The 576,716-nt window shown below is 44.3% G+C and overlaps 1 protein-coding gene and 2 pseudogenes across 1 annotated transcript; 1 reads left to right on the forward strand and 2 right to left on the reverse strand.

Annotated features, from left to right (window-relative positions):
- The first annotated feature begins 55,464 nt into the window (after positions 1-55,464).
- LOC126188414 (homeobox protein homothorax-like) lies at positions 55,465-438,732 on the forward strand. Its single transcript, XM_049930017.1, has 7 exons — positions 55,465-55,974; positions 67,890-68,161; positions 102,779-102,920; positions 186,057-186,107; positions 238,014-238,064; positions 272,008-272,202; positions 438,487-438,732. The coding sequence occupies exons 1-7, from the start codon at positions 55,960-55,962 to the stop codon at positions 438,730-438,732; spliced, it is 972 nt and encodes a 323-aa protein (XP_049785974.1). The 5' UTR covers positions 55,465-55,959.
- Positions 173,972-174,089, reverse strand: LOC126189280 (5S ribosomal RNA; annotated as a pseudogene).
- LOC126189245 (5S ribosomal RNA) lies at positions 233,650-233,767 on the reverse strand (annotated as a pseudogene).
- Positions 438,733-576,716: the final 137,984 nt, after the last annotated feature.

Raw genomic sequence — 576,716 nt, forward strand, 5'->3', positions numbered from 1 at the left:
TGATGCCTCATTTGGATATACATTTAACTAATACTTAACTAGCTAATCATGACAGGATCATAAAGTACGTTAAGCCGTTGTTTCGGAAAATGACTCGCATCTCTTGATCGCCTTCAAATATCGAATCGACATATTTTATTTGTTGTTGAATTAAAAACTGCTGTTCGAAGCAAAGATGTTGAAAGTAAAAAAATATTTGCTTTTGCCTATATTTTTCATATTCCCCTCTGAAGATCTTGAGATGGGATCTGGGAAACGTCAACAAAAGAAATCAACACCCAGCGTTTGCCACGCTAGACCCATGGCTCCAGGCAGCCATGTAACTACAGACGGGTATCATTCACAGACATGCAGACAAAAAGAATAGTTCTGCTGCGCAGGTGATCGTTCTACACACGGCAACCGGTTCCGTGAGTTCTTCGGATTGTGGGACTTTGGCTTCGAGAATGAATGATCTTAATCTGGCGTGTCAGCTGTTTACAAGTCGTATGAAGCTACAAAACCTTGCCAGCACATGCCACCTGACCAGATGCCAATATGCAAGTACTGTCTTCTGACGCCAGATACTTCCTTTACTCCGACACGTTGATGTTCCGTGTGTACATTTTTCACGGCCACGTGCAAAACTTTCTCAAGTTTCACTTTTCCTCTCCAGCATATCGTTTCTGATGTCCTTGGCTTGTTGTCACCGAATCCTGCCGTTAACGACATCCACATCTACATAATTTTACGTCTCATGTTTGTCGTAAATTGCAGCCGTCTGTTTAAGGCAAAACAGAAACTACATGTTCAGAACACGGAAATAGCAACAGTAATGAACGGCAGAATTCACTTGCAAAATGAGATAAATAGCTGTAACTGGCTGGACTATTTAAAATAGAAAATTTCTGGTTGAACGTTGGACATAAATACTCCAAGTTACTACTGTGAAGCTAGTGGTATCGACGTAGAACATCGTTTTACCACATGTGACCATAAGAATGTGTAATAGATTAACGAAGAATTGAGTTACTTATGGAGTACACACATACTGAGACAGCAAGACACACTTCGAGTGTGTAATAGTAGTCGACTGTCTATGACTATTCAGTGAACAAAATAGTCGTCTTTAATATATCCTTCCAGAACATACAGTCCCGTCAAATGGAAGATATACCTTCCAAAATAATGTGGTAGAAGATTAGATTTCTTAACTCATTATTGCGGTCCGAAAGACCGTTACACCACGTTTTGTCAATAAAATTTATGCCGGCTAATCTTTCTATAGTCAAAAACTGAAAATTTCGGACATTTTTCGGTTTTTGAAAAAAATGTCAGTTTCTAGCACTTCTAGTGCTATGTCTTTTCTTTTCAAAATAGCACAAAATTCTCTACAAATTTTGTTACTACAACTTTTTGCTGTACCCAGTACCACAAAATATCAGTTTCTTTAAATTTTTGACAAAATAACTAGCAACTGAGCATTTTTATTTCGGTTTCTATTTACATAGCAGAAATACATTACATATCAAGTTACAGGTTGGGACTGAACATTCAACTTTGGGGTATTCAGTTACTCCATATGCAGTCGGGTGTTTGTTAGGCATCCATCTATTATGAATCGCGCATCATTAGTCGATTTTAAGCTCCAGAGCCTTCATACCCCAGTCATTCCATTATAAAACTACATCATTTACTCATTATGTTATACATATTCAGTAATCAGCGACAGAAAAATGAATTACTATTAGTTGAAAAAGGCAAACCGGAATAGGTAGCTAATTATACTTGTGTAAAGCAACCAAGCAATATAATTGAAACATAGGTAACTTTATTACAGTTAAAAAAGCAGTAACATTTACTAACTTCGGGATCCGTAATACTCCTGACTGTGTCCCAACCTTCGGCGAACTTTTGCATACTTGAGTGACGTCCTGGATGTCACCAGAAATGCCCTGAGTAGTAAAATCAGCTACACACTTTTTCCTATAACTGATCATAACGTCTTTGAACTTTAAAACATGTGCAGCACCTGTACACATTTAGTTAGTCTTGTATGTCAAAAAACATCTTAACGCAGTGTGATCTGACTGTGTCATAGCAGATACTAAATGTAATGTCAGCGATGCTGCATATGCTGGCCGTGGCGCAAAGTGAGAGGTTCACTTTCAGTGTATAACGTTACATGTAACACATTTCTATTATACACTGAAGCGCCACAGAAAGTGGTATAGTCATGCTTATTCAAATACAAGGATATGTAAACAGGCACAATACACCGCTGCGGTCGGCAACGCCTATATATGACAAGTGTCTGGCGCAGTTGTTAGATCGGTTACTGCTGCTACAATGGCAGGTTATCAAGATTTAAGTGAGTCTGAACATGGTGTTATAGTGAGTGCACGAGCGATTGGACACAGCATCTCCGGGGTAGCGATGAAGTGTGAATTTTCTCGTACGACCACTGGTGAAAACCAGTGTACCGTGAATATCAGAAATCCAATAAAACACCAAATCTCCGACATCTCTGCGGCCGAAAACAGATCCTGCAAGACTGGGATCAATGACGACTGAAGAGAATCGTTTAACAAGACAGAAATTCAGCTCTTCCACAAATTGCTGTAGATTTCAGTGTTGGGTCATCAATAAGTGTCAGCGTGCGAACCATTCAACGAAACATCATCGATATGGGCTTTCGGAGCTAAAGGCCCACTCGTGTACCCTTGATGACTGTACGACACAAAGTTTTACGCCTCGTCTGGACCCGTCAACACCGACATTGGACTATTGATAACTGGAGACATGCTGCATGGTCGGACGAGTCTCATTTCAAATGTATCGAGTGGATGGACGTGTACGGATATGGAGACAGCCTCATGAATCCATAGTCCCTGCATGTCAGCAGAGAACTGCTCAAACTGGAGGAGACTCTTTAATGGCATGTGCAGCTGGAGTGATACGGGACCCCTGCTACGTCGAGATACGACTCTGACACGTGACACGTACGTAAGCATCCTGTCTGATCACCTGCATCTCTTCACGTCCACTGTGCATTCCAACGGATTGGGCAATCACAGAAGGACAATGCGACACTCCACAATTCCTGAATTGCTACAGAGTGGTTCCAAGAACACTCTTCTGAATTTAAACACCTCCGCTGGCCACCAGACTCCCCAGACATGAACATCATTAAGCATATCTGGGCTGCCTTGCAACGTATGTCAGAAGAGATCTTCACTCCCTTGTACTCTTATGGATTTATGGACAGCCCTGGAGGATTCATGGTTTCAGTTCCCTCCAGCATTACTTCACATATTAGTCGAGTCCATGCCAAGTCATGTTGCGGCAGTTCTGCGAGCTCGCGGTAGCCCTACACGAAGTAAGGGAGGTGTACCAGTGTCTTTGGCACTTCAGCATATAAACAGAAACTGAAAAGAAAATGCTCAAAGAATTGATATTTTGGCATTTTGCACAAAGTTTAAAAACTGTTATTTTTGACGAACTTCAGTGCCCTTGGCACATGAGAAAGGAAAAAAGTTGTAGTAATGAAACTGTTGCTATTTTAAGAAGAAACAAGACGCCAAAACCGAAGGAGCACAAGAAACTGAGATGTTTTGGAAAAAACTGAAAAAGTCTGAAATTTTCAAAGTTTTCCAGTCTTTCCAACCATATGAATGACTTAAAAAAATAGAATTTTCTAACCTGGCTTTAGTAAGGTACAGACTTATTTCCAACGATTTCAGTGGACAAAACTTTCGTTGAAACAATCAATTTAAACAGAAATACGAAAGAAACCGCGTTAAAAACTACGACCATCGGTCGAGACGCCGATATCGTGACGTCCACCGCAATCATAACATACGTATCATATGAGCTCCACTGAAACGTTTAATAGCAACCGTTAGAAGAGTATTTCACAGGTAAGAGATCACTTATTTTTCTGGACGTTTTGGCTCAAAAAAAAAAGAAAAAATGGGAGCTGCGCATTTTTAGTGACGTCTAGTATGTGTCCACAGGGAGAGAAACCTAAGTAATGGCAATGAAACCTATGCAACTGCTGTTCCTGCTCCATAATCACGCAAATCCTGTGGGAAATCGCACACAGATGTTGAAATATTTTTAGGTAACCGAAACGCAGAATTGTTTTTATATTTCATAGAACACAGAATTCTGAAAACGAAATGTGAGCTAGTGAATCATTCACACTAGCCAAAAGGCTACTGAATATTCAACAGGAAGGAGAAGAAAACTATCGATCTATTTTGAAGAATACTGTGGCAAGTTAACACACACGCCATCAGTGTTTCACAATTTTTCACGTGTCTATCAACATTTACATTCTCCATGTTTTACTGCAACGTATTGTAACTAAATCACAGTTATTTTTAATCATGCCAGTGATGCTTCTGGGGGTTCTGCATTACGCAACTGCAAAAAAAAGTACAATTGTGACTATTCATTGTGGCCATACAGAGTACAGGCCTTTGATTAAATCGACATCAAGGAAAAAAATCTAACACGTTTCCTTTGATTTCACGATCGAGAGGATAATACATTGAGAGCACAGGCACGTGTTTTCCGGATAGTAAAACACATTTTCATCATCTAGTACAATGGTTCCTAGGCTTTACCTCTGACAGAGCACTTAAGAACGTGATACTTTTATGGAACAACTTGTTTATTTTGAAGGTTAATAAAATTTTTTGAAAACGAGAAAAACTTGTTTTCTCCAGTGATTACTAAAATTTTAAATCATACCTAATAACACAGGTATCATATAAATTTTTTTAAAATAATTAAAGTGGTATCGTCAAAATTTCGGAAAAGGAAAATCCCATTTTATTAATGGTTTTTCATGGAGCACTTATTCAGTTCCCGCGGAACACATGTTTTCTGCGTAACAAAGTTAGGGAAAATCTCATGTAGTGTTTGCTTAACGTTTAACAAAGAACACTATGGAAATCTGTAATATGTCGGTAACCACTTATTGGTCAGTAAGTTATTCCGTTGAAAAAATGCGAACGACACCTTCTTATGTATCTTTCATTGCTTCGTCTGGCGCTTTTCTCACGGCTTACTTGGTATGCTGACAACTCGGTCAAGTTAGTTAACTACTACTAACCTCGCAGGTAACACATGCTACACGTACGCCTCAGCTCGACGAATAAAGGGGTTCCGATGGAGAAGACCTCTGCAACGACACACCGCGAACGAGAGGGGACGGGACGAGAACTACAGAATCGGAGAGTGAGAAAGGGGGGAGAGGAACAAGCGTCTCTCAGTGCCATCTCAGGTACAGATAAAGAAAAACAATTTTTCTTTTTTCACAGCTCCTCTCCCTCTCGTCCTTTTTTTCGCTGCCCGCGCTTCCCCCGTCGCATACATCTTGCCTTGAATCCCATTTTCCCGACGATTAAATCCGATCCAGGTCGGCACGGGACGGCGGCTGCGGCATCAGTTTTTGTCGCCGGAATGCGCGGCGCGGCTCGGCGCAGCCAGCAGCCCCCGGTGCCGGCATCCGCCAGCCGCCAGTCGGCGGGGTGAGGTCTGCTGCCCTCCGCCCATTGTTGCGACGCGCGCATTGTTTCCCGGCGGACTTTAATACCGCGGCGAGGCGGCTAGAGCCCGGCCCGGCTGCAGCGCGCCCGCGGACACAAAGCGTTTTATCGGACCTGGCCCGGCCGGGCCACGGCGCGCTGGCGGAGCGCAGCCCGGCCTGTAAATCTTGCGCGCCGCGACGCTTTCCCCCGGTTTCCCGAAATAGCGCCGGCCTGGAGAAAGCTGGAAGCTGGAAGCTGGCTGCGGCGCCCCGGCCGCCCCCGAGCGCCGCCCCCGTCTGCTCCGACCCTACGCACCAGAGCTCACACGTGGCGGAAATAGAAGCACATGTCACCACCCTCTATACGTACAGAATGCTGCCCCGGCTTGGGTAAAGCGAAAAGTTCTGAGGCCGGCGTGGAAACACTGTTTTTCAGGTCAACAATTCTCTATAACAATAAATACGAGGTCGTGCTGAGAAATAATGACTACGAATCTTTTATGTGAAAACTCTTAGGGGAGATTGCACGGGGCCGTTCAATAAGTAATGTAACATTTTTTTCTGAAAGCAGCTTGCTTTTATTCAGCATACCAATACACAATATTATCCCCAATCTTTTGGCCACAAAGCCCAATTTTTCAACATTATCTGCCTTCAATGCGACCTTACTGAGAGGGCCTGTATTCCGGCATGGGACAACTCTATTGATCCATATCGGAGCCATCATCTTGCTGCATCAACAACTTCCCCATCATCCACGTACTGCTTCCCGCAAAGTGTATCCTTCTTGGGCCAAACAGATGGAAGTCGGAAGGTGCGAGATAATGAATCAGGGCTGTAGGGCGGATGAGGAAGAACAGTTCGTTGAAGTTTTGTGAGGTTCTCTCAGGTGCGCAGACTTGTGTGAAGCCTTACATTTTTTTGGCTCAAGTCGTTTCTTCTGTTTCTTGAGGCTGTCTGCGGCCGGTCGGCACGCAGGAGATCGGGCAGGTTTACGCGAACTTGTTGCGATGGTTACAGACGCCTCGCGCAACGACTCACTCTACTTTTGTTCGCTACCAGGTCTCCTAGATATTATGCAAGGACCTATGAATATCTCCGATGCTCTGTTTTCCCACCAAAATAAACTCAATGATAGCTATCTACCTGGAACGCAACTTCGTTACAGATCCCATTTTGATGGCTGGCTACGTATAATGTCGTCACCTATCGGAACTTCACTGAACTAGAGGGGCTGAACCGTGAATATCCCACGACCTCACACAATAAATTCCGAATTTTTTCAACCCAAATCGGCCGAGAAAAGAAAATGCGTTGCATTAGTTGTTGAACACTCCTCATAAAATCCCAAATTTGGTAAAATTTGACATTTTCTGTTTTCTATTCCATAATTTACTTTATACGCTCTTGAAAATTTTGGTTCAAAAATGGTTCAAATGGCTCTGAGCACTATGGCACTTAACATCTTAGGTCATAAATCACCTATAACTTAGAACTACTTAAACCTAACTAACCTAAGGACATCACACACATCCATGCCCGAGGCAGGATTCGAACCTGCGACCGTAGCAGTCCCGCGATTCCGGACTATAGCGCCTAGAACCGCACGGCCACCACGGCCGGCAAAATTTTGGTCTGTCATATATTAAAAACAGACTATTTAAAGGTCTTCAAATAAAGTTTCTAAATCTGACATGCGACTGATAGCTTTCACCATTTCGTCTACATTGCCTCTGTTGAACACTCGTATCTTAGGAACCACACAGTCCTGTGAATTGCCTTGATTTGGTGCCACTTTTACGTCTCAGAAGTTGGCATTACGATTAAACGAATCAGTCCTTTGTCTCTGGCACTAGTTTGTTAGAAAGTAGTGTGTTACTTGTGAATTCTGTTGTGTACTTGCATATATTATTCTTTTACAAGTATGTAAAATGACTAAGCGTAAAAGGGAAGCAAATGTGTGGTTAGCAGATAAGTGTGATATGAATTTGTACCTGAAGCAGTAGAAATCATGTGTGCAAACAGTGAATAAACTGTATATAACCAAAATAATATTTGTGAGGTGACCACGCCCCATAGTGCTTGCTGCAAGTATAGGCAAGCTTAATTTCCTCGTGACATAGATGCATTTACACATAAATATTCTCTTCTTTTGGCAGTAATGTCGAACCTACGTCCAAAGATTTGGCAATTCCGGAGCTACCAACGAAATATTTGCATGAGCAGACCCAGAACGTAATAGCTTCGTTCAATAAAGTAGCGTGGTGCGGTGTGCCTAAAAATAAATAAGTTGGCCCCATGATTCTAAAGTTAGCAGCGTCTGATAGCTGTAATAATATTTAACGTTGGAAATATAAAAACCTGAAGGCTCTGGAGAAGTTAGGTGTTAGATTACGGCAGAACACAGCTTTGAGAACTATGAGAACTGGACACCAAGAAGAATTCGCTGCTCATCAAATGACAAAAGATGCAAGAAAGTGAAGAAGAAGGCAAGTACAGGACGACTGTGACACCGAAGAGGACATAGATAACGGGTCAGGGCAATGCTAGCGCATAAAAGAGACAGAACTGTAAATCAGTATAAAAGTTTATGACTAAAAAATCTTCGAACCTCAATATTTCAGAACTGCTTTTTTAAATATAATGTTTTAATATAATGTAAATGACCCATTACATCAAAAGGTGCGGAATGTACAAACATGAATTTCAGAATACCAGGAATAAGATGCAACAAATATGGGACAAGAATATTAAAAATTTTCTATCTTGTTTCGCTTTTATTTTCATTTATTCCAAAAATTATACGAGAGAAATTAAGAGTTTGGGAATAATATCATAACACGAATGATAATAGTTTTTGCAATAATTCTAGTTCTATATATCTACAGAAGTGCATTAATTAATTATGGAAAACTGCATCTTAAAAATTTTTCAAGGTATTGGATCTAAAAATGTTTAAGACATTCAATCTGCCCTTAGCTGTTTAAGTAAAACAAACGGTATTAACATTCCACATCTTTATTCTTCATGTGTACATATTTATTTCCCAACGTAGTCACCCTGGCGAGCACATTTCTCCTAACGAGAGACCAGGTCGTTGATACCGCACCTGTAGAATGTTTCACTTTGTGAACGGAGTCACGACCTCACCTTTGCCTGCACCTATTCTTTACTATCAAAGTGAACTCCCCGAAGCTGTTCTTTCAGTTTTGGAAACAGATGAATGGCTCTGAGCACTATGGGACTTAACTTCTGAGGTCATCAGTCCACAAGAACTTAGAACTACTTAAACCTAACTCACCTAAGGACATCACACACACCCATACCCGAGGCAGGATTCGAACCTGCGATCGTAGCGGTCGCGCGGTTCCAGACTGTAGCGCCTAGAACCGCTCGGCCATCCCAGCGGGCGGAAAAAGATGAAAATCGTATGAGGCCAAGTCGGGACTGTATGGTGGATGATCGATGACAGTGAAAACAAGCCGTCGGTTGTTGTAGATGTCGCAGCGCTCGTGTGTGGTTCGGTATTGTCATGCTGAAAGAGAGGGTGCCCAAAGTGCGGACTAACTCTTCGAATTCAACACTTGTTTACAGCACGCTGTTTCTCACGCACCGACGTATTTATGTTACACACCGCCATGTTACAAGCTACAATTCAGAGCTCTCTAACGGCAGAGGCAAATATGTAGACACGAAGAATAGAGTTGCAGAGCGTTAATAACGTTTGTTTTGTTTTAAAAGCTTTTAGAGTTTTGAAATCAAAAATTCGGAAGTATTACTTTCCAACACGCAGATATGCAAATGTGTAGGATGTTTCAAATGTAGCTTATTGCAGAATTCTTTTGGTGGATTAATAAGGAAACATATTTTGTAACTAATGTAGCATACCTCTCGTCTTGTGCATCTTCATTGTGTATTTTCCTTCAGAGCACTGCGTTTGAGCTTAACACATTCACTGTTTACAAACTTCACATTCCTGATCAAGGTTGCGAACGGTGAATGTATAATGCATAAATCCCGTGCTCTCGACGAAAATAAACTACTAACATGTGCAACGCTGTAGGTGTGCCCGATCAGTTCCAAGATATTTCTTCTCACGAATCCACCAAAAACATTCTGAAATCAAAGCGATAAAAAATTCTTGTTACATCGTCATCGTTTGTTTTCCAGGATCAATACATCAGTGCCAAACAGCGCAACTGATACCCAATCGTGCGGCAAAAACTTACAATTTCGTGACTACTTCGTTGTGTTTGTAGCTATATTTCAAAACGAAAGTAACGGAAACAGCTTACAAAACATGTACATCAGCAAAAATGATTTTTGTTGAAATAGTTTTCCAGATGGTAGATGTCTTTCCAAAAGTAAATTTGTGGAAGGTCTGCAAAATACGCATCTACAAAATGTCGTAACCTCGTCACTGGACTCAAAACGTTTTCCAGCCACACATTTCTTTAAATGTGGGAGTATGTGGAAATCAGAGGACGAATAATATGGTAAGCAGTGTGAACGTTTTAGCAACTCTTAATGTGAGTATCTCAATAATTTCAGCGTCCAAACACTTATGTGGGCACATGCATTGGCTTGGTAATTTTTTTAATCGTGCCCTCTTCTCATTCTTTTTTTTTTTTCGCCCAGCTGATTCAGAAATCCTGCGTGCTGTCAGATCGTGAGATTTCGAACTTTTCTTTCATTAAAGTCATTTAGGAAAGTAGTAAACGAGTTTTATTCAGCTGGACATTGCAGTTGAGAACTTATCACACAGCTACTCGTTATGGTTAAATAATTTTTATGAATCATACTAAAAGAGAAAACTAATTTGGATACGAGGGTCAGTATTATAGGTATACACCTTGACGGTGATACTCCTACAAAAAACCTCAAGTTCGTCTTGATCAATCAGCTGTCATCAGAATTGTAGTTCAACTGACCTAATGACGTAAATGTAATTATAGATAATTAAGAATACAAGGTATTTAGAAATGATTCATTGGGATGTGGATAAACGTCTTTCACAAAGTATTATATTTGGAATAATGAATAAGACGTTATATGGAAAAGTACGGTTTCAATTTTTTTCGGCTTCAGTACAAGCGTTCAATGCGCTCACTTCGTGTTACTATACAGATATCTATGTGGTAGTCAAGTTCGACCCGTACACGTTCGAACATTTCCCTGTCAACGTTGGCCAGCGCAACAGTGATGAAAGCCTGACCTTCAGTCAGTGTTGTCGGCAAAGTAGGTATGTAAACATTGTCTTTCAATATTCCGAAAGAAAAAATCAGGCACTGTAAGGTCGGGGGTTCTTGGTGGCCGCCTGAATAGTGTCAAATAATCCTGAGGTTTGGGATATTAGCTATCTGTTCAGGAAACAATCAGTCTTGCAACAGGTGTAGGTACATTGTACCCGTCACAGTTTTCCCAGGAAAAAAGTACGAACCGTACACTTTGGTGAATCTCTTTCAGCCTCCATTGCCACATAGAGATTTGCTGCGCTCCATATGCGGATGTTATGACGATTCACTTGATCGTTTACGGTCTATGTGGAACGTCGTCCCACTGAACATGAGTCATCTTCGATTGTTTTCTGGAAAAGTTCAGGAAATTGATGTCAGATGGTATGGTCGCTTGGGCGTCAACGTTACAGCAGCCATATGCGCTTATGTTTTCTGATGCAAGCGCTTGTGCAGAATCTCGCAGTTGAATGTGGAATCCCAAGTTCACGTCGAGCACGGTGCAGAATCTCATAGTTGAATGTGGAATCCCAAATTCACGACGTGCACGACATGTAGCTTTCTTTGGGCTAATAGGGAACGTCCCTTGGGCACACTACTGTTTCAACCGCAATACCCGGTCTTCCGCAGCTTATAGAAGCAGCATGTGTCCTGGAACTGTCGATACCACCGCAGAATGCTTTGGTCGGTCGCACGGTAGTGACGGATTCAGCTTTATCATAGTGCAGCACAAAAAGTGTTTTCTGTTGATCAGTCATCAGTTTGCAAACTACAATCACCCTACCGACTGATGAACGACAGTGAAACGGGCAACGACGCAAACAAAACTTTAAAATGTGTTCTTTTCATTGGTTGCTACTACGTACGGGTGGGTTTTACATATTTGAAGCTATAGGAGATCAAAACCCCTTGAGTGGTTCGTAAACACCCTTTGTATTACGTTGACTCTTGTCGGTTACACAATTCAGTTCAGGGAAGAAATTTAATTCTAGTGACCATTGTTCTGATTCACTGAGACAAACGTAACTGGTCACACAAGTTGCTGTTCGTTCGTTCCAGAAACCAACAAAAAAGGAATAAACATCGAGCTCCTGATTTTTTTCACACCCAAAATTTGTCCGTCGTCTATGCTGCTGCCACTTCTACAATTTTAAAATCGTTTACTTTAAAACTTGTAGAATCGCATAAATTTACGTGATGGTCACTGTCCTCATCATAATCTCCTTGCGTTTTCATTGGAAACGGATCTTTATCCCTACCTCAGGATGAAGAATGACCTGAATATATTTTTAATATTTGGTGGCGTTTATCAATAGCTCAAAACGTTCATGACGATAATGTTTTAGTGACCGTGAGACAGTTAATGTTTTACTATCTCTTAGTCACACCATCGTAGTATTGACTAATTATGGTCGCCTCTTTGCGAGACAATCAACAGGAACAACCCTTTTTGTATTATAGGAAATTCTGATAAATAGCTTTGCAACCAATGAAGTAGAATACCCCTTTTTGGAACCGAGCCACAAGCAGTTTGATTTGGCCGTGCTATACCCACGTCATATCTACGTTAACAGACTGGTGCACAACATATTTTGGATTTTACTTAAAATAATCGACACATCACTGAGAAATTCCCAACCCCCACTTGCTTTAGATTAGCGTGCAAGAAATAAGACACTCATCTGGCACACAGCTTCTTGTTCAATTAAAATGTGTCGTACTGTTCCATCTGATACATTTATGGCTTTTGCTATTTCATACACTGTTAATCACAGATCGTCCATTTGTGTATTGTACAGTTTATCAGTTTTTCGTCTGTTGTTGCAGTTTTGAGGCTTTCTTCGCATCATGCACCTCACAGTGATTTGCAGAGTATGGATCATCCTTACGACAGTTCTGGCCACTTCTAAATACAGCCACTCATTTTCAGCTAACGCAATAAACGCGTTACAAACGTTTACCGACTACGGTTAATTACAGTTTGCGATAAATTGTTCAAAATTTTAAAGAAGACCTAAAAATTTTATAGTCAGATGGTATTCGAGTTTACTCATTTGCACAAGACTGATACACGACTAGTTTAATAAGTCGTATGACGACTATTATGGTGATCAAGCGGCTCTTGACTTTCGTGGTTGCGCAGCATTTTCGAACGCAAACAAGCTTCAATGAAATCAATGTTTGGTCTCTGCTATACCGGAAATTTCCGCTTTAATCAAAAGCCTGTCTCTGGTACCATTATTGTTGCTACCAGTTTCCGTTTCTAACTTAATCATACTACATATTTTCTTGTTCTCTCGGTTACTCGCTCTTTGTAGGGCATTTGACTCGCATTGAGGAAAACCGGGACTCTAATTCAGCTAGCCACAATTAAGTTTTCTGTGTTTTTCCTAAATCACCTAAGGCAATTGCTGCAATAGTTCCATAAGAAAAAGATACGGTCGATTTCCTCCTCTATCCAACCCCAACCCAGGGTTTGCTTCCTCTCTAAGGACCGTATCGCCGACGGGACGCTAAACCCTAAGCTTCCATCCATCCTTTACAGAACATACGAACTGGCAAACACTGTTGACTTCGTTTTCTCACAGAGCGCTTTGTTTTAGCGGCATTCTCGAACTGTTCTGAATTATAGTGTAATGATCTGCATGGAACAGAATGCCATTCTCCAAGAGGCAGAACACCGGAGACTTCGGTCTTGCGAAACCTAACTCGCACTTTTAATCATAATATTCCACGGAAATGTGCGTGTGGCTAGGGCCTGCTATCTAGTAGGCCGGTCGCCTGTTGCAAATCCTTTTAGTTGACGCCACCTCGGCGACTTGAGTGTCGATAAGGATAAAAATGATGATAATACAACACCCAGTCTCCGAGCGTAAGAAAATCTCCGAGCCGGCCGGGAATCGAACCCGGTCCCCTCTCATGGCTTTCTGTCAGGCTGACCACTCAGTTATGGAGGCTGACTAGTATATCACGTAATACATTAAGAGCGACGTATAAACGAAACCTGTAAATTTTACGTTGCTGGAAGTTCAAAAATGTCTATTCAGCGTAGAACTAAGGACTACTGAAGAAAATATATTCGTAAGCTATACTTTGCCAAACGGGCTCTTGGTGTAAGGCCTTATCATTGCTGTTCATACGCTGTACTGACGTTTCTGAGGATAACACTCGAGAAGAATACCCTGAAATCCAATGATATGTAGAATTGTGTAACAGCTAATAGTGATGGAGATTGCAGAGAAATAGTCCAACTCATTCCTCTCTGCTCTTTCTCACATCATGAGTCCCTCTCCGTATCACATCCTCTACTTTCATTTTTTCCATAACCTTTACCTGGCTCCAATCCCAGTCGCTCCCAACCCAGTTCTCAGGTATCCTGCTACCTACTTTCCCAAACTCGTACAAAAATCCCGTAAAAGCCACCAGATCTATTACCATAACTCCCCACACAGCATCCTCCTACTCCCGGTTCGTTCTTCCCTACGTTAGTTCCACAACTGAGTGTAATGATGTGAAATGGATAGTTTTTGTTATAGAGACTACCATCAAGTCCTGTATTTTAAAAACCAGCAATCATTTATCAACATCTTTGTTGTTCAACAGACCTTTCTAATAACTGAAGAGTACATATTTTATCATTTTAATTTTTTAGAACAATGTCTGTCTGTTTACGGAAGTTATCAGGCAAAGAGCAAAAACGTACTGTTGCCAGCCCACCCTTACCCGTTGTGATAAGGAGATGAAACAACAACAAAAATAAAGAAGAAATGAAAGAATGCCACTCATATAGGACCATCAGGGACTACCTTCTTCCAAATTCATTCACTTAACATCTGCCAAGCAAAGAGTAAACGTGGAAACAAGTATTATTATGCCTCGACTTTCTCGAAGAGGATGCTAACAGCATATGAACTTCAAGGGGACAGCATGATCCATCTCGGAGAAATGGTATCTCACACCGCGACATTTCGTCTCGTCAGAGCATGCTGACGTGATGTGTGTGTGTGACCATTGAATATGACTGACGATTGGGTACTGCATCACACAACATGACCACTGCATGGGTTAAGCACTATCCTTTCCAGTGGACTGTAAGAGGTCGCAGACCCTCCCGTACACGGTTGGCTAGGGGATGCGGACCCACATGCATCTACGGTTCGATGCCATCTGCAGTCTGTTGGCACGAATTACACTGCATCTTTCCCATCGACCAAAACAACAAACATCTCACACTGCAACTGGCACCTAGAATTCACTGCCAGCCTGCTCAGTGCTCAAATATCCCGCTTAAAGCTGTCGTGTACTGATGGATATCTACGCGTGTCAACGGTGACTACAGCGCGGAAGCCTGCCTTGTTGAGCTGCTTTGCTGCAGATGGCGAGTGTGCTAGTTAGGGACGCCACTGGATACAACACGCCACCTTACCTTCTACTTCTATGTTAGGGAGACTTTAGGTCCCGATATTGTACCCCGTGCTGATGCAACTTCACATGCAATTTTCAGCAGGATAATGCTTGGCCACAAACGGTACGCCTTCTTAGAAGACGTCCTATACGTTAATCATGCTGTCTATACTCACATACAAAAAGTCATTTGTGTATATAGCAGTCCACAGCACTTCATATAGTTTTACTTAGTCAGTCTTAAGATTCTTCTCAGACATGAGTGTTATTGCATATATCACTGAACTTTTTTATCTACTAAATAAAAATATATTAAGCGACTTAAATGACTTTATTCGCACAATTCCACAATGATCGTAGCCTCATTTCATGGATTTAATTCCTTTATTAACATTTGTGTATGTGCGCGTTTGCAACGTCTGGTGTAAAGGTGACTTCAGTAACACATATCCTTCTAGACATTGCTGGTTTGACTGTCTTTAATGAGTGCTAATGACTTAACAGTTAGCATTACTTGGAATATCAACTGTTGCATACGTCGCCGTTGTAGCTATATATCACGAAGATGTATCTCCTTAAAAGTATTGTACTACGTAATATATAGCCATATTCTGAAAAAAAACAACCTGTCATCTACATTTTAATGTAGACAAATGTAAAATTACTCAGAATTAACACTCTCATGCAAAATCTATAGCCCAACGACGCTTGGGAATATGGTGTGCAGTCGCAACACAGGTTCATCTGAAAGTAGAGCAAATAGTAGCTTTCGAATCATTGCTAGGATACTGGGATACTGCAGTTTGTCTGCGAAAGAAATTGCTTATAGAACACTAGTACTGCCGGTAATGGAATACTGGTCCAGTGACTAGAATCCATAACAGGATGGACTCACACACGACAGCGAGCGCACACAAAGAAGGGTAACGCGGCTGCCCACAAACTTGTTTAACCGGGAGGAGACTGTAACGGAAATACTGAGATATCTAGCTGGCTGACATTGGGAGAAAGAAGTAGTAATATATCGTGTGAACGCACTTTAAAAATTTGAGGATAGTAGTATTCAGGTTGCAAGATACGAAATTTTGTCCTACATGCACTCGTGTCCCGTCGAGAACATGAGGTTATTTAAGGAGTCATCACTTTAGTTTGTCAAATGAACCGATGAAAACTTTAATGTATGGTGCAACGAAAGGAAACATCTGTCGCTCATTTTTTCATTCATTAGAGGGTTTTTATTTCTAACGATATATTTATAACGATTTATAGTGCTTCTCATTAAACACGCATCACATAATTACTAAAGAAAAGTATGAAAATTTCTGACCATCCACTACACATAATTTTTTTTAAGGGAATGCTCATGAAGGAAAGATATCGCTGAAATACATCAGTGGAAAGCCAAGTAGCAGTATCATGCGTGGAGCAGGACGTTAAAATCCTGAATTTTTAAGTCAACGTAAACCGGCTCTTCCAAAGTGTACGCAGTTGTCAAAATAATAATAATAATGATGATTAATAATAATAACACTTAGGTCATTACCTGCTATCTTCCCATGTTAAGAGGAAGCAGTATTTCACACATAATCACATTTGGGAAAAAAAGACAAAAGAAAAACAGAAAGAAAAAGGGAAGAAAAAGATACTTTGTCAAATAACAGGCACAGGCGTCTCCATCACGACCAAAATATCGTTCTTTCAGAATTAACTACAGAGCCTGATTAAGTTACTCAGACATCCTCGTATTTGTAAGCGAAGAACAAGACTGATGACACACAATGCTTTGAGTTGGACTCTAAGATGTGCTCAGATAACTCAGCCAGAGAGGTCCTTTACGATTTCGAGTCCGGAACACTGTTTAAATACGAATCTTCCATATGCCTCTAGATGCATTACAGCAACAGCGGACACGCACACTGTTAAATCTCGTCAGATATCAGTGTTTGCTGTTTACTTGATTCCTGCTCAAGAGTTTTTTTAACACCAGTTCCAATCGGCTTCACTTAACGGTTAGCAATTCTACATCGTTCGATATCCGTTTAGGAGATGGCTGGGCTAGTTTCGTGCTATGAGCTGTTAAATTGCTCAAATATGTGTGAATTCCTAAGGGACTAAACTGCTGAGGTCATCGGTCTCTAGACTTACACACTAATTAAACTAATTTAAACTAACTTATGCTAAGAACAGCACACACACCCATGCCCGAGGGAGGACTCGAACTCCGGTGGGAGCGGTCGCGCAATTTGTGACATGGCGCCTTAAACCACGCGGCCACTTCGCGCGGCTACTATGAGCTGCGTGTGGCACAAATTCGAAACAAGTAAAAGATTTCAGCTGAGCATCATCTGATACTCAAACTGACCACACACAAACACTCCATCGCCGATGGTTCAAAGTTTTCAGCTTTTTTACGGTTTTTTGGCTTTTGGCATTTGGTCGATTCTCCGATCGTTATAGGCACATTTGTAGGTCAATTATAAAATATCTTGTGCTTTCTTGTTCAAACAGTCAAGCATTGACTGGACATTTGAGAAAAAATGAAAAATGTAAATTCAGTGGCTTGACAAGGGTTTTAACACAGCCCATTGCGAATACAAGTGCAGTATTTTCACCTAAATTTTGATTGTGAGTCATAGCGAACTGCAACCGACCTGGAAGCCTGCAGACCGAGTGAAGTGAGTAAGACAATGCACCACATTCGAGATGAGTGTCATTTAAATTCCGAAAAGATCATCCAGATTTTCTTTTTCTGTGTTTTCCCCAAATACTTCAGACAAATTCCGGGGGGTTTCTTTTGGAAGGGACATCTTCATTCCTGTTCAGCCCGAGTTTATGCTTAGCCTGTAATGACCTCGACGACGATGGGACATCGAAACATAGTTTTTTTTCCACGTATGTTTTTTCATGAGCTATTAGAGAACAAAGTAATATAGCTATTGAAGACTGAAACTTATTTTTCGGAAGTAACATATCTCTGGTTCTCTGTCCGCAGATTTAGCGATTGCAGAATGAAAACAACTGTCCACTCAATGGTAAAATAGCAACACAGAGCGACTCCCCGACCTACGTTGTGAATTTCAGGAGGCAATATTTAAAGGATTGCGTTTAGAAATGTAATATCCGAGTATATTCATAGTTTAGTTTATAAAAAATAAACTATGCATTTAATATACGTGATATATGTAGTGATAAAAACATAATTATATTTCGTCAACATTTCATGCACACGACAGAAAGACATTCGCAATGTATACGATTCGTTGAAGTAAAGGAATTATTATTGAGACTAGAAATACCATTGTACGATACAGGGGAGCTCCCTTTTTCATAATGAATTGTTGCTTCACTCTTACAGACACATTCCAGTCCGATTCTCACTCTTATGTTTGTTAATTACACATGACGAGGGATAAGTATCGAAAATATTATAGGTGGTTAAGGTTTAAATCAGATTCGAAAGTATTTCTTTCGTCAGCTTTAAGAGTAGTTGTGTCTTAGAACTGAAACACATCAACACATTCACTGTTCTGCACAGTTATCAAGCCATTTTCCTCTAAACTTCTGTATATCTACAGATAATTTCATTAGTTTGTCAACGGAAGCCGTCTCGTCCATTCACCATCTTTCACATCATCCTCTGAAACTAATGTAAGGCTGCGTTTTTTCTGGTACCTCAACCATAAGATAGGTTTCTAGAAACGCCTTTTCTTGCAGTAACTAGTTGCCCGCGTCCTGCGCAGACCGAATTTCGCAAGCTTCTTTGTACTGTGAAAAAATTAACTTATCCCTTAGTTTATGTTGAAACGCTAAGTTTCGCTCACATGATCATTTACCACAGCAGACAAATGCGTTTAGTTTCATTTCGTGACTATGTGCGGTGTTATACCTGCTTAGCGACAAAATTAATGCATGAGCTACAAGACGGGGATGCAATATCTGAAAATTTGTGCTAAAAAAAATAATAAAATAAAAAAAAGAGCGAGCAGTAACAGATTTCTACCGTTTTACTAAATTACTACGTTTTTATTACAGATGTCCGATAGCACTGTGGGCTTATTAAAAAATAAATGTTGCTACTGTGTTTTCAGACTTCACGAGCCTCGTTACTGCCATCGGCAGATATATAAGATATCCGTATTTGTATTGCAAATTATTTATTGAAACAAAAAAACTTTACAATGAATACTAGCACTAATCACTGCAATATGTTACACAAATCCATTATCAATTTTTTTTTTCTCATTGCATGGCACATCTTTCATACTGGGCGGATGTTGGTAAGTACAATTTTTGTATTAGTTTTGCTACCAATTTATTTATTTATTTATTTATTTATTTATTTTTTGCTGTGAGTAAACTTTTTCAAAAATAGGGGTTTTATCGACTACGACTTTCCGCTGTACTGAAGACTACGACTTCAGCTCTGATGGCCCTGTACATAATGAAAAAAGGCTCTGGCTCCATGTAGAAGAATTATTTATTCCCGGCGTGGCACGGAAGGACAAGTCGGCCAATTCTTATCGCAGCAAAAAAACTTGCCTCACACACAGTTAACGGTTAGTGTATTCGAATGGGAGACTCTCAGTCGATTTTTATTGGTAGAGTCAACACATCTTACAATACTCTTACCTAGGCAGCAATTATGCGGAATTAAAGACACTACCAGTGCAATATAGGAAATCACGATTGATGTTGAAGCAGGGTGTGAGCCAGCTAAATATCCGTTAAGTCGTTTTCTGTTTAATATTCGTTTGCAGATTATTCAGTGAATGCAGTATGAATAGAGTGGGGTCCAGAAGTTTGGGCGAGAAAAGAAGCGCCTTTTTAAATTTCTCTACCTAATTCTTGTCGTACAGAATGAGGCAGTATGTGATAACATTTCCTCCTGAGTTGTCTCAGAGTTAAAAAGGAATCGGTGACGTTTTATGTAAATAAGCCGAATTTAAGTTACTTACGGATGCAGATACCTGTTCCCTGATGTGCCGGGTTACGCTTGACATACCGTCAAATGTTTATTTACTGATCACATAAAGTGATCATTTGAGGGCCACAGTGGCTTTATTATTTTCTCCACGTTTCGGTTAATAGTAATCTTAACGTTTCCTCTCATTTAGGAGGGTCATCCGCTTGAGTCCCTTACTTCAAGTGGAAAAATGTTGCACTGTAAACAGTAAATTGTGATTATCCGTCTAGGACAATCTTCTGACGACGGGGATCGAGTCAGGTATTGAAGACAACGGATAAGTGTTCGGGAAGATTCAGCTTTAAATACACACACATTCAGACATCACTATTTAGGTTTCTCGTAGCGTCCCCAATTCTCTAATGCCAAAATGGTTGATTCAGCAAGACCAAAATCCGTTTTTTTCTGTCATCTCGTGCGGCTATGGTTAAAATAAGAAATGAGAAATTAGGGTATATGTCGAGGCGTATCAGCAATAATTTTTCCCTCGTTCTGTACACGAAATGAAAATTACAGGAAGTGGTCCAAGTGGTGCAAAACAACTCTCCGCCACACTCTTTACAGTGGGTTCTGAGTATATACGTGTGTGTAGATCCTTGTCCAATCCGAATTTCTGTTCTGTAGTTGATGGTCATGATAATGACAGAACGTTGAACTCCAACCTGCTACAATCCTTGTGAGTTCTATGGTGATGAAAGCAGGAAGTTATTGCAAAGACCGACAATTGCATCTGACAAGCAAAAATATTTAAAAGAAATTAACTCTTTGAAGCAGACTAAAGAAGTAGCCAGAGAACCAGCCTAGGCAGCCTTCTTGCATTGTGGTACATTTGCTCTGAATATTATGTTGGCCAGAAAGACGAGAGACGCACGGGCCCATGGATGCCTTTAGAGGGAACTATTTTGATATATCAACGACAGATAATCGTAATTACACATACAGCTAATCACGCAAATGAGAACGTAAGCATTTTAGACACGAGAAAGTAGAGAAAAAATAGGTTTATTAGAAAACGTGGAAATTTACCAACTTCCTAAAGGAATAAAATGGCATGTTTAATGAAAAGACTGATTTCAGTACTCAGTACATTTTTATCAATTCTGCAGAGATAGTTTTAAACAATAAGGCAAAAGAGTATTTTATAAAATGATACCTCCTTGTACCAGTTTGTGGCTGTCAATAATAAATTTTAAAAGATTGTGTGGGTAGGATTTAATTTAAGAGTTGTACGAGTAAGTATGCTCGAAAACGTAATTCTATTTACATCCATTGGGCATTAAGAAGAAAAGTGACTGACGACATGCCGGCCGGAGTGGACGAGCGGTTCTAGGCGCTATAGTCTGGAATCCTGCCTTGGGCATGGATGTGTGTGATGTCCTTAGGTTAGTTAGGTTTAAGTAGTTCTAAGTTCTAGGGGACTGATGACCTCAGCGGTTAAGTCCCATAGTGCTCAGAGCCATTTGAACCGTTTGACTGACGACACACATTTTCCGCGTTGAGTCGTCAGACTCGGTGGCTCTTGTAATTGTTGCCGTCAACGATAAGAGGAAATATCTGTTAAAGATGTTGGCCTCGTATTTACGACACACGAGACTGTCTGTTTTGCACCAAACGGTACCTACGTGTAACCGCTGAGTACCGTTCTGCGAAGAGACAATACTGGAATATGAGCTTTCTGCCAGGGAATACCCGATAATAACCAAGTGCTTAATGGAAACGCTTACCTGAACTCTCCGTGTAGTCATCGTACCAACGTTCCCGTCTGGGTCAGCCACTTCTCCAGGTCTCGTCCCTTGAATTTTCATACACTGAAGTTTTCGCCCGTTATAGGAACCACCCTGAATATACACCAGCCTCATTTAGTTTATTTAGTTTTGATTTGTAAAATAGCGGACAGCAAAATCGTATCGAATGTTTGGTATCTGACACTTTGAATAAATTACACTGAGCTAGGTATTCCTTTGACTTCACGAAAATCATGAGTGAGGAGGCTCACTCATGGCCCTCGAGGGACTACCGTAGCATACTGATTGACGGGAGACCAACACGCCCTTCATTGTGAAGGTAAATGAGCTGTGACGTTGTTCGAGAGTACATCTAGTGGCGGTATCGTTAGCCATGTCACACAGTCACACGGTACAGACACCACTGGACCTTCATCAACAGCAAAACGGGCGTAAACACAATCTGGCGGCAAAGTACTTATCAATCACTTTACTGCAATGGAGGGAAGATAGTACAAAAAAACTCTCCTTTTTCTAATCAAAAATTCCATTTAATGTGGGCACACGAAAGGACAAATGTTTTCCACAGTTTCGCCACTAAACCACTTCACAGGTGAACCTTACGTTACTACACAGACATGGAAATACGGGAGCGATTTACGGAAGAATGCGTCAGTTTCCGGCGAGAAAACACGGACACGCTGCACGGGCACACGCACATCCGTGGAGCCGTGAGCCGGGAGGTACGCAGCCCGCGCCGCCTAAACGCACTTTATCTCATCGCTGTATCAGGCGCGGCTCTCCTTCGCCGGCTTCCTTTTTCCCCGCCGTCATCTGTTCCGTCTGCCACGCCTTCGACGGGCGTCGGGAAAAAGAAACACGAATTGACAGGCTGACCGGGCTTTCGGGCCGGCCGGCCCAGCCTCGGGCACGGCACCTGACGCGCCGGCGCCATACCGCAGCCAGCGCCGCGCTCGCCCTCCTTGCCTCATGACTAACCTCTTCATTACTCTCGTTTTTCTCTGGGGCCAGCTGGCACCATTGTAAACCATTTTGCGCTTTCCGACGAAGTATCTCTTCTTTTATTTATTTCTCTAGTAGCTGACAAATCCGGCACTGCACGGGTATTCATTCTACCATTTTGCTATTAGAAACGAAAAAATGTGATGTACCGAAAATATTTAATTTCCATGTATTCGCGAAAACATCTTTGAAATTATGAAACAGCCTTACAAAGAAATATGCGTAATGTACAAATGTATAAGGACAGTGCCCAAATTAAGAAACATTATCCCTGACAGTTTTTGTACGCTCAGGCAGCTGCTTCGGTTTCTACAGCGTGATTTTGTAAATGTCTCTGTGAAAAGGCCTCTTCATAGCTCTGTAGATGACTGTCGTTTTCGTCTGCATCTGTTTGCGCTTCGCAGTTTAAAACTGTCAAAACCGCTTCCATGTGTCAGGGATTTCTTTAAGTTGACTCGACTGAAGGAGTGAATTAGTAGTAAAGAATAAATTTATTAAGGGGGCAGGACGTCAAACGGGCCGACTTGGAGCAGGAGAGGCACCACAGGACATTTTAATTTCCACTGTCTATACTTTTACAAGTAAATTCATAAAACTTTGTCAGCATGACCAGGAAGGATTCAGGATTCACACTCGTATCAGCGGAATTTCAAAAACATAACAAAATAATTTTTTTTACATGTGAAATTTCATCATTTTTTCATTTACTATTGGCTGCATTTGTTGCTATAGGTACACTTTTCTTCTTAAGTAAGAGAGACTTTTCGATGAATTTAGCACAGCATACAAACCATACTTACAGGTATGGAATCTATTTAATTTATGAAAAAATGAATGAGCTGTTAGTTTTAAACTTTATGTTTAGAAAAAAATCAAATTTTGTAATTAATTATCTCAATTTTTACCACCGTCTTTCATAGATTTGGAAAATACTAGAGTTTCATACACCTGTAATTATGGTTTGTATGCTCTGCAAAATTCATCAAAGAATCTCTCTTACTTGTGAAGAAAAATGTACCTATAGCAACAAATGCAGCCAACAGCGAAAAAATCATGAAATTTCATACCTAAAAAAAATTTATTTTGTTATGTTTTTGCACTTCCACTGCTATGAGTGTGAATCCTGAATCCTTCCTGCTCATGCTGACACAGTTTTATGAATTTATGTGTAAAAGTATAGACAGTAGAGAATAAAATGTCCTGTGGTGCCTCTCCTGTTCCAAGTCGGTCCGTTTGACGACTTACCCCCTTAAAACATAGTGTTTGATACGGTATTTTTTTACGGCACGCATCTGCGTGTTATGACGTCATATCTTCTGAAGTATGTGTGGTACCTTGATATAATTTTTTAGGTACATCTAGCGGCATATAGGGACAGTGACTCCTAAATTTATGCTGGAAGCTAGTAGCGCAGAAGTAATAAATTTAAATGTCGTACATGATGCAGAACTTTCTCACACATCTCACTGTTTATAACGTTATATCTCCTGAACTATGATAGCTGGGTGGTTCCTATCCCCACAGCAATTGTTGCCTGATAGTAATGGATATATGTAATTAGCTTGGTTGACATCGGTCCCGTAGTTTAGGAGGAGATGTGATACACACACACAAACACTCACACACACACACACACACACACACACACACACACACACACACACAAATACAGTTTTTATTAAAAGTATGAATTTATCCGTTTATTTTAAGAGGGCGTAATGAAAAGCAATGCCTCTGAATATTTTCTGTGAAAACTTTGAAAACTTTTTAAATAAAGCAAACGTTGTTGTTGTTGTGGTCTTCAGTCCAGAGACCTGTCTGATGCAGCTCTCCATGCTACTCTATCCAGTGCAAGCTTCTTCATCTGCCAGTACCACCTGCAACTTATATCCTTCTGAATCTGTTTAGTGTATTCATCTCTTGGTCTCCCTCTACGAGTTTTACCCTCCACGCTGCACTCCAAATTGGTGATCCCTTGATGCCTCAGAATATGTCCTTACCAACCGATCCCTTCTTCTAGTCAAGTTGTGCCACAAATTTCTCTTCTCCCCAATTCTATTCAGTACCTCCTTATTAGTTATGTGATCTACCCATCAAATCTTCAGCAAACGTTATTAACGTTCTATATCTTTATTCTTCATTTCTACATATGTGTTTCTCAACATAATCACCTTAACGACAAACACAAAAAATGGCTCTGAGCACTATGCGAATTAACTTCTGAGGTCATCAGTCGCCTAGAACTTAGAACTAATTAAACCTAACTAACCTAAGGACATCACTCACATCCATGCCCGAGGCGGGATTCGAACCTGCGACCGTAGCGGTCGCTCGGTTCCAGACTGTAGCGCCTAGAACCGCACGGCCACTCCGGCCGGCAACGACAAACACATTTCTCCCAACGACAAATGGTTCAAATGGCTCTGAGCACTATGGGACTAAACTTCTGAGGTCTTCAGTCCCTTATAACTTAGAACCACTCAAACCTAACTTAAACCTAACTAACCTAAGGACATCCCAACGACAGACCAGTTTGTTGATACCGTCACTGTAGAATGTTTGAATTTATTGACTGAGCCATAACCTCACCTCCGTATGTTCCACCTCATCACCATGCTAGTGAAGCCCTCGATGGTGTACTTTGAGTTTTGGAAACAGATGAAAATTGGAAGGAGCAGAATTGGGACTGATGGAGGATAATAGATGACAGGCGGACTGTTACAGACGTCGCAGCGCTCGTGTGTAGTCTGACGTTGCCATGCGAAAAGAAACAGTCGTCCATATGTGGACGAAGTCTTCGAATTCGAAACTCGGTTACAGTACGCTGTGTCTTACTCAGCGACATAGTTACTTTAGACACTACCATGTTACACGCTATAATTCGGTGCTCTAAAGGCAGAGCGCTGCAAATATGCAGGCACGAATAATAAACACGAAGAATAACGCTTGTTTTATTAAAAGCATCAAGAGTTTTTCGTAAAATTCTGGAGCATTACTTTTCAGCGCCCCCTCGTTGCTGACAATATTAGGGCTATCGTACTATTTCTTATATTTGACCTGATATTCGTAGGGGATCTGTGCACTTTTGCATTAAGACGTTTTTTGAGAACGAGAAACTCCTCTATAAAATCAGCATAGATTGCGAAACTCAGCTGGCTCCGTACATCGACGAGATCCAGGACGCCGTAGACCGTGGGCCACTTGCGGTCTAAAGCAAGTATCATTGTGGCCAAAAAAGTGAGCATCAGAGGATCGTTAAAAAACTATCCATAAAATTCCGTTTACTTAATGGTATGATAAACTGAGTATTTTCAGTTTCAAGCTTCTGCCCCACTATGCTATTCTCTCGTTGGTCCATCCATTCTTTTTTCGGCTGTTGTTAGTGTTAAGTATATTATGTGTGGCCTAAAAATACTTGTCTTCATTCGATATGTCGCAGATAAACTAAAATGTAGGTCAGCCATGCTGTAAACAAAGGCTCCCACATTGATGCCATCTTACTGATTATCTGATCAGATCTACGGCTGGATTCAGGACTTCCTTGCAGACAGAGAACAAGCCGTTCTTAACGGAACAAAATCGACGGACGTTATTTCAGAAATGTCCCAAGGGAGTGCTAAAAGAACATTTCTATTTACTGTATATATTACTGATCTAGTGGATGACGTCGGACGTTACAAGAGCCTTTTCGTAATCAATGCTGTTCGGTATGGGAAGTTTACAACACCAGAAGACTGATCGAAGACCTGCAGAGGGTTGAGGACTGGTGCAGGGGCTTACAGCTGAGTCTGAACGTAAATAAATTTGACATATTGCGCACAACTACGCAAAGAGACCCACTCCTGTTTGATTGCGCTGTTGGTGAAATTCCACTGGAAAGAGCAGCTGGTGCAAGATACCTTGGAATAACCATCCGGAGCGACCTAAAGTGGAGTGACATATACAGCTAACCGTAGGAAAAGCAGCTGCCTGGCTGGGATTCGTATATGGTTCAAATGGCTCTAAGCACTATGGGATTTAACATCTGAGGTCATCAGTCCCCTAGACTTAGAACTACTTAAACCTAAGAACATCACACACATCCAAGCCCGAGGCAGGATTCGAACCTGCGACCGTAGCAGCCGCGTGGTTCCGGACTGATGCACATAGAAACGCTCCGCCACAGCGGCCGGCTGGGATTCATAGGAATAATCTTAATGGAATGTGATTCATCCACGTAATAGTTGCCTTACAAACTGGTTCTACCAATCTTTTAGTATCTTTCACCAATCTCTGGCCCTTAACAAGTAGGATTAATAGAAGGTATTGAAAAGACCCAACGAAGTGTGGCGCGTTTCGCCACGGTATCATTTACTCTGCTCAAAAGCTTTACTCCAGCGGCCGACGTTGCCAGATTATCATGGAGACTTTCCCTATTGAAAATTCAAGAGCACGCGTTTCTGTAAAAGTCGAACAGAATACTATTTTCTCCCACATACCTCTCGGGAAATGCCCACAATTAGAAAATCGGGGGAATAAAAGAAGCTGTTACCGAGGTATACCGAAAATCATTCAACCCGCGCTCCATTTGTATATATAACCTGGTTGGGGCGAAAGGATAATGTTATAAGTACTCTCCGCCACTCACCATGAAGTAGCTTGCGAAGTATAGATATAGACTGGACGCTTCTTTTTCTTGTACCTTCGTCTTTGTCCCGCATCAGCTCAGGTTCGGTCCGGCTATTAACGGATGTGGCACGGTTAGTTTATGGAGTGGTCGGATCCCCTTCCTGTCGTGAAACCGTTAATTCCACGGGACGGAATATATGTACCTCAACTGCCTGCCCATAATGTTGTTCGTGTAAAGTGAGAGGAAGTTTTTTTAAACCTTTGCGATGCGTGTAACTGAGGCGCGACTTGGGTACCAGCCCGGTATTCACCTAGTAGGATGTGGGAAACGGCATAAAAACCGCATCCACTCCCGTTGGCACACCGACCTTCGTTGTTAATCTGGCAGAGGGATTCGATCTGTGCCCAGTCCCATAAGTGGCGCTCTAACAAGGTCGACCACCCGGACAGGTTCACAGATCTAGACGTGGACACTGCTGTTGTATATAGCATATTAGTTGCACATAATAAAATAAATAAATGTTATATTATCAAATATAGGCATTACGGTAATGTCATTGTGTTAAGTAAATTTATCATAAAATTCAGTTTGTTGATGGCGCGTAGTGACATACTAACAGAGATTCAAAGCATCAGTGCACAAGGAATCAGATCTGGAGCGGCGGTGTTAATTGGTTTGGTAAACAATGAAAAATAATAAAAAGAGCTGGTGAGATGGATCGAAAAAAGAGCAGTAGATAGTGACAAGGTAGGCTGGGAGAGTGTTGATACTGTATCAGAAGTATTTGTTCGGTATTAGACAGGCAAAAGACTTCAGCGATATTTCGAGAAAGAAGCTTTGTCAATGATAAGAAAAAGATCTATAATATCCTCTTGAATGCAGCATGGTTTTAGACCAGTCGTTGGTCACTGTGTAGTATATTTTCTGGTACACAGGCTGAAATGAAGAAAGAGGAAGATTCAGAGTTATGAATAGGTACACCCAACATGCTGAACGCATTACATCTTGCATTATAGTTGTGTAATAATGATAAGTGTTTGAACCTAATGCATGTTTGACACGAGCACACATGATTAAGGCGAATCGTCTGCAGATAATGCTACTTTTGATTTGTTGAACTGTACAGAACTGACGACTTGTATTTAGGGTTCCTCTAATGATTTTGCGCTCTTGGGGTGAATAATTGTGAGATTTTACCGTTTCCGGTGTTCAGTAGCTGATTGAGAAGTAAAGTTTGCGCTACAGTTATTCCAAGAGGTAAGGCGTTAGATTATTTTTGAGTAGGAGAGTGGTTCCATTTTTGTAAACTGAATTCTCTTATTTATATATGCATTTATCTGCCAATATCGTCTGGCATTTTACTTATAACCGAACATTCGTAGGGAAACCATCGTCAAATGCACACAATACATCACTTGTGGCATGAGAGGGGGGGGGGGGGGAGGGAGGAGGAGGGGGGGGGTTGGGAGTGATTTAGAATATAAGCACCAATGGTTTCGTGTATGTTGTTGATGTGGGAAAGCTACATTCAGGGACAGAAACATGGGAAGGAATGCTGTAAATTAACATCTCTTCTACGTCGAGGTCTTCAGCGGCAGAGCACCAGTTTAGGCAGAAGAGGATTGGGGAAGGCTGTGTCCGTGGCCTGCTTAAGGAACCATACTGAGAGTCGCCAAAGTGATTTAGTGAAAACAAGAGAAACCTGAATCACGATCAGGACAACCAAACTAGGATTGGAAGCCGCTCTTGCCGAACACGATTCCACAGCGAGACTTCGTGATCTGAAAAAAACATGTGGGACTGTCATATCAGAAGAGACGACGGTGCTAACATAGTGCCGGGTAAAGCCGCCTGCGGCTTGCACAGAGATGGCATAGTCTTCCGGTGCAAGGAGCGATGGGCCTGTAATGTCCGTCACTCAATAATTTCGGTCGCGTTTAAGAAACTGGGGGTTGCTAATTTTACTTACTTATACTCAGGAAACAACTGCTGGAATATATTTATTTTAGAACGGTACATACATTATATGTATAAAAACGTAGTTCAGGGTAAAAAGATTTTCCTTTCAAGTTTCGACAGTATTTTTTAGAAAAGCAGGGGCTACTCCTCATCCGTTTGATAGCCAGTATTTTGTGCACGTAACATGTAGTGTTTTCACTGAAGCTTTCTTATAGTCTGTTTGTACACTGAAGAGCGAGCAGCACTTGGGGTGGCAGAAATGGTTTGTCCCAGAAGAACGCTAGAACTGTCGTACCGTATGAGTAGCAATCATTTCCCGACTAGCAATACAGTACTGGGTGCATTGATCTACAAACATTCTGTGCGTGTGCGTCTCTTATGTCATTTACATTAATTACTAATGTCTGTATTTCGTGCAATGATAACTCATTTCATGGAAAATAAATACTCTCCAGGCGTGGCTGCCCACTCAGTCGCCTCAGTTCCCTGCGGCGTGATGCGGGAGAAGCGATGTAACTATGAGAAACAGCCAGTACGGTGCTTCTCCTCACGTAGTGGGCTAGAGAGGGAGACTCGCCAGCTCGCTCTCCAGTCTCCCGTCAGACTGCGAGAGGCGTTTGAAAAGTCGGTGCAAAGTCCGAAAGATGGCACCACCGGCGCGTATCGAGGTCATGTTTAGTTAGTAGCATCTTCGGAAAGAATGCACACCAAGTTTCAGCCCTATCGGTCTATTTCTTTCTGTTTGAAATTAGTGTGAATCAAGGAAGTCGATTGATTGTCAAAAAATGGACGAAAAAGAATTTCGTGTGGTGATTAAACATTACTTTATGAAAGGCAAAACGCCTCAGGAGACTAAAGAGAAGCTTGGTAAACATTGCCGTGACTCTGCACTTTCGATTAGAACAGTTTATAAGTGGTTTAAAAATTTTCGTAGTGGCCATACAGGCACAAGTGATGCTGAACGTTCTGGACACCCTGTGGAGGTTACGACTCCAGAAATCATTGATAAAATCCATGAGATGGTGATGGATGACAAAAGAGTTAAGGTGTGTGAGATTGCTAGTGCTGTGGGCATCTCGAATGAACGGGTACATAATATTTTGCATAAACATTTGGATATGAGAAAGCTATCCGCAAGATGGCGTCCGCGATTGCTCACGCTTGACCAAAAACGGAATCGTGTGAAGTGTTGCAAGGATGGTGTGCAGTTGTTTAGGAAGAATTCGCAGGACTGTAAGCGTCGTTTCGTCACTGTGGATGAAACATGGATACATTACAATACTCCTGAGACCAATCTAAACAATGGATTATCAAGGGAGAAAACGCACCAAAAAAGACGAAGACCAGTCCTTCGGCCGGAAAGGTTGTGGCGACTGTCTTTTGGGATTCGCAAGGGATAATCCTCATCGACTATCTGGAAAAGAGTAAAACTATTAAGGTGCATATTATTCATCGTTATTGGACCGTTGGAAAATCGAGCTGCAAGAAAAACGTCGGCGACTGGACCGCAAAAAAGTCCTTTTCCTTCATGACAATGCACCAGCACATACCTCAGCAGTTGTGGTTGCAAAATTATTGGAAATAGGATTCCAACTAGTTTCCCATCCACCTATGCTGCAGACTTGGCTCCCTCGGACTACTATTTGTTCCCAATTTGAAGAAATGACTGGCGGGACAATGATTTTATTCCAATGAGAAGGTGATTGTAGCAACTAATAGCTATTTTGCTGACTTGGACAGTTCCTATTGTTCGGAAGGGATCAACAAATTTGCACAGCCTTGGACGAAGTGTATAAGTCTAAAAGGAGACTATGTTGAAAAATAAAAAAAAGGTTTACCCCAAACAAGTAAGTAGTTTTCATTTTTGTATGGACTTTTCAAACGCCCCTCGTATGTCTTAAGTAGTTTAGTGGTTAAGTCACGGCACTAATATTCAAATTCCTCCGCAGCCATTTTGTCTCCGGTTATACGTGGTGGAGGCTCCTGGTCAGCTGAAACGAATGTCGGAATGCTTCCTTCAGTTAATTCACTTCCGATTCAGATTACCTCAATGGGTTGTTACCGTCATGTCAATCATCAATCAAAGGGCTTCAGACCTACCTAACCGAGTAATGACGGATGTTTAAGATTTAAAGAAATGTAAAATAAATTTAAGAATACTAAGGATCAACTTTGACAGAGCGTGAACTGACGGTTTGAGACCGGTATGGTAAGGAACAATTATATGATGTGAATATTTCAACAACTGAACGCCAGATAGCTATTTCACAAAAACTTACTGTACCGTGAAATTACAGTTATTCTCAACATGAGATCCATTGATAAAATAGCCTTAATGCATTTTCTTATATCTGACCAGAAAGAATAAAAATAAAAGTAGCCCACATCTGGTGAAAGACTCATACAATTCATTATAGTGAGTGTAGTTTATAGACTCAAAGTTATGCTACTGTTTATTTATTAACACTTTATCCTCACCACCGATATCTTGGTCTATCTGTTATTGCTCTGGAAGGGAAGATAAGAAACAAGAAAGGACGGTAAAGAGTTCATTTATAGTGAACGCGATTGATTTATACCATGTTGATCGACAGAAGCGGTGAAAACTTAGAGGAACCAGGTTACACACCACGGAAAAAGACACCCACAAAAGCAGTTTCAAAATTTGTTTTCCGCATGAAAGCTACACGCAAGAGTAACAACAATCTCCGTTCCGACGATCGTCATCGTCATAGACTGACAAATTTTCCTCTTCTCACAACCCCCTCCTCCCTCTGCTTCCGACATCCTATGTTGTTCATCGCTGACCTTCACAAACTATCTTATTCTCGAGATTAAATAAATAAAGTTTCTAGTGTGTGTTCAGAATTTATCGAAGTATAGAGTTTCGTTGCAACATGATGTAACTTAGTCTTTCTGATGAACATTTTTAACCTCCGACATGGCAAAAATGCATTTTTAGTAAGATAGTTTTCTGTTATTTTCATATAAGCAGTTAACACCCTCACTTCTCTTCTTTGTTAGTTCACATAGTTACCTTCCATTTTCCGTATGCAAACCACGCAAATGGAATGGTTTGTGGTAATATCCTGTACAGGACTTTCTTTTGCCTTGAGAGAAGAACTATACCTACGGCTGTGGGTGTGTGATTCCTACTGCCATTTCCAATAACACTAGCATCACTACTCTTAATTCGGGAACTTTTTACTGATCTAAAATTTGAATAATTAATGGTTGCGAAGAATATGTGATCCATAATCCATCTAACAAAAGATGGAACAGATGAAACTCGGGACAAGGTAGTAGATCTGTTGTGTAATTGCGAATGGCCGCTTTACTAACCACATTCTTCGTAGTGACCCACACTGTTCACTCAGATCTGTATTGTTCCAGTTGCTATGCGTCAACCATATGTCGTACTATGGCAGGCCAAGACACAAACACGCGTAGAGTTTTGACGCTACTCACAGCAGATATCCACGTTAGGTTAAGTTCATCCGCCTCCAATCAATCACTGTCGATGGGACGTCGGAACATATGCTCAGTCCCTCTCGGCGGAACAGACCATATGTCAAGGGCTGAGATAGGCCTAAAAGCGTCAACCTGGGAGGAAAATGGTGTGTGTAAGTTGGAGTACTGAACAAGTACAGCTCACGATGGAACCACGAGAGGTGTATGAGATAGTAAAAACAGTTCTGTCTTTCGCAACCTTCTGTACTAGTTGAAACTCAAGCCTCTAACACAAAACCACCCAGTAATATGATCTTTTAAGTCAGAACACATTCAACTGCAGGATTTCAAGCATTTTAACGTGTATTACTTGAAACACTTTCTGTTATTTTCTAGTGGCAGAGTCTGTGGCTGTGCCTACGCAATCATGTTTCAGATCTTACATGAAATGTTTCATCATCTGATATCGAGAATCTAAACTATTTCTAGGAAAGTAAATGTGCTTCTCAAAGCAAGAAGTCTACTATCCGTTGGTTCTTGTTTCCGCTATCATCAGAAATTGCATATTTATTTAATAATTTACAGATAAATGTATTTCATAAAGGCGAATTACTCGAGTTGATTTTAGGATCCGGCAGCAAACCTAAAGAGACTTTCAAGACTTAATACCCCGGGAAAGCCGACAAAATCACATAAAGTACTGTACAGATTAATTTCAGTTCCTTTCATAATTTTCCACATTTTCGAAAATAGGAAGCTATTTTTTTATTGCAAGGTTTCTAATAGAGGAATACACATACCATGTAGAAAAAGGGCGCAGTCTTAGACGCTTTGGATCCCACCGTAATATGATTATTGAGGACGTCTAGGAACAGTAACTAGACGTGGAGAATAAGCTGGTCGAAGACGTCTTGGAGAGACGGAATATGATTGTTTCAGTCGATTACGAGACTAGTAAGTAAAAAAATACAAGACACAAAAAGGTAATCAAGAAAATAAACAGAAAAAGTTGTATAAGAATTCAGTTTAAATCGTCTCGACAGTCAACAGCATAAACAACTGCAGATATGCTGCTTATCCTTTATCTTTGAGGTCAAGACATTGTCATGAACTGTAATTAAAAGTAAGTTTATATATTTGTTTATTTGCAGCTCTTTACAAATTACCTGCTGTCTAGTCGCGAAGGCAAGAATTTTTCACTATTTCCGACTGTGTATTTCCATTACTTCATAATATGCTAATGCTACACAAAAGAAATATAAACATCGTTTCAACTTACGTAACAGAGGATAGACTAAAATACACGCTATGTGAACTCGGTACTGAAAATCTGTCGCACTTGCTTGATGTAATATATGCCAAGTGCATTGTAGTAAAAAAAGGAAGATACTATTAGATTCTTGTTGATCCATCGTTGACTGCCGCGAAATTACATGGTTATTGCCATAATCGAATACATACTTATCAATTTTCATTTCTGTATGGACTGCCCATAGAAGCAGAACGAGAATGTCATAATCCGCTGACCAACCTACCGTTTCCACCTGGTACCTATCCTATCTCCTTCCTTCTCTCCGACTTTCTCCGCAACCTCCCTCCCCTCTCTCACAGTTTCATTTTCTTTCCGACTATTACCCTCTGTCTTTCACTGACACTTCTTTCTGTCCTAACCATAGATACTCACCGTTCACCACGTTCGTTGGGATCTTATCTAGAGTTCACATATGACTTTCAACACGCAGCTATTTCGTTCAGCTGATGCGGTAAACATCTGGAAGTACTGAAATTAATGGAACATGCGCAGTTCGTGAACTACTTCCACTTCAGCGTTTTTCTGTGCAAAGAATAATATTTTCTTTGCTCTGTGGCTTTTACAATAAGTGAAGCTGCTGTTATTTTTACGGTATTACTAGTCTTATTCACCCACATAGAGAGGTAATGAATCGAAAACTATTTATAGTTTCAATTGCAGCTTTTAAGTCAATGAGCGAGCAAAGTGGTGCCGTGGTCACACAGGATTCGTTTTCGGGAGCACGACAGATTTTGTCCCTGTCCGTTTATTAGATTTTCTGTGAGTATCCTAAATTGCTGCTAAAGGTAAATGTCAAACTGACCCCTTCATGAAAAAAAAAAAAAATAAAATAACACCAAATCCCATAGAAGATAGACCTTGACCTCTTAGTCGACACGTAGATAAACTCTTCGATAGTCAGTGGAAAAGCAGGTACTATTAATACAAGAATACTAAAAAAGTGGTAAGTATCATAATTGGTTTGTTATTTGTTGTAAGACATCAAGTTATGTGATCTTAATATGTGACTATACAGGGTGATTCAAAAAGAATACCACAACTTTAGGAATTTAAAACTCTGCAACGACAAAAGGCAGAGCTAAGCACTATCTGTCGGCGAATTAAGGGAGCTATAAAGTTTCATTTAGTTGTACATTTGTTCGCTTGAGGCGCTGTTGACTAGGCGTCAGCGTCAGTTGATGCTAAGATGGCGACCGCTCAACAGAAAGCTTTTTGTGTTATTGAGTACGGCAGAAGTGAATCGACGATAGTTGTTCAGCGTGCACTGAGAATCCGCGGGAAACAACTCAGTATGAACGTGACTCGCCTAAGGTCAACGTTTTCTGTGCCATTTCAGCCAATAAAGTTTTTGGACCCTTTTTCTTCGAAGGTGCTACTGTAACTGGACTACAGTATCTGGAGATGTTAGAGAATTGGCTGTTTCCTCAGCTCGAACAAGAAGCACAACAATTCATATTTCAGCAGGATGGAACGCCACCACATTGGCACTTATCTGTCCTTAACTACCTGAACGTCAACTACCCGAGGCGATGGATCGGCCGCCAGGCAGCCCGTGACAGAGCACTTCATCACTGGCCTCCAAGAAGCCCTGATCTTACCCCCTGCGATTTTTTCTTATGGGGGTATGTTAAGGATATGGTGTTTCGGCCACCTCTCCCAGCCACCATTGATGATTTGAAACGAGAAATAACAGCAGCTATCCAAACTGTTACGCCTGATATGCTACAGAGAGTGTGGAACGAGTTGGAGTATCGGGTTGATATTGCTCGAGTGTCTGGAGGGGGCCATATTGAACATCTCTGAACTTGTTTTTGAGTGAAAAAAACCTTTTTAAATACTCTTTGTAATGATGTATAACAGAAGGTTATATTATGTTTCTTTCATTAAATACACATTTTTAAAGTTGTGGTATTCTTTTTGAATCACTCTGTATTCTATGTGTGATGTCAGACATCACAGTCGTAATTCCGTGGTCGTATATATACACGATCAACGAGAAACACCGATGTCAGACTATGAGGGTAATGAAATAATTCAGTGTCAATAAATGAACATTTGTGCTGGACCGGAACTCGAATCTCGATTTCCCACTATACGCGAGACAACATTTACATAGATAATCTATATCTTCAGTATGGATGCACCCTAGGAGCGACTTCTTGCTGGATTCATGCAAGATACTGTGAGCAATGAGCAAAATGTACAGGGGGGCGCTACAGAAGCAGTGTGCGACAAGTTGGGAATTTGGGTTGGAGGGAAAGAGCGCTCGGATAGTCGAATCTGTTAAGGCGATCGTTTGCGACATCGGGAAATCCAGGTTCAGGTCCGGCTCCGACACAAATTTTCCCTTGTCGCCATTAAATTATTTCATTACCCTCATGTGGCTGACGTCGGTATTTCTCTTTCACCGTCTTAACATGTGGCTTAGCGATACGTAGCATGAGCACACATAAATTTTATGGGGTATAATTCCGACAGACCAACTTGTAAATGCTAAAAACGAAAAAATAAAAAAAAGAATGTAAGTACCAGCGATGGACATCCAACGAATCTTCGACGTTAGTACTGTTCGTGCATGTACTGAGTTTTTGCGCTGTCTCTCGCGAGTGATTGCTCCAGTCTTTTTATTTTTTTTTCCAGTCATGAAAGTGAGACCGTAGCTGTTTTTTCGACTGCGATCGGTAGCACACGTCAAGCAAGTCATCGACTGTGCTTCGTATACAAGTAAACACACTTCCATGATATTTTGTCTGGGAGATATTGTTCCAGAATTAAATGAAAACTAGTTCGTACCTCCCACTTCCAAGCAAGGTTTTAGAGATATATGGCCTTTGTGAAGGTGGCAGGTGTAAAACACAGGGAGCGGAAAAGCTATTTACAATTTGTACAGAAACCAGATGGCAGTTATAAGAGTCGAGGGACATGAAAGGGAAGCAGTGGTTGGGAAGGGAGTGAGATAGGGTTGTAGCCTCTCCCCGATGTTATTCAATCTGTATATTGAGCAAGCAGTGAAGGAAACAAAGAAAAATTCGGAGTAGGTATTAAAATCCATGGAGAAGAATTGACATTGTAATTCTCTCAGAGACTGCAAAGGACCTGGAAGAGCACTTGAACGGAATGGACAGTGTCTTGAAAGGAGGATATAAGATGAACATCAACAAAAGCAAAACGAGGATAATGGAATGTAGTCGAATTAAGTCGGGTGATGCTGAGGGAATTAGATTAGGGAATGAGACACTTAAAGTAATAAAGGGGTTTTGCTATTTGGGGAGCAAAATAACTGATGATGGTCGAAGTAGAGAGGATATCAAATGTAGACTGGCAATGGCAAGGAAAGTATTTCTGAAGAAGAGAAATTTGTTAACATCGAGTTTAGATTTAAGTGTAAGGAAGTCGTTTCTGAAAGTATTTGTATGGAGTGTAGCCATGTATAAAAGTGAAACATGGACGAAAACTAGTTTGGACAAGAAGAGAATAGAAGCTTTTGAAATGTGGTGCTAAAGAAGAATGCTGAAGATTAGATGGGTAGATCACATAACTAATGAAGTATTGAATAGGATTGGGGAGAAGAGAAGTTTGTGGCGCAACTTGACCAGAAGAAGGGATCGGTTGGTAGGACATGTTCTGAGGCATCAAGGGATCACCGATTTAGTATTGGAGGGCTGCGTGGAGGGTAAAAATCGTAGAGGGAGACCAAGAGATGAATACATTAAGCAGATTCAGAAGGATGTAGGTTGCAGTAGGTACTGGGAGATGAAGAAGCTTGCACAGGATAGAGTAGCATGGAGAGCTGCATCAAACCAGTCTCAGGACTGAAGACAACAACAACACCATGGCCTTTGTTTGTAAGGCAAATGATAGGATTGGACATAGTCAGCCAAATATTCCTGACTGGCAGTCTCTCTGCGCAATACCAGCTCGCTTCGCACTTTGTTGAAAAGGCCCTCACTATACAGTGGTTCTTACACAACAGTCCGCTCTACTTGATGAACGGACTATCTCATGTACGCGTAAATTACCAGAGATAACGAGAACGACTGAGCGAAAATTGTAGGACATAATACAAACAATTTAGAAGAAAGACGTATATGGTATTAGCATGAGTCGTTTCTTGGAAGGACAGATCAAGCAATATGTACGACATAAATCTCCCGATATCGCCGTTGTCGTTCTTCTCGTAAGATAAGGAGGTAGCTAGTGGAGTAGACGGGCTGAGATGTTGAGGGAGCTGTCAGAGGAGAGGAACCTGGTGGGCGGTCGTTCACTGGACGAGAAGAGAGCGCGAGCAGTCGGGGCCCGCGTGCCGCCTTAAAGAGGAAAGCGGCGAGCCGGCACCGCCACCGCCACCGCCACGTTTAACGATCGCCAGCACCGAGGCGGCCTCCCAACCCCACGCCGTGTCCTTCACGCCGACGCGGGGTTCTCCGGGCGGTCCCCGGCCATGCAAATGACCGATCCGCATCCTGCTGAGCGCGATCCCGTGGAGTTCATTGTGGCATACGTTACTGACGGTGGAATCCGTAGCTGCAGATGCTTCTGTTGATGGAAAACACGAGTGTACACTGCCAGAAACACAGGAACTTAATGCGACGCTACTAACTTTTCCTTCTGTGAATGAAGACGTTCATAATCTCGATACAATGTGGCTGTGAACCATTACAAAATTCTAAGTTCCACAAAACCAGGGAGTGGTGATCTTTTACTCTGGGAACTGGTAGTGCAAAAGATAATGCCATCGGCCATTTGATACTGCCAGATACATTTGAAGAGTTTATTTCAATAGTGGTACAAGTCCATTTTTGTTCATATTGAGATACAGAGTCCTAAAGTTAAATGAGCGCTGAAAAATCTGCAGTTGAGATACTAGAAATATTCAAGCATATGGCTTCTTGCTAGAGATGAACCCTTCTTTCTGTTTGTTTGGCTCATTGATTTCAGAAGCGTTATAGACAGAAAAGTGGAGGTAATGGACTTGTACCTCTATTGAAATAAGCCCTTCATTTATTCTACACTTTTTCGTGCGTTACGGACTGCAGCCGTTCGCATCCCAGTTGTAGCAGGACTTTCCCCAATGCCGTCTGCTCACTCTCTGTTAGGCCGTAATCTCAGCATTTTCTCAACGTTTGGAAACCAGCAAAGAACTTCCGACCGCGCGGGATTAGCCGAGCAGCCTAGGGCACTGCAGTCATGGACTGTGCTAAGAGTCACGAACGCCTGAGTGTCACTGTCACTACGCACACAGTTATTTCTCCCACTTAAGTCTGCCTCTCCGAGGCATTTATTTTTTTCTCTGGCACATCCCAGTTACTGCCAACAAGCATCTTTCCACTTACGGGTAATCAAATCTCAGCTTATAAATTGTTTATGCATTAAAAATCTACGTCTCAGTTTCACAAGTCAAGTCTGGCAATGCACAAACATAGGAAACTTTCCTTTTCACACATTTAGTTGATTAGAAATTATTTCAGTCTTAATAGAATTGATTCTGCTGCTCTTTACAGATATTCTCTGTTAAGTCCTTCCATTAGTTGCAGGAGTTTAATTGAGCAACAAATCTCAGTGCGCAACGTCACAATACAGCTGTAATATACATTTACATTACAATTTCTTTCACTTGAATTATTCTTTCTTCTCTTGTACCAGACACAAATCATTTTCCAGGTAACTGACACAAAATAACATTCCGCGAAATGCAGCTGTTTGTACCTCATGCGGAGAAAGGTAACGTTTTTGTTGGCTTAGATTATAAAAATCAGTGTACTAAAATGGACTCTTGATTTCAACTCTGCAGGCATAATCAGATCTAAAATTGAGAATACATAAACAAAATATATCAATAGTGTTATCTAACAAACAACTGGACATAAACGTACGAATAAAATGAACAAGTTACCTAAAAATTTGCCATGCCATTTAGGTGGTTAATCAATAAATAAACCTACTTCCAACTGCTTTTTTATGCACTGACTACGCGCCTATGCAACGCTGCTAGATTTTTAGATATCTTTTTCATTTTATTCGTACATTCATGTCCTTTTTTTCTATATTTTCCCACTTTAAATCTGACAAAGGCTGCAAAGCCGAAGCCAGTAATCAATTTTAACAACGTGTTATCTGACCAAAACACTGACATTCATAATCTAATAGGCCTAATAACATTTGTCCCCTTGAGAATAGCTTCTGTGTCCCCTTGAGAATAGCTTCTGTTTGGTGGTGGTGACCCAAAAGACTAAGTTTTAAGCGCAGAAGGTGTGCTGTAAGGTATATTTTATCGGATATGTGATAGCGCTAGCAAAAATTTACGCGATGTATTCTTTTACACAAAGATTACGAGTCAGAAGTAGAATTTATCTTCACAAGGAAATAAGTCAAACTGCAGAAACGGCTGTTATTTCCAGTCAGTTATGTGTGTCAGAAAACTGAAGAGCGGGCATAATATAGGAAATGAGAATAACCTGAAATACCATGTGGCAAAGAATTACAATTCCCATTGCAGAGGGCAAACTGTTGCTATTTCACTAATGTAAAACGTCAATATTGAGTTTCATCTCGTTAAATGATTGCGTGGACGTTTTTATGTCTATAGGTGAAATCACTGGTTTTCAACTATTGTATGACACATAATCAACAAGCTCTTCAAACACAAGTGACAGGCATTGACTCCTTGTGCTTTTGACATGGATCAAGTGCAGTGTGACAGTGGAAAAAGATTGTAGCTGATTGTTAGGAAATTCGACTACGGAATGCGTGGTATAGTGTAGCAGTACTCATTTGGTGCCTCCTTCGAGGGTCGAAGGAAATCACTAGGGATTTGTAGGGTCAAGACTGCCAGTCCACATTTTGATGCACATACGATAGAACTTGCATTCCGGTTATTTACAATGTACTCACTAAGAAAGGAAAATAGGAGGTTTAGCACTGCCTAAACAGGATATGCTATAAATAATCAACTTATGCAGTTACACAGTGTGGTACTGATTTTTGTACTTCTCATTTTAGTAATTCTGACACGTCGGAAGAGTTTAAGCGGGAGATACTTCTCTACACAGTTTTTCGATAGGCCACGAACTGCATATAGCAGAAATAGCGAGAGATCACAGATTGTGTATTGTGGCTAGTAAAATACATAACTAGTACAGAATATAAAGATTGGTTTATTGAAAAAAGAAATACAAGTTTAATTTCCTGTCAACCGCTATGTCGTTAGACAGAGAGAACATGCAGTATCGTAGGCAGTAGCTAGGTTCGTGAAACCGCTGCGAGTGCTACATGTTTGGAATCTTATATTTGATGACAGTAGTGAGCACGACTTTTAATCAGTGTCACAGGTCGCAGTTTCTATCACAGCTACGATGTCATATCAAATTTTATTATTACTATAATAAATCTCAAAAAACTATATTTTGTTTTTGACGATATATTATTACTTGTGTTGACTGACTTTAGTAGCTCGCGCAGCTTAACGCATTGTGCTCCAGCTTGCGAGACTCGGATCGAATATGAGCGGCGGATTAACAACCATTAGTCTGAACCACCGGCCAGCCGGTGCGTGGTTCTTAGGAGAGTCTCCATGCTCGGTTAGTTGAATAATAGGTCGGTTCCCAATCTCCGTCTTAAGAAAATTCGATACACAAACAGTCAACATACAATAACACACAGAACAAAGTACAGACGATTCACAGACAGATGGCGCACACGACTTCCCTCGCTTATGTTAACGACGACTGTGGTGACAGAAAAAGCATCCGGCCACTAAGCTAAAATAAAAATAAATGTTGCCACATCATGAAAACAGCGGATCCAGTACGACAAGATTAAACTTTAGGATAGATGGGGAGAGAGAGAAGAGAGAGAGATGGAGTGTTATACCGGGTTTTACCAGTATAAGTGCAGTTATTTTATTGGTGACTGAGGACAGTGAACTGAACAACATTACAGCAGTATTTACTTCATCTGCAGACTAGTGGTTATAGCTGTTAGTAGTAATATGTTCTTAGGATGGTTAGTACCTCCAGTATACATAGGTGTGGCAAGAGCAAGCCATTAATGCTCATTTTCCCCTGGGCAAAAAGTCTGGAGTTGAAGTGTGGACACATCGACGCAAAACGCTCAGTACATACTGACAGCTGTTTTTTGAAGGGCATCAAGTTAACCATGACTGAATATATCATTTTTTACGTAATTGCATTTTATCGATTTGGGCCATTTTTAAATGGTACCGAAAAAGATTTTGCTTCAGCACTTCACAGACTTTAAAATCCTCTGACATGTATGCACTTCATCGTTGTAATTTCACGATGTACAGAGCTTTGCACTCGTCTAATGTTACTGATTTCTACAGAGAAAAGGTTTGTTTTTGACGATGACATGTATGTCAAATGTTCCAATGCGTGTGAAATCTTATGGGGTTTAACTTTTTTTTATCTTATGAGACTTAACTGCTAAGGTCACCAGTCCCTAAGCTTACACACTACTTAACCTAAATTATCCTAAGGACAAACACACACACCCATGCCCGAGGGAGGACTCGAACCTCCGCCGGGACCAGCCGGGGTCTAACTGCTAAGGTCATCAGTCTCTAAGCTTACACACTAATTAACCTAAATTTTCCTAAGGACAAACATACACACCCATTCCCGAGGGAGGACTCGAACCTCCGTCGGGACCAGCCGCACTGGACATGTATGTCGAAGCATTTTATAATCCGACATGTGTTGAAGCAAAATCTTTTGCAGTACCACTTGAAAATGAGCCAAAGGCTGGAAATGCAGTTATGAAATAAATATTTTCTACTGTCAGGATTAACTTGGTGTCTTTTAAAAAATCTACACAAACAGGTTACATAAGTGACTTACCTAATGTTTTCTGCACGGTTGTGACTTCAGTACTAAGTGGACTATGCCTATCAGCGTAGACTAATTGTTTTACGTCCAGGTGTCCATACTCCAACACCTGACCTGCTTCCAAGAAAGAAATAAGCTTTAATAGCTTACTCTTGCCACAGGCTATGTACTTGGAGGTACTAACTAACCTAAAAACATATTACTCCTAACAGTTAAAATTATTAGTCTTCAAATGAAATAAATACTGAAGTAATGTTGTTCAGCACACTGTCCTCAGTGACTAATAAAAATGTCTACACTTAGACTCGTTACCCCCTGCATTAAGTATGTCGGCTTGACATTTTGTGATACCTAATAATGATTTTTTTTTCAGATTCTTTTGTTCATCTGCAGCTTTTTCTTTGGACTGCTTTGGGGATGGTAACTGGGTATGACGCTCCCCATTTCTTTTGTCATAGACTGTCTCCGTACTTATGTGAAGCGATTCTCAATCAGGAAGGTCGGGCAAGGATTTGGGCTGTATAGTGTAAAGTATTTTAAGGAGTACGTCATCGTGCATCGTACTGGGTAGCAGTAGAACGGATAACTCCCGAATGACATTGATGGTGAGCAACCACTTTGAGCGGCGTACGGAACGAGACAGCCACAGTAACGTGGACACAGACGCATTTAAGTTTGCACTGGCATCTGCTGTGATGAAACGACTCGAGGGAAAAATGACCAGCTGGTGACGACAGAGCTTCCTGACCAACTCCACAAGCAGCTGCTTTGAGAAGTAACTGTCTCGGTTCTGAAGACTCAGTTACTGCGCAGCTGTCAGCACCCTTCCGAGCCGCGACACGCGTGTGCGACACTAGCGAGAGCTCGCAAATGTACGCCGACACAGCTCGACGCCTTAAAAGTGCGCATTTTTTTCCGTAGGCGTCTGGGCTATCAGGCGGTGTTTGCTATGTGTCTGCGCGCGAGAGACCACGGCGGCAATTAGCCGCTCCGCGGGATAAAAGGTCAGCCGTCACGTGCGCGGCACGTGCCCCGGGCAGCTCGGCGCGCCACACGTGGGCCGTGCATCGGCATGCATGCCGCCGCACCGCTCAACAAAAGGGACAGCCCAACAAAGATTCACGCGTGTCTGCGGGTACATCTGTGCTCTGCAAGCCAGGCCTCTTGCTGTCACACCCGTCTTTCCGAGCGACCAAGCGTGCTGCAGAGGCTCCGTCAGATATGAAAGAACGTACCTGCAGGTTATCCCAAACTGTTTTCTTCTTTTCCGTGACCTCATCCCGTGTTTACGGGGTCGACGTGTTATTCTGGATTTGGCAATGCTCTTCCTATCTGTTTGCGTCTAGTCTTCGGAATGTCTGTAAATCGTGTAACTGAGACAAGACGTGGGTACCAGCCGAGTATTCACCCAGTTGGATTTCAGACACCGCGTAAAAATCACATTTGGGCTGGCTGGCACACAGGCCATCGTTGTCAATCCGCCGGGCAGATTCCATACGGCGTCGGCGCGCCTTCCCGAATCCCGGAAGCGGAGTGCCGATGAACTCTTATACCAGGGTGGGAGAGGTTATCCCATGCATTGAAGGTCAATATTACTAATATGGCAAGGGCCCGAAACAGTCTTTTTAGAGAAAAAACTAATGGTTGAAGATAAATAGTTCAGGGGGCAAACGGTTTTTGATTGAGCAATGTGTTTATAAATCGCTAAGATTTCATAGCGGACGACTGTCCATATCGACGTTGGTGCCGGAACCTTGGAAAGCGATGTACAATCGTCTGAAATGCGTTCAGATTGGAGTTTACAACTAATTCCAGTTCATGGCTGTGATGTGGCATTACTCGTAACAGGAATTGCTGACGCAAACTAAACGTGTAGTACAGCAGACTATGGTGCCTAAAATGTCCAGGTAAAGGTTTTGCAACATGCGTTACCCTAATTGGACGACAATTGTCTCCGGGATAGGAATCACATACTGCTGCCCATTGTAGTCTACATGTAGGCTGTTTGTATTGTAGAATTTGAGGAGAACGTGTTTGATCGGTTACAAAAAGATTCGTCAGTAAGTACCCGTCATCTGGCCTCTGAAGTACACAGCTTGAAAAATACAGTATGGAAAGCGTTGGTGAAACTGTAGTTACACCACAATCGTAAACAACCTGTTCTAGCTTAAAGGCCAAGTTATTTTGAACCCAGAGAAGTTCTGCCAATGGATTACATTGTATTCAGGCTGGCGGTCATCACTTCGAACAGTTGCTACGCACTTAAGTTGCTGTTAGATGTAAGCTGTTCATGTCAATAAAAAGCTAAATATTCATTTCCGACTGTTAGTTTCTTATTTGCAAGTACTCAGATGAGGACTTTCTTCAGTTTGTATAATTTTGAACCTAATGATTTGAAACATCTTCCATGTTTCATCTATTTATATCGCTGTTTCCTTTTTTTGTCATCTTACTGTATTACGGATAGCCATTGAATTCCCTCATCACAGAAAACACCACTAGGCGCGTACGCAGCAAACTTCGCACCCACTTCGATTCATGTTCTTCATTTGTGGCTCTTGCTGTGCTAACACAGACGCTCCACGCACAGAGAGAGTATTAACTTCTAAAGGCTGTGTAGGATTAGGATGATCTAAAAATACGTGTGGTGCACTTCTTTCTCGTGTAGACGCTCCAGCGGGATGTTACTTTAGTTAACGCACTGAACCCACAATATGAAGGTCGACGGTTTGGATCCCCGTCTGGCAATCCGGAGTTAGGTTTTTCGTGGTATCCCTAAATCACGCAAAGCAAATCGTGGGATTTTTCCTTTGAAAAGGACATTGCTCACAAAGAAAATCAATGCCATCAAGTGGTAATTCTGGAACAAGTTAACTGCGTTCAGGAGTTCATCTTCATTTGATGGGCTTCATTTTTAGTACGCCATCCTTCATGGGTGTATCACTTCCGCATCGTAGACTAGTACTTGCAAAATTGTTGATAGTTTCAGTTCTTTTAACGAGATGGGGCAGTGTTTAGGACTGTGGACTCCTATTCCGGTGCACATTAGATCGAATCCCTGGCCGTTTATCCAGATCAAAGTTTTCTGTTGTTCCCCTAAATTGTTAATGGCAAATTCTGCAAAGTGTCCATGATAAGAAAGCTGATGGCTCCTCACCTAATATGAACTTGTGCTCCGTTTTTAAGGTTATCATCTTCCATTTTCGTATATGACTGGCTCACGAAATTCTTTACAGCCAAAATTACCGAATGGACGTCATGTGTTGTAATGATTCTAAGGTGAATGCGTAGACCCTATATGAGAAAGACAAAGGAATTTCGGATTTTGCACTGTAACATTCGTCTTCAAAAACCATCACTTGGCGTTTCAGAAGAAAATATCTTCTCAATAAAAACATTTTTTCTTAATATTCTGCTTTGCTATAATACCTGATTCCACATTTCATTTTCCGTTCGCTACTCAAAGCGAACATAAGCCATTCCAAAGGAGCGCCATAGATTCACCGGAAATATATCGATGTACGTTGAGGACTAATGGCTTCCAGAGCTCACCCAGACTGATAAGAATGCAAGAAGAGCAGTCTCCAGGCTACAGCGAAACTTGGAGAGTTGATGGGTTTCTCGAATTGCTTAGTATGCGGTGTCAGGCATTCCAGAAACAACCTAAAGACTAGGAAATTCTGAAAGGTACCTCAACTTAGGATGAATTTTTTTATAAAGCAAAAACATTAAACACACAAAGGCCAGCTTCTGTGACCATCCAGAATTAACACAAATCAACGAAAATGTTAATGGACATTGGCCTCCGTCAAAATAAACAGACTTCCAGTTACTGTATACAGTTGCTCTGTGGCATATCTCTTAAACTGGTAACTGTGCAGCAGTCGGCGTCGATTCCACTACTCTTTGATAGCTGTTGTTAATGGAACACCTCGAAGAGAAACCAATTCTCCGAAGCAGGGGAGCTGAGAAAGTCCGTATGCAACAGTCGTGAACCTTACAACATTGTACTATCACAATTTCGTACCGATACGAAAAAGTTGACTTTCGAAAAGTGATGCCGTAACAGCTTGTAAGCACAGGTGGATTGCAGTTGCTAAGCCAATTTGCGTAGCGATTCATCGTGCAACTCATATTGTGAGGGAGGGAGTCGCAGGTGCCCGCCACTCATCTAGTAGACAGTTTTTACTTAAAGTTGTGAACCATCGAAAATCTGTCTGAGCTTGTTAAATAATTACAGACACATTAAACTGACCAATTAGTTTCGTTTCCTTCAACGTACATTCTCACCCGCTGAAGGAGTTATTATAAAGATGAAACACATAGTAGGAACATATTTTGTGGTACAGTGGGTAGCTGCAGAAGAATCTAGGAAAAAAGGCATAACATTGGCCATCAATATGCAACAAAAAAAAAAAAAAAAAATCTCTGTAGGTCTGTGGCGGTATCAGTTGGTATGTTCATGTGTGAATCCCACGTCAGTAGATTCTTACTAGCATGACAAGAGAATGTTGCAAGCCTCGGACACATGATTGCTCAATTTAGTTACTTTTCTCATTAGCAGTGACATAAAAATAAACTAATATATTTGAGAGCCTTCAGAAAGTATGACAGAATCTGATGGTGAGATCTGTACACTGGAAAAAATCATTTTACGGCTACCTCGCTCAAAACTGCGATGGGTAGTACAACTGCTACAAATAAGTGAAAAATAAAATTATATATCTCTTTCCAACACATGTATCATGATTTAATGCGTGCTTACCCCTCATCAACACATCTCATCCTGCCAGCAAGGACGTCAATTGAACTTTGAGTGAATATGAACGAGGAGTACGATTTTCTGAAGTTTTGTGCAGAGCAAGTCCTCCAAGTTTCCTTTAAACAGCACGATTGCTGTTCTGCACCGGTCAGCATTCATTTACTTTTAATTAGAGATATTGAATCCAAATAGATTTGAACATATGCTTGTATATCGAGGTATTTCGCTATCCGAAGACGCGACTCTTGTTACCACACAGTCATCTTCAGAGAAGCATTTTCGTTAAGCGTGTTGACGACTGTCACGTCAGTTTACTATAGTTACACTTTCTCCACTGTATACTGTTCGTGAGAATCATTAAGTTTCTTAAAGGGGGTCAATGCCTTTCGAATTGAAATTTTTCCAATTAGTATGAAGACAGGTAAAGAGGCTGGAGAAATATTACAAGTTTGGAATGTTGGGAGGTGGTATTCCCCATAACGATGAGCATTGTCGAGAAAATGCCTTTCTAATTTAAGCCTTAGTACACTGCAATACGAGGTAAAAAAATATTGTGGACGAAATAAGTAGTGTGTGGCTTAAACGTATAGATTCCCATGAGCAACGCAGCAGTACTTTGGCTTCAGGTACATTGAATCTGTCCCTACTTCTCTCATATGCAACGCCTGGAAAACTATAAAACTGTTGCACAGACGTCAACGTAGCTTTTGCCTCTATTTGTGGTTAAAGTCCCTCTGTCTATATAGAATTCAATACCTTTTCAAGAGTGCGGATATAAACAGTGGAACGATTAAAATTCCCTATATTTCTTATTATGTTTTTGTCATATATCTTAGCTTCATCATCTTCATCTTCATTTTCTCTTCAGGTATTAGGCAGGAATTGCCTGTTACGGTACCCATCTCTGTCGGAGTCTTCCTATGCCTCTTCTCCCATGGCGCTTATAATTTCTTTCCTTTAAGGGAAGTGTCTCACTCTCCATTCTTTGTAGATGTTCGTTCCATTTTCTTCTGTAATCTTGAGTTTTGTCATTGAGCTACAAACCAAATTTAGAGTCTGAAATAAATCTAAAATCGCTCTAAACTTTTTTATTAAATTTCAACAACATCCCCATTAACAACGGAAAAATAATTTCTTTTTAAAGACCCTGTGGAAATGGTAAATGAAATCTGATGTAATGGGTGTTAATTGTTAATGAACACATATTCAAAAAATTGTTGATTAGTATGTATCTCAATAGAGTGCGAGTGAATGGTTGCCGTTCTAGAGGTCTTTAAGTAGCAAATAGCAGAATAACAGAGTACATTTTTTGATGCTCCGTGTAAAGTGAATATCCTTAATGGAGACAATATTTTAATTCTGAGCATGTAATAGGTTTCATCAATCGATGTGCAATTAAATCCAAAGCAAGCAGCAGAGGCATTTAAGACAAACTGTAAGTCAGTTACAGGGTTAAAGTCTTATAATTTCTTGCCTATAATATTTCGATACAGCTATTGTATCACTTTGTTTATCCAGTCCTGATAAAATGCACACAATGCATTGTCTACATTTTTGGGGGTGGGGGAGAGGGGTGTCTTAATCACGGATGTCCGTTGTACAATCACTGTTCCAGATACAATACTAGACAGTTAACCAGGCAAATGCATTATTGCTTATTCTAATACTGGCAGATTACCTCAAGAGGCAACAACCATTGTCTTTAGGGTTGCCCTTCAGAACGTTGGCGTGAAGAACTTTGTCCTATCTTACTTTCCACTTGGCATTGCTTCTGCAACTTATCAGGAGATATAACTGGTTTCGCAAGCACGTCACAGGTACTGTTTAAAAAAGTAAACGGCTTTTATCCTGATGATAACGTTCACCAGTTGCTACTTGCGCAGTTTTGACTGCACGGGCGTTTTATACAGACTGTGTCAATTTGGGACGAAACATTTTGGTTCGACTGCCCTTCATTCATTACCAGCTAATTATTACATTTGCCCTGCAGTTGTTCTTGTCACATAACGACAGTTAGCTAATACATACGAATTATCGTATTCATTAGTACATTTAGCTGTTGGGCAGTGGAAGTACTGCGATAGTGCCACACTTAAATGGAACTATGGATGCTTGGTCCCATAGTACTAAGTATCCAACAAGCATACATCAGAAGTCTATGAGTGAATTTGGTCTATTTGTAGTTTCCTAAGTACTTCAAATGTGTCACTCAATTCTGGAAGATGTTTGATGTTGTCACTGAGGAAAACTAATTTCGTACATTGTCTTCTTAATATATAGCAGAGACGAAGTCTAGTAGCTGTGGTATTGTGTTACCACTGAAAGTTGTTGCTGTATTCATTTTCGGATGTGATTAAAATTATTTTGGGTCACTCTCTTCGAGTTTGGAGCTGAATTAAACCAACCGACTGTCTGAAATTTCGTTATAAATTCTGTACCTGTGTTACTGTTGGCTCTCTCACGACGTGCAATTCCTTAAGAAAAGAAAAAGCGAAGATATTGGATGATGGAAAACAGGTCACCCTGAAAATAAGTCCATCTCTTTTTTTTTTACCTAAAAAGTTTAACACTGCAACTTCAACAAGGTCTTTAAGGGCGGAGTACAAACTCAGTGGACAGACCCCGTTGTCTTAAAGTCTGCGCCTCTGCCTACAAATCCAAGTCAGAGCATGGAAATGCACTGCTTAATACGTGCATTTCTTATAACAGTATCTTCGAGCACAAAGACCGAGCACTTATAATGACCAAAAGGAGATGCTGACCAATCTCTTTGGTAGTACTCCTAGCTTCCTTATAAATAACATCTTATTACATTGAAGAAATTCTCTTAGGCCATATTATGATGTTTGTGACTACTGACTATCGATAATCCATAAGCACCCACACTTCTGCCTCTTATAGGCCTATGCTATAGAGAGTTTACTAATGATTTCTATGCCGGCCGGGGTGGCCGAGCGGTTCTAGGCGCTACAGTCTGGAACTGCGCGACCGCTACGGTCGCAGGTTCGAATCCTGCCTCAGGCATGGATGTGTGTGATGTCCTTAGGTTATTTAGGTTTAAGTAGTTCTAAGTTCTAGGGGACTGATGACCTCAGAAGTTAAGTCCCATAGTGCTCAGAGCCATTTTGATTTATTTCTATAGTAATACGTTTCTGATGAACGATGAACCCAAAAATGGCTCTGAGCACTATAAGATTTAACATCAGAGGTCGTCAGTCCCCTACACTTAGAACTACTTAAATCTAACTAACCTAAGAACATCACGCATATCCATGCCCAAGGCAGGATGCGAACCTGCTACCGTAGCGTTCGCGCGGTTCCTGACTGAAGCGCCAATAACCGCTTGGCCACAGCGGCCGGCTCGAACGATTAACCTGTCTGTGACCTATAAACCTGTGTCACCAAGTTACAATAATGTTCATAAAATGTAATACGGCCTGAAGAACGTCCTACAGATGAGGAAGAAGATACTTTCAAAAAATCTGATTAAGCGCGAACATCAAAAATGCAGAACTATCGATAACTCATCGAAGGAAGTTCGTATTTTACCTGCCCAGATGTAATTTGTCTGGTTCACATTCTTTTATTGGACTTGGTACATCCTCAATGTAAGAAATGAGTTCCAAATCGAAGAAGTACCATAGTATATTCGACACAAGTAACACTGCCTATCTTTTGTTTAGTTACAGAGCAGATTACTGTCACCGTTTAGGGGAACAATAAAAGTAATGGAATAAATATTTGGAAGAATAATCTGATGTAATTCATTGAAAACAAGCAACGTAAAGGTTATTTACCGAAAAAGCTAGAGCCGGCATATTGACGGTTTTCAGTGTTACGTTAGATGTAAAAGACACAATAATCTATGCAGCGGACTAAGAGTTCACTTGCATCGACTGGGCAATCCGAGGCTGAATCTTTAAGGGGTAAGACCATTTCAGAATGACATTCTGAGATTGTTACGTATGAATTTCTGCTCTTATATCACAAGCTGAGCGCTTAAGTCCTGGCTACGACTGCCATAATCCTCTTCAGTTTCAAATTTCTGTACTTTTCGCACAGACAGGCACTGGACTGGAAAGGCGCTATGAGTATTATATAGACGTTCACATGTCCGATCTTCACCACAGGTTAGAATCCGCTGTGCTACGAAAATTGAAGAAAACGGCCAAAGACTTGTTTAGGGAGAATAATTGAGAACCTTGCTGTTAAAATCTCAAGCTGTGGGTATCAGTTAAGGAATGAAACACTAACAGCTAATGTGGGAAAGAGGGACTGCACCATGCACTAAGGATACAAGAGGTTGATTCTACAAGTAACTCAACAGTCACCAAAGCAATAAAATCTGCGAGAGTAAGCTCCTATTACTATTGAAATTTAGCTGGTGCACCGAAAGAAATTTAGGCTTTCTACTACCAAGGAAACGCAATAAAATCAGTGAACTAAGGAAAGAGCAAGCACTAGCAAACGTAGCAGTTTGTTAACTTTACCGCCATTTTAGAGGATATGAACTGCTGTCATTATGGAATATCACCAGTGAAGGAGGGTTGCCCGAAAAAATAAATATTTTTTAAAAATAAATTAGCACTTTAACAAAAACCAAATTAATACGGTCAAACAAATTTATCATTCTGTGTAAGACGGTTAAATTAGCGTTAAAAATACTTTCCATGTTTATTAAAAACACGGCAAGGGTCTTACGAGACATTAATGATGTCTTGGAGGTTGCAATCCCGAAGAAATCAGAACAATTGTTTTGCTGAATTATACTGTTGGAGTACCTTAAAAGATTCAGTACGAAACGGGTAGTAACGTAGATTATGCATGTGTCGAGGAAGTCTTGTAAAAGACTGCAACAGAAATGTTAGTACAGCATTTTGCCAAGAATCTAAAAGTGACTGTGAAGGTAAGCAGAGATTCTTCTACATATGCCTTGCCTCTAACAAGTATTTGTGATTAAACCTATGAATTCATTTGGTCCGATAAGTGTTGTGAGAATTGAGTTAGTGTAGTCATCACCGAAAGGCGCTGAAATCAAGAAACAAAAAATGAAGTTCCAAAGCATCGCAGTAAAAACATGGGCAGTTATGGAAAAACTTTTACTTACTTTATTTAAATAAGCAATAAACACGTAAGTACAGCTCCTTTTGTAACCCTCTCTGTAAGCCTATATTGACAAAATATAAGAACAAACATTTTAGTACATCAAAAACATGTAGCTTAATGCACACGGGGCGAATCGATTTAGGGCCTAAAGAAAAAATCTAAGGATGATAAAATCTTGCTGAAGAGAGATCAGGTAGGAAGCTGGGAAGAGGCGATTTTCGTTGCGAAAGCGGAGGAGGGGGGGGGGGGGGGGAAGAGGGGGGAGGGTGGCGATGGGATGTAGCACGTGATATTTAAAGTGTATATTGTTTCGAGTAAAAATTGATATAACGAGCAAGTGGTAAAATCAATTAATAACGTTTACTCCACTGCAGCAAAACATCACTTCAGGAGATATATTTAAATAAAAGTACCATTAAATGCTCTGCAGCAGGATCGGGACCGTGAATAATATGTAGCATGGTGCAGCCGAAATGTCAGTAGAAATTTATGGAAAAAAAGGAAAAACGTATGGTTTTAACTAGACGATATATTTTGATGAATGTGTTGATAGCGTCTCAAGACATTTACATTCAGAAGTCAGCAAACTCACCTTGGAAGTGATAGGAGGATTTCCATACGAAATACAATTTTCTAGCTACGTACCCATTAAATGGTGAATCAAAATATCCTACGACGGTGGTTGTGCTATGTGCTGCGCGATGTTAAGTACTTCTGTAAGTAGCTACAAAAAGCGTGCCGACTGGAATGCAACTACGAGAAACTCAGCTGAAGTGATTGATACATTTAGTCTCGTCGGCTCGTGCAGCGACGCCCCCTGGACAGCAGCAGATCGGGGATTACTCGGGAGCGATTTTGACTTTTTCTCTTATTTCATTTTTTGGCGCTGCGCTGCGCGGCGTCGCGACGGCTGGCGTCGGGCAGGTCGAGGCCTCGCCGCCTATCCATCACGGCGGCGCGCGCGGGCCTATTGATTGCCGGTGACAAGTTGTCACGGCGGCCACACTGCCAAACTTTATACGTCTCGGTCGATGATCGATGGTCGGCGCCGGGGTGCGCGCTCCGACCCCCAAACTTGCGCAAAAAGCCGACTATAAAAATAAATAAAAGCCCGCCGGGATTACTGTGCCACAGGCCGGATAAAAACCGTTTTGCAGGAAACGTAAATAGCTCGTAAATACCGATCGTGGAATATTAATGTCGGTTTAGCGGGCTGCCGGCGCGGGATTAACAGCGAAACAAACCAGTCGGCAGGCGAGATCGCGTACAGAATGGTGATGTCGGCAACCCATTCAGCTCCAAGACACCAACCGGCTAGCTCCCTCCAGGGACCCATCGATCCTTCCCTAGCTTACCATCGCACAACGCCTTGTACCGATCCAGCGTTAAAAAAAAATTATAAAATCTCCTACCATTAATCGTGATTCGCCAATAGTAAGAGGACTCGCAGGCGTGACAGGTATTAGCGTCGTCTACGAAGAAAAGATCCAGTCTGTAATTAATTTATTGCGGAGTTCTATGCATTCAAAACGTTATTCACAACCCGTTCACATGCCTGCGTAACGAAAGGGCTCCTCAAAAAACGACGAGCACCTACTTTATCGCTCAACGGGAAAACCGAAAAATACTCTGAAAAGTACTTTGAAATTATTCACATGCCTTTGTTCAATATTTTATCTTACTGCTACAAACAGACATTATTAAGGAAACTCGACTGTTTCATGCACACAAATATGACTATTTCTGTATGAATTATTGCCAAAGCGAAAAGTAATACAAATACATTTGTTTCAAAACGAGAAAAATAAAGCACATTGCTTGAGTTTTGTTTAAATTTGACAGTCAGTATGCAACACAAACCTGTTTGTTCCGTTGCTGGGAAACATGTGACCCTCGTCTGTACCGACGGAGAGTATCACTAAATCTTCTTGTAGTCATAACTTTTTCTGTATACGTATTTCTTCCATGTTACATTGTTGGAGGCTAATGACTGAGGTCAATAAACACATTGTTTACTTTCTCAGACGAACGGCATTTTTATTGAACAACGAGAAGAGTTAAAAAATATTCACAATTTTGGTTATCGGTTATTTTGTAACATTCACTTCACTTTGAATTTTATTTGTTTACACACGATTTTTCTTGGTAAGGGATGACAGGTCTTCTCGATTACGTCAACGGACTCGATAGTTGCGAATTTGGACACTGTTGGACTGTCGATGGCGGTAGATGGATCGTTTAGCAGATTCTGAGGAAACTAAAGTAGTTTATTTCTGATTCCGAACGACTCCCGAACGCCTTCGCGCCACGTGGTCACCAATGCCATCCGACACGCTCGCCGCGGCGCGGTGGTACAGAGTGCCGTAGTTGCGCCCGCCGCCGCTCGGCGCGCTGCGGGCCCCGCCCCCCGGCCGCGGGCGCGTGGCGCTCACCATTGTAGTGGGGGGTTCCCGCGCGGCGGGGTGGGGCGGAGCCGCGCTGCGCGCGCAGCCACGCGTCGCCCCGCCCACCGCCGCCTTCCCCCGCCAGCGGGTCAGTGATTGACAGTTGGCAGAAGACTGCGGAGCGCGCAGGACCTCGTGTGCGTGCTGGGGCCCTGTCTCGGCGCGGCGGACGGCAACGCACAGCACAAATCGCTCGCAACAGCTGCACTACCGCATGCAGTGATCGACGCGCGCGCCTCCCTGTCTGCTTCTGCCGCGCGGGTGCCGTCGGAAGTGGAGCGAGCGAAGCGACGCCGCGCGGGGCCCGGAACGACGCAGCAACGAGAGCGCCTCGAGCAAGAAGTGTGACCGTGTGCCGCCCTCGTCGCTACCACCATGTGCTTACTGTCGTGTGCGGTGACATCGTGAATACGCTGGGCAGCGGGTCGTTTTCGCCGCCGGAGCAAAACTCGCGCCGCTGCCTCCGTTGTTTGTGGTGCTTTTCCGACGAGAGGGCGAGAGGGGTGGGGGAGGAAACCGACAGAGGGGGCGCGAAAGGGTGGCAGTAGTGGATGTGGTGTTGACTCGACGGTGCGAAAGTGGATTTCGCCGGGGCAGCGAGAGCGTTCATGGCTCAGCCACGGGTAAGTGGCGTGGCGCACGTGCAGCGCGGCGCGGCGAGTTTCGTACGTGCCGCCTTCCTCGGCTCTGTTTTTCAAATGTCACCATCAATCAGCCCCGGTAATGAATGTAGCGGCCATGTTGGAAGAGATGGGGGCCTCCGATGGCTTTGATAGGCCTGGCTGGTGGCTGCAATATATCATGCGGCCCGGCGCCCGGCCCCGCCGTGCGTACGCCACGGAGGCCGAGCGTGAGTCGCGCCGCGGCCGCGCCACGCAACCGTGATAGACGGGCGCGCGCGATCGCTCACTCATTGGCAGCTTGTAAACAAAGCCGCGTGTCGCCGCCTCCACTAGTGACTTGTGCTGCGCGGCTCTCACCCGCGTCAAGGCTCTCTCCTGCGGTTTAGTGTTGTGATTGTTCTGTACAAGAGGAGGCACAGGTAAACTGCTTTTCGACTTGTCAGTGTCCATTGTCGGTGATCACCTGTCGGCGAGGATCAGCATCTTCGGCTGTGAACATAGGCTACTCCCAAATTCTCTTATTTTTCTTGACATCTTCTCGAAACACAACTTATCTGCAGTATAAAATTCGAGTGATTCAATAGGACTGACTGGTTCCAAATTCAGATGTTTTGCAAACGAACTTCAATTCAGTTTAGTCCTTATTTCATTGGTACGAGCTTTTCATTGGTACGAGCTTGCCAAGTACCCATAAAGCAACCAATTGTAGTTCTATAATTTGGTTATGCCGTACTGTGACATGTCTCCACTTGTCCTACGCGTCACCGTCTGTGCCTTTTTTCATCCAAACTTAGTTTGGAAAGTCTGTCACGTTGCTTTGTTGAGTCAAGGCTTCTGATCGCAGTGCTATGTTTTAACGTAGCTCATAATGAATTCACAACGGTCCGCCTTCTTGCAGAAAAGCAATGTTTTGTTTAATTACCAAGCGCAGAGTAAAAATTATGTTTTCAGTTCATTATTATTTTCTGCAAGCGCGGGAACAATGATTAAAATTCCTTTATGATCATTTATACACAATTTTTTCTCCTTGTATTGTTGTCCCGTTATCTCGCAATTTTTAATTATTTTTAAAGGTATGATCTAACACTCAGCGCCCTCTCCTGTATTTTGTTCTCGTTTTCGTAAAATTTTATCTGTCTCACAATTGAAGTATTTTGAGTGTTGATACATCGGTGTAAACTATTCTCCAGTTACATTAGGAAGTCTTCTGCACGTATTATGGAATATGATGGAAAGAGTCGCTCAGATGTGCATTTCGTTGACGTCAAGACAGTCCTGAGCGTCAGTGGTCTTACTTGGAGTATCATTAGAATCACCACCAACTTAGTTTTTTTTAGGCAGCAACATTTATGTATGGCGTAATAACCCTCCAGTGAACGTCGTATTTTTCTCGCCACGTGGATGGTAACTTGTAAGCCGGCGAGCTGTTTTCGCCGACTTCGCAGCCACGGCCCGCCGCGGGCACCAGTTGCGCCGGCGGGGACTCCCGCCGCTCGCTCGCTGTTTATGGCCACTAAAGCCCGGCGCGCCGCCCGGCTGGTTATGCGGCCGGAAAAACCTCTTCTGCCCTCGCGCGATTCCGCGCCTGCTTTCATTTGAGAGGGCGTTGCCCGGCGTTTCTGAAGATGTGCATTCGCCACTTGCGTGTAGTGCCTTGTTCACGACACCTTCATTGTGTTGTCGTCCTTCCGGCGTTAGCGCAGAGCTTTCGACGTCAACTTAGTTTCTTCTTACACAATCCCTAGTTATGCTGTTTTAAAATATTCTCTTAACGCCATTTTTTCCATGGCTGACCCTGTACAAGATTACTTTAACTTGGTGGAATTATGCGTGCAGCGTCTTTTGCCGATACTGTGAATCATAAACAGTAACACGAGGTGCAGGGTTACCAATATACTTGCCGTTAAAATGACTCCTGTGAGGCGCTTATTCCCGATTCCTTGCGTCTGGTGTCAGGTATTTTATACGTATAAATATTTCAATATTATATTCATTTTGCCGCCTTCAGGAACTTTTTATGTTAGTATGGCAACTCGATATTTTCTTATTGAAGGTTTCTACACGTTTCATGTGTCCTCTGTCTCTTCCAACAAGAACTTTCAGCGCGTGGGCATTCTTCACGTCTCGTCTAATAAATAAGAGGCGTGATAGAAGCGCGCTGAACTCTATTGTCTTTTATTATTACCTCGAATATTTGAAAGTATTGCAGTTATCAGCAACAGATAGCCAGACAACGCCACAATTTCATCTTAATGATAGCATGTAGTTGTTTCCCGCTGTCGTAAAAAGGCGTGGAGTCTTTGTATTTTATCCATCTTCAGTGTGTGTAGTTGGTTTCATTGAAATAGCGAGCAAGCAGTTGCATAAAGGAAATTTTATTTGCTTCGCCGGTTTCAGCACTCAGTGCCTTTCTTCAGAAGGCTTATTGACGATACATTCTTTATTAAAATTAGTGTGGGTGGAGATCTTGAGAGTTTTCAGCTTGCTTTTGCTCTACAAGTAGATGGTTCTTTACGTCAGGCTTGACGTTAAGTTTAGTATTTTATCCATCTTCAGCAGCTCTATTTACAGATTGTTTGATAACGAATTGTAAATGTCTGCCCTCATTTATTCATAGCTTTTCTTGGTTAATTATTCAGTTTTGTAATTTAATTCGCCCATTACTGCCTATGTTTACGTTTCTTCACCGGATCATGTCTTCACACTTAAGCTGGAAGCTAATCAGTTGTTGAGTTTGTGGTTTGCAGTTTCTACTATTGGAGATGCGCACATTACTGACTGATAGTCAGTTGCACAAGATTTCGCCATCGAACTGCGCAAAGATTCTCACAGAACTGAGGCGTAATTTGGTGGTGTTATTTACACGGATAATATTCTGCCTTATCCACAATTGCCTGCGTCATTGATTTTTTTTTTTCCTTCAAGACTGCCGTCCTGGATGTTACATTTTTCGTCCTAAAATCAGGAATCGAGATAATAAAGTGATTTGTATTTGTAAAAACTTCATCATAAATTGATGTCGTGCTTGTAGAACATTTGGCGTTCTAACTGAGCCCCTAAGTGAAATTACGGTCATCCTGCAAATTCAGTGCAGCCGAATGCGGCGGGCATGGTTGTTTCATATAGGATGCTACTATCCTCCACAATCATTATTCACCATTTCTTGTTAAAACCAGTCTCACCCGTAAAGTGATTCATTGTTTTCTCTGCATTCTGTACATCATATTTTTCGGCAATTGCCTTAGTATACTGAAACATTATGTACGTTTGTTTGTCTTCAAACGACCGCATCAGTTTTTGCGGCACAATCTACAAACTGTTGTGTACTTTATATATGTATTCCGTTGCAAATCAATTTAGCGAGATCCGTTACAAAGAAAAACCTGCAACTCCACGGTGCAAGTCCTGTATTGCAATTTTGCAGCAAGCAGCGCTAAAATCTTATGTGGCATATGTAAGTACTTCCGAGTGCGTCTCAACTGTGAGAGACAGTGACAATAATACTTGGGCCGTCCCGTTTATAATAATCGAACTTTGAATTGTATGAGAGATACCTACGTTGTAGCGTGTTGTTACATTTATTTCTGGGTCATTTGGTACCATTTCTGGTGCGTTTCAAAAGTTCTGGCACTTCACCACAAGCGCTGGTTACGAAACCAAAACTCTACCACTAGACAGTTTAACTGTAGACGAATAAACACTTCCGTTGTTTTTATTTTTTCCAAGTTATGCATATTTCATTGACACATTAATGTTATTAACTTACTCATCCAAGGATGATGTTACAGTGATGTATGGTCAGATTAATACTAGAAAAATGTGTGTGAGATGCATACATATGAACATGCACACATGTTTGATGATTATAGGACAGGACAGGTCGGCTTGTTGAATGAACCGCCACGGCATTTGCCGGAAGTGACTTAGGCTCTGAGTGTCTAACAATTGCACGACGCCTTACAAACAACATTCCCTTGTAATTGTACATAGTTGGAACAAGATAGCTTAGTAACTTATAACACAAATACGTACTGTATATACATTCTCCAAATCTAAATTGGTACTAATGTTACAAGAAGCAATATGAATTTAAATGATTTACTGAAATCGGACGTTAGATAGGCAGGCTGCGGTCACTATTTGACGGAGTGGAACTTTAGGTTCGAGATGTTTTATTAATCACATATAATCCTTTCCAACTGGACACTCTCACACGAAAAATGACGATGGACTAGCGTTGGGGAAGGGGGGTAGTTGGTGGTTGGGCTGGTTCAAAACTCGTACAAGGAGCCTGGTTGTCAGGGTTTGCAGTGTGTGTTGTGTTTGGCGTGGTGTGTGTTGTCTTTCCCTCGCGATTTCGCCAGACGGGGGGTGCCATGCGGCGTCTGCGCTTCCCCCGGCGCCGTCTCCGGGGATGCGAGGGCGCAGGGGTTCATAATTTACGACAGTAATCGAGGGTGAACCGGAAACGTTTAGGGCGCATCTATATTTAAAAATCAGTTTGACGGCCGCGCCGGTGGCACTTAGCGCGCGCCACGGCCTGCCCCGCAATTAACGCTGCCCGTAATGCTTGCACTTCGCGGGCAAAGGGTCCTGAGGGCGCGGGGTTGGTCATTCCGCAGCCGCCTGCTTGCAGGATCCCACAAAGTCTCGCGCATCCGAATGGCTGAAGACCGTGTCACAACCTCCGCTGCACTTCACACGTTTCTTCTGCCTGCTTGGCATGTCATCCTTTGTATCTTTTGACTGTTACAACATGCCTTCTTCTGTACACCTATGATAGTACGCAGTAAAAATTCATAGACACTTAATGCTTGAAATTTGGGCTTGTTTGTTACGCTGCGCTAGAGAGACTAGAACCACTACTTCACAGCAGATGTGTTCTACACCTAAGAATTTGTGTATGATATTAAGTGACATAAAGTGGCACAGTAAAAGTTATATTATTGTAGGATCGTTGTAGTAGAAGTGCCAAACTCTTCACCTGAGTCCCCGATCGTAATCTGAGGGTGAAATTCGTTAAGTACTTTCCGGTCCATTTTATGTATTTACTCTTTTCTCATCATCATCAGTCTTCTGCTTTGCTTGAAGTGCCCCATCAAGTTCTCCTCTTCTGTACCAATCTGTATCTAAGAGTAACTGAATGTCCTCAATTGTTTATATATTCGAAACTCTGGCATCTTCAATGTTTTTGGCCTTCTGTTGCTCTCTCTAGTGACATGGACGTAATTTCCTTATTTCTTTTGTACTGTCCATGTTTATACTTAAGTTTTTCCACAAAAAATTTCCTTCCGCACCGATTCTGTGGAGAGCCCTCTTCGTTTCTTATTTAATTAGTCCCCTTAATTCTCAACATCTTTCTGTGACACCGCATCTCAAACGCTTCAGTTCTCCTGTTTCCCAACTTTCAAAGGTACTAGACGTATAAGTTAGGGAAACTTTTAGCTGAAGGATGAACGTTGCAAAATGAGCTGTCATCCGTGTGCACTTCGTGCACGCACATCAACAATTACAGCCTGTGAACAAATATAAATTGTCTGCATTCATAAGGTAGCAAAACCAAACTCAGCGTGAAAGCTCCCGATTGACATAAACTTGCCTGCAGTCTGCACTTTAGTATTTAGGTCGCAATGTAATTACATTAGTAATGTTACTATCTGAAAGAGGGAATAGGCAAGTGTTTACAATGTGGCAGCTTAATAAGCGTACTATTCGCTGTGCTCAGATTTCTTCTCAGTTGCAGTCAGCAGTCAGAATTAATTTAGTAGCACCGTTCCATAGATTCCTATCTGCAGGCCGATTTGTCTACTTGCGGGCAAGTTACACCAACCGGTGCAGTGTCGTAATTCGCGTAATGGAGCTGCTCGCCTTTCACCGTGTGCACGTTTTCTTTTTGGTCTTTTATTTTTAAATGTAAAGGGTAATGTTTGCTGGCTTTTCTGGTGCTCAATATCGCCCTCTCTGTGGAGCATAAAGTGCGCGTTGAACTTGTAAAACTGTGTCAAAACCTATGGCTAGTTGCTTCCACAGCGTACGTTATTTTCTTTGCTGCTTCATATCTGTTTACCGGGGCTGACGTAAAAATAGTGTGACGTATTTGTCTATGTCAGCGCTTAGGGCGCAGGCATCTGTTTTGCGTATGTGATTTTGTGTGTGTGTGTGTGTGTGTGTGTGTGTGTGTGTGTGTGTAAAGTTGGGCTGCAATGCTTCTTGTTGATATATTTCTCATTTCACTTGTATCAGAGCCTTATTTGGAAGAACTGTCTTAAAAAAATTAATGTGAAAACTTCCTACATTGATGGTGACATGCTTGTCTGTTGTCTGCCGTTACGTTCATTTCGTCGTAAAGCAAAATTGCACAATTATTTTCGCCTTTTTTTACATGTGCTTTGCATTAATCTCTTCATGTTAAACGATTACAAATTGGTTGTTTTGCACCCTTCTTTGCCTCTTCTTTCGAAGTGGAAAGGAAATTTGGAAACTGTTATCAGTACTCTTGAAATCTCTTTACTCGTTTTTCTTTCTTTTTCAAATGGTTCTTTTAACTAACTTTTTTTGAATGTTGTTTCTGCTCTGCGGTGCACTGTCAATATCATAAACGAGATGTTTTTAATACATACGTAAATCTTTGTATCATAATATTTGATTGCACTGAAATTTATACTCTATATCTATCCGGTTTCTCATTTTATGGAATTTTTATTTCTGCTTCCACATGTGACGTGCTGGCAAGACGCTATCATATTATATACCATTACAATTCATTCCCTTTCCTGTTACCTGTCGTAAACTGAAGTCTCTATCCTTTGACAAGTGTTCGTTTTGTACTTATCGTTCTGGCGGGACGTGTGCGTATAATTGCTTTATAACCTGTCTCTTTTTCTGGTTCTGTGAATTTATTATGCACTCTTTAGGTACCAAGAATAAGTCTAATTTATCGTAACTCACATGTGAGACTTTAAACCTCTTCCTTAATATTCACTCGCAACAAACCTAGCTAAGAACCATCTCCATTGCTATTTTTGTAAGAAGTAATCAACTTGCACGTCATAACAACATTTTACTCGAAAATTTCGCTCACAACAGGCAGTTTTCTTCAAAGAGCCATCTTACGTGGCAACCAAATCGTATAGAGATTTGTATTCTTTTATGCTAATAATAATTACTGCTTTTATTCCTTTAAACTTTTGAGATGCTGTGTACGATTAATATCATTCCCCTAGCACTGGTGTTATTCTCACTGTAGAATGTAATTTAGGAACTTGGCTGGAATAAATAGCTAGACAGAAAATATCACAGCTAAATATGAATTTTTGGTTCTATCGGATGATGTCGATAATTCAATACTTGCAGATCAGTTGAAGCGTTTTGTAAAGAATGGCACTCCTCGGGCTGCCACGAGGCTTTCTCTTCCGTAAGTTAAGTAGTTATTGGGATACAAGAAGAGCAAAATATTTTCCTTCTCCATTTTTTTTATTCGTGACGGCAGTCATATTTGCAGCCTTTATCTTCTACTCCTGCCCATATGATTTTACGACTGATACGTCTCCACTCAGCTCAGCGAACGAGTTTCTCCTCCATCGGGGCTGGCATTTTCTAAGGACCACTCCAGCCGCGCTGAAGAATGATGGATTTCGTGGCAGGGCGGAACGTACAATTTGCCAAGATTTATGTGCGGCCTAACATCGGTTGTTTGGCAAATTGTGTACATCTGCAACGCTATATTAGCTGAGTGGCCGAACAGTCCTTTTTAACTACTGAGCGTCCATAAGACATAATAGCATCGCGAGCCTACAGGTGAACGTACGCAGCTGGACCATTCACAGTTGACTTTATTAATTTTTGTGGCTTCTACATGAGAAGCATTGCAGAACGCCCAGGTGGTTTTTGTACAGTTAGGCTATCTGCGGCAAAATCAGGCGAGGTCGTGCCTCGCGCCGGTATCAAGATGAAAGAGAGAGTATTATCGTCTTTTGGAGGGAATAGAGAAAGAGGCTGGCTCCACTGAGCGAAATAAAAACACTGTTCTCGTGAAGTAGAAGCGGAATGGGTGGAGGAGTGTTTACATTGCGTTTCAAAAGGTACTTATTACGTCATTTATGTCATGAGGTGTACTAAATGAAGATAAATGATCTAATTCTGCTCGATGTTTCCTTTTGATTATGAGTTGCAAAGATTTCCGGCCTTCTCACTCCTTTAATATTTTTACACTTCTATGATTATATGGTGTTAGAAGGACCTTATTCGCTGTCTCTAAATCATGCTGTACTCTACCTTTATACTTGTTTATATTTCTGTAATGAAAGTCCACACACACAGGTACAGCAGAATTTTATTTTTGTTTGCTCTTAATATTGTATATAACTTGAACTGATAGTTGCGTGAATTGAAGGACTGCCCACAGACGACTCATGTTCAGTAACTTGACAGAGGCTTGATACGTACCCACATACAAATGCCTTCTGTACTTCCGTAACTTCCCGATTAAACCCATGGAAATACTATATGGCCAGAGCCGCCTTAATGTGTCACCTACTTGAAAACACACGGCTGATGCGCATGCACTGCTATTAAAATTCGTACGTGGTACTTTTTACTCTACTGTACAAGGTAATAACAAACTATTGTGCTACCTCCTTCTTTGCTATGTTGGACCCTCGTTCTGAAAGAATTTTGTTTGGAATCTAAGCTAAAACTATTTACATCTCCTGTTAAGTGTCTATATGTTGTTTATTTCTACCGACATCATGATGAAGAACAACACCTGTGTCAGTTTTCACTCCGTATTCCAAATGCCTTCATAAATTGCAAATCCTTCCCTATTCCATAAGTGTTGGTCAACTTCCACCAATAACAATGTTACAATTGCGTGTGTACCTTTGCAATCTTGTATGTTTCAGTTTGTTATGTCCAACTTGCGTCTGTGATTCAGCGCTGTACTTATTTTGGTTCACTCACATGTTATTTTTAATTATATAACAGTTTTTTAATAGAATTCAAGACTGTTCGCATCACAGTTTTCTCTAGGACACTATCGTTAATTTCTGTTGTCATTCTTCCATTATTCTTTTATACGGGATGAATCAGGAGAAAAGATACATGCTTTGAGGTAATTCTGAACAAAAAAAACTTCAAATGAAAATATTATGCCCTTTTTAAACGGTATCCGACGTCCAGCTGTTTGAAAACCGTGGGTGGCAGTCACCTCTCATGTGTGAATACAAACAGAGAGACATATAGGGTTGGCTTAAGAGCGGAATCTAGAAGCGCGGAGTAGACACAAAGGAAAAAACTTTTCACTCGTATTTTACTTGCGTGTGCTCAGGTAAAGGACCATACGAATGAGCTCAGATCAGCAACGCAGCAGCTGTCTACAAAAGCTGCAAAATGCATGGCAGTTGACGATGGACTCTTTGAACGTCTGTCGTGAGGAAATGTACGCAATTAAACAAAGCATTAGATCACAATGTTTCATTTAATATCACCTGCATTTGTCCTGTTCCCCACTGTTTTGATTAGTTTCCTCGGAAACTGTTAAGAACAGGACATAAGATCGTACGACTTTTCTTGTTCAGAATCACTAATACTATCATCCCCCAAAGCATGTAACTTTCGTCCTGACTCAGTCTGTATTACACGAACTCGATCTCTCGTGTCCCTGGTTTTCTGACGATCAGATCTTCAAGTGCAAAATTGTCTTCGATTGGTTTGAAGGTTCCTAGTATTGTACTCACATCAATGTGTGTAACATGCCTTTGACTGTTGTCTGTACACAAATAATTCTCAATGACGTTCACAATAGTCAGACATACAGTTAAACGCTACTGCACCTTTCTCTATTTTCGATACCACTTTCTGTTAACGCTGTGAGTGAGCATTCACTATATGTCTGCCTTTCTCAGAGTTACACTTGATAAACGGGAAGAGAGACATAATGTCGGTTCAAACAGTCAACTATGGGGTTGTTGCCTTCTTCAGAATTCATAGTTGGCAGGCCAATTACATCTATGTATTTGCGGTATTATGATGAGTATTGATACATAACTGTTTCTGAATTTTTGTTATCAAAGGGTTCATTTAATCGTCTTTTGTGCAGTTTATACTCTTAGCTATCCTTGAATTATCCTACTACAGGGGCTGGAAATGGTGAATCCCGTCCCCTACATGCAATAACCATCTACATAACCTCCACTTTGGAGTCGTTTAGTGAAGTGCGGTACCCTTGCTGCCGACATCAGTGAACTGTTATTAGATGATTTGTCTTCTCAGTTGCTGCATTAGCTCGCGCAGAAGTCTGTCATAGTGTGCACTAGGACAAGACATGTTGAGATGCTGAAATTAAGCTGTCAGTCGTAACTTTGTCAGATTACTGTTTCTTTGAACCATATGAGGTTTAGCTTTGTCTTTGTAGTCAGTGCTTCGCCAGACTTCTGTCTTACCATTTGTCTCCCGCTGCATCCTGCTGAATGACAACCACCGCCCTGCCACTAATCTTGCTTAATACATTCATGATGACAATACACGTGTACAGCTCTAATTTGAGCTCACCTATTCTCAGTACTGTTGGATCTCGATTTGAGAGTGGTTGCTCAGTTGTGTAGACACGCCTGCTTGTTTAGAAGCAGACATGACCATTTTAGCATCTCAGACAACAGTGTGCGATGTACTGTGTGTTGCTGAAAGAGGTGCTGAATTTATTGTCCCACTTGCAATCTCGTCAAATAATCGTACGTTACTCAACATCATGTAAAGTTTAGCTCTGTTGTTCATGTCAATACTCACACAGGTTCTGTCTTTCCACGCACGTCACACTTACCCATGTCCAGACTAAGCAAACACGCTGGCACTAATCCTGTGAAATACATAAATGCCCATAGTAAAATTGCGAGAATTTAAATTTTGCGCATCCAGTCCTGTGGAATATCGTTTTGAGATTCCTTCGTAATTGAAGATATAGGCACCCATAATGCCTGAGGGTCCGGTGACCACTTTCAGTAAGTCACTTTCTGTGCTTATTCGGATTACCGGTTTCGACCTTTGTTAAAGGTTATCTGCAAATACGTATCTGATTACCGCGAATTGCAATTCCATAGGACGTAGATTCGGTTTAAACAAAATAGAATTTTCTTAAATTTGATCTTCGCCCTGCTGACGAATTGAGATTAGCGGTAATTGGATACGGAGTTTAAGGTGATCTATAACAAAGACTGAATCCGGTATGTGTCGCTTAGACTCCTCTACTTGCTATGTAGGCCGACATGGCGATGTTAGCAGCTTTTGTGGTGCTACGTGCGGCGATGCTCAATCGGGACTGTTTTGTTTGATACAGTAGCGCGATGACGGCATCCACCTTTGGGTGAAGGTGGCCAGTTCGTCTCAGGCGTCCATTTACCACAGAGCCTTTCTCTCACATCCAAACGCAAGAATTGATCGGCCACTGATCTTGTTTAGTACTTAAACATCTACAGAATAAAGAATTTGTGTAACAGCAACATATGCCCATCGAATCTCAGTCATGTGAGATTTCGGGTTGAGCCTCGCCCCTCTGTTGCTCTGAAACTGAAAGAATTGCTAATAGCAACTTTACGGTGTGGAGTGTTGCGCCGCGCGCTTGACTAGAGTGTACGGATAGTGCAGTAGTGCTACGACTGATTCCATTTGGGCATTGAGGTGGCTGCGACAGAGCCAGACTTCCCTTTCCTTCGATTCCTCTTCCCGCTAGCGCTCTGACTAAATGTTGTTTAGTACGCGAATGACAGTAATAGCCGTAGCGTGTGTTTGTCGAATCGTAGTGCTGTGGGACCTGGGTTTGAGCCCCTCTGATGCGGTCTGCTTGCCTGTAAGTGATATTGGCGCTTTGCGATGCAGTGAGCGCTTGCGCCCGTCTAATGCTGTGCTGTGTGTCGGTGCGGCAGTACGATGACGGCATCCACCCGTACATGGAGGCGGCTGGTGGCGCGTCCGCGGCGGCGGCGGCGGCGGCCGCGATGTACGCAGACCCGCACCGCAGCGCGCAGCTGGGGCTGGCGCAGCACCACTCCCCGCACGTGGCGCACTCGATGCACCAGTACCACGCGCACCAGCCACACCAGCCGCCCGCGGCCAACCACGTGGCGCCCGTCGCCAACCACGTCATGGGCGCCGCCGTGCCCGACGTCCACAAGCGCGACAAGGACGCCATCTACGGGTGAGTACTCCACTGCCGCTGCTGCCGTTTCTGTGTTCAACGTGCTCTCCACCAGAGCTCGTGTCGATTTAAACTCTCATATCCCTCTGACGACGTGTCCAGACAAGCGCCCAGCAGGGGGCAAACATTGTGTTGTGGTCATGCGTGGTACGTTTGAACAACACTGAGTAAATAGTCTGGCCGTGAACGTTGGCAGCAATGATCAGTTGACACTAACTGTTTGTCGCTTTCCCATAATGGCCGGCCTGGGTGGCCGAGCGGCTCTAGGCGCTACAGTCTGGAGCCGCGCGACCGCTACGGTCGCAGGTTCGAATCCTGCCTCGGGCATGGTTGTGTGTGATGTCCTTAGGTTAGTTAGGTTTAAGTAGTTCTAAGTTCTAGGGAACTGATGATCTCAGAAGTTAAGTCCCATAGTGCTCAGAGCCATTTCAACCATTTTCCCACAATAACTCTACGAAAACGGAAGAGTGTAATTAGTACGAAGCTAGTATGTCACTATGGTCACTGTCAGGTATGGGGAAGCTTTTCAGAGAAATTTCGTTTCTAAACATTACCGTGCATATATGTGTTGACGTTTCCATACATTGGATTAATCAATTCAATCTGAAACCACCATCAGCCATTTGACATTCACTGTCCGACGAAAGGCTCCTCCTAACTTAGGATGCGTTACTGTAATCGGCTAACACACCCATATTGCTCCTGCATGTTTCCTAATCTCATTTACCTCCATTGCACTACGTCGCCTCTTCGTTCTCTTCCTTTATATTTGCCTAACACGGTACATCGCACTCAACCCCAGTTGCAGGTTAAATATCTAACGAATTATGAGCCAATTAAAATTTGACTTTCAGTATTTCATATAGTCACCGATTTTAAAAATTTAATATACTGTCATAATCTACTCATTGAGAGGAATATCTTATGTTGAAACTTCAACGCAGTAGGAGAAGTATTGAAGTTAGAAACTGTGTATATGTCGTGAGACACTGTATCTCACGACGCGAAAATTACCTAGACTATATTGTTGTGCTCTTGAGTCCAAAGACTGGTTTGATGCAGATCTCTATGCTACTCTATCCTGTGCAAGCCTCTACATCTCCGAATAACTACTAAAACTTAAATCTTTCTGAATATGCATATTATATTCATCTCTCGCTCTCCGTCTACAGTTTTTTCTCCTCACTCTTCCCTCCAGTACTAAATTGGTGATCTCTTGATGTCTCAGAATGTACCCTATCAACCAATCCCTTCTTCTAGTCAGGTTCTGCCACAAATTTCATTTCGCTCCATTTCAGTTCAGTACCTCCACGTCAGCTATGTGATCTACCCATCTAATCTTCAAATGTCGAATGTGTGTGGAATCTTATGGGACTTAACTGTTAAGGTCATCAGTCCCTAAGCTTACACACTACTTAACCTAAATTAACCTAAGGACAAATACACACACCCATGCCCGAGGGAGGATTCGAACCTCCGCCGGGACATCTGATCTTCAGTATTCCCCTGTGCCACCACATTTCGAAAGCTTCTCTCTATATTCGCTGTTAACCCATTTCTCTCCTTCAGAAACACTTTTCTTGCCCTTGCCATTCTGCATTTTACATTCTCTCTAATTTGGCCATCATCAGTTATATTCCTGCCCAAATAACAAAACTGATTTACCACTTTGCCTCTCAGACTATATTCATCCAGTAATTGAGTATGAGAGCATTTAGCCATTGCCATCCAACTTTAAACATAATTTCGTACCTTTATGAAACTTTTTCTCGCTAACCCCTCCCCTCTCCCCGTAAAAAAAAAAAAAAAAAAAAAGATGAAAAGAAGTAAGTTTACTGCTTACTGCAATTTCGCTGTTGTTGCAGTAACTTCAGCATCGCACATGACGTTCAAACTTATTACTTCGTTACAACTACTCTATTCGCAGAACATTTTTCAGACAACATCCACATATATCACTGGATAATCTGCAAAGTTATATCATTGCACGACAAATAGTTGAGCAGATACGACGTCATAAACAATGAGATATGTGAAAAACTGGCTTTTGCTTACAATTGACTGCAAATTACCAAGACTGTATTATCCAATGTTTCACAATGTGAGCACTTGGTGACTTCCAACAAGCTTTAAACACAGTTTCAAATCTTTTCTAAACTTTTTCACGTTTACATGCGTAGTGTCAAATATTTAACACATTTATTCATTTGTAATCAGGAATCTGAAGCTGCTTTATAGTTGGGAATTGATTATTTAAAGAATCAGAGGTTTACTGGTCACTTGTAACACAGTAGACAACCCTCGTACCCCATATAGGCTAACCATATTTTCGTCTGGCTACGTGTTCACCCATTTCCATTTCATTTTCATGACGGTTATAATTATGTCTTCCACTCCTGTCTGTCCCCTGATCTTTTGTTTGTTTGTCTCCTCTCCTAGCAAGTCATAACACGCATCTTTCCCTCACTCAGAGAGCAACTTCTGTGGTTCTCTCATTTGAAAAATGTATCTCAGTGCCATAACTCTGAACGACTTACACACACTAATCGTCGGCGTTCCCTTTCAAAATACCGAGGGTCTGGTTTTGAAAACCCTTTATGAATTCCCAAAATAACTCGGAGAATTTTTAACATTTTTTTATTCTTTCCATTTCCTGCCCACTCAGTTACTATTTTTAGTTTTATGACGTTATTATTAATTTGTGCTATTTCTTTCGGTATTCTAATCAAATGAAATAACAGCGAAGAAGTTTTTCTACTGAAAAATTCTTTATGTATTGATTCTCTGAAAACACTCCTAACAGTTTAACATTTCTGATTTGCCATACTAGTGATACAAAACAGAAATAGTCATAGAAAAGTACTTTTTCGTACTTATATCATTACATCTAGTCGGGTACCTTGGACGTGCTCTATCCTTTGTAGTTTACCAATTGCATCTTTTCCATAAAAAAAGTCTCATGTTTAAAGACCAGTGACTCAGCACTCTACCTATCCACAATGTGTTTTCTGTATAAAAAGGAACTGTTTGTAAACAGGGCCACACAGTAGTCCTATTTTGTATGTATAGAACGCAGGCTTCAGTGGCTAGTAGAATAGTTGGCAGGCTAGTCTCCCCGTTGTTACCCATGCCACAGTTGGTAATTGCGTTTATATGAATATTTACGATGTCGCTGCAGTGAATGTCAACGTTGCATCACGTCTGCGACCAACCTACTGCTCATTGCATCCTGTTGTTTCATTGACTTCTGGCTGGAAAGTAAAAGACTGGGCATTATTTCGGCTAGGAGTAGCCGTCGTGTATTTTCTTAATTCAACTGTTTCTGCATGTTTTGAATCTTAATTGATCCATCTGCAGTAGTGGTCATCCCACTGTCTTGCACTCATACTGTTTACTGCTCCATTGATTTATTATTGGCTGTCGGTCCTTGACCATACAGCAGTCTCCTGCAAACTGTGACATACTGACATATGTGTACCATGTGATGTAATTACATGCTTCTGAGTATCTAGAAAGGTATAGTTACCTTCAATTTTGTCATATAAGTACGACAACAGGTCTGGGCAATATACCATAGTTTGCACCACAGATTGTGTTTACTAACGACGAATTGAAACAACGTATTTTTATTGTCCGGGCAGTGTGCGAATGACCTACTGCCAAAATAAGATGGGTGATCATCGTTTTGAGTAGTTGAGACATTCATCCCTATTAGGTCGTAGGTGTTTACGATCTGCATTCTTCCTCCCACTTTTGATGACGTCGCTCTTCCTACCTGGGACAGGACACTCGTTGTGAAGCATCGTCTCACAAGTTTCTCTAGGCATGTGTGCAGCATGCTTTCACAAGAAATTGATCCATGCTGCTTACTGTAATTATATTTTTCCCTCAGTAGCCTGCCTATGCCCCCTACTAAGTAGCTCGTGTTTAGACCAGTTAAGAGCAATCTGTGTCCGGGAACAAGCTGTGCGGTCCCCTACGTTTCAGAAGAGACATTCTGAAACGATCCGTATTTGCTACTCATAACAGATTAAAATAAGGGTCAATAGCACCCTGCTGTATATGAGCATTGTGGATGTTTTTCCTTGCCAAATATTTCAGACTACAAATAGAACTCTTTATTTAGGTTTGTGTTCCCTTGAATAACAGCTTACTTTGCGATAGAGCAGTAATGAAACATACGGATGAAGCAGTGACGACAGAGTTGCGTGATTTTATTCAAAACGAACCTTCGCCCATTTACGAAGAACGAAAATTCCTTAATTTTTGTAATCGTCATTACTGCAGAGTACAGCTAGTGAGGGGTCGACATTTCTGCATAGAAAGAAACCGTTAAGTTCATACTAAAAGCATTATTCACGAAGTCTGTCAATATGTCATTCATAATATTGGAACAGGAGGAGCATAGAATGGAACACTTACTCAGTTGCTTAGAAAATGTCTACATGCAAAATGCTTCGGCTGTTTTCCATGACTGTGTGTTGTGTGACGTCCTTAGGTTAGTTAGGTTTAAGTAGTTCTAAGTTCTAGGGGACTGATGACCATAGATGTTAAGTCCCATAGTGCTCAGAGCCATTTGAACCATTTTGTTTTCCATGATTTGATGTTTCGGAATAGACTCTGAATACAGATGAATGTTGGCTTGTGTTTTCTTAGGTTGGTGTTGAGCTCTTAAGCATCCGAAAATGTAAGTTAGCAAGGGATGGTCAAGCAACTCGAACTACTCGCTAACTCGCTAAGTTCCACAAGAATACACGAGTTTACTTCTACCCTGTACTAGTTACTGTGAATGGCACCAGTTAGTTGCAAAGCATTTAGCCTATATACAAGTGGTGCAATTTTTGACCACATGGAATTGTCGAAGATAAATTCAGTTTCAATTGCTAGTGTGCTATTAAATTCACATAAACATAATTTCTCATTATGTGGGTCACCAGCATGTAGAGAAACAAGATTTTTAAAAAATTTAATTTGAATTCTGTGAACATTTACCAGTTACTGAACGTCATTTAGTTAGCAAAACTGGTATTCTGTTACAATGTAAAGTTCCAAGCGATTGACAAATAAGGGTTGCTGGTTTACTCGTCTTATTTTCAAATATAAACTTTTATTGAAGTTATGGCCACATAAATGCCGCTTGCAGCACAGTCAATGATACAGCCCACTTACCTATGCTGACATCCGAATAGCAGTGGAATATTTACTGACAGCAGTGTTTTATGATTTTTTCCTTGGTTTATGATGTGCATGTAGATATTAACTGCGTGCAAACAGATCAGTGTTAACTTTCTACACTTGTCGTATCATTAAACTTTATCATATCATGAACTCTTTGGAGATACGACATTCTCTCCAGGCAAGGCAATTTAGGTTACTATGATCTCCGTGAGCCGTGAAAGTGTCCCGTAAATATGAGTTGTAGCAGAGGAACATCTTGACGAGATCTTTCGTTTTGTTATGTGACACATTAAGTCAAACCATTGACAAGAACGACGTCTACAGAATTCACGCCATTCACATGAACTGAGATAACATGCGAAGCAGATGACGTTTTCCGTATTCTTTGAAACGCGCTGACGTATTTATAGCTCGGGAGATTTGTATATTAGCGCGCGGTGACAACACAACTGTTTCGCCGTCCTTGCCGCGCGGTACTTTCAATGCGAGTCGTAATTCTATTCTGCCAATTAACGAAGTAAATTATCTGCCATTTAAACAATTATCGCTGCTAGTCAACATTTCACGATTGTTCTCACATAATATATATGTGCCATTCCAGAAGCACCAATAGAAGTTGCGACCATGTTATCAGGTAACAAGTAAATCTCAGATTTACTGGACAATCACATGCGAAAGTTCAGTTGCAATGGGAGTCGTATTATTTGTGGATAGGCTCGGAGAAGAAATATTTCCAATCTTTAAAATCACAATATTTTCGGTTAGACCAAGTGTTGCATTACGTTGGTGACACAGGTGAAAGTCTAATACAAAAAATTCGTTCCGCCATCGAAGGGTCATATCCAACATCGGCATGCAGTGTACTAAAGAGATACATTTCTTTGTGCTGTATTTGATTTATGGCAGACTAATCGTCTCAGTGTGTTTTGTAACATAATGCTCGTACTGTATTGAACCTTGTTACCGTTTATTTGTTATCCGCAATCAATGTGGTTCAGTGAGTTTGTGATTAGTAATTAATTTTAATGTTTTTTTTTCAATTCCCGTGATGAATTAATGCATTTAGTAGGCCGAAGACTGCACAGCAACATTTCTTTGCGATGTCTCCCTCACTCGTCTATCTTTATCGTGGGACACAGAGAGTCTTAAATAATTTGTGAAATAGTACTGTTCTATTTACGGGTTCAGAACAGCGCTGAACCAATTATTGTCATACACCAAACAAATGCTTAGGAATACTACTACTTCCTCTCAGAAAACCTTAAAGAAGCGTAGCCATAGTTTCCATACTTGCAGATCCTATGCCATTGTTTGAATAAATGACGACTGCAGATGTGTTATGATTGTACAGTACTTTCTTTTGGTTTAAATTTTTCCTCCGCTGCTGGTACCGCAGCTATTAGATGTATGCTATTACGTATATTTTCGTTGTAATTCGGTGGATTTCACCTAGCAGTGCCACAGATATTTTCTATTGCTACATACAGAGGTCAGTAGTTGGCTAGAAATGTTAGTGGTGCTGGTTCAGTTATTATGTTTGTTCATATCTGCATATCATACCAACGTTTAGTTTGTGATGAAATGTTGGTGGCGTGTTGAAATGATTCACATTAGTATTAGGTCAGTCCATACGTTCCATCTCAGTTGTTCGTCCTCTAAGCCTTGGTGCTTGTGAAAGGGGTGCTTCAGAAATATGTGTACAAGCTGTAAGAGTGCAAATTGAGATGAAGTCACCTTTTAAAGGGATTGTCTTTTGTACTTACTGATACGTTGTATCTTCACCCACACTTTCTGTTCAACACACAAGTCTCGTGTATTTCTATCAATTGTCTGCCATCCTATCAAGCCACAAATTTAATGTTTCCGAGCGTGGTTGCACAACAGTTTGTCAAACAGGGGGAGGCAAGGCTCATCTTGATTAATCCCAGGCTGTTAAAAAGCCGATTCTGCGGCGAGTGTGAGGGTGCTTTCGGTTGCTTCCGGCATTAATCTGGTGGAATGCTCTCCTTTGGATACACTTTAAGTGAAAAACGTAAGAAATGTAGGTCTTAAGAAGCATTTTGTTCAACTTTAATTATGCCAGGCAAAGTTAAGTAGTGGAAGACATGAAAATAACGGAATAACTCCATTAATACGGTCAAATGTGACTTTTTGTAGCCAGACCAAGTCATTAGGGGGCATCGAAGTCTTATATGTGGTCGTTAACGCTCATTTTTTCTCAACTTCGAAGAGTATTAATGTGTAGCTTTTTCCAGATTTTTTGTTACTATTCAGCAGGATTGTTTGTCATTCTAGTGTTTTTTATTTTTTTATTTTTCTGATGTAATTTTCGGTCTGTAGTGCTAAACTTTACATTCTTGAAATATGATCAAAACTTTTTTTTTGTAGATAACTACTCGAATAGTTTAAATGTGTAGTGGTAAGAAAATCGTAATTTCGTCTTGTTAATTAAAAAAAAAGTGGTACTCATATTCGGGTTAATAACATAGTAAGATGTTACACAGACGTTGCATAGTGTCTTTTGGAACCCACATGACGGTCTTGTGGTCTTTTCTTTTTATTATTATCTACTTCAATATGAGGTCAGACAATGTTCTTAGTGATATATTTGCGGTTGTAGAGTTATCAACTTTATACTATCATGTAGTTTAATGTAGCCTTCAGTTGCAATTGTAAGACGGCAGGTTTGTTTACAAGTGCCCCACAGGGCCTGCGCACTTGACTAGTTACTTCCTAACGTATTCGATTACAAATTGTTGTGATTTAATTTGTAGTTAAGTCCCTTTTGCCTTCTTTTAAACGTAACTTTTGATGATGACTTGGTGAATGATAATACCATTTGTGTGACCCGAGGCTGAAATGCGTAAACAAACAAATAAATAAATAAATAAAAAGATGTACTTTACATACCCGAATGACATACTCCTACCATTTGGGTATCAAAGGAATCTACCTTAAAAACACGAAATGTATACCAATGAACCGTTTGAAACACGAGACTTACTCACTTCGCGCATAAATTCTCAGACTGTACGGACCAGTTGTGTCAAAAATGTCTGTTTAAGAATCTTGCCCCTGTGGAACTGGTAGCGTTCAGTCGTTGTTCCGTGTCAGTAAGCAGTCGAAGACTGGAAGGTGCGGTGGGTAAGATATTATTCCCCTGTATGCAGTACATGTGCTCGGACGGACTCGCCCATTCGAGATGTGTAGTGAGCTCCAGCGGTAGCAGGTAGACGAAGGAGAGACCTCGGGGCTGGGTCGCGAGACGCGAAATGAGTGCGGCGCGCTGTGTGTGGCGAACGCCGCGGCCGGATCGATGCAAACGGTGCGCCGGTTGGGTGCGCCATCGCCGGCCGCCGCTGCCCGGCCGCGGGAGCCGCGTCGCCCGCCAGCGGCCGGCCGCCGCGCGCGCACTCTGCCGCTGCGCTCGCCGGCAGCGCGGCCGGTCGGCCCCACACTAAATCTAGCCGCGGTGCGAGGGCCACCGCAGAAGCGGTAGCAGCGGAGCGCATTCCAGAAATACAGTATTTACTGAACACTGTACTGTAGGGACATTCAAATCAAACAATACTATTATACGTTAATTAATACATTTATAAAACTCGAACTCATAAGAATATACAGTCGCTGATTTTAAAAATATTTTTTTCTCTCTTTCGATTCTGGCCTTTTAATTTTTGAAGTTTTCTGTCAGGCACGAAATCGTAGAGCGCAGAAAAGATCGGTTTTGTTGCTAAATTTTTTTTATTGGATGGTAAATGATTATAAACTGCAAATTGTCCATCAGTTCAATTAGTGTGTCAACTAATTGCCAACCTGTTCCTTTCCGAAACCAGCTGCTGGCTGCAAATTGGTGGATTCGATTATCTACAGCCTTAACTATTTTTATTTTCGTAAAGTCGCCATAAAAGTCTTTATAGGCTTTCATTTTTGTCTTATGGGTCCGATGACTTATTTTCTTTTTTTTTTTTTTTTCCTTTCTGCGCTAGATCTAGTAAATCTCTTCACTCAAGGAGATAGGATATAAAATGTACACAGGCAACGGCGAGAAAACTGTTTTTAAGGAAGAAAAATTTAACGTCGAATATGGGGCGTCTTTTCTGAAATTATTTGTATGCAGTGTAGCTGTCTATGGAATTCAGATTTGGACGGTAAACAGTTCAGACAACAAGAGAATAGAACGTTTTGAAATGTGGCGCACCGGAAGAATGCTGAAGATTAGATGGGTAGATAGCTTATCTAACGAGGAGACACTGAATAGAATTGGTGAGAGAAGAAATTTGTGACACAACCTGACTTTGAAGAAGGGATCGGTTGATATGACACATTCTGAGACACCAAGAGATCACCTGTTTAGTGCTGGAGGGAAGTGGAGGAAGGTGGACGGGGGGGGGGGGGGGCGTTTAGACCGAAAGATGAATTACAGAAAGCAGATTTAGAAGGATATTGGTTTCAGTACTTATTCGGAGATGAAGAGGCTTGCACAGAATAGGTAGCTTGCAGAGTTGCATCAAACCAGTCTTCAGACTGAACATCACAACACTCAGTAGCGTAAGCTGGCTACCTAAAGATTTAACTCTTAACTGCTTCTTCATCACTGAGTGTTCTTGTCACTGAGTGTTCTTAGAAAAAGCTTACCATTTCCTAAAACACGTTTCATGGCCACTTCTTTGTTATACCATTAAGATTCAGGTCTAACATACTTCTTGGAATTGAATATTTATAGATTTCTCGACCGAAAGCATTTCAAGAAGTCTGACTTTTTCTTCTTGTTATTTGTATCCCGACTTCTCCATCTATACCTTCTGAAGTTAAAAAGAAAAAAAATAAGTTCTCATGCTGTCTGTTTGTCCGGTATATGCCGAAACTGCTTTATTCGATACGACCCAGACGTAATGATGTACTAGTTTAAGATCCCCAATCCTATTACTTGGACTAAACATTGTCAGGGTCTACAATAAAGAGAATAATATCAGTTCTGTCTAAATATGCAAGAAAAATTGTAATATAACTTACTTGCAAATAAAATAGAACACTGTGAAGTTAATTTCGTTCACGAATTATCTCAGTGGAAACAACTTGCTGTCAGCCCGAAACGCACTGTTTTAATTCGGAATCGGGTGAGTGGTGTTGTTGCCCCGTAGTTGATACTGCAGTGTGACGCGACAGGTGCTGCCGCTAGTGCTAGACTTCAGGGGAAGCTTATACCCGACACGAGGCCTTCCCCTGATCATTTATTTCTCTAAATTTTTGATTTAATAATGTACCCTTTAATTCGACTTGCATGCATCAAAACAGAACACACTGCCGATAGCAGGATCACCTTTCGGAATTCCAACAGCTCTCAGATGCCTTGTTTGCGACCCTGTGTGTAAATAAGAGGGAAATTTAAAATGGCAACATCGTCACTGGGATATAGCGATGGGAGTGCTGTTACTAATATGAAAAATTTCTGTCTCGGCCGCAAAGTACTTTTAGTAACAGCCGACCGGTTATTATGTAGTGTACAGCATCATCAGATATAAAATACTTGACTACGAATATCACGTCTTTGGGACCTACAGTATCATAGGACTGAGTCTGCTGTGTATGATAATGCAGTTCGCATCGACGTGGTATTCGCATTTTATTTCTGACGACTATGTATAAAACAATGAAAATGTCAAAAGACGCTGCCAAATACAAATATAATCGACCATCTCAAATTTAGTGCGCAGTACCTGCATAAAATGAAGTTCAATCCGTCTCCACATATATTAACAGCCGGCCGCAGTGGCCGAGCGGTTCTAGGCGCTTCAGTCTGGAACAGCGCGACCGTTGCGGTCGCAAGTTCGAATCCTGTTTCGGGCATGGATGTGTGTGATGTCCTTAGGTTAGTTAGATTTAAGTAGTTCTCAGTTCTAGGGGATTGATGACCTCGGATGTTAAGTCCCATAGTGTTCAGAGCCATTTGAACCATACATTAACATTTCGACAATACCAGCAAAAACGATGTGCTAGGATATAGCTTGAAAATGACCAAGGGGTTCGAAATGAGTTCGTGCTAATCGGAACAGCTCAATAAAAACATCATAGCAGAGTAATTGGTTTTCAGTATATGATGTTCTTACAAGACAGACACAACACTGTAGGCCCACGAGAAATATTAAAAAAAAAGACTAATAACACTTTGCAGTCGACACCCAACGCAACTGTTCAAATATGTTGTGAAACACACATGAATACTACACAATGAACTCCTACTCCACAGGAGTTGCGTCAGAAGTATTTTCTGAGTCTTTTGGTATCAGCGTCTCGTTCTCTTCAGCGGTTCGTTGTAGAATAATAGCATTTCGGTTGATTTCGTACCCCGATTTGTGTTTGCATCTGAACTGCACTAAAAATATCTGCGCTACAGTTAACGTGTCGCTGCTATAAACACTGTGTCTTACTTGAAGACAAGCTCGTTCCATTCACTCATGATACTATTAACAACTGTAATGTCCAATTTACTCTTCTGCTCTTCCCCTTTAAGCTTGCATACAGTACTGTTCGGCTCTGTCTCTTTTTTTTTACAGGCAGTGTTAATTGTACGATAAGTGATACACAGCAGTATGGATAACGTTAGTGATGAAAAGACCAGGACTACATTCACTAAATGCAGTGGAAGATTGTCACGCTATTCCCACAGCGACGGCAACCACATCACCGTACTTCTGTGTTTGTACATCGACTTCTGAAAGAAAATGAAGCCTTCTGCATTCTAATGATTGCGCTTTACAAGCATTATCACTGTTGTGAACGTATTTTCACGGAAGCAAAGATAATTTACATAACAAATCGGCCGAGTCATAGTTTATTCTTCCTCAGTAATGAGCAAACGGAAGCTACTAGTCCTTTATACGAAAATACTCAGAAAATATCCCTGGACAACCGCCGAAATTTTGTTGGTGGATTTCGAGTTTATGCCTGTATCGAGAACAAATTTCTGTATTAGAGACTACTTACACGGGTCAGTGAGTATTAGAGACTACTTACATTGGTTGGTGAGTCTGATGACGTTACAAAAAACTGATAACTGCACTTATAGATGATTCATGAGCCTCGTGTTTGAGGATATGATAAAGTAATCGTCGTGAAAAGGGTGGACCGTATTGCACATACACAACGAACCTCTGGAAACAAGATGTACAAATGACCCAGTTTTCCTTGCTCACTCTTGGAAATTTGTCGAATGGGGTTCTGCCTGTGAGTAACATCTAGTTCAGCGGTTATGATGTGTGGTTACAAGGATATACAAAACAGTAATTTCGAGTAAACTCAGATCTGCCCGTTCTGATTTTAGGTCTGTACACCCTCAAAATCGCATGAAAAATGATGCCATACTTAATTCTGCACTACCTTCTTTCTTGTAACACTGAGCCAGTGATGAGTCTCCACTCTTTTCGTTGCCGTCTCAGGAAAATCAAAGGACAAAAAATTTTCTTACCTGTACCAGTATTAATTTCCATCTAGCAGTGATGCAGCATTGATATTCTTCGTTGCAGCAGCAATACATTTTATTTATTGACATACAGGCTACCCAGCAAGTTGCCACACCGTACGATTTCGTTACATAGTATTTCTTTAACTCACTTCAACATTTATCTACAGATAATCAAATACACACTATCGATAATTGTCGAAATGCTGCCTCATCCATCATATATTTTATCACAGAGTTTCACAATGGGGGAATACATGCGTAGTTGGCGATTATATCACTGAGAGCTACATTTACCGAAATGTGCCCTTGATCAGTTCAGCTATGAGCAGAACGATGCCAAATTGTCTCACTTGAGTAATCCTGTCTCTGAAAAATAAAATCGTATGCATTTTTTGTTGACGTTTCTAAAATCACCTTCAGTGACCCTCATTGTCTGCAGATTACATTTCTGTGGCCTGTCTGCCGAGGCTACCATTGCTAGTGGCCAGATGTGTTGCACAGTTATGCCGCAGTCAGAGTAAATCATTGGCCATATCGTAGAATTTTTACTGTTCATTTTACATAATTGTATACAGGTGGTACTAAACAGATTTTGTATTCACAGCAGAGTCCGGCAGATGTACTTCCGTTTGCATGTTAATGGCTGTTACTTCCAGCGGCATTCTCAGCTAACGCTCAAAGAAACAATGGCCTTGACGCGAAGTAAATACTGATTGCGATGCCGCTATTGGAAGGCAAGTCACAATTTTGCATCCTGTAAATCTATCTAATCAATTGATACATCCGTTGAAAATTTATTTTTGTTTATTATCTCGCACATAACTCTCGATTCTATAAAACAGAAAATGCCGGCTTTTTCTCCAGAGACTCCAGAAGTGCCCAAGAGTGGTCCGTTAATTGCATGAAAGATACGGTCCAGAATTCTACCTACATAAATACAACACATCTGATCAACTTATACACATTTACTTCAGAGAGAGGATGTGTCTTATTAGCGCTGACTAAACCCTTGTGACGTCACAGTGACCGAAATACCTTTGTTTTTCTTTGAAGCAAGAAGGACGTTAGTTCTGATTGCAGGAGACACGTGAGAAAGAATCGGCGATTGAAACTGACCAGGTTCATGATAATCTGTATTTAAAATATTTGTCAGTCAGCGCGCACCTAAATATGTAGATAACATTGTAAAAAAATGCACTGGAATGATAAAGAGCGCCCAACTTAGTAAAACTGACAGTACACTATCACAGTAGTTCCACAGTTGTGTATCATAGTTTGCTGTTACTTTTTTTCACATTACAGATCTAACAATGTATGGAGATTTTTGCCCTACTCAGAACTACTCCACAACTTCTTAGGTAAATGGAAATGTCGTGTGGCTAGGGCCTCCCGTCGGGTAGACCGTTCGCCTGGTGCAGGTCTTTCGATTTGACGCCACTTCGGCGACCTGCGCGTCGATGGGGATGAAATGATGATGATTAGGACAACACAACACCCAGTCCCTGAGCGGAGAAAATTTCCGACCCAGCCGGGAATCGAACCCGGGCCCTTAGGATTGACAGTCTGTCACGCTGACCACTCAGCTACCGGGGCGGCCGTGATAACTCATTGGGGAACATCATTGCATCCAATATCCCTTTAACGCGTTTTGAATTTCCGTTTCTCTGTATGGATGCATTAAGTCTGGGTAAACCTAGAAAGAGTTTGAAGGACATGTTTTAAGCCACCCATGAAGAGGGTTGGTGGCTAGGGGGAGAGGCGAGGAGGTGTTAAGGGAGGAAGAGATAGGTTTGTGGAGGACACTTGAGTCTATCAATATATACGCTAAGAATAAATCTGTACCCGTACTGCGACGAAACACAAAGACCTAGTTTTTGAAAACTATTATGTATATACTTCCAAAGTCTTGTTATCAGTCTGCGCCTGTGTGTCCGTTAGCTAAATAGCGAATGATTGTAATATTAAGATCTTCTCAAGTGGTTTTCTAAGCATTGTTTTGTGTCTTTCAGAGCATGCCCCCTTGTGCTACTTAGTCATTTTATTTTAGTCTTGTGTAAATCGATTGGTACTGCCTTCTAGGATAAAAATCCACTTTGTGTTGTAAGTAGTTCATTCCGATGCAAAAGGACAATGTTGCACTGATCTTTGAGGGCAGTTATACTGACTATTTGGTGAAATGAGATCCATTAGCTAAGTTTCTGGTATGCAAGTTGTTCGGTAGTACCCGTTACAAACTTCTAGGACTCGTAGAATCTATTGAGTGCATATTATTTTGAATAGAAACTCATGTCCGGAAACTTACCATTTCTGTTCTACTGCGGTTTCAGTTCAAATGTTTGGCTCATTCGCTTCTGCTTGGGGAATCTTAGGTGATGCAGTATGATAAAACAGTCCGAATGGAATCATAACGAAGCACCCATTTATCACTTAAGAGCACTTCTTTATATCAACACTTAAACATGACATGTTTTCATTAGTCCAAAACAAAAATGGATCCAGTACACTGTACGTACGGAACAGTACTGGTGCATTACAACAGGGGCTCGATGTGGCGACCACTGGCTCTTCATCCCACCTGATGTCTCTTCATTTCTAGTTCAGGGGCGAGAACTCGGACCAGTAGACTTATTCTGCCTCTACAGGAGTCTTGTAAATTTTACTTTGCATAATACTCCACAAGAAACAGTCTGACGTGGTACACTTCATCCTGTCTACCCTATTGCATACTAGGGAAAAGTGCTCTAAGACTTTTCTCTGATCCTCAGCAGACTTGGACGCGTTACGCATCTGAATTGAAACCGTCGTACACATGGGTTCCTATTCCACATATTACGTACTCTCTCTCCTCGACAAGTACTAGAAGTTCGTGACGGGAATTTCCGAATACCCTGTATGATATTTTCCTCCTTCAGGTAGGTAAGCTCATAAGATTTTGTATCTATCTTCGCACCATTATATCCGTATCTTTAGTCAGATATTCTATTCTATTCTATTCATTGAGGGTTCTTTATACTTTAAAAATTTCAGTAGAACTTTTCTGAAAACTAGGATATAATGTCTCAGTTTTGATATGACTTCATTCAGTCTGAAATTATCATTACAGTCAGTCGATACATGCAGAAACAAATGATAATGCGATACAACAGATTTACTACGTTCAGTAGCCGCCATTGTTATTTGGGGTTTCACGAACAAATTATATCCTTTGGAATCTGAATTTCCAACAAGTTATTTAACAGATGGAAAAAAAACTTTAGTGAATGCTTTTCATTTTTGCATTTTTACCACTTCGTTGCTTCGTTGAAAGGCCGTCTTCGGAATTTTTAGGGGACTATTTTCTGCATTTCTCTCTCTTGTGACCTTATATCAAAGATGGACTCGCATTTTGTACTGCTTGTTTCTAGTTTTTTTTATATCATTACCACTACTCACACTGAGTGTACCGTCATGTTTGCTGAAACTGATTTCTACCAATTCATTAGTTGTGTGCATAAATATATGAAGATACACATTTATAACGGAGTGACTTCTAAGGACCTACTTGAATGAAACTGTCCTGCCTGCAGGTTACGCTACTTTATGTAAGAGGAGCTGAGATATCCTAGTCATTAATATTAAAGCAGTAAGCGCAATTCCAAGTAGGTGAATCCTTAAGACACTTCATCGATACATTTTTACGGTGCCTGGTTCACACTTCCTGAATCTCTCGCTGGCGCGCAGCCTATATTGAAAGAAGGTGTTATCCTTTGTTCAGTTTTTCGTTCTCTGACTTCCTCATTAAACTGTTCACGAGGATGATAATTTTGGTCTGAATGTTGAACATGCAATTATCGCAGCGTAGAACTGAGTATACAGTATATATTACTTGACTCTTATGTTACATTTAAAAGTAAAATACATCCTATAATCAAATTAACCCAAATTGTGCATCTAACATTACTCCAGACTCTCAAAGCAACATACATCGTCCGGTATCCGTGTGCGTCTCCCCGAGATAGTTAAGAGACCCCGATCCATTATGTGGAGAGAAGACAATGTATTTTACGCGTACTCTGAGCGCGAAGTCGTACGGAGGAAGTGAATAGGTAATTGTTGAAGTAGAGGAACTTAAAGTAGGACGAAATATTTATGCAAATGATACACCGATTTTACAGGCACTTTGTAGTCGTAAGAATAGCAAATGAAAGTGTTTTCTCTTTCCCAGTGAGAGCTACCATAAAAAACCTGTAATGTTTTTAACTGGACATAAATGGAGTTTTTTTACCGGGTTTAAGGGGAAGTCATCTGGTTTGGAACAGAAATTGCTGTCTTGTGCTCGGAGTTGTTAGCTATGGCAAAACCATTATGTATGTGATAGATAATGGCTGAATATTTCGCAGTTACGTGTCATAATATACCAAATTTGCTTGAGTTTCTACTAAGTAGAAATATTAAATGTATCTTCACGCTGTCTGGCATTTCTTGTTGCTTGTGATCCTTCCTGTTACTGAAGGGAACTCGTACACTGAGTTTACTATAAAAATGTTTCAGGTCTTGGTTCTTTTTTTTCTTTTGCAAGCGGGTTTATTACTTAGCATACTTTCGATATTATTCTCAGAGTGTATTAAGCTAATTTTTGTATGTTGTTCTTGAATCATCCCATCTGAATAAAGGTGTTTTTTGTCCTCTTTCTTCAATTGAATGACATTCTTTGTTCTTCATATGATTAGACAAGCTGAATTACATTTGTGTCTATGATAGTATCTACATCTGCAACGTGCAGTATGTTCCCCATTCTCTTCTAAGGTCCTTGACACTATCAATTTTCATTGATGTGTCTCAGTGCAAAGCTATATATTCGACTTAATAGCTCTACTTATTATATTTTAGCAGTTTCGCGAAGGATGTGTGACCACTTTCGCAATAGAATACCGTAAGATCTGTGCTGCGTAAGTCTTATTGTCGAAGAGGGAAAGGATTGTCTCTAAAGAGAAGGCAGTGTGCTAAAAGCTTAAAAACAGTTACCTTGACAGTTTTCCCTTCAGACCATGTCAGATTACAATTTGAAAAAGTAAATGTTGTGTTAAGGATATTCACGTAACTCATTAAGTGTCACCGTTATATTTTCACTCGTCTTAGGTCGCCCATGCTACGTTTGTATGTTAAACATCTTAAGAATGTGTTCCGGAGGTGGTCTTATGTCTGTTGGATTCGCACAGGGCCGTGACAGCTAATGGTTTTCTGGCGCTTTTCATACTTGTTGTGGAGAATACATTTTTATGATCTGAGACGTACGGTATGCAGTCCTTTAAAATTTCACTAAAGATAATGGACAAACGATGCACCGACTTGCTTCCACGGCTTGAAGGGAGATGACTTTTTGACGATTGAAACACACGTCAAATAATAAAATCAGAGAAATTCCGAGTTATATAGAAGCCTCTGAGAATGGAACAAGTAGGTTGAATTTGTGTGTGGGTGAATGCGCGGGAGAAGGGGAAGGGGGTGGGAGCGGGTGCACTATAATAATACAAAGTGTACCCTCTGCCAAATACCGTAACGTGGTTTCTGGAGTATGCAGAATCAACGTTGTCCATGTTTGCATTATGCACTAGCATTTTTAATAGTATGAAAACTGAAAGGTGTACTTACAGTCTCGAAACATACATATGTTTACCTGTTCTTGTGTCTTCATCCTTAAATGGCAGTAAATCCAGATCCTCCCACGTGGAATATTCCAGTACTATTTTTTGGAAACACATTTGCATGAATCACACAATACCGCGTGTTTCGAATCTCATAAGTTCTTGAGAATTCTGGCTGCTTGCAGGATCTACATTTTTGGATACATAGTTGCCTTACGAATGTCACGCCAACGAGCCGAAGTGTGTGAATGTAGAGTAGATACAGCTTGTACTAAAATGGAAGTAATGTCTTACAAGTTTCAAATTAGTAGAATGGTTTCTCCATTTCTTGCTCGGTGTTGCCAGTCTGCATTTTATATCCTCTCTGTTTCAGCCATTGTCAGTATTATTTCCCTGCCCAAAGAGGAGAATTCGATTACTACTGTCAGCGTTTCGTTTCTTAATAAAATTCCCACAGAGTCATTCAACTTACACTTTTTTTATCATCCTTATATCGCTAATGTTGATGTTCATCTTATAATCTCTATTCAAGACACTACACATTCCCTTCGACTAGATTTCCGTCTCCGACGAAATTGCCATATCTTCGACATACCTCACAGTTTTGATTTGCCTCCCTAAGCTTTAATTTCTTTACAAAATTTCTCTTTGGTTTCCTTTGCAGCTTGGTCAATGTACATTTTAAATAATAGGGATGGGCTACAAACGTGTGTCTCCCTTCTCAACTATTGCTTTCCTTTCATGCCCTTTCACATATGTAACTATAGTAAGTATGCAGCTTGTAGAAAACTTTCCACTCGTTTTATTTTATCCCTGCTACTCCCAAAATATTAGAAAGCGTACTCCAGTAAACATTTTTGATATGTTTCTGTTAAACTACCATTTAACGTAGGTTTCTGTTTCTTCAGCTTCTATTCTATGATAGGTCGTAGGGTCAGTTTTGTTCCGGTGTTTCTCAGGAACCCAAACCGATCTTCCCCGAGGCCGGTTTTTGCCAGTTTTTCCATTCCTCTGTAAATACGAAGCCGTACTGAAAAGTAACGCCTCGAAATTTGTTATGTGAAACCTCTTATAGCTTTTTAAATAAAACAAATTTTATTAAGATTCTCTATCTTTATTCTTCGTGTATTAATATTAATTTCTCCACATAGTCACCCTGCACCGAACATATTTCTTTCATTGAGAGACCAGTTTGTTGATACCGTCACTGTAGAACGTTTGACGTCGTTGACAGAGCCACAATCTCACCTCTACTTGCACTGCTTCATCACTATGAAAGTGAAGCCATCGAAGGTGCTCTTTAAGCTGTGGAAACAGGTGAAAATCGGATGGGGCCAAATCGGGACTCTGTGGAGGATGATAGATGACAGTGAACCCAAGGCGTCGGATTGTTGCAAATATCGCAGTGCTCGTGTGTGGCCCAGCATTGTCATGCCAAAGGAGACAGTGTCTCTTGTGTAGACTAACTCTTCGAAGTCGTGCTTTCAATTTTCTGGCGGTCTATCACGCACCATCGTAGTTTTACATTAGACACCGCTACGTTACACGCTACAATTCGGAGCCCTCTAGCGGCAGAGGGCAACTTGCGTCAGCGAAAGGGAAAGCAATATGCATCACAACTAATATCTAAACAGGAACTGAGGACAGAATAAAAAAGTTCGGAGTGATTGGTTTTCTGCACTCCCTTGTAGTTCAGGGCAGTATTTTGCAACCATGATTTACGAAACTGATGGTTCAGTATAGGAATGGCGGCTATCGCTGAAACATCGGGTTTTCGGTTTTATCGGTTTTTTTCAGTGCCAGTTTAACCTGAGTGATAAAACCGGTTAAAGTAACCGATTTTCGGTGTTTTATTCCTATTATTTCCTGTAATAAACATAGAAATCAAACGAAGATTGAAACAAATAGAAATCAAACAAAGATTGAAACACTTTGACCCCATCAGTTTGCAGATACATAGAATCGAAACATAAAGTGAACTAAAACATTTGTCCATCGTTCGCTGCTTTTCTGGAAAAGTTGTAAGTGGTTTAATACTACAAAAAAATCACCTCTATTCTCCTGTTGACACCAAATTTTTAAAACTCTGTCAAACATGACTATTGAGGCATTAGGATTAATCAGGGCTACAGGATGAAAACAGAGGCTTCGAGAAAGCTATTTTTCGTATTAATTTGGCCGTTTTCAAGGGCTACAAGAAGACAAAGGCATATTACGCAAACACAGGCAACAGATACTTACTAGTTTTATTGTAAACTATGAATGAACTGAAGTTTCAAGTTTCTTCCTTATACGATGTCATGAGTCTGTTGTGGCTCCTGCTCTAAGGTAAATGAAGCGTTGTACTTCATTGGTACCATACTTTGTGAAATAGGTGCAGATGATGCCATTCTGTAATACAGTAATGTCCAACAACAAGAGCGAGAACCTACCATATGGACCAGATAGGACATCTCACGCACACTCCATGTACATACGTACTGTTCAATAGGCCACGCCACTAGTTAACAGGTACATTATTGTCTCAACAATACGTATGTGTTTGTTGCTCGTTTCTTTCGACATTATTGTTAAAATAGCAGCGATCGTTTTTCTCATTTTCTACAATAACGGAATATTTCAAAGCAATAAAATTTTTAGAGTAATAATTACATGTTTTAAAATAGGTTTATTTAAAAATTAAAAAATTTACCACTGCTGCTGTGTCTAGTTGATGTACCGGTTTCTCATCGACTCACTAACAAAAAAAGCACCTGTTATAACTGAGACCAAACAAAAAACAGAAAAATATCGGTTATGCAGAATTACAATACCAGTATCAGTTTTAACTGGTCGGTTTTTCCTGTCCTTAGTTCAGTAATCTTCACTTCTTTCAGCACCTGCCTTCTTTGGAACCGAAATTATTACTCTCTTCTTGAAGTTTGAAGGCTAAAATGTTTTGAACAGCCGGCCGGAGTGGCCGTGCGGTTCTAGGCGCTACAGTCTGGAACCGACCGACCGCTACGGTCGCAGGTTCGAATCCTGCCTCGGGCATGGATGCGTGTGATGTCCTTAGGTTAGTTAGGTTTAATTAGTTCTAAGTTCTAGGCGACTGATGACCTCAGAAGTTGAGTCGCATAGTGCTCAGAGCTAGCCATTAGTTTTGAACAGTAATGATCGTCCCGCTTTTTATCAGATACCTCAACACATGGAAAAAGGGAAGGTTGACTATGCACCTGCCTTTGTCTTTTTGGGATTACGACAAGACATAGGATTATACGCAGGGCGTACTGCATGTTCGAAAGGTGCTATTGCCACGCCATATGGCTGGTCCGCTGCTGAATAGGCGACTCTGAACTAGCGGTCGCGGGCAGCGGTGTTACATGGCTGCGTGAGGTAAGTATTGGCTGGGCGTGGCCGACGCGACGGCGGTCTCGTGGTCGACGCCGGGCATGCGGCGGCGGACGTGGATTTATGTGGCCGGGGCGGAGCGCGCGGGCCTGCTGTCGCCGCGCTAATTTACGGGTCAGAGGTCGGCCGCGGGACGCCGTTATTTGTCAAAACGCGAGCTGCTGACTGATCGGCGTCTGCCGGGAGTCGCGCCACGACCGCCAGGTACGCGACCCAGCCCGCACAGCTGACTCCTCGGTGCAAAGCGCTCAGTTACACCATTGCCCCACCGCTGAGAGGGAATTTAGAGATACGTGTCACGCCTTACCGGGCCGGTAGCTCACTAGGGGACGGAAAACAGGGCGAATAAGCCACGACTGTATGGCAGCAACCACCCTTGTATTGTCTGAAATGATATAGGGATAACCAAAAAAACCGAAATTTATGTGTACGTACGGGGATCTGAACCCCGTTACTCCTGACTGGTAGCAGTGTGGTACCCATTCTGCCACCACCATAGTGTCTTGATATCTGTAGCACAAACTCTGGGAGAAATTTACCTTTCTTTATCCGTGTTTCTCCGTCAGGTTGGAATACAAATGTAGTTATCAGGGGAGCAAAACGTTGTTTACAACTTATACAAAAACCAGACTGCATACATAAGAGTCGAAGGACATGAAGGGGGGGGGGGGGCAGTGGTTCAGACGGAGAGTGAAATAGGTTTGCAGCCCCCCCCTCCCCCCCCCCCCCAATGTTTTTCAATCTCTACGTTGATCAAGAAGCAAAGAAAACGAAGGAGACATATGGACAGAGGATTAAAATTCAGGAAGAAGAAATGAAAACTTCGAGGGTTATCGATGACATCGTAATTCTGTCAGAGACAAAAATGGCTCTGAGCACTATGGGACTTAACAGCTATGGTCATCAGTCCCCTAGAATTTAGAACTACTTAAACCTAACTAACCTAAGGACATCACGCAACACCCAGTCATCACGAGGCAGAGAAAATGTCAGAGACAGAAAATGACGTGGAAGAGCTGTTGAATGTAATGCAGAGTATCTTGACAACGCGCTTGTGTTGAACATCAACATAGATAAAACAATGATAATGGAATGTTGTCCACTTAAGTGAGGCGACGTTGAAGAAGATTGGGAAACGAGAGACTAATTTGCTACTCCAGCAGCAAAATAATTGATGGAATACAGACGACATAAAACGCAGACTGGCTGTAGCACGAAAAGCGCTTATGAAAAAGGGGAATTTGTTAACATCTAATATAAATTTATCTTTAGGAAATGTATTCTGACCTGCTCCTAGTGTAACGCACAGTGAGTCAAAATGGTGTGTCAGACGAGGATCTAATCCGAGCGGCTGATTAACGACCATGGCTGGTGATATGCCCAGCCCGAATGTGGTTTCTAGGCAGTTTCCCACACTCGATTTGGAAAATGCTGGGCTTTTCCCCCATTTAAGCCTCAGGAAACACTACTCACATACAGGCAAACTACGATCATCCACAGCACAAAAGTTTACATGATTCAAAGACAGGTAGGCCACGTGACTTCCCTCCTTCATTCAGAAAGCAGACAGTAAAACAGAATAAATTTTCCAAGTCCTCAGGACAGATCAATCCGTAGTAGATGTTTTGACGCTAGCGAAAAGAAGAAGAAGACATTTCTGAAGGTGTTTGTCTGAAGTGTAGCGTTGTACGGGAGTGAAAGGTGGACCATAAGTAGTTCAGACAAAGAAGAGAATATACTCTTTTGAAATGTAGTGCTACAGAAGTGTGCAGAAGATTAGGTGGTCAGATTAAGTCAGTAATGAGGAGTTACTGAGTCTAATTGGGGAAAAACAAATTTATGGCACAACTTTGCAAAAAGAATTGGTCTGTTAATAATGAGCTTCCAGGTGTTCTGTCTAGTTCTTGTTTACATGTTATACATAATATTTCGACAGCCATTGGAGCTGTCTTCTTCTGGCTGGAGTTCAGGCAGCGAGTACACATAACCACAGAACTCGCAGTACCTGGAAAAGACGCCTGGGTTGATCATCGAAATATTGTCCGTAAAATGGAAGCAACAAGTCGGAAGAGCACCTGGAAGAACACCATTCATCAATTGCGTCGAGCAAAACATGAGAGAACACAATGGATCGGTGGATAGGAGGAAGAAGGAGCAGGAGATAAAAATTTTAAAGGTATGCCAAGATATGACTATAGTAAGCAGCTTCAGATGGATGTAGGTGGCTGTAGTTACTCGGAAATGACGAGGCTTGAGCAGGTTAACGTGTTGAGCTGCATCAGCACGACAACAATTATTACTCACTAAGGTGAAAACCACCTCTCTTCCTTCATACTTTTTGAAGTATCTTTTCTTCATCTTTCAGCTCTATTGCGTCATCCCAAGAGAAAGTTCGAATCACTTAATCTTCCACATTACATTTTTAGCTGGCTGTAAGTTACTTTATCACTGTATCATAAATTTCTTGATAATTTCGTAAGTTTGTAAGCCAACCTGAGTGGCCACAGATACCATACATAATGTATACGGTTTAGCCTAAACCTGTATAACAACACATACATACAGTGTAATATTTTTCTGCTTGAAGCGACAGCCTAAACGTTAAAATTTCTTACTAGCACGAAGACTCTTAAACTATCTAACTTCGCGACTGGCTGAAAAATTAAATCTACTGCGTTCAACTGCTACTCTCTGCGGATGTTATCAAAAATAATTTATTTTTATGTAGCCCAATAAAGTACAGTCTGTTGTAATCTTCTGCTCTAAGAGTAATTCAGTGAAGAATACAATGATAAACTTGTTTTTTCAATATAATTTATTTTCTTTCTGGTAATAATCACAATGACATTAACTTGCTGCGACAGTTTAGCTTATTTTTTCCCCGCTTGCGAGCATTCCTTAATTTCATTTTTTCAGTGACTTAAGAGAGAATACAGACAGCATCACGTTTATTCTCACTTGTACCTTTCTTCTTAATACAGGATACAGTCAAATGAAGATGAGACCGTGGAAAAAGCAAGTGAAGTAATCGGCGTGACTGTTAACGTATTTATCTCACTGTGAGACAAGACTGTCAGTACCTTCATGGAGCAATGTTCGCGGTTGCGTAAACAGCCATGTTTGTTCCCAGGGGTGCACCTCTTCGTCCGAAACAAATGGATGGCATCGAATGTCTTTCTTCAGGGGCCCCAAAAACACGGAAATCGCATAGGGAGAGATCGGGACTGTATGGAATATGTGAAATGTTTTCCCGGCTAAAATTCTGCAGCGTAGTTGACACAACCTTGGAACATGTGGGCGGGGAGTATCATGTAACATAATGACGTCACCCGTCAACATTTCTGGGCTTTTGGACTACGACAAAGAATTTTCGCTGGGAAGCCCTTACACATGCTCTATACAGTCCCGATCTCTCCCCATGTGATTCCCATATTTTTAGATCCCTGAAGAAGGATATTCGTGGCCGTCCGTTTGCTTCGGACGAAGAGGTGCATGCTTGGGTACTGTCTCGGTTCCGTAGGCAACGGCAGACATTTTTCCTTCAAGGCACTGACCCCTTTGTTTCACAAAGGGATAAATGTATTAAAAGTTATGCCGATTATTTTCGAAATAATTAACAGTTTATTTTCTTTTCTTCATCTGTCTAGCTTTCACTATAGTGTCCCATATAAGGATAGCTACACCGACGAAGTAAATACTGTAATGCAAAAACTCTCGCCATTTTATGCCTTGCCAAGGCCATGAAACGGCTCCCTGTTTCTTCGTATTGCCACAAACGATCTCTTAGCAGAAAGAATTTATCTGTGTCATACATAAGTCCGTCGCCGTTATGACTCAGGTGACAAACGGAGAAAAACGCTGACTCCGTACCAAATACGGAACCAGCTATATCGTTTAGCCGCTCCAAGTGACACTTGACCCGCTTTTGTTCCTAGCATGTGGCCGTCCTCGGATTCGCGAAATATTCATAAAACATGTCGGACTGCTGCAGAAAAAGTAACAGTAGTATTTCTACGTTCTTCTTCTGTGGATAAAAACAACAGTAACTTGGAACTTTACGGAAACGGTTCACCTGCACGTGATTACCAACCAGTTTAAGGATCTTGGTAATTTCTTATTTGGTTCTTGATAGAGAAAAAGACACTGCTAATTGATAGTTGAATAAATGTAGTATCAAAAACGACACTTGTTAAAAGAAGAGGTTTACATTCGGTTTCCTTTAAAGTTCAGTGCAATGAATGCGTCAAAGAACCTCACACTAGTGTACTTGACGCCAGGACATGCTCCTGGATGCTTGCCTTCAGAAGAGAAGCGCTGATCCACAAAGTCATTTTTCCGTGTGTTGCGGATACAATAGATGTTTTTATGTACATGGACGTAATGTGCATTGTGCGGATCAGATAGAATTTTTCAATAAAAAAAAAATGGTTCAAATGGCTCTGAGCACTATGGGACTTAACATCTATGGTCATCAGTCCCCTAGAACTTAGAACTACTTAAACCTAACTAACCTAAGGACATCACACACATCCATGCCCGAGGCAGGATTCGAACCTGCGACCGTAGCGGTCGCGTGGTTCCAGACCGAAGTGCCTAGAACCGCACGGCCACACCAGCCGGCAAATTTTTCAATCCTCAGAGAGAATACTACAGCATATGTTTGGTAGCAGCGGTTTTACTACAAATATTGCTCATGCTAACACTATAGTCTTAGTATAGATTCATTGCTGGTGAAACTCAGATGGTGTCTCCTTCCTCATGCGTAGTCAGTGCTGTATCGGGCAAGTTAGGTGTAGATTTTCATGTATCATATTGCTTTTCCGTTGGAGGGTTGGATTTCGATCTCCTGTCTGAGGAAAATTGTAAAAATCTGACTAGGTAAATGGCATTTATTCTTTTCTGTTCAGATGCTATACTGTTCTTTTTTTTTAATTGTGGACACAGATGTCCACGTAATGATGTTATGTTTGTGTTTTGACTGGCATTGTTTAATCGATGATAAAAATCAGCATCTCTCCTCTTTACGTGAATATTTCATTAGTTTTCTGTACAGATCGGAGGGCTTAGCTTCCCAGATTTCGTTGGCCTCACACCTGCTATTTAGCTTAGATGTGATATCATTGTGACACATAGCAACTAGTGTTTAATATTTACTTCGTAATTTGATTCTTTCTTTCCAAGTTTCCCTATTAGTGCAAGGGGCGTGCTTTCCAAGTGAGCTTGATATACAGGGTGTTCGAAAAATCAGTGTCCAAACTGACAGGTATGTTGACGGAAACAACAAAAAATATATTTCGTTAAGCAGTCGAGTGACGGAACTGCATATTGAGTGAGTTCGGAGTATCCAAGAAGTCATTGGATGTGGTTGAGATTAAAGCAATGTTAAATGTGTCTCAGAACTTTATCGTTGGGATCAGTGTTACAATAAATATTCAAAATGAGCACCATTATCTACAGCGCTGGACCAGGAGTGGAATACACTTCGATAGCTCCAGAGGAAGAAATATAATGAAAATTCAACGCACCACACATATTTTTGAATGTGGAGCAATTGACACTCCGGACTAAATCGTCTGGGAATGTACCATTCGACAAGAAGTTACAGACCAGGATAGGAACGTCTTTGGCAAAACACCTGTCAATAACGTAATAATTAACTTTGGCACAAGCTGAACTTGTAGACAGCCAAAGTATCAGCTTACGAACTGCAAGCCTACATGGGCGACAGGCAACCGAGGAGAGGCAATATGTCGTGTCGATGGAACGCACAACAGCTGAGCATTCACTTACAACCACCTTCCGGAGGCAACCAGATGAGCCTAAAGGATGATCTGCTTTGATCCTGAAGCCATCTCCTAACCTCTTCAACCTTGGGTAGCACGGTAATACAGCTCCCGTGGATCATGAGTTGTTGTCAGCGTGCCAGGGACTAATTGTCCAGACGAAAGAGGAAATCCAGTTTCGTTCTATTAACTATGTTTACTGATTCAGTCCGATCGTCAGGACGTCAAAACAGTAAGTACCTAAAACATGTATCGTGTAACGATATTTGAAGATAGTATTTTCTGTTTATCTCCGCCACGGGCGTACTTACGCGTGCCTAGCGCTCTCTGAATATGCGTTTCCCAACACTTGGTTGCCTAATTAAATCTATTTGTTATTGGCTCCCTCGTAATACATGTCGGTTTATACATTGAATTTTTGAATATCCTCTACATTATGAATTGCTTCCAAGGAGCTCTCCATCTCAGATTACTACGATGTCTGCGGGATATCAAATTCTTCTCCCGTATACTGTCCGAAATTTCAAACAGTACGTCTTTCGCGTTAATACAACAACATATTATAACCGATGAATCCAAAAAAAATTCTAAGACGTTTCATTAGAAATGCAGTGTAGCCTTTTGTTCCCATACTATACCCTGTCATCCTTTTGTCGGGATGTAATTTTTTTTGTGCACCCCTACAAAGCTGGGTAGCTGCACGTATTAGAGCATCAGCCATCACGGAGTTTTAACGCCCATTTGGTGTTCGTTAAGTTGCCGTTTAAGCGCTGGCCTAGATTAATTTATTGTCCAAACACTGATGAAATGTGCTCCGGCCTTCATCAGCTGAAGTACTCCAGCTCTTCAGACGCCGTCGCTGTCCACACAAGAGTAGCAGCGAGCCCTTCACTGCGTGCCCGCCTCTGGCCGTGACACGTCTTGCCTTGTTCAAATTCGTTAAATGTAAAAACAAAGGGCTCATACCACTATTGCAATATACGTAATCAATGAAAAACTGAAGCAAATTGAATTAAGCCGCACTAAAGGCAGAAAATACTTCACAAATAATGGTATTCGATACACAAGTTACGGTCTGCAGCTACGTAGACTGAACGTAAATTGCATAACATTTGCTCCATATGATAGTCCAGCAATGCTTGTACGAATATACTACATGTACGACAATGACTATGTATATACGAATAGCGCACCAGAAAAAAATATATCGAATATATTTTACTCTGGGCAGTTTGATTCGAATAGAGCTTATTAAGGCAATGGATCCCCAACTCCTCGGGTTGTGGACCCGTTAAAAAAAATATGGTGGCTAACAGGATTTCATTACGACTTTCAATTCTAATGATTATTATGAATCCACAAGCACATTTCAGTCTTCCGTGTAGTGCTGTAAGCGGATAAGACTTTTTAACTAATATCATTTAATTTCTCAAATAAGTCGCTTTCAGATTTGGTTCCAACTTCTTTCAATTACCTTACACGCCAAGTTACAAGGTCTGTGAAAAACCTTTTATGGACATTTTTTTTAATTTGTTGTCTAAATATGTTGATTTAGAATTCACAGATTGACACAGTCAGGAATTGTAAAGTTAGGCGTCCGCTGCTCGTGGTCTCACGGTCGCGTTCTCACTTCCCGAGCACGGGGTCCCGGGTTCGATTCCCGGCGCTGTCAGGGATTTTCACCTGCCTCGAGATGACTGGGTGTTTGTGTTGTCCTCATCATTTCATCATCATTCATGAAGGTGACGAGATTGGACTGAGCAAAGGTTGGGAATTTCTACGGGCGCTGATAACCGCGCAGTTGAGCGCCCCATTAACCAAACATCATCATCATCATCATCATCATCATCATGTAAAGATAGCACGTCACAAGAAATTAAATGATAACTGTATTTTCGTATGACATTACAACAAAAGTTGTTCGTGGTTTTACTTTGTCTAAGCGGAAGTTTTCGCAGGAAATCAAGATTTGAACGTGAAGTACGATTCGAAGTTCTCTGGTTCTGTTGTTTGTTACGTTGAGAAAGAGTGCTGTATTTAATACACTGGAACATTTCTATGGCTTGAAATGTTATCAAGAGGAGTATTTGTTCAGGTCAACAAGCCTGTGTTAGATAACATTCAGTTGTTAACAGACGCTGCTCACATTTTTTGAGAATGAGGCATGGTTCTACTACTTTCGACCCTAGCAGATGCCAAACTCGAAAGTAAATACGGTGTAGAATTTCACCGATGACATAATCCTCCACTGTTTTGTATGACAGTAGTGCCTTCTGCAACACTGTCACACGTGTGCAGCACCCATGATATATGAACTATTTCCAGTCGATTATATAATGTTCGCTTTTTATGTAAAATAAGGCATCTCGATTGGATGATACATGTTTAGCACTTTTGTTCAAATATGGTTCAAATGGCTCTGAGCACTACAGGACTTAACTTCTGAGGTCATCAGTCCGCTAGAACTTAGAATTACTTAAACCTAACTAACCTAAGGACATGACACACATCCATGCCCGAGGCAGGATTTGAATCTGCGACCGTAGCGGTCGCTTGGTTCCAGACTGTAGCGCCTAGAACCGCTCGGCCACCCTGGCCGGCTAGCACTTTTGTCAGAAATAGTTATAGCCGTTATAAAAATGAGAATAAATGAAAATGCGAGACTCTGAAAACTTCAAATACTAGTCTGTAAGTTATACAAGAGAATGTGTGACGTACATGATTCACATCTAAAAGAGATTTAGTGTAACTTGAATCGTCAGAAGCGCGAGAAAATAAATTAATGACAGGGCAGCAGCGAAAAATGTTTCCTGTGCTGGTGGTTTGAGATCCTTCGTTGCTGTCAAAAAGTTACGCCCTGGCGGTTTATAGTTTTCGCGAGGATTTCCCTCTTTAAACAGGTATGAGCCATAATGGTGGTAGAGAACCGCGAGGCGGCGCCGTAATTAAAGCCGTGTTTAATGACGCGCCGGTCCGCAGCGGAGACCGCCACGTTAGCGCGCAGAGTGGCACCTGCGCCCTTACTCGGCCGGAAACCTATTAAATAATCTTATTAGTGCGGCGGCCGCGGCAGCGGCTGGCTGGAGGCGCGTGCTTTTCGAAGGGGCGCGGATAATTCGGATCGGACAGGCCCGGCTCGCCGCGCGGAAACAAGTGGGCGTGTATTCCGCGGCACTGCTCATTGTGTCGCGCCCGAGGGCGTGTGTGTGTGTGTGTGTGTGTGTGTGTGTGTGTGTGTGTGTGTTCGCAGGGCTCTCGATCAAAACAATGGTCGCCCTCCCCGCTTCTCTACCGACCTCGACTTGCTCTGCTCATTTGGTGGAAGCGTACTTACTGTTGCTGTAGCGCCAATTTATACTTAGAGACTCACTACGGAATTTGGTACAGAGGCCCTTAAGAAACGTGTTCACACGCCAGTGGTTGTCGTGCTCACATCGCATAGGAAAGGGAATGATTTCTGTCCCTGCCCTTATCTGGGTGAGCCAAAATCCCGACAGTAGTGACTGCGACCGAGTGCCGGAATTTGTGATCACTTGGAGACACGTCGGGTAGAGGGTAGACTATCAGTAAGATACAAAATACTCTTTAATAATAAGATCTTGGAGCAAATAGAACATTTTAAATATTTAGGTTGTTACATCACTTACGAATGTATAACAATGACGTGGACCAAAAATCAAACTTATTTCCGTATGTGGAACCATCTTAAAAAGTTGGCAGAATAAAGCCAGTAAAGAAACCCAACTGAAATTTTATAAAACAATAGCTTTACCAACGCTCACCTACGAAAGTGAAGTATAGGTAACAAGAAGACCCCAAGACAGAATATGCAGGTTCAAGAAATGAGATTTCTAAGAAAAGTGTCAACTTGCTTAACTGAGTGGTAACGTGTTTGCCTACCATGCAGCGGACCCGGGTTCGATTCCTGGCCGGGTTGGAGATTTTTCTCCGCTCATGGACTGGATATTTTGTTGTCACCATCTTCATCATCTCATAACCGATACACAAATCGCCCAATGTGGCCTCACTGAAGTAAGACTTGCATTTCGGCGGCCATACATCCCCGGACGGGGCTCCCGGCCATCAGTGCCACGATCATTTCATTTCTAAGAAAAGTAGAAGGGAATACGGGGGAAGATCGAAAAAGAATTGAAGGTATAAATAAAGATTGAGGAATATACAGCCGAAACGAAAAATAAAGAAAATAGGAGAAAATGGAAGGAACTTGTAGACCATATGGGTGGAGAAAGACTCACGGTAAAGGCTCTCAATTATAGACACAGTATAAGAAGAAATGTCGGACGACCATACAAGTGATGGAGTACCATAACAAGCAATTTGACTAACACGTTAACTGGTGGTGGATGATGATGATGATTATGATGGACGACATACTGAAACAGAAAAGAAAGACAAAAGAACATTATTAAGGTTTTTGTGAAGGAAACTAACGCACGTTACCAGGTCACATGACAGTACGGACTTTTTAAAAAAGTTTTACACAGCGTGAACCGGAACTCCGCCAACTAAATTTGCTACATAGTTAAGTCATATTCTCTGAATATTTCGGTATAAGGCTTCCTTGGTCTCAGGTTGTTGGTCAGAAGGTAATAAAGTAATTACTAATTATTCAGTTTCATACCACAATCACATTTGTTTCTATGAAAATACCTTCATAACAGCCTGTAATATGCGAACACCAATACGAAGCAAACACAGAATAATACAACAACCTTCAAACGATGCAAAAGTGATATGGTTATCATAGCAGCGGGAACACTTCAGCACGGCATAGTTATGCCGCTATTCTATTGTATTCAGAGAAACCATACACAAGGCATATATCGGCCAACTCTTCATTGGTAAATCTATCTGTATACTGGTTGTTTATCGCTGTTATCGTACGCTGGCCGGAATGGCCAAGCGGTTCTAGGCGCTACGGTCTGGAACCCCGCGACCGCTACGGTCGCAGGTTCGAATCCTGCCTCGGACATGGATGTGTGTGATGTCCTTAGGTTAGTTAGGTTTAAGTAGTTCTAAATTCTAGGGGACTAATGACCTCAGATGTTAGGTCCCATAGTGCTCAGAGCCATTTGAACCATTTTTTTGTTGTCGTACTACTAACAATGCTGGTGAAACCGACCAGATACAGACTCGAGCTATCTGAATGCGAGCTTGAGGGTGAAGAGTAAAGAGGGCGTTACTGTCATCAACAGAAAGTTTTACAGAATCTTACTTAGTAGGGTTACTATGAATATAGCACTAGAATTCGAGAAAGCGTGGTTCCGTACACTTTGTGTCAATCTCAATAATACATGTGCGTTCACTGTGAAAGATTGTCCTACAAGCGTTGTCAGAGTTCCTTGTAGACAGATTGGATGTTGCCAGTATCCTGCCACTGAACTGGTGTGCACTTCTTTTACCCTCGATTAAGCCTTTGTTATAATTCCATTTAAGATGTCTACAAATTGTTATACCTACGTACTTGTATGATTTGTCTGGCTGTAATAATTGTGACTCGTCTATACTGTAGTCGTAGAAGTCTGCTTTCCGGCGTTTTGCGAAGCGCACAGTTTTATTTTTCTGTACATTTGAAGCAAGTTTCCAATCTTGCCACTACTCTGAAATCTAGTCAAGATATGACCGAATATCTGCGCAAGTTTGGCAGATAATACGTCATTACACAGGGTGCGGAATAACAATTTGAACAAAAATGTAGAGCAGAAATACAGGACCGAACGAAGGAATTTGAGTAGCGGAATTGGGGATGCCAGCGTGAAAACGATGGTCAAATTCAAGACTTATTAGTATATACTTCTGTTAATTAAGTTATGGCACGTGTGTGTGATTTAACCATTTTAGGGCATGTTAAAACATGACACATGGTCATGGGATTTATTTTAATTTCCAGTGAAGTGCTGCATGCTACGTAAGTTATCTACAACACACGTGCATGTGATGCTTTGAGTTTCTCCTGTTCTTGTCGTGACGATTGATTAGTCCAAACATTTTCTTTACACGTATTTTTGCTGTGAATTACATTTCATTTTGAGGGTAAAAACATACATATTTCAGATTTCAATTACGTTCTTACAGCGCTGAAAATATGCAACTGCGATCCTTAGTTCTTATACTCAAATTGATTTGTTTGGCGTTTTGTTTCTGCCCTACACATTTGGTCGAATTGTTTTCCTGCACCCTGTAGATAACTGTATAATCTGTAGAATCTGAGATTGGTCTAAATAACGCCTGGCAGCTGATTCATATATGTATAGCGTGGATAGAAGGGTCCCTACACAATTCCCTGAAGCAAATCAGAAGTTACTTCTACTTCTGTTGATGACTTCGTCCAAGTCAGCATGCTGCGCCTTCGTTGAAGGAAACCTCAGTCCACTGACAAACCTCATTTCGTACCCCATATTATGCTATTTTAGAGTCAAGAAACAAATAGCTCTGAGGTCATCAGTCCCCTAGAACTTAGAACTACTTAAACCTAAGTAACCTAAGGACATCACACACATCCATGCCCGAGGCAGAATTCGAACCTGCGACCGTAACGGTCGCGCGGTTCCAGACTGTAGCGCCTAGAACCACTCGGCCAGACTCTAGAAACACCTGTTGAGAACAGGCATATGGAATATATATGTAGACTTCGTCTAGTCGTCAGAGGCCGAGGAGCTTGTCGGCTAGTGGGCAGGATCCACGAATTAGACATTTATAAATATGAGTAATATCCCTTCTGTTCGTCATGTACGACAGAACAGTAACGACTCAATGTACACATTTCTGCAAGAGCGCGACGGCTCCTTGCCGTTTGTTTCAGTGCGTTTGTTTCAGTCCGAACTCCTACGGGAATCAACTTGCGAGTTGGCGTTAATGGACGAGACACGCTGCTTAGCAGAATGCGAGCAATTTGGAAATTTGAGTTGGTCAGGAACCGTGTCCGGATGGCCAAAATGATGAAGGCAACCGTTCAAGGGAAGCAATAAATCGGGGTTCCCGGTCCGGCAGAAATATACAATGTTCGCCATTGCATTACCATAGTGCCCTGCGCAGCTGGAAGTCACGAATTTCCACCCATCCCACCCCTTCCCTTTCTTTCTGTATTCCATATAAATCCACGAATCACTTGCGAGTGGGCGTGAGCTGACGGGGCGTGTTGTTGTTGTGGTTGCAGGCACCCCTTGTTCCCGCTGCTGGCGCTCATCTTCGAGAAGTGCGAGCTGGCGACGTGCACCCCGCGGGAGCCCGGCGTCGCGGGAGGCGACGTCTGCTCCTCCGAGTCCTTCAACGAGGACATCGCCGTCTTCTCCAAGCAGGTGAGTCCCGCCACCACCGAGCGAGGAAACCCCCGGAACTCGACACCTTCATCTACATGGATACTCTGCAAATCGCACTTACGTGCCTGGCAGAGGGTTCATCGAACCACCTTCACTATAGTTCTCTATTATTTCCGTCTCGAACCGCGCACAGAAAAAATGTGCGAACTTTGATTACCGTCATTTTATTACAGTTATCGTTTCTCCCTATGTAGGTCGGCGACGACAAAATATTTTCTCATTCAGAGGAGAAAATTGTCAATTGAAATTTCGTGAGAAGATTCCTCCGCAACGAAAAACACCTATGTTTTAATGATGACCACCCCAAATCCTGATCATTTCTCTGATACTCCTCCCCTATTTCGCGATAATACAAAACGTACTGCCCTTATTTCAACTTTCTCGATGTACTTCGTTAACCCTACCTGGTATAGATCCCACAGAGCGCAGCAGTATTCTGAAACAGTTCTTTAGTAAATCTTTCCTGTGCGTCTTGCCAATAAAACGCAGTCTTTGGTTAGCCTTTCCCGCAACATTTGTGTTCTTTCCGGTTTAAATTGCTCATAATTGTAATTCCTAGGCATTTAGTTGAAATTACGGCCTTTAGATTTGACTGATTTATCGTGTAACCGAAATTTAACTGATTCCTTTTCGCAATCATGTGGATGACCTTAAACATTTCGTTATTTAGGGTCAATTGCCAATTTTTGCACCATGATACCTTTTCTAAATCGTTTTGTAATTTGTTTTGATCTTCTAATGAGTTTACTAGACGCTAAATGACAGCATCATCTGCAAACAACCTAAGACGGCTGCTCAAATTGTCTCCTAAATCATTTATATAGATAATGAACTTCATAGGATCTATATTTTATAACACTACCTTGGGGAACGCCAGAAATCACTTATGTTTTAATCGATGACTTTCCGTCGATTACTACGAACTGTGACATCTCTGACAGGAAATCGCTAATCCAGACACACAACTGAGACGATATTCCCCCGCAATTTCACTACAAGCCGCTTGTGTGGTACAGTACCAAAAGCCTTCTGAAAATCTACTGACAAGTGTATTGAGTAGAGCACACACATGTCGGTTGGAATCAACAACAAAACTGCGATACTGTTTGTTTCATGACACTTCCTGAATAATGACGTCTTTCCGTTCAGGCATTAGCGTAGGTAAATCCACATAGTTCCAGTTTCACTAACATACAATAGAGCATTGATTACCTCAATACCGAGTAACCGAACCATCAATTAACCCAAAACGTTCCAGTCGAATTATTTCAAATTTGCCAACCGTTGTTATTGCTGACGTTTCAATCTTCGCTTGGTGCTGTTGAGCCGTTTGTAATGGCGACCAAACAAAAACGCGTTGTTTGTAGTGTGACCGATAACATTAAAGTAATAAACCTGTTCATGAAAGGTGTTAGTGGATCAAGCTTACCTCGAGAGTATGGAGTTGGAAATCCACCAGCATCGAACACCGGCAAGCGAAGTGGTACCTTAACAAATTGCGAATGTAGTTACATGGCAGAAAAACGAGAAACCTGGCAGAAATCCAGCCGGCTATGAAGTCAGTTATCTGCGTTATTTGTAAGACGCGTGTAACAAAATACATACAGTATGTCTCACGTAAGAATCGTCAGGCTCATTTCGTCTACTGTTTCAGAAGACAGTTGCAATTTCTTTTTGACATTGTATAGCCCAAACAAGTAGTGGTCATCACATTTTTCATGTGATGCCCATTGTCGACGAAAAGCGCCGGTTTGTTTCCCCTTAAAAACAAGATGTTTTTTAAATCGGAATTTTACGTACCCATTCGACAGAGCGGTCCCAGATAAGTTTAGTGCGATATTTGTTTTAACGATATGTATTAACAGGGACAGTAAATTCGAGGAGTAGCCAATACTGCCCTGACCCGTGCTGACCCCTACCTCCAGCTATGCAGCGCTACAGAGTCGCTGCTGGATTGCTGTTCATTCTTAGTGCTTTACTGTGCGTGGTAATATATATCGGTAAACCAAATATCGAACTAGGCTAATGTGGGGGGTGCTCTGTCAAATGGACACGTAAAATTCTGCTTTAGAAATAATTTTGTTTGCAACTGGAAACAAATCGACCATTTCCGTCGACAGAGCGTCGCATGAAAAACGTGCTGAGGAAGGTTTGTCTGGGTTGATTCCACGTACACAATGCAAAAACGAAATTGGAAAAATCTGCTGAAACATCATAAAATACACCTGACGACTATTAGGAGAGACAACCTTTACGTTTTTCCTATAGGCACTAACACAATAAGTTTTCGTAAGTGTTTCGCTACTTTTACACCCTGAAAACCCAACACCCAAGTGCCCCGTACATCACCTCCAGTTGTTTCGGACGATCGAAGCTCTACAGCACTCTTAACACCGCTGGAACGCAGACTTCTTTAAAGATACTTCATGCACGACACGATTACATCCCTAATACTTTTCCTCTCTTGTGTTCTCTAAACTGTGAACGGAACAAATGAGTCGCAACGTAGTCTTTCATGCTCATTAGGAACAAAAGAATTTCTTCATACTTGCCACGTAAAGTGTTAGTAGTCGTACTTGTCTCTTCCACCTCTATGCGACCGAGAGAGGAGTCGCAGTATTAGTCTTGTTTTAGGGAGGATCGGGGATCAAATCCCCATCCGCCCCTCCTTTGCTTCCCCACGTTGCTTACGATAAAATGCTGGATGGTGCCTCTTTCCCCGCCTTTTCCATATTCTTTACAATATTTCCCCGTTTGATCTCCGCCTCTAATGAGAATGTCTTCGAAGGAACGCTAAACCTCAAACCTTCTCCCTTCTTTCATTCCTACGAACACGTGCGCTATCTTTGATTTCTCACATGTTATTTACTTACAGTAATAGCGTTGTACTGTGTATAAAAGAAAAACTTCTAAGCAGCAAACAACCGTAATACACAGATAAATTCTGTGTGCTACGCACCTTTATTATGCGTTGACATTTTGCAACTGCCCTTATGCTCCTAAAGCCAAAGCGTCGAAGATACGTGTGCAAGCGCCATTCCCATCGCCTTTACTAAATAGCATAACCGATTTCATAGATACACTGGAGAATCGCATTGCTCGGACCGTAGTGCTCACTCATAACTGATGTGAGAGTGACTAAACTCCACGTATACTTTGGATTCAACGAAACAGAATATGCTCCCACAGTACGAAGCTTTTATCCATCGACTGAAATGAAGATAAAATAGACATACATGCTAAATCCTGTCTCAGATTATTAAGATCGAGTCCAAAATGTAGGCTTTCAGTAGCGTTGTATTTCTGGTACATGGAATGCAGCTGATGTCATTACGAGGCTGACGTGTTACGGTATTCTAATTACGAGTCACTTCTACCGTACTTGGAATGATGTCTAAAAAACTAAACGTAACAAAATAATTGTTTTACTTAACGTTATTATTAACTTTAACTTCATACTTGGTATAAAGGTTTTTTTGTCTGATTCCAGGCGGTTCCTTTCATAAATGATCACGCTAAATGAAGCCTTAGCCTTTTATCGACTCGAATCCGCCCTAACGTCTTTTTACGCTGTAATCATTATGGACGGAATATTTCGCAGTAACAAGCAAAAAATTTTGCATTTCGCTGCTAGCGCTCCTCGTACGACCTCGTTTCTTGCAATGCGGAATAAATTTTTGCTACACGGAATAAGTTAAGCTTGTGTAGTGCCTTCGTTACGCAGATGCGTACTGGTGGTTGGTAATTGGCTGCTAGTTTGAGTTTCCAGTTAGGTGCTCACGCGCGTCGAGCGGTGCTCAATGATTAAGGCAGCAGCGCTCCGTGTTCGAGCCGCGTAGCCAGCAGGGGCCGAATGCGGACCGGTACAACATTTCACAAAAGTGCAACTACGGCGTGAGGTATACCCACTGCAGCACGCTCGTAAACAAGGTAACATGTCGTATCTGGAAATCTGATCACTTTTCCATATTCTTTACAATATTTCTCATGAACTTTGATTTATTAGACGCAGGGGATGTGTTAAATACTGCTTTTGTTTCCAAATTCGGAGGCTGTTTTAGTGACGAAATTTGGGGGAGAAGAATTTTATTACAACAAAAAATTCGTCACTTTTTTGCTGAATACGAACTATAATTGATTATTTTCTTTACTTTGTTTCCAAAGTAAAAATAGATATCTGTTTCTGTTTTGCCAGCTTTAACTGAAAGTTGAATTTGTAGCTACAATAACATAGCAATATGTGCGAATCCTCCTAGGATTTTATTACGTTCATTACGAGTAACGTTTGAATAACGAAAGTGTGGCTGAAACAAGGAGAGCGTTACTGGCATCTGAATGGAATTTTTCTTCATAAGAAAATGTCTCTGTTTACTTCCTTGAAAAAAGGTCATTCCGACCGTCCTATAAAAAACTAATAATACTTTGAAGAATCAGTCTAAAAACCCTTAGGTTTGCTTTACGAATATTCACGAATGCTCCGCTGATAGTTCTGCGTGTTAGACTGGCAGTGAGTGAATGAAGTACCTTACGGAAAACTATAGTTACGAACAGTTGAATATCAAACTGTGTCAACAGTGTACGTCACCTTAGTATTCCTTACATTTATATCGTTGGCAGAGTTCATTAGTTCCCTGTGTAGCCCGATGACGAGCCATTGTACAAGTCTTCCTAGCTCAATGAAATTCCGATGACTTTCTCTACAAGACGCTAAAAATGTTAACATTCGCACGGTGATAGATCTGGATGTTAATGAATATGAAATAGTGACGAAAGGCTTCATTTGCATGTTATTACTCCCAGTCACACGTTTAGAAATTATTGGTGGGTATTCAGGAGTATTTCTGGCAGTAATTAAATACCTTCACTTGAACCCTTTTGGTACACAGCGGCGTTTCGCCATTTGTAGATACTATATGTCGTGTGGAATAGATTTGCAACTGACGAAGAACAGTGCAACGATTGTTGTTACAATGTGTCACTAAGTGTAAAAGCATAACCACCTTTTTAACGAATGCGAGGAACGTTTTAACGAGTAAAGTCATTAATTTTGAAATAATAAGTCACTGACACTTTTCTCTCTCATGTGATGTCCCTGATACCCTGAAGTAGCTTGCTGTACACTTCGCGAGCAGTGCAGTTCTGATCTTGTCTCCGTTAGCGCATTCTCATTTTGATGGCGATCTTTCTGCTCCCATGCATTCGAGGAAACGCTCCTGCATTTCTGCCTTCCGCCCTGTGGGGGGAACACCAGGCATCTGATGTTCTTGTACTATCTCGGCAGGCTGAACAAACAACGCCGCGCCATTTATTGTTATGTCTAATTACACTCTGCATCGCCGAGGCGTACTGTCGATTTTATTAGCAATTCATGAGTCGCTTGTCTTGCGGCTGCAGTTTCTTGCTTCTTCTGCAATTGAATAAAATTAGAACAGTGTATTTTCCGATACGGCCGACATACAGTATGTGGGGAACTATCAGACTCCGAAATACAACTGTCTGATCAAAAGTATCCGGACACTTCTAAGTAATTCGGATTTGACTACCATGTGTCACGCAAGGTGGGCTCGCCAGTATAAAAGGAGGCGTGGGGTATTGGCTTGTCAGTAGAAAAGCGGCCACAGCACAATAGCTCCGTCAGGAGAGATCAGTGACTTCGAACGCTGTCTAGTCATTGGATGTCACTAGAGTAAACATTCAATCAGGAACATTTCGACACTTCTAAACCTGTTCAGGTCCACTATTGGTGACGTGATAGTTAAGTGAAAACGCGAGGAACAATCACAGCTACATCGAGACCACGCAGACCTAAAGTTCTGACGGACAGGGAGCTTAGACCATTGCGGAGGGTGGTTGTAAAAATCGCGCGAAATCAGCGGAAGGAATCTCTAGAGAGTTCAGAGTGCTTCCAGCAGGCCAGCTTACACTATGGCTGTGCGTAAGGGATTAAAATGAATGTGCCACAGTAGCGAAGCAGCTCCTCACAAGCCTGTTGTTTCTAGAAGTAGTGCTTAGCGACACTTGAGATGCTGTAAATGGCGGCGTCAACAGACAACAGATGACTGGGAAAGAGTGATTTGGACTGATGAATCACTGCGTACCATTTGGCAATGTGATGGAGGAGTTTGGGTTTGCTTTAATGCGCTGAATGAAACACTAAATACAGAAAGACATGAACACATGTTACAGCATTCTGTACTTAAGTAAAGTGGAGGAACATTTCGGGGACGACGACCGTCTCTATCAGCAGGACGATGTGCTCTGTCGTGAAGCACTATCTAAGAGGCAATGGTTTGTGGACGGTAACATTCTTGTAACGGACAGGCCTACCCAGAGTCACAATCTGAACCCAGTAGAAAGCCATCAGTGTGAATTAGAAGGTCGACTTTACTCCGGCCCCAGCGAGTAACATCACTCACTTCTCTGGTTTCGACCCTTGAGGAAGAATGGACTGCCATTCTTACCGCACATTCAGATACCTCACTGGAAGGGTCCGTAGCAGAACTGGAACCGTCATAATGGCTAAGGATGGATATACCTCATATTAATGTCCACTAATAGGTGTTCGTATACTTTTGATCAGATAGTGTAGATCTTTTTTCGTATGAATTCAAAGTGAAGAAATACGACCGCTCAAGCAATTGTGACTCAGTGTATTTTCCACCTTTACTGTATTTTGTGATCAGTTTGTACGCCGCCTTCATATCACTATAATTTGAAAGATATTAGGCAAAGCACACCTATAAAGTAGGCTTCGCAAAGATATTTATTCAATTATAGCACTTCTTTTCAGCAGAACATACACTTTTGCAAGATCCTGCACAATTCATGTCACTCGCAGTTTCTTTGCAAGGTGCAGATGTTCGGCGCCTAAACACCGCTCGGAGTTTATTTAAAGACGGGACGAGGATATATTTACTTAGACACATCGCTAAACAAAGCTCACAGCGCACTGAGCACACAGTTTGGCATCCATGTGTTACACTCTCTCTACAGATGACTAATAACGCAGGAAGAAACGTAGTAAAAATATCTTGTTATACTATTAGCTAAATCCTCTAAAAAGAAATAAGCTGCTGATAATGTTTTCCAAGCTTCACTAATTCTTCAACCACATATTTATACGTGACGCAATGTACAATCATTGTGCTACTAGTCTTGCTTGTGCATGGGAATGTAAGGTAAACATGTCTGAAACTTTGAAGGCAGGCGGATATTTATAGCTTTTCATTCGTCTCCTCCTTGCAGCGGGTTTTAAACTGCTAAACACTGTTCGCAAGGATCTCTTACAGCACACGCTAAATCAAATACACTTTTTTCCCAGTTAAATTAAGAGTATGTGTGCGTGAAATTGATCTTTATCAGTATTCTAATTGGCAAATAAGCTTGTAACGAAATTTTCTTGTCGTTAAATTTCCACACTAAATAGTAGTATCTTAAACGTCGGTTTCATTCAGGTTTTGGGCATCCTTGTTCATTGTGGCGTAGAAGTCTTGCTGCTAGGAAAAATAAATAAATTTGGAATAGCGAGGTATAAATGGATGTGCATTTTCCCAGAGTTGCTCACCGCGAGGTATCAGTGTCAGCGATCACATAGAGTGCTCTTTCATTTTCCTGTCCACTTTAATTAAGTGGCCCGTGTTTCTTCTTTTGTGCGAGATCAACACACTCTTAACAAGCGGCGGGTGATGAGAGCTTTCGTCAGATGCAGTGATAACGTCTGCTGCAGAAAGACAAAGAGCTGCTCCCGGGTTATAGCTTCAGGGGGGACGACCAGACGCGCCAACTCTAAACTGAGCTGATTCTAGTCTCCTGAAGTTACCACGCGTGTACAGCTGCAAATCCGTTAATTTAATACCCCGTTTTTTACCCGATGTGTCAGTTTTCTTTTGGATACTTTCCTCACTTGAAAAAAGGACCATAGTATCTCTGTTGACAAGTATGCTGTTAGATTTCTTTGAATATTTTAGCATCTGAAATAATGAAGTTCCATGTCCCGTGCTGTCACCCTTGGGTAGTGAAATACATCTACTAACCGCTTATTTGCACGTCGTACAGTCAGTTTTCTCGTGATACGTCATGTGCTTTTAAGACCGTATTTGTTAATGAATATTCAGTGATGCAGATAATATGAGTGTGAAGCAGATCGCAGAACTGGCGTTGTTACAGTGTTTACGAAGCTTAATTTTATGGTATTTTGTATCTGACAAAAGTTTCTCCATGGTATTTCGTGATTCTTTTGGGTAATATCATAAATCCGTTGTGATATCGAGTATTATATTATAACGGACAATTTTTGTAAATTAATTCCATATTTGAATATCAGCGAGATACAAACAGATAACTACAGATAAAATATTGGAACTAATGCAGCGGTCTGAGGTCATACGACTGTCCAGGTATTCCACTCGTATCAACTTTCGGAAATAAAACTTAGTTAATCTTCATTATTACGCTGATGAATTAGTTTTGTAGCTTATCAAATAACGGTCAGAAAAATTTCTTGTCTCCGATAATCATCGGCAGTCTATAGGTAGGTGATGGATCGCATTTCATACTTTCTCCATCTTGCTCATTGAATCTTATGCTTTTAACATTCAGATGAAATCTTTTTTACATTTGGAGTAGAGTATTTGTTTGTTTTGAAAATAATAGGAAGCAGTTGTCATTATTCTGCTCCAAATGACTATACTGCTGATTTAGGAGCTTCGAATTCTTCCTCAGTATCTGATGTCAGTTGTAGGTCCGCTGTAATTGAGGAAATTTATCCATCCCAAAATTAGCGTTATTCCAGTACTCTTTCGTTTGTTGCAAATGAAAATTATAGAGCGGGAAATAAAAGTGTGTATCCGTCTGAGAAATTACGTTTTGTGGGTGTTCGTATTTTAACTCTTTTTATGCTGTAGAGATGGGGAATCAGCATGCTATTTGGTTAAACACCTGTGAAAAACCACCGAAAACCACACTTCAGCTTGTTGACATCCGTGTCTAGCTAGTGAAATCTTTTATACTTGAGTCTAGTATGCTTTTAGAACGCTTTATTGCCTTAATTCCAAGTTTTTTTTTTTTACATAGATAACCCGTCTCGGACAGTTCAATGGCCATCTTCAGATCTGTAATGGTTTATAACGAAATATATGTCACTACATCTTATCCAAACCAAAAACGTTGTAATACAGACGAGCATAATATAACTTTTTCGGTAATAAATGCCTTTAAGTAACTAATCTCATGCTTGTGTACAACACTTAAAAAATATAATAATTCACTGAATAACTCAGAAGTCGTCATTAACATTACAGCATTGTGCTATAAGTTCATTATCTACCCTTAACCACACAACATGCAATATATTAGAGATTGTTTAGAGTGCTGGGCACTCTGAAATAGTGAAGGAAAATAAAAGGCGCTGAATCCCATACGTATGATGATCTGGCACTTATTTAGACAATAACCATAGGCAATACAACACGCCATCCTGCGTGAAACGGGAACCAGATGAAGTTGTCCCTCTGATGAAAACAGGCGAACTAACTGCGAAAGGCCACTTAGACCTGAAGCCGTAGATATTGTTATCAGATGGTAGTATAGTAGAATACATCTAGTACTTGAAGTTACACCACTATATCCGTTAGAAATAAAATAAAATACACCAATCACCTTAAAACTATTAGTAGCCATTAGAGTATACGTCAAAGATAACAGTATGTAATAGAACATGCTGGAACTTGTCAAAAGCGTTTATTTAATAAGTGCGCTGGGTAACAGAAACTATTTGAATATTCACCGAATGGAACTTCTTAGGCTCAAGGGAATTCTAATTCGAACGGTTGCCGCAAAATTCCAACGACGGCCTTTCCCTATCTAATACTACGCGACCAGATCAAATTTTTGTTAGATTCGTCCGGGTTAACCATGAGTAGACTTGATTGCGTTGGAGAGAAGGGAGGGGTAGGACTGTGGTGTTAATGAAGTGTAGAAATGCGAAAGCCGTTTTAGGTTGTGTGTCAGTTTCAGTAGCTCTTTACTCGTCGCTCCCCTGTTATCGTCTATAGCAGGACTGGGACTTTGGAGCAGCACATGTGACAAGCCGGTGTCCCGGTGGAGGGTTCCCGCAGGAAGCGCTGTTCCCGGACGAGGTGAGCGGCGGTGAAGGGGGGCGGCGGCGGGGGCGGGTGCGGAATAAGGGCCTCCTTGTGTGCCGGCACGCAGGGCAAACACCACGCCGGCGCGCAGTATATTAGGGCGCGCGATAACACCTCCTTCTTCTTCAGCTTTAACGAAATGACGATACGCGGCTACCAGAAGATAAGGGCTCGGCCTCCGGTTCCCACATTACAGCAGGGGGCGGCCACGCTACGCACTCAGCCGCCTCTTTCTGCACAACCCTTAGTCTCGCTGCCGTTTCGGTGCTTCTGCCTGCCCAGGCGCGTGTCACGTTGAAAATAGAGCCGATCACCATGTAATGGTAGATGTCGCATATGGTGAAAAATACTTTGTCGTCAGTCTTTTTACTACTTCGATGCTAAACTGTATCCCTTTCCTTCTACCGTGCAAATCTTTAAAACACTGAAAATCCCCTACTGTTAACGTCCTCGATATTTGTTTACATAACACAACTTTGCCCCTCTACAGCACCCTCCAGTGTCGCGTGACTTTTGGATGGCGTTCTCTTTGGTATCGACTTATAGTCTTTCGCATCCATTCTTCGAAGCAACTCTTCATTTGTTTCGTTTAATGCCCATTTAATTTTTAATACTGGCCGCCACTAATGAAATATTTCCAGCTTCCTCGCCATTTTTTCGACATATTGCGTTCCACTTCGATGGAACAGTAGATCTAGAAGAAATATTTAGGACACTTCTTCAGTTTCGTGTGAACCTTTGATAACAACATAGTTGCTTTGCTCACTTTTGGGGAATATATGTGTATTACTACTGCTTCAACCATCTTCTGTACCTTCCTGCCTATGTAGGAGGCTTTTTTTATTTTTCAATATATTCGTCCCGATTTCGATATGCCTAAAATCACTATTCCACTTCGCAACACCTTTCATACTGGTTTACAAGCAAGTTCTTTAAGAGTCTGAGCTGTTTCGTCTCTGTGTGAGACAGGCCGGTTCATTAGACACTGGAAATATTTATGGTGTAACTGCGTGGGCAGTACCGCCGATATGTTAGACATCTTAGGAAATTATTAGTTTTCTTTGGTTATAAAATTAAGAATGTATGTACTATTTTATGTCTGCTTTTTAAAGCAATATTTTGTAGCTGTGTTTATGTACGCCAGGTTGTGTAAACAATAAAATGGGTGAACGAATAGGTGTTAATGGATCTTTATATTACTGCTGACATACAACAAACACGACGATTTCATTGCAGATATCAAAGTAACTTAAACGAAGAAATTTTTTCAGGTAGTTACGTGTAATAAAGCTAATGTTTACATTTAACTATATTTTCAGTTACGTACGTATTGGAGAGGAGTGCGCAATTTTCTCCCCAACAGAAACATTTGATAATCTTTCGACCGAATAGCCAAATATCCCTTCCTGTCAAACGTCACGGAAAGGGAAACTTTCGGACTAGCGAAACGGCGATGTAAGAAAACGCACTTTATTTTGTCTCTATGTGTCTGGAAAAATATTTTGTACCAAGACGACAAAATAATTTTCCTTTGGTCTCTTTTCTTAGAGATTGTGGCGGTGGATTAGCTATGAGAAGCAACAGTTAGGAAGTCACTCAGGCTGTGATCTCGACTCACAGCATTGGAAAACCAAACAATGTTTCCTTTTACCATGTGCAGACACTAGTCTGAGAAGTTTTCATTTGGCCATTGTTGGGACTAGCTTGGTTACTTGACTTTAGTAGTATTACTTCTGAAAAAAACGTGATCTGCTTTTACTGCTTTGTGAAGTTCGTGCGTTGATTAGTTACCCAAGTCTAGTCTGGCGATAGTTAGAGATCGAGGCTGCTGACAGGTGCACAAGGAAATGATCAACTAATCAAACGAGAATCAGCCAGATGCATCGGACATGAGACATGACGATTAATGGCCTTAATCCTGAGCTTTGCGACAGATAACCATGATCGAAAAGTAGCTTAACTCGGGAGCGGCAAACAGGTGTTTCGTTAAGTCGCATGTGGAACGTCACTTATCATTTCTTTCGCCTCTGACAGTGTTTGTTGATGTGGACAAACGCCGAATTGCGCCGTCGTTCGGAATCCTCGTTAAACTGCAGGTTCCCCGTAACTGGCTGCGTAAGTCAGTTCAAAGTTCGAAGGAAGGCAACGGCATACCACCTCCTCCTACAGTACTACACACACACACACACACACACACACACACACACACACACACGCACGCACGCTCAAAACAATTTTCGGGGGTTGACAACTGCTTTACTATGAGGGGAGTAAGGTATTCAGGAGATAAATATTTTAATAACTGGACTTCAGGATAACGTCACATATGCAACAACGCTTTTCTGCTGCATTATTCGTAATTCCGTTCTCTTATAACGAACACTGAGTTCATATGTTAGTCTCTTTTTACATACAATATCTGAACGGCAGATTTTTTATTTGTTCTCCGACACCTGAGACCAGTCACATTTAAATTCTGATTAGAAAGTATGTAACATCCAGAAGAAAAATGGGTAAGCTAGAAAAATCATTTGCATAGTAATTCTCAACAAATCGAGTCAGCTTCGATTGTTTAATCGCTGGATACCCTTCCGTAGATTTTTATTGAATTACGTTTCGAAATTCTTGCAATATATCATTGGTACTGACTGGTGATAGTCCGCCTTACATTTGGTGGCAAGAAAAAAAGTTGTAGAAACTATGACCGCAACAATTTGTGAAGTGAAATCAGTTTGCCGGTTGTGACCAGCTAGGAGCGAAACTGTGCGGGATGTAACAAAAAGAACACGGCAAGTGCGTGGTGTCCTAAAAAAAGGCGGGTCGTTACGTGGGCTGTTACACGGTACTTAAAATGTTACTGGTGGAAGATGAGCGCTCTTGCCCGATATTTTTCCAGAGGTAATGGCCGCTGTCGTATATGTTAAGACGTGTGGACCTGATGTTAGTATCGTTTACCGGTCTGGAAATCGAATCAGACTGCTGCAATAAATCGTACAGCCAGTCAAGCCTGTTGCCTTCAGAAATAGTTCCTTTTATTGAATTCTCCTCACTTAGCTTGTTGTTATCTTTATCTCTAAGGAACCAGCAGGTCGTAATCTGTTTGAAATCGTTTCCAGCCTAGCTATGAATAACACTTTGTCTCTAGGTTTGTCGGCGACGTGCAAGATGGCTGTCGGCTAGGGAATCGAAGCTTGAAATCGTTATCCTAAAGGGTCCATTGGAGCATAAAGCTGTGGTGATATTGCATCGTTACCCTTTGGGCGAAAAAGAGCATTCTGACAAGATTTTTTATTTTTCAATGGCCCCTACTTTCTAAATGGGTGGACCCAGCTGTTGTCAAGTACATTGGGACACTTTCTTGCAGCAGTTTAGCATTTCTTCTCTGTATTCGGAAAGTTTTGCATTACTTTTTACCTTTTGCTGCAGGATTTGGATAGGTGTGGTCGTTGTGCTTATTGGAAATGTCGGGAGTTCAATATCTGGTATAGGCACTGTTCTGTTTCTATTTTAATTTGTATTTTTATTGCTGATGCTTGTTCGAGGGACGTATGGATTTATAACTCAAAGTGCAATTCTACAGCAGCAATTTATATTGACAGATTAAATCGACTGACTGAGGTGGAGGAGTGCTTAAGATATTGGATTCATGTTCAAGAAGAGAAATTCAAATCCATACTCGGGCCTTAAAAGTTTCCCAGATAAGTTCTGGATGGTGTTGGGGTGATTTCTTCAACAAACTCACAGACTTTGCTAACCTCACGTAGTGTTCCACCTCTAAGGCCGGCGGTATCTACATGACATTAAAACTTTTAACTTCCCTTGGTTGCTTTTGCAGTGAGGAGACCATAATGGAATAAGGCTTTGTGAAGATGCATCATAATCGTTGGTCATTTGTTTCATGGAAGTATTGCAGTTAAGTATCATCTATAAGGAACTGTCAAATGAAAACGAGACAGATGGATAAAATGAAAGCAAAGTGTGTGAGACAAGACGGTAGACAAATATTTGTTATAGCTTACGGAACCACGATCGTACCCAGACGTGCACTCTTTGTCCAAAGCAAATCGAAGACATCGAACATCTTTCTTCAGGGCTCCAGACAAGTGAAAATCACATGGAGAGAGATCGGGCCCACATGTTGCCAGCGAACCAATTGGGAATAAAAATTGAAAAGAAAAGACTAAGAAAATCCCCGTGTTAAAGCACGCACAATGCTCCAATTATTATTCCTTATAAATCTTAACAAATTCTAGCAAGTAGGAACTAAGAAAACGTACATTTTATTCGTAAAAAATACAACTTATGGGAAACAGCCATTAAAGTTGTCATTGCATCCCTACTCAATACGATGGATTGACTGACGCCTCTTCCATATCACCTAGGGATTTCCTTTTTCCTCCTCATCTGCGCTCTCTTGCACTTGTTTCAAGGTCTCTAACAGCTGTCTCTGATGGCCTAAGTATTTTCTTATCTAAATTTAACATTTTTTTTGCTATGTGAAACAACCAATACTTTGTAGCAGTCTTTTTGGGACTTAACACACAGCAACATTTCTTTTATTGAACGTTGCCACTGCATCAGACACCAAAATGTAGTATACTAATTGACGCAAGCATTGTCTTGAGAATTTTTGCCCAGATTATGCTGCCTGGTAGACTTCATAGGATTTTGATTGTAGTCATGAAGACAGTTCAATAGTCTTACATTTGTCAAATGTCTGAAAGTTTCTTTCAAGTCCTCCACTGTCGAAAAAGGTGTTGCTGGATTGTGAATAAATTTTTCACAATTTAGCAGTGCTCTGTTGTATTTGCAACATGAATCGCTTCCTGGAGGCCAGTCGTTGTGGCCGAGCGGTTCTAGGCGCTTCAGTCCGGAACCGCGCTGCTGCTACGGTCGCTGGTTCGAATCCTGCCTCGGGAATGGATGTGTGTGATGTCCATAGGTTAGTTAGGTTTAAGTAGTTCTAAGTCTAGGGGACTGATGACCTCAAATGTTAAGTCCCATAGTGCTTAGAGCCATGTGAGCAATTTGAGATTTCTGGAGGGCATAAGGCATGAACTGGTTTATCGTCTATTGAAGAGAGGTGAAACAAAATTGTCCATACAGCTTTTCTTATATCTTCTCCATTACTAACGTTTGTCTGATGGCCATGCCAGTACCGTTTTGCATTTTGTGTACAAAATTCTGTGATTCAATTCTTACCATCTAATCCTGTGCCATCTTCCAATTTCTTTCTCTTGTATGCGCTCTTCAGTCGTCGCAGCCTCGTACCCATTCGCTTTTATACATGAACTGTGCGCTCCAGTTTAGTGCTTGTTACATTTTCTCCATATGGCTTCTCTTCGTCAACTGCTTTGAAACCGAGGGAGGTGGCTCAGTGGTTTGCGCACAGGGCTCGTATTCGGGAGGACGACGGTTCAAATTAGCGTCCGGCCATCAAGATTTAATTTTTACGCGATTTCCCTAAATCTCTCCAGGTAAATGCCAGGATGTTTCCTTTGAAAAGAGTACGGCCGATTTGCTTCCCCATTCTTGACACAATCCGAACTGCTTTGAAAGCGTTTGAATCACAACTCCTAAATAACTGCCCCCTTGACTGGGAAGATTTAAAAAATCAAATTTTTGTCTCGGAATTGTTAAATGTACATGGTAACGCATGCACTGTGTTTTGTTTAAATGAATGAATAAACCAGATATAAGGCAAATATATATATATATATATATATATATATATATATATATATATATATATATATATATATATATATATATGTTGTATATCATTGCAAAGGGGAAATTTCGTAGATTAAGTTGGTTGGAAAATTAAATAAATAAACAAATAAATAAATCTTCCGGTGCGGAGCCCTTTAAATCGAAATATTAGCACAGAACAAAGTTTTGTTATGTCTGATGTCGCAGGGTTTTATGGATCAATTAATACGCCACGATATCATGAATATCACGATCCTTGTGCTGTCTGGCAGGTAGTTTCTCCGTAGCTACAGGTAAAGGAAGCTCCGAAGACGGCTGAACGGCTTACAGCCGAAACGTTATCAGTAGTTCGGCTATCGGCAGCGGTATGGCGAGCCTCGGCGGCTGGGACGGCCAGTTAGGCAGAGCCGGGCCGCGGTGTGCTCTGGGCGTCGGCGCCCGCGGCGGCCGCAGCTGGGTGCCGGGGCCCGCCCGAGGCGGCATTCCGCAGCTGGCCCGCCTATTCTTCTGCAGAGCAGAGCAGAGACCGACCTCTGAAAGGCTCCGCGCCTCAATGGCCGCTCCCCTGCCCGGCGCTGCGGCCTGCGGCCCACACCGGCTCCAGTTTCACAGCGCTCTTTGCCGGCGGGACTTCTTAGCACGAGCGCCGCCGCAGTCCGAGTTACCGCGTTCCTCTGGGAGTGAGAACAACACGGCTGTAGGGTCGCCCGCGCCGTCTGCTGTGGGGCGCGACCGACGTGTCGTACTGCGAAAACCTCGTCTCTCACGTATACAGTCACCGGGTGTGGTCACTAACAACTTTGTATACAAAAAAATTATTGTTGTTGTCTTCAGTCCAGAGACTGGTTTGAGGCAGCTCTCCATGCTACTCTATCCTGTGCAAGCTTCTTCACCTCCCAGTACCTACGGCAACCTACATCCTTCTGAATCTGCTTCCTGTATTCATCTCTTGGTCTCCCTCTACGATTTTTACCCTCCACGCTGCCCTCCGATACTAAATTGGTGATCCCTTGATGCCTCACAATATGCCCTACCAACCGATCCCTTCTTCTAATCGAGTTGTCACAAAATTTCTCTTCTCCCCAATTCTCTTCAATACCTCCTCGGTAGTCACATGATCTACCCACCTTATCTTCAGCATTCTTCTGTAGCACCAAATTTCGAAACCTTTCTCTTCTTGTCTAAACTATTTATCGTCCACGCTCCACTTCCATACATGGCTACACTCCATACAAATACATTCAGATCCGACTTCCAGACACGTAAATCTATAGTCGATGTTATCAAATTTCTCTCCTTCAGAAACGCTTTCCTTGCCATTGCTACTCTACATTTTCTATCTTCTCTGCTTCGACCATCAGCAGTTATGTTTCTCCCCAAATAGCAAAACTCATTTACTACTTTAAGTGTCTCATTTCCTAATCTAATTCCCTCAGCATCACCCGACTTAATTCGACTACATTTCATTATCCTCGTTTTGCTTTTGTTGATGTTCATCTTATACCCTCCTTTCAAGACACTGTCCATTCCGTTCAGCTGCTCTTCCAGGTCCTTTGCTGTCTCTGACAGAATTTCAATGTCATCGGCGAACCTCAAAGTTTTCTTCTCCGTGGCTTTTAATTCCTACTCCGAATTTTTCTTTTGTTTCCTTTACTGTTTACTCAATACACAGACTGAATAACATCGGGAATAGGCTACAAACCTGTCTCACTCCCTTCCCAACCACTGCTTCCCTGCAAAAAAATTAATGGTGATTAAAACTAACTACGTGACTTCCTTCCGATTGTAGGGTTAGGGCAATATTCGGGAGGAAAGAGACTGAGATAACGCGTCTGGAAATACTTCTTTAACTTTACCGATAATTGCGGCAACGATTATTTAAACAGAGTTATGTACTGTTTTACCTTCTTCCATCGCTGTCCAGCAGATCCGCTCGGCTTCTAATCCTCTCAGCGTCGACAAGACGATAAACAAAAACATTATTGCCTAGCAGTGTGACCAGTGTTGCTTGATATAATAAAGCGACGTTTCGCCCTACACAATTCGTAATTGTCTTACGAAAATATTTTGCGTTTATTTTCTTTTAATTTTTTGTTCCCTCATTTGGAACATTATAAGAAGTGAAACTGAAGAAAGCACTGAACAAGTCGTACAGTAGATTAACGTGAAAAATTAAATAGACTGATGTAAAATACGCTTCTGATGTATGTACATAAACTGATTTAATGTTTGTACCACATCTCAGGCAAATAAAATTATATAATTGTGAGTCAGAGATTTCGGGATCAGATTTAAAACTCTCTAGTATTTCCAGGACCGGATGTGGACTCTTACTATAACTTATTGTTAATGAATAGCAGTGTAAAGCTGGAGGACTCTATAAAATTTAGGAACTGAAGGAGATGGAACTGAATGAATTGAAAGAAAGAGGTTGTTGAGAATTTCAGAGGGAACGGAGGAAAGTGATGAAGTGGTTTGCACAGGACAAACTAGTGTGGAGACCTACATCAGACCGCGCAACTGCTACGGTCGCAGGTTCGAATCCTGCCTCGGCCATGGATGTGTGTGATGTCCTTAGGTTAGTTCGGTTTAAGTTGTTCTAAGTTCCAGGGGGACTGATGACCACAGATGTTAAGTCCCATAGTGCTCAGAGCCATTTTGAACCTACATCAGACCGGTCTCCGGACTGAAGACCACAACAACTACGACAACAACTAAAAATTCAATATGGTTTGGGGAACACAATATTTTGATCATTTTGTTTGGAGCATCCGTTAGACAGGAGGCTAAATGCCAATGGAAGGAGAAAAACCAAAGCCTTCGTGCAGCTTTTCATCATTTCGGGGGCTGGAAGAGTCTAAATTTTTTCGAGCATGATGTTATTACTTGAAATTTTTGCAGTTCAATTTCTTACTCTGAATCACACATGATTTGATCATACGACAAAAAAAAAAAAAAAAGAAGGCTCTGAGCACTATGGGTCTTAACTTCTGAGGTCATCAGTCCCCTAGAACTTAGAACTACTTAAACCTAACTAACCTAAGGACATCACACACATCCATGCCCGAGGCAGGATTCGAACCTGCGACCGTAGCGGTCGCGCGGCTCCAGACTGTAGCGCCTAGAACCGCTTGGCCACCCCGGCCGGCCGATCATACGACATTTAACACTTTTGGTATGCTACAACTGATATAAATGTTTTTAGAACATCGTGAATGTCAATTCGAGAAACTATACAAATCAGTAAATTCCGGGATATTTTGTGGATTGTAAAGAAGATATGTAGCCTTTCATGCAATAACTGCAGAAATTAATAACTTCTTTGATTAAATGAAGTACGGAAAGCGTTAGAAGAAAATTCTTTTATACCCATTGTTTTCGCAAATGTTTGTAACACAGTACTGTGGAGAAACAAAACTATGGTATAGAATGTGAAGAGTTGCGCTGATGTACGACAACAGATGTTATCTCAGAGTAAGAAAGATACATGTTATCACAAAGATTGCGATATCGGGATCGATCGTCAGCAGATCAAACTTACTAGGCTATGTGCACCTGTTGTATATCCTCCGGAACTCAAAAATGGTAAACTATCCTCTGATGGTAGATGTCCCTCATAAGCAGACAGGAGATGGAAGACGTCAGCATCTTCAGTGGAACCTTTGATACTTTTTGCCAGCAGAATATCATACCATTGACATTGAACGACTGAGTGGTGAGGAAAGTGGTATTTGTATTAATGGGGAGAAGTAGGTCGACAGAGAGAGAGAGAGAGAGAGAGAGAGAGACGTTGATGTTAACAAACGAGGTGGCGGGCGCAGACAGGCCGCTTCTGCGCCGGGGGCAGCGCGAGGCGCGCGGGTAAGTGACATCCATCACGCGCGCGGTTTTTCGCCCTGGGGGCGCCGCCGCCGGTATGTGGGCTCGGCTATCGCCGCCGCTGGATCTGCCGGCGAGGGCGCATTCCTGGCCGGCCGAGCCGCCGCAATCCGTCAGCCGCATACCTGCCGCCCAGATCTCATCTCCTCACCTCGCCATCTCCTCTCCCTCCTCATCTCTTTTCGGACAGGCGCCGGCCCCCTCCCACAACACAGGCCCTCATCACGGTGCCAATTTGCAACAGCCGGCCTCCGGCGAGAACTGGCCGCTGACACCGCAGTCTCTGCAAATGCGTCCAGACGAATATCGGAGGTGCGGGCATACTGCTCGTTGTTCTACATCTACATTTATACTCCACAAGCCACCCAACGGTGTGTGGCGGAGGGCACTTTACGTGCCACTGTCATTACCTCCCTTTCCTGTCCCAGTCGCGTATGGTTCGCGGGAAGAACGACTGCCGGAAAGCCTCCGTGCGCGCTCGAATCACTATAATTTTACATTCGTGATATCCTAGGGAGGTATAAGTAGGGGAAGCAATATACTCGACACCTCATCCATAAACGCACCCTCTCGAAACCTGGACAGCAAGCTACACCGCGATGCAGAGCGCCTCTCTTGCAGAGTCTGCCACTTGAGTTTGCTAAACATCTCCGTAACGCTATCACACTTACCAAATAACCCTGTGACGAAACGCGCCGCTCTTCTTTGGATCTTCTCTACCTCCTCTGTCAACCCCACCTGGTACGGATCCCACACTGATGAACAATACTCAAGTATAGGTCGAACGAGTGTTTTGTAAGCCACCTCCTTTGTTGATGGACTAAATTTTCTAAGGACTCTCCCAATGAATCTCAATCTGGCACCCGCTTTACCAACAATTAATTTTATATGATCATTCCACTTCAAATCGTTCCGTACGCATACTCCCAGATATTTTACAGAAGTAACTGCTACCAGTGTTTGTTCCGCTATCATATAATCATGCAATAAAGGATCCTTCTTTCTATGTATTCGCAATACATTACATTTGTCTTTGTTAAGGGTCAGTTGTTAGTGCAGAAAATGCCCAGATCAAGCGTTCAGTACTCTAAGCATCTCTTCACTTCTCGCTTTTTTTTCAGCGAAAGTTGAACTGTTATTAGGCGTATGACTGCTTTGTGATCCTCCCTCGTGCCTCTTTTTAATCCTAAACAGTCACTTTTCTAGCCAATTTCGCTAGTCCAGTAATTTTTTCACGGACATTCATATTTCACTGATTATTGTCTGACTACCATAAATGTTATGGAGGACTTTATTTTTATTTATTTACGTATTTATTATACAGCCTTGTACTCTCAGATAACGCTAACAGGGCCGCCGAACTTAAGATAACTTTCCACGCAGTGCTGTTGTGACAACCTCTCGGTTTCGGTATCACTCTTCTTTCACCTCTGCGTTTCGAACAAGTTATCTCATGCGCTGATGTCAAAAACTTGTAGATGCAGATAGAAGTACCGAATGAACATTTGTATGAAGGCCAGGATTCGAGCCCCGGTACCCTGCACACTAAGCATTGAGCTGAGCCGTGAATGGAAATTTTGATTGAGGAGGGAAGCTACCCCCGGCGGCCGCACAGTTGTGCAAAGCCACTCTGCCAGGGTGGTATAGCGTGTAGCGCATAAGCCTAGTGAGCAGGTGATCCAGTTTCGAGACCTGCCCTTGGTACAAATTTTTATTCGTCGCTTCAGTATTCATATATACATCATAGATGTTTGTGACTCGAAAAGATCTCTGGAACCATATTGTTTCAGTTAGATAAAGTCGATGTCAGAATCTTTGTCAGATGATGGTGAGTATGCCATTCATCGAAATGTCGTGGTGTCTCGAACGCTGCCTGCTCCCCACACCTATCCCAGCTTCTTTTGCGGAAATGCGTTGGTACATGTTAACTGATTTAGGGAGAGGTGTTACACAAAATATTATGTTATTGTATTAATCAATATTTTTCGAATAAATATGTGTAATCTCACTTTTTAAGTAAGTGTTTATTTACAGCAAATATGATTTTGTTATGACTGTCAGTATGATGCTAGCATACGTACGCTTTTGGCAATCACTATAAAAAAATATATTGTTTAACTTGAGCACCTGAAAGGTTGTGCAACTCTCCTTACTTAGTAGAAATCGAAGACCCTGAAATCTAAAGTACGATCTGTTCAAGAATCACGTTGTTTTCTTTCAGTGTCTTTACTTTCCGACTAACAAGATCTACAAATAAAGGTGAAGCGTTGTTAACAAAACAGGTTTTGCGATTGTACCGGTACTAGAAAGAAAGGACTGGACGTATTTCCCACCACTTAAGAAAGTTGTTCTAGGCGCGTAAGTCTGGAATCGCGCGACCGCTACGGTCGCAGGTTCGAATCCTGGCTTGGGCATGGATGTGTGTGATGTCCTTAGGTTAGTCGATTTTAAGTAGTTCTAAGTTCTAGCGGACTGATAACCTCAGATGTTAAGTCCCATAGTGCTCAGAGCCATGAAAGTTGTTAGTAACGATTTGGTTGGTACTGGTTAGGTCATTCATCAGCTTCTGAGAATTTGCGAGTGTAGTGTTTCCGGAGAAACCGTCACGAAGAACATTTTATTTCATTTGAGTTTCGACGACGTATACAGTTAATTGCTCTCTCTAACCGACACGGAATTCGCAAAAGTTGGTAATAGAAAATAGTTCAAATGGCTCTGAGCACTATGGGACTTAACTGCTGAGGTCATCAGTCCCCTAGAACTACTTAAATCGAGCTAACCTAAGGACATCACACACATACATACCCGAGGCAGGATTCGAACCTGCGACCGAAGCGGTCTCGCGATTCCAGACTGTAGCGCCTAGAACCGCTCGTCCACACCGGCCGGCTTTCGTAATAGAGTCGTTCAGAAACAACTCGATGCAGCATTTCATTGTTTGTACAGTATATCAGAGCGAAATGACATACAGAGAAGCGCGGTTACGGTCGTAAACCGGCCGCCGACGCGCCGGAAAGCCGCGGCTCCGCGTCGGATGCAGCGGACGGGAAGGCGCAGGTTTCAGCAGCTGCGGGCCTGCTGCGTGGCCGGCCTTTTGAGCGACACTCGCGTCCGCGAAGGGGAGGAAATGCGGCGTTGCATGCCATGCCTTGTACAGTAGTCGCGAGCGCCGTGGCTCGCCGCCGAGCACTGCGGCCCGACCCGGCGGCAGGACGTCTTATTAAATATTCATAAAGCGTCCGAAACAATAGTGCAGTGTCGGTAATCAACAAGCAATAAAATTCCCATTAAACGTTTCTCACGGGCGAGACAATGCAGCACATGTACACACAATCACGATCTAATCGAATTAGGTGCGAGCGCCCGACGTCTGCTCGGGTCGTACGGCGCAGGATGCGGCTGGGAACCTCTCGCCTCGCCACGGCTGGCGCAGGCCGCTTGCCGCTTCCGGAGTCCGCCAAGCCGTGCCCGGCCCGTGCATTGACTCCTGGGACGAGCTCCCAGGCTAGCCCCGAGGCGCAGAGTCACCGTGGCCAAACAGCTTCCCGTATCGGAAGCCAAACGGAGAGGAGACCATCACTTCCCTGACAGTAATTACTTCTGCATCGTAATTGTTCTGTCTTGCTTAGCAGTACATCTAGTATCGTAACTGCCTTTACAAAAGTACAATAGAAATGTTCGGGGACTGACATGGAGAGCCATGAACAAAATGCAATGTAGTTTCAAAAACGGTTCAAATGGCTCTGAGCACTATGGGACTTAACATCTGAGGTCATCAGTCCCCTAGAACTTAAAACTACTTAAACCAAACTAACCTAAGGACATCACACACATCCATGCCCGAGGCAGGGTTCGAACCTGCGACCGTAGCAGTTGCGCGGTTCCGGACTGAAACGCCTAGAACCGCTCGGCCACCGCGGCCGGCTGCAAAGTACTTTCCGCGAAACTCTGTTTATTAATTTAGAGAAACTGTATTCGGAAAACACATCACGACTGTTGCTTTGCCACCAACGTATATCTCGCGTTGGGATCGTGAGAATAAGGTAAGGTAGACCAAGTCACCCACGATAATCATTCTATCCTTACTCAGCACATGAATGGAACAGCCAAGAAAATCAATAATATTTGTACTACGCGTTCTCCACCATGTTGTGTACAGTGATTTGTAGGGTATATTGTTTTTCTTCCGGGCGTATAAGCGACACCAGCGCAGTAACTACGGTGGCAGCTAGAACTAGCAGTTGTAAACAACATATTTGTATTCGACCAGTCCGTTGTGAGCTGAAAGTGTTAAGTAGTGGACTGGACAGCTAGTGTGGCAACGTTCTTGTGTACAAATCGCAATGGAAGCAACATCTCTAAATAAAGTGTTAAAGACATTATCCAGAGCGTTTTGAAGAAGAGAATTGTGTATGCAAAGTTTTCCCTCACATCTGCATTCCTGAAAAAAAAAAACGAAATGTGGGCATCAGCCACGAACTGATTGACATTCAAAACGAGGACAAATCTTTCCTAGAAAAAGAAATAAAATAAAAAAATCGTCACGTGTGACGCGACTTGATGTTATCAGTGCGGACTTACGACAAGGTGCAGAAATTCAAATGAAGGGTCAATGCTTTGGCGACACAACTGCCAATCAAGACATTGTGGCGCGCGAGTTGAACAACATGCCAATAAAGAACTTTTCTGGCCGTTTCACAGGGTTGTATGAATGTTCTGTGGTTTATATTCAAGTTGCTGTAGACTATGTGGAGCAGCTAAAGTATTAACTTTTCACAGTTTTTGATTAATCTAGTCTCCAAACTTTTTCCACTGTGTAGACATTCAGCCGAAATATATTACAATAATTACTCTTTCACACCGAGGAATTGCTACTGTTCACAACGAAAAAATAAATGTTGCTCGGAGATCCACGCCGCCCGTTGTGGCAGAGCGGATCTAGGCGCTTCAGTCTGGAACCGAACGACCGCCACGGTCGCAGGTTCGAATCGTGCATCGGGCATGGATGTGTGTTATGTCCTAAGGTTAACCGAGCGGGGTGGCGCAGTGGTTAGACACTGGACTCGCATTCGGGAGGACGACGGTTCAATCCCGCGTCCGGCCATCCTGATTTAGGTTTTCCGTGATTTCCTTAAATCACTCCAGGCAAATGCTGGGATGGTTCCTCTCAAAGGGCACGGCCGACTTCCTTCCCCGTCCTTCCCTAATCTGATGAGACCGATGACCACGCTGTCTGGTCTCCTTCCCCAAACCAACCAACCATCCTAAGGTTAATTAGGTTTAAGTAGTTCTAGGGGAGTGATGACTTCAGATGTTGAGTCCCATAGTGCTCAGAGCCATTTGAACCATTTTTCGGAGATCCACGACAGGTGATGTTAATGGTCAGATAAATACGTAATGTTTGACAATATCACAGCTACTGGTCACTTTTGGCAGCAAACCTTTATAACATCTCATAGTTTTTGGTTAATTTACATCTTGTTGCGCACGATGTCCTTCATCTGGCAGCTTTACTTTCATTTTCTGCGACTGCAGTATTGGATAGACTGCCTTTCCACACATAATAAAGTATTGTCATTGCTGTCGAGAGGAGCCTCTGATTTGTTTCCTCAAATCCCTGGAATAAGGGAAGTCGCGCACACACATTACATACTGTGAAACAATACGAAATACAATTTCCAGCAACAGTTTCTCAGCTATCTAATCGAAAAATAGGAGAAGAGTGGTGATGTTTATATCTAAACTCTTAACGAGACTTCTGTTACGTAGCTGTCATCTGACGGCATCATTGGTATAAAAGATCGTATGAGTGCCTCTATCCAACATGAGTCTCAGGAAGTACGTGTGACATATTTATCCCTCTGTAACCGATGTCTTATTGAAAGATCCTGTACGGCATGCTCTTAGTGTCATTCAGAAATTAGACACTTGGGGCTCCTAGTAGCGAGGTGGTATTCAGCTTAAATACGTGTCAGTGGTGAGTTGTGTGTGACAGTAGCTGTTTGCTTATTCCTCACTTGACATGGTAGAGTCAGTTCCAGGACCTCACAACTTAGGAGATAGTTGTCGGAATTCGAGTGTAGGCCACAGTATTATTAGAGACGCTAATCTACTGACCGAAGCCGGTATTAGTGAAACAGTGAAATCACCGCCGCTTCCGATATTTGTTGTGTTTCTCCACAGTATAGTGCGAAGAGTGGAAGTAACTTCCACCTTGTAACAAAGCTGGATGGTGGCAAAGAAAGGATGGTATCATTGTCGCTCTTTTAAATTCAGCCGGCCGTTGCGGCCGAGTGGTTCTAGGCTCTTCAGTTCGGACCTGCGCTGCTGCTACGGTCGCAGGTTCGAATCCTACCTCGGGCATGGATGTGTGTGATGTCCGTAGGTTAGTTAGGTTTAAGTAATTCTAAGTCTAGGGGACTGATGACCTTAGAAGTTAAGTCCCATAGTGCTTAGAGCCATTTGAACTTTTTTTTTATACAGTGGCACGTTTATCAAGTACACAGTGCAAAATAGAAATTGCGGAACGGACGGGAGCTTCTTGAACGGAATACTCGATACGCTATTAGCGTACCGAGTCTTCCGTTCAAGAAGCTCCCTGTCCGTCGGTACGCTAATAGCGTAATGGACGTCAGGCCAGAGAATGGAGAGGAAAGCAGATTGGGGAGGATTCCGTTTAGCGGCGGTGCTCTTTGTGCGGCCGTTCTGTGGCTCTGGAGCCGTGCTGGGAGGCTGCGCACTCGCAGCCCGGCGCACAAAGACACCCCGCGGGGCCGCCAACCCGGGCCCACAATGCGCGCGCCAGACACGGCCACGGTTAACACTGCCCCGCGCCTCGCTGCGTTGCGTTGCTCTGCGCTCGCTACCTGGCCACGCTGCGCCGCGTCGGCATTGTAGCTATCTCCCGTCGCCGCGCCTCCAGAGCGTACCACCGTACCTGCGTAGCGTACGAGATGTGGTGTTAATACAGGATACCACTGAGGACTGCAGCCCGTGATTTAGAGGGGTTATATACTGTGCAAGGGCAATCTGAGGTGTTTAAAGACTGTAGCTAAATTTATGATGTTTGGTCGATGTTTCGATATTATTGTGTTATGTACAATATTTTGTGTGACATTTACTGCGACAGATTTGCGCTGTGGGTATGGGATTAGTATGAACCCAGTTGTCGAACCCAACACCACCCTGATGTTTCTCATGTGACTACGAGGCGTGTTTTTTTTTTTTTTAAAGTAAGCACCGTTTTGAAATTAAAAAAAAGACGTGCCAAGATATTTCAATAATTTTATTTTTACATGAAAGCCTGTACCTTAATCTACTTTTCTACATAATTTCCGTCAATATTGAGGCACTTGTCATTACGTTCTACCAGTTTTTGAATACCCTCCTCATAGAAGACTGCCGCCTGACTTGTTAACCACTGCATCACCACTGGTCGGCCGAAGTGGCCGTTCGGTTCTAGGCGCTGCAGTCTGGAACCACGAGACCGCTACAATCTCAGGTTCGAATCCTGCCTCGGGCATGGATGTGTGTGATGTCATTAGGTTAGTTAGGTTTAACTAGTTCTAAGTTCTAGGGGACTAATGACCCATAGTGCTCAGAGCCATTTGAACCATCACCACTGTTTTGACTTCGTCATCGTCCTGAAGACTCTGACCGCCCAGTGATGAGACAATCAATGCTACAGCTTACTGTAAGACATTGCACAATCTGCGCCGTTCAATTCAGAACAAAAGACGTGGCAAGTTGAACAAGGGCATCGTTTTGCTGCAAGACAATGCCCGTCCGCATGTGGCGAATCAGACCAAAGATCTCATCACATGTTTTCGATGGGAAACTCTAGATCATCCTCCTTACAGCCCCGATCTTGCGCCCAGTGATACAATCTGTTCCTACACTTGAAGAAACACCTGGGCGGTCAGCGTCAAGACGATGACGAAGTCAAAACAGTGGTGAAGCAGTGGTTAACAGGTCAAACGGCAGACTTCTATGAGGAGGGTATTCAGAAACTGGTACAACGTTATGTCAAATGCCTCAATATTGACGGAAGTTATGTAGAAAAGTAGATTAAGGTACAGACTTTAACGTAAAAATAAAATTATTGACATATCTTAGCACGTCTTTTTTTAATTTCAAAACGGTACTTACTTAAAAAAACACGCCTCGTAGAATCTAATGATACGTTCCAGTTGTGAGACACTTACTCATCTGATGCGACAGACGTGGCTGGAATGGAGGAAGGAAAGAAGATTAGAGTCGGATGTTCCGTCGACAGCGAGGTCATTAGATGCGGAGAACAAGCTCAGATTAAGATAGGATGGGGAAGGATCTTGGCTGTGCCCATTTCAAAGTAACCATTGTGGCATTTGCCTGGAACGAAATAGGGAAATCACGGAAAACCTGAATCTGGCCAGACGAGGACTTGATACGTCGCCCTCCCAAATGTTAGTCCGTTCTTCTGATCACTGCGCCACCTCCCTCAGTACAGAGCTACAGATGCCAGGGATGGTCGTTACAGGCGCGGTGATGCCCTGCTCGCCTGGAACCGTCTCTCATTACGAGTGATATTGAGCTGACCCATTCTTAGCGTAGGCTAATTTCAGGATTTATTAAATTTGTGATTGGACTATATTATAGTTATATTTCAGTTTGTACTTAATTTTTGCTGTAATCTTCGGTTTCTGCGTGTTTTGTAATGTAAAACGTTGCTTCACAATTGTAAGTTCTCTACGAGGTATTGCGTTCTTAATGGTAGGTCAGTACACGCTGAAATAGGTACGCACATAAAGTTTTTTTAAAAAAAGTCCAACCTCAAGTGTAATTCCTATGGGAACGGCGGTTAAGGATAACTCTTTATCTTTCTCTTTTGAAATGTTTAGTTCTCCATTAGCTAGCTATTAAGCCTCTCCAGACTTATAGTGACGTGTTACAGTGAAGAGGAGACATTATAATAAGAGTAATACCCTCTGCCACTCACCATAAAGCGGTTTGCGAGTATAGAGGTAGACGAAGGTGTACAGGAAATTACAGCTGCTGACCTGTAAGAGGGCAAACCAAATGCCTTTCCAGCACTGTTTATCCGCTCTGGTGTACAAAATGTTTTACAAGTGACTTTTCGTTCACCACAAGGAATGGGCTGTTGTCTCATTGAGAATTTCGCATATCCCTCTCGTTACTGCGACACTATATTCGTGTCGGCCTCTGCCATTGCGTGTGAATATCACAATTTGATGATGACGCTGCTGATACTTGAACGCTAGCAAATGGATGACTAAATATTTCGAGAGAGAAAGCAACGCTTGGATGGTGTTCCTGTGTTCACCACAGTCGCAACTGTTCGCAACGTCTACGACGGACGACGTACATTCATATGAAAACAATTGGAAGGAACAGACTGCAGGAAATGTTCTAGCCTATCTCAGACGACGTATTTGGCTACTGAGGCAGTAAAATGGGCAAAAACTCTTCGGAGGTGGAGTAAAACGTTGATGTAACGTGTATATACAAGTGAAGACAGTGAACGATATCAGCAGAAACCGAATGAATTACTGTCGATTTAACCATAAAGAAAAGTAAATGAATGGCAACGTCTTTTAACTCGTTGAATTTTGTTCTCTATAGCTTCTCAGACTATGAAAAATGTCCACATTAAAAGTTCTGAAATCTATATTCAAAAACGAAGAGTAAAATTTGGAAGCACACATTAAAATAACTACCCTCAAGCAAAACAATACGTAATTAATTGCAATACGTGGCGCATTTTGGAGTATTTGTACGACTATTTTGGTAACAATTTTTTATTTGGTTAGCTTTCTTTATTGTTCAGCGAGTCGAGCTGTAGTTGCGAAAAATTCCATCTCAATTAGAGCGTAAGTTTTGGTTGGTCGAAGCCAGTAAAATCTTTTTGCGTGTGTTTCCACGTCATAGTGTGAAATTAAAGAATCTACGTCTCAGGTATTGCTATTGACTGTACTCGCCATAGTAAATTTTATGCGTTAAATTAAAAAAAAAAAAAAACGAGAAGATCCAAATACGTGAGGACAGGAGGAAAATCAATGAAAAACACATAAGAAAAGTTTACAACACTGGATATGAATAAGGGTGATGCACAGAAGATTTTGAACGCATTGAATATTTGTAATGGTACACGGTTTCCTAGGTAAAGGTGGTAGAATATTCAAGACTGAAACTAACTTGGGTGTCACCGTGTATTGTGTAAGCAGCACCACTAGTAGCAGCGCATGAGGCGGCCGCGAATGACGTCGACCGCTATGGATGCGGGCGATATCGACTGCCCCAAATTACGATCTGTATCTGCCTTAAAATTTTATTACGTTTGACGACTAGGACAAACTCTGCCGTGATTTAGGACGCTGGCATTTTTTTTCCCTTTTTTGTCAATAAGCGACGCGCTGGCGGTGGTGCAGCTGAGCGTATCAAACGGAATGGGCCACCTGTTCCTGGATGCAGGCAGGGGCAAGGAGCGCAGCGGTGATACACGCCGGTGAGGCAAACGCTACTGGCTGCGTAAGCATCAGTCGCCCTGTGCGCGGCTGCACTTCTAATAACGATTCTGCACGTGGCGCTGCGGCTCTTGTGTTTGTCATGCATGACGCTACATTTCACACTGAAGCCCTCATGAGGCTTGTTTACAAAATTACAATAGCAGGCGGTTACTGAAGTCGCGTACGCCGGTAGAATACTACATAGGCAATGTACTAAAATATTACTTTCATTGTCTTTGGCGAGATGGTTTTAACAGATATGTCATCGTTCACGGTATTTATCACGCTTAGATTCCCCTGTTGCTCGTTTGTCACTGAGCCATTGACACTGATGAACTGTTTTTCGCTCTGAGCTGCGTAGAAGACTGTAACAAACTTTCTGAGGTCGTCTCAGATTTCAGTAATGTTACTAACAAGACCACTCGATCTTACATACAGGCACATCCGACGAACAAGTGCTACCATATGCGCCTCATATGTGGGGTGAAAAACAGACTCAAAGTGAGTGACGATCGGGATTTGCGACGAATAAGGTATTGTGCTCGCATGATTGACATCGAATCACCGGCCGACTTTCGAATAGATTTACACTAAATCAGTGTAGCCGAATGATAGACTGGTTCCCATTCCCATTCCCATTACCGGGCCTCTCCAATTCGGTAAGTTGTCTGTGTATTTCAGTTTAATTCAAGAGGCAACGTTAAGCTTTTTGAGTCGAAGCTACTTCGCCAAGAACGAGTAACTTCATTATTCACAGTAAACTGATAAGAAGGACACAGTTAAAAAAAGGCCACTAAGACCTGAAACACCAGTGTATAAAATAATTGACTGTGAGCTACTGTGAGAAACTTCTGTACGGAATACAAAGGGTGGGCCACGAGGAAACCTTTTACACTATAGTTTGAAAATATGAGAAAAATCTCAGTTTTTTTCCTGTTCTGCTGGAAACCTTTCTGTGCAGTGGTTAACAAAATTTGGTCCAGATGAAAATCGTTTTTACTTCCAGAGCTCACACAAATAATTTGATTAATTCCTTTTGAAGGAGTCCACAAATTGCATGAAATACTATATTTACAGGGATGACCGAGACTGAATTCCAAGACTTCCCACAAAATAACAGAGTAGATCAGTGTGACTGCGGTTTTTCTCTGCGAAGCATATGGTTTGTGATTTCACAGTATTTCCTCACAATATGACTCTATAGAATGTAACTGATAATATGCAAAATAAACAAGATTTCGAGTTTCAGTATCAGAGACAGCAGAGATTATTTGTATTATAAAAATAGCGACATTCATTTTTTGCACAAACTCCTGAACGTGGTACCTATAAGGGAGCTTTCCATCTGTATTGTAACACAAATTTTAAATACACGCATTAACTGATTATTTGGTCAGCAAGTGACAGAGTAATTTTGCTTCAATAGTTGCGTGTCAGATACTGTATGCTCTGTGGTTCTTTTTTCCCGTTAACTGTCGAGTTTGTAATCTGCAAGCCATGATCTAACATGCGAGCGTTAATATGTCACCATGATGAAGCCAGGTTGTAGCAGTGGTCGTACATTTGCCCAAAAAACATGACGAGGTTATCACATACCGGAAAGGATTTTATTGAATACCTACTGTTAATCACGTCATTGTTTGCTAAACTATTTACGCTACGTCCCGCATCTTTCACCATGATGGTATAAGCAGGAAGATTTAGAAAAAAAAAAAAGAAACCTGCCATGTTAAGTGGCATACCACTGATATTGACAGAAACAGTGGACCTAGAACAGAACCCCGTGGTACCCATCCTAGTACGAGTTTTAAATTATTGGACGTTGAAATATAGCATTCATTTATTAATTTATTACTTTAAAGCGGATGATCGACACTCACTGATGTTCACATGTGATAGTTGTAAAAAATTTTCATAGACGAGAATATATAACGTAGCCTCTTGCGCGCGAAACTGAATACCATCTGTACTCTAACCATTGTGCAAATGCTTATTTTGCTTACCCAATAATGGCTTGCGAAAGGATTGCCTCAAATCTTTGCGAAACTGTGGTGTAATTGCGTATTTGACAGTTCGACCTTTTTTCCCCCCGCCGGCTGCCCGCGCCTGCACTCTGATTGGATAATTTAGCGCGCCTTATTGTGTCGGGCGGGCGGTTGTGGTTCACCAACGCTCGATGGAATAATGAGACAGCAGTCATTCGGTTAATGACCGCAGGACACGGATCTGGTCGCGACTCGGCCGACTCCCGGCCACAGTTGCGCGCTCGCCTCTCGCGCAATAAATACTTTAATAACACATCTCCGCGGGCGCTCCTTTTACGAGCACGCACTTAAAAGTCTTAACGATTATACACGTAAAATTATATTGAAGAGCCGCATGATATACTGGCCTCTTCCGGCCGCCCTCCTCCCTCCGCCAAATTTGCTTATTTTTTAAGCGTTTCTTTGGGCGGTCGAGGGATATGTTTGTTTAAGGACCAGGCTTCACCGCAACTTTTAAAGGCACTTCTGCCGGTAGCCGATCGCACAAAACGGCACACACACCGCTTATTTTACTGTAATGTAATATACATATAGCATGTGCTCGGTAGTTTGTCAACAGAGGCGGTACATTTCATTCTTTATTAATTACGGAAGAAAGAAGGGTATTAAAAATAATGGACCTTTTTCAGGTGTCAGCAGTGAGAAACAAGTATGCTGATCCGCCAACAAAATAGGAATAAAATTATTGGTGCCGCTGTAATTATACACACAAAAGTTACCAGTACCGTAGATTTTCCTTTTTTCGGCAGGTGTTCAAATGGGCAGTATTAGAATTTTTTCTCAACGAAGATCAGTCTTAGGATTGTAAAAAGAACACGACTACAGTCAAAAACTGCAACTTGCGCGCAAAGTAGTAAGCACACAATTACACGAATAGTTTACTGTAATAAAATCCAGCTGGTCAGTTATAACGAAATGAAAGTACGTAATTCATTTATGCTGTAATATGACACCAAATGGAAAGTGACTCAAGCTGTTTGAGGCCCGTATTATACCGTAAAAAAACTTTCTCAAATATGTTTCATAAATGTTTTTACTATGTACTGGGGTAATTTTATAATATGTTTTACAAAAGTTGGATTGTAGTCCTACATTTCATACAAGATTTGTCAAAGATGTTTCACAGTGTAGTGCGGTCCTAAATTCCTGAGTCTGTGCAGACAGAATTGTTTTGTTCGTACCTTTATGGTTAACAGATCATGTGCCTCCCTTGCGATTGGCAGACAAGTTTCAGGGGAAAGATGAAACGCATGTTAGGTAACCGTTTCTCTACTTTCCTTTTCACTCCTGATTGTACGAATTTATTCGTCTGAAACGAAGTTATACTCTGCGTTCTAGGAGCCATAGCTGTAATGAAATTAACGAGATATTTTTCCTTGCCACATGCATTCCTCCCATCGGGTTAGGTGGCTCAGGTATTCAACTTGGATGGTTCCTTCGATGAGTGCAAGACTGCTGTCTTCCTAAGTCTTATCTCACTGATTTAGTCTCTAACTACCCAGATGTCGACAAACTTATCTTTCACGTGAAAATGTTAGAGACAAGCCAGTAGAAATTTGAAATAGGGCAGTAGAATGCAAGAATTTGTCTGACTTTGATTTAACTGAAGATAGTGCATCTTGCTCCATCCAGTGAAAAGTCCTGCGTATAAGATAAATAAACTCTTTTGTTAAGGCATTTCCAACGAGGTACTGAAGAACAAACATCAAACATATTGGCCCTTTTTTTTTTTTTTTTCTTCTTCATCAGTCTTCCGTCTGGTTTGTTGCGGTCGCCACGAATTCCTTTCCAGTGCCAACCTTTTCATCTCAGAGTAGCACTTACAACCGACGTCCTCAATTATTTGCTGGATTTATTCCAGTCTATCTTCCTCTACAGCTCCCTCTAGTACCCTAATATCTTAAAACACGTCCTATCATCCCGTCCTTTCTTTTTGTTACCTTCGAGGGAATACACAGCAGAAACCAGTTTATCACCATGAGTACCGAAATATTTGAGATAGAGAGAGAACGGACGCAGGAAATATGATTAATTATTTTTATTGTTTATTGGCCTCTGTGTACACTAACGGTGCTTATTCAAATTCACAGAGATGCCTCCCCCCCCTCCACAAATTGCTCTGTAATGTAAAACACAGATTTTATGAACATTAAAGAAAACATATAAATAAGTGCATCTCAGCAACTTGGGTTAACACACTATTTTTTTAGATAAGCAAAGTAAAAACACACACACACACAAAGCCTAATTGTTCACTTATATTTTAATGCCAACTTTTAACAAGAACTACACGAGCAATTTATGAATGTTTGTGTTCACTGTTGTCAAGAGTATCAACGCATTCGAGAGATCTTATTGTTCCCTTTTAACCAGCTCAGTAAGTAATCAGTCTCATTCCTTTCTGTGTCGGGGGCAGAAAAAGTTACTTGGCTGACGTCCTAGATGTCCTCACAGTTTCATTGTGCGATAGTGTGACATTTATTCTGTTGAGGTGATGCCGTGGTTGAATTTCAGTGTATAATTGGTCACGACGAACCGGCTCTGATACCGTTTGGCAGGAAAGTTATGTCTCCTATCCCCTTTTTCTGCCTGTCATTGTGCCTTCTGTATATGTGGATGAACTTGTCTGTACGTGGTGCCTTTGTCCATATCTCAAACAAAGTGGCATGGCATGTGTATAACATGCAGTTGCCTCGAGTCGAATGAATATGCATTTGCCTCGTGATATAAAAGACACAGCAGTAGGAGCAGTTAAATATCTCTGGACACATCTGTGCCTACAACAGCTAGATCCTAGATCCCCAGTTGGTCGATCTTCTCATTCCCCACAATCCCGACGTGGCCCTTGGTTTATATAAATGAGATTTCTGTTCCGTTTCGTCGTTCTGACAATGTAGCAACTATCTTCTCGGGCAAATAGCGGCTCCAGTTGTTACTATAATGCCCATTAATATTACGATATACTAAGATTTTCTTCTGTGTTTCGTCATCTGCTGCTACATGTGTACCTTAAATGCAATCACTGATAGTAATTTAACACTGCCTTGAGACAGTCTGGGAATCGAACAAAGACCTCAGCTTTTCCAGGTACGGTCTACCACCGGGATAGAGAGAAAGATGGAGAGAGATATCGTTGTCGGCCGTGTCGCGCTTACCAGCGGCGCAGTTTAAGTAACATGCAAGGGGGGAAGCTCGGAACCCCGCGTGCAGTCGCGGCGCAGGGGCGACGCCACGTCCCGCCCAGCGTTTTTCCGTCCGCGCGGCGCGGCGCGGCGCCTCGGCCGGCGGTTTTTCGCGCAGCGGGGAGCGCCGTTTGTTCGGCGCTGCTCACAGGCGCCGTCGAGGTGTGAGAAGGCGGCGCTTGTTTCCACTCTGAATTAGCGATTGGTCGCGGCTCGCCCTTCTTGTGTGACCCGCCCCGGGGGCTTTGTCGCTTCGCTGACTAATTACCGCAGCTGCGTCGTAAGAAGACGCGCCGCCGACCGCCAATTGAGCCGTTCATTCCTGGTTTCCGATGCACGGTTTTTATCACTGACTGATCGCTAGCGAGAACTTTAGAGTTCGTGTTCAGGACCATTCTTTCGTTCATCTGTTGCTGAAAGACAGAATGTGCGCTGATGGTGTAGTGAAATGAAAATATATTGTATACGGACTACGTCGAATTGTGTTTAAACTCACGAAATCCTCTCAGGTTATCAAACCGATGGCGGCGTCGCCTTCTGCACGGTTGCTAGAATGTACGGTAGGCGTCGGCCGGGAAGGCCGTGCGCTTCTAGGCGCTACAGTCTGGAGCCGAACGACCGCTACGGTCGCAGGTTCGAATCCTGCCTCGGGCATGGATGTGTGTGATGTCCTTAGGTTAGTTAGGTTTAATTAGTTCTAAGTTCTACGCGACTGATGACCTCAGAAGTTAAGTCGCATAGTGCTCAAAGCCATTTGAACCATGTACGGTAGGCGTTTCGCGCAGAAAGGTATGAACTGTGGTGTCACCTTGAATCCTATCCTATCCTATCCTATTCTGAAGCTTACAGACACTCGACCCACACCCAAATTTAACTCAAACACAGGTATGAATCTAATAGAGATTTTCATGTTTTAGTGTTATCATTATTAAGATTTATATTACATGCACTATTTTTCTATGAACGCTGAAATACTAGTGTAAAGCCTTCGAACGACATCAATCTGTTTCACTATCTCGGAGGCCACTGCCTTTTTTCTATGGAAAGACGCTCACACATGCTCAGACCACGAAGAACTGTAGCGTGGAGAAACCTCCCATAACGTCATTTTAAACTGTTTACCTGTGTTAAGGGGGGTAGGACGTCAAACGGGCCGACTTGGAGCAGGAGAGGCACCACGGGACATTTTAATTTCCACTGTCTATACTTTTACAAGTAAATTCATAAGACTTTGTCAGCATGACCAGGAAGGATTCAGGATTCACACTCGTAGCAGCGGAAGTTCGAAAGCATAACAAAATAATTTCTTTTGCCTGTTTAATTTCATCATTTTTTCACTTACTATTGGCTGCATTTGTTGCTATAGGTACACTTTTCTTCACATTTCCATCTGTTTGGCCCAATGAAGGATGCACTCCGCTGGAAGCGGTGTTTGGATGACGGTGAGGATACTGATCCAGCAAGACGTTAGCCCCGACGATGACCAGTAGAGTGGTACTATGCGGGCAGAGAGGCCTTCCCACTAAGGTGGCGCAAGGCCGTCGGATTGAACGTAGATTATGTTGAGAAATAGTTTTTTTTTTTTTGTAACCAATAGGGTGGAGAATAATATGGTGTGCAGGAATCATGAATAAAGTAAACCTGCTTTCACAAAAAATGTGTTGTATTACTTATTGAAGGCCTCTCGGAATATTTTATTTTATTGTGCACGGAGAGCAGTATGAGTTTCGTCGCTTTTGCTGATAGACTAGACTGGTGAGTGCGTCAACGAGCCGAAGATGGTCTTTCGGCATTTTCGCTATTTATTACATTGAGACTGCAGAGTAGTCTTCTTTGTTGAGGACTCTAAGAACTCTGTCTGTGCATGTTGCACAGGAAAATTAGGTACATTCGTATGGAATGCAATGGACAGAATTTGAAGCAGATTCATTATAAGAAGGGTAATGAAATGGAGTTGTGGTATGGCATTTCTGACCGGAAGATCCCATCTGGGTTTCTTTGGTCGCCTAGTGCAGTTCTATTTATTTGACCCCACATCAGTGAACTGCGCGATGCTGCTGATGAAATGATAAGGAGAACACAGCATCCAGTACCCGAGCGGTTAAAATCTCCGACCCAGCTGGGAAAGGAACCCGGGCCCCCGCATGGCAGTCAGCTGCGCTGGCGGACAGACAGCTAACAATTGACGGTGATCACTGTTCTCCGTGCTGTGCTAATAGCTGGCGGAATGCAAGTGTGGGCCCTTTATTGAGAGGGTCCCGTGCCGCGCGATCGCTCGCCCGCCAGACTCGGAAGCTATTCCTGGCGCCTGTATTCTTGGGTGTTGCGGGATGCAAAAGTTGGCAGCGGTGGTCCGATTATTTGTGCTGCCGCGGGCGACGATGCGTCGGCTCATTAGGCCGGCGGGCATCGCCTGCATACGAGACCTCGCGCCCGAGACCGCGGCATCTGTCAAAATAACGCACCGACGCTCGCTAGCTCACGTCGGGATCTCAGCCTTCTTTCAGCTGGCGTCCGTCCTTCCAATTGGTATCGACTGATCGGTCAGCCGCGACAGACCACTCCAGGAATATTTGCCACATGTATTAGAGCCACGTAACCGACCCTGCGAGGTAAACACAGCGAGCTAGCTCGTCATCGATATTTACTCTACTACGTGGTCCGACAGCTGGATCTAATTGCAATTGATGAAAATGACATCTGGTGTCCGGTTTCTTTCATCGTAAATACTCTCCTGCTCCTTTTTCCTTTTTTACCTGTTAACTAGCTATTTCCTAGCCGGTTGTAGAACACAGGCTGTAAATTGTCGTACATAACTAATTGGACTAATGTCTCAGTCTGCGCTGCTAATAATTGTTGCGGACACCACCACCCATCTCAGTATTACTTCACCGTGACACTTTTAAGTTTATGCGAACAAAAAGCTGTGATGACTGCTTAGTGAGCTTTCATCCGCGTACACAGAGAAATATCGCTTTAGGTGCCATTGCAGTATGGCGAAACTCTGTTTTTATGACATTTTGCTGGGTGTTGGCTGGGAGTAATGAGGATGATGACACCAGAATTTTCCGACCACTTAGAATTCTGTGACGACGCGTAATATGTTCGTATGTGGAATTTAACGGGGCTACTGTTGTTCAGGCGTCGTACGGAGATGGACTGTATCAAAGTTTTTGTGGACGCAGTTACTTATCTGTATTAACTGCTTGACTGAACCGTGTTGCTATATATCTTGAAGCAGCAGACTCCTTTGTCGAAGACGTCAGGTCCATGCCAGCTGTAAATCGCAAACATCATTCACTACAAGATACACTCACGTGCTGGTTCCCTATCGGATATGTATTACACCTTCGTTATATACATTCCATGTTAAGGCATACTACTTTAACCAGACTCATATTTTAGCCTTTGTCATTTCACTCCATACGTCCTCTCAGAATTTCTCTTGACATGTGACGTCATGAGCATTGTCTTGTAAGGCGAGGTCCTATGGTCCGCAGCGAATCTTCGAGATAGGGCGGCGTTTTATGGAATAATTGCTCCGACTAACAGACGTCCGCATGCGCATGAATCCAGGTGCCCATCGTCCCTGCCTTACAGATATGCTGCGTTCACTTTCGCTCTCATGACATGTGCAAAAATAACAAAATTTCCAACAGAATACGCTGTCGAAAACGAACACTTACTAAATAACAAAATGCAAATACATACACAAACACATTATATAACCGATGACCTAAGCAGTTTGGTCCTATAAGATCTCACCACAAATTCCATATATATATATATATATATATATATATATATATAATGTGTGTTATTTCCTTTTTCTCTGTACCTCTATCCGACGAAGGATAGTCGTGACCTTGAGCAAGCATATTCTTATATAATAAGTAAGTGTTTGTTTCGGATAGCAAATTCTGCGGGAAACTATAAGTATGTATGGATGTATGTTTGTCGTGCCCTGGTTACGATCAACGGTAGTAACATATAAAAAATCGTCGCTGACTAATTCTACCTCATTTCTATTTTCAAGATGTGGAACTGGACTGGTATCCTTGCCTCAAAATAGCTTACCAACAAACGAAGGCTATCACTCCTAGATCAAGTGAGGGTATGAAATAGATAAATAATGCGTACTGTTCTTGTATGTAGGAACACAGGTCACCTACAATTTATTGTGTTCGCATTAAAATGTATTTAAAATGAGACCAAAGTAGGTGCTTAGATAATATCCGTAACACCAGAAATGGTTCAAGTAGGTCTGAGCACTATGGGACTTAACAGCTGAGGCCATCAATCCCCTAGATTTAGAACTACTTAGACCTAACTAGCCTAAGGACATCAACACATTCATGCCTGAGGCAGGATTCGAATCTGCGACTGCAGCAGGAGCGCGGCTCCGGACTGAAGCGCCTAGAACTGCATAACACCAACCGTATTTGTTTAATCATTTCAATGAACGGGCAGAATGTCGGATGCGTAATTTTGTTCGAGCAATAAGTGAAGGAACGACCACCAGCATAGATCATTATCCAGTGACAGCAGCGTTGATATTAAATGGACAGAAAGCCTTCTGTCCTCTGTAGAAGGAGTATGACCTTTCACTTCTTTTATGTCACGAACGGAGAACAACAGTAAACATTTTTTATGTATGAATTTCTACTTTTCATGTGATGTTGCATTCCTTCATCCCTTCGAGAAAGAGTATGTCTCGCTCCTTGCCAGTATTACCGCACAGTTCACAGAAATTAGTTAATTATATTAAACGATCTTCTGAGGTGCCTGTTGATGCCGACAGGTACTGACAGGTTACTTTCTCAAGTAAAACGGTTTTTCTTCTAAACTTTTCTGTTGAGGATTCCCCAGATGCTTGGAAGTTACGCACCTCTCTCAAGTCACATAGGCTTACTGGTGTTCAGTTAGGCATACACGCACGGGAAAATGACGCTGGTGATAAGAGTGGAGATCGTTCATGCGTCGACTACTTGTAATGCCAAGAGTGAAGATCATTCATGCGTCGACTACTTGTAATGCCGAAGTGCTGAACCCTCTTAGGACAAAGGGCACCCAGTCCCCAAATATTCGTATATTTGAGCTACGCCAAGTTGGACAGCCTCGAGACATCTCGACGAGACACGCAAAAAGCATGGGACGCGTCTTGCAGTTGTGCACTGCGCCTCTGGGAGACATAAAGATGTAAAACGGAGAGGCTGGGCCGGGAGCGGCCGCCTCCACCTGCCCGTTCTGACTCATTAACTGTGGAATGCCTCATTACGGACCGCGGGGGCCAAGTCATCAATATCAGCCGCAGCCAACCCGCCGGCTAACGGCCCGCACGGATGTGCTGACGCATTCCTCCCGAAAAATGCCCTCCACAGCTGACCTGAGAAACCTCCAGCGTCCGTCAAAGGACAAACGAGACCGCACTTACCTCATCCGGAACAACAGTCACTGCGCGATAACTTCAGAAAATAAGCATTTGTGAGACGCGCCTCGTTCTTTTCTCTTACTTTCAAATTTCGCCCGAGTGTTAGTCTCCTCCGTCTCGTAAGAGATACTCCATAATCAGTGATTTGAATTAGGTTCCTTTGTTTGTTGTCTGCCAACAACGAAAAGACAGTTAAAATAATGTAGTTTTTCGGTATTTATCAGCATGATGCGCAGAGGATCATGTCCAACTATGTTGACAATCCCACGTATCTGCCTAATATTTAGACGCATAACCTAGTCCTCATGGTGGAATTTGGTTGTTTCTAGCTGTGTCGCAATAAGATGGGAATGGGGCTTGGCGGTTTCCAGTTGAAATTTAAGCAGCGCCTGGTAGCGCCCGCGTATTTAATACACACTTCGATTACGGCAACCACTGGTTCGCAGAGATGTCTGGTACTCGTTGCGGCGTTACTTACTAAAATATACATACCCTTCCTGTTTACAAGTGAGATAATTCTGGTTGCCGGGGAGATTATAATGAACTCAGTTCTGGATTGCTTCAATTGAAATCTCGTTCCCTGTTAATGCTTCTTCCGATTGATTCCTTACCTACGCCCGCAGCATTTAACGAAGAATATTTCATTCTCCGTCGGAATATTAGGCGGAGAACTATAATCGCTGATCACTAAAAACATATTTTTAAAATGGATTGAAAACGATCTTGTTCGCAATAAAATATTTATTTGGAATGGTTACCTGTTTCGGTCAGAATGTGACCATCTTCAGACCATTTACACTGTGATACTGGGACGTGACGGTGAACGGCGTAGGTGTTCTGACTCCATGAACGTCAAGTGCTGAACAATCGACTACCCTCAGGTATAAATGGTCTGAAGATGGCCATATTCTGACCGAAACCGGTAACCATTTCAAGAAATATTATATTCCTGTCAAGACAGTTTTTAATCCATTTTTAAAGTATTCTAGCCAGACCGCTGTTTTTCTTTACGAGGAACGTCTCAAAAATTACTGAACATATGTCTTCTTGTAAGTCAAAAGAGTTATTGAGGGAGGCAGAAACGATGAAGAACTTTAACGTAACAGAGTGGTACCTTTATACCGTTCCACCACTAATTGCTTGTCTCACAGATTTCCTTCAATAACACCAGAAGATTGACGCAGAGTTTCTTTAATCTGCTTAGTGATCTGGACTGGGTGACGCAGTAGTTTAAGAAGTGGAATGCCATTCGGGAGAACTAGGACGTAATTCACCATACGGCCCTCTAGATTTAAGGTATCCATCGTTGCCTCAAATCAAGTACGGCAAACGACTGCACGGTTCTCTTACAAACGACAACGTCAGTTCCCTCTCCCAGCGATTCAAAATTTGAACTTGGGCTCTGCCTGTAATTACTACTCGTCGACGGGTCGTCAGACTCTAACGTTCCGTCTCTTCCCTTAATGTAGATATTGTGAGCATAATTAATCGGACACTCATTAATAACTAGCTTTTGCGACACACTGGGCCTATGGTTCAAAGAAAATAGTATACACGCAGACTAGTTGTTAATGTCCCTCTTCGACAGAATCAACAACACGGCAAAATGTTTACGTTTACTTAGCAAACAGGTGAGAACCAGTGACCCTGGAACAAACCTCCGAACGCCGTTAACGTCCGCCAACAAAGTTATTCGGACACACTCAGTTGTCCTACAGAGGTCATGTGTAAATGTAAACATTTACCGGTATAGTGTGCTGTGTACAGCTGAAGTCACGACGGGCCGCAGAGAAAGAGAGAGCACATTCGAACAGCGGCAGCTATTAATTTTACACCATGCTAAAGGCAAAAGTTGTAAAATTTCTGAAATGTTGCGAGTGAAGAAAAGTACAAAAATGGTTCAAATGGCTCTCAACTGCTGTGGTCATAAGTCCCCTAGAACTTAGAACTACGTAAACCTAACTAACCTAAGGACAGCACACAACACCCAGCCATCACGAGGCAGAGAAAATCCATGACCCCGCCGGGAATCGAACCCGGGAACCCGGGCGTGGGAAGCGAGAACGCTACCGCACGACCACGAGATGCGGGCTAGAAAAGTACAATTTTCAGTATAATCAGAAGATTCCGGGAGGTAAATAGCATTGATAATCTACCGCATACGGGACGACCAAGAACGTTTTCTGTTCAAGATGAGTGTTATATCATTATAAAAACGAAAAAGGACCTCAAGTTAGGGGATCCTCAACTCACTACTTACGTCGGAAGGGAACTGCATCCCAAAACAATATGGAGAGTGCTCAGAAGAATTAAGAGCTAACTTTCAAGGGCGTATTGCAAGGCGGAAGCCCTTCATAAGGAAAATAGGTCAAAGAAAGAGAATGATGTTTGGCAAAGAGCATGTTAGAAACGGCAATATGTGGTGGAATCACATTATGCTTGCTGACGAGAGTAAATTTAACATATTTAAATCTGACGGGATGATAACGGTTTGACGGCGACCTAATACTGAGCTTCAAGAGACGAAACTCAAAGCAGCTATGAAGTGTGGCGGTGGACATGTAATGGTGTGAGGGTGCATGTCAGCGAATGGAGTTGGTGAATTGGATTTTGAGGGTTAAATGGACCAATTTCAGTACCTTAGAACACTGAGGGACAGTTTGCAAAATAGCACCGAAAACATGGAGATTACGGAACGTTTTAAATTACATACGGCCCGGAATGTGAGGATGTGGTTATTGTTTGACTGTCGAGAGGTGCTTTATATTTCTTACAGGAACTTGTGTTTTATTATTGTGCTTTATTATTACCGAAATCACTAATACGATGGGAAATACATCACATCATGCCTTTAAATGGTTCAAATTGCTCTGAGCACTATGGGACTTAACATCTGAGGTCATCAGTCCCCTAGAACTTAGAACTACTTAAACCTAACTAACATAAGGACATCACACACAGCCATGGCCGAGGCAGGATTCGAACCTGCGGCCGCAGCGGTCACGCGGTGCCAGACTGTAGCGCCTAGAACCGCTCGGCCACTCCGGCCGGCACATCATGTCTCTCCGAATGATAATGGCGAGTCTATGTAACTATAATATATTCAACAAACATGAAGGAATATGTTCTCGGTAAGTTAGCCATTCCGTTGGCGGCTGATAAATTGCGAGAAGGGAGTATAACATTAGCGAGTGGGTGACAGGCAACAGGCGGCAGAAAGCTCCCTTGCGCGGGTCTGAGACGCCTCCGCCGTGGCAGGCCGGAGCCGCCGACACCCGTCACTCGCAACAAGTGAGACGGCGGCTCGCGCGCCCGCATCGCCAAGGCCCGCCGACGCACAATGGCCGCGCCGCACCGCCAGTGTAAACAGGTGTCCGGCCGCGGCTATTGTTATGATTTATGGCTCGCCAATTGCTTTTGTCCGAACCCGTGTTCTCTGCGACTGCAATCGCTGTACGACACACTACTATCACGGCGCGCTTGTACGGTGTTGGAAATTCGCAAAACGCTGCGTGGCGTAGCTCTGTCGCGGGTCTGGCATCGTACCCCTGTTGCTCCGTCCTCGCACAGATTGTCAGCATGCCGAGGCCGGTTAGGTGTATCATTTCCATCAAGAACAGATTTTCACAGGTTGAGGAGATAAGCCAAGATGATCGCAGTGACTAATGACCTGTGCTTAGTTTCGTATACACAATTTATATCGAAAATGTTTGTAAAAAATGCTCGCATCTCATGGTAGAACAACGTTTTAACGCTCGTCTCAAATAATTCATAATGCAAAATAGTTAATGCAACTGCAGGTGCAGATGTTAGGAATTTCACTTCCACAGTTCAAATGGTTCAAATGGCTCTGAGCACTATGGCACTTAACATCTGAGGTCATCAGTCCCCTAGAACTTAGAACTAATTAAACCAAACTAACCTAAGGACAACATACACATCCATGCCCGAGGCAGGATTCGAACCTGCGACCGTAGCAGTCCCGCGGTTCCGAACTGAAGCGCCTAGAACCGCTTGGCCACAACGGCCGGCACTTCCACAGTAATAGAAAATACAGAAGTATCCTGTTATATGTATGTGCAAATTCTACAGACTAGATTGCTGAAGTGAAATGTGACTTATTGTAGACGATCTCTGGTGACGCACTTAATATTTCCTGCACTATTAGCAAATGGCTCTGAGCACTATGGGACTTAACTGCTGAGGTCATCAGTCCCCTAGACTTAGAACTACTTAAACCTAACTAACCTAAGGACATCACACACATCCATGCCCGAGGCAGGATTCGAACCTGCGACCGTAGCGGTCGCGCGGTTCCAGACAATAGCGCCTAGAACCGCTCGGCCAATCTGGCCGGCGATATGAACAAGTGTAACACTCGATTCATATCATTTGTCACTTAGTAACGACAGTGACACGAGGTATAATGAAGGCATGGCGGAAGAACTAGGAAAACCAGTTATTTAAAATTTCGTAAAGAAGGGACTTTGAGAAATTTCTCATGATGTCCAAATCAGGTGGAATCTTTAATAAATTCCATGTCATCAGTGTATGGTGTCCATATATTTGTCAGTTAGACACAGATTAATAAACAGTAGGTTATACTGAAGGTTTCCCGCACCTTGTTCATTGGCGTCCATCGAGTAAACCGCTTGGACGGGTTCGGTAGGTCCCTTTTTTTTTTTCTTCTTCTAAGTAGCCGGAAAATAGGGCCTAGATGCATAACTGAGCAGTGTGTGAAACGAAGCATGAAACTTATTTAGAATATCACTAGGATCAACTGTTATTTGCTGTTGTGTGTATGATTCTATTGCAGCAACGTGCACCTATCGGCCACGATGATATTAAACTAGATTTTTGTTTCATTTTATGTACGTACACGTCTATCTCTTTAAACATCATCTCTGGTAGGGTTTGATAACCTGTGTAGAGTGACAGAAAGGTTCCAGAAAAATTGGTGTTCTAAACCAGCGAATTAGCTCCCTTGTAGCATATTTGTTACTGCCGTGTGCAATTTTCGTTGCCAGTTTTATACTGTATGAAGAAGTTGCTCTCCGAAGATGGAAGAGCGGTTGTGAAGGAACGGGAGTGATTGTTAATCGTATACAGGTGTTTTCGTAAAGTTTTTCTGATGGTAAAGTCATTCTAGAACAAGATATATGTTCTTGAATTCATGATATGACGTTTATATTAGGAATATGACGAACGAGGACTAAAGAGGATCCTAACAAAAAGTGATTGTTTGGTTCTGAGCAGTGACACTACATGTGACGTTTACATCAGTGACCAAGCAGTTACGAGTAAGTTAGAAAATTTTAAATATTTAGGGGCATATATTGACAAAAATACAAAAATGGTTGGATAGTACAGGAGTAAATTACAATGTAACAAAGCAGAAAACTAATGGAATGTATTAACCCTTTTTTGTAGGACAGGAATATTTCTAACAACAAGGAAAGAGTGGCTTTGCTAATAGTTGAATCTGTCCTATGTATGGATCAGACCTATAGATTTTAAGCGCTGATCACAATAGAAGACTAATAGCTGTGAAAATGGGTTATTTACGAAGGAAATTTAGAATATCTAGAACTGAGAAAAAACTAATGCTGAAATAAGAGCTAGAATTAGGGTAAATGAAACAGTGACAGAACTGAAAGGAATTCTTTAAATTGGTACGTGTATTCGTTGAGAATGCCAGATCGTCCGGTGGCCGAAGAAAATCTTTGAATGAAAACCAACTGGCATACGTAAAAGTGGCAGACGACGTCGTTCTTGTAACGACCACATCGACAAAATAATAGAACATCGCGATGTACGCGAGGAGGAAGGTTTGAGTAGGGAGGCTTGGCAGAAGGCGACAGGAATACAGGCAGATGATTTTATTTATCTTCGTATGAATTAATCCTGTATTATTAACAATAATAATAATTTTTATTTGGCATACGAGCGTGGGAACAGTGTAAGAACCAGGCACAGGTGCGTTGGTATACCAAACTAATTGTTGGACGCGGATCCGATACTGGTGTGGTTTACCGCCATGCCTTACAAGCTATGACCTAGTCCCAAGAAGAGCACACGGTAACACGTTGTGAAGGCACGTCTAAATCCCATGTTAAATGCATCCTCTTCACGGGAGGCTACAATCAGCGTGACCATCATCGTCAGTACAATATACTTGTGCTGCTGGCTGTTGGCAGGACGTGGCTGCGTGCCGCCGTGGTGCGACATCCTATCGACACGGGCGCCACGGGAATCGGTGTACACTTGGTGCGGCGTCGCGTCGCGAGGCGGCGTAAATATTTCCCCGACGTCTCAGCCTCGGGTTTGTGTTGGTAGCAGCGGGCTGCCGGTGGATGGCCCGGATATGAACAAGCGCGCGCTTGTTTGTATTGCCTGCGCCCCATAAATGTGTCAGAGGCGAACACGTGGTCGGCCAATCACACTAATCCCGCCCCGCCCCCTGTTGCTACAGCTGCCTCTGCCTCCTTCCGACTGGCGCGGGCAGCGGTCGCCTCCCTACCTTTATCGTCTCCTCTTCCAGCTGCCAGACTTACCAGCGTGTACTCTCATTACATAATGAGCAAGATTCTGGCTATTAGCTTCTGTGTCACACGGCCGGTAGTGTGTATAACGAGGCGTAAAAGTATTTCATTGGAGCTGCTAAACGTGGCAATTATAATATCAATTTCCAATTGTGCACGTACATCAAACTACTAAATACCGTATAAGGCGAATTGAAGTGCCTACTTCTTTACGTTACGTTTGACCGCTGTCGTTCGTCCCTAATGTCGTTGACGGGTAATTTTGTTCGACAATAATCCTCGCGTACTTCCACTTCTTCAGCCTTTATTCACAATGTAATATATGTGCGTAAATAAACTACAGTCGATTTAAATTTTAATGCATTTTTTTTCTTGCTCTAAAATAAGCATCCTTTTGCATTTGTATTTCGTACTTTCCACCGAGCGAGGTGGCGCAGTGGTTACCACACTGGACTCGCATTCGGAAGGACGACGGTTCAAAATCACGACCGGCCATCCTGATTTAGGTTTTCCCTGATTTCCCAAAATTGCTTCAGGCAAATGGCGGGATGGCACCTTTGAAAGGGCACGGCCGATTTTCTTCCCTATACCTCCCTAATCCGATGGGACCTTGCTGTTGAGTCCCCTCTCCCAAATCAACCCACCAACCATCGTCCTTTCCAGCTGATATTCGTTTTCTATATCTTCTAAGGGCGATTCACCTAGACTGAACATCATTCTTATGGTTAGTAACAGCCCATCGAACTGGCAGTTGGGTTAATGTAGAGCAATGGCTTTTAAGGAAGGATGTACGACAATACCAGCACTGCGGCCACCATTGTACATCTCGCTAGAGCTCATGAGAATAAGATAAAAGATACAACGTACGTGCAGGGATCACCTTTCCCTCTCTTTTTACACGAATGAAACGGGGCAGAAAACCGTTAATGTTGTTACGAAGTACCCTCAGTTAAATACTGTATAGTAGTTGATCATACGAACACAAAGGTATGCGGTTTTGTAGAGTTATTTATCTTCTTTAATTCTGTTTAATATCTTAGAAATTACTGCCTGATAGTTCATTTATGGCCGTCGCCAATTGATTACTTACCGTGAGCAAGTTGCTTCACCTCTGAAGCAGGTAACAGAATTCTTCCACTATGTATATCGTTCTCCTGTTTCCACAATTCGAGCACCACAGGCTTAGTCAACCATGAAAACATGTTTTCCGTCGACCATGTCACCCTTACTGAAAGGTGATAGCAATGCATGGAATAGGGAGCGATAAAGTACTGAGCTCCAGAAACAGTAGTTCTTATTTTATTTGCCAGAGATGTGCACAAAGGAAATTTGGCACAAAATAGAAAACAACCTTAAAGCAAATCTTAACGCAGATTTAAAAAGTGGGAGCAAGGATCACTTTTAACAGTGAAACAACCTCCAAAAAAAAGTATCACAGTTGAGACATTCAGTTTTCAGTTAAAGTAATCACTGCTACGAAAGCAGTCCTCAGATAGTTTTAACAAACTTTAATTAAAAGTTACAGTTACTTTACGATGCGTAAGCTTAACAAATAGAATAACAACTTCAGTAATTAAGAGTCATAAATAATTACAATTTGCTTATCTGTAGTAAGGCCGACGCGTCAACACATCAGTCGAGGTCGGCTTCTGACAGGTAGCTTACAAATTACAAAAGAGGACCGCTCTAATCGGCAGATCGACCAGGGTGGCCGAGCGGTTCTAGGCGCTTCAGTTTGGAACCGCGCAACCGCTAGGGTCGCAGGTTCGAATCCTGCCTCGGGCATGGATGTGTGCGATGTCCTTTGGTTAGTTAGGTTTAAGTAGTTCTAAGTTCTAGACGACTCATGACCTCAGATGTTAAGTCCCATAGTGCTCAGAGCCATTTGAACCATTTCTAATCGGCCACTGTAGTACATCATAAAGAAAACAAAGTTGTTCACATACCACGTATGAAATTACGTAAAATTGAATACACCAAGTCAACGGGCTACAGAACACGAAATTCGTGCCGAAAATGATTGCAGGCTAAGCAATACTCACGTACCACTGGGTATGAAAATCGTAATATATATGCCTTGCCAGTTCCGCTATACAAAAGAAGTACGTGTGTCGTGTAATCCCAAAGATACAGCAAAGCTCGGCCAGGAACAACATATTACAGTGGCCCTCCGATGAATCGAAACCATTGGTACAGTTCTAACAAATGAAGGCCCAACAGACTCAACATAATCAAATTACGTGGATAAAATTCCAGTAAATAATCAGTGAAATAGCCGCAGTAACCTGCAGCCCAGAGTTTAGGTTCCGTCCGGCCGTAACCTTCCTTTCATTGCGACGTAGCACACACAAGGACGATCACCGCTAAATTGCTACACTTCCTCACTTCATCCGTCATTGAGTATGAATACTGGGTACAGTCTCTCCATCATGCAGCAAGCCCTCCGGTTCTCAAGTGTACCAAGGAAGACAGACCCTGCAGAGGCGCTCCCGGCGCCCAATTTTCTTAGCCACTTCATCGTGGGGCGCGTAGCGGTACGCCGTGAAATCCGTCACAAAGTGGCGACGCACGATGATCTCCAGCCTCACTCGTAACTCTTCGACATGAACCGGCGCGCGGCTCATTTCTCTTTACTAACTCTTTAATAACTAAAGAGAAGTCGTCGCATCTGTCCTCGAATATATTTTCAGCGATTGCTTTCTACTCCCAAAACCAAATCAGTTTCCGTTACTGCCAGACTTTTCAAATACAGGGAATAAAGCGCTAAGACTACGTTCAGGGGAAATAACTTGGTAATAAGCAACTGAGTCCAATGCGATAGTAAAACAATACTTCAAAATAAATCAAATTCATTTACTGTTGCTTGTTTTCAGTAACAGTCTGAGAAAATAGCAGACTGCTAGCAATGTTGATCGAAGAGTCAGTCGTAGACATATGTACATAAAACAAGAAATTACAGATGGCTGATATTTCTGAAACAGGACACGACAAATTAGACAAGTAGGCCGATGGTGTATTCGCGTGAGGTAAAATGCATCTCATAAGTATTATTCTTCGGAGAACATAAAGTATTTTTTTCAGTTTATTATAATATCCTGCCAATTGCCGACAGAAAATTAGATAGAAGTTTGTAACAATGAAAGCTCTTGCAGTGTACTGAACCGTTGACATTACGATAAATTAAAAAGGACTTCTGCGAAATATTTTTCAACTACACTCGTTTCAGTTCACAGCGTAACGTATATTTAATGCTTTGACCGTATAGTTACTGCGTAGAGCATTTCCACCGTAGTTAAATACAGCAAAACAAGATAAAGCTTCCGGTTCTAGAATTTCTTATAGTCTATATTAGAACACAGAGACAGAGAATGAATGTATGTTACATCAGCGTAACTGTCCCAAGAGTTGAACACACAAAGAGAGAAATAAAAGGAATGCTTGGTGTACTATTGAAACTTTTGCAAGATCATATTTGACCACTGTATTTTTTATTTAAGCGTAGACTGAAACCTTCTCTCCTTCCACATTTTTCAATGCTGCTTACGTAACTTTCACAAGTACATCTATGACAACTACGTTGTTGGTTAAAGTAAGACATTCGCCCTTCTAGAGTCTAGACCGCAAATGTCTCCATTTGTATTCTTTTCTTCGTTGGTTTCTTAAGCGGTGCAGTACTAATTCTTGAACTGATTCGCAATCTCAATACATTAAATACATTTTGCTGATATATCACAATTTCTGTGAAATGTTTCACTTCAGACCTATGAGCATTCGGTAAAAGAAAAACTGTGCTAAGTTTCTTCACTTCAGAGGTTTCTCACCTCAGTACAGTGTGTTCTTACGTACACCAAAATATTGGATTTATATCTTACGGGTGAAGCATATCGTGTTTAGCGCATATGGCACTACACGAGTTTTGTTAGGAGAAGCACACTGCTCTACCTCGATATAGCTAGCACGTAAAATGTTTACCCGCGAATTAGAGCAAAAACGGATTACATGCATCTGATAGGACCTATCTCGTTCTGTTCAATATTGTTCTTGAGCGCAAAACTTGAAGCGGAGCTAATATTTCGGACTAATGTGCACCGGAGATAGCGTTATCGGGGCCTCCCTGCCCAGCCGTGGCCAATTACGTCGCTGCGCCATCTGCACCGCACCTACGTGGTCGCCTCTGCTGGCAATACCCGCTTCTTGGACTGGAACGTAATTAGTGTCCACGTGTAGCGTGCGTAATAAGCGAGATGACAAGAGAGCTGAAATACTCAAATACGTGACAATCGTCGTCTCTCCTCGAGCAGCATATGAATATTCATCTGTCAGATGCTGTAAATAACGTGCTTTTCTTGTTTTTTCTTGTATCGTTTTCGTCGTTTTCGATTTCTGTTTCCCTAATCGTGGTCGTTTTCTGTTACTTCATAATCGAAACGAGTGAAAAATTTAATTATGTGATTTTTCTCCGAGAGGAGACTTGATGTGTAATTCTTTATCTCATTTGGCAAATCGTCAGAAATAATTCTAAACGCATCGCATTTTACGTCAGAAACGTTTTTCCAGTCAGAAACGGCTTAACATAATATCGAGCCAGAGATGTATTTATTACTGCTATTTCCTATCGTACACTGCTGCCCTCTCAGACGTATCGAAGTGCTTCCCATTCTTCTATTTTATTTGCATTTAATACTTTCTTTAGATTTTGCCTCATTTTGTGGTCATAATTAGAAGAATTAGGCGTTCTCTACTTCAAAGTTACTGACCTTAGAGAAATGCTGAATGCTCCTAATCATTCTATACAGTACGTGTGTTCATATTGTTAACCACTGTTGCAAGCTTTGTTCACATACGTGTAAGAAAAGTTCTGTTAGTAGTAGTGCTCCTACCTCCACAACTCATAACCTCTGTTTTATATTTGTTCTACTGTTGCAATATCTGATGAATACCTTCTTTTCAAATCATATCGCTTCCGGCATTCATGAACGTCCGTTACTCGTGGAGCTGGGGCCAACGAGTAAACAGAGCGACAGGACGAAACTTGCATTTGGAGACGAACATTGTTAAAATCCCCTACCGGTCATCCACATTTACGTTTTCTGTAGATACCTAAAATTGCATAAGGCGAATGCTGGAACGTTCCTCGAAAAGGGCACCTGTTTCTCCCTCGAAGGAAGTAAGTTCAGGTTTTAACGTCCCGTCGACAGCGCGGTCATTAGAGACGGACCACAGACTCGGATTTCGAAAGTGTGGTGAAGGAAATCGCCGCGCACTTTTCAAGGGAAACATCCCAACATTTTCCTTGGAACAATATGGCGTAAACACGGAAAATTTAAATCTAGATAACTGGACGGGGATTTGAACTGTTGTACTCCCGAATGAGAGTTCATTTTGCTGCGCCATGTCGCTCGGTTTTCGCTCTCGAATTTATGGTGTGTGTGTAAGGGCGTCGTCGTCGGTGCGAGAATACTGTGCAGTTAGTTGCGTAATCCGTTGATCTCAGACGTTCACGACTTGGACAAAAGTTGGAAATACCACGAACACAAGACATCAACATGCTAATACGGTCTAGGAGACTTGTTGGCCTCTCAAAACCGCTTCCAGTCTCCTCGGAATTGATAAATACAAGTCCTGTACGGTTTTCAAGGGAATCTTATAGCATTATTCCTGCAAAATTGCGCAAGTTCAGGCAACAACGATGGAGATGGATAGCGATCACGCCCCCTTCTCACCAAAGGAAACCACATACGAACAATAATATTTAAATCTGGTGATGTGATGGCCAGAGGAGATGCGGTAATTCATCCTCGTGCTCTCAAAACCGCAAAAAATTTAAACGGGAGCCCTGTCGTCCTGGAACACTGCATCGCCATGTGGGAACAAATATTGTACCATGGGATGGACCTGATCTGCCAAAACCAACACACAATCCTTGGCAGTAATGTGATGTCGCAGAATACATATGGGGACCATGGAATATCACGATCGGTTGCTCAAATCATCACCGAACCTCTGCCCTGTTTCACTCTTGGGATATAAACTTAGTCAGAAGTTCGAAACAGTGTGAAACAAGACTCATTCGACCAAACGACAATCTTGCGTTGTTCCATAGTCCATGTTTTGTGGTTTCGGACACAAGTTTCCCTGTTACAGGTGTTGGCATCGCTTGATGAGTGGTTTTGGAATTCAATATCGCTCCGTAGTTCCAGACTTATGGAATTCCGTTTGTCTTGTTTTTGTGTTGACATTCAGTTCTGCAGTGAGTTTTGCAGCTGTCGTCGTTTTATTTTTCATCACAATCCTCTTCAACGGTCGTCTGTGACGATCACTCAACATACAGTTTCGTCTGCGTTGTGACTTAGTGAATGATGTTTTACCGCTTTCCCTGTGCGAAGTGTAAATCTTCGATACGATGCCTCTTGAAACACCAAACACCTCGGCTCTCTTAGTTACCCACCATACGAGCACAAACAATGTTCCCACTTTCGAATTCACTGAGTTCCGACAAAATGTACTCACTGCAACACAACACAATCCTGACCGCGACTTGAAACATTCTGAGGACGCTGCACAGGTGTCGTCCGTGGTGAAATACAACAGCGCAATCTGCAGCTATATTGAAGCACGCATTTCTAGCGGTGGTTCTATATTCTTTCCAGTACCTGTTCAAGTATTTTTGACATTTACAGTGGTCTACACCGTTCACTATCGAATATTTAGAACTGTTTCATTGCCGGCCGGAGTGGCCGAGCGGTTCTAGGCGCTACAGTCTGGAACCGCGCGACCGCTACGGTCGCAGGTTCGAATCCTGCCTCGGGCATGGATGTGTGTGATGTCCTTAGGTTAGTTAGGTTTAAGTAGTTCTAAGTTCTAGGGGACTGTGACCTCACAAGTTAAGTCCCATAGTGCTCAGAGCCATTTGAACTGTTTCATTTCGTGTTTCATGCAACTCTCGTTTAATAATTTTGCTTTAACATTGTCAATGCCAACTGATAATTACGGAATATTATGTTCAGCTAGCATTACAAATGTCGCTGTTTTGCGTAAGATTCAAATGGCTCTGAGCACTATGGGACTTAACATCTGTGGTCATCAGTCCCCTAGAACTTAGAACTACTTTAACCTAAGGACATCACACACATCCATGCCCGAGGCAGGATTCGAACCTGCGACCGTAGCAGTCATGCGGTTCCGGACTGAGCGCCTTAACCGCGAGACCATCGCGGCCGGCTTTGCGTAAGATGTACTGGTTTTATTACCAAGTTAACTGTAGGTGTTGTCATGTTCACAGTGAGTTATATATTTTTATTCAAAAAGTTAACCTGTGCCAACAGGATCGTTGGAAAATTTCGCTCTCTGTGTTTGCAAAAACTTGTGTGGTTTCTCATTGGGGTTGGAGATGTTGCCTGAACAGAAGATGCAAAGCAAATCGCCTTGCATACAACTAGGCGCTGCCTAATTGTGCACTCGGTAATTTCCGGAGTTCCCGGTGCCCGGAGCCAATGCCCCTCGTTGCCCGCCGACGTTTTTTGGCCCACAAAGGCCTCTCTGCTATCTATAGGGCCGGAATAATTTCCAGGGCCCATGCAGGCACGCAAGCGTAACGCGCCCATTGGCACGGCGTCTATTTTCCCCGCGGGGCGCGCCGGCGCGGGCACAGTTGCTCTTTTCTGGCCGGCGCGCCGGGGGGGCGCGGCTCAGCTGACGGCCCGACCTGGCAACGCCGACGGACTCGTGCTGTTTGCTTATTCTGGTTGCCCGATCGGCCGGGACACAAGGTGGAACCAAGATTTAGCGGGCAGGTACGGTGGACAAAGCGGCCGCAGCCGCTGTATACCTGCGCCTGCGCTCCCACTGCGCCCCCCGCCGTCACACGCAGCAGCCAACTGCCGGGTTCGCTTACGACACGCGCTCACTGATCCATCCCGACCCGCCCGGCTTCTGTACCAGACGCGAGAACCCGTATCCCTTGGCCATCTCCTCGTCTTCCCTTTCCCTTGCCGGCAACACTATTCTTTCCTCCCTGTCCCAACTCAAGTTTCAAACTCGTGTGCGAATTTTTGTTTGTGCAGACAAAACAGTGTATCCGTAGCATATACAAGGTGTTTCAGAAGTGATGGTCAATATGTCAGGACGAAACAAAAAAGACAAGTAAAAATGGCTCTGAGCACTATGGGACTTAACTTCTGAGGTCATCAGTTCCCTAGAACTTAGAACTATTAAACCTAACTAACCTAAGGACATCACACACATCCATGCCCGAGGCAGGATTAGAACCTGCGACCATAGCGAAGAAGACAAGTAAACATGGGCTCTAAAACGCATACCTTAAGAGCTATGAGCACTTGTTCATCTTCCATACGTTGAAACACAACTCTTGTAATGAACTAGTGCTCATAACCTTTAAGGTATGTGTTTTAGTGCACATGTAAACTGGACAATTTTCCTTGTTTTGGTCCATACTACCACTTCCCAAAATATGGAAAACAAAGAGCTTGCAGTACAAGAGATTTGTTTCACAGTATCGAAAATAAAGTATTCCTCATAGCTCTAAAGGTATGTGTTTTGGAATCCATTTTTATTTGACTTTTATGTTTCCAGTGAACATTCCTGTGATATCCCTGAATATTGATCATCACTTCTGAAACACCCTGTATAAACAGCTACAACTGAACTATCGAACAGGACACGTGCATCTCAATCCGTGATTGTATTTCACCTTTTCCTTGTAATCCGTTAGACTACTTAGCTCAAACTGATTATTTGCAGTTAAAGTAAAATTTTATTTGATGAAGCGGAAGCAGACTGAAGCAAAGCATGGCTGTTTATTTCAGAAGCATTCCGACGATCATCTCATCATCAGATGCGTTCTCTTTCACGTGTCGTAATATGCTAGTGGCAATCAGAATGTAGAAAAAAAAGGGGGGGACAAAAACTCCCCCAGAAGATAGCACAGCAAAGAGATCGTACTGGATCGAATAACTTCAACTTTCACCAAGCAAGTTGAAAATAAAAACACACAATAATTCAGGCTACGTGGACGATATTTCACGTGAATATGCAGTTGATCCTATAAGGCATGCGGAGTATTGTGTTATTCGTACATGACTAATCAAATCAGTCATTATCGAGACAGTATAAAATGTCGTCTGTCCTACATAAAAAGTAATGTAAGAACGCGAAAAGAATTTAGAGCGCAAATGCGTAGCGATTCTCTTAAATTCGCCCTTCTTTATCGTCATCCATGTCTTCGTCTAAATCTGCATACATTACGGAATGTAGAATAACTTAGGCGTCAGAACGTACTTATTTCATATTGTACAAAGGTGCTTTAAGATTTATGTATATTTCTACATGACACGTTCACTCATTTTAGACCTTTAGTTCATACAGATCCATGTGTGGTACAATACACTAAACTCTCCTTTATTTGGTGTCGTGCAGTTTTACTCATGAAGACCTTACTTCAACAGTTGTGAAATCAGCAATCGTTCTTTAACATCTCTGTTGTATTTCTCATCATTCATTACCTCTGACGAAAGCTTCGACACTTCTTTGCTTTCTAATGTTTTTAGTCATACGTCAAATCACTTGTCAAAGTTACGAAAATTGATCACGCTTTTAGCAAGAAGAGCTCTGTTATCGAGTGTTTTCGGTTTAAACTGCACTTCTAATTTTATGCGAGAATCGAGATGTGGTACGCTTTTGACGTACGATAATACGGTAAATACACGGGCGAATATAGTTTTTCTCGCGTATTTAACTGTACCGTGAATGGATCTCAACTGTTATTCATCCCTTCAGCAACGGGGAAATGTGATTTTCTCGTCAATCGTGCTTTGCTTCAGTCTGCTTCCGATTTATCAAATTTTACATTAACTGCAAATATTCAGTATGAGGTAAGACGAAAATTTCTCATAAGTTGAACTAAGAAGGAGCGATTTGTATTTACTTTGAAGAAAATATATTAGTCTAGATTGCATGCAATTCTATTTAGTCCTAACGATTGGTTTTAACAGTTAAGACTGACATCTTCCGATCTTCAAAAAAAATTGTTGCTAGTCGTCCGATTCAGTTATTACTGTATTGCACATTCTATAGATACTCAAGTATGCAGATAGTTCCTTTCCTGTTAATGTCATGAAAGTTCTGAATACTTCATAACGAAGAAAGCCGAAACTGTTGACTTGCTGGTGCGAATTGTCGCCATAAGTTAGTAGCCACCCCGATGTTCACGGCATCCCTGCATGCACGAATCTGACTTGTTAACAAAATGGCTGATTCTGCACCAATCTTATAAACAGAATTCATGAACATTATTGCGAAGACTAAATCGAAAAAGAGGTAAATCGAGAGTTTCTTGCTGATTGCTTTATACGGAAGTGATACTTAAAAGGCATCGAAGAAGAAAATAGCTTGTATGTTACGTATTGCACAAAATGTCAAGTTACTAACTTTTGTATTTCTTATTGCATACATTCAAAAATGTAAGGCAACGTGAAAGTTTGATACAATATCATTCAGTCGTTTCGTGTAAAGCCTGTAATAAGACGCTACAGTTTATTTTAATTCCTCTAACTCAGGCACTAATGCTGTTGTCATCTTAAAGAAAATATGACGTTTCAGAATTAGGATTGACTAAATGTTTGAATTTGGAGGACATCAATGTAGCTTTCTGGGGTATGAGTTGCTTCATCCTAATAATATGCGCTATTAGGGCCAATTCTTTACGTTAGAGTCTCTTATATGCAGCTACATGGAATTGAAGGAAGCCCGTAATACGCATCCGTTTGGTGTTTGTCCGTGAAATAACGAAAATTATGCGCGACATGTTCAAGTAAAGGCAATCCCGAACTTTATGAAGCGCGGTAGGAAACTGTTCCGGTGCACAGTGTCTGCTGACCGCGGGAAGACGTCCCAATGAGCGTAATTTTCTGCGCTTGGCCCGCTTAACAATTGAAGGTACTGTTGGCGCTATCCCTGACGTGAAATGCCAACCTTCGGCCGGCCAGTGCCAAAGCTTTCACGTCTTCGCCGATCAATGTGTGCACGCGCCTATTAGGAGGGAACACGCTAGCACCATCATCCAAAGGTCAGCGCTGCTCTTTAAGAACCATTTATGCCGGGAGGCTTAAAACTCTTCTTGTAAGTATTACACTATTGGTCAGAAATGTTATCAGCTACATGCTAAATACAATACAACGTTCTACGTCAGGTGCGTATATCATCTTGTGAATTTTCGTATCTTTGAGACTTTCCGAATGTGTACTGGACTCCCAGTATCCAAAGTGCAGGTAGATGGATACTCCACACGTAGTTTCAGCAACAAGACTTAACTCAATGAGGGGAGCCACTGTCTGTATTCCCATCGCTATTTAATCAGCAATTTCTCGCGGTTTGAATGAAAGTAATGTGTAAAACTTATGTTTTATATGCAGTGCCGTTACAGTAACGGGGTAGTTGCTATCGAAATCGTTACTCAGTTATGTCAAGTACTGCTGTTTATAATAGTCCAGCAGCACCACAATGTGTTGAGTACGGACTCGGTAGCTAATCTGTTTCGTATTTATCCTCACACCTAACAGATCAAGCCTGAAGATACGTACGATACGATTCGCTTGTGATGCGCCTCTCCCCCTGCCCTCTAATTTGCGTGCGGCGTAGGTTTCTGTTTAAATTTAATGATAACAATTGTATTTTAATATGCAGCCTTAGTTCAAATTCTACTCCATGTGCCGTGTTATCTACTGGTATTGTATTACTCTTATCCGGAAACTATTCATTCATTACATGGTGTACGAAATGACATCGCCTTCGTAATCAAACGAAATGCAACAAACTCAAACTCGTGCGTCAGTTGGTTACGGAGCATCTCTAACGCGGTGCAGATTATTTTTACGTGCTGTCGAAGCACATCACACACAACTACAAAAGCAGTATTTGCCTATCTTGTACTCTCACCCAGGAGAAAGACGGCGTCCGTCATTGGTTTTGATTTATCAGTTCCTTCAGATATTTATGGACCACTGTTTTCCGACGCGAGGTTAATTGTGATCGACACATTCAATTTGCAGTAAGTATTTCGCACTGAGGCACGTGTCGTGCCATTCGTCTGGCTATATGTGACTGGCGCATGTATAAATATTTGAACTTATTTTCTTTCCTACAACTTTCATTTTCTATTCAGCATGTCCCTCTGCGTGTTGGAAACATTGGCGTTTTTCCTCCTCCCTGAATTCAAACGGATCATGGTAAAAGGTTACAACATTATCAAAAGTTTATCCTAGTCACGTATCAGTAGCTCTGTTCTGTGTCACAAGGAATCTTGAGTAAAGTATATGCATAAATGTCTTTCATGAAGCAGTGGACAAGGTTTGCGATATCGAGTGCGGTGATGATGTGCGCAAAACACTGAAACTTTCTTCAGCTATGGCACATTTTTCGTCACTGGATTGTGGCACTGGCAATCCCATAAACCATCTAGGCCATTGAAACTATTTGTCGATCAAGACGTAAATTTTTTAAATACATTCTATTACTTACATGAATATTTCTGTCACATCACAAGCACTCAAAAATAGTAGTCCCTAAACGTGGCATGATAAACTAATTGAAAGTTGTTAACAGTTTGGGCTTTTCAATCCGTACTAACCGAGGTACCTTTGTCTGTATTAAAATAGTACGTTGTAACATCGTCAAGAGGAGGAAAGGACAGATGGAATTGTCATGCAAAGGGCTGCACCTGTTGAACTCACTGAACCATCAGTAGAATATATCTGACGTAGGACAAAAGGACTTAACACGAAGCGTTCCTGGTTCCTCTTTGGTGTGTGTCAAGGTTAAGAGAGAGAAGTTTACCAAGGATGCAGGAGGAAGAGTTGAAACATCAGAACGCTATACCATTATCAGAGTTTCCTACGATGTTGTTCCAACACTGTCGTATCTAACGCTGTTTCAGTAATCAGTTGTTTCGCCTGTCGAGGTCGATTTTTATATCTTGTAGTTACTTCAAGCAGTTCACGGGGGGAGTGGGGTAATGTATTCTCTCTCTCTGGCTTTTCGATTAAGTTATAGTGTATTATCTGAGAAATAAGAGCGAATAGTGAGTGAAAGTACGTTACTACAGAAAAACCTCTATTACCCGCACCGTTTATTGCACTCAGAAAGGCGTTTGCTCATTTTCGCTTTGTGCCGCTCACTTCACTACATACATGAAAAGGCAAATCATGGTGCCAACCGTTCCACAGTGCTTCACGCTCGACCAAGCACGTAACGAATGGAAGTCATTTGTTCCTTGTGTTCAGATATGGACTCTGTCTTTTCCACCGTCTCTTCTCTCTTTCTTCTACGATCAGTTTGAATTACAACAGCATGAGTTTCATTTTAGCAAGTAAATGCAAACTAACATTCCTAACCGTACAGTTCCAAATACTCTGGATGAATTGTCGTTCATGATTTAAATTCTCAAATTCAGTGAAATACGTGGCAGTGAACCAACTACAAAACTTGATGTGTTCACAGAACTTCTGCAGTACGTTCGCTTCATTTGTGTAATGATTTAGATTGTTTGTGATTGAGAATCACACTTATAATTCTATTCATGTGGGCATTTCTGATTTGCAGTGGTACATTTTTAAGATAAAGAATTCTATAAAATGTCTTAGGAGTCAGATAAGCTGAACTGAGAGTGAATAGTTTGATGTCGATGCTGGTAGCTTTATAGATATACGTTATTAATACTTACTTACATATTGACTTGAAAGACAAGAAACGCGTGTGGCGAAGGGGAGAATTTTAGGCGTCAGTTAGTCCTTTTAAGTATTTGAATATGTGACCTGTAATCAGTTAACTTCGATTAGACTTTTCTAAAACTTATTAGATGTGTGAGTAAATAATATCAATGAGGAAATGAACTACAGCGCTGTAACTGTAAAAGATCGTTTATTGTGTGTCCAGTTTTACTTTTTCTACACTTTTACGAACCGAAGTTTGGCACATATTTGGCAAATAACACAAATGAATTTCTGCAAGGACAAATACTCACAAAGAAGTACTCATTGTTAAAAGTGGAGAACCAGTAACAATCTTATATCCTCTCTCCAGTAGTTCTACGGATAAATTCAAGTAGAAGGAAAAAAGTTTAGGATTAATAAATTAAGACGAATGCGGTGTCTCGTTGAACGATGTACCATTAACTGTGCATGCGGAACATACGCAATTTTCTTTAACAACTTGGTCACCATCTTCTAGCGCATATAACGTTCCATTGCTGATTCAGGAACAACACGAACCCAGTCTGAAAATAGTTTGAAAGTTGATTTTAATAAGATTAAAACAATATATAATTAACGTATCGAAAAGAAAATAGTGGAAAAGACAGTGAAATCATAAAACCAGTAGATGAGTTTTAATTTGTAGGACAGCAGAAGTAAACGTCTGGCAAGACAGCAAAAGAAATAAACCTGAATAAAGAAGCCTGGGTCGCTTTTGGTAACCTATATAGATATATGTGATGTCTGTTCTTTCGGAACAGGCACAGTTTTGATCCAGTAGCCGCTATAAATTATGACACAATGGAGCTACAGACATCGGATACGAGTGTGCATTGATTTAAGACCCGGGTTCGAATCCTGGTAGGGCACAGATTTCCAACTTTGCCCACTGATTTAAACCAATGCCCACTCGCAGCCTACGTTTGTAATTCCTTTGTGTCTTAATCTAAATAGAGTTTTCAGAATGAAGCGTGCGTTATATGCGAAATGGAAGGTTTACAATCATTGTATATCGTCAGTTTCATGGCAGTGGGACACGGACTTTCAGTGTAATAACCGCTCTGAACACTGAGAATTCCTCAGAGAGCCACTGAAACAGCACTGTTGATAATCAATAGGACACACAGAAAAATTAGAAGCGATCTAAGGAACAGACTGCAGTGGAAGACGTAATTATGATTTTAATGACATGAAATGGTGGTTGATGTGATACATAGCCAGACTAATGGGTGGTAGATGGACAAAGGAAGTTCCTTTCTGGAATGTAGAAAGATAAGAAAATAGGAGACGATGTTCTAATGGGATATGGGTGAATCAGAGCGAGTGATACTTGCACACCGAGTGCACCGAACATACGTAATTAGTCTATGATCATACACAGTTCATCCATTCCTGAAATCGAGAATGACGATGATTTTTGTCCGCTATTGATATCGATAGTGCCAAGATATAGGTAATGGGAATGCCAAGACTTTAGAGTATGTAAAATTTACTTACAAATTAATAATTTTCGGATTTTTTCCGCCTTACTTGTACTGTGAAACCTTGCTTCTTGTCAAGTTTCCTGATTCTAGGTCAACGGGATGTATCCTATAGGGTTTGATAAGTGTGTTTGGGGAGTATCAAAATATGTGACAAAGTTACGGTTTCTTTTGACTGCGTTGACTTAGAATCTTACATTTATTACCCCGCCAAGGGACAGTAGACCTCAGTATGTGACATAAATTTCAATTTGATAAATCTTTCCGTTCCTGAGAAAAGTGGTTTTTAACAGTGGGGAAGATAGACGGACAACAAAGTGATCCTATACGTGAATTTGAAGCCATTTTGACTATTTTTCGACCGTGACTGTCTCAAGAAATATGTAATAGTTTTTAAAATTACCGCTACCAGTCTTTACATATGGTCCTATACGTCTTCCGTTTTCACCAATTGAGGTACGGAATAGTAAGAAGCGCTTCAGAGCAACATGGATGCATATAGGTTTTTTTTTTCGTGTGTGAAATCTTATGGGACTTAACAGCTAAGGTCATCAGTCCCTAAGCGAACACACTACTTAACCTAAATTATCCTAAGGACAAACACACACACACACACACACACACACACACACACACACACACACACACACACACACACACCCATACCCGAGGGAGGACTCGAACCTCCTACGGGATCAGCCACACAGTCCGCGACTGCAGCGCCTTAAACCGCTCGGCTAATCCCGCGCGGCATGCATATCGGTGACGTCTCTAATCCATGGAGAACGCTGAAGGAAGTTTTTAATCTTCAGTCGAAGGCAGATGGCTAATAAAGATACCGGAAAATATATACGAATCATTTCTAATTTCCACAAATTTTTATATTCCATATCTAAAAAATTTAACTGTTTTAATTTCAAGGTTACAAACAAAAATTGAAGCCACCAAGGAGGATAAACATTGCACAAACGATATTTGAGAAGGTGTTTGTATTAATAAAGACAAATGCAGCTAATCTTCTGGTGAGTAGCTATGTCTTCCATGCTTGTCGGGGAATTAAAAGATACAATCTAGGCGGCGTCCTTGATGTGTTTCGGTTGCGTCTGTAAAGGAAGCGGAACAGATTGTATGACTAGCTTCTTAACCGGAGGACTCAGCTGGCTTAAAACGCCGCCTGTCACTTTTACGGTGACATTTGTCGGCAGAAGGTTATGCGTCAAGGCTAACCCTTTGGGCCCGCCAGTAGTTTTCATAGCGTGACGGTGAACCGATTACTGCCTCGTGGTGCACCTCCGCCCCCGCGGTAGACGGGTGCCCCTTTGAGGCGGTGAGGGTCCCTAAGCCGCGGCTCGTCGCATTCTTGTGACGGTAATCCCACGGCAGCGGCCAAGGGCCACTCCCCTGGCACTCGCGGACCACCCACGGCGTCGCCCTCGTAGCCTGCTTGCCCGTCGCGAGAGCGCGTGCACACACACACACACACACACACACACACACACACACACACACACACACCACTTCTGCCGATAAGGTGTCCCGTTCCGTACCGCTGAGAGCAAGACTAACTCCATTTACATTTCCGTCCCTCTGCTTCACGGATCCGTTGCGAAAGCTGGTAGTCACTCGTGTGAAATCAGTTGCATTTGTCGTGTGTGGACGAGGAGCTGCGCTAAGAGAGGCGAAGCGGTGTGCGAGGTGGAGACGGTCAGCTGAGTGGCGACGTGCGGTGGAACTGGCTTCTCGCAGGAGCATAAAAGCTGCTGTTTGCTCAACGAAAATTAGTCTGAGCAGTTCTTTATTTTCGCTTTCATGTTCGGCCAGATGACCATAACGATACCGTTTCTGTCATAGATGTTTTGACACGATGATGTTCACGGGCTGCTAGCATTAGTAGGACTACGATATGTCGGGACTTCAATGACTCACTGTAATTCGTAATTTGCGCTGTCTACTTTGAAATAGACATACTCGAATTCAGTGCATGTTTCTCACTTTATGAATGATCGTAGTAGATTCAGATGCTACCTCTAGCACAGGTATTCAGCACATGTACTCACTTTATAAAATACTTCTCAAATTAACACCGTTAACAAATAAAAGTTACCAATGTTTCGTTTTTCCTCCTCGCAAAAGCGGCATTTTACACACGCAAGCCGGCCGTGTGGCCGAGCGGTTCTAGGCGCTTCAGTCTGGATCCGCGCAACCGCTACGGTCGCAGTTTCGAATCCTGCCTCGGGTATGGATGTGTGTGATGTCCTTAGGTTAGTTAGGTTCAAAATGTGTTCAAATGTGTGTGAAGTCTTATGGGACTTAACTGCTAATGTCATCAGTCCCTAAGCTTACACACTACTTAACCTAAATTATCCTTAGGACAAACACACACACCCATACCCGAGGGAGGACTCGAACCTCCGCCGGGAACAGCCGCACAGTTCATGACTGCAGCGCCCATGACCGCTCGGCTAATCCCGCGCGGCGTTAGGTTTAAGTAGTTCTAAGTTCTAGGGGACTGATGACCTCGAAGTTAAGTCCCATAGTGCTCAGAGCCATTTGAACCATTTTTTTAGCTATACAAATCCAGTGTAACCATTAACATTATATTTTGAAATATACAGCAGAATTTTTAAGATGCCTGCCATCTCCTTTTATAAGTAGTCGTCAAATCGGAATATTCCACTTAATATCCCATTCATGCATACGTATGTATTTACATTTATACCGCACCAAAGAAAAGAAAAACTTGCAGAAACTAGACGCGGAGTTATTCAGCATTCAACTGAGCCCCTGTTGTTGAAAGAGCCAACCAGTGAATAATTCAAGCATTACCTTGCCAACCTGAAGACAATCTCCATGCCAGCGTCGTTGGTGATTCAAGATTAATCGGTGATCGTTCAGAATCTTTGTGAAGACAATAAATAAACGGTGGAAATTTCGTGTTGTGTTAGATTTTCAAACGTAGATTTCCTGATACCGGTATCTCAGCATCAGAGCAGCATATGATTGAAAATGGAGTATGTGTTGCCCTATGGCAAAACCAAATTGCCTAACATTCATTGGAGGTTGCAAGTTACACGAAAAATTCAGAATGAGTATTTCTCGGTGCAGCGGAGTGTACACTGCTTTGAAACTTCCTGGCACAATAAAACTTTGCGTCGGACCGAAACTTCAACCGGGTTCGAGTTCCGGTGCGTCACACAGTTTTCATCTGCCATGGAGAGTCATTACGAAAGACGACAGAGCTACTGAAGATAGCTTTGTTTCTCGAGCTACTTGCGAAGTATAGTTGTTCGAATACCTATATACGGGATCGTGTCTTGTACTTTGCGATTAGTAACCGAGAAAGTGGACGAACAACTTCGTGCCTGTGAGCCTGATGAAAATTAGAAAGATGAACGGTAGAGAACTTTCGGTAATTAAACTGTGTGACATCCTTCAACTATCGAGCTGGCTCCGTTTAGTTGCTCTCCGACTTTCAGTGTGACCCGAAGATAGCGTATAGAGCTGTTACGTGCTACCAAGACTTCACAATCAATATCAAACAGAAAATTTGGTATTGGTCAGTCACAGGAATCGTATGGTTTTCAAATAAGCTATACTTACTACTTTCTTAAAAATATTTTATTTACGACAAGAGATATTTTGTTGGGACGTTCATTGTTTCATTTATGTTTTGGAAATCACATTGCTCAGAAGTTGACTATTTACGGTTATGCATGATTTTAGCCGATCTTGGAAACTCTAAGCAGCATCAGTTTGGCATAAGGCGTGGAATACGAACGATTTCTTCCTCGATTATCATCTTCTGATCTTCAAGGCAATGTGAATAGTTCACATATACACGGGACTTGAGACATACGCACAAAAATAAGTCATGTAAGCTTAGGTCAGGAAAGGGTGTAGGTCAGTGAAGATTGCTATATCTGGAGGTAATGTGGCCTCGAAACTGATTCTGCAAGACAGCCATTGAGTTACGAACTGTGCACGCAGTTGTAGCATCTTGTCACTGCTTACGAAAAATTGCCAGAGAGCTAAAGTACAATGCTTCACGCTCGGCGACGGCACTGGACTCACATTCGGGAGGACGACGGTTCAAACTCGCGTACGGCCATCCAGATTTAGGATTCCCGTGATTTCAATAAGTCGTTCCAGAAGAATGTCGGGATTGTCCTTTGAGTGGGCACGGCCGATTACCTTCCCCATCCTTGACACAATCTTAGTTCTTGCTCCGTCTCTGATGACCTTCCTTCCTTTTCATGTTTGACGTTATCGCACCAACTAAACTTCCAAACTTTCATCTTTAATGGCCAGTTCAGTCACCTGTAGCCAGTCGCTCGCTCGCTCGTGCTAGCGAATGCAAGAACGTGCGGTTTCTTCGACGAAGTCTGTAGTTAGAATTCGTGGAAAAAAATTGGATTGGTTGTCACTTATCCAAAAGTGTGAAAAATGCTAGAAAGAAATACACGTTATAGGTTTCTGCAGGCGCAAGCGTATCGGTATGTGGAAAAGTACTTAGATACAAGCCTTTGTTGACAATAAAAGTTTACTCTCAACCTCTCTGACAATTTGTTTACCTCGACAAACTATGTAGTTCAGTCTGCTTGCTCTAAAAGTCTCACAAAACCATAAAACACACAATTCGTTTGCATGGGAAAGAGAATTCTTAATTTCCTTAATCAAGTCGCTCTGCAATCGACGTGATATTGCTCTAGGTGTCACCACGCTTTCTGCCTGCTTTCACTCGCCAAGTTAACACGCGACCACCAGAAAGCGAAAGCAACAAAGAAGAGGAAGCTCCGTTGGCATTATTCTGGCCGAGGTCTGTGCCCCGCCGGTGTTTCCGCAGCTTTCCTGACCATTCTCAAAGGCGAAAAGAGCGACGGAGCAAAAAGAGAAAACGCCGTGTACTACTACAAATAATTTAGTATCCACGATTAGGGGGCCGTTTTGTCGGTAATTTATTTCCGCCGGCCGGCTATTCATAAAACGAAACGCAGGTGCTTAAACCTGTATTTTAAGAGGCGCGGCGCCGCTAGCAGAATCGCGTCGCCCTACCGACGCTTTCAGCACCTGCTGCCATGCCTCCCTCCCTCCCGCAATGCGTGCGTGGGCGGACACCTCTGGCTTAGCGTGCTTTCCGCACTGCGGCCCACATTGCCGGCTGCTTACGGAGATGGTGGTTGGCACATCCGTGTCTGAAATCAAATCTTCTAGTTAATGACCGAATGATCTTCCTACTATACTGTGCTTTTTGTTGTTGTCACATAAGTAAGACGGTAATAAATAGCTCTTTGTAAACCTGTATGCCTTCGTGTGAAATTGAATTCACTCTCTCCTTGTAAATACGAAATTTATGGGTCTTCCTACAATCAAAAGAAATTGGCCATACGAGTGCTTAAACACACAGTTACTTTGATGTTTTCGCTAGTATTTCTCATACGGTCATTGCAGTTAACCCTAGTTGGATATGATTATTAGCGAAATGCTGCCAAACTTAACTGCCGGAGTTCACCAATTATACTTAATATCGTCAATCTACCAATAATTGAAATAAAAGAAGCGAAGCGCGTATGTCAAAAAGCAAGCTGTTTTTCATTTAGGGACATACCGACATGAACAAGGATTTATGTTCGATTGTATCAACATCTACTAGAATTTTTCCTCGTAGATAAAGGAATATTAGACACAGTTCGCAGCTTGTCGAAACTCTTCAATCTTTCCCAAGAAATTTACAGGGGTTGGCTTAAATAAGCCATCGTCATTTCTTTTTACTATCCTTTCTCCACTGCGAATCCCAAATGACCTCGATATCGATAAGATGCTGATCCCGAACCTTTCTTTTACGAAACGTGTTGTATTCGATTGTTCTTTGCTTGTGTCCTCGTTTTCGTTTTAAATAGCTAAAACGACTTTGTTATGTTTCCAACGCATGATTGTTTCTTCTGAACGTGACGTACCGTGATATCTTTTTGTTATGTTTCTCTTACTGTCTTGTCTTTTGCTTGTCTTTCTGCAGTTTTTTATTATTTATTTAAAAAAGAGAGTGGAAGAGGCTTTGAATATATTTTCCGTGATGGTGTGGCACACTTTTCTCGTAACTGCGTGCAGCTCTTGTGGTGGCAGAGCAAGATTCGCCGTCACCGAGTTTGGCAGAGGAACGTTTGAGTGGCCCTCGGCGAGACTGCGGCGGAATAGCGGGCACACATGGCGGCGCGGCCTCTTTGGAAGGGCCCGGCATGCGTCCCTGGGGAAGCAGACCGCAGGGGCGGCGGTGAGCGCGTCTCACGCACCGCTGTGCACACCGCGCACTGCACGCTGCACGCACACAAAGCGACTGCGTCTCCCGGGGCGGCCACCAGGGGTCGCGATGCTCTCTTGCCAGCCGGGTCCACGCCCAGACCACCAGCACTGTACGCCTACCGCCGACCGCGGCAGTCACTTTCCGGTCTGCCCTGCAAAGACGAAGTCACATTACTTGTGTACGAAGGGGCTACTAATCGGGACCGGATCGTGGGTACTATAATGCTTAGAACTTGACGTCTCCGCGACGTTGAAATAAGTATCTACATCTACATGCGTACTCCGTAAGCCGCCGTATGCTGCGTGACTGAAGGTACGTTGAACCGTTACTGGTCATTTCCCTTCCTGTTCCGCTCGCAAATAGTGCAAGGGAAACACGACTCTCTCTAAGGCCCATAATTTTTCGTATCCTTACGCGAAATGTACGTTGGCGGCAGAAGGATCGTTCTGCAGTCAGCTTCAGACACGGATTTCAAAATTTCCTCAGTAGCGTTCCTCGAAAAGACCGTCGCCCTCCCTCCAAGGATTTCCTTTAGAGTCCCCGAAGCATCGCCGTAATTCTTGCTAGTTGACAGAGCTTGACGCTAACAAATCTAGCAGCCCGCCTCTGAATTGCTGCGATGTATCTTTGAGCCGACCTGCCGACGTGGTGGTGATCCCAAACACTCGAGCAGAACTCAAAAATGGGTCGCACTAGTGTTCTATATGCGGCCTCCTTTACCGAAGAACCACACTTTCCTAAGACTCTCCCAATAAACCGAAGTCGACCATAGGAGCACTACTCTTTTAGGGCATCTCGTAACCTTTCCCCAGACAAAACAGTTTAAGAATACGAGTACTTTCATGGATCCCCATAATTATTTTGAAGGTTAAAAAAATTAAAAAAAAGAAGCGTTTGTATTTCAACGATTACTTCAATTTTAAATCATCATTAATAACACAGAAATCATTACAGATTAGAAAAAAAGAACATTATTATCGTCAAACCGTCGGAGAAACCACCATTTATTAATAGCTTTTCGCGGAGCGTTTACCCATTCGGGAAAACCTGTTTTAGTGTAAGTGTGGAGGGGGTGCCGCAGTGTGGGGGAAGGGTGTGGCCGTATACAGACGTAAAGTCTTCGAAAGTCACAGAAAACATGAATATATATCACCGGATGGAGACATGAACTCCGCAGCTTCCCAATGTCGTGGAGATCATTCAGCGCATCTCGTTTTGGACGTTGCTAATTTCGTATTTCAGTGTAACTGTTACTCCGTAATGTTAGTTTTTCGACCAGAAGAGTAATTTAACGTTGTTTTTTCTCAGTAGTAGCAGAAACTGTTCTAATGATACCAGAAAAAGTGCGTTTTACATTAAGTTGAACATACCTTACGTAGCTTCTCAATGCGACAAAAAAGACCTACCAGCACCATTCTCAATAGAGCATCTCAAGAATTCTGTAAGAATTTATCATCTCGTTGACGGCGAGGTCATTGGAGATGCGTTTTTCACTTCGCTTGAAAATGATGGAGAAAAGACGTGTCCACAATTACGTCAAGAAATCATCCTAACATTGCGTAAAGAGATTCAGGCAAATCACTGAGGATCTGACCCCACTATCCACGGATACCAGGTCAATGTGTTAACCGCTGCTCCACTTCACCTTCCTTCAAGAATTCCCAGTGAACTGGAGCAAAAATTTTCTTTTCGGGGTGAAACTGGACGCGCGGTTGGTATACCATCCAACGGTTGGTGACTAATAAATCAGAGAAATAATTCTGTTATTCTGGAAGAGAGGAGGACTTCATTTACTGGCCTTTCAGTGGGTGACTAACACTCTGCGTTTTTAATGATGTTAAAAAAAAAAGCACTCCGTCTTCAGGCCACGAGTGGGCTACCGGGACCATCCGATCGCCGTGTCATCCTCAGTGGAGGATGCGGATAGGAGGGGCGTGTGGTCAGCACATCGCTGTCTCGGTCGTTATGATGGTATTCTTGACCGAAGCCGCTCTTATTCGGTCGAGTAGCTCCTCAATTGGCATCACGAGGCTGAGTGCACCCCGAAAAATGGCAACAGCACATGGCGGCCGGGATGGTCACCCAACCAAGTGCCGAACACGCCCGACAGCGCTTAACTTCGGTTATCTCACGGGAACCGGTGTTTCCACTGCGGCAAGGCCGTTGCCTTTTCAATGACGTTAAGGGGACATTAATTCTAAACTTACGACCTAAATCTACGTCTGTGGCATATGTATCAAGACACTGTATTCATAGAATGAGTTTATCTATGCAGTTCAGGATGTACTAGGATGTCGTACACTTTGCGAAGTGAAGACATCGTAACGTCACGATGTTGCAAATACTTCAGTGTATTTTATCGTCGTCGAAAGAATACAAAGAAATAGTCAAGCAACCTGTGCGTCATTCTCTAAACTTATGCCAGCTATCAGCAGGAAAAAGATGACTGAGAATACTTCACTAAGGCCAATAATGAGACTAGTCGCAGAGCCATTCGCGAACAGAAGCGCAGGAGGAAAACTATGCTACCGCGTCGCGGTAAAAAGGCGAACTGCAGTAGCTGGCCGAGACAAGGCTAGGCGGAAAGCACCCGGTCGGAGCGGCGCCATGCGAGACGTGTTTAACGACAAACAGTGCTTAATTGGAAGGTTAAAGAGGTTGCGGGGGAATTCGCAAACAGTTATCCCTGATTAGGCGCGTGTTAGCTCGTGGACAGACCTTTTGAACGTGTCAAGAGATAAACACGGCTCGTTTCGCTTGTTACGGCGCAGTGCAAATTGGGCGCACTGGGGTCTCGGGGCGTCGAGTGCAATCTGGGCCTCGCCACTGGAGCACCTGACTGCTGACACAGCTGCGCCCGACCGTGTACTCCTAGCGGTGACGATTCCTGTGTCTCTCCCGACTGGCAACGCGGCACCCAGCTCAGTTTGTCTAAACACACCCTCTTGACTGTTCAGCGATTTATCCAGCCTTGCTTTTTTCAAACGATAGTGTGAAGCCAGCTGATTGTAAGTTGTGGGCGTGTTGAAACGTGGACTTCGTCTGGCATGCGAGTTCGGGATAACGAACTACCTGTAGAAACTCAGCACATAGTCAGACGTATTACAAAGGGGCAGGCATGTAGTTTTTGCATCTGAACCGTGCTGACATTCACCGTGCTTGGGTGGAACCGCGCGACCGCTACGGTCGCAGGTTCGAATCCTGCCTCGGGCATGGATGTGTGTGATGTCCTTAGGTTAGTTAGGTTTAAGTAGTTCTAAGTTCTAGGGGACTGATGACCACAGCAGTTGAGTCCCATAGTGCTCAGAGCTATTAATTTGGGTGGCCAACTCTGGGTGACCAAATGGTGATCTTAGCTCCTCGCATATCGAATACGAGTGTTGTCTCTTAAGCAGTACACCACCTTCTTTAATTATTTACCGAGAAATCGCGGAAGTGTGGAAAACTTACTAAAACAATGAGGTCTGCTCTGATGGACGTCTGTACCCCGTTTCTTGTGCCGTCTCGGGTCTTTATCATACATACGTGGGGAAATGGACTCGCCAGTCTTTCAATACAATTTTCAGTTTTGTGAATTGTGCCTGTGCGTAAAAGAACGAGATACTACTCGAACTACGTAGCAGCTGCTTCCCTCTGAAGTGCCTTCAGTGAAGCTACGACTCAAAGTAAGGAAGGTTAGAGTTGAACATGCCGTCGTCTACGAGGTCATTAGAGACGGAGCGTAAGCTCAGAACGGGGAGGGATTTAATTTTTTATTTTGTTTGTTCTTCACTCCAAGGAGATCCAGAGAGTCGCGGTTCTATTCAGTCGAGTACCAGACAAGCTGACTGTGGTGAAGTTGGGTTCCCAATTCGTAGTAATTGAGAGGGGCTTACCAGTTTCGGCATAAGCCTTACAGCCAAGGGAAACCTCCCAAAATCCTTAGTCGAAACCGGCGATTCGAACCTTATCATTTATCTCTAGAACATCTTCTTTCTTTGAGGACGTTATCCCAGCCAAAAATTGAAGTGTTCCACGGGTAGGGAACCATCTGGACACTTACCTACGAGTAAGAGTCCCATCCAGCAAAGCTTTTGGGCCGAGAGGGACTCAGTCTATTCGAACTTTTTAATGTGATGAACGCGCAGTCAAAGAACATTTCGGCTGGTCCCGGCGGAGGTTCGAGTCCTTCCTCGGGCATGGGTCTGTGTGTTTTGTCTTTAGGATAATTTAGGTTTAGTAGTGTGTAAGCTTAGGGACTGATGACCTTAGCAGCCCCATAAGATTTCACACACATTTTTGAAAAGAACATTGTTCATAGTACAAAAGAGGGACACTAGTGATCTGAAATGACACTACACGATGATCCAAACGCTGATTTACGGGAAGCAGTTCTGGTTTGGTGTAATGTTTACCATCTCCACCCGAATACGATACCTGCCTGCGGCATTACAGCAGAATACAGTCACAGTCTAGAATAACAACGAACGTGGTGCGCTGAAAATACATAGAGATCATTCTACAGCATAACGGAGGAGTCTTTACTTTTTAAGTTTCGAAAAGATCCCACTAACGTTCTTGCGGACTTTTCCGAACTCTCCCCATTTCCTAAAACTCACTTGTCAGTTTCCCTTATCCCTCTCCCCTCTGCTACACCCATTCTGCCAGAAGGAGCCAGTGGCTCCTAAAGCTTACACATTTCCTTAGCGTTGTTATATGTTCTCTCCAGCTGCCGCTTGGTGAGTGGATTCTCTATCTATCCAATTACATTATATTTTCAAAATACGCTGTGACACTCGCTATAAACGGTTGTCGTTTAAGAGGATTTGCTGAGAACGCAGCGCTTGACGTGTCGTGTTGTTGTTGCTTAGTGTCAGGATACTGCCTTCTCGGGAATAATAAAAAGAACAAAAGCAGAAAGAGCTCTCGTCAAGTGTTTACAATTACGCCTTTTACCACTGACATTCGCGACACGCGTGGCGACCGGGGCAGTTCAAGGTACGCTTATGGTAATGCGGAAGCGGGAGGGAAATATGACGACGTGCGGCTCTACGGCGACTACACGCTGCGGAGATGATTAGCTTGCGCTAGAGCGGCACGCGCGGACACGCGGCCGCACTCTGCTCGCTCAACAGCGCCGCGAGCAAAAAGAGCTCCAGCCGAGTGGGAAGCGGCGCGAGCGGCCTCCGAGGACGGAGCGGCCGCCATCTCCGCTCTCTGATTTCGCAGAGCGTGTAGCGGCCGCCGCGACAAGCCCGCGGCCCACGCCCCGGTCGCAAATAACCGCGCCGCCACTCCGTACCGCGCCAGCCGACAACGCGCTAGCAATTATCCTCCTTGACGCGCTTCGTCTGCCGCTCGCCAGCGTATCTGGCCGGTATTTAGCAGAATGGGCTCGTCGACTAGTCTCGCTTCATCAAAATTCTTCTTTTGCCTTTGCCCTGCAACCACCCACGATCGGCATGATTACTATGGATTTTGTATGCTTAACTTACGGCGTGGGCTGCTGCCCTTCCTGTCGCCATCCGCCCCCTCCCGCCTCTCGGGAGGGAATGAGTATACCCCAAATGTCTGTCGCTAGTGTTATCCGTGGGAAAGAGTGCGAACGGTTTCTAAATGTTTGCTAGTCGTGAGACTGGACCTGAGTGCCAGCCCGGTATTCACCACGTCGGATTTGGTGAACGGCCTAAAAAATGGTTCAAATGGCTCTGAGCACTATGGGACTTAACATATATGGTCATCAGTCCCCTAGAACTTATAACTACTTAAACTTAAATAACCTAAGGACGGCACACAACACCCAGTCATCACGAGGCAGAGAAAATCCCTGACCCCGCCGGAAATCGAACCCGGGAACCCGGGCGCGGGGAGCGAGAACGCTACCGCACGACCACGAGCTGCGGACAAACGCCCTAAAACCCACATGCATGCATTCTTAGCATTTCGCAAGAATCCGAAGGTTCTTCTGCCAGATTCATTCTTGCCAAATGTTAAAGAAAGGTTAGGCATGAAGTATTTCGAACCAACCCGGGGTCTAATACATTTTCTCACTGGTCATGGGCCCTACCCGACATATCTGTGTCGGTTTGGGAAATGGGCTACACCTGTGACTGTGGTGCTTTGGAGGGTGCTCCCGACCATGTGGTTTACGAATGCCCCTTTTCGATGATGTACTAGCTACATTAAGACAACAACTTCGAAACAACAACACATACGACTTATTAAGACACGAAGAGACTTTCGAAACTCTGAACAACTTGGAAAACGAGGTATCACGAAAAGTTCTTACTGCATACCTGAGGGACTATCGCGACTAGAACCAACACTAATCCTGTACCGCCTGTGTGTGGACAGGTCAACTTTTAGTTGGAATCCGCCACGTGTAGGGCTAGGGGGACTGGGGTACACCTATTCTCGACTAAGACAGCACCGGATTTGACGTATGTCAGTTATTAGTTAGTAGGGGCGCTGTCATCGGGATTAGCTCGATGAGCAAGGCCTTGAAGTGGGTTTATATCTAGCCTGACACACCTGTAACGCTGCAGGCAGTTAGGAATTAACAAGTAGGTAGGAAAACTAACAACTAGGTAGTAGTGTATAGATTAACAATCGTAATCTGCCTCTTAACATGAACTGTGTCATACTGTCTGTAGCTCACAAATTGTAACATTGTAATAACTCTAATAGCTACTAATAACAAACAATATTTTATTAACATTACGACCCACTAATCACTAAGGTGGTGGGTTAATTTGTATAACTGTTATTGTTGTTATTGAAATAAAGATTTTTTTTTAAACCCACATGCAGGGTGACCGTCACTCCGCCCTTTGTCGTTACGCTGGGCGGATTCGATCCGAGACCGGCGCACTTCCCCGTCGCAAAAACGGCATTTTACACACGCAAGCCGGCCGGTGTGGCCGAGCGGTTCTAGGCGCTTCAGCCTGGAACCACGCGACCGCTACGGTCGCAGGTTCGAATCCTGCCTCTGGCATGGATGTATGTGATGTCCTTAGGTTAGTTAGGTTTAAGTAGTTCTAAGTTCTAGGGGACTGATGACCTCAGATGTTAAGTCCCATAGTGCTCAGAGTCACTTGAGCCATTACACACGCAAGCTTATCCAGGCGCGTCGTGAAAGCGAACGGAGGAGGGAGCGTTATGGTCTGGGGAGTGTTTTCGTGGCATTCTGGAGGGAAAAATGGATCAACACAACTATGCATGTATCCTTGTAGACCATGTCCATCCCTGCATCCAGTTCGTTTTTCATCAGCACAATGGCACACAACCAACAGGACAATGCAATGTGTCACTGCCCGCAGTGTACGTGAATGATTTTGAGAGATGAAGGATGAGTTTGTAGTACTGCCCTGGCCACCAAACCCCAGATTTAAATCTACCGAGCGTCTGTGGGACCACCTCGATCGGGCCGCCTTGGATCCTCAGCCGAGGAACCTAGCGCAGCAGACCACGGTAAAGGAGTTGGCATCAATATCCCTGTCGGTATCTTCCAGAACCACATTCACTCTGTTCCTTCACGTCTCGCCGCGGTCCGAATCGCACAAACTTTTTTTCAGACTTTCGACAGGTGGTCACGTTAATGTAACAGGACCGTGTGTAACGTGAAAACAAGTATTCAGAAATGTTTATAGTAGGGTAATGACTAAGGAAATAACAGATAAATAATCTAATAATGAAATTCACTGAAATGAAGTAAATGGGTAGATTCGGATAAAATAAATGACGTTATGAGGATATGAAAAATTGAAGTAAATGGGTAGATTCGGATAAAATAAACGACGATATGAGGATATGAAAAAATATCACTTAAAACCGCTCAGGAGAGTTGAATCTGCAGTGTAATGAATATTATGAAAGTAATAATGTTTAAAGTAACCCGGTGATCACCAATTATTTCGTGAAGCTCCATAGCAGACCCGTCTGCAGAAAAACCTATGAATATCGGCTGCTGGCACAAGTGTTTGATGTACTAGTACATAGCTAGTTCGGTTCAAATGCGAGTGTCGTTAATGAAGGACGTATGCAGTGTTTTGGTGTTTCTGCGTTAATGTGAGAACTATGTGCACCGAGATAACATAGAACAAATACCGAAGAAAATGTTTGCTTAGCAAATGCAAAACACCATGTTATTGCAGCTCACAAGCTATGGAACCAAAACAAATGAGAAGACTAAAAACCAGAGGAACTTGGAATTCCAGGACAAGCATGCCTCACAATACTAACAGACCTAATTTTTTCAACTTTCGTTGTTTTTGTGCAAATATTAATATTTTCAGATATGTAATAAAAGTCACTACCCAGAAAAGATGGCACGAATTTTCTAAAACATGTTTCGGCAAAGAAATTGAGGATAATTTACGTTTTGCAAAACCGTATAGAACCTAGCCCTGCCGCATGTGGTAGCCGCACGATCTGAGGCGCCTTCCACGGTTCGCGCGGCTACCCCCCGTCGGAGGTTCGAGCCCTCCGTCGGGGATGGGTGTGTGTGTTGTCCTTAGCGTAAGTTAGTTTTAGGTAGTTTTAGTTAGTTTAATTAGTGTGTAAGCCTAGGGACCGATAACCTCAGCAGTTTGGTCCCATAGAACCTTACCACAAGTTTCCAAAATTCCTAGCCCTGTTAATAAAGAAATATGCTAAATAAAAGTACAGCCGTAAATGCTGCCTTATGAAACAAAGTGTCTTTAATAGCTGCGAAAGTTTAAATATGACGTCAGTTGCTATTCCTAATAACTAAGGACAAGACACAATGTCAGATTTTAAGGCCGAAAATCTTCGGGTTTCCTGACGTTCTACCTGCCGCAGATTTTGCCGTTCGATTGTTCTATGCACTAAATTTCTTACAGCAGTTCATTACACCCAGCATGCAAAACTGAAGCCAACATAGGTAGTGTCACTTGATCTGACGATTTCTTGTTTCAGTCCTTCATTTTCCGTGTCTATTATTCTCGGTAATAATCAGGATGGGAGGCGCATCATATGTAACACATTGTAAAAGATGACTAATCACAAAACAGTAAATGGAAGGATACAGCAAAAAGAAAAAGTCTTCTTTTTCTTCTACTTTGTGTTAATCCCATCTAGCATTGTGTCCGCTGTACTCAGGATTTGATACTTTCATTTTATTTAACTTTGTGGCCAGATGGTCTTCCTGTAGCTGTAGCTATCAGTTTCTTAAGGGAGGGAAGTATGTCAATTATGCACACTTTGTTCTGTGTGTGGCCGCATTTTCATTGATTTTGTAGGACTGTCATATTTTCTAAGGCGGATATTGGGCACCGGACAGCATTTACCTGAACGAGCGTGGAAAACCACATAAAACCCACACTCAGGCAAGCCAGTGCACCAGCCATGCTCGTTAATCCACGACGCGAATTCGATATTGATGTGGCTGATCTTCCACTGCGCATTTCACTGTACGAGCGGGTTAAATGAGAAACATCTTCAGTTGCGTAAAACTATAAAATACCGACCGTTGTTGTGGGCATCTAGAATTATGATAGGACGGTTAAATAAAAATATAAAAATTAACAAATTTACTGTAGCAAATACTAATCTGGACAGATTAAATGTAGTTGGATTTTTCTGTCTTTTACTTTTTAGTGACTATTCGTCGTATAGTCTTGATCGAGACTAACTCCTTTTCCACAGCAAAACTGCTGTCTGGAACGACGTAGATCGCTTCGCCGAGCACTCTACTGTCTCTGTAAAAGCTGGTCAGCATTAAAGAAGCAGTAAAATGTCTGCGGCGCATTATACACAACTCGTAGGTTAACTTCTCCCGAAAACATCTTTGGGTCTGCTAAAACAGAATATTATTTCTAATTCAAATGGCCATGAACGTTACGGTTTGTGAAAGCAACATTTTACTTCTGATCGTCCATAATGAAGCAACTCACTATTTTAAATCCGAACTACTCTTAATTTTTGAACAAAGAAAGTATTTCTAAATTGTACTGTTAGCAAACTTCATGTTTTGAATACTAGAGACAGCTCAAGGGAAATTTAAAAGCCGTAAATGTAAGATTATAGAGAAAAAAGGGAAACAGCTATAGTTGCGTCGAAACTATGTAACACCTAACTTTCGATGTAATACCAGTAGTTGTGATCGGACAGTTAAATAAAGTATAGAAATTAAGAAATATAGATCTAAGTATTTAGAGATATAAAAATACGTAAACAACTATAAATTCTATTATGCTGAGCACAGTATGATATAACGTGTTGTTAATAGTGTCTACCAATATTCGAAAATAGATCGTAGGCCTATTCTTATATGACTATCTCGACAGCCCATTTCGTCTTTACGAACAAAATCTCGACAAGAACTTTATTTAACTGGTCATGCCAGTGGATAAACGTTTATATAAAGCTTTTTGACATATTTGCACATCTTCCATGATATGGGTTTGTGTCGATTTATTTGAGGCTTCATTTATTATTCTTTCCAGCATGAAATTGCCATGCGACAGTGCGGCTGGAAATAAGTGTTATTTATTAATACTATCTTACTTTTCGAAACAGTAAACCCTTTGTTGAGTAATATAAGAAAGATAGGGGGACATTATCCTGTAGCTTGATGTGCTAAGAAGCCTTATCTCGGTTTACAGATTCATCTTCAGACAACAATTACTACTCTTTGAAAGGCGACGTAATACTGGGAATCGAAAACTGAGGAAGAAACTTTTGTTTTGACAGTTAAATACCTGAAACATAATACACCGAACGGAACACGTCATTACAAATGGAATGCAAACAAATCAGACATGTGACCATAGTGTGATGAAGATGTATCCATTCATCACTTTTTTTCTGAGACTGTTTCGTTGATGGACTGATCGCACACGTCATTTTGACAGTAATCCGGTAGAGATTGTGTGAAATACTCCCAATCGATGACACATAAGCAGCGAAAACAGAACTTTCTTCTGACCCGTAATTCCTTTAGGGCCCAGGGCAGATCTCTGGGTCTCAAATCATAAATATAAACATTTAATAATCCTCTGTATTATTCAGCATGCTTCCGGCATTCCTAACGAGAAACAGATTTAGTGTATTTCGAGCACATCCTGTTTCGTCATTATCAACTGTAACTGGGGCGTCTTTAACGATAGGAAGTACTGAAACACGCTGACTGTGACTTATTCGCTTTTAGATATCTTTTACCCGACGAACTCACTTCCGCAACATTACTTTCACCGTGTTTCCTCGAAAAGTCTGTATCTTGAAATAATTATTTTTCACAGTGTATTTTTTGCACATCGCAGCACATTTCTAGCATAGAGGAAAGTAAAGTAGAGTTGTCTGAAAAACTTAATTTCTATAAATAACTAGTTCGAGTTCTAGAAAATACATTTTCATTAAAATAACTATATCGTGCAAGAATCAAGAATAATTGCATTATTCTGATGTATAGTCTTGGGGAATCGGTTCATAATTTTCAGATTTAGTAGTGTTAAAGTAGCTTGACGTAACTTTACTGGATAGTGCTGTTCACGGTTTTTTTTTTTTTTGTTATGATGACCTTTGGAAATTAAAATAAAATGGATTGATGTCGTACTTTAAATGTACAATCACATAGTTGATCTTCTGTAATACTGACGGTGCTCATTAAAAAGAACATAAACGACAATAAAAGGAATGTGATGCTTTCTGAACGAACAGTTTCATATTTACGCATTTCCTTATGAAGAAAAAGTACCGCAGTTTCATTCTGGAATTAACTGTGTTTTCGTGCGAGTAAAACGTACTGACTGAGAAAAAAGCTAAATATTCAGAATAACAAAAAAATGTCGAGATACTTGTTTTGGAAAACAGTAACGTAAATTTGGAAGACAGAGTCGGGAAATCATTTACAGCCTTTGTGCAGTCACTACTTCAGATAGTGGATTTTGTGAACGGATCGTGTGAGCATTATGCAAAAACGTTCATTGCTTTATCATTTGCGTTACAACAAGGTGAATAAAGCAATCTAGACTTGCAGAAATACGGAAAGTAGTAAATGGATTAACCTATGATGAGTAATCAGGAAACGGTGGAAAAATAGCGGCAAGGAACATGTCAGTTAAGTGGCATAACATTCTTCTGGCCTGGTAAATAAGCTCATGTGTTTCGGTAGAATTAGAGCAGTTTGCTACTAAAGCGAATATTTAATATTTGGTAAAGGAATTTCATTCTCCATTTAATATTTGCGTCTCACTGATCACATACTGCCAGTCGTTTTTTCATCTCTAGCATAGTAATGTAGCTGTGACGGAAAAAAATCTCGAAACTCGATAATATTTTGGTTGATGGTGTTAGAGGAATAATGACGAGAATTTTGAAGCGAACCTTCTTATACACTCCGTTACACTTTGGAGCGGTGGAATGAGAGGTCGCTTTTATCGGCAGCGGACTTTCGCCGGAGATCGTGCCGGCTTTCCTTTTTGGATTGCGGCTCTTGTGTTCCCCGTATGGGCCTGGTTGAGAAAGAGGTTATGAACAATCTGACGTCAGGCGCCGGACATGTGTGATGGGGAGGGCGCGGTGTTCTCGCGCGTAGGGTATGATAAGAGGCGGCCTGTTTTCTGACCCGAGGTTCGAGATCTACCACGGACCGGCCTCCCACAAAGACGGGAAAAATCACATTCCAATCCCACTAACAGAACCGGTCGACCATGGGATTCTAGTTACAGCTCCTCCGAAAGTTCACGTTTCCGTATATACTTGTGGTCACTAAGTTTCCATCGAGTTACCTGAATTCCATCACATGATCTGTTTTTTATAAACGTATTTGTAATGTGCTTGTATCTGTATAGCAAGAACTATACCTTGAGTGTCAGTGTTAGTGCTTGTAGCATAAAAAATTATTGCCTTAATTTTTTTTACACTGTTAAAATTTTCTATGTTCCCTGCAATAATGTCAGAATATCTGAATTCCTTACTCTTCTTGAGCAGCAACAACTTTCATTCCTATTGCAGTCTCCAGTTCAATTTTAATTAATACTTTTGGCCATCATAATGTGAGTTGAATTTCGAAAGAAGAATCGTGCTTTTGTAGCCTACTTAACTTTATTTGTATGAATCAGTGAACAAAAGCGTATGGTAGCTTGCAGATCAGACACGTACCAATACAAGAAAGTGTAAACTGGATACCGTTTTCATAGGCTACTGATAGTTTTACTAGTTTATTTACATTTCGTCATAGACATTTATTTGGATTTTGCGTTGATTAACACTTTAACAGTAAAGCTTGATCTTTGAAAAATACCCTTGTTTTTTCAATGCTATTGTTAATAATACGTATGCAGTAATTTATGAATCATCACTAGCAGCATAATGCGAAGACGTTGTTCTATATAATAAAACCCTTTAGTCTGATTAAAGAGGCTTTACGTGTGACAACGGAACTCCATTGACTCTCCGCAGTATATCCGGGCACAGTCGCCAACACACTTCAGGACAAAGACGAGTTTCTGTCAGGCGGGAAATCCCACCTTCCTCAAACTACCTCAACTAACGGGATCCTATAGACTAGTCTTCACAGACTGCCACAAGTGAAACGACGTCTTTGTACAAGGAGACTGCATCTCAGCTGAGCAGTCTCTAAAGGCCTCGACATCAATAAGACATTAAAATTCAACCAACTTTATATGGTAGACAATAGTAATGCATATGAGAACGCTGGCTTCCTCGGCTAATCTCAGTGGTGGAGCCTCTAATAATCCGAGAAGAATTCGACCACAGAAACGTATTTTCGCGAATTGGCTGAAGTCTCACTCCAATCTCGAAACAAAAACGGAAGTAACATATTTCTAAAAACAGAGGGAGCACCCAGTTCATTTTACATCTGTCGCACAACTCTTCCACAGACATACGTTCATGAATTTTTGTACTGGAACTAACCATCGACAACACACAGTGGTCTACAGTGGCCACACATATGTCCCCTACTTTCAAGTCATCGCAGCTCGTTCGCCGCCTGAGTCATTGAATGACGGCGGTAGCCCCGCTCGCATCTCGGCCAGTCAGTAAGTTATTTGGCGTCACAGCCGACATATGACGCCTTAACGCGCGCCGGGTCGCACAATGGAGGCAGGCCCAGCCACACTATAACTGTTCGTCACAAACCGACGCTAATGAGATTCTCTTTCTTTTTACAGATTCGGCAGGAGAAGCCGTACTACATAGCGGATCCCGAAGTCGATTCACTCGTAAGTATTCTTTTGATTTCATAATTTACTTAATGTTACCAGAATCTGGCTTCCCGCTCTAAGACAAAGTCCAGATAATCTGGATTTCAGTAAATCCTGCTTATGCACTTCACGTACCTAGACGCTAAAAAGTAATTTCTCGGGATGAATAGTACCTAACTTCACTTCCTCTTGCTCGCACTGTTATTTCTAAACTAATTTTTGTGATTTCTTAAAATTAAGCAACCTCATCATTTCAGAGTTTAATGTGCTCCCGCGTTGTCTCTTTTCTTTGTTCGTCTGAGCATTTTGCACGGTCTAAATCATTTCTTTTGCACGTTATATTCCTAAAATAACCGAGCAAGCTGCCCTATACTGCTACAAGGCATTTGGCAATTCAGTTTCTTGCGCGTGTGACAGCTTGATGATGTAACCTTCGTAACGATGACACGAGATACATTTGTAATAACTGGGCCCTTTTCCCTTCTGGTACGTCTTCATGAGAGTGTGGCTGAGAAGTGAATAAAATAATTTATTAATGGAAACTGAGGTTTTTATTCTATTGAACTGGACTAATACCACAGAAATATACGTCACACGACGAACATGTATGGGAATGATGGGTTCCGATCACCCGTTAGATGTGATCACATCTGATCAGTCGTGCCAGTTACATAACATTTCACTTGATTAGATCCCGTAATTTATTTTACCAAAGTGTTTATGTAGTTTACTGCGTGCAAGTCTGGTAATCGTTGCTAACCAGCGCTTGTTTCCGCACTGAATTTTTCAATCGATATTAAATCCAGTTTTAAAAAAGGTAGAACAGGTCCAAGTTTATTTTATGCGGTTGTAGCTCCACCGTCAGTGAAATGAACACTTTTTTTGTTCCCATTGACTACTTCCGCAAAATTGAATTCGGTTAAGTACAATTTGGTTATATTTTCGCGGTTCCATTATCTCAATGATGTTTCTAATCATTCGTCATCGTCTGTGACAAATGATCATTCATTGTTTTCTGTGCTCATCTAGGATCTATTTTCCAACCTAATAATTGTAGCTCTATGTTATAGAATTAGTTTATTTGCGTCTTCCTTCGCTTTCTACATTTACTATACGTTTTAGCTATGTTACCTGTTGTTCAGTTCACACATCTCTCTTATAGAATGAACTATGCTCAGTTTTTTAGAATATGAATGCATAGTACACGGGGAACAGAACGATGTTGTAGGCTGAAGAGAGGCCTGGAGACGTACAGATTGAAACACACTGCCTAAAAATTATGGACATCATTGCATACATTCTACACGAAGGGCAAGAATTAAATGAAAAAGCTGCAGCGCAAATTTGGCTAAGCATATGAAAGAAAAGTGGACGATGCTTATAAGGATTTCTGTTGTACTTCTCCATTGTGCCTATCGGATTGTTTGTGAATACAGAAACATATTACTATGCGTTTTTTTCGGTTACTACTGTTCGACACTTTCTGGTTCACAACGTTTCTTAGCGGATTTATGGAGGGAGCGTTGACACAATGATAGGAAAAAGAAACGCATATATATAACCATTTTAATTAATAATAAATGAGTAGAGAACTTTCACGACAGTTGAATCAACATTCCTGATACAACTAGTGAAAATCGTTGTTTGTGTAGCTGTAACTATATCTAAGAATGACTAACATGAATTTATTTCCACTGTTAATGATATTTCCATAAAAAAGTCATATGAAACAGGCGAAATCAAATCTTATGATGTGATACTGAACATCTGTTTCACTTCGCGATTCAGTACAAACATTCGTAGCGATATATATTTTGATGCGAAGTAACAGTGAACGACACAACTATAGAAACGTGTGTTATCGTTAGTGTGTGTTCCTCGGATCTACGGTGTATCTGGATAGCTTCCTAGGAGCTCAAGCGCCATAAAACGCTCTTTTATCATTCACTTAGCTGCTCCAGTCACGAACAATAGGAGCTTCGCTCTGATTGATTGACTCGTAAACTGGGGGAGAAGATAACACGGAAGATTTCCTCGTAATTGCGAATATTACATCGCCAGCGAGAGTGAACTGTCTATTGTAAGAACAGTTTTATGGAAATTTAAGTAGTTAATATTTCTGGTGGACCGCTCGTCTGCCACGTTTTATTAGAACTCCATCGGAAAAGTTGTAGCTGCCTCGGCGTGACATTTAATGCAGTGGCAGTGCAGTGTGGTGGGAAACGGTTGGACGGATGAGGAGGGGGGGGGGGGAGAGAGAGTAGGCGATGTAAAAGGTGGGGGTAAAGGGGTGAGAGCCGTCCCTCCACGTTAAATATGCTCATTAGACATAAATGGGCAGCGGGCCTTTGCCAAATGACGTCGCAGCAGCCGCAGCGCCGCGTGGCGGAAACGACTGAAACCTCTGCGGTCGCGAAGTTGGGATAAATACAGCTGACGTCACTCGGAATTCAGACAGCATAGAGAGATAGCTTCTGCTTGCTACTCAGCCTCGGTTTCCCATTGAATAAAAGCCAAATCGCAGTCGAGGTCCGTTATTCGCTTTCTTGTTGCAGATATCTTGTTATGGTCAAAGAGGATTAAATTAGTGAATGAAATACCAGGGAAAAGTTGTGTGAATCAGGAGTTTTTAAACCGTAACAAACTGTTGTGGAAGATGGAAGATAACACAATGTTTGTAAACAGTTATGGAAAATTAGTCTTACCACTATTTTTTCCTGGGAGTAAGGATTTTTCTTCTTTTTTCCTTTTAAAATGCGCAAGAAAATTGACCTCATTTCATAAGCATTGTCTTCTTATTTTTGCAGAACGAAACAACACTAGGACTTTAATGCAGTGTAGTCATGTGTTTCTGTATCATGGTCGGTTAACATTAATCCATTTTCAAAAAATCCTAATGTTCGATGAGGCCCTTTTGTGATGGATTACAAACTACATTTCCGCTTTATTATCTTTAATTTTACGCAGAAAAAGGTAGCCATCATTGATATATGTTGAAATGTTCACGGCCTAAGGATCACCTTATCCTGTGTGATACGTTACAGTGTTTATTGGATATACTATTTTTGTCAAGTCGTGATTGATTGGACTGTTAATATCACCAATTATTCTTTATAGAAGTGGCTTCGTAATCGTTACAGTGCTTACAGAGTGTTGTAAAACACGTTTGATTTTTTGGACGAGTTACTAATAATGTAAGATAAGGTATCCAAGGAGTAAAATCAGGCATAGTTGTGGACTGTTAGTTTTGTAATTCTGCGACAGTTTTCTGATGCACTTATTCAGTGCCATAGTAAGAGGTGGTAGCGGTGTACCTGGTCTTGAAAGTTTTAATGATAGAGATGTAATTGCCTATCGTACCTATCATTTGTTTGAAATTGGTAGTAAAGATTTTGGTAAATCAGCTTGTTGTTTATTGGCTTTCAAAATAATAATTTTTGACACAAGTATTGTTGTTTGTTTGAGTATTTAGCGTTCATAGAGTGCAGTCTTCACCCAGTAGGGTTAATCTTGTAAAATTATGCATTTTATTTACTGTCTATTCTACCTTGTATACTCTTCCGACAAGAAGACCCATGGCAACCCTCGAAGATGGTTGGTGGAACACTCTTCTCAGCTGCTGTGATGTCAACTGGTTTACTTTTTTGGAAACAGAGGATGCCCAATGACGAAATCATAGTCTGGTAACTATCGATACTTTATGTTCAGGTCTAGGAGAGCTGTAGAGAAAGCCAACTCGATTTGCCTGGCAACTGGGAGGACGACTGTTCAAATCGGCGCCCGGGCATCCCGATTTAGGCTTTCGATGATTTCCCTAAATCGCTCTGGGCAAATGCCAGGATGGTCCCTTTGAAAGGGCACGGACGATTTCCTTCCCTATCGTTAAAACATTCCGAGGGTGTGGTCCGTCTCTAATGACGAAAATGTCGCCGGGACGTTAAATCCTAATCTTCCTTCCAACTTCATTTGCGTAGGTAAGCGTAACTTGGAAGACTAACTCCTATGATTTGAGGATTTATGCAGCGACATGGTCTTTCTTAATTGGCTGTTTAGTTACCTAAATGAGGAAATAGGTAAACAAGCTGCAATCCGCGGCGGTAGCTGCGGTCCGCCCTTTCGCCGTGGCGTCGCGAGCTGGTGGTCGCTGCCAGACGCCGCGCTCGGCCTTGGGAATATGCTGTGTGACTCAGTGGCAGGAGAGCCGCTTTTTCTGGCGGTGGCCGCGCTCTCAGAACAAACGGCGCGGCCTATTCGTCATGCGAGCGATCGCTCTGCATAATGTATACCGGCCGGATTTCAGCGACAGCGGCGGCGGCGGTGGCGCGGAGTGCTCGACATTACCTAAGTGTGGGCGGTCCTACCCGCGGCTCTGATAAGTCCATTAAGGGCTGCGACCCAGTATCGTAATTGCGGTGGCCGGCACTGTGATTTATTCGCACCCTTTTATCGGTTCTGTCGCTGTGCTCGGAGCACAGCAAATGAAGGGCACACGTTATTTTGCAATTATACAGCGTTACAGTCTCTCTCTCACTCACTCACTCACACACACACACACACACACACACACACACACACACACAAAATGCTTTCTTATCCACTAGCCAGTGCATTTTAAAAGCGCATTTAACTTCATGCCTGAAATAGCCTTCTAGAGAGATGTAGCCAATGTCGACTCTGGTGAGTCTTCGTTCATTTTAGCCCGGTCATGGCGCGCTCCTAACGCCTCCTCAAAAGCAAACAAATACCACTTGGGCTACGAGTTTTCACGAAGATAATATCGAGATATATAGGGTGCAGCGAATAAATGACAACAAACTCAAACAAAATTATTAACGTTGTTTGTATGACTAACAGTGAAAATCAGTGTATTTATCAGTTTCTCCAGAATCATACGAAAATAAGATACTTCTACATCAGTTCATACTTTGTATGTTATCTCGTATTAAAACACGCGTTTGCTGCACCTACCAATTGGATCCATAAAAAAAGTACACCGTAATAAAAAAATCCAGTCTCGTCGAATCACATTTAGAACCTAAGGTATTCCCATTTGCTGTTTCATCATGAGGGCAAGATGAAACGTGATGCATGCTAAATTTTTATGTAAAAACTCGCAAAGCTTTTTAAATAAAACAAACTTTATTAACATTTTACATCTTTGCTCTCAATGTCTACATGTTTGCAGCCCTCTGCCCCTAGATGGCTCCAAAGTGTAGCCTATAAGATGCTGATGTGTAACCTAACTAGGTCGATGCGTGAGAAAAAGCACGCTGCACATAAGTTCCGAATTCGAAGAGTTCGTCCACAAATGGAGCGCTCTCAACTTCAGCATCACAATGCCAGAAAACGCACTAGCGCTGCGAAATCTGCAACATCCCGACACCTTGGGTTCACTGCCATCCGTCATCTTCCGTGCAGCCCCTTCCGATTTTTATCTGTTTCCAAAACTTAAAGAAAACATTCAAGAACTTTACTTTGATAACGATGAAGCAGTGCAAGCAGATTATGGCTCTGTTAAAGAAGTCTAACATTCTATATTGAGAGTATTAACATGCGTGTCTCTCGTTCGAAGAGAGATGTTCGTCACTAAAGTGACTATGTTGAGGAATAAATATGCAGACATGAAGAATAAATATGTAGAATGTTACTAACGTTTGTTTTATTTAAAACGCTTTAAGAGTTTTCACATATAAAACTTCGGAGGAATTACTTTTCAGCTTGCTCTCGTACACGTAGAAAGTTCGATATGACGATGGAAAAATCTAATTTTGTTTCGTCTTTTTCATAACACGTGACTATTTTTTGTAGACGCATCGTGACATATTTCAGTGTCCCAAACATAAAAAAGTCAAAAAGATTTTCAATGTCCATAGCGAATGATGGAGATGATGGCAATATCGTGTAGAAACTACGAGGGCGTCATGTGGATATGCATGTAAGATGTGGCGTGTGAACGCTCACGAAGTGATAGTGCGCTCCTCTGACCCACATTTATGATAAATAAAAAGTTTGTGTAATAATTAAACTTACACATACTTTGTAAACAGTTAGGCCCAGTACGTGTTTCTAATTACCTGAACATCTAAAACCTGCAGTACGTTTGAGTGACGATTTTCAGTTTATAAGTGACACTGAATTCCTTGCAGCTTGATTATTTAACACCATAGTAACCTAACTTTGAACTTGAACATCCTTGAGAATTAATCTATATGGAGCGTAAACTGGTTTTAGCGTTTTCCAGAGATTTATGCAAACTAATGGTGCCTTCACAATCCCCACGAAAATTTAAAAAGAACCGAACGATCTGTGCGTCGTTCTGGAACATATTAGGTAGCGCATGCTAACCGATACGCCTTACCGTTCACGAAGAACATTTTGATGTCTGTTTCCGTCAAAATACTAGGAAGAGTACTGTTATTATACTACATCTCGTTTTAGTGTTAATAGTTGTTCCGTAGATAATTCATAAGATTCACTCGATGGAACATAATGCGTGCCAGCAGAGGACGCCATAAAGCGTGCTCTGGATTGCCGGCGAGGCGCACAGAACCGCCGCCTCTCGGTTGTCATTACGGCCTCCGCCAGTCCACCTGGGCGTATCGGAACCCCAGTCTTTAACCCGCTGCCTCTTTCTTTTCGCCGCCCGCATTTATTAATTGCGAGTGTCTGGTTTCGAGTTGTAAATCAAACGCCCGGCGAGCTAAAAATCGAACACGGCGGCTCTCTTTTTTTGTGTAGGTTTACGTAGGCGGGCGACGTAGGGAGTATATCATGTCCAATTACCGCACCATTAATATCTCCGTTGTATTTCGCACTTTGCAGCAATAGAGAAATCTTTGCGGTTTAGCGGCTTCACTTTCAGAGTCGTTCTGAAAATAAATGACCTTTTTTTGTGCGTGCTTTATGCAACATCGTTATCATCGTAAAGAACCAGTGTAAACTATTTTAAAAATTTGCTACGTTAGCTAACGATGCAGAAGTTCAAAAAATATATTCATACATTTTACATAGACACTAGCGAATGGCCTAATTCACTCTCAACTCAGCACAACGATCATGTCCCGCATTGCACTTAACATTTAACAGAAAACAAAGGGAAGGCGTATCATTTATTTATCGTTCCTATACCGGTAATATTTCTGCCAAGTAATCTCTTTTAGCTGTTTCCACGAAAACACGAACGCGCGATATGAAAAATACAATGAAAGGAGCGAATTGATATTTTGAAAAATGCGACAGTGTGATTTTGCTGCTGAAATACGTAGCGTGCCGGGAACGGATAATGTAGCCTTACAAGTACAGTTCAGCTAAAGTAATCTCGTGTTCCTTATCAGCAATGATACGTAAAACTTCGGCGTAGCTGCAAAACTTAGATATATATTTACATCAAGGTCCATTATTGCTCTTCTGTAGTTAGGTGTCAACACATTTAATAATTATACTTACATAAGCAACAGCGCTCTTTATTAACATTTACGATTTTATTTTTATTTAATTTTGCTTCAATTGGCACAAATATTTTCTGTTCACGAATGAACGATGAGAAGAACGAATTGTTCCGCGAAATTTTGAATACAAACTTGTGTAATTTAATACCAGTATCACTATGATACTATATAAAAATAAAAACATTGGCTGTAATAGCCAATCAGTTTTTTGTTAGGTAAATGTACCACGTTTCAGAATTTCAGGTTTTATCCACAGGTGGATGCTACATTTTCTCTTTGAGCACCTGCCGTCACGTTATTGTTACATTTAATTCTTAAACTCAACTATAAAAGACATAAAGAAAATCGACGTCTCAAAGAGTAAGGCAAAAAAGTAATTAGGTCCTTTCGGAAAAAAACTTTCATTTCTGAAATTATTTGGAATTGTTTCCTAACAATATTATCACTGCAAAGCGCCTGTCGGAGACTTTGGTAGAACCAGAACAAGATTCTGTTCACGGTGTAGTTACTTATACTGAGAGCTTCTCCATGATTATAATGGCTGAGTCCGAAAGGTATGTATTCAGTTAACTTAATAACGTCACCAACCAACCGTTAATAAAGATAATATCACATGGTGCGTCTCAGGCTTTCGTCCTTAGACAAGTGAAAGACCTCATGAACGTCCTGGCTAGAATAGGCTTCATACAATATAATTCTTTAAGTAGCGAGATAATCGTAGAATTTTCAGTTCATTTTATGTAATAGAATAGCCATGTTCTTCCTTATTTGTATATAGTTGACAACTTGTACTATGTTTCATCTAGTTATTAAACTTAGAAAGCTTTTTTGTTGATTCCATAAGTTTATAAGACTGCTTACTTTGTGGCACTGTTTAAAATTGAAAAGGTACATATCCTGATACTTCCAAACCATGATAACGGTTTAAATCTAGACTGTGTGTTTTCCAGCCAATAATAGCGCGTAATGGTCCAGTGACTCAATTCCGTGAAGTGGGCTATTAATAAACTGCAGCAGTAAAATAAATAATAGAAATCAACAGCTACCTTACGCAGTCAGTCGCAGTGCTGTTGGAGAGGGGGTTGTATCTTCCAACAGTTTTTAGACTTCCGCTTCTACCTTGCTCTGTAATAGAATGTAATATATTTTCTTATTCCATTTTTAAATGACAGCATTTGCTTTTTGTGCGCTGCAGTCTTTCTCTTAAATTAACAAAGATTACTTAGGAAAGTAAGGTTTCTACGGATATGAAAACTTGTTCCAAAGCACAAAATGAACATATACCTAAGAATAAACATTCTCTTGAAATTTTAAAATGTTTCAATCGAAAAAATACGTTCAACACAGTATTTGAGAATCCATATACTACATTATTACTGTACTACGTACCAGTAATCAACAAGTGACTATAAATTAAGTAGAAATGTTGTCAGAAAGCAGTTGTAAATTAAGTAAATTTTAAAACAAAAGTTTCGTAAGCTAACACAAATTTCCAGTTTCAATACAGGTGAAATTGTTAAGACATTTAAAGACACTCAGTTCATCTGTAACTATAACGTGTTGTATTGTAGAAGACCACCTTCTATTTCAAGGAAAAAGATGGTGCACGATGGACGATATATTACTTAGCCGGCCATGCGTCGTATAACTAGAACTTTACTCAACATAAAATTCCGCAACGGAAGAGTAAACAACAACTTTAATATATCACACAGCACATTAATGGTTCAAATGGCTCTGGGCACTATGGGACTCAACTGCTGTGGTCATAAGTCCCCTAGAACTTAGAACTACTTAAACCTAACTAACCTAAGGACATCACACACATCCATGCCCAAGGCAGGATTCGAACCTGCGACCGTAGCGTTCGTGCGGTTCCAGACTGTAGCACCTTTAACCGCTCGGCCACTCTGGCCGGCCAGCACATTAATGTGGGGTACTAAAACTATTTACAAGCACAGCACAAAGCACAACCTCACGTCCCACAACAACAAAAACGGCAGAAACTGCTGAAAACTGCTTGTGGCGGTCTCTAGTGCGTATTTCTTCATGTTATGCTAAGTCGGTTACTAGACTGAAACACTGATCACGAAACATGTGTTTCTTGACACGTTATTCTCTAGGTACAACACTCTCCCGTACTGTGACTGAGCAACAACTGTCAATACCTCAGATATTTTTCTCACTGAAATTGAGTTGCTGAATGATAAAAGGGCAGTAGTCCACGTTTATTCGATTTTCATTTGTCTGCATTTTCCGGTCTGACATAGGCAGCCGCATCGTTTCATGCTGAAAGGACCCGTTGTCAACCACTTTCATGAGGCGCAGCGACAGCTGACAAGTACGAGTTGCCGAGGTTAGCGAGTTAAAAGGCACCATTAACATGCGAGAGCCAGCGAGATTATTTTTACGTGTACCACGAGGGAACAGCCAAAAAATCCCCAAGTGATGTATGTTGTTTCTTGACGCTCTTCACTGATCAGATTGCCCAAAATTTCGCTGAATTTCATCTTTATTCAGATAATTGTTTCGGCCAAAACATTTGGTTCGCCTATTTCTTCTTTTATTGGATACGATTCGATTCCGTGTTTCCTTCCCGGAGCCACTATTTTCTCTCCTGTAATCGTGATTTCCCCACGGTGAGGAGAAAAATGAGGAAGAGGGATGGATTTTTTTTTTCACCAAAAATACCACAAGGTGTCTGAATTGATTTTTAGCAGCAGCCAATCAGTGAAATTCGTAGTCACCGAAGTTCACGACTCTTCGATCATAAAATATTACAGACAGGGAAATTGGTGGTCACCATACTACAGAAAACACAGTATTTCTGTGGAAACGCGGAAGAGGCCGAATCTGCGCTAGTGAAACTTTAGATCTCGTGATTTTCCCATTTCATGTACAGATCTGATTTCAAAAGTGTTGTTGAAGCTTGATAATTCGTGAATTCAAATGAAAACACACCTTTATCCTCACCAGTAAGACTCCCAGCGACCACATCGTTCGTCTACTTACCAGTGCAGCATACCTCACAGGAATAGTCCCGATAAACTCAACAAAACTTGAAGATTTAAAAAGGCTCTTGGAGTACATCCCAGAGGAAGCCAGAGAACTGTTTAATAAAATCCCCTTACGATGGCCCACTCGAGGTGGGTACAGTGTTTAAACAACGATACTGTTTCTTGAACGTTTTTGGTTTCTCTTCAGGTGTCTTCCATACTTCAAAATGTCTTTGCACATAATAAACATTCCAATTCTCTTGAAAAATATTGATTTGTCATAAGAACTTTCCCATAATTCATCGGAGAACAAAAAAAATCGACTTGATTTCTTCATGGCATGTTAAAACGGCGGTAGTCCTCGACGTCTCTAAAACAGAGAAACTGAATCAAAATTATGTTTTCTCATCCACCTGGTTCGACTGATACGTAACACCCAATTGGACAATTTGCCAATATTTTCGGAGTCCGACACTTTTGTTCGTTTTACTGAAAGTTGGTCTCAGTGGACCACTGCCCCTTTAACATTCATCGATTCAGCTGTTTTCCTCTCCCCCCTCCCCCAGAAAAATTGTCTGAAACAGTAGCGATTTCGGCTGTAATTAAGAGAGACTGCATAACTGCTTATGAGAAGCTAGACTTGCATTAAAAAAATCATCGCCCAAGTAATGAGTCACAATTTGAAACATGTTTTTCGATGGATGGAATTCGTCTTGTCGACACTTTCGCCAGCTGCTGAGTTTATATATATATATATATATATATATATATATATATATATATATATATATATATATATATATAAGGAATTCGTGAAAACTGCGCGCTAGGGTATTTTCGCGTGCAGATGTTGCTATTTGCAGCGCATTTGTTTACGACTGGCTGTTCTATTTACGCCGACGCGTGCCACAAAGCACGCCGTTCGCCGCGGCTGGAGGCGGCGCCCCGGCGGCCGGCGAGCCGTGACGCGTCTGTGAAGAGCGCGGACGCCCCGCGCTATGTCGATAGTCGCCAGACGGGCTCCGCATTGTGGGAAAGCACGGCACGGCGCCGAGCGGCGCCTGGGCGCTACCGGCTTATGCGAACCCAGCGCCGGCGCGCTCGGCGGGCGGCCGACCGCCTCCGCCTCAGGCGCCGAGGACAACAAAATAGGCACCGCCTCCCTCCTTAACGGTACCAACAGTCTGCTGTAGCTGCGAGCTGCCACACTGCCCACCGTCGTGACTTAATCTGCACTCACTCCGGTCGTTATTTAGTTGTTCATGTCGGCGCACGTCTCATTGTATCGGCCCAAGTGCGAACAAATGGGAGCTGGTGATTCGAGTTTCATAACAGTCTTCTCGTCCTATCACCCTGTGATCTATATTCTGCTTGAGCACTTCAGACTAATGCGCACGCTCCAGCCTGTGACGTTCCGAGCTATTACATCTATCACCCAGGTCATCACCACCGTTGTCGGTCAGAGATTAGTTATATATTACACTGTAAAACCACTACTGGTAATACACCACAAAGTGCTTCGAATGATTACTTTTGATATTCCGCTAATGTGTAACTGTTACATAGAAGCAGTATTCAACCAGAAAAGTTCTCGTTATGATTTTAAATTTATTGGCAGTAAAACATTACGCAATTTCCCATTAAATCGGCTTGGGAAATCTTGTAATTCAGAGCGCAAGCTTCGTTTGACATAGATGATCGTGTGTGTTTTTCTGTGGAGGTGGAGCGCCATCGATGTAAGGTGCGGAGATTGGGCGTTCGTTGACATTTTGTGTTTTCAGCTTTAATTACGAAATTATCACCAAGAATTCACTATCTGTTTTTGGATTTTGCAGTTATTGAATTGTCGTGCGACAACTGCAAACACATCTCCCCCCCTCCCCCCCCCCCCCCCCATCAGTCTTCTGACTGCTTTGATGCGACCCGTCACGAATTCCTCTTCTGTGTTATCCTTTTCATCGCACAATAGTACTTGTAACCTACGTCCTCAAATATCTGCTGGATGTACCCCAATCTCTACCTTCCCCTACAGCTTCTACCCTCTAAAGCTCCCGTGGAAGTTATTCCCTGATGTCTTAACAGAAGTCCTGTCATCCTGTTCCTTCTTCTTGTCAGGATCTTCCATATATTCCTTTCCTCTCCGATCCTGCGGAAAACCTTCTCCTTTTCAGTCCACCTAATCATCAACATCTCAAATGGTTCTGTTCTCTTCTGGTTTGGTTTTCCCGCAGTCCATGTCTCACTACCATAACAGTGATGCTCTCCAGACGTACACCCTCAGAAACGTACGTGTTTCTTAAGATTTACAGCTTCTTTTCTCCAGAATTCGATTTATTAAAAATATCAAAAAATCGCTTCAGTGATTTACCACAATACTTGATTATTTATTTTGGAACCTTTCTTATCCACGACCTTTTTCTGTTTTCATTTATCTTGATCCCTACATAACTCACTTCTCTGGAAGTTAGCTTCAGCAACATCGATTCTGATGGCGTTGTCTAACAGAGTGTTTAGACTCAAACAATACAGCAAATTTAACATTAATATTGTCATGCCAGGTTTGTGTTCAGCGCCTTTAACTGTCCTACAGTGTCCGTAGAGAATTATCAACATTTCCAGTGAACTAGATATCAACCATTATGCCGGGTCACTTGTAACTTGTTTCTCTAGCGAGTACCGGTATTACTTAATATTCACTACTTTTCTGCAGCTCGTAATTAAAATTTGCTATTGCGAAACCTTGCCACAATTATCATTACATTCTCAAGTCGACGACAGATATTGACATTATTCGCCGATCAGTCTGATAGTATATTTCAACTAGCGTGCTCGAAAACTACACTGAAAATACAGGCTTGCCTTATGAGTAGCTTAACACTTTGTTTTCAGAGCAGTGTTTCCTTATTAACGATGTAATGTTTCGTGTAGTTCGCCAGATACCTAGGCCACCCAGTCTTTACGTATACGCTATCGCTTTTGTCGTCTGTAGGTCGCTTAAGGGCTGCATTGACGTTGGAATATGATGAAGAAAATCGTTGCAATATGTACATGGAGATCGAAAAAATATAACTAAACGTTAGAAATTGGTTAGTGCCCAAACCATATTTTGTGCACACAGATGAATATTGTAGTATGTCGGTTTCCCGTTCCCATGTCGGCTGAACTTTTTTTTCACATTCGGCATTATTCGACTCACACAAACCCTTCTGATTATGTTTATCAGTATCAGATAGATATCTTATACCTTACACTGTGACCATAAAGCATGAAATTACGAAGTTGTTTACATTATCATTACATGATACAAAAATACACGAATACGCGTAATTAAGAAACCGTCGATCTAAGCTCTCTAAAAATTAAAGGAGCCTCTAACTGGAGTAAGTTAAAACAAATTGGTGTAATCGGATAGCCGCGCGGAGACTATACCTGTTATTTTAGTCTCCAGTCCACATGAGACAGCTGCCGGTGGGAACCTCTTCGCAAGCCGAGACCATGAAATTAAAATGTAATCACACGCGTTCGGAGGCAGCTTTTTATTTTCCTTTGCCAATTTACATGTATAGATTCTCAAACACACAAAACGGTTTTCTCGAGTGGTGCTTTACAGCAACATCAGCAGTTCAGTAGATAGCCGAAATTCCCCCTACAGTGTTAATTTTTTAATCAACAAAGTCGATTTTCACCGGATAATAGCTGTTAGGTAGAAAGCAATCTGCATACAGCGAATTAACGTCCAGTTGAACGGAGACTTGATCGCGAATCGGGGCCGCTGTAATACGTTGTAAGGCCTCGCACAACGCGTGACCATATAGGCTGCGGGAATTCCTCTATCGGCCATCTGACGCCGTATGGAAAGTAACTGCAATTAAAACGGAGCAAGTAATGGCCCGAGGGGATCTCAGCTTAAAGAGAAACGCAGGCACCTCGGTTTCGACTACGAGGGTAAAAAAACTAAAGTTGCATTCTCCGGCAGTTATTTAAGCTTTTTATGTGTGGAAGGCAGGTTTGTTAATAGGTACACTTCTACCTACGTAATACCAAATTAATGAAAGCCCTGTAATCAGCCCACGTAACGCTATACGTTTCACACTATAGTTTTGGGGGAAACTCTTAGTTAATAGGAGAATTTTAACTTCATTGTTAGTATTAAAATATGCAACTTCCTGATTTTTTAAAACAGAAGTCACACCAAACGTGAAAATAGTCGTAATAACTTTACGTAAGTATCCTTCCCGGTCCTTCGTTCGAAGAGAAGGATGGTCGCTCACTGAAGTTTTATATGTTTTATTAAAGAATGCGCTCACAAATACGATTTTTAGCTATGGGTCTCGAATTTCTGACTTCTAAAACTAACGGTTGTTTGAGTGCCGACAATTTTCTAGCGTAGTTGAGAGTTTTCATGTAACGGTAGCTAAGGTAATATGTTGTTCACAAAATATTTTTATCATTGTATGAATGATGCATTTTCTTTTGCCGTTCATACTCTTCCATTGCTGTATGTCTTCTGTAAAGACATTTGGAACTATTACTTACGAATTATTACGAAATAGTGGACAGTTCTATTAGATATAGCGCAGTGGTTTCCAGCTTTGCAGACAGTTAACAACTTGTTGCCAGAAAGCTGCACCATCTAAAAGACGCAGTATTTTTCTGAGTCTGTGAATATGATTTATCGTTACTTTTACATACTACACTCAATCTAGTTAATGACAGCGCGCTATACATGGATGAAATATGAATATCAGAGCTTATTTCGGTGCTACAGTTTTGCACACCGTGTTTGATATCAACGAAAACAGGTATTGTCGTAGATGTTTACAGTTTATTTTCCGACTTTTTCCAAAGATGAATTCTGCCTTTTGCAACATGTGTTTTATTATTTTTTCCAAAATGCAAACATGATTCAGTATTGCAGTAGCGTCTTCTGTTGGCGTTTTTATTATGCCAGTTATCGTTCCGGAACGAAAGGTTATCTCACTTGAACTGGCAAAACAGTAACTAAAAATGTATCGACATTAAAACTGTGTCTTGGAAAGAAGTTGTCATCCATTAGCACTTTCATTAAAGCTAAAAGCACCACTCAGAAAAAGAAAGTTTTTGACAGAGCATAAATATGTAGGAAGGAAGCAAAAATTTTCTAGTAAGTAGTGAGCTGAGAGTCAAATGAAGAAATATGGGTATATATTTGAATTTAAAGATAGAAAACAATACAGGTTGGCTCTGAGCAGTGTGGGACTTAACTTCTAAGGTCATCAGTCCCCTAGAACTTAGAACTACTTAAACCTAACTAACCTTAGGACATCACACACATCCATGCCCGAGGCAGGATTCGAGTCTGCGACCGTAGCGGTCACGCGGTTCCAAACTGAAGCGCTTAGAACCGCACGGCCACACCAGCCGGCCAAACAATACAGGAAGAGGGGAAAAAGAGTATCATCGATAGTTTTCAGGCTACCTGTTAAGATGGGTGACGGTCATAGACGTGAAGGTTTTTTTGTAGCAAGCCAAACAAAAATTGTTCTGCCTATCGGGAGCACTCGCACACCCATCGGTTTCCCGTAGCGCGGATTGCAGGTGACAGACGCGTTGAAACGAACGCGGGTGGGCGTTGTGTGCCGAGCCGGTCCGTGGGACAGCTGGCGGCATAAAATATTACAGCGCCAGTTAAACTTTACGGTCGTCGTAACAAACGCGGCAGCCAAGTTTGGGGCGTGTGCGCGCGGGCGGCCGCTGTGGTAATGGACCCTCCCTGTCCGGATACCGCCGAGCGACACTGCCGATTGTTGCTTCCGGCTGAGTGCGGCGGCGACAGCGACGAAAGAGTGGCTCTGTTGGTTGTTGCCGTTGTCGGCTTTTACACACTGCTGCCAGCCGTTTGACCCTCCTGCGCTGCACAGTAAGAACTGCCGCAGTGAAGCTTCGCTTCGCGAAGAGAGTACGCGCTTAGAGCCGTGTCGTAAGAGAATTTACGGCAAATTTTACTTGATCTCTTGCTAGAGTTATTTCTGGTACGTCATATACGTAATCAGCGTTTGTTGGTCTTATTCGATTATAAATAAAAACAGACGGTGAAGGCCTGATCCATCACTGCTCAATTTTTTAAATTTATTTATTTGTATTTTACGCTGCCTTCTTCGAGAGTTATGGCTGATTTTCAGGCAGCATAGATGAATGTTTTTGTCTGTTCCGCTTACGTACACGAGTGAGATGGCGCTCTGGATAAGACATTAAACTCGTATTCAAAAGATACATGGTTCAAAACCCCGACCAGTCGTACTGATCCAGAATTTCCTTCTTTTTCCAAACTTTCCGGAGATACATATCTAGCTGATACCTTCTACAAAGCCATTTACGACTGCCGCCCCCTGCTGCCTCAATATCAGTGCATCATTAAAGTTTTAATCTTTCACCTTTGAATTCACTTCTTATTACTTACGTATATGTTTCATAGATACTGCCTGTCTGATATTAACGTGATTCTTCTATTTTAGTTCAAATTACCCATTGTATAAAACAACTGACTACATCTACATACGTCCTCCGTAAGTCACCGTGTAGTGGCGTGATGGACGACTACTACTCGTTTCCTTTCCTGTTTCACTCGCAAACATAACGAGAGAAAAACTACTGTCTCTATGCCTCCGTGCGAGCTCTAATGTCTCTAATCTGTTTCTGTAGTTCCTACGCGAAATGTGCGTTATCGATAGTAGTCTCGTTCTGCATTCAGCCTCAAATGTTGGTTCTCTAAATTTTCTCAACAGTGCTCCTCGGAAAAGAACGTCTGGCTTCGCTCCATTGATTCCCAGGTGAATTCCCGAAGCATCTCCGATATACTTGCGTGTTGTTCGAACCTTGAATATCGTAGCGAAAGGAGAAATTGAACCACGAATACCAACCTCTTAACGTCGTTGAAGGCGGAGCGTAGAATTCCAACGGACAACTTAAAATATGCCGGCCGGTGTGGCCGTGCGGTTAAAGGCGCTTCAGTCTGGAACCGCGTGACCGCTACGGTCGCAGGTTCGAATCCTGCCTCGGGCATGGATGTGTGTGATGTCCTTAGGTTAGTTAGGTTTAATTAGTTCTAAGTTCTAGGCGACTGATGACCTCAGAAGTTAAGTCGCATAGTGCTCAGAGCCATTTGAACCATTTTGGCCCGCATCTCGTGGTCGTGCGGTAGCGTTCTCACTTCCCACGCCCGGGTTCCCGGGTTCGATTCCCGGCGGGGTCAGGGATTTTCTCTGCCTCGTGATGGCTGGGTGTTGTGTGCTGTCCTTAGGTTAGTTAGGTTTAAGTAGTTCTAAGTTCTAGGGGACTTATGACCACAGCAGTTGAGTCCCATAGTGCTCAGAGCCATTTGAACCATTTTTTGAACCACTTTGAACTTAAAATATAATACGTACTAAGCATCTGGACTGCTCTAGCGTTATTAGCTTCTTTGTGTTTCAAATTTAACAGAAACAACTATCTTTCGATCTGAACCAAACGCCTCAATGAAGAATCGCTTGAAAGCATAGGCATGGCATCTAGACTGTAAACATTTTCTCTGTTATTTATAACTCAACATCCGCTGTAACTTCTTAACATGCGATAATCTAGATCTCATCAGAATTGCGACAGAAGGGATTAAAGATTTGACCTATCTGCCCCAAACTGTGATATGTGCGGTGATTCAGTGGACTAGGCTGTGATGACTTGAATTCATCCTGAGTTCGTTAGATATTACATCCGCTCGGTTCATCATACTTGACGTATTATATCGCTAACCTGACGATATAGTAGAGCAAGACAAATGATTCTTCGTGTTCGCCTTCTCAGCCGTCCTCTCTGAGAAACGCGTGCTTGAATTTTGCACCGAGCTGTGTTTTATTAGTGATGATGATGTTTGGTTTGTGGAGGCGTGCAAAGTCCCAGTTTTTACACAGCCAAATTTTTGTACACAGTCCAGTTTGAATACTGTCACGGATGATGATGATGATGACACAAACACCCAGTCCCCGGACAGAAAGAATTCCCATCCCGGCCGGAAATCGAACCTAGGACTCCGTGATCCAGGGGCGGCAACGCTAGCCACTAGACCACGAGCTGCGGACTTCATTAGTGATTTTTCAGTTTCCCGACAGTGCCTTGTGAATGCTGCGACTTCGTTAATATTACCCCAATTCCATTTCACAAGGTTCATAGAGTGCTGTCCAGTATTTTCTCATATCCCAAAGCCCGTATCCTCAGCGTGGCAGATTGCAAAGCAAAGGGTACTGGGTTCGATTCCCGGCCGGCTCGAGATTTTCTCCACTCGCGGATTGGGTGTTGTGTTGTCCTTAAGTTCATATCACCGCCATTGACACTCCAGTGATAAGATGACCCAACGGGTCAATCACGAAAGGCAATAAATTAAAAACTAAACAGGTACCCATTTAACTCCACGCTAAAGTGTGCAATGATTCTTGTGAGTCTTTGATATTAACATTTAGGGTTGAGTAAAAATTACTTGCTATATGGACGTCATTGTGCATTCCGTGAAACAGATTTTGTTTAACGTTTCTTCCTGTTGTCTCTTTTCTCCAAATGAAAGTGGAAATACTTTTAGTGATTTGTGAGCTTCCATTTCCTAAGGAAACGCCATTAAAGTAAAAATTTCTTCTTTTATTTTTCATCATCAGATGTCACAGTATACAGCAGACACAATATTCAGTCTCTCAAATAAAAAATAGATAAATAAATTCCTTGTACTGGTAAGTCGCCAAAGAACAGAACAATTCTTATCAATTTCATGCTCTCAGAATTTTTTGGAAAGAGGAGTTTCTTATATTCTTCCAAACTGGCTCTTCGTTCTTCTACTCGTGATGTGTAATCGTTAAACGATTGCCGATTTATCACCATTTCTCTCCACGCATGTGCTTAACTGTCTGAAACAAAACTCCTTGCAGTGAAGAGTCTCAGGAATAGAATTTGAGGATTCTTTATCCTCATTAACTTGTTTTATATAAGAACTCGGACCGACGTTTATTGGAGAGTTTTACAGCCCAATCAAAGTCCGCTCTTTGGCCGATGATGTTGGATGGTCTTACGATCAGACGTGTGTCAGAACACGCTCCAACAGACGCCTTCCTGTTGGAGCGGGGTAAGAACGCTATCTTTATCACCGCATCTGGACGCAGAGCAAAACGCGACACCATTACGCGGCAGAACGGAGGCACTGGCACACGAGAGAGGTGGCGGACTGCAATAACGTGAGTCAGAGCGCGCGATGATGGAGTAATGCGACGACGCAGGACGTAAATAACACGGAAAGCTGTTATTTCACAGGTGCTCAGATCGCTCAATTTTTGTCGGGTAGGCCGCTCGTAATATTTATTGGCTCATGCCTTCGGTAATCAACTTAGCACTTCGCCCAGCGCGTTAATTGGAAATCTGACTACAACAAAATACGGAACTAATAATGCTTTGTGAGAGGCGCGCTCTTAATTGAAGTAGCTAAACTGGATCTAATGGGCAGTTTTAACACCTGGTAAATAATTCGGCCAGCTGGAAAGCGTGTGAAGAACGCCGCACTTACGACGGCCTTAATTAAAGGAGAGACGTATTCAATCTTGTGCGTAACAGCAGAAATTTCACTCGAAGTGTAAAAATGGTGATTCCGAGTGGTATATTTAATGTCTTGTTTATGGAGGGACGTCCTAAGTAATTTACCTTCATGACAGCTAACTTGGAGGTGAAACTTGAAGCTTACAGTTAGGCGTGCACTCGAATGACGTAAAAAAAGATTCGCATCGCTGGAAGAGACATCCACCGACATCCTCATTTAAAGTGAAATTGAAATTCTTCTCTTTACGAGGTATTTACCGCCACATTCTCTGTTATCTCCACTGCCTCCGCCTGTCGGCCGTAATGTGTTGTTCTGCCTATTTCCCTGAAGAGCAAAGTCATCGTTTGACGATCGCTACTTCACACGGTTCAGTAACTTTGATCTGGTCTGGAACCAGCACACTTAATGCGAAAGCTTTCTTCTACCCATCTTTTTCCTGTAATCGCTTTTACGTTGTTGATTATTTGCATAAAAGTGTTTACCGGTGACTATTGACAGGATAATATGTTCCTTAATTCGTTTAGTTCCTAACATTTGTTCGGTGCTTTAAAGTCAGATGGCCATTTTAGCAACACTATAGTACAATGTTTTAGCGGAAGACTAAATTGTTAATGACTGTATAATTTCTTTAATGAAGTCGAGTTTTAGGCTCTTAAGGCTGCCTTCGGATCTGCAAGATAGCAAAAATCGTCATATTATGTTAATATCTTCCTTCCATTAGCGTACGGTCAGTGAAACTGTAAATATTTACAAAAATGTTGGTTAGATTTTTGTACCTGTTAACGATTTTGTAACATTTTTCTTTTTCTTTGATTCTTTATTCTCATAAAATTCATAAAGGACTTCGGTGCTTACTTACTTGCTTAATAACAATTATTTTGTGTCCTTTAACGATCGTTCGTGTACTACAACACGCTAAATTTCTTACACGTCAGGTAATTAAAATACGGAGTCCCGTTGTTTTTTGTTGTTATTTTGGAAAGGAATGATCTCTTTCGTATTTTTTCTCATTTATCAGGCGTTAAAAAACATTAGGACTTCTGTCGGAGGTGACTCCATCCGTCATCAGTTAGCGACGATGCATGATCTTCAGTTTAACATGATAACAGCGTATTCCAAAGGCAACATAAACATAACTACGGGAATAATCTTTTATTCAATATACCCAAGCAGCACGATGGAAATAGCTGTCCTTATTTTTCTAGCGCCAAATAAGGTGAAGTAATTATTAATACTCTAATATCGTTTTACAGAATCGAGGGAATAGGCACTGTGCTAATGTCTGGATCCCTGTTCAGAAGGAGCTAGTATCATCATTTAAAGTTTTCAGTTTTGCCGAGACAGACAGTTCCCAGAACAAGACATTTGTGATTTCTTCGCCGACACCCTGACCAACATAGTTAGCTTAGATACGATCAGTGTAGATATCGAGTGTACTTTCAAACTGTAGCATCCTGTTCACTTGTCTGCGGAAGGAGATCCCTTACTTGTCGACTTGCCCTGCTGTGTTGTCGTATCCTCAATTGAATTCAGTTCAGTATATTTCAAAGGAGGCCGCTACCATTTCTTGTGCTCACTTACGAAATCTGATGTATTTCTTCGTCTGTAATCAAGTACTGTATAATCTTAGTTAAACCATATTTACATTTTGTAAGTAAGGTTCTTTAATGAGGCTCAAATGACTATTCTAAGATAGTCTGTTCAATAAATACGCAGTTCACATGGCGCAGCAGTAACACCTTACTTAGAACTTGACGTGTGGCTTCCGAGGTTTTTCCGTCGCGACTGACATATCATATGTTTCCGGATTCGTGTGCTGTATTTCGACGATCGAACTAGTCCTCATACTGATGTGCTCCAAGCTGTGATGCTGTCTGGCGTTCAACTAAAATAAAATTGTTATCCCAGCTGGAAAAATGGCTCTGAGCACTATGGGACTTAACATCTGAGGTCATCAGTCCCCTAGAACTTAGAACTACTTAAACCTAACTAACCTAAGGACATCACATACATCCATGTCCGAGGCAGGATTCGAACCCGCGACCGTAGCAGTTCCGCGGTTCCGGACTGCAGCGCCTAGAACCGCTCGGCCGCCTCGGCTGGCAGCTGGAAACCCGAAAATAAAGCGTAGTATACATATTTGTCTTCGTCTGTTAATCATCATCGCGGCGGTTGTACATTCTCTAACAGTAATATACGTATTTAAAAACAAAACATGCGCCAGCGTTCGTTTTCGGAACAACAAAATATTTAAAACTTTCTTTTGATACCGGTGTGTGCGTCCTGCGACTAGTTTCACTCCAATCTCACAATTTTCGTCACAGGACTGATTTTTTAGCTTCGTCCAAACATTTTTAGGGTCTGTCTGGATTATTTTGGCTTGTTCGAAATTCATATCAAGAAAGTCTGGGTATGCTGACTCCTGGGCACACGCAGTGAATCATGGAGATCTTTTAGTACCTAAGTACTTACTGACCAGTGGTGAATATTTTCCGCATATGGATGTTAACGCGAATTGTTACTAAGACAGGCATTTCAATGTTTCATGTAAACAACAACTTAACGAATAAAGAGCTCGTGGTTTACTTAGAAGGAAAGCTTCTCAGACATAACAAAAAACCGAAATATCTACAGGCACGCTCGATTGAACACTCAGCTAAAAACACCATCTATTAAGAACTGCAGCCAAACTCAAAACTCGAAATAATATTCTCCAGAAACTCTGTAGCCCATCCGGGGATGCTCTCCATCGACACTCGTTACTCTAACTCTGGGGCTAATTTACCCTGTGACGGAGCATGTTCCCCAGCTTGGATGAATAACAGTCTAATAAAACTTCTTGACCCTCGTCTCAACTTGTGTTTTGAACCATGCGTCTTGTAACTAGTACACTCAAACCACCTTCTACTTTCAGATTCGTCATACTTAGGCATACACTACCTACCTCTCTGCAGCGGGAAAGTATACTTGTACGGGAATATAAAAAAAAAAAACACAGAAAAATCCGCATCCCTATTCACGTAGTAGCCGGCCGCGTTGGTCTCGCGGTTCTAGGTGCTCAGTCCGGAACTACGCGACTGCTACGGTCGCAGGTTCGAATCCTGCTTCGGGCATGGATGTGTGTAATGATCTTAGGTTAGTTAGGTTTAAGTAGTTCTAAGTTCTAGGGGACTGATGACCACAGATGTTAAGTCCCATAGTGCTCAGAGCCATTTGAACCATTTGAACCTATTCACGCAGACATATCACCAACAGTAAAAGTGTCCGCCGCTCGTGGTCTCGCGGTAGCGTTCTCGCTTCCCAAGCACGGGGTCCCGGGTTCGATTCCCGGCGGGGTCAGGGATTTTCACCTGCCTCGAGATGACTGGGTGTTTGTGTTGTCCTCATCATTTCATCATCATCCAGGAAAGTGGCGAAATTGGACTGAGCAAAGGTTGGGAAATTGTACGGGCGCTGATAACCACGCAGTTGAGCGCCCCACAAACCAAACATCATCAACAGTAAAAGAAAGTGTCGTTCGTCGCCCATCCCCTGAAATTGAAAGCATGTCGTTTGCCAATACCGAGAGCGTTGGCGCTGTAGATAGCACATTGTACTCATACTCGGTGAGTACGCGTGTTCAAATCCCACACGACAATGCAGATTTAGATTTTCCGTGTTTTCTCTAAATCGCTTAAGGCAAACGCTTGGATGGTTCCTTTGAAAAGGGCACGGCTGACTTCTTCCCCATCTTTCCCTAATCTGAGTCTAGGCTGCGTTTCTAATGACCTCATTGTGGAGTGGACGTTAATCACTAATCTGCCTTCCTTCGTTTCTGAGGCACCCATGGCAGATTATTGCTGCGATAGAACAATTCAAGTTGTCCTGAAATATTGATCAAGCCACCTGGCTACGAACTGTGTAGCAAGATGCGGTCGGTTCTTAACTGAACAAGAACCAACACTGACAGATGTGGTAAATTGAATAAAACGGCAAACAGATGTTAATTGATGATTTTATTCGCACTACCGATTTCACTTCAGGTGATAAATGCTGTCACATAGATTAGCACACGGAGACGCCCTCAACATTGGTAGTCACAGAATCCAACCTCATGTAGAAGGAAACAATCAACAACTAATGACCGTAAGAGCATTGGGACTAATAGTGCATGGGATGATGCACAATAAAAAAACTAGTCCGAACCGAGAATGAACGTATCAGATAGTTAAGGACGACATTTATAACGGTTAACCACAGGGTTTACCATACCATCACGACAGCCAACCACAGCACTTGCCATTATAAATGGGGTCTCCTACTGTCTGATATACGACCAAATTATTATTGTACCTCATACCTTGCGTTATTCGCCCCAATGACCTGCTAGTTTTTATTTGTTGACTACTTCTCCCCTTTATGGGGTTGGATTCTGTGACTACGAATGTTGACGGGTGACTCCGTGTGACACAACTTGTCATCTGAAGATGCTGCTTTAACACAGCGAAAGCTGTCTTGTGAATAAATCATAGATTAAAAGCTATTTGCGGTTTTATTCAAGCTCATTTTACAGTGAATTTTAACGGCTCTGATTCCCCATGTTATAAAATTGTACTGACAGATGAGTCGATTTTGTGCACAAATGGAAGAAAGTAAGTTGTGACTGTGGCGCTGAAAAGTAGACGGTTCACTATGTGGTTAAAGAATAGCTACTGACAGTTTCCCCTGGTTATCCAACCTAGTCCCTGATTGTGACGGAGGAATCAATGGACTAAATTCGTGTGGTATTAGTGGGTATTAGTTTGTAATTTAAGATGGTTGTAAACAGTAATTTTTACCGATTAACTGTTGTTAACCGGCGAAACTTAACTCGTCCGGCCATAACTGTTGGTTATTGAATTGCTGTAGGAGAAGACTAAAACACAAGAGACGTTAGTTCACTTTATTACATAAACGAATAAAGGATTTAGTTAACGTTGACATAAATCTTCGTCACACGACTGCTGAATAATTTACAACTGTCATTGACTAGCAAAACATCGCTTGATGCACTTGTTAATGCTGTTCCAGCAGTGCAAAAGGCAACATTCACGAAAATACAAGTTCTAAAATGGTTCAAATGGCTCTGAGCACTATGGGACTTAACATCTGAGGTCATCAGTCCCCTTGAACGTAGAACTACTTAAACCTAACTAACCTAAGAACATCACACACATCCATGCCCGAGGCAGGGTTCGAACCTGCGACAGTAGCGGTCGTGCGGTTCCAGACTGTAGCGCCTTTAACCGCTCGGCCACTCCGACCGGCCTAGGAGGTATCATATTACTTTTGTCACCTCAGTGTATAACTGTTCGTCAGAAACTTTAACAAATTGCTGGTCCTACACTATGATGGTGACTTTTCAGATGAGTTCACGAACTGGGCGGAGCGTTTTAGTGCTCGGGTCTATATTGACCCCCGGTGCGAGGGCGCTTCTGTGCTGAGAAGGGAGACGTGGTCTTCAGGGCCAGCTTCCTTACATCGCTGTGGATTGCAGCGAGACCCCACTACGTCTGTGGTACCGATATGTGTAGCCAACTTTGGTGTAGCACAGCGATCTCTGGACGGTACCACAGTAGCCATGCTAAATAAACAAAACAAGGGTTCGCCGTTTTCCAATAGAGCTACAATGAAATGCGGCGGGAATGGTGTTTCGTTTTGTCGAGTTGTCGCATGTTCGGCGTTGGTGTCCAGAGCAGGTTAAACACACGGAATGGCGAGAGATGTCTGGGGGCCAGACGGGCGAAGTGGTGTTGCGGCGGCGGTCACCTGGAGCCCGAGCCACGGAGGAGCGCCAGCGGCGGCGCGCGGCGCGGCCATCAATTGGCGGAGAAGGCGCTAAGCGCTTTGTGGCCGCAGCCGCCACTTGAGGCCGTCAGCCGCCCACGCCGGCCGATCAGCCACGTCTCGCCGCCTGTCACAGCTCGCCGCGCCACTTCGCGCTGCAGACACACCATCGCCAACTCCTACGCAGCCGGATCGTTCGCGTCTTTTCCAGTCGCCTTGCTCTCCAGTACAGGGACTGGACTCAAATCCATCCTTGAACATAAATCCATGCTTGAACATAAATGCAGATGCAAAGAAATTAGACATTAGCTGCGAGCAGCCATTGATTGAAATCAAAGGAGAAAGCTGAAAATTTGTGCTGGGCCAGGATTCGAACCAGTGTATCCTTCTTATTAGTCAGACGCTCTGACCACTAAGCCACCTGGACACAGTGGTCATTGCAAATGCACGCACTACCCTAGCACGCCTCCCGTCAGACCCAAATTCTCAACTTTTCCGTAGACTACTAATGTTGTGCCCCTTGCCAACTATCCGTATTCCTCGCGGCATTTCACCGATTCCCGTAAGATTTGGAGACTTGTGCATTTGCATTGAAGAGATCGTTGGCAGTCTCTCTCTCTCTCTCTCTCTCTCTCTCTCTCTCTCTCTCTCTCTCTCTAGATACAACCATAAATGTGCTTTAAACTGCTGTATCAAAGATCCAATTGCCGGCCGCTGTGACCGAGCGGTTCTAGGCGATTCAGTCCGGAACCGCGCTGCTCCTACGGTCACAGGTTCGAATCCTGCCTCGGGCATGGATGTGTGTGATGTCCTTAACTTAGTTAGGTTTAAGTAGTTCTAAGTCTAGGGGACTGATGACCTCAGATGTTAAGTCCCATAGAGCTTAGAGCCATGTGAACCAAAGATCCAATTCAACCACGTATTATTAGCTTACATACGCCAAAGGAAACGCATAGATAGCGACAAAAAAAAAATTGTCCTTGGACGCAGTCCTATGTGATTTGTTCAATAAATTCCTAGATACAGATTGTGTTAAGCATTACATAATTTTTGTTTTCACATATACTTTAGCTAATTACCCCCTGGAAAGAGGAAACACACACACACACACGCCCTGAAAAGATCAGCAGGTTCGAAAATTCTTTGTAGGAAATAGTCTGCAAAATATGAAACAGGAATGGAAACTGACAGCGGTTGATTTATTTTGGGTGGAGTGACACTTAAGAAAGTTCCTCTGCTGCTCACCTTTTTGGTCGACTGATATACTAGGCCTGTTTTGGACACTTGCGACAATATTGTAACTGACTTTCCCTGTCGATAACACGAGTGAAAGTGAAATGTCCATGGACAAATCGTTCAGCAATAAGCGTAGCAATTTCGCCCCGATTTGTTGCATCCCTGTAACCGTCTGTGAAGGCGTAACGCACGCTTCCCGGAGGGGCCGACGGGCTGAGCGGCGTTTATTTTACTGCATCGGAAACTCGTGCGTGCCGCTCTTTACATAGAAAACATACACTCGGCTGAGAATAGTATTGTGAGCAGGAAACAAGCATCTGTCTCTCCAAGTTTTTAGCAGGAAAACAAACACGTGCCAACGCTCGTGATAGAGTGGCCCGTCTTTTGTAATCTTCCGCTCATGTCGCTTCTGAGCGGTGGAGATGCGAGAGCACTTTTCGCGATGCAGCGCTTCACTAAACCTGCAAGCAATTTCTACGAGTATACATTGGAATAGGCTTCCTGTAGTATTGATGCATATGTTTGTTGTCGCCTGCCATACTGCCCTCCAACCTCATAGTCTCTCTGCGTCTCTCGTTCGTGACAGGCCTACGCGCTACAAAGGAGCCAAAAAACTTACTAAACAAATTGTCCGCTGTAACGTGGACATTTCCACAATATAAAAAAGATTAAAGGTAGTAGTTTATCGCAATTACAAAAAGCGAATATCTTTTCAGTATCGTCAACATTCGTTTCTTTTCTATATTTTTCTCTTCACTGACAACTATGTACCATTCTTTAATGCTTGTGAAAATTAGAGAAAGAAGCTTAACGCTGATATAATCTGCATCTGTTATTGAAACCTTTCACAAAAATAGCTTAGAAATTACTAAATATGGGGCCAGAGTCTATGAAACCAGCTTTGCTCCGCTAGAAAGCATTGGCTAGCATGGTACGTTAAACTGACTTATGCCAACTGAAGAGCGTCTCAGGTTTGGCGCGTCTTCTGCTTCTTAGAGATTTTTTTCTATTTGTTTTTGACTTTCTATACATTTTAGCGAGGCAGCCCGTTCGAAATTGTGACAAATTATAGGACCCTTTACTTTCCAGCCAGATGCAGGCAACCAGGTAGAGGTGCAAGGACTTCCCATTTGGAAATACACTCTATGATCAAAAGTATTTGGACACCTATTAGTGGACTTTAATACGGAGTGTGCTCGCAGTTAGCATTTGAGAGAGCTTGAGCTCTGTTGGAAACACTTCCAGTGAGGTATGTTCATGACTCAAGAGCCGACGCCAGAGAAATAGTGATGTCCGACGCTGGGTTCTAGAGTGAATTCGACGTTCTAACTCGTCCCAAAGGTATTCCGCTGAGTTAATGTCGGGGCTGTGGGCAGACCACTCTGTTTCAGCACAGATATTATACACAGACCTTCGCCTCACAGATGCTGTTTTATGTCAGGATGCCTTATCATGCTGATACAATCAGTCAGCATCTCCCAACTGTTCGAATACTGAAAGAGTACGCAGTGCACAATGTGGTAAAATGTGTTCGTGTCCTGCATGCAGCGTTTTCTTAAGTGCCTTAAGGGGACTACAACGTAACCACGAAAAACTCCCCATACCATAGCACTTCCTCCTCCACACTTCATCGTTGACTCTACAGATGATGAGAGGTAAGTTCTCCAAGCGTTTCCCTAACTCACTACCTTCCAGCGGATTGCTCTTTCCCAATTATCCACTGTCTACTTCAAGGGTCGCTTAGCACCGACTCTTATGAGGAACCGATCTACCATAGCATCCCATTCTTTTTAACTCCCAGCGCGCAGTGATTGTGCTACCTGTGCATTTGTAGCGCTTTGGAACTCACGACTGATTCCTTCTACTAATTCAAGTGACTTTTTAAACAACTCTCCGGAATACTCGACGGCTCGTGTCCATTGTGTCTTAAATACACTCCTGGAAATGGAAAAAAGAACACATTGACACCGGTGTGTCAGACCCACCATAGTTGCTCCGGACACTGCGAGAGGGCTGTACAAGCAATGATCACACGCACGGCACAGCGGACACACCAGGAACCGCGGTGTTGGCCGTCGAATGGCGCTAGCTGCGCAGCATTTGTGCACCGCCGCCGTCAGTGTCAGCCAGTTTGCCGTCGCATACGGAGCTCCATCGCAGTCTTTAACACTGGTAGCATGCCGCGACAGCGTGGACGTGAACCGTATGTGCAGTTGACGGACTTTGAGCGAGGGCGTATAGTTGGCATGCGGGAGGCCGGGTGGACGTACCGCCGAATTGCTCAACACGTGGGGCGTGAGGTCTCCACAGTACATCGATGTTGTCGCCAGTGGTCGGCGGAAGGTGCACGTGCCCGTCGACCTGGGACCGGACCGCAGCGACGCACGGATGCACGCCAAGACCGTAGGATCCTACGCAGTGCCGTAGGGGACCGCACCGCCACTTCCCAACAAATTAGGGACACTGTTGCTCCTGGAGTATCGGCGAGGACCATTCGCAACCGTCTCCATGAAGCTGGGCTACGGTCCCGCACACAGTTAGGCCGTCTTCCGCTCACGCCCCAACATCGTGCAGCCCGCCTCCAGTGGTGTCGCGACAGGCGTGAATGGAGGGACGAATGGAGACGTGTCGTCTTCAGCGATGAGAGTCGCTTCTGCCTTGGTGCCAATGATGGTCGTATGCGTGTTTGGCGCCATGCAGGTGAGCGCCACAATCAGGACTGCATACGACCGAGGCACACAGGGCCAACACCCGGCATCATGGTGTAGGGAGCGATATCCTACACTGGCCGTACACCACTGGTGATCGTCGAGGGGACACTGAATAGTGCACGGTACATCCAAACCGTCATCGAACCCATCGTTCTACCATTCCTAGACCGGCAAGGGAACTTGCTGTTCCAACAGGACAATGCACGTCCGCTTGTATCCCGTACCACCCAACGTGCTCTAGAAGGTGTAAGTCAACTACCCTGGCCAGCAAGATCTCCGGATCTGTCCCCCATTGAGCATGTTTGGGACTGGATGAAGCGTCGTCTCACGCGGTCTGCACGTCCAGCACGAACGCTGGTCCAACTGAGGCGCCAGGTGGAAATGGCATGGCAAGCCGTTCCACAGGACTACATCCAGCATCTCTACGATCGTCTCCATGGGAGAATAGCAGCCTGCATTGCTGCGAAAGGTGGATATACACTGTACTAGTGCCGACATTGTGCATGCTCTGTTGCCTGTGTCTATGTGCCTGTGGTTCTGTCAGTGTGATCATGTGATGTATCTGACCCCAGGAATGTGTCAATAAAGTTTCCCCTTCCTGGGACAATGAATTCACGGTGTTCTTATTTCAATTTCCAGGAGTGTAGTTAATGCAGTTCTCATCTGTTTCAGAGTAAGTTCTCGGAAGTCCTCGTCTGATAGTCACAGCAAAGACCTCAAAGACAACGGTTGTGCTAAATGAGTTTTGTGTTGATTAGGCCAAGCAGCAGTTGAGGACTGACGTGCTTGGGGCTGTGTTTGGTCCTATGTTTGAGGCGATGTCCCACTAGTTGTCAGCAATCCATGCCGTGTGCCTGGGCAGCTGCCATGTTTGCCCGAGATAGGCTTGCCGGGGCGGGACTAGCCCGACCTGTGTTTGCCCGAGCTTGTATTTGATAGCAGCGTGTCTTCGATTGTTAACTTCCGTTTGTTCAGCAGCGGTCCGAGCACACAAATACCTGCCCAGCTTGATATGCAGCAACCAAGTGCTACGTTGGTGACACTCTTAGAACGCAAATAAAAACTTTTTCTCCTTTGCTAGTCGATTAGTGGCTGCTATAGGCTGCTCTTTTATATCTGCACTGCTATAATCTATGCTAGTATCCAAAATTTTAATGTCGTCGAAAAGTGAGAGCATATTTACCGAGCAGAATATCGTAAAGGCTTAGTAACAGGATAAAGCTTAAACACAGGATGTTCACAGTTTAAAAAAACTTCTTACATAAACACGACATGAAACCGGACAATTCCTTCCATAGGAACTAAACAGTTGATGGAGGACACAGTTAACGTTAATTGTCACGCATTACCGATGTCAACTTGCTCTACATTAAATGTTCCTATATCTCTACCGGCAATCGGTCCATTTCCCGGAAAAGAGCGGTGCAGAAATCTGAAGATTTTTGAATAATTCAGTAGGCTTCAGTTCTTCTCTTCAGTGCATTGGAGACATGCTCTATAATATTCAGGTAAATCTAGTGTCCGCGTACGTTTTTGCACTTGCCTCATTTTCATCCACTATAGTAACTAAAGAGCATCCGTTCTATCACCAACAGATGTCAAATCCAGTGTTTGACGGGCTACCATTTTCATGCAGATTAGTCAGCTACTACTTGTAAAACAGCACTCAAAGAAGCACCAATACAGCATCAAGACGCCTGAAACACTGCCTCCCTTACAGGACCCTTTTAAGCCAACGACTAATTCCTGTTATGTGGAAGATGAAGCTTTAATAAAGAGCAGATAAGGATGGAATGTATAAATAGCATGTGCATACCGTGCCCAATGGCCTCGTATCCGAAACATGTTTCACCATACCATAACCTCCACGCAGTTTTTGTTTTGTTCATTTCTTATGCGCAAGATGTACTCCCAGTGCATACAACTGTCAGCATAGCATTTTTCGTTCTATCCCTGGCATATACAGGGTGAACCAGAACTTTCAGGGGTTGTTCAGGGATACCTTTTGAATAGTTTGGTATAAGATAGCCATGGTCTCCTGTGGCTAGTTGGTTTGGACAAGAAAGTATTTTAACGGCGGTCCTGTTTCATAGGCAGCCAGGACGTCAAACACACATGAGCACACAGCTCTCATTGATACTGTGGAAGTACACATCTATTCTCAAGCCATTGTAGTTCTGTGATGTTTTAACTTCTGGTACATCTAACGATGCATGTCTATTGATGCGAAACCGGTAGCGACCTTGTAATAAAAGTTTTTTTAACAGCCAGTGAGGAAGATTTTATTGACCATGTGGAATTTTGGCTGCATTTGCCCGGCCTTCAAAATAATTAATTCCTTAATCGCTTTCTAGGAGAATTAGTTGGTTTGGTTATATGGAAACCTCAGTATAATAGCTAACTTTCTGTACCTAAACTTTGCAAATAGTTTCAAGATGCTGATATCTTTGGGTCACAATATTTTGTTCTGGGTGTAGACTTAAACCTTTTCATGTATATAATGATGAACATGCAACCATAGGCTGCCAAGAGGTTATCGGAACCAACGGGCTAAACGAGATTTCCTCCCATATCATTCGTGTAACATGTGTTAATGGCGTCGTCACTCATCATGATCAGTGACATGCAGATCATTGATTTTTCGGGTGCAGTAAAACCTGAACAGCTTACATCAAGCTGGCAGCTTTTTCAGTTGACGATCTCCACTGAACATGTTAGTTATTTCATAAAATACATATTTACAAAATACACAAGTCGTTCAGTATTAAAAATATATTCAGCCATTCCAAGCTCCTTCCTTTGTAATCTAAAAAGAAACCAGAAAACGAATGTTATTTTTAATTTAGTTCAGTCATTGGTAGTAATCACAAATTCTGTGTTTACGTGCTATAAGGGGATGAGACATAAAATGTTCGACGAGAGTCAGACCGACACTTTTTAAGAGCTTTGCCATATTGATATGGACTGTCAAAAGTAGATAAAAAAAGAAAATAATTAAGAAAGGGGGCTACAGGAAAGCGGTATGGGCACGCACACATCTGGAACCAAACACTGTCTATTTTTGAATCGGTGACCTTCACTATTGCACATGAACTAGTTCCGTAAATTACGGGACTTTGTGTACGAAAGAAAACGTGACCTCTTTCACAGTGCGCTGACGCTTGTGTAAATCCCGCGATGAAACAAAGCGCCCCCCCAATCGGGTACACTCATCGGCTCGTTAAGACGAGCTGGACGGTGATTGGCAGCTGACTACTCTCTTGCTGAGAGCAATTGACGTGATGAATACAGATCGGGACCACTCCTCAGGTACTGCGTGTTGCAACGCTCCGCCGCCTGAGCTACCTGGGATAAACAATGCAAGCAGAACAGTCGTGACACCTGGTCTCTCTCGCCTTCGTGATAGGTTACCGCGATTTACAGCGTGGAGCTTCGCAACGCAACCACCAGGGCGCGAAAAGTCACTTCTGTTTCCCACGGGCAGTAAGTCTTGGTGCAATTTAGATTGTTTCAGGTGTGCTGGCGATGGCTGTATGGCGTCTTTTCGGAATGCACGTTTTTCAACAAAGACATTGTGCATATATGTCATTGGCCTTTCTCGGTATTATACTCGGAAGTCTACTGAATCCACAGAGTTCCAGAAGTGCGGTTTTATTGGTGACTGAGGATAGTGTACTGAGCAACATTACAACAGTACTCTCTCGATTTGCAGGCTAAGAATACTCCCAATAGCTATTGGGAGTAGTACGTTTTTAGGCTAGTTAGTACCTCTAAGTGCTTGTGGCAAGAGAGAGTCATTAATGCTTATTTTCCCTCGACAGTAGGTCAGGTGTTGAAGTTTGGACGCGCAAATGCAAAACGGTTAGTCTATATTGATAAGCGTAAGTGCATTTACGACCGTGCATAGAACATCAGGCAGTAAGTTACGTTACGTGTTTGCTGGAAGTCTGCTAAATACGGAGAAAAAATAACTAACACACTACTGGGTACCTATTAACGTCCCAATGATCATATTGTCTGCACTTACACCCGTAACACCCTCTACATAGAGTGGACCAGAAAACAAACTTTCAGAGATTGTTCAGGGGTACCTTCTGAGTACTGTGGTACAAGCGACCCACGGTCTCTAACAGTTCGTTACAGAGTAATAATGTAATTATGATTTATTCGATTTGCTATTCAAGCCGTTGTGCTTCTGTAATATTTTAATTTCTTGTACAGATTCAAATGGTTCAAATGGCTCTGAGCACTATGGGACTTAACATCTATGGTCATCAGTCCCCTAGAACTTAGAACTACTTAAACCTAGCTAATCTAAGGACATCACACAACACCCAGCCATCACGAGGCAGTGAAAATCCCTGACCCCGCCCGGAATCGAACCCGGGAACCCGGGCGCGGGAAGCGAGAACGCTACCGCACGACCACGAGCTGCGGGCTCTTGTACAGATCACGTGACGATGCATCTCTATAGATGCAAAACCAGTAGTAACTTTTTAATGAAACTGAAACATATTCATAACATCAAAGAAGCCTGTAATATGCAATAACCAAAATGTACAACACACAACAGAAGCATGAATAACCCTCAGACAAGACACGTACACCTTTATCACAGTGTGTTCAGTCTGTTCTTTCACTGTACTGTACAGCACGTAGCAAATGCAGAGCTAGTTCCCCTTCAAAATTTCGACTACCACAATCACGCACTATTGACTGTCTTAAACGCTCAAGAATTTCAGGAATTTTTCATATTATTTCCGCGGCTACACTAATCCTAGCAATCGTTTCCGCGCGAGTATTACCCAGACTCGCGCGAACTAGGCTGTCCACATGCCCCAGGAAGAAGTATGCACTATGAAATAAGGGTATTACACTGAACACTGTAGAGCATTGCAGAGGTTCTCCAACTGTATTGGAAAAGCACTTCAGCATCGAACGAAACAGACCATCTGGCCTGAAACCCAGGCATAGGTGTTTCAATCAAATGAAACTATCTGGTTAGAGACCTTTTGAAGCCACTGCGCCGCCAACTTGTTAGCGCATCAACTTAGTGAGTAGAAGTCACAGGTTCGAATCCCGGCCTTTGTGTAAATTTTCAATCATCGCTTCAGTCTGCGTATATAGATCATAGATGTTTGAGACTAAAAGTTCTCTAGAGCTATATACACGGTGAACATTAATGAAACTGACAAACTGCAGGGACGAATTCCTGATTGGAAATGGAGGAAAAAAGGCCCTGTGCACGTTGAACAAGAGTCCGGAAATGGACGGTGTGTGTGCAATGACAACAAAACGTTCCACAACACAGTAAAGAGCTGCACCGGATCCACGTCAAAACAGAAGTTCAAAGTGGCCTCCATGGTATGAATGCACGGTTTCATTCGACACATCATGGATTGCCGCACTCTTTCGCACTTTCCGGACCCTCTCCGAATAGTGTCATATGCGTCGTGAACAAGCTGTTTAAGGGTTGCACATCAGGAAATAGTTCAGCATACGCAACGCTTTTCAGATACCCCGAAAGCAAAAATCCAAGGGAGTTAAGTCCGTTGATCTAGCAGGCCATGCTATAGAGCCTCCGCGTCCTATGCAGCGTCTGGAGAAGATGTTCTTGTTGTGTCGGCGAACTGTAATGTGGAACTGGGATGGTGTTCCGTCATACAGAAACCACATAACCTGTCGCACTGCTAATGGCACATTCTGAAACAGACTATGTAGAGTATTCCGCAGGAGGTCCAGGTACGTTCCTCCGTCGAGGCGTTGTGGAATAATAACCGGTCCAAGTAAGTGGTCGCCATGAATTCCTGTCCACACACTGCTGCCGAACCGATGCTGATGAGGCGCGTCAACAATTCCCCGGGAACTGTCTGTAGCCCACAGATGACTATTATGCAGATTGATAATGCCATTTCTGGTAATGACTGCTTCGTCGGTAAAGGGGGCTGATGACAGAAATGCAACGACGCATTTCCAGTTATTTGCGATGGTCTGGTGCAAACACCTTCGACGAAATTCTTCCAATAGAGGGAAAACTGCTGCTGATAACTCTTGCACTCGTTGCAGGGGATAGGAACAGTAGCGGCTGTCATACAGGATTCACACAGTCGTACTTCGGCTTACACCACCTCCCGGGAACTTGCACTATGGTTCATTTCGGTATCCTGTACAACGCGATGCTGTATTAGGTGTAGCCACAGTCCGCCTCCTCCCCACCTTCGTCTGTCTGAAAGGGTTAATGAGCACACAAACAACAAAAAGGACTTGAAATGTTGTGTGATGTGGTTGGTGTTTGTAAAGGTACTTGCTTTGGTGTAGCCTTGTTGCCTCTTGACCGTTCCATCTGCTTGGCCGTACAAAAATGGCTCAAATGGCTCTGAGCTATGGGACTTAACTTCTGAGGTCATCAGTGCCCTAGAACTTAGAACTACTTAAACGTAACTAACCTAAGGACATTACACACATCCATGCCCGAGGCTGGATTCGAACCTGCAACCGTAGTGGTTGCGCGGTTCCGAACTGTAGCGCCTAGAACCGCTCGGACACTCCCGCCGGCTTGACCGTACACAAACACCATCTCGGCTTGTTCCCAACATGATTACCGGACCATTTTGCTGCTTACAAGAAGCTGCGTCAACCACACAGCCTGCAAGGATCGCACGCACAAGTTTAGAGGAACTTTCATTCGCCAGCGCCATCTAACGTGGCAACGATGCACTTCCGGACATATGTTCATAGAATCTTTTTTCCTCCATTTTTCAGTCAGGTATCCGTCCCTGCAGTTTCTACATTTTATTTATGTTTACCATGTAGTTTCACTTTTTTTTATCTCCTCCTGCAGTAATAGAGCACCCGATGCATCAGTAAGGCTGAAAATTCCCGCGCCAAGAAAGCGCCGGTGGACGGCACGTAAACACCTGGACCGTCCAGGGGGAGCAAGGCTAGTTCCGCACTGTGAGCCGGTAGATCGGCGCAAGTTGGTGGTCCCGGGGGTGGGCGACTATTTATCTGGGCGCAGCAGCTGTGGCGGGGGCGGTGAGGGCGTCGGAGGCGGCGGTATTGGCGCGCGTGTACGCGCCGCGATAACGCCGTGTCGCAGCCTCTTAAATCTGTTGACACACCGTGTTTGTGCTGGAGCGGCTGCGCTGCTCGCAGCCACCAGCCGCCAGCCACCAGCCACGCTTGCTGCTCCCGCCTCCCGCCTCGCCCCGTGCTCTGCTGTGGTGGTGTTTCTCCAAGCCTGCTACAGCGACCCCAATTCCCGATCCGGTGCAGCTTCACGCAGATAAGCCGCGTCGCTCCCGCCAGCTACAGGCTGCCACCCAGCCGGGACACCGAGTATCGCTTCGCTGTGTACAGGCGCACCCAGGGACACCGAGCAGATGGCTGCCGACGGCGAACCGTACGTGGTAGCATTCGTCACACGTCCCCGCTCTACCGATTACGCCCCTGCATTCCTCTCTGATCTGTGCTGCTCAATCGTCGTTGACGCTAAATATCGGGACTGTCATTTCCTTCGTAGTGGACGATGTCTGTACTGGATCGACTGACTAAGTCTCCCTATCACATGATAGGTCAGAAAAGATCGGAATTACAAGCTTGATAGAAACCACTCTGTCAGAACGCTAGATCGGATCCACCGAATTATCTCCACTCGCAAAGTGCATGATCTGTGCATGTGTTAAACCTCTGGTGAACAGCGTGAAGATACGAGATGAGGCCCCCTCTTCACACAAAGTAGGGAACTTTCTCCGACATACCTTCTTAAAAGTGCCTTCGAAAATTTAGAATAGAACTTACCTATTAGTTTTGGTTGTATTGTTTCTATGTCCACCTCCCGACAAAAAAAAATGGTTCAAGTGGCTCTGAGCACTATGGGACTTAGCATCTGAGGTCATAAGTCCCCTAGACTTACAACTACTTAAACCTTACTAACGCCGGCGGGTGTGGCCGTGCGGTTCTAGACGCTACAGTCTGGAACCGAGCGACCGCTACGGTCGCAGGTTCGAATCTTGCCTCGGGCATGGATGTGTGTGGTGTCCTTAGGTTAGTTAGGTTTAATTAGTTATAAGTTCTAGGCGACTGATGACCTCAGAAGTTAAGTCGCATAGTGCTCAGAGCCATTTGAACCAATTTTGAAACCTTACTAACCTAAGGACATCACACACATCCATGCCCGAGGCAGGATTCGAACCAGCGACGGTAGCAGCAGCGTGGTTCCGGGCTGGAGCGCCTAGAACCTCCTCCCGACAGGGTATGATTTGTATCAAGGGTTGGTGCACGAGAATAAAAATCACCACTGCTCCAATATGGCCTTCATATGTACCTACAAATTTCACTCGTACTATTTCTTATTTCAACCATCAGTAAAGGATATTACAAAGGAAATTGGGGCGCGAGCGGGATTTCAACGCGATCTCCGCCTTCGCAGTTCAACACCGGGACCACACAACGACGACACCGTAGCTACAGAATTCAGCACGATGGTGCAAATTCTGAACTTGGAGCGTTCACTGTTTCTATTTTTCTTTTTTTTGACAGTTCGGCACACCTTCTTCCTGTTTTCATGCTAGATGTGTGTACAGTTTTTGACCGGCTATCCAGTGGACCCTCTTACGACTAAGATGGTGGGGATGCGATGGGGACATTCGCTTGTGTGATCTCCAGGAGCGGCTCCCATACGTCGTTGCGGACTGCAGCGAGCTCTCGCTAATGTCTGTGGTATCAACTCGCTTAGCCGACTTTGGAGAGGCACCGCGATCGCTGTAAAATGCCACAAACAGCATTACCCCGAGTGGTAAGGTCGAGGATTGAAGGCCGCCGGCAAACAATTTCAATTTACGAGGCATTTTCGTGAAATATCATGACGTATTTAGCCCAAAACGAAACTGCATCATTCATTTTGAACCGGTGAAACGTAGTAAGTGGTCTTACCAGGTGCTGAAAGTGACTCCACCGAAGGCACGGCTTTCGGCTAGCTGGTAGACAGGGGGACCCTGGGCGTCGACTGGACGCGCAGTCTCCAGTTACGCAGGCGGCGCTCGGTAAACCCGCCGTGTTGGCACTGGGCGCTCCCGCTGCTGTTTGCCGCATCACGCGCTGCGCGCAAACACGCGCCCGATTCTCATGTAAAATTGTTCCCGGAGAACCGCTGCTCCACTTAGCGCTCGCCGCCACTACTGTGCCTGCTGCCTATAAACAAGTGCCGGCCAGCATTCCTCGGCTCCGGCCTCGTCAGGGAGAAAGGCGGAAAAAAGAGCAGAAAAAGGGAAAGGGCGAGGCTGCGCGGAGGCGGCGCTCTGTCAATATTTAAATCTACGTTAAAAGAAGTGAAAGACCCGTGAGATTGCACAGTCGCTCGCTGTTTGACGTCGCGCGCTGTTACAATATTTGAGGAAATCATTTCCACTCTGCCTGTTGTTTGCTGCTGCCTCTGAACAGCAGAGAGAGGAAGAAAGGTCGGAAAGTTATGAATGGAACTAACAACTTGCACCGTGAATGGAATCGGCGTCATGAGTATAAGCCACTCACTGCTATCACCCAAGTTGCAACGTGGGATTGAGCGTGCTGGGTTAGTGGCTAGTATGTGAGATACGTTTTCCGTCTGAACATCCTGCGTTACATTCCTTGCTGTTTCAGCAGATTAAATCAGAAAAATACATTAACTTTTCGATCGACACTCCTCTAACTAATTCTGCTTCCATCCTCAATCAACTGAGCTATTGTAACACTTGCAATGAGACGTCGACGGAACGTTAAAAATCAGGTGACGTCATTATCTTTCAGATGCATAAAATCAAACTACTGAAGGTAGACATACTAGAGTGAGATGACTATAATCTAATCATTAGGAGGTAGAACTATAAAATAGAACTTTGTGTGTCACATGTGTTCCTGATGAGAGACAGAGAGAAAAAATAAGGTAGGGCAAATTCTCTGTGATCAGGTGAGGAAACTAACGCTATTCCTTTAACGAGATAATTAACGAGCTGTTCATATGTACAGTAGTTGGCTAGTGTAAGGCACTTCTTTTACTTTATGGTGCTATACAATGACACCGCGACTACAACAGGAACAATGCCGCTTCGTTTTCATATTTTCAAAGAAATATCGAATGCCGTATCGGGCCATTACACTTGGGCTAGCAACTAGCGATGAATTTTTGTGTAAGAATGAAATTACTTATCTCGCATATTTTCTCTTCGTATGGACCATTTATTGATGTTAATATCGCAGTTTCCGGAGTCGTTGGTCCGTTTCCTTCTCGAAACTTAGGAATGCAGTTTTACAAAGTCTGTCAGAAAGGAATTGAAGCCACGCTCGCATACTAAGAAATTATTTGTCCTGGCTTATTAGAGCGCGACAGTTTTTCGAGAAACAACTTCATCCTTCCAGCGAGATGGGATAATATGGCACTGTACTACATTGACAAGCAGTATTAGAATACAGAACAAGATGTGATTGGAAGGAGTTCATGTGTGTGTCAGTAGTCCGCAGGGGGTCACCAGGTAAACGCTGCTTTGTTTGCAGTTCGATCTGACTATGGTGTGTGTAGGCCCAGCAGTGGCATGCTACAGGAGAGAATGAGAGAGAGAGAGAGAGAGAGAGAGAGAGAGAGAGAGAGAGAGAGAGAGATCACATGTTTCAACAGGAATTTCTTGGGTGTCAAGTATCAAAGGTTTACTACCATCTGATGTTTTTGTTTGGGGATTAGTGTGACATCCAGTCTGTCAGTCACGGGACCCAAACAGACACTCTTGGAACCATCCCGTGGCATGGCCACTGACATATGTGTCACTTCGAGAGGCCCCAAGTGACCAGTGTGTATGGTGGCACGAGGGGCCAGCAATGGGTGGAAGACAGTGGATGGTGCATGCTTCACAATCGAAATATTTTTAGCAGTGAAATTACGTGTGACGGATGTTCCATCACAGTTTTCCTTGCATGATTGGAATGAAAAAAAATCACAGTTGTTTAAATATTCCACATGTCACCTTCTGTCCTGTAAATAGTTTAACTAACCAGTATTCCATACATTGCTTAAATTGTTTAAACAATATTCCCTACACTGCAATCGATTTCTCTCCAAATTGACTATTACTGAATCTCTTTCCCGCCAGTTTTGGGGTGGTGGAGGGGAGGGGGAGGGCTCTTTGGTTTCCCAGGGGGATTTAAGTAATTGATTGATTTAATTCATCAGTCGAGCAAATTGATATTAAAAGTGTGATTGTATCAGTGAGGAGTGTTCCCAGAAGGATGGGAGAGGACGAGGAGGGGGAGGTGGAGGGGGATGGGAGGTGGAACAATAGGTATGCCCCAGAATCTAGGCAATCTGCACTAACAAATTGTGCTCATGCCTCTGTTGCCCCACTACCTATGTAGTTATACATAACACCATTCCTTCTTGTTGCATTATTTTCGCACAATCTATTTTTAGCGGGTGCTCTAATTAATTCTCCTACTTAGAAATAAATCTCTGGATCATGCTGCATCCTTCCTCGAACCAGGGTGGTTTTTCACCCATAATTGTGTTTTAATTATTTGTTGTGTTATTTGATTTGGCGGCTGATCCCCGCGGAGGTTCGAGTCCTCCCTCGGGCATGGGTGTGTGTGTTTGTCCTTAGGGTAATTTAGGTTAAGTAGTGTGTAAGCTTAGGGACTGATGACCTTAGCAGTTAAGTCCCATAAGATTTCAGACACATTTGAACATTTGATTTGGAAGTCTGTAGATAGTGTCATTTTACGAAATTTGTAGGCAGATATATACTGTGTGGCGGACCGAGGCTTGAACTAGGAACATTGCCAATTATTAGTAATGCTCTTATCGGTTGAGCTGCCTAGGCACGAATCATGATCCGCACACATTTCGTGTGATTTTTTACGTTTCTAGAAACAGTTATAACATCCGAGAATAACTAACTATGTAGCAACATGTTTTTCTAAAGATAAGTAGGAAAATATCAGAGTGAGTCTCTGTTGTTTACTGTGTTCACACGATTATTCTTACCTACGCTTGCCTTAAGTGGTCGTTGCTTATCTAGCTGAGGAGAAGCTTGAGTTCGTAGCTGCCGATGCTATAGGCCTTACGGTTTGTGGCTCCATCAAGGCACCGGGAAACCGCTAAAATGCTAATGGCGAATTTCATAAACGTCGAACCGGATCCGAAACAGGGTATTTAGCACGCATAAAGTTTCTAATTAGCTCTCTGAGGCGCAGAGCGTTTGCCGGCGGTGACGCAGCGTCTGCGCGTCGGGGAATATGTTTCGCCGGCGACTCGTGGGATAAAGGCGTTAGTGCTAAAGCCGCGCCCGAATGGCGCCCGGCCGTCTTAAATTCGGGCATAAATTCCCTTTATGAGCGTCGCGGCACTAAATCCGAAACCAATTCTTAAATCGTAGCGAACGGAACGACGAACAGAAAAATCATTCGGTCGTGTTCGGCGACACTTGTCCTTTCCCCTTTTACTTAAAAGCGCGGCCGTAAAAGGCGAACGTAGCTGTCAAGGGCAGGACGGGGCTCCCGTTATCAGCACTGTGTTTCTCTCGCGCGGGCGCCCTGATTGATGGCGGCGCTCAGGTGGGAAGGAAGTGCGCGTACTGCAGCGGTGCAGGGCCGTTTATGCGGACGGTTAGTACAGCGGCGGAGATCGAGAAATGGTGGCGAGTGGGGGCGACTCTTAAGACGAGCGAGCGTAACATTAATGAGCTACATAGCGCGCCGGCGCGGCGTGGCGCGGTGAGGGATTCGCGGCGGTCGCCCACGCAGTACGCTACGCTGCCTCGCTAACGAACCCGTCCAATTTAGCGGACAGATGCGTCTTTATGATTAGGTCCGTCCCCCTAATGAGCCGGCACATATCGTTAGCGACCTGCCGTGCCGCCTCCAGACGTATGACGCCTGCCCGGGCTAACGGCCTGCGCTGTCCGGCCGGCTTTCCTTTCTCACGCCGGCAGCTGGCGTCCACCCGCCTCGCTACTTCGGACGCTGTCTTGGCGGGTAGACTGGAAGTACGAGTCTGCCGGCGACATTTCTGATGTCCGCGTTACGTCAGCACGGCTTCTCACGCTGAAAGTGAGAACAATGCAAAAACCAAAAAGGTCTTGGCGACAGGGAGGATATTAGAGTCACAGTGTGTGTGTGTGTGTGTGTGTGTGTGTGTGTGTGCGTGTGCGTGCGTGCATTTGTGTGTGCGTGCGTTTGTGTGTGTGTGCGTTTGTGTGTGTGAGAGAAATAGGTAGAGAGAGAGAGAGAGAGAGAGAGAGAGAGAGAGAGAGTACTGACACAGCTGCGGAAGGATGAAGTTTACAGTGGTCTTGTGAAGGGAGGAATCTAGTCATTCGCATCTTCTGATTCGGAGAAACAACAAGAAATCTATGAGGGATGTTCAGTAGGTAATGCAACAATTTTTTTTTTTTTCTGAAGGCATATTGGTTTTATTCAGGATTTCAATACATCATATTATTCCCCCCCTCTTTTGGCTACGAAACCCTATTTTTCAATATAATCTCCGTTTATTGCGACGGGCTTACGCCACCTAACTGGGAGGGAATATATGCCCTAACGGTACCACTCTACTGGTCGGCGTCGTCTTGCTGCATCAATAACTTCCCCGCCATCCACATACTGCTTCCCGCGTAGTGCATCCTTCGCTGGGCTGAACACATGGAAGTCGGAGGGTGCGAGATCCGGGCTGTAGGGTGGATGAGGAAGAACAGTCCAATGAAGTTTTTTCCTTTCGGGTACGCAGACTTGTGTAAGGCCTTGCGTTGTCATGGAAAAGGAGAAGTTCGTTTACATTTTTGTGGCGAAGAACACACTGAAGTCGTTCCTTCAATTTCCTGAGGGTAGCACAATACACTTTAGAGTTGACCGTTGCACTATGATAGCGGACATCAAACTGAATAATCCTTTCAGAATCCCAGAAGGCTGTCGCCATGACTTTACTGACTAAGGGTGCGGTTTTGAACTTTTTCTTCAGGTGAGCGGTGGTGTGGTGCCACTCCATGAACTGCCGTTTTGTTTCCAGTTGGAAGTGATGAACACATGTTTCGTCCCTGTGACTATGTTCGACAAAAAATTATCACCCTCAGCCTCGTAACGCACAAGCAATTTCGCACAGATGGTCCTCCGTTGCTCTTTACGGTCTTCCGTTAGGCGTTGAGGAAACCAGCGGGCACACACCTTCGAGTAACCCTACTGGCGGATGGGTGTATCAACATCAGCAACAGAGACACCCAATTGAGTAGCGATGTGTTTGATTGTGGTCCGTCGATCACTTCGAATGAGAAATGATGCGCACGTTCTAACATTGCTGCAGTCACAGCAATGTGCGGCCGGACGGCACGCGGGAGATTAGATAGGTTTGTGCGCTCTTGGAGGCATGATGACAGACGCCTCGCCCAACGATGCATCGTGCTTTTGTTCACTGCCAGGTCTCCGTTCAATTCAAATTCTAAAGGTGGCAGGGATAAAATACAGGGAGCGAAAGGCTATTTACAATTTGTACAGAAACCAGATGGCAGTTATAAGAGTCGAGGGACATGAAAGGGAAGCAGTGGTTGGGAAGGGAGTGAGACAGGGTTGCAGCCTCTCCCCGATGTATATTGAGCAAGCAGTAAAGGAAACAAAAGTAAAGTTCGGAGTAGGTATTAAAATCCATGGACAAGAAATAAAAACATTGAGGTTCGCCGATGACATTGTAATTCTGTCAGAGACAGCAAAGGACTTGGAAGAGCAGTTGAACGGAATGGATGTTATCTTGAAGGGAGGATATAAGATTAACATCAACAAAAGCAAAACGAGAATAATGGAATGTAGTCGAATTAAGTCGGGTGATGTTGAGGGTATTAGATTAGGAAATGAGATACTTAAAGTAGTAAAGGAGTTTTGCTATTTGGGGAGCAAAATAACTGATGATGGTCGAAGTAGAGAGGATATAAAATGTAGACTGGCAATGGCAAGGAAAGCGTTTCTGAACAAGAGAAATTTGTTAACATCGAGTATAGATTTAAGTGTCAGGAAGTCGTTTCTGAAAGTATTTGTATGGAGCGTAGCCATGTATGGAAGTGAAACATGGACGGTAAATAGTTTGGACAAGAAGAGAATCGAAGCTTTTGAAATGTGGTGCTACAGAAGAATGCTGAAGATTAAATGGGTAGATCACATAACTAATGAGGAAGTATTGAATAGGATTGGGGAGAAGAGAAGTTTGTGGCACAACTTGACCAGAAGAAGGGATCGGTTGGTAGGACATGTTCTGAGGCATCAAGGGATCACCAATTTAGTATTGGAGGGCAGCGTGGAGGGTAAAAATCGTAGGGGGAGACCAAGAGATGAATATACTAAGCAGATTCAGAAGGATGTAGGTTGCAGTAGGTACTGGGAGATGAAGAAGCTTGCACAGGATAGAGTAGCATGGAGAGCTGCATCAAACCAGTCTCAGGACTGAAGACCACAACAACAACAACAACACAGAGATACAAAACATTGAATAGGTTGGGGATAAAAGTTGTACGTTGCCGGAGAACGTCGATAGAAATAGCGGCCTGAACTGCAAATTGAGCTTCGGATTATGTCTTGATATAGTGAAAGAAGTGTCAATGATGTTATTCACAGGACGGAAAGGCGGAAGCATACTTTCCTTAATGTTCGAAGGCACTTTACGTAAAAACAAAATATTTGGTAAAAATTTATAATTTGCTCCGTAACTATAATTTAACGTAGGTAATAACAGTTTCACGCGCATGTAGTACATGAAACACGACCTGAGTAAGCGAGAGCAATCTGTCAAGGGGGTATCATTGATCCACCACTGCTATGAATAAGCGGGAACGTTTTTCCGAGAGAGGGAACTGGTATTTCTTTTAATCCATTTTGACAAATGGAATTCTTTGGCGTTCACCAGTATTTGTTAATAATATATGTTTGATATATTCGAATGAGCTCTCTTTACTGTTGTTTGTATGTTACCTAAGTCTGAAATCGATAACGTATTGTAAGGTTCCCTCTAGCTTTGAAAAACAGGTTACCTATGAAAGTAAGTGCGAATATGCTCTGGTAACAATATCAGACTGCACAAATGTTATAGCACATTACCTAGACTTGGCTCAACGATTTTTCTAATGAGCATAGTAAAAAAAAATTGAATTAACGTGAATCCGAGTAACACTAACAAATATCGCACATGAAAATGTGTAATGCAAAGTGGCTAATACTCCCGTGCTGTGGGTACATTACAACAGAGTGCAAATACAAGGCACCGAATACTCGTAAAATAAATAGCTGCGACTCTGGCCACTGCGTGAACACTTACACTTACCTTACAAGCTGAAAAATCATACAAAAAAACAGAAAGAACTCTATTTACAGCAGCCGAATCTGTTTTTGATGTCAGCTACTGAAAGATATCTGTAAGGTTTTACCAATTTCGAATGCCAGTATTACGTTTCGCATCGAGTGATCGCATGCTGAGTGCAAGTCAGCGTAAACTCTTATGAGTAGGAAAGTGGCTGTCAAGAAAATAATGATTTGAAAGAACACTTATGCAAATTCACATAACTGACTTCAGAAAAGTAACTAAATTACAGTAGAACTTGCAATAGGCCTATTAGTGCTCAGAAATCATATGGCACGCAGAGTTTCCACCATGTAAGAAAATCGGACAAAGTATGATCACTGCAAAACATTTGCATATGTTCACTGACGAGGAGTGTGACGAAATTAACTGTTCTACCATTCTTATGAATTAACAGCAGATTCTGTACCGAGCCTCGAAACACAGTCTCCTCACAAAGACTGGATGTTCACATGTGAAACAGGCGTCCAAGTCATGAAAGTTTCAGTAAGCATCGAGAAATTAATTATGCATGATCCATACGTTCGCTGTGAATGAAAAACAAAATCGGATTGCAAGTGTGCCCTTTTCGCAGACAGCCAAACTACCTCTTAACAGCGCGCTCTACAGTAAACTGCAAGCCTTAGCATCACGCGACGTAACAAGTCTTACTCATAGCACGCCAGGACACTCACAGCTTATCCAGACTTGCGACACAGCACTCCCAGTGAGGCGGGCTGTGGCCTGATAGGCCGGTTCAGCCGGAATTCCACGAATACTTCCTGAACACGTAACAGTCTCACCCAGAGATAACTTATGTGGTTCACAATCGATAAACTAGGTACTGATTTACATATTTGTCGTAACTAATACAAGAAAATGTTGAATAGTGAAAGTAATAAATAAAATATAGGACGTTGAAAATGTAACAGTCAACTTTCAATACTGTACATATAGTTTGGCAATTATTGAACTACATGAAAAAAACGAAAATTAGTTACAACTACGGCGTGCACCTATTTTATTCAACGTGTAAACATCACTACAGATATTCGAATTTAGGTTATGACACGTTCGATACGCCTGCCATCATTGGAGATGATGTTACGCAGACGAATTAGCGAAATTCTGCATGAACCGCTGAGTATGTGAACATCGATGCTGTTGATGACCTGAATGGCTGTTTTCAGCTCAGCAATGGTTTTGGGGATGTTGCTGTACACCATGTCTTTAATATAAAAAAAAAAGCACTCTGTCTTCACACCACGAGTGGACTACCTAGACCATCCTACCGCCGTGTCATCCTCACTGAAGAATGCGGATAGGAGGGGCGTTCAGCACACCACTCTCCCGGTGGTTATGATGGTATTCTTGACCGAAGCCGCTACTAATCGGTCGATTAGCTCCTCAATTGCCATCACGAGGCTGAGTGCACCCCGAAAAAATGGCAACAGCGCACGGCGGGCTGTATGGTCACCCATCCAATTGCCGACCACGCCCGACAGCGCTTAACTTCGGTGATCTTACGGGAACCGGTGTATCCACTGCGGCAAGGCCGTTGCCATCTTTAATATAACCCCCACACAAAGGCGCTGCATGTGCTCAGATCCGGAGAATATGGCTGCCAATCGAGGCCCATGCTAATAGCCTCAGGACACCACAGAGCCAGAGTGCTCCTCCAGGACATCAAACACTCTCCTGCATCGTGGGGTTCAGCTACCTCTTGTCGAAAGCAGGGTCACTTTGAATAACGGGGATGAAATCATCTTTCAGAACCTTCACGTACCGCTCGGTAGTCACCGTATCATCAAGGAATATCGCACCGATTATTCGGTGACGGGTCATTGCACACCATACATTCATCCGTTGAGGATGAAGAGACTGCTCGATCGCGAAATGCTTATTCCCAGTCCCCCAAATGGCACCAATTTCGCTTATTGACGATCCCATCCAAATGAAACAAGGCGCGTGCGCATGAGCATACTAATTCCCATCAAGCCCAGCGGCCAACCGTGCAGTTTGAAAATCCTAACGCAAACCGTTCAGAAGTTATGACGATTTGATTTCATTGTTGTTGTGGTCTTCACTCCTGAGACTGGTTTGATGCAGCTCTCCATGCTACTCTATCCTGTGCAAGCTTCTTCATCTCCCAGTACCTAGTGCAGCCTACATCTTTCTGAATCTGCTTAGTGTATTCATCTCTCGGTCTCCCTCTACGATTCGATTTTTACCCTCCACGCTGCCCACCAGTACTAAATTGGTGATCCCTTGATGCCTCAGAACATGTCCTACCAACCCCTTCTTCTGGTCAAGTTGTGCCGCAAACTCCTCCCCAATTCTATTCAATACCTCTTCATAGTTATGTGATCTACCCATCTAATCTTCAGCATTCTTCTGTAGCACCACATTTCGAAAGCTTCTATTCTCTTCTTGTCTAAACTATTTATCGTCCATGTTTAACTTCCATACATGGTTACACTCCATACAAATACTTTCAGAAACGACTTCCTGACACTTAAATCAATACTCGACGTTAACAAATTTCTCTTGTTCAGAAACGCTTTCCTTGCCATTGCCAGTCTACATTTTATATCCTCTCTACTTCGACCGTCATCAGTTATTTTGCTCCCCAAATAGTAAAACAAGGCACTATTTTAAGTGTCCCATTTCCTAATCTAATTCCCTCAGCATCACCCGACTTAATTCGATTACATTCCATTACCCTCGTTTCGCTTTTGTTGATGTTCGTCTTATACCCTCCTTTCAAGACACTGTCCATTCCGTTCAACTGCTCTTCCAAGTCCTTTGCTGTCTCTGACGGAATTGCAATGTCATCGTCAAACCTCAAAGTTTTTATTTCTTCTCCATGGATTTTAATACTTACTCCGAACTTTACTTTTGTTTCCTTTACTGCTTGCTCAATATACAGATTCAATAGCATCGGGGAGAGGATACAACCCTGTCTCACTATCTTCCCAACCGCTGCTTCCCTTTCATGCCCCTCGACTCTTATAACTGCCATCTGGTTTCTGTACAAATTGTAAATAGCCTTTCGCTCCCTGCATTTTACCCCTGCCACCTTCAGAATTTGAAAGAGAGTATTCCAGTCAACATTGTCAAAAATAGTTCAATAATTGTCAGCCTGTATAAACAGCAGATATAAAGATCACGTGAAACGTGTACTATCGTATTCATTGAGGTCTGTATTCTTGATTCATCAGAGACGATATCTGTGACGTGGTCAGCCGTCATTTCAGCGAAACGCGGTGTACTGCAGGCAGACTGCTTTGCGTCGCCCGCCGCTGGTGCTGTACTTTCCGTGGTCTCAGCGTCTGCCGCTGTCCGCTCGCAGACGATCGCGTCGCGCTGACTGGCACCCGCCGAGTACGCAAACGCGGCGGCGACCTTCCGCGCTTGTGTAATGCGAATAGCTAATGACCTCGGCGCGCACTGGCCACATGCGAGCTGTACAAGGCATCCCGCCTGCGCCTTTCAGATTTTATCCGCGACAGCCACGGCTAGAAAGAGCTGCGCGCAGGACTCGTTTGCGTTTCGACACACGTCGCTCGTACTCATTGACGTGACAGGTGGCCGCTGGCGGAGGTGCCTCGCGATATCTTCATGCGAGGTCGCATCCGCCGCAGCTCGTTAGCCAAGTACAAATGTCTCCGCAATCGCCGTCTGGAGAGCCATTCCAGACTGCACAAATATGCGAGCGCCGTAACTGACGTATTCCGCGCGAGACTGTACTTACTTAATTCTGCCACGGAGCACTCTCGAGCGCTGACATAGCTAACTCTGGCGCACCATTCTAATTACTGTAGTGCGGAGCTTGTGCAAAAGAAGATAAGAGCATACTCTAGAAGAGCAGTGTTTCCGAAACAAGTGAACACCATCACAGCTGGCCACACGTAAATAGATGGAACAGAAGCTGTTTCACATTACCTCTGTCAGGATAGTAACAAGATTACTGATGTGTTTCTCGAAGGTGTTTGATTAGATTACCGACCACGTCAGGCTCGGTTGCGTGATAAACCACACCTATCTAAAGGGCGTGAATTCAGCCCTAGGGATTACAACAATGAATAACCTAAATTGGATCGATCACTTAGATAATGTTGTTGGAAAACCGAACCAGAGGCTGTGATTTATTGGCAAAATACTCAGCAGATAGAACATATGTGGTCTATAGTACGCCTGTCCTAAGATTGTCTGTCCTCTTCTGGAGTACTGCTGCGTGGTATGGGATCCACATCAAATCAGATTGACAGAGGACATCGGAAAAATTCAAAAGTGGGCAGTTCGTTTTATATTATTGCCAATTAGCGGGGAGAATGCCACGGATATGATACATGAATTACGGTGGCAATCATTAAAACACTTTGCGGCAGGGTCTGTTAATGAAGTTTCCATCACCAACACTCTCCACCGAATGCGAAAAATATTGTTAGCACCTACCTAAACAGGGAGAAGCTATTATCGTAAGACAATAAGAGAAATCAGAGCGCGAGCGGTAAGATTAAAGTGTCCGTTTTTCCCACGCGCTGTTCAAGAGTAGAGTGGTGGAGAAATTGCTTGAAGGTAGTTCGATGGACCCTCTGCCAGACACTTAGTTCGGAATTGCAGAGTAATCGTGTAGATGTAGATGTTCTTGTTACGCCACTAATTGTATCTTTACACTCGACGGCATTTACCTATGAATGCGAAGCGTACTGAGAACTACTGCAATTCGAATTCAACATTAGTTCATTAAGTGTAAGCATCAATTGGAGTATTATAGATGGTACATCTCAGACACAAAGCAAATCAATTTTCGACAGCAGGCGGCAGAAATATTGTCTCATCGGCAGTCAAATAGTCCTCATGGCGGCGTCAGTGGCCAAGTTTTCATCACATTTTATTTTCTCTGTGTCCGTCGGCGTATGTAAAACAGCAAATACATAGATCCTGTGATTTGTCTTCATGACTGAATTCGCTGAATGACTGCCACACGCAATCTATCCATCCAAGCACATGATTCGAGTTTTGTTGGGAACCGTGTTTGACCTTCTAGGACTAGGATAGTGAGGTAATAGTTGTTAACGAATAAGTTTTCGACGCAGGTGTTCTATTAAGTTTAGCGACTGCCTTGTTACTTTAGAAAGTGAACTGTGTGTTGAACGCGATCTGTGCCCGTTTAGAATTTTAACCGAGGAATACCGCAAGACAGTCTAATTGTATTCATTTAAAAAAAAAAAGAAAGATCTGATCGACGGTAGCTATGACTTGAATGCCCATGTACTTAGCTGCATGTAGTGATTCTGGAGGTTCGAGTCCTCCCTCGGGCATGGGTGTGTGTGTTTATTCTTAGGATAATTTAGGTTGAGTAGTGTGTAAGCTTAGGGACTAATGACCTTAGCAGTTAAGTCCTAGAAGATTTCACACACCTCTCTTTTTTTTTCCTGGAGCCATACTCCGATCTGTGGAAGTCTTACCCGTCTCTAACGGATGGCTTGCATGTTAATGTTGAACCAGAGCCACAATATGACTTAAAGGGTTCATATACGGATAGCATCGCCACAAGTACCAGGGGGCAACGTACACGCATTTTCGCTATCATTTTACTCTGAGCCGTTCGATTTAAGACGCAGAAACTTCCGTAACTCTACGATAAGCGTAAGGTACTGTTGCTGATAACCTCTCGGTGTTTACTTACCTCACAGTAAATCAATAATTACTGCCGACTGAAGTACTGAAAAGAAAAGTTTCTATGCACTAGAGTTTCTGTATTCGTAGTTTATTAAAATAATTGTTTGTTTTTCTTTTTCAGATGGTACAGGCGATCCAGGTACTTCGGTTTCACCTGCTGGAACTGGAAAAGGTGAGTTATGTTTCACACATGGTAATCCACGCTCTTAGCCTATATTGTTAAGCTGTAGCTGTATGATAACTAATTTCAGAGTTTGTAAATAAATCAATAAAAATAGAAATGCGTTAGAAGAAGCAGAGAGAAATGACAAGGAGGTTCAGTTATGTTTATGATGAGATTTCCCCCGGTGAGTTTCAAGAGGAAGTAATAAGTAGCGATGAGTGGCACGCAAGTACTTGAGAAACTTAGTGAACGACCGCAGAGTTGATTACTTCAAGAAAACAGAAAGCCATTACTCCGCGACAGACCAGGGAGGACAAGCTGCGCACGCAACTGTTTGCCGACGCCGCGCCGGTGATGAGGAACGACGCCCGCCCTGTAGCCACAGCAGCCAGCCAGCCAGTCCGTCCACCTGCAGCGACCGCCTGTCTGCTCTGGAGAGACGGCGGCGTTCGTGGGCGCCCGCAGCCCGCACGCGCGTGTGGGCAGCCAATTGAACGGCTCGAGAGCCGTGACGTCACAGTAGGACAATTGTTGCCCACGCCGTGGAAATCACGCCGCCGCCAGCGGCACAGGATGTGTCGTATTAGACACACGTGCCGGCCGGAAGCGAGCCCGGGCGCCCTGTTTCGGCCTTCCCTTCCTTTTACTTGGACGCATCTGGACCACGCGAGGACGTCCCATCTTGACTCGGCTTTGTTATTCGTGGTCACATTAACACTTGCTAGACGTGCGCAGTATTAATTCTACGTTATTCCCGGGATCAGAGTTCCGAAGCCCAGTACGCTACATAACTGTGGTGCCACTGTTGTTGTTGTTGTTGTTGTTGGTGGTGGTGGTGGTGGTGGTGGTGGTGGTTGTTTTGGTATTCGTGTTCAGTCCTAAGACTACCTGATGCAGTCTTCAAACTGCTCTATAATGTGCAGCTCTCTTCATCTCCGAATGACAACAGCAACCTATATCCATTTCAACCTGCTTACTGTATTCAAACATTCATCTCACCCTATAACTTTTATTTCTCACATTTCCCTCCGTTACCAAAATTGCTTTAATGCATCCGGATATGTCCTGTCAACCGACATATTTTGTTGTACCCCAATTCGATTAAATACGTCATTATTAAGTGCATTTGCAAACTTCGAAAACGATTGTACAACTGCTACACGATTGACTAGTAACATATGAAAATTTGTGCCGGACCGGTGCTCGATCCCAGACTTTTACGCTAGGGATCGCCTTAATAGCTCTACCATCCGAGCACGCTTTCGGGGCCGGTCCAAACTTACATATGTTCTAGCGCAGGGGTGTCCAACCTAAAAAAACAGAGGGATGGCGGCCCAATGAAGGAATAGCTTGCATGGCGGGGGTTTCAGATTGAAGATATTTAATTTATCATAACATTACATAGAAGGAATTTTATGGATTTTTTTTATTTTATGTTTTTATTAAGAGCGTGTGTCCGCGCTGCTACTTGATTTGGGCTGCGTAGAGACCGCGGGCCGCGAGTTGGACAACCCTCTTCTAGTGTCTACGTCTTATATAGTGCTTGCATTTAAATCGAATGATTCCTACACAGGGACATTGTTACGCTCGTCAGATTGCCTAGCTTTGGCATGAAATACAGTAGCGCAGTGTCTGTATTTTACAGTGTCTGCAAAGTTCGATGCGAGTCCGAAGGAACATTGCATCAGGCTATACAGTCATTGTAAAATACAGATACCACCCTACCGTACATCCTCTTAGTTATCTGAACACCTATCACATTTTCGGCATTCTCCTGAGTCACCACGTTTCTCTTCTTGCCTGTACAATTACTCGCCCACGTTTCGCTTCCGTACAAGGCTATACTACACACTAGTACCGCCATAAAACACTTCCTGATATTTTATGTTCGATGCTCACAAACATCTGTTTTTCAGAAACGCTTTGCTTGCTATTGCCAGTATACACTTTATTTACTCTCTATTTGGACCATAGTCATTTATTTTGCTGCGTAAGTAATAGAACTTATCTACTACTTCTAGTGTCTCATTGTCTAATGTAATTTCTTTAACATCTTCTGATTCAGTTCAACTACATTCCATTATAGCGCCATACAGAGACACATCGTCTCACGGTAGCGACTGCTAAGAAGAGGAAGATAACGTTGCTGACTACCAGAGTTTTCCACGAAAGGCAAGAACTCAGGTGGTAAACATAGTCTCAGTTCGATAAACCGCCATAAGGATTTATTTAATAGCAGGTTATAGCAGAAGGAGAAAATTAAGTTATGGGTCAAACTCAGGAGAGCTTATGTTGGCCGGCCGGTGTGGCCGTGCGGTTCTAGGCGCTTTAGTCTGGAACCGCGTGACCGCTATGGTCGCAGGTTCGAATCCTGCCTCGGGCATGGATGTGTATGATGCCTTTAGGTTAGTTAGGTTTAAGTAGTTCTAAGTTCTAGGGGACTGATGACCTCAGATGTTAAGTCCCATAGTGCTCAGAGCCATTTGAACCAAGAGCTTATGTTGAGTTTGGGAAAGTGTGAGAGATGCACATACGAAAAGATGTTTTCAGTTCATCCGCAGATCTTTTCGGATACCTCAGTTGCTAGAACGATCCCCCCGAATCGCATAGATCTGATCTCGAACCGGGTTCATGTAGAAAGTTTTCGGTGTTCCCGGCCTACTGATTTGTCCCCTCTCGAGATAAAGTTTCAGTTAGTAGCGTGTAGAAAATGAATAGCGGAATCGTCGAATATATCCCCATGAATCGGCTTATTACTACCACGACCATGCTAACTTTCAGTTTCCTGATAACATGCTATTCAGATTTGAAGTAGTTTTTCCTTTTATTTTATGGATAAGAGAAGCGTCAGTTTAGTTTTAAACATTTCGTTTCAGAATGGTATTGACGATTTTCTTGAAAGATTCAAAACAACAGCTTCAGTTTAGAAATTACGTTACGTATCTTTCACGGTAGTACAGATTCCTTTGCTTTCCAATGTTTCAAATGAACTTTTTGTATTACGCTTACCATTTTCTTTTATATGTAAAGTGCATCGTATTGCAGAATTAAAATATCTCTCTTATACAAAAAGGATAATCTGAACAATATGTAATGAAATAGCGATTTAAATTTACTCGATTTACATCAATAGTTTCTCATTTGTTTAATATACAGTTTAAGCAACTAATACTTGCCTGAAACAGACACTAAGAAATTTGAGAGAGTATATAGCTATAAATCACGTGTTTCCGCGCGAAAGTATTTGTTGTACGGGGTAATGTCATGTTTTCGAAAAGCACCAGCCAGTTAACTAAATTCAAGACAACTACACGAAGTTAATACTGTCCTCCATATAGTATAGAGCTAACTGCGCCTGTTTATGTTTCACCAGTGTTTCGTCGATTCTTTTTCTAAAACAGCCCCTCATACATCAGACCTACTGCTACGGCGAACAGTCGCTTCCCGTGACGAATTAAATCATCAAAATAATCATTATTGATGACTGACTGATGTGTCTTGTACGTCTACATTGACAAAGATACCGTAACCACCACCCCTGTCATCACAGTCATACGAACATCTACCTACGCAGAAAGTATTACCTGAATGGAACTAAGCAGACATTGCAGGAACCCTACTGTGCCCTCTGAGCTGAGAAACTGGCCTACTTGCGCATGCACCTAATTACAATTTGTCTGAGAAGTGCGTCTGGTGATCACGTCAGAGCGCAGGCAGGCTTCATTTGAGTTGTATGAAGGCGTCGCGATCGCCGAGAAGCTGCGGTGTAAATTAGCGCGGGGGCGGGAGGCGGTGCGGCCCGGCGTGGCGTGAATGCGGGCGGCGGCAGGGGGCGGCAGCTAATATGACAGCGGAGTGACGGCCGCGCCGGGCTCAGCCCGAGATGCGGGGGCGGGCGGCGCTGCCTCAACTTTGCTGCTTTGCTCTCCGGCGCTCGAGGATGCGCCGGAGTTGCGGTCCCGTTCTTAGCACCGTGTGTTGGTACAGTAATCTAATTTAGCGCAGACAACATCGCCGGTTGCTGGAAATATGGCGAACTCGTTTACGCCACGAGAAATGAGAGACAGCATCATTCCGTATTGGTCAAAGAATTGGTCTCGTAATTCATAACATAACCCGACCAAGTGTCGTGTGAGCCTGTCATTGCGCACAGAAATTTGTTGTGCTACGAAGGGCCAACATTCTACAGTGCGTCCATTTCGTTTTTTAGAGAAGGTATACAAATGAACGACGGGAGTAAAAGCGCTCTGAGTATTCAAGATTTCATATAGTTGCAAACGATACCAAGGTAGTTTCGAGGACACACTAAGTTTCTTCAGATAATGATGTATTCACAGATTCAAAAACAAAACTTGTAATTAAGTTTAAATTATTGCGCTAAACCGCTAGTCATGACAAGTCAAAGTGAAGTTTCACTGATATTAAAGTTCTTTCATTACAGCAGATTGCTGAGAAGTTGGTTTCATGGTAGCCACATGCAAAACAGGCCGTCTCCTCCTTCAGCCAAATACTTCAGCACCCAGTGTGTGACATCACAATCGCCTACACCCCAAAGTCTGTGCTCACTAGCCTGCCATACCAGAAGTATATCTGTGACTGGATGCTCCCAACCTGAAGTACTGTTTATATAGACTATCAGACCGTGCTTCGTATCATGGCGCGATATTTGAATTCATCTATGTCGAGGGAATTCTTTCGAGTGCTGTACGAAGCGGCGCCGAACGTGAACAAGATTATAACAAGTTTACCCTTGAGACATCTAGGGAAACTAAAGCTACAAATAACCGATTGCTGCATGTGTAAAAAAGTGCCTTTCCCAGACATCAATCTTAGAGAGACAATGATTAAGACAAAAATGGTTCAAATGGCTCTGAGCACTATGGGACTTAACTTCTGAGGTCATCAGTCCCCTAGAACTTAGAACTATTTAAGCCTAACTAACCTAAGGACATCACACACATCCATGCCCGAGGCAGGATTCGAACCTGCGACCGTAGTGGTCGCGCGGCTCCAGACTGTAGCGCCTAGAACCGCTCGGCCACTCCGGCCAGCGGATTAAGACACTGGACTCAAATTTTAAAAGAGCGCGACTGAAATCTCTGTTAGCCTTCATCGTTTAGGATCTCCTTCATTTGCGTAAGTTGTTGTTGTGAAGGCGTTTCAAAGGACGTTCTTCAGCCTCGACAAGGTGAAACTGCATTCTGTCAGCAATGATCTCGCTGGAAGCGGAACGGTTAACTCTAATCCCTCAAACCTCCCTTCCGAAAGCGCTACCAACAATGTCAAACATTTCTGGTACAATTCTCATGGATTTCATTATTTACTTCGAATCCGGAGTCGCTCATTGTGACAGTCTGTAACATTTATCTATCCGAGTCAAAACTCTGGTTACCTCGCTGTCGCTAGCAAAACTGGCGAAGAAAATGGTGTAGCTGTAGTGCATGAGTTTCCTACTTGTTTTACTGCGCCAGAACTGTTTAAATGATAAAGGAGCTCCGGAAGTCGCCCGTGAAAACTATTTACCTGACAGTTTCTACTAAGACATTAATTAAAAGAGAGAACATGCTAATGTGACGCAATTGCTTGCACGAAGTCAGTGAAAAGTGTATTTCCAGTTTCGCCCTCTCCCCCCCCCGGCACTGATCTTCACACGAATATTCATCGATTTACACATTAATGGAAACCTGGGTGATAGTTTACTTCGGCTTGTACCATGCAAAATAGTTTATTGGTTAAGGCAATGGATTCGCATTCGGATGGACGGAATTTCAAATCTCTGCTCTGTCACCCAGCCGTGGGATTTTCATGTTTTATGTTAACAACTTAAGTCCAACGTCGGTCGGTTTCTTTCAGTAGACCGTGGACGATGTCATTCACGTTGTTGTTGTTGTTATTGTGGTCTTCAGTCCTGAGACTGGTTTCATGCAGCTCTCCATGCTACTCTATCCTGTGCAAGCTTCTTCATCTCCCAGTACCTACTGCAGCCTACATCCTTCTGAATCTGCTTAGTGTATTCATCTCTTGGTCTCCCTCTACGATTTTTACCCTCCACGCTGCCCTCCAATACTAAATTGGTGATCCCTCGATGCCTCAGAACATGTCCTACCAACCGATCCCTTCTTCTAGTCAAGTTGTGCCACAAACTTCTCTTCTCCCCAATCCTGTTCAACACCACCTCATTAGTTATGTGATGTACCCATTTAATCTTCAGTATTCTTCTGTAGCACCACATTTCGAAAGCTTCTATTCTCTTCTTGTCTAAACTATTTATCATTCACGTTTCACTTCCATACATGGCTACACTCCATACAAATACTTTCAGAAACAACTTCCTGACATTTAAATCTATATTCAATGTTCGTTAACAATTATACCCTGCTGGTACGATATGCATGAAGTCGGTAATGACGGTTACCCATAAAGAAACGAAGAAACTGCGATCAGTTTGGATTGTGCATCGTGCTCTTGGTTGCAACCTTTTTTTTATGGGACTTAACTTCTGAGGTCATCAGTCACTTAGAACTACTTAAGCCTAACTAACCTAAAGAAATCAGGATTCGAACCTGCGACCGTAGCGGTCGCGCGGTTCCAGACTGCAGCGCCTAGAACCGCTCGGCCACCTCGGACGGCGATTGCAAGATCTACTGCAAGTGTTCGTGAATGTAAAAAAAAGTCGGAAGTGCGGTAATTGAATGGTACACACATTTACTATCAGTAGACGCATGGCTGCAGGTAACTACAGCTGTTGTCACGTGTGGAGCCGTGTGGCTCCATCACCAAAGGCGCTGCCGCAGCTCCTAGGAGGCGATCGATGGATACCTGGGTTAGCGCTGATGGCCGCATCTGGCTGGCTTTCCTCCGGAACGTCCACGAATTAAACTTGCAAATTGCGCACCGTTTTGGACGCTCTTCTCCTGCGGTAGAGGACGGCGAAGCAGAAAGCGGGAGGGCTGCTAGCGGGAGGCGGCGTGGGGAGAGACTTCCGTCGAATCAGAATCGCCCATCTCGGCCACTCCATATCATTAAGCCATATGACCCACGAATACATTTATATTTTTCCCCCACGAAGGTGAGGTGGGGGAAAAAAATGTCGGGAGCTATTTTTCTGTATCCTGTTTTACATTTTCTGTGGCTGGGGGAGGGATAATTTGTTACATACATTTTGTGTTATAACAGCGTTTACATGTCGTTACGCTACAGCTAAAAGTTTTTCGGGCATAATGGAATGCAATGCGTTTGCCCATTGCGAGTAGTATTTTAATAATCTTCCCCAATAACGGGGGCGTGCCCTGCATTATACGGCGGCTGCGCTTCGAGCGCAAACCGGTCGCGGAAAGCCGCTGCCATTTTGTATTCATGTAAGTCCACGCATCTTAAGCAGTTATTATGAGCAATCACACTGACAACTATGCTATCTTATTCAGTGAAAGTCTGCCTCATCTGCATAGCTGATCGAGCATTAGTAATGTATATATATGGGAAAACTTCGGTGCTTATAACCGGTCCTCGTTTTGTGGTTTCCCCCATAACACCGCTTTCAGTGGAAGCCTTATCGCGTTTCTTTTCTTTTACCTTTCCTTACTTTTTCATTCTTTTTCAAACTTTAAGCAACGTCCACACTTTTGGGATGCAAAATTGAAATTTGTGATTCTGTTTCTTTTATGTTATTCGCTCCAGTGTAAGTTCCTTATCTGGAGACCTGTAATAAAAGCCGAGTGAGGCAATAAAATGGTTAAGAGCGTTCGACTACCTGTCAAGCTATGTTTTCCGTTATTCGATCAGGCTGATCACACATTTACTGCGAAATCGGAAGACATTCGAACGTAAGACATGTTCTCTTACATGACACCTCTGAAGTACTTGACAGTTAGTGTTTGTTGCTGTCCATTCAATATTGCGTATCACCAGTAGAAGGTAACATGAAAGTTTCAGCCTATAGATTTCGTACGCATTATGGGCAGATAAGAACGTGGTATAAAAATTTCGTAGCGATTTGAAATAGGTTTGTACTTTGATTTGGCTGAAATTGAGAAGCATGTGTTGATGCGGATGAAAGTTGCCAATTGTCTTAGTAATAAAGGTTATTACAGTCAAATCTAGCGAATTTTTACTGCGGTTAAATGAATTAAAACTTTGCTGATCTTCATCCACCATGGTAAACAAGCGCAAACTTTCTTCATTACATTTATGCCGTGGATTTAAAGGAAAGATAATCTCTGATGCTACATTATGGACACCAGCAGGATGTAGCTTGGAATGGAATGCATAGAGCGTTAATTTTATTGCTAATAAATAGAAATTGCTTTGTTTTATTGTTTACGTATTCTGCAAGACACGCGAAGAAGACGCATGGTAAACGGCAACACATAGTAATATAATTTCAGGTAAAACCACCTTTTCGTGATTTTTAGAAAAGCAAATATTTCACCGTCCGATTACGACAAACATTCCTCTGGGAAACAGAAAACGTAATCAGTTGGAATTTTAATGTACTTCTTACCTGGGATTAAAACCCAAGGTGCTGGTTTCGTAGATTCGAAGAAGACTTAATTTGCCATCTTATGTGGCCCAGCTTGTCCCCCTTCCCCCCACTCATCCCCACCCCTACACCCGATTCATTCTCCTTTGTAGGTTTACGTCACAAAACCGGCAAATGTCAGTCCAATTACTGTTCTGTCGTTTCAGCTCTGTACTCGCGTTTGATTCCAACTGCGACCACCGTTCTACAGTCAGAGACGTATGTAGCGATGACTTATAGCGCCGTATTTACGGTGCAAAAGACATGTGCCGGAAATTACTGTCTCCGCCGCAATAGCAACATTCGCAAACGAAGCTACCTGTCTGCCGCGGGGCGTGTTTACTTTGTTCTCGCCTATTAATTTTGCCTCGGAGAGCACAATGCGGCCGCCGAAGACTGCTGCCGCTATTGTCGGGGGCGGCTTGCGACGCGCGCCGCTCCAATCCTTCTTTGCTTGATTAAAACAATTAATCACCTGCCGCGCGCGTGGAGGGAGAGCGGTACACGCCGGTGGCGGCGCGACGGCGGCGGACTCTGCCGGCGGCTCTGCGCACTACATCACCGCTGCTCAGCTGCCGCCAATGATCGCGCGTACCTCACACCACCGGGTTTCCGTAGAAGTGTATCATGTTAAGCGAAAGTAGAACAGCAGAACATTTGTTTATGCTGTGAATTCTCCATACAGGCTATGTAATGTGAAATAATATTGGGCGATGAAATCGGTCATCTAATTACAAAACTAATTGAAATGGTTTAGATGGGTAAGGCGAGCTTTCGTTTTCGGTGAGTTGAACGACTAACTCGAATGTGGTTATGCAGCAGTTACCTCGTAATTACACTGTCATCAGTTCAGTTTTGTGCCTTTCATAGACAGTGGATAACTGAAAGGTTTGCGTCTTACAGACCATTTAACTTGACAATTACACAGCAAATGTCTTTGCACTCCACATATCACGGAATTGCCAGTATCACGGTTTTACAGAATTCTTTACGAAAGCATCGTTGTCAGGAATTAAACCGTTTTTTGTTTAAATGGTGAAGCTGTCCCTTTTATGATATTTTTGGTGTGATAACAGGTTTACTATGGAGTGTGACCACCGTGTTTACTGCCAGGTACTTTACGTTTACATGTGTGGGAAATATCTTTTAAAGTTTTTCAGTCCAATATCGAGCCATGTCCAATGATTCACTTCGTCAAGGGCACATCTCGCTGGGCAGTTGGAAACTTGTAGCATCGTCTTTGAGACTCCATTTATTTAGATTTGTTTTGACTGACGCTACGCCCATTCTAATACTATTCAGTGTTTTCCGAATCCTCCAGATTAATATATTCCCGCTTGACATCTCTTGTGAGGCAGGGTAGTTCTTCGGCTTTTAAGCTTGCTAGGTCCCCATCAAATACCATCTAGATGTAGGAGCTGGCGCTCGTCGAAATTATAATAAAATTTTTCTACTTGTTCATGAGCAGTTTTTCGGAATTCTGGATCTGAGAATCCGGTTCTATTACCAATATCGTAGACATTCATTGGAAGCAATCAGTAAACTCAGAGACGGAAGTAAGAAAAATTGGAAAATTGTTCCGTTAATATGGGACCATTAAGATGAAGCATTGTCTCTGACTGAGAGGTGAAGACGAAAGAAGCTGTCAACCATATCCTCAGAAATCACGTTAATTTTGGAAAGTCGCGGATAACGTCCTACATCCGCTGTAAATGTGAATGTGCGCCCTGTCCGAAGACTGATTTGAACTCCGTAATGCTCCCTCTGAAACACTCTACATCCCCTGGTTCTTTCAGTTGATCCAGGTACTAATCCATTAAATTTGTACGGACACCAATTAGACATTACAGAAACACAAACGACTAGATAACTTACCTAGTTTCGCCAGATATGGTGTTAGTGAGGCACCGAAACTGGTAACTAAATAAAATCATTAAGTAAAAAAAACTCATTGTTCTCCTTAAATTGTGTTATGTTGGATAGATTCTTAAAAATTGGATAATGCCAAAAATTCAGTCGTAAAATAAGACAAGTAGCTGACAACAAGATGAGATCTTTAAATCAGAATGTCTAGGGGGGGGACTTTAACTTCAATGTTGCAATGCTTTAACCACTTCACCATGTCGTTCGATATGGAGAGTTAAACATTTCCGGTCATAAAAAGGTCGCTATATTTAATAACGGGGCATAAAAACGGCGTACAGACATTTACGTTTTAGGGGACATGCAGGCACAAACAGCGTTTCATGTCCACCGTGCGCTTCACCTTCGCCGGTGTAAGGCTAGGCGCAGAATTGCGAAGCCTGTGTCGGCCCCAGCTAGGGCGTTCCTTCTCCTGTGCGCAGCGCACATCGCGTCGCCGTGAATTTGGAGCCCGCCGGGAGGGCGGAATGCGCGATATTTTAGCCCTTTTTTTTATTTTTTTAGGACCGGCGCGCTGCGACGGCGTCAACAAATCGCATTCGGTGTCCGGGCCGGACCGTAATATGCGGGCGGCCCAAGTTGTGACGGCGAGGCTGGAATGCCGCTGCCGCAGCTTTGTTTAAATTGAGAATTGTTCCGTGATATTAAAAAAGAGAAGGAGCAGCTTTCTCCCCGGCGAGCCAGGACACTGCGCCGCCCTGACGTTTGGCGCAGAAAATTATATTTACACTTGTTTCTTTCTTTCTTTCTCCCGCGCGTGTGACACAGGCTTGCTCGTGACAGGCTCGTTTTACGGCCTCCGCGGCTGGATTTAAGTCTGGCGGTGCGCTGCAGCGGCCGTGCCCACCGCACCGAGCTGGCAGAGGCCTAAAACACGGGCGCAGCCACTCCCCGCCGCTCGACTGTGTTTGCATTAGTTCCGTCTCGCGCTGAAGTGTGGGAACAACCCGTAGGAGGCCTGCAGAGGCTACGGAATAGCGCACAAATCACTCCCACGTTATCTGTCTTACTGTGCAGAACTAATACTACTACCTTGGATTAAAATGGATTTGGTTTCAAATTGTCATTACATTGTAAGCCAGTCCAAGCAAGAGGTTCATGTAGTAGATAATAAGAAATAGGTTCTATACGCACTAGCGTCTCCTGTTTGCATTCCACCCTAGTAGCACGGGTAATCTATTTTTAATGCTGCCGTCTATTAGATTGTTTACTCGTCTCTCTTCAGGTTCAGTCGATGTACGTGTAGCCTACGCTGCTGTTCACCTAGTGGTTATGACTATGTGGAGGGAATTTACGTTACTTTATTTGGCCGCACCCTCCGCTTCCCCTAATTTTTGCTTTCATATTTTTTTCCCGGTTTTCTGTCAAATTGTTCAAATGGCTCTGAGCACTATGCGACTTAACTTCTGAGGTCATCATTCGCCTAGAACTTAGAACAAATTAAACCTAACTAACCTAAGAACATCACACACATCCATGCCCAAGACAGGATTCGAACCTGCGACCGTAGCGGTCGCTCGGTTCCAGACTGTAGCGCTTAGAACCGCACGGCCACTCCAGCCGGCGGGTTTTTACCCTTTTAACTATGTACACTTGCCAGATTGAAATTTTCACTCTGCAGCGGAGTTTGAGCTGATATGAAACTTCCTGGAAGATTAAAACTGTGTGTCGGACCGAGAATCGAACTCGGGACCTTTGCCTTTCGCGATAAAGTGCCCTACCATCTGAGCTACCTAAGCATGAATCACGACGCGCCCTCACAGCTTTACTGGTGAAAGTAAAGCTGCGAGGGCGGGTCGTCAGTCGTGCTTGGGTAGCTCAGATGGTAGAGCACTTGCCCGCGAAATGCAAAGATCCCGAGTTCTATTCTCGGTCCGGCACACAGTTTTAATCTGCCAGGAAGTTCTATACACAACTGGTTTCGTTCCAGTGAATCTTGTCACCATCGTTCTGACTGATACCCTGCCAGCCAGTGATATGCATTGCATTGTTAGCCTTTCGTGTCTGTTAATTTGCTTTTGCAAAAGTTTTGAAGTAACGCTTTTAAAAATTTAGCACAACTTAGAACCATGCTCTCCAATTTGTAATTTTATATAATTACGTATTTGCTTTTCCTTTTCTAATAGAAAAATCTGAGGACGCCCAAACCAGGCGAAACATGCTATTTGTAATAAGAATAACTTTGCAATCAAAATTGTGTGTCTATGTAATAAATGACAACACACGAAAACCATTTAGGTACAACCTGAAGGTTGGCGAGAATTCTGTGAAAGCGTGGAGCACCTGCAAAGGGGACCGTCTGGGTCTTCTGGGATCTATAGCTGAATATTCCTCAAGTAAGGAGTGCCTATGTTGGCTGTTGAGCTCCGTGGCTGTAGATTCAATTACTTGAAGTAATACAGCAATCAATCAATTTTGGTGCTTGACCGGTTGCTGTATTTCTTCAAGTGTTTCAATTAAGAACATTCTCCATCTACGGTTAAGAAGGGAGAGCGACGGTCTTCAGAGACGTGCTGAAATCTCAGACGGACCGACGTAGTGAACTTACGAGTGCTACGGAAATGCCCAGGGAAGATGCATGAAGATCTTCGGAAGAAATTCGGAAGTGTGTATTCAAAGAATCACTTATCGGGACAAACAACAGATCGGTTACACTTAATCACACAGAAGGACCATAATAACGTTAGGGTACGAACATGTGCACAAAGTCAATTTTTTTCATGTAGAAAGTTCTCTCCACCACTCACCTTACCTATTTACATAAAACATCTTGTCAATCAAATATCCTACTGTAAAAATAATAAGATCTGTAGAATTGTGGTGCTTTTCCGTTAAATATAGCCATTGCCACGGCAGTCATGGAAGTAATAGTCACAATTTAAACGAGTGTCGAATTTCGGAAGGTAATCACAAAAGATTTGACCATTCATAGAAAAGTCTGCTGACAGTGGCTGAATATTTCACTTGAAAATCAATATCTACTCGACATTTAATATCATTATTTATTCATATGGTCGAAAAAACAATGAGCAGCTGAGTAACGGTACACCGTAGTTCGGTAACACTGGTTTGCTGGCTGCACAGTTACAGTATAAATGCAAAAACTTAACCTCAAATCACCTAGGACGTGACGTATCCACCTCTGGAAACGCGTTTGTCTTGAAAAATGTCAAGTAGCGTAGTCATTCAGATTTCAGAAAGCCATACCATCTCCAGAAGAGCTGTAGCTGGTAGTAGTGTGCAAATCAGCCAATGTACTTCGTTTGAAGATCCCTTACCCACAGAACATGCAGCGCCTTAACAGTTACTAGCTAAAGTAAGGCACTCTTAGAATTTGGGGACACAATAAGCTAAATTGTATTGTAAATTGAGTATTTTCTCTTATTTTTGCTGACGCAAAAGTGTGAAATACTTAATATGTTTATTGCTCTCAACACGGAAAATAAATAGATTAAAAGATACCTCATTCACCAAAATAGTATTGTCTTTTGAGGGTTCCATACGTCAGTTGGTAAAATCTGAAACTTTATAGGATCACTTTGTCTGACCGACTGTTCAAAACCCTTTTTCTCAGGCACTAGTAGCTGCTTGAAGTTGCCGATGTAAAAAATTGAAACTTCTAAGTCAATGTAGTCAAAAGACTCGACCATTTATGTTACTCGCGAACACTCACTCGCGGTCTCACTCATCAAAACCCATACGGTACTTCCCATTGGTCTAGAATCAAAAATTTGGCAAGAAGCAGGGTTTCACTGTACATGTAAAGCAAAAAAATCCGCGAATTGTGCGTTTGTTATGATGTCACACGAAAAAATGTTACCTTTATTATTTATTAGTAGACTGCAAACTTGAGATTAAAACATTCTAGAAAGTTTTGGAATCCTTGGGAGCGATATCTTGCCAGTATCATTGTCCATAATAGGTAAAAAATCGTGAAGATCTTCGATTCCCAGAATGGATGAACCATCTATATACCGCTAAGTAAGTTTGCAGGGAACCCCCCACCTAATCAATTTTTTTCGCTTAGACGCGCTTTGATATTGTTTTATGATTATCAATGGTCTCATTTATTGTTATCAGAAGTGTGTTAGCTTTAACCAAATTCAGTCTTTGCAGGTCAGTTAAGGAATAGATTTCCCCTCAGAAATCACATGCGCTAATAACATCGGCAGCGTGCGCCATTACACCACAAATCGCAAGCAAGCAAGGAAGGTACCCGCTTCGTAGTGAGAGATGAACACTAGTTTCTGCAAAAGTCTCATCATCTGAGTTTGGAGAGGCTTTTAATTGACAAACAGCTGTGCTTCACGTATGGACACCACTGCTCGTTTATTCTGTGCTTTCGTCTGTGCACGCATGTGCATCCGCTGACGTTCGCGAGGCAGGGATCGTTACGAGAGTGCCGGCGCGGGCTTGTCGCAGTGTTTACGAGCATTGCTGGAGACGCAGATGCGTGGAAAGCGGACGCAGTCCTCATTAGCCGCTGCCACATCTGCGCCATGGCTTCCAGATGTCTGCCGACCTGCGGCGCGTCACTCCCCTTTCCCAAAGCAGACTCCGCTCCCACAAAACCTACGCCGTGTCCTGGCGCGATTTACAACTACCCTAACGTGGAGAACCTTTCTTGTCACAGAAGCTCACTTTCTTGAGAAAGACGTGTACCAGATCATCGTAGCACGCAATTAAAACAAATCACCGTAGCTTCAGAATTGCGAAACATACACTGACGGAAAAATATAGCAGCACTAAGAAGGAGTTGTGCGACATAAACGAAAACTGGTAGGCGTGTTTCTACTTCTGAAATGTTATATCTCTTAAAATTTTCCGCCAGTCGCATAAGAGTGGCGCTAGTAGCAAATACACGCTGTAACGGTTGAGAGCATTGATTACCTTACAGATTGGACATGGTGAGTTGATGATAGTCAAGAATGCCTTTAAGGCAAAAAGAGGCCTTTATCAACAGCTCACTGACTTTGAACGTGCTCGTGAAGTTGGGCTGCGAGATGTTGGACGTTCCTTCAGCGGTATTTCAGAATGACTTGGCAGGAATGCGGCCACTGTACGTGATTGCTGGCAGTGGTGATCACGAGAATGTAGGACCTGGCTTAGTCGGACTGCCACGTGGCACTACTAAGAGGGAAGACCATCGTATTCAGTGTATGGCTATGAGCCATAGAACTGCATCTGCAGCAGTAATCGGGGCAGCAGTTGGCACCACTGACACGCAATGAACAGCTACAACTCCGAGCGTGCATTCCACTGATCCCAAAGCAGCGCCATTTGCGATTTCAGTGGTGTCAAGCGAGAGTTCACCGGAGGGAAGGGTGGAGGTCTGTTGTGTTTTCTGATGTTTGTTGTTTCTGCCTCGGTGCCAGTGATGGACGTGTGTTGGTTTGGAGGAGGTCAGTGGAGGGCCTGCAACTAACCTGTTTGCACGCTAGACACACTGGATCTACACATGGAGCATTTGACATCTGCAATGACTTAGGTCGCGCTTACATTAACTCGTGAACTTGCAATGTTAATCACTTACATTTGTCACCTAGACAAATGTATTCCCGAAATTTCATTACTCTATATTATTTTATGGTGTTGTGATGTTTTTAGTATATTTTACGTATCTCACAATTGTGGAGGGTGATCACGCACTGACAGGTTTCTCATGCTTCTCGGTAACGCTCTTCTTCGAAATGCAATTAAAATGAGCGTCTTTCTTCATATGCGTTACAATTTAGCTTTTTTCCGTACTTGAACCCTCACGCGATTACAGTGAGTTACTAACGGCATGATTCTTCTTTGCAGATGTATCTAACGTTATATCGTTGTCATGTAAATACCAAGTGCTTGAATACAGCCTACGATATTCTGCAAAAGTGATATCACTTTTGAGTTACAGTTTACCTATTGTCAGAAGTCTGTCACACAACTGTTCATGCGATTGCTTCACTCGGAGCCCACACACGTCGTTACTTTTAATTTTGTGCGTGATTCACTCCAGCGTTAAATATTTTACAAGAAAAGCTAAAACTGTCCTTCCGTTCATAAGAGGCCCTCGTATCCTCCAGTGACGAGAGCCGGAAGCACGTAATGCACCCAGGAACACTGTCCAGGATAGTCATTTTGTTGATCCAGGAATTATGCGGTCGGAAGGCAGAATGTGGCGTGGCCGTACTGATCCCCAATTACTGAACTCGGTATAGAAGTAGAATAAGATCTCGTAACTCTTGGAAACGACGTTTTGTAATGGATCTTCAGTGCATGGACATTAAACAGGATGAAGCCGTAAACGTGGCAGCTGATAGAACAGCTGGAGGAAACTCGTTGCGCGATGATGCTACCTAGCATTGGAGGAACTAAGTCTAAAGAAGTCATCTGTCCATTGGTAATAGCGCTTCACTAGATAGTCGCCCTCCTTTTAACATCCACATACTTAAGAAGGGCTGGTTGTTTGTACATTACCGGTATCAGAGTAATAAATTTAGCTGTTTTCATCTATAGTGTTCATCCGTTTTGTGCGTGTTGCATTCTCGCATCTGACTGTACATTCTGATAATAAATGAGCAAATGTTCTTATAAATCGACTTTATGCACGTAAGATACAAACAACATTGTAGTAATATCGGAGATAATGTTGAAATAATTACTCTACTACCGCGGTTTCTGATACAGATATTGTCGTGCTATTTCAGCAATGTATGGTTTTCAACCATATATGTATATTTCAAAAATTTCACCATCCACTTCGCTAAATGTAAATCGAGTTGGGAGATTTAGAAAGACATGTGAAAACTGCGCCCAGTGAAATTTGCCCACATACAAAAATCTGTGAAATTTGCGCCCAGTATTCCTGGAAACTACCTGTTCATTATGCGACAGCCTCCCTGCTCCTCGAGGATGGTCATTTACCTGAAGCGCTCCGTGTTATTCACATCCACCTGGACTACTCAAGCCTTCGTGCAGTCCTGTGGATGACCCCTTAAACAATCATCTTTGGTACGACTGTAACTTGAGTAGTGTTCTGTTCGTACGCCTTGCGTGTTTGAGTATTTACAGATACGATATGGAAGTGTTAACGATTATCCGTGGTGAGCCACGTGGAATCCGTGGGACCACTCGTGTATGATAAAGAGAACCAGAGTAGATGAGACTGTAATTCGGCGTTTTACAAAATAGAGATCAGTTATCGCCGAGGAATGATTAAGAGTAAATTTCGTAATCTGCTTAGTTCAATCGACTACCATTGTGGACCTCCGGATGTGACGCTCGCTTGGAAGGAAGAGACTTTGATTTCTAAAATGCACGGTGTCCCAGCAGCAATGGTTAATAGTCGTGGTTACGACAGTTACGATCATTCCAAGCAAAAAAATCTAGTAAACGTGGGCTCTAATATGCTTGCTTAAGAGCTATGGATACTTCTTCATCGTTGATATTGTGAATCAAATATCTTCTGCTGCAAGTTCTTTGCTTTCCTTATTTTGAGGGGTGGTAGTGCAGAACAAACGAATAAAAACGCCCATTTAACTTTGCCTCTGCCTTGTATACCTTAAGAAATTGCAGCGGATGTTCATCTTCACTATTGTGAAACACATCTCCTTTACTGAAAAGAAATGCTCATATCTCTTAAGATGTGCGAGTGAGAATCCATATTTACCAGAATTGTTTGCTTCCAATGATCGTTCCTTTGATATCCCTAACTATTGATGGCTGCGCCTGAGGTACCCTGTGTATTCCGAAGAGTTTGGTGACAAACAACCGAGGTTTGATTTACAGAAAGACCCGAACGGCATACAACGGAGAGCACGTTGTGCAACCACCAGGCAGAATAACACCGAAATCAGAAAAAAAATTGTGGTTGCGTCACACAGAGTATAAAATAAATCATAATCACTCCTAACTGTAACAACATTTGGAAATGCTGTTCTCGTTCGAGCATCCTCAGTCCTCTTAATAAGGCGTTGTAAAGTAAATGACCACAGAATAGCCTACGGCTCTTATATAGCCTGTGCCGGGAAATTTGCGAAATCTCAGCAAGGGGTTTAACGAACTTTGCCTCGACCTTTTCTGGACGCAGATACGGGACATAGTTCGACAGAGGACAGCTAGTACTTCTTTCCATACAATTTTTGGTTTTAACAGCCAAATTCGCATATTATCCAGTGTGCGACATACCATTAGTTTGGTTGATACGCGACACCCAAAACCAGATGCTATTCAGTAACAGCATGGGCAGCAGGTGCTGCTCAGGGCCTCATGTCAAGGGCGTAAGTACTAGTAGCTTCGCTGTCGTGTAGCATCTTTTCATAGTAAAAGATGTCCAAATGAGGCCAGTAGCTGGCAGCTGTAAATAAGCAGTCCTTATCTGCGCAGTGACGGCTTTAAGGCCCAGGGTGTCCGCAGACAGCGCCTGCTAGAGTTTTACTGTGCGGCTGTATATTTCCTGGAGGGCTCGCGCGCGGTTCCCGACTAATTGACCGGATACCCTCTGCCGGATGGCGGGCTGCTGCCCTCTTCCCGTCCGGGATCGGGAAAGGCGAGACGAATAACAAAAACACACACGCTACACAGGTTCACCCCAGATGAAGCACTTAAAAAAAGAAATTCTCTCTTCCCCAACGAATCAATGAAAGTAGGCACTTGAGACCGCTCCTTCCACTTCGACACGTTGTAAAGAGGAGAGGCCCTTTTGTTGTTTAACGACAAACATGCCAGTAGCATTAAACGTCAAACTTCCAGGTCGTTTACGAAGGATCTTTTACGGGCTGTGGTGACCACTTCTGTCAGGAGCGCCTAACGTTCCAGCAGGAATGCATGTATGATTCTATCAAGCCAGACAGCCAACAGTTTGAAGCAAATACTAATTACTTCAGGATGTCCTGAGACTCCTCTTGAAAATGCTAAGTAATAACTGGATTCCCTCATTGCGTGGTACAGACTTCCAGGCAGCTTGCGTCGTTAACGAGAATTGTGATTTGGATATAGCGAAATTCACATTGCAGGATCAGTATTTCACAAAAGACAGAAACGTGAATATACGATTCAGTAGAAAGTATCTTCTGCCATGACCTTCGGAGTCGTCTGCTTCGTTAGCTGCGCGTTTAGCGCATTGGATTTGTAACCGAAGGGGCCTGGGCTCGGTTCGCGGTCGGGTCGATGACTTTGTCCTCTATAGGACTGGATGTTGTGTTGTCACGTTCGTATCGTCACAGCTGACAGTACAGTTTTGTGATGGTTGTACGGGTACGTCCTGAAAGCGAATAATAATAAAATAATAATACTATTCTGAGTTCAAATAGAGAACTCTGTTATAATATCCCAATATCTTACCAGTTGTAAGGGTTAGGGGATGGGTACGACCCTTTTATGGATCGCATCACCGTTTTGAAAGTTTTCGAGTTACAGTGAGGCCACCTACGGAATAGTTACAAATTGACTCTGGACGGCTGCGTGTCCTGCGCCCAGAGCAGAGCCCGCGGCGAGGTGACGGATGCGTGGCGAGCGGCGGACAGCGGCTGCAGGCGGGCGATAGCCGCGGTAAACACCGTAAAACCTGCCCGCGCACGGGCCGCCGGAATTATGCGGCCTGGCCGCTAATCTGTTATTGCAGCTAACAGCGCCGGCCTTTGTGCTCGCATTGTGCGCGCCCGGCCAGATAAGGCCCGCGCTGCCAAATACCTGCTGCACAAAAGGCCCACTAATGAGCGACCGCGGTCAGCTCGCCAAAGCGAACTCTCTTGTCCGCGCTAAGCCGCTTTCCGGCCTGCAACCCTCGCCTCACCTCACTCCTTTCCCAAATTTCCAGCCCTTTGAGGACCGGACCTCTTTCTTGGCCACAGCACGACTTTGCTTTCACGAAAATCGCTGTTTACCTATCAGCTTGCGGGGACACGGATAAACCCACGTATTGATACTTCACGCCACTAGGGAATTCCTGTAGGTAGCGCAGCATGGGAGAAGACAGGTAAACATGTACGGCTATAAATGGACATAAATGTTTCCAGTAATTCTAAGCGGAGCAGAAGATACTCTTACGCATTCTTTGTCATCGCGTTGGTAAGTGACAGCACCTGGAGTACGGTAGTTACTCCTTCAAACGTAGACGTAATCAAAAGCCGTTGTGCAAGGCGATCATTGTGCTGTGTAACATTTCATAAACGGGTAAAAAAATCCAGAAAAGTCGTTAAAAATACATATACCATTCTTAACCGGGACAAACAGGCATATGTGAGAGTAGCTTGAGGTGTTCCCTAAGGTAGTATTATAGGACTCTGTGATAAACCTTTTGCATTTCCTTTATGTTTTCGTCTTCTTTAAAAGCAAAGAGAAAAGATGAAGCGGTAGCCCATCACAGAGCCTATGCCTACCGTCAGGTACTTTTTCAGTTAATAAAGAAAAAAGGAGTTTTTCTTGTACCAGGAGGAGGAAGGAAGGATTCGCGCTCAGCGAGTGAACGAGTGGGAAGCACGCCATTTTAAGCGAGTAATTGTAGACCGCCATTTTGGGGTCGCTATGAATAAGTGAGGAGTATGTATTTCATATGTGCACCGCTTAGAAAATACAGTATTGTTTTATTAACAGAAAGGTCGAATGAGTTGTTATTTCAAATAGTACGATGATTGCAAGGACTGGAGCTCACCTGTGAACGTTGGAATATTACAAAGATCCGATAAGCTCAATGGGAACACGGTCAAGACTTCGAAGGTGAACACGGCAACCAAACGTAGCATTATAAAGAAGGGTAGGCACAAATCTACAGCGTAGAAAGAAACTACTTCCCCCTGCAAAATAATATCAACTAATACGAACTTATTTCCAGGCATAGCTCAGCATATTTTGCTTGTCATTCACGCCAAAAAATTAATCTCATTAATTCAATACATTTTAAAAAGCCACGCATTTCAACATTGAACATTGTTCCATTATTTTATTATAATATAACTCCTACTATCATATTGGAGTTTTGCACTCTGTTCCCGTGCTTGCTCAAAATAATAATGAATTAAGGATTGGTCCGCCTTTTTGGAGATACACGTGTAATTGTTTTAACAACCAAATACGTTTCACCACCGTTGTGGCAGCCTCCATGGGTTATACAGTTACATTTAGGTTAGGAAACACGTTACGTAGTATTTCGTCGTTATTTAACTTACATACGCACTTCACCTTTTATATTACATTGTGTGCCTGACAACTGAAATCAGCCATGGGTGTAAATTAATTCCCGCAGTTTGCTGGTTAAACTCAATATGTACTTAGGCAAGGGAATTGGTGTTTGCATATGCTTTCCTGGAACCGTTCTTTAATTCGCAGGCTAATTCATCAGTTGTTGACAGTTTACATGAACATAGCTAACTGTACCATTTCCTTTCCAATACCACCCACCTGTGCTAAGGGATTATCGTGTATCTTTTGCAATTAATTTGAACCCTATGCATTTTATAATTCTTTATTTTGCCTATACAGTGACTGGAATCAGCTTAATGCGTATTAGTAATAAACAAGATTTTATTGTGACCTTTGGTTTCATTTCATAGTACAAAGAAAGCCATTTAACATGATATCCATGTGAGCTATGGTACCCATATTTCATATTTAATTGGGCCGCTCCTGTTTAAATTCAGATGTTCACCTGTTCCCGTTCCGCGTCTTTGTCATAATTTAGCAGATGAGATTTTCTGTTCACTGTATGGGGTACTGGGTTTGGATCTCGTTAGGAATACTCAGGGGTATGACACATGCTCAGACGTCGACTCACAGTTACTACGAATGTACTCCGTGTTTGTGTGATGAAAATATGTGCAAAATTATTGTAACTTCAACGGTAATTGAAATCTATTGAAACTGCTCATAGTGATCTAGTGTGGATCTCTCCGTATAGTGGGGTTACCAACCACATGCATCAATGTTGTTCCTACATATTTTTAAGTGTCACCCACCATCGACTTTAGCAAACCTTCCTTGGTCCACCTGCCATCCATTGGCCCAGTTATAGATCCCACAGCTCTTCTTAACTTAAATGTGTAACTATATTGACGGTTGACTTCAAAAGCTGTACATCGTAAAAGCCAAATGCCTTAAAATATGTTCGAAGCCTCGTGAATATCGAACTTATGAAAGAGGTTTTCGAACACATGGCAGGGATGGTACAAGAACGAGTAATATACGATGAAGAAACCGTCAGTGTTTGTTGCAGAGATGTATTTATTATTTAATTAGTAATGACTCGTTTTGCCTCTTTCAAGCATCCTGAATTAGCTGAATATTAGATGGTGCTAAGCGCGTGGGACATGGTTAATGGACACCTAGCATTCAGCACTTCCCAGCAAACAACTGCCCTCGTCAAAAGTCTGGAAACATTGCGCGATGTCCTTGTTGAGGCAAGCGGTGTAGTCTAGTAAATGCAAAACAGGATCAAGACTACAAGGATGTGTCACCATGCATACATGTCGGAAGTGTAATTGCTCGTGTCCGAGCTATGGAATAGCAATTTCGAAGGCCATTATGAGACAGAGCTCCGTCAAAACTCACTGTGCTTAACAGTTAAATAAAAAGTTCTTCTGTTTCTCTCATTTTGTTCGGTGGCAAGACCTAGATAGCTGCAACAGTGCTTGTTACCTGACAAGAACTTGTGAGTTCGCCATTTGTTCAAACGCTTGAACATACCACCCACAAATAACGATTCACAGCTTGACAAGCATTATTTTCCCTTTTCACTGGCAGACACCAATATTCTATATTTCGGTCCCCCATTGCGCCAATCAAATAAAAATTTGTTGACATTTTTCACCAATAAATTATTTCCATGAAAGAATATTCTCCAGAATTGGGCAGATGTGTAGATCTCACGTATTTTTCCGTAATGCGATGTAGTTAATGTTTTGCTCTCCCATGTGATGCTAACGATGTTACAAAGTCGTAGCCTTGACTGAAGAGTTATCCTATTTCTTCTACATAAACCAATGAAATTGTAAAATCTGTTTCTTTTGCACGCTTTTTTTGCGTTCACAAAATATTTTCGCATTTCATATGCTGCTACATCTGGAATACAAACATAACTGCCTTCACCTACAACAGTATTATTTTTAGTAGATAATATTCCTTTGTATTTATTCCTTATAACGTTTATAAAATGGCAGCAAGTCAAGTCTTCTTTCTTGATATAATCCACTGTATACTGGTGCCCGTTTTACCGGTAAATCAATAAATGGTTGCCCTTTGTCGGTCTCGTCACAACACTTAGAACACAATTGCTGCTCAGAGATGACCAGCAGTAATGGACTCTAGGAGAAAGCTACGCACATCAGCCAACTGCCAGTGACATGGTGGTCGGATTGGGTTATTAGTACAGAAAGTGGATTTTCCCTTTAGTATGCCACAGGCAGTGATGGGCAGGTCGGTGTATCCTACTTGTGGAACAGCCTGTTCTGAGGTCCACAGTTTGAAGTGTCCTGGGCTTCATAGAACTGTCAACACATTCCATCTCCGCACAAGTGTAACTCCGTACAAGTGCCGCAAACTCATCGGTAAACCGGGTTGGATCGACTAGGCTAGAAGTGTCTACGGGTTATTAAAATTGGGTAGTCGGTCGAAAGCGGATTTGGCCGTGTTATTCGCCTATACCAGGTCCTCTGCCGGCCGGGGTGGCCGAGCGGTTCTAGGTGCTACAGTCTGGAACCGCGCGACCGCTACGGTCGCAGGTTTGGATCGTGCCTCGGGCATGGATGTGCGTGATGCTCTTAGGTTAGTTAGGTTTAAGTAGTTCTAAGTTCTAGGGGACTGATGGCGTCAGAAGTTAAGTCCCATAGTGCTCAGAGCCATTGGAACCATTTTTTTTTTTTTTTTTTTTTTTTTGTAAACAAGGTCCTCTACTTGGAATAACTGTGACCTTCCTGTACGCGAACATGTAACGTTCGAGTGCAGGTTGTGAGACGTGGACGACGACATGGAAGTTTGGATCGGGCCGTAATTCGTGCTCGGATGGCCGAAGCGGTTAAGGCGTCCGCTCGCGTAAAGCGGGAAGTCCAGGCTCGAGTCGAGATTCGGCACAAATTTTCACTGTCGTCATTCCAATATACAGCCGGCGGCGGTTCATATACGCAACTGCGAAAACATTCCCCGTTATTTTCATGGAAATTCAACTGAAATAAACTTCATAATTAACGCTGATGTGCTCACTCTGCCGGCAACATGTCAGATGTGAATGATAGGCAGAAGGGTTCATTTCGAGAAGAGGGACAGCGTGGACCCGGTAGAGGTGCACCTGGGCTTTACAGGCGCACTGCAGACGCGGAGACGGCGTGCGGCGTTGTTTGTCGCAGCGTCTGCTCTTCCGGCGACGCCGGCGTCCGCTGCGGCGGCGTCTCTAGGGGCGCGAGGGGCGAAGCGACGCCGGCAATATCTGTCACTTCCAGGGAAATGTATATTGTCGCCGCAGCGCCCGCGCGCTCGCCGGCCCGGGGGACGGCAGCCAGCCGGCAGAGGGAAGCCAGAATTCGCCCGCGCCGTAATATTTCAGCGGTAATCTTATACCTGCCGCTGCCGCCCGCAATATATAAGCGGACGGGATATTTCTCCGGCGACCGCCTCCTTCTTTCCCTCGGCCTCTGCCGGCGCTCCCGAGGCAGGCCAGGTCGCTTCTGCGCGCGTTATTGTCGACGCCCGAAGAAGGGGGTACGGAGCAGAACAGAACCGCGCCAGAACAGAACTCGACTGCGCCACCGGCCGGCGTCGGCAAGGCGCGGGGCGGAAACGGCTTTCTCGGATTCCGCGGAACTATTCCTGGCGGAGGGCTCGCCAGCCAAGGGCAGGGGAGGGAGGCGGGCCAAATCCCCTCTGGGAACCACGTGCTCGCAGTGGTTCGGCTAATAGGGGAAGTCGGGGTTGCCTGACTGCCTCTCAGCGGCACGGCATTCTTTCGTCGGCGGCGCTGCGTCATCCTGACTGGTCTCTGCCGCCAGCGCCAGTAAACACTCCCCTGAAATTCTCTGCGTGAATCCCCATGGGCTGGACTAATTCGAATCTTCTTGCGATACAAATAATGACGGTTATGTTTGTTCTAACAGAATCTGAATGTGGCTTACGCATCTTCCCAACCAGGTTTCGAGGCAACTGGCATAACTTTCTTGAAAAGATGCAGCAAACAGCCATTTTTTGTAGCTTTATTTATTTGGAATAGAAGATACACAACTACCTTCCTTTTTCATCATTCTCAGTTTCGCAAGCGATCATTCTTGTATACATCTAAGTTGTCGAGTTGGAATTTCGCGTCAATGACCGATAATGATGACAGATTCCAGCTTGGCTGTACACAAGACTGAAGACTTGAGAACAACCTAGCGACTCCAAATCTACTAGGAAAAGAATTAAGTGTAGCTATGGAATTTGTATTCAGAAATCAAATATCGATTGGTTATAATCAAAGTGTAGCTACCCACAGAAGTCCAGAGTCGGCTATAATTATCGTATGGCAGCGAAACTTGGTACTCGTAGATAATGCGTTAACGCGCAACTGATTTATCTTAGAAAAAAAAACTGGTTCCAAATTTGGCCACCAGGTGCAAATCTGACTCTGTGAATGCAATAAATACGTGTAGAAATGTTAAAATATGTCATGGACTAGTCGCAACTTAGACAATTTGTTCAGTATGAGCACCTAACACGATGATGAGATGCCGTACAGGCCCGATTTACACCTGGTGGCCAAAACTGGAACTAATTTTTGTCCAGCATGTATCGGTTTCGCATCAACGCACTAGCGTATCTACGAAGTTCCGCTGCATATGACAAAGACTGCACTAGATTTCTGTGAGTAGTTGCAAATTAATTGTAACTACCTGACATCGTATCATCTACGGACTCACATACAGAATTCTCATTCGAAAGTAATGGAGAAGATACTGAAAAGAGATTTATGCCAACACGCGTTTCGGCCTTTGATCATTCGACCACAAGGCGAATGACGCGCTGCATCAGTGATGACAAACTATTGTTTGCTACGTGCAGAAACATGAAAGAAAGACCTACAAATTACAGAGTAATAGGAAGCTGTAACATTCAAATTGCAATCCACAAAAACCTTGTGTTGATGAAGATAAAAGTGCAGTACGCCAGTTGCTTGGCGTCGGTAGAGGTACATAAAGGTGGCTGGTTGTTGTATTTCTTAAAGTAATTCAAAGCCACGATGCTCAGCCACCATTATCATGCATAAATTAACATTATCCCAGTCACGATGTACTTCTACTGCGATTTTCATTTCAGTGTGCATGGGTTTCTTAAAAGCATCGTAGATCTTTAACTTTGTACACGTAGTTTCGACGTTAATATATATTGCACTGACATCTGGGTTCCACACTGTTTTTTGAAAGACACCAAACCGTTTCAAAAAGAAGTTCTATTTTCGAGTTTCGTAACAGTAGATGTATTTATGTGTATAGTTCAGTGTTTCTGACACATGTGGTTGTCTTGCTATATCACAAATAATAGGGACTTTCCAAGTGATAACTCAACATGGATGGGATAAAATTGCAGGCATGCCTAAAACGTCCAAACAGGAAAATAAACGCTGTGCTTTTGTTCTTCCCCAGTTTCTTCTCATTTTCGCAAAAGTTTTCTTTTCGTCGAGTCTGTGCAATTATGTCAATTCCCTTAACATAGGATACAGGTCTATACCACAATCTTCTACACGTCTCCGGATTTCGCCACACTTCGTCTGTAGCGATCATATTGTCGTTTTAGACATCGCTTCCTCCTCCTTCTGTTTAAAATTTATTTCGTTTATTTGCCTTGAAGCTTATTTTGCATTCTTCATAATCACCCGCAATTCATTACTTTGTATTATAGGAATATCTTGATGAAGTCAGCACGCCATATTACAAACTTTTGCTCTGGTGTGCCTCTTTCTGTGTGTTTTTCTTAAAGCATTATCGTGGACGTTTTGACCTATGCTGGCTTCCACTAGAGATGTGTAATGAATCAATCATCAAACAGCAGAATCGAGGTCTAACGAATCACGCACGTACCCAATCCTTTATTTATTTATTTGCAAACCACAGTTAAAGTGACACTGCAGTGACAAGAAAATCCTCCTGTTGCACAGAAAAAAGTAATAACTCTAGTATGAAAAATTCATATCTTTTACGAATTTTGCAGAAACGGTGACAACACCAGTGAATTAGAAGATGATGTAACTGCATAGATTTCGACGCCACCGTAATCTCTTCGTTAATCTTATCGAGGTTTATGACAGGTTTTCATCTGATGGAATTTCAAGGATAATATACCTATATGAGTGTTATTATTGTTCTGACAAGTGCAGAGCTATCATTTCAGTGAATTAAGTTTTGTTGTAAAACATTACTGAGACTGTTAACCACTGAAACCCTCTACGATGGACTCTGTTATTCAACTTCCGTTCCACACCTCCTTTGTGTATAATGCTAATTTATTGACTGTGTCTTCAGTCAAACCCAGGTCATCTCTTTCATACGATGATCATATAAACATAGTTTTCAGTATTTTCTTTGTGTATTTTTGATTCATGGCTCACCTGCTCTTCTGCAACATCCGTGTTCGTGTTAAACAATGCAGCCTCACATCTTGCCGACCTGCGGGTCGTAAGACGACTCTTTCGTCTGGAAGTGACGGGCGCTGTGAGAGACGGCGATTGGTGTTCCATTGTGCTGGGCTTGTTCTCCAGGCACCGGCTGACGTCACCCCCACTTAATCTAGCGGGCATTAACACGACCAGGAGCGGGAGGCGGCGTGGCCTGGGGTCCGAGGGCCAGCTTCCCCGCTACAAACACGTTTCTTATTCACTGCGACATGGTGCCGTGTCTGCAATACGCCTTAGGTCATAGGAGCGTGGCTCATAATCTTGGTTGTAGGTCTTGGCTACACACACACACACACACACACACACACACACACACACACAAAAGCACGCATTAGAATTGCTGAAGCTGCATAGTTTCATAGAATTAAGGAAAAAGTTACACGCTGGAGATTAGGAGGGGGAAGAAATATGTGAAAAAATTGCAAAGTCATAAGACGTCTTGAAATGATAATAAGGTCAAGGCAGTCAGAACAATGCTATTTCAATGCTTGTAATGAACTGCGAGGTACACTACGAACACGTACGTGGGATCGGTGAGTTTTAGGCCACATACACCGAAGAGCCAAAAAAACTGGTACACCGGACTAATGTTGTGTAGGGTCCCCGTGAGCACGCATAAGCGCCGCAACACGATGTCGTATGGACTGAGACTATTGTCTGAAGTAGTGCTGGAGGGAACTGACACCACGAATCCTGCAGAGCTGTCAATAAATCCGTAAGAGTACGAGGGCCGGGGATCTCCTCTGAACAGCACTTTGCAAGACATCCCAGATATGCTAAATAATTTTTATGTCTAGGGTTGTCTGGTGGCCAGCGGCAGTGTTTTAACTCAGAGGAGTGTTCCTGGAGCCACTCTGTAGCAATTCTGGACGTTTGGGGTGTCGCGTTGTCCTGCTGGAATTGCCCAAGTCTTTCGGAATGCACAGTGGACATGAATGGATGCAAGTGATCAGACAGGATGATACTTACGTATATATCACCTGTCAGAGTCGTATCTACACGTATCATTGGGTCCTATATCACTCTAACTGAACACGCCCCACACCATTACAGAGCCTCCACAAGCCTGCTGACATGCAGGGTGCATGGATTCATGAGGTTGTCTCCATACCCGTACATGTCCATCTGCTCGATACAATTTGGAACGAGACTCGTGCGAGCAGGCAACATGTTTCCAGCCATCAGAAGTGCAGTGTCGGCACTGACGGGCCCAGGTGGGCCTTAAAGCCTTGTGTCGTGCAGTCATCAAGGGTACACGAGTGGGCCTTCGGCTCCGATAGCTAGTATGGATGATATTTCGTTGAATGGTTTGCACGATTACACTTGTTGATGGCCCAGCATTGAAATCCGCAGCAATTTAATCCCGTTCTTGCAGGATCTTTACCCGCCGCAGCGATGTCGGAGATGTGATGTTTTACCGGATTCCTGATATTCACCGTACACTCCTGAAATGCTCGTACAGGAACATCCCCACTTCATCGCTACCTCGAAGATGCTGTGTCCTATCGCTCGGGCGCCGGCTATAACACCACGTTCAAACTCACTTAAATCTTGATAACCTGCCATTGTAGCAGCAGTAACCTACCTAACACCTGCGCCAGACACTTGTTATCTTACATAGGCGTTGCCGACCGCAGCGCAGTATTCCGCCTGTTTACATATCTCTGTATTTGAATACTCATGCCTAAACCAGTTTTTTTTCACCTCGTACTTCCGTTAACATCTACGCAAAGATAGTATCACTGTCTAACACTTTACATCCGTCGTGGTCCACGTGTTGACTTAACGAACGGTTTATCTGTTTAGAACAGGAAAGGTGATTAGAGTGCAACGCCTATCTTGGATGGCTAGTCGGAAACGGATAGTTCGACCAGTTTAAAGAACTAAGCAAGGGTAGAAAGTGGGAGCATTACGTCCTCCAGCTGCCGCGGCTATATTCCTTATCAACTGGCTCTTTAGACCGCCAAGAGAATGCGACGAGCGTACGCCTGACTGTCGTCTGCCTTGTCCCACTCCCGAGCGATTCCTCGGCTGTCTCCACGCAGGCCAACTATTCCTGTACGGCCTGCGGGCTGCCAGCTTGGCTGCCTCCGCTTCTCTTCAGCCGTGAGTCATTCTGCGGCGAACCTCGACAGCGTTTTTGTATCTGGCCAGCGGCGACGATTTGAGACTCTCACATCTGAGATAAGCACTCATCTCGTCTGACATCAGAGACCCGCTATCCCGGTACATCATTATCTGAACCGTTGGCACGATAGGCCCGTATGCAGACGTTCTTTGTCATAAGGCCCAGACGTGGAGATCGTGCCGATAGTTGCGCTTGGAATTCAAACCTACCGGAGTTCAGACGTTTCTTCCTTCACTTAAGCTGTTGTGAATATTTAACTGTCGTAGAGGATATTAATTATTCCTTTAAAATTCAAAACTGTCGTTTGAATTTCACTGTGTCGCTATTTACATCAAAATTGTAAAACGTCACATGACTTCAGCTTTCCAGCAACAGTCAGAAAACTGCGAAGAACAGGTATAAAATGATGGCAACACACATATTTTTTACTGGTCTTAAATGTTCTCTTGATACTTTAGCATATCGGATTTAGTGATCGTTTACAACTAGTCACCTGCATAACAAAACTCAGGAGACTGAATATCAAGATTTCAGTCAACGATTAGAGGCGAGATGCTTGACGAAAAATCCTTCAATAGAAGTGCTGTAACATATAGTGAACTAGTGAAAGCCTTAAGCAGTTAATTCTGTTACTTCGGCTTTCTGTAGGTGGTTAAGTAACTAATAGTGACCGAGCGAGGTGGCGCAGTGGCTAGCACACTGGACTCGCATTCGGGAGGACGACGGTTCAATCCCGCGTCCAGCCATCCTGATTCAGGTTTTCCGTGCTTTCCCTAAATCGCTCCAGGAAAATGCTGGGATGGTTCCTTTGAAAGGGCACGGCCGACTTCCTTCCCCAACCTTCCCTTATCCGATGAGACCGATGACCTCGCTGTTTGGTCTCTTCCCCCAAACAACTCCCCCCCCCCCCCCAACTAATAGTGAAGTCATAGCTGATCGGTAAATTTTTCCTTTAAAAGGAAACAATACTTTACCATGTCACCAACTGCCTTAAGATTTCAACCTGCACATGCCCCAGGAAGTGATAAGAGAATCGCATACTGCTACTAAACATCTAACACGGAGTGCCAAAGAAAATTAAGGATCAATTACATGACGATCAGTTTGGTCGTAGGAAAGATAAGGCACCAGAGACGCAGTTCTCACGTTGCACTCGATGATGGAAGAAAGACAAAAAAATCAAGACAAATCCATAGGATTTGTAGGCCTAGAGCCCGCATCTCGTGGTCGTGCGGTAGCGTTCTCGATTCCCACGCCCGGGTTCCCGGGTTCGATTCCCGGCGGGGTCAGGGATTTTCTCTGCCTCGTGATGGCTGGGTGTTGTGTGCTGTCCTTAGGTTAGTTAGGTTTAAGTAGTTCTAAGTTCTAGGGGACTGATGACCATAGATGTTAAGTCCCATAGTGCTCAGAGCCATTTGAACCATTTTGTAGGCCTAGAAAAAGCCCTCGATAATGTAAAATTGCCCAAGACTTTCGAAATTCACACAAAAGTTGATGTAAGCTGTAGGGAAAGATTGTATACAGTATGTAGAAGAACAAAGAAGGAACAATAAGAAGGAAGGTTGAGAATGAAGTGGTCTGATTAAGAAGTGTTGTACAGAATGATCCAGCCTTTCTCCCGTATTGTTCTATCTGAACAATGAAGAAATAATGACGGAAATTAAAGATAGGTTGAGGAGTGGGGCTGAAATTTGAGTTGAAAGGGTATGAAGGATAAGATTCGCTGATGACATTACTATCATCAGTGAAAGCGAGATGGAAATACAGGTCATACTGAACGAAATGGAGAGACTACTGAACGCAGAATATGGACTAAGAGTAAATCAAAGGAAGATGAAATTGATGAGAAGTAGTGGAAATGAGATTAATAGCAAAATTAACATCAAAATTGGGGACTACGAAGTAGACGAATTTTGTGGCCTTAGAAGCAAGATAACGTAAGTCGGGGAAGCAAAGTAACAATGAAAAAGCAGACAAGCACAGGAAAATGTGGTGTTCCTGGCCAGAAGAAGCCTACTATTATCAGACATACTCCTTAATTTGAGGAACAGATTTGCGACAGAGCACGTCTGTAGCACAGCATTGTATGGCAGTGAACATGAACTGTGGGGGGAGCTGAGAAGAAGAGAACTGCAGCGTTTGAAATGTGGTACTGTAAAAGGATGGTGAGAATCACGTGGACTGATGAATGACGAGGTTCTCCGCAGTATCAGCGAGAATAGAGACATTGGGAAACGTTAACAAGGTGGGACAGGATGATTGGACGTGTGTTAAGAAATCATGGAATAACTTTCACGGTACTAGATGGAGCTTGAGATGGCAAAAACTATAGAGACTGGAACACATCTAAGAAATAATTGAGGGAGTTTTTTGCAGGTGCTGCAGTGAGACGAAGAGGCTGACACAGGAAAGGAATTCGTAGTGGGCTTCGTGTAACTAGTCAGATATGTAATGAGACTCCAAACATAAAAAAAACACTCACGGCGTGAAGATGATACCGTGTAGGTGGCCGGAGTGGCCGAGCGGTTCTAGGCGCTACAGTCTGGAACCGAGCGGCCGCTACGGTCGCAGATTCGAATCCTGCCTTGGGCATGGATGTGTGTAATGTCCTTAGGTTAGTTAGGTTTAAGTAGTTGTAAGTTCTATGGGACTGATGACCTCAGCAGTTAAGTACCATAGTGCTCGGAGCCACTTGAACAATTTTTTGATACCGTGTAGGTAGTCACGAATAAAAAAGAAAAGTGTTGTCACTTGAAACTCATTTTTATCTAAGTTTCTCGATTTTATTTCCTAATCTAAAGTTAGCAAGACAGTTCAGCTGAAGTTACTAAATGAAGAGAAAAAACTTAAATGTTTCAATTGCATTTCGTTTTATTAGAAACTTATCATTATTCAGGGTTACATTTTAATTGCCGTGTTAGTTGCTGGATGTGTTAAAATACCTTCATTGCCTTTACATACCAAATTTATTTCCGCTTAGTGTTCGAAATGTGGGAAAGGAAGTAAAAAAGATCAGTTTTGAACGTCTCTTCGACGACAAGGTCGTTGAAGACGGAGAGCAAGCTGGGATTCGTGAAGAATTGGGGAAGTAAACTTGTCGTGCCCTTTCGTAGGAACCATGGCAGCATCCACCTTAAGAGACTTACGAAAATTGCATGAATCTTTAATCAGGAGCCGGCCGGTGTGGCCGTGCAGTTCTAGGCGCTTCAGTCTGGAACCGCGTGACCGCTACGGTCGTAGGTTCGAATTCTGTCTCGAGCATGGATGTGTGTGATGTCCTTAGGTTAGTTAGGTTTAAGTAGTTCTAAGTTCTAGGGGACTGATGATCACAGATATTAAGTCCCATAGTATTCAGAGGCATTTGAACCATTTTTTAATTAGGAATGCTGGACGGGTATCTGAGCCGCCGTCCATCAGGGAAACGATCCCAATGTCCTATCCCTGCACCCACTCTCTCGGTGGTGTAACTGCTTCTCTCCTGCAAAATTTCATGTCATTTCTGCAAGAATACTGATAACATTGTAGAGTTATCTATAATGTCGATGTTTTTCTTCCATGCCAAACGTATGACTTTTTTTTGTGAATTACAGGATGCTTGACGGATGATGTTGAAGTGTCAGCCAGGGTGACTTGCTGAATACTTGTCGTTTTTTGTACTGAATACTTATGAAGGTGGTCTCACACCCTAGGATCCTCTGGTGGAGTTGGATCGTACTGCAGCGCCTTGTCTGAGAGTGATTAGCTACTAGTGACTGAGTGTGTTGGCCTGCCGCAGGTGCACGAGCTGTGCGACAACTTCTGCCACCGGTACATCAGCTGCCTGAAGGGCAAGATGCCCATAGACCTGGTGATCGACGAGCGGGAGTCGAGCAAGCCCCCCGAGCCCATGGGCTCCACCAACGGCGACGGCGGCGCGCGCAGCACGGCGGACTCCACGTCGCACACGGACGGCGCCAGCACCCCCGACGTGGTGAGTACCGCTGCCGTCTGCTCTTCCGTGGCCGTCCCGAGGTAACAGCAAAGAGCCGTACGTGTGCCGTAGGGCGAAGACAACCAGAACAGCCGACATCGTGAAGTGAAAGTTGCTGATATGAATCCTTTTGATGCCTCGATATGGATTTTAAATGCGGCATTACATCGTGTATTGTACACGACTAATAGATTTGTAATGTGTACCTGCGAGCGAGCGTGTGTGTATGTGTGTGTGTGTGTGTGTGTGTGTGTGTGTGTGTGTGTGTGTGAGTGTGTGTGTGTGCCCCCACGCGCGTGCGTGTTTCTCAAGGAATAGGATCATGGACATCAGTTTTCAGAATTTATGAGCCTAGGGCAGAAGCTAGAGGATAGTAAACGGAAAGAAATAAAAGGAAGTATGGTTAAACTTGCTTCACGTGATGTAAGGAGGCTGTTTTCAAATACAAATGGTCCTATTCCGAATGGTATTTGCATATTGCGGGTATTTACCTCAGTTTCTGTCGTTCTTTTGCCGCTCAGGTTGTTGGTAATCTTTTTCATTTCATTTTGGCATATATGGGGACAGCCTCATTGGGTATCTCAAATACACTACTCGCCAAAGTATAAAATTAACTTAACATGCCTCAAAATTTTTCTTTTTGCGTGTGCTGAATGTCATCGAGGAGCGAAGACTCTCCGCAGCTTACTTCTTTCCTTCAACCGGTTGTTTTTTAAGTTTAGCGGACCTGGCGCGTCGTAGTATCCCAAACGCGCTACCTACTAACTGTAATTTCACAGTTTAAATGTCAACGAAACACGGCCACAATTTTACTTTGCACTTATCGTATGTCAGTCAGCGCTTAAGACTGACTGACCTCGGAATACAAAGTTCTACCCCCCAGTAAACGACGTTAATATTGTTTTTAAATCCCATTCTTAACGTGTGTGATTAGAGAAATCTAAATCGGTTTTGGCTGTCAATAAATGTCGCCTAGATATATCTTCGATACTTCGTTCAATAGAGTTTTGCTTTTGGAGTTTAGTACGACTCCAATGTATCGGATTCTCAAAACGTAACTATCACTGTTGTAATTCTCTTAAGATTTAATTCTTTGACAATATCATCGCAGAATGTAGAAATTATTACCTTAACTATTGGCAGAGCGTCTGCGCGTTTTGTCCTTACTGTTGCTGTAGTTGCGAAAAGTGGTTAATCCGAGATAGGGAAATGAATCTCTGCTAGTACTGAGAGAGATATTCTTTTTTGATTTTTGCCTCACGTCTGTATACGAATACGTCTGAAAGAGCGTAATAATAGAAAAGTAGGAAGTATGTCGTATAAGTTTTTAGAACACTCGCAATTTATTTATTTTTTCTTATTTTTGCTCCTTAATCACACAAACCATATATCAAAGTTTGTATTACCTATGACAGGCGCTCGCTTTGTTAGAAATGATCCTTGCACCATACCCCTTGGATTAGCTCATTCGCAGGTGTGCAATATACACGACATTATTACTGTTTTGTTTTTCTGCCTGCTGGCAGCTTTCTCCTGCAAATAATTGCAGTAAAGGAAAGATATCCCTTATACGGCTTCAGAGCCACTTGCGAAACGCAGCCATAAGTATCCGGTCGACACGTATATAGCAAGCAGGTGGTAATGAAACGAGCAAAATGCTCGGAACCCGATACTCACGTCCCGCCTCGGACAAATCCGCAGACGTGTCGACTCGCAGCTTCGGAGTTGGCTGCGAGATTCTTCTGCTCGTCGCGGAAGGAATGCAGACGCGTCGGCGAGCTCTGGGGCAGCCATGTTTTTTTCCTCGGAGGAGGAGAAGGAGGAGGCGGCGCTCGGTAATTGTCGAGTTATTGATCGTTATTTTAGGCCTGGCCCCGGGCGACCGCGTGTTGTATTGGATCCGGAGGCGCGCGGGCTCAGCTGCGTTTAGTACCACCCGTACGCCGCATCGCTGCGCCACGTCTGTTGTTCTCACTCCACGCGTTCTGGAGGCAATGCGTGCACTTCCTTGGCTGTCATAGCTATGATGACAGATGGGACAGCAATAGTATATCTCTCAAAGGAATTCTGTTCCTGAAGTCCCTTAGCTAACGCTGCACTATCCCACAATTTTTTCCATTATGATTTTATAAAGATGTTATCGGGGTTTAACACGAAGAAATAGACTTCCAGAATATTTTCTTTTCTTCCTACCGCACTTGAGTACTATATGATCGTACAGTACAAAGCTGAAACGGAGATAGCTGAAAATATAGGATATTGAGTAAATAAATTGAGGTAGTTGGGAGAAGAGAATTCCTACACAAACAACAACTTACTTATATTTCTGTGAATCTACCCTCTATTCAGTTAATCATTGTTATTTCACGGAAAAAGGAAATATTGAAATGGTGGGTTATCGAAGAGGAGGAGGTGACAAGCCTGCAGAATAAATGCTACCAGAATCGAAGTGGGAATGTGGAGTTCCCTTCAGCTGCTTTACTATCAGAAAATTAGCAGAATTTTGACCTTGAAATATTTAATTTTCAGTCCTGCACCTACCAGCATTAATATTCTGCTGTATTATACAACTTTATTCAAGACAATATCAAGTAATTTATTACTACCGTATAATATGATTCTAGTTCATAATGATTACATCACAAAAAAATCTTTCACGTACGGGTAAAGAAAACGTTGTGATTACGTCCTGATTCTACTAAAGTGATCATAACCAAATGTGGATGGTTTGTGAAAAAAACTGTTCACGGTAGAGTTCTCAGCACCAAAAGCATTCCCTAATAATTTTGTGTGTGGCATTTGGAGACTATCTTTTGCGGTCGGTAGTATAGAGGTGAGGCACAATCGCACAATCCTTTTTAGAGGATTAAAAATACTACGCATATTCCCAGCCACATGCATCTTCCACTTAAAAATGTTTGTCAGTTGTAGCAGCGACATATAATTACAAGCAGGTTCTATTGCTATCATCTTCCTAAAGTGACAGGTCCAGAAAACGCAATGAAATAGAAATGTTCAAAGCAAGAAATAACAGGGTGTTCTCTTGGAGAGTTGTAAAACGATCATTGAATTTCTCCTGGTCACTTGACTGGTTATGTTGTGCATTTCGTTAACACAAAATCAGCAGGACTATTAGGATGAAATGCTTCTTGACTGTTACTGGTTTGTATTTATTTCGAAGCATCATCAGTGACGAAGTTATTCATCTACTTACATATGAGACCAAATTTCTAGAAGAACAAAAGTGTAGCGAAACGAAAATTAGAGCACTGACGTGTTTTTAGATACATCGATGAGCATTTGTTTGAATCAGGGTTTCAAAGGACCTCATATTCTAAGTGTAGGTCATTCAAACTGCGAATACCGACGTAAAGACATAGAAGCCAAGAAAATGTGTAAGGTTGTAAATGAACGTACATTTTACCTTGGGGTCAACAGAGATTGAGCTAAATCTCAGTTGACAGGGTAGACGACAAGGGCATCGCTTTTGATTGAATTATCAAGGCATTTTCTCGAATTATTTGAGAGTAATTATGGAAAACTCATATCATGATATTTAATCAAGGGACTAACAACCCGTTTCTCGTGAACGGTTGCTTTGACCACCTCAGCTATCCGGACACGATCCCTGATCGACCCAAATTTCCAACTTATTCACGCACTGTTGATGTAGTGAGCCCTGCCCATTACCACCATTACTTGCAGAGACAGCTGGTTCCCTTATACGTTCGGGTTTGTTCGTTTATGTGCCCTGAAAAGATCAATGGCCGCCTCGCCCTATATGTTTAATGTCCGAAACTACACAAAATATGAGAGAGAGAGAGAGAGAGAGAGAGAGAGAGAGAGAGAGAGAGATTGAACAACAGCCGTAAAACTGTTGTTTCTTAACCCCAAGAAACAACTCACTCGATGCGAATTCAAGGCGACCTACTGGACGGGAGAATTATTGCAATTTTCCATCCTCTTAGTAGCATAAGACTGCACTTTTGCGTAGTGCCATGTGGTGATTTCGGCTGGCGGCTAGCAATAGCTAGTTGCGATCCCCACTGTCAACGCGCCGTAGGCCGCGGGCCGTTACAGCGGCTCCTTGCGGGATTCCTTATGTCATTTGCATAGGATTTCTATTTCATTCGCGCGCCACGCTTAATTCAATTGCTTGGGGTCGGGGGTGGGCGCAGCGTGAGCGATGCCGGCGGAAGTTTTTGAACGCTTTCGGTAAGATTAGGGAGGGCGGCGCGTGGGCCGACGCGGTGGGAATGCGCGGAGCGGTCGCCACTTGGCGGCCAATTTGCCGCGCGGTTGCTTAGCTGCCACCTGGCTCCAAGGACCTTTACCTCACTCTCATAAGATTATGCGGAAATTTGTCTATGGTCTCTAGAAGAATTTTTCCCTGTCACACTCACATGGTTCATGCGAAATAAGAAAGAAAAGGTGGAGCATTTTCTTATCGAGTTCTGCAAAGGAAAAATTGGCTGGATGAGAGTAGACTAGAGCACTGGCGGTTCGTACAAACTTAATAATGTATATAAACAGTTCGTCCATTCCGGGAATCGACAATATCGACCATTTTTGCCTGTTATTATCATTGATACTGGCAATAGGGCAACTTTCTAGAATGTTTCAATTTCAAGTTTGAAGTTGGATAACAAATGAAAAAAGAAATATTTTGTTCATGTGATGTAATTACATAGTAACAGTTTTCGTGTTTTTTTGTATGTTCTTGTACTGTGGATGCTTTCTTAATGCCAGATTTAAAGAATCTAGGCCAGCGAGAAGTATCACACCGAAAGCGTAAGCTTTTCAAATATCCACGAAAAATCTTTACAAATTTATTAATCCAAACTGACCAATTTACTCGTCCGGTAAATTGCTCATTTGACGTCTAAACCATAATTTCATCGTTCACTCGTGGCGTAATATGGGCTTAGAGAGGTTGAGTAAACTTGAAGAAATCATTTCGGCATAAACTGGAAGTAGTTAAAATACCGGGAAATTGATATTAGGCCATTGGAGAGGAATTCCGCCTAATGCAAGATACCTTTGTGATTTTGTTCTTACCCAGATATGTTTTAGCAATTTTTGTGCTATGTTCAGTGGGTTCCTTTGTTTATTTTCCTCCTGCAAAATTGTTACATGTTAACCTTTAAAGAAACTTTCCGTACAATATATTTACACTTGTAAAATGGGTGATTATTGACAAATATTTTTTACATTGGTTTGCATACAATACAGACTTGAGACGTATATCACTGATCTGAGAATTCTATGTTGTTTGTTTACGAGATGTCTAAAGTTTCTAGTTTTATAGTACGTTTGGAAATAAAGTGGACGTTTGCATTTGTTTACATACCTCACGTCGGATATTTATGCTAGTAGCTTTAGATCTACTAAGCCCTCTACAGATTATCATCTGAAAATACCGAAACGTTACTTTATTTTTCTAAATAATATATATTTTCGACCGAGATTGAATAATACACCATATAATACAATAACGGTTTGCTGTTTGCAGACGACAAGCCGCAGATTGTTTGCAACACCCAAAGCTACTAGCATAAATATCCAATAACTTCATGTGAGGTACGTCAACAAATGCATAAGCCCACTTTAGTTCCAAATGTACTGTAAAACTAGAAACTTAGAAATATCGCAAATAAACAACATAGAATGCTCAGATCAGTGATACACGTCTCAACTCTGTATTGTATGCAAACCAATGTAAAAAATATTTGTCAATTATCACCCATTTTACAAATTTAAATATTTTGTACGAAAAGTTTCTTTAAAGGTTAACATGTAACAGTTTTGCAGGAGGAAAATAAACGAGTAAACCCACTGAAGATAGCACAAAAATTGCTGAAACTTGTCTGGCTGAAAACAAAACTAAAAAGACGTCTTTCATAAGGCAGAATTCATCTCCAATTTTCTTAGCAAACACGGAAATAAGAACTGCAGCATTCACAAGATGATATCAGTCCACTTCTACCTCATTGCATCTTAATTTTTAACTCATAGTTTGAAATGAAAGAACAAGCAGGATAGTGCAGAATTTTGGATCATTGTACCCACCCAAAAGAAGGCAAACCATATTTAGACAGTATCGATCGCACTTACTACAGCATTGATAATGAAACTACTTGATGATATTTTTCCTGTGTAAGACGAAAAAGGCGTAAAGGAAGACTGACAGTGTGTTGAAATATAGAGATAGAAAAGTCTGATTGTGAGGTTATCATTTAAATTTCTGGACAATTTCGCTACCTTGCGATGTTTTGAAGTTCGTGAGAAATATTATGTGTGCGCCGTTGTTAATTTTAGGAAGGGATCTCTGATGTTCCCTCCCTGGTGAGTGACGCGGACGCTGCTGCGCTAGAAAGAATAGCGGCCGGTGTTTGGCGCGTCCCGTGTGAAAGTCACGCCCAGAAGACGGGGGGGACGGCCGACCACCCCTCGTTTGCCTACTGCCGCCGGAGGGGTGCGGTCGGTGGCGGAGATTCGCAAGGGGCCGCGCCTAAGTAGGCAGTTTTCCTGGTAATTGGTGTCAATTTGAGCGCCTGACGCATCATTCATATCGGGGGGCTTTGGGGGCTTGGTCACTACGCCCCCACACCAGCGCCGTCACCAGCCGTCACTAGTGCATATTACACCGGCGTAATAGGGGCCGGCTTTTTAGGGAGCGACGCCGCGGGGGAGATGGCTGACTGATGAGGTTTGGTTGCCGTGGCAACGCCGATGCGACTGCGCGACGCTGCTCATTTCCACACCGCCGCCAGCGGCCAGGTCCGCGCCGGCACTAATTTCGCCGTGTTTATTGAATAAAGGGACAAGTTTTTGTTTCCTATTTAGGAGCGCTGTGTGATGAATAATTACCTCGTATCACCGTTGTTACTGTGCTGTGGGACGCCATATAATCAGGCCCGCGCCGATATTAATTTTATTTCCTCAAATTATCTGTGTCCGTGCACAGCTACATTACAGAACGCATGTACCCATTAATGCAGAATGTGCTACAAAGGTATCAGCTGGTTTATATAATTAACGTGTTCGGCGCGTAATTAATTAGAGTGCTAAAGCGTCGTAATTTACAGAAATGTGATAGTTAAATATACTCGGTGACACGGCTAGCTCCCAAAGAACTAATTTGCAGGTCTGGGTAAGTTTTATTTATGTTACACTGGCGCGACAGCTTCATCACTGCTGAGCTTAGGCCACGTGGCGAAAACTGGATGCCGAAGAGAGACACGTGGCATAATTAATCCACTGTTACTGTGCGAATGCTCTTCCCGTCTGTCTTTTTATTTGCGACCTGTTTCACTTGTAATGCAATACACTTTTGAGCACACACAACGCTGACACTTATTTCGATCACGCCAGAATTACTGTGCACATGACACGGCTCTAATGCCATTGTTTCTCGCTTAATGCCTTTTCATAACTCTGTAAATTATGTTTCCACTGTTGATGATTCAGCTCACAAAGCGCTGCTGCATTGAAACTTCGCTCCGTCGAAGTGAAATTTGACAAAATTACGAAACAAAGGCAACAGGATTCCTTGTCGTAAAGCGGAGATCCTGTGTTCAACTCTTGATTTAAACGCTGTCGTAAGAAGCCTAAGGCAGTTGAAAAATGCAAATGAAAAATGAGGAAATCATTCACGATGGTCAGCAATTCGAAATGTGTCTGAGATTGCAACACTTATTTGGTGACTTGTATGGCGGAGTATCCAAATTTGGCCATTTGCATAAGCGTGCCGAACAGTAGCTAGAACAGTGAATTACAGGAGAGTGTAAAATGATTAAGCTTAACTTCTGAACAGAATATCTTCCTGCTTTGGCGTCGGGAGCCAGTTTCTATAAACTTCTTCTGAGTTGGAGACTGCACAATGTTGTAAATTTATCAACCAAGATTCAGCCGTTTTTGCAGGTTTCCTTGACCTGGATTTGTAGTACCACTGGAGTAATGCTACTTCAACTTTTGACATGGAGAGGTTGACTGTGCATAAATTCACTAGGTCTGATAGGGAGCCGCCGTGAGTGGCCGTGTGGTTCTAGGCGCTACAGTCTGGAACCGCGAGACCGCTACGGTCGCAGGTTCGAATCCTGCCTCGGGCATGGATGTGTGTGTTGTCCTTAGGTTAGTTAGGTTTAAGTATTTCTAAGTTATAGGGGACTGGTGACCTCAGAAGTTGAGTCCCATAGTGCTCAGAGCCATTCTGATAGGGAATTTTGCTTACTGCTATTTTTTTTCCTATACCCGACAATCTTGACAATTTGGACCACGTAATGCAGTTTTGATATCTTTCCGTTTTACTAGTCCTCCGTTTGAAACTAATCATGCTTGTTTCAGAAGAGAACTGATCGTTTTGTTTCTGTGGATAGAAGAACCTTCTCAAAGACGAGAGGCAGATCCACGGGAGACGTACATGAAACATCTCCGCTGTTGTTCACTTACGCTGAATATTTTAGAATGCTTGTAACGCATGTTGCAAGTACAATTTTATTTCTTGTGGTTTGTTTTCTTAGTAGTGTGTCAGCGAGGAGGAGGGGTTATCGGTTTAGAAGGATGATTCTTTGCCCAATCTTCCATGTAGAGCTTTGTTAAAATACTTCGACTCTTGACCAGGAGACACAGTTTGAATTCCGTTACGAGTGATTCTTAATCACGGTTTCGAAGCTGCACATGAATTGCTGAAGGGGAATTGTTATCTTAAGGGTTCCGTTGTAGTTCTCCACTGAGTCAGCGGTGCTCATTAGTGGAACACAAACGAAAAAGCTCATTTATGCAATCATGACTCGCGCTTTGCAGAGCTACGGTGTTGTGTGCAAACAGTGGAACGGGCCCGCTGGCCTGCCCGCCTGTGAGACCGATCGCCTGGCAGATAGCGAAGAGGTGTTGCTTGTCATTCGTGATGAATGGGCCACATGCAAACAAGCGCAAAGGCTAAATATCGGATGCGTTATTGCGTGTATCGTTACCGCAAAACCGCACATTATTACTCCGGAGCTGCGGTCGAATTGTAGCCCGGAGCGCGTCTCTCGACGGCTGCTTGGTGAACGCTGTAATTTTCCTGTCGGGCCACTATGAATCTTCCCGTACCTTCCCTTTGTGCGATACGCCTGCGTTCGTCACCCCCATCGACGCATCGGTGCAGCGAAGGAAGGACGTTTTCCCATCCATTTTTCTTCTCCCCTGTTTTTCATGACTACCGAGTATCAGCTAGAAGTCAGCTGTACAGTATTGAGGGGAAGAGTGTCCAACTGGACATGTACGACCTCAAAAAAGCTACCGACAACGTATTTGTCACTGTGCAGCAGGAACAGCCCAAAAACTTTGTGAGTGTTATTATTTCTAAATGTTGTGTTTGTGAGCACACATGATATAATACCATTACACTATGACAATATCGTTGTTATAATTTTAGCGAGGATCGGACGATACAAACAAGCACAGTGGTAATTTTCTTGAGAAGAAGCATACCTTGTGCCGAACACAATCGATAGAACCGCTTACTTTCCTGTTTGACTGGTGCAGCTTTAGAATAAATTGTAATCTTAAGTTGTAATGAGATTGAAAGCCACTACTATCTGCTATGGTTTAACCGAAGTGCATAACGAGTTACGACTCCGGTATTAATTTCCCTACATTTTTTTTTTCGTTCGTATGACATTTGATCAATGAAAGAACAATAACGCCAGCTAACTACAGCCAATAAAATGTGAGATAGTGAGCAAGCTTTCAGAACACAACGGAATATGTAAAGGCGACTTTAACGTAAATTAAAGGAAGACATACTGCAACCAACATCTTCAGGCTTCCTAATACAAAGTATTTAAAAACACCCTGTATGCACTAATGCCTAATGACAAGAAATCGATGAACTGAAATACAAATTCTCCATGTATTATTTCTGTAGCAGATGTGTTGAAGTTACCTGCTACTCGGACTTGACTTGTTTGGCTGAAAATTGCCTATAAGAGAAGCGCTCGCATCTGCTACTAGTGTGATAAGCGAGCACCCCCTGTACCAAAGAGTACGAAAAATTACAGTACTGCAAAATAAAACCAGGAGGCAAATAATTAGTCAGATTTTAAATTAACTTCAGTTATTATTAATAATACAGATGCCACGATTCATGAACAGCACATAGGTGTACAAAACCGCTAATCGCTCTAAAACCACTTTGAAAGTGGTAACGCAAAGTGAAAGATGACCTATATCTTCCGATGACTCGCTGAAAAATAGATATTCGTCATCATATTCTAAAACAGAGACGCGATCTGAACAAAGACCTAATCTTCCTCACACGAATACACAACTGCAAACCATGTAGCATAGCAGCACCTGAAACATCGTGTAAGCCGGCCGCGGTGGTCTCGCGGTTCTAGGCGCGCAGTCCGGAACCGCGCGACTGCTACGGTAGCAGGTTCGAATCCTGCCTCGGGCATGGATGTGTGTGATGTCCTTAGGTTAGTTAGGTTTAAGTAGTTCTAAGTTCTAGGGGACTGATGACCTCAGAAGTAAGTCCCATAGTGCTCAGAGCCATTTGAACAATTTTTGAAACATCGCGTAACATGGAATTACGCAAGCGAGCATCGATCTAAACAGTAATCCTGGAGGCTGCAGTGTAGCAAAACCCGTCTCAAGCATTTCACACGAAAAAATTCTTTTACAAATCGCCAGTAGGCCGTATGACGTAAAGAGCAATCGGGGCAGAACAAACGATGAGGAAGAGTCATTCTTTGTCTGCACACACGCGGCCGTACTAAACTCGGAACTCGGCGCCCAGTAACCCTATTGGCTATTAAGGCTCTGGCCTGCTGTTGCTAATTCGCTGATTGATCGAAAGTATCCCGACACCCCTATGTAATGCGGAAGTGAAAGCCAGATGTCACGAGAAGCGGTCTCGCCAATATAAAAGGAGACGGTGATTATTGTGTTGTCACTGAGGAGAGCTCGAACGTGGACTAGTCATTGGACGTTACCTGAGCGATAGATCCCTCAAGGATATTAAAATTACTTTAAAGCTGGCCAAGGTAATGTGGCAGTGAACTGGAAGCGCGAGGAAAGAACCACGTGTAAACCGTGACCAGACCTCAGGTACTTCGTGTAGGGAGGGTGGATGTAAAAAATCGCATGAAATCAGAAGAAGGGATCACTGGTAAAGTGTTACCAGCAGTCCACCTAGCACAGTGACTATGCGTATGGGACTGGAAGGAATAGGGTACAAAGGGTGAGCAGCTCCTCATACTTTTTGCAGGCAATGCCATGCAAAGCTTGAGGTTGTGTAAACAGCGATGCCAGTGGACTGTTGGTATCTGAAAACGAGTTATTTGGAGTGACGAATCACGTTATATTCTGTGACAGTCCGATGGTAAGGTAAGAACAGGAGATACGCAGTCACTACTCATGAAAAACTATTTTCACAAACAAGCAAATTCCTTCCGACTATTCTGTAGCTCACATTATGTCAAACGATAAAAGGCATAAAGTGAAGCCAACCCTCAGTAACCCACTTTTCACTAGTGATGTCGATTCACGCGAGTAATCGAACCATAAGAAATAAAATGCTTACGTGTCATAAGTTTTTTGGCGTAAAATTGTAAAACAACCATGAACTTTGTGTGATATTTTCCAGAAATAAATCGAGACCCGCAAATGACACACAGTTGTCGAAAACTTTTTGGGTGAACAGAAAGAGAAATACATTGTTTTGCAGAAGGTGTAGTTTAAAGACCCAAAAATTTTCTGTAGAAGTAGGTTCAGAAAGATTAGGGTGTATATGGAAGCGGCCGCTGGTTTTCTATTCGTCTCATGGAAAACAAAATAGAAAAGCGACAGAAAAAAAGGAATCGAGTTTGTATAAGCTTTCGCAGGCGTAATCAGTCTTTTCGTAGATAGCATCATATTTAACAGTATGTAATGCTACTGCAGTGGCCTCGATCAGTGTACGTAACACTCAGTATCCACTCTGACGAGAGACACTTGCAACAGAGGCCGAAGCTTTGGTTCATCATTCCGCCGAATACACCGTCTACAAAAGGCTCCTCACCGTCTACAAAACGCTCCTCACCGTCTACAAAACGCTCCTCAATTTTATCCGAGCGGTGGCCGTGGCAACATGAATGTGGATGTAAATGAATCCTGAAGCCTCTGGCTGGACCAATGCTAAGAGACACAACGCAACTAATAAATCCGCCGTTGTGAGTACTGAATATACTTTTTTGAGCATTGTCGTTCGGCATGTTACAGACAGAGTAGATTCGAGCTAATAAATCCGCCGCTGGATCTGCGAATCCGGCGCAACGGCGGAAGCGGCGGCTGCAAGACTCGGCCCCCGCCGGGAGCCGCGGGGTGGCGGCGGCTGCATTCACATGTAAAGCAGGGGGAGGCGGCCGCCCCCCGGGTGTTGATTGGTCGGCCAGGGGGCGGCGCAGGTGCCCGCATTGTCTGCAGCCCTGCCCAGCCATACCGCCATATATTCTTCAGCCTCTTATAATGGGCCGGCGCTGTTCTCCTGACTGCCGTTTCACGCCACTCTGACAAAACTCGGCCGTTGTGCGGTGTCGAGTGTGTCCCGCTACCACTCACTCAGACAGAACGCTTCATGTCATATATATCTGACAAAACAGAGTGAACAGGCGCAGTTGAAATGGCTCTTAGCTCTATGGGACTTATCATCTGAGGTCATCAGTCCCCTGGAACTTACAACTACTTAAACTTAACTAACCCAAGGACATCACACACATCCATGCCCGAGGCAGGATTCGAACCTGCGACCGTAGCGGTCGCGCGGTTCCAGACTGAAGCGCGTAGTACCGCTCGGGTACACCGGCCGGCTGCACAGGCGCAGTGCTTAAGACAGTCGCATGTTGTCCTCGACAAGACATTCAGACATAGGCATCCTGTGAGACCCTAAATCACTTGGGGGAAATAATGACATTTTTCTTTTGTAGATGGCCCGCATCTCGTGGTCGTGCGGTAGCGTTCTCGCTTCCCACGCCCGGGTTCCCGGGTTTGATTCCCGGCGGGGTCAGGGATTTTCTCTGCCTCGTGATGGCTGGGTATTGTGTGCTGTCCTTAGGTTAGTTAGGTTTAAGTAGTTCTAAGTTCTAGGGGACTGATGACCATAGATATTATGTCCCATAGTGCTCAGAGCCATTTGAACCATTTTTCTTTTGAAGATGACGCGGCTGATTTCTTTCCTCGTCCCTTGCAAGTCCGACATCGTCGTCGACAGTCTTCTTTCCTTCCATCCTTTCTTTCACTAGCTTACAGATGAGAAGGACGTACTCCTACAAACGCACCATCTTTTCAACGGCAGCTAATATTTTGGCGCTAAGCGTGTCTCGTTCCTATTTCCTTGAAAGGATGTGTCCTGTATTGTGCGATAGCTTCTTAGCATCACTCATCACCTCCCGACAACACGCGTTTTTACTTTCACAGAGAATTATCCGCTTCCTTCTTTATTTTTCAAGTACGAGGGGTGTTCAGAGAGTAATGCACCAGATTATTTTTCTGAAAGAAGGTTGCTTTTATTTAGGATTCCAGTACATCCAATGCATGACGTTATTCCCCACACATCTGGCTACAAAACTCAATTTTTCTACATAATCTTCGTTCACTGCAACGGCTTTACGCCACCTTATTGGGAGGACCTGTGTGCCAACATGTATGACTCTGCTGGTCGAAGTCAGAGCCAATGTCGTGCTGTATCAATAACCTTCCTACCATGTACATACTGCTTCATTGATGCTAACAGATGGAAGTTGGAAGATGAGAGACTGGGGCTGTAGGGTGGATGAGGCAGTCTATTGAAGTTTTGTAGGCTCATCTAGGGTGTGCAGATCTACGTGACGCCTCACGTTGTCATGCAGAACAATAAGTTCGTATGCATTTTTGTGGCGTCGAATACGTTGAAGCTGTTTTTCCAGTTTCCTGAGGGTAGCACAGTACACTTCAGAGTTGATCGTTACACCATGAAGGAGGTATAGCTCCATCAGAGCCCTAAAAGAACGTCGCCATGACTTCACTGGCTGAGGGTGAGGCTTTGAACGTGTTCTTCGAAGAACATGTGGTAGATTGCTGCTCTGTTTCCGGTTGGGAGTGATGAACAAGATTTCCATCGTCTGTGACCATGTTTCAGAAAAAAATTTCACGATCAGCCTCGTAACGCCAAGCAATTCCGCAGAGGTTGTCGTTCGTTGCTCTCTATGGTCTCCTGTTAGGCGGCGTGCAGGCACACACCTTTAAGTACTCAAACTCGTGTACGACTGCGCCAGCACTACGAACAGAGTGTCCAGTTGAGCAGCGAGGTGTTTGTGTTCCGTCGATCACCTCGAATGAGACTGTCCGCACGTTCCAACCTTGCAAGAGTCACAGGTGCGTGCGGCCGGCCGGCGCGCAGGAAATCGGATAGTTTTGGGCGACCTTGTTGCGATGGTGGTAGATGTCCCGCCGCAACGACACTCCTTGCTTTTGTTCTCTGCCAGGTCTTTGTATACATTCTGCAAGCGCCCACGTATATCTGCGATGCTTGATTTTCCGCCACAAGAAACTCAGTGGCACCTCTCCGCTTGGAACTCACCTCCGTTACAAACGCCATTTCGAAGGTTACGTATAGCGCCGCAACCTATCGGAGCTTCACGAAAAACTATAGCGGCTGAAGCAGGAATATTCTACGATGTCCCACAACCAAATCCGCATTTTTCAACCGAAATTGTCCGAGAAAAAACGTGTGCGTTACTTTTTGAACACCCCTCGTATTTTCCTTACCTCGCTGTATAGATTTTGCCACACTTCACCATACAGTTCCTGCCTGACCAGTGTAATCATATACTGAATGTATCTATCACTTTTATCTGTAGCACATTTAGCAATTTTGTTTTCATCGATCTGTCCAAACCTTGTGCGCTGCCTGCAGTGTTTGTGTATTTTGCACTGTCGTCTGCTCTGTGAACTGCGTATCGTCGCTTTTCTACATTGCAGTCGATTGTGTAAGTACATTTCAAACGTATCTGTGCTTTAAAGTGGAACGCAGTTTAGTTTAGAAAGATGCAACACAGTGCAACTGTTTAAATAACAACAGTTTTAGTTGAAGTAGTTTCACAGTGCTTTTCTCCTGCTTTCATATTTCGGATGTATTGTCATCAACACAGACAGGAGTAATCCCTTCGACATATCTACAGTAGTTGCCAGTAGCTAGTAAATACGGTTTTCCAAAACATTTTTCTCCTAGGCGATAAGCTACAAAATTTGAGGAAAAACTGAGTTAATCAGACTGAAGAGTTGTAGCTCTCGGTTAATGAAGTGCGAAAATTCCAATGTCCTTCAAATGAGCTTAACGATAAGACACGTTACTTTCCCAGGATCATCGCCGTCGCCCATACACAGTGCATAGGACCTACTCCTTATAATGTTACACGCTGACACTAATTTTCAATATCTGATAATATGCGGCAATCATAACGCTGCATGTCATTTACACAGAAAATCTAGTACACGGGTACAGACACCATCTCTGAGAGATCCGTTTTTGCTGGAAGATCTGTGACTGATTATAGGAGTCCGCAGGACATGGACTATTCGCGCAATAAAGCTGCCTGTCGGCGCTGTGGCTCCTAGGAGCAACCGTAAATGGGAAACGCCTTTACGGTCGCCAACGTCAGCCACTACACCGTGTGTCAGCTTTGATTGCGCGAATGATACTGTATTTATAACTCTGAAATCAGTGAGTGGGTGCATGAAGCATTATCAACGAAGCCAGTCACTACAGCTTTATTTGTAATTACGATATACGTATTGATGTAATCGCAGCAAGTAATAGAAACATTACAAAGAAGAAAACATATGAACAGCTTTCACACTCATTATATGGTAAAAAGTCTGAAGAGACCATTTCAGTTATGTCCTTGTCGTATGAAAAAGGAGACGTGCGTGGCTCATGTGAAAACGGATCTTGCGGTTCGTGTTTTTAATCCGGTGAACGGCTGAATGCTTTTGACAGACATACAGCGTGTAGCAGTGAACCCACTTACATCATTTCCATAATTATTTACTAATTTTACGTGGCATTTCGTTTTTCTCTCTCGGCGTTCATAAATATAGGTCAACAAGTATCGTTCCATGCTTCTTCAAAATGTTCAAATGTGTGTGAATTCCTAAGGGTCCAAACTGCTAAGGTTATCGGTCCCTAGACTTACACACTACTTAAACTAACTTAACGCTGAGGACAATACTCACACCCATGCCCGAGGGAGGACTCGAACCTCCGGCGGGAGACATGCTTCTTATTGTAGTTGTTGAGTTAGAAACACCTACGAAGAAAGACAGTTTCCAAACCAAAGGAATCTGTTCCTTAGATTAGTTAGTGCTACTCTTCAAGTGTCAAAGCTGCTTCCACAAAAAGAGACACCAATCTACCAAGAACAGATATCTTTTATTGGAAGATATGTCAAGTCTTTTATGTAACGGGGAACGTACGTGATATCTCGAACTAATGTTGACTCCACAGATAGGAACTGCTTGCGTTCATACTGCCGTACGAGTATCCTGAAGTTCTTAACGCTCGATCTCCGATAACATTTTATCGATACGGCCTGAAAGCGTTAGGTGTCAACACCTGCCCGCCGAACTCTGCTCCGTAACCTGGAGAGCCGTTGTATGATTACATGTGTAAAGCGTGAAGTGTGCAACATTTAGTCGAATTACTGATAAGGTGCTGAGTGTTGACGTCGTGTTTGTTCAGTGTTATGCGAGATTACTGCTGATCGCAGTCAGGGATGTCCAAACTCCCCGTGGAAGAAAGTGCTTCCGTTTCGTTCTCGCGTTGTTAGTGTCAAGACATTCATAGGAATCCAGAATGAGATTTTCACTCTGCAGCGGAGTGTGCGCTGATATGAAACTTCCTGACAGATTAAAACTGTGTGCCGGACCGAGACTCGAACTCGGGACCTTCGCAAAGGCAAAGGTCCCGAGTTCGAGTCTCGATCCGGCACACAGTTTTAATCTGCCAGGAAGTTTCATTCATAGAAATATTGGTTGGTACACGATGTCGTGCTAAAATTTCGTCGCTGTGTATTTATTTCTCCTTACCTTTAACCTATTTATACTTAAACACACACACACACACACACACACACACACACACACACACAGACAGAAAGAGAGAGAGAGAGAGAGAGAGAGAGAGAGAGAGAGAGAGAGAGTGTGTAATTTTGTTTTGCTAAATGTGAACGTACTTCACGAAACGATACCTGACAGGATAAGGGGCAGAAAAGGTTATTTGATAGACGTATGGCCGGGGAATGCGTTCCAATGGGAGGTGCGCCCGCTTGAAGGTAGAGATAAAAGATTTTTGACAGCGGTGATTTCAGTGATTGAAAACACAAACGAGAACAAACTGGCAAGTGGGAATGTGTCCGTACTTATCGTTTTGGTGCTATGGTGGCAGCAAACCATCAGCACCGGTTCAGCCTCAGTGTGGGGCTGGTGGCGGTTGGTGACCGATTCGTGGATCCAGCCAATATTCCACTACACATGCGAGGCATATCTGCACTTCTTGCTGGTGACCCTGCCTCCACCGCAGAGCCGAGCGGGATTAGCCGAGCGGTCTCGGCGCTGCAGTCATGGACTGTGCGGCTGATCCCGGCCGAGGTTTGAGTCCTCTCTCGGGCATGGGTGTGTGTGTTTGTCCTTAGGATAATTTCGGTTAAGTAGTGTATAAGCTTAGGGACTGATGACCTTAGCAGTTAAGTCCCATAAGATTTCACACACATTTTTCTGATTTGTTGACTCGTTGGAGACACTGGCTGTATATACGAAAGACTAGCGCTGGTAATATGAAATAAATGCTTAAGAAACTTTTACACCTTTTGCAAATTCCACTTGAATATCTGAATGTTGTTTACTTTACCATATTCATTCAGAAGTAATCATAATTTTCAACAGTAGGAAAATATGACTATGCTACAGTTGATTCAAACAGTGTACATTACACCGAATAATCTGACAACATCAGTAGCGAGCGTCCTGATCTCTCATTCCCCTCCCTGTTCCCTTAGTACACTCTAAAGATACTGTACACTCATTTCACGCAATTCATTAGACTTCCATGTCCCTTCGACAGAAACTGATGAGTCCATCCATGGAAGAGTATTTGAACAGATAATTATACCTCCAATAGTTAATGCATTTCTCTCCCTATTTGAGAAGAAGTACACTGCACACACAAATTCTTCATATATCTTCTGCTTACGTTGTTTTAATATAATATGTATGCCGTCTGTTTCAGTGTGTCGGTATCTCAAAAAGTAGGTGACAGTGAAGCATCACGCGTTAGGATCTGCACGTAAAAGTTAAAAATAAAACAAAAGTGGTTTAGAGTTCAGATGGGTTCATTAGTCTGTCTGTCTGCAGCTCTGTGGTGCGTCGACTTAACATCTCTTTTCGTAAGCCTACGGCGTTAATACGTAACGCTGATACGTTTCTTCTGATCTTGTAAAAGTACTTACTGAATGAGAAATCACCCAGAAACCAGGTTCCATTGGTGAAGGGTATGTACATTCATAATGAGCACCCGGATTACCTTCTCTTCCAGAAGATAAGTACAGGTTCCTGCTGACAAGCTGACAAATGTACTGGGATGATGTAGCAGCAGAATTTCTAGAAATTGATAACTATGAGGAGGGAGGGTGAGGGGGGGGGGCTCAAATCAATAATTAACTGACGTTACTCGACATACTCATCCGGCCCTGTGGAAAGCCTTTATGCTGAGACTGCTGAACCTCCGCTGTCCAATCGGCGAGCAGTCCTCCTGAGTCGTTATGCTAGCCGTCTGTCTTCCATGCCTGCTAATCCAGCCCACGACCTTTTTTTCGACGCCTCCTTTGATGTAGGGTATGCAGGCCGCCCCTCCTCCCTACTACCCCCGGGAGTCCGCTTCCGTCAACTGCTCCATTCTCTTTCCTTCCGCTTTCCTAAAACCTTCCTGACAACTTGGGGTACAGCACCGCCTTGGCTCCGTCCCAGGATCTGCCTGCTCCGTGACCTTTGTCAATTTCCCAAAGATGGTACCCCTACACTTGTTTATCGTCGGGCATTTGCTGCTCTATGTGCAGAAATGACGGACGCCACATTTATTTACACCGACGGCTCGAAAACATCGTTAGGTGTAGGGAGTGCCTATATTGTTGGCGACACCCCAAATCGCTTTCGGCTTCCCGACCAGTGTTCGGTTTATACTGCGGAGCTTTACGCTGTTCTCCAGGCTGTCCACTACATCCGCCGCCATCAGCGGATACAGTACGTTATCTGCTCAGATTCTCTCAGCTCTCTCCTCAGTCTCCAAGCTCTTTACCCTGTGCACCCTCTGGTCCACCGGATTCAGGACTGTCTGCGCTTGCTTCACCTGAGGGGCGTCTCGGTGGCGTTCCTCTGGCTCCCGGGACACGCTGGTATCTGTGGGAATGAGGCGGCCGATATAGCGGCCAAGGCCGCAGTCTCTCTTCCTCGGCCAGCTATTCAGTCGCTTCCCTTCACCGATCTTCGGAACGATTTATGTCGCCATGTTGCTCATTTATGGCATGCCCATTGGTCGGCACTTCCCTGTAATAAATTGCGGGAAGTGAAAGCCCTTCCTTGCGCTTGGACCTCTTCCTCCCGAACGCGTCGTCGGGAGGAGGTAATTTTAGCTAGACTCCGGATAGGGCATTGTCGTTTTAGCCATCGACATCTTTTAAGCGGCGATCCTCCCCCACTCTGTCCCCACTGCTCTCAGCTGTGGACGGTAAGACACCTTTTAATTGAATGCCCCTATTTTAATCCGTTACGCTCCCGTCTACAGCTATCGCCTGATCTATCGTCGATTTTAGCAGATGACACGCGCTCCGCCGACCGCGTTATACAGTTTATTAGTGACAGTGAAATGACGTCAGTCATTTGAAGCTTTTTTTGGGGACAATCACCCCCTTTCTGTAGTGGATTTTTAAGCAGTCTTCTATTTTTAGTTTCTCCAATTTTCTGACTTTGTTCCCATTGCTGCTGGTTTTAAATTTCGGTTTTTTACTGTCTTAAGTCACGAGCTGGGCGCTAATGACCATAGAAGTTTTGCGCCCTAAAACCACAAAAAAAAAAAAAAAAAATACTCATCCGGCACGTTTGCAGCTGTGATGTGCATAAAAAGTTCAGCAAGTCGGTTAAGAATATGCCAGCTTGCGAGGCGCGTGCGTCCACGCCGCGGCAGAAGCCACAGCGAAGTGGTCCGGCGCGTGACCCCGTCCTGAATGTTTACAGTCCCGCGTTGTGAGGAACTGCCGGCCGGCCGAGCCGCCGTGACGTCAGCGGCTCCCTTTAACGAACCGGGGGGCCAGCTGAGTCAGACTCCAATACACACAAAGAGTAGCAACCGCAAGGAGAGCTCCGTTGTTTCCACCACGAGCTCTTTCCGCGTTTTACTGGTCGGATGCCTGGAAGGAATTTAACTTGGGCCGAAGACTCGGGCGCCGATGCTGAAAAGCAGAAGCTTTTGGATGTCCAAAGACGTTTCGAGGGTGAAGGACGGCGTTCAACGCACTGTCATTGTAGAGGTCATTGGACAAAAGCATTACCTGCGATATGGCAAGACAGCCGATGTTGTCTACGATGCCATCTCAGTATTAGCCAGAAGCGCTTAGGAATCCACGAGCAATTGAAATCAGACCCCTGAAGATTGATAAGAAATTTGGTACTAAGGATTAAAAGTCCACTATATTAATCGGAATGGCATGTCGAACGACTTTTAGTGAATAATCACTTGAATGCAAATTGAGGAATAGCAGAAAGTGAAGTAGGAGTATTGGTGCAAGGAATGGGATGGTACCCTGCTAAGGGAATCATCCCCGTATTTGACAGAAATTATTTTACAAAACACCCAAAAGACATATTATTATAACAGTTTTTGTGTTCATGAAACCTGTACACATAGCGTAACGCAGAGAACTCTCGAGACATTAAGAGTACCCAGATGTACAGTCTTATCAAAGGTATGCGGTTATCTGTATGTTATATGGAACTGGCTACTGGATGTTACGAGAGCGGACCCGTCAGTGTAAAGGAGCCGTGAAGTATTGTTTTGATTGGTTGGAAGTAGTAACGGCAGAGCTAGTCGCTCATGAGAGATCAGGGACTTCCAACGTGGTCTGGTGGCGGGATGTCAGCTGAATAACAGATTCATTAGAGACATTTCAACCCTTCTAAAGCCGCCCAAGTCGACTGTTGATGATGTGGCTGTGAACGGTGACGCTAAGGAACAACCACAGCCAAAGCAGGAGCAGCTGTCTCGTTTTGCGGTGGGTGGTTGTAAAATAATCTCATGAAATCAGCGGAAGGAATCATTTGTGAGTTCTGAATTACTACCAGAAGTCCAGCTATTACAATGACTGTGAGCGGGGAGTTAAAAGGAATGGCATGCAATGGCCGAGCAACTCCTCATGAGCCACACATTTCTGTAGTCACTACTAAGCGACGTTTGAGGGTGACGACACTGGACACTGGATGTCTAGAAACGAGAGATATGGTGTGATGAACCACGCTATACCCTGTGGCAACCCAATGGAGATGTCTAGGTTTGGTGAGCAACAGGAGAACGTCACTTAACCACCATATGTAGTCTCAACAGTGAAGTACGGAGGAGGTGATACTACAGTATGGAAGTCTTTTCCGTGCTTGGCGTGCGGTCCCCTTACTGCACTTTAGGCAAAGATAAACGCATTGTGTACTGCGTACAGTAGAGGAACTGTTCGGAGAAGATGACTTTATATCACCATGACAATGCACTTTTCATGAAGCAGGATCTGAGAGGGAATGGTTTGTGGGCAGTAAAATTTCAGAAAACGTCTGGTGTGCCCGAGTCCTGATCTGAATCCAGAGCACTGAGTTACATTGTTGAATTCGCTCCAGACTGCGGCGTCCGAAACACTGCCTTGTCTGATTTCGGTTCTTGAGGAAGAACGGGCTGCCATTCCTCCACAGATATTCAAGAACCTCACAGAAAGTGTTCCTGGAAAAGTACAAGTCGTCTTAGAGGCGAAGTGTGGTCACAACCCATATTAATGGCTAGTAACAGATTCCACATACTTTCAACAAAAAAAAAGAAAAAAATGTTCAAATGTGTGTAAAATCTTGCGGGACTTAACTGCTAAGGCCGTCAGTCCCTAAGCTTACACACTACTTAACCTAAATTATCCTAAGGACAAACACACACACCCGTGCCCTAGGGAGGATTCGAGCCTCCGCCGAGACCAGCCGCACAGCTCATGACTGCAGCGCCTTGCCCGCATCTCGTGGTCGTGCGGTAGCGTTCTCGCTTCCCACGCCCGGGTTCCCGGGTTCGATTCCCGGCGGGGTCAGCGATTTTCTCTGCCTCGTGCTGGCTGGGTGTTGTGCGATGTCCTTAGGTTAGTTAGGTTTAAGTAGTTCTAAGTTCTAGGGGACTGATGACCATAGATGTTAAGTCCCATAGTGCTCAGAGCCATTTGAACCACTTTGCAGCGCCCTAGACCGCTCGGCTAATACCGCGCGGCCTACTTTTAACCGGATAGTTTAACTCAGATACGGTCGTCTGACACTGGAAGATCTGAGTGTAATTCTTATTTACTTAAATCCGTATAGACAGCGTTGTAACACCTTTCTCCCACAGAGACAAGACGTACGCTAAATTACGGGAAAGATTCTCGTCGGAAACGCAACGGAAGGTAGCTATAGATTAAAATCGCAGAAAACAAACAAAAATATTATTCAACTTCCGCAAAAGGAGAGAAAATTTTATACACACATCTACAGACTCCCAGCAACGGGGTTTCCCACAAAATTTTAACACACGAAATGACGGAAAACTATTCCTCGGATTCAAAGAGTCGAAAAAGTTCCAAAGAATACTGATATCATCGGGAGGTCCAGACGGACAAAAACTGACAGACAGGATCTGGAGCTGGAGAATTAAACTGTGAAGAAAACGGGAAAGAGAACTGACGGAGGAAAAAGTGACGTGCGTTAGAAGTCAGAAGACTGAATCATTAAGCTTTGCATGACCTAGTAGTGTCCCATCTCGTCTAGTACAAATGACAGTAGTAATGCAAACACTTGGCCAACGGCTTTGCTGCAGTGGTAACACCATTTCCCGTCAGATCACAGAAGTCAAGCGCTGTCTGCCTTGGCTATCACTTGGATGGGTGACCGTCCGGCTCTACCGAACGCTGTTGGCAAGCGGGGTGCGTTCAGCCCTTGTGAGACCAATTGAGCAACAACTTGATTGAGAAACAGCGGCTTCGGTCACAAAAACTGACCACGACCGGGAAAGTGGTGTGCTGACCACATGGTCCTCCATATCCGCATCCAGTGACGCCTGTCGCCTGAGGATGACGCGACGGTCAGTCGGCATCGTTGCGCCCTCCGAGACCTGTTCGGAGTTTAGTTTTCTTTCATGCAAACGCTTCAGGTGTACGTCTGATACTGTCAGCATGTTTCCATATTTTTTGGTGTTGGTGAGACACGCTGACAAAGACACAGGATTCACGTTCGACGGGGATCGCAGACGGCGTCGCGTCTCATCGCTACGCGGTGTGGTGTCGTGCGGCGACATTTTTGGCGGCGCTCCACGGCCCGTGTTATTTTGTCACCACGCTAGCCAGAGTTATAGGCCAGTAAAGCGCCACGTCCGATGAATGGCTGCGGGTCGCCACGTGCTACACACGTGGCCGCTCCTCGCACCTAGTCGTGTTCGCCGGCTACTTTTACCGCCTCCGGCATTCCTCGTGACACCTTGTTTCTCTAGCGCCGATTGTTCTTTCAGTTCTGTCCCGCGCTTCATTGTACTGTCGATTACTCTTAGGCCATTTGAGGGCGGTGAATAATGTCTCCATCGTTTCTGGGCTTCACATTAGCCTTTAATGGCGTAGTGAGCTAACGTAACTGGTATTTACGGTACTGATTTATCTCTCCATAAAATACCCGGAGAACTGAGGTGGATTAAATTCTTTTTCCGTTCTTTACCGAGATCATCACACTTTTTTTCCCCTAGTGGACACTTTCTACCTTACAAGACGGTGATCGGTAATAATTCTTAGATTAGATGCAATTGCCACGATTCTCGGGCATAGGAGAACATTAGACAAAGTTTAACTTTTTTGTCCACGAACATGTCCGTCAGATAAATCTAAAATAATCAACTTAAATTACAAATCAGTCACATAGTTACGGAACTCGTTCCGTTACATTGCCATCCTCTGCCAAGGAAAACGCTAAATTATTAACTAAAAGTGACTGCTTATGATCACAAATTATTGTAACCTTAGCGTTACTTTAAACATGATCAAATACATTGCTATTTTCTGCACTAAAATATATATTGCACCCAGGGTGTGGCGAAGCGCTAATATAATGGTTTTCTGTAAACTGATCACGAGTCGTGACTGGATCACAAGTCGTCAATAATACGAATATATCAGCTTGGTACTGGGGACGAATGCCTTATCGCGAGTTAACCCTTTGACTACCCCTTTTTTCTGAGTTAAAGACATTAATGAAACTTATTTCCAGGAAAAACAGCAATGTAATAACATAATAACTTGTTTCAAACCACACAGTCGTGATCGCAAATAAACTGGTTACTTTTCTGATGACCGGTTTCGACATTCTAAGAGATCATCTTCAGCTCTTATATTCATTGATGACAGTAGAAACCTTTGGTATGGAGCAGGTCCGTGTGTGCAGGAATGGAAAACACTGTTCATTGTATTGAGCAGTGTTCTCCACGTTAAATGCAATCACGACTGTGTGGTTTGAAATAAGTTATTATGTTAATACATTGTTGTTTTTTCCTGGAACAACACGTATATAACGTATATATATTTTAATTAATGTCGTAGTCAGAATATGAAAAAAAAAATTACCTGTTGTTTCGTTTTCCACCGTAGGGAGCGACGGAACATAAAAGGTTATTCATAGGTACCCCAAGGATTTTAGATTACAACTGGGCAAAAGCTTAAGGCATACAGGAAAGAGACACACAATAGTGGGTAGAAAAGGTCTCCCAAGTTTGTAACTCACAGTAGAGGTGCTCAATATTGACACATTTTGTGATGTGGAAAACGTCAGTATGTATGTTCATTGACACGAATCGTCCGTTAAGGGGGACAACAGCCCAATTTTCAAATCTGTTCATTCGTTTCCCTGTCTGTACGCACAATTAATTCGACGCGACAGCACGGAGCAGAGGACAACACCGAAACTTGAAGGGAGTACACTCTACAAGTTCACTTTGTAGTTACAAGAATTCTGCGAACTACTGACAGGTTTCCCTTTACCAGCGGGACGTCGAAACATAACAATATCACGCAGCAAATTCCCACTAATTCTCTAATAGCCTATCGTAGGACACGAACATGCCACGGCAGAGGAAGTAATAAATGCTGATGAAAGTAATCACTGTTTCTTCAACAAATCGATCTGAAGCAGAATGAGATTTTCACTCTGCAGCGGAGTGTGCGCTGATATGAAACTTCCTGGCAGATTAAAACTGTGTGCCGGACCGAGACTCGAACTCGGGACCTTTGCTTGGGTAGCTCAGTTGGTAGAGCACTTGCCCGCGAAATGCAAACGTCCCGAGTTCGAGTCTCGGTCCGGCACACAGTTTTAATCTGCCAGGAAGTTTCAAATCGATCTGATCTTCGCCTGGTATTTTCTTGCGTCCATCGGTGGGTGAACACTGTCGAAAGCCAGCGTCACAATGATATTTAGAGAGGTTGTTCTGTCACTCTTGTTCCAAAGAAGAGGAATTGTTGAGTAAAAGTTCTGTAGATTCGCTTTAGTATGCAGTGGTTATTGGTTCAGTACTGAAAGTGGCGTTTACAAGGAGAATGTATTCAAAACATGGTGGAAACTGAAATTTTATTGTTATAACGAAGTTGCTTACGCCAGTGTTCAGAGACATGTGGACGCAACTCGCTACGCACGAAGAACCCAGATTGGGTCGAAATGTCGAGCTTTAGAAGATGTATTTAAGCACCCAGTGTGGTGTCACCGCCAGACACCACACTTGCTAGGTGGTAGCCTTTAAATCGGCCGCGCTCCATTAGTATACGTTGGACCCGCCACTATGTGATTGCAGACCGAGCGCCGCCACACGGCAGGTCTAGTCTAGAGAGACTCCCTAGCACTCGCCCCAGTTGTACAGCCGACTTTGCTAGCGATGGTTCACTGCCTACATACGCTCTCATTTGCTGAGACGACAGTTTATTATAGCCTTCAGCTACGTCATTTGCTACGACCTAGCAAGGCGCCATATTCAGTTACTAACAGATAATATTGTGAATCATGTACCGTCAAGAGCGACGTTCATCATTAATGGATTAAAGTTAAGTATCAAACTAATTCCTTGTCATGTTCCAGACCTCACGTCAGTATAGTTCTTCCCTCCTTACGCCAGCCTGCGTGAGCTAAAACGCGTGCATTCCGGCCTCCTCTAGTAACACGGTGCAGACTTGTGGAGTTGATAGTATTTGGTAAATAAACACATGCCATGTTGCTCACAGCCTGGTGAAAACTCCCCTACTCCGCATCATTGGAGCGGGTTGCGTGTTCCTACTTATTTGTTCAGCGAACTTATCATTTATCCTTAGAAGCCTGCGTGGGCTCCTTCTCGCAGTTCTCACGTGGGAAACATTTGAACTGGTCACCTGGAAACACTTGGGACGTAGACAGCCACCGATGAAGACTGGTTTCTCACCTCTGACATTCAGACCAACCCCCGAACACGACGTAGCGCAATGGTGTGGCTCTTGGGCCATACCATTTTCACGATTTATGACATTCGCCTAACTGATGCTGTCTCTTTCATGGACTACCTTTGGAGACAGCATCGTTTGGCGGAAACCAACCGGCAATATACCACTACCTTTGCAAGGTTTCTTAAAGTGGCAGTGGTTCATGGCTATCAAAAGCTGTTCCGGGTCGGCTGAGGCACCTTGTACGAGGATTTCCTGAGTGTGGCCCAGGATCTCTGTAGCTCGGACTTTCAAACTACACTTGATTTGACTTTACCTTGATTTGACATTGCCCTTCTGGGCGTCACTGGAGTAAAACTGACAGTGGTAATATGAAAATTGTGGGAAAAATTGGGAAACCCGTAATCTATCTTACAGGCGTATAACTTAGTTAATTCTTATTGCGATGGGATTATCTCGCCAGTTTCGTTTCATTTGAGTGAGCTGCCGTCCCTGATTTTATTTTGCCTTCATTTCTGTCTTTTCTTACTTCTTTCTTCTTCGTTCCTAAAACCACCACTTGATTCACGCCTGCAGAGGGAGGTGTGTTTCCGAATAGTGTGTCGTCGCCCCTTGAGGCACAGCAGAGTATGCCTACCCTTTTTTTAAAAAATAGAAAAAAAGAAAAAAACAAAAATGCGACCGCTAATATGGTGAAATATTCGGACTACTGATCCGTTCAGCTGTTGTAGTCCTGATATGGAGGACTGGTTGATTTACCCGACTATGTTAATCTTGTGCAATCGTGCACCCTACAGGAATTTGAAGTGTATTCTAGCTGTGGTCACCTGTAAATTTTTTTCTTTTCTCCGACCCTTCGAGGCACACACACACACACACACACACACACACACACACACACACTTCCTTCGATAGCAAAGTAACCGTTGTTCCATTCTTCGGGATGATGTGTCCTGTCACCCACGCTTTATAGGTACGTAGGACGTTAGTTGTGTTTACTGTGGTTCGTGTCTCTGACAAGTGCCAGTAGTCTTCCAGCCTGCTAAGCTTGAGGGTAACAAGTGAGTAAGACACGAGGCCGGAATGAAGAGTGTCCCCGGCGAGGCCATTACACCTCCCTTGCATTTCGGGACATTTAATGAGATGGCGCTGGCCCCTTGTGACGCGGGACGGAAGCGGCGGGTTCTAAAAGCGGCGGGCCGGGCCTTTTACTGGCCGTAATGTGCGCAGCGCGGCCGCCCCGGTGACAGGCGCGCGCGGCTCCGGCTCTTGGCATCCACCGCGACGCTCCGCCACGTCAAAAATAGTGGCGCTTCCCTCTGTCTATTCTCGACTGCTTCAACCGAGAAACATTTCTTATTTTATTCTGCGCGCCGCGTACTGGGAGCCGGCCGGCTCTCTCCGCCGCGGGGACGTGTCCGCGCGGGCCGGCTTGCTCCCGCTTTGTAGTACCAGCGGTGCGTGCTTTGACGGGCCGCTCGCAGAGACTGTTAGCTAAGTAGTTTTCTTTACGACGCGTGATATGCTCTGCGAGAAGAGAAGAGACTAGTCCGACGGGCCGTTAAGCCGCGCGCCGCAGAGGGCCCTCGCGCGAGGCGTGCCGCTGCTCTTTGAGCGCCGCTGCTCGACAACCATCAATCTGGTCATGAATTACAGTCCCGTTTACTGCGCCAGACCAGTGCGCGCTGACGAGAGGATCGCCACATCGGCTCTCAGTGCGAGGACCGCGATCTCTTTGCCCGGTACTCTTCAGCACATCTTTGAAACGCTTCACCTATCTGCAGGGAGCGATACAAATTGAACGTCACTATTCCTGTGATGAGATTTCCTCACTGCTAAAACTTCTCTCGAGAACTTCCTTTTGTCGCTATCGTATCGCTACGGATGACTATGAACCGACCACAAAACTGCATAGACGCGCTGTTCACTGTCGAGACGTGGGAAAGCGGTTTTACACGTTCACATGTGTCTAGCTAATTCCATTTTAGTCCTTTTATCGGTACGTGAAGGAGACAGCCGAACAAAAAAGACGAGTTTCAGTTCATAACGCCAAATAACATTTTCTCTCGGTCATGTTGTTTACTTCGAAGTTCAAATTAACCTGCAATGGATTTCGGAACCTCCACAGAGTCCATCTTCAGGCGTCTGTAATACATGGCCTAGTTAATCGAATTTACACATGTTAAAAGAAGAATGTTTCCACAGATTCGGTTTCTACTGGGATGGCTTCCTCGTTTCGTAACTTATCGCTTGCGCCTTTCTCCCGCATTTTGCGTGGGGTTGGCGTGGTTAAATCGGATTTGGCATGTTAATGTGAAGGGGTGGCCGGATGTCCGTCCTGCCGCCACCCCGTACCCCCCGTGACGGAATCAAGTACCCCAACTGTCTGCGTCCATTGTAAATCACGGAAAAGTGCGGATGTGTTTCAAATGTCTGTGAGTCGTGTAACTGAGGCGGGATGTGGGGACCAGCCCGGTATTCACCTAGATGGATGTGGAAAACCGCCTAAAAACCACATACAGGCTGGCCGGCACATCATCCCTCGTCGTTAATTCGGTGGGCGGATTCGATCCTGGGCCGGCGCGCCGACGCGAGTCCAGGAAGCAGCGCATTAGCGCTCTCGGCTAACCTGGCGGGTCGTTTCCACGTTTCGTAACTAAAGACATCCAAATACCCCTATGACTAAAAGAATGCTTATTTTGACAAGTACTCTTATAAGACGAAGTACAGCCATATAATGTAGCATAACAAACAGCATTACGGATTAGTCTACGTGCCAACTAGTAGAGCCGCCACTATGAATTATACCGGTCAATTTCCCGCACCGATAAGTTTTATGCAACGTGCAACGCCTCAAAAATCCACGCGCGAGATTTTCAAATTCCCTCGCTCGCTATTTGTAAACTATTAGATCTACAGAGATAATAAAAAGGAATTTTTTGTAGGAAATTTAATGTAAGAGGGCTGGAATTTTAATAGTGGCAACACTTTATTTACAGCTCGTACAAAATAGATACGTGTTTCAAAGTTTTACTGACCTTAAAAGTAGTCACCGGCATTGTGTTTAATCCGTTGCCAGCGACGTGGAAGTCGTAGGATACTCTTAGCAGTGCCAGTTGTGCTACAGTTCGAGCGGCGCGATCTACTGCCCGACGAATTTGTAGCAGTTCTGAAGCGAATGCCGTGAAGTGCTTCCTTCAGTTTAGAAATCGAGTTGAACTCACGAGGGCTTAAGTCAGGGGAGTGCAGTAGGTGGTATAGCACTTAGCAGCCTCATTAGTCAAACAAATCAGTAACAGCTTGCACTGTACGTGCTTGAACATTGTCCTGCAAGATGATAGATCCTGCAGAAAGTGTCATCACTTCTGTCTCTATGCCGTTCATTTTTGGAACACAACCTACGACCAGCTTAGCGAGAAAATATAAAAAAAAAAAACTTGTGTGTGGTATTCGAAGGAGTTGAAGGCTGCATAAATCCCATCGGTAGTGACAGCTGAGTACTTCACAATAATATATAACGCATTGCGTACCGTAGTGAAAAGTACTGCAACTAGATCCAGTACCGATACTAGCTACCTGAAACATTTATTTAGGAAAGACCTGTGAAAATCAGAAGGCGGCTATATTTTCGAACAAAATGAATTGCACTTCTGAATCCGTTTAAGACTAGTGTTGATTTGAAAAATTGTACGCCTCAAAGGCTTGATTTTTTCCACTTTAATGAAACTGCATTTCATTAATGTACCTAAGACAAACAATTTTTCCCCATCAGTTCAAATTGAAACATAAATTGTTAGAAAGACGAAATCTCTCAATTACGTGAGTAGTTAGAACATGTGTAATCAGTCCATTGAACTAAGTGGAACTAAAATAAGCCGCATCTTTCTTAGAACAGGAAAGACAGATTGGCAGCAGACAGACTAGCACTTTCCAGTTAAACCGTCTGTATTAACAGAAAGCTTTATCAGCTGCCACGTCTATCTTGAATGTTACTGATAAGATAGCTGCGAAATGCTTCTCGTCAAGAAAATATGCAAATTTTGTTTTACGTTGCTCAGTTCTCAACTGCTGACAAATGAGAACTGATAAGGCTTCACGATTGTTCTACAGGCAGCCAGTTGAACTATCCATCTGCATTATACCACTCATTAAGTATAAATGATAACCGCACATTGAAGATTTAAACAAATTTCACAAGGAGACGAGTGCACTATTACTCGAACGCAGCAGTAATCTTGGAATATTCGCTGTTGGCTGTAGAATAAAGTTAAAGATTGAACGTATTTCTTGTTCGTAATGCATTATCATGAAGAATGATGCTATCGAACTTGTGATTTGCCATTTTACGCATGGTTTCGATGTAGCTGACTAATAATGAAAGACAATGCCTTAGCAACTGCGTGGATGAAACTGAAAAAAAAATTGTTTGATAGCATTCACAGTTCTAAAAATTGGAAAACAAAGGAAATCCAAATTCTGGGTAAGACTTCAAATAACCTCAGATTTGCTGATGGTATTGGTATATTAGCAGATGGTATAGAAGACCTTGAAATACTTGTATTAGCGAACTTGCGTTAGACTGTCCTGAAATTGTTAAAAAATGAATTACTACAAAAGCATGATCGTGATAGATGAATGGACGCCGGATGGAAATAATTGTGTTGGAAGTTCACAACTGCAAAGGGTCAACTTGTAACTATAGAAGGAGACAAAACGAGAACGTTTTGACGCATTAAACTGAGCTGGCAAGCATACGGAAGATACTCTTCAGTTTTCAAGACTAAGAAGTCAGCTGAGCTGAGAAAAAAGTTTTTCGCCAATGTATGCTATCAGTAATAAATTAATGGCTATGAGGCAAGGACATTGAATGGGTTCACTGTTAGAAAGCTCATCGTAGCTCAGAGACGAACGGTTACACTGAGAAGGGACGACAAATGTCAGTGAGATTGTGGAAAGAGTGCATACCTTGAAATTGCAGTGAACTGGTAATGTCGCTCGAAGAAAGGATTGAAGATGGTCAAAAGAAGTACTGGACTGGAGACCAGTTTACCAAAAAAGACGGGTGGGAGGACTACCAGGCAGTTGGGACAGGGACCTACGAAAGGCAGCTGAATTCAGTTGGCAACGGGAAGCTTAACATTGGCGGAAACGGAAGAACCTGCAGGGATAGTGTGCTGCTTGTCGGTTCAGAGAGGCCAAATCGCCAAGTGATGGAACTGGATGATGATGATGATGATGATGATGATGATGATGATGATGATGATGATGATGATGATCATCATCATCATCATCATCATCATCATCATCATTATTCACATCACACATGTTTGTAGAGTGCTATTTCCCACTCTTTTATCGACGCGAATTTCACAAATAAAGCATTTTTTTTTCCTTTTCGTATACTAAGTTGTAGCATCATCGGTCTCGTGTTTAAAGTAATTTGTGAGCCTTCGATAATGGTTGATAACGTGTTTTTAGATAGCGTTAGTCCTGTCTATTGCTGTGTTTTCCTTTAATCTCTTCAAATCATTGTAGACGTGGGCCAGATCATGTTATCTATGTATGTAGTAGTATGGCTTGACGACGACGATGATTATGATGATGATGATGATGATGATTATGACGGTGATGGCGAGGATATAGCGGGTAGTGAGGCTGTGAGACGCTAGACAGTGAAGTACTCCCCGAGCAGAGGCGCGGCGTGCTTCGGTGTGGCTGGCGCGACGTCGCCGCCGCTACCTGTGCTGTCCCGCCGTGTTGTGTCGGTGGCGAGTGTCGTCGCGTCGGCGGTTTCCGTCAGCGGCTGCTGTCAGCTGCGCAATTAGTCAGCGCCGCGGCGCAGCAAAGCGACGGCTGCCCCTTCAGTGGTCCCCGCTGTCGCTTCCGCGGCCCCGAGGTGACAACGAGGTGGCGTGTCGGCATTCCCATCTGCAGCAAAGGCCACCACTTTCTCCCAGAAGGGCACGCCGTGTGTGTTTACGGCGTCTGCAGATCACGCGCACAGTTGCGCTTCGTCAAGCCGACGAAAGTTGCGCTGACCGCCGCGTCTGTTACCGAATGCGCGACCACTCGAAATTGATTCTCTCTCGTAACCATTGCTACTTACCTCCTTTATTTATATATTTTGTCACAGTAGGACATCATGCAGAGAGTTAGCAGACAGTATGCTGTTTGATATTTTATTTTAGTGTGTAAACTTATTTCGGCATTATTGCCTTCGTCAGCACATTCCTGATGTTGTAGACAGACATATGTCAACTTTCAGTAAAGTATTACCGCTGTCCGTAGTTGTTGGATGTAATATTTTTTCAGTAACATTTTAAAGTTATTCGATAATTTTATGTTGCACGTATATCGTAAAACTCTCTTTATTACTTTGATAGTCGTAGAAATTAAAGTTTGACAGCTAGTTGTTTACTCCATCTACAACGTAGGGACATGTACTGCTGAAGGCAACGATCCCGAAAGAAGCTCATACCCTAAAATAAAGTATCAAGCAGCATACTGTCTGTCAGTTTTCTGTAATTTCTAAAGCTACGCAATGTAAAAGAAGTTATTGTTCAGTAGAAGGAAAGATCGTTATTTCCTTTTATGTATCTCTCTGCAACATTTGATATCATTTGTCTCTGGTGACTTCTATGAAACTGTAGACGGAACACCGAAAAAAATTAACGAATAAATAAATACAAGTAATGGAAAAAAGATTTAGTTAAACAGTTTTAAAAACGCGAGGACTTTCAAGGGAAGAAGAAAAACAAAACACACCTAACATGGTCTGAAGTGAGGAAAAAGAAACAAAGTGAGAAAATGAAGGAATACAGTAAGAACAGGCAGGACCAATTAACCGTGATGAATTCTATTTGGGATTTGTCCACAGGAGCTTCTAACGTAGGATGAAGAAGAAAATGCACCCATCTGTTTCCACGTCTATTGCTTCAGATACAGAAGTGTTTCCAAGATGACATTTTTTTGCGGAAGAGTCACTAGAGTTTGAAACAGATATCATCACTGAAAAAAGTAACGAAAGAAGCTGTTTTCTAACAAATACTTATTTCTGAATTGCTCCTGGAATCTCATAAATATCAATACTTATGCTAGTCACTAAGCTGGTAAACACAGGTTACAGACTGCCGGATCACTTTCTGAGTGCTGAAGTTAATAAACTTCTATTGTAGTCCTATATTATCTTTTTCCCGATTAAAAAAAAAAACAGACAAAAAATAACTGGGTTTATTTGTTTCGGACAGCTTTTCTGAGCGTAAGGCGTAGTGCCATTAGTACTTTCTTCGATTTTGGTGCTGCATTGCTTACCGCACGACAACATGTCGTTATGTACCTATTGCTATGATGTACACAATATGAAATTATGCAAGCAAGACACATTACTGAACAAATGCATTTTTCTGATAAATGAGAGGTGTCGTAATATATTCTTCACGAGTACATCCGTCCTTTCGTCGTTATACGTCAACTTATCCCTGCTCTTTTCCTGTTTTTCGTAATAAGTGACTCCTTCAGCTATTCCTTCCATATTACGCTGGTGTTCAAAACTTGAGGACGAAAGTAACTTTCGTGTGAGGTGTCAGTGTCGAGTAACACAGCTCAGTACTGCTACAATATAGTAGAGAAGGTATCTAAAAGAAATACTCAATGAGACGAACAGAAATGGCCACTTTTAGTGAAAGTGGTGTTACGGCGATTCATTATGGTCCCCTAGTCACTTCAAAAAGCGAGACATGGTTATTAATAGTGTTTGCGACCAACTCGGACAGCAATACATGGCCGTGCAATCTACTCCCACGGCCACGTAAGGTGTTCCTGTAGTAGGTATTTCCATTCGTCCACCAACGTGACTGACGACTGCTGGGTGTTCGTCGCGTGTAGGTGTGTGCTGACCAGTGAGTGTATCGTGTTCAAGAGATGGAGGCTAAATGGTTCAAATGGCTCTGAGCACTATGGGACTCAACATCTTAGGTCATAAGTCCCCTAGAACTTAGAACTACTTAAACGTAACTAACCTAAGGACATCACACACATCCATGCCCGAGGCAGGATTCGAACCTGCGACCGTAGCAGTCCCGCGGTTCCGGACTGCAGCGCCAGAACCGCTAGACCACCGCGGCCGGCAGAGATGGAGGTCAGTACGCTCACCAAACATTATGCTTCTCCCGCTGGACCACCTAAATATGTTCTACAGTGCGGAGGGAGCGAATTCGTAATGCACTCAGGGCCACTGTCAGTCATAATCATCACTTGACAGTAACACACAGTGCGAAAGTTACTTTCGTCCTTACGTTTTGCACACCAGTGTACTTAGCATTTCGTGGTTTTTCTTTTTCCTTCATGTCTACCTATGAATACGGTCTTTCAGTATAGGAATGAAAATAACATAACAATTTATTCATACAGTATGGTAGATCAAGCGAGAGAGAGAGAGAGAGAGAGAGAGAGAGAGAGAGAGAGAGAGAGAGAGAGAGAGGAGGTTGGGAGGGGGAGGGACTAACAGCTGAGACTACTTCATTCATGGTATTGATGTATCGTGGAGAAGAAACACCTTCGTCTCTACACCATCCTCTTACCAGGCCGTTGTCCGTTTTCTCAGGAGATTCGTGCAATAATATCAAAAATGGTTCAAATGGCTCTGAGCACTATGGGACTCAAGTGCTGTGGTCATAAGTCCCCTAGAACTTAGAACTACTTAAACCTAACTAACCTAAGGACAGCACACAACACCCAGCCATCACGAGGCAGAGAAAATCCCTGACCCCGCCGGGAATCGAACCCGGGAACCCGGGCGTGGGAAGCGAGAACGCTACCGCACGACCACGAGATGCGGGCGCAATAATATCAACCGCAATAATAAATGACATCATCTTCAATAGTTCTTACTTTTGACTTACATGGTGTACTTACAAAGTTAATTTCCTCTGAAGTACAAGTCTCAACTCCTCTGTCTGATGCATAATATGAAACAAGTTTACGGAATGAGAATATTTATTCACCCTTTTGACCACAGTACATTTATCAGCGATGTTTACGCTAAGACTGTTTGGTTAGCATTTCGAAGTTAATTTGAAAAGGTGTCCACATAGCTGCAAATGTGATCAGAGCGGGTGCAGGGGGAGGTCGCTAGCTGCCCGAGCTGTCATATCTGGCCAGGAATAGTAAGTACTCGCCTATTTTGGTCGCCCGAGGCTGGCCCGATGCGGCCGTCCGTCGCGTTTATTTTGGCACTTTTGGCAACTGGCGTATCGAAGGGCCCGTCGTGTCTCGTCTGCAGCAGCAGCACGCCCACACGCAGCGACCCGCTCGTATGTCGGGCAGACTTTGGACGCAACCGGAGCGCGGTACGCCACGACGCGCCGTGCGTAAATCCGTCGTCCCGCGACAAAAGGACGAGAAGACGACGCCACCAGCGCATTCCTCGCGGCGCCGCTGCACCTGCCACGGGCATTGTGTACGCCTTGGCACCACGAGCCACCGGTCGAGCTGTCTCCACGACATCCTCGTGGACGAGAAGGATGCTATAGCGTACGAGCATTATAGATAGGGTCTGCGCTTCAATGCGCCGTATCCTGGAGACTGTAGATGCGTTGCTAACATCGTACAGTGACTTTCATATTTTCAGAGCCGCTCATACAACATGCTTCCGCGGTACCGGCAGATGCCTTATATCTGAGTCATTCATGTTACGTTTACGTTAAGAGAAGTCTCTGAAGTAACTACCAAAGTTCCCACAAAGCGACATGAAGGATATTCTGGGACATTCCATCCACTGGAGTTACAAATTATTAAACACACCTATCCTTGTTACAGAGTAGCTCGTCATACACTACTGGCCATTAAAATTGCTACACCACGAAGATGACGTGCTACACACGCGAAATTTGACAGGTAGAAGATGCTGTGACATGCAAATGATTAGCTTTCCAGAGCATTCACACAATGTTGGCGCCCTGTGGTGACACCTACAACGAGCTGACATGAGGAACGTTTCCAACCGATTTCTCATACACAAACAGCAGTTGACCGGCGTTGCCTGCTGAAACGTTGTTGTGAAGCCTCGTGTAAGGAGGAGAAATGCGTACCATCACGTTTCCGACTTTGATAAAGGTCGGATTGTAGTCTTTCGCGATTGCGGTTTATCGTATCGCGACATTGCTGCTCGCGTTGGTCGAGATCCAGTGGCTGTTAGCAGAATATGGAATCGGTGGGTTCAGGAGGGTAATACGGAACGCCGTGCTGGATCCCAACGGCCTCGTATCACTAGCAGTCGAGATGACAGGCATCTTATCCGCATGGCTGTAACAGATCGTGCAGCCACGTCTCGATCCCTGGGTCAACAGATGGGGACGTTTGCAAGACAAAAATCATCTGCACGAACAGTTCGACGACGTCTGCAGCAGCATGGATATTCTTATATAAAAGCTTCAAAAGTTTTCAGAAAAAATGTTTCAAAAATGTTAAAATACTTTTACAAAATTACTATGTCAGTGGATGTCTTAGGATTGATATTCCTTCTTGATTTATTCTTTTGCTGCGTGTGACACATAGTGTCATGAAATCTGTAGTGATCTAAAAATAAAGGACTCAATACAGTTGAAGCGGTTTAGTAAACACAAGGTGGTTGCCGTATTTACGTGGACGTCTGCTTGTGTCCGCTGTTGCACCAACCTTTTTCAAAAACCCTGTCTTTTTTTGTGCTATCTAAAGAAATAATGAGGCCTGAAGAAGACTACGTTGACACAGAAACGTCGCAAAGTTGTTGAAATAGATGACGCGGTGCGATGTGAGTGGGGCATGTAGAACTTTCACGTATTTCTTTTAAAAAAATCAGAGATGTGGTTGCTGCGAAGTTTCCTTATAGTCGATTCCGTCCGGCAAGGAACTTTGGACACTGGCACGCAACTGGCGCGGTACTACAACGGCTGAGCACGTTCTCTTGAGAACTGAAGTGACGGCGGTGGTAATGAGGCAGCAGAAACCACGCGGCCAGCACTGTTTACTTTGCTGGTGCACGGAGCAGGCGCTGACAAGGTCGAGCCGCATTGCGACACCCTGCCCTGCCGATCGGGCAGGCGGTGGCGACCACCTCGCCGGCGTCAGCGCCGCCGCCACCGCCGGCGTGATGTATGGCTGTTTAAGGGCGGCGCAGCGTGCGGCTGACGCTGCGACGTGGCGCTAAGTAGCGAGACAGCGCCGCGCGGGCCCCGCTGCCCGGCGCTAACTTATGGCTCGTGGCAATGAGGCGCAAGTGAGGCGCATTCATCAAGAGCCAAGCGCCACCTGGCCCAGCAGCCGTGCCCTATTTTTAAATCTCGGCCGAGTGCCTGCTGCTGCTGCTGCTGCCGCCGCTGCTCCTGTTCCGCGCCCACGGAAGGCGCACGTCATCCCGTGTCATTCTGCGGCTAGCCGCTGGGGACCCGCGGTTGTATAAGAGGACAGCTCAGCTCTGGCGGCTACCGAACTCTGCACTGCTCGGGAAGGTGCACACTGGATGTACATTCTACATCTACATCTATACTCTGCAAACCATCGCCGGCCGGAGTGGCCGAGCGGTTCTAGGCGCTACAGTCTGGAACCGCGCGACAGCTGCGGCCGCAGGTTCGAATCCTGCCTCGGGCATGGATGTGTGTGATGTCCTTAGGTTAGTTAGGTTTAGGTAGTTCTAAGTTCTAGGGAACTGATGACCTCAGAAGTTAAGCCCCATAGTGCTCACAGCCATTTGAACGATTTTTGCAAACCATCGCGAGGTGCATGGCAGAGGGTACGTCACACCGTACCAGTTATTAGTGTTTCTCCCCATTCCATTCACGTACAGAGGGCGGGAAGAAGGATCGTTTGACTACCTATGTGCGTCCTGTAATTATTCTAATCTTATCCCCGCGATCTCTACGTGGGCGATACTTAATGGGTTTTAGTATATTTCTAGTGTCATCATTTGAAACCGATTCTTGAAACTTTAACAGACTTTCTCGGAATAGTTTACGTCTACCCAGTTCAAAAAAATGGCTCTGAGCACTATGGGACTTAACATCTGAGGTCATCAGTCCGCTAGAACTTAGAACTACTTAAACCTAACCTACCTAAGGATATCACACACATCCATGCCCGACACAGGATTCGAACCTGCTACCGTAGCAGTCGCGCGGTTCCAGACTGAAGCGCCTAGAACCGCTCGGTTACACGGGCCGGCCTATCCAGTTCAATCCTTTCAACACTTTCCGACAAGTCAAACAAACTGTAACCATTCGTGTTACCCTTCTCTGTATATATCCAATATCACCCGTTAATCCTATTTGGTTGGTTTGTGTCGCACACACTTGAGCAGTATTCTAGAACCGGTCGCATGAGTAATTTGTAAGCAACCTCCTCTGTAGACAGATCGCACTTCCCCAGTCTACCACCTGCTTTACCCACGACTGAATCTATCTGATCACTCCATTTCATAGCCCTACAAAGTGCTACACCCTGGTATTTGTATAAGTTAGTCGACTCCATCAGTGACTCACTATGGTCATAGGATACTACATTTTTTTCGCGTTGTGAAGTGCACAGTTTTATATTCTTGAGCAGTCAAAGCGAGTTTCCAACCTTTGCACCAATTCAAAATCTTATCAAGATCTGACTGTATATTTATGCAGCTTATTTCAGACAATACATCATTACAGATACCTATATCATCTGCAAAAAGTCTCAGTTCACTAATATGCAACATGAATAGCTGCGGGCCCAGCACACTTCCCTGGGGCACGAAAGTGTATCATAGATGCTCGGGAAACTTACGTGAGTCTCTATGAAAGACAGCGAAAATCTCCTGGATAAATGCAGAGAAGCTTTATTGGAACAATGTGTGAGCATCTTGTTTCCATCATCGTTTATTATCATGTACTGATCGTAAGAATAAGAGGTATGAGAGTAGGTACACAGACCTATAGAAACGTTTTACTCGCTCTGTAGGCGAACTGACTAGGAAAGAAAACAAATAATACTGGATATTTTTTTGAGAAGGAGGGGGCCACTTCCTGCCTCCCAGTCCGAATTAGTGCTCCTACTTTAACTGTTGTCAGTGGGACATCAAACCCTGATTTTCCTTTCCAGTGGCAATGCTATCTGACCCCCTCACGAACTGAGAATCGGCGGTAAATAACTGAGCTTTTCAGTGGAGCGCATATCATAAAGTCTCGTCACCGTCGTGGTCAGTGGAAATGAAGATCTTTATAATTGTTGACACTTGTTTCCTGATAGAGAGAAAAAAACCTGGAAGTGAGCCAAATCCTTGGTAAGATTACATCGCGAAGAATAAATAATACAGTTGTTAGATCCGATGCTTTCGCATCTGTTTGGTGTGTAGTTTACCTCAGCAGATGCACAAAGCCCTCTCGCACTGGAAGACGAACGGCGCACTGCGGCCCATTTGGAAAACACAGTGACGGCGTAGGTTGCCTCGTAATTAGCTCTCTTGCAAAACATTTGTGATCTTAACTCGTTGGAAGTTAGAGTAGTCCAACACAGGAGATCAAAAGACGGGAAAAGTAGAACACCCCCCCCCCCTCTCTCTTTGACTCTCACCATCTGCTCGTACGTGTGAGTCACTCAAATCCACGTTACCAGAAGTCGGAAAATAAACAAGGGCATCTATTTTTCTATATAATCAGGCAAAGGTTCTTGCGCATTTTAGATTAGAATTCATACAAAAGCTTGTAGCTTTTAATCCTTTACCAGAAGTCGGAAAATAAAGTAGGGCACCTGTCCTTAACGTAACTTGCTAGAGGATTCATACTTATCTTCTTTTTGCTGGGCGTAGGTCTGTAATCCAAGCTTTTTTCCTCACAATCAAGTGAAGTTAAATGACAGATAAAGCCTCAGATAAGTTTTCTCTAACAGCAATATAAGTGGCTGCCGGTTTTCTTCAAACATTTTACGTCGTTACTGGTATTAAGAATGGTGAAGTGACAATACGGTGAAATTTCATCGTACAGTGGGTTGCATATGGTCCTCTGAAACTATCTTTTTGTAATACTGAACCTTTGTACTGCCCTCCTCGGGTATGTGGTATGCAATCAGACTAGTGTGTTATTGATTCTATTATACTATTTGCAGTTACATATTACAACGACCATTTCTGAGGAAAGCAAATACGAGAGAGTTGTGAAATGAAATAAGCTTCCATATGGATCGTAAACATTACTTTCCTTTCTGCTCACGAATGGAGTGCTACTTACCAGCCGCGTTGGCCGAGCGGTTCTAGGCGTTTCAGTCCGGAAGCGCGTGACTGCTACGGTCGCAGGTTCGAATGCTGCCTCGGGCCTGGATGTGTGTGATGTTCTTAGGTTAGTTAGGTTTAAGTAGTTCTAAGTTCTAGGGGACTGATGACCTCGGATGTTAAGTCCCATAGGTCTCACCATTTGAACCATTTTTGCAGTCTTACTTCCATGTCTCTGTAGGAGCTAGCGATAGTTTAATTTGGTTGTTGGCTGTCAGTGGGAATAGTTTACCTGAGTCTTAAAAGTATTCGTGCATTCATCATTAAAAATCTTTTGTTTTTATCTTTTACTTCCGATCCTAGTGAAGAGCGTGGACTCCCTCGTCTTTTCACTTAGAGAACTGGCATTTGAAGCTGACTGCTGAATGCTTCTACTGGCGCCAACATACATTGCGAGTAATGACAACGCAGATAAGATACAAGAAATTAGGGTTCATACGAAGTCATATGTATAGTCGTTTTTCCCTTGCTCTGTTTGAGAGTGGAACAGGAAAGGAAATGACTGATAGTGTTACAGATTACTCTCCGCCACGTACCATAGGGTGGACTGCGGAGTATCGATGTAGATGTAAGTGCAGATTAGATGTAGATGTAAATCTCAGCGAGCAGGGAGTCGGGCAAAAAGTCCCAGTTGTAAATGCGTGGGAAAGGAAGGTAACTACAGTATGTGCGTCATAACTAAGTTATACGTTTTGAAAACTTCAGTCGGGCCCGGAGGATTAGAGTTATTTTTGATTTATTTGTGGCACCATAACGTACTAGACAAAATTTCACTTGGAATTTTTAAGTAGGTTTTCAAGAGATATTGGGTGTTGTTGTGTAGGTGACTGCGCTTTTAATTTCTTGTAGTAGTTCAGTTACTCTCTAGCGCTGGCCAAAAAACAGCTCACGCTAATACAATCTTTTTTATTATTCTGTACTCTCTGTTAACCCAACCTTTTAAGAGTATCTTATATCCAGTCAGTATTCGCGTATACATGCTATAATTAATTTACATTCAATCTCCCCCTTATACAAATACCAACAAAAAAAGGTTCAAATGTCTCTGAGCACTATGGTACTTAACTGCTGTGGTCATCAGTCCCCTGGAACTTAGAACTACTTAAACCTAACTAACCTGAGGACATCACACACATCCATGCCCGAGGCAGGATAAATACCAACAATCTGGTGTTCTGAGATCAGTGAGTAACGAAACGAGGTAGTGCAGAACTTAAGGCACTGAAAACTTAGACCGAGCGAGGTGGCGCAGTGGTTAGCACACTGGACTCGCATTCGGGAGGACGACGGTTCAATCCCGTCTCCGGCCATCCTGATTTAGGTTTTCCGTGATTTCCCTAAATCGTTTCAGGCAAATGCCGGGATGATTCCTTTGAAAGGGCACGGCCGATTTCCTTCCCAATCCTTCCCTAACCCGAGCTTGCGCTCCGTCTCTAATGACCTCGTTGTCGACGGGACGTTAAACACTAACCACCACCACCACTGAAAACTTAGTTGGCAGGAGAGGGGTTCAAATCCCAATCTGGGTGTCCATATTTAGATATTCCTAAATAACTTAAGGCCAGTACCAGGATAGTTTATATGTAAATGGCATGGCCGGTTTCCTTCCCCATCTTACCACAATGCAAGGCAGCGCTCTGTGTCTAATGACCTTGTCGTCGATGGGACGTTAAAGCTTAATACTTCTTTTTGAATACCAATGTTCGTTCCTTATCTCTGTTTGAATCGTTGTTGTTGTGGCGATTTAGGTGGTGGCAGGTTGACATTGGCGTTGCTGTTGGAGGAGACTTGAGTGGCACTAAGAAAATGTTATCAGCCGACAATTCCAAGGCTACATTTTCGCCTTCGTGGATACTGGCAATGAAATCTTGAACGCCCAGCTGTTTACGGGATTTGTCACTGTGTTTATGTGTGTGTGTAGAGAGAATGCCAGTGTGGGGCGTCGGGTACGTGCGCCAGAGTTGTAATTCCGGCTGAAGCGCGTAAACAGTGTAGCGGCCCGCAGAATCCGTGACGGGCGGCTGACACGCCGTGTAAATAGCAGCGCCTCGCATCCCATAGCCGCCGGCTGCAGCCGCCGCTGGGCCGCGGCAAGCCCGTTTTATAAGCGTATCGGATGACGGCTAAACTGAACGTCCGTTCGCCCGCCAGCTCGCCTTTGTTGGCGGCTGCCCGGATTGTTTCTCTTAGTTCAATTTCATTTGATTGATACTCACTTAAAGGCGGCCGAGTGCCGCCGCTGATCCCCAAAGTCGCGGCACGGCAGCGGCAGAAGAATGCGAAGCGGCCACTGGCCCGCGCCTCTCATTTATAACGGCACCACTCCTGGCCCAAACGGATGCTACCTTGTCCCAGATCCGTCCAGTGACCTCACCTTCCACCCTAACCTTTTCTTCAGAATGTGTGTCCAGATCAGGCTCGGAGCCTTGATTTGGACGTGAATTGATATTCAGACTTTATTTCGGCTGTTCGTTCTGAACGTAGCGAACCTACAATGAAAAGCTAAAGGAACTGGTACACCTGCCTAATATCGTGTAGGGTCCACGAGCACGGAGAAGTGCCGCAACAGGACGTTGTATGGACTCGACTAATGTCTGAAGTAGTGCTGGACGGAACTGACACCACGAATCCTGCAGGGCTGTCAATAAATCCCTAAGAGTACGTTGGAATGCATCCCGGATATGCTCAATAATGTTCATGTCTAAGGAGTTTCGTGGCCAGCAGAAGTTTTTAAACACAGAAGAATATTCCTAGAGCCACTCTGTAGCAATTCTGGACGTGTGGGGTGTCGAATTGCCCAGGTCGTTCGGAATGCACAATGGACATGAATGGATGCAAGTGATTAGACAGGATGCGTACATACATATCACCTGTCAGAGTTGTATCTAGACGTATCAGGGGTCCCATATCACTCCAACTGCACACACCCGACACCATTACAGGGCCTGCATAGTTCCCTGCTTACATGCAGGGTCCAAAGATTCATAAGATTGTCTCCATAACCGTACATGTTCATCTGTTCGATAACTATGACTCGCCCGACCAGGAAACATGCTTACCGACATCAATAGCCCAATATCAGTCTTGACGGGCCCAGGCGAGCCGTAAAACTTTGTGTCGTGCAGTGATCAATGATACAAGAGTGGGTCTTCGGCTCCGAAAGCCGATATCGATAATGTTTCGTTTAATGGTTCGCACGATGACACTTGTTGATGGCCCAGCGTTGAAATCTGCAGCAATTTGGGGAAGGGTTGCACTTATATCACGTTGAACAATTCTCTTCGGTCATCGTTGGACCCGTTCTTGTAGGATCTTCTTCGACCACAGCGATGTCGGTGATTTGATGTCTTACCGGATTCCTGATATTCACAGTACACTCCTGAAATGGTCGTATGGGAAAAGCCCCACTTGCGTGTGTGTGAATTCCTAAGGGAGCAAACTGCTGAGGTCATCGGTCCCTATACTTGCACACTACGTAATCTAACTTAAACTAACTTACGCTAAGAACAACACACACACCCGTGCCCGAAGGAGGACTCGAACCTCTGGCGATAGGGGCAGCGCAATCCGTGACTGGCGACTCAAACCGCGCGGTCACTCCGCGCGGCAAAATCCCCACTTCATTGCTACCTCAGAGATGCTGTGTTCCATCGCTCGTGCGCCGACTATAACACCACGTTCAAACTCACTTAACTGTTCATGAGCCGACATTGAAGCAGCAGTAACCGATCTAACAACTGTGCTCGACACTTGTCGTCTTATATAGGCGTTGCCGCCGACAGCGCCATATTCTGCCTGTTTACATATCTCTGTATTTGAATACGCATGCCTATACCAGTTTCTTTGGCGCTTCAGTGTATTTTATAACGCAGTAAACTTAGATTCATAGAGCATTCGCCCTACAGCACCCTCTCCCTGTTGAATAATGCAAACATAACGTTTCACTTCCCGTGCATGATGAGCTAATTAGCCCGCATCTCGTGGTCGTGCGGTAGCGTTCTCGCTTCCCACGCCCGGGTTCCTGGGTTCGATTCCCGGCGGGGTCAGGGATTTTCTCTGCCTCGTGATGGCTGGGTGTTGTGTGCTGTCCTTAGGTTAGTTAGGTTTAAGTGGTTCTAAGTTCTAGGGGACTTATGACCACAGCAGTTGAGTCCCATAGTGGTCAGAGCCATTTGAACCATTTTGATGAGCTAATTAGAAACATTAACCTTACGTGATTTCGAAAAACCGCAGTGAACCTAAATCTGCGTGGTCGAATGGAAGTTTAATTCCGTTCTTCTCGAATGAGGGTCCAGTGTTCCAACGACTGTAATACTTCTTTTCGGCTAACTGAATGTATCAGCTTGACATTCAGTTTACGAAGAAAAAGATATTATAGTGCAGAGCTTTTACTCGTTAACTTTGAACATTAATTGCCGACTATCTTGTTTTCTCAGTCCACTTAAAAGTGTCCGTTAACGTGGTTTTCTTCCGGCACTCACTTCCATTGAGAGACATGGAAAAACTTACAACGTCGCTTATTTAGTACAAACTGACTGTTAGTCACGTTATCTAGGAACATTGCACACTGACCGAGTTGCACGGGAATAAAACGATCGTGTTGTTTCGGATTACCTATCCGACTGTAAGGGTTAATAATTTTCGTAATTTCCGCAGTCACCGCTTAGGAACTACCGCGATTGCTTGAACCCCTGGCACGCCTGGGTTTCTGGTCCGCCCATGGCATGAGCCATACCGGCGGCGGGCCGCCCTGTTTGCCGGTGTTTTACGGGCGCCGTGCGCGTGGTAGCGGCACTTCCGGGCCCTGCGCTGCGCTGAGCGCAGAGGCGGGCGACAAGCGGCCCTTGTTGTCTGCGCTGCCAGCTATAAGGCGGGCCTTTCTTCCGCGCCAGCAGGGAACAGGGTAGCCCTCAGGCCGGGGCTGCCAGTTTCCGTTCACACGCCTACACCACGTCCCCTGCCTCATCTCACGCCTCACTCCCCGAGTCTGCCCTGTGGTGCGAGCCGGGATCCAGCCCTATCCCAAGTGATCGCGTGTGGTTCGTGCACCACAGCTCTCTCGCTCTGCGAACGTGTCGTGCTCTGGAGACATTGCTTTAAAATCATATCTGACGTTAAAACCAAGGAAGGATTGATGATTAGACACGGGCCATTAGCTCATTCGTCGAGCTTTGAGGAGGAAATCGCCCCTGGCATATGTAAAGGAAATTCCGTGGTACTGTATTTTCTTATTGGTGCTCGAAGAAATCACTATAGTATATAGATCAGAATAGGCGGAATGTGTTTCGAAGCCGTTCTATTCTACTTAAATGTAAGTTCATTGCCTTTAACAGCACCTCGCTCACTGACTGAGCATTAAACTGAAAATGTGCCCGATACTGGTTAGCAGAGGATATGGCAGAACCCCACATTGCTCCTTTCATCTTAGTACAAGTGATTTTCTGCCCCCCTTCCTCTGACGTATTATTATGTGTCAAATCGTCTCTATATAATCTAAATGACGGTAATGAGTGACTGTGCCGTGTAGTGTGGTGTTCACACTGTTGTAGACGAATATGGAATGAAATGAAAGTAGACAGTGTATAGTGGTGCAGACACACAACCTCTTCCTCTGGAGTGACACGGAAGGAGCAGGAACTGATGAATTTAACGCTCCCGTCGACGAACCTCCATCAAGAGAGTAATTACCACTGTCTGATGGTCAGTACCCATAGATCACTACGCCTTTCCTGTCAAATTCTGGTAATGGAAATCATTCTGTATTTTTTAAAATTAAGGTTTCTATCAGAGTTGCAAATAAAATTTTTATTTGTAACTAGTTTAGATGATTTTTGATCATTCTCAAACCATAACAGTTTTACTAACAAACCATGAAATATAACATTTTCAAACATTTTGTATGCACGAATTAGTCGGCCGGAGTGGCTCTACAGTCTGGAACCGCGCGACCGCTACGGTCGCAGGTTCGAATCCTGCCTCGGGCATGGATGTGTGTGATGTCCTTAGGTTAGTTAGGTTTAGGTAGTTCTAAATTCTAGGAGACTGATGACCTCAGCAGTTAAGTCCCGTAGTGCTCAGAGCCATTTTTGCACGAATTATAGCCGTACAAGATTATAGCATTGCAACAAATCTTACATGACATACCTGCATTTTCAATATTTCACTGTACTTAATACACTGATTTGCTGATCCTGATACCACACAGTTACGTAAATGAACATTTTTTCTAGAGCCGAGGACCGAACCATGTGCCTCTGAATGAGTGACCCGAAACTGTATTGTGTTAATGAAGTCATGCTATACTTCAGCAAGAAAAAAATTGAAGAAGGCGAAGTCTAACAATTAGTTGCAGAGAAAGGAGGGCAGGTCTATAAAAAATTAATACGATTGAAATTTTTGGAAAATACTTAAAAGGATAAGAAATTTACTAATCATGCAGGAAGAAGGCTGTAGAGAGTTTTTGGGCCTGAGAAAAGACATAACAAATCAGGAGAACAGATTCTAGGGCGCTGTTAATTACTGCGCTCCTACATGACTTCAGAGATTGTGGATGTTTTGAAAGGTGCCTTAGCATTGGTAAATAGCTTAAGAAAGAGTGGTACAGAAGCTCATATTTAAGATACAGACGAAGACGTCAACTAGGAGAAAATAATGCTGATGCGTGATAAAATGAGTTTCCATCCCAGACTTAACACTAGGAAGTGTAGATTTCGCGCTTAGCAGGTCTCTCTTCCACCATATTCAAGATAACCTCCACATTTGGATACAGAAGGAGAGTTGTGATGCCCTATTGTACTTATCGTGCAGTATATTATGTTCTTCAGTGAATTTCTTTAGCACGGGAAATTTCATTGCCTAACATACTATTTCATCATTTTGACACCAATCTGTCTTCAGTCATCCTCAGTTTTGATCACTCGGTATGTTCTCACCGTGTCGAGGAGACAATCCATGCGCAGTTTTATTGGGTATTAATGCTTAATTGAAACCTTAATGTTGTGAATATTCATTGCAAACAGATATTTGAAACTGCTGACAAATGGTAAAACTTGTGATGCGAACTTCTGATAAATGATGTTCGCCTAAGAAGAAATTAAATTCTGTATTTCTTATAGATTACTTTGTTTTTCAACTAAATGTTGAGTGGTACCCAAGTTCTTTAAAAGTATGGCTTTCGCCGTTGTTTAACGTGAGGGACCCCTTCTAAATGTTACATAAGATGCGCTCTCTTCTTTTTTGCCGAAATCAAAGCGACCCGAAGCACAGAGAAAAGAAGAAAAAACTGGCTCGTGTTTACCGGCTACATTTGCTGCCAGAGATTGCGCCACTTATCTCTGTTTGAAGGAAAGGGCGTTTCGCCCGATTGATGTTAGCCGGCAGCTGTTAGCGGAATACTAGTGGCCTCATAGCACTGCCTCATCGACACATTTAGTTGCGCAAAAGACAGGTCCCCGGGTTCAACCTGGCAAAGAGGCTATGGCCTCAATGACGTTCTAGAATGGTAATGACTTGCACATTGCTGTGTATATATTGTTATTTACGAGACTGGAAGAGGTCCTGTGACATGTCAGTTTCCATCTAACACATTTCAGATATGATATTGCTTGTTCTTCCTTGTTACACCTGTATCGTAAAAAGGCCCCGCGTATCATGCAAAACTGAAAGCAAATTTATGGTCGGCGTCGTTAATCCTGGAATAAAAGATCCGGAGACAGCTATCTGTCAGGAATATTTATCAGAAAATATTGTTAGTTTAAAATTTCTTCCACTTTAGCATTGTGGGTACAGTCACAACTGTAACTTACAGAAGACGTTTTTTCTTTCTCAGATATATTATAGCTCGACAGTAGACATACATTTGAGGAGATACTTCAGAGACATTAGAGCTGCTTCTAGAGTTCGTGGATTAGGCATTCTTTAACGTTCCAGCTTCACAATTCTGTCTGTTCTGCGTTGTCCTCATCTCTTCTTGCTCTCTGCATGTAATCCAACGCTGGCTTGGGAAATTATTTTCCATCCCTTATAAGTGGTCGATCTCATTCTGTCTGCTATTTAATAATGTATTATCATTCCTATCTATCCTCGTACTTCAGTTAACATTCCTTAAAAATCTCTCATCTGCCGATTTCACTTAGTTGTTACGGAGTCGGCATCCAGGCATCACTGCTATAAAACACTATGGGGAAAGGTATTACTTTATAACATTTTATTTTCATTCCTTTCCTGACTTTATTTTTAAAAGCTCTTGATCCCACATACAGCTTGAAATTTGCTAATTTCTTCCTCGATGTCCTTGTCTTTATAAAAACTTGTATCACAGCCAAGATACAATATTTAAAATTCGATACTTGTTCTAAAATGTTGTTTTCCAGCATACTCTTTGATCTGACAGCACCCTGTTCTCTAAAAGCTGTAATTATGCTTTTATACTAAAAAGGGTTAATGATTGTTTCTATACAGTCTCTGTACTACCAAAATTGGAAGTGGTTGATAGTCCTCGTTTTATAGTGCAGTATTTACCTTACTTTCATTCGATTTACCCTGTCAAACGCGTTACCAAAATCTATAAAAGCGTGAAGTCTTTCCAGATATCCTTCTGTTCCTTGTCCTGTTATTCGTCCTCTGGTGATGACCTCATCCACGCACGATATCCCATTTCCAAGTCTACTTTGCTCTTCTCCTAGCAGTCTGCAACAGTTTTTAATCTTTTATTTGTTATTTCAGTATAGATTTTATATCATGTATTCGTGAGACTAATTCCTCTACAATTTTCATTTTTTAGCGATCTCCTCTTTTGAATATATTTTTAACTTGGGCTGTGGCCAAGAGACAGCTATTGGGCAATCTTGCTAACACTGACTAGAGGCAAAATTCTTAATTTGCATATTTTTATAGTATATATAGTAAATTTTTATAGTATATATATATATATATATATATATATATATATATATATATATATATATATATATATATATATGTATATTTAATAAGTTCCATATTCACTCTATGAAATTCAGATGCCATCTTTATTTTTTTTTTAGAGATCTTAATGTTATAGGGTCTACTTCCGGAAGATTATTTCCAAAAGAGCAGTCTCTTTCTGTTTCCTTCACTTCCTCGTTACAACATACTTGTTTATAGTGTTTTACCCATTGTTGTTCAGTTGTTAGCTTTTATCTTGCAGTACCTTTTTCAAATTTGTTTACTGGTTAATTAGCTTCTGTCCGCAGCTCGTGGTCATGCGATAGCGTTCTCGCTTCCCGCGCACGGGGTCCCGGGTTCGATTCCCGGCGGGGTCAGGGATTTTCCCTGCGAACTGGGTGTTGTTGTGTCGTCTTCACCATCATCATTCATCACCATTACGGTCAGAGGAAGGCAATGGCAACCCATCTCCTCTAGGACCTTGCCTAGTACGCGGTGCGAGTCTCCCGCATCGTCCCCTACGCTCCTCGGAGTATGGGACCTCATCATCATCAATTAGCTTCTGTCCAATCAGGTGCCTCCCATGTTATTCGCCCTTTATTTCCAATTATAAACTTAATCCATGTTTCAACATGATCCTTTTGTGTCATTTCCTGGCAGTTGTTCTTTTCACTTTTTCTACTTTTTAAGATACAGCTGTTTTATTTTCGAAATGGTCTTGTATGCTTTAGTTTCTCTTCAGTTGCTTGTTTTACTTCTGCGTTCCTTTTTCTTGGCACTACTTTTGTTTCTTAATTATCTCTTCTTTCCTAAAACTTCATTTGCACTTTTGTAGATTGCCTGCATTGTATTTTCCCATTTTCATTTACATCTTCATCAGCGGCTGTTTCCTTTAGATCCTTTCATCATAAATGTACTGGAAACATTACAGTCCACGAACATTTTATTTGTGTGAATTTACGAATAGTTTCAGGGACTGCTCACACAGTGAATGATGTAGATTCTATCATTCCTGCAGTTTTCCATATTAGCTAATGTACAGTCCGTAAAAAAATAAAAAAAATTGGCGGTTTATATGAAACTAAACGGGGCACTTACCTGGAAGTAAGGAAAGACCTTGCTCGTTGGAAGTTTATTTTCCTCGTTAGATAGGCGATATAAGATCACAATACTTCGCAGTGCTTAATCCTGAACATTACAATTCGTCATTTGGTATCAAAATCGGCGACACAGTTGTTAATCCGCACGTCGCTGCCTTTCCAGACAGGATTACAACTTTTCCCTGCTGATAAGCGAGGCGGAGGGCACTGGCCGCTGATGTTGCCTCAAGTAGGAACCATAACACTGCATGTCCTCCCCGTGTGCACTTGGTGCGTGCGACACGCCACAGTGCTGAAAAAGCTGACGATAAACGCAATTAAGACATTTTTCCTACCCGTGGATTACAAACTCAGGAAAAAAGCTTTCAGCCTTTGTTCTGCATTTACAGCCTCGACGACAATATACTGGCGATTGGCATGAGGAGAAAATAAATGGGCGAACGTGGTTCAGCTCGTAGTCACGCGAGACTGGATTATTCCTCTATCCAGAGTTTTTAAATGCTAATCACACAACTTATTTTTTCGCTCTGTTGAATGTGACTCATTGTGTTAAACTAGTGAGCTGTCCGTATAAATGGATTATAAACTGAATAGGGAAGCTTAAAAAGTACTTTCGACATGAGGATGACGTAAACAGTGCTAGTATTTACATGTGATCTATTTACAGTAGCTGCGTTTCGACTGATTTCATTCTGACTTCCACCTTATCGTATCTTTCTCCAATCTTTTTTTTTATCTCCACATTCTTCGTGCATTGATGGTCTTCCTCAAGAACCTGTGTTACGTATTCTGATATTATTCAACCTGTACAATTTTTTTCCTCTGCTACTTCTTTCGACTTCGACTTCGGCTTCTACTTCAGTATTGCTAGATGTATCAGAATCCCTTCCTTCTGGTAATAATTGATTTGAAAGAAATTTTCCTCGTCTGTTTTCACATGTAGCTCCTAATTATGTACTGTCTGTTGCGCTTCTCTCGTACTTACACTGCTTTTTAAAGACATACTTTTTTAATTTTACAGTTTTTCATCTGTGTAGCGATCACATCCATACAATTCTGTATTATAGAGTTGTAGTCTGAGGAATTTCTTTCAATCCAATGATAGTGTGGCTGTGTCACTTACAATACATATAAACAGTCTGTAAAATTAACATGTGTAATGTAAATACGGTTTGGAAAAGCAGCCCTTGACCACTACATGATATTTTCACACTTTTACTCACTGATTATTTCACTCTGCAGCGTAGGATGCGCTGTTTCTGAAACTTCCTGGCAGATTAAAATTTTGTGCTGGACCGAGGTTAGAACCCGGAACCTTGTCTTTTGCGAGCAATGCTATTATTCCCTGAGCTATGAGGGCACTAATCGCAACTAGCCCTCACAGCTTTCACGTGTTGCCTAGAGAAATCGTCTGTGTCCCCGATAAAAGTGGATATTTGCAATTTTTTATGAAGGTGTCCTGTGACTCCATTACAAAGGGTGTACATAAAGTCCGGGAACACTTTCAGTTATTTATTGCGCAAGAACCAAACATTGTACAGATATATTACATATGTCATTTTGAAGAGAAACTGAAAGTTTTTTTTTCATTTATACCGTCACAGCGTAGTTTGGGAATTTGCCGATAGCCACGCTAGTTGCAAACATGACGAGTTCAGGTGCGGAGCGAGCTGTTTCATGAAATTGCCTCCCCGATCACCAGATCCCACTCCGTGTGACTTTCTTTCTGTGGGGACACATTAGAGATCTGATGTATGTACTGCCTCTACCACGTGCTGTAGCAGAGCTCCTGGAGAGAATACGGGAAGCGACTGCCACAATCCACGATGCCATGCTGGGACGTGTATGGCAAGAATTCGATTACCGTATTGACGTCTACCGGGTCACTCGTGGTTCGCGTATCGAATGTTTGTAAAAAAACTTTCAGAGTTTTTCTTCAAAATGCAATATGTATGACATCTGTACAATGTTTAGTTCTTGTGCAATAAATAATTGAAAGTGTTCCCGGACTTCATGTACAACCTGTACTTGATAAATATTAAGCGACTATCCTGGAACGCAGTGCAATTTGCAGGTTGCATTTCTACCGGCTACCGGAGGAGAAAATGTTACTTTCAATATTTCGCGTAATTGGTGACCAAATTTAAAATGAGATCATAATCTACTCACTCATAGGTATAATCTTGCGTTAATGGTTTAACACTACAAGACAAGAATTCCAGTTCGAAAATTTGTGTTTTTCACGTGGCAGCATAACTGATGTCGTGTAAATATCCGGACTGCACTCGTCCAGTATTTGAGAATGAGAGCATTTAGCGGCTGCCAACAAGGTTTACTCATAATTTCAAACTTTTACGTAACTTTTTTTCGCTGACATCCACTACATAATAATCATAATAATGAAACAAAAAAACGGTTTAATGCTTACTATACTTTCGCTGCTCATGCAGTAAAATTTCAGCATTAGGCATGACGTTTTATTTTATAACTTGTTCAGTACCGCCTCTGTTCGCAACACGCGTTGCAGGCAGTGTCCAGATATGACACTGAATGTACCTGCAAAATTATATAGTTCTACGACACGTATGTGAGGAGATACGACATAATAAACGAATATACCCGTGAAAAACCAGGTTTTGCATGAAAGGAGCGCATATTACCCCGACTATATACATACAGTGTTTCATAATTAGAGCATTTAGTGACTTCCAACTTTAAACATAACTTAAAAAGTATTCTATACTTTTCCTCGCTACAAGCCTAAAGTTAGCCATTCAACAAGTGAGTACTTTTCTAAAGCAATCAGACATTTGAAGCTGTTTTTTTACATAGGTGTTCAATTCTTTAAGCATCGAGCTTTACTGGTAGCTATACATTTTGCGACGACCCTGGTAGGTTGATAAACTTCAGCCGCTATCTGTGATAAGTGAACTTCCGCAGAAGACTTCCAAAAGAAGGAAAGGAAGGCTGTAAGTTGAGCACTCAGAAAAAAATTCAGTCCATAGTGACTTTATCACAACCTTAATTTTAAACAAATGTCAGTGGATAATAACTTCTTAAAAATAACATTACGAAACTGAAGAAGAGTGCGATGAAGATCTTTATTATACAATTCGGCTGTGTTGAACTGGGGGAGACGAGGAGCACACCCGAGCCCTGCTCTCTGCGCGATTGAAATCCGGCGTGTCGGCGTCGCGACGCCAGGCGTCGTCGCCGCCGCCCCCGTAAGCCGGCGCTATCCCGCAGCGGCAGAGGGAATCACTTTCCCCGGCCCGGCAGACGGGCACGCACCCCGGCCGACTTTCTCCCCTGCCTGCCTGCCAGCACCGCCGCCGCCTTTACTTTTATTGGAGCATTATCATTTTACTGACTCCGAATAGCTTGTAAAACGCGGGGAGGGGATCTCCGGGCCGGGGCGATTTCACAGCGAAACAGCCTAATTCGGGAGGCGGTAATGGTGTGTAATCGGGGCCGTAGCCCGGCACTAAAAGGCACGGATGCTCACTTCCGGCGTCGACGTCGGCGTCGGCGCCGGCTTCCGCCGCGGCTCTGCACGCCGAGACTTCCCGCCAGGCGTCTACGCTGGGGGCACAGTCAGCGGGATCAGCAGCGCCCGCAATGGTGCACGCCGCAGTTGCCGCCCCGCTACACTGGGATTACAGCAGCGATACGCACGGGCTGCAGGTACTGTGACGTGTTTCACAAGGAAACTAACGGTGCTACTCATGTTCTAAGAGCAAACCAACACAGGGACGCTAACTGTACAGTTTCATAGTACCCATTACTCTGTCATCAAAAGGAGGATAGGAGTATGTCTGCGAATGCAGACGCTTTGAATATATTCAAACTCAAGCAGTTCCGATGAGCGCAGCTTCCTTAAAATACGTCGTCAGCATGTACACTATCGGATCAAAAGTATCTAGAAACCTTTTAATGGACACTGATATGGCATTTCTCCACCCTTCGCCCTGCTGACAGCTTGAACATCACTCAGGGATACTTTCAGTGAGATATCAAATGTGACGGCTCATTCTTCTGCAAGAGCCGAACTAAAGAAGTTAATGATCTTGGGATCTGGAGCGAAGTCGGCATTGTAGCTCATCGCAGAGGTCCTCTATTGGGTTCAACTGAGATCTCTGGGCAACTCAGTCCGTTTCCGGAATGTTATTGTTCCTAAACCATTGTCGTGGAGGTATTGCTTTATGACAGGTTACATTGTCGTGCTGATACAGGAGTTGTTTCCAAACTGCTTCTCACTACACGCACCACACAATACAATGCTGTGAGCTGCTCAAGTCACCTTCGGCGCACGCGTTGTTTCGGCCCTCTCACATTGGTGCCGGCGGCCATAATCGTGCGAACCTCGGCAGTCAGTAGTTTTACTCCTGATGACGATGGAGGAGACGCCGGCATGGGTGGCCGAGCGGTTCTAGGCGCTACAGTCTGGAACTGCGCGACCGCTACGGTCGCAGGGTCTAATCCTGCTTCAGGGCATGGACGTGTGTGATGTCCTTAGGTTAGTTAGGTTTAAGTAGTTCTAAGTTCTAGGGGCCTGATGACTTCAGAAGTTAAATCCCATAATGCTCAGAGCCATTTGAACCATTTCGATGGCGGAGACAACCATCGAAACCTCGAATTTTATTCAAATTGACGCGGCTTGAAAACCGTGAAGATTTTGTGTGTTAACGTCCCTTCGCATTTCTCCTTTAATTAAGCGCAATGAGAGTACCAGACCTTAACCACGAAAAACACTATGATACCGGAACACTACCTCCTCCGTACTTCACTGTTTGCGCCACACATGGTGGCAGATAACCTCCTCCGGGGATTTGCCAAACCCTTCCACCGGATTCCCACCGCGTACAGCGTGATAAATCACTGCCGGTAACTCGTTACCAGCCATTCAGTGTCCATTGTCGTCGCTCTTTACACCACGCCAAGCTTCGCTTAGCATTGGTTGCAGAAATGTGTGGCTTATGAGGAGCTGCTCGACCAGTGTACTCTATTCTCCCTAGGTACATTCACGTGCTAGCAACACGGCTGGCAGCACTTTGAAACTCGCTAGTGTCTCCTTCCGCTGATTTCACGCAATCTTTTAAAGTACACTCTGCAGTGCTCGATGACCACTGTCCGCCTGGTCATGGTTTAGCCGCGGCTCTTTCTTCGCATTTCTACTACACAACCACATCACTAACAATCGAACTGGGCAGTTTCGGAAGTGTCGAAATGTTCCTGATGGATTTGTTACCCAGATGGCGTTCAATGATTAGTCCACGTTCTAAGCCACTGAACTCTTCTTATCGACCCATTCCCCTATTACCACACTGTTAATGCTTCTCCCTTACTCTCCTGAGATCTGGTGGTTAAATCCGCATTAACTACTGGTTTCCGGACACTTTTGACCAGGTAGTACATTTCTCAAGCACTGTCATAGCCAACCGCGCCGATAAACTAAGATTATCGCAAATTCGAATTTTCAGTTAAACTAAGATTAATCTTTCTTATTTGCAGCGATGTTTTTCACTTTAGGACCGTCCGATTGTAAGTTACACCGATTCAAACACTTCATACGTTACGAAGTTTGCATATACATTTCTATTCAGTAAAATAATGATTCCGTGACACCAGCAACTGCCAATTTTTAGTTTATTTAGGATACTGTTGTAGAATTTCAGTCTTAGACCATTTTCAAATATCTAGATCTCGGATTTATGATCAGCAAAAATTTGTGGCAGTCTCTTGTGCATGTTCTTCATAAAGCACTGCTGTTTAGTCATTGTCTCTACTTCGAGTGTGATCTTGTGTTTGGTATTGTATGTGATTTTAACCTCGTGACGCAATACCAACCGATACGGTTTTATTCATGTCTATATCGTATGCGCTTAGAAGTAGTAGGTGAAAGGAGTGCTCTTTTTATAGAGCATGGAACTGGTATGGCAATATTTACAGTTACCGATTTTTGTTGTTGTCACACAGATAACAAGTCGATCTAGGTATTTGAAAATGGCCAAATGCAGAATAGCAGCAGAAATCTCGCATTGTTACTCATGTGGCAAATCTGCGTTTGAGCCTTATAAGTATGATTGCGATAATTGTGGAAAATATGCAAAGAACTTTGTCAATGACGAGTGTCGATACCTATCCCAGCCTGACAGTTTGGCTGATGGTAGAAATGATTGCTTTTGAACTGGACTGCGATCCCGATGCTAGTTGTAAAAAACGAAAGGTAAGTACATAAAGTAAAAACAAAGTGTATGTGTGGAACGTCTGTTTTGAAAATACATGACTGAGGAACTCTGGAGCGAATACAGTGTCAGACAGTTCGTAAGGGTTAGGGATTTCACCTAGGAGTTGAGGGCAAATAATATTGCGGCGTCTGCCCGGTAGAACCGAACAAAAGGGTTCAGCCAGGACAAACAGCTGAAATTCGCTTCACTTCTGCAGCATCCGGACGTGCCATAATTTTCTTCTGTGCTTGTAGAGAAGTTACTGCTGACAGATTAGACTGTCCGTGGACACCGGATGCTCTTATACGCCGCGGCACGTTTTCCAGGAGGCGGCGGATCGCTGCCGGCAGCGTTTTGAGCCGTCCGGCTGGAGATAACACGGCCGGCCGGCGTTTAGCCTCCGCTATCGGCCACCCGAGCGCGCGCGCCCGGCAAATCTCTTAATAGGATTTGCGGGTCCCGCCACGCCACGCCGGCTCAGTTACGCGCGCCCGTCACTGGCCGCGCTGCATAATTATATTCACTTGTTTTAACAGTCTTAAGCTGGACTGGCCAGGCGTGGCTCCACCCGTAATTACACCCCTGGGGGACGGCCGGGGTGGGAGGTGGCCAAGGAGGGGAAAATTTATTCAAATTAGGGCCGCGATGCGTCGCATCGGCGGCGAAGAATGCGGCCCTGGCGCCGGCATCTGCCTCGACCTGCCACTCGCCTCAGCCGCCATTTACTGCCATCCCGCCGGCCATTTGTGCACCAGTAGCAACCGTGGAGACATTCCCTGTGCTTCCCATCTCTTTCTGCCTTGTAATGGAGGTCTAATTACCCTTGAAGTGTCAGTACTTGCGTAACAATAAGATACGCCTTCGGTAATTGCAATAATGTAGCCGTAAGGTCAACCTTAGTCGGCCCGTCCGGACAGCCGAGTGCCTTAGCGCGAAGCTTCCGGGATTCGGGTAGTCGAACCTGCCCGAGGTCGAATCCAGCTCGTGGATTTACGACGACGTTTGGTGGGTTGGACAGCCTGTATGGGATTTCCAGGCGGTTTCTCACACCCAACTATGTAAATCCGGGCTAGTACCCACATCCCACCTCAGATACGCGCTAGGCAAACACGTAAAGCACGTTCTCACACTTCAGCATGAGATTTGCTCGAAATTCACATAACGATGCCGACGCTGTCGCAAGCAGAAGGAAGGAGGAGGTGTACTATCACCATCTCTTGTCATACTGTTAGGCAGCAGGTAAAAAAAAGGAAAACCTCACATGTAGGTGAAGAAACGAAGACAAGACTCATAATCAAGAGTGATAACGCGCACCAGAACACGTTTCTTAGTAGGAGTACTGTAAAAATTTCGAGAAGGTGCATTTTGAGAGGAGTAAGGGTACAGAATATTTCCTCCTCCATACATCTCACGCTATCGTCGCTGTGGAAAAATCAGAGAAAAACAGAGCTCTTACGGAGGCTCAGAGACGGTCGTGCTTCCCACATGTGAATGGGATACGAAACAGCGGGGTAGGGGAGGAGGGATGGGGCGGCAAATGATAATGGTACCTCAAATATCCTCTGTGGCATACCGTAAAGTGGCTTGCGGAGTATGGATGTAGATGTTGAAAATGAATCGGTGTGTGAGTTGTCCGGGTCCCTTAATTACGCTATGCTTTTTTCGAACCGAGTAATTTGTATACGAAGTAAGCCTAACGAATAATGGTTTAACAATGAAAATTTTAAGGTGGGAAAGGCCTACCCGCCCTTTGCGGTGGGCTCACTAGTGACGGAGCACGATCTCGTACTGGACAAGGCTTGGGAAGGACGCCGTTTGTGGCGTCTTCAGAGGAACTACACAGTCACTGGCAAACATCACTACGTGGAAAATCTAAATCTGCACCACCTCGTTTGGGTAAAATTCTGAAGTCATGAGCTGTATGAAGAGTGAACACAGTATTTCCAGTTCACGCCCTTTCGAGTATTTAATCTGTCTTTTAACATGATACAGTTTACCTCGTATGTCTCTGCACATTCTGCTGAGTAAAAAATGTAAGTTGTTCTGTTTACTATCTTGTGATGCCGTATTTCTACATCTACATTCATACTCCGCAAGCCACCTGACGGTGTGTGGCGGAGCGTACCCTGAGTACCTCTATCGGTTTTCCCTTCAATACCAGTCTCGTATTGTTCGTGGAAAGAAGGATTGTCGGTATGCTTCTGTGTGAGCTCTAATCTCTCTGATTTTATCCTCATGATCTCTTCGCGAGATATACGTAGGAGGGAGCAATATACTGGTTGACTCCTCGGTGAAGGTATGTTCTCGAAACTTTAACAAAAGCCCGTACCGAGCTAATCAACGCCGAAAGGGGATAATAATTAATAAGAAAGACATTACGGGGCTATCCTCGTGCTATACTTCTCATTCTCAGTGAAGTTTTGTGTAAAATTCTTCCTACTTCATAGAAATTTCGAAATCTGACTGAAGTACACGTCCTGCCAGTAGACAGATTCCCAATGCACATTGTGTTTACTGAACCAGAGCAAGACTGATGTCATCGTTTGATGAACGTAACACAGTTAAAGGACGTGGAAGCACAATAATTCAATTAAAATTGGCTCCGTTAACTTCTCCATTTATATCTTTGTGAGGCAAATCATATATTTTAATTTTTTTTTAATAATGCAAGCACGTAGTCAATGAAGGCCTTACGAACTTAAAGAATACGTAATTTCTTTGCTCATTTCATTGAGAGTAAATGAGAACGGTTGAGGTAGCCTTAGAAGTTCATTCTGCGACAAAATTTCTGTAGTCCAACGATGCATTCAAACCTGTTGCTTTCACTTGCATAATAATCGCTACCTTAGTACAAACAACAACAAATAGTTCGAAATGTTCACTTACAACAGTCATATAATTATATTAAGGCCATATTTCAGGGAAGTTAATGTCCGTGTGTAGCTCGTTAAATCCCGATAATAAGAGATTATCTTCTTCGTTGTTGACACAACAGTGGTCCCATTTCATCCAAGTCGATAAAAACGATTGAAGTGAACTTTGCTTTCTCCACTGGAAATGACAAGATTTTAGTCGAAAAAGGCTTGCGGTCGAACGATTGCGTGACTGCAAGAAAAAGCGTCTGTAATTGAATATGGTTTTTAATAGGTTTGTTACCTTTAGGGAATTCATGAGTCATTTATAAATATTGATATTAAATTTTTTTCGATTTGCAACCTGGGTTTGTTGGATAGAATTGCTAGTTTAAAACTAGGTGGTTTAAGAATATTGTACGTATCGGGAGCATACTCGGTATATTACTTTCAGAACCCTTGTGTAGGAAACTCTGGGAAGGAGTACCAACAACTGAGGCCTGGAACGCCTCCGGAGCAGTGCCTGCAGTGTCCAGACAAATGGATTACTCGCGCCGTCGTTTCCTCCTCTTTTCCTGCGGCTTTGCTAAGAAGTGGCGGGGGCGTGCACGTTCCCGTAACACCCTTCTCCTCCCCTCTCCACTCCTCCCTTCCACCCCTCCCCCTCCCTCTCCCCCTCCCTCCCTAGACCAGCCACTCACCCGCCGCTCTCAAACCTCTGCGCTCTTTCCTTTGGGTCGGAATTTTCGCTCTTTCCTTGCCGACTGTAAAGTAGTTACCCTTCCCTTCCGTGCGTGTTAGATCACTGGACTTCGGTAAAAGCCATCACAAGAAACAAGATTAAACCAATTCCGGAGAAAAGTTCTTTTAGTATATCTCGTGAATTTGGCTGGCCCGGCTGCGCTGCGTCCATCAATCCACTTTGGGGCGGTGCCGGCGCCGCAGCAGCGGCCGGCTAATGGCTCGGGCGCAAAAGTAAACTTGGGAGCGCGCACAGAGAAACAGTTTAATGGAATCCCCGGTCGCGCAGCCTCCTCGGGGACCGTTAAAATGAAATAGTGCCGGCCAGCGCGGGACCGATCAATCGCCGGCGTTGCCCGGACGCCGGACCCCTGCTTTCCCTACGCATCGCTTCCTCCACTTCCCGCAAGGAGCGCTGGACGGTGGCTCTTGTTGTCCCTCGCCTTCAGCGGGATTTTGCTGACGTATTTTGCGCGCGAATAAAATTTCGGTCCCATGTTGCGGAGCATAGAGAGAGAGAGAGAGAGAGAGAGAGAGAGGTTTGGGATAAGCGTCTCGTGGAGAGTGACTACAAAAAAAATTTGCCAGGTGCGGGTAGGACACGCGCATTGAGCGTCCCTTATAAAGACTTAATTATGTATGTAGTCAGTTTATCCATTCCGGGATACGAGAATCTCGGTGATACTTGTCTGTTATCGACATGTGTACTTGTAAGATATCGGTCCCAGGGATGAGTAGAGAAATATTTTTATCGTCTGGTGTAGTAACAAATTAACTATTTTCTGATTTTTTCTTAATGTTTTTACTATTCTTGTACTTTGAAGGTTGCTTCTTCCACATTTTATGATTTTACGTCAGCGGGAAATAACGTATAGATGGTAATGAGTGAGTTTCCGAATATCAAAATATGTAACATAAACAGAAATATTTTTTGATTGTACTGTTTAAGAAGCTTCAATTTTTCGCACTGCCAAGGGTCCAAAGACCTTCGTAAGTGACAAAAATTAAACTTGCTATGTCCACCCGTTGCTGATAAGAACGTTTTTTAACAGTCACACAGACGGACAACAAGGCGATATTAAAAGAGCTCAGTTTTTGCCTACTGAAGAACTCGGCAGTAGACCGTGAGCCTCCACACCTATTGCGTCCTATGTTCCAGTGGATATTAGCGGTTGTTAGTTTAGTTATAGGCAGTTGGAAATTATTTTGGTGGGTGAGAAGTACTAATATACAGGTAAACCAGAGAAGGTTAAGAGCTGTACCAGGTGCCGAATGCCTATCCTGTGTCCGTGTTTCAGTTTTAATATAATATGATTGTTCTTCATTGCAGTTTAATAGAGTGTAGTATGCACATGGTTTACATTCAGTAACCAAGAAGGAGCAAAGTCCGTAATTATAGCACTGCCTATTAGGCAAGTATTTCAACCCTAAAAGCTTGCTACCCTCACAGCTCACTACGGTTACAGTAGTATTTTTAGTATCATTTTGGAATATTCTCCATTAAAATAAGGAAAAATTTACGTGACACATAGGATAGGGCTTGTGCATTTTCTTCTTATCGGCAATGAGTGTTACCTTTAATCACCCGAGCCATATTTTATCAAAATACTATTTGTGGAATCGTTACTTAACATTTTCTTCCGTATTGCTGATTACTTTTTGTTTCCTCGCGCAAATGGTTGCTGTCGTCGAAATTAATTTCACGTTCTGTATTCTCTAAAATTCAACGTAACTTTGTTGCCCATAATTCTGCCTATCGCCACGAAACGGAAAGCTCCAACTGTTGGCACCACTGAACTAAACGAATTCCCGTTTCCTAAAGAACTGGATCCCATAGATTTGGTACCCTTTCAAGACCGATGGAAGGAAGGATAGATACACGCTGCTCCTCAATCGGAGTAACAATCCAATTACTGGTTTTAAGTGTTTTTGGGAAACCGCAGAAGAACGAAAGGTAGAGGAATGGCAGTTTGAGTTCCGCTCCTTCGTAATATGAATCAGTCTCTCTACCACATTGTCGGTTCCAAGAAACGTGCTGCTGTAAGAGTTAATAGAGAAACATATTTTACTCACAGCTGATTGCGCAGAGGTGTCGTTAATCTGATACTTTCTTCGTCTTTGGTGGTACAGGATGCTTCAGTTACGCTGAAATACAGCGGACAGCAGGCCAGCGGCACCTACAAACAAAGCATAGAAAGCATGAACTAAAAAAATCACAACAGCATTTCCCCTTGCTGTTACAATAGTGTCACTTTATCCTGTAGCCCGGACGATGACGTAGTGCAGTTCCGTTCACCACATCGATTATTTCACCGCCACATATACTTTCCTCCGTTATTGTGTAGAGGCTTAAAACATTCCACAACAAATAAGTCGCATAGTACTAGTATACTGTTGTCAATGCATCGAAAAACGTGTAGCAGCATTTGACACAGTCCGTTGATAAAAAAGTCCCTTTGTAATGACTTAAAGTATCGTGTCAATATTATTTTACTCCTCAGACACGGAAGCTCAAGGACACAGTCACATCTGCCACCAAGACTATCATACAAGGAAAACTCGGGTTAGTCCGTCATTTAATGTAAGGACAGCTGAGCTATCTATGGCTTACATTGACCTCATCAACATACTGAAAGCAGAATGTCCTTACAACACATCTTCTTGTCCGTTTTTAAGCCAGTTTACGCGTTAATGCATATATCGCTTGTCTTACCTCCTGCCTTCCTGCCGTGGGTACATCAGACACACGAGAGTGTAGCGCACTCCACGGTGACAGGGAAGAGGCACCCTTTAACCACATTGACTACTGTGTCACCTAACAGACGTCACAAAATGTGCGCTTGTCACGTTGTTGGCTGCGCCGTCCGCTGTGCGTTTGTAAAGAAAGGTGGAGGCTGTGTAAGGCTGCTAGCAACGAGGAAGGCTTTTAATGGTCGATAAATTACGATCGAGACTTTTATTTGCCAGCGGAGCGTCACTTAACAGCTGGGAACTTCCCCTTCTCCATTCGCCGCCTTAATAAGGCGTCGCGAACCTTTATGGACAGCCAGCCAGAAAGGTGACTGCGACGACTCCCATTGTGCCGAGGGTCGAGCTTTCCACGAGACAGGCGAGGCAGAAAATACCAACATGCTCAGAAATCCGTGCCTTACAGAGTGTGGCCCAAGGCAGTACCCTGCAATAAACTGCACTAGAAATATCATGGTGCAAGGTACAAATACTTAAGCCGCAAATATTTGTTTGTCACATGCTGTCCCCCATACCAGTTCTTTCAGAATCAGATGGCATAAAAGGCCACAATCATACTTCCATATTGAACATCTTCAACTGACCTCAAGTTCACCAATAGTCTCCGTAATCATTTTCACAAAGTAACAGAAATGTACCAGCGTCATGGCTGAAAAAGACCAGTGTATGGCAGATGTGGCGTAATAAACGTACCTGACGTATATCTGCGGTGGTTTTGTTAACATTTATAATTAAATGCATTGTTGCAGTATTGAATAAGAAAAAAGTTTGATGATCGTAATAAGAAGTGCTTAGTGAAAAAATCTCGTTTATTGTTTGCTGTTGGGCAGTGTTTGGAAAAACATATTTCACAGGAGCAGATATTTTTGTAAAAGTTCTGCATATCACCCGTAGACGTTATATAGTTCTCTTCCGGACTCGATGGTATTAGATTTTATTCCCTTTCTCTGTTACACATCTATGACGGTGTCATCACCGTACGAAGAATGTGTATTCTCTGTACTTTGTTTTATTGACATTAATTGAGAAAACAATACACTTTTGCCATGCGCCTTAATGAATCATGGTATTATTTTTGTTTATTGAAGCGTTATTCTGATTTTTATACCATATATTCTGGCTAGGGTCGCTACATGATAGCATTTACCATTACTTGCCTCTTTTACTAGGAATAAGTCGGTACTAATCGGCTCATCCATCGTAAAACGCGTTTGCAAGTTTGTGGAACGATTTGTAAGTTTAAAGCAAGGAGAAATGATGATTCGATAGTGGAAACCAGCTATAGGCGTAACCTTAAATTCTCCCATAGCAGCATACGTCGTCAGTAGGATTTAATTGGTTAAAGCTAAAATGAGAAGCAACATACGACGGAAACAATCAGTTTTAACTGGTAACTTTCCCTGCATCACAGGAAACTGTAAATTCTTTATTTTATTTATTTTTTAAAATTTCAATTTTTTTTCGTGTAGTAACACGTCTATGACAATTTTCTCTCTCTTTCTAGATGTTTTCCTCACAAACATTATATTTCTCTTTCATAATTTATTTTTTGTTATTTTTTAAAGTATGTATTCTCGTTTTCGCAAGTCTTGCCAAGCTAATGTTGATGAATTCTTTTCTACTGTGTACGTAGGACAAATTCAGTGACATTTTAAATCCACGCACTTCCTTCTGCGTGATTCGAATGCTTGACCTCCGATTTCCGAAACAGTTCGGCTGCCCGAAACTTCAGCGAGCTGACTGTATAGAAAACACATTTTGTTCTTGGGATACAGTTCGTCCAATTTTACGTTTACTTCAGAGTAGTACAGATCCCGTTGTCCTGCCGTTAACTCTGGAAGTGACATGAAGCTAATCTAACACTAAAGCAAATTTGAACCGCAACTTTTTTTTTTCTCTACTTGCCACCAGAAGACGCTTGCGTTAGAATTAATTCTTTTGGTTACGAGTTAAGAAGCCTACTTTATGATACCAACTAAGGTGAAGCACTATCGCTACAACGTGATACCGTTATACAAATTAGAACAATGGAAATAAACTTCGCCAGCTCTGTGCAAAAAAATAAAAAAAAATTAAAAAAATTCTTAAATTCAGCGTGTCTTCAAGAACGCCAGAAGAAATTGGATATGAGTGTGTAGATCGAAGTAGGTTAATTATAAATGCCCAAGCACCAATTCAAACCGATAAACGTTACTGCAGATGCGTCGGGATGTAGAATAGGTGCGTAAAATGTGGATGCGGGTAAATTCAGTAACGTTACGTTAGAGAATGATGTAGATATTTTGTAGGGCAAAGATCCCTCTCCCGCGGTGTATATCACAAACATTGCTCAGATTATGACGTCACCGGCCCGCAAAGTGCGCGTTCCGAAGCACTCCGCAAGCGGCGTAAAACCGAAACCGCGCCATAAATCGGCGCTTCGTTCATCGCTTCCGGTGAGCGCGGCCGCGACCCTGCTAATACAGAAGCGGCCGTGAAATACGCTCGCCGCGACGGGCGCATAACTCAGGCGTGCGCCCGCGTGCGGTCGCATACGCTAGCGTCCGACGCGCCGGAACCGGACGCTTTTTCAGCCGCCCCGACTGTACCCGGCGAGCAGTAGGCCCCGACCTTATATTATACGCCGAATGCAAACACGGCCACCGCATAAGCAAACGCTCATCATATGCGCCGTGTTTGAACCGCACCCTCTATTACCATCATTTCTATGTATGCGCAAGCTTATAAAATATGCAGGCCCGTAATACAATATGAGGCTCCGTGCTCCCTGCCCCCCCCCCTCTTTCTCACGCGCGCTTCTCCACTTCTCGCCCCCGCCACCCCCTCCCCCTCCCTCTTCTTCCACCCACATGCGACGTCCGCCGTCCCGCGCCCCTGCGGGTAGCCGTTATCTTCTCTCTAATGCAGACACCCACTTCCCCATTCTTCCGCGACTTCTCCGCGATATGAACTTTTATGAATAGCTAATGTGGCCGTATTGATTTTAATATGCAGCGCTGCGTGGCTCGCATTGTCGCCGACGCCGCCCCGAGCTTACCAGTCGCTCGAGAGATGAGACTGCCGGGTCTCACTGTCATCAAAACTTTCATCACGTGAATACCAAACGATGATTAAGATTTCACACAATTCCACATAAGTCAGAAATAGTATATGATCGCTACAAATATTTAAAAAAATAAATCTCGCGTAAATAGTGAATGGTAAGAAAGGAGTATTCCAGCCACTTACGACCCGTTTTACTGGCTTTTAATTCCATACACATTTTAATGTGGAAACTTTTACGCTTAGCCCAGCTCCAATGGGAATGTTTATAATGGTTTTTATTTGGTTTTACTGAATGTGACACATTTTATGTTGCTTGACATGAGATGCTGAGTCCTGAAATTTGTCGTCGCCAATATATGATTTTACGCGTCCATATTCTTTTGAGGAACACGATTTTTCAGTTGTTGAAACCATAGTCAAGGGTTGTTAATAAACCTATATACCTACAACTTATTGGCTGATTATTTTCTGATCATTTATTACATAGAAAGAAGAAACTTGTTTATACCACAGGCTGATTTATAACGGAAAAGGATGGAGGTTCCGCCAAGTACAGTATAATTGTCTGTCGACTGGGGATTGACACATATACCATCAGTTTATAACATCGCCTTTGCATGACCCTCTTTGGTCAAGGAAATATTTCAAGCAGAAATGTCGTCCGAGCCCGCCTAGAGTATGAGTGAAGTCGTCTACAGTCATTACTATTTATTCTGGTAGATACTGTCTTCAAGCGGAACAGCTCCTTCTTAATTACCCATTCGAAAGACTATTACTCTGTCCCACAGTTCTGTTTTTGTGTCTTTGTACTGTGCTACAAACATTGCCAATCCTTCGCGATTGGGACAGGGAAGCGAAGGTCAGCTGGTGGTACCAGGAGTACGCTTCGCCACACACCGTCTGATGGCTTACGGATTGTTGATACAGATGTAACTACGCGAATTTTTTATGCGCTGTCTTCCAATTAATTATTCACAATTTCAGCGAAATGGTTCACATTCTTTGCACAAAACATCTTTCGCGCTATTAACTCGATAATCTTTTTCTTTTTTATGTCTAATGATGTCGTCAAAGTATAATAGCAAACTAGACATAGACGCGTTGTTTACACTGTTTGTTGGAAACATCTTGCATATAGAATTGTTTGATCATATTCATAATTAGTAAGTATGCAGTTATGAATTTACTTAACAAATAAAACATGCTTAATTCAAATATTATTATCATTTACTTGCTCCACAACGCCTTTCCAGTGCTATGCTTACTCAACGCGTGTAAAGTATAGTCCTTTACAGAAGTTATGTTGAACTTTAACTCATTTCTGCGAAGAGCTACATGTTTATCACTTCAGATTTATTAAAAACTGAACTACCTTTTGCGGCAGTTGATGACTTACATTAAGTCTGCAAAATTTGAGTTAATAGGAGATCACTTACAGGTATGTTCTATGCATAATTTAGCCTAACATTGTTGAAATATTTTATTAAACTTTCAATTTTCAGTCTGTTTTAAGAAATAAGCTCTCTTTGCGTATTTTGTCCAGCCTCTTTTCATCTTGAAGATAGGGATTATGTGACTGTTATTAGTCGATTAAATAGCAGCTGTTATTTAATCAGTTTGGCAAAAGCGTAGCAATGCCTCATATCCAATATTAGGAGCATGCTGGGCAGAGGGACATCATTTGAAACAAGTTTCTCCCAAAGTTAAGTCCTGTCCTAATGAATGAACCGAGATAAGTGCCGGGTGGTTATAATTAAAGTGCAGCTACCCACGAAGCTCCTGTGTGGGCAGTAACTATATATGGCAGCAAACGCTGGTAGGTTGTCTTCATTTGTTAATAAAGAACCGACTTAAGGCCGCAAAAAAAATTAATTTCCATTGTGGCGACTAGGTGCAAATCTGGCGCTGTGTATGCAAGAAAGACGTGTAGAGACTTTTCCATATAATACGGATGGGAACGGGACGTAGACAGAAAAGGTCAGACAAGTGAGAAACGCATAATGTTTATTTTATTAATAGCAGTGGGTAACTCAATTTGTTCAATATGAGCACCGGAGGCGACGACGAGGTGCTGAACAGCGCCAGATTTGCACCTGGTGGCCGAAATTGGAACTAATTATTTTCCATTGTAAATGGGTACCGCATTAAGGCATTAGCATAGCTACAAAGTTTCACTACCAGACTATAACTACAGCACACACTGGACCTTCGTGAGTAACTGCATTTTAATTATAAACACTCAGTACGTATAAATAACTTTTGCTCGTTACCTGTGGTATTATACGTCCACTTTCAGCAACGTGTCGTTCTGCTGTTAAGTAGTCGAATTGATTTGTGATCACCAATGATCACGAGTTGACAAAATCGTTCTGAAACAGTCCCGCCCATCATTCGATCTGCGGTATTTCGTCTCCGAGTTGCGCGAGCCCTTCAATCCCGGCGTGAACTATATTTCTTCATTTTTGTGTTGTCGAATGGGCGGCTCGTGGCCGGGCGGCAGGCTGGCGGTACCTGGGGAGCCATAGATCAGCGCGCGGCCCTCTTAAGACGGCGGCCCCGCCAGGGCGCGCGGCTCACCCTCGCAGCAGCCAGCGGCGCGGCTCGCCTTGGCGACATAAATCACGCCGACAAATTTAATTATCCCGGTGTCAGCGATAAGCCGCAGCGCAGCGCGGCGCAGCTCGCAGCCGGCGCTGGTGGCAGACCGGCGCTATCTCGCCGCCCCCGGCTTTCGCCACACGACCAAGACCACAACCACGGCTCACAGGCGCTCGTATACTGCCGCCGCTGTCGTTGTCGCAAAAGGCTCTTCCGCCTGCAGCACAGCGCGTGTCGGCCTCTTCCTGGCACAACTTCTCTCTGATTCTTTGATGCGAACACACCAGCCCACAGTTCAGTAACATTCTGATTCACTGTGCGATGACTCATGCTGTCTACAGTACCACTTTTATATATACACTATGTGATCAAAAGTATCCGGACACCTGGCTGAAAATGGCGTACAAGTACGTGGCGCCCTCCATCGATAATGCCGGAATGCAATTTGGTGTTGGCCCACACTTAGCTTTGATGACAGCTTCCACTCTCGCAGGCATACGTTCAATCAGGTACTGGGGAATGGCAGCCCATTCTTCACGGACTGCTGAACTGAAGACAGGTATCGATGTCGGCCGGTGAGGCCTGGCACGAAATTGGCGTTCCAAAACATCCCGAAGGTGTCTTATAGGATTCAGGGCTCTGTGCAGGCCAGTCCATTACGGGGATGTTACTGTCGTGTGACCACTCCGCCACAGGCCTGCATTATGTACAGGTGCTCCATCGTGTTGAAAGATGCAATCGCCATCCCCGAATTCCTCTTCATTCAGTGGGAACATCAATGTAGATCGGTGCCGTGATAGTGCCACGCAAAACAACGAGAGGTGCAAGCCCTCTCCATGAAAAACACGACCACACCATAATACCACCAGCTCCGAGTTTTATGGTCGCTACTACCTTGCTGGCAGATGATGTTCACCGGGCATTCGCCATACCCACACCCTCCATCGGATCGCCACATTGTGTACCGTAATTAGTCACTCCACACAGCGTTTTTCCACTGTTCAATCGTCCAATGTTTACTCTCCTTACACCAAGCGAGGCGTCGTTTGGCATTTACCGGCGCGATGTGTGGCTTATGAGCAGCCGCTCGACCATGAAATCCAAGTTTTCTCACCTCCCGCCTAGCTGTCATAGTACTTGCAATGGATGGTGATGCAGTTTGGAACTCCTGTGTGATGGTCTGGATAGTTGTCTGCGCCGGCCGGAGTGGCCGAGCGGTTCTAAGCGCTACAGTCTGGAACCGCGCGACCGCTGAGATCGCAGGTTCGAATCCTGCCTCGGGCATTGATGTGTGTGATGTCCTTAGGTAAGTTGGGTTTAAGTAGTTCTAAGTTCTAGGGGACTGATGACCTCAGAAGTTAAGTCCCATAGAGCTCAGAACCATTTGAACCACAGTTGTCTGCCTGTTACACAGTACGACCCTCTTCAGCTGGCGGCGGTCTCTGTCGGTCAGCAGACGAGGTCGGCCTCTACGCTTTTGTGCTGTACGTGTCCTTTCACGTTTCCACTTCACTATCACATCGGAAACAGTGGACCTATGGATGTTTAGGAGTGTGGAATCTCGCGTACAGGCGTATGACACAAGTGACACACAATCGCCTGAGTTCCGCTGAGCGCCCCATTCTGCTCTCTCACGGTGTCTAATGACTACTGAGACGTCGATAACAGACTGTACCGGTAAAGCTGGAGAAATTAGAACGAACACGGAAGGCCTGTCGACAGATCTTCCTGCTCACAATTCGCGAATGTTGGAGTAGTTACTTGTCCTTTTTGGTTGTAAGGACTAGTGCAACATACCAACATGAACAGCCAGACAATGTTTCATCAAATTTGGATGTAAACTAATACATATGGACGCGACAGTTTGTTACTTCGTTGCTAAAGTAAACTTCGACACACTAAATTACTCACTAGCTTGCCATTTCTGAATGTGACAGTTGGCGACCTTACGTTCTTTTCAAGTTAATTTCATAGCTTTCGCGACTGAAGTCTTCATCGAGTTGATCCGCTCGTTTCTAATGTGCCATGTCTCTGTGTAAGTGATGTTCTTAGTTATCATTCTCGTCTTCTGTGCTTGAACGATAGCTTTCAGTCAGAGAGAATGACCTTCTCTTTCGACGTTGATATACAATACAAAATACAATTTGATCTTATACGGTGTAGAAAGAAAACTAGAAGCACGCCCTGGTATAGGATTTAATGTTAAAGCTCATACTCCTTAAACGATGATGAGTTTGAGGACGAGTGCAATGCACATCTATAAAGTCTGTATCAAGGAAACGAAGACGCTCTCAGTAATATCCCTGGGGTCACCACAATGAGTGGGATTTCCGAAACTTCAATCTAGACGTGTTTCCTGTTACTGTAGGATACAGGGTGACTCAGCTACCCCTATCATTGGGTTTTATGCAATCCGCAACACTTTCAAATACCATATGCACGATTGTCATATTCTCTCTCTCATTACGTGCAAATTGTTAGTATTACAGAACAAAAATGAACAAGACTTTTTTTGTAGGAAATTTAATATTGTTATATTTTGTACTGGAATGCACTTTCGCTAGGAGCCATAGTTTTGGAATTATTAAAAAAATGTATAAAAGTGTCCTTCAAATGAGTTTTCTTTGAACAATTCTAAAACCGTGGCCTCCTACAAAAACGTATCCCAGTACAAAATTTAACTGCATTAAATTTACCACAAAAAGTTCTGTTCATACTTTTCTTTAGAACAAATAGTTGGCACGTAGCGAGTGAGAGAATGTGAAAATCTTGCAAGTGGTACTTGAAGGTGTTGCGGGATGAATAATACACAGGGATGATGGCAGCTGAGTCCCTCTGAATAGCTAGACATAGTGCGATTCCAAAATTGATGGCGCTACCGTGCTATATCTCCAGCTTTGATGCAGTTCCCCTTTTCGGGTGCTGTACTGTTCGTTGTTCTGATATCAGCACATTTATCTATTTAGAAAATTCTCATTAGAGCATAAAGTTCCGAGATTGTGAAATTACTTTCACGTCCAATGGCACACAAATGATTTTTAAAACCGCCTCTCCCGTTTCTGTTTACGCATGATGTAAGGCTGCTCCGTATTCCCAGTGGCAGCAGCAGTACCGCTTCGCTGCAACTGTAGGCTTTGCCCGTTCGAGCGCGAATCGCGACTAGGCGTCCCATTTGCAGGGGCCGTGTTCGCGTCGGGGACAGGTGTATGTTCGGCCGCTTTGGCAGCGCGATCGCATTACTATGCGTGCGCAAAGGAATATTCAGGAGCGCCGGCGTGTGCACAGTAGCGAGCGATAGCGGCCCCGGGCGGCGGCCACGCCACGTCGCGCCGCGCTGTGTGCAGTAAGGCGCCGAGCCGCGCCGGGGTAGGTGGGCTCATGAATATTGCCGTGTGCAGCGGCGCATGCGCTGCCCGCTAACCAATGCAAATGTCGCGGCGGCTAATTGCGGCCCGTATTAAATCTCCGGGGCAGCGCCGTTGGGCTATCTTCGCAGATGGAATCTGCCCGGCTGCGCGCGTTATGGCCGCCATACGCTCATTTCCAGCTCTCCATCCCGCGACACCTGCTCTGCGTCGAAGGCAATGGCGTTGCTCCTACTGCTGTGCGCTAACCTCCGGTTGCTACGTTCGCAAATCGACGGTAACGTTTGCGCAGAGAGCGCCGTGTGTCCGTGTGTCCCAGGTAGCTTCCTTTTGTTTTTCTCCAGAAAGCATAACGTGCCTTCATCTTGCGCTGAGGCTGCAGTCAACAGTAAAGCCTCGAGATATTACTGGAGATAACGTAATATGTATCTACTACAGTAATAAAGCCGTCTGAAGTTATTTAATAGCTTTTCAGTAAAATGTGTTCCGGTTGAAACACGAGTCTGTTGTGTGACTTGAACAGATATAGAGGTCTTCCAGTGTAATTCCAGATGCCTGGCGGGGTAAATCAAAAAGATCGTCAATGCTTGCGACAAACTGTACTCACTTCTGTTGGCGCACCATAGAAAGGACAAGCAACATATATCTAGTCTTCACCTGATCTTTGTACGCCCATTTCCTTCCAGAGTACATTTTTTTCATTTATTTACTAGTTTCAGCAAAATCTGTTTCTCCATATACAATTATGTCACATAATGAAAGACACAGTACATTTCAAAAATGTTCAAATGTGTGTGAATTCCGAAAGGACCAAACTGCTGAGGTCATCGGTACCTAGACTTACATGCCGAGGGAGGACTCGGCGGGAGGGGCAGCGCAGTCCGTGACATGGCGCTTCAAACCACGCGGCCACTCCGCGCGGCCGACAGTACATTTGTCTGGATCATTACAAAATATTAAACACAATGTACTACAAAGAAAATCGCATAAAGGTAAGAGAGCCATTGTGCGAGACAGGTGCTTGTCTTCGCCGCGCGGAGTGGCCGCGTGGTTAGAGGCGCTATGTCACGGATTACGCGGCTACTTCCGCCAGAGGTTCGAGTCCTCCCTCGGGCGTGGGTGTGTGTAATGTTCTTAGCGTAGGTTAGGTTAAGTAATGTGTAAGTCTAGGGACAGATGACCTCAGCAGTTTGGTCCCTTAGAAATTCACACATACACAATTAGTGTACGAAGTACATTAATTTGACAGTATCTTCACAATATACACATTGTTTAAAAAAGTACCATATATTCTTACCAGACGCTCAATAAAAAAAAGCACCGTCCGAACAGGCCTTGAATGCCCAACGGTACCGACCGGCCGCCTTGTCATCCTCAGACCATAGGCAACACCGGGTCTGGATATGGACGGCTATTGCTCAATCCTAGGAGAAAAATTCCTACAACGATATGTCAGACATTAATACCTGTTGCGATATGAGCCAATCTGTCACCTCACTCCCATCCCCCTGATATGTAGAAGTAGGCACTAGAGACAGACTTACATGTCGTTACCAAACATGCTCACACATCTTTCAGCACTTCTTCGCAGTGAATCACGCACTCTTTCAAACGCACCTCGCTTCGTTCGGATTGCGTCTCTGTTCACACGCTCCTGTGACATTAGCTCGCTGTCAGTGGGCTAAGTATAACCAGTGCCTTTGTCAACGAATCCAGTTCAGGTGATCGAGTAAGCCATGCTGCCTGACCTCTTCGACCAGTCCATCTCTCATAAAGCGTTGCGGTGAGATACCGTCTCACGATCTGTAGAAAATGGTGTGGTGTCCTCTCACGCTTATGTCACGGTCGTTATATTTCTGCAAGGGCATCATTCTCCAATAGCCCTGATAATTCATCGCTTTGAAATATATGATACACAGCAACTATTAATCTGTTTGGCAAAGTGTATGAGCCTTTCAGTCTATCTTTGACAATTCCTATCGATACATTAGACGGTAGCTATCCCGATACCTCGCTCCGCGATTTCTTGTGTATACGCAGCTGCGCACACGTGTATGTTGTCTTAATTTACAATGTAATCTCTTGCGATTGCCGGCCTGGGTGGCCGTGCGGTTCTAGGCGCTACAGTCTGGAACTGTATGACCGCTACGGTCGCAGGTTCGAATCCTGCCTCGGGCATGGATGTGTGTGCTGTCCTTAGGTTAGTTAGGTTTAAGTAGTTCTAAGTTCTAGGGGACTGATGACCTCAGCAGTTAAGTCCCATAGTGCTCAGAGCCATTTGAACCAATCTCTTGCGATTCGTGCAGCACATGTAAATAAGACGCTGGCTCGATACAAGTAAATCTGCCAGTACCTCAACACGTGTTGCTTTCCAGACATGTAATAATACGAAACTTTCTTCAGTTCTGACCAATACTACCCCGTGTAGGAATATGTGACTTTCCTTAAACATCTTGTCTAGTTTTAATATAGAACCTAAATTTTTAACACGTTGAGTAGTGTAATTGTTCTTGGATCTGTGTAGTTATCATATTATATTACCATATGCACAGTGTTCTCTTCAATGGGGCAAAGCACAGCTCGGATTCAGTACTCTTTGTGTCACTGTAAGATTCATGTCAAATCAGAGCGTATAGTAACATGAAATACGTACTCCAGACAAATTGATGTAAAAGACAGAAATCGAAAACAAGTAACAGTCAATGACGCTGAAACCCAATAAAAAGAGAAGTCTTCCTCAAGCTGAAGGTTGGGTTAAACACAACACCCCTTTGTTAAGAATGGTCTCTTTGTATTCCACTGATCTGTGAACCAGTTGCAGGATGGACGTACAGTTCACTATGAAATCCGAACACGATGCAATCTGCAGGTTCTCTGATGGTTAGAATAATGCCAGGCGTGAAAAAGGCGACGAGCAACAGAAAAGGTCCTACGATCGACTTGAAATTGAACCGAGAACATTTGTATTTGCAGTCCTACAGAAGCTCGCCATCGAGCCGCACTCATTAATAATGCATTCAAAATTATTAAGTTACATCCAGATACAGTGCTGTTATGTACATTGCCATCTGCATACTGAAAGTACACCAGTGGAAATTCTCGGTTGATTGCAACCGAGTTGCGGACCTCGCCGACAGATCGTTGCGACATATTTGTAACTTACTTCACGGAGTAACTGGAATGCTGCAACACAATTATTTGTCTGTAAGGGTACCTGAAAACAAAGTTGATGGGAAGAATACGTTCTCAGTGTGATTAAAGGAATGTTTAGTGCACCATGTTTGATGTCTCTGATATACAAAAGTGTGACATTATTGACCGTTGTGTTGATTATTCCTGTTTCGTGTTAGCCGATTCAGCGATACCGTGGTCGCTGATGTGCAGCGTCGTGCCCAGAAGGTGTGCAAGTGAGCGCCAAGTGTCTGGAGACGTGATGTAAACGCTTCAGAACAGACGCCCGAGGCGAGACGTTCGGCGACGCCCGGCGTCGGTCAATAGCGCGGCAGACGACGGCGTCCTTACTGTGCAGGCGCACGCGACGCGTGGGCGGGCTGAGGCACGTCTCCTGTACTGCCAGTGATTCACAATGGCGGCTAACTTGTTTACAGAAAAAAAAAGTTTGAATGACATTCAGCCCCAAGCCTGCACTGATATTTGGGAAATTCCTGTTTAAATGTGGTTCAGTCGGCCAGGTTAGCAGTGGCCTTTTATCAGATGAAAAGAGGCCTGGCTGGCTCTTACATTAATATGCTTCTGGAATGTTAGACCCTTCGATGACACAGCTAGTGTACGTCATGGAGCTTTCTTCTAAAGGGCGAGTTATGCAGAAACTACTAGCAACGTTTAGATTCCTACTCCAAGAGCAGCTGTGCGGTGCATGGAAGAGAGTACTTTCTACTACTGCTAAGCGTTCCTTTTTCTGTTCCAGTCCCAAATGAACCGAGCAGAAAACGAGTATAAGCTTCCGTACGAGCTCGTATATCTTTTCTCTTTTTTTTTGTCCTCGCAGTCCTCTTGGTGTATGTTAGTGGCAGTAGGACCATCCAGGAATCTGTCGCAGATACCGATTCTTTAAACTTTTTCAATACCGTTTCGCAAAAAGAACATTTTCTGCCCTCCAGGGCAGGTTACACCTGCTTGACACTCCGTGCTGCCGCAATCCAGTCCAACGAGAGTAAAATTCAAGCAACATACTCCTTTGTTGGTAGCAGTATCCCGAAGTAGTTCTGTCCTAACCTGTCTGCAAAGACTCACCCTGAGTGACTGAAATGCGAAACATGGCTTCTTATTCACGTATAAAATTTAATATATATTATTAGTGGAAATCTGTGTGTAGTTCGAATTGTAATCCTCTCTATGTCGATGCATATGTCTTATTACAGTCTTATAATGACAATTTAGCACCCGAAGCGGCGCCATGTCTACCTTCGGTGAGAGTTTTCACTTAAAAATTTACTTGGACGTTGAATAGTTTACCCAGGTATAAAATCTCGGGTCGACCTCGACGAACGTCCGCTAATGTAATGTAATAATAGTTTGATGCGGGCTTCAGAAGATCAACGATTACAACTTGGCAGATATTGTAGTCTAAAGACAATCATTGTTATTTCAATTGCTGAAAGGAGGCAGACGTATACGTTTTACTTTATAAACGAACAGTATTACTGCGAATTTTCTAGTTAGAATGTAACTAGAATTTTCTCTGGACGAGGTCAAAAAATTGCTTACAAACGACGGACCACTAGAAACTTAATTGCATCTGAATGTACCGTTAACACATTGGAGGGTACCTCGAATCTATCTGGAGACTGTTTGGGAAGCGCTACAAGCTTTCGTAATCTGCGCAGCCCGCAAATGCAAAACAAATGATTGTAGGCATCAAGAATTAATACAATTAATCAAGCAATCCAAGTTGCTCAGCAAAACCTCCAAACTGAGGTGCTCAGTCAACGGACTGCTCTAACTGGGAATTGCAGAACCTACTAAGAGCCGGCCGTTGTGGCCGAGTGGTTCTCGGTGCTTCAGTTGGAAACTGCGCTGCTGCTACGGTCGCAGGTTCGAGTCGTGCCTCAGGCATTGATGTGTGTGATGTCCTTAGGTTAGTTAGGTTTAGGTAGTTCTAAGACCAGGGGAGTGATGACCAATGCAGTTAAGTCCCATAGTGCTCAGAACCATTTGAACAAATGACAGCTCCGCCAATGCAGTACCGTTCCATAACTTGTGTGCGCGATACTACCGCTATCTGTATACGTGAATATCGCTATTCAGTGACTTTTGTCACCTCTGTGTATACTTGTGAACATCCAAAAGCCATTTCTGGGACTTTACTTCTCGAGATGGTTATTAATGCTTTATTACTGCCACTCGTTCGTACTCTACTAACGACCTATGAAATTTTGTTTTGGCCTCTCTAACGGCGCCAACGGCCTTCTCGTGGTAACTACACTTCCCGACAGATCATCGAAGTTAAGCGCTGTCGTTCTTGACTAGCAATTGCCTGCGTGACTGTATGGGTCTGCCGAGCGCTGTTGGCAAGCGGTGTACACTCAGCCCTTGTGAGGCCAATTGAGGAGGTACTTGATTGAGAAGTAGCGGCTCCGGTCACGAAAATCGACAACGGCCGGGAGATCTGTGTGCTGACTACACGCCCTTTCGTATCGATATCCAGTGACGCCTATCAACTGTGAGGATGACTCGGCGGTCGGTCGGTACCATTGAGCTTTCTGAAGCCTGTGCGGACGGAGATTATCTGTTGGCGAACAACGGTGTCGTGGTGCGGGAATTTCAATATGTACCAGGACTGCAAATATTTACTTGCAAGCAAAAAAATACACTACACCACGAAGATGACTTGCTATAGACGCGAAATTTAACCGACAGGAAGAAAATGCTGTGATATGCAAATGATTAGCTTTTCAGAGCATTCACACCAGGTTGGCGCCGGTGGCGACACCTACAACGTGCTGACACGAGGAAAGTTTCCAGCCGATTTCTCATACACAAACAGCAGTTGACCGGTGTTGTGTGGTGAAACGTTGTTGTGATGCCTCGTGTAAGGAGGAGAAATGCGTACCATCACGTTTCTGACTTTGATAAAGGTCGGATTGTAGCCTATTGCGATTGCGGTTATCGTATCGCGACATTGCTGCTCGCGTTGGTCGAGGTCCAACGACTGTCAGCAGAATATGGAATTGGTGGGTTCAGGAGGGTAATACGGAACGCCGTGCTGGATCCCAACGACCTCGTATCACTAGCAGTCGAGATGACAGGCATCTTATCCGCATGTCTGTAACGGATCGTGCAGCCACGTCTCGATCCCTGAGTCAATAGATGGGGACGTTTGCAAGACAACAACCGTCTGCACTAACAGTTGGAAGACGTTTGCAGCAGCATGGACGATCAGCTCGGAGACCGTGGCTGCAGTTATCCTTGACGCTGTATCACAGACAGGAGCGCCTGCGATGGTGTACTCAATGACGAACCTGGGTGCACGAATGGCAAAACGTCACTTTTTCGGATGAATCCAGGTTCTGTTTACTGCATCATGATGGTCGCATCCGTGTTTGGCGACATCGCGGTGAACCCACATTGGAAGCGTGTATTCGTCATTGCCATACTGGCGTATCACCGGGCGTGATGGTATGGGGTGCCATCGGCTAGACGTCTCGGTCACCTCTTGTTCACATTGACGGTACTTTGAACAGTGAACGTTACATTTCAGATGTGTTACAACGAGTGGGTCTACCCTTCATTCGATCCCTGCGACACCCTACATTTCAGTAGGATAATGCACGACCGCATGTTGCAGGTCCTTTACGGGCCTTTCTGGATACAGAAAGTGTTCCACTGCTGCCCTGGTCAGCACATTCTGCAGATCTCTCACCAATTGAAAACGTCTAGTCAATGGTGGCCGAGCAACTGGCTCGTCACAATACGCCAGTCACTACTCTTGACGAACTGTGGTATCGTGTTGAAGCTGCATGGGCAACTGTACCTCTACGCGCCATCCAAGCTCTGTTTGACTCAAGGCCCAAGCGTATCAAGGCCGTTTTTACGGCCAGAGGTGGTTGTTCTGGGTACTGATTTCTCAGGATATATGCACCCAAATTGCGTGAAAATGTAATGACATGTCAGTTCTAATATAATTCATTTGTCCAATGAATACCCGTTTATCATCTGCATTTCTTCTTGGTGTAGCAATTTTAATGGCCAGTAGTGTATGTATCTTTATTTCTTCGAGGCGACAGTTAAAACTTTGTGCTCGTATTTATTTATTGTTTGGTCTTTACTGGATTGGAGCCATCTGCAGAGTCGGAATACTTTACCCTCATTAGGTTAGCGTTCTGGTCACTAGAGGTCGTTTCACTGCGGTAAAGAAATAGAAAATTATTCGGCAGCGGGCGACACCTGTTCCCTAAAATGGGGCCAGCGTGCGGGCAAGACGCGGCAGGTGCGGCGGTGCGGCTGCGGCGGGGATCAGCGGTCGGTGGCGGCCAGTGACGGATGGCCGGCCGCTGGCAGGCCGCAACAATGCGCGTGATTAGCGGCGGCGGAACACAGCTGCAGCTGCGGCCGCGGCCGCGACAGCCGCGCGGCTCGGATTACTGGCGCCAAAAACACGCCGCGCCGACGCCAGCGCCAGCGCCGCCTGCGGTCGCCGCCACTGTGCGCTGTCCATTATGACGCGCATAATGCAGCCAGCTATAAGGGACGCGCTTCCAGCCGGTCCACGCCACTCTGCGGCCCACGTTCTCTGATACGCACTGCGGTGGGTTATTAATACCACTCGCTGCGCTCTTTATTCTGCCAGTACGCAGAATGCGTACTTTATTTTGTCTAGAGAAGTGTGCGACGGTTCAGAGTAACGAACAGCACCAAAACTAGCCTTTATTTCATCGACTGAGGAGTTAATCTGCCTTTTCTCGTTTCGAAATTAATCTCATTCTAAAACCACAGTATTCATTGTGAGACCTTACTTTCTCCAGGTGTATACAATGTTCAAATAACTTTCGGGAAAGCAGCCAGTACCATGAGCAGACGGACGGACTTGATACGGGAAGCCTTATTGTCATCTATTACTGCCAGTTTGTTTACGGAACATTTCGAAGAACGTGCCTTGGTGTCGGCGGCTTTGAAACCTGCGTGGTTTTTTTTTTTTCGAGTTAGTGGACGATACTTTTATGGTTTGTCCTAATGGCATTGAGAATTTGAACTACTTTTTACAACACCTGAATTGAATCCACCCGAATATTCGCTTCGTGATGGAGGTGGGAAAAGATAGCTGTTTTCCCTTTCTTGACGTGTTGGTCAGGAGGAATTTGGAAGGTACGTTGGAATATGCTGTTTACAGGAAGCGTACTGACACTGGTTTTTATCTGCAGGCTGACAGCTGTCACCATCCGCCTCAACGCGAAGGAGTACTTCGTACTTGGTTTACATAGCCCGTGTCATCTCGCACTCTGAGAGTTTGTCAGCATGAGTTCCCACATCTCGAAGTCACCTTTCGTCAAAATGGTTTTAGTGAAAGACAGAGCAGACGTGCGTTGTGCTAACGACCAACCGTGCACCGGGTGATTGTAGACACCGGTGCCACCTCGGTATTATCATCACAGGGAGCATTTCGAGCATGATTGTTCGATTTTGCGGAAAAATGATGTGAAGTGTGTTTTTCGACCACCATCAAAGATCAGAATCCTTTTAGGTTGCATAAGGCATGGTCTTCGTTTGCCTAAGGCTGTTGTCTACCGTATTTCTTGCATTTGTGGCATGTCTCATATTATTCTGACTGTCGGGGCTGTGGAGGACCAGTGTACTGAGTTTAAGAAGCACACATGCTTGCAACATCTAAGGAAATCCGCCGTGTAGAAAATTGCCTTGAATCAGGTCATCCTACGGAATATAACAAAATGGAAATTTTGGGATGGAGTTCCAGCTACTGGAATAGTGTTATTAACGTTCAAATGGCTCTGAGCACTATGGGACATAACATCTGAGGTCGTCAGTCCCCTAGAACTTAGAAATACTTAAACCTAACTAACCTAAGGACATCACACACATCCATGCCAGAGGCAGGATTCGAACATGCGACCGTAGCGGTCGCGCGGTTCCAGACTGAAGCGCCTAGAACCGCTCGGCCACAACGGCCGGCTGTTATTAAGGAAACTGTTGAAATTAAAGTATCCTAATAAACAGAGATGTTGGTTTTTTGTTTGAATTCTACATGGAACCCTACTCTCCCACTTTTAGAAAAACAGAGGGAACAAAGTTAGGCTTCCTCATCCGTTGACTAATAATTCCATTATATACAACTTCTTACGTCGATCGTCTTTGGTTTGTGATAACGTTAATATTTACGGTGTGCATGCGTATTATTTTTATGGAGTTCCTGCGGAAACCAAGCTTCTAAATTCTCCAGCACAGCGCTTACTGGCTGCAGTTTTGCCATGAAAATGGCGGGGAGTGCTGCTGCTGAAATATCGGCGGTTGTCGACAACGTAACCCGGCTGCATTTTCCTAAGTTAAATGAAAAGCCGTATCCATTTCTGGTGCTAATTATGTTCTTCCGAATCATTGTAAAAATAAAGCTGCTTAGCAATATTCGAAATTTAGTTTATAATGGGTGTTAGGAAATTCCCGTTACAAACTTCTAGGACTTGCAGAGGAGAGTGAGTAGTGTGTAACCCATGTACGAAAACGTACCATTCCCGTGCTACAAACACTTAAAACATGCTGGTAATTCAACCACTTTTACAACTAACTGATTGTGCTTGACCCTGTACTTCACTTGGTTTACATTTCCGCTCATTAATTACCAACGAAACTGCTCGTGCATTCGCCGACGGGCTCTCTTCAACGTAATACAGGACGGCGTCTTCCAATTCGGGTGTGTGGCACATCCTTGGAGCCCCAGAGTCACTCCTGCTGACAAAGAAGGTAACCTTTCTCAAGGCCGTTACGTAAATGTGGCGATAAGGATAAGCGATGGAATCGGAAATTATTGAGAACGATCTTGATGAAAGCGACGGGCAGTTCTTTTATTACCGTGAGCTTCGCCGTTTGGAAGGATGATATCGCTGTATTCTGCAGACGTGTGCTCAGCCGTGTTGATCTAAGAAACACAGACACCAGACACGTGAATGAGGCTTGAACCAGGTCAGAGGAGTAGGATGGACGTCAAAAAACATCAGCCGATCCGACGTAACTACCCCCCCCCCCCCCCCAATGACTACCGTTTGGTATATAAACCTACCTAGCAAACACGTTTTCAAACAGTTGTAGATCAGAAACGGTACGTTTCCGGACATGGGTTCCTATTCAGAATATCATCTACTCACTCCCCTCTACATGTTCTAGTAGTTTGTAATAGGAATTAACGAACACTTTGTATTATTGTATGGGTTGACCCGGTCAAGAATATGGACAAGATACCTTATTTTTCAATATAACCTTCATTTGCATAGGTTGCGAATTTATAAGATGATATGATCGGTTTCAATTGTGGTAGCAGTCATCTTCAGATCATAAAATACTGTTACACTTTGTAAACGTCACATGTTGTACAGTCAAGCACTGAGTCACTAAAACTTAATGACTCAGTACTTTATTGTATGACACTTGGTCACGATATTTTACGATCTGAAAATGATTGCTAACATAATCGAAACCGGCCATGTCATCTTATAAACTCGCGATCTAGACAAATAGGTTATTCGAAATTAATTCGCTGAGTGCGAATTCCTTGACATCAGCTGTGTTATTAACTACTCATAGGTCACTAAAGGGGAGTAAACCTATAACTATTACAGCTACTTTCAAGGAACTGGCATTCAGCGAATTGATTTCAAATTATTTCGTACGTCTGTGGATCGTCAGAGGTGTCTGTTTTTCAGACAAGCACGAAAATTAAAGTTAGAAGCATGTATATATACGCACAGTGTTAACCGTTGCTCTTCGTCCAGAATAATGAGACAAAATATATGAACAGTAAGAAAAATGTACACACTCGACACAAAACAAATGAACTGTTGTCATTCCATGCTGTATCTCGTTGCGTGCAGCTTAGCGGTAATTTCTTTACCTTAAATCATATCGTTTCACTGTGACAGATTTTATCAGAACAGATCTGCTCATTGCTACAGGATATCTTTTAGTACTGACGTGCTCTTCGATCCACAGAAAAATGGGTTATCAGTAATGCAAATGTGTGTACTTATCAGATTGGTTCAATTAGTGTCTGTCATTGCTACAGGATGAGTCATTCACTACTGACGTGTTCTTCGAACCACAGAAAAATGGGTTATCACTGATGGAAATATGTGTACTTATCAGACAGGTTCAGTTAATGCTATTGTTACGGTGGAATCGACTAGAATCTACACTCGTCGGCATTCGTTCGATCCGTTACTCAAAACCTTTATCCATGCTTATTCGCATTAGACTACTTATGCGTAATTCAAAGAACATAACTGTGCTAAGCTTGAAACGTCCCCTTTCAACAATTATACATGACTGTGCTTAAACTGACACACTATATTTTTTAGCGCAACGCAATCTGACTTTCAAAAATCCCTACAAAAGAATGGCCCTGACTAACATTAACCTACACCTTTCACAAATCACTTACCTCACAAAAATCTTCATTACTCGAACTACTGCAATACAGCGAGCGCCACTACTGCCAGCTAAATAAAAGATTCAAATTACGGAAGGCACTAACTACTGACAGGCATAGTTAGCAAATTAAAGATTTTAATAGAGAACAAACAATGTATTTACCTTAATAATCATAATATATATAGCAGTTCATGCCATCCAGTATTACAAATTTCAAAACTCCGCCATCTCTCTCCACACATCCACCACTGCTGGCGGCTCACCTCCAACTGCGCAACGCTACACGCTGTTCACATCCAGCTGCCCAACACTACAATGGCAGACAACAATGCTAACTAGCCACAGACTGCACACAGCACAGCCATTGATTTTCATACAGAGCGCTACGTAACGTTGCCAATAAGAAAATATAAACAGCCTACTTACAAGCTGTTAGTTCACTGCCAATTTTTTTGTAAGAAACTTGTCACAGTATAAGGACGCAACTGAAGGCAGAAAATCAATGGCGCATTAATATATAACTACAAATAGTACTGTAGTAAGGCTAGGCGTCTCGTTCCTATGGGTGGAAGTAGTATTAAACCGTTGAAAATAGGACTTAGATTAATAGTAGTTGTGTTGAGGTGTTGTGGTCTTCAGTTAAAATACTGGTTTGAAGTTACCGGCTTAATATTTCGTGCAGTCGAACGAAGTATTGTTATCAGATTTGCTGTGTCTTTCTCATAATTGTAACAGAAACCTTTCTGGGATAATGCCTTCACAGATCTTATAGTTCCCATTTAAATATGTTGTTGTGTTACTATGTAGATGTACGCATCGGAAGTATTATTATGTTATCATCGTAATTGCAATTTTTTATGACTCATTCTCAGTCTTCAATAAGAACAACATATCTTCCCCATTGTTTCTGCAGTGAAGATTACTCATTATTTTCTGAACATCTTTGTTGAGATTGAACAAGGGTGTTGCCATCATACTGGAACCACTTGAACTGTATATGCTAATGCCAGATGTTTCATTTCTGCCTCTGCCTGTGTGACATTAGAGTAATGAGCTAAGAGATATCCAGTACGTTCAGTTGATAGCCTCACTTGCTAGATTTCATTACTCCCGATACGGCAGTATATTTCTCAGGTAATAGATTCTGCTTATCAGTTTCTTTTACCGTACAGTAAACTAGATCGATCGTTAAAGTAGAAACACATCCAACGCTTAGAGCTGCATCGACATCGTAATTGCTAGTGTTTGTGTGTCGCTCTGACTGTAGATTGCGGTTGTGTCATTTTAATTATAGTGCTGTGCTTTGCCGCAAGAAATCCTCCTCCGAAAAAATAGGTCTCACGTAAGCGTGTATAATAAACCGAGAACAAGGCATTCTGGCAGGAACGGTAACGCGCGTCATACGCATCGGCGCCCTTTAAAGAAACGCACTGCGCGAGTGTCCCACGGTGTGATGGACACTGTCTCGAGACCTTCTGGCACTCGACTCGAGGCTAATTCATTGTCGCCGCCGGACCGACTTGGCAGCGACTAGCGATGCGTCCACCACCAACTCTGACGTTCGCGGTCAGGTGTATCGAGCGCTATTCCTTAATGGTGCCCTGGGAAAATATTTCTTCGAGACTGCATGACTAGCAGAAACGACAGGTTCAAAAATAATTTACGTCGGCTGTCAGGGACTTCGTTGATCGGTGATTGCGCGTCGACTTGCTGGAATGTTTAAGACGCACGAGTCGAGTAGGAAGGAGTGGATTAAACCCGCTGGCAAGCGTAAACACACACGGGTACGCAGCTCGCGGCGCTAGATCAAAGGGGCAGCTTGTTTTGATCTCCGCCTGAAGGATTTCATAAAGAACCCCTTTTAAAAACTGATCCGTGAGGGGACGTCTCGGGGGCTTCTAAACCTCCGTCAACAAACCCGTGTGAGAGCTGGGGTTAGATCTGTTTTTAAATCTCGCTTTATAGGTTCCCGTAAGAAAACATATCGTTTTACCGGATCCACTTCTGAAACAGATATCAACACTGCTTTAGTGCTTCTCCCCGTTAGCCGGGGGTTTTCTCCCTTGTTTCCGTCAGCAATTAAAGATCGAACATCACTGCAGCTGCATTTGCGTCCCGAAGTAGTTTTGGATACTTCGATTGTTAATGGTGCCTCTCTTCCGTAGTGGCTACCGCTCTTAAGTTTTTCCTGTTGTCCATGTATCGTGCATACCGTAAAACGGTACATTTTACCTAAACGGCTACAAATATACGTAGATTTTACACCGTTTGTATACCCGTAAGAGATCAGTCTATTCCATATGTTTCTAAACTTTTATTTTACCGCCGGCCGATGTGGCCGAGCGGTTCTAGGCGCTTCAGTCTGGAACCGCGCGACCGCTACGGTCGCAGGTTCGAATCCTGCCTCAGGCATGGGCGTAAGTGGTGTCCTTATGTTAGTTCGGTTTAAGTAGTTCTAGGGGACTGATGACCTCAGATGTTTAAGTCCCATAGTGCTCAGAGCCATTTGAATTTTTTGATTTTACCGAAATATGTTCTTCTGATGATCAGTCGCTAACAGCCAGGAAGGGAATGAAGTGTATCGAAAATTTCAGCTTTCATGCCATTCGAAGGCGTACGTCAGTATCGTAGACAACAGATATACGGTTATAAAAAAGATAGCCATCAGGATACAAAATTGTACTGAGTTAGAGCTGTTGATCACCCTCTATTTCCCCGCCTCTCAATGATCAGCTTTCTAAGCACAGGACAACTGTGCAGTGTTATCGTCTTCTCTAGTACGAAATCACTGATATCAAAATTATCTACCGAGAATACACTTTTTTTCGTCTGTCGATCGTTGTGTTTAGTATCTCAGATTGACTGTAACTGCTAAGGTCTAATGTGGGAAATAATTCCTGTAACTGCAAATTTTTGTATCGTGGTAGGAGGGAGTGCCATGAACAACATACCAGAAATCCTGAGCAGGAGGGAGGGGGGGGGGGGGCTGAGTGTGGGAATAGGAGTGCGTTTGGAGGTCACTCTTATAAGTTTCCCTCGAAAAACTCTAAATAACTGTAAAACTATGGCCTCTGGCGAAAACGTATCGCGGTACAAAATTTGGCTACATTAAATATCATCAAAAAAAATTCCTGTTCATTTTTTCTGTAGGAATAATGTCTTGCGCGTAGCAAGCGAGAGAATTGAACACGTCGCGCATGGTTCTTGAAGGCCAGGTATAGAACTGCTGGTTGTGTGAAACGACATCGGCAGGGGCATCTGAATCACCCTTTATATATTTCATCGCATTTTATGCTGTTGAATAAGTCGAGCATGTGGGGAAGTTACGCAAAACATGCACAAAACGCGTAACTGAATTACTAATAATACAGTGTCACGGTTATGACAGCGGATGAGAAATTTCATATTTGCCTTACCGACAGTATACCCACCGTATCAGAGAGCTGTCGCATCTGTATGTAGTAATGTGCGCCTTGCTCGAGGTGAAATGTCTTGTTGAGCTCCAGTGTTTCATGTTGTTTGATAGTGGAGTGTCTTGGATTCACCGACCTTTAGTTTCGTATCCTGCAATTCAGAGATTCTAACATACGGCCTACTGGTTCTTCGCGGAAGAGTTCGATTTTACGGAAGTGCTTCTCCTATCCTTTCCGGTAACTTTGTCCCCGCATTAAATTTCGTATTCTGTAAACACAGGCTTTGCATGATCTGACACACTATTATTTCGCGAAGTAATGTCCTTTTTCATGAAGTGCACCTGCCCAGGAACAAATAAAGTGAACTCAATTATATTAAACCCGTAGATGGGGAACGGTGTGCATCCGTGTTGAACCATCAGTAACGGATATTTATGGGTGATTCTGGTTTGTTGTAGTGCAGTCTCTGAAAGATGATTACGGATAAAGTGAGTAGTGCCTGAGAGACAGAGCAAGCGAGGCACGTGCAGTGAGCGCGGCGGGGCCAGTGGGCGGCAAGACGGCGTGTCCGCGGCGGCCAGACCCCACTCGACGTCAGCGCAGCTGTCAGTTGCACGGCGTTCCCCTCGCCGCGCCGCGCCGCGCCGGGCCTCGCCTTAGCCCAGCCTCCCACTCCGCTGCCGCTGCCGACACGTTAATTAGGCGCCGCGAGTAATTAACGCGCCCTTTGTGCATACGCGTGTGTCCGCTGCCTCACCCCGCCTGTGCGCCAGACGCCGCCGCCTCCTTTTGCGAGACGCCGCCGCCGCTGGCCGGCTCAGGCCGCCCCCGGCGCCGCGACGCCGCCGCTGTCGCCGCGTCGCGCCGCTGATCCCTGTGTCACTCACGGGCGGAGGGCCGCCTGTCGCTCGCAGTCCGCTTGCGCCCGGGCTCTTCCTTTCGACACGCCACTGGCCCCTGAATCTCGCCACGTGACGGTGGAAACGTCTCGGAAAATTACCTCGACGCTCGTTCCCTTGCTCCCAAAAGAGGAATGAGCACGCACGTCTAAAATAACAACCCCTTTACGCTGTCAGATAAAGACGACTAAACCGCTGGTATTAAGTAGTGGCGTCTTCCGTTTTCCAAGAACAAAGAGTTCTCGAGCGTAGGTAACTGTCAGGAAAGACTTTGTCTCCTATTAGCATTGCTATCACATCTGCAGGAGACGTCGCTGGAGCCAAAGTGAATGCATACGGTAGCTCGCTTTACTGGCAAAGGAAACTCCCCATCGCATCCCCTCAGATGCAGTGGTAAGATGGTCCAGCCCGTCAGGAAGTGAACACAGATCAAGCATGGAAACAGGAAGAAGGTGTGCCGAACTGTGAAAAAAGAAGCATAATTGAAACAGTGAACAGTCAGAGCTGAAGATGTGCAACATCGAGGGAATTTGAGTAGCCACGGCGTCCGTCTGGTCAATGAAATGTCTGTTCGCTGTATTCAAATCAAATTTGTGTCTGTATCGTGATGTAACTTCCGTCTGAAAAACAGAGGCTGTAAGTAGGCTGTTAAGGTTTTTATGTTGGTAACGCCACGTAGCGCTCTATATGAAAATCACTGACTGTGCTGTGTGAAGGCTGTGGTTGGTCTGCATTGTTGGAATTTGCTATTGTAGTGTTGGGCAGTTGGCTGTTAACAGCGCGTAGCGTTGCGCAGTTGGAGGTGAGCCGCCAGCAGTGGTGGATGTGGGGAGAGAGATGGCGGAATTTTGAGAGCGGATGATCTGGACGTGTGTCCATCAGAGACAGTAAATTTGTAAGACTGGATGTCATGAACTGATATATATATAATGACTTTTGAACACTATGAAGGTAAATACATAGTTTGTTCTGTATCAAAATCTTTCATTTGCTAACTATGCCTATCAGTAGTTAGTGCCTTCAGTAGTTAGAATCTTTTATTTAGCTGGCCGTAGTGGCGCTCGCTGTATTGCAGTAGTTAGAGTAACGAAGATTTTTGTGAGGTAAGTGACTGATGAAAGGTATAGATTATTGTTAGTCAGGGCCATTCTTTTGTAGGGATTTTTGAAAGTCAGATTGCGTTGCGCTAAAAATATTGTGTGTCAGTTTAGTGTTGATCCGAATAGGTAAAGAGCGAAATGTCTGAGTACGTTCAGTTCTGCTCAGCTGTTTGAAAATCAAATAATGTAAGAGGTTTATCAGCACAGTAATTCATTAATTTTTCGAAGGGGACGTTTCAAGGTGTGAGCAAGGGGCCTCCAGAACTACGTAGCCCCTCTTCGTGGTACAAAAGTGTCACATGTTACGACTCTTGCGTTCCATTTTGGAAGAGTGGATTCTTGAATATGTGTAACAGTTCACACCAGTTTATTTGTTGTTTTCGTTTCTGTAAGAGGTCTATCCAGCATCTCACCTGCTCTCACTATCCTGCACACTTACTTGCGACGGTAATATATTCTTAAGAGCCCGCATCTCGTGGTCGTGCGGTAGCGTTCTCGCTTCCCACGCCCGGGTTCCCGGGTTCAATTCCCGGCGGGGTCAGGGATTTTCTCTGCCTCGTGATGGCTGGGTGTTGTGTGCTGTCCTTAGGTTAGTTAGGTTTAAGTAGTTCTAAGTTCTAGGGGACTTATGACCACAGCAGTTGAGTCCCATAGTGCTCAGAGCCGTTTATATTCGTAAGACATGAGTAACATTCTAAAACCAGTGTATATAATGACAACTGCCAAGATTACAGGAGGAGTATAGACACGTCAGTGACCGGACGGAAAGTTCAAAAAATGAAAATTATGGAGCATGAGCAGTCCAACGCCGTTGTAGTGGTTAATAAAAAAAGAAAAGAGAGAAGAAAATAAAAAGAAAAAAGGTTGAAAATGTGGGAAGAAAGCGTAAGTGAAAATGTTTTTTTTAATCGTTAATGACCGTGAAAAAACGGAAAGAAAGAAAGAAATGCAGATCGGACTTCGTATTACAGAAAAGCTATAGTTGGGGTGGTCCTTGTGGCGTTTTGGAGCAAAATTTAAACCAATTTCCACTACATAACTTATTGAAAAGAGAGAATAACCAAATGTAACTGACAGGGGGAAGTGGCGTAGATAAGAGTTCATCCTTTACCAGGTTAACTTGTCTTCTTTCGTGCGGCGTCCAGGTCTTCAAAAATCTCCTTCATTTCGGCGTGAAAAGTCTGCGCCGAAGTCTTGCAATCGTCCAGGAATCACTAATTTATACCAATTAAAATCATCTTGATACTGTATGCAATTTAATTTACTTTGCTACTTCCATCCTCCGAATTTCTTAACAACTTCCACAATATGTCTACACATTAAAATCAGATCAAGACCAGCTAATAAGTTTTTTTAACGTCTTCATCAGATCACGTCTGCCTTAAGCTTCGGCTATCAAGAGACAAACAAGAAGCGGATAGACAACAAAAAAAGAGTTACAATTTTAGTATTTTCTCTGCCGTCGAGCGCTCATACCGCTGCGACGGCACAATTCATGTCTGAGGGAACGAGTGCAGCGCGGTGAAATTCAAAGTCCCGCTACACCGTGAACACACAACCAGTACGCTGCGGTTCCTGCGCTTCGCTCGATGTTGCACATCTTGAGCTTGAGTAGTTCACCGTTTCTGTTTTGCTTCTTTTTTCACAGGTCAGTACACCTTCTTCATGTTTTAATGCTTGATCTGTCTTGACTTTCTGAAGGGGCATCCACTGGGCCATCTTACCACAAAATCTGAGGAGGCGTGCGATGGGGAGCTTCCCTTGTGAGATGTAGATGTACTAGCGCCAGCTACCGCATCTAATCGGACTCACGTGGTAGGCCATTCAGTTGCATTTCGAACGTTTGCCAGTGCAGTTGCGTATTCAGGCAGCGAAGTAGTTCTGACGTATGCATAGGGTTGCAGCTGTACAGCGTTGCTGCTGTCCAATGCGCAGTGCTTTGTGTAAGAGCCGCCGTGACCGTGTTCCAAACAAGAGGACATTATGCAGTGCATAAAACAATAGTGTGAGGTTTTTTCTGTAACCAGTATGAAGCATATGGGACCTGAAACAACAGTTCGATCGCCAGGCATTTCCAATGAGTTGGTGCAGCTTTGCAGCGTAGCCCACAGCGATCTATACGTTGCCATTCCAGAACATCACAAACAAATTCCTTGCACGTCTTCGCAGAGAAGTGCGAGAAATATGTAAAATTTATACTTGCTAAACTGCAAGTGACTCAACATTTACAGCCGGAAGATACAGTTAGTAGGCGCTATTTCTGTAGTACATTACTGGACAGAAATGATGTCGCATTTCAGACAAATCATGTGACTTCTAATGAGGCAGACTCCATCTCAAATGGTTTGTCAGTAAACAGAACATCCGATATTACTCGGACATAAACCCACAACTCGTTCATGAAAAAGCGCAGTGTATCTCAAAGCTCGTCGTTTGGTGTGATACTGGACAGTCCATTAGAATCGTTACGCCCTATTGTTTTGAGATAACAACGGCCTACTAGTAAGCGTTAATTCCGAGCGGTATATGACCATGACTAACAATTTCTTGATTCTACAACTGTTGGGACACTGGCGTCTAAACTCAATATGGTTCCATGAAGACGTGGCTACAACCCACAGTTCAGTGACTACACTGACGTGCAGTTTTTACACATCGATTACTTTCATTATTCGGTGATGTCCTGTGACCCGTGAGATCACCTGATATTTTTATACTATGACCCGTGAGATCATCTGCTCTTTTAACCGCTGATATTTTTTTATCATCTCAATTATTTTCACGGTGACTTCTCAATACTGATAAGTTGAAAGCCGCAAGCCGGTGGAGACAGATGCCATTCCTCAAAAAATTATTCAGAACATAATGAGCAGCTTCCGAGGACGTCTTCAGCATTGCATCGCCAGTGATGGAACAGATTTGTGGGATGTACTTTTCAAGAAATAAAGGTGTGTTTTGATTTGTAATATTACCAATGTCTGTAGAACACTTATCTATCAGTTATACTGGTGTAAACACACGCTAAGCCTCAATGTGACCAAATGAAAATGTACTGCTTACTGCTTCCCGCTTCCCTTGGACCACACTCTATAAAGGACGTACTACGTAGAGAACGTTGGCGACTTTCAAACATAAGTTAATTTTTGTGTTCGGCCAAAATGGGGCTTCAAATTCCTTAAGTGTTACACTTAATCTGATGGTAGCTTCTCGAAATATTCCAAATCATTCCTCAGCCCACTTCCATCCGTAAGACGTACAGACTTGCAGAAATGTATACTCTTATCGATGATTCGAACACCACATTGTATCACCAGCCGTGTTGCTACAGAATGGCCTAAATAAAACCGGCCCCGTAGAATATACACCTTATAAGCTATTTCATTTAATGAGTAGGAAAACTTCTATCTACAAAAACGGCCATCGTTAATTTATGTGTAGCGCTGTGCTCAGCTTGTTAAACTACGAGATGGTCGTAGCAGCTCTGCCTGAAACACGGAAGCTATAGTTCCAATATTGTAACTCATCCAGCGACTGGGGAATATGTGAGTACCTCTGGCCCCTACAACGTGCTCCACAATTCAAATGACAGCGAGATAAACTAATCGTGTACGCAAGGAGATTTTAGTGCCTTTGCTGACACGATACTCGCGCTGGGGCTTCTCGTGCTTCGTGTGCTGTTCTCCATCCACTTCATCGTCCGTTGTCGACTCACGAAAGGATTATGTTGTCAGAAAATGTCGAAAACACTTTTTGGGGCAGGTTCATTTTTTCCATTTGTGTTAGAATTAGAATTGGTAATTGTTTTCCTCCCCTGTTATATTAGAGGGAAATTGGGGATGCCCTGTAATTTGAAACTCTGTGCAATTCGATTATTTTAAGAACGTAAAGTATTATGAGAGGCAACCGACCAACAAATATCCTTGAATCAATCTGAGTTCTAAACCAGGTCCTCCAAAGCAATATATAGTTTCCCATATAACTGCCACGTCAAATACAATGTACTGGACGTTGAGTATAAAATTCGGGGTCATCTACGTACGAAGGAAGCTAGTGTTACATCTTTTATGCTGCAGAGATTACATCTTTTTAACAAATCATTTATCCTGTACATAAACGTCGAAAAATTGAACAAAACAATACGAAAGTTCATTTCATATATTTACCGACTTCCTGTAAGATAGTGGCAATGATCGTCTACGGTTACGGCACAGCGCTAATAGTATAAGTGTACATTACATTTGCGTTATTACAAAAATTGATTTAGCAATTAACTACCAATTTCTTCAAAGCGATCTAGTCCCCACTTTCTCCTCAAGAATATTTTAAACAGTTTGCTGTTTTTGGATGCTAGGACGCCAATGGAGCAAGCACCTATCGAACTCTCCCTTACTGGGGCTGCCTCTAAACTACGCAACATGGCCGTGTTGATCATTAACGAGAAAAAATAAGTCATTTATTTGACTACGGATTGGTGACGCTCGGAGAGAATGTGGATCGGCCGTGAGGCGTACCGAGATCGTGCAGTTGCGATAACTCTGTGTCCCGGGTGGCACAGTGACTACTGCACCTTCCAAGTAAGCAGGAGATCCCAGGTTCGAATTCTGGTCCGGTACACATTGTCGCTCATCGCCGCTGATTCCGCTTACTGTCTCGCTGCAGTGGAGAGCAGCGATCTCCCTTCAATTTAATGCTAGAATTAAACTTCTGTATAGTCGTGTAAGTATACTTATTTCCTCGATACGCTTACCAGAGGATACACCCAATTCTAGAGGTACAAAATATTGAATCTAATGGTATGAAATTAGAATACAAAATGTCAAATCGTGGCTATTGTAATTCCGGGCATCAGTGTCGTTGTTTTGATTTGTATTCGCGTGAGAATAATCACCTCGACAACGGTTGCGACTTAGTTGGCAGCGAGCGCCCATCGGCGAGCTATGGGTTTCCCGTACGAGTGCCAAATGGAGTGTAATTGGACGGAGCGGGCCACGGCGTCGCGGCGCGGCTACGGCCGTGGCTTTTTGCGACGCCGTGCTGCGTGGTGCGGCGACCCCCGCTCGCTTGTTTGCAGTCGCCTCCGCCGCCGCCACCGCCGGCGCTTTTTGTTGTCTGCCGTCGAGAGGGTGGCTGTGAGACAACACACAAGGAGGGAGGTCCGGTGAACAATTCGCATCCAAATTGAGAACATCTGGCCGTGACAGACGAGTGTGTTCCCGCCCCTATCTGCCGCCCTCCGCCGGGCACGCGCGTGCGCGCGCACCCCCGAGCGGACAGGGCGATCATTTCCTCCGCACGGGCCACCTATTCGGTTTTCCCTTTTTTTAATCCGGCGCGCTATTCATGCGGTTCTCCGCACACGCGGCTCACGTGTCCGCCAGCTGCCCGTGACGACTTGTCCGCGCGCTCCGTACCCCCGGCAGCCGACGCCGGCGCCTGCCCGTGAAGGCTGCGCCGGTGCCGTATCGAACGATCGCGAACCGGATCCGTAACAGTGCAACCAGGCCCTTCGTAGGAAGGACAAACTGCTAAAGATTTGTGCATGGGCCCCTCTTAAGCACGCTTATTAAGACAGAACCCTTCGCTCGAGAGGTTTATTCTTACACAAAAAAAAAAAAAAAAAAAAACACGAACTAACGTTTTCCATAAATCGTTGTGCACTTTCAGCTCTTACCGTGTTTGACCAGTGTCTCGAAATAGGACACGTGCATTGTCCTGCCTCACTTGAATTTTTGGGCAGCTTTTTGGTAACCACATGTGCTTCCTCCAAGCTTATCGTTTACTCCTAGGGCAGACACATCAGTTCTTTCGTTGCTACATGCGTTTGCAAATTTAAAGACCGCTCTTTACAAATGTGTATGAAACACACATGCTTTTAAGTGTACGTGTATCCCATAAGAAATATCTCCAGTGCAAACACCGACCAGTCACGATGTGTCAATAAATTTTAGTTTTTGAGAAAAACTTCGGTTTTAATTTATGATAAAACTATTACTTGGCGATAACCAAGCATATTCTGACCAGTTTCATCTATCTTTAGTGGAAGACGTTGTAACGAAAAACCACTAGTGATGCGGAAATTATGTACGGTGTACGCGTAGAAATAACGATGTTTTTCACCAAAGCGGAAAGAACATACAGAAAGAAAGCTTAGCGACTGTAAACAGAAAGGACAGAAAATCGAAAAATTTTGTTGGTTCGCTTGAGGTGAATTCTGTGACAGTTTCGTAAGGGGAAGGACGCAGCCACATATCAGTAAGTTATCAGAATGGGAAACAGCTATCAAACTAATGCTATGTGTTGTGGATTCTTAAATAATGTTTTGATTTAAAATTATGGTAACCTCAAAATTCACATGAATGATGAAAGTTATGATGTACATCCTCTTCTAAAGTAACAATTTCAGTGCCAAAAAAAGTACGAGAAATAAACCCAGTAAGACTGGCATCCAAAATGAGTCATACGACATCACCAGTAGCGTGATACAGCTCATACATTTAGCTACAGTGTTAACTTGGCTTCTCCAGTGGTTCACATCGCAATACGTGACTTAACCACCTAGACGGTTGTCAGCCAACAATGAACTAATTGTGAGCGTTCTAAAATCTTAATGATAATGGAATAAAACAAAGCCCGTGAAAAGAATTAAAAATTCCGCAACAGTGTAATAATGTGTTAAATGCCTCGATATCACGGAGCTCCAAATCCACGATGCTGGCGAGGACTGAGAGTTGTTTCCGCAGCTCTGTTTTACGGTCGGTGAACGTAAGCAATCATAATGGAAGAAGTCGTACTGCAAGGCAACGAGCTGGCAACAGAAAACTGCGATCTCTGACTGTTCTTTGAGCGCCTGGCATAAGTGTGTGGGGGGGGGGGGGGGAGGAGGTTGGGGAGCGGGAGGTCTGTCCGGCCGGAGAAAGCTGCTCCCCTCGGCAAACACAGACCAAAAATTATGTGGTTCTTCCTCGACAGAACCACTACAGAAAGATTATCACTCTACTCCCCCCCCCCCCCCTCCAATTCTTGAGACGCGGGAGATTCTGAATGAACAGAGAAACTGTGGGAGGAGGGGTCTGTGGCGTGAAATAACGAACCATAAATTACGATTTATTAACATAGCGAACGACCTGAATTTATAAGAAGTTCCAAAACTAAGAATTCTTCTAATAAAGCGAAAGCCATATATTTCAAAATTTATATAGTACGTCAGTTCTTCAGTATTTTCGACAAGGGTAGGTGGCTTAACTTATGGATGGATTCTGTTGAACGCCTATTGACTCAAAATATTGCAGTTAAGCGCGAGGCAGATGCCATCTGCTAAACCTGCTCGTGAGGATTTAACTTTTGGTTGCCCCTTATAGTGGAAAGATATGCCGTCGGTGCTCCGTAGGATTAGCTCAGTACAAATTCAGTGGACGTGCAATAGCACACGCGGGTGAACCTCTAGAGTTAGCTGTGTGGAGAGGTTTCCATTTATTTATTTACCTGTTGTATTATTTGGCAGAAGTTGGTAACAAATTTAATTAAATTAGCGTTGATGAATGTTTGATGTACCTGGAGGTATGAAAGTGTCATCATAACTTGTAATATCCGACAGTTGATAATAAATTATTACGAAAGGCGAGTCGCTGCTTTGATGTAGACACGAGGAAAAGCAGGTTATATTCCAGAATTACTAGTTGACTTACAAAATGCAAATAATTAATTGTAGGAAGATGCTGTGGCACCATGTAGAAAAGCAATGGAGGTGCTGTGGTGATGAAGGAGCTCATACTGTGAAGGGCAGTACCTAACTAACCACTGAAAAAATCCGCGTAACCCCTCACTACTTTAAAATAATGATGTCTTCAGAGAACACCGGCCGAATAGCTAAGCAATTTTAGGGCCTTTAAAATAATGTTCTTTTCAAAGGGCACCGACCGAGTGTCTAAGCAATTTTAGGACCTAATTCGCAAAACATGATGTCGCCGTTCTTCTTCGTATTCCTTTCTTAGCATGTTATACGAGTGTGCCTAATGCTGGGCCAAGAATTTCTCCACCTCCCGCAGCGTGCCCTCTTGCCTCGCATGTCATCCCATGGCAGACAACTTCGTTCTGTCCGCAGCGCAGCTCCTCCAATTTGATTACCCTCGTTAAGGCGCGAGAAGAAAACGTGGAAAATGGTCCTCGCATCAGCGGTATAAAATAAATAATGGCGGCCGTCGCAGGCAGCGGCAACAAGGGACGTGGCGAGCCTTTTTACGATCTCGTAAAATCGTGGCGCGGTGCGGGGGGCGGGTGCGGGGGTGTCCTGGTGGCGGAGTACGGTACAACCCGTCGTAGGCCGGCCGCGCCGCGGGGAGTCTTCCCAAGGACGAGACTCACACGCTTGCCTCTAATGGACTTCGCACGTGTCGCGGCGTTTCCGCGCTCCACACCTATGGAAGTCCAGTGCGGTCCCACGGGGTAAGACCCCCACCCCCTACCCCCCGCAAAGGCGTTGTCTCCCGCTTTGTACCCGCCTTCTTCTGACTGGCGGCGCTCTTTCAGATTTTACGACCCCTTGCCCACATTGTCCTCGAGGATGACCAGCATGCTTTAGCATGCGCACTGAAACCACAGGGGGTCTGTGGACCTGTTCTTTGTGGAGTAACTTTCCGACAGAGAAATTCTGGGACTAAACACACCCACCGCTCGCCTGAATGCAGAGCTCACCTGGCTATGTACAATGTTGGATATTCACGGAGCAGGTATCCTCAAGAGAATGACACTGCAGGTGTCTGACGGCTCTTCAGTCCTCTACATGTCCTTAAATGTGTGGTTGAGTGATGGTCCAGTCAGTCGGATAAACTCACTAAGGTCCTCACACCATGAGTACAAAAGCTTATTACATGGTACTTTTCATGAGACATTCATTAAGCTTTAATTTTTCTTGTTTAGCTTTACTCAATTTCTGTCGCCTTCCACTTTTCCTTTAGTGGAGCACCAAAATATTCTGTCTAATAGATTACTTTTTTGATTTTTGTTGTGGTATATACTTTGCATTTCTTCACATGTCAAAAACAGCAGTAGTGACAATCTTTCTTACGCCCCTTTATTTCAAATTAGAAAATGTATCGTCACAAGTATCCCTCAGCCAATAAATAGTTCTAGATTGCAGTGGCGATTTTTGAGTACTTTCTGTCCTTATTCTATGCAAGGAGCGTCAGTACTCTCAACGACTGCTGCTATAATGTTCTACGTACAAGTTAATCTATTTATCACAGACTTGCTTGAAATGTTGTTTTAGGCTATATACGAAAAAATGATCCATTTTGTCTTTAAAACGTCTGTCTCTTATAATCTCTGTTGCTGCAGCATCGCACTTACTGTTTAAAAAGATATATTTTTTTATTTAATTCTTCCGATCAACTGTCATAATATATTGCTTGTCTTATAGAGAATGCTGAAACATTCATATCATCGTGACTTCTTTGACCAAATATTTAATCTTGACTTACAAAACCAATCACAAGTAATAACTGGCGGATTTTTGAACTGAAGATTGCAAAAAAGGACTGGCGTAATACACCGTCCAAACTGTTATCTAGCAGTGAACTGGAAGGATGGTCCCCTCAGATGGCATACAATTTATGACTGTCACCAGCTTACTTTCGGGGTGAACCACTTGACAGCAAGACGGGAAGAGTAAAACAAGGAAATTAGTATTACAAATACCTAATGATTTTCGAACAAAACTGTTTATCATTAAAATAGATCAGTCGATAAAAAAAAAGAAAAAGGGAATTAGTTCACAATCCTGCATGACGTAATTCATCTGCTGATGGCGAGGTAGTGCGAGATGAAGACACTGATTCACTTTCGGGAAGAATGGGCTCGAATTTGCGTCCACCATTGTAATTTATATTTTTACAACTTTCCCGAGTCATATCATGCAATATTAGCATGATTCCTTGGAAAAGCAATGGTTGCTTCTTTCATCCGTTTTGTGGCCTGTGCGCAATATAAGGTCTTTGTAGACCACGATTTCGAATAAAGCTGCTTTCATACGATTCAGCTGCTGTACTGCTTAAGTACTCAGCTAATCTCTGACCTCCTCTAACCGTAATTTAGGTTTCATCTGATCTGTTGCCTGACTTGGTGGTATAGTATAGAGCGCGTCTACAAATCGTGAGGTCGCGGGATCGAATCCCGGTCGTACCACAAAAAATGTTCAGTCTGTATCAACGCCGTGAGGAATCGCTAGGAACGACAAGTGGTTCGGATTCCTCGTTCAAATGTAGATCCCCTTACCCGGGTTGGATAACTGGGATAGGTTAGAGAAACGCAAGTCGCCGAAGCGGCGTCCAGTTGAAAGACTGGCACCCGGCCATTGAGTAACACGAAATTATTATTGTTGCCTGATCTATTGATGTAGTTGAGACACTACACGCCGGATATAATGCAAGCGAGCTTCTTTGTGTAAATAAGGTTACCCTGTAATTTCTTGTGCCACAGAGTAGCGATGTGTTTTGCTGTGTTCACCCGACGTCGGGAAACCTCAGCCCTGCTCCAGTTTCGCGACGGCAATCAAATTTAGCAGTGCTGGAGGGCGCTCTCGAACCTGTCAAAGGCTGATGGATTACGTCCCGATAAAATAATAGCGGCTGGGAGAGCACGGCCCGCTCGCGAGACCCCAGACGCGTTGTCTGCAGCCGTCACTGGCGTTTCTCTAATTTAGCGGTCCTACTCCCACCTCCCACCTGCTACCTCCTACCGAACCCCACATGCCACCCACACTACAGAGCTCGCGTGCCGTTTCTCACGCTCTAGCGACTCCGAACTCGGCCGCGAGAGATGGCCGCCGCTTGGTCCCTTACGGAACGTGCGGAATTTCAATAACGGCCCGGCTAAGAAAACAATGGTTCCAATGACGAGATAGAAGCGGGTCTGTCGTGTTTTATTTATGGCGCCGACGGCCGACTCATTCCCGCGCAGGGGCAGAGCCGTAAAGTGGATTACATTTTTAATAGCTCGGCCGGTTGATGGCAGGAATCGTTAAATGTAAGGAGGCTTTTGGCATCGCCCCGCTGATTGAAAGAGGCCTGGGTGTGGTCAGGTTGAGCCGACAACGGACAGCTGGTTTCGTATTCACCGCCCTATAATTTTCACCGGCCCGTGACACTGTCGTGTTCCGGTTTACCTCCTGCAATGCGCGTCTCAGAAATATCGAGATTCCAACGGCAAGAGAGGTACCTCTCTCTTTGCTGTCACATTTTACCTGTCTTTCATTTGGGATGGCTCACTGGCTAGGAAGGTGTCAGACTGTAAATATGAACTGTTCAGTTCTCAGTCCCTCCTATCTTTTGTCATTTTTCTCTTCTTTCACTCCTTGTAATTACTTAGGCAGGTGAAGACGCCAAGTTCCCCGTGCTTCGGCGTCCGAGTTAAATTGTAAGTTCTCCTATAAATGGCTGGGTACATAGTTTCAAAGTTTGAACGAAATGAAAAGAAGTAAAAAGCATTGCGCTGCCCAAACCAACCTTTGGGTTGATGACAGTTTTACCTCTACGTTATTTCCTACAGAAAGATGATTTTGTTTGTAATCACCTCCAGACTGGGATTCAAAGTCACAGTTCCCTTTTCGTAGGATTTGACTACTTTGGGACAAAACGGTTGCACCGTTCCGTTGTTTCCCCAAAATTCCAAAGTGATCAAGGTCTCTACGAAAGGCGTGTGTCTGGGGACGAAACTTCGTCAGCACACAAAAATTTTAAACGTGTCATTTTAAGTTGTAGTATGCTCACACAAAACTAAAGGTGAAAAAGAATTATGATTATAAAGTGTCCCCATCCATTGTCAACAGTAACAATTGTTATGAGCCAGAATTAGTCATCATATCATTTCAAGTTCAAACGTGTCACTCCTAGTTATTGGTGAAAACGAATACAACACCCAATGTTTCTTCGTGTAGAGTCAACGATGATAGTGGTACGTTCAGGGTTCTGCTCCCAGTCGGCACAGAACTTTTAGTCACCTTATTTCCAGCTCAGGTACGTGCACATTTCGCTGCTGTTGAAATAAACCAATGTTTCAGGTCTAATCGTGGCTAAAGAATCAACGGCAATAGGTGCGTGGTTCGAAGCCCGATAAGCAAAACTTTTTCGTCTTGTGATTTCAGTTTCGATTATCTCGTTAATGGTGAAAAATCTAACATTTTACTGTGCGCACTTAACAATCTGATTAGGTCCTGGGGTCGAATGCACACCCAACACGAAATTTCACGCCACGCTATTTCTAGTTTAAACAACGGACTTTTGATACTTGTGACTGAAATCGTATTTAAGATCCAACATGGACAACAGTCACAGGATTGGAATCAGAGGTCCCGGTCCAGCACAGATATTTTAGTCATCACATTTTATACGTTGAAACCTGCTTTTTTGAAATGGCTTTTATTGTAATAAATTTGGTTTCACAAGCGTTAAAGACTGTGTCATCTCTAGTAACTTGTTTCCTAATATGTGCATTATCGTGCATCTTGATTGATTGATTGATTGATTGATTGATAACGATTCAGAGCAGCTTTCTCTAATGATATGCTGTAGTAACCATTGTGGCACCGAAAAGAGCGCCGAAGACCTGCAAGACAACTACGTTATGTGGGTTACATGTAAATCAGTCGAAACTTAATTCGGAACGTTTGTATACTTCTGAGATAGGTAGTACATGATCGTCTACTGTGATCTAGAAGTTCACTCTCAAAAATATACTATGACTGACACTAGAAATCTTCATTTTGGGGAAAGTGTCTCTTTTTCGTGAGCTATTCTGGTTCCTATATTCTCCTTGTTCAGCCGGTCATCGATGCTTTGTTTCCAGCATAATAGGATTGCTCCATTTCCTCTACGGCATGGTCCTCAATGACACGTTGGCTTTTGTTTGTAGAATAAGGTCTTGTAGGTAGTCGGTCTGAAATCGTATTTAAGATCCAACATGGACAACAGTCACAGGATTGGAATCAGAGGTCCCGGTCCAGCACAGATATTTTAGTCATTACATTTTATAAGTTGAAACCTGCTTTTTGAAATGGCTTTTATTGTAATTGAGCTCTAAACAGCAGGGAAGATGACGATGTGGAGGTTAATCGGGGCAGTGCGAGCAAAGTTCTAAGAAAAGTTCCACTATGTTCTGTAGTCACATGAAGTTTTACAATGTATCAGATAACCTAGAAGAAGATTTTTCATAGATTGTCTCTTTTTGATTAAGATAAAGATTGCAGATGGTATTTTGGTGCCGCGATAGTGGTTAGATTTAAACAGTAGTTATCTACAAAAAAAAAAAAAATAGCGGTAGTCGTATGCCATTGATGGTCTGGAGTCTCCACCTGGGGAAGTTCGACAGTCCCGTTGCAAGTCTTTTCAGTTAACGCCACGTTGGGAGATTTGCGTGTCGATGATGGTGAAATGATGATGACAACACAATGCCCAGCGCGCCAGCGGAGAAAATCTTCCACCCGGTCTGGAATCGAACCCGGCCCGCTGCATGGCAGTCGGACGCGTTGACCACTCAACTAGGAGAGCGGTAAGTTATCTAGAGGAAACATCATTGTTAGTGGCAACGAAGTGTCAGGTCCGGCAAACCGTGGAAGTTCGGAGGAGGACGGAGAAACTGTTTCCCGCCAGCGCCCGGCCAGACCGACTGTCCGTCACGGCAAAGACTCGCTGAATATTAACAGAGGCGGCGGAGGTACAGAGGAAGAGAGGGCCGCCCCGCGAATTAAAAGCAGTTCACGCCACATGGAAATGCGGTGCACGTCCCGCAGGCGCCGCCGCCCGCGTTTTGTATGCACAGTAGTACAAGCAGTTAGCCAAGTCCGCAACATAGGCACACACAACGGAACACGGCGCGCGATGCCTATCTCGCGCCCTAATTCCCGCCACAAAAGCCATTGAACGTGGATGTGTGAAGCGTGAAGGGGTTTGCCGGCCAGCCGCAATAGTAGCAATTAGTATTGTTCCAAACCTTCAATTTGAGTCGTCGTGCGGTGTCCCGTTCCAGTTGTGCTATCTTTCCCGTCTCTTCCTTTTTTCGCTTCGCGCCGTTCCTGCGCGGCCGGCCCCAGGAGGGAAATCTTATCTGGGGCGGCGATAAGCGTGGACGAACACGTGTTTATTTCTCCGCGGCTGGGCTCGGCCCGGCTCCGCCGTGCTCCTAGCCGGCCGCGGCGTGCACCAGCTCCGGGATGAATAGCTGTTATTTTAAGGCGCGGGGCGGCGCGCGCCAGCGCCTTCGCCGCTCGCGCCGTTTGTGGAGACGCGAGATTGAGCACTTTTTAAATACTAGCTGCTAAATGGCTCGTAGTGCGGCCGCCATAAGTCAAGGCGGTGGCGGCGGCGACGCGGCCACCCGTCCGTGCCGTCCGCAGCGTTAATTCTGCGACTCGCGCGTCTCTGGCCTATCACAGGGTGACTCGCGGGGTTCCGAAAGAGAAGAAAAGGAAAATAATAGCAGACTCATTGCTAAAACTTCCTTTGTTCCACCGTTTCGTATGTCCTGGCGGCGAACACTACTTCTTTCTTGCCGCTACATCTGTGTCGCCCATCTCTTAATATAAGAATACGATATTGCAGTAGCTATGTTGTTCCGAATTACGATGCAGCGTTCCTTCGGACACGCATGGACGCATAGCACATGGTTGACGACATATGCAAGTTTGCATCTGACCGTGAGTCGTGCTCGGGTAGTCTAAAGAGCGACTGCTCGCGATAAGGAAGAAATCTGTGTTCGAATCCCGTTCCGTCTCAAATTTCCACTATACAGCTCACGGGTGTCTGCATTCGCAGTTGCGAATACATTTCATGTAAAGGAAGAATGGCTGTTTTATTGGAGGAGCGTACTAACATCTACGGATAGTGCTCTACATTGTGGAGCCACTGTTACATTTTTAGCTATGGAGAATTCTGTTTTCGGGACTGTGGCTAACAAATTATTTGTTTTGGAAACAGAAGTACCACTTAAAAATGTGACCAGTGATGAAGCCAGAATTTTTCTCGAAAGTTTGGCTGTACACACGAAACAGAGCTTGAGAATGGGGCTGCGAATCCCGAAACTAGTCCGAAAAAAGTGCAGTTGTGTGACTTCCTTTTCCAAAACAAATGCTGTTGTACACCGTCTGTTCAAAAGTATCCACCCCTAATAACGGACACCGATAGGAGGCGTGTTCATCTTTTGCATTCACGATGGTTATGAAATCTGCTGCCGGCCGGTGTGGCCGTGCGGTTCTAAGCGCTTCAGTTTGGAACCGCGTGACGGCTACGGTCGCAGGTTCGAATCCTGCCTCGGGCATGGATGTGTGTGATGTTCTTAGATTAGTTAGGTTTAAGTAGTTCTAAGTTCTAGGGGACAGATGACCTCAGTAGTTAAGTCCCATAGTGCTCAGAGCCATTTGAACCATTTTTTTTAAATCTGCTGGATACACCTTCAATGAGGTGTCTGAAAGCCTATGGTGGAGTAGCACATCATTCTTCGTGAAGTGGCGAAACCAGAGAAGCAGTCGATGTTGGATGCTGGGATCTGGAGCGAAGTAGAACTCATACCAAAGGCGTTCCATTGGCTTCAGATTGGCGCTTCGGCCGGATCAGTCTATTTCAAGAATGATATTGTCCACCAACTATTGCCCCACGGATAACGCTTTATGGCAGATTGGATCGTCATGCGGATACTTAGTACACAGTGCTGTAAAATGTATCCATATCCTTCCGCATTTAGCGTTTTTAAACGCTATAAGGAGACCACAATCTAACAACGAACTACACCTCACTACCGTAACACCACCAACACTTCGAAACTCACAAGTCACTCCTTCCGCTCATTTTATGTGACATTTTTACGATCACTCTGTAAATGAAGTCCGATTCGTCTTGATTTAGCTGTGGTTGCTCTTTATCGTTTCCACTTAACAATTACATTAAAAACTGTTGAGTTGGGCAGCTGTAAGGGTTGAAATATCCGTGATGGATTCGTTGCGCAGGTAACGTCGAATGACTCAAAAATGGTTCAAATGGCTCTAAGCACTGTGGGACTTAACATCTGAGGTCATCAGTCCCCTAGACTCAGAACTACTTAAACCTAGCTATCCTAATGACATCACGCACATCCATGTCCGAGGCAGGATTCGAACCTGCGACCGCAGCAGCAGCGGTCGGCCCGTCGAATGACTAATTCACGTTCAAAATCGAGCCAGATGGCGCAGTGGTTAACACACTGGACTCACGTTTGGGAGGACGACGGTTTAGACCCGCGTCCGGCCATCCTGACTTAGGTTTTCCATGATTTCCCTAAATCGTTTCAGGTAAATGAGGGATGGTTCTTGCGAAAGGACACTGCCGACTTCCTTTCCCTTCCTTCCCTAATCCGATGGGAGCGATGACGTCGCTGCTTGGTCCCTTTCCTTGCATCAACCAACCAACCAAACCACGTTCAAAGTCACTAAGCTCCCTAACCTACCCATCCTGCTGTTACTGATACCCCACTGACAAGACAGTATTCCCCATCTCCTTTTATAGTGACGGGTCCGTTCCGCATTACACAAGTGTCTCCCAATACCTTTAATCAGATAGATTATATGATGGTGGTACAACGTTCCTCCATATTCATTGATTTATTTCGCTAGGTCACCTCATAGGAAAACTCTTATTGTTCCTATAACGTCTCATTTTATTTCTTCTGCTACTTACTGTCGCAGTAAGTAAAAACTCAATTTACATCCATATCGACAGTTAAGCCATAGTCATGACGATAAATTAAAGTGTGACCCATCTTTCTGCCATAGAACCAGCACCCAACATTATGCTACTACCAGTAATGATGTAACTTCCCGGATCCTCCCGAAATCATCTGAAGGTGAACCTGAAAGGGTTCGAAAACCGGTTCATGTAATAAAGCATTATTATTGAAAAAAAGTGACTGGTTGCAGTTGTGTATAACTTATTTACATTCAATATACATTCACGGTTCTAAAATATCCGTAATGGATAAGCATAATCTATTATCCAGAATTCTGTTCGAGCCTGTGTTTGTCATACGAGGTTCAGAGAGATGGTTGTATTTCTTCAGACACAAGCTTTGTTGCTTTGTGTCATGGAAGTGGTAGAGGGAATAACTTCTTACAGCTGTCTTCCAATTACTGTCGTATAACGGAGACTAATATGGTTCGCGTTTGTCATTTAGTTCTCAAAATTCCGCATTTTAAACGAAAAGGATTGCAAGAATACCGCTGCTTTCGAGACTCCTATATAACTTTTTATGTTGTGAGACACGGGGAACTGAAAAAAAAACTTCTGAGCACCATATGGGTCAGTAAACACGCCAAAAGTTGGATATTAATAGCCTACCACACGACTTGGCTGATCTTATCCAATTGTTAATACCGGCTAGTCATCCCAGAGAGAGAGACAGCGGAATACACGAGCGGCGTGAACGAATGTAGCGCTGTCCGCGTGTGGCAGTGGCATTGCCGAGCATCTCACGAAGCGCCTGTCACCAGATATTCTGCGTTCAGTTCTCGTTTATTTTGTCCGCTTTTACTACGCTGGAGGTCTTGCGAGCGCTGCGGAGGTGTAATACGAGCCGAGAAGCATCCAGTTCGGCAACATATTTTATCCACAGCACCGCGTCCGGTATGCGTGTGTCCATCCCCGAGTATCTGATGACTATAAATATGTGAAACGCGTCTGTCACATTTGGGAGGGCCTCTTCGAAAGGAAATAAACAGCGCGTAAGTCATCCTTAACGTCGAATCCGGCGTGTCATCAGGAGGGGTGTCGAGTCGGTTGTAGTGGGGGAGAGGTCCAGTCGCTCACTGTGTGTCGAGAGCAGAGCTGCACCGCCGGCGGCTGCGGCGCGGACCGCCGCCGAAATCGAAGAAAAAGAGAGACGTGACCAGATGCGAGCGCGACGCATATTTAGTGGGAGGAACAATGAAATACGGGCTCGGTGTCGGTGGCGCGGGCGATACCGTCTGCAGGGGGCGGCGGGCCCGGTGCTCAGTATTCTCGCGCCCGCCGCGATAGGTATGTAGATAGGGCGGTCGCCGTCCGCCGCTGCGACGCCACGGGACGCAAACCCCATTAGGCAGTGGCGTCGGCGGCGGCGTCGGGGCGTCGCTGGCGCAGATTAGATTTGCGAGCGCCGGGTGGCTCGGCGGCGGCGGCAAGGGGAAATGCTCTCGGCCGTTTTATGCCTTTCGGCTAAAAATCAATTGGCGTGATTCGATTGTCGCCCCCTTGCCTGGACGAACGGCGTCTCATTGCACAAATTAATGCATTAGCGGCGGACCGAGTCGACTCTTTCAGGAGCTTTGCTCAGGACATTTACGATGTCTGTCAGGAACGGAGCTCCCTTTCCCACTGAAATCAACCTTTATTTCGACACCGGAGAGATCGTGAGAATCATACCGATAATATGCTATCGACAGTACATAATGTCTCCGATTTGATGGAGGTCAATAAAGGTTAATCTGCAGAATGACGAACCCAGATATCTACAGCACGTGCGAATATAATAATACCACTAAAACTAAACTCCGTCCGAACAGACCTTGGAAGGCCCAACGGTACCGACCGGGCGCCGTGTCTTCCTCAGCCCACAGGCGTCACCGGATGCGGATATGGAGAGGCATGTGCTCAGCACACCGCTCTCCCCGCCATGTTTCAGTTTACGAGACTGGAGCCGCTATTTCTTAGTCAAGTAGCTCCTCAGTTTGCCTCACAAGGGCTGAGTACACCACACTTGCCAACAGCGCTCTGCAGCCCGACAGCGCTGAACTTCGGTGATTTGATGGGAACCAGTGTTATCACTGTGGGAAGGCCGTATAATAATACCACAGGAGAAAGAAATAACACTGTGTTTATCCTAAATATTTTTACTGTCAATGTTTCCTGACGACGATGTTAATACCTCTAAACGTCTCAAATGAATAAGACTCAAAGGAAAAACAGATACTGGCTGTTAGTGGGGGGTTGAAATAAATCTTTGGCGAAAGATGAAAATTTGTGCCGGAACTGTACTCGAACCAGGATTTATCGCCTCTCATGAATGGTTTCCTTAACAACTTCAGCCACCCGGACACTGTCCCTGACAAATGCAAATTTTCAATTTATATTACCACGTAAGGATCAGGGCATTATTATATAAAGAAAGATAAACAGGGGTAGTAAAACACTAGGAAATTAAATTACAAAACAAGCTAACTTCTGTACATAGCAATACTCATTCCAGTACCGTACATAGTAACTGGTGATATGGTCAGACCCAGATATGCGCTCTGATTTTTGCAACTGAAGGCTACAGTGAAATACGTAACGGCATAAAGCTAGTAACGCTTAAATTGCAAATATGAGAATGAAACGTTTACAATGATTACGGTTTGTGAGAGCAAGTCTTCTCAAAGTTTAAAACCTGGTAGACGTACAAAAGATCTAGGACAGATGACGTAGTATCTGCATGCGGTATTTTATACATGTTAAGAAGTGATGGTGGAAGAAGCTTGCTGATTACTATGTCACATTGCTTTCATACCAATAGCGCACCAACGTAGCGTATGGGGGTACATACGTGATCGTTTTCTAGTTTTCATAAGCAGTGTAGTTTAGTACTTAACACTGGTAAGACTCTTCACTGTGGCACTGTTTTTCAGAAACTAAGACTCATATTAACAGCAAAAAACATAGCATATACGTAGAAAAAAGTGCCCATAAGTAAAGTAAAAGCCTGTTATTGCTTCGAGAAGGAACAAGTTTAGTCAGTCACAGTTCAGAAGCGTGCGAAGTGGAGTGTATATCAGTGTAGACACAAAGTGAGTTCCGATGTAATTCTTCTCACTCGCCTTCGCATAGGACACAGCCCTATAACGAATGGCTTCTAGCTGCGGCTAGAGGACCCTACAATGTGTGGTGTTTGTTTCGTACATATCACGGAGGGCCACATTTTAGTAGCCAGTGTTTCGTTTTCAGGCAAGAGGACAGCAGCTCATTTGCGACAGATTGGCCTCTATTTTAATTTAGAATCAACGAATGTGGTACGACTTTTAAGGACGGAACGACTTTTAAGGTTTAGTGAATTGTCTGACTACTTCTGTAAATGTTTAGGGAGAAGTTTTTTTTTTTGCAGCTTGGCTGGTTCACCCTTGTTTTCTGTAAGTGATCAGCCAGTCACATTTCCCTGTGTAGCTATTTTAGCTCTACTCTTGCAGTGCTCACGTTTTAATAACCAGGGTTAGCAAGTGAGTTCTAAGTTATGGGTTAGTGTGCTGATGCGGGTGAGGTGAGTGACGCTGGCAGTGAGTCAGTTTATTTCTGTAGGATCTTCTCCTCCTTGTTTTACCACCTCTTTAGCTTTAGCCATTTTAACCACATTCCCCCTCCCACGACACACACACACACACACACACACACACACACACACACACACACACACACATACACGCGCGCGCGCGTAATTCAAAGGAGGGAACGGCAAGAGTTACTGCATTAGACATGTCACATGAGAATGTAAGGACAGTTGACGGAATATAACAAGGAAAAAGTTTTAGACAAGATTCCGTATGGCCTTGGCTAGAGTGGCGTCAGGCTGTCTGGAACATGGCTGAATGAAGAAGCGAGTAACGTCTGGAGAGTAAATGACCTATTTTTGAGAAGTCATGCTCGAACCTTATGGCTACATTCTTCGCGTGAACACTGGGGCTATTGTCTACCAAATGGTCTGGAGGCCCCTGGAGCCACAGACTGGCGTGGAGACCGGGCCAGGCTGTTCTTCTGGCTCGCAATGAAAGACTGCCTCTGTGGCCCACACCCGCGTCTCGGAGCCATTCATCTCCCGACACCGGCACAGCCAACCGCCATCCGTCCGGAGGGCGAAGGCCCAATTAACGCGCGAGTGTCTGAGCGTGTTATTTTAGACGAGGGAACGCGCCCTGATACGAACCAGGCTTCGATAGACAGCGTCACAGCGGCCTCCCCTAGACAGGCTTCGTTTCAGAGCCGCAAGTTGTTTCCCCAGCGTTCTCGCCCAGACCCTCTTAGATCAAATCGAAAATAGTCGCAAACGAAGATGGACTGTCTAGTTAGCTCCCCAGGGTATGTATACTGTCCCATAACTTGGTGAGTAATTGCGGTTCCTGCGCGCAGTTAAGGACTCCTCCGCAATAGACAACATAAGAAATAAGGGTAACAGGAAACCAGTAGACATTGAGCTAAAATAAGCTAAAATTGATGAACAAACTTGTATAAATAGGTGGTTGAAACATGTTGCGAGAATAGAAGGATCTGTGTAACAAATTTAGTCCTCCTTATACTCCATGACTCCATGTGGCATCTGAAGAAACGACTTAGACTGGAACTGGATGGATGATCTTAATTCACCATAACGAAGTAGGTAGGCAGGAATTTGAAACCCGCAGCTACCAAATACGAGTTCAGTGCACTGGTCAGTCCGTCGGTAACTGGTACCGGCTGCCGAAATACCACAAAAAAGCAAGAGGAAAACGAGAATGAGGAGGACGATCAGATTGTCTTTTGCTCTTTTCGCTGTGTTCTATGGAAAACTGTAGAGTTTACGTTCGCGCCTAGTGAGATGCGCAGTGCTAAATATGTTTCTTCTTCATGCTAGAGAGAACCTCATCTACTACCCGCGAGAAAGATCTTCTGATTTCACTCAAATCAGTACAAATATTTTTCCGTACAATCTTTGCCCCTTATCAAAGTGAGAAAGGTTTCATTACGTCTTCGCATAGAAAAGCGGCCGACGAAGACACTTCCGTACGAATGTCTTTGCTTACGCCTCCTGCTTCGGCAGCGTGTAAGTCGAATTGTAGAGTATTAGCAGCGTAAACAATATAGAACAATTTTTTAACAAGGCACGATTTAGCTGCCGGAGGTCAGCAAAAGACTGAATTCTATAATACGAAACTAAGAAGCCAAGTGTAGATTCATCTGACTGACACGAAAGATTGCAGGTTCTGTATAGCGAATTTCGTACAAATACAGTCAACTGCTGATACGTTTCGCCGACCGCGATGGCCGAGCGGTTCTATGCGCTTCAGTCCGGAACCACGCGGCTCCTACGGTCGCAGGTTAGAATCGTGCCTCGGGCATGGATGTGTGTGATGTCCTTAGCTCAGTTAGGTTTAAGTAGTTCTAAGTTCTACGGGACTGACGGCCTCAGATGTTACGTCCCATAGTGCTCAGAGCCATTTGAACCATTTTTTTGCGGATACGCTTCAGTGGATGTCCTCTTCTGTTTAAGCTGTCTCAAATCGCCTCATTCAGGGTTTCGACAAATGATTGGACAAGGAAAGGATATGCTGACAACTCTCGGCTTTGGATGCATCGAATGAGGTATTCCAGTAGATGATTAGAAGATAATTTTCTCATTCGAACTGACTTGAAAAGTACACATATAAGAAAACTAGGCCTATATCATAGCGAAAGACTGTTAGTGCAGAGAAGTATGCCTGTATAGGATATACGGTGTATGCCGCAAAGAAGATATGAGAATCTGAGGTTTTGGGAGCACACTTTTGATTTCTGTTGTAAGCCTATTGAGAACTGAACCTACAGAAGAGTACTTCCTTCGCGTCCGACGACTGTTCAGCGTTCATATACTCAAGGTATGTAATTCACAGACGTTTCATTGCTGAAAGATGAAGTGTTTTAGGAGATTTTTAAGTAAATGAGAGATCGTAACACAAGTACCGAGATTGACCGTTTTGGTGTTGGTACGAGTTTCTTCGTGATATACCGCCCTTATCACTTCGTTTTGCTGTATTTTGATCGTTTACGATACTGAGGGTTGCCTGCGACCGCCGTTAAGGCGCGGCGCTCGCTTGTTGCTGCGGCAGAGAGACACGAGCAGGGAGCGAGCCGCACTGGGAGATTGCCGGAGTGCTCGATCGCCAGGGGCTGAACTGCGCTCCCGTGACGCAGTGCTCCGCCGGCGGCCGGCGCCCCAGCAACTCTACACCTAAATTACGTTACATTTCGCAAAGTAGTGCGCGCGCGCGCGCCTCCCTTCCGGGCGATCCATCAGCCGGTCGCGCCTGCCAGGAGGATGCGTTCATCTCGAGTTTCCCGCTAATGTTACTGCTCTTCCCGCGACACAAAAATTAACTATGACACACTAATGCATATAATCGCGTTATGGCGCCTGGGGGCGCGCCCTGCTCCACGGCCACAGCAGCGCCGCCCCCGCCGCCGCGGCCCGGCGGTGCGCTGGTGCACGCCAGCGCGTCGCTCCGTGTCGCTGCGTTTTAAGCTAATTGGTCGCGCGGCCGCCAGCGACGCTTTAGCTGTCCCTCGCGATAAACAAATAACTCAGGCATTTTCCTTTATCGCGTCGAGGGGCCTTGTTGCGTCTGGCGGCACGTGTGCCGGCTGAAGCTCTCTCTCCGTCGTGTGGCAGTACGCAGTAATCGCAACGAGCGTTCACAGACATCTGACGACAGCTGGAGTTGTTAACGTTATTCCCATGTAATAAAAGGGCCCTCGGAGTACTGAGTGGGCTGGCGCATTACAACTACAGCCCACGGGAATCAATCAGCAGTATCAATCCGAAGGCCGGTGGATAACAATTCTTCAATTTCTTCCTCATAGCTGCTAGACCTTCAGTATTTTACAGTCAAATTCAGGTCGTGCAGATGTGTTCCTCTTTCATTGTTCCCGTCGAAAAGTGTTTATAACCTCGGTAAATATCCCGCGAGGCGCATTTGTCTGGTTGCATTTGAGTAATATAATCTTATCCTCTCACTATTCTGTCATTTGTTGCTTCAGCCATAATTTGATCTTAAACACGTAGCTGCACTACAATATCTGACACGAGGTCATATTACTTTTCCCTGGAGATACCCGTGCCCAGATTAAACACCCATATAGAGCAACGCTGGTAGCGTTTGTGTTGTCTTTCTCTAGCTGAAGCATGTCTTCTGTATTCGCTGCAGCTTTTACAAGTAATATGGGGGTTATGCCGTCACACGGAACGTAATGATGCTTTTAAATAAAGCGAAACGCCTTTTGTGCAAAGTAGACATTCTACAGTCGCAAAAGATGGTACAGCCCCCAGAATCATTTGACTAGTTTCAAGACTTTTATGTTAGGATCATACAATCATTTTCTTCTGCATGAAGGCATTCCAGTTCTTGATGTCTCTACCAAACATCTCGAATTCAGTCAGTCTATCTAGTTCACGTTGTCCATGTCTCATGATCTTCTTCTATAAATAGGTAAACCAATCTATCTTCAACATAACCACTTCCTAGTTTCAGTAGACGTGTAAATGTACTTCTCTTTACCACGGGATAACTTTTACTTTACATGTGTGTATTATAACGCGGATCGTTTTAAATTCCCCACCACCAGCTATCACTATATATCAAATGGTTTTTCTAAATCACTCCGCGTCAGTGCTGCGACTGTTCTTCCGGCAGTCCTCAGCCGTTCAGTTCCCATATCCAGCTAAGTTATTTCTTTGTCTGCGATTACTGCGACGCCAGTAAGCAAGCTTCCTATGTTTGATCCGCCGCTAAAACAAAGAATCCATAATCGAGGGGACGGCAGTTCCATTTCCGAGAGTCGACGCTCATTCAATTTCCAATGTTTTCCGAACGTCGCACGAAAGCAATGGTTAACTCTTAGTCTCACGATCACTTGTGTTGACCACCCTTTGTTCGGGTTGGACTTGTGCTCCTTTGCAACACATGCAGCGATCGTGAACTTAGGTTCACAGGATAGATAAAGCCATGGCTCACAGTAACTGACGAAGACAGGGAGGACAGTCATTAGAATACCGCGCACGAATACTGAAACCTCTCCTGAGAACTTGTCCTGGTAAATTAATCAAGGGAAACCTGAGAAATCATTTTTTTGCTATTATTTTCATGTGTTTAAGTAAGAATAAGTATTAGATACGGTTCCTTAAAGTTACAACATTCCTTCTTTGTGGTTACTACCGCCCATCTTCTCAGTGAACGATGTAACTATTGCAAAGCCACCCTGCGACAAAGTCATTTGAATGCCATGTAACATTCTACATCTATATAAATACTACACAGCCCGCCGTGTGGAGCATGGCGAAGGTTATCTTGTACCACTATTAGACACTTATTTTCCTGTTCCACTTCTTTTGCTGGTTTTACGTCATCGGCTGAAGATTAGAACTGCAACAAAACAATTATTCGTTTCTCCCCACCTTTAAATGCTAACGATTATCCGTCATACTAACAATACAGATTTAGAAAGGATCGCATGTGTGAACTCAGCTTGCCCTTATCTCACATAATATCCTGCGAACCACTGAAGAAGAAGAAGAAGAAGAAGAAGAAGAAGAAGAAGAGGCAGAATCCGTATTCGTGGAGTACGCAAAGCGTTTGACACAGTGCCCCACTTCATAGTGTTGACGAAGGTCCGAGCATATGGAACAGGTTCCACGTCACGTGAACGGCTCCAAGACTTCATAAATTAATGGAATCCAGAGAAATATGATAGGACCGCTGTTGTCCTGTATATACATACGTGATATGACGGCTAGGATGAGCAGCAATCCATTCCTGATGTTGACAAATTAAAGGAAGATATCGAAACGATTCAGAAGTATGCTGCTAGATTTGTTACTGGTAGGTTCGATCAACACTAGAATGTTACAGAGATGCTTCGTGAACTCAAATGGAAATTCCGGGAGGGAAACACTGTCGAGAGAATTTAGAGAACTAGCATTTGCTGGTAACTGCAGAACAATTCTGCTTCCGCTAAAGAATATTTTGCCTAAGGGCCGCGATGACAAGACAAGAGAGATTAGAAGTCGTACTGAGGTATAAGATAGTCGCTTATCCTTCGCTCTGTTCAAAAATGGTTCAAAAGGCTCTGAGCACTATTGGACTTAACATCTGAGGTCATCCGTCCCCTAGAACTTAGAACAACTTGAACCTAACCAACCTAGGGACATCGCACACATCCATGCCCGAGGCAGGATTCGAACCTGCGACCGTAGCGGTCCAGACTGAAGCGCCTAGCACCACTCGGCCACTGAGTCCGGCCCTTCGGTCTGTCTGCGAGTGGAACAGGAAAGGCAATGACTAGAAGTGGTACAAAGTACCCTTCACCACACACCACACACCATACTGTGGCTGCGGTGTATGTACTCTCGAAAATCGCCGAATCGTGTCTCTTCGTAACTTAGTAGATACCCTGATTTACGATTTTTACTGCCGGCTTTCTTCACAAGCTCTAGTAAGAGTTGGGTTAGCTGATAGCAGCAGTGAGTCTCCATCATACACGACATCGCGTGAGAAACACAGATTCGACTCAAAGGAGGAGTGAGCGGCGCAGAGGTAGGAAGACCTCCCCGGCTGTCAGTGACGTCGGCAGGCGTGAGATGCGCTGTTGGTGCAGCCGCTGCCGCCGCCGCCGCGTGTTTGGATGTTTGGCTTCCGGGGCCTTCCCAGAATCCTGTAGCCGGGATCTCCTCTCTCCCCTCCCACAGCCATGCTTCGCGGGCCCATCCTCACAACTAACTTAAGACGAAGCTTGTTTGTTTCCGGATAAATGCTTGCCTGTCTGCTTATTTGTAAGAACGCAGTCCACTCTTGGGCGAGCACCACGCGAAATAACCCTCTGCAGTTGCAGAAGCTGCATGCATTTTTATTCTGTGGTAATAAGGACTAGTGAGAGCGATGTAATCTTACTGCTGTTACGAATTTGTACATAAATAAATGGAGGAGTTTGTCTCACTCCGTTATAGGTACCTTTCCTGAGCGCAACATTAGACAACACACAGGAAAAGAGGTACAGCTGATATTAGTTAAGGAGCAAAACTTTCTACGATATTGAAGTTATGACATTTTTTAAACCAAATTCCACATTAGAAGTAGATTTCGTTTCCAGTGTTTTAATGGTTTCATAGGGTTCCACATGTGCAATAGCCATATTGCATTAAGCGTAACTTTCAGGCACAATGTGGCGCCCTTCGATTCCATGTTAACAGGGCGGATGATGAATAAACTCCGCGCGGCTTTAACAGGATGGTCTTATATTCTGATTGTAAGACTCTTCCTTCTTGATAATGTTCCTTTTAGTAACGTATAGACTGTTTGGTGCGCTCCTGTAGTTAGTTTTTTATGCACCGTCGCTTAGTCTTTCAAGAACTGCCATTAAGTTTCCTCTAATTTAGCCCTTATGTTAGCAGAGACTAGAATTAGCAGATCCTCTACAACGATGTCATTGGTGATGGAAGAACGAGGGGGAAAACGGGGCTCTTCCTCTTCAAAGGAACCATTTCAGCATTGATTTGGGGAACCCACGGAAAATATAAATCTGGTTCGTCTTCCCGAATGGTATCAAGAGAGAAATGTCTCTAGTTACAGAAACATGCAGAATTCTTATCTGAAGAAGTCGCGGGACTGTTCCCCCGATTTACGATCAATAAACCCATTTGCGCGAGCAGCACACAACCGGCAGACGACGACGGACACCGCGCCCGAGCTGGCCGCGGCAGAGGCGCGGACGCGCCGGTGAGTCGCCCACGCCGCCCGAGAGTACTAAAGGGAACAAGGTTTCGGCCGATTAAAAGTAATCACTAAATTAACGCGGCCCGCGGGCAGTAATGGAAGTGTCGTGTCGCGATAACGGGCGCCGCGCCTAATGGAGGAAGGAGGCCGAGCGCCGCGCCGGCTGGAAGGCGAGGCGACTCGGGCAGAGCCAGAGAGCCGGCCGGCCAGATGCCGCCACCGGCCTTTGTTATTCATGAGCCGGCAGCTGTCCTTCGCGGCCCCGCTCCCCTGCAGCCGCCACGCGGAATTGCTGCAAATGTCTGCCGCCTCCTCCGCTCGCCTTGACTGATCGGCGCAGTTACCGCCGTACTCTGCACCGAGACTTTTTACTCCCCTTGTTTACTGTAGCCGCTCTGCATTCAGCGTCCGCAGTCGTCCGTCTCCGAGGCGCGGCGCTGCTGACTTCCAACAACAGCTGCAGCTACTTCATATCTCCGAAGCGGAGTGAAATGTCTCGTGCCTTTGGTGTCCGAGAGATCCGCACTAGTATTTTCGTCGCACTGGCACAAGAAGCGCAGCTGCGTGCTCAGTCGAGCTTTTACGATGTAGAACGTAGCGTCGTTGTCGGGCAGATCTTTCAAGTCTAAATCTATTAGTAATATAAAAATTTATTGCTGCCTCGCTCGTTAAGTAGTTTTATTAACATATACCATCGTGAGATACAAAAAGCAGGAGCCTGTTGCTTATGATCCTGACGCGATATCAGTAACCAAATATTTCGTACCTCATGATGGCGCAGAAAGCACTGAAACCAGTCGTATGTTAATAAAAATACTTTGTGATCGACACGAAAATAAATTTTTGAATTACCAACAGTACTGCACTCGGTGCATCCCAGTGGCGATATAATCGTTTCAATCTCCTTTTATACTCCACAAGTCACTTCCTTCTTGAAGGGTACTTCGAACAAAACGGGACGACGGAAAACGAATATCGTGTATACCTCCGTGCGAGCCTCTGTCTCCGTTATTTTCCCCATAAGTTTCTTACCCGAAGTGAACGTTGGAGCCAGTAGAAAAGCGCAGTCTCTCTCAAATAGTTCAAAATGGTTCAAATGGCTCTGAGCACTATGGGACTTAACATCTGTGGTCATCAGTCCCCTAGAACTTAGAACTACTTAAACCTAACTAACCTAAGGACATCACACACATCCATGCCCGACGCAGGATTCCAACCTGCGAGCATAGCGGACGAGCGGTTGCAGACTGTAGCGCCTAGAACCACTCGGCCACCCCGGTGATGTTCGTTAATCCAGACAATTCTCCCCAGAGAGCGTCTTAATAACTGTTTAACATGACAAACACATTCTTTGTAGCTTCTCATTACAGCGCAGACATAAGGAAAAAGAGGATGAAAGAGCGAATGTTTAAGCTTCGTTGTCGCCATTAGAGACGAACTCAGAAGTTTAAACCTGCCCTCAGACCGAAGATTTGTTTCTGATTGTAATTTTTTAGACACGATCCTGTCAGAAGTGGTATGCTGTTTCCTCTCTCCGATATTTGAAGCGATTTAAGCAGTCAGTGGACTCCGAAACGTAGTAGAGCTTCGTGTTTATGTCACGTGAAAATTATTGACAGCGGAGAAATGAGCAATATTCCTAGACCTGACTGGGGATTTAACCCCGTGCCTTAGGATTTGAAGGCTGACACCAGTTTCCCAGCCGGCCGGAGTGACCGAGCGGTTCTAGGCGCTGCAGTCTGGAACCGCGCGACCGCTACTGTCGCAGGTTCGAATCCTGCTTGGGGCATGGATGTGTGTGATGTCCTTAGGTTAGTTAGGTTAAAGTAGTTCTAAGTTCTAGGGGACTGATGACCTCAGCAGTTAAGTCCCATAGTGCTCAGAGCCATTTGAACCAGTTTCCCAGTTCGAAGAAAACGGTATTTTCGAATGAGTCATCGCATTATCCGTTTGAATTGATATCGTTGAAGACACAGATATATAGGAAACAGGATTGACAGACTTGGATTCGTGGTCCACTTGCCACTGCGCCACCTCGACCGGTACGGAAACAACACGGTGACCAGAGTGTGAGTGTTTTGGAGTCCAGATCAGCAAGTGTACAGGAGCTGTGGTGAGTGACGGCTGGGAGTGCGCCATGTGTCGGAGAAGCAGGCGGGCTGTGCCGGCCTCCGGAATGCGGCTGTTTTTCCTTTTTTGTTGCGGCTGTTGTGGGCTGCGGGTACCTGCGAGCGCAGAGCCAGGGAGCTGCGGTGTAACCCGAGACAGCGCAGCGGCCGGGCTCGCGCTGGAGGAGTCGGATCTGCCGGGGCTGCGGCTGGTAGCCACCGCGAGGCCCACAAACATTTTTTCAGGGGGAGACTTTGTGGAGGAGGTGGTGCTTGTGCCCTGCTGCGTTGCCACACACGGGGGGATCGCGGAGCTGCGGAAGCCGCCGCCCGTGCCGAAGGGTGCGAACCGTCTACTGGTCCACAGTCGTAAATTTCTGCAAGCTTTCACCTGTTAACAGAACAGCAGTCGGTATAATTCCGTTCTCCGTGCCGAGTTACTACATCAGGTCGTCAGCAACGGAGTGTCCTCCCTCGCTTCTAAGAGCGTCACTGGTTGCAGTAGTTGCTGCCAGCGATCGTCGTATTTCGGGAAGAGACTGGGCTGCTACTATGCTAGAACCGTTTCTGCATCAGCCAGCCTCCAAATGCCGTTCGATGATTTTGAGTTGTTTACTGCCCCTACGTTAAATCTCATCAGGCGAATGAGGGGATGTTAACGTTGACAAGGCGAAGGATGATACGCTTGTCTAACTGTTCCTAAGATCCGTCACGGATTCCTTCATTCCGTGTTTGTTTTCATTGTCTACCAATTAGGAATCTGTTGTTTGTGACGTATTATTACAGATGCAAAGCATATTATTGTTATTGTCTTTCGGCCGGCCGGTGCGGCCGTGCGGTTCTAGGCGCTGCAGTCTGGAGCCGAGCGACCGCTACGGTCGCAGGTTAGAATCCGGCCTCGGGCATGGATGTGTGTGATGTCCTTAGGTTAGTTAGGTTTAATTAGTTCCAAGTTCTAGGGGACTGATGACTACAGAAGTTAAGTCACATAGTGCTCAGAGCCATTTGAACCATTTGAACCAAATATTCCAGTGATGTTGAGAATGGTGCTAAAGGATTCGCAGTTGGAAGGGTTACCAGTTCTATCAATAGTCTGATAACCAAAGGAAACTCTATAACTACTTTGGTCAAAATTATTTGTCGGGCAGTGTCAATCATTGTCTTCTATTAAAATATGTGCCATTTCTCTTCTTGTATTATGTGAGTGTGTGTACAGAGCTTCTTTTCGTACCCTACTCGTGAGGGTTGAGTTGCTTTTAATGTCGTAACCGGTCTATTTACTCTACAGTAAAATGTTAAGACTGTGTGCATCTGTAAAGGAAAGAGTGGAAGAAGATGTTACAGTACTCTCGTGATGTGTAGAGGCATGAATTTGGAATAACTGTATTTCAGTCTGTGAAACACTTTCCCTGACTCTAAGGCATATTTGATGCAACGATTATAACGACAAGATATGATCAATAAGTACATGTACTGAATAACTATTACGGCACTTATCCTGTTGTGCTCTTTGCGAATGAAACACGAAGGGGAGCTCCTTCAGCCGTGTACTATAGAGTTGTTATACGGCGAAGGGGTGGGAGGAGATAGATCGAGATATAGAGCATATAAACACACACACACACACACACACACACACACACACACACACACACACACACACGAGGATCTGCTTGTTTGCAACAACTGTAGGCACCTGGGGTGGACACGTTCTCCAGTCGCCTCCGACCATTTGGTGGTTCTTTTGTGTGAGCGCTTTACTCGTACAGAGAGCGGGAGTTAATAAGTGACATTGCGCCCCGCCCGGCAGTCATATCCGGCAGCCGGGCCCGACGTGGCGGTGCGCGTCGCGCTCCAGTGGCCACCCCTGGCCGTTGTTCTTGTTAGGCGCGAGGTGTGTACAGAGCGGCGAGCCCCCTACTTTGGCGCGCCCGGCCTATACTTGTCGGCCGGAAGGTTGTCATTTCGAGGCGGCCATAAATAATGCTTAGAGAGCTGCAGCGCGTGCTGCACGGTCAGATTTGTAAAGGCGCCCCGCCCCTGCCTCGCCGCGACCGCGGCCGCCCTTCAATTTGGTGAAATGCCCGCGTATGTGAGGAGCCGAGCCGAGCTGCGCTACCGCCGTCGCCGTCGCGTGTCAACAGATAGTCGCCAGACGCCACCGTACACCACCGCACACATCTCCGTATTCACGCTGTTACATCTTCCTTATTGCCGGTCTTCATGATATGGTGCAGCTCTCCACGCCAGTCTGTTCCGTGCAAGCCTCTTCGTCGTTGCTATTGCAGCCTATATGGGTGCTTCTCTTTACTATTATTACCGTCCACAATTCTCTTCACTATCTAATTAACGATTCCGTGATGTCTTGTGATGTTTCCTACCAACATACCTCTTCTTTCAATCAATTTCTGCTACAGATTTCTTAGCTCTCCATGTCGATTCGGTACCTCGTTATTAGTTATATGATTTACTCTTGTAATCTTCCGCATTCTTCTTTAGAGTACCATTTCAAAAGCTTCTGTTCTCTTCTTCACTAAAATGTTAATCATCAACGCATCACTTAAGTATAAGGCCTCACTCTAGACAAATGACTTCAGAAGTTACGGGCATATATATTTATTTCACTCTTCTCTTTGTCTATCTCCTTCTTCCTCCCTTTTCAGTCCATCTCCTCCACCCCTCCTCTCTGAACGTTTCATCCCGCCCGTCCCTCTTTCCATCACTTCCTACCCATCTCTCAGTCCATATGGTCTCCCTGCCCTCTGTCCATCCGCTCCTTCTCCCTCCATCTAACCTCTCCTCCTTCTCCTCTCTATCTCCATATCCTCCTCCTCTCTCTCTATTCATCATTTCTCGCCGTCTCTGTCCGTCTCCTTCCTGCTCTCTGCCCATTTCTTCCTCCATCTATCTCTCTCCATCTCCTCCTTCCTCTGTCTATGTCCTCCTCGCCCTCTCTCTGTCCATCTCCTCCTGTCCCCTGTGTGTGTCATTCTGCCTCTTCTCCTTCTCTGTCTGTCCATCTCGTCCTCCCCTTCTCTCTCCACGTTATCTGCTGCACCCCAACAGGAGGCTGGTGGTTCTTTCCCCCCACCACGTTTCAGTATTTCTTCCAAATTCGTAGTCAATCTGGGCACCAAACATGACTGACATTCTTGCAGGGGTTTAGGATAAGCTTTTTACCCGTAGCTTTGTCCACGTACACACATGTGAAATATACTTCACGTCTGTTTAACATATTTCACACGTATTTGTACACATATTTCATCTTTCCTCTAGAGAATTTCGCCCTAGCTCGATGTTTATGATGTATTTCCTGAACTATGTGTCGTATAATGATGGAATTTTTTAGATAACTTTGGCGGCTTGGATACTGTCTGCGAAATGTGTTGCGAAAAGAGTTACTAGCAAAGTAGCAATAAATGAAAACATGAATCATGGTGGGACAGTCTTCACGCATCTCACTGTTCATGACGTCACATATCCTCAAATGTGTTTCATACAATAATTTCACTGGTGCATTCAGTAGTGCAAAATGTGTTACTTATGCAGTTAGAAGTAAAGAAATAATAAATTGCAACGTCATGCTTCATGCGACAATTTCACTGAACAGCGAAAATGAAGTAGGCGATAAACTCCTTTCCTTTCATCATTTTGTGGATTTTTTCAGCGAGAAAATGTTTCGTAAGGGTTTGAAATTGTGTGTAAAGTTTGTTGCATGTCTCTAAGTGGTCTCATAGTCAAATACTAGGTGGCTAAAGTATGGGTACTCGCGCGTCGTGGCCTAGATTGCTTTTCCGCCCCCACTCCCGCCCCCTTTGATAAGTAGGTGATTGTTACCCACGCAGCGATTCTTTACAGACAGTAAATGATATGTGTACCAAGTTTGATTTAAATTGGTCCAGCGGTTTTGGGGGAGATGTGGAACACACTCTCATTCGTAGACCATATACGTACAAACGTACATTCATTTTTATAATATGTACGAATTAACAAATTTCTTTTGCTCCTAAACGTTGTATATCCTCTTTACTTCGACCGTCGTCAGTCAGTTTGGTGCCCAGGCAGTAGTCTTCCTTGTAGTGGAAATGGTATAGGAGCATCGTTCAGAATAACCAAATTTAAGAAGAGACAAAGATACCAAGCCATGGGACAAAATGACTGAGTCTTACGAGTTATATGTGAGAGACGCTGAATTTACATCAGCGTCACGCCACCCCTTTCACGCTTTCCGTAGTTTCAGATGAATGCTAGGATGTTTCCTTTCAAAAGATCACGGTAGATGGTAGTTTTGCTCCGTCTGTGTCTAGCTGAACTAGGACTGTGTCCATAAGAATAAAAGCCACCCCCCAATTAAAAAGAAAGCTTGGTTTGAGCAATTCATTATTTTACTAGGCATGGTCGTTTCCTTCCCCCCGCCCCATGAATTGACTTCTCTACTAATGGCAATCATACGCGATTATCCTGACACACAAAATTTTTTTTACGCAGTTTTTCTTTGATTTGATTAATTCGACTAAGAATGTGGTAATTTTTAATGCCATGATCTTTTATGATCTAACCTGGTAGCAGAGTAGAAGCGATTGCGTTAAGCATATGTCAGTATTTCCCACATTCTCGGTTGTTTTTTCACACGGACTTCCTGTATAGAGCGAAGCCGAGGCTCATAAAGGCAACAAATAATGCCCTGTAACATGTAGTTTGTGTCAGATGCGAGGGTTAGATGTCTATAGTTTTCTGTAAACAGGGGAAATAGCTTAATGGCAGGGGATATCAGCCCTGCTCAACCAGTGGAACGAAACTAAGCGGCGATAAAGATGGTGGAATTGTTATTACGTACGAAAGTGGTCCGACCAGCGGTAAGTGTCTCCAGGCGATAATTCCGCCGTGTCGGCCGCTCAGCTCGTATACTCGCGACGCCAGCACGGCCCCCGCGTCTTGGGCAGTTCCGGCCGGTTAAGTCCGACGTCCGCCCCAATTAAAGTGTCGTTATCGGCAGAGCGGACCGCGTCTGCGGCTCTCGTTAGCATGCAGGCCGCTGGCTCCACCTGCCGTCTGCAGCAGCTGCGGCTGCGGCCAGCCACCAAACGTAACGTAACGTAACGTAACGCCACCGCCCATCACGCACACTTCGTAGCACCGAGTCCCAGCAGAGTTATCCCCATCCTATACGTACGTTTCAAATTGTCCACCTATCGATCTGTTTAGGTGGTGCTGGAATTTTTAGAATTAAGAAAACACCTAGAGCCGCGGCATGAGAGGAGAACTATACCAAATTGATACGCAGTCGTTGATGAACATCGACGGGGGTCCTGGCTGTTATATGGCTAATTGTGAAATGGAAGCAACCTACAACAGTAACAAAAAATGTTTCAAATGGCTCTGAGCACTATGGGACTTAACATCTGAGGTCATCAGTCCCCTAGAACTTAGAACTACTTAAACCTAACTAACCTAAGAACATCACACAGATCCATGCCCGTGGCAGGATTCGAACCTGCGACCGTAGCGGTCGCGGTTCCAGACTGAAGCGCCTAGAACCGCTCGGCCACACTGGCCGTCTCTCTTAAGTTCTATGTGTAAGTGTGAGGAAGTGCCCTAAATGTTTGTGTGTCGTGTACCTGAGATGGGACATGGGTACCAACCTGCTGTTCATCTAGTGTGATGTCTAGAAACCACATCCAGGATGGCCGACACACCGGCTCTTCGTTAATCAGCCGGCAGGGGCGCACCCAGTCCCAGAAGCGTGCGCTTTAACGCGTGAGGCTATCCGGACTGGTACCGGCTTGCGTTAACATTAGTAACATTTCCTGTGAGGGCAATGAAAGAAAAAGACTTTTGAACAAGTTGTATAAAAACTAATTACTTTACAATTCGATATAAGTGTATACCCTACAAGCACAGTTCTCTCATAGTAAGAAGGCCAGAGAAACCCAATAACATAATTTATTAATTTTGCGTTGTTAAAATTCCTAACATTGTGAGGTAAAATTTACACAAACATCAGTTATAGAACTTGTAAGTACACGCCTAAGCCAGTGGCGTGAGAAGGCATGAGGATAATACGAGGGGCGTTCAATAAACAATGCAACACATTTTTTCTCGGCCGATTTCGGTTAAAAATGTGGAATTTGTTGTGGAACTTAGTAGAATATTGCCGCTCCGGTCTCCATAGTGCTGTCATTGAGTTTCTTTTTGCGGAAAACCACAGCATCGCAAATATTCATAGGCGCTTTTAGTATGTCTGCGGAGACATTGAACAAAAGCACGGTGAGTCGTTTGGCGATGTGTCTGTCACTGTTACAACAAGGTCGGGCAAACCTGTCCCATTATCCGCGCGCCGGCCGACGGGACACGGCTGTGACTTCTGCAACGTCGAAAGTGCGGACACTCTCATTCGAGGTAATCGACGAATCAGAAATAAACATCACGCTTCTCGGCTGGAGGTATCTATTGGTAGTGCTGACACAGTCGTCCACCAGTTGGGGTACTCAAAGGTGTTTACCCGCTGGCTTCCTCTCCGCCCAACGAAAGACCAACGCCGCAATGTGGATGCACGCTGCAAGAAGCTGTACGTGATAAATGGGGAGGTTACTGATGCAGCAAGATGTTGGCTCCGATGTCGACCAATAGAGTGGCACGATGCGGTCATACAGGCCCTCCTAGTAAGGTGAGGTAAGGCCGTCGTATTGAAGAGAGAAATGTTGAAAAATAGGGATTTGTAGCCAAATGACTGGAGAATAATATGGTGCATTGGAATCCTGAATAAAAACAATCTGATTTCAGAAAAAAGTGTTGCATTACTTACTGAAAGCTCATCGTAAAATCCTCGGCCCGTGCGTATGCGCTTTTCGTACTCCAATTTCAGCGTGTTTCCCCGGCTTCATAGACCATAAGGGTCATATCAAATTATTCGTCTCGACTTCCTCTACACCATTGACGTACGTTGTAAGCAGTTATCGTTTACATGTTGTATAGGCATATTTCTGAGCTGAACTGAAATTTGATTCCCGATTCAGCGATACGGAGAGTGTGCAGTGTTGGGCTGGTGACGACACGACGGCGCAGGGTCGCGAAGCCGTCGACAGAGATCGTATAGCGCCTTGGTGCCCACAGTACTGGTCGCGAACACAAGACCGGAACTGGGGCCACGCGCCGCCCGCTCAGGAAACGGTTTTTCTGTCTGCCTCGCCGCCAGGTGGCGCTGTGGATTCTGCTGCGCTCACGCACAAAGAGCGAGCAGCGAGCAGGGAGCAGGCGCAGGCGCAGGCGCCCGTGTAAATAATAGTACAACGCCAGCGAGGTGCCCGTGCGCGCACGCCCGCTCCTCTTTTCTTTTCATTTTTCCCCCTTTTTTTACGACACTTTGTGTGTACGTGCGCGTGTGTACTTGCTCGCTGGGCGGGGAGCGCAGCGCTACCGACGGTATTTACTGAAGGCGCCCGGTTAATGCCGTCCGCCCCCGCACGCCCCCAGCCGCTCCACAACCTGACCGTGACGCCGGCTCCTATTTGCCCATAGAATTATAATGCCGTTTGCGCCAAAATGCGCGCCGCCTGTTTACCGGCCGGGCGCCGCCACGCGATCTGGCGTTTAGTACGCCAGGTATCCGCTAGTGGGCGGGAGGGCTCGCACGCACACGGAAGTGGGGGAATCACCCGTATGACGCGCACTAGTTCTTGCCGGGCAGCTGTTAAGATTCTGTCGCCACGCTCGTAATGTGTAGCGGGTGCTGTCAAATCGCTCAAGAATGTGTTCCGTGCTACAGCTCCGAATTGTGTCGGTGATTGTGATTTGAGGCTAGAAGTAGTTACTGGTATGTCTTAAATCCGTCCACTCGGCTTCGGGAAGCGGAATTACCCAATAAATCTGCACAGGGCCGTTATTCTACAACTAATTTTATTGCTCATCTAGATTTCATATATTTCTGTACTGTGTGACCGGTTTGGTTTTTATTCAGCTATCTTCATGTGATATTGTTAGTATTTGCAGATACTCCCACTGAGCTGATACTTCAATTATTCAAATAAAATAAATTCCGTCTTCAGTAACAGAATGTTTATTTTGTTTTTAACGAACCAAGTCTAGCCTCTTCATAATAAGTATCATCTATATTTTCATTTTTTCTATTCTTTTCAAGTATCTATGGTTTCTTCTGCAGGCACACAGTACGGGCTTCCAGTTGATACAGATCACTATTTGTGTAATCCGCAACTGAAGAACAAAAACCGTTAACTGTAGTGAAATGTACAGATGTGACCTGCTGTCACTTGGAAACCTTTTTGGATCTACACCTACACAAAAAATCTTGCATAGGTTACATTAAAAGAATAGAATACTGAAATTCACTGATGATACCTAGTACGAATAGGTGAAACATGGCTGGTTAGAAACAAAATAAACTTTTAGTTGCTAAAGATTGACTGTTTCTTATGTATATAACTGAAGTAACAATTTAGGAGGAACGGCTGCAAATACTATATCTTCAGATAATTCAGTAGAACAGAAGCAGGTCATAAAGTTTAGGAAAACGTTTAATCTAGACGGACAATAATAGTTGTTGTACAAACCATTCATTGCGGATTTTTCCAAAAAGACACAGTATGTCAGTCTTTGCAAACGCAATATTCTATTCCTTCGCTTCCGTAAAGTAGTGGTCAGCGCGGCTGGCTGTCATGTGGGGGGGGGGGGGGGGGGGGGATTCGATTCCTGGTATTGCCAGAGATTTTTCTTTGTTGGGATCACTAGTGCGGGTTGCACGCAGCCTTGTGAGGCCAACTGAGGAGCTACTCGAACCATTAATTGCGGTTTCAAGCTCAAGAAAGTCGACAACGATCGGGAGAGTGGCATGCTGACCCCATGCCGTCCCCCCCCCCCCCCCTTTTCGCACCTAATGACGCCATTGGCAAAGTGACAGGGTGAGCGGTTGGACATGAATGGACCATTTAAAGCCAGAACATGGAACATTACCTTTACCTTTCTGCTTTTGCTCCTACGTTCATTAGTGGTCGTCGTGCCATAATTACGTGGACTCGAACAATAACGAAGAAGTTCTAGTGGTTCACGCAATGGACTCGTAATTCGGATGAAGTCGCGTTCGTATCCTTGTCCGACCATTCAAGTTATAGGTCTTACAGGTTTACGTAATCACTTCGAGCAAATTCTTGATTGGTAGCCTTGTATTGATCACGGACGCTTTGCTTCCGGATTCTTGTCCAAATGTATTAGTGGTTCGTCTGTTCTGGCGTCGGCGTCAACGTGACATTAAATCTTTTTACTTTCTTGTTGCGGATGAAATACACGCAGAAAAATAAAGAAGTATCGGTCCTTGTTTATACAGTCAACAGAAATAAACTGAACGTTAGCTCTCCTGGCAATTTACGGCTGCCGTGGTTTTTGATTGCTGGCCTCACGCCAGCACAAGAAATAATGTTCGCCAATGTGGAAATTGTTTGGTAGCCTACGGTATTTACCTATGTATGAGATTCCGGCTAAGCGCCGCTTCCGTCTGCAGTGAAACCGTGCAGCAGGCGCCCATCACGCTGCCGTCGGTAGCATACCAAAACGAGAGTTCTTCATTCATAATTACCGCCTAAATAAAGCAGCCCATTTGTGGCTCACCTTGGAACGCGAGTCTAAATATGCAAATGGACCGGCCTGCTTGATTTATTCCCGAGACCTGCCTCCCGTCCGTCCATTTAAATAAGTGCCGCTTGTCCACTCTTTGGGAATACTCAACACACGGACCTGCCGAGGCGACCACTACCCCGCCAGTACCTATACGTCGCTACAGGTACTTTCAGGGTAGGCGACAAAGGACTATTAACTCCTTCATGTACTGCGTCCATTAGCAACTTACGTGGATGAAATTCGTAGTTGTTCTTCGGTAAAAATGTTTTGACTCTGTTAGGCCACGTCTCGTCGCATGAAACATTAAGATTCAACATTTAGACCCACTTATCTCCAGGCTTGTCGGCTGCATACATACTCACTCTTGAAAATGGAACCACTGATGTATTCCTGACACTGCTGGTAAATATTCTACTTTAATGAAACGTAATGATTGGACAATTTCAGGTAGTTTAACGATGACTATGAAACTATTTACGCATAAATTGCGTAGTTCCTTTCCTTCCTTTCGTATACTCTGATGGAAATAATAGTCGCTACAGGTAGCTTACAGCACTAACCATAAGTTTTTGTCGCCAGTTTAGTGGAACGCATGAGTGTTTCTTTACATTTAGCGTACCTGCAGTTCTTGGTCTATGATGCTTGATATGTAGGATATATTTAATAATTATATCTGATTTCTTAAACTAGTTAACCATTTTTGGGTTGGAATAGTAGATTCACTTACACGTTCTCTGTACTTAGTTCTTCGAATAATCGATTATATCATTATCGACTGACTGCTGGGTACAAGCCTGCTCACCCCCCATCATTTTTTCCCCTACCATTCGGAAGGTTAATCACACACTACGATAACGATGGTTACCAGTAGTCGTTGTGTTCTAAGTATACGGAGTAACTGTAAAGTTTGCATCACACAGTTCATTCTGCCATTCTGTACTCTTTGTTAATCTTCCGCAGCACGTAAATTTTTTATTGGGGGGCTTCCACATCGCAAACGTCACCCAATATGTTTGTGTATTGAAAACTGTTTAGTGCTCACTATTTAGTGGAACCTCACCCAATATGTTCGTGTATTGAAAACTGTGTAGTGCTCACTATTTAGTGGAACCCTAATAGAAATGAAACTGATATTGAGAGCAGGGGCTACCTCTGTGCGACGGGTAGATTGTGTTTGTTCAGTAATGAATAATAATGCCGGCATTAATACAGTTCCATTTGCAAATTCTTAGAAAGGTTGGCGTAAACTGAGATGCACGAATGTCTAAATAGTGACCTATTTGATATTGTTTTCAACTGATGCAAGCGATGATCTTGTATCTTTTCGCATTACGTATCTTCTAAACTTATTTGTTTAAAGATTTTGTGTATTTCATGTACCAATATCTATAGCGGATATTCTCTTTCTATGAAAACAACCTGAGTACGATTCCGTTTTCCTTAAATACGCTGCAGTAGTTTGAGAAACATGCAGCTGAGTCTTAGTGACTTAAAAATCAGGAAGTTCTTGTCCATTTTCACTAGATGAAGTACAGATAACGTATGCGCAGACAATTCGCTTAAATCTGGTTACACTTGATCCACTATTACTGACAATGGTTTGATCACAGTAAAAAGAATGAGAATTTTCTTTGCATAACCCGTATTTCGCGAAGGAAGACGGTTCAACCTGACAGTGCTGGTCAGAAGCGCCTTGTTAACTCGAAAAGTGTACTCGACAACACGAAAGATTAAGCCATTCATGGTATCGCTATCAGTCTAAGCGTTTTCCTCGAGCTGCAATTAATGCCTGCTGTGCCCGCTTGAAATTCCGTATCTGTCCTGTAATTTACACTTTTTATCATGAAAACTGCTGTCGTAGAGGAATATTTTACTAACTCTCTCGATAAAGATGTCGACTGTTGTCGAACATTGCCTTAAGTACGATTTTTGCGTCGAAATAAGATTGCAGCGCTAGAACATTAGGATTTTGTTTTTAAATTTATGACAGCAAATACAATGCTGAATTTTACATTTTTGATAGTAAGCCTAAATGTCTACGACATACAACACTGTTGACAAAGGTATCACGCCACAGTGATTTTCTTGTCAGAATGGCCACAGTTCGTAGTAACTGATAGAAAATCATCGAGTAAAACAGAAGCAATCTCTGTCGTATCCCCCCTCCCCCCCCCCCCTGGCAGAGTTACAGGCCCTCTACTGCTCCTGATCTACATAAAGAACAGAGGATATAATCTGAGCACGCCTCTTAGAGTGTTCGCAGATGATGCAGTCATTTACAGATTTGTGAAGTTATCAGTGATCAAAAGAAGTTGCAAAGTGATTTAGTCAAGATATCTGTATGGTGCGAAAAGCCTCAATTGACTCTAAATGATGAAAAACGTGAAGTCACCCACATGAGTGCCAAACGAAATTCGCTACATTTCGGTCACACAATAAATCACACAGATGTAAAAGCTGCAAATTCATTTACATTCTTAGAGATTACAATTACGCGTAACTTAGATAGTATTGTGGTTAAAACAAATCAAAGTGCAGGTTATTGGCAGAGCACTTAGAGACTGTTTACACCACGCTAGTCCGCCTTTTCTGGAATAATGCTGTGCAGTGTGGGGTCCTCATCAGATGGGAGTGACGCACGACATCTAAAAAGTTAAAAGAAGGGCAGCTCATTCTGTATTGTCGCGAAATAGAGGAGACAGTGCCATGGACATGTTACGTGGATAAGGGTGTCAGTCATTAAAAAAAAGGCGTTTTTCGTTGAGGCAGGATCTTCTCGTGAAATTTCGTTCACCAACCTTCTGATCCGATAGTGAAAATATTCTGTTGGCGCTCACCTATGTAGGGAGAAATGGTCGTGATGATAAAATAGAGAATTTAGAGCTCGCACAGAAAAATTTAAGTGTTCGTTTTTTCCGCGCGCCTTACGAGAGTGCAACGGTAGAGAAATAGTTTCAAGGTGGTTTGATGAACACGCTGCCAGGCACTTAAGAGCATATTGCAGAGTAAGCTGCCAGGCACTTAAGAGCATATTACAGAGTAAACGGTAGATGTAGATGTAGAACAGGGTTAGGGTGTACGTGAAAGGTAAGTCTTTAGCGTTACAGCAAATTGGTAGGTGACCAATGGATTTGAAGACGTGTGTACTCACGTGAGGACTCAAAAAAGGTCCAGCAGTCTATCCTTGACATAAATTTTATGTAATATTTAACTCACTGTCGGTGAAAGAATTGGCAAACATAAGAAATACTACTAGAAAAAAGGTTATTCTGCAACAAAAACAGCAAATCCAGTTACAAGACTTTTTTTTGTCAAAACCAAAATGAGGTTAGATCCGTCGAGGCCATTCGCATAAGCCATCAAATTCGTCTTAAATCGCGTTGTGCATGTTTACTAATCTAGAAATTCTTCTGCAGAAATTTGTCACTAGAGAAAAAAGACGATTTTTTACTAGAGAATGCATCAAAATGAAGCGGCACTGTTTACTGTGTGCCATTCCTGTTCCATGTAGTTTTTTGTCGAATTTATTGTCTGAAAAGAAATCGCTAGCAACGTAAGATAAATGATGCCATACTCGTCGTCTTCTGATAATGTGCGATTAGCACGGAACGAGGTAGCGCAGCGCAGCTAGCAGGGCTATACTGGATTTGCAGACTCGTAGACAGTGCTTGTACGTCAATGAGTTTTAAGTGGAAGTATCTCCAGTCTTGATGGCTGCTCAGCTCGCGCCTACGGAATACGGGGGAACTAGAGAGGGAGTGCGAGAACCAGGCTATTATACCTTTAGGGGCTCTCTGCAGAGAACAGTTGTGACACAGTCACTTGTAAAGCAACAGCAGACCTGGGCCCGACCGTCACTTCGTCTCGCCCAGCACGCGCAACGCACGCCGTCTGAATGGGAGCGGCGAGCAGCTGCCCGCGGTCGCCGATTTGTCCCGGAAGTGCGCGGGGAGCTGCGTTTCCGGCATCGCACCTGGAGCCGATGCTGCAGCCGCCTCAACGGGTTCTCCAGCGAACCGCCCACGCTTTGTCCGTGTACGCTTTGTCTGCTCCCCTCGTCACGGCCGTCGCTGCCCTACCACTAGAATATCTAGTTAGTTATGCAAACTATTGTCCCGCGTTAGCGAAATCTGACTCTATCTTTGAACGAGAACCCTGACTACATGAGCATGACTTTGACTCCACGCCACAGTGGTCTCATTATGACAATGCGTCCGACTTGTTCATTCTACATTTCTATTGGTTCTCTAAACTGTCACGCCGATAATGATGTGTTTGAAGCCTTCGTTAATTCTCTAATCGATATTCGACGAACTGTGTCTTTCATCCCATCAGCCAATTGTCAGCCTCTGCGGGATAATGTTCTCTTCTATTCTTTTTCATATGTTATGGCCTTCAGCCATGTGCATTCATGTCAACCTTGCACATGTTTCATTCTCATTTATCTGTAGCGACTCAAGTTGGCCAAGGCGACTGCGGGTCAGGGAGCCGAGTGGTGGTCCAAGACTGTTCTCGTGTTTATACCCGGAGGCGTCAGTAACACAGTGACACGAGAAATGACATTTTATTGTCAGGATGGCTAAAATGGCTCTGAGCACTATGCGACTTAACTTCTGAGGTCATCAGTCGCCTAGAACTTAGAACTAATTAAACCTAACTAACCTAAGGACATCACAGACATCCATGCCCGAGGCAGGATTCGAACCTGCGACCGTAGCGGGGTCGCTCGGTTCCAGACTGTAGCGCCTAGAACCGAACGGCCACTCCGGCCTATTGTCAGGATGGATACACTGAGTAATATACCGGCTGGTTCTAATTGAACTGTAGCTAATTACGGAGGGCCAGTGTGGGCTGTGATCATCTTACGGCACCAAAACTAGGTAGATATAATACGTTAATGTGGAACCGATATAGGCTGGAAAAAATTAGTTTGTTTTCTCCACCAGGTACAGATCTGGCGCTGTATACTGTTTGCACGATTGTATGACATCCACACTGTCATTTGACAAGCCATAACTTGAGTGAACAGTATGGTTATCGAGAAGGTCTGAAAAGTCTGAGGAGAGGCTCGATGCCATTAAATGGTTTAGTGAAGATGATGATGATGAAATTCAAAAATAGGGGTGAACTTCATGTGGAAGGGAGAACAGGAAGGCGTCCAATCGCAGTAGAAGTTACTGATGATGTTGCTGTTGCCCACACCGTCCAGGCGTGGTGCGTCTGCTCAGCCCCCTGGCCATTCCGTGAACGTCTGCTGCAGTCTTGGTCGTCCCATGGTGGGGGACCAGTGCCTGTCCTTAACAACAACCACGATACCGATGTCGAAGTAGCGTACAATGGCAGACCACGTCTGTGACTTCCATCGGAGTGACTGCATCTCGGTGTCAAAGTCAGCAATAAGGTAGTAGGCAGATCAATATCTAACAGCTTGTCGAGGTTTCACTGAAACTTAACAGACCGTCGTTCTCCCTGGTAATAGCGACACCGACAGAATGGAGGTACTACTGAAGCTCCGAAAGCCCGTTTACTTAAGCTGCAGAGCTGGCGTTTATGGCGCGGTGGCTCTAGAGGGATGAGTGAACTTGCCCTGGTTTATTCGGCTGGTCACCGTTCCTTGCCTGTATTATTGGTTATCGAACTCGAGTTTTTCTGCATCGTTGGGTTGTTACAGTAGCACTGTGGTTCTTCCCTATTGTGATGTATTGCGGTATTTGCTGTTTTGCTTCCCTCGCACAGAGGATGTGTGGCAACACTCGACTAGTGCCGTGCCTTGCGCTACATTGGTGATGCGCCGTGTTGACATGCCGATTGACACAGCGGCTCTGAGATGGCCTGCTTGGCTCTGAGTTCACCGAGTGAAAACTTCAAAAAAATTAGGAGTGCACTCTGAATTCATTCTGGCTCTGAGCACTATGGGACTTAACATCTGAGGTCATCAGTCCCCTAGAGCTTAGAACTACTTAAACCTAATTAACCTAAGGATATCACACACATCCATGCCCGAGGCTGGATTTGAACCCGCGACTGTAGCAGTCGCGCGGTTCCAGACTGTAGCTCCTAGAACCGCTCGGCCACCACGGCCAGCGATTCATTCTGGGGTGCAAATATATCAGTGAGTTGTGAAATTCCATTCTCACTTAGATTTTTGAACCTGAGACGATTACACCTTTTTCTCAACTATCACGACCACAGCGAGTGTCTTGGACACACTGTTAGCTGGTGGTAGTATTGGGAGTGGAATTGGGACTCTTCACATAACATCCTGTTACTGCCCGCATCTCGTGGTCGTGCGGTAGCGTTCTCGCTTCCCACGCCCGGGTTCCCGGGTTCGATTCCCGGCGGGGTCAGGGATTTTCTCTGCCTCGTGATGGCTGGGTGTTGTGTGCTGTCCTTAGGTTAGTTAGGTTTAAGTAGTTCTAAGTTCTAGGGGACTTATGACCACAGCAGTTGAGTCCCATAGTGCTCAGAGCCATTTGAGCCATCCTGTTACTGAACTAGATAGGGCAGTGGCTAACTAAGCCGTTGAAATTGCATTCGGGTGGGTGGCAGTTCAAAATCCCCTTTCTGCCAGAGAAATAGCTTAACGCAAGTACTGGGAAAGTTTCTCTTCTAGTAAGAGTCGATTTTCTCCCCTGATCCAGGCTTCATTTCTAACGACCTTAACATTGTTCCTTAACGTATCTTTCACTGGAAGTCCCATACACTGCTAAAGATCGAGTCTTACGATATTCCTCAAAACGGAGCTGATTGCTCAGTTGCATCTGGGAACACTTACGTGTACTCTCTCCAGCGTCACCGATATCGAAAAGTGTCAGTCAGAAGTATCGGCTCCGAGGCATGCTCACGACTAGTGAGCTGCAATTTAGATCCTGTATAATGAAGCGCCACCCAGACCCGGCAGTAGCTGGAGCGGGATTCGGATATAGATAATGAAGCGCGTGGGTAGGAACGGGAATTAACCGCCATCCCTAAAATCTTAATTAGTAAGAGCTCGCTCGCTTGGAAGCAGTGTCCCCCGGCTGTCACCCACTGGGACATTCGCCTCCAGAGCCGCTAGTGCGCAATGCGGGCGACAGAGGCTCGCGACTGCACTTCCGGCGCCGTTCTACACAGAAAAGCCGCGAGCCCGCGGACAATATCTGGCCGCCGCATCTCGCCGCCATTATTTATTAGGTATTAACGACCCGCATGTAGCGGCCCGTGGTGGGCGGACCCGATCTTTAATTAAGCGTGCCGATAGCATCTCCATAATTAAAATGAAAGCAGAGCGCGCGTCGACGGCGGCAGCGTCGGCCCACGTGGTGTGCTCGGGTTTCTGGCCAGCTGCCGCCTTGACGCCGTCTCCCGTTTCGCCATTTACACCCGGCGCCGCCTTCCGCCCCCACCCCCGCCCGATGCCGACGGCGGAAGCGGACTGCCGCTCGGGGAACACTTCGGAGCTCGCTTGGCCGCACACGGCCCGTTTTCTCGGCGCAAAACACTGGAAAACCCGTAATTTGTTGACTGAGGGACACGCTGCACTGCGCCGGCGCTTAACGAGTGGAGACTGCCTCACACTGTATCGTCGTCCGCCTCAGAAGAAACCTGCGTCCTGCTAGATGTTCGCCCCTACTACCTTACTGCGGTTCTTATAATTTCCTTCAACGGGTGGCAAATGAGTGCCGCTTACAACTCAGTTGTTTTCACAGTAACACCAAAGTTTCTCTTAGTTCGACCTCCGATTGCGATCATACTTCCCGCTTGGACTTTTTCTTTCATGGGATAGCGATTTGCATACGTACGCACGGCCCTAGTATAGCGCACGCACAGTATAAAAGGGCAGTGCATTGGCGCAGCTTCAGTTGTACTTCGGTGGTCCATGTGAAAAGATTTCCGACGTGACTATGGCCGCACGACGGAAATTAACAGACTCTGGATGCAGAATGATAGTTTGAGCTAGACGCAAGGGGCATTCCATTTCGGAAATCGTTAGGGAATTCGATAGTCCGCGAGCAACAAGGGCGCGCTGAAAATGAGAACTGACAATAGTGTTCAAATGTGGCGCAGAGGCCAGGAAGTTGCGGACCCAAGCTGTCAACAAGACACTATGCAAGCTTTTTTTTTGTGTCAGTTCTAGGAGCACAAGCCCTGGGCCTTGTGGCTTCACAGTGCTTTATCGCGCGACCGCGAGCAGGTCCACGCTATGAGCGTCTTATCTGGCGCGATAACAAAAAACAGCAGTAAGACGTGTAATTCCAACAGTAAATAACTGCTCAGCGATAAGGAATTACTTTAGCCACCAACGTATCGGATCCACGGGGTGTCCAAACTGTGTTGAAAATGTCGTACGAGGCATCTGTCTCTGCAGAAAAGTGACAGCCTTAGAGCCAGAATGACAAATGTCATTGCTGGGGAAGTGATTTATACACTTTCTGCGACATGTGTAAAGCTGAACGCTTGTGACAAGGTAAAATAGTGTGTTGGACTGGGAGTCGGATTTACTCTGTGGGTGCGTACAACATTTGTTTCTCGCCATATCTTACAAAGGTCATCCTCGCTGTTAGTGGCTACTACATTAGCTCAGCCCACTGTTGTAATAAAAGTGCTGGAAATCCCCTCTACGTATACATTCCCGATTAAGAATCCTGACCGGCTTTGCTAACCGTACGCGTCTAAGTGCCGTTTCCAGGGCGGGGTGGCGCACCGTTCCCGGTTAGAATGCACCTGACGGCTTAACGGCGAGGGTCAGTGTGCCGGCGAACCTGGATGTGATTTTTCTGCTGTTTCCCGCATGCCACTAGGTGAATACAGTGCTGGTTCCCCTGTTCCGCCTCAGATGATTCTGTCCTCGGGAGGGGGAGGGAGGGTGAAGAGATACTGATGACTTTAGTTCAGTCTCCTTACTCCCATAATAATCTCAAAGAATCCATTTTGCCTAACTGCATCGAGTATTTGGCTGAACAGAAAGCAGTTTTACAATGGCCAGTGTTATAAAATAGTCACTCTGTCCACTGGGCAGTAAATCAGAAAAAAGTCAGCTCTAGTTTCCCATCTCCAAACTGCCATAGATCCAGTTTCGTTTGGGATGCATTCTTTCATCTAGTGATCGGTGGCTTGTTCTGATACGGACTGCTATAGGGAGGTAATTAAAATTTGTTTCATTAATTATATTGTACCCGCCTCCGTAGCTGAAATCCTGTGCGGTGGTGTCCGAGTCGGACGTAAGCCGGTTCGAATCCCGTTGGTGGAAAATTTTCACTGCTAGTATTTGGCCGGCAAATATCCCTGGTAGTGTTTGGCCGGCAAGTGGAGGAGAGGGGGTAAGGTCCTGACACCAGTCGCTGCGCCAGTGTCTTGGATTCAGTCCGAAATCACTCCCCAGTGTATCGTGACACTGTTGTTTGTAGTCAGTCCATCGTGTTGGGACGTTATGGTCAGCGACCACCTTGGAGGTATTCGAGAGGAGTAGGCTATGTACCAGCACCGGGTTTTACCCACTCCCTGCCCTTCATCCACAGCAGCAGAAACCATACACTACCCTGTACAAACACTGATCAGTCAAAGGCATGACACAAATACACACTTGAGACTTCATAACAGGTCAGAGGAAGGCAACGGCAAACCACTTCTAATAGCACCTCGCCTACAATAGCACTGCAGCTTTCTTTCGTTTGCCCCCCTATCATCATTCCCTGTGTATGGGACTGCTTGCTTAAACGAATTAGGCGAATTCCACAACCGTGTTCCGACGCTCTATACACGTGTTAACGACCGCGAAAATTAAGCAGAGTGTCAGGATACTTGAGCACACTGTGGCTCCGCGTCCTCTGGAATCTAACCCTGGCGTTTCCAGAGCTGGTCCACCTGCTCGAACCAGTCGCGAGCTGGGGCACTTAATTCCTGTCCAGTCGCTCATTTCCGAGGTTAGGCGTCTCTGCGAGAGGCGCCGTCGCCGCCACCGCATGGCAATCAGCCGGCCGTAATGTATGCGGCCGCGCCAGACTGCACAACTCGAGGCGCGCCGACTTTGCAAGCCGAGCGCGTAAAAGCTTTCAAGGCGATAGCGCAATCGTCGCCTGGCGTCGCATCGTGCCGCGCACGACGCTACCACCTGACCCGAGCCTCGCTTAAGGCGGCGACGCCCAAAATTAAGTTCTGCACCGCACCGGACTCCGCGTATCGCTTACGTAACGCGCCCGCCGACGACGTACGCGCGGACTGGCTTGCTCGCTCGAGTGCCGGCTGCTAATGGATGGGCGCACGCGAACTGCTCCGCCCATCCCCTACATCTGCATAAAGACTCAATTCCTCAAACCGAGCTACTCTCTAGTGACATACAGCGTACTCCCATTCCGGTTGCATTATGTTCCCTGGGAGCCAGGAAGGAGCAGACAAAACCTTGCTAAACAAGAAATTTTTCATGCCATGGTGGCGGCGTCTGTCAATGGCTCTGTCAAAAGCCTCTAAACCAAAATTTGTAATTCATACCACGCTTCATCCTGAAATCCAGAAATGATATCTAATTTGTATGGAAGCGCACGGCTGTTGAGAGCAAATGTTTCCGCCATAAGATGGTTCAAATGGCTCTGAGCAATATGGGACTTAACTTCTGAGGTCATCAGTCCCCTAGAACTTAGAACTACTCAAACCTAACTAACCTAAGGACATCACACACATCCATGCCCGAGGCAGGATTCGAACCTGCCACAGTAGCGGTCGCGCGGTTCCAGACTGAAGCGCCTAGAACCGCTGGGCCAACTAGGCCGGCCCACCAGAAGAGGCTGTTCGTCTGGTTCACAGGGTGAAGGAAAGCAGGTGCCTGCACCTTACATAGTTTTCCTCCCCTAACCTAACCTAACCGCACTTTCAGAATCGTCGTAACTTCAAACATAACTGTTGCGTCTTTCTTTAACTTCTTTTTTTGGGTACAGGTAATATACACACCGAAACACCTTCAAGTATTGACATCGTTTTCTCTTGTTAGGGTTCCATACCTTAATCTGTAAAATTGGGATCTTTATAGGATAGCCTTGCTGTCCGTCTGTCTTTGTGTCTGTCTGTCTGTCTGTCTGTTCCACTGTTAAAAGACTTTTTTCCCTCAGGAACGGGTACATGTATGAAGTTGAAACTTGGTCAAACACCAAGGTAGGTGCTCCCTTGACGGTGCAAAAAAGACAAGCTTCTAAGTCCATGAAGTCAAAAGATATGGCCACTTATTCCACATATTTCGATACAAACATCCTCATCAGAACTGCAGGGTACTTCCCTGTCGCCTAGAATCATGAAATTTGGCAAGATGCAAGCATTCCAGTACAAGTAAAGGTAAAAACATGAAAATTATTAATTTGTATTTGTCCCACAAGAAAAAGATTTTTGTCATTTGTTATCTGACTGACTGTCCGTCCTTCGGTTAAGACCTCTTTTCTCACGAAGGGTTGGACGTAGAAGTTGAAATTTATATCACACACGAATGTCGTGGTCCCTTTCAGTTGTGAAACTTTCAAGCTTCTACGTCAGTGCACTCAAAAGATATGGTCATTTGTGTCGCATATTTTCATACCTTAGAAGTATCGAAATTCTCGTTTCCGGGGATGGATGAACTATCTATGTACATAATTAAGTTTGCACGGAACCATCGGTAGTGTGTCCTTCTCGCACTTAGTTGAATTCATTTTTTTTTCCTACCGGAAAATCGACCAGTCCCATTGTTCAGTGAACACAGACGGTTGTGTTAAGATTAACATGGACACGAAAGATTGCTGATTTTTACGTAGTATACTAGCTTGCAACATTGGTCTGAGTCGTCTCCGGGAAACACACCATCTATCCCTCAACCCTTCTGATGATTCGCCTCTGACATCATTTATTGTGATTATCCCACAGTGCCTCTTAGTACCACCTGTCATGATTGTTAGTGTACTGACATCTGCTACCCCGTATATGACCGAATAGTCCTTCATAATGATCGCAAATATACTGTGGCCACATCCTGTAGCATACCCCTGCTTATTTCACAGAATTTAGTATTACACAAATTCTGAATGAGTAACACGTGTTATTCTTTCTATTTCAGTAGCATCAAGCTCTTACAACTGCTCATTTTATTTCTCTCTTCTCCATTTCAGTGAGTATACGCATTGTACCCTCATATGGTGAATGTTGCTAATGTGACAGAGCTACGTAATAATACCCGATATCGTTATTATCGACTTCTTATAGCATTCTATGTACACTTACTCACGGTTTAACAGGCAACACACAGAACAGGTGCCTTTATCTAAGGAAATTAGAAACTAGGGAAGCTCCTCTCGTTAATCGAAAGGTTAGAGAGTACGTGGTAGCAACGTGAAATACGGAAATTACAGATCGAGGCGTTTAAACCTTCGTGGTCCTGGAAGAAGTAAATGTAATTTTATCTATGTGATTATTATGTCATCTCGAATGACAGATGAGTTCTCAGAGCATTGTGACTTTGCCATGACGTCACCAGACAATCACATTCGTATCACAGCAATCTGAGTATAGCAGGAGGTCGTTGGAAGAAACGCGGTGGAAAATCCAAACTGGCACTTACTCCTGTTATCTTCACATCATCAGGAGTCAACGGAGTGTTGTTTCTATAGGCTCCCGTAGTAATAATAATAATAATAATAATAATAATAATAATAATAATAATAATAATCATCTTATATGTACGTATCCCTAACTGTTGTTCCGCCGTCCATCAAATGATTTGCCCACACCAGTACAGGTGTTGGACAAAAGTATGAAAACATCGCGAGGAAAGCGTGCTTGTACATAGATGCTGACGCTACTTAAGCCTGCAGGTTGTGCTGTTGTGTCTGATAGCGAACGGCATTTGTGCAATGTCCTCAGTACGTCGTGGTCAGAAGAGTGTTCTGTGTAGTTGTGGGTACATTATTTCGGAGATAAGTGAATTAGAACGTGGACAAATCGTTGGTGCTCATATGGGTGCTTCCATACCCAACAGGGCCGGGGTAGTCTCTGTTTCAAGAGGCACCGTCTTGAACATTTATATCGCACACAAGAAAGCGGAAAAACATCATCCGTCGAGTCACTCGGAGGACGAAAATGTGTGTTGAATGTTCGTAACAGAGTAGTCATGGAACAAGGTTGTGACGAAAAATAACAGGAAGACAGCTGCATTAGTCACTGCAGAACTGAATGTCAGCCCCAAAACAATACACAGAGAACTCCAAAAGCTGGGTTTGCTAGGGCGAGCTGGAATTCCGAAGTCATTCATCAGTGATGTAGATGGCCGTAACAGGAAAACTCGCCGGGCACACGTCCCAAGAGTGAAACAGAGCGGACCTTTAGTAATCATTTGGGCAGTCATATCGTGCAATTCCATTTGCCCCATGAATAGACTGCGAGGTCGCATTATTGCCAAAGATTGTGACCATTTTGGCCGATCAGTTCCATACTATGATGCAGCGCTTGTGCCGGAAGTTCCATGCGTCTTTTCGCGGATGATGCTGTAGTATACAGAGAAGTTGCAGCATTAGAAAATTGCAGTGAAATGCAGGAAGATCTGCAGCGGATAGGCTCTTGGTGAAGGGAGTGGCAACTGACCCTTAACATACACAAATGCAATCTATTGCGAATACGTAGAAAGGAGGATCCTTTATTGTATGATTATATGATAGCGGAGCAAACACTGGTAGCAGTTACTCCTGTAAAATATCTGGGAGTATGCGTGCGGAACGATTTGCAAGTGGAATGATCGTATAAGATTAATTGTTGGTAAGGCGGGTGCCAGGTTGAGATTAATTGGGAGAGTCCTTAGAAAATGTAGTCCATCAATAAAGGACGTGGCTTAAAAAACACTCGTTCGAGGTATACTTGAGTATTGTTCATCAGTGTGGGATCCCTACCAGGTCGGGATGACAGAGGAGATAGAGAAGATCCAAAGAAGAGCGGCGCGTTTCGTCAGAGGGTTATTTGGTAAGTGTGATAGCGTTACGGAGATGTTTAGCAAACTCAAATGACAGACTCTGCAAGAGAGGCGCTCTGCATCGCGGTGTAACTTGCTGTCCAGGTTTCGAGAGGGTGCGTTTCTGGAGGTATCGAATATATTGCTTCCCGCTATTTATGCCTCCCGAGGAGATCACGAATGTAAAATTAGAGAGATTCGAGCGCGCACGGAGGCTTTCCAGCAGTCGTTCTTCCCGCGAACCATACACGACTGGAACAGGAAAGGGAGATAATGACAGTGGCACGTAAAGTGCCCTCCGCCACATACCGTTGGGTGGCTTGCGGAGTAGATGTAGATGTAGATGTAGATGGTGTGCTGTAAGATGACAATGCTCCTATACCCATAGCTCGCGTAATCCAGGATTGGTTTTGTGACCATTAGGGTGGGTTGTCGCATCTCCCCTGGTTACCACAGTCGCCATAACTGAATATTATTTAGCCTTTACTGTCTACTGTGCTGAGAAGGATGTGCGATCGCTGTTCATCGCAACATCGTTACCCGAACTTGCCACTATTTTGCAGGAAGGACGGTGTACGTTTACCGTGAAAAACATACAGGACTTGTATTTATCCATTCTGGGACGACTGGAAGCTGTTTTGAATGCAACGGTTTTCCTATACCTTATGAGGCATAGTAATTTGTTGTGCTTTTGGTGTTCCCATTTTTTTCTCCAACATCCGTATTACGTCGCTCCAATTGTTTTTCAATTAAACATTCATCACTCTTCTGTATTACACGTTACTCAATGCAGGGATGCCAATGAGGTTCACTTTAGAACCATTTCATGCTGACGGCTTTACGCATTGTTTTCTTTTGCTTTTTTCGTAACTCTGCCCTAGAGATATATCAACTCGTCAATGCAGCTTCCAGTAGTAGAAAGCAGGCCTAAGTCGGAGAAAGCCGTGTCGATTTACCCGGCGAGGAGCGCGTACTCGCCCTGCGCGTGGCATGCCGCGCGTCTGAATGCCCTGGCAGACGAGCGCCGGCTCGTAAATCTCGTTGTTTTAATTTATAGCGGCGCCGCGGAGTCACATGGAGGGCTGAAGCGCTCACAGACGCACAGTGCTCGCCGTTGTGCTCGCGGGCGTTCGACCACGAACCCCTTTGTCAGAGCAAATCGCCTCTTCTCTTTTTATACTCCGTGGCCTGAACTCTCGCAGAGGAGCAATTACATTTCTTTTCCCGTTTAGATAAAATAAAAGCCGCTGCGTACTAAAACGTCATTTATGATTTCACATCTGGATTTGTTGCCCAGAACTCACAAAATAACGACATCGTCATTTCCTTGATGGGGAAGGAAGCAGGCAGAAGTTAGTTGCGAAGGCACGTAAATAGCATGCGTTTTTTCCTCGCTGTAAGAATATTTGGCAATGTGATCACTTCGGTAAATGATATAAATGTTTACATACCCTTCAGCTAAATAATCCTCTGGTTCTTTGCAATAGTTTGGTTTTGGGTTGGTTGCACTTAATATTACTTAAAGGAATTTTAATGTGCATGCCTAATAACTTGGCTTTATTTTTCGCTGTCAGAGTATTGTGAGGGGGGCTTAGAAGTGTATGTAAGCGTTGCTTTGTGTTTTTCCGTATCGCTCTCTACTGGACAATACAGCACTTATCTCCTACCGAGCGGGGTGGCGCAGTGGTTCGACACTGGACTCGCATTCGGAAGGACGACGGTTCAATCCCGCGTCCGGCCATCCTGATTTAGGTTTTCCGTGATTTCCCTAAATCGCTCCAGGCAAATGCCGGGATGGTTCCTCTGAAAGGGCACGGCCGACTTCCTTCCCAATCCTTCCCTAATCCGATGAGACCGATGACCACGCTGTCTGGTCTCCTTCCCCAAACCAACCAACCAACCAACTTATCTCCTACTGACGTTGTCGTAACCTTTGAAAGATTTTGGGTGATTGTGTGTAACAGAGGAGCCAGCTGTTACTGTCATATTTCGCTGCAGTAGTCTATATTTTGTTTGTTCCGATTGTCAGTACATTTAATCGTTTCTGTTGTCGAGGTCGCCGCGCTGATAGTACTGCAGATACCTCGACTGCTCTTTACGGAAGCGTTCCTGTTTCTTCAAATGGTGCAAATGGCTCTGAGCACTATGGGACTTAACATCTGAGGTCATCAGTCCCCTAGACTTAGAACTACTTAAACGTAAGTAACCTAAGGACATCACACACATCCATGCCCGAGGCAGGAATCGAACCTGCGACCGTAGCTGCAGACTGAAGCGCCGAGAACCGCTCGGCCACTTGGGCCGGCCTCCTGTTTCTCGTTTTGTAGAAATGACTACTGATCACAGCCTTCATTATGTGCGTAATTTGTACCAGTTGAACGGTTTTCTTTTAGCTAACAAAAATAGCTGTATTGTTATTTGGGTTCCTTGCTTCGCCCTGTAAAAACGGAATCTTTATAAGATAGCTATACTGTGTATCTGCCATTTGTCTGTCCGACTGTGAAGAACCCTTTTTCTGAGTAACGGGTGGATGTATGAAGTTCAAATTTGTGTCACATGTTAAGGCCTCTGGTCCCTTGGAGATGCAAAAAATTTGAGCTTCTAAGTCACTTCAGTCAAAAGATATGGTCATTTTTGTCACGTATTTTGACACTCGGAAACACACTTATCAAAACCTATTGGGCGCTTCCAGTTGACCTAGAATCATGAAATTCGGCAGGAAGGAAAATTTCACAGTTCAAGTAAAGCATAACACACCAACATTACTGCATGCTAACATAAAATGTAAGTTGTATTCATGGCTTAGTCAGTAATTCAAAGTGTTTCATTAAATCTTCACATACAAACTGAAGTCCCCCGTTGGCTGCTTCTTGTACGTCCGGGCTATTTTGAGGAATTACTGTAGAAATTTTGTTAAGGTTTTGGAATTCAGTGGTTCAATATCTTACCCGTATCGATTTCGACAATAGGCAAAAATAACTGAGATTCTCGATTCGCAGTGCGGATGAACTGAAGTTTCTACGGAACCGTCAGCGGGCGAGTCCTACTAGCATTTGGCATTTGACTTTTTTTTTTAAGCTACATTTGTGGGGTCCTGCCCACTCGTCTCTTTTGGGTGCCTAAGGGATGCTGCGTTGTCGGAATGCTATACAACAGTTCAAGCACATCACATTAATAGCTTTTATTACAAGAACGATGCGGTCCTAGTCAGCGAGCTATTGGCTGACGTCGTCTCACAGCCTTCTCTGCTCTTGCATTCTTCGTGATGGCGCTTGTGGTTACGCTGGAGCAACAGTCTTTCATCGCAGGGCATCTACGTATTTCATTTAATGATATTAGCACTCCGGACGTTAGACAAACACTGACTGCTCCATACTGACCCGGCTGACCAACTGACCCTACACGCCCCTAGCGAGCTCATAGCGCCACTTAAATGCCCGTGAACAGGCTACCTGTACCCTTTCCCACCAGAGGGAGACGCCAAAGCTGCGATTGCCACAGGGGCGCCACCGCCAGAAACGGTGGGCGACTGCTTCACACGACGCGCTGCTGCGGTCTCTTCAAAACAGCAAATTTTGCCACAGCTAAATAGTAACTGCAGTAGATAAAGTCGGGTTCGGTAAGTGATAATTTCGTAAATATTATTCCGAGTGATCTTTTAATGTGATGACGGTCTCAGAAGTGGCGTATTCTTCACGTTTCTTTCTCTGTGCTTATTAGAAACCGTGGGATTGACGTATGGACTGACAAAGAGCGCTTTAGCAGCAGGCTTGCTTTTCAGTTCCGTCTATACAAAGATAATACTGAGACGGAATCTGTTGTGGCGTAGCAAGACAGCCACGCCACTCGGAGGTAGCCGAAAGGCACGCGTACACACACGCCGGCTGGCGTGAGTTCTGGAACAGGATACTTGGTGAATGCTATAGAGAAAAATATGCAGTTCCTCGGATACTTAACTTTATTGCATCCTTGTGGTACATCGCTCTTGACTATACAAATTAGACTATCTTCAGATACGGTTAATGGCGCCTTGCTAGGTCGTAGTCATGGACTTAGCTGAAGGCTATTCTAACTGTCTCTCGGCAACTGGGAGAAAGGCTTCGTCAGTGTAGTCGCTAGCAAAGTCGTCGTACAACTGGGGCGAGTACTAGTCCGTCTTTCTAGACCTGCCATGTGGTGGCGCTAGGTCTGCAAGTACTGACAGTGGCGACACGCGGGTCCGACACGTACTAATGGACCGCGGCCGATTTAAGCTACCACCTAGCAAGTGTGGTGTCTGGCGCTGACACCACAGAATGTAAACAGAAGACGACAGTGTGATGGTTTTATATTTTGAAATACCGACTTAAACAATCTAAGAATTTCAGCAAACGTGTGCTGCTAATAACTGTTACGCGTTTCGCGGATACGATTTCCGTCGAGTTTCGAATGACGACCGGAATTAAGACTGCGGGTGCTGCTCTGGAGAAGGCGGCGGGGCTTCCTGAATGTGAGCCGAGCTGTCGCTGGCACGGGGCGCCGGCGGGTAGCACCCACATGACCTTGGGGGCGTCTCCAGCCCCAGCCAGACGGGAGAGCTACTGTTACAAAAAGGGTGAAGGAAAAGTGGGCCAAAATAAAAAACAAGGCGGAAAGGGGCGGGTAGGAAGAGGAGAGGGCTGGATGCGGTAGCCGGGCCCAGGGCTAATAAATCAGCAGCGCGGATGGTCCGGCCGGCTGCGCCCAGCTCTGCTCTGCTCTGCGGCTGACGCGAGGCCGGAGCGCGCGGCCGCCGTCCAGCAAGTTGTCCGTCTGCCTGGAAAAACAAAGCGCTCGCTGACTGAGCTCCCACCCCACTATTCTCATAATTTAATTTGAATGCAGTCGGGAGACAACTTATAAACAGATCGTGCCCTTCAAAATGATAAGACCGCGTGCTTGCTGCTCTGACGTTCTTGTAATTAACTGCCACACATAATTAGTGACTAGTGGTGACAAGGATCTTCTACCATGAAAGATGATGTCCATGGACTTAATTTATGTAGCTGCAAACTGTAGAACATGCCCATTTCCTTCTCATTCACAATTATACGAGTCACAAATCGAAGTCCATTTACTGTACTAAAGCCACAGTTCGTTCTTGTTGTTTCACTACGAATCTGATTATAAGCATCGTAACTTATTTCGCTTGCCCACATGCTAACACTTAAAGTAATAAGGGAGTTTTGCTATTTGGGGAACAAAATAACTGATGATGGTCGAGGTAGAGTGGATATAAAATGTAGACGGGCAATGGCAAGGAAAGCGTTCCTAAGGAGGATAGATTTGTTAACATCGAGTATAGATTTAAGTGTCAGGAAGTCGTTTCTGAAAGTATTTGTATGGAGTGTAGCCATGTATGGAAGTGAAACGTGGACGATAAATAGTTTGGACAAGAAGAGAATAGAAGCTTTCGAAATGTGGTACTACAGAAGAATGAAGAAGATTAGATGAGTAGATCACATAAATAATGCGGAGGTATTGAATAGGATTGGGGAGGAGTTTGTGGCACAACTTAACTAGAAGAAGGGATCGGTTGGTAGGACACATTCTGAGGCATCTAGGGATCACCAATTTAGTATTGGAGGGCAGCGTGGAGAGTAAAAAAATCGTAGAGGGGACCAAGATATGAATACACGAAGCAGATTCAGAAGGATGTAGGTTGCAGTAGGTGCTGGGAGATGAAGAAGCTTGCACAGGATAGAGTAGCATGGAGAGTTGCATCAAACCAGTCTCAGGACTGAAGAACACAACACCAACAACAACATATACTGACTAACATTTGCAGTTTACACCAATTACGCAAGTTTATATCTGGTCCAATTAAATTATTCCTGCTCAGCGTGTACGATTATCCTACGCACGTCTTCTAGTTAACTTTATATATAATATACAACTCGATGCAATTGCTTTAACACTTACTGTCTTAATTTTCGTGTGTTCATTTCACGCGGCTCTATCAGCAGATGTTAACGCAGCTGACCTCAACTTCCAACTCGATGCCACAGCTGGTTTCGTGTGGTCTCTATTGCAGCATTGTCAAAGCGAAATGCCCTACCCCCAGAAAAGACGCGTAGCAATAATGAAATGTTGTAGTCTCATCTGCTAGCGCATGCTACGTTGAAGGGTGTAAATGGTAAAGATAATTTACCCTGAAACCGTCAGTGTGCTCAAAACTTGCCGTATCCCCTCCATCGATTCCGCACATGCTTCGTGGGACAAAGGCGAATATTAATTTTAGAAAGAAATTTGGCGTACGTAACACACGACGACATTATTTTTTAAGATATTCGGTGGTCCATGAACCACGGAGACCACAAGATTACAGTACTGAATGTACAGTCACAGAATGTATTGACGATTTGGTCTTCGATCTCAGGCTATAGAAAGAGAAAGCTTAGCGCTATGAGGAAGGAGAAAATAATCATGCGATGGAAATCTGCATCGGAGTGTCTGATGTAGATTTGAATCCTGCTCCTGTGGAATATGAGATTTCGGATAGTTTCGCCAAGTTGTAGTGCCTTATTTTATTTCGTTTCTTGTATATCGACAGCACATTAGCCAACAGCTGAATGCTGCGAAGCGCCCACCAGTCGTTGTGCAACAACGCCAGACGGCTAGAGGGCCTGACCATCAGTGTCGTGTGATTTCAACAGTTCTATACAAGTTCATAATTTTTACCATATCTTCACCTGTAAACATGGTTATCACGAGGCAACTAAACCCCACGGCCGCAAGAAACCCACATAAGGTAACTTGGCAAGTAAAATGTGCTTCGTGACATCGGTGCATTGTTTTTTTGCACCTGCTAAGTACTCCAGGAAAGGGGCACTTAGTGTGACATTATTAGGATAAAGAAACACCATGCGCACGTTTTTAAACTGCTCGTGTCTGCTTACTTCAATGGTACTGCCATCAAAACGACAAACTGGGAAGGCAAGTACAGGAGGTTTTCGGAAGAGTCTAATCTCGCAACAGAAAATATCCGTTGGCAACCTTTCAGGAAACTGCAGAAATGTATACCACTTTGTAAGAAAAGGCTGTGAGCAAGTCATGAAAACTGAAAAGGGCCGGGACTGCGACACGCTGATCCCACTCCCTTCCATGTCGCATCCAGTGACGCCAGTGTCAGAGGATGACACGGTGGGCGGTCGATACCGATGGACCTCGCCGGGGCGTTTGGTCGGAGTTTGCGTAAGGACTGTTAGACAGACTGACAGGTGAATCTCCGATTAGATGAAAAATCCTTGAGACTGTCGAGCTACAGCGGGAAAATATTCTCAAAGACGCCACGGGGAAATGGTGTTTTCATTGCTTGCGCATGAAGATAACCGATTTGATCCTAGATCTTCTCAGGCCAAAGTTTGTGTGTGTTCAATTCATTTTCATGTTTTTTTTTCGTCTGTTTTGTGATTGATTTGATGCAGCCGTCGTGGTTTCCTAACCTATGCGAATCAGTTCATTCTGAAGAGTACTTAACAGGGTACGTCCTCAAAATGGTTCAAATGGCTCTGAGCACTATGGGACTTAACCGATGAGGTCATCAGTCCCCTAGAACTTAGAAGTAATTAAACCTAACTAACCTAAGGACATCACACACATCCATGTCCGAGGCAGGATTCGAACCTGCGATCGTAGCGGTCGCGCGTTTCCAGACTGAGGCGCCTAGAACCGCTCGGCCACTCCGGCCGGCTGGTACGTTCTCAATTATGCCTGTGTGTATGTTTGCAGATTTTTGATTGAAAACAATATTTTTCGGAATTAGATCGCAGTAAATAAAAACTTTCGGCGTAGGTAAGCCCGCCGGTGTGGCCGAGCGGTTCTAGGCGCTTCAGTCTGGAACCAAGCGGCCGCTACGGTCGCAGGTTCGAATTCTGCCTCGGGCATGGATGTGTATGATGTTCTTAGGTTAGTTAGGTTTAAGTAGTTCTAAGTTCTAGGGGACTGATGACCTCAGCTGTTAAGTCCCATAGTGCTCAGAGCCATTTGAACCATTTTTGGACGGAGGTAAGTGATAACTGTCATTTTGTATTCTTTGTTGGATATATTCCAATGTCTGTCTTCACCTACATCTTTCACCCTCTACGGCTCTCACCAACGATGGGTTTATCACTGATACCACTCTGCGTGTCCTATCGTCTTGTCCTTTTTCTCGTTCGCGTCGTCCAAATATTCGTTTCTCCGCCAATTCTACAGAGCACCTTCTCACACCTTATTAGGCGGAAAGTACGATAACTGCATACGTATACGACGAGAGCGTCCAGGTGCTGGCAGCGGCCGTCACGTGACCGGGCTTGCTCCGCGCCATCACCTGCTCCCTTATTCTCCAGCCGCTGTCACTGGAGTCCTCCTACACGCACTCGGCAGTCGGCACCCCCGCATTACCGACGCCATTGGTGCGAAAGCGATTGTGTGCGCCGCACCCGCTCCCGCGGTAGCCATCATTATTGAGTACCGTAATTAGCCGACTCCACGGCCCGCCCCTCCCACGCCGCCTACGCAGCGAAAGAGTGAAATTAGCGGCAGCTGGCGCCGCGAGCAACGTTGAGCGTCGCGCGCCAGCCAGCCAGGCAGCCCGCCCCAGCCGTAGCCCAGCCGGAGCCGGCCATAAAATACGACTTTATTAACACGTTTCGGTGTCTCGCGCGCTGCTCCGCGGGGGACAATGCCCGCCCGCGTCCGGAGCACAATGGTTAATCACCGGATCCCGGTTTCATTATTTTGCCAGGTTCAAAGGACGAAACAGCCGGAGGCCTTTCTTTACACAAAACATTCATTCGCCTCGTCTCTTCATCTTTGGTTGTTTATAACTACGGAAAAACCGGGGCGAGATGTAAATCGCGACGGAACGGTTTTTATTAAAAACAAAACAATAGGAGAGAATAGAGGGGGTGGAAAGGGAAAGAAAGGCTGCACGAGCAATTCGAAAATTTGCAGACCCTAACTGTTAAGAGTCTAAGGGCAGCGCTTTTCCGCTGTTTGCTCCTGCATTGCTGTACAGAAAATCACAGCTCGACTAGAACTGTCCATTAATTTAACGTTAAGCCCAGACTACAAGCCGCATCGTGAGAAGCAAAATAACGATTATTACTTCTGTGGAGAGGAAAAGTGAGTTGCATGCAATGACCTGAGTTCGAAATTAAGTTAAATAGAGGTGAAAACGAATCAAAGCATGTTCACGACGAGACCCGCGTCATTGTCGCAGCTGACTGCTTCACTTCCAAGCGTTCCAAGCGCACAAAACACTTCCTTTGTCAGTGCTTCTCCGAACGTGAAATGGGTACACTGAAAATGTGTAGCAGGAAAGCACTAACAAATTACATACATTTATGACGATTATGTGTATACAATCTGTCAGCGGCGAAAATGGAGCAGGTTAGCATAGCTGCAGAGTTTTAAACGGTATGTAGTTCGTGTGTATCCAACAGGCAGTTAACCGTAGCTCAGTTACCTGTAACTGTTTAGAGTGGACTACAAAAATACTGAAGTATATAGCGGGAGACCGTGACAACTTTACCCTTCGCGATACTCTACACAAGTAATCCCTAGATGCGTAATACAATAATTAGCTGAAGTATAAAACAAAGAAAATTTTCGAATTATATGATATTCAGCAGACAGTTGTCATTATCGGGAGGGATGTGAAAGGACATATTGATATTAATTTCTTTTGATAATACAATGGTGGCTCTCGCGGCCGACTTTACTTCCGTTGAAATTTACCGTCGAGATGCGTCGATGTATGGAAATGATGACGACGTTTCGTCCACATCTGCGAGAGACATCTTCAGAGATTGCCAGTTTTATCTCTGAAGAGGTTACCTCTAAAAACGCAAGGTAAACACATGACGGCGGGCGTTGTGGCCGAGCGGTTCTAGGCGCTTCGGTCTGGAACCACGCTGCTGCTGCGGTCGCAGGTTCGAATCCTGCCTCGGGCATGGATGTGTGTGATGTCCTTAGGTTAGTTACGTTTAAGTAGTTCTAAGTCTAGGGGACTGATGACCTCAGATGTTAAGTCCCATAGTGCTCAGAGCCATTTGTAAATAGATGTCTCGAAGAAAAAAAAAACTACACTGGTGTGCAAAACTTAAAGATGAAAGTAGCTTTTGCATGATGTGTTACCTTCAAGCACCTTACCTCAAGGGGAACTTGGGCGATTTACAGACAGAGCCGCTGCAGTATACTACAACAGTGACTGAAATTTTATGCAGCGAGACGAACAGAAATGACACAAAGACAACGATTACACTGAAGTCACTGCGATTTATCATGGCCCCCTGAACATTACAAGAGGCGGGATATGGTTCTTAACAGGGTGTGTGATCACTACGGACAGCAGTGTATGCTCTGCAATGTGCTGTCATGTTGGCCACAAGGCTGGTAAGAAGTTATTGTGGTAGAGCGTTCCGCTTCTCCACCAGTGCGGCTGACAACTGCTGGGGGATCGTTGGTGCTGTAATACGTCTTCCTAATGCATCAAAAATGGTTCAAATGGCTCTGAGCACTATGGGATTAACTTCTGAGGTCATCAGTCCCCTAGACTTAGAACTACTTAAACCTAACTAACCTAAGGACATCACACACGTCCATGCCCGAGGCAGAATTCGAACCTGCGAACGTAGCGGTCGCGCGGTTCCAGACTGAAGCGCCTAGAACCTCGGCCGGCCCCTATATGGTTATGGTTATTGCTGTATTTTATTACATATGCACGAGTGGTGCTTCGTGTCACTCATGCGTGAAGATGACGTAATTGGAACGTGGAAACTGGTTGCCTTATAAAACAATCAAAATAACGGCTATTGGTATAATATTATTACATTTCACCGCTGTCCAATGCTCCAGAACCCAAGATGGATTTACATTTGAGGAAGAGGATGAAGAACGAGTATTGTGAATCCATTTGTAATAGCCTGTATTACTTTCACTTGGAAATGTTGTGCTATTTCGATGACAAATAATTTCCCCATGGTGCTCGTTGAACTATTTTGTAGTAGTCGAACTTATTTTATGAACTGATTTTAAGCATTGTGCAGTCCAGAACGCAAACAAAATACGTAAGGGGTGATACTTTAGTTCCTTTTTTGGTACTTGGGTTGAGATACACGCGTAAAAGTCTATGTGGGAACTATTTTTGGATGTTTGTTGCTTAGAGAAAAAGGCATCTTCTCGTTACTCTCAGAGACTGAAATTCGGGCGAGCGTCCTCGCAACGCAAACCCAATTTGCATCCTTAAATGTGACAATATGAGGGTGTGGACCATTCTGCGAAGTGGTTTTCGTGCTCTTCCGCGGAAGGGATGAGTACTGATGGAGCTACGCGCTCGTGACTCTTCTCTCTCTCTCTCTCTCTCTCTCTCTCTCTCTCCCTCTCTCTCTCGGTGTGCGCCGTGTTGTCCAGTGGGAGTAATTGTGCCGCCTCCGCCGAGCCTCCAGCTGCTGCCGCCCTTATCGCAGGCCGCCACAGCCAGCGCTGGAATCGATTGCATTGCATTTCATGATTACCGCGCATTAGCTCAACTAATATGAACAAATTATTGTGGCTCCTCGTGTAGCGGGAAATAGGGGCGGCGTGTGTTTGCACGTCGGCGTTGGCGTTCGCAGCCACCGTACCGCACCGCACCGCCTCCTGCGCTCACGCACGGCCCTGGCCGAGGGCGTGATTAATAGCTGGCCAAGAAAAGCGCCAGCTGCATCAGGCGACCAGTAATTCTGTGGCCTACCGGAACAGGTGGGAGTGGCAACGCTCGGTCATAAACCGGCCGCCCCCGCTGTTCCGCTAATGAACTGCACCGATTGTCTGGCCCGTGTTTCCGCTGCCCACAGCACGCCGAAAGCCCCTCGCGCAGCCGTTGCTGCTGCACGCTCCTTCTTTAGCTTCTCCAAACCATTTTGGCGTACCACTCCGTAGAGCGAGAACGCTTGATGGTAGGTAAATTGCTATTACCCTGGTAGCGTCGTTTATCTAGAATAATTTTCTTAAAATTGTAATTTATAGTATGCTCTTCACATAAAACCACTAGTCTTCCGTCCTCCTGACAATCAGAAGGTATTGACTTCAGTTTTGTAAATCTGGAAGACTTTCAAGAGGTCGGTGAAACGAACTCCATCGAGAATTTTTGTCACGTGACGCTACAGAGACAGCAGTAATATACAGTCTGACGACGTCATCATTTCCCAGCCTCCACATCAAGACGACACTATGTCCCATGAACGAGGAGAAAGAGGAGGAGATAGTGTTTAACGTCCCGTCGACGACGAGGTCATTAGAGAGGGAGAATGTTGGGAGTGCAAGTCGGCCGTACCCTTTCAAAGGAACCATCCCAGCATTTGCCTGAAGCGAAAACCTAAATCAGGATGGCTGGACGCGGGTTTGAATCGTCGTCCTCCCGAATGCGAGTCCAATGTGCCAACCACTGCACCAACTCGCTCGGTGGTGCCATAAATGGTGGCACAACAGAAACTTCCCCAGAACGCTAGTTAATCGGAGTAGTTGCTACGTATACACTATCTAATAAGACGCACCCGGACACCTATTAGTGGACATTAACCTCGGCTGTCTCCAGTCTTCGTCTTTATGACGCCTTCAACTCTGCTAGGGACACACTCAGTGACGAGTCGCCGGCCAGGGTGGCCGAGCGGTTCTGGGCGCTACAGTCTGGACTCGCGTGATCGCTACGGTCGCAGGTTCGAATCCTGCCTCGGACATGGATGTGTGTGATGTCCTTGGGTTAGTTAGGTTTAAGTAGTTCTGAGGTCATCAGTGCCCTAGAACTTAGAACTACTTAAACCTAACTAACCTAATGACAGCACACAACACCCAGTCATCACGAGGCAGAGAAAATCCCTGACCCCGCCGGGAATCGAACCCGGGAACTACCCAAAAGAGGGCAAATGGTTAATGCTGTATTGGAATCCTGAATAAATCAACGTGCTTACAAAAAAAAAAAAAAACCGTGTTGCATTACTTATCGAACGCCCCCTCGTAATACTTACATGTAGCACGTAACTGTGGTTCTAGATTTTTTTCGTAGCCATGTATCATTCATTTACAGTACCGAGCGAGGAGGCGTAGTGGTTAGACACTGGACTCGCATTCGGGAGGACGACGGTTCAATCCCGCGTCCGGCCATCCTGATTTAGGTTTTCCGTGATTTCCCTAAATCGCTCCAGGCAAATGCCGGGATGGTTCCTTTGAAGGGCACGGCTGACTTCCTTCAAAAACCGGTTCAAATGGCTCTGAGCACTATGGGACTTAACATCTGAGGTCATCAGTCCCCTAGAACTTAGAACTACTTAAACCTAGTTAACCTAAGGAGATCACACACATCCATGCCCGAGGCAGGATTTGAACCTGCGACCGTAGCGGTCCCGCGGTTCCAGACTGAAGCGCCTAGAACCGCTCGGCCACACAGGCCGACCGACTTCCTTCCCCGTCCTTCCATAATCCGATGAGAACGATGACCTTCTGTCTGGTCTCCTTCCCCAAACAACCCAACCCTCATTTACAGTACGTGGAAGACGCGTGATCTAAGCACTTCTGATCGCGTCCGCCAATCTGCAGAGTCCACATTACGGCAAGTTGTCATACTCATTTTTTCGAAAGCAGTTTTATGAATTAATAGCGGTTGAGGTGGAGATATATATAGGGGAGTGAAGTGAGTATGGTGAGTAGTAGGAGAGGGTTACGTTGATAATTCTGTAACCCTTGCAAAGATCCTTTCGAGTTGAGAAAATCCCAGTAAGCTGTGTGAAATGTGTAAATGTTTAGTCGTAGCGGTAACAGTGGCGAAGAGCGGAGGCAGCGAGCTCGATGCAGGAGACGAGACTTTCGGCTGGCCAGCGGAGTCTGGAGCCACCGGAGACGGCCCGGTACGCGCACGCGGACACAAGTTGTCGATTAGCGTGACACGTCGTCCCCGGGGAGGCGGGAGTGAGGTGTGCTGTCGGCCCGTCCCGCGGGCCCGCCCCCTTCTTCTCCGTCATTACGGACTCCGTGGCTCGCGCGTCGACCTCCCGGTCTCCCGGTCCCGGAAGGCGAGCCATCGTTTAGCCGTGGCCCCGCGCTGGGCTGGGGTCCGGATGATTGAGAGTGGAACACGGAAAACACTGGCCAAATCCCGCCGCATCCCCCGGGAGAGCGCGGATTCCGCTACCACCGCCAGCCCTGTTGCCAACGCGCGCCGATCCCGCGGTCGCATTCTGCGTTTGCTGTACGTTCTTCCACAGCGAAATCGTTGGCCTTTCAACCGCTGATCTCTGCTTAAACATTATACACCACGGCCACACGCTTTGTGTCAAACATTTACGCTCGAGGGTTGGTTTTTTTGTTCTAATGTTGGGTTGCAGCTCTTACAAACTACCAATTGTTTCATCATCTCTACGTAATATCCAAGAACTTCACTATCACTATCCAAAAAGTAAATAAATTCGCTGACAGAGAACAGTACCTGCAGAATGTAGACATCGGAAAATGAGGCGTTTTGTCAGCCCAAATGAGAGCGATCTCACTTCTGTGTCGTATTCTCTGGTCTTTGTTTATGCAGTACCTACGCACATTTCGTTTAATAATACTTTTTTTTCGCGTTGCTGTGGCTTTTTCAGGTGAATACATTATGCCTACTTGCAGGTCTCTGATTCCCCATTAGCTTATTTTTGGCAGTTCCATGATATTCCTGACACTGCAGCGTCACTTTAACCTCTGATAGGCCGGCCGTTGTGGCCGAGCGGTTCTAGGCGCTACAGTCTGGAACCGCGCGACCGCTGCGGTCGCAGGTTCGAATTCTGCCTCGGGCGTGGTTGTGTGATGTCCTTAGGTTAGTTAGGTTTAAATAGTTCTAAGTTCTAGGGGACTGATGACCTCAGAAGTTAAGTCCCATAAGACCCCTGATAGTATACGTCAGCTGTGTGCAAATAGTATAAATTTTCTTCAGGTTTCCTTTAATTTACGTCTATGATCACAAACTTTTTACTAACAGAACACCGGTTTCGTTCTGTAATGACCATCATCAGATTTGTTTTATAAAACAAAGTCCTAATGTACTGCAGCTATAGTGGCATCGTCAAATGTCAAATGCAGGTTGTTTTCAGATTTCGACCTCTTACGTATTGTGTCTTTGAGCCGAAGAAGAGGAGTTATTCTTATTTGTTTGGTGAATTTTATCAAACAGCACTTAAATGATGAATTAAGAGTGATAATCCTTAATCCGTCAGTCACGATCGGGATCACTTCCCTGTTTTTCAAACACATTTTTTCCAGTCGATGTATCTTCCCTGAAGATGCCAAATTGTGCTCGCTGGCCATTGGCACCCGAAACATTCTGACTCATGTTGTAGGTCCTTACTTTATTTTTGTCTCGGTCACCTCAGTGGTTGTTCGATGCATCACGCCACTACTTCCTCTCCTGTGCCAACCGCTTCATCTAGAAGTAGCATTTACACCAACCGTTCTCGATTATTGCTGTGTACATTCTAGTCTCTGTCTCCCCTTTCAGTTTTTGTTAACTAAGAGACTATCTAGCTCTAGTTCACGTCGCTGACCTCTAGGTTATATGCTTCGGTAAACAATATTCAAACCCAACTGTTGTCAAGATGAGGGAAGATGCATTATTTTAATTCTGATCGTAACAGTCTTGCTCATTTTTAGCTCTCTTAATTGGACATTATTATAATTCTGAGAATGCAATCCCATCGTGAATCACTTCCTACGTCATTGAATGAACATCGTCATGCAACACTGTCATAGACATACCTGCCTTTCACGATAACCGTGAGTCCTACGGAATTTTCAGAACTGCCACAGAACATTCACCACGCCCCACAATTGGAAGGAAAACTTCTCAACTTTGTTTTTCTCCTGAAAATTACATATTGGTACGAAACATTTCTTTTGATCCAATACCTGTTCCTCAAACGAGGGTGTCTTAAAAGCAAAAGTGTGCTACGAGTGTGAAGTGATGGACGATGGTGGCCCTGTCGAGTGCTGCGTCGCTGGGTAGACTTTCCACCCCCGCTCCTGCTGGCATGTCTCTCCAGTTCCTGGAGGCTCCTCTGTGGACGGCGCTTGGGCTCTTTTTGCGACGCGAGCGCCTCGCCTCGACTCGGCTCGGCTCGCCGTGTTGCGATGAAACGAGATAGCGCCGCGCCGGCCCGGGTCCAGCGCCATCACGCGCGCCATTACGGCTCACGCACACTCATAATTAATGCCGGGTTACACGTACAAATTACGGCGCCGCCACTGCCGCTGCCGCCGCATTCATATTGCATCAAAGTGGCGGCCCGGCCCGGGTGCGCTGCTCTCTGTCCCCTTTGGGTGGCTGGCCCACGGGGCATCACACCCGGCGCTGCGCTCCGCTCGCTCTTCGCCTGCCCGCTCTACTTTTGTGTTAATTACTTCGAAGGGGGGATGATTAATGGACTTTACTCGGAAAAGCCGCTTAAAACTTGGTCACGCCGCGTGCGATGCGACACAGCGCGCCACTGCCCCCTCTCGCTTCTCCGCTCCACCCCTTCGCCGCCAGAGATTTGCGCCCCTCTTTTGGCTTTTTCTTCTCCAGAGCACTCGCAGTGACTAAATCGTCTCAAGTTGCCAGTGCACCTGCAAGGCGGTGGTTGTGATCTCCGCGGTTTCGCTGTGCACACATTATCAAAAGATCAATGCCTTGCCTTTGCACATCCTCGTGTGCCATTGGTAGCCGTTACGGAATACAGTCATTATTTCGCTTCGTTAATCAACTGCTCTTCGCCTTTCATAAATCACAGAACGCTATTTTCAAATACAATGCCAACTTACGTCGGTGACACGGGCAAAAATAACGTAGCATCCCCAGTGTGGTTCTCACCGACCTTAATTCTGTAATTTAGTTCGGATACTATAAAATTTACAGCATTTAATCACTAGAACTACGATAGTATCTAGATGGAACTAAGTGGAAAAATGGGATAAATAAACACGGGGGGGGGGGGTGTTATTGGGAAACAATCCAGTAACCGATTAGTTCCCAATGATTTAGGGTTTTAATTATTGCTTGAAGATGACGCATTGAGAATACAGCGTAGTGTTGAGCACTCTGGGCGTAGGCTGGACGACAGAGACGTCAATGAACGAACGGACACATCATAACTTTGCGAAAATAAAGAAATTAAACTTTTCACTCGAGGGAAGACTTGAACCAAGGACCTCTCGTTCCGCAGCTGCTCACGCTAACCACGGGACCACGGCGCTCCTGGGCTCACGTTAACCTTTACGTTACATATCTTGCGCATGGACTGCTCAGTTTGTATATTTTGCTTATTTTTTTTCATAGTTCCACACAACTTCTTCCTGTTTTCTCGATTGAACTGTGTTCAGTTTTTCAAGGCCTATCCACTGTGCCAACTTATAACTAAATCTGAGGGGGGTGCGATGGGGAGGTTCCCTTGTGAGGAGACTGAGGGATGCGTAAACACTTCCGGGGGAGAGCAGACGTCTGATCGGCCAGGAATGAGGAAGCCAGGCGGTCTGAGCCCGCAGCGTGAGTCACGCGGCGATGGGCGCAGAGGCCCGGGCGGCAGCTAATGCGGATGGGCCCCGCAGTCGGAGCCACAGCAGCAGGGCAGCACACTGGCCTGTAGCCTGTAGCCGGCGCAGCGCTGCCCGGCTCCGGGCTGGCCCCCTCGCCGGCGTTCATTGGGGACACTTAGCGTCGCCAGCAGATCTGCGCCCTGTTGCCAAGCATCCCGTGCCCACGCTCACAACCAGACCATCTCACTCCCACCGCTGCTCTGCATACGATAAGCTACCCCTATCGGGTGTCACCCCCGTGCTTGCGTGCCGGTCCAGAGCTGAGAAGTTCCCGGGTCATTTATCGATACGACTTTCCCGGGGCAATCCTCCGACAGTTGTACAACAACTAAACAATAGTGCGGTTACATCCATTCCAGTCCTACTCTGCGCAACCCCAGTCAGCCGGAAATTGTGTTGGCGTGCTGGTCTCGAACGGAGAAGTTCCCAGGTCACTTATCGATACAGCATTCTCTTCCAACAATAGCACAAAAACTAAACAGTCTTAAAGATACTGCACTTTCATTCCTATCAACTCCTACTCTGCCTAACCCTAATAAGTTAGCAATCCCGTTGAGAGACCTAACAGAAAATCCATATGTTCGCTATTGATCATTTACCACTAGCTGTTGAGAATGAAAATGTGGTCCAAGTAGGCTGTAATCTGTTCATTATCCGTGAAATTAGCCAGTATCAACCGTGGGTCATTTTCAAAAAAATGGCTCTGAGCACTATGGGACTTAACATCTGAGGTCATCAGTCCCCTAGAACCTAGAACTACTTAAACCTAACTAACCTAAGGACATCACACACATCCATGCCCGAGGCAGGATTCGGACCTGCGACCGTAGCAGTCTCGCGGTTCCGGACTGAAGCGCCTAGAACCGCAAGGCCACCGCGGCCGGCGGTCATTTTCAAGTACATATATTAAACTCAGGCTTCATTTCACATTTTACTACATCGCTGGTACACATGGACAACTATTCATCGTACTCCCGTGCGTATGTGGCACAAAAACAATGCAGTGGTGTACATAAAGCCCATTAGCCGATACATACAGAAGAGCAAACAAGCTGTTATCTTCTGCATCGCTATAGCAGTGTGCTGAATACATACACCTTGTTACTTGGTGGAATTCGCCTCCATTGTATACTTTTTAATTGGTGCAGTCATATTAATTTTTCGAGATACTACACTCGACCATCTCCACAGGCTTCTACTTCGTCTGGACACCTACTAACCACGATACCTATTTAGAGGTTTAGAAGCAGACCCGAAAGTACAGTGTCATCTAATCCCCAGCTGAAATTATTTTTTGCAGTGCTAAGATAGGAAACGGACTAGGCACTCCTATTTTTCATGTACTCAATTCCTCCGCTACTTATATCCTTTTCGCATTCCGCCTCTATTGTAGCTTTCTCTGTATGTCCATCTTTTCAGAGATGGTTGCGGGACTCGGCTCTTCGATACAAGATGTCAAATCAAACACCTTGCAGCCATCTAGTTTCCAAACTTAATTTTATTTGGCTACCAGTTTCGCCGATTTACTACGTCATCTTCAAGCCCCTGGTCAACGTGTAGGAAGACTCCACCTCGGTTTGGTCAAAACAGGGGCCAGCAATACTGGTATTAGTAAATTTCTGCTTGCTATTAGGGGTCACTATAGAAAGCAGAAATCTACTAATGCCAATATCGCTGGCCACTCTTTTGACCAGGAACAAGGAGTAATCTTCCTACACATAGTTCAAGGGCCCGAAGATCGCGTAATAAATCGCCGAAACTGGTAACGAAATAAAATAAGTTTGGAAGCTAGATAGTTGAAAGGTGTTTGAGTTTGCATCCTTATTTTACCTTTATTCCATGTTATTCATCTTATTGCAGTGGGGGAAATTTAGTTATTAATTAAAGAGTAAGATAAGTATTGTATTGTCACCCACCCTTTTTATCATCTGTATGGACGGTACTCTACACAGATGGAAGGATCAGGCATCATCTAGAATCAAGATAGGAAGGACGAGTTGAAATGTGCTAGCATATGATGATAAATTAATGATTTTGCAAAACAATGGAAATAACCTTCAAAGAGCTGTTTGTTTACTACGTAAGATTTTTAAACAATAAAACTTTAAAATTTCTACCTCAAAATCAGTAACCGTGTCATTCCAACATAGATTCAATGAGAGCAAAGACTATGTTGGATGACAGAATTTTAGAACAGTTTCAGCATTTTAATTAATTAGGAGTGATAGTTCTATTATTACAAAAGAGACATAAATAATAAATTAGGAAGATAGCAGTCAATGTGCAGAACTATTGGAGGAACACGGGAAACATTTCGGACCAAAACATAGCTGAAGCCCTACAAGATACTAGCGGGGCCAGTTATTCTATATTGTAGTAAAACGTAGACATTAAGACAGAAAGACCACAGCATAGAACCCACAGAAGTGAAATTCGTTAGAGGACTGCTGGCACAAATCTTGATAAAAAGAGAAACAAGGATATACGGAACCAACTACATATATTTGCATTGCGATATAAAATGGAAAAAATCAGAAAGAAGCGGAAAAAGCATTTAGAAAGGATAGAAAAACAAAGATTCTGAAAATGGCAATCAGACTTACTAGCTGCAGAAACGTAGAAGGACCGAGGCAAAGATCTATTGAGACCGGAACAGACCGAAGGGCATAGTTCCTGAAATTATGATGATGATGTTATTTTAATTAACAACAAATCAGAAGTTAGAATATTAACTACCTATCATTTCGTTACACATTTGGGGAATGGTCCAGACATTTACATAGGTGCGTATAACATCTCATCCAATACCACTTATTGTTAGGTCTGATTAAACCACTTGGTTTCACTAGTGTCAGCATTCATGTTTACAAGGCATGTGTGACATGTACATTGTCGTGGAGACATTAGCGAAAGCAATAACGATCGTTCCATATTTTTCCCTTGCAGCGCATGGTTCAGAAACACAGTACTAGTAGAACCAAGCACTTCTATTAAAGAAAGGAAGAGGTAGCTGGAACTTGTGTTTTTGAGAAGAAACTGCAACACAAAATTACTTTAAGAGAACGTTCACGCGTACGGAGACATTATTTGATTTCTCACCGTACTGAAAAATCTCTTCTGAACGAATATATTATAATTCTTTTCATTAGTTACTTTTAGACCTTGTAAATGTACTATAGGCTTCAGTGCAAAGTCGCTCAGATGATTATTTTACCGAGAAGAGTTCAGTCTGCTCGTGAACACTTCTCACCACTCAAGGAAAACGACATTTCTAGTGAATACGAGTGACACACTCCCCGCTGTCATTAGTCGGCTGTCGCCCAGTCAAGGAGAACCACATGGGACACAGCTCTTTCTTGATAACAACATCGACGCGCACGCTCCTACTTAGGACGTACTGCCTCTAGCCGTGTCTCGATGTACGCAACCGATACGCTGTCCTTCGTGTTAAAAGCACTTGACATTTAAACAACTTTTGCCGAAGAAAAAGCGAATACTCAGTACTTTAATTTAAATACTTCACGCGAACGTTCGTACACACTGACTCTCAGTGCACAGAATAAAGACATTCCTGATATATTTCACACACGACTGCGGTACGTAATAATATAGAATCTGGGCGCACTGCCAACGTAAGTTCCACGCCGTATTAGAGACAGCTTGTTACGGCTTTCTAGCGAGCGTGTTAAGAGAAATGGTTCATTAAAGCACTATGTCACAATGTTACGTCTTGAAACTCGTGTGTTCTCAGCCGTGAGACACGCACGCTCATATCGAAGAATAGGAGAAAGTATTGGCATCGACTTGCATACAAGTCCCTACCTCTAATAGTTTTGTATTATTATTTGTAAAGATAATGCCCTGTACTGACACAGTTCGAATCGTGTTTTTCGCAGATCGTTTCATTACAAATATAAACGACCACTGCATCAACGTACTTTTTCTTTCGTGTCCTATACATTGAATAGATATGTCTCTTAGTCCGTTGCCGGTGACCGTACAATGGGGGTCGAATTTAATTGAAAAAAAAAAAGAAAAAAAAAAGAAATTGTTCACATGGCTCTGAGCCCTATGGGACTTAACATCTGAGGTCATCAGTCCCCTAGAACTTAAAACTACTTAAACCTAACTAACCTAAGGACATCACACACAGCCGGCCGGGGTGGCCGAGCGGTTCTAGGCGCTACAGTCTGGAACCGCGCGACCGCTAAGGTCGCAGGTTCGAATCCTGCCTCGGGCATGGATGTGTGTGATGTCATTAGCTTAGTTAGGTTTAAGTTGTTCTAGGTTCTAGGGGACTGATGACCTCAGAAGTTAAGTCCCATAGTGCTCAGAGCCATTTAAACCATTTATCACACACATCCATGCCGGAGGCAGGATTCGAACCTGCGATCGTAGCAGTCACGCGGTTCCGGACTGAAACGCCTAGAGCCGCTCGGCCACCGCGGGCGGCTATTTAATTGAAGATTCTATGCGACTCATCACCTGGAAGTGTCCTTCCAGTTAATGATATGATATTACCTAGCAGAATTCATTTTACATCACTGTTTCTTTTTTCATAGATTAAGTTGCGGTCCGTCCTCTTGATTGCAATAGAGGGTCGTAATATTTAAAAATATTACTGCTGTTACTGAAAATAGAAGATATTGCACACATCTTGGTTGTTAACAGGTTGAGTTTATGTGTGTGATGTCATTAGCTTAGTTAGGTTTAAGTTGTTCTAGGTTCTAGGGGACTGATGGCCTCAGAAGTTAAGTCCCATAGTGCTCAGAGCCATTTAAACCATTTATCACACACATCCATGCCGGAGGCAGGATTCGAACCTGCGATCGTAGCAGTCGCGCGGTTCCGGACTGAAGCGCCTAGAGCCGCTCGGCCACCGCGGGCGGCTATTTAATTGAAGATTCTATGCGACTCATCACCTGGAAGTGTCCTTCCAGTTAATGATATGATATTACCTAGCAGAATTCATTTTACATCACTGTTTTTTTTTCATAGATTAAGTTGCGGTCCGTCCTCTTGATTGCAATAGAGGGTCGTAATATTTAAAAATATTACTGCTGTTACTGAAAATAGAAGATATTGCACACATCTTGGTTGTTAACAGGTTGAGTTTCAGATGGTATTTACCTTCATATTTATAGAGCAGTTTTAAATGATTTATCAGTTTATTCAATATACTCTCGATTTTTTTTTTCTCTTCAATTACTAAAGCGAGGCAGGTTGCAAGTTTTGCTATGTAAAAACGATTGCTGGAGATCTGTCCCAGTGTGATCACATGTAAAAGTGTTATACCTGTAGTTGGCTGAGGTAGCCTGTTGTCTTCATAGAAGTGTGTAGCTGTCTTTGTGGCAGTCTGTGGCAGGCTGTGTGGCTGAGTGTGTGGTGATACTTTCCTGACAGCTTGACATCGTATTTTTGACTGTTTAACTATGTACAGTTGGGTGCATGCTGGTGGTATGTGGCAGTGTGTCGCTGATTACGTTGTGATATGTGGCTTATTTCATAGTGGTATGCAGCAGACTGCATAAGGGCATTTAGCTGACTGTGTGGTCCCGTGTGGCTGACTGCATAGAGGCATTTAGCTGACTGTTTGGTGGTGTGTGGCTGTAGCTTGATGTTTGTGGTTGACTGTATGACGGTGTGCAGTTGACTGCATGCTGGTGGTGTATAGCTGACTGTGTGGCAACATGTGGCTGACAGCTTGACAATATGTTGGATGAGTGTGTGGTAGTGTGCAGTTGGCTGCATGCAGGTGGTATGTGGCTGACTGCATTGTGGTCTATGTCGGCGGCGGTGTGTGACGGACTGCAGAATGGTGTATAATTTCGCGGTGTTGTGCGGCCGACTACACGTGTTGCGGTGCTGCGTGTGTTGCAGAGGCCGCCCAGCTCGACGCTGTCGTACGGAGGCCCCGGGAACGACGACGTGCGGTCCCCGGGCTCGGGCGCGGGCGGCACGCCGGGCCCGCTGTCGCAGCAGCCGCCGTCGCAGCCGGGCGTCGACGCCGCAGACCCAGGTAGGCAGCGTGTCGTCTCCGCGAGCTCCGGCGGCCACGCCCACGCCCTCGGCCTCGGCCACGGGCCGGCCCGCCCCTTCACCTCCTACTACTACTGCGGATCCTAGAGCTCTTCCCACCTCCCGTGTCCCTCTCAGCCGCGACCCGCGTATCGGCGTGTTTAGTACCGTACGTAGGCGGGAACGCGACAAATCTCGACCTGTGAAAAGCGAGTTGATTTTTCTTCAATTTGATCATATCTTCCTGTACGTTAACAGTTTGAACTGTTAACATCCTGTTGATTTTGTCATCATTTTCTATAACACTCTGATCATTCAATAAAATAGTGAAAAGAACTAATTGTTGGTTTAGTTATTTGTACCGATGCTCTGAAAGACATCTAATATAAAAAAAATCCCAATAAATAGAGCTACAAAAAATGTGCGGTCTTGTCTAGCGCCAAAGCGGGGAAAGATAGTACAGTTTCGGAAGTCACATTTCCCGCTCTTCGGTCACTCTGTTAAGGAAATCAAGTACGTTACGAACAGTACTTGTTCAGAACATTTTGCAGTTTTCCGTGTGTCTCACGATGCCGCGTGCGACATCAATGCTTGCTAACTTGATAACTCAGTTCCTTATGCTACCCGAATAGTTCAGTAATCTCGGCAGATGATAAGAGAAGCGAATCACAAATGCAGAAAAGCTTAGAAAATGTCCAATAACTGTTGCGATGAAATGTCTTATTAAAAACAATTAGAGAGACAGAAGTTGTAATTTTCAAATAAGGATGTGAAGTTGCTGTTAGCAGACCGTTGTTGAGTTCGGAAAGCCAAACCAAACAGATCTGCGTTGTTATTGTTGAGGTTATTGTTACCGGGAATGAACTGAAGGGATAATAAACTGCACAAGATAGGGATTTTATTACATGTCATGTGTGCATTGGAAGAAAGATAAGTTACTCGAAGAAGAGAGATGGTGAGACTTTTAAAATGATTACGTTCCCTCGATGGAAACCAGAGAAATAATTTGAACAAATTGGAAAGTATACTTAATATGAATTTGGTGGAAGCGACACGTTCACTAAAAAATTTTCCTTTTTCTTTTACACATCTACGACTGTAACGACTATCCACAGTGCTACTGATCCATTCTCTTGTACCTTTTACGAGCTGAGGGACGTAATTGAGAATCCAAATACGGTGTTGCGAGTTCCTTGCGAGGTTATTTGAAAACTTTATAACTACGTTGATGAAACTCGTTCTTTTACTTTTCTGCGCGGGATTAGCCGAGCGGTCTTGGGCGCTGCAGTCATGGACTGTGTGGCTGGTCCCGGCGGAGATTCGAGTGCATGGGTGTGTCTTTGTCCTTAGGATAATTTAGGTTACGTAGTGTGTAAGCTTAGGGACTGATGACCTTAGCAGTTATGTCACATAAGATTTCGCACACACTTGAACTTTTATTTTCTTTTTTTCTAAGTCCGTGTAACGTGGAACTATTGTTCATTGGTCTTAATCTAAAGATATTTCATGCATTATCATATGGAATGACTACTTCCGCAATTTTCAGTGACGGAACGGCGTTACAGTATTTCATTAAAACGAAAGAGCTAACTTCAATCTTTGATCGGCCTCCCTCATTTACATTTGGGGCGGTTCCACTGCACAGCTGGTTGGTTCAAATGGCCCGGAGCACTATGGGACACAACATCGGAGGTCATCAGTCCCCTAGAACTTAGAACTACTTAAACCTAACTAACCTAAGGACATCACACACATCCGTGCCCGAGGCAGGATTCGAACCTGCGACCGTAGCGGTCGCGCGGTTCCAGACTGAAGCGCCTAGAACCGCTCGGTCACCCCGGCCGGCGCACAGCCGGTGATATGTGCCAAGATTTCTTCAGCAGTGTCAACATCGATTTGGATCACTGGACTTATTTTTGAAACTTAATTTACATTTTTTTTTCGCGTCGATGACATCAGCAATAATTGTCTTTTATACGGGCCTAGTCTTTTGTCCCGGTTCGAATATAATTCAAGAAATTTAAAGTGGTTTTATTTACAAAAAACCTTGCTGGTATTAAAAACATATTCCATGAAAATGTCGAAGGACTTATGTTGGTGTGAACTTTGAGAGAGGCTTTACGTCTCGCTTTGCTGTTGAGACCGTCAGAATTGTGGACCTGCAGCTGTCGCAGCAGACTTTTGTCTGGAAGAAGTCGCGAGCTGCGCCGCGGAACTTTAAGGGCGCGCAGAGGGCGCGAGCGTCAGGAGCCGCTCCTCCTCACGGCAAGGGATTTATGCTGCCTCCGGGAGGCATACAACACCCGCCGACAGCCGCCTCCGCCGCTCCAAGTTTCGCAATCTCGCAGCCAGCGTCGGTATCTGCTCTGCTATCGGGTGCCGCTGCGAAGGCTCGAAAGACCGCCGAAGCACGACCACACCCTGATAACGCCACTCGAAGTGCCGCCGGATGCCCGTCATCACCACCAGCTATAGAACTCTGACCCTGGAATCGATGTAGGGGCGTATCGTGCCGGGTGCACACCTCAGCTACTTTAGTAAATATCCGTTCGTACCACAGATGTACATGGTGTAGGCGCTATTGATCTTTCATTCTTGAATGATGCTTACCTAGTGCTCTGTCACTAACCACCACATACATCCTGAGCAACGAAGAGCACTGTGGTGTCGTTACCCAAAGATTAAGACACCTGACTCGATTTTGCGATTTCGAGAGAAACTGTGCTCAAACCTTCACCCCACATTCCAGATTTACGTTCTCCATTATTTCCCACGACTTTTTCTGTGCGCTACAATTGGCTAACGGAGCAAGCGTCGAATCGCTAATGGTGCAAACGTCGACTAGTTCCCTCCTCTCGAACTGCATTCAGTAGCGTCCAGAGTATTTGTATTTCAGTTGCTAAATTGACGACAGTAAACTCATTACAGTGGGACTTACCCCTTCGTTGGTACACAACACATAGGAGTCGGAGGTTCAGATGGAGATTGCCTCATCTTGGTATTCATCTCACATGATTTATAGAAACAAAATAACAAATTTTAAGTAGTGTTTAAACCAGCTCTTCTTGGCTTATACGCCCTCTGTCTTGACCGCAGGGTGACATCGGTCATAATTAACAAACGGAAAAATACGATGCATCTTTTTTTTTTAATAAATCCCCATCGCCAAAATATATCTATATAACTGAGGAATTAGTCTTAGTAATCAAAAAATTGTGAACATTCAGCTTCAGAGGTTTAGTTTAAGGATAGCCGGAGAAGCTTTTAAGTCTTTCTCGGCTTCTCTCACTACTAAGGGGTCCCTTGCGTCACTCTCTTCCCAGGTTTCTGCTAGTGAGAAAAATGACAACCGTCAGTGGCTGAAGAGCCCAAAAGCAGCTGGTCGTAGGGCTTCACGCTCATCCTCAGTCCCGGAGACGGAGCCAGTAAAGTCCTCCCAGCCACGTAAACCCAAGGAGCAGCGAGAGAAATCCTAAAAGAAAATCCCTAAGACCAAGGAAAAGCTGAGGCCAGGTTGCCATTCATTGGGAGAATTATAAGAATTCCAGCATGTAGTTCATCGATGGAGGAGATCCTTAAAAAATCCACATGTGGCCAGTTCATTTGTTCGCGGGCGTACTACCCAAGTTAAATAGATTTAACAGAGGATACAGAAGCGACGAAGGGATGAGTTCCTAGATTCGTCGTGTATTCTTCTGGGTAGCATCAGCAAGTCACAGACATGCTCAAGAAACTACTTTACGTTTCACTACAGGGTAAACGTTCTTTAAATTGGTGCTGTGTGTGTGATGCGAGGAGATCCAGGAAACTATTCCAGAATGAACTTTTATTCTGTTACGAGGGATGTTCAAGAAGCAATGTAACACTTTTTTTCTGAAGAAAAAGGTTTGTTTTATTCAGGATTCCAATAATCCATATTATTCGCCACTCTTTTGACTGAAAAACTATATTTTTCAAGGTAACGTCCATTCAGTGCGACGGCCTTCCACCACCTCACAGGGAGGGCCTGTATGCCGACATGGTACCACTCTACTGGTGGACTTCGGAGCCAAAGTCTTGCGGCATCAATAACCTCCCCATTATCCACGTACTTCTTCCCGCGGAGCGCATCCTTAGTTGCTCTTCAACGTCTTGTGTTAGGCGTGGAGGAACCCTGCAAACACATACCTTTGAGTACTCCAATGGTGGACGAGTGTGTCATCACTGCCAACAGACATCCCGCTGTGCAGCTAGATGTTCGATTGTGATCCGTCGACCACCTCGAATGAGAGTGTCTGAACGGTCCAACATTTCAGCAGTCACAACTTTGTGCGACCGGCCGACACGCGGGAGAACCGACAGGTTTACGCGACCTTGTTGCGATGATCACAGACCACCTCGCCCAATGACTCACCGCGCTTTTGTTCACTGCCAGTTATCCTTAGACATTCTGCCAGGGCCAGTGAATATGCTCTGGTCTTCGCCGAAAGAACCTCAACAATTCTGTTGAATGTTTCGTACAGCGCCACCACCTATCGGAATTTCATGAAATTGTAGAGGTTGACGCGGTAATATACCGCATTGTCTCACAAAAATTTTTTGTATATTTTCGACTGAAATTGGCCAAGAAAAAAAAGTAGCGTTACTTATTGGGTCGACTACATCCTGCGTAATGGTGAAATTCGTACCTACGTGGGGCCATATTGTCAGACTTTATCCTTTCGCTACATCTAAGAATAGGATAGAAAATGAAGGGGTGTACAGAGGCGTGCGGCTGGAGGAAGTGTCTTGTAGGGAACTGTGCACCCTTCGCTACGTACCCCACATGATGTCTCGTGACGTCCAGACGAAGAGATGTTGATGCGGGTTTACTAGCAGTAACAGCTCTACAGCAGCGACAAGTGGTACACATCTTCCCGTGTCCAGTGCCAGGCTTCACTGCTGTCTCCAGCAATCCGGACTGGAGAGACGCCGCTATTTCGGAGCCTCCAACCCCGCGCTGCCCCCGCTGCCCCCGTCACAGCGTGTTAGCGCGCCTCCACCGTAAACAAACACCCGAGCCTGATCGCGCAAGCCGGAGGATTCACTTACGTGTTTGTATTTTTAGTGCGCCGCGAGGCTCCCACTGCACTCGGGGCGACCCGCCGAGCCCTGGCCCAGCTCAGGCCAGCGGACCCTGTGGCATTAGGGCCTGTCGGGCAGGATTAACAAGAGTGATGACGCCTCACTGGTCAACTTATTTTTGTCGGTACCGCCGGGAAAGAGCAAATTACAAAACTACAACCACATCTGTAGTTCAGGCGACAATAAGCATCTCTAGTGTTTAGTTTCCTCTGTGCGCCGTCTACATTCTTAAAGACAAAGAAAACTAAAATCAGCAAGAACCTTACCATTTCGGAAGTAGGAAACGTGAATCGATCTCCAGGCGACTTTTTGTACCTGTATTTATGACCAACTACATCCGTTCAACTTTTTAAGATTAAGACGTCTGAACAATGTTTGGGAGGGCTGGTGTTCAATCTGACCATCCAGGTTTAGGTTTTATTAACTTAGTTTCTTCGAAAAGGACACGTTCTGTTTTCCTTCCCCTATTCCATGCCGAGTGACCTCACGGGCTGCGGAGCCATCAACATAAATCTGCTTCCATCAACTTTTTAAACGATATTATTTGTGGGCCTAATTATAAAACACGCAAAATAGTGTTTAAGAAGATGTCTTCATATTTCAATTCAGAATGAATATAATAATCGATCTATATAATTCTGGAGAATCACTGAAGGAAGAAAGCAGATGTAGATTTTGGTTCAGTGGTTCAAATGGCTCTAAGCACTATGGGACTTAACATCTGAGGTCATCAGTTCCCTAGACTTAGAACTTAACCTAAAGACATCACAAACATCCTTGCCCGAGGCAGGATTCGAACCAGCGACCGCAGCAGCAGCGCGGTTCCGGATTGAAGCGCCTTGAATCGTAGATTTTGGAACTAGACTTTTGTATAAGACGAAGTAGTTCGGAGGACTGAGAATCGAACTAAGTAAGAATATTTGATGTGATTTTTATGGAAGATGTAATTGGTAAATATGTAACTGAAACACTTAGCCTAGAAAAAACAAAACTTTTATTCAGTAGCGCTGAAAACAAAAACAAAAGATGAATAGTTTTCTGATAATACACCAACACACCCCAAACTTTGTTCTGTTATGCTGTGGATGTGCATGACGTTACTGAGCAGTTAAGACACCAAACTCTGGAGTTGCTCGAATCTGTAGCTAAAACAACAAACGTGAGCGTTAGATTGAAAATTATGTTCGTCTCGGCGTCAGGCTGACAGGACAAGTGTAGGGACAGCAGGGAATAAGTTTCATGGTACTATACAGAGCTGTAGAGGGTAAAAACTATAGGGAAAGACATATATTATAATACTTCCAACAAATAATTGAGAAGTGAGGAAGCGAGTCCTGCTCTGAGATGGTTGGCACGGGTGAGGAATTCGTGGCGAGCTGCATCAAGCTAGTCAGAAGACTGATGACTCAAAGAAAAAAATGCTTGAATAAAACAATAGACGCGTAACATGTACAGCATCATGTCAGTTGTGGAGTTGCTTCTCATCTGAACTTGTTCAAATTGACACGACTATCCCCTTAATGAAAAATCTCCAATATTTGTTTTGGAGTAAGAAGAGTGGTATGGATGGGCGACTCATTTCGATTGATCTTTGTAAGCCAAACGCTGACAATTAATTAATCGCTGTCTCAGGTCTAGTTGCTAGTGACCGTTTTCACAACCTCAAATATGAGGACAGATATCTACATTTAATCTACGGAAAATATTGCTATTCATTGTACATCGTGTCAGTTTTCATTTGGAAAATGATTGTCGGGGAAGGCTTTTCGCTACATTCAGCTTTTAAAACCACATGTTTGAGACGAACAAAGGGCGCTCCCTCGCTTTGTTCGTGGAAAAACCCTGCTAATGCACGAGTTCACCGATCAACATGCCGGTAATTTACCGCAAGTTGGTGATAAGTCCTTTTCAGATGGATCGGGTGGCGTCCAGTGGATGCCAAAACCGGCCGCTCGCCTCGATTTGCATGGCGCGCTCTAAATACTCTTAGCGGCTGCGCGTGGGCGGATACGAGCCGAAAGAGAGGGATTTGCCGCCGCCGCCCTCCGGCCTGCCAGGGTGTTATGGGGAGTTATAGCTAAATATGTTTACATGCGGCTTTGACGAGAATTTATTATTATGACGCGCATAGGTTTCAGCGCTAATTACTGAACTCGTAAATTCCGATTTGCATGTCCGATGTGTTGCCGCCGCCGACACTCGTTTAATGTGCGCGGAATTACTGTTTATTACTGGTCCATGGTGCGTAGGATTTTTCCCCTTCTCTTTTCTGTGCAATGCTGCGGAAGCGTTAGTTCTTTTGTGATATGTTTACTTTTTGAGGTCATATGTTGGCCGGTGTTGAAAACAATATTTAATCAAGTATCTACTTCCGTTTTCGATTCGTATATGAGTCTTGGGCACACTCGTTACGCATTTAAAAGAACATTCACTCATGTTTCTGAGCTCTATTTAATGTTGAGCTTAATTCCTAATGTATTTATCTTCTCCGTCCCTATTTAATATATTTTTTCTTCGACATCTTCTGTCCCTTATACTTGCCTGCAGCGTCACCATTTTATATTCTTAAATTTATTACAGCTGTAGAAGGGAAGTAAATGCAGCGTTCTCCTCTGCTATTTGCTCAGTGTGTTGTAAGAAATCTTTTCCTTCACCAACCTGCATCCCTCCCCCCTTCCTTACCGAAACCCCCCCTCCCCATCCCCTCCCCCTCTACCCAACCACCCATTGCCACTTCCCATTACAGCTTCGAAGATAGCGATGGATCGTACTCTTTAAAGCCCAATCTGATGTTGTGACGCTTTCGAGCCGACACATACCATCGACATATGAAGTTTACAGTTTTCTTGTTGTAAGTCACTCATACTTGTTTAGCAGTGTTGTCTCTGTTTTAGATGCCTCAAAGTAGTGACCAACACTAAAATTAAATTTCAGCTGGGACTCTCGTCTCATGATAAAGAATTTCACACATGTAAACCAACTATCCACTTCTTAATTTTTCTGGGTTATGTAATGTACTGGCGAAATAATCTACAGTTTAATGTTGTAGGCGAAGACATGGTATATACGACATACCTGTGCAGTTAACGTCACTGTTGAATGGTAAAGGCTACATATACAACATAGACACTTGCCCTTGGGGACACTGATTCTTCCACGCAAGACATTTACTGCCTGGCGTCCCACGAAATACGATCCTCTGTCATAGGCTCGTGTCCTTCCCCCGAGGTTCGGATCTGTTACCCATCTCATGTGAATATTCTACACACAGTGTAAAACATTATCAGTCAGAAAAAGGAGCATGAATTGCCGTGCTTCCTACGTTGTAAGATCTTGTGGTAGTGATCGTGGTAGTGATGGTACACTACGTGATCAAAAGTATCCCGACATTTGGCTGAAAATGACTTAAAAGTTAGTGGCGTCCTCCATCGGTAATGCTGGAATTCAGTATGGTGTTGGCTCACCCTTAGCCTTGATGACAGCTTCCACTCTCGTAGGCGTACGTTCAGTCAGGTGCTGGAAGGTTTATTGGGGAATAGGAGCCCGTTCTTCACGGAGTGCTGCACTGAGGAGAGGTATCGATGTCGCTCACTGGGGCCTTGCTCGAATTCGGCGTTCCAAAACATCGCAAAGGTGTTCTGTAGGATTCAGGTCAGTGTAGTCGTGTGCTGTGATAGTGCGATGCAAAGTAACACGGGGTGCAAGCCTCCTTTATGAAAATACGACCACACCGTACACCATCGTCTTGTAATTATACTTTCGGCACTGCACACGCTGGCAGGTGACGTTCACCGGGCGTTCACCATGCCCACATCCTGCCATCGGATCGCCACATAGTGTACCGTGATTTGTCACTCCACACAACGTTTTTCCACTGTTCAGTCGTCCAATGTTTACGCTCCTTACACCAAGCAAAGCGTCGTTTGGCATTTACCGGCGTGATGTGTGGCTTATGGGCAGCCGCTCGACCATGATATCCAAGTTTCCTCACCTCCCGCCTAACTGTCATAGTACTTTCAGTGGATCCTGATGCAGTTTGTAATTCCTGTGTGATGGTCTGGATAGATGTCTACCCATTACACATTACGACCATCTTCAACTGTCGGCTCTCTTTGTCAGTCGACAGACGAGGTCGGCCTACACGCATTTGGGCTTTACGTTTCCCGTAACGTTTCCACTTCGCCATCACCTCGGAAAGAGTTGGCCTCGGGATGTTTAGTAGTGTGGAAATCTCGCGTACAGACGTATGATACAAGTGACACCTAATCACCTGACAACGTTCGGAGCCTGTGAGTTCCGTGGAGCGCCCCATTCTGTTCTCTCAGATGTATAATGAGTACTCACGTCGCTGATACGAAGTTCCTGGCGGCACAATGCACCTAATATGAAAAACGTATGTTTTTTTGGGGGTGTCTGGATACTTTTGATCACATAGTGTATGTATTAGACGCTCAATAGCGAAGTCATCGCCGCCCTTAGTCAACTAATTGGATACGAATGTGTTGCTGTTTGTGTTAAAAGTATGCTCCAAAAGGCAAGTTATGAAATGTAATACTCGGCCATACTGGTACACTCTGTCTCACTCAGTCTTTGACTGACGAACGAAAGAAGTTTGCCTCAGGTCAGTTGTCAAGAAAGGCAGTGATAATTTTCGCTACTCTGTATTCGTCCTTAGCAATATTTCAGAATCTGAAGTTACTGTTAACGGTGAGCAATTAAGCAGCAATTCGTCTTTATTAGCTCCCCCGCTCGTCCTTATTAATGTCTTGTTCGTGCGAGTTGTCACTTCGTATTAATGACCCGATTTCGTTTTACGACCGCTAGACGTCCACGCAGCGGTCAGCAGCAAGCTTCGATTCTGCCAGCTAGCCACTCTCTGCGCCATTAATTATCCGTTTGGCAACGAGCGCCCGAATATGACCTCAGCGTGAAGCCGGCGCGATATTGAATTAAATTGGTTGTACACAGAAGGCGATAACTGGTGTTAATGTCGACGCTTAATGAAGTCTTCGCCGCCGTGGTCCGTCTCTGAACGGCGCCCTCTGTGTGTGTGCTAGCGCTCATAAAAGGGGGGCGATAGTCCAGTTTACAGATGAAGTAAAATGTGTGGGAGGGCGGGGGAAAAAACTGTCGGTCTCTCTTTCTGTGCCGTGGGCCGCCGCCTTCCTTTCGCGCCGGACGCGGGGAGCTCTGCGCGGCGCAGTGATGTATGGACCGAACTTGGCGTTAGCACGCCCGGAGCGCAGATAATCTCCGGACATTAAGATAGGCCGCAGTCGGCGTCGCGGCCGCGGTGCGGGCAGCCGGAGAGTGGGAGTGGGGTGTTCGTGGAACGCGCCGGTCTTATTGACGGCCGCGGCTCGCTGCGTCTGAGAGAGCCGCCGCGGACGAACGTCATTTGCTTATCGGGTCTGGGTCTGGGTCTGGGGGTGGACCGGCCGGCCGGGTTATCAGCGACCTCTGCGGCGCGGCGCGGCACAGCTGGGCTCGCGGCCGCCCGCGTCTGCGCCCGACGGACCCGCCTTATCGCGGTCGCTCCGGAACACCAGCTTCTACTCCAGAGCTTGCCCGCCCGCTCCTTAGCTCTCTGCTATCGGCCCGATTCCTCTGCGACACGCCGCGCGCCGGCTTGTCGTCCCGCTGTTAGCTTTGTCCTTACCTACCCGTCCTCAACTTCTCAGGGACTTCTACAACGCGCTGGCTCCGATGAATCCTAGCCGTCTCTATCGACAGACCTTGAATAGAAAAAGAACGATATGTCAGTCATAGTGGAGACGTCAGTGATGGTTCAAAGGTTTGTTTTGAAAATAACTTCTTTTCTGGCACGCACTATTTCAAAATGAAATTACCGGTTTCGTCCACCACAGCCTTCTTCAGATCGTCCCGTAGTTCACTCCGACCGCTGAAGAAACAACGTTGTTTCCTGTATGGTTGTTGTGAACTACGCCATCTCTCTTACGATCCGAAGATGCCCAGTGGCGACCGAAACCGTTAATTTCGTATTGAAATTGTGTGTGTTAGTGCCGGAAAATCAATTATTTTCAAAACAAGCATTTTGAACCATCACTGACGTCTCCAGTACGTCTGAAATACCGCTCCTCTCCTACTCGAATTCTGTACATCTGTGTCTACATTATTACCTTACTGCTCAGAATTAAGTGCCTGGTAGAGGGTTCATCGAGCCACCTTCAAGCTATTTCCCTACCTTTCCACTCTCGAACGGCACGCCGAAAAGACGAATACTTAAATCTTTGTGTGTGAGCTCTGATTTCTCTTATTTTTTTTATGATGATCATTCCTCCCTAGTAGTTGGGAGCGAACAAAACAGTTTCACAATCGGAGGAGAAATTTGGTGATTGAAATTTCACGAGAAGATCCTGCCGCAACTTCTTTGTCTCAATCACTGCCATCCCAATTCACGTATGATGTCTGTGACACTCGTTTCCCTGCTTCGCGATGATACAAAACGAGCTGCCCTTAGACCTTTTTTCCATGTCCTCTATTAGCCGCATCTTGCGGATCCCATACCGATAGCAATACTTCAGAAGAGGGTGGGAAAACGTAGTGTAAGCAGTCTCTTTAGTACACTGTTGCACTTTCTAAGTGTTCTGCCAATAAATCGTAGTCTTTGGTTTGTTTTCCGCAGAACATTGTCTGTGTGACCGTTCTAAATTATGTTTTTCATAATTGTTATCCGTAAGTCGAATTTTTCCCCCTGCCTTGTCTCAAGAAGATACGGATAATACAGTAAACGTTTATAAACAAAAAAACTACGTATTTTTTTCCCGAAACTGTAAATAGGAGCAACTTTTACTGTAGCAGATGTAATACCAAAAACAATGATCAATACAAATACGTAAGTTGTGGGTATTTCTTTTGATTTTTCAGATTAAAGAAATGGTATATATGGGAAATATTTCCTCTCCACCAGAAATTACAGACAGTTGCGCCGTAAAGAATTGGCTTATCTCATGGGGTAGCTGTGACGAAACTGGTGGGCATTTTATGCTGTTATTAACACTAGGGGCTACCAACTTCTGCTAGGCTTCAGAGATATCCCCGTAACAGAGAACACTCTGCAACGAATGCGATGAAGACTGAGTTGGAAGTTGTTACATCTGTATGGAATTTAAAGGGCCTTTATAAAGAGAAACACGGAGATGGGTAACCGAGCCCGACCTCGCGGAGAAGACTCAAGCCATGTCAGAGGGTCATATTTCATAGGACGTTAGGCAGTAAATGTCTTCCGCAGAGGAAACGGTGTCCCCGCGGGCAAGTGTCTACGTTGTATAGATGGCCATAATCATCCCACAGTGGCATTAACTTCACAGTTATGTGGTACATACCATGTCTTCATCTACAGTATTAATGTGTCCTTCGTATATAAATTAAATAAGAACTGTTAAATAAGAACATTTGGAAAGTAGACAGCTGGTTTACAGGTAAGAAATACTTTAACGTGAGGTAAGCGTCCCAGCTGATATACATTCGTATTAATTTTAATGTTGGTCAGGTTTACTGCTATACAGATTCTTTGAGGAGTCTAAAACCCATATAACGCTGCTGAAACTATCGCATATCACTCAAAAAACAACGGTAAACTTCACGTTCTGTGTCTTCTAGAACAACGATACAAATTATAGGGGCTCGATAACGTCGCAATAAGAGACTGAAAGTTCTGAGTGCGTTGTATATCCAGTTTCTTTGGAAGCTGTTGGGCAAAGGGGGAGGGGGGCGAGGTGCGAGAAGGGAATTTTTTTCTCAAAACAGTTGAAACTGTGTGTGCTTTTGCCGGAAATACATGTTTAAACAGTTCTTGTATAATTTACCTGTAACATACTAGTAAATTTAGTTTCCCTCTTGTACTTTAAACGGCTTTGAGAGTCTGATGGATATCATTTTCTCACACTGAGCAACTAAAACTACATCCTTAATGCAACAAATTACCATTGTATTTCTACTACTTGTAACGGAAATTCAAAACTTCATCATTAGTGTATAGAACGTGTATGTAATGTTGTGTGTGATATAAATACAACAATGAAAGGGATGTTTTGGCCACCGGAGGTATTTACATTCATAGTACTATTCATCTTTCCAACCCAATACCTCCACGAAACTTTGAGCTCGTACTAAAATAGTGTCTTTTTGTCTTCTGCTATCAGAGAGTATACAAGGTTGCTCAAACATTTTATACGCAAAATTTATGTTTCATAATAAGGTGATAAATCAACCTGATGATGTAGGTTCTACCTTCGAAATGCGTAGTAGAATTATCAATACATCGTGATTTGTTATGGTAAACTCGTAGTGTCAGTTGATATTAGCAAGTCACGGCGAAGTCTAACCTAAAATGCCACACTGAGTGTCACTTTGCGAAATAGAACTCCTCTTTATGTTGTTTCCATTACTGTGAAGTATTGACTGTGAATCCATTTTCAAATGTTTTCGTTTGCACACCCAAACGTATGCCTATGTGTCACCCAACTCACTTCACTCTTGTAGTTGTGTAATCGTATGAGTTAGGGTTCAGTATCAGAATTTAGAGCCAAAGGCATGACAATACGTCTGTACAGCGTACCTTCTACTCAGGCACACGTCGGAAACTATGTAGTAATGGAAACAAGTGTTTTCTTCATCCTGTGAAGGCCAGCATAGTAGACTATTGTCAATCAAATAATTTTTGCCAGCTGGGAGCCTTGTAGAAAAAATAAAAAGGACATAAATGAGAGTGCTTTTTCCGCCAGTACAAAAAATGGTTCAAATGGCTCTGAGCAGTATGGGACTTAACATCTATGGTCATCAGTCCCCTAGTACTTAGAACTACTTAAACCTAAGTAACCTAAGGACATCACACAACACCCAGTCATCACGAGGCAGAGAAAATCCCTGACCCCGCCGGGAATCGAACCCGGGAACCCGGGCGTGGGAGCAGAGAACGCTACCGCACGACCACGACCTGCGGACCCGCCAGTACATCTGCGATTGTTGTTGCTTTGGGCTTTATAGACAACCAGTTATGCCAGCCGCATGTTTCTTGTGGCATTTAGAGCTACTGTAACTATCATCAGGAGATTAAACGGAGTTTGTGACAAAACGTACCTAAACACATAAGTGGAATCAGCAGATCGAGAGTATTAAAGACGATAGTTACTGCTGAAACAAGCTCTCCGCCGCTGAAATGACCATAGTGCCAAATACCAGGTGAACAAAACAGTTCAGCGACAATTACATAAACAAAATATTCATAGTTGATCTGCTATTGCGAAACCTCTTGTAAGCCAAATAGACTGAAAGAAGAAGCTGAAGTGGAACAATGAGGTCAGTAATTATGCTTCTTGTAGGCCGGAAACGTATTGTGATCAGGTGAGACTACTCTTACACTGTTGGTTACCACAAAATACTTTTACTGCAAAAAACGTCCAACTACCTCATTATGAACAATAAACCTTCCACGGTTTTTAACTCGTATTCTCCCATTATCATTTCAGAATGGAAAAACAATGCTTACAATGTTTCTGGTAGCTTTCAAATTGGAACTTTGGTATCTGTATTGTTGACAGGATTCACTTGCACATGTATTAGGCTGGTGTACTCCAGCCTGATCCGTTATGACTTCCAAGTGACTCAATTTTCAGTGGGCATTTATTTTTTTACGGCATCCGTGGTCAGGGTAATGCTTTCCCACTCTGCCACGAAAGCGCATGCATCGCGTAATTGATTTGTTGCGTGGCTGTTATCAGCTGGAGCTTTCCGTCACTAATGTTGCAGTGCACGCTCCTGTCCGCACTTCAGCAAAAAAAAACCTGAAACGAGAATGAACACTGTGTTCACCCGCATCTAATCTAGAAAACGAGCCAGTCGCCACTAGAATCAATCCGCGTTCCGACCAGTAATTTAGCGGTTTTCTTAGTCGTTGCCCTGCGTGTCTCTAATAAGGAAGAAGGATTTTGGTTGGCACAGGTTCACTGTCTGGGTACTTTTGCAATAGAATGTCCTTGAAATGTGGATTGTATTACATTAAAGCACTTGGGGAGAAGTGTTATTAAAACATATACGTAATTAGAGATGGGACAATGCGGCAATCATACTTCTTCAGACGGTACTCTTGTAGTCCGATGTCAACAGTACAGTCTTGTAAATGAAATTTCTCTGAGATCCATGTAGACGAAAAATGCATATCGAGTTAGTTGTTCTGACTTTCTCTATTCCTTTACGAGAAAAAATAGGACGTTGTTAACTTCGTGTTCACCTATTAGATTACAGCTTATCCCGTCCTGGGTCGATAACGTATGCTGTTCACTTCTTCCACAATATTGGCGTAGATTGAAATGAAGCTCGGCATCATCATCTGGCTGACCGTCGAATCATTCGTGCCGGGACTCTGCATAACTATATCGGGAACATAAATTTCTCCACAACTAACTTGTCCGTCAAGGCACTTGTTCTCTTAACTTCTTATCTCGGAATCCTGCCACGCCGTATTTACATAAAACGATTTGTAGGTCGTTCGCATGTCCTGTGAAGTTCTTATGACGTGAGTAATACATAATTCATTGATTATACACCTGTTTCTCAAGGACAGGTTAGTGGCAAGGGCACTCCTTTACCATTTGAGATGCGAGACGCATACGAGAGTGCCACGACCGTCAGTCATTGACATCGGTGGCGGCGCACGTGACCAATTCTTGTGCGTCAGTGCCACAAACCAGTAACTGTGGTAATAAGAAATTACGGAGTATGCTACTTAGGAAGCGACCTTTGTATTCCAGGTAGATTACAGATTTAAAAATTATTGCATGAATTTATAAATATCATTCTGAGAGAGTGAACCCATTCGAACTCGCTCTCGTCTTTTAGGGAAGAAGAGAAATTCGTATACCTGTTCAGCATCCGCAAAGTAACGCTAGCGGCTTTGTGTGACGGTTGATACCAAACGTTGCTTCTAGAGTACAGCAGGGGTCTCATTTACAAATCACGGATGCTGCCAGTAGCCATTCTGTGAGCCGCAAAAACGGATAGCATGACGTCCGCACATTTTAAAAGCAACAACAGTTATGAGTGGGAGAGAACGAGAGGAGCGAAAAGAAAATTTAACTGCCTCCACTCTCGACAGACTCCGAGAGACCGCTTTAAAATAACTGAGTCTCGGAGCCAAATAAAGCATTGCAAGTCGGGATTCGCCACGGACTAAATGCTAATAAGCGACGGACCTGACGACAAAAGGCTTTCAGCAGCCGAACCAGCCTCAAGCAATCTCTCGCCCCTTTTATAGGTTTAAAACTTACTCCGCCTCCTTACACGTAACCTCGAGCAGGTAATTGGCTGAGCGTCACGTGCATAAGCGTATTTTCCACCGCTTCTCCATGGAATAATGAAAGAACAGTAGTGGGTTTTGCGAATATCTGCTTAGCACGATAAACAGTCTCCAGCCACTCAGCCCTATGAAAAATGCAGCTGCTGACGTAATAAAAAGCAGCACAATTGGTTTAGCTTACTTGTAAAATGATGACAGCTCATCTGACACAAAATTCCTTCGTAGCTTAATGCTCTCTCTTCGTAGAAGACAGACAGCCAAAGTACACATTGCCGACACACTCGATAGACTAACTAGATGTTAATGACAATAACGATCGTTTCCCACATATCCAATGTTCCAGAAAGTAGACTGAAAAAAAAGAAAAAAAAACAAGACAAAATCGGGAGAGGGGATGTTGTTTGGGCGCTTCTCTGGACTTTTATCTTCTGGTAGGGAGAGCTGCAGTTTAACAAACCTACGTACGTCATTGCTCCACGTTCGGAAACCGACGATTGGCCCCGCCACTGAAGGAGGCTGGCTGTGGCGAAGCGGTCAACGGCAGACAGCTTGATTTCATTAGCGAGCTCTGTAATTGCGGCGCGCCTAATGATCTCAGAGGAGCTACCGGACTCGCGATACGCCTGCTGGCGGCTGCGATAACCCCGCGCCCGCGAAATATCTGCGATGCTTCCCGGAACGGCGGCCACTGTTGGACGTGACCGGCTATAAGAAAACTTTAATCTTGCTGCCGTTTCCACGCCGAGATTCAGGAGAAAGAACCAGTGAATAATGTGACAATAGGATAATAGTAACAGCAGCGGGGTTTCTCGTTTCAGGTACAGTGATGAAATGCCATTGCTTTCAGTTGTCAGTGGTGAGTGTTTCAACTAAGCCAGAAGTAAATAAGTCTAATAATCTTTATATCTGTGTAGATGTCCCTAATGCTGCTTCTTCGACACTTGTATGAAACAGAAGTATCGTTAGCAGATGCATAAGAATTGTATTTACTGAGAATTCACTCTAAGTGCATCGGACTCGTCCAGATACGCGATGTAGTTCTTGTAAAATGCTTTAGGGTGAATTTAGAAAACTTGTTTTCGGAAAAGACTGCGACCATCATTCTGTCACCAATGCATGTCTTGCGTAGCGATCATGAGGAAAAAAGGGAGATTGGGGAAGTTACAGGTGTATATGGGGTGTGATGGGTGTAAGTGCAGATATTTCTATTGGTGACTGAGGCCGGTGTACTGAATAACAATTCATCAGTATTTACGTTATTTGCAGACTAATAATTACAGCTGTTACAAGTTATATGTTTTTAGATTGGTTAGTACCTCCAGGCTCATGTGGCTTTAATGTTTATTTTCATACTGGGCAGCAGGTCAGGTAATGAAGTGTGGATGAGTGGACGCAAAACGGTTAGTCGATACTGAAAGGCGTAGTCCACTTAGTGATGCGATTACGACGATGCAAAAAACATCAGGTCATAAAGTTTGTGACTTTTTTGGGGAACACGGTTCGATGCAGAGAAAAAACAATCAACTCACTGATGAGTGTGTACATATTAAGTACCATATATATAAAAATATCTGTATTTACGTCTTGTACAGTCATTTTCCCCCACACAATATGCGAATGGTACAGAGCAAAACATTAACAAGTTTGATACGATGTACTGCACAGTGGTCTAAAAATGCTTCAAATTGCTCTGAGCACTATGGGACTTAACAGCTGAGGTCATCAGTACCCTAGAACTTAGAACTACTAAAAACTAACTAACCTAAAGACATCACAGACATCCATGCCCGAGGGAGAATTCGAACCTGCGACCGTAGCGGTCACGCGGTTCCGGACTGAAGCGCCTAGAACCGCTCGGCCACACCGGCCGGCCACAGTGGTCTGCGGCGACTATATGTGTATGTAGATACACAATTGTGTTCACGCCAGTACTCGAAAAAAGCAGTAGCTGCGATTTTCTCGACTAACCTCCGAGGCCAGTAACGCCATTGCAAAGATAACTTTCTGAAGTGAAGCTGTTTAGAAATATCTGCTCTGGGGAATATAATGGAAAGTATGGTGATGACTTTTGTCGAAATATAGCATCGTTGTTGCAGTTGGTTCGTAGTGAATGTTTCTGGAGGATTGTGCGGAAAATTATTTGAGCATGCTTAAATTAGTAGCTTTTATTTTATAGCGTGCCTTTATCTGAACAGATGCATAGTGGCCAATAAATGTAAACACTGTTTAATTGCTCATTAACTTCGAAATTAACTGATGGAAGGATCTGATTCTTGATGAATATGTGGTAGCTTAAAGTTCAAGTTACTGATATCATTCAAGGTGTTCGAAGAGGTCACAATTAAAATCCGTACATAGGCGATACCACTGAACTACTGCACGTATAAGTGACTGCAACGTGTCCAGTTCGATATGTCATAGGAATGTTCGACGCGTTCACGAACGTCACCCAATGTTCGTGAGTTTCGTCGATGAACGACATTGTTTGGTGTCCCCCATAGGTAAAAGCCCAGAGGTGTTAATCAATTATTCAAAAGCAGTTTTAATCGTATTTATTATTATTATACCGCCAACCGTTTTTAACCCGACGTAGGGGTCATCTTCTGGGCGTTTACACCATTGGTCGACTGCTGGTGGTGTCACTCCTGTCTACATAACGTACGAAATTATGGGTTTTGGCAGGAATAAACTAGAAAGAACACTCTGGAAATATCTTGCTTAAAGAAGACACGTTTTCCGTGGTTGAGCAATGGTATCAAGAAATAATTAACTTTGAGAGGGACCAATAGACTCGAAAAAAGTGTAATGACTGATTAAAATGAGAATCTGTAGAGGAAGATACGACATGTAGGAAGACACGTAGAAACAAAAAGAAAAGATAAAATATAAATAGAATGACGTCACTCTACTCGAAAGTTTAAAAAAGAAGTTGAATCGGACGATTATGTAGGAACCGACGAAATACAGTTTTCTAAAGAAGGAGCCAGTGAGGAGGAAAAAGTAACAACCTTCAATAGCTTACTTCCGGTGGACACCATATCTGGAGTGCGCGTGTAGCTTCGCGAAGGACTTGCGTCCGGCTTGCGGAGGCCGTGATGAATAACGGTGTTCCCCGGCCAGACAGGCGAAAACTTGCTTCCTTCCCGTCACAGCAGTGTATCCTCGTGCAAGCTATTAAGTACTTTAGCAAAGTTACATATAAAGTCCGGGCGGAACGAAACTTGGGTAACGGCAGGCGCGATGAAGTGGCGGCGTTGACGGCTGAGGAGCCCGGCTCGAGGCGTCGGAGGCTGGGAACGGCGCAGGTTCGGTTTCCCCGGCGCGGGTCAGTAAAAAGCGAGAGGGGAGAGGAGTGGACCGAGCCGCATGCGATGATGATGTACAGGTGCTGGGAGTCCCTGCGTGTTCCCGATTAGTGACAGCCACAGCGGTGGAATTAATCACCCGGCGCTAATTCCTGGCCCATTCACAGGCGGCTCACGCGCCACTACAATGCTTACGTACGTGATGCGAGACTCAACGCGTCGAGGGAGGGGAGCGCGAGCGGATACGACTCGCGGCGGGACACTCCTTTCTTGCGGGCATCGCGTACCATCCTCGGCCGCGTGGCCCATCCTCCCCGCCGCGGTGCCGTGTCAGTTCTCCGGTGCTAACTTTGCCCGCAAGAAAATGGAGCCACCGGAGAAATAATTAATCTTGTACTCTTCTGGCTGTTCCTCTGGATTCGGGCAAAGTTTCTCCGCGGAGGCGGCGGCGAGGGGGCGGGCCCGCGGGCGGAGGCCAAGCGGAAAAGCTAAAAGGCTTAGTTTTCGAGGAGGAGCGGTGTGCGGCAGGGAAAGAGGCGAGCGCGGCCGAGAGCCGTCTCCTGATTACACAGGGCCGCGGGAGTTGGAGCAGAAGCAAGCTGCCGACCATTAAGAGAGCACTCTCTGCGCAACCTTACATTACTCTGCGGAGGCGTAATCCTAATGACGTTCTTCGGGGACTGTACTGTGTAAATATCTGCGAGGAGGAGTGCCTCGAGGGGCTGGAGCAGTTCCCGTAGCCGGTTATTGACGTAACTGACAGCTGCCACGAAGCACGCCACGTGCCGGCGCTGGTCAGGAGCCGCGCAATTATTACCGTTAATTCACAACGACTGTTAACACGGCTTCTAGCAGATAACCGTCGCTGCTGTAATTTGAAACCTTACACGGGACGGAGTAAGATATTCAAGTGTTGCAGACTTCAGACGCCAACGACACAGGACGCTGCCGGCAACAGAATTGCACGTAACTATCTTCATTTTAAAAACACGTCTTACAAGCTATATTTACATGTTGGCGAGACAGTTGAACAGCAATGCCACTGCAGCGCTTTTTTTTATCAGGCTCAAGGCTATGATTTTATAAAACACGAAAATCTGTACCAAACTAAACCACTAACGACTTCAGGTATGCTCCAAAGAAGCTGATTTAATACAGAAGGACTGTTAATTGAACTGTGCTGCTGTAACAACTGAAATTAATTGAGGGACAGTCAATTTCAGTTACGTATGCTACAAGCAGCAGAACCAGATTTCTCAGGGAAGTGAGGGGTGTTACCAGGGAAGACCATATAAGAAATAAAAACATTAGGAATCAATTAAACATATATAATATTAATTAAATGACTGTACAAATTAAAAAATTATGGAAAAATCACCTACAAAGGATAAGTGAAGTGAGAATCCCACGTTTGGCCAATCTGTACTAGTTAAGAGGAAGAAGGAACGTGGCAAGACCCGGAACAAGGTGGCAGTGAAAAGTGAAGACGGAACAGGCACAACTATCTAAAACTTGAGGTGCAGAAGAAGGAGACTATAAAATAAATGAAACCATACGGATGCAGGAAGCTGCCAGAATACGGTCTAGTCCATGCAATTGATTTGCTGGTACTTCATGATGGACAACTGAAACTACAAATGAATTTTGCAAAACTATTTGCAATAAATATTTCGGAAGATTATACCTCCATCGTAAGGTAGATTTAAATCAATAAGGCTGGCCGCAGTGGCCATGCGATTCTAGGCGCTTCAGTCTGGAACCGCGCGACCGCTACGGTCGCAGGTTCGAATTTTGCCTCGGGCATGGATGTGTGTGATGTCCTTAGGTTAGTTAGGTTTAATTACTTCTAAGTTCTAGGGGACTGTTGACCTCAGAAGTTAAGTCCCATAGTGCTCAGAGCCATTTGAACCATTTTTATATCAATAAGGCAAGTATGTATTACGTGTAAAGTTTTGGGTAACCAGTGACACTGTCGTTTATTAGTCGCAGGCTGTTTTTCCTGTTACGTTTACGTCACATTTATGAGCAGATATATACTTCGTATGCACTGTGTGTACGAAGATTGTTTACAGAATGTATGTAGTGTAAACAGACACGAAAAGAAGCTTCTGACCACTGCTTCAAGTTCCGCAGGTGAGCCAAAAGTCGTAAATCCAATACAAATATGTCTTATTAAGAGTGTGGATGGTCGCACTAATTTGTAATTTGAATTAATATTCATAACAGGTAAAGCCTAATCTAAATTTAATGTTGTTGAAATTATCACAGCTATATTTCAGGTACTTACGGTTATTAAGCCACAATCAGTTTCATTTTAAATTCACTTCTTCAGGCGACGAACATTTCACCAACAGTATTCATAACTAATATCCATAAAGTGTCAGAAATCTGCCGGTAGTACAACGCAAAACAATCTAGTCGCCATACTTGCACGACACTGACATATTTCATTTAGAACGAAACCAGTTGTGGTGTGATAAAAAAAATACCTGAATTATAGTTGTGGTTGTTCGTATTGACATTTACCTGTACATTATTCAACTGTGGAATACAAGATGATGAAGACTAACCTAAAATATTGCATTAAAAGAAAGTGGTCTGCACAGAAAGGTATGGTTGACCAGTCACTCTCGTAAGGAAACATCACCAACTCGACGCCATGTTTTAAGGAGAAAAAGGAACACTTGCAATATACAGCCCCAACAGTCGATCCCGTCCTAAAATTTGAGGCATAATTGTGATTGCATGCTGTTACGACCTTCTGAAAGTACAGCTTTTATTTAAACCTTCACGTGCACCGTTGTTTGTCACTCGCTCATCCCCACTGATAATACCTAATTCCTAATGTTCGGTGCTCGAATACTGTACAGCGGAGTCACAGCCAGAGGGAAGAGGAGGGGAGACGTGGTCACGACTGCCAGCGTTCTTTGCAATCTTGTTACAGAAATTCACGTTATTCTAGCGAAAAATAGTAAGAAAAAGTGAGTACGTAATATGTCAACTTCATGCACATATATAGTCAATATTATTTTAACAGTATTTTTGTATTGAAATTTTGCTGTTATGTATACGCCTGAGAATCAAAATTAAGAAACGTAAGTAACTGAGAACAATTATGAAATGAAGTTACTGGTTTTCGATCTATAATTTAATCATGTCAATGACGCTAGATGAATCTAGGAGGCACAGTCCCTTAGAGGTTTACGCCAGTCAAGATTAGGGGGTCAGGTAGATATTCTGAAAGATGAAAATCAAAGACTAAGGCAAGAAGTGGAGGAAGTGTTTCTCGAAAACATACCGAACGCAAAAGACGAAGTACAACACCTAGAGGACGAATTTAGGAAAGTATTAAATGAAAACAGTAAACTTCGAAAGAACGACAACAGAAATCCCACAGTCTTTTTCATCCGTTGTGGCAGCTGGTCAATCCAAAAAAAGTAAAATAGCTACAAAAAAATAAAAAGCAAAAGCGTCAAGCCAACGAATGATCACAACACTGAAGATGTTAGAGGCATGCTAACAAGAGAAACTGACCCCAAACAAAACAGACTGAAAAATCAGAACAGTAAGACACACCGAGTGAGGTAATCGCTGAAATGGCCACACGGAAGAAGCAAAAAACTTCTTGCATAAACAGGGGCCATCCAGAACATAAAGTGTGTGGAGACCAAAAAGCGAAGACCATTATTCGCAACACACGGGATCCTAATCACAGTAACGGACGACGAATTATCATCACAGCTACATAAACTGTACTTGGAGGATAACCTTTCTAGAGAACAATTTCCGAAAGAAATATGGTTTAAAACAGGCCAGAGAGGACGAAGTAGAAGGAGGTAATACCAAAAAATCTGCACAATTCTCCTGAAACAAAATAGTATTTTCATAAACTTCTTAGCACTGAACATAAGGAACTACGATGGTATAACTGGGAGCTTTCAGAAGCTGCTAGCTGTGACACTCCACGAAATACTGAAAAAAAAAATCTGTGCCAAGTGCACCGAGACAGGACACAAACGGGAAGAATGCACGTTGAGGGATCCTCTAGTGGGTGGTATTCCTTGTAAACAAAGAAAGCGAGTTCGTAACAAAGGCAGAGGATCGGACTACCCAAACTAAAAAATATTTCAGTTGTAGAAACACGTCTGTCAACCTTCGCTTATGTCGCATACCTCCCCCTTGGTGTTGCTATTTTTTCCCCCGTTAGTGTACGAGATCGATATGCTGATATTTATACGTGAGTAGGCTCAGAAGAGAGTTTCTGTGCAGAGACTGAGTATCACTCAGCAGTCGAGGGGCGGTTCCGAGCGGTATCAAACGGAGATGAGAGCAGATGAGGTGGGAAGGAGATAGCCGCGCCTTGAGGAAGGGCAGGGCCGTCCGCTGTTCACGACGTATCGCGGCCGGGAGAGCGGCGCGGGTGACCGATAGCGGCCGCGGTGACATGCTAATAACCAGAAACACCGGCGCCCTTTGAGGCCGCCGGGTGACGGCTCCCCGGGCCGTGAAAGGCCTCTTTGTCCGCGCGAAGCACCCTTCTCCCCGCACCCCGCGCCGCGCCACCCGAGCCCGGGGTGCGAGCTGCCCCGGCCCAGCGTACAGATACGGCCTGGCGGCGGAGACAGCGCAGCACTGCGAGGGCGGTACGCCCCACGAGGAAAAAAGTCGCCCCGCTCTGTTTTTCCCGAAAACCGCCGCGGCAGCGCCTCCAGTTTTTCTCGGTAATATGGAGGAGCGGGCGCACCATGTGGTTTCGGACGGCAAGAGGCGGCGAGGAAGCGAGGCGAGCGCAGGCGAGGCGAGAGCGCCAGTAAAAATAACCACACGTATACAAACAGGGCGCGCGGCGGCTGCAGCCGCGGCTCTCGCGGTTGCCGCGTTTATGGACGCGGCGCATCCTTCAAAACCGCAAGTGCTCCTAAAACTGGGCGCCAGCGTGCGCGGGCGCCCCCAGATTTTATCTCCGTAATAAACGAGATCCCCGCGGCACAGCGGCGAATGAAGGATTACCACCGCGCTCTGCACCACGCGGCCGCGTGTCGGCCACAAGACACCTTACTGTCCGTCGCTCTCTTTTCTCCGTAATATGCGATCCGCGTGCTACTTCTGCCCACCACTTATCGCAAGACTCTTCCTGCCTACAGATGGAACTTCCGATGTCTTACCATCAGATTTCCCTACGAAACTGCTTCCCGAAGAAAATGCGAACGCCAAATAACTGCAACTAACCGGAATTTCGTGTTACTTCCTAACACTACACTATTCGAAGGAGCTGGTTTGAAGTTCCCTTTCCGTCATTCTAATTCAGAATCATTAAAATTTTCCGGAACTATTAAGTCATCGCAGAGTAAACCTAATATTTCATCCCAAGGAGCCTCACAGCTTTCTCACTGAAGATGGCTGTTTATTAGTAAAAATGCATTTCACCACTATATATCGTATCGGAATATTGCAATAAATGTGATATTACCGTCCACGAAGTCTTACATTTTACGATCAACCTGGTTTATATGTTCGTAAATTACATTATGATGTAGCTCTCAGCTAAATTCTCCGACTTATGAGCCAAATCGCCTCCTACGGCAAGCTAGAACAGCTATTTTCGGAGAAAATAAATTTAGAAGATAACGATTACATTTTTGTGAACAACATTTCGAAATTTCAAGTTGGTGCGATGAATGGCAGCAAGCCTAAATGCAGAAGAATGTAAATTAGTGCGGATGAGTAGGAAAAATAAACAAGTAATGTTCGGATACTACATTAATAGTGTCCTGCTTGACACATTCATGTCGTTTTAATAGCTGGACGTTGTGACGATTGCGGTAGGGAAAGCGAATGGTAAACTTCGGTTTAGGAAGGTGTCCTTCATCTGTAAAGGAGACCACACATAAGACTCTGGTGCGACCTATTCTTGAGTGCTGTTCGAGTGTTTGGCCATCGGCACCAGGTCGGATTAAAGGAAGACATGGAAATAATTCAGAGGCGGGCTCCCAGATTTGTTACCGGTAGGTTCCAGCTACTCGCAAGTGTCGCGGAGTTGCTTCAGGAACTCGAATGGGAATTCCTGGAGGGAAGGCGACGTTCATTTCGAGGAACACTATTGAGAAGTTGGCATTCGAAGCTGACTGGGAAACGAGCCTACTGCCGCTAACATACATTTCGCGTAAGTATCATGAAGACAAGATACGAGAAATTAGGTCTCATACGGAGGCATATAGAGAGTCGTTTTTCCCTCGCTCTGTCTGCATGTGGATCAGGAAAGGAAACTAGTAGGGGTGTAGGGTACGCTCAGCCACGCACCGTACGGTGGCTTGCAGAGTATGGATGTAGATGAAGATGAAGAAGTAGATGCAGATGTAGATGCAAACTAACACACGTTCAACGTCAGGCACTGAAAGCTATGGGCTTAATCAGACTTGACGCGTGCCCTTGACGACGGTGGCAGGACTAGTCTCGTCGAAGCACTGCGCAGATGAATGGAATCGTCATCCTCGCTAGACGTTGTGAAATATGTCTTCTACGGACAGCTTATTTGTGGGAACCGCTCTGGACAGTATTAATGCGATACAGAACCACAGGTAGGCACCGACGCCTACATGCACCGTGTGTCCCTGAGGGGCCCTCGATTGTCTTCAGCTCGGCGGCAGCCCACTGCTCACTCGCCGCCGCCGTCGCGGTAGGCAGTAATTTGTTTGTGAAGGTTCGAGAGGGCGTGCAGCGCCGCGCCGCGAAGTGGTCCCCTGCACGTTGCGGCCCGGCTTGCGCGTGTTTGTGTGCACAGTGGCTGCTGGCTGCTGGCTGCTGGCTGCTGCTGCCCACAAAGGCGTCGAGGGCCCTCCACGCCAGCTCGTTACACTCCCCGCGCCCCGACGCCTTCGGGCGACCGCCGCTGCGTTGCTTCAGCCACTCCACGGCGCTTAACGATTCGTGCAGGTCCCACGGACACAGTACCACAGCGCGGCCAGAGATTTACCTTTCCAGGAGAAGAATATGTACAGTATGCTATAGGGCAGGCGAGAAGTCAACATGCCCCTGTAACCCCTGTTTAGTATCAAAAGTTATTATGGAGTTGGTAGCTATGTTACATCTTACCAATTGTTGGAATTCATGTTTACGTGCCGGCCGGAGTAGCCGAGCGGTTGTAGGCGCGGCAGTCTGGAACCGCGCGACCGCTACGGTCGCAGGTTCGAATCCTGCCTCGGGCATGGATGTGTGTGATGTCCTTAGGTTAGTTAGGTTTAAGTAGTTCTAAGTTCTAGGGGACTGATGACCACAGCAGTTAAGTCCCATAGTGCTCAGAGCCAACCATGTTTACGTGTTTTTGCGGTCGCCGTCGAGTTTGAATATGTAGACATGGCAGATGTGAACGGTCATACTAACACTATTGAGGAATGCTTAGTGACAAATGTGTGGCTGTTCGAACGATAACATACAGCACACACAATGAGACTGACTATGGTAGCATACCAGAAAAAATTTAATAACGCTCCACCGCGAAAGCCAACACTTCTGAAATGGGGCAGGTGTGCTTTTGCTTTTGGCAATGTTAGAGACAGCCCGCGGAGTTTAAAGGAAGAAGACACAAGAAGAAACCTGTGCCGGAGTCTCTGCTTCGATTGGACACTCTTCTATTAAGTCGTTACGTAAACTTGCTTCGGAACTCTTTATAACGAGGACAACAATGCGAGATCGCATTAAGAAAAAACAAGTTTTTCGACCAACGTTCGTAAACGAGTTATCGGGTACAGACCGGAATGAGAGCGTTTTAGCATGCCGTCCATTGTTAACTTAGTTTTGAATGAATGTGCCATTTACCACAAATCACGAGCTAGAAATAACTATCGTTTGGTCCAAAGAGAACCCTCATTGCACTGTCGAGATAGAAAGAAACCCGCCTCACGAAGTGGTACGAACAGCGAGGACATCAATACATCTCCTTAGACTGTACTTTTTTAAACGACTGTGAATGACTCAGGTTCTTTGCACATGTTACAAACATGGTTAATACCTCAGTTGCCGGCCGGAGTGGCCGTGCGGTTCTAGGCGGTACAGTCTGGAGCCGAGCGACCGCTACGGTCGCAGGTTTGAATCCTGCCTTGGGCATGGATGTATGTGATGTCCTTAGGTTAGTTAGGTTTAATTAGTTCTAAGTTCTAGGCGACTGATGACCTCAGAAGTTCAGTCGAATAGTGCTCAAAGCCATTTGAACCAATACCTCAGTTTGAGGAAGAGGGGTCTTACAGAACGCATACGGTTGCAGCAAGACAGAGGGCGTTTTCAGTACGCTCATGCAGTGCGCGAATTCCTGAATGAACCCGTTGCATTATAGTGGCTAGGTTGTGGTTCATCAGCAACACCGTCTCCGTTGAAATGACCACCAAGAGAATCTGACTTCACCACATCTGTCACTTGGTTATGGAGAGTCATTGTGGCGCGTGTATCTGAACGTCGTTATGCTACAAACAAAGAACTGCGCAATGCTCATGAGGATCCATTTCACACTATAACACCGGATATGGTCAAAAATACGTCAAGAACAACATGGAGGTATATGCAAATACCGATATATTGGACACTTAATACACTTCTGCTAAAAAAAAAAAAAAATCAAATTAGTGAGCACTCGATGCTAAGGGAACGGCGAGTTCCCGCACACCCTGTACACTCAGCTGCTTGCTGCACTATAAAATGGTGTTGCTGTTATATTGGGTAATCTAGCTTCTGAAAATATACTCAAGCTGTGCGGATCATAATACACAACTACAGTATTAGACATGAAACGTCAGTGGGTTTCTGTGAGGAACACTCTTTTTGGGTGTCACTTCGTATACCATCATCAGATTCGTTGGCCGTTTGAGAAATACCATATTTATCAAAGAGAAAAATTGCAACCGTTACTCAGTCCTTAGCGATGCGGATCTTAGGCTTTTCTCATGTTTTGTGAGCGTTTTCCGTACTGCTCACAAACTCTCGACTCATCATTTACAGCTGCATCTACATCCACATCTACACGTATATTCCGCAAGTCACCGCGTGGTGTGTGGCGGAGTGTGCCTTGTACCACTACTAGCCATTCCCCTTCCTGTGCAACTCGGTAACGTCTCGGTACGAGTCATACTTCCTTTTGCGTTGTCTTCGCGGTCTTTACGGGAAATGTACGTTGGCGGCAGTAGAATCGTTCTGTAGTCAACCGAAAATGCCTGTTCTCTATATTTTCCGAATAGTAATTCGCGCAAAGAACGTAGTCTTCTCTACAGGGATCCTCATTCGAGTTCACAAAGCATTTCCGCAATTCTGCATGTTGATCGCACATGTCGATAACAAATCTAGCAGCCTGCCTCTTAACTGCTTCCATGTCTTCCTTTAATCCAACTCGGTGGGACCCGAAACACTCGAGCGGTGCTGAAGACTAGGTCGCACTGGCGTTCTATACCAGATTTCCTTTATACAGGCGCTGAACTTTCCTAAAATGCTACAGATAAACCGAAGTCTACCACGCACCTTTCCTACTACCGTATCTTCGTCCTCGTTCCGTTTTTAACCCAGATATTCAATCGTCCTCACACTGTCAAGCACCACACCACCACTACTGTGTTCGGACATTAAAGGGTTGTTCACCCTGCTGAGCTACATTTACAGCAAGCTGACATTCACCGCACCAGCTAGAAATTCTGTCTGAGTCATCCTGTATTTTCCCAGAGTGTCACACGATGACACTTTCCCACACACTGAAGCAGTCCGTGGCACATTGCTGCTCACCCTATACATCAGATCATTTACCTCTTTTTCAGACATAAGGAAAAACAAATCAACATCTCTGTAAAGCTCTTCTGATTTATTAGCAGATAACCGGATAGCGTTACTATTTTATCCTTTAAAAAGTTCTGTACGCACTATGAAACTAGTCCTCGCTACTACCTAGAGACTAACAATCACTTAGCACAATAGAAAGGACAGTTCTGTAAAGAGATAACTCTGAAAATATAACTACTGACTAGATGTGAAAGGAAACCTCTATCAGAATCTTCACCATACGCCATTTCATCACAGAAACAAATGATTAAGTCTTATACCTTAATGTCAGGGTATGTGAGGTTTTAGTTTTTGAGTAATGTTACTGTATTGATACCTGTGTATATACACTATCAGCTTATTTCTATTTAACAGTGATGAATTAGGTGACTTCGTCTGCCACTTATAGCAGATATTACCTAGCAGTATTTGTATTTCAAAATTTCATCTTTATTTCGTCTTCCTCCGCATTATTTGCAAAGTTGCAGCTGTTAGATACACTGGAGAGTCGCCTTCGTCCGTAAATGCCAGTGTTTGGTATTTTAATTCACCGCGGAATCTTCATAGGCAGTTGTTGAGCTGGAATACATTACTAAACTGATGTATATTTACTATAAAGCTGGAGACTAGAGACTACGAATCAGTACTTTTCCTTCCTTCCTATTTTTTTGGCTTTCGTGCTTTATCCTTGGGTGTATCCGAAAGAGTCGCCCTTTTCTTGCATCGCATAGTAGCTTTGCTTCCCATTGAGGTTCAGCCACTTCAAAGGAGGTCCCCCAACAGACACGATGGGACCTGGAACACAAAAGACGTCGTTAGGCTTTATGCTCTTCTTTGTAAGGTGCAGTCATTCATTCTACTTTTGAACTGTTCCTGGAGCCGATCAGTTTTCCACGCTGTAGAACCTTTGGTTCACAACTGAGGTGATCAGAAGCAAAGAGGTATGAGAACGTTCCTTGCAGACTCGAGAGAACTGAAATTAAACTCCACAGGGTTTCACAATTACATTGCGATTTCAAATTTATTGTGCATATTAGATATAAAAATACTTAGTAGCATCTTGTGTTCGTATGTTGGTACTTGTACCAAAATACACGGTATATCAAAAAGAATCATCCGATGTGGCACGTCTATATTTCTAAAACTAATAAACATACACAATGAATTTTGTTTTTTGACGAACGGGAAACTCAGAAAGTTTTTTTCATACCTTTCCATAGGTTATGCCGCCCTTGAGATGCACGGCGTAGGCATCTATCATTGTGATGTTCAGGTTGTTCCCTCACTGCAGAGAGCATGTCTTGAGTTACAGCTTCCACAAACTGTTGCTATGCGATGTCTCAGTTCATTCGTTGTTGTTGGTAACGGAGGCACATAAACAGTCTTTTATAAACCTTTCCATTTAACTGGAATGTTGCCTCGTCACTAAACACTAATCGTGGAAGAACACTGTCATTCTCTATCTTGCCAAGAACGAAATTACAGAAGTCCACACGTTGTTGTTTGTCACCTTCACAAAGAGCTTGCAGTAGCTAAATTTTGTATAGTTTCATGCGTAAACATTGACGCAGCACACGCCAGACGGATATCGGGGGCATGTTCAGCTGTCAAGCTGAACGGCGAACGGATTTCTGAGGTCTTCTTGTGAAACGGCAGATGCGTTCGACGTGTCAGACACTCGGGGACGTTCCGGCTATTTGCCTTTAGACAAACAACCTGTTTCTCAGAACTGTTCATGCCACCGTCTAATGCTGTGTGCTGTAGGAGGATCCATACCATACCTAGTACGAAAGTCACCCTGAACAGCTATTAATCATCAACGCTGCGCAAAACGTAGAGCATAAAACGCTTCCTGTTGTCCCACCACCATTTTAGCTAGAACTGAAGTGGGCACATACTGTTGCTACCTAGCGGGAACCATGTAAAACTCGAGAGAGTGCTGTTTCCCACATTACGTTGTTCACGCACATGTCTCAAATAACAAATAGTTACGATATTTCCAGAATGAGAAACATTCCCCAGGCTGTGGCTAAGCCATGTCTCCGCAATATCCTTTCTTTCAGGAGTGCTAGTTCTGCAGGGTTCGCAGGAGAGCTTCTGTAAAGTTTGGAAGATAGGAGACAAGATACTGGCAGAAGAAAAGCTATGAGGACGGGGCGCGAATCATGCTTGGGTAGCTCAGTTGGTCAGCCGCCACGGTAGCTCAGCGTGTTCGGTCAGAGGACTACTCGCCCTCTGTAATAAAAAACCTGAGTAAAGGAATCAACGATCAACTTGAACGGATGTCTCGTGACTTCCGCCCAGACCAAACGCAACGAATAATACCGTAAAAAAAGTTGGTAGAACACTTTCCCGCGAAAGGCAAAGGTCCTGAGTTCGAGTCTCGGTCCGGCACAGTTTTAATCTGCCAGGAAGTTTCAGTTACGATATATTTTAAATCAGATGATTCTTCTTGATACACCCTCCACCACACACCGTCAGGTGGCTTGCGGAGTATGGATGTAGATGTAGATTATGACGTAACGTGTGAAGGGCCACTTGCACGGTGACGTTTACACTGGAACATCGAAAGCGATGCTAAACAAGATTCCTCCCGCATGCTTGCCTCCTTGTGGCCGCGCAGTCGGAGTCCGTTGTTGATCGCTTAATACCGTCACCCGGGGTGAAGGGGGAGAGAGCTGCATTTGTCGCTGCCGCCCGCCCGCTCGGTGAGTCGCGCTGTGCGGCGCCGTGTCGTGTCGTGCTTTCAAACACGACAGAAAGAGACGTGGCGGGGAGCGGAGGAACAGCGAGCGGCGGCAGAAGTGGCGATTGGGCGCATGTAGGCGATTTAATACCGCATTTCACAAAAGCGACGATCCCATCCATTCAGGCCCGCCCGCTTCCTTTTTTAATCAATTCTCTCATTATCCGGAGCGCGTGCGAGGGTGAAGGAGCGCTGTGTGTGCGTGCGTGCGTGCATGTGTACGTGTATACTGGCTGCGCCGGCGGAACGGGGTGCCACAATAAAGGAGTAGGCTGCATTGTGCGACGCGAAACTGTGTTGTGATGTTGATGAACGCTTTATACTTTGCATTTTGAAATCTTTGTCGCGTGGTAGGCCTCGTCCGACCCCAGGGGACGCCGTCCGGCCTATTGTCCGATACACCCTTGCGGTTGGAGACCTCAACAGCTGGCCGCCTCGCCGCCTACCAGGCAATCACGTTGCATTCCTCGCGTCTTTCAGAGCGCTGCAATTATATATATCGTGACAGTTTACACGAAAAGCTTTCTTTATGTAAACTGAAAACTGGAATAGCTCTGGAGTCAGGGTGAAAGTCACTTAATCAAAGTTCCCACGAAAATAGTCAACGCCTGTACTGAGCTAATGTAAAGTCTTCGAGGCTGTTATGACGCGTCATACTCATCAGTTTCCTCTATATATACTAAAATGGTATATGTTCTTTCGGACAGATACCATCGGTGACCATGCAGCTCGGTACAATGAAATGAATACCCTTAGCTGCTTACAGGCGTTGACATACGTCAACGGGAACAGATGAAAATGTGTGCCCCGATCGGGACTCGAACCCGGGATCTCCTGCTTACATGGCAGACGCTCTATCCATCTGAGCCACCGAGGACACAGAGGATAGCGCGACTGCAGGGATTTATCCCAGGCACGCCTCCCGCGAAACCCACATTCTCAACGTATTGTCCAGCACTACATTCGTAGTGCCCCCGCCCACTATACTAATTACTCGTGGCGCGTTGCCGATTCCTGTAAGAGTTCGGGCACTGTTTGTGCATTCGCACAGAAAAAGAAGTTAAGGCTCACAGGGCACTTGACCATCTTCTTCTTCTGTGCGAGTGCACAAACAGTGCCCGAACTCTTACGGGAATCGGCAACGCGCCGCGAGTAATGAGTAGAATGGGCGAGGGCACTACGAATGTAGTGCTGGACAATACGTTGAGAATGTGGGTTTCGCGGGAGGCGTGCCAGAGATAAGTCGCTGCAGTCGCGCTATCCTCTGTGTCCTCGGTGGCTCAGATGGATAGAGCGTCTGTCATGTAAGCAGGAGATCCCGAGTTCGAGTCCCGGTCGGGGCACGCATTTTCATCTGTCCCCGTTGACGTATGTCATCGCCTGTAAGCAGCTAAGTATGTTCATTTAATTGTAATCAGTTTCCTCTTACACAGTCGATGTTTCGACCGATAAGCTAGGATTCTCTTCGGGATCTTCTGGTATTTCTAATTAACTGAAAGCTTTCAGTGGCCAGTTCCGCGCGTTCACGTATAAATGGGAGTCTTCTCGCTCTTACGCTGAAGAAGTGAAGTTATTGGGTAAAATTCTTACGCCTACTTTTAGTGGGCTATTGTCATGGGATATAAATCGAAACAGACAGGGCAAGCGATGGGTTATTTTTAGCAGATGTGTTATTATCGAACCTGGTAGTTGTTTGTATACCTCGCGCACGGCGGTTGCCAATTTACTTCATTCATGGCGGGAAGCCACGGAGCTGGAAGCCTGTAGCCGTTTTCTCCATTCGCAGTACATTCGTTCTTGGTAATGTTCATTGCTGCTCTGATGGGTTGGGTTGTTTCGGGGAGAAGACCAGACAGCGAGGTCATCGGTCTCATCGGATTAGGGAAGGGTGGGGAAGGACGTCAGCCGTGCCCTTTCAAAGGAACCATCCCGGCATTTGCCTAGAGCGATTTAGGGAAATCACGGAAGACCTAAATCAGGATGGCCGGACGCGGGATTGAACCGCCCTTCTCCCGAATGCTGCTCTGACTTTCCTTCTATAAATGTTGGATTATTTGGATAGCAAACATACTTTCTTAGAATCAATGTACTGGCCGTAGTTCTCCTAATGTTCTACTGCTTCATATTTCACATTTTGTTTTAATCGCACGTAGTATTCGAGCTCTTTCATACGTTCTTTTACTGTTCTTCACATGTAGTTTACATACCCTCTGCCGTAGCAACACGTCACTAAAGCATCTCCGGCAATATAGATGTAATCAGGTGCGTCGCTTTTGCTTCGAAGAAGTCATCTATTTTGTTCTGATTGAAATATGTGTTCTTTGTACCTTTTTCGGCAGAATTGCTCTTATAATAATTTTTCTTTCTCCATTATATTGATGATCGTGCAATATCTGTGTTGTATTGCACTAAGTGGCTAACAATACAGTAGTGGTGTGGTTCAAAAATTTAAAATTTGTTTTCCAGTTATGAATCATTTTACCACTTTTAGCTGAGATCTCGTTGCCTTCAGGGCATGCGATCAAGCACTACCATTGAAGCATTCGAGATTCAGATTACGCTATAAAATTTGTGCTGAGATTTATTTACATTAACTCCGCGTCTTCTTCACGTCCGCGGTTCAGTCCAGCGTCCACATGCGTCCACATGCTTAGAATACTAGAGCTACTTTTTCGCAAAGCTCATTCGATTTTTAACTTACTTGCGTTTCTGAATTCATCTATTGTTGGAAGCCTATACTTTCATTACTGAATGATAGCACAGAACGTTCAAATGCTCAGCGAAGAAAATATACAGTTCGTTGTTATTGGGGTTGCCAGTTCAACATGTCATTCCAGGGTGTATTTGCTTTCACATCGGGCTGATAAAGCAGAACTTCCGTGATTTACGCTAAGTTGTGAAAATATGACGCTCCTAATTCATAGAAAACAGAAGTTTTCGTGATCATATGCAACTACGTGTACGTAAGAAAGAGTATATAGAGTATCATAAATGAGAAAAAATGTTTTGTATGCAAAGTCAAACGTACTTTCTACGTTTCTGTATCTAAAAATAGCGATGAAATTGTATACGATAGCACATAAAAATGCAAAGGGAGCTTGTAATTGTTAATATTGGCAAAGTTTGTTCCAGAAGTTCTTCAAGGGTTTCACAGTCTCTGTGACGAGTCATTTTTTTGTGTATATTTCCCAGGCGCTGGCAGATGCGAATAAGGGCATATGTGTGTCACATATGGCATCTGTGAGTGCATAAACCGTGGCAAAATGTGTTTATTTGCAGTAAGTAACCTCACAGAATTTTCTTCTTAAACTAGCTAAAATAGAGTTCAATATATTTTATTCTGGCGAAGCCCCTCAACTAGGAAATGTTTTAAAGTAGGTAAGTTGTTGACTGAAGCAGAAAAAAAACAGCAGTTTACATTGCAGTTATCACCATTTCCGGATACCTGATGATGATTTACGCGGTCGAAACGAAATAAATAAATTTCTTTGTTTAGTGAGCAGATTATTTTGGTGAACTGACTGCCTCTAAAACTGATTGCCTTTCTCATTTTGTTTTTAGCCACACTACACTCTTTTGAAAAATTTGTACATTTGGTAACGGCGATACGAGAAAAGAAGCGACTGTTCTTACCGATCCTGCAACATTACTTTACAAGTAATGTATTCGGAGTTAGGTATATGATCAGACTCCAGCTGCACATTGTATTGGGGATAACGAAAAATTGCGCTTGGCCAGGTCTCGAACCCGGATTTCCCACAAAGTGGGATTCACAGGAATTGGGCGAGTACAGGACGTAGACACACAGTGACGTGGATGTTTGGGACGGTCCTGGCGGCGTGCTCGGACGGTTGAGGCGGTTAAGGTGACCGCTCGCGAAAAGCGGGGAATCCAGGTTTGAGCCCTGGTCCGGTACGAATTTTCGTTGTCACCAATGCACTGTGCAGATGGAGTGTGACCATATTTGCAATTGCGAATACATTTCTTGTATTTCATACAGCTGTCGATCGCAGCCCTGTTTCTTCAGACATGCATGCATGTCTGAAGGACATAGCGGAGCACAACGTAAAAACACAGGTACTGCAGTATAGTATAACATTACTTTATGCGAACAGTAGAGCGTTTCGCAGCAGCGACTCAACATCAGAGTTAGGAACTGTCTCTGGCTTGATGTGTGCGGCGCGCCTGTCGCTCAGGTAACGGAACTCGCCGGTGGGAGGCCACCCCTGCGCACACGCGAGGAATGCGCCGGGGGGAAGCCGGCGGCCAGCAACAATGTGGGCCCGCGGCCACTTGAGCACACACTTAGCGCCGTGAATGCGCCCGTAATGAACGGTGACAATGCGCATTGAGCCGGCGAGCCGTCCCGGCCCGGCCAGGTAGGGACGAGCCCGGCCGATACAACAAAAGGCTACATAAAGGCTCGTGGATTCCATTAGGCGAGCCGTGCTGGCGCGCCCCAAAAGGAGAGCCGTCCTCGTCCCCGTCCCCGTCGTGGCCTCTTCCTCCCAGCTGCCGGCGGAATGCAGTCGCGGCGTCGAAGCCCGGGGCCGGGCCGGCCACCTATAACTCGCCGACCCGCGCGCCAAATGCGCGTCCCGAGTCCGCCCCAGGCGCACACGAAAACGCACTTTGCGCAGGCCGAGCTGAGACGCAAATCAGTCCGGCCCGCTCGTTCTTCCAGGAACAATAAAAATAGCTCAACACAAAGAACATGCAAGGTAAGGTCACAGCAGGGTGGAAGATTCGAATCGAGGAAAATTTTCCAAATTGCCATTGTGGAGCAACGGCTATAGAACAACAGCCAATCAGCAACAAGCGCACAGTGCGTACACATAACGTAACCTGCCCCAGGTAGTAGGCCTACATACTCAGTGTAATACGACCCAACTGCACAAACACGAACGCATAACACAGGTAAGAAGTGCCTTTCGGGAAGACGAGTCTCGAGATCATTTTTCCGAGACCCTCTCCCGCTTACGGTGTAGGGAAATGGAAAAAGTAATTTTAGTAACAAATACGAGAGTTATACAATACTGGAAAACATGGGCAATACTGACCCTACGACTTATCTTAGAAGCTAGATTAAGCATTTGTAGATTTAGAGAAGGCTTTTGACAGTGTTGACTGGAATACTCTCTTTCAAATTCTGAAGGTGGCAGGGGTAAAATACAGGGAGCGAAAGGCTATTTACAATTTGTATAGAAACCTGATGGCAGTTATAAGAGTCGAGGGGTATGAAAGGGAAGCAGTGGTTGGGAAGGGAGTGAGACAGGGTTGTAGCCTATCCCCGATGTTATTAAATCTGTATATTGAGCAAACGGTGAAGGAAACAAAAGAAAAATTCGGAGTAGGTATTAAAATCCATGGAAAAGAAATAAAAACTTTGATGTTCGCCAATGACATCGTAATTCTGTCAGAGACAACAAAGGACTTGAAAGAACAGTTGAACGGAATGGATAGTGTCTTGAAAGGAGGATATAAGATGAACATCAACAAAAGCAAAACGAGGATAATGGATTGTAGTCGAATTAAGTCGGGTGATGCTCAGGGAATTAGATTAGGAAATGGGGCACTTAAAGTAATAAATGAGTTTTGCTATTTGAGGAGCAAAGTAACTGATGATGGTCGACATAGAGAGGATATAAAATGTAGACTGGCAATGGCAGGGAAAGCGTTTCTAAAGAAGAGAGATTTGTTAACATCGAGTATAGATTTAAGTGTCAGGAAGTCGTTTCTGAATGTATTTGTATTGACTGTAGCCATGTATGGAAGTGAAACATGGACGATAAATAGTTTGGACAAGAAGAGAATAGAAGCTTGTCGAATGTGGTGCTACAGAAGAATGCTGTAGATTAGATGTGTAGATCACATAACTAATGAAGAAGCATTGAATAGAATTGGGGAGCAAAGGAGTTTGTGGCACAATTTGACTAGAAGAATGGATCGGTTGGTAGGACATGTTCTGAGGTATCAAGGGATGACCAATTTAGTATTGGAGGGCAGCGTGGAGGGTAAAAATCGTAGAGGGAGACCAAGAGATGAATACACTAAGCAGATTCAGAGGGATGTAGGTTGCAATAGGTACTGGGAGATGAAGAAGTTTGCACAGGATAGAGTAGCATGGAGAGCTGCATCAGACCAGTCACAAGACTGAACACCACAACAACAACAACAACAACAACAACATACGGAAAGTAACGTCCGATCGGGCGCGAACCACTGTGAAATTCGGACGAAGCTTTGCACGCACTTGTTGGTCAGTGTGTCTAACATGCCCGTCGATTGCGTCACGTCGCTTTCCGGTTCTGAGCGCACAGTGAGCACATATGGATGACTAGAAAATAGTGTCTCCCGCCCAAGTATGGGAGCGTACCGGGTGATTTCGCCTGATATCATGCAGCCCTCATAACGTCATTGTTATGCATTTCCGTCTTCATGACACTTCTCGGCAGCACACTGCAGAGGCAACGAAGACGCCCTTGCAGCGTTTTCGATGGCAAGTCTTTGATCGCCCACGTACAGTCCTGATATGTCTCCCTCTGATGTTCTTATGAAACACTGGCTATGAAGACAACATTTTGGCACAGACAACGAGCTGAAACCAGCGTAGAAAATTTGCGGAAAGCACAGCCAGCTGCCTTCTATGATGAGGGTACTGAAAAGTTGGTACGACGCTGCGACAGATGTCTAAGTCGGAACAGCAGCTACGTAGAGAAGTAGATTAAAGGTGTAGCTAACTGCTGTAAGTAAAGCATCTTTGATTTTCACAGTGGTTTTTATTTTGGGACCGATTGGACCTTACTTTCCGCACAGCCCTCGTAGTATTGTCATACCTCATACACAAACCACGTAGAGCTAATTTCACGACGTACATACGTGTAGCAGTAACCACAGTAGAACACAATATGCTAATTTGGCTGAGACAACCTGGAAGTGTTTACTGAAGCTCTCTTACTTTAAATAGCGAGATAAAATGATCGCTTCCATTATCTAAATCTTTCTTCTATTATTTTTTTGAGATTATAGTAAAATTTGTTTTCTATTTCCTAAATTTACTTCATGTATCACATGCTTTTTAATTATCACGTATAAAACTGCACTGAGAGAAGCTGTAGAAAAAGACGAAGAGTCTGTCTCTGTAGCTTGTTACTAGTTTTTAGCAGCAAACGACCCACGATAGTGGGTCACTCAGTACCGTTAATAAGTAATAGATGTCTGTCATGCCAAAAAGGGCAGTTATTAATATTTTAGCTGCAGATAATGATTTCAGGAGAACAATCAAAGCTAGGCCAACTATAAATCCCTATTCATGACTAGAGCACTAGAGTTGAATTTTCTGTGATGTTCACATGTTAAAGCTATTACGATTAAGTAACGTAATGTCATTCATTTGTTGAGATAACAGCCAGACAAAACCGCACTGCTAGACACGTCCAAGGAAATTCGCCCACTGGGCAAATTTGCGTGCTCTGTTGAACAATAACAAGAGAGATGAAGTCAGTATACGGAAATGAAACTTTGACTGAAGATAGAAACCGCGAGGGTTCCCTTACAATACTCTCACCAGTTTTGTTTTAACCGTTGTCTCGAGCATACTTCAGCTACACTCAATGCAGTGCAGTGGATACTACGGAGAATCGTCTTCTGTTGACGTTTTTTCCGTGTTTCCGATTTAAAATTTGATTTATTTTTACTAACTGCGCCTTATGAAAAATACAGTTTGTTACTACGTAGGTAAGAAAAGCACATTCTATTCCTCATCAAGATTGCTTTATTTTTTTATGGCCTTTCCGATCTAAGTGAATTGGTTGCAAGAATAAGCCATCTACCTTATTAGCAAACTTTACTTGCCACATCACAGGACTGTTTTATCATGAAAAGTAACACGTAAATTTTGCGCGTAAGTGATACAGTTACTCTCGTAACCGATACAGTCAGATCTCAGGATGGTTCATGTCAGACGAAAATTGATCATTTAAAAAATGATGAAACGTTGAAGTTATCTAGACGGTCAATATCAACTGTTTTATTACAAGTGATTGCCGAGTTTCTCCGAAGATGGTGTATCGGAATTTGGAAGGTAACGAAAAGATCAAAATACACATTCCGTTTGTATCTGACTTCCCGCTTCTTTTATGTTATCTACTTTAGCATCCTGTTCATACATGGTCATTATAAGGAAGCAAAAATGAACAGTTCATTGCGCCAGGTCTGTGTCATAATAGTTATAGGTGGATGCAAGGTAATCTGAACAAGAATGGACTAAAAATATGAAGCGAGAAACGAGGCCTTTGCCAGCTAGAAACAGCAGAAGCAACGAAAAATCTTAACCAGGGTATCAGGGTGAACGATTACAGATATCAGGTCAGCTCCTTTTCGCACGAGTTAATCTTTGTCGGTTTACTTTTGGTTCCAAGTAATTCTCAAAGCTGCATTATTCGGATATCACTGCTGGTACTTCCAAAATGTGTTTCAGAAGACTCCCCACCCCCCCCTCCCTCCCTTCGCTCGCTCTCTCTCTCATATATATATATATATATATATATATATATATATATATAGAGAGAGAGAGAGAGAGAGAGAGAGAGAGAGAGAGAGAGAGAGAAGGGTGGGGGGTGGGGAGTCTTCTGAGACACATTTTGGAAGTACCAGCAGTGATATGTGCAGTGAGAGAGAGAGAGAGAGAGAGAGAGAGAGAGAGAGAGAGACTGGTGAAGGTAAATGCTCTAGAATGTCGTAAAAAGACAGAACTGCCGTACAAAAGGCAAATTTTGCCACTAATGTCCAGCATTCCATCATGGTGATAGGAGACTGCTGGTGTTGAAAGAAATGTTGGGTATGAGAGCGACTATAAAAATGAAGTTCGTTTACAAAGGGTGCAACGGTTATAAGTACAGATATTTGTATGGGTGACTGAGGTCGGTGTACTGAATAACATTACTTCAGTTTTTACGTCATTTGCAGACTAATAATTGTAACTATTACAGGTCATGTGTGTTTAGGTCTCCCAAGTACAAATGGAAGAGCGAGCCATTACTTGTATATTCTCCTGAGCATCAGCTAACGTGTTGAAGTATGGATGCGTGGACATAAAATGGGAAGTTTACACTGACAACCGTAGCCACTCAGTGGCGCCGTTACGGTCGTGTAGAAAATATCAGGTCGTAAAGTTTGTGACGTGTTTGTAGGTAGTCTGTTTTATGGAGGGAAAAACAACCAGCGCACTTATGTTTGTACATATTAAGCTAACACATATAGGAATATCTGCACTTATATCCGTCACACTCTGAATAGTCTTATATTTTAAATCAGTAGTGCCGAGACAAATTTTTGTATTAAAAATGTCCATGTTGTGTGACTACTACTGTGTTCGACACCTGACGAGGTGTCATTTCCAGATCACGCAATGTACTGCAGTACTTCCGTTAGAACCCCGATTCTATTCAATCTGTATATTGAGCAAGCAGTAAAGGAAACAAAAGAAAAATTCGGAGTAGGTATTAAAACCCATGGAGAAGAAATAAAAACGTTGAGGTTCACCGATGATACTGTAATTCTTCCAGAGACAGCAAAGGACTTGGAAGAGCAGTTGAACGGAATGGACAGTGGCTCGAAAGGAGGATATAAGATGAACATCAGCAAAAGCAAAACGAGGATAATGGAATGTAGTCGAATTAAGTCGGGTGATGCTGAGGGAATTAGATTAGGAAATGAGACACTTAAAGTAGTAAAGGAGGTTTGCTATTTGGGGAGCAAAGTAACTGATGATGGTCGAAGTAGAGAGGATATAAAATGTAGACTGACAATGGCAAGGAAAGCGTTTCTGAAGAAGAAAAATTTGTTAACATCGAGTATAGATGTGTCAGGAAGTCGTTTCTGAAAGTATTTGTATGGAGTGTAGCCATGTATGGAAGTGTTACATGGACGATAAATAGTTTGGACAAGAAGAGAATAGAAGCTTTCGAAGTGTGGTGCTACAGAAGAATGCTGAAGATTAGATGGGTAGATCACATAACTAATGAGAAGGTAGGTATTGAATAGAATTGGGGAGAAGAGGAGTTGTGGCACAACTTGACAAGAAGAAGGGACCGGTTGGTAGGATATGTTCTGAGGCATCAAGGGATCACAAATTTAGCATTGGAGGGCAGCGTGGAGGGTAAAAATCGTAGAGGGAGACCAAGAGATGAATACACTAAGCAGATTCAGAAGGATGCAGGTTGCAGTAATTACTGGGAGATGAAGAAGCTTGCAGAGGATAGAGTAGCATGGAGAGCTGCATCAAACCAGTCTCAGGAGTGAAGACAACAACAACAACAACAACAACAAAAACCTTTTATTTTCCCACAGACTACTCAAAGCGATGACAGCGCTTCTCGGATTCCTCGTGAGCCACATTTTTGAGGACGCGCCCGGCAGCCACCTGTTCCGCGGACCCACCCCCGGCGCCGGCAGTACGGCGTGTTTATGGTCCGCGGTTCGGCCGTTGCCGGCTGCTCGAATCCCTCCTCGGGCGCCCATTACGCGCTCCGCTGCCGACACCCCAGGCGTCCATTTCCGCTCCTCTCGCCGGCCAGGGGCGCTCGCGCACCGGCGCCAGATATCGGCTTGTGTGTCCGACAAGACCTTAAGAAAACGGGGTACAACGCGCCCTCAAAGGACCCTTCCAGGGGGAAACCGAGCTCATTTCCTGCTCGACGCCTTTTGTACAATACAATCTTGCTTCCCTCCGTCTTGGCGGCCGCAGCGTCTCGGTCTTATCTCGACACGTTCGCCCTCCCCCCTCGCGGACGTCTTGCCACCCTTCAAAGAACAGCTCCTGGGCGACAGTAGGAATTAGAGGTGTCCTTGCGGGACTCGTTAATTAACACACGGGCGCGCGTCTTCACGCTTCCCTCGTGCTCTCGAGGACAACCAGCTGACTCGAGCTGCCTTCCTGAGGAACCAAATTACTCGTCGCCACGTTGATCCTCCCACATAGTGGCGGAGTAGGTAGGGAAATATGTCTTCTTCGCAATAGAAAAAGTAGTAATAGTAGTAGTAGTAGTAGTAGTAGTAGTAGTAACTTCTGTTTCTATTTTGAATTGTGTTCCCATCACGGCTAGCTCTACGAAGCAACCGTAAGTAACACTGCCATATGTGGTCATACTCGCCATCATTCCAACCCTACTACTTCACTGGGAGGACTGGGTCTTGAAGACAAGGGAAAATCTTAAAAAAATTGGCAGTGTTCTAAATAACGTCACTTAAAGAATGAGTTGTAGGCCTATGTAATGCTTAACAGTTTTCAAGAGATATTTTGGGAACATTTTGATCTATGAACCACAGACTTTGCTCTCGTACTTTCTTTCTGAATTGTATTTTATGTTGCAAGTGAAATAAAGCATGTTAATTATTGATGTGCAGCGTAGGTACACATACCTCGAAATAGAAACGAAGTACGGAAGTTCTGTACACTATTATCTTTAAAGTAGACTTTAAAAAAGGTACTGCTGTCATAAATTATGGTTCAGATTTATTTAATAGTAATTACCAAAAATTAATTAGATTACATCTTTTTTTAATAAATGTCTTTAATTTTCAATGCTAAGTCATAAGAATTGGCTACTTTTTGGATAAGTCTGTTCTAAGATGGTACACAAAATTTCAGCCATCTATCTTCAATAGCTTTTAACCAATGTGTAGCAGAACATAAATAAAAATTGCACTTCCGGGAAATTAAAGTTAAAACTTGATTCTGTACCTACCTTGCATAACACTAATTCATTCCAGGTCCATATTTATCTTGTTTCTGGTGTTCTTCTCTCTCCCTTTTCTTTTTAAGACTTCTTATTCTAGCTTCTTTGCTGGCTTCCAACACTGATTCCTTTGCTTCGAACGGCTTCTGCGATAAATGGCACTTAAAGTTCCTCGCACATTTAGTCCACCAGGCTGTCCGATCAGTTCCATAGCCTTAAAGATTGACACTGCACCATTACTGAAACAGCAGAGCATCCAGCACACCTCTTTCCAAAGTATATAGGCCTACCAGAACAGTTTTTGTACCCTTTCCCATTTAGAGCTTTTAAAACTCTCATTTGAGTTTTGGGTCCTACCATGTAATTACTTCTCTAATAATCTCGTGTGCCACTAAGACATTAGAGACTAAAAAGTCATAAAAAACCAAACAAGTAAGAACAAAATTCTGTTTTTAACAGAGCTGTCTGCGTGACATGGGGGCGTCGTCATGTATGCAGACACGTTTACATTCATCTGATTTTGGGGATTCCTTCGGTACAATTTCCTTCAGTAATCTTTTTCTTGTTTAGAACATTATAGAGATTTTTTAAGGGAAAAATTTAAAAAATCGATTTTTACAGGACTATTGTTTGGTGCAGTCATGTGTTTTATGCTCAAAGTATCAGGCTAATAGTATTAACCTCTACACCACCCTATTCTCCCAGCTATCCCTTCTACCATGTTATGTTCCTTTGTTGAGACCCTGTCTTTTAGCAAAGTCACATCTTTGGTTGCACATAAGGATAGTGAACTTACTTGAGACACAGGCAATAACTGGATATTGTGTCATTTAAAAAATATAAAACATCAAAGCAATCTATGCGGACCATAATATCTGTTTTACAACAAATGTTTACCGATTTTCTCCGAGGATAGTATATCAACATTTACAAGGTAACGAAAAGATACAAATGAAGTTTTCGTGGTTCCTTGACCTCTTTCTTCTTTACTTATTCATTTTCTGTGGAAGATTAAACTTGTACTAGAAATCCGTGAACGGAATTAAACCGCAATTATCGGATTCCTTTCAGGAAACATATGGTGTGCTGTCGTCGAGCATAGATCATGTAATTACTGGAATGAACGAGAGTGTTACTTTCTGTACAAGGTGTATTCGCTCCCAAGTTTCCTCACAGTTACGTAGCTCAGGACACATGGCTCCTGAATTCTCTTACCTCGCTCTACCTTTAACGAAGGTCAGACACACTTTTAAATAAGACTTCTCGCAATCATTTTCAGCTCGATTTTGAAGAAAGAACCATTCAGCTGGGCCAAAACAAAAATTGTACCGTGGTGTACGACGCATTGCTTTGTCCTCCGCAGGCTAAGAGGCGTATCTGGGAAAGAAATTGGAAGAAGAAATGAAAAGATAGCGCGCGCGTAGGACAGCGCGGTATATTTCTTGCCGTGCGGGTGGAGAAGACTTTATCTCGAAGGAAGAATGAGACCACTAATAAGGGCGAGCGTGGAAATGCGTGTTTTCCGACCAGAAGGAACAGAGCGGAGGCGAGTCGACTGGAGCCGCTATCGATTGAAGGGCGCTGCGACCGCCGCTGCCTTATCTGCGCTGTGCCCCCACCCCCGGCGAGGGGCTTCCCCGCGGGGCCGCTCTGATAAAAACAAATGACTGGCACAGCGCGGAAGCGAGTCGGGTCAGAAATTGCGTCGCCTCCCGCCGCTCCTCCGGGAGATCGCGGCTGCTCCTGGCCTTCCTTCTCCAGTTCTTCATTCCGTGCCCGGCGAAACGCCTTAAATAGTTAATTTGGCGAGGTGCGACTCGCTTGTCACTTACTGCCTCCCTCCGGCCGCGCCACCAGCCCCGCCGGCTAAAAAAGAATAAATTGGTAACTTTAATTAAGATGATGGAGGAGGATAAGGTATTCTTTTGTTTCATTTTTCCGTCCGGGTGATTCATTCCGGAGGGTTGGTCGACTGGGGCTGACGGTAAGGGGCCGCAAAAAAGTCGCCCCTTCCTACCCTCCACTGATACGCAACCCTCGCGCGACGACGACGAAAGCCCGATACCGTTTCTACTCCTTAGGCGCGTAGCTCTACTGTATCACCAGCATACGTCGACCATCGTATACTAATTGGCGAAAGAACCAACAAGTAGATGTGTAAAGCAGCACAAGCCCCTCATCTTCACAAACAAGATGTTTCACTGTTAAGCACGTAGAGACGAGCAGTTAAAACATAAAATCCCAACACAGTTCGATTTACCGTAATAGCACAGGCGCGACGTGAAAGAATAAGAAAGCTGAAGTAGCTGACATTGTCGTTAAACTCGTTGAATGTTATCACATGGTGCCGCACGACAAACGGTCAGTTTTCAGGGGTATTACAGGAACGATCGTTCGAAGCAAAATTCTGGTAAATATGAGCTCTAAAACGCACAGCTTAACAGCTATGAGCACTTCTTCATCTTCGATAGTGTGAAACAAATCTTTTCTTCTGAAAGCTCCTTGCTTTACTTATTTTGAGAGGTGATAGTGTGGACCAAAATAAGAAAAAGAAAGGCCAGAAAACAATGGCTCTAAAGTGCATACCTTAAGAGCTATAAGCACGTGTTCATCTTCGTTACTATGAAACACATCTCTTCTACTGAAAAAATGCTCTTAAGGTATGTGTTTCCTAGCCTTTTTTGCTTTTGTCCGTGCTACCTACGACCTGCTCCCAAAATATGGAAAGCAAAAGGCTTGCATTAGAAGAGATTAGCTTCATAGTATGGAAAATGAGCTATCCATTTTAGAGCCAATGTTTACGAGACGTTTTGCGTCGAATGATCGTGCTTGTCATATACTTGAATATCAACCATTCCTCCTAGTACTCCCTGTGTGTATTTGATAATTGTCGAGTGAAACAGAATATAAGGAGTCAGTTCAGAAATTCAGTTTCAAAAACGTGAGAAATAAACAAATTAGATATTCAGTATGTGAACGATCGCCTTGATCCTAAGAACCCAAAATCGTTTTTGATGCACTGTCGTACACATCTTCCCAATTTGGAATCATATTCTAGGTGTTGCGATATTTAAAATTAGAGTATACTAGTTACGGTCAATAAGTCTTCAACCACTTGCACGTTATTGACTTTGGTAATGTTCAACTAACCTGGAAGCGAATATCACTGAACACGCCATAAAAGAGACAGGTTATGATTTTTGTGAATGTCAGTAGCTGTTAAGTTTTGCCCTGAGGATACTTCCTCACGTATATGGGAATGTTGCAACGCCTCTGTGATAGTCTACGGTAGTTGCTACATCATGACAGCAAATAACAAAGTTCACGTTCCCAGACGTGATCTGTTACCTAGCTCAGAATAGTCTGAGTTTTACTCATATCCCTGAACTCCCACTCTGTTCCAGTTAACATTACGTTGCCACCATTATGAATTTAACCGCTGTCGAACTAGACGGTGTCTTCTCTTGTAACACTGAATTAAGTAGACAATTGAAACATAGATCTCGGTAGTGATACTAGTTACTTTATCATCAGCAAAGTGTACCTGGACGTTTTTCATATTTTCGAAGAGCCATTTGAAACCATCGAGCGAGATGAAGATTCGAAAACAATTGGACTCATATTCACGAGGAATGCGGGTCAGATTTCCGCCCGGTCACCCAGATTCACGTTCTCTGTGGTTTCCGTAAGTACAGTCTAAGGAGAAAAAAACGACGCACTACAAAGGAATTGTACGAATGGGACGGAAATCGGCAGATCTGACGTAGATGTACAGAAAAACAAATGATTACAATTCCAGTATAACTGGATGGTTTATTCAAGAGAAAGAGCTTCACAAATTGAGGAAGTCAATAACGCGTTGGTTCACCTCTGGCCCTTACGTAAGCAGTTATTCGGCTTGGCACTCATTGAAAGAACTGTGAACGTCCTACTAAGGGATATGAAGCCAAATTGTGTCCAACTGGCACGTTAGATCGTTGAAACCCCGAGATTATTGGAGAACTCTGCCCATAACGCTCCAAACGTTCTCAATTGGGAAGAGATACGGTGACCTCCCTGGCCAAGGTAGGGTTGCCAAGCACTATGACAAGCAATAGAAGCTGTCGAAGTATGCGGGCGGGCACCATCTTACCTAAATGTAAGGGCAACAAAACGGGGCGTAGAATATCGTCCACGTACTGTTGTGCTGTAAGGGTGCCGCGGATGACAATCAAAGCGGTACTAATATGAAAAGAATTGACACCCCAGACCATCACTCCGGTTGTTGGGCGACAAGGAGGGTGACAGGTTGATGTCTCACCGCTGTCCTGGGCGTCTCCAGACACATTTCCGGACTGGAATCTTTTGACCGCGAAAAACTTTATCCTTCGTTGTACTACAGGTCTGGTTCCCAAAACTAACCCGTATCCTACTTGTTAATCCAGCTTGAGTACTTCAGAGCGAGGCAGTCCGTCCATCGGCTTGCCCCCTAATATCAAGGATATGCTCAACATCTCGGAGGGCATCGTAGTCTCTGAGCAACTCCTGAGGCCCCCGGTGAGTGAAAACCGCAGCCTGTTAGTCAGAGGGTCTGCGGCGGAAGCGCGCCCGCATGAGGAAGCGGCCAGCGTCTGGTGTCTCGGCGCCGCCTGTCAGCTGGACATGACGCGCCGTGCCTGACCTAGACACACCTGCGGTACCCCCGCGCACCTGCCGCCACGAACGCTGCAAACCGACGCACTGTAGCTGCTGGCCGTCCCAGTAATACCACCGCTCTGCTCTAACATCAGATCTTAACTCCATATCCCACCTCAGAAATATGACCAAAACATTCTGGTCACTTCACAGCTCTTCATATTGTCCGACCTACATCCATTTTCAGTATGTTTCGTCTCACTCTGATTCATTGTACAACCATCTTCACAGACATTTTTCAGTCTGTGGATCATACTCTAATCTTACAGCATATTTCAGTTTAATGATGTTCTGCGCCACCACAGTCTACATCTACATCATACTCCGCAAGCGGAGGGTACTTCTGGCATCGCTGATGCCCCTTCCTTGTATCACTCTCGAGTGGCGCGTGGGAAAAATGATTGTCGATAAGTCTAAATAAGTCTATATATTAGCTAGAATTTCTCGAATTATCTCGTCGTGATCATTACGTGAGATGTACGTAGGAGAAGTAACATGTTGTGGAACTCTTCCCCGGAAGCGCTCACTCGAAATTTCAATAGTAAGCCTCTCTGTGATGCACAAGGCCCCGCTTGTAGCGGAGTTTGTTGAGAGATCCAATTACGCTTTCTCGCCGTCTAAATTATCCCGTGACGAAATGCGCAGCTCTTCGTTGTATGTTCTCTCTCTCTCTCTCTTCTGTCAGTCCTACCTGGTATATTGATGAACAATACTGCAGAAGCGCCAGATAAGTACTTCTTTCATGATTTCCTTAAGATTCTTCCCACGAATCTGTCTAGCATCTGCTTTCCCTACTACTTGTTTTATGTGATCACTCCACTTAAGGTTGCTGTGAATAGTTACGCCTAGATATTATAAGGTAGATACTGTTTCCAGCAGTTTCTCATCAATAGCGAAGTTGTACATTAGTGGATTTCTTTTCCTATTTTTGCGCAGTATGTTACATTGATTCATATTCAGGATCAACTGCCAGAAACTCCACTAGTCACCAGTTCTCTGCAGATAATCCTGCAGCATCATCTGCGCGCAGCCTTAAAGACCTCCCCACGCTTTCTACTAGATCATTTATGTATACTGTACACATTAACGGTCGTTTCACACTTCCCTGCGGTATTCCGGAAATTGGCTTTTAGTCGATTTTGCTCCATTAAGAGCTGTTGAAAATCTGGTCCGGTACTTGATAAGCTCGTATTTTTCTCACTAAACGGCAGTGCGGGACGGTATTAAATCTCTTCCTGAAGTGAAGAAACACGGCATCAACCGAGCGCCATTGTTTACAGCGTTATGGATCTCTTGCCGGGCGGAGTAGCCGTGAGCTATGAGGCGTCAAGTCACGGACTACGTGGCCACTCCCGCCGGAGGTTCGAGTCCTCCCTCGGGTGTGGGTTTTTGTGTTGTTCTTAGCATAAGTTAGTTTAAGTAGTGTGTAAGTCTAGGGACCAATGACCTAAGCAGTTTGGTCCCTTAGGAATTCACACACATTTGAACACATTTTATGGATCTGTGGAGAAACAGAGCTAGCTGAGTTTTACAGTATCTCTGTTTGCGGAATCCATGTTGATTTTTACAGAGGAGATTCTTTCTCCAGAAACGCCTTAGTTCTTGAACATGAAAAATGTTTCATAATTCTACAACAGATTGACGTCAACGGTATAGGCCTATAATTATGTGCAACTGTCGTGCGGCACTTCTTGGAAACGGTGATGACCTGCGCTTTCTTTTTCAGTCGGTAGATACGTCTCGTTGCTCCAGCGTACTACAAACTGATCTTGGAAGGGGAGCAAGTTCTTTCGCACAATCTTTGTAAAACCTTTTAGGTATCTCATCCACTACTAAGCAGCTGTAGTTGCTTTTCTATTCCGCGATCGGTTATCTCGATATTTGCCGTATTGACGTTCGTAGGTGATTGAAATGAGGGATCGTGTTAGACCTTCCGCGATTAAACAGCTTCGGAAGACCGAATTCATACCTCGTCCTTCTCTCTGTTGTCCCGTTCTGTTGTGTGCCAGCTTGCCAAAGAATTTTCGTGCGCTTCATTCTTCCTTCACTGTGAAGACCCATCTTTACCTGGAAGCATTTCTTGTGCTATTATGTGAAGCCGTCACAGGTTACTGTGTCGCCCAGCACCTGTTTCTTCTGATGTCTGTCACCATCTCGAGCTTATCTTGATTTCTCCGACTTCTTATCTGAAACATAGCATTCTTGTCAGCCAGGTTTGTACTCCTTGCAGCCCATTTATTATTTGTGCTTGCTGGAATTATGCTGGCTTGTTTCCAGTGGCGAGCTGAACGTGTTATTGGAATAGGTGCCAAGTGACTTACTCCTCCATCTCTAGTCGATCAGTTCTCATCTTCCCCAGCCAGCCCGTTTGTACTCGACATCAGGACATAAACGGTGTTCCCCTCTTCGTCTGTAGCTGAAAGTAGGCATCTGTAGCCATTATTTCTCCTGTCGTCTCCTGGATGTGTGATCCTGCCGTATCGTAAAGTGTTCTCACTTCTCGATCACTGTTGCTGAGGTCCCTCGTACGTTACTTCGCCATCCTAAGGGAGACCACCTACAGTAGTAATGGACATTAGTACATTTTATGACATGGCGCCCGCATCTCGTGGTCGTGCGGTAGCATTCTCGCTTCCCACGCCCGGGTTCCCGGGTTCGATTCCCGGCGGGGTCAGGGATTTTCTCTGCCTCGTGATGGCTGGGTGTTGTGTGATGTCCTTAGGTTAGTTAGGTTTAAGTAGTTCTAAGTTCTAGGGGACTGATGACCATAGATGTTAAGTCCCATAGTGCTCAGAGCCATTTGAACCATTTTTATGACATGGCGCTGTCCTGCTTTTATTCGACGGTTTGTACGTCTTCCGGCTCTGGCGGTGGTGTGACGGGGGTCCCTGAAGCACCAGCCTCTTGTGCCTGTGGGCACAGAGGGTGGTAGCTGGGCCGTGGCGCCAGGCCTGAGGCGCCAGACTAAACACCGTGGTGGAACACAGACTAAACACCGCCCCACTTGCAGCGAAACCTCCCTGCCGGTGTACGGGCGATGTACTACGTGCTTATATGGACACTTACCACGCTAGTAGCTCTCAAGATGCGTAAGTGATCCGAGAAGAATCCCAGTAAACAGCACGAATATGCTAACTGGAATAGCAGGGTAGGTAGCATTAAGACATAGATTAATGGTCCGAGAAGATATAGTAAATTCTGATTCCTCGCGGTGACATACTGTGTTCATCGATTCTGTTAAGGCAGCCTTTTATTCTAATGTGACTAGCAGAAAGAGCTAAATTTTACTTTTACTATTAAGTACGCAGTCGTTCAAAATGGATATGTCTTTCAAGATTTTTTACTGAACTAGACAACTTACACATTGTAGCGACAACTTAGCAACGGTTCAAAGTGACGAAAGTCGATCACGGCGCATTCACTAAAACATAATAGTTTGGCAGAAGTGAACTTTGGGATCAAAGTAATTTGCCCCATTGTCTATCTTAGGGGCGTAATTTGTGCTACACTATTACTCTCCATACTGGAGGAGTGTGCGCTTCAAGGCAAGCCGACGAGCTTATTGAGGAACGTCCTTCCACACAATGAAATACCATCCTCCTTAAACCCTACTGTGTTAACATTTCTTAGCCGTCGATCTTGTCAAGCTCTCTATGACTTTGAACGATACAGTTTCTCGTAAATTTATATGCATAGTGATAAGGTTTCCAGTTAAGATAGCTGCTGTTCCGAAACTTGTAAACTTATCTCTATACATTCATTCTGCTTTCGGAGCACTTAGCTGGTGTGACGAGTAGTACAATATACACGATAGCCAGTCAAGAACTGTTAAAGGTAGCAACTCCATCGTGGACTTGGCAAGGAGAATGATTTATTATTATTATTATCTTTCTTTCTTTTCTCAGATGTTATGTCTGGTCAAATATGGAAAGTGACGCGGACCTTGATCAAGCGTGACTTCCTTCTAACTGTACGGTATATGTTACATTGCATTTAGGAACTTTCGGGTAATTGAACATGTATCAATAATTACAGATTTCTGTAGATGCATATATATAAATTTGGATGTAGCTGTATTATTATTATTATTATTATTATTATTTTATTATTAAATATGATACCACCAAAGTCCCTGAAACGCGCAGTTGTTTGTTGTGCAACATAAGCAGTTCAGAACCATTTCTACCGTCCAATGCGCTTTCTAGACATCTTATGGCGTGAATATTAATTTCCGATCAATTTTTTAAATTATTGTTTTTTGTTATTATCAGATTTCGTGCGACCGCGTAGCCAAAGCTGTTTGGTCAAGGAATCATTCAGTACATGGTTTACAGAATACCAGTTACAAAATTTGTAAACAAAAGAATTAATGAAAAACGAAAGAGATTCTGAATTGGTATTTGAATAGATAACAGATCAAAGAGAAAATCTCCCAATTAAAGCGAGGAATTCCTCTCGGGAATAAGAGCAGGGACCCACAAGGAAACCTTCCAACTTCGATTTGGTGCTTTGGAGTTTATCACTCAATTTTTTCAGATTTTATGGAAGCATACTGAAAATGAAACCTACTAATTATTGCGCACCTTTCCGTATACTGTTGATGAAACTATTACCCAAGAGCAGATCGTTTTTACTATCCAGTGGATGATAGTTGCAGTTTTTTCTGAATGAGTCTGTATTGTATAGAACAAACCCCAGTATCAGATTTGTTATGAAACTACATAACTGTGGGTTCTTTGATTGCCCTGGGAGATGGCTCATCGAAGAACAACATATGAGATAGTAGTTCACTGTATTACCTGAATGAATAAAAATATTTACTTAACTTGATACAGTCTTTTGCCACAGAAGTGCTTGAATATTTACATGCAATCACAAACTCTTCTCTTGAAGCAGCATGTTCAACATTTACAAAAGTACATTTTCATCTGAGACTTGGATTACACTTTCATCCTATTCCATGATCTTAACTGCTTCAGCTGAAATCACGAGCTGGACAGAGCGGATACATGCTCGGGTCTATATTAACCTCCGTGCAAGGACGCTACTACGCTGAGATGGAGGCCGTGTCGGCTTCAGCCTCTCTCGTTCGTCGTTGTGGATTGCAGCGACATATCGCCAATGTCTGTGGTATCGATATGTGTTGCCGATTTCGGTGTGGCGCCGCGATCTTTGGACGATACGACAAAATTATGTGTAGGGATGGCAGAGTCGGCCGGCTTGTGTGGCGAAGCGGTTCTAGGCGCTGGAACCGCGCGACCGCTACTGTCGCAGGTTCGAATCCTGCATCAGGCATGGATGTGTGAGTTGTCCTTAGGTTAGTTAGGTTTAAGTAGTTCGAAGTTAAGTCCCATAGTGCTCAATGCCCTTTGAACCACCACTTGATGGCAGAGTCAGAATTTCGGGACATCTAAACAACGGCCTACATGAAGTTAACGAACTACCAGACCTTTTCTTGGTTACGAATATTCGCAGTGGCTACTCGGCGCTGATGAAATCTTCTCTGGTTGTCAGTCGAGAAGTAGCATTGTGTAGTCACAACGTTTCGACGAGCTTCCTATTCGTCATCTTCTGGAGCCATTTCGACGAGATTTCTACTCGTCATCTGCAGATGCCTGAAAATCACGAGTAGAAAACTCGCCCAAAGTTGCGCCAAGCAGTACGCTACGACTCGGCCGAGGTCCCGAGAAGATTTCATTAATGAAATTCGCCGAAAAAGCCTGCATTCCCATACATCCAGATTCGATTTTTTTCCGAAAATACCCAGCCTAGGACCATTTGGCGTTTGTATAAATTTGACACCAAGCGCTTGGCACACCGCGTTTGAAAGAGAGGACCGTGGAATTTGGGAAACGAGGAAGCGTTCGTCCACCCGTGGCCGTTCCCCGTGCGTGCTGACACGGTCGCTTTCTTCCGCCCCCGCGACATACGGAAGCCGCGCGGACTGCCAGATGTTGACAACAATTACGGCGCGGCGCTGCGTGTCGCGTCTTGATGTCGGTGGGGAGCGGGAGGAGCATCACGTTTAAAAAGCGGCGAGGGGCCGGCCGGCCGGCGGCAAAAAGTCCCCGAACTGGCGCACAATGCGGGCTGCGGGAATCACAAAGGCCGGCGGCGGCGGCGGCGGCAGGGGCGGGGGCGGGGGCGGAGTATCGGTGTTTGGTTACTGCGCGAGCTGCAGATGATAGCCGGCCGCGGCCGCTTTGTGCGCTCCTTTTGTCGCAGTCGCCGTATTGGGAGGCGTAATTAGTCCGGCGCACCCGTCTCGTCTGGGAGCACGCGACCCGCGCTGGAGCTGGAGCCGGAGTCGGAGCCGACTGTAGCCGCGGGACACGGAGGCGGCGTGGTTTTTAAGCAGCCTCCGGCCCCCAGCCTCCTTGTGCCCGCCGGAATGAGTTGTTTGAGGCGGCCCTGCCTCCGCCCCCCGCCCCCACGCTTTTGATACGCCGCTGCCGCCTGACTAGACGGCGCGTTTCGTTTGTAGCAGCCGTGCCTGACGCCGCTACACTAGATACGGCGCTGTCCTCCGTGCTCGGAAAAAGGAGCGCGAATCGCCTGCTACGGATGAGGATAAAGGAAGAGACTCGCGTCTTGAAATGCCCTGTTATTAAAAACCGTAGCTTATTCCCGACTTTCAGCTCGCGTAGATGCTTAACAGCTTGTGAAAGTCGCCCTTACGGCTTCTAAAGGCTTGTGCATCATCTGCTCTCTTTTGTGCTGGTCCACAGACGCACTGTTCTCATCCGTCGCGGAGAGAACCGCAGAATGGAGCCCTATGAACTGTCTTACACTTATTGAGCAAATGAAGCTGTAGCTCTGTTAATTGAACATCAGATAGCGCGTAAAATAAACAGAGCTTTAGTTTTTGACCCAATAGTATATAAATTAAATATTGAAAGTTCGCTCCGATTTTGCTCTTAAGAGAAAATAATCAAGATAATTTCACCGTTTGAACTCTAGAAAAGTCAGCACACCCGCATAGATTCGACATAATTACTAGACATTGCAGAAAAGTATAAATTTCTTATCATTGTCTAAGACTATTTTACTAGATAAAATCCTATGAGAGGAGATATGATTTCCCATTTCCAAAAGAAGAGGACCGGTCCATGCGTGGAGTTCCACGTGCACCACAGTTAAGCGTTCGAACCGAGCAACGCCTCCACTTCACGCTTTCAAAATAGTCAGAAAATATCTTTAATATAGTGATTGAGTCCAGCACATCAGAGCCTCTAGTTGTCCTGCGCAGAGACCAGATAAATGAATCAGAAGTTGGTTTTGGCTGGGACCGTCGAGCATTACAGTGAGTGGTTATGGAAAATCGCATGCACTCAGCGGAAGGAATCACTCTTTAGTTCCAAAGCCCTACCAGGAGTTCAGTTAGCACAATTACTGAGTGTAGGGAGATAAAAATAATGAGGTGCAACGATCGAGCAGCACCTCGTAAGTCGCACGGTTGAGGTGCTGTAAACAGCCACGCCACTGGATAGTGGCTGATCGGAAATGGGGGATTTCGAGTTATGTATGACGCTATAGCTTGTCACAGTCCGATGGAAGAGTGTGGCTTTGGCGAATGCCTGGAGGACATTACCTGCCAGCCTTTAAATACGGAGGATGTGGTGTTACTGTATTGGGAGTGTTTTTTAATGTTAGGGTGTGGTCCCGTTATTGCTCTTAACGAAACGCTAAGTGGATAAGATTCATACACATTTCACAGCATTTTGTACTGCGTACAGTAGAGGAACAGTTGGGATATGATGACTGAATCAGCATGGTAATTCAAGCTATCATAAATCAGCATCTCTAAGGCAATGGTTTTTGAACAATCAAACTCTTGAAATGTTTGAAGAACGTTGTGATTTACCTCCAAGAGGTGTTGACAGAAATTCTTTATTGAACAACCAGTTTCGGTCTACGGACCTTCGTCAGGTAGTTTATATTACCATGTGGCAACAGTATTTTTATTTCTAGTGATGAATTCATGAATGATGTTATCTGACGCCATTTGTTTTTATATTGGCTAGTATGATATTTTAAGTGCTTTTATGAACCTGATGATGGTCCGTGGATCGAAATTGGTTGCTCAGTAAAGCAATTTTATGAGCAGCTCTTGGCGGCAAATCACGACGTTCGACAAATATTTACGAGCTGTGGGGCATCACCTGCTGAAAGTATATTCTTGAAACTGACTGGCGTGCTCGGAGACCCGACTTGAATCCTATTGAACACGTTTGTGTTGATCCAGAACGTCGCTTTCGCTCCAGACCCCAGCTTCCAACGCAACTGCCTTCTTTGGTTCTGGGTCTTGAGGAAGAATGGGCTTGCCATTCTTCCCCAGACGATACATCACCGTACGTTCCCAGCGGAGCTCGAACTGCCATAAAGGCGGAAAGTGGACACACTCCATATTATTGTCCATTAATGAGTGTCCGGGTCGCGGGTTCGAATCCTGCCTCGGGCATGGATGTGTGTGATGTCCTTGGGTTAGTTGGGTTTAAGTAGTTCTGAGTTCTAGGGGACTGATGACCTCAGAATTCAAGTCCCATTTGTGTGTCCGGTTACTTTTGATCATATAGAGTATGTAGGACAATGGATTCAGTTTCCCATAGTGAGGTGATGTTTCTGGGTGATGTAACTGCTCGCTTCGTATGTTACCAAGCATTGGGCTGCTGGGTGATTTGCTGCACCTTGCCCTGTCTATCCAGTGTTAAAAGCCATGATAGTAGACAATGACTCGTGTTATCAACAGGGTTTGTTTATGAGATTCGACTCTCGTGGCAGCACTTTCACCCCAGATCGTGGCAACTACAGGATAGATCGAGGACCGTAATGGGCTCAGGAATGTCGCTGGGCGACGACAGTTTCCTCTCCAGTATTCCAGCCAGTTTAAACGCCTTCCCGGACGGTTCGGACCTGTTGCGACGTGAGGTCCAGTTCTGTGGAGCTGGACGCCTCCTCCCATCGGTATGCGGCCCTCGTTCCCGTTAAGTTGTCGCTGGCTGCGCGTCGCACGGCGAGACGGAGCGCTCGTCCCGTTGTAACCGAAGCCGCCGTGGCCGGGTCGTCGGTGCGCTGCGACGTGTCGGCCAGTGAACCCTGTCCGCCGCCGCCGCCAATCGCATTCCGGCGTGGCCGCCGTGTACCGTATGACTTGTTTTATTCCATTTCCTCATTACGGGCCGGCTTATCGGCCGGTGTCACCTTACGCATTCCGCCGCCTTGGGGACCGGTTGCGGCTGCGGCTCCGTCGCCGCTACACGCTCTTCCCTCCCTCACGATTATGATTTAAAACGGTTTCCGTGTCCTATGCAAACGCCGAGATTACGAGCTATTCACCACCTCGGCTCTCTTTGAGAGGAATGTTGGTCCTGCTTTACGACGAGTTTTGTCAGCAGTGCACGACTGACCACTTAGCAGCAAACTGTACAGTGTGATTACCCATTTGTGTGGCTTGTTAAGCCGTATCAGAGTTTTCGTTGAATTTATAGACTTTGCTGTCATCCACTGTCTGAGAAAACGTATCCAGATGACCGCTAATCGAAAATGTAATACATTCATGCTATGCTTAGTACTTCGATCCGATTAATTTGATTCATAATCTGGCTCTTCAAATGTTTCAAATGGCTCTGAGCACTATGGAACTCAACACCTGAGGTCATCAGTCCCCTAGAACTTAGAACTAGTTAAACCTACCTTAACCTAAGGACATCACACACATCCATGCCCGAGGCAGGATTCAAACCTGCGACCGTAGCAGTCGCGCGGTTCCCGACTGAAGCGCCTAGAACCGCTCGGCCACCGTAGCCGGCAATCTGGCTCTCATATACAATGTAATTTCTTAATGATTATACACAATTTCAGAGATGATGGAGAAGGGTAAAAATATCAGTTCGAGGTAACGAACCCTGGTCTGGAAACGACAAAATCGAGAGTTAAAAGCGAAAATTGTTCTGATACCTCTAACTGTCGACCACCTCTTCTATCGCAAGCTCTTTGCTTTCCATGTGTTAGGAGAGGTAGTATGGACTACAACAAGAAAAAGAATGTCCAGTAAACACTGCTCTACAATGCACACCTTCAGAGCTAAAAGCACTTGTTCAGTAGAAGAGATGCTTTACGGTATCGAAGATGAACAAGTTCTCATAGCTCTTAAGCATGCATTTTAGAGCCCACATTTTACTGCACATTTTTGTATTGTTTTGGCCCGTACTACTTCCTCCAAGAACATGGAAGCAAAGAGCTGCAGTAGAAGAGGTCCACTGCCACAGGTACCACAACGATATTCGCTTAAGCTATAACTCAGCCGGGTCGTTTCCTGACTACCATCCCTTACTCAAATTGATACATTCACTGTTCTCTCTTTATAGTACAAACCATTTTGCTGTAATGGATTTCGATCACCTGGGTCAGGTATGCTTCACGTTTTCTCTATGACGAGACTGTCATCGGGGCTGGGGGAGCAGTTTCACTAGGAACGCCATGCATTTAACCTACAGTGAGACTCTTTATCGTTTCTATCTGCTCACGTTTTCGTTGCCATTTCAGAGACTGCATCGCATTTGCATTAGTATTGAAGACGTTTCGTTTCGATTGTAGATAACTTCACAGTGGTTGCATTTACACCATATCAACTCCACAATACTTCCGCGTCTGTTCCAGAACGACGGTGCGCAGATTCGTACTGGGAGTATAGGTGAGAGTCATTCCACGCTCACCCAATTTCGCAATGAAGTCTTGTTTACTGAATTTTGACATAAATCGAGAATGAAATGTGCGTGAAGCTTTATGACAGTGTTACGTGATGATATTTGGAATCCCAGGATTGCCTATTGGGCTCTGCGTAACATCATACATCACGGTAACTAGTAAACTCGACGCCTATGGGCGTGGAACTGCCAACCTAGAAGTTGAGGACGCAGTTCACGTACTCAGTCTCTCTCTTATCTGATACTTCGTTGTTTCCCCACTGGTCAGGAGTTAAGTTTGATTGTGGTTCTATGTCCAGTACCCTGTTGTATCCAACCTACCACGTTATGCTGAGTTCATATTTAAACAGAAAAGTTTGTAGCCGAGAGACTGTTTGGAGACCATGCTTACCCCACTACTACTCAGTATTGCAGAGTTTGAAAGATACAGAGGAACAAAGCGAGAGGTTCTTTTTGATGAGCGACATAATATATAAAAGCTGGTAAATTATACAAAATAATCAATGTTTTCTGCAGTTCCCAGAATCTAGAATAAGAAGCCTTGGTCGTATTGTAACAATGAATAGGACGTGGTGTCCAGCCGGAGGAAGGGACGCAGGTGATATGAAGACATTTCTCCAACAGCATGTCTTGAATGAACCTCAAAGTCGGTAGGCGGCTGGGAAGTGGAGAGCGAGAGAGAGTATCAGATCCTCCGGTCATTGCCCTCGCTTCGGCTCTGTTCGTCGTTTTCGATGCCGGAATAATGAGCTTCGGTCTCTCCTTCGGGTACCGCGACTGCCAGCTCCCGTTTCCCTGCGTTAATGAGAGCCCGTGTCAGCCGACACTCGTGTGTGACTTCGCCTCCTCGAACTGCTTTAGAAATCCTCTCCATCATTAAAGCGACACCGCTAGCACGAACAACGTGCTTTCCCACGATGTATACGTACGTATAGGGCAAATATAGATCTTACTTCATTTTGTAATATTGCCCCACATCTGACAACTTCCTCGTTGCTGTGTCATCGCAAACAGAGCCTCTCCAGGGCAAGACACAAAATGATACTACCTGGATAAATCAGTTACTAATCTACCACTCTCTACAAATGGACCAACAGTTGTCAGTGAGAACTCGCAGACTACTTCACACTTTGTCACTAGTCTCCTTTGATACTGTGGCCTGACTGCTCTCTGCTGGGAACACAGTCAGCGCCCTTATGACGTCCTACTTTTCGAATGGTCTCGCAGTTATATGCCACTGTAATCAGGTTCGTTTCGGTTTTCTTCTCCGCCACTTCCCCAGTCTTACAAAACGAAATAATTTTTGGATTCTACACCTGCAGATGAGTCTGCGGTTTGTTTATTTTTTTCCACCCATCAGTGAGAAGATATATAAAAAATGGCTCTGAGCACTATGGGACTTAACAGCTGAGGTCATCAGTCCCCTAGAACTTAGAACTACTTAAACCAAGCTAACCTAAGGACATCACGCACATCCGTGCCCGAGGCAGGATTCGAACCTGCGACCGTAGTGGTCGCGAGGTTCCAGACTGAAGCGCCTAGAGCCGCTCGGCCACTGCGGCCGGCGAGAAGATATCGCTGGTTCCCTCCTAGCAAAATGGAGGCTCAATCCCAAGAGGAATTTTGCGTTTCGTTGTAACTGAACGAATCATTAGTGTGAGATACCAACAGCGCACTCTCAGTTCGATCTCTTCTCCCAGTAACTCTGTATTTTACCTAAAACTCTGATATCTCGAGTTTTGGACAGAGCGAGGTGGCGCAGTGGCTAGCAAACTGGACTCGCATCCAGGACGACGACGATTCAAACCCGCGTCCGGCCACCCTGATTTAGGTTTTCTGTGATTTCCATAAATCGGTTCAGCCAAATACCAGGATGGTTCCTTTGAAGGGGCACAGACGACTTCCTTCCCCATCTTCCCCTAATCAGATGGGACCAATGATATCTCTGTTTGGTCCTCTCCCCCAAACCAACCAACCAACGAAGCCTTGTTTGGGTAAAGGCCTTCCTGGAGAGAAAGAGAGAAAAAAAAGGTCTTTTACATCTCACCCCTGGATCAATTCTCCATTAGAGCACCTGCTCACTGTAAGCAGCTTTCTCGTGCTGTACGTAGAAATTCAGGTGTATTGCGAATTGAAGAAGTTATAAAGCAGCATATGAAAAACTATTGCAAGAAAAAGTGATCAGCCCCATAAAGGCAAGTACATATCTCCTGATAACGAGGAGTGTTATGGGGACGCCTTAAACTCCTCATGACTGGCAGAGACGTTGAGCATGTTTAGAATGTACGATATGGGTACTTGCGCTTTCGTAAATTTATGCCTGACAGGTTGCAGCATAAAATCGATGCCATTTCATTCCTTGTAGGACGTGCTATGATGTAGTACTGTACTGGTTCGATTTCTATGGCATGTGGGTGTGCGTTGATGACTCCTCCTCCGTTTTCAGAACGTAGCGAGCAGGTAGTAGTTGGGCTGTAGCAGCGCGACAACTAGCGCGGACACGAGACTACGACTGCGGCCACGGCGTCCCGCGCCGCTAATTACAAGCACTCAGGCGCCACCGCTGCTGCTTAATTACTGCGACTAGATCCAAACAAAAGATTCATTCTGCGCTGCGCTGCGCTCGCCACTCCGGCACGGGGACAGAGAGAGAAACAGCACTGTCCCCGTGTAATTATCCGGCTGGGCCCGTGCATAATGGAGCATAGCACGCTGGCGGCGGCCGTGGCGTCCCCGGCCCGGGTCACTCGCTGCCTTCTCAAACCGCGCTCCGCACTGTCCATCACCATTGACCGACGCCGCAGACATCGGCTTTTTGTCGCTTATTCTACAACAAAGTGGTGACGCGTGTTTCTCATGCTGGTCAAACGCCTTTAGAGAGTCGTCGTATCTTCTACAGGGGTGGATAAAAAGCAAGAAAATACCAAGAACACAACACGTTACCATCACCAATACGGCTCAATAATCATTTTATCTACCGGTTGTGGTGACCTGGGAGATGCGATGATACATCCTCGTTCCCACAAAGCCAATCCTTGACAATGGAAGCTGTGTGAACAGGGGCATTGTCATCTTGGAAAACACTAGCACAAACATTGTACCGTGGGATGGACATTGTCAACCAGAATGTTCACATAATCCTTTGCAGTAACTCGACCTTGCAGAATAGCCATGGGGCACATTGAAAACCACGATATGACTGCCGAAATCATCGTAGAAACTCCAGCCAAGTTTCACTGTTGCAACGTAAACTCGGCCATGATTTGGAAACAGTGCCAAACGAAACTCATGCTTCCAAATGACTTTCTTCCATTGCTCCATAGTTCAGTTTCAGTGGCTTTAGGCACCACGACTTTCTGTTGAGGAGATTTGCATCAGTGGTAAGTATGTTTAGGAATTCCAGTTCGCTCTGCAGTTTTCTTCTTTTCGAGCATCCTTCGGGCTGTTTTGATGCTGGTAGGGTTAGCGAGTGCGGCATTCACTTTTGCAGATGTCGTCCTCTTATTTTTGTGACAGCCCTCTTCAATGACCGACCGTCACTATAACTCAACACACACTTTCGTCCGCGTTATGGGTTAGCGGATGACGTTTTTCCTCTTTCCTTATATACGGTATAACAGTGCTTCTTGAAATATCAAACACTTCGGCTATCTTGATTATGGAAGAAACTACCTTACAAGCACCAACACTTACGACATATTGAGGACATTGCGCCGGTACGTTTATGGTCAAATACAATAACACAACCTGCAGGCTTAGCTAGCTTCAGCACTTACGTTCAACCACGCATTTCTCTTGGCGTTTAGATATTTTTGGTTGGTTGGTTGTTTGGGGGAAGAGACCAAACAGCGAGGTCTCGGTCTCATAGGATTAGGGAAGGATGGGGAAGGTAGCCGGCCGTACCCTTTCAAAGGAACCATCCCGGCATTTGCCTGGAGCGGTTTAGGGAAATCACGGAAAACCTAAATCAGGATGGCCGGACGCGGGATTGAACCATCGTCCTTCCGAATGCGAGTCCAGTGTTTAGATATTTTTGTCTAACCCTCGTACCCTTACCATATAGTCAGTAATATGAACAGAGAAAGATTATTTGAATAGTACGTTCGTTGCTACTAGCTGAACGCAAAAGAAAGTGACGATTTCCGTGTTTATAATCCTTTTGCGGACATTCTACATCGCACCGGTGATCAACGTTGAGCTGTAACTAGTTGTTCAATAACTACAAACATTCGGGGAGAGAGGGTGGGCGATGGGCTGGAGCTATTTACTAAAAATGTTACTGTGTCATTACAGGATGTAAGTATAGCCACCTCGGTTTCACAAAATTATTTTCAAATTGACCATGATTTCGACAGCACCGGTCTTCATCAGAATAAAAATTACATAGGATTATCTAGAAAATATAATGACATGGCTTGAAATACAATATACTTAATAAGATTACTTCCATAAAATGTACAAACAGTGTACTTAATGTAATCACACCATCGGTGAAAAATATCTCAGCTAAAGTGCCCTCGTCAAATAGAAATTGTCACAAGAATATAAATTAAAATGTAACATGTTTGTCAACTGGAATAAAATATTCCATCGAAATACAATGGCAACCGCGAGGTCGCTTAGGGCCAAGGAGTGCATCAAACAGCCGCTACCGTTACACTAGACGGCTAACGCGCCAAGGCAGCCACGAGTTGGACAGGAAAACAGATTCTCTCAGTATCTTGCTGAAGCCTGTATTTGGTGCACAGCTTGTACTTTATAATCTCGTACCGCAGTGCAGGAGCAGCACACAATTTTATATTCCTCAGATTCTGGGAAAGGACCCGGCTGAAGCAGTGGGCACCGCGCGTCACAGGGAATTTGTTTTCCCTCGACAGCTGGGCCCGTCTTCCCGCAGTTCCTGACGGCGGGCCCGGATTTCTGGGAATGGCCATAACGCCGCCCTATCCGAGCTGTTTGTAGACGCGGCCGCAGTGTGTGCGTCGCCCAGGCGATGACCCAACGTCCTCGTCTGTTCCGACAGCCGGATTCATCCTCTTCTCTAAGCCACTACGACTCTTTGACGAAGACATTCAAACTGTATTACTCACACTCTCTAGACCATCGTTATTATTCTCGTCTATTGGACCTCGTTGTTCCTTATGTCGTTGTCTACTGAGGTTGTTATGTAAGGCATAACGAAGCTAAAAATAGTTTTTAAATTACAGTTTACCTTTGTTTGGCAACGGCCTTGCCGCAGTGGCTACACCGGTTCCTGTGAGATCACTGAAGTTAAGCGCTGTCGGGCGTGGTCGGCAGTTTGATGGGTGACCATCCAGGCCGCCAAGCGCTGTTGCTGTTTTTTCGGGGTGCACTCAGCCTCGTGATGCCAATTGAGGAGCTACTCGACCGAATAGTAGCGGTTTCGGTCAAGAATACCGTCATTACGACCGGGAGAGCGGTGTGCTGACCCCACGCCCCTCCTATCCGCATCCTCCTTGAGGATGACACGGCGATCGGATGATCCCGGTAGTCCACTCGTGGCCTGAAGACGGAGAAGGCGTGATAATCGCATGGGAAGAGATCAGGACTATGTGGCGGGTGCTCCAGTGTCTTCCACTCTTGTTGGCGTAACTTCTGCGTTATGACATTTGCGATATGTGACGTCTTTTGTCGAATCAGGACCGGCACGAATCCTTAAGCATCATTCCACAACTGTGGTTTTGACAGACATGCCGTCCCACACACATTTTTCGTTTTCCGATAAATGTCTAATGGTGTTTGTCCTTCAGCAACCAAGAAAACGATAACAACACGTTGTTCCTGTTTGGAACCATTTGGTAAAAACATTGCAGTAGTCCACGTTTCCACATTTACGGCACGCATGACGGGAATACACGAATGCCACACTAAGTCCTACCGTACATGTCGGTGCTTATATACCCGCATCAGAGTCGCGCTTCGTTACTTACATGCTGCAGCAACGCCCTCACACGGAAGTATTTTGATCGCCCACTTATATGTGAAATAATTCTACACCAAATCAGGCATTATCTGACAGGGAAATCTACATCCACATCAATACTCTGCAAACCACTATGAAGTGCGTGACAGAGGGTGCGTTGTATTATACCAGTTATTTGTGCTTTTTGCCTTTCCATTCACGTAAGGAACACGGGGAAAAAAATGCCTAAATGCTTGTGTGCTTTCTATAATTAGTCTAGTCTCGCTTCGCGATCCCCGCGGGGGCAATACGTAGGGATTTGTAGTACATTTCTAGGTTCTCCACAGAAAGTTAGTTCCACGAAATTCCTAAGAAAGCTTTCAAGCGGTAATTGGCCCCTACTTTCATGTGTCTGCTACTTCAGTTAAATTTGGTACGAGTCCCACACACTTGAGCAGTATTTTAGGATGGGCTACATGAGTGTTCTGCGTGCGATCTCCTTCGTAGAAATGCGCAATATAGCGCATCTACATTGTTGCCATTATGTACAACTATCGCGGGAACTAAACATGGTCCGCAGCTCGTGGTCATGCGGTAGCGTTCTCGCTTCTCGCGCCCGGGTTCCCGGGTTCGATTCCCGGCGGGGTTAGGGATTTTCTCTGCCTCGTGATGACTGGGTGTTGTGTGATGTCCTTAGTTTAGTTAGGTTTAAGTAGTTCTAAGTTCTCGGGGAGTGATGACCTCAGCGGTTAAGTCCCATAGTGCTCAGAGCCATTTGAACCATTTGAAACTAAACATTCGGATGAGGCAGAAACAAGTAGTTGGAAAGTGGAGCTTTTTGTCCGTCTGAGCGGCACGTTTGGATAGCTCATGTGTAATAGGTAGACTGGAACGCAAAAATCATGGTTATGCAGTACTCACGTGCAACTTCACTTTTGTCTATTCAGTCACAAATGCAAACAGCAACACGGGTTAAGCTTAGCGGGCGGCTGTGAAGCGTAGGCAGGTTGCACGTTTACGACCTGCAGCAGGCACACACTTATTATTCAGAACCTGTGTCACTTCGTTTATTTTTCGCTAAAGAAGAATAGTTAAAAGGCTACCCAATGAACCAATCAGACCCGCAGACCTGTCTTCCATCTTTTCGTCGTCGACAGACGACACGCGGCCACACGCTGTGCCCTTCGGATATGTTAAGAAGCCTACGTTAGCGACGCCCTGGGTTTTTGTGGAGCGGGGCTGGGTTTACGGAGGAGGCGCATTATAAATTTCGACGAAAGGCGAAGTCGTAAACGGGGGACGGCGGAGGTGGCGGCGGCGGATCGCCAGCGCTATGCGGCCAGATTGTAATCGCGGCGGCGGCGGCGGCGGCGGTCCGGAGCGTATTTCTGTTTTTAATGATGTTATCCGGCGCGGCTATCTGGCCCCCCGCCGCCTCGCTGGCTCCCCGCCGTCGCACGGAACACTCCAACCCCCGGCCCGCTATCTGATGAGGCGACTCTCGCTGCCAATCGCACGCACCGCGCACGCAACGCGTCTCTCCCCAGTCGGATAACCTGCGAGCCGGAGAACGCCGTCCCGCTGTGACCAAAGGAGTGTGTCTGTGCGCCCTCCCTCAGAGCAGTACTAAATTACACACTACGAGGTCCCCACGGTAATTTAGGTGCCTCGCGTTTGCAGGACGTCGGGAGTTAGAATGCTAAGCGTGGTGTCCGGGATAATGACGTACGGTTTCAGGTTTCTTCTTTACTAACAACCGCATTTGGGACGTGGCAAAGACATTAGTCTCAAAGAGAATTGATATACAGACTGTTTACGGACTGATACCATTTTATAGTCTCCTGTTCTTCACCTTGTTTGCTCGCTTAGATTTGCACAAAGCGGTCAGAAAGTTTCAGCACATTACAAAGCACAACACCGGTTATACTGATTTCTCGAACTTCATTTACCACCATTTAGACATTTTCACCCATATACTGCTTCACATAATCCCACTTCTATAACCTTAAGACGCGATATAAAAACCCTAGTGATCTCTAAGGCGCTGCAGTTATGGACTGTGCGGCTGGTCCCGGCGGAGGTTCGAGTCCTCCCTCGGGCATGGGTGTGTGTGTGTTTGTCCTTAGGATAATTTCGGTTAAGTACTGTGTAAGCTTAGGGACTGACGACCTTAGCCGTTAAGTCCCATAAGATTTCACACTCATTTGAACATTTGAAACCCTAGTGATCAGTTTGCGTGTTGCAAGATTCTCGTCCATATCAGGACAGAATAGGAGTAATTTTCGCATCGCAAATCTTATTCCTCTGAAAGACAAACTAATTACCGCACAAACTGTGTTCGTTGGAGACGATTCTCCGAAATTGATGTGACTGAAACGAATTAAGCAATCCAAACATTTTGACTACTAATGCCCGCCATATGGAAAAGCTAAAAACACAACACTGCAACTCCCTGTGATAACCTGGTAAGAAAACGGATGATGTTTCAATAAAGCTATTTAGTCAGCAGTTCTGACGTGGCCAGCAAATCTCACCTGAGCAGGGCGCTCTTGCACGCTCTAGCAAAGATTACAGCGCAGTAAAGTATCTTGAAAGATCAAATTTTTATATTTGACTGGATATCAAAATTGAAGATTTGCCTATAGCAAACAGAACACACAGTAACTGTGCTATTTGAGAACGAATAGCACAACAGGTATGCTTCTGAATATCATGGAAAAGCACTTTAAAAGTGAATGGGTATTAAAAATATTGAAGCTCTGAATACGGCCATGAGAAGTCTGAGGTGATCAGCTGGGAAGAGCATAGCCTTCGCATCACAACTGCCAAGACTTGGCGTTTCGTGGCGTCAACTCGAAAGACTTTCACCAGGCGAACGGTCTACCTGACGGGCGGCCCTAACCCCACGGCATTTACATTTTATCCAGAAATTCTATTCATGTGACGTGATTCCAATTGCTGGTTTTTTTGGCAGTGATTTAATTGGCCTCCATCTGTTACTTTTAACATGTTATTTCCTGTGTACATGTTGAAGTTCTGCCAATGCTACTGGGCTGAAAATGGAATTAACAGCGCAGTATTTGGCTGGAACAAAATCTGTAAGCAAACAATAGTTGTTAAGTCACCCACTGCCTGTCGGTCGAACAAACCGACCACTCGATTACATATGACTCTGTATCAGCCTCTTTGTACCCTCTGGGGACACTGAAGACCGATGTTCTCGACTCGTCTGCTAGAGGAACCGGCTGCCCAGCAGTGGTTCGTCGGAATTGCAGCGCCCTTAACAAGCCCATCGGCACCTGGCGGGCCGCGCTGCGCCGTAAAACACGCGACCCGGCCAGGTTTTTTGTCCGGCTGGGCTGCGGCGGCCGCTGACGTTGTCACTGCCACGGACAGCGGTCACCGGCTGCCGTCCCCAGCCCACGGCCGTTGCCCTCGGGCTCTGTGGAAAACCGAAAATAGCCTCAAGAATACATTGCAGTTTTAAGATAGTCTGCTTAACCAAACGTTTTCGCAAGTAACACACTTACCTTAGCAAAAGAGGCTGTACATCAAAATTCATATAAAGAAAATAAAACTGTTGAAAGACAAAACCGTTACCGTAGTTCGTTCCGTTTATGAAATAGGTTTAAAAGTGTGCTTTAGGCTTAAAAATGTGCTTTTGGATATTGAGCTAAGTTCTTTATTCCATTTTTCGGCATGATATTTCGACAGCCAATATACTGGGTGATCAAAAAGTCAGTATAAATTTGAAAACTGAATAAATCACGGAATAATGTAGATAGAGAGGTACAAATTGACACACATGCTTGGAATGACATGGGGTTTTATTAGAACCAAAAAAATACAAAGGTTCAATAAAATGTCCGACAGATGGCGCTTCATCTGATCAGAATAGCAATACTTAGCATAACAAAGTAAGACAAAGCAAAGAGGATGTTCTTTACAGGAAATTCTCAATATATCCACCATCATTCCTCAACGATAGCTGTAGTCGAGGAATAATGTTGTGAACAGCACTGTAAAGCATGTCCGGAGTTATGGTGAGGCATTGGCGTCAGATGTTGTCTTTCAGCATCCCTAGAGATGCCGGTCGATCACGATACACTTGTGACTTCAGGTAACCCCAAAGCCAATAATCGCATGGACTGAGGTCTGGAGACCTGGGAGGTCAAGCATGACGAAAGTGGCGGCTGAGCACACGATCATCATCAAACGACGCGCGCGAGAGATCTTTCAGGAGTCTAGCAATATGGGGTGGAGCGCCATCCTGCATAAATATCGTACGTTCCAGCAGGTGTTTATCAGCCAGGCTGGGGATGATGCGATTCTGTAACATATCGGCGTACCTCTCACCCGTCACGGTAGCAGTCACTGACGTTTTGCTGTCCAGCGCCATCTGTTGGACATTTTGTGAACTTTGTTTTTTTTTTTGTTCTAATAAAACCCCATGTCATTCCAAGCATGTGTGTCAATTTTTACCTCTCTATCTACATTATTCCGTGGTTTATTAAGTTTTCAAATTTATACTGACTTTTTGATCACCCGGTACTTGTTACATCATGTGAGCTATGTTGTTAGGTGTTCTCGCTGCTGGGACTCAAACAGCGAGCATAGTTAACATAGCTCGTACGACATGAAGCAGACAATGGCGAAATACCGTGCAGAAAAATGGAATCAGCAACTCGACTGAACAACCGAAAATATACCATTAATCAATAAAGCCCAAAAAACCAAAGAAATCGTTCTACAAAGATTTTCCTTAGTCAAATACAATGATTGAAAAGTGATGAAAGCTGTTATATGCAAAATTTGTTAAGTTGAAATGAAACTGTAGAAAAAAGCAAAGGTAACCAAGCGGTGTCAGCTGTTTACTGGAAGCAATAATAAAATTGCAAATGGTTAATTACAGCTCAAATTGTGAATTCCACATAAAAGTAGCTATTGATGTGGTACACGCTTACTGAACTGAGGTGAGGTTTGATTGAAATTATCGTTTAGAGTGACTTGGTACTGAAGCGTTATTTAGATAACTGGGAGAACGGATAAAAAGGCCCCAGATCCGGCCGAAATATTACACAGTTAGGTTATAACGATATGAGTGGGAGCTACAATTACAAAAGGTAAAGAACAGTCACAATAAGGTCGATTGAAAAGGAAAGAGTGTGTAACCGTGCTCGAAGTTACTGATACATCTTTTAAAGATAGAGAATTGAAAAGAGAAGGATTTGCAATTGAATTAATAACCATAAATCTCTCTACCGGTGGGGCACAGTAGAACTCTACAATATAGCGCTCTACAGTGCTCATGTCAGCAAAGGTGAGTCGAAACCGAATGCGAACAGCTGACCCTTTAGGATAACATGAAGACGATAAATAACTATGTAAAAACGCATCGTGGAGCCTGCTTACACTGTTTTGGAATTGCTCTCGACCTGATTATTAGGAGGTGGTGTGATGTTTTTTTACACGAGTTTTCGCAATTGCTGGGATCACGATAAAGCTGCATAGCCCATTTACTCCAGGTATTGACAGAATTGACTAATACAGGCCGATGAGCTGTCGGCACTAAACGCAACGTTGTAAAAAAATGGTTCAAATGGCTCTGAGCACTATGGGACTCAACATCTTGGGTCATAAGTCCCCTAGAACTTAGAACTACTTAAACCTAACTAACCTAAGGACATCACACACACCCATGCCCGAGGCAGGATGCGAACCTGCGACCGTAGCAGTCCCGCGGTTCCGGACTGCAGCGCCAGAACCGCTAGACCACCGCGGCCGGCCGCAACGTTGTAACTGAGTTCGCTCCACAACTGTATCATTGAATATAGCAACGATGCAGTTTATAAATAATGTTGTATGTCACCACTTCGTAATTTGTCGTCGAATTCCTAAATTAATTACTGGAATAGGTCAGTCATTAAAAAGACTCTCACAGGGCTGCTGCCTTGTATCATTGTTGCAGAACAGGGACTAGGGCCTGGGAATGGTGTAAGAGAGAGTCTCGCTGAGCCGGCGCTAATGCGTCTTAAAATGAAAGCCTAATGCAATAACAAAGCGAGTGGCGGGGACGCGTCGCGGGTCATTTGCGGGCCAGTAATTGCAGTATTTTACGCGACCGAGACCAGCCCTCGAGCAGTACTCGCGGCACTCGTAAATCTGGAGCGAACGCCCGCGCTTATAACGGCGCTCTTCCGGCAGATCTTAAAGCTGAGTTAATTGCACAGTAAACTCGGAAAAGCCGCACACGCCTCGCCTTCGCTGCGTCGACCGCAGACCTATGTGCGTGTTTCTCGCGTCGCCGATTACCCACTGTCGATCTTAATTTCCTCGCCTACCCGTAGTCTACGTGCTACAAATACTGCTCATTGTTTCAGATATCGTCCACTTATACCCAGTGGATGCTCTTAGTCTTACATTCTAATTTCCTGCACAAACATAACTGATAACTGATTTTCCCTGCGTCGTATCTAAATATTTTACTCCGTTCCTTTTGTCCCTTTTGTTCATGATTTTCACTTCTCTCTTACGATAAATTCAGTATTATTTAGTCTTGCACCTGACGTACCCGTCATTAATGGTCAGTTGCCCGCCCCAAACCTACCTACGACTGCAAAATAGCCCCTACTTTTTTGAAGAATACAGTAATTTTGGCAACTACAGGAAGATCGAAACCTCTTTCAGACAGTACCTTTTGCAACAAACTGTCCTCGCATCATGTATGAAACTTCATGAACTTCTCTTTCCAGTAGCTGCCTGTAATGATAACAAACAAGCAATCGCCACCATTCTTACTACCAATGACTCGATGAACAAAACGAGAAGAAGAATTAGAGTTATTGTCTTAACCTTCCCCGTTAAAGCAAAGAAGCACTACCTCAGTTGAGAATGAAAACGAATAAATCGTATAAATCGCTCGTGACCTTGAAATAAATATCTTAGCACAACCTTCAAATTATTTCCTGCACCTACGCCGAAACCTGTATCAGGATTACCGGTCTTCACGCCCGTTCGTGCTAGTACAATTCATGTGTTTTAATCACTTCCTCTCTCAGTTCCTTTCCAGAGAAACATTACTCGTAAATGTAAACCCATTCACCCCGTTAAAAACCTGTCACAAATAAACGAATACATTTCATTTTCTGTACTGTATGTATGTTTTGAGCAAACAGATTTGGATAGTGAGGAGAGAAGTACTGCCGCAATTGTAGCTGAGAGGTTGGCACATGAGTCTTACCTGGATGTCTGTGACAACAAGAGCATTACACGCGGAAGCTCCCGGTTCGAGTCTTGGACCAGCACACACTTTTAATCGGTCGTATGGTTTCAGAAATAGCACACATTCCGCTGCAAGGTAAAAAAATTAATATGTCTGTTACATAAGTAGGAGTCATTTGAGACTACGTTCGACGATTTGATAGCCCAAAATACGTAGTCCTTGCTTTCCCTTGTGAGCAATATTATCTCTTTAAAAATACCTCTCACTGTCACAAAATAATTTCTCATGATATCAGTTATCTAACTGCTAATGTACTGACCATAGAATATTTTGTTTGGGACTTTGTTCTCATTTCCAGTGGTTGAAGTTAAATTTAGCGTAATGAAACTAGTAAACATTTTGAGCATACAACCGTCTTTAGCAAGAAGCTACACATATTTTTGTGCAATTCTCACGCTTTTATGCAGATAAAGCGTTCTTTTGTTTGCTAAAATGAAGTACAGAATTATTTTAGTAATTGCGTTAACTTGAAAATTTTCTCTTTATATTTCTGGAACTGACGTCGATAAAGTCCATCCATATTGTAAAAATTAATGTATTTATTTGTGCGTATTCCACATCTCCTCCGAAACCACAGGACTGATGTCAACTAATGTTGGTACACATATTCCTTACTGTCAGGCAACAATCGCTGTGGGGGGCAAGAACCACCTGGCTAACAACGGCGTGTGACTTCATAAACAGTGATATGGACGAGTCAGTGCTACTGATTCCATTCCCAATACATTTTTCAGGCAGTGTACACATATGTCACTGAATATACCTACACGAACATGTCATTGTACGACATATGGTTCAAGCGAGATGACATAAACACTGAGATGCGTGACAAAATGCAGCATCATGCGCGACGTTTTTATTACATTTATTCTTTTCTACTAAGACACTTCCACAGTGCAGTCACCTAAAGGAATCTCTGGCACCTGGCAGTAGTTTTGACAGCTTTCAACTGCGAAGCACGAACGGCTGTTAGTGAAAACGATAGCCCTCTATACAGCAATGAAGAGGCGTCGCGCTGTAGACAGGCGAAGCAGCTGCGCCCAGCGTACAGAAAGTGTCCGGGACCATCTCACACAGAGTCTGAACATTACGGAGAATTTGTATTTTGCACTATGTTTCTTGTGTTGGATACTGTACTTGCAATTTTTTACATTTTTTATATTTCTTTATTCGACTGTTTCATAATTTCAAAGGTGTTTTTATGAATTCATGGACATGAACTTTTTTCGAGATTACGATACGAGCACGGTTCGTTTGTTGTTTTCGTTTCTAATAGAAAATTGGCGAAATTAACACCCTTGCTATGCTGAGTTTGTAAGCGCTCTCTCTCTCTCTCTCTCTCTCTCTCTCTCTCTCTCTCTCTCTCTCTCTCTCTCTCTCTCTCTCTACTCTATTCTTTTAGTCGGTTCCAACTCTTCGTGACCCCATGAACCCAATCACGCCACTTTTTCCTATCTTGCACTTTCTCCCGTAGACTTCCATCCAGGTTGGAACACATTGCTTCTGTGATGCCATCGATCCATCTCATCCTCTGACGTCCTCTTCCCCTAGTTTCTTCAATAGTCCCCAGCATTAATGTTTTTTTCGAGCGAGGCATGCCTTCGCATTGTGTGTCCAAAGTAGGTCAGCTTTTGTTTTAACATTAGATCTTCCAGGGAGAAATCTGGTTTTATTTGCTCCAATATTGATCTGTTGGTACTCTTTGCAGTCCATGGAACTCTAAGAAGTTTCCTCCAACACCACATATTCGAAGGAGTCAATTCTTCGCCGTTCAGCCTTTCTAATGGTCTCACATCCGTACATCATAACTGGAAAGACAATAGCCCTCACAATACGGATCTTTGTTGCTAGTGTTATATCTCTGGACCTTATAACCTTGTCAAGTTTTGACGTCGCCTGTCTACCGAGCAACAGGCGTCTCCGGATTTCATGGCTGCAGTCGCAATCAGCAGAGATCTGAATATAAGCTAGTATGAGCTAATTGAGGACGCGAATTTTTTACAAAACAAAAGAATATTTGTTGTCCAGGAAGCGCGAGTGTTTCGAGACGAGGTGCTGAGGTAGCTTCATTTTGCAACTACTTGCGTAAAGCAATCAGTCTCGTCTCACCGTTTTGTCCGGGGAATGTGTTTATTTTTGACGTAACCGGAAGGAACCGCCGTGTTCACGGGCGGAGGCTATTACGTGCGTGCGGTTGCGAGTAACAACGGGGCACCGCGGCTCGAGCGTGTCGAGGATGAGGGCAGTCACTGGAAAAAGAAGAAAAAAAAGCAGGAGAGAAACACACACAGAGAGAAAAAGAGCTAGCGGGGCGCGACGCTTGTCAAATAACAGCCGCGACCTGTCCGCACTTACTCCGTCCGGAATAATGCATGCAATTATTTCATGCGCGGCGCGGCCGTTTCAATTAGCGGAGGCACGCTTCGGAACGGGCGGTGGCTCCGGTGTGCGCGGCGAGGTCGCGAGCGAGCGAGCGAGCGCAGCGCTGCGCGGCTCGCCGCGGTGCAGGTTTAAAGTTATTAAAGGACAGCGGGCGACGCCGGGGCGCAGTGATTGCTCGTCAGAGCCGCCTCCGCCTCCGCCTCCGGCCGCGGGTGCGCCGTTCGCCGGCGCAGCAGCTTCCGCCGCTTGACTCCAAATCTAATTAAGGCGAGCGTGCGCGCAATTGTCGCTGCGCCCTGCCCACGGCCTCCCTCTTGCTCGCAGGGCTGGCTGGCTGGCTGGCTCGCTGCCGGCCTCCTCCTGCGTCTACTCCTCCACCCCCACGAGTCGGCAAGCCGGCGGACGGACACAAAATAAAATCTCATTCGCAACACACAAAACTCCCCCATTACATTGCATTACAAAACCCCGCGGCTCACTCCGAGTTAATCGCATTGAATTCCAATGGGGTGGAAAATTTCATTCCGCGCGTCGCCACCCGCAGGGCGGCCAGACCCCCCGCTGGCCCCCTCCTCTCCTCCCCCCCCCCCCCGCACACCACCCTTCCCCATCCTAGCGTCGGGATCCGCCGCGAATTTGCATAATCGCCGCTCGGTCGGCCGCGGAGGCGGCGTCGGTGGCGGCGTCGGAGGTAGTAGTCAGTGAGGCCGTGCGGGGACCACCACCTTACCAGACGCAGAGACGCCAAGGAGATGCGACCGTCGTAGCACAATCCGTCTGGAGTGGAAGTGTCGCACACTTAGATCCTTCGCGATTGTACCTTGTTTGCAGTAGTGTAGCAGTATGCGAAGTACACTTGAGCAGATGCCAAAGAACGACAATTGCGTCCGAGTGAATGTGAATGGCTACGTAGTAGCTCTGCAAGACCACCATATTTTCGTGCGATGCACCAGAGGCTTTCATGCTAGCAAATAATCCCAGCTGTTTACCGCGGAGTCAACTTCCAAATGCTCAGAGCATTCTGGAAATGCAATAGCGGAAGTTGATAATTTTTGCCGGATTGGGACCTCTCAGGAGCGGTTGCCTTAATCATTTGTCATCCGGACATGCTCCCTGACTGACCCAAATTTCCTACTTACAACGCCTTGCAATGCAGCGTCCCTCGTCCATTAACAACTACTTGCATATTATTGATTCCCGTACGAGTCCGAACGATAGTAGTACATCCACACTGAAGGAAATGTCATGGAGCCGTCACGCTATCATAGCTAGTGTCTGCTCTGTCGGACATGTCCGATGGAACAGACATTATTCGTATACATATACATTAATGTTGCTACAGAAGAATGCTGAAGATTAGATAGGTAGATCACATTACTAATGTGGACTATTGAATAGAATTGGGGAGAAGAGGAGTTTGTGGCACAACTTGACTAGAAGAAGGGATCGATTGGTAGGACACGTTCTGAGGCATCAAGGGATCACCAATTTGTATTGGAGGGCAGCGTGGAGGGTAAAAATCGTAGAGGGAGACCAAGAGATGAATACACTAAGCAGATTCAGAGGGATGTAGGTTGCAGTAGGTACTGGGAGATGAAGAAGCTTGCACAGGATAGAGTAGCATGGAGAGCTGCATCAAACCAGTCTCAAGACTGAAGATCACAACAACAACATACATTAATGTGAGGTTACTTAGATAGGTGGAGAAACTACATAACGAAAAAACAACTTTGTTAGGAAATATGCGCTAATGTGAACAGCAAACTTGTGCGATCAAGCTAGGGGGATATGGCAATGCTGGAAGCCTATTGTTGCTTCGGTCTATTTGTGTGTTTGCAGTAGACAAGTAGATGTGTTTGCATCGACGAGCGCCAGCTACCATCGGTGACAGCAACAGTACTCCCGTTATTCACTTATAAATTTGAAGATATCAAATTTGCCCGAAACCGGTATGCTTTCAACAAAACATGATTAATAGTAAAATGAAATTTTCACTCTGCAGCGGAGTGTGCGCGGATATGAAAGTTCCTGGCAAATCAAAATCGTGTGCACACAGTTTTAATCTGCAAGAAAGTTTCATGATTTGTACAGTTTAGTACATAAAACTGGATATAATGTTAGCACATAATATGGGGAAGAAGTATTGGCACAAAAAAAAAATGAAGTAGTCATAGGCCTATTCATACACAATGGATAGCAGGAACCATTCACTGTTAAACAGTGGATCGGTGCTGGTTTTAATTTTTTATGAGCATTCTTCTTGCTGTCGTTTATTCCGTATATACACGGAGTCAAAATGTTAATTATTGGATTCGGCATTATAAATGTTAGAAGGTGGCCTGTTCATGTCCCAGTCGCCATCCCTTTACTCCCTGGGACGGAATTTGTGTACCCCACTTGTCTTGCTGCTGTTGTCGTCGTCGTAAAATGGTTTTTTAAATGTTTGCAAATTGTGTAGCTTGAGGCGGGAAGTGGCTACCAGCTCGGTATTCACTTACTCGAATGTGAGAAACCGCCTAGAAACAACATCCATGTTAATTCGTCGTTAATCCACCGTACGAATTCGATCCATACCAAGCAAGCCTTCCCGAGACGCAGAACCGACGTGCTAACACGCGGGGCCATCCGGTCGGGTTTCTTTGAGCATTGACCTGTGTTTTCGTATTCTGGGGGGCGAATTGGGGAGGGGGGGGGGTTAACACGTCATTGGTGCAGTAAATGGACGGGAAACAGCTATAATGGTAATGCCATATTACATATACTGATGGTAACAGAATCGCTCAGAAAGCCGGCCGCAGTGCCCATGCGGTTCTAGGCGCTACAGTCTGGAACCGCGCGACTGCTACGGTCGCAGGTTGGAATCCTGCCTCGGGCGTGGATGTGTGTGATGTCCTTAGGTTAGTTAGGTTTAAGTAGTTCTAGGAGACTGATGACCAAAGAAGTTAAGTCCCATAGCGCTCAGAGCCATTTGAACAATTTGCTCAGAAAGTCAGAGAGACTAACAGGGAGACGGAGGGACTGGAATGAGGGAAATGTAGAGGCTCTGGACCAAAATCACCGTACAAGAAGATAACCTCGCAGATGAAGAAAAGTGGAGATTGGGTTGTGATAGACGGCCAGTTTTCAGTACATAACGACTAGAGGTAGCATAGTAAAGGCCATGAGCAACGTAAATGCGATGTGTGATCCCAAGCAGCCGCATTTCATTTGACGCGAGACAGGTGTGCCGCTTGCAACTCGCCATCCGGTACGCGAACGCTGCAAGTACCCGGGTACCGCGGCGGCGGTTGATGGATCGCGGGCCGCTGTGACGTCACGCTGACAGCGGCGTAATCGGAAGTGACGTGCTGCTCCGTGCGCCGTGCGCGCCCCCGCCCCCGCCCCCTCCTTTCTTCGTGCTGCCTCCTTTTTTTGCCGGCAGTTGCGCGGCTGTCGCCTGACGGGCGCACATCCATCTCTTTGTCCGCGGGCTCGCGCTGTCATCGTGGTCCGCCCCGTCAAACGCCAGCGCGCTCTGTTTATACCGCGCGTTACCCGCCATTTAAATCACACGTGCCGCGCACGCATCCGCTCCGACGTCTCCTCGGCAGGTGCTCGCCTCGTTATTCTCTAGTACAGCCACCTGGGTTCATGTGAGGAACCGCTATCTCTCGCGACCTGACCTCGTGGTTGTAACAGTGTATTATGTGGAGGGAGCAGAAGGAAAGGAAAGGGAAGGAAGTAATGATATTAGCTGCATCTGGACTTAATGCGGAATCTGCGGCGAGGGGTGAAGATGTTTGCCGGACCGGGACTCGAACCCGAGATCTCTTACTTACTAGACAGTTGTGTTAACCACTGTGCAACCGCGACACGGTGTTCATCGCAAATGTGTAGACTATCTCGCCACACTCCCCAACTGAGCCACGGTCCCACCTGTCAGCAGTCGCCATCAATTTCCTCCATGCTCACTACTTTGAGATTGCTTTCGGACGTAAATCTCCGTCTGCACTGAAGGTTGTGAAGTCATTGCCCCTCGAGACGAATCAGTTAATATGAATGCATGGCGTCTGTTCTTTTGAACATGTCCGAAAGAACAGAGTACCTGCCGGAAGATACTCCAAATAATTATTTAAATATCTTGTGATGTCTGAGAATCACTCTTGGAGCATTCTGGAATGGTTCTTCAAAAATATGGCTAGTATGTTCGTCTGCCCCTTTGAATTTTAGCTGTTAATAAATTCACTGTCGACGGAACCTTAGAACTTGCACGACCAACGATACAGTCAATGAGGAAATGCAAGATTTATTTAAGTAACTGAGGGTAGAGTATGTATTTCACAAGTACCGTTCGTTCCTATGACAGGCAAGCTGTATTTTGTTGTGCCTTCAAAACTGGCCTGATTCAATTTTTAAGTCGTTCCCTTCAGTAGTTACAAACAAGAACACACAACCTAAGGTCGTTTCCTTCTTCATCAGTACGGATGATCGCTGTCTGTGTGAGAGAGAAAAAAATACTGAATTTTCTATAAAGTACTAGTGTACGTAGCAATGTTTTAGCCTTTTTCCAGTCATGGACATTAGTAAAGTTGAGTAGTATTCTCTAAACGTAGTCACTGTGTGGAAAAAATTTCCAAAATACCCTTACCAAAAGTTCAGATAGCATCTCCTGATCTTACTTTAATATCACGTGTGATAAACATTGCAAGACGTAACTGTTTCGAAAATCTCGGCTACCTCTGACAGTAACACCTGAAAGAGAAAAGTACTTATTTTCTCTTCCATAATTATTTGTAATCTGTTAAACATACTGAAAAGTGTAAATTCCCTTAATTGCAGTAAATGATCTGAATAATAAGCAGCAGCTCGGAAAAGTGCAATTAGTGTGCTACGAAACATCCGCTTACAAAATTGTTTTATTTCTTCTTCTTCTGAATGATTGAAGATACAGAAAAAGGGTAGTTTTTGTACAAAATTTGCTTACGTATCCACATTCTGTTAACAAACATGAGGTCCAATGAGCCGTTCAGCAGAAGCTGAAGCTCGAATCTTGTGGTGACGTCGTCGTGAAATGGTGAAAAATATCAGACCGGCAGTTGTCTGTTTGACCCAAGTGTATTAGTCATATTAACGTAAAATTGTAGCTTAATCAATTCGGTAGAGTACGCGTGATTAACTCGTGGGCGGAGTCGTAGACACTCCCCACTGTTTTGTTATATTTAACTACAACAACGTCACTGGTGGCATCTGTGAGCTCCTGGTTACCGTTATTTGTTTGTGACGCGGAAGTCCTAGGTTCGATTCCTTGTAACAACTTTAGATGTTTCTGTGGTAAAAATGTAAATGCCGTGTGGCTAGGGTCTCCCGTCGGGTAGACCGGTCACCTGGTACAAGTCTTTCGAGTTCACTTCGGTGACTTGCGTGTCGATGGGGATGAAATGATGATGGTAAGGACACTTTTTTTTCGCTAGCTGCTTATTTTTTTATGACCCACCGTCTAATTTCTTATGGTGGGTCGTATGTTGCCACTTAGCCGCTGTGACTGGGTCTTGGGTCCGGTGTGACTGAAAGTAACACCACCCCGGCTCCCATCCCCACTCACACCGTTACCCGTGTCCCGCCACGTGGAGGCGGGCTCTATTTGTTTACATCCATTTGATATCTTTTTGTGCAGCATTAGAAAAACTTATAACTAATACAAACTCAAGTGAGATATTAATAAACAAAACGAAATTAAGGACAACACAACACCCAGTCTCTGAGCGGAGAAAATCTCCTACCCAGCCCGGGAATCGAACCCCGGCCGTTAGGTATGACATTCCGTAGCGCTGACCATTCAGCTACCAGGGGCGGACGTTTCGGTGGTGAAAAAGTCTGGAATGGGGTCCACTCATCCTTGTGAGACCAAATGAGGAACTGTTTCATTAAATAAACACTGAAACTCGTACACGTGCCCCTCAGGTGAATCGAAAGACGTATACAAAAGCCAGTTACAATTTCAGTCAACCCTTTAACAAACGTAAAACTAATGACAACGATCGATCGATCACGTGTCAAAAATGTTTGAATCTGGACGTTGCCAGGGAATAACTGGAGTTGAAAACAGCGTCTTATTTGAATTAGTCTCATTGTTTCGTATGTCCAGTGTGGATGAATCGTTCGCAATATATAGTGTACGTTACCGTCTAACAAATCCTAGAGGCGTTGTCCTACGGTGGTAAACGCGACGCTGGAGGACAGGAGAAGCAACACCGGCGCCGACGTCGGCCGGCAGCACTTGTTGCTCTCCTCGCTTCCCTGCGAGGGGCCTGTAGCTGGAGCTGGAGCCTGAGGCTGGAGCACGTACTTGACGGGCCGTCCGGCGGCGGCGAAAGTGCGGCACGCGCCGCCCGCACGCAGTTTTCACTGCCTGCCTGGAAAGTCGCGTCGCGCTTCCCGGAACGAGCGGGCGCTTCGCCGCACGGCGCCACTCTGCGTCGTAAACTTTACAGCTACCACTGCGACGGCGTTCACTCGCTGCTATGAAGACGTGGGCCATGGGGCAATTTCCACGCTCGGCTGAAAAAAAAAGAGTAGCAGCTTCTGTGGGATAAATTCTAAAACTGGCTCGCGACCATTGGCTATCCATCTGAAACCTTTTGCAAATTTACCGAAGATCTTCCAGAAAGTATCGGAAATATTGAATTCGACAACAGGTGTAGCCTCATAAGTGAGATGCCCATCGCTTTCACTTCGTTGTTATGTTCTACGCAGACAACTGATCTCAATTTACCGTACACCGACTGTGGTGGTGTAGTGGTTGAGAAACGCGAATCACATCCGGGGGGAACAGATTTCCGGTTTATGAATAACAAAAAGGATGTGAGCCGTACAGCTCGTGTCAGCCGTTGTCACATACACCGTTGTTATATGAGGATAAGGATAACACCTATCGAAAATAAATTCGTATTTACTCCACATGTCAATCTAGTGCTGGTTCAAACGGCTCTGAGCACTATGGGACTTAACATCTGTGGTCATCAGTCCCCTAGAACTTAGAACTACTTAAACCTAACTAACCTAAGGACATCACACAACACCCAGTCAGAGAAAAGTCTAGTGCTGACTTCTGATACATTTTCCGTACGTGTAAGTACTTGAATATGAGAAAAAGGCCAAAATTGAAATATAGTGGTTATTGTAATAAATGTACACAACGGCGAATATTAAGGCAGTTAACAGAGTTGAGGTTTGTAGCGAGCAGCACCAGGATGATTCTTGCTACAAGTAGTTTACGCTCCGTCTGAAACATTCTCGTAGTCGGTGGGATGTTCTGTCCTAATCTTAGTTTAATTATTTTTTTAAATTAATGTTCAATATCCGTTTACGTAGGTTACTTCGTTGTTTGATAGTAGTTCTTATTAGATTTCTGTGCCCTTTGTTATGTGTTTGACCATTTAGAGCTATCATTTTTTTAGAGATTTACTCATGTGAGTCAGTGAATGGGCAACGAATAGCCAAGTGGACGTCCTCGAGGTCGCAATTAATGCAAAACATTACTGTGCCAAAATGACAGTCTCCAATCCGACTTATTTGGATTCCTGATACTCTCCGTTCAAAGACTCCGATCGAAGTTGGAAGCGCTTGCTCGTCTGCGACAGTCGTCGTGTTACGACTGGTCGAAGCAGAAGGCTGCTAATGGGACTCTAAATGCGAAGCATATATGCGCGCCAGCGGTTACTGGAGGCGGAGTCTTGCTGGAGACAGCGGGAGAATGTCTGCGCAGATGAGGTCGACGCCGGGAGAGACGGCGGCGCACGCCACGCCTGAAATACCCAGTGCGCCGGCCTTCGTGACTCGCACGCGCGCCGCTACTGCCCGCTCACGCGAGAACACTATTTATCTGACGAGCGTCGGCGGCTAGTGACGCACCTTTTGGCGAACGCCGGCGAGCCCAGCTTCCGCGCGGGGTAAAAGGCAGCAGGTTAGAAATTCGGGAGAGCGTTAATGGCCGGCTAATAGGGTTTAGCGCCATTACTGATGGACGCACCCGGGGCCCCTTCCGTGGAAGCCTCGTAATTTCATTTAGGCCACGTGTCCACCGGCGGTGCTATGGTTCGCGAGACGGCGGCAGGACGCGAACGGTGCGTCCCGAGGAGCTACTCGGGATAACCCTCGAAGAGTGCTGCAGACACGTCGACCACAAGTCGATTTTTTTAATGCTTTTTATTCTCTTAGACTAGGCATGTGCAACCTTTGGTAACCCACGGGCCTGATTCACATACTTAAAACTGTCAGGCCGCCTTGTCATGTGACGCGACACCAGCGTTCGTAGCGTATAGAGTCGAAGCTGCAGCGTCCATGATGTCAATGTTTATGGGGTAACGCACTGATATGAATGGACCCCTTTCCCGACACTCCATGGCAGCAAATGAAACCTCAAAACACCTGTTTTTGAGATGCAATCGTTTTGTGTTCACCCGGAATTTCTTCCGCGGACAGGTCTGAAACCAATCTGGGACCGGATGCGGTCCAGTGGACCTCCGCTTGCTCACCCGTGCTCTAGACAGAGAGATAAATTATAGCAATGACCCATTATAGTATCAGGGCGTTTCATTAGAAACCAGACAGTCTGATTATGGAGCAATAGGAGTCCTAATAGAGTACATTTGGCAGCATTTACCTTGCACCCAAGAAGGCCTTCCTAAAACCTTGAGGGAAACCAGGCGATGGCAATTATCTTTAATTAAATTCTCGCATCGCGTATCCACGACAAAAAAAATGAAAGTCTAGGCTGTGTGTGTTTACGTGTATACCCGGCTAATTCGATGACTTCCTCGTCGTATGCTGTGTACCTATGCCGCTGCGTGCTCTCATGTAACTTTCTTCCGCGGCACAGTATTCCTATTTGAGTTACTTGGCATCTGACTGTCAGCGGGCTCGCGCCAGCAGCACACCGATGGGAGAGTCATTGTTGGCTCCAAGTGTGCTGGCACTGCGGTGCACGAAGCGTTCCCCCGCCAGTCTCTCAAGCAGGAAACGTTTTCGGAAGCGAAAATATTTCATATTTCAAGAGAAAACACGCAATACAGCCCTAAATAAAATTAAGCGCAGTTCCTTGACATGCTTAGAGACAATGTAGAAACCTACACAGTACGCGAATTTCTGAATTTTTGGCTGATTCTTGTAGGTTACAAAGACATTGGACATCAGCTTCTTACAGTTTACATATTGACAAGAAAACCACCTTTTGCTGGAGCTCGTACGCAGGAAACACAATGTGTTACGAAACTTTAGAAAGATCCATTGTCGATCGTGATATTTTGGTATTAAAAAAGTATTTCCATTAGTTACATTGTTTTAGAGGTATACAGTGGTAAGTGCGGCACGAAATAAAATTGAGAACAATATATTTGACTTGCTTGGATGCACTATATGGATCAATACCATAAGTACGTTATTTTTGTTTTTGACAAAGACTTTGTCAGTTTTCTATCACCACGGAGAGCAGGGCGCTGTGGTGCCCACTACCATTCGCGACGACGTCGAAACTTTCGGATCTTAATCTCCAGATCCCAGTTAATTTAATTAGACTTTTAGGTCTCCCAAGCACCTACAAGGAGACGTGTGAATAGTTATACCTCCGAATTCATTGTGTGAAAATTCTTAAAGCTTTTGAAATAAAAAAAGTTATTAAAATTCTACGTCTTTATTCTTCATGTCTATATATTTGCAGCCATACGCCGTCAGAAGGCTCTGAATTGTAGAGTATAACATGGCGGTATGAAACGTAACTATGTCGGCGGGTGGGAAACGATGAGCTGTAATTGAGTTCCCAATTCGAAGAGTTAGTCCACCCACACAAGGAGTATCCCCTCCTTTAGCACGACATTGCCAGACCACACACGAGGGCTGCGACATCTGCAACAATCCGACTCCTTGGTTTCATCGTCATCAATCGCCCTCCATACAGTCTCGACTTGGCCCTATCCGATTTTCATGTTTCTGCCTCCTAATGAACACCTTCGACGACTCTACTTTGATAGTGTTGATTCGGTGGAAACAGAGGTGGAGTTATCACGGTGTCAACAAAGTGGTCTCTCGTTGGGAGAAATGTGTTTGTCGCATGGGTGACTATATTGAGGAATAGGCGTAAGAATAAAGATGTGGAGTGTTAATAACTTATGTTTTATTTGAAAAGCTTTGAGAGTTTTCGCATAAATTCGGAAGCATTACTTTTGAGCACGCCTTCGTAATTTGCCATTTCTCCTCGTGTAATCGTATAGTTCAGAGAAATTGAAAAGTTATCCCCATTGCCAACGGAATTAAAGTTCGCTATTGTGGTGGTGCCCAGATTGGAGGTGGGTGTTTTCAGACCTTCCGTCGAAATAAATCTGTTGTGAAATAAATTTATATCAGAATAGATTCGTTGCAAAGGAGAGATAACGTGATGTCAACCACGTACTGATTACTAGACTGGGTGACAATGTCTTGGGTTAAATACAATCCTTTTTGCCGTGGCCGTGGCTAGAGGTAATATGATTCTCTTCACAGTGACTGGAACATCGGATCAGGGCAATAAATTTGGCAGCCCATTAATATTTTTCGCGAGGGATGCGATCTGTGTTTGTGCAGCGTTTCAACTTACACTTCCTTCGTCATCACCAACACGGCATCACGGTTTACACCTACTTCTTAATGGAACCCACTCCAAACAGCTACACTTAAGTCGCAATACACATTTCAGGAAGAAAACGTACCCGTGAATACGAAGAAAGAAAAACTTTCTCGTTAGGCAGTGTACTCTCGTGTCCTTCTAGCCAATAGTACCATAAGACTTAAGAGGAAAATTTGCTCTAGGTAGCGTCACAGCTTCTACCTCAAGTGTTTTAGGAGAAACCACTGTAAACGAAACCACTGTAAACGAAAATTAACTTAACCATAAGGAGACTTGGAACGCACTCTTTCCTAACGAGAGTTTAGTATGTGAACTTCTACGGCACCTCACAGTATCGCCGTGCCTACTGTAAGAAAGTAGAGCAGTCTTCAAACCGCGACTGTTGGTTTGAAGACGTAGGAATGGTTCTATGTGAGAATGGACGCTTTTGACTTACTCTGCAGCCGACCGGAGTGGCCGAGCGGTTCTAGGCGCGACAGTCTGGAGCCGCGCAACCGCTACGGTTGTAGGTGCGAATCCTGCCTCGGGCATGGATGTGTGTGATGTCCTTAGGTTAGTTAGGTTTAAGTAGTTCTAAGTCTAGGGGACTGATGACCTCAGAAGTTAAGTCGCATAGTGCTCAGAGCCATTTGAACCTTACTCTGCACTGTGAACTGCCTCCCCAAAAGTTAGAGGGCAAACTATACTCAACGTGAAATCGATCCATAGTGTCTTTTGACTTTTCCAAAAACATTCAGGGTATTACCAGATGTGAAAGAGATGTAAAATTCTAGAAATAAATTCAAGAGACAATCAGATTTCAAGATCTGAGCGTTCGGCTTTGAGGTTAAGCGCTTATAGAGCCACAGATATGGAGACTTTATTGCAGAGAATCTACCATAAGCTATAAAAAATGTTCATGCCACTACCAAAACTGTCAACGTTTTGCGTATTAAAGTTGAGCAGTATGCGTTGTTATGTTTGTGTAATTAGCGTGTTTCCGCTACTATCTTACAAAGTATGTAACTGTCTTTCGGACAGTTTCCTCAACTACGATTGTGAGTTACGTAAACGAAACAAAGTTTCCATGAAAAGCGATTCCTCCGCGTTGTCGTCAACGGCGCAGATGCTATCTGCAAAAAGCTGCAAGGCACATTAAGAGCGTTGGTCGGCGAGCGTTCTCCTTGGCGGTCAGCGGCGCGCCGTGCACTTACCGCGGCCTGTAATGCCGTGTAATGGCACACATCAGCCGCACTGAGATCGCCGATAAAACCGACTGCAGCGGGAGATGTCGCCCGCCGGCTGCGGCTGGACTGTATAAACAGCGGCCGCCAGTCACACGCCGGCGCGCACTTAATTCTGCCATTATCGACGCTAAATTAAACAGTGTCGTTACAATTTGTTCCTAAAGACCTTACTGATATCATAAAGCAATTCCCGGGCACCGGCGGCGCAGCCTTCCCCGAGCGCAGGCCGGTCATTACGTGGAATGGTTCGGGTAATTTAGCTGCACTAATACCTGTAATCCACTCGGGCACACGATTTGGCAATTAGTGCTGTGTACGTGTTGAAACGGACACCGATACGCCAAGGCGCTGCCTCGTGTCAAAATAACGTGTAATTGTGTAATCAGATGTTTAGGCCTACTTTGCGCCGCTAGGGTTGCAATTAACATTTATGTTTACCGAAATTAATAAAACTTTGCGGCAAGCCTCTGTTCCTTCTTTTCTCACATGACCTGAGGTGAGAAGCGAGGAGCGCTGAGTGGAGATTTTTGCGACTCCTCCAAGGACGACGGAATGGATCGCACGTTTCCCACGTTCGTTTGTACCTACTGGTTTTAGAAGAATTGTATTTTTGACAGCACTTGCACTAGAAACGCTACATTCCATCACTAGGGATGCTACAGAACCATGATTTTTTAATGTCCCATCAGTATGAAGTAGATGAGAGAAACGCCATAATGAATATGACCGCTTCAGCTGTATGATAAATCTTCTGGTACAAGTACTTTCGCTGCGTTAATGCCACGTCTTCAGGGATACATACTTATTCCATAATTTATTCCAAACGATAAGCAGTAGGTGACCCACATTCTTTGTCCAATAGTAATAAAAATGTTTAACCGTCAAGAGGTCGGCTGTCCAATTTATAATACAGCAGAATGCAGAGAACATCTCCTTAAGTCTTAACATTGTCGTGACAACACGAGGTCCGCAGTGACGACCCACGCAATATGCTGAAAATGTGAGAAAGGCACATATTACTTGCGAGGAATCGCCTTGTTTCTGCGTCTTAGTATCGACTCGTGGTCACAGTGTATGCGTTTGTTTGACGTAGCAAAGTGACGCAATGCTGACACTGGACCCGTGATAGAGAGGCGGTGTCTCAAATCCCCGTCCACGCAATAAAATTTAGCTTTATATTGAATTCAATAAATCGCTTCAATCAAATTCCGGGATGGTTCGTCTAAAAGATACTGTGGATTTCTTCCTCCGTCCATACCCAATACGAGCTTGTGCCCACTCTGTAATTACTTCGTTGTTAACATCGCGTTGAACCCTTATCTCGCTTCTTGTTTTTGCTTTTATTGATTTTAATTTTGTGGACGGGTGCCCTTCGCGACGACACAGTCTTCGGTTGACTTAAAGGAGGGAAATCACAGGCAGCATCTGGTTCAAATGGCTGTAAGCACTATGTGACTTAATATCTGAGGTCATCAATCCCCTAGACTTAGAACTACTTAAACCAGACTTAACCTAAGGACATCATACACATCTATTCCCGAGGCAGGATTCGAACCTGCGACCGTAGCATCAGCGCTGTTCCGGACTGAAGCGCCTAGAACCGCTCGGTCACAGCGGCCGGCGGCAGCACCTGGGTCTGAACCGTGTAAACTATATTCTTAATGGAACAATATTTGTACTGCCTTTGTATCGTGTTTTCTGAGATGGAGAAAGGAGAACGGCCCACCATTTGCTTAAACGAATATTCGAATGACTCCAGTTGGAGCCAGATTTAGCTGCCTTCTCTGTCTGTCTCAAAAGCTTGAACGCTCGTCGCTATACCAAACGTTCAGGCAAGGTTTTTTTTAGTATTATGACCACGAACCGAAATCTTCTGGAGAAAGTGAAACTGACGTAATCTGGCGTCTCAAACGATAATTATAAAACAGTGGTTAGCACACTGGACTCGCATTCGGCAGGACGACGGTTAAAACCCGCGTCCGGTCATCCTGAATCAGATTTTCCGTGGTTTACCTAAATCGCTTAAGGCAAATGACGGGATGGTTTCTTCGAAAGCGCACGGCTGCTTTCCTTCTCCATCGTTCCCTAATCTCAGCTTGTGCTCCGTCTCTAATAATATCATTGTCGACGGGACGTTAAACACTAATCTGCTCGCTATAAAACGAGTAATCATAATTGTCACGGACTTTCGTAATAAAATGAAAATGAGAAATTTTGAGAACTTAATGATTTATAGCAAAGCTAAGAAAGACGCAGAGAAAGAAAAGAGAGGGAATGAGCAATCATTCATGTAGCGCTATTTTAATTTTTTTTGTACTTTTTTTCAGAGTTAACTTCGTTGTACACCAAGACTTACGATGTTAGTGAGAAATGAGATGGAAAAACTATACGTATCGTCTGTTCGAATTAGGATGACGAAAATCGCGAATTCGGTGGGAAAGCGATATTATCAATTCGCTATGCGAGTCTCGTCCGCCGCCGTCCGTCGTCAGAACTTTACGCCCTGGGAATCATTTGTAAAGGTGACTTTTACTGCAGACTCACAGAAGAATAAGAAGACGTGCGGGGGACCGGTCAGCTTTACGGCGGAAGAGGCCGCTCTTGTTCGTTTTTGGATCGATCCTAGAAACCTGCTCGGCGCCTCCGCGGTGTGTTCCAGGTAGGCCGGCGGCAGCACCAGGAAGTGGCGCGCCAGTTCCAGCAAGCGCTGGCAAGGAGCGCTTCATTAGCGTCACGTGACGTACATGGACACGCCAGTAATTACGGAGCCCGGCTCTTCCCGTGAGAAGGCGCCGCCGGCCGCGCGATTGATTAAATCGCGTAGCGGCAGCCCGTCCGCGCGGAGCCGCCGGTATTGCCGTACGAATGGATGAAAGCAAAAAGGAATAACAGAGAGAGAGGCAGAGAGACAGAGAGAGAGAGAGAGAGAGAGAGAGAGAGAGAGAGACTGGCGGAGGAAAAAAGGGGCCGGAGAGCAGGCGGCTGCTGGCGACAGTCTACAGAAAGCGAACCGCGTGCCCGTTCTGGAGACTTGTTCTGGAGAACTGTGGAATGCGCTGCCAGCCACCGGCGGTGCCTCGCCTTGCACACGAATAACGTTGTGAAATAGAGACCGCATTCTTTTTGTGCAGCCCTCGACAGGAGCCTGCGCGCAGCTCATAGGAGGAAATGGGAGAGGGGGAGGGGGAGAGTTGCAACGTTTTCATAAGCTGCACGACGAGCATAGTAAGGCGAGGGGTTCGACTCCCCTCTTCGACAATCTTGTTTCCAGCTGTCCGTCGCCGTACAATATGTTCGTGGCAAACGCTATGAGCTTCCAGTTAGAGAGTCAAGTTTCACTCTCATTTACGATGTATACAGTTCTTGGTGGTCTAGCTAGATGGCTATATTAGACTTAGGCAAACCATATTTCTATTAAGAACTTTATATATGTTTGAAGACTCGAAATTTGGGCAATTTGTAGATGTCCTGCGTCCTGCACAACGCTTATTTTGGAGATGAACGATTTATCATACAACCTGAATATGAGTTACTTTTCTTTGCTGCTTAGAAAACTTCGTATAAAGTACACATTCCAGGAATTCATTAATTTTCCTTGTTTAAGCAGGACAACTATACGGAGGCAGAAAAATTCAGAATTCTGTGGAAAGATATTTTACATGAGTAACACCTGGCACCTTAAGATTGCAGGTCTACTCGTATTTAGCCAATTCCCTAATTTGTTAAGATACGAAAATGTACGTATGTCTTGGCGTAACATATGTAGCTGAGGAAATGGAAGAGTTAGATGACTGATTCATGACGTCTGTAGGCGCTTCGCTTACAACGCCGTCTTCATAACACTGAAGCTACTCCAAAATGAGTGAATCGTTGGTGCCAACATAGTTATGTAGTAATGTAGCTACAGTTGTTCATTTCACACTCATTAAATGCTCTATCAGCTTACATCACAAAACTGATTCCGAGTGCTCTTTCCAGGCTTCTTCGTGGCAGGAAGATTAGGTCTTCGGACACCATAGGCAGGCATCAGATACTACTAGCCACGATTAGAGCATTCTAGCATAGTAGGTTGCCTTGAATCGCCTCTCAAAGCTTTCCGAAAAACTGAGATCGGAAATTTTTTTTTTCAATATTACACTCATAACCACTACCGCCAGTGCGCATAAATCCTTCACATAGAACGACTATCACCGTATGTAGTAGCATTACTAATAGCTCACCACAATTATAATGAACAGGACCCCATTACTGCTATCAAAGAAGCCTCCACTACCACAAGAACCATCACTACTATATACGTCATAGTCACTACGGTTACCACTACCACCACCACCACCACCACCACCACCGCCGCCGCCACCATTACCACAACAACAACAACAACAACAACAACAACTGCTAGCACCACCAGTGCCATCACCAGGCCATCAGCGTCAGTGGGATTGCTAATGAACTTCCCACACATTACTCATCTTAATGACAAGTGCCACAAACGACCAGTGGTTCTTTCCGGAAGAAGTAACCTCTTCATCTCTGCCGCTAGCGCATTTTTCCCGTACGCTGTTTCGTGTATTAGTCACTTGAGGAGGGATAGGAGCGGCGGCTGAGTGTGAAAGAATGGCTAATTACGGGAGTAGCTGCTGATGAAGGCGAGTTTAATGCATGCGCTGCGCGGCATGTGAAGCGCTAACTGCTGCTTCCTGCGTCTATCTCTTTCTGCCTCTCTGAGTCTTAATTGCTGCGCGCTTTGTAAATGAGTATGTGTGCGTAGACACAGGTGAATGTCCATCCCAGGCCGCTAGAAGGCAGCCTACAACCACGCTACCATGACAAAGACTTATGTTTCACGGCTTTCGTTCGTAACACGCCCAGCTGCTTTCGCGCTCAGGTTCATGTAAAAAGTTATCAGCGGTCGGTTGAATATCGCTATTTCGAACAACCATTTGATTTGACCAGTTCTGTAGGGTTCTTGTAACCTCGATGGAGGAGATGAACATGCAGTATCGTGTTAATAACCCTGTAGGATTCCCTCTCCTCTCAAGACTGATCTGTCTAGCAGTGTCTAGTGTCACCTACATTTTCAATTCTTTGCCATCATAATCTTCATTGTCGTCGTCGTCGTCCTAGATGTCTTCCTCATCAACGCAGATAAACTCTTCACAGTAACCCTCGTTGGAAAGTTCACGGTAAGGAAGACAAGCACTTACATTAAGCCAATGTGTTAAAGTCAGTACTTCTCTAGGAGAACTATTCTACAATATATCTTTTTTGTAACATGGTCGTAATACACTACGTGATCAAAAGTATCCAGACACCCCCAAAAACATAAGATTTCTTTTATATTAGGTGGAGTGTGCTGCCACCTACTGCCAGTTACTCCATATCAGCGACCTCAGTAGTCACTAGATATCGTGAGAGAGCAGAATGGGGCGGTCCGCGGAACTCACGGACTCCGAACGTGGTCAGGTGATTGGGTCTCACTTGTGTCATACGTCTGTACACGAGATTTCCACTCTCCTAAACACCCCTAGGTCCACTGTTTCCGATGTGATAGAGAAGTGGAAACGTGAAGGGGCACACATAGTACAAAAGCGTGCAGGTCGACCTCGTCTGTTGACTGACAGAGACCGTCGACAGTAGAAGAGGGTCGTTATGTGTAATATGCAGACATCTATCCAGACCATCACACAGGAATTCCAAACTGCATCAAGAGCCACTGCAAGTACTATGACAGTTAGCCGGGGGGTGAGAAAACTTGGATTTCATCGTCGAGCGGCTTCTCATAAGCCACACATCACGCCAGTAAATGCCAAACGACGCCTCGCTTGGTGTAAGGAGCGTAAACATTGGACGACTGAACAGTGGAAAAACCTTGTGTGGAGTGACGAATCACGGTACACAAAGTGGTGATCCGATGGCAGGATGTGGGTATGGCGCATGCCAGCGTGTGTAGTGCCAACAGTAAAATTCGGAGGCGGTGGTGCGATGGTGTGGTCGTGTTTTTCATGGAGGGGGCTTGCACCCTTTGTTGTTTTGCGTGGCACTATCACAGTATACCCCTACATTGATGTTTTAAGCACCTTCTTGCTTCCCACTGTTGAAGAGCAATTCGGGGATGGTGTTCGCATCTTTCAACACGATCGAGCACCTGTTCATAATTTCATAATGTACGCCCTGTGGCGGAGTGGTTACACGACAATAACATCCCTGTAATGGACTGACCTGCACAGATACCTGACCTGAATCCTACAGAACACCTTCGGGATGTTTTGGAACGCCGACTTCGTGCCGGGCCTCACCGACCGACATCGATACCTCCCCTTAGTGCAGCACTCCGTCAAGAATGGGCTGCCATTCCCCAAGAAACCTTCCACCACCTGATTGAACGTATGCCTGCGAGAGTGGAAGCTGTCATAAACGCTAAGAGTGGGCCAACACCATACTGAATTCCAGCAATTTCAAGGTGTACACTCTCTCCATTATGTCACTGAGCTTTGTTGTCTGCCTGATATCATATGCTTTCTTTCTGTCTTTCTTTTTGTAGCCTTACATTGATCTTTCCATTCATCTTTGGGCTACTGTTAGCTTATAGTTGGAAATGACGTGTTGTATATGTAGTATTCGAAGAGAGCTGCGTATAATAAACTGCAGCTAATTATCATAGTTAGCAGAAAGCTATTATCTGGACGAATGGACACACACACACACACACACACACACACACACACACACACACACACACACACGACCACAAGGAACATGTGTTTCCTGTTACAGAAACTGACAAGCGTTTTGTGTGCATTACAAGTACAGGAACTCTTCACAACTTACGCTCGAGTATCGCACTGACAAGACATGTAACCTGAGGAAGAACTTGAGCTCCGAGAACCCGAGAAGGCAGTCCCAGGAATTCGAGGTACTCCATCCGGGACCGCGCCCACCTGCGTCGCATTAGCGAATCGCCACCGGAGGCTGCGCGACAAGAGTTTATTAATTGGGAGCGGGCGGCTGATTTGAATACAATGGGCCGGCGCGGCTAGGCGCTGCCCGCCTGCAGCTGTCAACAAGTACCGAGGCGCGCACCTACTCATTTGGAAGGACGCGCCGCGCCGCGCCGGGACCCGACAGTAAAAACGGAGCGCAATTACTGTCCGACCTGCCGCCCACCACTTGCAGACTTCCGCCCGCGCCGCGCCGCGCCGTCGCTAAACGCGTTTCGGTCCCATTGTCCACGAGGCTACCCTCCCACCTTGAAGGCAGTGCAGCATTGCAGCAAGTGGGACAAAAGAAACTCGCCACTCTTGCTATTTTCACGCATGCGCGACTCAGGCGGACTGGTCGAATCGAGCCAGGTAGCCAAGGTGCGAGACATTGCGCTCTAGCATTACTCGAAACTTCGACTTCCCGTCGTAGCTGAGGTTTTTTCGTGGCTTCACTGAATCACTTCAGGAATGTTCCTTAAACAGTCCATGGATGATTTCATGTCTTCAGTGTTTGACCAAAAGCGACAGTGTTCCCCCTCTAATGATGTCGATTACGACGAGACGTGAAACTCTAACCTTCTTATAAGGCACACTGTCTGTCGTTAATAGAAGACTCTACGTCGGTGAAAATCTCTTCGGATTTGTCACTGCCGTCAAGGAGTCTGCTGATATGAAATGGCTCTGAGCACTATGCGACTTAACTGCTAAGGTCATCAGTCACCTAGAACTTAGAACTAATTAAACCTAACTAATCTAAGGACATCACACACATCCATGCCCGAGGCAGGATTCGAACCTGCGACCGTAGCGGTCGCTCGGTTCCATACTGTAGCGCCCAGAACCGCACGGCCACTCCGGCCGGCTGCTGATCTCAACTTCAATTGGAATCATTAGAGACGGCAGATCGACTCCCTCCGCATGTGTGACCCAGAGGGCTACTTAAAACGTTGATGTCATCACACAGCCTCGAAGAAGTTGCTAGTTCAATGGTAAGGCATCACAGTCTATAAGAAAAGGCTTCTTTGTCGAGTCCACCAGTATTCATCAGGGCGCTGATGACCATGTCGTTGAGTATCCTGAAAACATCATTAGCATCGCCATTATGATCCACATCATAATCAGTGTGATGTCATCACACAGTCTCAAAGAAGCTGCTAGTTCAATGGTGAGCCATCACTATCTATAAGGAAAGGCTTCTTTGTCGAGTCCACCAGTATTCATCAGGGCGCAGATGAGCACGTTGTTGAGTATCCTGAAAACATCATTAACATCACCATTATGATTCCCATCATAATCAGTGTGAGCCTCATCATCATTGTAATCCTCATCATCACCATCACCCTTACATCACCATTGTCACCCTCATCCTCCTCATCCTCATAATCTTCATCATCAGCAGCAGAAGCAGAGTAATAATCACTGGCATCCTCCTTATCATCATCATCATCATCATCATCGACATCCTCCATATGTTCATCATCCTCATCATCTCCTCGTCATAACAACATAACTGTCATTATCATCATTATCATTATCATCATCAACAACAACAGCAACAACCACAACAGCAGCAGCAGCAGCAGCAGCAGCATCGTGCTCCAGTCTAATTCAGTCTCCCTTCATGGTGATGGCCGTGGTGATGGTGGTAATACTCCAAATGGTTCGAAGATGTCGTTTTAAAGTATCGGACGATGGTTTCTCATAAGATTACTCGCTTGGACACAGCGTAGGAGTGAGTGTTTCGGGAAGCTGGCGGCAACCTCCCGGGCGCCTTGCAGAGCACGTGGACGGCCCTCGTGCGGACGTTCGGGGCGCTCGTTAGCGGCGCGGGCCCCGGGCCGCAGGCGGGGGCACGGTCGCAGATTGGCGCGCCGGGAACAATGGCGAAGCGCCGACACTCGCTGATTGCGTTCCTTTCACTGCGGCGGGCGGCCGCGCGACACGTTCTTGGCGAGCGGGCGACCCTTTTTGCGGACCTGATCCCGATCCTCTGCCGCGGCGGGGACACGGCGCGCGCCCCGCGGCCGCGGAGAGGTCGCGATTAATTACCGCCTGTTGTACCTGCAAGCAGCCGCGCCGCAAGAAGTTGACGCCGGCTCCGCTGCTGCACGGCGCCCAGTCGCCGCCCAATGCGTTTTTTTCGTAGCGCTCGGCGACAGCTCGGACCCGGCTGCAGCGCGGGAATGTGCGCGTACCCGCCCCGGTAACAGCATACCTGCGGCATACCGCTGACAGCCGACACCGGAACGCAATCACGCCGACCGCCGGCAGATAACCAGCCGCCTCTTATCGCCGCTCCGGCCAGCAGCCGTGGGAGAAACCGGCGTTCTGTCTCCCCGTACTTACCTCTCGCTGCCAGGTTGTTGCTGCCAGAGTCCTTAAGAGCCCAATTGCAAGATCAAGGCTGTCCTCATCCCAAGGTTGCGTCGACACCACAGTACTATACTAAGCACGAACTTGTTGTTTGATCTAATTTGTTTAGCCAGTTTTTGGAGCGCCTACGGTTAAATACACTTTCCAAAACGCTTATTCGACCAATAATATTTGAGTATTTGTCCTCAGTCTCAGGCCAAGTAGTATGGTGAAGCGAATGGAAGTGATCCAAAGAATTTGGTTGGTTTGTTGGTCGGCTGATTTGGCTGCGGCAGCAAACATAGAGGTCATAGGTCCCGGAGGATTAGGGAAGGATGGAGAAGGAAATCGGCCGTGTCCTTTCAAAGGAACCATCCCGGCATTTGCCTGTAGTGATTTATGGAAATCACGGAAAACCTAAATCAGGATGACCGGACACACGTTTGAACAGTCGTCGTCCCGAATGCGAGTCCAGTGTGCTAACCACTGCGCCACCTCGCTCTATGAGCCACGGAGGCGCAGCGTGTTTCACCAAATTTTTGTTTTTTTAATAGTAAGCCTCAAAAGCGTACACAGATGCAAACCCAGTGTCAGACCCTACAAGGGTCATCGTGTGTCATGGTGTGGCTTACATTTAAAATTCCGAGGGCCAACGCTCTTAGAACGTTTTCTTTTTCCATACGTTCACCGAAGAGTCAAGCAGCATCGATTTATTTGTAGAAATGTATGATACCCTCTGTGCTGTGCTATCTCACAATACATCATTTACCACCGGTTCCTATGATACACCATCTTCACGGTTCTAGGCGCTTCAGTCCGGAACCACGCGGCTGCAGCAGTCGCAGGTTCGAATCCTCCCTCGGGGATGGGTTTGTGTGATGTCCTTAGGTTATTTAGGTTTAAGTAGTTCTAAGTACTAGGGGACTGATGACCTCAGATGTTAAGTCCCATAGTACTCAGAGCCATTGGAACCATCTTCACGCTAGAAAAACATCGAATGTAGCAATTTCACGTGGCGTACTTGACCTACTGGGTCTTGTTGTGGGCGAGCAATGGTGCTATGCACTTACTGCTGTTACAGGTTTTCATGTTTCCAACGTTGTTTTCTGCTTGTATAAGTCTGTCATAAATGGCGTATACTTTCCTGTTTAAGCAATATGTATCTCATATGAAGTTGTTGCATTAGATTTTTTTTTTCGCTGTTAAGACGGACCAAGATCAAAACTAGCAGTGAATAAATGTATTGTAAGATAGCGCAGTGTGCATCACGCATTTCTCCAAGCTCTTACAAGACTTCCTCTTACACATTCAACGTGATTTCACGATGGTGTTATAGATTTTCGGAGGTGACTGTGAGTGGTTAATGTATCTGTTTGCGGCATGGGACCTTGGTCGGGAAACAACCGAGTAGACAGTTATAAGCGAGAATCATTCTGATACCTCTGACTATGGAATATGTGTACCAGTAACATCGTTGCTAAGATTGTAGGATAGGTGGTAGTGTGGACCAAAAGAAGAAAAAAAATCTCCAGTAAATATGGGCTCTAAAATGCATACATTAAGAGCTATGAGCACTTGCTCGTTATCACTAATCTGAAACATTAAATGAATTCGCATTGCGATCAGCTGTAGAATGGAATGACGACAATCAAGTTTTTATACCGTACCGGGTTTCTAACCCGTATTTTACACTTATCGCGAGCGCTCGCCTTACCATTTGGCTATCAGTGCACGACTCACCGCCAGATCCAAACTTCCACATGTCGTCAACCATCCGTCATTCGTTGTCGGCATTGCATTCTACAGACGATGGTTGACCTCAATCGCAAATGCGAATTCGTTTAATGTATTTCATACGAGCCATAGTCGCTACAATGCCTGTTCCTTTGGACATGCGTGCATGTCCAAAGGAACTTTGCATCGTAATCAGAATAACACAGGCACTGCAAAATCATATACACGTTTCTGCGACTGAAGAAGTGCCCATAGCTGCTAGAGTATGCATTTTAGAGCTTATGTTTACTAGAATTTGTTTGTTGTTTTGGTCCATACTACCACTTCTGTAACTTGTCTACCCTACAGTCTTAGGAAAAACAGCTCAAATGGTTCAAATGTTTCTGAGCACTATGGGATTTAACATCGGAGGTCATCAGTCCCCTAGAACTTGCAACTGCTTAAACCTAACTAACTTAAGGACATCACACACATCCATGCCCGAGGCAGGATTCGAGCCTGCGACCGTAGTCGTCGCGCGGTTCCAGACTGAAGCGCCTAGAACCGCTCGGCCACTCAGGCCAGCTAGCAACAACAGTACTGGTGCATATATTCCACTGGCAGAAGTATCAGAAACGATGTTCGCTTGTAACTTCGGACTCGCTCGTTTCCGGACCAGAGTCTCTTAGCTATAACTGATAGATTTCCCCTTTCTGATCACCCTGAAACTGAATAACATCAACGCGGGATCATCCTGTGTATTGCAAAAAGTCCATGAAGCTTACCTGCTTTGGCCGCAGACCAATACTGTGTCATCAGCAGAACAAACGTAATTCAGAAGTATTCCATTAACATTTATTTCATTTTATGTTTCTTAGTGTAGGAATCTGGAGATTCCGCGCAGACTGCCTACATTATTACGTATTACTGTTTCTGCCTCTCCTATCCAATGTTATATAAACGCGTTGACATGCTCAAATTCAGCATATAATAAATCAGTCATACTGCGGAAACAGACGTACGGAATAAAATAGAAACCACCTGCAGTAGGTGTGTGGCCGTGTGTTGTGGACAGTAAAACTGGGTGGACCAGCCGTACGTACACGTGGCAGGAAGCAGTTGTTTGCAGAAATGAACGTCCGTCACCTGGTCCAGCGTTGCGCGGGGAGCGGTAAAGCAGGCAGGTGGCTAATGCGAAAAGCGTGTCGTTATTCACAGGTGCGCTGGCCCTCATATCGCGTCCGACGGCACCGGCCGGCGAATTTGTCGCGGAGCGGGCCAGGTCCGGCAGTTTGGCGGAGACAGTTCTGACACGCGGATGCCGTGTCGCAACGCGCCGAGCAGTCGAGTCACATAGAGGCTGGTTAGCCTAGGGGCCGTCGCGCAGACCTTGAGTATTCCGGCGTGTCTGCGCGCGCCGCTGTAACGCGGCGCCACCTGATGAATAATGGACTCGGCCGCCGGCTTTAGCAGCCTCGTTCACGTGAATGGAGCGCCAATTGTCGCAGCAGAGCGCCCTTTCAGGAGCCGGAGAGGTGCGTTCTCTTAAGAGTCTGCGTCGCGAAACTGTCTGCCGAGTGGCATAATGTATTTAGTCGGTAGGAGCACCCTCTGACAGCTGAACGCGACGTGTGATGGAGGCAGCCGCAGACACGGTTTCTAATTGTGGCTTGTCCGCAATCCATTCTCAGGATGAGGTGAAAGCTAATTAGGACATTGAGAGTTTTTATGGTCCCTACCTCACTGCGACAACGCTTGTTGCCAGTGTCTAGCTACTCATTTCTATTTGTGAGTACAATATATACAGCAGTATCATGAGGTTTTTCCACATTGTCGTGCAGCGATATCCATATCAAGCACCCATCCTTCCAGTTTAGAACTTATGTTTTGGAAAAACTTCAAAAAAAATGGCTCTGAGCACTATGGGACTTAACAGCTATGGTCATCAGTCCCCTAGAACTTAGAACTACTTAAACCTAACTAACCTAAGGACAGCACACAACACCCAGCCATCACGAGGCAGAGAAAATCCCTGACCCCGCCGGGAATCGAACCCGGGAACCCTGGCGTGGGAAGCGAGAACGCTACCGCACGACCACGAGATGCGGGCGGAAAAACTTCCTCTGAATATTGTATGAAATAATTGCATCACCTCAAACTGGAAGTAATGGGAAGTACAACTTGCGGCAGCCCAGGCCCCAATCGTCCCAGGAAGGATAAGAGTTAAGCACGTCATACCATGCGCAACTAATTGTGGATCTCACGGCAGTCTTTCAATAGAATGGAGACTGGAATGGGCGGGACCAAAGGCATCCTAACGACATAGGCCTACATCGAGTCCAACTCCAAAACCTAGTTTGGTGATTATCAAACTACGCAATGAATGCTCTAGAGTTCTGTTACTCTGTCTTCCTGACTCAAGACTGCTACATAGCAGTTTTCTCCTAAACAGTCCTGTAACATGTTTAATATTCTAACATACAGATCCGACTAGTAAATCAAATCAAGTCACAAACACGTCACGAGAACTGCAAGCAGTAGTAACAAATGCCAATGATTGCAATTCTAATTAGTTCTATCTATTTGGTTTTTTGTACGGTGGAGGATTACAGTATTGTAGTGCAGTCTAGGGCGTTTAACCGGCTGCTGAAAGGCGAGAATCGTAGGGGACCCTCACGGGTTGTAAAAATGTTTCTGCTGAGTGCCAAAGTCTTGTCCAGGTACTCAGCGGGAAGGGTGCTCTCCTGGCGAAACACAGCAGGGGCGACAAGCGAGGCCAGCCCAGCCCGTTACATAGTTTTGTTGAGGGCGTAGTGCTGAGAATCCCTTTTAGCAAATATAAAACCTGAAGGACAAGAGGAAACACGACTCCGTTAGCGTGGGACCCAGTCATGAGGCCGGAATTTTTGTTCAAATTTTAGTAAGGTTCCTGATTGACTCACAGTATTTTGATAGTGGGGTACAGTTCCCATTCTTTTGTGCTTATTCATGCCCCTCCACTGACTATAACTACAGATCTGTTACGTAGTGGGAGTGATTTTTTGCCTTCTGCCACCTCCAAGGAAGAGACATTCCCTGTTTGTTAATCACAGCAGAATCCATAAGAGTAGGGAATTTGTTTGCTTCTTTACTAAATTATCATTATTCGGAACTTGCAAGTTCTGTTGCAATGGGCTGGCGAAATTCTGGTGCTGACAGAACCAGCTAATTTTTGTACAGGAGAGTAAGAAAACACTTCTCCTTAGGGCAGCGCAGTGGACACTTCTCTACAGGGACCGATACAGCACGCTTCGTCTTAGAGATGCAGAGCGAGGTGTCTCTAACGTAAAGCAGAACTCAGATGCTGGGGGTGAATTGAGAATTCTCAGCCATTACTGCAGACATTATCTGCTCTTATGCATCAATAATGTGGTAAGCTTTGGCCATACTTGTGTCCACTGAGACGACGTGTGCGTCAAGTTCTGATCTAATGTTAAGAGCCCGTTAGCTGCACCCAAAAAAAAAAAAGGTTCAAATGGCTCTGAGCACTATGGGACTCAACATCTTAATCTTAGGTCATAAGTCCCCTAGAACTTAGAACTACTTAAACCCAACTCACCTAAGGACATCACACACATCCATGCGTGAGGCAGGATTCGAATCTGCGACCGTAGCAGTCCCGCGGTTCCGGACTGAAGCGCCTAGAACCGCACGGCCCCACTATGCTCTTCGGCGAGAGTACTGTTGTTTTTTCATGCTTTTCTGGGTCTCCTATGTAGCTGATTAACTTATTCTACAGTCACTGGTCATATTCACGAACAGTTTTGTATTGATTCTACTATATATCCACCTACCTGTGCCAAGGCTATCGTACATGCTTCAGTCCCCTCTTCCTTTGATAATTACTTGTATTCCTGATTCATTGGATAGAATATTTTTCATGTCTTTTAGTAATAAACCCTTAGTTTCTTTCAGTAGTATGATGGACCCTGTTATCGGCATGTCTGTGTGAGGTGCGCTACTCATATTTCATGCTTAATTGGGCCACTTCTGCTAATTTAATTTGATAAGCCATTTCCTGTTATGTGTTTCGTATATAATAACTGAGGACAGATTCTGTAGTATCTTAGAGGTGGTCTAATATGCTCAACTGTTTCTAGGAAGGCTCGCTGTTGTCGTGTATCGACTGCAAATGTTTCCTCTTTATTTTCCATCGTATTGTTTAACTGTGTAAACGTGTGTTTATTACATGCAATGGTGATGTTTGATGACATTATCATTTTTCTAAATCATCTGACTGATTTGAAGTGGAACACCACTATTTTGTTTATATTTTAGTAGAAATAGCAACTATTTGTTCGAAATATTCCAGTTTCTGACTTTCCCTGCCATTTTCACCCTCCAAAGCTGCAGTTCTTCCTGAAGTCTTCACACATACCCCTTCTTCTAGTTAGCGTTTTCCACGTATTCCTTTCCTCATCGATTTTTCAGAAAAGCTCCTCAGTTCTTACCTTATTTGCACATTTAATTTTCAGCATTCGTTTGTAAGTATGCACCTCAAATTTTTCGATTCTCTTCCCTTCCTATAATTCAGTTTCGAACTGTGCTGCTTTCCAGAAGTAAATTACTGAAATTTTATTTCTGAGATTAACATCTATGTTTGACCCTAACGGACTTCTCTTTTGGCGTGAAATGCTCTCTTTACCTCGTTAGTCTGCTTGTATGTCGTTCTTAACTACTATGCAGTCCTCCAGTAGGTTTGTCACAGATAACATTTCTGCTATTCCTGAGTAGTTCTTCTTTGATTTATTCTCAAGCAGAATTCTGTCTACCGTGGAGTGTTTGTTACTTTCAGATTTTAGGTAATATTTCTACACTTTCAGAATGGATAACGATACCATAAGCCAATTATGTCACTGATACGCCCTCACCCGGAATTTTAATTTCAGCGCTCTTATGCAAGAATAAAGTGGGCCCAGTTGTGGATACCTGGACCCTTCGCATGCGCCGCTACGCGGAGAAGAGAGGCAGTGGAGAAGGCGGAAAAAAAAAAACAAAAGAAGCCGCGAGAGCTGTCGCCGCGGCGACCGCATTGACAATAAAAGCTCATGTCGGCTCGGGTAACCCGAGCGCCGTCGTCGGCGGCGGCTCGGGCTGGCCCGCGCTACGCCCAACCGAGCTGTTCATTAGCAAACCGGGCACCGCGACGCCTTATATGGCGCAGCGCAGCGCTGCGGCGTACCCGGGACCCAGCCCGGCCCAATTTCTTTTTCGTCCCGTTTCGTGCGTCGACCCCTCGCCCCCCGCCCGCCGCCGCCCGCCCCCTGCCCCCGTCTAAATTAAAATGCCATGCATTTAATGGCTCGGTGTTGCGAAGGCAGACGGCCGGTGCGCGCCTTGTAATTACACGGCGGGCTGGCCCGCGACCCTCCCAGCAGCGTCTTCGCCGTCACGGCCAATCCAGCGCCGTGGAAGCCGCTACAGGTGCGCCTTTCAGCACCAGCGGCCGTACTGCGTAATAAAGAAACCGTGCTTACCGCACGGGGCAGAGTTGATGTCGCGTAGTCTGCACGAACTCTGCGTTACTCTTCTTCTCTTCCAATAATCTCTTCGATGTAACAGGGAAGACTGATTACAGCGTAGTGTTTTTCGCTTTATTAGTGTAGAGTTGTTGGGGTTGGAAGGTCATGAGGGTACGTTTAGCCGCCAAATGGGAAAGTAGACTTCCTTTGTTCCCGCTGGTATCTACAAGTGCAGAAAGGGGTGGAGCCCCTCCACGCTGACACCAACATGGTGACCATCACAAAAGTTCTACTGTCACCTCAATGTCATTAGTTTCAATCGAGCAGATCTCGGGAACTGGGGCTGTGATGCTGACCTTGGGTCTGGGTAGGATTACCCACTAACGCGGAGACAGAAGTGGTCGGAAAGCGAACGAAGGGTAGCAGGTTTAAGGGCAGAGGGGAAAAAGTGCAGAGGTAAGCGCGAAGAGGAAAAAAAACCCTCTGCAATATCCTTTCTTCCAAGAGTGTAAGACCCACAAGTATGGCAGAACTTTCGTGAAGTTCTGAAGGTAGCAGACGAGGTACTGGCGGAAGTAAACCTGTGAGGACGGGTCGTGAGTCGCGCTTGAGCAGAGCATTTGCCCGTGAAAGGCAAAGCTCCTGAGTTCGAGTCTCTGTCCAGCACCCAGTTTTAATCTGCTAGGAAGCTTATCTCGGCGATAGTCAGGACAGGTAATAAGAGCAATAGCGGTTTTTGTGCTTGCTGAGACAGATCATGCAAGGATACGGTTGTTGATAGTTTTTGGGTATTGTACAATGCTTGGTACCGTTCTCATGGCTTACGTTTGTCATAAATAGTATAGATACATATCGATGAGAAGTACTGCTGAGGTTGGGTACCTGTGATATCTCCTGGGCCAGTTGCATCGTCTGCGTACCTGTAACATGCCAATGTTTTCATATGGGACCTGCTTGGTCATAAATCGATTGCAAAGTGTGTGGGATTTAGTTGGGTTTGTTTGTGTTTTATCTGTGTTTTATCTGGGTTGCCGGGTGGTCGGGGCTGGATACATTCAGCTCGCGTTGCCAGTTGTAATACAGGTGCTCACCAGCATTTGTTTTATCTGTGTGCTTGTACTAACCTTAGATGGTTAATTGTCGATAGCAAATACTTATTTGGGGGGGATTATGTTTCCATCTATGGTTGTCATCATAGTTTCCCGGGCTTAGTATGAAGGGATTGTTAGTGTGTCTCGAGTTCCTGAGCAGTCGTAGGGCGAGTTTTTTGAGACCCCCCCCTCCCCCCGTAAGTGTGTTAAGGCGGTATTCTCTGTGAAAGTCTGCAGTGCTTGTGTATTATGGATCATTGGTTATGATGCGCAGCACATTGTTCTGTACGACCTGCAGGCGTCGCAGGCATGTTGGAGCTGCGTATCCCCAAACTGGAGGAGTGAACATCATCCGAGGTCTGATCAGTGTCATGTACGTGCATCTCGACACTCTCCTGTTCAGTGTATTTCGCCTGTTGAGCATTGCGTACATTGTTTGAGCCTCACGTATGCTCTGTTGCTTACATATCCTGTGCGGTCGCCTCATATTGGTTTCCGATCCAGCCAGACATCATGGTACCTAACTTCGCACAGAAACGTATTTGTCATGTAATGTTATTTGTCTGCAGTGTTGGTATTTGCCCAGTTGATTCGGTTTGCGAGTTAAAAGAGCTGCTTCGCACTTCTCGACTTTGCCGTAACACACTACCGTACCAACAAGGCTCGCCAGTTCTGAGTGCTGTCTGTAATCGTGAACTGATGTTTGATGGCTTCCAATCTTGCGCTAGGATTGTAGTGTCATCGGCGTAGATGCCTACGATCGTGTTTTCTATGGCTGAAAAGTCATCAATATAGAGGTTAAACTCTCCTTAAGTCCTCGAATGTTCCACAATCCACCTCGCCTTTCGTATTCGACTACTATCAGCATTTCACCTTTATCATCATGTCCATTCTTTTTCCCCGTTGAACACCTTTCGATTCCCCACACATGCCTCACAGTTAACAACATTCCTTGGTCTCCCATTTTCTTTTGTTTTTTGTTTTATCATCAGTGGCAAAGGAAAAATTCTTGTGCAACGTACATTCAAACTTCACAACCCCTTCGTAAGCAATAAACAGATGGTAAAAACTTACCACTGACCATGTTTTAACTGGATGATACGAAATGCGCAAGTTATCTCCAATTTTGGCCACCAGATACATATCTGACACCGTACAGTATCTCTTGTGTAAGTGGCGATTAATAATAAAACCATTCACATATTTGACCCTTTCTGCCCACATCCCGTTCCTAATCCATTTCATATGGAAATACTTCTAAAAGTTTTTCTTGCATTCAAAGCGCCAGATTTGCACCTGGTGGCCAAAATCGAAAATTTTTTTTTCGATCGTAATTCTGTTCCTGATTAACGCTTTGGAATATCTAAAAAGTTTCGCCGCCATACGATTAGTACAGCCCACGTTGGTCCTCTGCGAGTAGCTGCACTTTAATGATAACCGCACGGTATATATCTGCCGGGAGACACAAACGTCTCTGCAATGACTAAGATGATGATGGTCGTTGTGCTGGTGACACCCATATTTCATTTTGTGCGAAATTTTCGTTTATAGCCTTATGGTAAATTCCAGAAGATGAAACACCAATGTTTTCAGTTTTCTGTTGCGTTTATACGTAGTATAGTTGTAATCGTATCCGCTGTATTAATGATGGGTAGTTTCCGTTTGATTCCGGTAAACACTGCAGAGTGCCTTCGACAAATCACGGTCGATTCTTGAAGCCATTCTGACCCACTGAGCCCCTGTTCCCTTTTTTAATTTCGCCTTTGTTTAGTGCAGTGAAACTGAAACAATAAAAAGGCAATGACGTGAAACGTACGGAGGAGCCCATCCGTTGCTGAAGCGCTCCTCGTACGTGGTCTTGCTCCTCCTTCGTGTCTTTCGTGTCAGTCACGGCGCAAAGAGGAGCATATTGCTTTATCACGTTGGGGACACGAGAACACTTGTCAGATGCTGCTTTTTTCCATTTTTCTCACATCACGATGCTGCAAACGACGCTTCCAGGAATTCCGTAGCACCTGACGATGCGGCTGCAGTTTTCCGGGAGCCAGCGGACGTGCGTTTTTAATTAGAGCGCGGGAGGTGGTGGTGGCGGCGGCGGTGGCGGCGGCGGCAGCCATTATCCGGGGGCAGTCCCGGCCCGTAATGACGCGCCACCAAAGGGTTCGCCCGCCCGCCCCCAAATTGTTTTACCTGAAAACGCCATATGGCCGCGGCTCGGCTCGGCACAGCACGCACAAAAACACCTGCCGCGCTGGGGCGCCCGCACTCACAACGGCCCGTCGCGCTCCATCCGATCGGATCAGAAAAGAGTTCCAAATCGTTCACGAGTCCCCATACACAGCTTGTCCCCGTAGTGGTTTCACCACACCCCTGGAATTCGTTAAAAGTTACATTCGTTACTATCGTGCAAAATCGAGAAAAAATCTCCGCTGGTGCTGTCCGCGTGCTCTATATCGACATACAGGGTGTTTCAAAGCCTTTATACCAAACGTCTAGAGGTTACAGATCACGTTAAGGGAAACTTTTGTTAAAGTCAAAATGTTGGCTTATATGTTTGCGTGGTGTCTGTTCTTTCGGAAATGAGCGAAAAGGAAATTACTTTGACGGTCTTTTTCTTCTCCATATATAGTATGAAAGGTAGTGTTTCGTCTACGTTGAAGTCACTAGTGATGGAGCACTAGTTCATTTGTAGGAGCGAAGGAACGGCCATGGGGTATTTCGGAAATTGTCCCTTCATTCGCCTGTAGCGGTTTGAAGAAGGGAAAAAGGTAAATGAAAATGGCTGAATAAAGTTAACCCAATCCTTTCGAATGCGAATCTAATGTGGTTAGCCACTGGTTCTCGGCATTTTGTGTCTTTTTACCGTAAACATTGCACTTTGTTCATACGACAGTATTTATGATTCACAGGGTGTTTCAAAGTTACACCGAGAAGCTTCGAGGGGGTGTGGAAAGTGTCTTGAGGAAGAAAATGAGGATAGGAACCCGTGCTCGGATACGTCGTTACAGAGCGTCGGAGATACGGGCACCGGCGTCTGTATGTACCTGTATATACAGAGTGTGTCCGTGATGATGTTACGAGGATAACTGTATCAATTTGAGGTAAGGTTCCCTGGTCCGAAATCGAACGAGTCGAAGTTATAAGCGAAAATCGTTCTGAAACCTCTGAAAATAAAATACATGTTACCATGTGTAAATGCTACGGTTCCCAATTATATTTGTTTATACGGTAGATATGTCGGGATGTACGAGTGTCGTTCAATATGTAATGCCCCACATCTTTTTAAAAAATCCGTTAATATACATAGACAAACGTCCTTGTTGGTGCTTCATATTTGATGTTTGTTCTTTGCGCCGGTGAAGTTTAGAATCGTTCTGGAAGGTTTCAGAGCCGTAGTAAAGCGTCAAAATGGCGTCTACATTCCACTCACGGTACAAGCAGCGTGCTGCTATTGAATTCTCGTGTGCAGAAAAAGAAGCTGTGGTGAACATCCATAAACTTTTGTGTGCAGTTTATAGCGATGCTGCAGTTGATAGTACACTTGGGCGATAAGTAAAGAAAGCTACAGCCTCAGCAAACGCAGAAACAGAGCTCCATGATCAGCCAGGCTTTGGATGTCCTGTCACAGCCACTGCTCCAGACATGCTGAATCGTGCGGATGCCATTATTCGTGCCGACCGGCGTATCACAACTCGACAATTGGCTCTACAGTTGTCTTTCAGCACTGGAAGTGCGTCTGCAGTGATCGAGACTCTGGGATACTCAAAAAAGTGCTCACGATTGGTTCCACGAATGCTCACAGCGGACCACAAGATTCAAAGAAAGGCCATTTCATCTGAATTGTTTGAGACCGACGAAGAGTCCTTTCTGTCACGGATCCTTGCGGGGGATGAAAGCTGCGTGCACCTGTTTGCGCTAGAAACAAAAAGGCAAGCCATGGAGTGGCATCATCTTCATTCACCATAAAAAGAAGAAATTCAAGACAACCCCCTCTGCCGGAGATGTCATGGCGATAGTCTTCTGGGATTGTGATGGCGTCATTCTCGTGGATGTAATGACAAGAGGGTCAACCATCAATTCAGAGGCATACGTGAAGACTCTGAATAAAGTCAAGAAATGTTTCCGACGTGTTCGTACTCGCAGGAATCCAGCAGAAATGTTGCTCCAACACGATAATGCACTCCCACACACAAGTCTGAGAACCCGGGAACACATCAAATTGGGTTGGACATATTTGTCTCATCCACCCTACAGTCCCTCGTATCTCCATCTCTTTGGGCCGCTTAAAGGTTCTCTACGGGAAACACACTTTGAAGATGACGAGAGTGTCAGTCATGCAGTGAAAACATGGCTACGCCTACAGGACAAGTGCTTTTACCAGCAGGGAATACATGCTTTTCCACAACGTTGGCGTACGGCCATAGAACATGATGGAGACTACGAAGAAAAATAGCACATGGATATGTTGATGTATATCGTCATTAAATTTTGACTCTTAATAATAAATATGTTCTGAGGAAAAAAAGGTGGGGCATTACATATTAAACGACGCTCGTATATGCCCATCTTCAGGAGGGAATTTATGTTTAAAGCGTAACGAGTGATAATGTCTGGAAACTACCAATATATGGGCAAGTCTTCACGATTTAAAAAAAAAGTGTTAATCCTCGAGTAAATAGTCGATTAGCTAGAGCTCTGTTCCAAAGATCCCAGAGAGTTGTTGTTCTCAGACAGGAGATTCGTCACCTGTGTCCCTATGCAGGTAATCGCGGAGCATCGCTGCAGCTCCAGTGTTTATTCTCGGGACGTTTGTGTCGGCGATCCAATCAGTCTTCCGCCAGAGCATCATTGGCTGTGACAGGAAGCGACCCTCGAATATGCCACGGCCGGCTGGCTGGGCACGTAGGCGTTTATTTTACGGCTGTTCCTCACGTCGCGGCACGTGGAGCGGGTGGCGATGCCCGCCGTCGCTCGGACGCGTGTCCGCCTGTGGCGCCAAGACCCGGCTGTGGACAGCCCTGCTTTAAATGACGCGCGGCCGCTCGCTGCGCCTCGCATTCCAATTTCGCGGCTCGGTCCCACGCATAATATGTACCTTTATTCCCCGTGAAACGCGCTTCGCCACCGGACCGAGCCGCCTCAACACAAGGACAGACAGCGGGGCGGCGCTGGGGTACGAATCGCTCCTTTCAGAGCGCGAGAGACGCAGTGAAGACACACTCTCTTGACTGGAGAACCGTGACAATGCGCTGTGTAATGAGCAAGAAGCGGACTCCCCGGGGTACTCCCTTCACAAGCGGACAACGACTGCGCAGCGCCAACGAGCGTTGTTTCCAGCATTTGTCGCCCTTTACGTTTGTCCTACGTGCTTGGTCACAATGTAGTGGCTGGGAGCACTGGCGCCCGCATTTTTCGTAGCACAAACTAAACAAAATTCTACCTAACTTGAATTTGGAGAGATGACCGTCGAATCCATAAGTAATTTCACGTTAGAAGAATAACAAGGAACGAGATATTTTACAGAATGCGTTTAGGCTTAATTTTCCCATGTCTTTTCCCGAACTGAATACGAAAGGTCACGCAGTCGGTAATAAGTTCCCTCCGCCGTGCATTATAAACCGGGTACCGGACTATACATGTACGGGAGGCGTTCAGTAAGTAATGTAATACATTTTTTTTCTGGAAGCAGGATGGTTTTATTCAAGATCCCAATACACCATCCTCTTTTGGATACAAAACTCTATTTTTCAACATAATCTCCATTCATTACGACGGTCTTATGCCACATCAGCTGAGAGGGCCTATATGCTCCGTGTTACCACTTTACTGGTCGACGTCGGAGCATTCGTCTTAGTGCATCAATAACCTCCCCATCATCCACATACTGCTTTCCGCTGAGTACATGCTTCATAGGGCCAAACACGTGGAAGTCGGAAGGGGTGAGATCCGGGCACCCCCTTGGGGTATCCCTGCTGGTGGACGTCTGTTGCAGCACTACCGACAGAGAAGTCCAGTTTAGCAGCGAAATGTTTGATTGTGATCCGTCGGTCGCCTCGAACGAGTGTGTCCGCACGTTCAAACATAGAGGGAGTCACAGCTGCGTGCGGCCGGCCGGCACGCGGCATTCCCGATAGGTTTGTGTGACCTTGTTGCGATGGTGACAGACGCCTCTCCTGAGGACTAACTGTGCATTCGTTCACGAGAGGTCTCCGTAGACTTTCTGCAAGGGCCTATGAATATCTGCGATGTTCTGGTTTTCCGCCAAAAGACATTCGGTAACAACTTCCTGCTTGAAACGCACCTGCGTTTCAGACGCCAATTTCAAGGCTAAATATAGCGCTACCACCTATTGGAATTTCATGGAACTGAATGGAGGATATTCCACGATGTCTCACAAGAAATTCCGCATTTTGTTCGCCGAGTATTGACCATGAAAAACATGTTTTACATTATTTATTGAATGCCCTCCGTAGATGAAGATGTTCTGACCCCATGTTTCTCATTGTATCTGACTGCGCATTTATGAGTACTTACCATCACTGGGTGGATCTCTGACAGAGACCTCTGCTCTTACAGATCAACGTAGAGCTTAAATCATTCAACATATCTCAGCAGTCGTTCTGAACTCTACAGTGCTTGCCGTGGTATCAACACAAACCTGATTATCCATAAAGAATTTCTTGGTCATTACTAAATGATAACTCTCGCTACAGACCAGCAACCCTATTCTGAAACAAACCATTAGGATCTGATTAAATCATTATGGCCTAATCTCCTTGCGTGTATATAAATTCGACCACTGGATTATATGACAGTTTTTAATCCATCGAGATTCATTCATTTTTAGTTTCATGGAAAGCAGCAAGAATAAGCGAGATTACGCAGTGGTTAAGATAGTGGCCTCATATTTACACGGAGAGCGGTTGAATTTCCCGGCTATGCATCCGGATTAAGGTTTTCTTAAATCTCGATTTTTTTTTCATCATGCAATCCCAACAAAGTTTGTGTTAGGTTACGTACGCATACTGTTTAGTAATCATCAACTTTCCCATTAGCGATACGGACGCTTGTGGGGATCATAATTTTAATTCTGACAAAAAAGCGTTCCAGTTATCGGTTTGTTGCGTTACAGGTTTGGCCACTTTAATATCATTTTCAAATGATAATTCATCCGAAAACAGGGCCTTGTTGGGAACAAACGACGAAGAAATAAAGCTGCGTGTAGTACGTAAGAAGCGTAACGAAAGTCCTCGGAAAGCGGCTTTGAGCGACTGCCAGCTGTTGCTGTCTAACGGGCGTGTTTTTAGAAAATGTCAGAACAGCTGGGAGGCTAGCGTATCTCACTCATTTCCATACATATCATGACCGAGAGAACGGTGCGTTTCGAAGATACTCGCTAATGGCAGTACAGCGGGTAAAAGAACTGTAATGAGCTACAGACAGAGTCTTGTAGCAGATAGTACAGTGTGCATCAGGAATGTTGAAAAGTAGTACATTCGGTACATCGGAGTTTAGCAGTGCTAGTATGAATGGCTACTTGAGTGGCTTGTCCATAGTTTTGCGGCAAATTGCTTCCGCGCACGGGCTACGCATTTACATTGGGACAAGTAGCCTCGGCGCATTCGCATATATCCATGAGGATAGCAGGACGCTGGACACAAACTATTTATAACATTTACCGAACATTACCAACTTTCGCACACTCTGGATAGCTTTATGTCAAGGCAACCGAAATCTTTTGCATATCCTTATTTTCTTGTCCGAATACCTTTTATACAAGATAAACAAGTGAGTTCTTTTCTTTTATGTCTACTTTTGCCGCTAATTTGTTGCTGTTTTAATTAGGATGCTCTCCTTCTTCCCGTAATAGTGCATCCTAAATTTTTGTGTGGTGAAAAATATTTTAGTATCTTTTTGGTTCAGTGTTACTAAAATAATATAAGAAGGCGATCAAAATGTTTCCGTTGGAGAGCGTCGCTGCATTGTATATGCAATGTAGCGCGTCTCCGATGAGGGTATGTAAGCACTGACATGTAGGCATGAGAGTAGTGTGCCATTCGTGTCTTTCCAAGCCGTGTGCGGTAAAAACTGAAAGGTGGACTATGGCGACATTATCACCAGTTGCGTCCAAACGGGAGCGACGTGTTGATATTATTTTCTTAGCTGACGAAGGACAAACACCGGTGGACATCCATCGGAGAATGAAGAACGTGTATGGGGCAGCACGTCTGGCGAAAACCGCCGTCGTGGAATGGTGCGCCTAGGGGTGCTGCTGCTTCATGATGCAAACGTTCCCATATTGCGGATGTCGTAACGCAGAATTAACGCCAACTCAAGTGGCCCGCCTTACAGATCTGACCTCTCCCAATGCGATTATCACACCTGCGGTCCCTTGAAAAAGGCCTTGAGAGGTCGACAGTTTCTGTCGGGTGAGGATGTGCAGCGGGCATTTACGGACTTTCCACGCAGCGGGACACAGTGTTTTATCCAACGAGTATCTTCAGCCCGATGCGTCGATGGGATGATTTCCTCTGTCCTCACGGCGATTTTGCCTGGCTGGCATACCGGTTCTGGACTGTGCGGTGTTCGAACGGAAATTTTCGATCGCCTCTTATAAACAGATGAGATAGAGTATTTTTCTCGTATAATTGTGAAGTACCAAGAGGAAATTTTGTATTCGTCTACATTTTGGTTCGTCGTCTCGCTTTCTCCCGCTAAACATGTACGTTTGGGCAGAAAGAGAGGAGGGGAGATAAATTATGTGACTCCGCCCGGACAAGCTCCTAAAGGCCCAACGGTACCGATCGACCGCCGTGTCATCCTCATCCGATAGGCATTAACGGATGAGGATATGGAGGGTCATATGGTCAGCACACCGCTCTTCTGGCTGTTGTCCGTTTCGTGACCGGAGCCGCTACTTCCTCAATTAGGTACCTCCTCAGTTGGCCTCACAAGGGCTGAGTTCATCCCGATTGCCAACAGCGCTCGATATATCCGCACTGTAGCCCATTCAAGTCCTAGCCAAGCCCGACGCGCTTAACTTCGGTGATCCGACGGGAACCGGCGTTGTCACTGCGGCAAGGGCGTTGGCTGTTGCCTCAAAGCTCATAAATATTTGAAAAACGTCATGATTTCTCTCGTCATTGCAGATGTATCATTATAGACATAACACTAATTCAGATGGAGGGTGAAGGATACAATATGGTCTGCAAGTATCCGAGAAAACCGAGGATGATAAAGCCCAGAAGGGATTTTCGCGGGTGTGAACCCTGCTTCAATCGTATACGCGTCTACTGTCTTAACCACTGGTGAATTATCTCATTAGATACGGGAAGACAGAGAGAGAGATTGAGAGAGAGAGACTGGAATACCTTTCCGCGTAAGATAGCAGCCTCCTTCAAGACTGGTGATTAGCTAGTCTGTAGTCATTTCTGAGCCAAATTCCCAGAGTTGGGGGTGGTTCCGTAAATTTGCAGGGAGACGGACGGAAAAAAAACTAATAAGCAAAATTGCGTGACGTGTTTTGCTCAGAGCTTTTGCATCTCCAACTACGGCGATTTCTTTACGCAAACCGGCAGTCGAACACGTTTCACGGGACGTGTTTACTTGGCTCTGCCGCCAGCCCTCATTTGTGACTGTCTGCGAATACAGCACACACCCTGTGTCCCTGGATATTCGACGCTGCCAAGATTTCCAGCAGTCAGAGTTCCGGGATCAGGCGGAGGTCAAGACGGGATGAATCAGTCGCACTCGCCAGCGACGGATGCCACTCAGGCGGCAGGCAGTAGGCAGAAAGCAGGAGCTGTTATCGCGCGCGCATCTGCGGCCAGCATTAGCCGGGCCCCACCAGGAAGCGGGCTCGCAGCTCCTACGGGAGAATTTAACGCCACCGCTCGGCCCGCTATGCGCGTAAAACACACATATAAAAGCACGCGGCTCGACTACGACCAGTGGCGAGGAAACAAAATTGCACGCGCATGCTAATCAGCTCTAATAAGGAAGTTCTCTCTGCTCCGTCTGGCGTGAGAGAGAGAGAGAGAGAGAGAGAGAGAGAGAGAGAGAGAGAGAGAAACTCCAGCTGACCCGAGCGGGTTCCTCGGCTGGCCGGGCCAATTAAACGTAATGGCGCGATAACTCGCCAGCCTTAGTGCCGGCCTGACGCCAGATTTTTGTCTCACTCCGCTCTGCTCTCAGTTCTAGCGCCGTCGCCAGACAGTCGGGTCGTCTTCGGATTCCGCAGCCGGTGTCGCAATGGCAACAGGTTGGCTCGTCCTCCGCTCGCCGGCTGGTCCTGCTCTCCCTTCCTTGGCGCCGCCGCTCGTTAAGACGAGGAGCAACACTTTTAGGGTTGTCAGTCTCGCACCGACGGCACTCGTAGCAAAAGAAAACGTGTTGATCGCAGCGGACGGCGAGGTAATAACATTTATCTCGCACACTAAACGAACGAGTTCCATACACTTACAGAGTGGTTACAGATTTGTTGGAGGAATTAATTTTCGCCAACGCTGAACAAATGATCTCACCATATTTCGGAAAAAAATTGTTGCATTTGAAGCAACTCATCTGCCAAAGAAATCATATGCCCAACAGGTCACCGATTTTGTTCATCCCTCGCACAATTGCTTAAAATCTTGTCTGTGTTAACACTCCTTCATACTGAAGTTTGAACTCGAGCTTTCTCAGATTAGCACAACCTCCTTCATCAGGAGACGTTCCTGTTGCGAGCTCGTCGTTGTTCCGGTGACCTACCTTGGAATTCTTACTTCTGTCAGCGCTGACGTCACCTACAGGACGTAATTCACATGCGCAGATGTAGGAAATCGAAAATCTGGTGGTGTGTTCCCCCTCCTCACACCGACACGTTACCGGTTTCCTACATTTGTACATGCAAATCTCTCCTTCTAGGTCGTCTCACCGCGAAAAGGAGCTAGAATTCCTAGCAATATCATCCGAACAACGACAAGCTAGTACGCGCCATAAAGGAATCAGACTACACTGCTGACAAACAGCCATTTTCTGAGAAAAGAGATTATGTTAATCTTCAGAAGGTCGAGATTTAACTTCGGTGTGACGCGGACTGAACACCGAGAAGATTTTATAAAAGGGTGCCGCTGCGAGAAACTTTCATGTCATTTCGCGTGATTTCGATACATGCTTACATGTACAAATACTGCTCTAGTGTGATGCGGTTCTCGAGCGTTTTCGACGAATCTAGGTTTAATGTTTTGTCAGCCTGTTGAATACCATCCAGCTTGCGACCAGTGACGTTCACGCAACTGGCTAAGACAACCCATACTGAATTTGAGTCTTACCCATCTTACTTCATTTTCTAATCTTCCATTAAACACTTGTATCACTGCAACGAATCATGCTTCTTCAGAAAGAATCAGTAATAGCAACAACAATAATAATAGTAATAATAATAATAATAATGAAACTCTCCTGGCAGAGTAAAACTGTGTGCCGAACCGAGACTCGAACTCGAGACCTGGCGGAAGTAAAGCTGTGAGGACGGGATGTGAGTCGTGCTAGGGTACCTCAGTTGGTAGAGCACTTGCCGCGAAATGCAAAGGCCCCGAGTTCGAGTCTTGGTCCGACACACAGTTTTAATCTGCCAGGAAAGTTTCATATCAGCGCACACTCCGCTGCAGAGTGAAAATCTCATTCTGAATAATAATAATAATTGTACATTTGAGGCGAGGTATATTTGAAATATGAAAATAATTTTGTGTGGCTCAGTGGCCGGATGGAATTCTTTCAACTGGACACCGCTTCGGCAGCTTGCGTGTCCTGAATCTACCCCAGTTAGATAACTGGGGAAAGAGTACCTTAAGTTCAACGTGGTATCCGAACCACATATCGTTCTTGGCTACTCATCACACCGTTGAGAGGTGAAGTGTAGATTAAAAGCACACTGAAAATTTCAGTGGTCTGACCGGTATCCGACCCCGCGACCTCTCGGTTTCCAGGCACCCATTTTTAGCACTAAAATGTCAGGCCTGACATATAGCGACTTGTGTGTCGAAATTAACATTTATTCATCGATACATTCAAGCGTACATCGCAGTGAAATCATACCAGGCTATACCCGCTGCGAATTATGTACGCCGTTTAACGTTGTATTGCTGTAGGGGCGTAAGGAGAAGTTCGTTGCGTTTCCTGTTCGCGGATTGGGTCGGGGTTGTCTGCATTACCGTCTGCAGTCGTGCAGACGGCTTCATTTAGCGAGAAAAAAAAAAAAGGCTCTGAGCACTATTGGACTTAACATCTGAGGTCATCAGTCCCCTAGAACTTAGAACTACTTAAACCTAACTAACCTAAGGACAGCACACACATCCATGCCCGAGGCAGGATTCGAACCTGCGACCGCAGCGGTCGCGCGACTGAAGCGCCTAGAACCGCTCGGCCACACCGGCCGGCCATTTAGACAACAGAAGTGATGAGTTATTACTCAACAGTAACTCTTCATAACCACTTACGAAGTATGTTCGATACCGTACAATGCAGAGACACGTTTACTGTGTAACTTGCCCCATTAGCTGGGTAGGGAGATCGCTACTAGAACTCTCTCGGAGATCGCTTTCGTCCGCAATAGAAATCGGTTTGGGCTTAGAGACCGTTCCCGAAAAGAAATTCTCTGTCATTCGTCATCGAATTTTAGTGTGCTCATTTCGAACCGCGGGGACAGACGGCTGCGGCGCGACGACTGATAAGTCGTTATCTCGTCGGTGGATTAGGGATCACTCCCTCCCTCCCGACCCTTCCCCACTGCAGACCCCGACTGGGAGCGTCGCTGTGGTCGGAGTGCAGCAGCGTCGGCAGCGAGGCGGGCAGAGGCCGCTGGTAATTCCTGTGTTTGTTGTTTGTTGTTGCAGACGCTCTAGGTAAGTGGCGGGCGCCCGTGGCGGCGGCGGCGTGCGGCGCCCTCGGCCCCCGCTGGTGGTAGCAGCCAGGTAGGCCGCCGCCGACCGCCACTGCAGCTCTGCAGGCGCTCCGCACCGCCCTGCGCTCCTCACCGCCTTCTGTCCTGCGGATCTCCCTCGAGGTTCATGCTTAACTGCTAGCAAAATGTTTGTGCTGGATAACTGCCTAAACGTTCGAGGAGTCTCGATTGAGCCCAATATTTGTGACTAGCATCTGACGTACAGGGTGACTCAGTTGCTCCTACCGATGCGTTTTATGCAACACGCAACGCCTTCAAAAACCACGCGCGAGTACTCCATATTCTCTCACTCCCTACGGGAAAACTATTAGACCTTTGTAGTTAAATTTTGTACTGGGATACGTTTTCTCTAAAGGCCGTGGTTTTCGAATTATTCACGAAAAACCTACGTAACTGACCCTCAAACGTACCTCCACTCCTTCACTCATCTCTCACCACCATGATTTCCAGTATGTTCTTCTTGACACTTTCTCCTACAACTACACAAAAATTCCTGACTACTGTTCCCAGTATTCTACTTTTTCTGGTCCCTATTATGCCACCTACGTAGTCTGCTATGTTGTTAACATTATTAAACGTGCTCAAGTGGGTAATGAAAGAAAAACGACCTCTGTAAACGTTAAGCTAAAACTAATTACGTTGACAGTTTGATCCAAATTTAACTCTTATAAGCACAATAGTTTCGTAATCAAAAAGCCTGACGAATAAATAAATTAATAAACTTGATTAACTCATCTTCAACTTTTGTAGTCCTGTCTTCCTCAGTTGCGTGTAATATTACGGTATATTGGTAATTTTTACTTATGGACCGTCTGACAGCAACTGAATAAAACACAATTTTAGTGCCATACGCGTTTCGCCTTTATTTTCTGCAAAGCATCATCAGTGGCAGGTTGCGTGGACAATTTCTTACATACTACGCACCTGTTGCATTTTTGGTGGTGTTCTTCTTCTTATGAATGCCAATTTGCGGCTTTTTCCCACATTCCACAGCACTATGGTGCCAAATGGCGTTAAAACAAGCGTTCAGTTCATAGTGCTGTGGAATGCCATTTGGCATTAAAACAAGCGTTCAGTTCATAGTGCTGTGGAATGTGGGAAAAAACCGCAAATTGGCATTCATAGGAAGAAGAACAACACCAAAAATGCAACAGGAGCGTAGTATGTAAGAAATTGTCCACGCAACCCGCCACTGATGATCCTTTGCAGAAAATAAAGGCGAAACGCGTATGGCACTAAAATTGTGTTTTATTCAGTTACTGTCAGACGGTCCATAAGTAAAAATTACCAATATACCGTTGATTAACTCAGTTGCTCACCAGGCATCTAATCAATTTGTTGCTTTAATTTATTCACGCCAGGGTTGTTGTTGAAGTGAACCACATCAAAGGGAAAAACCCCATTGTAATTACCATTAATCTTGCCAGTAGGACAAACATCTGTTTGTGTTAGCTAATATCACTAGACAAGAGTTTTTTCACTCAAGATGTCATGAACAGTCCAGCAGTCGACTCGAGGTAGCGATCGCGGGACAGAAGCTGTTGATGATCGCAGATTACTGAGCGGCGCTAGTTTGCCAAAGCTTGTCCACAGCTTTCTAACTGGTTGCTTTTATTTGGCTACATACAGTACATGCTATCAGAACAGCGCTCAAGTCACCACTGAAGAAATGCTTCTCCGCTTAACTGTTGCAGTTTGTCCCATTCCCGTGATTCTTGCGTATTTTTTAATGGACTGAGTACTTGTTTACTGTTTTGTCTCTTATTTGTGTACATCACCTACTATTTATAACTCTGTAGAAGTTTAATACTTCAACTGATTGAATTTGCTGAATAAATTTTTGTTTTCAATAACTTACTGGTAGATTCTTCGATAGCAACTGGAACGATCCTTGTTTCACAGACCCCTGGACAGTGTTTTCCTTGAAGGGTATATGAGCTGGTTCTCGTGCTAATGAGAAAGGGAGGTGGGTGTGACCTTGCTTTTTACAAATCGTCCGGCTGTTACTGAGGGAAGTTTAACTCCAAACGCACCAGCTGTCGCCATTTTTCTGTAACGTCTGAAATGGCGTAAGTATACAGGGGGTAACGGGCTTAAGTGCAGATGTTTTTGTATGTGGTACCTTGGTATGTACACACATCAGTGTGTCCGTTTATTTTATTTCTCTGCGTGTAATAGTCTTTCCTCAAATATGTCACATAATGTTTTTTGCACGGTTGCAACTGCACTGTTAAACGGACTACGCCTGTCGGTGCAGACTGATCGTTTTCCGTCCACGTGTCCATACTTCAACGCCTGACAGGCTGCCTAGGGGAAAATAACCATTAATGGCTTGCTCTTGACGCATGTTATTGTAGATGCTACCAGACCTTAAAAACATACGATTTGTAATAGCTATAGTTGTAAGTCTACGAATGTCGTAAAAACTGGTTTAATGTTGTTCAGCACACCGCCCTCAGTTGCTAACAAGAATATCTGCTCTTATGCCCGTTACACCCTATATATTACAACTAAAAACTGGAGGGTTATTGTAAATAAAATGTACAGTATAGCCGAAAACTGATCTGGTAGCTGTTTGGTAGACATTTACCTTTTAGAGGAAATTCAGTGTAGGTGAAATGGAATATGTGTTCCATAGTCACAGGTCGAGGACCGTTTCGAGTCCGACCACCACCTTGGGGGGGGGGGGGGGGGGGGGAGAGAGAGAGAGAGAGACGTCATTTACATAGTTGAATGTTGGCTTTATACAAGAAGGTTTTCTACGCAATGTGCCTACTGCGCGCCCAGGGGGCATAAATTACGGTAGTAAACAGTGTCTGCGGCTGTGCGACGAGTCGCGGGACGGCTAGCGCAAATTGCAGTGATTCAATTTCACGTTAGCCGGCCGCGCATGGTTGCCAGGCTGGGAGCCATTCCGGCGCGAGCGCCTCGGTGCATTCCACCTTAAGAGAATCAGCCATAGAGGCACGCCTCTTAGCGCGTAAAATCGCGAGTAGGAGCGCACCCATTGTGCGCTGTTTGTGCTGCCTTCGCTACGGGTCGTAAAAATTTCACCTCGCCATCTTGAGGCCGTGCGAGCGCGCCAGTCTAAATATTAAAGGCTAGGACACGGGCCTTGGCCAGGCGGGAAGGGGCGGGTTTGGCCCGCCGGCGTGTCGCTTCGTTACGCGCCACGGCTCCGAGCAGCGAGGAATGTTTAATCTCTCAAGTGATTCTGTCGCGATGGAGCAGGCGATTAGCGCGAAATGGCCGTGCGATGCCAGGGCTACCTCGCGTCACACTCGCTGTCACTGACGATTTTTAACTTTTATTTTCTCCGCGTTCTTCCTTTTTGCGGAACCATTAGCTGTACCTTAGCCGTAGGATCGCTAATGAAAATAACACTACCATCACCAGGCTTATTGTCTTTTCCTCAGCCATTCACCAAAAAGTTTTGGGGAACCAAATTACTCTTATATAAAAAACCAGAAAACGACATTCTTATCGTGAGACGTGACCTTTACGAATGGCGAATTTTTTTAATGCTCTCAAAAATCACGTAAAAGATTTTGCAAAGTGTCTTTGACCTATGAGGCAATAGGCAGCATCATCCCACACTTTATCAGCCTCAAATTCTTCTCCGAATTATTTTCCGAAGCACATGTTTTTTATGTCACGAAATTTGTAACAGTGTCCATACCACATCTGAATGTAATGTTAACTCTGTAAACAATCCATAGACTGCGCCTAAAACATTATCTGTCTTGGAGAGGCGGGAAAAATCACCCAATCAGATGCAAGTAAATGTTTGTTACATTCCTTGACCTAGGTTTCGACAGTTTTAAAATTGCCTTCTTCAGAAGTGTAATGGACCACGTTACATCACGTGCCAAGCAGGCCAAACGGCTCTTGTCATGTGAGACATCCATCATAAGAATACACGTGGCTTGTGATTATTTGTGTTCTTAAGATGGATGTCTCATATGACAAGAGCCGTTTGGCTTTATTGAATGTACTTAATCAGCATGTGATATAACAAGATCCATTATGTCTTCCGAAGATGACAGTTTTAAAACTGTCGAAACCTAGGTCAAGGGTTTCAATAAACCTTCATTTTCAACAGGTTGGCTGATATTTCCGACATCTTCACCTTTACTGATATTCAGCTACTGAAGTTAAGCCATGTTTAAGATTTCATTATCCGTCTTATTCTTACTCCCTTCTGTGTATGCAGAATACTACACTGGCCCTTGGAAAATAGTCGTATTGAAACTTTGTGTTAGGTCATGGGTTGTGTTTGGGTAGCTCAGTGCCCCGTCCGACACACAGTTCTTACAGCATGTTTATGAAAATGGGAAAACAGAGTGTAGCATCCCATCGACGACGATGTCATTACAGACGTAGCACGGCTAAGGTTAGGACAAGAAATCGCTCGTTTCTTATTCATAGTGACCATCCCTTCATTTACCTGTAGTGGAACAAAATAGCGATGTCTTAGTGTTAAAATAAGCTTATAGAGGGAACAGAAAAGTGTGGAAGTGTGTGGACGGTGTTTTCTTACGTGAAGCCTACGACTGTCGTGCTAAATGTCCTGTAAATCTTGATAATGTACCATTTTCACAACTCCTCTTATTTTGAAGAAACTGATATTGCCTTTTTTAGTTCTCAGTACAAGGTTATCTTACGGAACATTCTGCTGAGTGTATATAGTATCATCTGAAACACATTAATATCTGCATACAGTCATTGAATTATATATTACACGACGCCTTCCTTATGTTATACGTTCGCTATTTATGATAGACTAATTTTAAAGTATTTTACAGCTAAAATATCATTCTCATTAGACTACATCACACATTTTTTTGTCGTTGAAGATTGTAAAGAAACTTCATGTGATCTTCATATTTTTCCGTACAACCAGGCAAATCAAATCTTCTATTAAAATTACTGTCGTTTTTACATGTCACATACGACCGAGCGAGGTGAGGAAGCGGTTAAGATATTCGCCTTGCATTCGAGAGCACGTGCTCATCGTATTTTTGGTGATCTGCGGTTTTCCTAATTCATTAAGGCAAAATCTAGGATAAAAAAGGCACGACCGATATCCTTCCTCATCCTTCCCCAGTCCAAGCACGTGCTCCGTCCCTAATGACCTCAACATCGACTGGTCATTGACTCATAATCGTGCTGCTTTACAGATTTGCAGCAACTAAGGCAGATGTTGACAGACATAACCTTGGGACTACTGCTATGCTTTAGCACTGAGTAGTACCTGCAGATCTCTGAACTGGTGCGGAATTCGCATCGGAGCAATTAAGCGAGTGTTTTCCCCAGTTTCCATTGAGCGTTGGGCCAGTGTGAGAAACGGCCGCGTCTATCGTGGCCAGCACCTGGGACAGCGGCTCCGGCTCGCCCGCTTGATGAGTTGCCACGCTAAAAAAGGAAATATGAGCACAGCGCCTCTGATGGATTTCTGAACAGCTACCGCCGGCCCCAAGAGATGTGCAACACTCGTCAGTGGGTGCGTCTTCCCCCGGTTCATGTCTGACACGACGGAGGGTGTGCTGTACGCGCGATTCTCATCTTTATGCCCGCCTGTGCGAATGTTTTTATTGTTCATAAAACGATCTACGGATTGGCAGCAGTGACTGAACTGTCTCACATCCAAGGGAACGTATAATTTAGCTTTCTCTTGGTCCCTCTCACTGATGGGCGACACATTCCGCAAGGGGAAGCGTTTTAATTTAGCCTCCTTCTCTCTCTCTCTCTCTCTGATCGATAACATGCGATACATTCAGCAACGTTTTATACTTGTAAATATGAATGTTCTCTCAGCATGGATTACAGATCTACAAATAGTAAACATCGCAGTCACTCCCTTCCCTGGGTCAACAATTTAGGGAGCCACTCTGCTCACCTGAATGACCAACCATTGACACTAAAGGTAACAACTTTTTGGTTGTTAAGCTCAGTCATGTTCCTCTTCAATTTCTTCTTACACATCTGACGTTTCGACCTCTCTGCTGGAATCTTCTCCAGAATATTCTCGTGTTCCTTATTAGCAGAACATTGTTCAAGATCATTGTCACGTTCGCATATAAACCTCCTTTTTATATGCACGTGTGACTTTGCTCTTTGACAGTGTTCAGCTAAAGGGAATCCGGAAGATCCTGAAGACGATCCAAGCAGAGGGGCCGAGATGTGGTGTAGCCTAATAACCAAGAAGATTTTACCTTCAGTGTAGCAACAGTACTCGGCATAATTCGTATACGAAAACTTCCTTTTCATCTGCTGTCTACTACATGGATTCTTCTTCAAATTTAGTTCCTAGTGAGTACGTTACCTAAGCGGATTGGGTTCTAAGACGGAGCGAGATGGCACATTTGGGAGGAGAGAGCTTCCAATCGTCCTCCAGACTTACTTTTTTCGTGATTTTCCTAAACAGCAGACAGGCAAATGCGAAAATCTTCGGGCGATGTCACGATCACACCAAGCTTCAGCTCCGTGTGATAACAATCGCGTGGTCGACTTGACACTAAACGATAAAATTTCTTCCACGTTTTCCATTTGAAGGCAATGAGCAATGTCTTCACATGTTTCCACTGCACTGGTACCCACTCGGTCGGCGTTACTCTACATCAAGTAATAACGGCGCTCTTTTATATCTCTTACTATTTTCGAAAATCGTGACAGAAAATATATTACTGGAGGACTAAACGGACTGCCCTATTCACAGAATGAAGAGAAGATTCTGTAAAAGTAGAAGAAATGCATTCTTTATATAGCTATTCCCCAGCCGGTTTCTTTTCTCATCTCATGTGATGTGTGTGAATTATATATACAGCTCGTCGGTCTGGGAACCTTTTGTAAGTTTAACAGCTGAGAAGGAGAAGACTCTAAGAAAAGCAACACTGTTCCTCTTGAGTTTGTTTAGCCAGTGTCAAAAGTGCGACAGAATGCTCAACAAACTAGCTGTAGTGGGAGGTGTTGTGCATCTCGGATAGTGTTAAAAAAATATTGCAAGATTCTGCACTGCAAAGGGAGAAAAAGAAGCATACTTATCATTCCAACATATATCTCACGTAATGACCCTGACGCTAGAATTGGAGAAGTTTTGAGCCATATACAGCGATCCCGACAGAATCTTTTTCCCAACAAACCACACGGGAGTGGTACAGGGAAGGGGAGGGAAAAATGCTGTACGTACCCTATACCAAACACCGTATAGTGGCTTGCAGAATCAGATTTAGATGCAGAAACAAGTGCACATACAACGACGCCAGTGAGGTCGAACTAGTTTTTTCTGACTCACATGGCCCGTAGAGAGCGCGCGGAAACCTTTGAACAACTCTTTTTAGAGTTTCCGGCGGGCGAAGTATAACACCTGTACATGAAGGCCCGCCACGAGAGACACGTTGTGTGTTTGCGTGCAGCCTCACTCCGGTGTACACCGAGCTATCCATAAATGCATGAGACGGGGGTCATTGCCGCTGGAAACGGAACCCGTGGGACGCGGAAAAGGACCCCGCTAAAAGGAATAACAGTCCCCAGGGAGCCGTACTATCAGTCTTGTCTGGGCGGGTGGAAATCAAGACAAGCAATTCAAATTCGCGTGCCCGCTTGTGTGCCCTCGCCAGCTGGGGGCCACGGAGTGAGCATTCGACGACACACACACACACACACACACACACACACACACGCTCGAACCGTACGCCCGCACGCACACTCTTCGGAACTCACAGAGGGAAGAACCGAACGTGAAAATGGAAACTATAACGTGTAGCAATTTTGTTTGACCTGGATTGGACGTGTGCAGCATGTTAGCTGGCTCACGTAATCTATTTGCTGAGCTGCCGCAAAGTAGATTGGCGCCGCGCGCGCCGGGGCGGCAGAGGAGGTGACGTGATCGGGGAGCCGATGGGATGCGGCGTGGCGCAGCCGTCACTTACACGTATTGCGGCCCGGTGCCGCCCCCGCATCCCGCACTCCGCCGCCCCCGCCCCTGATGGATGGGCTCGCCTCGAGATTCCGCCCCCGCCGGCCGCGGGCTCGCACCGCCCCTGCCGCCGCTCGCACCCCGGCGCGGGTAGTAAATAACGCCGGTCGGTCGTGCGACCTTGCCTCGAGAGTCCCCTGTCTTACCACAAGGACAAGATCCAATGAAAGGCACGTCTTGATGTCTTAGGCTGGCATTTCGCTGGAGAAGTACAACGTAAAACAGCAATCTACATCTACATCCATACTCCGCAAGCCACCTGACGATGTGTGGTGGAGGGTACCTTGAGTACCTCTATTGATTGCCCTTCTATTCGAGTCTCGTATTGTTCGTGGAAAGGAGGATTGTCGGTATGCCTCTGTGTGGGCACTAATCTCTCTAATTTTATCCTCATGGTCTCTTCGCGAGATATACGTAGGACGGAGCAATATACTGCTTGACTCCTCGGTGAAGGTATGTTCTCGAAACCGTACCGAGCTACTGAGGTCTCTCGTGCAGAGTCTTCCACTGGAGTTTATCTATCATCTCGGTAACGCTTTAGCGATTACTAAATGATCCTGTAACGAAACACGCTGCTCTCTGTTGGATCTTCTCTATCTCTTCTATCAACCCTATCTGGTACGGAGCTCGCACTGGTGAGCAGTAGTCAAGCAGTGGGCGAACAAGTGTACTGTAACCTAACAGTGACAAGCTGGAGCTTTGAGCAGGAAGTGTTCGAATGGCGTTATTGGTAGTGCATTATCATTCAGAAACATGCTGGCACGCAGTTTTAACTTAGAAACACACAATCATCTCAGCGAGCACGCTGCATACACTGAAAGAATTGATTCTCACTGTGCAATAATTTGACTGGGCGAGCACCTAAGTATGGTCTAGTGTGGAATTTGCCGCTACAGAGATTTATGGTCTGAAAAGGGCCGTTGTTCAGTCGAGACTACTGTGTGTGAATCTGCACTTTTGAAAGTTTCATAAACACTCAAGAATGAAGTTGTCGTTGATTATCTCATGGATCATTTGTACGATTCTTTTATCCAAATGACATGGAACAAGTCAGTTTACAGGATATGTATACATGATTAGTGTTAACAATATTTTGTATTTACTTTTAAAAACGGTTACTGGCAGCATAGGCGGGCGAGAACTGACCAAATATCTGTAGCTTTAGTTTGAAATAGAGAGCCTTTAAAAGTTCATCTATCGCAACTTATGGTGTGGTGGCGCTGCAAGAGACATTTTTACTGTATCATATTTGGTGTATGTTTATCAGAACGAAACCAGTGTGTGATTTTTATGTCCTTAGTATTTGTTATGTCTGGAAGCTTTATAATATTAAAGAGGTGGTGAGAACTTTAAAAGGCGCAATCATAAAAAGCGCAGTTACTAGTAATAGAATGGATCAGCAAAAACGTATGTCATAAGAGATTCTATTTCGATCATAGAATTAACGCGTGTAGGGGACCGGTGATGAAAGAGTGTAAAAAAAAAACTGGTTAAGTTTATTGTATTTTCATAAGAAACACATAAGGTGCTTATTCCTGTCTAGAAGTATCCCTACAACACATTTTGATATACCCCCTGTACGGTTTCCACACTTTACGCCAGGAGAATTCTGGGATGTCTCCAATAAGGCAACGACCAAGTCTTAAACCATCTTTGTCTGCCCGCTTCCTGATGATCTCAGCTTAGACATGACGTTAAACTGGAAATAAGAAGGAAACAAATACCTCGGCGCTCTCCTTCCTCGTTTGGAAGCGTAGCGTACGCGGTGACTCAGGCAGCTGGAGCGCGGCGCGCAAGCTTTGCATCCGCGGACGGCCGTTCGCTGTCGTCGAACCGGTTGCGCCGTCCGAGTGTTTCGCTGCGGCCATCAATCATCGGGCGACTTTATTTCGCGGTAATTGGAGTTTCCTTATATATAAATCGCCGGACGCGGCGGCCGCGCTCGATGCCGGCTCGATGACAGAGGCCGATGCAGTTCTGGCGTGCAGGCGGCGGCTGAGCGACGGCCCATCTGATGCCGGACGATTCCCACTGAGCCACTCGGCCCTAAGAGTGTTCTCGTGTCCCGTCGCAGTCAAGTCACACGCGTCCAGAGCGCGTCATCGGTGGACGTGCGGGCCTGCAAGGCAATCGCTTTTATTTTGTGTCGGTGTGATAGAAACAACGGGCGTGGAGGGAATCACTGTCATAGAAGAAAACTCCGGACAAATGCTGATGAGTTTTCGTCGAGGTAGTTTCATTATATTCCATGCATTCAACCATTCTCCCATTTTTCCATCGTATTCCTCGAGACCCCCTTTGTCCCTCCTCCCGATCTCCACACACACACACACACACACACACACACACACACACAAAGAAGAACTGTAGCAATAACTAATAGTTCGCCGCTTCTGTATTAATGTCGTAACAAAGGTAATGAAGACAGCCTTGCTACAAAGCGCGTCGATAGGATACAGATGCTAGATTAAACGATTTTAATTTTAGATGCAAAGGGCGGGATAGTGCTAAAGTAGAAACAAGTCACACAGTTTTTGATTGTAAGCTGCTGGGCCTCTAACATCGGAAATTCCCAATATGCTAAAGAAATACTGGCCTCTGTGAGTACCAACTCCTTAACTTATCCGTCATAGCTATACTTGCTGGCAGAGACAATTAGCTGAAGACATCAAACTGTCTTCTTACAAAGCTGAATTCCTCCATGCCAAATAATCCGTGTTGATACGATGGGCTTCTTCACCGCAGAAAATGTTCCACTATTATCAAATGATTCCTACAGGCGATAACAAGCGTTGGAGCCGTATGATGATATATTTGTTTCGTGCTGTAAACATAAAGGAGGACAGAAGGGAAAATACGCTGTCTAAAGATGTTATGTAAACTGCAATCTTTATATCATTCGAAAATCATGGGTGTGATTTGCCTACGTTCTACCAGAATACGACCAGCAGATGGTTCTCAGGTTGTGAATATCATTCCTAGGAGACGTCTCCGGACTCATCGTGACATGTCAGATGTAGTGTAAACGCTGTCTGAAGATGACCATATGGTCAAAATCAGGATAAATTTCGATTAATTCTGGCAGTGAATCAGGTTTGAACGCATTTGACAGGCGTCGTTACTCTGCCATCTTGTGGCAACAATTAGTAAATTATGAGAGTGCATCTTTTCTTGGCGAAATTCGTTAGGTATATCTTGTTACGACTAGCAATCGAGCAACTGCGTTATCTTCAAGGAACGGTTAGACAAGTTCCCAATTCGCAATCTTCAGGCAAGATACTGCAGATCACGAGTAGGATGCTTGCCCGAACCTTGCTTTCAGACGATAGCTTGAAGATTTTTCTACATCTACATCTACATCCATACTCCGCAAGCCACCTGACGGTGACTGGCGGAGGGTACTTTGAGTACCTCTATCGATTCTCCCTTCTATTCCAGTCTCGTATTGTTCGTGGAGAGGAGGATTGTCGGTATGCCTCTGTGTGGGCTCTAATCTCTCTGATTTTATCCTCATGGTCTCTTCGCGAGATATACGTAGGAGGGAGCAATATACTGCTTGACTCGTCGGTGAAGGTATGTTCTCGAAACTTCAACAAAGGCCCGTACCGAGCTACTGAGCGTCTCTCCTGCAAAGTTTTCCGCTGGAGTTTATCTATCATCTCCGTAACGCTTTCGCGATAACTAAATGATCCCGTAACGAAGAGTGCTGCTCTCCGTTGGCTCTTCTCTATCTCTTCTATCAACCCTATCTGGTACGGACCAAACACTGGTGAGCAGTATTCAAGCAGTGGGCGAACAAGTGTACTGTAACCTACTTCCTTTGTTTTCGGATTGCATTTCCTTTGGATTCTTCCAATGAATCTCAGTCTGGCATCTGCTTTACCGACGATCAACTTTATATGATCATTCCATTTTAAATCAGTCCTAATGCGTACTCCCATATAATTTATGGAATTAACTGCTTCCAGTTGCTGACCTGCTATATTGTAGCTAAATGATAAGGGGTCTATCTTTCTATGTATTCGCAGCACATTACACTTGTCTACATTGAGATTCAATTGCCATTCGCAGCACCATGCGTCATTTCGCTGCAGATCCTCCTGCATTTCAATACAATTTTCCTATGTTACATCCTCTCGATATACCACAGTATCATCCTCAAAAAGGCAAGATACGGAAGATCACGAGTAGGATGCTTGCCCGTACATTGCTTTCAGACGACGCTGATAGCTTGAAGATTTTTCCTGGTAGTAAGTGTGCCACAGCTACCAAGTTCTTATTCTCTTTTTGTTTCGTTTTCTACTAATTTGATGGTAGCAGTCCCATTCTCAAGCGCGAATACAGAATGGGGTTGCAACCCCAAATCTAGTAGCAAATAGGAAATAAAAGAGAAGAAGAAGGGTAGCTGTGGAGCTAGTATTTTCAGGAAGTCGGCTACGAATCTACACACAAAATTTTCCTTATTAAATGGGCTCCGAGCACTATGGACTTAACTTCTAAGGTCATCAGTCCCCCAGAATTTAGAACTAGTTAAACCTAACTAACCTAAGGACACCACACACATCCATGCCCGAGGCAGGACTCGATCCTGCGACCGCAGCGGTCGCGCGGCTCCAGACTATAGCGCCTAGAACCGCTCGGCCACCCCGGCCGGCCCTTATTAAATGATGGAGAAAATCGTGAGAGATCCGAGAAGATGACGAGAAATCAGAAACCATGAAGAGAAAGTTGTACACTGGAACCCGGTGTGCTGCTGCCGATGTGGCATGGATTTGGAAGAGCCGCTGCGACTGGTGCCGCCTCTGGGAGCAGAACAGTGTGCGGTCGATGCGGTGGTCAGTCCGGCACGGAGCGCCGCTGTCCCCCGGGGAACAGGGCAGGGCAGGGCAGGGCGGAGGAGACAGCCGGAATTTGTGGCCGCGCCGCGCGAGGGAACAGGAAGAGAGCGCAGAGCGCCCCGTTTGATCGCGACCGGAATCAGCGATGCGGCCCGCGTGCCGGCAATGAAATAACGCGCTGGGCTGGCCGCCGCTGGACGCCGTCCCGGGGGCGGCGGAGGCGGAGGCGGAGGCGGCCGCAGGCAAACCTCGTTTCGCGGCGGCCGACCGGCCGGACGCGGGGTGGCGAATTCTAAGAGCGCCGCAGGCCCGCTGGAACAACGCTCGTAACTAAGGCGCCCGCGTGTGGGCGTAGGAGTAAGGCCTTCCAGCCGCGGCGGACTGCTCTCCAGGCTCCTCGTCCTCGGGGCGGAACCAGCACGAGTGTAGCGGTAGGGCGTTTGGAGGCTTCGGCACGGAACCGACACCAACGTTTCTCGTTTTCGACTGTCCGAAGTTCTGTATTTCTGAAATGACAACATTCCCGCCATCGACTGAAATTGTTGTTTACTATCCTCTGTTGGCTAATTTTGGCTTTTATGCCGTTAGCAAGTTGTAGTTAGGAGAATATTATTTCCTTTAGTCTGTAGTCACACTTTTATTTCGTCTAGTGACTGCCGGTTTCGATAGCAGTTCATCCTACGATCAAAAATTCGCAGTACATAGAGTACGTTTTGCAAACTGCACCACGCAAGTAACGCGCAGCCCTTAGTGGCTCGCCATCACAGTTTTCTTTATCTTAAATATCTTTGTGACTAATGCCCTTTTGGCATATTTATTGTTGTATAAATGACAAAAATGGTTCAAATGGCTCTGAGCACTATGCGGCTTAACTTCTGAGGTCATCAGTCGCCTAGAACTTAGAACTAATTAAACCTAACTAACCTAAGGACATCACACACATCCATGCCCGAGGCAGGATTCGAACCTGCGACCGTAGCGGTCGCTCGGTTCCAGACTGTAGCGCCCAGAACCGCACGGCCGCTCCGGCCGGCTATAAATGACACATAAGTACAGCCAGTCTTTCATGATGATTCCTTACTTATACCCTATCATAATTCAGTGACCATGTTATTGAATATAGGCCATTCTTTGATTTAAATTCTGAGGAAGACACTCCTAGCAGTGTTGAAACCAGGTTAATTTGTTAAAAATAGTGACCGAGGGCTGTATTTCTTTCAATTATAATTACCATAGTCTGGGAAAAAACTATAAAATATTGCTCTCTCTGATACCTAACGTATGATGCAAAGTGCAGTCGTAATACTGGTGGTCCTTTACCCCGGTGCGCAGTCGTCAAACTCGTTTATCGCTGTAGGTGTTTCACGTACTAAATGTAAAGATCAAAGCGAGACTTTAAATAGACCAAGATTGCAGCGAGAAGTGGTATGGTAAGAGTGTCCTGTTTCTTGTGGAAGAGTCACAACACAAAATATGTCTAAAAATAAAATGGCTTAACGTCTGCAAAATACATCAAAAAACCACTCCGTCTGCAGGCCACAAGTGGCCCATCGGGCCCATTCGACCGCCGTGTCATCCTCAGTGGAGGATGCGGATAGGAGCGGCGTGGGGTCAGCACACCGCTCTCCCGGTCGATATGACGGTATTATTGAGCCAAGCCGCTACTATTCGGTCGAGTAGCTCCTCAATTGGCATCACGAGGCTGAGTGCACCCCGAAAAATGGCAACAGCACATGGCGGCCTGGACGGTCACCATCCAAGTGCCGGCCACGCCCGATAGCGCTTAATTTCGGTGGTCTCACGGCAACCGGTGTACCCACTGCGGCAAGGCCGTTGCCCCATGCAAAATACATCAACAAATAAAAATCACGTAAGATAAGAAGAGCGTAAGCAATAAAACATAAAGAACGAAACAACGAATAGTTATCGTGCACAACAACAGCCTACCATCCTCTCCGTCCACCAGAGTCTGGCAGACAAACATACACTATCTCACGAAAAAGTATCTACTAGTGGATATTAATATAGGGTGTATCCACCCATCGTCTTAATGAAGGCTTCAACTCTTCTGTGGACACTTTCAGGGAGGTATCCGTACGTCTGTGGTGAAATGGGAGCCCGTTCTTGCTCAAGGGGCGTAGGGGCCTGGATCTAAGTTGACGATCTAGCTCTCCCCAGAGATGTACGACTGGGCTCAGGTAACGACTGTGGTCAGGTCAGTCCATTTCTGGAATGTTAGTGTCCAGAAACCCCTCCTTTACAGATGATGCTGTGTGAGAGGGTGCGGCCGGCTGGAGTGGCCGCGCGGTTCTAGGCGCTACAGTCTGGAGCCGAGCGACCGCTACGGTCGCAGGTTCGAATCCTGCCTCGGGCATGGATGTGTGTGATGTCCTTAGGTTAGTTAGGTTTAATTAGTTCTAAGTTCTAGGCGACTGATGACCTCAGAAGTTAAGTCGCATAGTGCTCAGAGCCATTTGAACCATTTTTTTTTTTTTGTGAGAGGATGCACTCTTACGCTGATACAGTCCTCGTCTCCAAACTGTTTCTCTGCTCTACGCAGTATACAATTCTGTAAAATATGTTAATATGTTTCCGCATTTAACATTTTATTAAGGGAAATAGGGCGATCACACACTAATCACAAAAAACACATCACTTCCGTACTTCACTTTGGTCCCACAGATGATGACTTCACTTTGGCATTTGCCAAAGCCAAACCACTCCATTGGATTACCACAGAGTACAGCGTGCTTCATCGTTCCAAATCACTGGTTTTCAGATATCAACAGTCCACTGGCGTCGTTCTTTACACCGCCTCAAGCGTTGCTTAGCGTTGGCTACAGAAGTCCATGGTTTATGAGGAGCGCTTCCACCTTTGTGTCCCATTATTTTTAACTCGTTACGCACTGTCATTGTGCTAGCTGGAGTGCTCGTAGCACTTCGAAACTCACGAGTCATTCCTTCCGTTGGTTTTATGAGATTTTTTATAACCATCCTCGGCAATTGTCGACGATCCCTCTCCATCAGTACATGAGAACAGCCTGATACTGATCTACATCTACATGTTTACTCCGCAATTCACACTTAAGTGCCTGGCAGTGGTTGTTCCTTCGAGTTTCTGTTTCACAATCACGCCACGAAAAGTCAACCTGGGCAGCTTTAGACGTGCTAAAATATCCCTGATGTATTAGTTACTCAGGTGAAATCGAACGACTAGCCAACGTTCGATGATCCTGAGCCTTTCTGACCTTTCCTTTCTGGTGATACTGCCCCTCTACTGACAACACACTATCTCACTTCCTCTTACACTAGCGGGTGGTGCCTCTCTGACATTTCGTGGTGAAATCAGCATTGCGTAGGTGTCTCCGGATACTTGTGATTAGATAGTGCAAAGTTCATAACAAAAAGTGCCGCGTAACGGCATCGTAACCGAAATTGCACAATAGTGAATAATAACCGATAACTACAGTCGATGATAGAAATGTCACTTCAAAAATTCTATACGACTCTAGTGCTTGCCCGAACGAAACCATTCCTCACAGAAGTTAACTCACGAATGTATTGCCACACTGAGCTTTTTCACAGCTGTAGAAAGATATCCAGCGCATTTTACGAAATCAAATGCGGCTATAAGAAGGTCACAAGATCTTGGGAACATTAGAGAAATGCGAATTACGTAATCCTGATCTTTCGGCCGTTCGTCGACTCTTTGTAGCTGTGTGGTTTATGTTCCTCAAAGGAGCCGCCCTCCCAAGAAAGCTGGTGAACTTGATATTTGAGTTCAGGTTCATAAGGAAATTAGTTTGTCTGAATTGTGCATTTCTGGTTTATTAATGTTTCTTGAGAAAAGCGGAGAAACATGAACTACAGCATAATTAAGCTATCTTTACACCATTGGTTATCTCAGTCTATCGTATAATAATTTTAAATCATTTGTCTGGTTTTTCACTTCATAAGTGGAACATTACCGGATGAAAACAAGGGTTACATATCAACCATATTAGCGAGCTAGTTGCACGTGTATCAGCAGTTTGACGAGTAACCTGAATCGCAGTGTGTGTCTATTTATATGCGTTATAATTTTTATAGAATTATCTTTAGGTGCCTTGACATTTGTATTATATATATATATATCTTTATCGTAGGAAAGTGGGCAAGAATTTCAGCGTCTGGTAGAGCATGAGCATCTTCGGACTTCAGTTCTGTGCTGAAAGTGGAATATTGCATGCGTATGTTAAGAGTTCACGTCTCCGGTAGACATCCATAGATATCGTGAGATGGCAATTCCACATCGGCCGGAATCGGGAGTTCTGTACACTTCGCTGCGACAGAAGTGAATGTTGAAGTACTACCACATTGATCACTGTACTCATTCCCTCGGCTATTTCATCTTTTGCCACGTTTGATATGTTTGTAGAACCTTTAACATATCTTCCCTACTCCTACACACGACCCACAAAAAATAAGCTTTAGAACCAACATGAGACTGTATTTCAAACTTTCGGTGTATAAAGCTTAGGGTTATACTTCTAAAGTAAATGAGCGGTAAGAGTTCCGTGTGGCTTTCAGTGACATCCTTAGTAGTTCCGTAATCCATACCTACTTCACTAGGAAAATCCTCGTTTCTCGGTTCTGCGGTGTTAACCGTTACCCCGGTTACGTTACGACAATCGGTCCCACGGTGCCCGCGCCAGATGCGCGCGTGGGGCACTTTGTTTCCTCACCGCGAGCCTGCCCTGAGAACGTCCGCTCCGCTTCGGTCTGGGCAAGGTCAGTCGCTTGCTCGCCGCAGTCGCTAATTGATGGCGCTGCGGATGTTTTTCAATTAAAATGTTACTGCTGTGCCGTAGTGGCCGCAGCGACTACTGCGTGCAGCAGTTGCGAAGTCTCACATGCAGCAGACGCGCTCTACCGCGTACGCACTTGCAGAGCCGACATCACCTTATAGCTTACCTTCTCCTCTCCTGGCATTCACATCTGCACGAAGCCATCCACCCGACAAGGCTGCAAGAAACTCGTTTAAGAGTTTACAACCCTACTGCCGTAGATATGCGCTCTCCGCTTTGATCAGTGCGAACTTTTCGTTGGGAGAAAATTGTTTTTCCTTCCGTGATGCCCAACATTTAATGCAAGACCGCTACTTAAAACTACCAGCATTTCTGTGTATGTTTTACGGAAGCTTTTCCATACTATACGTCAGCTCGAGGGGCTATAAAATAGCAAACAACCTCTGCACGACTGATTTTATATGATAGTCAATATTCAGGGATATGACAGCAATGATCATTTGAAACAAAAAAAATTTCAAGTAAACATGAGTTCTAAAATGCATACCTTGACAGCTATGAGCAATTCTTGATATTTTATACTGTGAAACAAATCTCTCCTACTGCAAGCTCTTTGCTTTCAATTTTCTGGGAAGCGGAATTATGGAACAACATAAGAAAAACATGTCCAGTAAACATGTGCTCTAAAATACATACCATTAGAGCTATGAGCACTTGTTTATCTTCGCTGCTTTGAAACACAACTCTTCTAATGAACAACTGCTCATAACTTTTAAGGTATGCATTTTAGAGCACGTGTTTACTCGACATCCTTCCCTGTTTTGGTTCATACTAGCACTTTCCGGCATACAGAAAGCAAAGAGCTTGCGGTAGAACAGATTTGTTTCCACAGTATCGAAGATCAAGAATTGCTCACAGCCCTTAAGATATGCATTTTTGAGCCCATTTTTACTTGACTTTTTTGTTTCGAATGATCATTCCTGTCATGTCCCTGAATATTGACAATCTCTTCTGAAAGACACTGTATAATTAGAGTGGTTTTTATAAATGAGGTCAGATGGCAGGAAACAATCCGTGAAAGGTTAAGGAGCAAAAGTGGTCAGATGGACATACGGCCGGAAATACGTTCCACGGGAGGTACACCCACTTGAAATTGGACATCAGTGATTGAGAGCACTCTTAACACAGCAGGCAAGCGCGGCTGTTCTATCTGTACTAGTGTTTAGTGGTATGGTGGCAGCGAAACATCAGAACCGGTTCAGCCTCGTGTGTGTGGGCGAGGATTATTGGCGACCGCCTCGTGTGACAAGCCATTCTTCCACATCTCGTCACTGGCGAGGCATATCCGCACTTCCTCCGGCTGACGTTGCCTCCACTGCTGGAAGTCGCGCTCTTGGTGATGCGAAGTGTAATGTGGCTACTACGTGATGGTGCTCCACCTCGCTTCCACATTTCTGTGACATACGTGGCATTAGGTTATAGGTGTAGGCATTGTGGTAATTGGTAACTTAATATGTACCCATTTCGTGTACACATTGTGTTAGTTGTTTTTTCTCTGCGCGTAACAGTCTCCCCGCAAAACAGATCTCAGAAGTTACTACCCATGTGTCCACTATGAAGGTAACTGTGTCGTGAAATGGACAGTGCATGTCAGTACATTCTATTCATTTCGCGTCCACGCGCCCACGCTTCAATACCTGACCTGCTACCAAGGGGGAAATAAACATTCATGGCTTTCTTATGCCGCATGTACTTGAAGGTACTAACCAACCTAAAAAGATGCTAGTCGTAATAGCGATAATTGCTGGTCTGCAAATGAAGTAAATACTGATGTAATGTTGTTCAGTACACTGCCCTCGATTATTAATAAAAATTTCTGCACTTACGCCTGTAGCACCCTGTACATAGGGTGATAACATAACGATGCTACAGACTTACAGGTAGGACGGAGAAGGGTGAAGGTATTAATCCTGATCTGGAAACAACCATTTAGAGAGTTATAAGCGACTATCGTTCTGGTACCTGTTACAGTGGAGCCCTTCTACTGCAAGCTCTTGTTTTCCGTAGTTTCGGAGGAGTTTGTGTGGACCAAAACAAGAAAAAAGTGTTAAGTAAACATGGGTTTCTCTGCCCGGAGACTGGGTGTTTGTGTTGTGGTAATTTCATCATCATCATCATCATTCGGACAGTGGCTAGATTGGACTGTATCAAAACTGTGACTTTGTACGGGCGCTGATGACCACGCAGAAGAGCGCCCCACAAACCAAACATCACAGTAGTAAACATGGGCTCTAAAATGCATACCTTAGAAGCTATGAGCACTTACTTGTTGAGCAGAAGAGATATGTTTATATTAGCAAAGATGAACAAATAGTCATCGCTTTTATGGAGTGCACTTTAGAGGTCATGTTTATTGGACTTTTTTTGTTGTTTTGGTCCATACTACCTTCTCCCAAAATATCTACTCGATCGTTTCCGGACCAGAGCCCCTCAACTCAAATTGATAGACTGTAACATCATCACAGAATCATGCTGTAGACTGGCTTGTCAACAGCCTCATGGTTGTTGCTTGAATGAATTCTCTTAATCTGAGGAGAGTTTATGCATGATGAGGTCGTTACATGTAACGAACTGAAACTTAGTGCTGGACCAGTATTCAAAACAAAATTGCAGTGCACTCCCCACAAAAGGGTTCTGATCTCAGTCTCGCACACACTCTTATTGACTACACATAAACATTGCTGCTCTGTGTTAAACAGTTCATTGTGCATTCTGGCTATATTTGAAGGATTCACACCGGCAATCTTCTGAAGCGATAAGGGAAACATGAGATGCCTGATGCTTGAAATTTGGTTTCAGATGTGGATCCCTCTTCTTTCCGATTGCGGATCCATCTTCACTACAGCGCGACCTCATTTGACGGAGAGTGGTCAGCATTTAAATTTTAATACAACTTAGTTTCATGGTCCTACACCTTCTGAATCACTATCTTATTTTGGGCTGGTTTCTCCCTGCATCCGCTGCTTCCACTCACTCACTCCCGAACGGTTCACGCAGCAGTAGTAGCAGGCGAGCC

Source organism: Schistocerca cancellata, chromosome 5, assembly GCF_023864275.1.
Source record: "Schistocerca cancellata isolate TAMUIC-IGC-003103 chromosome 5, iqSchCanc2.1, whole genome shotgun sequence".
Lineage (NCBI taxonomy): Eukaryota > Metazoa > Arthropoda > Insecta > Orthoptera > Acrididae > Schistocerca > Schistocerca cancellata.

What these genes read in the sequence shown, in the direction of transcription:
- LOC126188414 (XM_049930017.1), top strand. An exon ending in GACAAGGACGCCATCTACGG is followed by an intron (nt 68,162 to 102,778) that starts GTGAGTACTCCA and finishes TTGTGGTTGCAG; the next exon opens with GCACCCCTTGTTCCCGCTGC. An exon ending in TCGCCGTCTTCTCCAAGCAG is followed by an intron (nt 102,921 to 186,056) that starts GTGAGTCCCGCC and finishes TTCTTTTTACAG; the next exon opens with ATTCGGCAGGAGAAGCCGTA.